Consider the following 567,528-nt stretch of genomic DNA (forward strand, 5'->3'; position numbering starts at 1 on the left):
TGGTCTCCCTATTTGTTAATTTGCAAGTTGTCTCACCCCTCCCATGCTTTGGTTTCTCATCTAGGTAACCAACCCCTGTATTAAAGCCCCTCTGTTTGAGATATGTCTATTATCCTAAGTGGACTTTTACTGATGTAGGGCAGTTGTGAGGGGTTTTTGTTTAAGATACAATTAAAAATAATTCAAGTTTTCCCTTTTCAGTGTACAGTTCCACAAGTTTCCACAAACATATACAGTCATATAAACACCACTACAATCAAGATATAGAATTGTTCCATCACCAAAAAATTCCCCCACTCCTTTTTGTAGTCAACCCCTCCCTCCACCCTCAGGCCCTACGAATCACTGGTTGCTCTCTGTCCCTATAGTTTGCCTTTTCTAGAATGGCATAGAAATGGAATCATACAGTATATAGTCTTTTGTGTCTGCCTTCTTTCCCTCGTCTTAATGCATGTGAGATTCATCCATGTTGTTCTATATTGCTTGTTCCTTTCAGAACTCGAGGTTTCAAATATTATCTGCCTGAGTGGTCTTCCATGTGAAGATAAACTGCAGTGTGTCTATTCATCCCTTAGTTAAAGGAGCTGTTGTAAGCTTTTGATGGGCTGATATTTGCAAAGAGCTTAGGACAGTAACAGGCACATGATATATGTGTCAGCTGTTATTATTATGCTGGAGGGGGGCTGAAGTGGGCCTTTGGGGTTCCCCTCTCCCCTAACTATGTATGTCTCCCTCATCTGGAAGAGACAGCCCACCCTTCCCAGGCTCAATGGGCTAAAACTGCATCTGGTGCAGACGTGGCAGGGACTGGCCTCCACCGGCAGCCTCCCCACCCCATTCCTGAAGCTGAAAGTGGGCCTCAAGCCCATGGATGGACGAAACAAGGCCGCTGCAGCTCCGCTGCCTGCCAAGATCAGCATCTGGAAAGCTTCTCTGCAGCTGGGCCCCTCCCCCGAGCCCTGGGGTGATGTTGAGAAAGTTGGGACCTGTCTCAGACACTTCTCCTTGTGCAGTTCCTCCTGCCAAAACCTGAGAGCTGGGGGTGGGGGGAGAGTGGAGGCCCAGAGCGGATGGAGGACAGTCCCAGACCTCATCAACTGGGGGGGGTTCACAAAGTTTGGGGTGGGGTGGGATCGGAGGTCAGAGGGTTTCCTTCACCTCTGGACTACAGAGGAGAACATTCTACATCTCACCAATGACCGACGTGGTACTCAGTGATAACCACTGCCCTTCTATTCCAAATCAATGGGGGAGGAATTGGGAGGGACGTCCCCACGGCAGGACTGGGTCTGGGACTTGGGATGAAAAAGAGGGCAGAGAGCTCTAGTTCAAATCCTACCACGACTGTGTGCCTCACTTTCCTCATCTTTAAAACGGGGTGAGGAAAATGCAAAACTATGGGGACAGAAAAAGATCAATGACTGCCAATGATTAAGGACGGGTGGGGGTGGTAATGAATAGGCAGAGCACGGAGGCTTTTTGGGCCAGTGAAACTATTCTGTATGATACTATTGATATAATGGTGGATATGTGTCATTATACATTTGTCCCAACCCACAGACTGTACAACACCAAGAGTGAACCCTCATGTAAACCATGGACTTGGGGTGATAACAATGTGTCCGTGTAGGTTCATCAATAGTAACAAATGCTTACTCCCCTGGTGGTGCAGTGGTTAAGAATCTGCCTGCCAATGAAGGGGACACAGGTTCGAGCCCTGGTCCGGGAAGATCCCACATGCTGCAGAGCAACTAAGCCCGTGCGCCACAACTACTGAGCCCACGTGCCACAACTACTGAAGCCTGTGTGCCTAGAGCCCGTGCTCCGCAACAAGAGAAGCCACGACAATGAGAAGCCTGCGCACTGCAATGAAGAGTGGCCCCCGCTCACTGCAACTAGAGAAAGCCCGCGTGCAGCAACGAAGACCCAATGCAGCCAAAAAATAAATAAATAAATAAATAATTTTATTTAAAAAAAAAAAAAAGTAACAAATGTGCCACTCTGGTAGGGGCTGTTGACGGTGGGGAGGCTATGTGTGTGGGGGGGGCAAGGGATATATGCGACATCTCTGTACTTTCTGCTCAATTTTGTTTTTGGGGTTTTTTTTGTTTGTTTGCTTTTCTTTTCTTTTTTGTTCTCTTTTTTTGGCCATGCTGCGCGGCATGCAGGATCTTAGTTCCCTGACCAGGGATTGAACCTGTGCCGCCTGCAGTGGAAGCATGGAATCCTAGCCACTGGACCACCAGGGAATTAGCTCTGCTCAGTTTTGCTGTGATCCTGAAACTGTTCTAAAAAATAAAGTCTATTTTAAAAAATGAGATGATGACGATAATCATAATACCCACCTCCTAGGTTTGGAGGATTCACAGAGCCGCACCCAGCACAGTCTGTCCGTGTGAGTGTTAGCCATTCTTGTCAGTGGCCCTGTAATTAGTGGAGGCTGCTCCAAGCCTCTTCCTTTTCTTCTTTTTCCCCTGCTTGGGAGCTCCCCACGGAAAGGGCCCCGTTTCCTTCCTCTTCTGCTGTTCTCTCACTCAGGGATCCCCCCTAGGGAGGGTTCACCTTTCCCCTTGACCCCCCCTGGACCATCAGGGCGTCTATGACAGTGTTTCCCAATTCTCTAGCCCATTCCCTCAGCCGACCCAGTGGAGACCTCATGTTACCCCAGAAGTGGGAGGTGAGGGGGGGAGGCAGAAGTGGCTTGCTGGTGTATCTGTGTATCCCTGGGGACATCACCTTTGTCTAGGAGCCATGGTCCCCCTAACAGGCGGCCGGATATGTCTGCAGCCTTGATAGTACCCCCCCCCCACCCACAGGTCCCTGAGGGGATAGCAAACTGCTGAGCCAGCCAAGGCAAGCTGGGGGGGGGCCACTTCCTCCCCAGCTCTCAGATCCTCAGAGAGGGCTTAGATTTCCGCTCTGATAGCTCTCTGGCGAGGAGAGGACCCAGTTTTTTTAGTACTTTGTCCTCTGTGGGTTGAACACCTGGTTTCTAGAGGTTGTACAGCCACACTTCATTTGGGCAGAGGATTCGGTAAGGTTGTGCTGAGGTCTGACTGGACCCCAAGATCTGGCCCGGAGCTGAGTGGGCACTGAAATCTGGCTCAGGAAAAGGAGTGAATTCACTCTCTGGCTTTTCTTATCTTCCCATCAAAGCCCTGCTCCCCTGTGTTAGAACAGACTGGTTTCTTCGGTCTCCTCCATTGGACTGTCAGTTTTGGATGGCAGAAACCAACGAGGTATCACCAGAGCTGGCACAGAGCATTCTATGTTGCATTATATAAATATATATGCTGTATACCTGTATGTAACATTAATATATTGATTCTTAATATTCATTTCCTTATTAATAACTTAAATATGTTTATTCTTAATACAAATTTATTTCATAGCGACACGTTGAATAATAGCATAGATGTTTATTAACAATGTTATTGTTTATTTATATTATTGATACTATTTGTTATTATTATCATTACAGGAACAATTTTACAATAGAAGTTTGGCGATTTGTTACCTTCGATTTGATTTTTCGTGTCTTTGTAAATATTTTGAATTGGTAATATGAGCTAAAAATTTCAAACAGTCCCCCCGCCCCACCCCCAGGGTACACCATGAAAAGTCTGGTCCCCTCTCACCTGTTCCCCTGCCCCCCCAGTCCCCCTCCTTGGGGGTAACCGCTGTGACGGTGTCTTGTGCCCTTCTGGAGATGGCCTGTATGTCCACAGGCAAATGTGTGTGTATTTATACAGCCCTTATAAATATACCCAGAAATGCAGGCAGGCAAGCAAGCAACTGGTTTGCATTGTGCTTTTTTCATCTTAACGTGTTGAATAGTTTCATATCAAGACTACTCCAATTTTACTTTTTAATAGGCATAAACGGATCGACTTTAATTTCCTTTTTCAAAGTTTTGTTTTCAACACTGTTTATGGAGTATAATATGCATACAGAAGAGTGTGCTGAACTTCTCCCTTTTTTTAAATTGGTTGCATTGTCTGGGATTTAAGCATCCACAATTTTTAAAAATTTTTAGCTTTTCTGAGGTATCCCTGACATGTAAAATTGTAAGATATTTAAAGTGTACATACAGGTGATTGGATATATGTACACATTGTGAAAGGATTCCCCCCATCTAGTTAATGAACACATCCTTCACCTCACATATTTATCTTTTCATTGTGGATGTGAGAGCATTTAAGTTCTACTCTCTCAGAAGTTCCAATTGTTTGATACAGTATTACCAACTGTAGTCACCATGCTGTAAATTAGATCCCCAGACCTTATTATAACTGAAAGTTTGCACCCTTTTACTAATCTCTCCCTATTTCCCCACCCACCACAGCCCCTGGCAACCACTTTTCCTACTCTCTGTTTCTGTAAGTTTGACTTTTTCTTTTTTAATTCCACATAAAAGTGATATCATGTGGTATTTGTTTTTCTCTGTCTGACTCTTTTCACTTAGCATAAGGCCCTCAAGTTTCATCCATGTTGTTGAAAATGACAGGACTTCCTTTCTCGTGGCTGAATAATATTCCATTGTGTGTGTGTATATGTATATATATGTGTGTATGTATATATACATATATATATACATATATATATATGTATATATATATATATCTCACATCTTCATCCATTCATCTGTTGACAGACACTTAGGTTCCATACCTTGGCTATTGTGAATAATGCTGCAATGAACATGGGAGTGCAGATACACTTTTTTGTCATTTTGCTTTTCAACACTCTTCACTGAAGTATCATATACATATAGGGAATTCCCTGGTGGTCCAGTGGTTAGGACTCCACGCTCTCACTGCTGAGGGCCCGGGTTCAATCCCTGGTCGGGGAACTAAGATCCCACAAGCCACGTGGTGCCGCAAAAAAAAAAAAAAAAAAAAAAGAGAGAAGATAGATAATACCCTCTCCCTCCTTTTTCTTGCACTGTCTGGGTATCAAGCAGTCTAACTTTCAGTTTAATTTATTGTTGGAATAGGGCACATGTTACAAAAGTCAAAAGGTGCAAAAGGATTCACAGAGTGAAAGCTACCTCCCTCCTGTCCCCTGTCCCCTATCTTTCAGTTCCTCACCCAGGAAATTTATCAGTTTCTTCTTCTTGCAATATTCTGGATATTCTGAGCACATACAGTAGAACATCAACTCCATTGGAACAGGGAGTTTTATCTGTTTTGTTTCCTGATCTATCTCCAGCCTTTTAGTATGGTATCTGGCACATAGCAGGTGCTTACTGTATGTGGTAAGTAAACATATAAGCAGATTATGTATTCATCTTCACAAACAGTACCCTCCTGAACATAAGTTCCATGAAGGCAAGGGCTTTTTTTTCCTGTTCTGTTCACCGCTGTGCCCAGCGGGTACATCAAAAACATTTGTTGAAGGAGTGAGGGGCATGTCGTCTAGTCACTGATGTCATGCACACGCATCAGTAAATGAAGGTGTGCTTCATCTCTGCAGCCAGGCACCCATATATGCCCAGGAAAAGCTGAGTGAGGAAAAGAGGGAAACTAAAGAACTGGATAGGACTTCTCTGGCAGTCCAGTGGTTAAGACTCCACGCTTCCATTGCAGGGGGCACGGTTTCCATCCCAGTCGGGGAACTAAGATCCCTCGTGCCACGGCAAAAAAAAAAAAAAAAAGAAGAAGTGGATAGAAGATTGGGCCTCAAAGCTTGAAAGGCAGGACTCAACCTGGGCCTGCTGGTCAACCACAGCGAGAGCAATCGATTGACAGAGGCAGTGGAAGCTTCTGGGTGCTCCCAGTCTTCTAGGGCAGAGGGGCCAGCGCCTGAATTCTGGGGCCTTATCAAGGCAAAAACCAATCCATCCTTTGAGGCAGGGCCTGGCACATAGTAGGAACTTGCTTATTTGTTGGATGAACACACAGTGGGCACTTAATGCCTATTTGTTGTGTTGACACTTAGTAGGTGCTTCGTGGCTCCTCGCTGAGTAAATAAAGGGGATTCCACGCGCTCCTCCAAGTCCAGGCTCCCAGGGATGGACCAAGAGTACATCTGCAATCCAAGACAGTCGTTTCAGGTTGAGGTCACCTGGCCAGAAGCGACTGGACAGCACGGGGCTGCGTGACGTCATGCGCCGACCGCTTCTCACGGGTGGGGGCTGGGAGGGGCAGGGCTGGAGGTGGGGGTGCGGACAAAGGGACCCCGCGCGCCTCCTCCCCGCCCGCCCTCGCGCGCGCCCCGCTGGGCAGGCCACATCTGGAATTCATTGCTGCTGCCGCCGCCGGAAAGGAGGCGGAGATAGGGCGGGGCAAGTGGGGGCCGAGGCGGCGCCTCTCCCGGTCCCCCTCCGTCCCCGGTCCCCAGCCCCGGGACGCAGAGGAGCCCGGCGGGCAGTCCCAGCCCTAGCCGCGGCCGTCCCGGGGACGCAGACGCCAAAGCCCCTCCGGCCAGGGCAAGGACCCGGGTCGGCCTAGCCAGGTGAGCGTGCGTGGCGAGGGGGAAGCAGAAAGGGCGGGCCCTGGTCCCCGGAGGTCGCGGGATCGGAGCTAGGGGCGCGGGCCAGGGGTCGGGGGCGTCGCGGGCGCGCACGCGCCGCCCGTGCTCCTGCTGCACCGAGGGAGTGGTCATCGTGCGCCCTCTCCACGACCCCAGGAGGCCCCACTGCCTCAGCCGCGAACCCCCAGACTGAGCTCCCCGCCTTCTCCAGCGGCAGGAAGTTGGCCCCGAGGAGAAGGCGGAATCCGAGCGCTTTCGGCCGGAGACTGGGAGGCTGGATGGCGTGCCCCCGGACCGGTGGTTTGGGGAGTGTGTATGGGGGAGGGGAGGACTCCCCTCTTTGCTGACTCCGGCTGGGCGAAGGCGAAAGGTGCCGCGCGCCGCAGTACCTCCAGGCCAAGGGGCGGGGCCCCAGAGGAAGGCAGTTGCCCACCTCCTCCACATCTGGTCCTCTGCCTCAGTTTCCCCGAGTAGTTCGTCTCTTCCAGTCCCCCCGCGGGGTCGTGGCTTTGTTCTGGAAGGAAAGTGAACCTGACTGCGTGGCTCCGGCGTCTCTTCTTTCCCCTGGGACCCGGGGATGGGGAGTGGGTGAGGGCACCCGTGGCGCGGACCCCGCGTGGTTCCGGGCCCAGCCAAGCGTGGGAACCTCGCCCACTCCTCTGGCACGAGTTGACTCACCCGGGGATTTCCATCCCCTCTCCCGACTGTGCCCTAATCGGACGCTCCGGGCGCCACGCGCTGAGCCCACGGTCCCCCGCGTGGTGCGACACGCGTGCGGCATTCGCGGTGCAGCTGCTGCTGGGATCTCTCCCCACCTCTCCCCAGTCCTTTGGGAATATCGAGGCTGGGCCCCTGGCTGGACGCAGAGGAGCCCCCCACCCCCACTCGGAGATGTGTGGGTCACCCGCGTGTGGCTGTCGCGGGAGAGAGGAGGCGCGGCCCCAGAGGCAGCGAGTGTGGATACCGTGCATTCCACCGCCAGATAAGGAGGCCGAGACTGCAGCCCAAGGGCGGGGGCGGGTCGTGGCGCCGTCTCCAAGGAGACGCCCAGCTGGGCTTCGCTTGGTGGGGGTGGCCTCCCAGCGGACCAGGGGCGTCTCCAGCCTCCCTTGCCGTTGTTTGGGCCTGGGCTGAGTTTAGGAGCCTCCGCACTCGGGGGCCCACTGGGGCCTCGTCCGTTTGGTCATGCATCCACCCATCCATCCATCCACCCACCCACCCATCCATCCATCCATCCATCCACGCTACACGTTTTCTGAGCGCTTTCTGTATGCCAGGCATCATTCCAGGGAGTGAAAACAGACTTAGTTGCTGTCCTCTGACACACATTCTACCCTGGAAACAGAAAACAAGAAATACAATCATTATTGCTGAAATTGGCAAGTGCTGTGAATATAATAAAAAGATGCTGTGGTAGAAAGGGCCTAGGGAAGGCGGCTAGGATAGCTTGGTGGTTAGAGGAGGCCACCAAACAGAAATCTGAAAGATGGGGAGACAGTCGTTCAGGGCTTTGTGGGAAGGCCATGCCAGGTGGAGAAACAGCAGAGGCAAAAGCTCTGAGGTAAGAACGGGGCTGACACGTCGGAGACCAGTGTGGTTGGAGTGGACTGACCCTGGGGGAGAGTGGGAGGAGGGGAGGTGGGCAGGGGCCAGGCCATTTTAGGTAGTGGGGAGCCATGGAAGAATTTGGAGCTGAGGAGTGACATATTGGAGCTATAAATTTAAAAGCTCCCCTTGGATGCTGCATGGAGCATGGCAGTGTAGAGGGCAACTGAGGGGAAACCAAGCCTAGGGGGCTGCCCTAGGGCATGGGGCATGGGACCAGGGAGTGCCCAGGGGAACAGTAACCACAGGGCCTGCCTCCATGGAACTTGGGGGAGGGGCTCCTGGAAGCCACTGAGGCTTCCTCTTGCCTTCTACTCTCCTAATCTCCCCCTGAACAGTCTTGGTCTGTCTCGCTTCCCTTCCCTCCAAACCCTGTCACTTGTCCCTCTTGCTCCATTTCAGGCCTGGCCATTCCCCAATGCTGAGCCCAGGGACGTCTTACTGAGCATCTGGGAGGGAGTCAGGTCCTATGTTAGCCAGGCCTGGGAGCTTGACACAGGGAGGGGAAGCAGGAAAGGCCTGTGTCTGCCTGGGGGTGACTGTGCCAGCCCCAACCTCCAGACCCTGCTTCCTCTTTCTGGGAAGCATGAACCTGCCTTAAGCAAGGTCCTAGTGGAGAAGACGGAGGCATTGTGGGCCTCAGATTCCCCTTCTCTAATAACCACCCCTCCTGAGGCTGCCCGAAGTGAGGATCTTCGCCTCAGGGAAGAAGACAGACATTTTGGTCAGTCCCTGGGGTACAGGGCTGAAAACATTTTTCTTTCTTTCTTTTTTTATAAATTTATTTATTTATTTAATTTTTGGCTGCGTTGGGTCTTTGTTGCTGCGTGCGGGCTTTCTCTAGTTGCGGCGAGCGGGGCTACTCTTCGTTGCGGTGCACAGGCTTCTCATTACGGTGGCTTCTCTTGTTGGGGAGCACGGGTTCTAGGCGCACAGGCTTCAGTAGTTGTGGCACACGGGCTCAGTAGTTGTGGCTCGCGGGCTCTAGAGCGCAGGCTCAGTAGTTGTGGCGCATGGGCTTAGTCGCTCCGCAGCATGTGGGATCTTCCTGGACCAGGGCTCAAACCTGTGTCCCCTGCATTGGCAGGCGGATTCTTAACCACTGCGCCACCAGGGAAGTCCTGAAACCATTTCTTATTTCTCTAGGAAGCGGCCATAAATCTTTCTCTTGGCTGCCAGACAAGAGAGGGGTCTGAGCGGCGGTGGAGGGGGAGGCCTTGGGACACACCCTGGGCTTCTAGCCCACCAGCAAGTGTGCTTCCCAGACCTGCGATGGGTCCTTGATTCTCAATTATGATCCCCAGGAGGGGCAGTAGGCCAGGGCAGCCTGGGGGCGTCTGGTCGGGGTGACCCAGCGGTCAGGCTGTGGTTCAAACTCTCCCCGGGGACATCCACACAGTCTTAATAATGTCCTGGAAAGAAGTGAGCTCCAACCGCCTGTAAAGGACCAGATCAGTAGTGCTAGCCATAGAGCGCCCCCAACTGGGCCAATCGAATGTCGAGGATGGAAAGCTCAGGCCAATAGGCGAATTGCTCAATGCCCTGGAATTGAAAATGAGCCAATCAGGGCGAGGGCTGTTTCTGGCCCGACGGCCGGTCTGGTAAGGCCCAGACTTGGGCCAAGCCGGCTGCAACGGGCAGAGGGCATCGGGGCGACTGGGGCCCGTCCGGCAGGGGAACAAGGAGCCTGGCAGGGGAACAAGGAGCCTCTGTGTGGCGATCTGGGCGGGGCGACAGTCCCTGAGGATGTGCACAAGCCCTTCTCTGTTCCCAAACTAGGACGGATGTCCCTTCGCCCAGGGGGAGCAGCTGTCTCTATCGGGCCAGGAGCCAGGGCACCCCCTCTGAGGGGGTGTCCGGGACTGAGATGGCTGGACGACCCCGGAAGCCCCTCATCACTCCCAAGCTCACTGGGAACCGGCCTAACCAGCCTTTTCTGGAACGGTGCTCCTGGCGCTCCTGGCGTGCACGTGGTCCTTGCTAGGCGTGTTTCCAGGGACCTGGGGAGGTCTCTTCCCACGGCCCCCCCCGCTGAACTAAAGGCTGGTCTGGAGCTTCCTCCTGGCTCCCCTGTGCCCCTCGTGAAAGGCGGACACTGCACCAGCTCCTCTGAGACCCCCCCCCCCACCGCCAACTACCAAGCTGGGGGGAGGCCATGAAGTCGGCCTCTCACCCTCTCTGCCCACGCCCATCTTCCCAGCCCTTCCCCCCACGGCTCAGTTTTCCTTGAGAGAGGGGTGACTCAGGCTTTCATGAAAGCGAATACCGAATACCGTTCCCCCCTCCCCGCGGGGCTTCACGCCCCCTCACCACTCACATGGCTTCGCACAGCTGCCCCATCCTCCCAGCCAGGACCTCCCAGACGGGTCTCCTGTGGCTCGCCCATCCCATCACCCCCTCCCAGCCTCCCTGCCCCGGATGTGACTGGGGAGCCGGGACTCAACCCTGTTTGTTCCAAGGGCCTCACATCTGGATTTCATCTTGGCTGGGGAGGGGGGTGCCAGCGCCCTGCCCACCCTGCTAGGACCCTCTGTCCCAGGGCAGGGCTAGATGGTGCTGATGAGAACAGGCTGTTGGGAATCTTGCCTGGCTGGCTCACTCGACATCCCTTACCAAAAGATTGGGAGGAGAACACCTAGTCCCTAGCTGTGGGTGTGGCAGGAAGAGGGAAGCTAATAATACTAGCTAATATTTACTGAGTGCCTGCTGTATGCTACGGGTGCCTCGTGTATCGTTCAACAGGATTTTCCCATCACCCCTCTGAAGTGGGCTTTCTTCTCCCCACTGCACAGATGAGGCCATTGAGACTTAGAGGCCAAGTGTTGAGTGACTTGGCACAATATCCCACAGCGTGTCAGAGGTGGAGTGGGGTTGAACCTTGGATTGCCTGCAAGGTCTGAGTCCTTGAAGATGACGTGACCTCTGTGATGCTCAAACCTCAGGTGTCTCCCCAAGACCTTATCTTGGGAACACGTATGGCCCCTAGGCTTAGACCCAGCCTGAAATCCAGGGCAGTGGGTGGTAATGAGCAGAGGATGGTACTATCAGCGAGAGCATCTCACTGACCCAGGTTGGCAGGCGGCATGAGGCCCGAGGCTCCCGTGTTTTCAAGAAATGAGACAATCCCTCCAGGTCCTGGCTAAGACTCCCTCTCTGGGTAGGTGGGTAAGGCTTCCGGAAGTCCATTTTGTGTCCTTCATGCCCTTTGGGGGAGCTTCTGTTCCTTTGAAAGACACTGTAGCCTAGAGGTTATAGAGGCTTTGGAGTGGGTCTCTGAGGCTCTGCCACTGACTAGCTTTGAGGCTTTGGGAAAGTGAATTGACCTCTCCGGTTTCCCATTTGTAAAGCAGAGATGATGATAATTCTGACTTCATGTGACAGAGTTGGGACTTGAACCACAGCCGTCCAGAGTCAACCCAGACAGCAGCCACGGCACTGACCTGTCTATCTGTCTTTTCTCTCTGCAGCTCTGACAGCCCCATGGCCCCAGCCGGCTACTAAGCCCCACCATGGGCAACGTGTACTCAGAGTACCTAAGTTCCAGCAAGGTCAAGGAACACTATAATTACACCAAGGAGAATCTGGACACGAAGGAGACGCCCTCCCGCCAGGTGGCCTCAGCCCTCATCATCATCCTCTGTTGCGCCATCGTGGTGGAAAACCTGCTGGTGCTCATCGCGGTTGCCCGCAACAGCAAGTTCCACTCGGCCATGTACCTGTTCCTGGGCAATCTGGCTGCCTCAGACCTGCTGGCGGGCGTGGCCTTCATAGCCAATACTTTGCTCTCGGGCTCTGTCACACTGGGGCTGACACCCGTGCAGTGGTTCGCCCGTGAGGGCTCTGCCTTCATCACGCTCTCCGCCTCTGTCTTCAGCCTCCTGGCCATCGCCATCGAGCGGCATGTGGCCATCGCCAAGGTCAAGCTCTACGGCAGCGACAAGAGCTGCCGCATGCTGCTGCTCATCGCGGCCTCGTGGCTCATCTCGCTGGTTCTCGGCGGCCTGCCCATCCTTGGCTGGAACTGCCTGGGCCAACTGGAGGCCTGCTCCACCGTCCTGCCGCTCTACGCCAAGCCCTACGTCCTCTGCGTGGTGACCATCTTCTCGGTCATCTTATCAGCCATCGTAGCCCTGTACATCCGCATCTACTGTGTGGTCCGCTCCAGCCAGGCCGACGTGGCTGGCCCGCAGACACTGGCCCTGCTCAAGACGGTCACCATTGTGCTGGGCGTCTTCATCTTCTGCTGGCTGCCCGCCTTTAGCATCCTCCTCCTGGACTATGCCTGTCCTGTCCGGGCCTGCCCTGTCCTCTACCAGGCCCATTACTTCTTTGCCTTTGCCACCCTCAACTCACTGCTCAACCCTGTCATCTACACATGGCGCAGCCGGGACCTGAGGCGGGAGGTATTACGGCCGCTGCAGTGCTGGCGGAGGGCAGCAGGGGTGCAAGGGGGGCGGGACGGGACCCCGGGCCACCGCCTCCTGCCTCTCCGCAGCTCCAGCTCCCTGGAGAGGGGCACACACGTGCCCACGTCGCCCACGTTTCTGGAGGGCAACACGATGGTCTGAGGGGCAAGTGGGCTGACAACCAGGCCACCGCAGCAGAGGGCTCCGTGGAGAGGCACCGGGTGCCCTGGGACAGAGACATGGGGCTGCCAAGCAAGATGCCCCCATTCCACAGGCCTGGGTGATGCTGAAGATATTTCACCCCTGGGGTGGCTGACTGAGGCACTGACCAGTTGGATAGCACAGCTGCAGCCGGGTCCTGGAGGCCAGCGAGGTGGCTGGAGTGACCTCTTCGGAACTGGATCGTGGGGAGGGCCGGGCGGGGGGCAGACCTGGAAAGAGCCCAGGTGACAGCAGGCAGGTGCTCGAGAGGAGCACAGCGCAGGGGCAGTCTGACCCTCCGCCCTGTGCCTGACTCCCCTCTCTGAATTTAGCCCCCTCGCCACCTTCTCTTGGCCACCTCAGAGGCCACTTCCCTAGAACCGCTGTCCTGAGGGGCTGGAGACCTCCTCCCTGACCGTTCTGGGCGGCCCTGGCTAACAGTTGCGGGGCTCAAATCCACAGCTTCCCCAAATTTCACCAGCTGCCACTTTGGCAACTTCTTCCCTTTCTTCTGACTCTGTGAGTGAGATGCCAGGAAACCACGTGGTGGTGGGGAACTAACCCCCATTCTCAGACCTCATTGGCCGATTGCACTATATGGGACACAGAGGAATCACCCAGGGCTGGAAAAACCGGTCTGGGGGCCTGAAGAGGGCTCTGGGCCTCCCAGTGGGACAGGGTGGAATTGGAGAAAGTTCTAGGGGAGCTGTTAGTACAGGGCCCCAGACCCCCAGAAAACAACCACCCCCAAACTCTCTCACCTCCAGACCCAGCCGAGGTACCAGATCTCATAAGGCAGGGCAGCCTTGAGCCCGCTGTGCCTCCTTTCAGGTTGTATTGAACGGAGCATGCGGGTAGGGGTGCCGAGGACCATTGTGGGATGCCCTCCTATTGCCCACTTCAGAAGGACTTCGCTAAGTTCTGTGGACAGATGGAAGGGACATTGCGGTACAAACGTATATTTATGTGTGTCTGTCAGTGTCTGTGTGTGTCTGTGTGTGTGATGTCTGTGATCCCTTCTGCTCACCCTGTTTCCCCAGAATGGATGCTATTTTGTCTCCTCACGTCTGTGTTGAAGCTGCCAAAGAGGGGTCTGGTCCCCGCACAGACTCCTTTGTAATTCCTTGCTTATATCCCCACTTGAGAGCTGGGGTGCAGCTCACCTGGAAAAGGAAACTTCACGCCTCAAAGTGATTTCTCATGACTGCAAAGGCTGGGAGAGGGGATCTTTGTGGGGGCAAGGAGCCAGTTGGGGGCTTGTCTCCCCTCATACAGCTCCCCAGATGCCCCTCATGCCTGAGACCCAGGCCAATAAACGGTTCAATGTCTCTTTCTGGTGGTGGTTGTCTTTTTAGGCTTAAGGTGGCAGTTCCCCCATTAGCATCCTGTGGCTGGGGGTGGATGGGACAGGGGAGGGTGGCTACTGCTCAGACAATTCATCCTTTGCCAGCCTTTCCTCGGTGCCCCCAGCCCTGGCCCAGCCAGAGACAGGATTGCAGTGGCTTCTGAGAAAACAGGGTCAACACTGACTTTCTCCCTAGGGCAGTTATCTGGCCCCTCCCAGTGATTAATTAGGCCCAGGACCTCCGTGCTATCCTTCAAAGAAAGAGCCTGGCTGGGGGTGGGGGGGGGCCCCCCCTCTTCATCCCCAGTACACATCCCTCCTGGGGAGCTGGAGAGATGGTCTTGGGAGACATGGGCCCAGATACCCCTCTAAAGCACAGTGTTCCCCAAAGGAATGGCCCACCTTCCTCAAGCACTTTCCAGGCAGGAAGACAGAATCCTCAGGAGGCTGGAGTTACTATAAACTGCTTTTATGGAGATGTGGGTTCAGAGAAGTTAAGTGAGCTGCTCAGGGTCACACAGCAGGTTGGGGCAGTGCCTGTCTGGATTTGAACTCAGGCGGGCTGACTCTAGATCCTGCCAGCTCCACCACTGGGCCAGAGAAAAGATCCTCAAACCTCTTGGCCATGGAAGGAGTGAGGAGTGTGGGCTGCCAGCCTCCACCAGCATCAACAGGATCCAGGATATGACCAGCTGGGATGCAGCTGAAAGGTGGGTCCCTAGCTCGGCTCCAGAGTGACACCCCCTCCTTTGCCCACAGGCACAGGGCCCAGCGGCTCCTTTGAAGATAGATCTGGAGCTTTGATGGGGAACCCAGGCCCTCAAGCTGAAGCTCCGCCCAGCAACACCAGCGCAAAGCTAGGGCAGCCAGTGGAAACAAGAAGGAGTGGGGCAGACGGTGGCTAGAAGCTGAGACCCACACCCCTCATCGGAATTCCCCTTCCTCCAGCCATTCAAAGACAACCTCTGGAAACCTGAACCCTCGCTGGGATTGTGAGGAGGAAGAGACACAGGCCAGGCCAGAGTCAATAAATTTCCCCCAAATACCCACATGCTTCCTTCACCTGCTCCTTCAGGCATCCGCTCAAATGCCATCTCCTCAGAGAAGCCTACCCTGACCACCTTCTTCCCTCTATCTAGCCCCTCACCTTCTTACCACCTGGAGGTGTAATATACATCGGTCTACTTCTCCCTAATTAAAATATTTACTTTTTTTTTTTTTTGGCTGCACCACGCAACATGTGGGATCTTAGCTCCCCGACCAGGGATCGAACCTGTGTCCCCTGCATTGGAAGCACAGAGTCTTAACCACTGGACCGCCAGGGAAGTCCCTTTTTTACTTAATTTTTTTCCTAATTAAAATATGAACACCTTGCAGATAGGACGGCATCCTATTCACCACCGTCTCTAGCATCTTTCATGGTACTTGGCACGTTCCCACCAAAGGACCTTAGCACCTGCTGTTCCCTCTGCTGGGAATGATCTTCCTGCAGACATCTTTGTGACTCTTCTCTCCTCCTTCAAGTCTGTATTCAAATATCACACCCTGGGTGAGGCCTCTGGCCATGAACACAATTTTTTTTTATCCTATCTACCTCCCTTGCTACTCGCTAATATGCAACACATTTTGCTCTTTATCTTGTCCATTTTACTATTATTATTATTATTATATTTTTGGCCGTGCTGCACGGCATGTGGGATCTTAGTTCCCCAACCAGGGATCAAACCCATGCCCCCCGCATTGGAAGCGCAGAGTCTTAACCACTGGACCGCCAGGGAAGTACCTGTCTTGTTTATTTTCTATTTCCCCTTTAGAATGCAGTCCCATTCTAAATGCCAGAGAGCAGGAGTTTTTGTCTATCTTGCTCACTGAATGGCCTCAGTGCTCAGGACAGTGGCCAGCTTACAGTAGGTGCTCAATAAATGTTGAATGAATGAAAGCCAAAGCAAATGGGTGAATGTTAAGTGCTCTGAAGAAAATCAAATAGGAGAAGCAACAGTTTTGGGGTACTGTATTCTGCAGGGAAGGCATTATTATAGGCACTCTGACCGAGAAAGAAACTGAGGCACAGAGAGGTCAAGTAATGTGCCCAAGGTCACGGAGCATGTGAGTGGAGGGGTCTGGATTTGAACCCAGGCAGTCTTTTTTTTTTTGGCTGCACCACTCAGCTTGTGGAGCTTAGTTCCCCAACCAGGGATCGAACCCGGGCCCCCTGCAGTGGTAGCATGGAGTCCTAACCACTGGACCGCCAGGAAATTCCCTTTTTTTTTTTTGTTCTTTTTCTTTTTTTCAGGCAGTCCTTGATTGAAGACCAAATCACATCTCATTCTCCTCAGTATGGCGGTCTGAAGAACTGATTTGCTAATATCTCTCAAATCTCAGAGCCTAGAATGGAATGGACCAACCTGTAGGGATGCAAGATGACTTTCACCTCCTTTTTTCCCTACAGAGGCTGTTGGCTATTAGGGAGCATCAGAATCACCTGGGAGAACCTGTTAACATGCAGATTCTTACGCTCCCCAGTCAGAGATTCTGATTAAATAGGTCTGGAGTGACCCTAGCGATGCGTGTTTTTCATCAAGCCCTGACAGTGATTAGAAAAAGCATCATCTTGGGACTTCCCCGGTGGTCCAGTGGGTAAGACTCCGAGCTCCCAATGCATGGGAGCCCAGGTTCGATCCCTGGTTGGGGAACTAGATCCCGCATGCTATGCCACAACCAAAAGATCCTGCATGCCGCAGCGAAGATCCCATGTGCTGCAACTAAGACCCGGCACAGCCAAAATGAATAATAAATATTAAAAAAAAAAAGAAAAGAAAAAGCGTCATCTTGGGACCATATTCTGAGAAACATTCTAGACTCCTTAATCTAGAGCAGTGCTGTCTAGGAGAACTTTCTGTGGCCATTTAGCACGTGAAATGTGGCCAGTATGAAGCTGAATTTTAACTTTAATTAATTTCAGTGTAAGTGGCCACATGTGGTCATTGGCTACAGTACTGACTGCACAATTCTAGATTCCATATCTCTAGTTTCTGCAGCTTCTGAGCAGCTGAATTCACTTGGTGTGATGCTGCCATTTCAACAAAAATTCCCATCTTCCACTACTATCATTGTGAATGACATTGTAGCTTCCATACATCACTTTATGATTTTTGGACTATTTCTTTTCATAATGATATCAATGATATTCTGCTGCTAATGACAGAAAACACAAAATATTAGTAACTTAAATAAGAGAAATTAATTTCTCTCTCATATATAAGTGTTTCAGAGAGAATTGATCCTGGGTAAGAAGGACGATGCCCACTTAGCCGCAGTCCAGGCTCCTGTCTGTCTGTTTATCTATCTATTCACACATACATCTACCTAAATACTTCACTGTGTTTCCTAAGGACAAGGCATTCTCTTACATAACCTCAGTAAAATTATCATAATCAGCAAATCTACAAACTTTAATGAGATTTCACCAATTGTCCCATTACCGACCTTTATAGCAGAAGAAAATCCCAGCTCACTTTTTGCATTCAGCTGTCTTTTTAGTTTCCTTCAATCAGAACAGTTTCTGAACCTTTCTTTGTCTTTCATGACCTTGACATTTTGGAAAAATATAGGTCAGTAATTTGGTAGAATGTCCTTCAACATGGGTTTGTCTGATGTTTCCTCATGATTAAATTCAGGTTATGCAATTTTGGCAGAAATACCAAAGAAGTGATGCGTCTTTCTCAATTAGTTCCATCACTAGCAATGTTAACGGATCCCTTGGAGGTACCTGCCAAGTTTCTCCACTTTATTTTTTTAATTAATTAATTAATTGATTAATTAATTAATTTTTGGCTGCGTTGGGTCTTCGTTGCTGTGCGCGGGCTTTACTCTAGTTGTGGTGAGCGGGGGCTCCTCTTCGTTGCGGTGCGCGGGCTTCTCATTGCGGTGGCTTCTCTTGTTGAGGAGCACGGGCTCTAGGCGCGCGGGCTTCAGTAGTTATGGCTCGCAGGCTCTAGACCACAGGCTCAGTAGTTGTGGCACACGGGCTTAGTTGCTCCTCAGCATGTGGGATCTTCCTGGACCAGCGCTCGAATCCGTGTCCCCTGCATTGGCAGGCAGATTCTCAACCACTGCGCCACCAGGGAAGCCCTTTTTTTAAAAAAAATAATTAATTAATTAATTTTTGGCTGTGTTGGGTCTTCATTGCTGTGCACGGGCTTTCTCTAGTTACGGTGAGTGAGGGCTACTCTTCGTTGCGGTGCGCGGGCTTCTCATTGTCGTGGCTTCTCTTGTTGCGGAGCATGGGCTCCAGGCGCGCGGGCTTCAGTAGTTGTGGCACGTGGGCTCAGTAGTTGTGGCTCGCGGGCTCTAGAGCGCAGGCTCAGTAGTTGTGGCGCACGGGCTTAGTTGCTCCGCGGCATGTGGGATCTTCCCAGACCAGGGCTCGAACCTGTGTCCCCTTCATTGGCAGGCGGATTCTTAATCACTGTGCCACCAGGGCAGCCCACATTTGTTACTATTGATGAACCTACACGGACACACTGCAGTTTCCCATAATTTGGTACTGGCTGATGGCATCCCCTTATGTCATTTAACATGTTCCTTTGTCCCCAAATTCAAGAATTGAAAGATATTCAATTCTTTCTAGGTGGTGCTGGAAACTCACCAGGAGGACATGATGTCTGGCTGTTTCTCTTTTACTGAGGACTAAGACCGATCAAGGGGTTCAAGTGCCATCAGCCTGATCCTGCGTTTGTAAATTCCCCATCCGACTGTCCCCTAATGGTTTGATCACCCGTGGACTGTCACTTGGACCTATCATTTCATTAGCCATCCTCAAAGGGTTTCTAATCCATCTCCCCATCCTCACATTCTGGCCATCTTTCTCATTTGTCTACACAGCAAATGTACTTCCCCAAAGTCAGACATCGGATATCCACCACCTTTCTCTAAATGTCTTGTCTGAGAATAGTTAAGTCTGTCACGAAAGGGAAGTGAATTTGGGTAGGTGTGACTCATTGTCAGCGGCATTTGTGGTGTTAGTTTCAAGAGTGCATACTCTAAAGTTAAAAAAAACTGAAAGGGCTTCCCTGGTGGCACAGTGGTTAAGAATCTGCCTGCCAATGCAGGGGACATGGGTTTGAGCCCTTGTCTGGGACGATCCCATATGCCGCGGAGCAACTAAGCCCATGTGCCACAACTACCGAGCCTAAGCTCTAGAGCCTATGAGCCACAACTACTGAAGCCCGCACACCTAGAGCTCGTGCTCCGCAACAAGAGAAGCCACTGCAATGAGAAGCCTGCACACCGCAACGAAGAGTAGCCCCCGCTTGCCGCAGCTAGAGAAAGCCTGCGTGCAGCAACAAAGACCCAATGCAGCCAAAAATTTAAAAAATAAGTAAATAAATTTATATTAAAAAAAAACACCCCAAAACAAAAAACAGATTTGAATCTCAAATCCAACCCTTGACAACCCAAGTAGACTTTTGGCAAATCACCTGACAAGTCTAAGCTGGTTTCATCATCTGTAAAATGGTATGCTCATAATCCCAACCTCAAATGCAAAATGGCACTGCCACTTTGGAAAACAGTTTGGCAGTTTCTTAGAAAGCCAAACATAAACTTACCACACGACCTAGAAATTGACTATAGGTATCTACCCAAGAGAAATGAACACGTATGTCCACACAGAGACTTGTCTGTGAATACTCATAGCAACACTTTTCATAATAGTCCCAAAGTGGAAACAACTCAAATGTCCATCAACTGATGAATGGATCAACAAAATGTGGTTCATCCATATGATGGAATATAACTCAACAATGAAAAGGAACGAAATACTGACACACATAATAACATGATGAAACTCAAAATAATTATGCTAAGTGAAGGAAGTCAGACACAAAATACCATAAATTGTATGGTCCATTATATGAAATGTCCATGAGAGGCAAGTCTATAGAGACAGAAAGTAGATTGGTGGTTGCCTGGGGTTGAAGGTAGGAATGGGGATTAACTGGAAACAGGCATGGGGATTCTTATTGGAGTGACAGAAATATTCTAAAACTGGATTGTGATGATAATTGTACAACTTGGCAAATTTACTAAGAAAACATTGATTTCTACATTTTAAAATGGGTCAAAATTTTGTGGTATATAAATTTTACTTCAATAAGCTTATTAAAAAATAATTCCAACCTCTCAAAATACTTATTGAACACTCTATTTTATTCCTACCCTCAGAGATCTTACATTCTAGTGGGGGAGACAGGCCATAAAAGTAAATATATAATACAATGTTAGGAAGTTTCCATTATGGAAAACAGTATGGAGGTTCCTCAAAGGATTAAAAATAAAACTATCATATGATCCATCAATCCCACTTCTGGGTGTATATCCAAAGGAAATGAAATCAGTATCCTAAAGAATATCTGCACTCCCATGTTTATTGCAGCATTACTCACAGTAGGCAAGATATGGAAACAACCTAAGTGTTTGTCAATGGATGAATGAATAAAGAAAACATGATACACACATACACATACACACACAGGGAATATTATTCGGTGATAAAAAAGGAAATCCTGCCACTTGCAACAATATGGATGAGCCTGGAGGACATCATGCTAATTGAAGTAAGCCAGAAACAGGAAGACAAATACTGTATGATTTCATTTACATGTAAAATCTAAAAAAATCAAACTCACAGAAGCAGAGAGTAGGATGGTGGTTCCCTGGGGCTGGGGGATGAGGGAAAGGAGGAAATGTTGCTCAAAAGATTCAAACTTTCAATTATAAGATTAATAAGTTTTGAGAATCTAAAGTACACCATAGTGATTATAGTTAATAAAATTGTACTTTTGAAATTTGCTAAGACAGTAATGTTCTCACTACACACAAAAAATGGTAACTAACTGAGGTGATGGATGTGTTAATTAGCTTGATTGTAACAATCATTTCACAATGTATATATAAATCAAATCATCACATTGTACACCTTAAATATATGCAATTTTTATTTGTCAATTATACCTTAATAAAGCTGGGGGGAAATGCTTCTTAAACTTCCCAAGTGGGGAGGGTGTGAAAAAAATACAGCTACCTGGGCCCTACCAGGGCCTGGAGAATCTGACTCCAGGGCCCGGGACTCTGCATTTTTACCCTGTACCCCTCCTGATGTGAACCATCCTTGACTTACAGTTTTCAAAATGCTGATTTGGGGCTGGTTTTAGGCTGTAAGATATTGCCCAGAGGAAATATGGCTGGGACGAGACCACTGCTTTGTCACTTCCATGGGTCTAAATCAGTCCTTCTCATCCAGGGTGATTCCACGCCCCCAGGGGACCTTTGGCAATGTCTGGAGATATTTTTGATTGTCCCGCCTGGGGGTAGGGGTGCTACTGGCATCTAGTGGGTAGAGGTCAGGGATGTCACTAATCATCCTGCAATGCACAAGACAGTCTCCCATGACAAAGGCTCATTCAGCTCCAAGTATCCTAAAGTGGTGTCCAGGCAGTGGTGCCTGCCCTTCCAGGTCCTTCCAGCTGGTCAGCTGGTTCACCTGGGAGAGTGGAGATGCCCTGACTGGAGTCTCTCTTTGCCAGGTAGTTGTAATAACTTGGTGATAGCTTTTGGGGAGGCAGTTTTGGCTAATTAGCGGTCATTTCCGGGAAGGAGGGGTTTCATGTGAAGTTCTTCTGATTTAATGGCCAGGGCAGGCCCCATTCTCATCCCTGCTCAGTGTGGTGAGGACGATTTTCTTTGCAGCTCAGGAGTGGACACGGTGTGTTTTCACTTCGTGTGCCAGGAGGTGAGTGATGCCTGGAGGGCTGACCACTGTTTTTCTCTAGGGACTGGTGCCTGCAAATGGGCGGTGGCCATGGGACCCAGGCCAGTTGAAGATGGCTGGGGTGGGCTGAGGGAGGCAAGGTGGGACCTATGTGTCTTAGAAGGAGGAAAGGAACGAGGCACAAGCTTGAAGCGGGTAACAGAACTGGGGAGGAGTACCCTGGACCAAAGCACTCAATCCAGGAGTGGAATTACTGGGTCACAGGGCAGGAATACATTTAGCCTTAGTAGATATTGCCAAATCATTTTCCAAAGTGGCTGTACCATTTGGGGCTCTTCCAGCAACACAGGAGAGTTCTGGTCTTACTAAAACTTGTGAGCATTTCTGTTTTCATTTTAGCCATCCTGGCATGGATGGGTGTATGTGGGAGCTGTTAATCACATTGAGGTTTCATTTTGCATTTCCCTGATGACTGATGAAATTGAGTAGCTTCCCATTTGAGTCTTGGCCATTTGGATATCCTCTTTTATGAAGTTCCTGTTCAACTCTTTTGTCTACTTAATATAAAAGAGATTGCCTGTCTTTTTCTTACTGAACTCTCTGTGTATTGTAGATACAAGTCCTTGGTTGGCAGACATATGTCTGTGGCTTGTCTTTTAGTGGTATCTTTTGATGAACAAATTCATTTTAATACAGCCTGGCATATTTTCCTTTATGATTAAAGTGTTTTGTGTCCTGTTGAAGAAACACTCACCTACTCCAAAGTCACAAAGAAGTTCTATGTCTTATTTGAAAAGCTTTCTTGACTTTGCTTTCCCATTTAGATCTGCAAGATCTGGAATTGAGTTTTGTACGTGGTGTGAGGTAGGGATCAAAGTTCACTTTCTTCCATAGGGCCATCCAGTGGGTCCAGCACCATTTACCAAAAAGACCATCCATTCACCAATGCTTTGCCAGTTGTTTTTGTTTGACATAAATAATATAGCCACATGGTCCAGCGTTCCAAAAGGGCAAAAAGATTCAGAAAAATTCCTTTGCCAATAGATTTAACCCTGCTAATTAACATTCCTTATCTCCAGGTATTTATCCATTTCTTGCTTCTTTCCCAAGATTTTATGTGTAAATAAGTAAATATACATAATTCCTTCCATCCCTCCCTTTTTTACATAAACAGTAGCACACTATGCATTCCGTCCTACGTCTTTTTTTACCCCCATTTACAGGTAGGAAACAACCTCTAGGATATTATATAGAAAAATATCCTTTTATTTTTTTGTTGTTGTGGAGTCTGTCACCGTATGAATGGGAAACAATTCCTTTGTCTAATCCCCACTGATGGGGAACTAGGTTCTTCCCAGTATTTTGCTACAGACAAGGCTCAGTGAATGGCTGTGTCCACTTTTCTCTCTCTCTTTTTTTTTTTTTTTGGCCACACCGCCCCCCGCTTGTGGGATCTTAGTTCCCCGACCAGGGATTAAACCCCAGGCCCCGGCAGTGAAAGGGTCGAGTCCTAACCACTGGACCACCAGAGAATTCCCCACCTCTCTTTTTGCACGTGTTTGTGAGTACATCTTAGGAGCAATTCCCGGAAGTAGAATAGCTGAATAAAAGGGTGTGTGCATTTGTTGTTTTGATGGATGTTTGCAGACTGAGCATTTAATGTGGGGGAGGAGGCATCACACGCTCACTCATGCAGGGTTCCATGAGTCTTTGCTGTGTGCCAACTACATCGTAGGTACTTTGCTAGGTGCTGGCATAAAGTTATCACCCTAAAATGTGTGATCACCAGCTGAGGCAAAGGCTCTAAAAGAAAGATCTGTGGTTTTAAGAGCCTATCGAGACACCTGATAGTGTTGGGGGAGGTCAGAAAAGGCTCCTTGAAGGAGGTGATGGGTGAGCTAAAATAGGAAGAATGACTAGCGAGTCTCCAAGTAGGAGAAGTAGACATATGGAGCAGCAGGACTTTCCAGTTTAAAGGAACAGCAAGCGCTGAAACCTTGCAATAATTATTTATGGCTGAATAACAAAAAGCCGGGCCTCCCTGGTGGCGCAGTGGTTGAGAATCCGCCCGCCAATGCAGGGAACAGGGGTTTGAGCCCTGGTCTGGGAAGATCCCACGTGCCGCGGAGCAACTGGGCCCGTGAGCCACAACTACTGAGCCTGCGCGTCTGGAGCCTGTGCTCCGCAACAAGAGAGGCCGCGACAGTGAGAGGCCCGCGCACCGCGATGAAGAGTGGCCCCCGCTTGCCGCAACTAGAGAAAGCCCTCGCACAGAAACGAAGACCCAACACAGCCAAAATAAATAAATAGCGTTGCCTTAAAAAACAAACAAACAAAAAAAAACAAAAAAACCCCAAAAAGTCCCGCAGTCTAGTGGCTTAGAACACTACCACCCATGTATTCTGCAAGATGCTATGGAAAAACCCAAACGACCTTTTTGGCCAACCCAATATTATCATTCAGTGGCTTCTATAGGCTGGGAAATGGGGAGCAGCAAAGTGAGCAGTCCCAGCTTGAGGGGTCTCATGAGGTTACAGTCAGATGTAGGCTGGGGCTACAGTCATCTGAAGGCTTGACTGGAGCTGGAGGAGCCATTTCCAAAGCAGCTCACTCACATGGCTGACGAAATGGTTCCTCTTCCCATGGGCATCCCCATGGGGCTCCTTGAGCATCCTCACAACATGGTGGCTGGCTTCCCCCATGAGAACAAGGTGGTGCTGTGATGGCTTTTATGGTCTAGCCTCAGAAGCCCTGCACCCTCACTTCCACCATATTCCCTTGGCCACAGAGACTGGCCCTGATTCACTGTTGGAGAGGACTCCACAAAGGCATGAATACTGAGGCAAGGAATGTTGCAGGCCCTCTAGTAGGCTGGCTTCCACAGCCCTGAGGCAGGAAGGGGTAGGGAGTGTCCAGGATGTAGCTCAGCTGGGGTGAGCCAAGGGATGAGTGGCAAAAGCTGATGTGGGCAGAGCTAGGGGTTGGCTGTAAGGGTAGGGGTTGGCTTTACCTTAAGAGCACTGAGAAGCCAATCAGGTACCTTCGGTGGGGCAGGGAGGAGGTGATACCATCAGATCTGGATTCTAAGAAGATCCTTCCCAGTTCCTTGCAGAGAATAGGTGGTGAGAGGGCTGAGTGGCAGCCCAGGAAGGAGGTCGGGCAGGCATCCAGGACAGAGGGGAGGATGACCTGAGCTGGGGTGGTAGCCCTGGAGGGGCAGATCAGCTAACGGACTCAAGGGCTGTTTGAAGGAAAACCCCTCCAGGCTTGGCAGTAAGCCTCCTTTGCTCCCAAACAGAAAGCCATTCGCCTGCTCAAGGGCCCTGCAAAGGAGCAGGCGGGTTTGCCCAGCATACTCCAGAGTTGGTTTCCCCAGATCCGATTTCTGGTCACTTGAGCCTGGACAGAGAGCTTGCGAGGCCTGCCTTGGGGGTCTTCCTGCCTGGCCGCCTGCCTGGAGTGAGAGTGGCAAAGTGTTCCTGTTGAACCCTTGAGTGCTGCTGTCACCGCCCGGGGCCTCTCCTGGGCTGGCACCAAGTGAGAGCTCAGACTAATTCCCCAGCATGTGGCGGGACTCAGCTTCGGCCTTCTGACTGACTGTGGCTCAGGACACGTGACCATCCCTCCACCAGCCCTGTGCTCTGGGCTGCCTGGACCTTGGTTGTGCTGACCCCTGGCCTCTCCTGGCCTCTTGAGTATGGCCCTCCAGCTAGAGGCAGGAACGTGGCCTGGGAAGCAGGGAGCTTGGGCAGATCTTCTGAGGGGTTTGTGAACACTACCGAGAGGTGGGGTCAGAGTGAATGCCCACAGGAGCTGAATCTAACTTTCTGGAAGTTCCAGTTGCTTCTCTCAAGGGATGAGCCCATTTCTAGGTGGGGAAGGAGTCTCTGGTGGTCCAGCCAGTCACTCTGGAGCCTCCTGGAAGCCATCAATGTCCCTTCCCCATGACCTTGACTGATATTTTACCGGCCAGGTGAGTCGAGTGAGGTAGGTGATTCAGGGATTAGAGACAGAACCTGGATTTGCAACTGATCTGATCTGGGCCTCAGTCTCCCTGTTTGTGAACTGGAAATCGTTTTGTTTTGGGGCAGAAAACAACTCTATACCTACCAACATTTGCATCAGGCACCTCCCAGGTGCGATCTCCCATGTCCTATATATTTATTTAACCAATATTTGGATTCCTACTGAGTGAGCCCTTGGAGGTCAGCTGTGAATGAGGCAGACCACCAAGTCCTTGCCCTCTGGAGCTCAGTCTTTGCAGGGGTCGGCACACTAAGGCCCATGGTCTAAATCTAGCCAGCCAAGTTTTTTTTTTTTGTCTGTGCCACGCATTTTGCAGGATCTTAGTTCCCCCACCAGGGATTGAACCTGGGCCCACGGCAGTGAAAGCACCGAGTCCTAATCACTGGACAACCAGGGAATTCCTTGGCCTGTCAAGTTTTTATGAATAAAGTCTTATTGGAATACAGCCGTACCTATTCATTTGTGTATTGTCCATGGCTGTTTTTATGCCACAAGGGCAGCACTGAGTAGTTAAAACCGAACATGTGGCCCACAAAACCTAAAATATTTACTATCTGATCCTTTATAGAAAAACTGCTGACCTCTGCTCTGCTCTAGTGGAACAGAAAGACTACAACAGACAGAAATGAGTCTGTGACAGTGGTAAATGCTATGAAGCAACAGGATAATAGGAGAGAGAGACTGGGGGTGAGGGGTTGCTTCCAGGTGGGCAGGGGGAAGCCTCTGGGTAGTAGCAATCTTTGAGCTGTGAATCTCCCAGAAAAGTGGCCTGGGCAGAATTGACAGCAAAGGCAAAGCCCTGCGGCACTTAAAAGCTTGAAAGACTGAAAGTGGGTCAACGAAGCTGGAGCTCAATGAGGGGGAAATGAGCTGCATCCAGGCAGGACCCTGTAAATGGAGTTAAGTGCTTACATTTTATTTCAAGTGCAATGAGAAGTTCTGGAAAGTTCTAGTGGGAAAGAAAAGGGCATTAAAATTTTTAAAATTAATTTATTTTTGGCTGCATTGGGTTTTTGTTGCTGCGTGCGGGCTTTCTCTAGTTGCAGTGAGAGGGGGCTACTCTTCATTGCAGTGCGCAGGCTTTTCATTGCGGTGGCTTCTCTTGTTGCAGAGCACGGGCTCTAGGCACGCGGGCTTCAGGAGTTGTGGCATGCAGGCTCAGTAGTTGTGGTGCACGGGCTTAGTTGCTCCGCGGCACGTGGGATCTTCCTGGACCAGGACTTGAACCCGTGTACCCTGCATTGGTAGGCAGATTCTTAACCACTGCGCCACCAGGGAAGTCCCACATTTTTTTTTTTTAATGCCCTCTGGATGCAGTGGTCTGGGAGACTGGGGAAGAGGCTGTTACAATAGTCCAGGTGAGAGATGATGGCAGTCTGGGTTGGAGTGGCAGCCCAGTCAAAAAGCAGAAAGACCTGGGTGTATTTCAGAGGAAGAACCAACAAAGATGGCTCACCTCCTGCATGTGAGGGAAGGAGAGAAATTAGAGGTAGTGCCTGGCTTTTTGTCTCCGAGCAACTTGAGAGCAGAGCAGCTGGGCTGGAAGCCCAGCTTTGGCATCAACTTGCTGGGGGCCCTTGGGCAAATCTTCGTCCCTGAGCCCTTGCCTCATCTGTAAAATGGGTCAAATCATCCCTTGGCAAAGGGATTAAAAAGAGAACCTACCTGAGAGGGAGGCTCCAATAAGTGCAGTTGCTCTCCTGTGAGCTGAGGCCCCTGAACAGCAGGTCAGTTCATCTATCTCCTCTTCCTTCCCTGTCCTGTGAGCGCCCCCTTTCCTAAGGTGGGTTAGGAACCCACATGCTGGCTTCTGACAGGTCTACAGGGCTTGACAGCTGGGTCACTGTTTTACATTCAGGCTTTGGAACTAAAGACACCTGGATTCATTGTCCCTGCTGATTACTGAGCCTGTGATCTTGGGTAAGCAGCTTCCTTTGTGACAAATATCCTAGGTCATGGGAAATGGGGGTCCTGATACCTCCCTTTATGGCGGTTAAGGATTAAATTAAATAACTCCTAAAGATTCTGGTACAGTAAGTACAGAAGTGCTGATTAAATATTAAATTAATAGCTATTAGTTCTATTCCTAATATTTCAGTCCTCCTGGATCCTGCCCTGTGTGGGTAATGCATGGCAACCAGAGGGTCTGAGGTCCACTTCTAGAAGCTCTCCATCAGCTGTTGGAGGAACCTAGTTTGTGTGTGTTTACAAGCACATTCACTTGTAAATCTTAATACAAAAATGTAAATATATGCCATAACTTCTAACTCCATTCTGATGCTTTTTTTGTTGTTGTGGCAGATAAGTACTTTTTTTTTTTTAAACTCAACCCTATCCTATTAATGGTTTATTTCTTCTTTATTGTGGTAAAAAAACACATAGCATTTACATCTTAACCTTTAAGTGTATAGTACAGTAGTGTTAACTACATGCACATTATTTTGCAGCAGATCTCTGAAACTTTCATCTTGTAAAACTGAAACTCCATTCCCATTGAACAAATTCCCTTCCACCCACCCCCCCCCGCCCCCAGCCCCTGGTAACTACCATTGTTCTTTCTCTTTCTACAAGGCGACTAAATTAGATACCTCAAATAAGTGGAATTAGATACCTCAAATAAGTGGAATCATGCAGTGTGTCTTTTGGTGACTGGCTTATTTCACTTAGCATAATGACCTCAAGGTTAATCCAGGTTGTTGCAAAAGGGCAGGATTTGCTGAATAATCCACTATATGTATATGCCGCATTTTCTTTATCCATTCATCTATCCAAAGACATTTGGGTTGCTTCCACCTCTTGGCTATTGTGAATAGTGCTGCTATGAAGGTGGGTGTGCAAGTATCTCTTTGAGATCCTGTTTTCTATTCTTTTGAATATATATCCAGAAGTGGGATTGCTGTATCATATGATAATTCTATTTTTAATTTTTTGAGGACTCTCCACACTTTTTTCTTTCTTTCTTTCTTTCTTTTAACTTTTGGCCATGCTGCGTGGCATGCGGGGTCTTAGCTCCCTGACCAGGGATCAAACTCGTGCCACCTGAAGTGGAAGCACGAGTCTTAGCCACTGGACCGCCAGGGAAGTCCCCACACTTTTCTATAGCAGCTGCACTATTCTAAATCCTTACCAACAGTGTACATGGGTCCTAATCTCCGTGTTCTCCCCAATACTTTTTGTTCTGATGGTGGCCATCCTAATGCCTGTGAAGTGACCTCATTGTGTGTGTTTTTTAAAAAAAATAATTAATTAATTAATTGTCTGCGTTGGGTCTTTGTTGCTGCACGCGGGCTTTCTCTAGTTGCAGCGAGCAGGGGCTACTCTTCGTTGTGGTGCACGGGCTTCTCATTGCGGTAGCTTTTCTTGTTGCGGAGCACAAGCTCTAGAGTGCAGCCTCAGTAGTTGTGGCGCACGGGCCTAGTTGCTCCGCGGCATGTGGGATCTTCCCGGACCAGGGATCGAACCCGTATCCCCTGCACTGGCAGGTGGATTCTCAACCACTGTGCTACCAGGGAAGTCCCCTCATTGTGGTTTTGATTTGCATTTCCCCGATTGGTCATGTTGAACTTCTTTTCATATGCTTGCTGTCCGTCTGTACCTACTTTATGCAACTGTCTATTCAAATCCCCTGCCTGTTTTGTTTGTTTGTTTTTTTTTTCCCTGCCTGTTTTTTAATTGAGTTGTCTTTGCATTGTTGGAATTCTTTATACATTCTGGATATTAAGTCCTTATCAGATATACGATTTGCAAACATTTTTCTCCCATTCTATTGGTTGCCTTTTCACTTTGATTCCTTTGCTGTGCATGAGTTAGGGTTAGGGTTATTTTAATGTAGTCCCATTTGTCTATTCTAGCTTCTGTGAACTGTGCTTTTGGTGTCATATTCAAGAAATCATTGTCAAGTCCAATGTCGCGAAGCTGCCCCCCCCCCCCCATTTTCTTCTAGGAGTGCCATAGTTTTAGGTCTAGGTTTAGGTATTTAATCCATTTTGAGTTAACTTGTATATACGGTATAAGGTAAGGGTCCAATTTCATTCTTTTGCATGTAGATATCCGGTTTTCTCAGCACCATGTGTTGAAGAGATTATCCTTGCTCAAGGTCTGGTGCTTTTTAAAGCACACAGACTGTGGAAGTGGCCCAGGTCTCCCTACCTGTGAGATCTTTGGTGCTACCTGCGTATTTTGTGCATCCTCAACATTTTCTGGAGTAAGTGCTATTAGCCCCTTTTCACAGATGAGGAAACTAAAGCTGGGTCCAAATGACCTGCCCAAGGTCGTCATAGTGAGCAAATAGGTGTAGGTGGGATTGGAACTGAGGACTTGAACTCTAGTGCCCACACACTGGAACACCCTGAGGATGTTCCTCATTTTATCCCTAGCATGCGGGGAAAGAATGAATGAATGAATGTTCTCAGGCAAGGCTCCCAGCAAACGGAGGAGCTTGGACAAGCCCACTGCTCCACGCGGGGGTGCGCTCCCGTCCCGCGCATGCGCGGCCCCTAAGCACGGCCAGCCTCACTGCGTCTACCCACACATGGTACGGCCTCCCTCCGTGTGGTACGGCCCGCCTTCCCCCACGCCCGGGCCCGGATGGTACGCGCTGCCTCCGCTCGCCGCCCCTCCCCATCGGTTTCCGCGCGAAAAGCCAGGGCTGCCTGTGCTGCCGCCGCCTCTGCTGCACCTTCCAAGATGCCTGCCCGTACCGCCCCAGCTCGGGTGCCCGCGCTGGCCTCTCGGGCCTTCTCACTGCCCGACGATGTCCGCAGGCGGTAGGTGCTGCGGGGGACTGCGAACCTGGGGTGGGTTGCACGGCGTTGGGGGTGGGGGTGGGGGTCGTTTCCCCTCCGGGTAGCCCGTGGCCGCCGCTGACAGGCGGGCGCGCATGCGTGGGATGGCGCGGCGCGCGGCGGCAGTTGGCGCGGGCAGGGTGGCACTTCCGGTCGCGCGCGCCCCTGGCCGTTTGGCGCCAAAATGGGCCGAGGCCCTCTCACAGCTCCCTGGTGACTAGAAACTTGGGGGTCTCTTCTGACTTCAAAGTAGAGCAAGCCTTGGGTTCGCCTTGGGGATCCCTTTCCTGGAGCAGCCTCAGGCCCAGCCCCTGCCGCCAGCCTGGTCGCGCAGGAAGTGGGCAGCCCGCGGCCTCAGAATACCCCTCGGCCCGGGCACTAAGGCCTCCACTTCCGGTGCCCGGTCCTCTCGAGGGGGTCGGGCCGGCCTGGTCCCCGGGGGTATTTTGGGGGGGGTGTCCCCTCGGTGCCCCCACGCCACGCATCCCGATGGCAGCCTCCAAAGACAGATGTCGCCGGTCGGGGGACGGGCGCGGCCGGCTCAGGTTTGCGAGCCCCGTCTTCCTCTGGGGGCTCCCTCCATCACCTCATTCGGCTAGGGTAGGCGCATTCTGCAAGGAACTCTTCACATACCGTGAGGGCTAGGGCTCGGACGCCGTGAAAGCCGAGTGGTTTCCTATAGTAAATGGGTGCCTGTGAGCCGTGGGCATCAAGGAAGCCTTGCTAGGGAGAACTGGCTGTAGTTTCCTCCGTCTGTGTGTGTGTGTGTGTGTGTGTGTGTGTGTGTAGGGGGAGTGAGGGGGCAGCAGCTAATATCGGGGACTTAGCCAGTCTTAGCTAATCTGTGCACAGGGGTCGGCGGCAAGACCCGTTGGGCCCAGGCTTCTTGTTCCAGAAGGGCATCAGTTTCACTCCTGGAAACTTGCAAACCTCACTTGGAGCACTAGTCACCGGAGCCTCGAGCAGCCCTGAACACTTCCAGCCAGATTTGTGAACCTGATTTGGCCATTTCCCTATTTCCCTGTGCTTGTTTCCTAAAGTTGTGCCAGTCAGTTCTGATTTGGGCTTTTGGGGGTGGAGAGTAGGTGTTGGAGGTATTTGGGTCTCCCTCCCAGGCGTCAGACCACTTCTTAACCCCAGTTAGAGGGTGCTGTGCCTTGCTGAAGAATCCCTATCCATCCCCCCCAAGACATAACAGGACTTAAAAATGGAAATGGAATTATGGAAGTACCTGGCTTCCTTTTAGACCCAGGACAGATGTTTGGGCCCAGCCTTCTTTAACTTGATGGTGGGAACGCTACCTCCACTGGCTCATCTAACCTTGGGCCAGTTTCATAAACAAGTTACATCTGTGGACTAGGGCAGTTAACATGGGCTTTAAACTGGTATTGGATTAAATGAGAATATGCCTGGCACATAAAGGCCCCCCCATGTGAGCATTACTGACTAATCTAGCTTGCTTTTTTTCCCGTTCTGCTAATTGTATAAAACACTTTACATTATCTCATTTAATCCTCAAGTGTTCTCAAGAGTGGTTGCCACAGACGTTAACAGCAAGGAAGCAAAGATTCCTGCGGAAGTCTGCTTCTTGCCAAAACCTTTCCCTTCAGCTAGGGCTTCTATTGGGCCAGAGCAAGTGTTGTGTTTGGCTGAATTTGAATGTTCTTAGGTGAGGGTTGCAATCCACCATTCACCCTAGGTTCCATATTACTTTGAACGAGAAGTGCTTACTGTGGGTATAGAGTCTTGGGTTTCTGCCTCAGACCACTGACATTGTCAGCTTATGTGACCCTCTCAACAGCTTCTCTTAAATTTTGAATTTCAGCGTATAAAATACACACATAAACATGGCATTGAGTACTCCTTTTAAAATACTCCCTTATACCTCCTTGCAAACGGAGGTATAACTTTTTGATTCATGAAAATTGGGTACCTCATATTATGGATTATACTACGAAGTTCAGTAGAATGTTCTAGGAACAAAATGTAGGCCTAGTCCTCACACAGGCATTTCTGTCACTTATGCTAACTTGTGTTTATATGGCAGCTTCTTTTAAAACTCATACAGTTACATCAGCCATGTAACGATACTAGAAAGTATTCTTAACATTTGGGTTTTTAAGTTTAACTTTTTTTGAAGTATTTTATGTCCTAAGTCTTCTAAAAATAATGCCTTTCAGGACAAGCCACATTTCTCCACTTGAATTTTCTTACTCTGTCCAAGCCACCATCCTTTGTGTAGAAAAAGCAATAGCCTTCCTACTCGTCTTTCTGTTGCCACTCAGGTCTGCTTTCTATAAGTGGAAACTGTGATCCTCTTTCGATATAAGTTGGAGCCAGAGGTTTTCCTGCCCCTTACACTGCCTAATGCACTTGGCCTCAAGTCTGGGATCCCCGTCCACTTGCCTGACTCATCTTGTGCTCTTTTCCTCACAAACCACGCAGGCTACCTTTTAGGTTCTCAGGGCCTGAGACCATGCAGAGCAACCAGTGTGAGGCTGGGTTCCACCTACCCCTTCACCGTGCTGGCTAGTGTCTGTTCATCCGTAAGGCTGCTCAGAAAGACAGTCCCCTTTCCCTGCGATGAGGTGTTGAATTCTGTCAGCACATGCCGCATGCTGCCTTTGCAGCTTGGGAGTTGATGACTTGTTGTCTGAGCATGTTTGCCTCATGCATTGTACGTGCAGCTCCGTGTCCACTAGACTCGAATGCTTACATGCCAGACTTTCCCCTTCAGCGAGGCCTGGATTTACATATTGATTCTAGCAACCTCCTTGCACAACTCATTTAGCCTTTGTAATTATGACAGCTTTCTTATCTGCTAGCCACTCTGATTAGATTAGGTTGGGTCGTGAAGTTCTTAACTAGTTCCATGGCTCCTGAGTAGGTATGGAGGGCAAAACTGACTTACCTTTTCTAGTTCTCCCCTGCACTAGGATTCTAGAGGTGCAGACTACTGGGGTTCAGATCCCACCCCACCACTTGCCAGCTGTATGACCTAGTCGTCTAACCTCCTGGTGCTTTATCTGTAAAATGGGATGGAGGTGCCTGCTCTACTGGGGCCTTGTGAAGGCTGAGCTGATAGGTGTAAACGTGGTAGAACAGCACCTGCACAGAAACCTCCTTCACTGCTTATCACGTGGCAGCTGTATGTTTCACTTCTATTATTGGGGTGGGGGACGGTGCATAACTTAAAGTACCAACATGCAGACCTGATACTAAGGCAGATACTTATATAGCAGTGTATGTCTGCTTATCATTCCAACCTTCCTGTTTGCCTGGCTTCTTGTATTATCGTCAGGACTTGCTCTTTTTAATTTTATTTATTTATTTTTGGCTGCGTTGAGTCTTCGTTGCTGCGTTAGGGTTTTTTCTAGTTGCGGCGAGCGGGGGCTACTCTTCGTGGCAGTGCGCGGACTACTCATTGCGGTGGTATGGAGCACGGGCTCTAGGCACATGGGCTTCAGTAGTGTGACTCTCGGCTCTCGAGCGCAGGCTCAGTAGTAGTGGCGCATGGGCCTAGTTGCTCCGCGGCATGTGGGATCTTCCCGGACCAGGGCTCGAACCTGTGTCCCCTGCATTGGCAGGAGGAGTCTTAACCACTGCGCTACCAGGGAAGTCCCTGGTCTTGCTCTTTTTGCTGCCACCTTAGCTTAGCTTTTGTGCCAGGTGTCCAGTCATTCTTCATTTAAGGTGGTTTTCTATCCTTAATTCTTTGTATCCTTGGCTTTTGTGATGCTGTTTGCTACCAGGGGACCTCTCCCCTGATTTCTGCCATATTCCTTTTCAATTCCTGGACCCTTATTTTCTTCCAGTCTTAAGATTTCTGCTTTCAGCAGTTGGGGGTGCCAGCTGGAGAGGCCTCTTTGGAGAGCCCGTTCTAATTTCTAGCTGCCGAATAGCCATCTAGATAGCTATTCACTGAAATGTCACTCCTAAAATTCATGGTCTGCTTACTTTCTCCCACCGAAAAGTTCAGAATTTCTGGTACTGTATTAGTTTTCAATTGCTGCCGTAACAAACTACTTCAGTCTTAGTAGCTTAAATAAAACAAATTTGCTATCTTCTGATTCTGTAGGTCAGAAATGTGGTGTGGGTCTCACTGGATTAAAATTAAAGTGTCAGCAGGCTACATTCCTTTCTGGAGGCTCTAGGGGAGGACCTGTTTCTTACTCTTTCAGGTTGTTGGCAGAATTCGGTCCCTTGTGGTTATAAGACTGAGGTCCCTCTTCTCTTGCTGGCTGTAAGGCGAGAGCCATTCCCAGCTACTGGAGGTGATGACATCTGTTGGCTTGTGGCCCCCTTCCTCCATCTTTAAAGCCAGCAAAGCCAGTTCTCACATCACATCTTCTTGACCCTTCTGTAGTCACATTGCTTGAAATGCAGCTGGGACGTTTCTCTGCTCCTAGGATTTAAGTGACTCGATTAGGCCCACCTGGATAATCCAAGAAAACCTCCCCATCTCAAGGGCTGTAACCTTAATCACATCTGCAAAGTCCCTTTTGCCATGTAAGGTAACATAGTCACAGGTTCTGGGGAATTAGGGCATGGACGTCTTTGCGGGGGGTGGTCCGTTATCCTTCCTACCACAAATATTATCTCTGGTAGCCCTATACCAACCGCCATGCAGCCAATTGCAAAAGGCAGAGTAAACGGAGCTTTGTAACTTCTCCAGCATGTTCTCAGCTCCTGCTGCTAAACCATATTACAGACCAGCATTTCTAGTTTAGGATGTTAGAGTGATTTAACATCTTATCTCTTCCTGTCTAATATGTTGTTTATTTCTGCCAGATTGACTTTATTTTTTCCTACTAAAAGATGACTGATACCTTGGGTTCTGCCACCCCCATGACTCTTCCAGTGGTTTGTTAACTATGGAGCAAAGTCAATGATTTTTAGCCTGACATTGCCGACCTCCCTCAGACTGGCACCCACCTCCTCTCTCTGGCCTTGCCTTTCTTCCCCTGTGTCAGCCCGACTCGTGTGGGTTTCTTGGGTGAACTCTGAGCCAGCGCCCCTGCTGTGCTGCTCCTGTTTCGGGCAGCTCCCTCTGCCCAGTTCCCACTGAGCTCTCAGTGTCTCTGGATCCCTCCTTCCTGATGCTGTTTATACCCTTTTTCTTCAGAAGCCTCAGATTTGAACTCTGTTTGTCCGCACAGTGGTTTATGTATATCTTTTTCTCCTTTAAAGAACTGCTCTGAGGGAAGCAACTAGGAATGAATCGTGGGACCGGAGACTGGCAGGGAGCTACGGGTTTCTTTTCTAAGGTGGTTGCTGCTCTCTGTGACTCCTCTACCTGGTCCTTCATGTCTGCTTCTCATCCTCCTGGCTGTGAACGTAAAGCAGATATGAGGTAGTGTCACCAGCTTTACTGGGAAGGGGATGGACTCTCCAGCGAAAGCCTGGGTGTCAGGAGCGGCGCACTGGCCAGCCTTCTTCCTGCCACACCTCTGGCTCCTCGGTGCCTGCCGTGGGCTCCAACCTTCCACTCTGGGACCAAGCAGGTCAAATCCAATCTTCACAGAGCAAGACACTTCAGATATTCTGAAGATTTGTTTCTCCCTGCCAGGCTAAATATCCCACTTTATAGGAAAGCTTCAAAGAATTCAGACCCACAGATCTGTCTCCTGGCCAGAGGTAGGAGTTGTCAGCATTGTGGAAAGGGCCCTTTGATGGGCTTCAGTCTAAGTGTTATCCTTGACACCTGAGGTAACCTGGTCGAGGTAGGAGCTGTGTCCTGCCAGGGTTTTGTGAGGAGAATGACTGAAGACAGGTCGGTGTGATGCTCCTGCAGCAGCATGTGAGTACCGAGTTCTGCAGCTGTCCTCATCTAAGGTTCTCCCAGGACCTGAGTTGCTTTGAGGGTAGAATGACTTTTGCCTGGAAGGGGCTCCACATGCTCTGGGAAGCTTGACTCTGAATCTTGAGTCCAGGTTACACAACATATGTGACATATAGTATATTACCACTGTATCTGGAGGCTGCTAAGTCTTTTTTTTTTTTTTTTTTTTTTTGCCGTACCGTGTGGCGTATGGGATCTTCGTTCCCCGACTAGGGATCGAACCGGCGCCCCCTGCCTTGGAAGCACGGAGTCTTAACCACTGGACTGCCAGGGAAGTCCCTGCTAAGTCTTTTCTATAGAAAGGCCTTTCCTGACCTTCCAGCAAGTCATGAGGTCCCTGCCTGGTAGTGCCTACATCCCGTCACTCAGCTCGTTGCCTGGAACAGGGCCTGGCGTAGAGTAGGCACCCACAGATGGGAGTGGTGGTTGAAGCTAGAAGCAGGATCCACGTGCACTCGGAGTAGCCACTGTATGTCATTAGTCCAGCAAAGCCTGTCGCCCAGTTCCTGGCTGCGCTGCTTACACGTGCCCTCTGGGAAGGCCAGCCTGGCAGAGCTCTGTTCCTGCCCTCTGGGCTGCTGGTAACTGAGTACCTAGCCTGGGTGCTGGAGGGGAGGATCCATAGATGGCGGAGGCCCAGCGCCTGCCCAGGGTGCTGCCCCTCTGCTGAGGGACGCTCGCCCAGCTGGTTACACCTGTTCGCACCCAACTGCCCACAGTCAGCACCCAGGCTGGGAACGGCAGCCTCCCCGTTTCCTCGGTGTCTTCTAGTTTTGTTCCTTTCTTCTTTTCGCCGCCTTCCTCCCCAAAGAGGCAAGATACTAATGTTCAAGAACCAACTCAGGCCATGATTTTCCAGCTAAACTCATGACAGTTCTGCACTTCTGAATGACTGGGTACAAACATTCGCAAGGATGAGCTCTTGGGTGAGGCGCCGGCCAACTGTTCTAGCTTCGTCTGTCTTGCTCGTGTGTGGGCACCGCCTGCTGCCCCAGATGCCTTGACGCCTCCATTTCCCTATATTCCTCCTCAGAATGCTGCCACCACCCCATCCTGGCCTTTGAGGATGTTAGCTGGCTGTTCCCCACAGCATCCTGTCACCCTGGTCCACTCTTGCTAACCTCTGTATGCCCTTCTATGAAATCTTGTCAGGTCCAACTGGAGGAAGACCACCTATAGGTCAGTTAACTTGGGAAGGACCCCAACTGTGTGACCTGCTTCCCCCTTTCCTAGTGTCTTTAAAATAACGTTAAAGAAAAAAAGAAAGAAATAATGTTCTAGAGTTCCTATATCATCTCTAACCACCATCAGAAAACCACCCCCCAAACGGGGGACCTCATTCATATTGAAAATAACTTCTTTTTTTAAAAAAATTAATTAATTAATTAATTTTATTTTTGGCTGTGTTGGGTCTTAGTTCCTGTGCGAGGGCTTTCTCTAGCTGCGGCAAGCGGGGGCCACTCTTCATCACGGTGCGCGGGCCTCTCACTGTCGCGGCCTCTCTTGTTGCGGAGCACAGGCTCCAGACGCGCAGGCTCAGTAGTTGTGGCTCACGGGCCCAGTTGCTCCATGGCATGTGGGATCTTCCCAGACCAGGGCTCGAACCCGTGTCCCCTGCATTGGCAGGCAGATTCTCAACCACTGCACCACCAGGGAAGCCCGAAAATAACTTCTTAACGTGTAGGCATTACAATAGGGCATTCTAGATACTGGGGGAGGGAAAAACCATTGTATTTTTTTCTAACATTCATGTTAAACTTATTTCCAAAGTTCTTTAAACTGGTATTCTTACAGGTAGACAATGTTGCTTAACAAGTGTTTGTTTCTTCCCTTTTTCTTCCCCCAGGCTCAAAGATTTGGAAAGAGATAGTTTAACAGAAAAGGTAAGGTAATCTCCACCTTAACAAAATTTATGATCAAATGTGACCATTTGACAGATACTCTGTAGTTCATAAAAACAAATTTAAGTGGAATTGGCTCTCTTTTCCCTAAAGTTGAGGATAACGTGGATGTTTCTGTCTAACGTGCTGGACTAATAGGCTATTATTGGTTAGCTTTTGGTAACTCATCGAGTTTCCCAGTCTGGGTTCTGTAGCCTCAAGTCTGCATTATAACTTGTCCTGGTCACACTGTTTTTCAAAATCAATTTTGTTCTAGTACACTATTATGTGTCTGTTTCACCTCTAATCTTTCCATTTTTCACCACTCTGGAGATGGTGTGATATGATCTTAGTGGAAACATCACGAACATGTCTTGTGACTATTTAGTTTTCTTTTTAGCTGACTCAGCATAGCCTGCCATTCAGTCATTGTTATGTGACCAGGCAGTGTAACTATTTGTGTATTAGTCCATTAGTTCATAGCTTGGGTGTGTGGAGACTTCTAAACCTATATCCTTCCCTTAGGAATGCGTGAAGGAGAAATTGAATCTCTTGCATGAATTTCTGCGGACAGAAATAAAGAATCAGTTATGTGACTTGGAAACCAAATTACATAAAGAAGAATTATCAGAGGTAAGTCCTCAGCATCCCAGTGGCTAGAAAACGTTTCCTGCCATGTAACTTGTCTGTGACCAGGGAGGCAGAATAATCCCACCTCTCCCTGTTACCTGATAGTTACAAAGGAAGCGCATGTGTTTCCTTATTCTCTCATTGCCACTTGTTTACATTCACTGCTACTTAAATTATCCTTTCCTGCTGTAGGAGGGCTACCTGGCTAAAGTCAAATCCCTTTTAAATAAAGATTTGTCCTTGGAGAACGGAGCTCATGCTTTCAGTCGGGAAGTGAATGGATGTCTAGAAAACGGGAGCCAGACAAGTGGTGAGGACCGCAGAGTGGAAATAGAGAAAAACAAGTCCCCCAAACCTGTTTCCAAACTTTGCATGCCCAGGAGAAGCAAGTCGGATGGAGAAACAAAATGTAAGAGCACTTGACTCGTCTGAGCTCGTTGGAGTCTGGTACCGCCTAAGGGGAGGACAGACTCGGCGCCATAGGGTCTGTCTGTTCCCCCCACACACAACCCCTCCACCGGCAGCACTTGTTTTTTGTGTATCTTTTTGGTTTTTTTTTTGTTTTTTTGGGGGGTGTGGGGGGTGGCTGTGTTGCTCGGCTTGTGCGATCTTAGTTCTCCAATCAGGGATCGAACCCGGGCCCTCAGCAGTGAGAGTGCCGAGTCTTAACCACTGGACCGCCATGAAATTCCCTCTTGTGTATACTTCTAACTAGCTTAGATATATACTTGCAATTTTTGTCTTCAACCAAGTTATAGAGCATTAGATCCCCAAATGCGGTTGAATTTATGAGGTATAAGATAACAGGAGCTACTGATGTTTATTACATCTAAGTTACATGCCTGTTTAAGCTAAACATTATTCTTAGACTCCTTCCCCGCTTGTAGTCAGAGTAACTCTTCTGGAATTTTTAAAAATAAGAGCATGGGACTTGAGCTCAGGTCAGGTGCTTGGCCACTTCATCTTTTGGCGAAATAAGCGGAGGTTCTGTTTCCTTGTCCGTCTCAGGGTTGGGCCCCTCATACAAGAGCTTGTGTTAAAATGGCCCAGCAAACTGGCAGGTGCTAATTTGATGACTTTATCAAGATGGTGGTTGCTTAGAATAAGAAGAGAAGGATACTTAATCCCCAGAACCTGGTCTCTGCACCAGCTTGGTGATGCTGAAGAACTGTACCTTCGCTGTGAACTCTTTATTCATAGTGGCTTTTTTGTTTCTTTTTCTTTAAGCAGCTGAAGTCTCATCTAGCCCCAGGATTACAAGGCAAACTACCAGGCAGACCACCATCACATCTCATTTCACAAGGGGGTCAGTATATAATGAATGGACAGCCCCCATTTTAGGGGCCAACTGTTTTTGGTAAAACACGTATAGAATTAGTAGGATGTAACTTAGTAATTCCACATTGCTTAGGTTTTCCTTTTGATATTCTGTTATTAGACATTCATGAACAGCATTTCTGAAGACCTCATCCATTTTTACTCTTAACATAGGAAACTTCAAATGTACATACACAGAATTACCAAGGATAGTAAAATGAACCCCTGTGTACCTATCACCCAGTGTCAACAACAGTTAACAGCTCCTGGCTGTTGTTTCATCTGTACCCCCATATGCTCCAAGTGAATTATTCCAAATGGATTACAACTCCATACACACCCATGTCCCCCCAGTTGGATTACTTTGAAACAAATCAGACATGTCATCTTATCCACAAATACGATATTTCTAGATGACAAGGTCTCTTTTTCTGACAAGTTTTTTATTCATATTTTGCTATAATTGCTAACATCTAGCAAACAGTCTTTTGAAGAAGACAAAACATGCCTTGTAAAGTGTAACAGTTCCTTACTAACAAATATATAGCAGTGTTCATACTTCCCCTTGTGTAACAGAGTTTGGTTGATTTGCTCCTTAAGCCTTTCAAGTGATAGATTCCTTATTTTCTTGCCATTTATTTAAAGAAAATAGGTCTTTTGTCTAATAGCTTCTAGGTCTGGCTGACTGCATCGTTTTGGTGGTTAATGTGTTCCCTTGTCTCCAGTTTTCTGTAAACTGGTAGTTAGGTCTAGAGTCTTGATCAGATTCCAGCTTTATTTTGTGAGACTTCATTGATGGCATGGGGCTGTCCATCAGAGGCATGTAATGTCTCTTCGGTGCTTCTAGCAGCCGTTGATCAAAGTCTAGATCCATTATTTCTTAAGGTTTGCAAAATGGTGGTATTCTAAACCTGTCATCCAAAGAAACATTAAGCTCGAAGCTTCTTTTAATGTCCTGGCAGAAAGGGCTTCTCCTTGGAGGGAAGAGGGTGTCCATGCCCTGAATCTTTCCAAACAGAGGGTACTCTTGGTAGGGAGGAATATAAGTTGTTTCGTGCCCACTGGAGGACTAGGGTCTGGCTGAGCTAACAGTTGGCTTTACTGTGTGTGACAGCCCTGCCAAACGGAAACCTGAGGAAGACGCTGAAAAAGCAAAATCAGATGATTCTGTCGATGAAGAAGAAAAAGACCAGGTAGGGCTCGTGTTTGAGTTTCTTAACTCTGCCTTATTTTGGTACACTTGCTGGTAATTGTGAATTTATACTTGGTCTGTCTATGGACCGGAAGTGACTGAGAGGGTGTTAGAACATATCCCTGGACCCAGGGCAGTACGAAGTGTGTTATGGTTAGACCTGAGGACTCAGCAGGCCCGTAACTTTGGTCTGTTCTCTCCTGTCTACCTTCCTACCTCTCCAGCTGTCAAGATTTGACAGTCAAACCAGCAGATGTGATGTGTTTAAAGCATTTGCTTCTGATGTCAGATAAGCTCTTTTCCCACATCTAATTTCTCTATAAAAGCAGAATTGTCATACTATTATGTGTATTGTAATAATGCTGCTTAGACTTTTTAGGTTAGAAAACTGGTGGCTTGCCAAAGGCCTCCAGTATAGAAAATGTCAGTCTCTAGCACTGTCCCATGTGACTTGAGGGGCAAACCTAGATACCAGATGGTCACATGCTATCTATTTCAGTCCTGCCACAGGATTAGCTGTGTAAGTCGGGAAGTCTGTAGGTTTACAGGTGGGTAGTAAATGCCCTGTTACCTGCTAAAGATGAGTATCCGTGGTTTGCTCTAAGGCAGGGTTTCTCAACCAAGGCATTGACTTTTGGGGCCAGATAAACCTTTGCTGTGGGTGTGAGTCCTGTGCATCTAGAGTGTTTAACAAGGTCCCGACCTCTACTCACTAGGTGCCCGTAACATTCCCTCTCTCTCCTCCCAGTTGTGACAATCAAAATCACCTTCAGACTTTCCCAGATGTCCCCTGGGGGGCACAGTTGCACTGAGCGAGAAGCACTGGACTCAAGGCTACCAATATCATTGAAGTGGACTTGACGTCCTGTTGTAAAAGACATACTCATTCTCCTGTTTTTATTTTGGAAATTAGATGCCACTGTTCATGATCCTTATTCAGATGTCTGTAATTAAGTTTAGTCAGACTATCCACTCACAGGTGGGACACTGAGACAGAGGGAAACAGCTTGTCCCAGTCACATGGCCACATCCCTTGCCTCCTAAGAAAACATGTCACAAGGGAAAGCAAGCTGGCTCTTGTAATATTGACAAGTCTTTTTTTTTAAACAAATGTGCCAGTTTTAGAGTTGTTCTTTGCTCTCTAACCTTTTGGAGGGCTTCCATAGCCTTCAAGCTTCTGAAGAAACGAACTGGGGCACTCTTTTCCAAGCAGGAAGCAGTTTCGCTGGCAGTGTGTGAGAGGCCTTGGGGACTTGGAGGATGAACACTTGTCGCAACAGGGTTTATCCCGATATGCTAGAGTAAGGCTCAGTGCACCACACCGGTGTTATCAGGTGGTGGTGGTCAAATAAGTAGTACTACAGAGAGAATCTTACTTTAGTCAATTTAAAGTTTTGAGATCTCACTATGTTTTTTAAAACAGGTATTAAATACATGCATTTGGTAAAACAGTACAAAAGGCTGTTTGGTACCTAGGGGTGGTACTCCCCCCTCTCCGTCCTGTCCTTCCTTTGAGAGGCGAGCATTCATCAGTTTCTTCTATATTGTTTCAGATTATATGTATGTATAGATTACTGTAGTATATTAGTATAAAATCTATCTTAGGGTTCTCCAGAGAAACAGACCCAGTGATGTCTGTATATATGAGATTAATTTAAGCAACTGAGTCACACGATTTCAGGCTGGCGAGTCTGAAATATGCAGGACAGGCCAAGAGAGGCAGACCCGGGGAAGAGTTGATGTTGTAGCTCAAGTCTAAAGGCAGTCTGGAGGCAGAATTTTATATATACATATACAGATTAATTCCGTATAATATAGTACAGGGGTTCTGTGTAGTTTACCCAACTTTCTCCAATGGTGACGTCTCACATAACTGTAATAGCAAAACCAGAACATGGACATCGGCGTAATTTACAGACTTTATTCACTATGCATGTATAGTCACATGTACGCATGCAAGCATTTTTGTAACCTCCACCGCAAACAAGACGTAGATCGGTTTCATCACCACAATATTTTTATCCCTCTTAGATACATAAGTACAGAAATCCTGGAGTTGGCAAGTGTTGTGAACGTAGGGAAGTAGTGTACTAAGGTGTTCATCAGAGAAGAGCTGGTGTCCAGTTTAGGTTGTCGTCATCACTTCCTGATGTGAATCCCAAATTACTACTTTGGCTTTTTTCTAGTATTAACAAATTCCTGACATGAAGTGGATCTTTGACTTTACGTAGCGTCACTAGATGACCTCTAGTGCCCGGATGTGTGCCGGGCCAGCTCCTGGGCCTCTCTTTGTTTTGAGGGTGGTGGGACATCAACACCAGGCTGAAGGTTGCCCAGATCTCCGCCAAACCCAGATTACCCCTCAACCCCTGTTTTTAACCACATCACATGTATTTATTTAATACTTTGACTCATGCTTTTGGTTTTGATCTTCCTTTGAAATACTGTTTTTCTCTTTTTCCCTTCTCTCCACATAGGAGGAAAAGAGACGTAGAGTTACATCCAGGGAACGGTAAGAATAATAAACCTTTTCTGTGCAATATGTAATCTTGATGACTGAAATTACTTTTCTGAAATCTTCTAAAAAGAAGAACTTTATAGTGAGTTGCCAGGGTGACCATAGATAGCTTAAGGATGCCGAGTTTGCAGTCAGATTATTAACCTTGTGATTTAGGTAGAATTCTCTTGCAAAGAGTGAATTGGAGGCAACTGGCCGTTATCAGAACTAGATCTAAAGGTTGTATTAAATATTAAATGTTGAGGTAATATGTGCCTTTCAGGGCTCCTGAGATGAAGATTGATTTTTGGGGGCGGTGGGTAGGAAGGAAGACCTTTTGAAAACTGCCTCCACGGGAGGAGTCGGTGAAAGTCATCCTTAGGGTGTGTGATTTTGCTTGGCAGAATTGCTGGACCGCTCTCTGCAGAAGAACCGGGAAGAGTAAGACCAGGAACACATGTGGAAGAAGAAGAAAGAGATGATAAAGTAAAGCCTGGTCACCTCCAGGTTTGTCACTTCCACCTAATCTCAGAACCCATTTGGTTCTAGGAAGGGGGGTCAGGGTGTGGGGAGCGTGTAGGAACAGAATGACTTTCACTAACGATCAAAATGACCTTGAATTTATCCAAAATGCTCTTCAAACTCATTTTTCTTCTGGTTCTCTATGTGGAAGGTGTGTTACCTGGCTCTGGTGATAGTAAATCAGCGGTAGGCCTGGAAGTCAGCTGGACCTCTGCTACTTGATCAGTCACAGAGTTTCAGTCTGTCCCCTCGCCTGCCTGCCTCTCCTGCCCATGAGGTCCTTGTGAAGGTCTCATTTTCAAACACATGAGGTGCTAAAGTGCTATAGTATCATCCAGGTATAAAGTTGCATTCTTAACTGAGATCAGACGAGTTCTTTGCCCAGACCTCCAGCTCCTTTGTAAAATCAGAGTTTAAGGTTCTGTGAAATACAGATGTACCCACTGAACCCCCATGGGAGGGGGTAGGAGAAGGAATTGGGGGTCTGATACTGGAAGCTTTACCATTAGACAGCACTGCCCCATATGACGAAGGGCTGACATTGGTCAGTCACAGGTGGTAGAACAATAGCAGGTCCCTTTTGGTTTTATTAAGACATTGATTAGAAGTTTCTTAGAAACTCAAATGGGTGGCGTGTGCCCTTATTGAGAGCCTGTTAAAGGATGGGTCTCTGTTATTTTGTCCTAATGGGGAATCAACTAAGATGTATAATTCTTGAATCATTTCGTACTTGAAAGTAGTCTTTAACTGATCACTTCCCTACCCTGATCCTAGTTAAAGTTAGCAGCAGTTACAGTTGGGACACATGTTGAATTGTTTGAGAAGAAGCGGTTCTAGTGGGATAGCTTGACCACCACCCTCCAAAGAAGGATTTTAGGGCAAGATTGAAATCCCTTGTCTGTGACCAGACTCCCAGGATCTCTTCTTCCAGTAGGAAGGTCTGCAAAGTGTTTCTTCTGTTAACATCGCCAACCTTTGTGATCTCCTTACAAAGTGTGTGGGGTTCCTGAGGCTGGCTTCTGCTCTCTGGAGAGGAGTGTTTAGCTCTCTAAATTCAGGCTCAAGACAATTTGTTGTCCATGTTTGAGATGGAGCTCTTTTCCAGATTGGGTCATTCTACTTCATTTCTTTATTAGATTCCTAGCTTTGATAAAGTTTTCTATGAGACTGTCAACACTTAATAATGACAAGTGATAGTATTTTGCCCCCAAATCCCTCTTAAGCACCAGTATCTGTCTAAGAGTTATTTAACTTCCTGCCTACCTACCCCACCAAAAAAAGTGCCTTTTTTTTTTTTTTTTTTTTTTTTAATTTATTTCGGCATTTGGAATCTTTAGTTGTGGCATGCAAACTCTTAGTTGTGGCATGTGGATCCAGTTCCCCGACCAGGGATCGAACCTGGGCCCCCAGCATTGGGAACACGGAGTCTTAGCCACTGGACCACCAGGAAAGTCCCAAAAATGTGCTGTCTTGAAAGAAGAGAATCTTTATTCCAACTAGACTGTAGGATCAGTTTAGGTATTTTATTTCCGTAAAACTCTTTAGTAGAAAGATTCAAATCAAATGGAAAAATTAACTAGTCTTTTTTTTTTTGTCTCCCCCTCCCCTCCACTTAGGAAGAAAAGAGACTCAGAAGCCAAACCAAAGAACTGTAAGTATAGTTAACATGCCTTTGTACTTTGTGAAGCTTACTTGCTAAAATAAGCGTTCTGGTAAAAATAATGGATTGGACAGTGTTAAGTGCACTGATCATACATGTAATGTGTGGGTGACTTCTGCTCGTGGAAGGTCAGACCACCACAGTGAAGGCTGAGGTCAGCTGAGATTTAGCTGACCTTGACCCCAGGCCTGTTCTTAGTGGTGCTCATACAGCAAGCAGTTAGTCAGGTGGTGGTTAAAGGGCATTGAGCAGCTCTGTCTCTTCCCCACAGCTGTGAAGACGCTGTATGACAAACTGCCCCAAAGCTCAGTGGCTTACAAGAGTAAGCATGTTTTGAGCTTACATGTTTGCGGCTCAGTGGCCATTGGCTGATCTTGGTCAGGTGGACCCGCTTCAGCCCCAAGACTTGGCCAGCCTGGGTGTGCTCTCCTGGCAGTGGCAGCGCCTGAGGGCAGAAGTGGAAAGCAGCCTCTGACAGGCAGTGGGCTGAAGCAAATGTTGAGACTGGGCCTGAGTCTGGGGTGGGCAGAACACCTGAACTGAGTGGCCGGGCCCTGGCGGAAGGAGAGGTGAGGACTTTCCGGACGGCACCTCAGGCCAGCTAGCAAACCTGCACAGGAATCCACCACAGGCAGGATTCCCATCAGGTTACCAGAGATCAGTGGAGCCCTGTTGTCTCTTCTGTTTTTAAACTACTGCGTGTCAGCAACACTCAGGTGAAGTGTTGATGGTGCTTCCGAGTTCATAGTTCTTGAAGTAATAAATGCCTTTTGGGTTTCTTGCTCTGGAAACTTGCCCTTCAGATAAGAAAGACAATTCATGCTCTAACTTTGGGGAGGAGACCGTGTAAACCCCTCACTGGGGCTGCTGAGCTGACTGTGTGTTTCGTTCTGCGGCAGAACACCTAAACAGAAATCTAAGGAGGAGCCAGACGGAGATGCGAGGCCCGGAGGAGCTCAGGCTGAAATGAATGAAGGAGAAGACAAAGTAAAGACTGACTCTGTCACTTACCTCTACCTGATCCTTACATTCCCAGCTGGTGGGGAGCAATGGCGTGGGGTAGGGCTCTGTGTTCAAGTCCAGCCCTACCTGCCCGTGGGGTGGCTCTGGGCAGGTTACCTGCTCCCCTTCATGGGGGTTGGTGGCTGTCACTTCGTGTCAGCGCCTGATACATAGTGAGTGTTCAGTTGTCTGTTTATCATAACAGTGGGGAGGGCCTCTGTGTGCCTGGACTAAGGCGTGGGACCAACTTCTCTTCAGAGCCTCTGCCCTGAGAAGGCTTGACGTGCCCCCCCAGTTACATGGTGTCATCACGCTTGTGCTGCTTTATCAACCAGTCAGTCTCCTGAGTTCTTCTGAGCCTAGCTCCTCCCTTCCCTGCCAGCTTCCCCAGTTCAGCGAAGTGAACACATTTAAACCCTAAAACACTGTACATTGATCCAGGGGTGGGCCTGTGTAAACGTCCTGGGCGGCAAGGTTATCCACAGGGCTGTGAACTCCAGGGGAGGGGGATACAGCCGCTGGGGGCCGCAGCACAGGACTCCTAAGCTCCTTAGCAGTTTGGTCCCTGTCTAAGAGAAGCCAAACTAGGGTGGTCCCAGGATTGTCTCTGGTTTTCTGTCTGAGATCTAGAGAGCAGAGCCAGAGGTCAGACTTGCTGGGTCGTGAGCGTTCTCGCTTCCAGCGGGCACCCCTTCTTGTTCTATGGCAGATGATCCTTTTGGTGTTTCCTCCAGCTTGTTCTATCTAACATCTTATTGTCTCTCATCTTTTCTGTCTGGATATTCATTACCTTACTGCCCGCACTTGCCTGGCATCCCTTCAGATCTAGAGAGATCTTAGCGGTGGTGTCAAACCACCCATTTTCCTCAGACGGCAGCTGGCAGGAGCTTTAGACCACACAGCCGGCACTTTTGCCTCACGGCAGAAAAGGACAAAAAGATCAAACGTTTGGCTTTGTCTCATATTGTTGACTTTTTTTCTGATTTAATCTATGTGTACGTTTCTCGCTTTCTAGAGGTGAGTTGCATATCCGAAAGGTATTGTTTGTATGGAGGCTCAGCTGTTTTTAATGAGTTGGTGACCAAGTCAGGAATTCCTGCTTCTATTTCTTTCCCATACTAGATTCCGAAGTTTAGTGTTGTCACCCCCTACCCCACTCCTGCTGTCCCAATGCCTGTCTATATGACATCTTCACCCCTGACCAAATGACAGATGGAGCTATAGGCATTTTGGCCAACATAAGCAAAATGGCTATAATATTCCCTTTTACTTTGAGCTATCCTAGGACAGGGATTGGTAAACTATGATCCACAGGCCAAATCTGGCCCTCTGCCTGTTTTCATAAACTTTTATTGGAACACAGTCATGCCATTTCACTTATGTATTGCTTCTGGCTGCTTTTGTGCTACAGTGGCAGAGTTGAGTAGCTGTGACACAGGTCTGCAGCTTGTCAATCTGAAAATGTCTGTTTGCCCTTTACAGGAAGTTTGCCAACTACCGGTCAACTCTTGTTTGTAGGCGTTAGGGAACTGAGTTAACATTTTTGAAGCCTCATCTCTACCCTGTAGACCTGCCCAGATTTTCCTGTTCTCTCATTCCACAGTGCTGCAATCATTAACTGATCCTTTGGGGTTTTGTCTCACTCTTGCTCAGAAATTAATTTTCCCCCCTTTATTTCTCCACCCACACTTTCCCCTCTCAGGATGAAAAGAGGCACAGAAGTCAACCCAAAGATCTGTAAGTGGTTAAAATACTTGTGCTTTTGTGCTGTGCTTTGTGTAATTTAAATTAGCGAAATAACTGTTGGAGATCTGTGATGTAGAGGTTTACAGGGAATTGCTGGTGCTATTGGAAGATTGGATCAGTTTGGGCGGGGCTGGATAAGAAATCAAACTTTGGACCCCATCTTACCTGATACCCTCTGCTACGTGGGTAGCACTCCCGTCACTGCACTGTCACGTGTCTCTTAGTTTCCAGCACCTCTCATCAGGCCCCACGTCTGAGGGTCACATGGGGCTTCTGAAGGCCTCCTTTCAGGATCACGAGTTAGTGACACACCTTTGGAGCTACTGTGACAAGGGGACTTTCTTTTTTGGGTGGGAAGAAAGTGTCTGTTTGTTCGCCAGATCTATTCTGAATAGTTTGCTTTTCTGTAGGAAGACATTAGTTTGTCATTTTTTATGTGAATTGGCAATATAGTTTTGTTTTTTTTTTAAGCTAACATCTGACTTATTTGTTTATCCAATAGAGCTAGCAAACGGAGACCAGAAGAAAAAGAACCTGAAAGAGTAAAACCACAAGTTTCTGATGAGAAAGATGAGGATGAAAAGGTAAGGCCTAGTTTTTTCAATTCTACTGTGTTTCATAATATCCCATTGGCTGGAATATGTTAAAGTGATTTTTAAACAATTTTTCTTATGGTAACATTCAAACATACCCCAAGGTAGGCAGAAAAGGGTAGCAAACCCTCACATTCTCATCAGCCTTCAACAGTTATCAACCCATGATTAGGCATGTTTTACCCAAGCCTTACTCATTCTCCTTACCCTCCCTCACCCTGAAGATAAACAGATCCCAGATGTATTGCTGAAGTATCTACAGAAGTGCTTCTAAAAGGAGAGGAGTCTCTTCTTAAACATCACCACTGGGCTTCCCTGGTGGCGCAGTGGTTAAGAATCCACCTGTCAATGCAGGGGACACGGGTTCGAGCCCTGGTCCAGGAAGATCCCACATGCCACGGAGCAACTAAGCCCGTGCGCCACAACTACTGAGCCTGCGCTCTAGAGCCTGTGAGCCACAACTAATGAAGCCTGCACGCGTAGAGCCCGTGCTCCACGAGAGAAGCCACTGCAATGAGAAGCCTGCGCACCACAATGAAGAGTAGCCCCCACTCGGTGCAACTAGAGAAAAGCCCATGCGCAGTAACAAAGACCCAACTCAGCCAAAAATTAAAAATAAATAAATAAATAAATTTATTTTAAAAAAATCACCACTATAGCATTATCATAGCACAATAATATAAAAACCTAATCTCTGTTCAGATTTCCCTGATGGTCTCCATTGTGTATTTAACAGTTGGATTCAGGACCCCAACAAAGCCTATATAATATACTTGGTTCCTGTTTGTCCTCAATATGTCATCTGCAGCTTCACCCTGTCCTCTTACTTGCAGTTGGTGGAACCAGCCAGCTTACCTGTAGCATCTGTGGGTTCTCAGGCTTGACATATCCCTCCAGCCCTGTCCGCCTGCAGACCGGTAGTTAGGTCCAGAGGCTTGACCAGAGGCAGGTCTCTTGTTTCCCAGAATACTTCTGAGGTGATGCTGTGTACTTCCTGTTACATCATACCATAAGGCATGGTTATCTTTTTGAGGTGTTACGATTGATCACTGAGCTCAGGTGCCTTCTGCCTGATCCATCCATTATAAAGTTCCCCTCAGCTTTTCGCCTGATGTTTTTAACAGTCATTGCTTAAATCCATTATTTCACTGGGAGTTGCAGATTGTGATAGTTGTGTTCTATCATTCCTTCGTTTACCCAAAATAATTCTAAAAATAAATTTTCTCATATATTAGTCAGCAGGGGCTGCCGTAACAAAATATGACAGTCTGGGTGACTTAACCAATAGACATGTATTTTCTTACAGTTCTGGAGACTGGAAGTAAAAGTTCAAAGTGCCAGCAGGGTTAATTTCTGGAGAAGTCTTTCTTCCTGGCTTGTGGACGGCTGCCTTCTTGCCGGGTCCTTACATGGCCTTTCCCTGTGCAAGCACGTAGGGAGAAAGAGCTCTGGTGTCCCTTCCTCTTTATAAGGTCCCCAGCCCTATTGGATTAGGTCCACACCCTTGTGACCTCATTTAACCATAGTCACTTACTTAAAAGCCTTATCTCCAAATACAGTCACATTTGGTGTTAGGGCTTCAACGTAGGAATTGGGTGGGGGGCCAGGGACACAACTCAGTCCATAGTACCCCTCTTCAATTATATACTTACTCTGAGGTACCACTTATACAGTAAAGCTATTTTTTGTTTGTTTGTTTGTTTTTTTAAAGTGGTCTTATGAGTCTTTTAAGGAAGTCTGGTTATAAGAATTTTGTTTAGGGGCTTCCCTGGTGGCGCAGTGGTTAAGAATCCGTCTGCCAATGCAGGGAACATGGGTTTGAGCCCTGGTCCGGGAAGATCCCACATGCCACGGAGCAATTAAGCCCGTGCGCCACAACCACTGAGCCCACGTGCCACAACTACTACGTGCCTAGAGCCCGTGCTCCGCAACGAGAGAAGCCACCACAGTGAGAAGCCCGTGTGCTGCAACGAAGAGTAGCCCCTGCTCGCCGCAACTAGAGAAAGCCCACGTGCAGCAACAAAGACCCAACACAGCCAAAAATAAATAAAAGAAAATAAATACATTTATTTTAAAAAAAGAATTTTGTTTATAAGACTAGACACTGGAGATGGCTTGGGTCTCACTGGTTCTCTGACTGCCTTCCTGCCTCTGACTAGGTTTTGTGATAACCATGTACATTAAATTCTTAACTCTGAAGCATTATCCAGATGGAAAATACTTTTTTACCTTTCACTCTTTTGTTTTCTCCATTTAGGAGGAGAAGAGACGCAGAACGACATGCAAAGAACCGTAAGAACTTATTTTTGTCTTTATACAAAGCAGATCATAATATTAAAATGGTTGTCCTAGAAAGAAAGATAAAGGGGCTTTTAGTGAATTCTAGAGCAGCCTTAGCTTTGTATGTGATGGAGTGTGAGCCCAGGACCGAGACGTTCCAATTCTGCCGTGTGAGGCAGATCCCCTCCGCGTGGTGAAGACGCTTACGGCCTCGCACCTCGTCCCTTATGCAGCAGGGGGTGCTCATCTGTGTCTGGTGGATCAGGTATAACTGATGGCAGATTCTGATATGTTGTGAAATGACTAAAAAAATCTGCTTCGTTCCCAGAACTGAGAAGAAAATGGCTCGAACCAAAATGGCAGTATTGTCCTCCAAGGTAAACATATATCTGGGAGTAAAACCAGTTGTGCGCCACTAATGCGATTGCTTGGGGCTGGCCCTCTGAGTGCCGTTTGTGTTCGTGCCTCCACAGACCGATCCTCTGAAGTGCATTGAGTGCGGACAGTACCTGGATGACCCCGAGCTAAGATATGAACAGCATCCCCCTGATGCAGTAAGTTCCAGCTGTGTTTTCAGCCTTATATTGATAGTTTCCTGTCTCTTGTGTCTCTAGTTAATGGTCATTGTCTCTCAGGTGGAAGAGATACAGTTGTTGACAAATGAGAGACTGTCCATCTTTGATGCCAATGAATCTGGCTTTGAGAGTTACGAGGATTTTCCCCAACACAAACTGACCTGCTTCAGGTAACTGATACGCCTCTGCTTTATCGTAACGGGGCATTTTCCTAAAGACACCTAAGTTCTTAATATCCTAGTGAAGTTTTTAACACCTAACCTGCAACATTTCTTAAGCTGCTAACACGAGATAAGGGCCAGCAAGCTGGTAGACGTCTGGTAGACGTTTGCTGGTGGTGGTGGGGCGGGTGGGCGGGTGGTTACAGCTCTACCTGTTAGCTCTTGAGCAGGTGTGCATTCTGAAGCTCATTCAGGTGAGGGCCAGCTGTGTGCTAGGTCCTGCACGAGGTGTTACAGATGCAGCACCTCAGCTCCCTGGTCTTATGGAGGCAGAACAAAAGTTAAGCCTGTCAGGTAGTAACACTGTGACAGATGTGAAAAGCATGGGGAGCAGAGAGCGGGTGGGGGAAAGTTGTTTAGAATGGAGAGGAAGGGACTGGAGCAAAGACCTCGGTGGCTTGAGAACAAGCCGAGGGGATAGTGAGGGAAAGACATCCAGGAGAAGCAGGTGGAGGCTGGGAGGTGGGCACGTTGGCTGGGGGAGACTAAGTGAGAGGCTGTGTGGCTGGAGTAGAGGGGCTGGGGGTGAGTGGTAGGGGAACAGGGGCCCGGGGAGGGGCCTGGACCCTGCAGGGCGTTGCAGGCCGTGGCAGTGATGCCAGGGTCTTCGGCGTGGAGGTCCGTGGCATCTGGGCTGTACCTTTGGAAGGGCCCAGACGGGCCTGTGAGTGAGCAGAGTGCCCGTGCTCTCCAGCCCCCTTGGTTCCGTTCTGTCCCCCTCACTGGAGGTGCTTCACTTTGCTTCTTGTGGGAAATGGCTTGGCTCCAGGACCAGCCCATGTCTCCTTTCAGGCCTTGGCACGTGCTTTTCCGCTCCCTGGACCAGAGAATAGTAGGGGTGGGCGGATCGCCTGTTGTAGCCTCAGGTGGAATCGTTTCTGGGCAGCCTTTCCGACACTCCTGCCCCACAGCGGGTTGAGGGGCTCTGGGCCCAGGGAAACCCCAGTATGTTTCTCCTGCAGTACCCTGTACACTCGCTGTGGTTGGTGGTGTCTCCCACGCTCCACGATCAGGATCCTGATCCGTAGTGGGATGCTGGCCACCTACCAGCGGTCCCCTGGCTCAACCTCTGCCTGACAGCACAGGTGAAACGTGCTGTTGGCATTGCTGACATTCATGGCCTCATGCTTCCCTGTGGCATTCCTGGGGCAGAGGTTCAGGAGAACCAGGGGCTGGGGCCGCTGTAGTCAGGAGTGTCAGGGCTTGGGGTCTCTTGGCCACTCCTCAAGAATAGGAGGTTGGGAAGGTGGCAGTAAGAACACTCTTCCTAGGAATGACATGCCTTTGTAGCATCAGGCCATTGGAGCCAGACCACCTGGGTTAATTAGGAACTCTGTTTACCTCTGGTACTTGGGCTGAAAGTGGCAGGTGGAAACAAGCCCTTCCTGTGAACCAGTGGGTCCTGCCCCTGCCTGGGACTTGGCACTTCTCCCTGATGTCACCTCTACTGAGGGAGCGTGTGGACAGCCCGTCAGGCTGGGCGCTGGGTCCTCCTCTTCTGTGCATCTGTGGTGTCCTGCCCTCCCTTGGTCCATCTTTCCCACGTCTTCAGGTCCTGATGGCAAGGCTGTGACCCGTGTCTGCCTACCACGCCTGGTAGGGGAACTCCACTCAAAGTGGTCATGTTTTAATTTTTTTAAATTGTGTGAGAGTCCAAGATGCGGATTTTTGGTTTCCAAGGGCCTGGGTGGTGGGAGCGTGGTGGTGCTCGCAGACCTTCACGGATTCCACGTGACCTGCTTGGACTCTGACGGGTAGCACGGCACCTCTGGCCTCGAGGCCAGCATGAGCAGGTTCATAAGCAGAACCCACCCCAACCCCATGATTTTCTCAAGTTTGGCATCCTGCTTAACGATGCACATTCTCTCAAATGTCAGGGAGCATCTCTAGGCAGTAGATGCCCTTAAACTTGAGGCTGAACCCTCAGAGGGAGGTGGAAGTCCCTCCTTCCAATGTCCTTGATGTACCTCACCTTTTATGCTGTTGTATAATGTGCTCCATTTTAATTTTTTTTAATGAGATGAAAGTCACATAGCACAAAATTAACCATATATGAAATGTTGTGAAGCAGTAAATCCACAGGAACAAAGCAGATTAGTAGTTGCCGGGGGTGTACGCTGAAAACCCCGGTGTCACTGCCACGGCCTGCAAAGCCCTGCAGGATCCAGGCCCCTTGGTTGGGCTCTGGGAAGTGTCAGGCTCTGGGAAGGGTCAGGCTCACAGCTCAGTGGGTGTGAGGTTTCATTTTCAGCAACAAGAACATTTTGGAGCTAGAGGGGATGGTTGTACAGCTCTGGGTAGGATGTGTTTGAGAAGCCAGTGTTTCTCCGCTAGCAACTCACCGAGGGAGGGTGTAGCAGGTGGCGCCCTTGTGAGATTTCCCGCCATCCCACTGTCAGTCTCGCTGACCTCTCCACGTTGCCTTTTCAGACACTTACACTCTTGAGACCCAGGTGGGCGAATCAGGTAGAAGCTGTTTGGGTGAAAGAACACTGCACTGAGCCAGTGTTCTGGCAGCCAAGGAGACAGCTGAGTCTAGGGGCTGCACGTAGTCCGCCTCGCGTCTGAGCTTGACTGTACTTCAGCCTGCCTTTGGTCAGCTGGTAAATCCACTCTGTCGCCTGTCTAGCGTGTACTGTAAACGAGGTCACCTGTGCCCGATCGACACCGGCCTCATTGAGAAGGATGTCGAGCTCCTCTTTTCTGGTTCAGCAAAGCCAATATATGAGGATGACCCGTCTCCTGAAGGTAAGTGGCACGTTCCAGGTTGTTTGGGACAGTTTACAAACAGAACTTTGAGATGAGAGCAGTATTCAACTGGGAACTATTGCCTCTTAAAGTTAGGGCTTGAGACTGGGCTGTGAGCAGCTACGAGCAGACTCTCTCTGATGGCTCCAGTAAGGACTGCCCGGCTCGGCTGATAAGAGGTGTCGGCTCAGGTGGGCACTCAGTGCCACTTAACCCTCCTGGGTTTTTGAGAGGCATATCCTTAGTCTACTTCCCTTTCAGAAAACTTTTTTCCCCCCTTTTAGGTGGTGTTAATGGCAAAAATCTTGGTCCAATAAATGAATGGTGGATCGCTGGCTTTGATGGAGGTGAAAAGGCTCTCCTTGGCTTTAGCACCTGTAAGTATGTGACCAATCGTGGACTCTTCTGGGATCTGAAAGGGGCCTTTGCTCCTGTCTTTCGTGGGGCTTGGTTGGGCTCTGGGAAGTGTTAGGCTCACGTGACCATGTGGAAAGCATGTCAGGTTTGAATGGAATGGCCTCTTTTTTTTTTTTTTAAGATTTATCATTTACTTATTTATTTTTGGCTGCATCGGGTCTTTGTTGAGGCATGCGGGCTCTTCGTTGTGATGCGCGGGCTTCTATCTAGCTGTGGTGTACGGGTTTTTTCTTCTTGAGTTGTGGCATGCGGGCTCCAGGGCACGTGGGCTCTGTAGTTGTGGCGTGGGTTCCAGAGCGCGTGGGCTCTGTAGTTTGCGGCATGTGGGCTCTAGTTGAGGCGCGTGAGCTCAGTAGTTGTGGCATGTGGGCTTAATTGCTCCATGGCATGTGGGATCCTCGTTCCCTGACCAGGGATCGAACCTGCATCCCCTCCATTGTAAGGCGGATTCTTAACCACTGCACCACCAGGGAAGTCCCTGGAATGGCCTCTTATATTAGCTACAACTGGCCCTGGAACTGACCCTCCGGTGTAAAAGCAGGTCATGTTCTTGCAGCTGAAACCCAGGCCGAATTCCAAAAACCAGAATCGAGCCAAAGGAAAGCCACTTGGCCAGTCTCCGTCCTCTGGCTGGCTCAGACAGACCCCTTCTGAATGAGCTAACGCTGGACTGTACTTCATGTTTTTTGACATTTGGGTACAGAATGACTCTTAGCCTGTTCTGTAGGCCTCGTAGCCTCATCCCTGCCCTTAGGCCACTGTAGCTGCCATCAGGTTCAAACTGCTCTCTTAAACATCTATTCACTGCAGCATTTGCCGAATACATTTTGATGGATCCCAGCCCAGAGTATGCACCACTGTTCAGCGTGATGCAAGAGAAGATCTACATAAGCAAGATAGTAGTTGAGTTCCTGCAGAACAACCCTGACTCAACATACGAAGACCTGATCAATAAGATTGAGGTAAGAGGTTTAGGTTATTCACAATATGGGATTCACACCTGTTTACATGAGATGTGCTAGAAAACATGTTCAGAGTCAGCAGAAATGGTTTGTTTGATTTAGACCAGTTTTGCTTAAGCCTAAGGGAAACTTCTGATTTTTTTTTTTTTTTTTCCCTAAAAGACCACTGTTCCTCCTTCTATGCTCAACCTGAATCGATTCACAGAGGATTCTCTCCTTCGACACGCCCAGTTTGTGGTGGAACAAGTAGAGAGCTATGATCGGGCTGGGGACAGTGACGAGCAGCCCATCTTCCTGACCCCCTGCATGAGAGACCTGATCAAGTTGGCCGGGGTCACCCTGGGGAAAAGGTAAGGATGCAGCAGGAATGAGACTGAAGGCGTGAGACAGGAGGCAGAGCATCCTGTGCTCCCTTCCCAGCCCACTAACACCATGGAAACTCTCTCCCAGGCGAGCTGAAAGGCGGCAGACCATCCGGCATCCTGCCAAGGAGAAGGACAGAGGCCCCACCAAAGCCACCACTACGAAGCTGGTCTACCAGATCTTTGACACTTTCTTTGCGGAGCAAATTGAGAAGGATGACAAAGAAGACAAGGAGAATGCCTTTAAACGCCGGCGGTGTGGCGTCTGCGAGGTAACCTTGCCTGCTCCCCTTGTAATCTCTGAGGAACTCACTTCTTTCTCTTTCTGGCTTGAGATTCTCGCTGCTCAAATGTGACCCCTAAAACAGAAGCTAGAAGGAAGAGTTAGTGATCTGGGGGGACTTGCATGTCTTCTGGGACGGCTGTCAAAAGAGGCGTGCTCGGGCACTTTGCCGTCAGCGCCACTGTTGTTGCAGAGGAGCCTGGCCTCCTGGGTGCCTTTGCTCTGGCTGCGTCCCACTGTGTCCTCAGGCCCTGGTGTGAGGGCGGAGGGAGTGACTACCCCACAGAGGCGCTGCTTCCTCCAAGTAGGGACGTCCACCCAGGAGCCTGCCTTGTCTCATGGCATCAATTCCCTGGGAAAGTGGGGACTTTGTCCAGCTTAGCTTTGAGGCCTGAAAAGACCTCTCTTACTGAATTTTTTAATATATATTTACTTCACTCTAGAGGAATTAATCCCCTTAATTCTATGACCCAGGGATCGGGTCTGTTGGGTAGGCCACAAAGTTTGTTTGGGTTTTTCCATCCAATCTTACGGAAAAACCAGAACAAACTTTTTGGCCAACCCAGTATTTTGGTATCTATTTGACTTAACTTGGATGAAAACTTAAACACAAAAATACAGCAGCTGCCTTCAGAACTGCCCTGCGTTCACTCCGGCCACTGACTTCAGAGTGTCTCCTTTGTCTTCAGTGGCTGCCCTTAAATAGGAATTTGCACGTCCTCGCCATTCTTGTTGTGGTTTTACATTATTTCATCTAGCACATATGTATCCAAGCTTAAAAAAATTTTTTTAAGAAAGTATACGTAAACTGGAATCTTTCACAGCTGTTACGTGTATTTGTTTGTTTCTTTTTCGAATTGTATTCATGCACATTTTTAATTGAATTCTCACAATACCCCAGTAGGTGAGTCAGATGTCTCCCAGAGACAATGTTAATATGACATATTCAAAGACATCCAGAAGCCAGGAGTAGAAGTGAGCTGGAACACTCCTTACCGCGGTGCCCCCAATTCCGTGACTAGTCTGTGTCTGACACGTGACCTTCAGTATCTCCGCGGGAGCTGTTTGGAGGTCACACTAGTTAACACTTTAACTATTCCATAATAGTCCATTGTGACTCTTCCAGCTTATCCCTCAGTGATGGGCAGCTTGATATTCTAACGAGGCTTCCTGTGACTCTTCTCTCCTTAGAAGTAGAATTGCTGGGGTGTAGGTCATGTGCTTAAGTTTGATCTAGAACACCGTTCTCCAGAGTGGGGTCACCAACTTATCCTTTGAGCAGTGCGAGTTCTCGTTTCCCCACACCTGTCCCAGCACCACGTGTCAGGCTTAACCTATGCAAACCTCGTATCTTGTTCCTAACTCTTACTTCCCTTACTTCTAATGAGGTTAAATGTACAGTTTTTAAATTCACCAAAAACTGGTTACCAGCTGTTACTAATGACCGTTTGATTACTTTTTAAATGTGTTTTAGATTTGTCAACAGCCTGAGTGTGGAAAGTGTAAAGCCTGTAAGGATATGGTTAAATTTGGTGGTAGCGGAAGGAGCAAACAGGCTTGCCAAAAGAGGAGGTAGGTTTGGCCAACGCTTGTTCTTGAAATGGAGGAAAATGCCAGCTGATGGCAAATAGGCTTTGTGTGGGATGGCTGGGTTGACAGGTACAGAGGAGGCAGGGTCCCTTTGTCTAGCACTGTCACCAGGCCTGTCCCTGTTTTCTAAGTAAAACACCTTCAGTTGGTTTAACTTTTTTTTTTTTTTTTCCTGCCTGTGCCGAGAGGCTTGTGGGATCTTAGTTCCCCGACCAGGGATTGAACCCGGGCCCCAGCAGTGAGAGCACAGAGTCCTAACCACTGGAGCGCCAGGGAATTCCCAATTGGTTTTACTTTTAAAAGAGGACCTTGCTTATAATAACTGATTTTTAGGTGTCCCAACATGGCCATGAAGGAGGCAGATGATGATGAAGAAGTGGATGACAATATTCCAGAGATGCCATCACCCAAAAAGATGCATCAGGGGAAGAAAAAGAAGCAGAACAAGGATCGGATCTTTTGGGTTGGAGAAGCTGTCAGGGTAATCCAGGAGCAGGCTCTTGGTCGTTTTAGTGCTGCCCTTCTGAGAAGCCAGTTGTCCTGTGGTATCTCGCTGCCAGACGTCTTAAGCAGCCTGAGCCCTGCAGCTGAGAAACCTGCCCATTTGTCCCGTGAGCGGAGCAGAGCTGGCTGAGAGGCCGAGGCCTGTGGTCAAGCACCTGAAGTGCATTTTTTTGCTTGTACGCCCAAGGACTCAGTTTTCCTCACACTCCAAAATGGGCTTTTAAAAAATATATATATTTATTTATTTTATTTATTTATTTTTGGCTGTGTTGGGTCTTCGTTTCTGTGCGTGGGCTTTCTCTAGTTGCGGCCAGCGGGGGCTACTCTTCGTTGCAGTGCGCGGGCTTCTCATTGTGGTGGCTTCTCTTTGTTGGGGAGCACGGGCTCTAGGCACACGGGCGTCAGTAGTTGTGGCACGCAGGATCAGTAGTTGTGGCTCTCAGGCTCTAGAGCGCAGACTTAGTAGTCGTGGTGCACGGGCTTAGTTGCTCCACAGCATGTGGGATCTTACTGGACCAGGGCTCGAACCCGTGTCCCTTGCGTTGGCAGGGGGATTCTTAACCGCCACGCCACCAGGGAAGTCCCCAAAATGGTCATTTGATACAGTTCTTGGGGTGTCAGACTGGTTCCCCTTCCAAGCTTGTTTTGAAGAGAGCCTTCACAGTCCCCTCTGGCCTAGGAGTAGGTGTTTGGGGGCACTAGCAGACCGCCTCCTGGGGGTTCTGTGGTTACCTGCCTGTAAGGGTCAAATCCTTAACCAAAGCTGGAGAGTGAATGTCATCTCAGTGTTGTTCCCTAGATGTCCATAAGCCAAAGATGGTCAGTTCCCTCAACAAGCGTGAGGCCTACCCTGCTGGATGCTGCTCTAGGCCAAGGCGTAACTAAGCCCCTGCCTGTGACACACGTACTGTCAGGAGGGTGGGGGGCAGGCGGGGTGCTGGGGCCACGGAGGCTTCCTGGTGGGGCAACGTCTGAGCTGAGACCGAAAGTTTGGAGAGTAGCCAGTGCATGAAGGTCTGGGGAGGAACCAGAGTAGAGGCCCTGAGGTGGGACCAGCTTCCCTTGTGGGAGAGAAGGAAGGAGGTCCGTGTGGCTAAGGGAGGTGTGGGGAGTGGGGTACGGTGCCATTACAATTGAACGCTAGAATCCCATTTGCTGCTGAGACAAGAGGGCAGAGGTGGTGATAGAGGGATGTGAGCGGCCTTTGCTGCAGGCTTCCAGCCAAAGAAGTTGGATGTTCTCTATAGTAGCCAGGCTGGTAGAGCTCGCAGCTTCTTGGAGAAATTGTTAGGAGTGATACTTTCCTGTAAAGTAACAGGAACACGCAGGTCAAGCCTAGCGTGGACCTTCAAACCCATCCTCACCTGAAATTAAGCTCTTGTTTTCAGACCGATGGGAAGAAGAGTTACTATAAGAAGGTATGCATCGACTCGGAAACCCTGGAAGTGGGGGACTGTGTTTCTGTTATTCCAGATGATTCTTCAAAACCACTGTATTTAGCAAGGTTTGTGTCCTTCCCTCTGCTTGACTTCAGCCCACACTTTCTGTTGAGTAAGTAGGAGGTGCCTATTTTGTAAGAATAGCAGCAGCTCTTTGCCCTATACTAAAACCAAAAAATACATGTCCCCCAAGGAGACTCGGTCCAGATCTGCCGGTCAAGTTAGAACTTTCTTCCCGCCTCCTCTTCTGGCTCCAGGGTCACGGCGCTGTGGGAGGACAGCAGCAACGGGCAGATGTTTCACGCCCACTGGTTCTGTGCTGGGACGGACACGGTCCTCGGGGCCACGTCGGACCCCCTGGAGCTGTTCCTGGTAGACGAATGTGAGGACATGCAGCTTTCATACATTCACAGCAAAGTGCAGGTCGTCTATAAAGCCCTGTCGGAAAACTGGGCCTTGGAGGTGAGTGCCTGGCGCCCCTTGTGTGCCCCTCCTCGATGTGTGGGGTCATCATGGCTGACGGCAGCCTCGTCCCTAGGGAGGCGTGGACCCTGAGGCCCTGATGTCGGAGGATGACGGAAAGACCTATTTCTACCAGCTGTGGTATGACCAAGACTACGCAAGGTTTGAGTCCCCTCCAAAAACTCTGCCAATGGAGGACAACAAGTACAAGTGAGTGCCGCGAGTGGGCCCCTCGGGCCGCTCTGCTGGTGCTCGAGGACGCTGTGCGTCTGCATGAACCCCCCCCACCCCGAGCTTCTCCTGTGCTTCTCTCTGCTGGCTTCGCTTTCCCCACGTCTTCTGGTTGTCTTCCTCACCAACCAAAGCCCAGCCTGACTTGGTTGCAGTGGCTGTAAGTGTGTGGACAGCCTGCTGGGGAGTGACCCTCATGAGAAGCTGTCCCATCCAGGGACGGGATGTGCCTTGCTGGGTTCCTCAGTGACCACAGATCTTGTGTCTTTTCTCGTAAGCGAGATCTTTGATTCCATTTTGTTCTAACTGGTGGTTGAATGCTTTTAGGGAGGCTTGCTTCTTAAAAAATGTTTAGCGCTCCACGTCTTCCTTTCTAACCTTGGTACCTCACTTGTTTTAACTAAAAGTGGCAGCCGGCACCTCCAGAGCGGGCAGTGTGTGACAGTGAGGCCGACAGGGCCGAGGCTAGGAGGGCTCGCTGCGATGCCTCTGGTGTTTCTCCAGTCAACCTGGGGCTGCCTTTTGACTCGATCTGTTTTTAAGGCAATCTCTAACTCTCCTTTTAAGGGTTTATTAATCAGAAATAATGTTGAATTTTACCAAATACCTCTTCAGCCTTTAGAGATGATAGTGTGAGCCTCCTCTGATGTTTGGAGTTCCTGTCTTTACCACCGTCTGCATTATCGCTCGTGGTGGATTCTTGACCATATTCTAGATTGTTTGTTAATGTCTTAGGGTTTTTATATCAACTACTCAAAAGTGGGGTTGGCTTGTCATTTTCCTATCGTGTGTATCTCTGGGCTTTGGTCCCAAATAAGTGCTTTCCAAGTGTGAACATTAAAGTGCAGGAAAGCCAGTTCCTCCTAACATCTGTAAATCCTTCCTCTTGGTCACCAGAGTCTGGATTAAGCCAGTGGCAGCTGCTTGTGGTCACTAACAGCCACTTAAGGGCCTTTGGTTTCTGTCCTTCACTCCTTCAGGTTCTGTGCAAGCTGCGCACGTCTGGCTGAAATGAGGCAGAAAGAGATTCCCAGGGTCATGGAGCAGCTCGAGGACCTGGATGGCCGGGTCCTCTACAGCTTAGCCACCAAGAACGGCATCCAGTATCGAGTGGGCGATGGCGTGTACCTCCCCCCCGAGGCCTTCACCTTCAAGTGAGTGCCCCTTGCTGCAGTCAGGGCCAGGAGCTCTGGGCCAGTACAGAGCTGGCTCCACAGTGTCCCCCACCCAGTACCTGCTGCTGCCGAGCTGTCACAGTGTCATCTGGGGCGAGCAGACATTATCCAGCCGTCCAGTGCAGAGCGACTGTAATTCTGTGGCAGTCAAGCTGTCTGTGAAAGAAGTCAGACAGAGAGCCTGCTGGCTAAGGGAGAGAGCACTAGGGTCAGTGGTGGGTTCCTGCCCAGCTGGTCATGGCAGAGACCCCCTCCCAGTTCCCATCTATCAGATGGGGAGAGGAGTACCTTGCCTGCCAGGCCCCTAAGGAATAAGTGAGTTAAAAGAAAATGGCTTATTAGCACAGCGCCTGGCTTAAAGTAAAGGCTGACTGTGAGTTACTTCTTGGTAAATGGGAATTGCATCAAAAGACTTCCGGGACTTCCCTGGTGGCGCAGTGGTTAAGAATCCGCCTGCCAATGCAGGGGACACGGGTTGGAGCCCTGGTCCGGGAAGATCCCACCTGCCGTGGAGCAACCAAGCCCGCGCGCCACAACTACTCAGCCTGTGCTCTAGAGCCCGCGCTCTGCAACAAGAGAAGCCACCACAATGAGAAGCCCGCACACCGCAGCAAAGAGTAGCCCCCGCTCGCCGCAACTAGAGAAAGCCCACACAGCAACGAAGACCCAACGCAGCCAAAAAAAAAAAAAAAAAAGACTTCCACATCAGAGAATTGACGCTCTTCAGGGAAAAATCAAAGCCACAGATATTGTCCACACTTGATCCATTCCTTGTTCGTTCTAAGAACTAGTGCGTGGTTGGATTTACAGCCAACATTTTCTGAGCTTAGTCAGCTCAGTTTCCCGACGTGCAGTTCCATTTTCCTCGAGTCCTAACCGGAGCCCAGTCCCCAGCCTCCATTCAGTCACCGTAAATGACAAAACATCGGTCCTTCCGGACCCGCGCAGTGCGTGTGCATCACGCCCTTTAGCTCCAGTTTTCGGCCTCGAAGGGGAGGACTCCCTGTAGTGCTGTTTACCAGGTGCTCCTGGCACAGCCGAAGCGAGAGCACAGGTGTTCAGAGACACCTCTGGAGCCCGTCAGACTTCAGGGGGTCTGACTGGAAAGCACAGCAGCTGCCTCCCTGAACTGCAGTCTTCAAAGTATGCAGCCCTGCGGTCTTGGCAGCTTGGCATCTGATTTGATGGCCTGAGTTAGCCAGTACGTGGTCAGGCCAAATTCGGCTTGCCCAGACGGCGAGTCTTCTCCCCATGCCTCTCCCGCATTGCCTCTGGGTCGATGCCTCAGTCAGAGTGTAGGATATGCCATGGTAACAACTCTAAAATCCCAGAAGCTTACTTCTTGCCTGTACTGTGTGTCCATTGTGGCTCAGGGGACTCGGACTGTTGTGTCATGCAGGGACCTGGGCTGACAGAGCCTCTGCCTTCTCAGCAGTTGCCAGTCTGAGGCAAGGGGAAGCTCGCTGCAGGCTCTCCTGGCGGTTCAGTGCTCCTGCTCCAGGCTCTTGTGCGTCTCTGCTGCGCATACGTGTGGAGCTGGACGAGTCACGTGCCAGGAAGTACAGTCCTGCCCTGAGGCTGGGAGCGGGGAATACCTGAACAGCCTTAGCGACTATACCCGGAGCACAGATGGAGAGTACCCATTTTAAAGTGTGGGTGAGATTGAATCTCTAAATCTGTTCTAAGGGTACTTAGCTGCATTAGTTTAAGGTGTTTGAATTTAAGTGGTTATTGTCACTGGTCAGTCATGCTGAGACTACTTTTTAAGGCTTCATGTTCAGCCACTCGTAACGGTTGCTTCTCTGCAGCATTAAGCTGTCCAGTCCCGTGAAACGCCCCCGGAAGGAGCCTGTGGATGAAGCTCTGTATCCAGAACACTACCGGAAATACTCTGACTACATCAAAGGCAGCAACCTAGATGCCCCTGAGCCGTACCGTATCGGCCGCATAAAAGAGATCTTCTGCGTCAAGAAGAGCAACGGCAGGCCCAACGAGACCGATATCAAGATCAGAGTCAACAAGTTTTACAGGTCGGTGAAGCCTCTGCCCTTCAGGGGGCTCTGCCTGAGGCGGGGTGGTGACAGCACACACAGTGGTGGTCTAAGAGTTGGGTGGAGGTGTCTGTTCTTCCCAGCGTTTCTGATTACCTGGAGGGTCCTGAGGATGACCACAACTACATATCACAGCCCTCGCTTTCTCTCTTAAAGCTGCAGAGCTTTGTCCAAAAGAAACCCGTGAGCAGAAGTCCAGAGTGTGACAAGGACAGGCGTGGAATGTCCTGGGCTCTGCCTGAGGCGCCCGCAGAACCCTGAGTTCTGTCTACGACTGTCCGTGTTCCGCCCCCCTCCCCATTCCCCATCCCCCTGTTCTTCTCAGGCCCTCTTCCCTGTTCTGGGGTTTCTCTCTGTCCAAGGTCTTGGCTTCACTCAGTCTTTTTCTGGGACCCTAGTAATGGTTAGGAGATAACCTGAAACTAATCCATACAGATAGGTCTAAAGTTGCTCCATGTCTTAGCTAATGTACGTGTAAGATTTTTTGAAGTCTTTGCAATTATCAGTTGAGTAATGAGAAAGAACAAGGAATCTGGCTGTTATAGGCGAATGAAGGCAGCTCTAGACATGCTTTTTAACAGGAGAGACCAACAGCTGGTCTTAACACAGGACAAGTCTTTTGGGGCTACACTGGGGGCATGAAGAGCAAGCAAACCATTAGTTGAGTTCATGGCAAGGAATCCCACTTAGTCTGTGGTTAGTGCCAGCTAAGGGGGTTAGTAATCAAGGTGACTTGCTGGGATGGGGAATGGTCTTTACCTACCGATCATCTGAGCACTCTCAGCAATGTACCATTTAATTGCCTGTCAGCTCGAGGCAAAAGAACTAACAAAGACCCTTGCGCTCGCAGGCCGGAGAACACGCACAAGTCCACCCCGGCGAGTTACCACGCAGACATCAACCTGCTTTACTGGAGTGACGAGGAGGCTGTGGTGGACTTCAAGGCCGTGCAGGGCCGCTGCACCGTGGAGTACGGGGAGGACCTGCCCGAGTGCCTCCAGGACTTCTCCGCCGGTGGCCCCGACCGCTTCTACTTCCTTGAGGTGTGGGGCCCTGGGCTCACTGGAGGGAGGGCCTTGGGGTCAGACACAGCCCCCGAGAAAGCAGTTTAAGTATCCAGAGTACGAATCTGTGACATTCAAGTTGTTCTGGAATTTAACACTTTGGGCTTAAAACAAAACAGAATGTCACATTTGAGTGTCCTAAGGCAACAGCAATTTTTGAAGACTGTTAGGTGGCCTCTGCTGGCCTGGCCAGTGCCTGTGAGCTGGGGAAAGGTTCCTCTAGCTCTGGGAGATGCAGCCCTGCCCCCAGTGCCTTCAGCCAGGGATCCGTGTCCAGGCCGGGGCCATACAGCTGAGCCTGTGGCCTGGTTATTGAGAGTAGAGCCAGCAGTTTGTTGATTAAGCTAATCACTCTTAAGTTGTTTGAGCATGGCTTTTCTGTGATAGGCATGTATCGTTTTAAGATAACCTGTGTTTCTCCCAGGTTCCAGCGTGTACAGTCTAATTGTAACATTTGCCTATTAGAATGAGTAGTCCAGTTACTTCAAGTAGCAGGAATTTCAATGTCGGACACATAAAATGTGTGTATTAGTAGAATTTTTCCCTTATCTCTACTGTAATAAAAATAAAAGCACTTTTTGCTTATGGCCATATTTAGGGAGAAATTAAGTAGATCTTATCAAATTAACTTAAATCGTATTTGTTAGAGAGGGGAGTGGTGTTTCTCTTCCAGACTGTTGTGGTTCTTTCCTTCTCAGGCCTATAATGCCAAGAGCAAAAGCTTTGAAGATCCTCCAAACCATGCCCGTAGCCCTGGAAATAAAGGGAAAGGAAAGGGGAAAGGTATGTCGTTACTCCCCGGGCTTCTTTTCAAGTCCGTCTCCTATAACTCGATTCTCATGAATCAGTCAGTATAAAAGAGCAGCCTCTGACGTTACCTCACTCTGCTGCCACCAACTCAGAACGAGGCCGTCTCTGAATCACCAGGGTGTTTGAAGAGAGCACGCTAGGGCCCTGATCTGACTTGGGGCCTATCTCCTGCAGGGAAAAGCAGGACAAAGTCGCAAAGCTGTGAGCCGAGCGAACTGGAGACGGAAATCAAGCTGCCGAAGCTGCGGACCCTGGATGTGTTTTCTGGCTGTGGGGGTTTGTCGGAAGGGTTCCACCAAGCAGGTAGGCTCCGGGTTCCTGTCCGCACAGCTGCTAAAACCGGACCGGGCACGTTCTGCCTGGAAGACCTTTCTGGCTGTGGTCACAGTTCTGACTAAAGAGTCTCATGCTACAGGGGGTTCACAGCTCATCTTTGTCCTGTGTCCCCCAGGCATCTCGGAAACGCTGTGGGCCATCGAGATGTGGGACCCCGCGGCCCAGGCGTTCCGGCTGAACAATCCCGGGTCCACGGTGTTCACGGAGGACTGCAACGTCCTGCTGAAGCTGGTCATGGCCGGGGAGGTGACCAACTCCCGCGGCCAGAAGCTGCCGCAGAAGGGAGACGTGGAGATGCTGTGTGGCGGGCCGCCTTGCCAAGGCTTTAGCGGCATGAACCGCTTCAACTCTCGAACCTACTCCAAGTTCAAGAACTCCCTGGTGGTCTCCTTCCTCAGGTAAACAGGCTAGAATTCCCTCTGCGTTCGGTGCTGCCCCAGGGTGACTGGACGGCCGGTCCCGGGGCTGCGCCGCGGGCGTGCCAGGGCCGAGCAGTAACTGCTTTAGCCTTCGCATCTGCTGAAGGCGGTGTGCTGAGTGAGACGCCGGTCTTTGCCTTCAGGAAGTTCACGGCTGCCCCTCCGCTAGGGAGAGACCTTGAGAGTTGGCAGGTGCGTCTTGACAAACGTCAAGCATTTGGGAGTGGCTTCTGGCAGAGTAGGTCTCCTCCTCTCTCGTGTCTCCCGCCTCCACAGCTACTGCGACTACTACCGGCCCAGGTACTTCCTCCTGGAGAACGTCAGGAACTTCGTCTCCTTCAAGCGCTCCATGGTCCTGAAGCTCACGCTCCGCTGCCTGGTCCGCATGGGCTATCAGTGCACCTTCGGCGTGTTGCAGGTGGGCCCCCCGGGCAGGGGCAGAGCGGGCCGACGGTGTGGCCGGAGAAGGGGCTGAGCAGTCCCTGGACAGCAGCAAGCTGTCTCACACTGAAAATAGAGCTCAAAGGGACAGGCCACAGTGTGGTAACCTGCGGTGCGGGCGAGGGCTGGGGAGATGGCTGCCCGGCCCCCCTCCCATTCAGCTTCCATAGTGTCTCGCCCTCACTGATCAACCTTGTTGGCAGCCGTGTTCTTTCCCTTGTGACCGTGGGCTGCCAGGCAGGTGGCACGGCTCCTGGTGTCTCCTCTGGCCGCTCTTCTCCCCAAGTGCTTCTTCATCTGCTGTTTAAAGAGCTGGCTGGGATCGCCAGCGGGCTTTGCTCCCATCTTCTCCAGGGGCTACCGGCCACCTCCTGGGATCTTTCGTCCTCTTCTCCGGTCCCACCTCCTGTTAGGCATGAGCCCGTGGGTTAACTAGGGGCTCTCCGGGTGAGCTCCACACCAGCCAGACGCCCCAGAAAGTCAGGTGCTGCGGACCCCAGCCCTCGGCCCAGCTGATCGGAAGTGCCCACTGACCATGTGTGTGTCTGGCCCTCCCCTGTGCAGGCTGGTCAGTACGGCGTGGCCCAGACGCGGAGGCGGGCCATCATCCTGGCTGCGGCCCCCGGAGAGCAGCTCCCTCTGTTCCCAGAGCCGCTGCATGTGTTTGCGCCCCGGGCCTGCCAGCTGAGTGTCGTAGTCGACGACAAGAAGTTTGTCAGCAACATCACCAGGTAGGAGCACCCCCGGCCAGCCTGCTGTCCTGGCGCTTGTGAGCCTTCCCCAGAGAGGCCTGGTGCGGGTGGACCTCTGAAGAGGCCCGAGCCGAGGAGAAAGTGTCAGCGAGGAGCAGACAGCGCCGCGTCCGGCCTGCCCTGCGAATGCTCTGCCACCTCTGGTCTCGTTCTGACCCGGAGTGCCCTGTGTCCAGGGCAATGGCCAGAAGCCTGGCCGCAGTCACGGGCAGAGCCCACACTATAGCCTGTCCCCTTTTCAGACGGGGTCTGAGAAGAATGCTGCCCCTGTGACCTCGGGCGGCCCTTTGACCCCGAGCCGGGTTGCCTTCTCTGGAGAAGACGGTGCCAGCAGTCGGGGGACGGCAGTTGTGACTCGCACGCACGGTAGCTGTGTGTGTCCCCAGAGGTGCCACGATCTGTGCTCTGTTGCAGGTTGAGCTCGGGTCCGTTCCGAACCATCACCGTGCGGGACACGATGTCCGACCTTCCCGAGATCCGGAACGGAGCTTCGGCGCAGGAGATCTCGTACAATGGGGAGCCCCAGTCCTGGTTCCAGAGGCAGCTCCGGGGCTCGCAGTACCAGCCCATCCTCAGGGACCACATCTGTAAGGTAACGTCACCTCCATGAAGCGGGGCCTCCTCCCAGCGGCCTCCCAGGAACAGCTCTGTGGTGGGAGCCCAGCCAGGGCTTGCGGGGGAAGCGGGATCTGATCTCGGCCCCCTTCCAGCTCCTTCTGCTCTTGGCCCCTAACGCAAACTCCGCCACCTCAGCCGGCCCCCAGCCTCACACCTCACTGCCTCCTGCTTCTCCCCTTGCACCCCACCCCCGCCCCAGTACATGGTCCTAGAAAGTGTCAAGCAGAGCTTATACTCTGCCTAGAATCAGGCTAGAATGGTGTGTCTGGCTTTCGTCTCCTATGACTGGTCTTGTCTCAGCACCGCTCTTCTCTGGGCATCTCCCAAACGCACCAAACCCCAGCTCTCCCCGCCGCCGGCTCCTCCTGTCCTGCAGGGCTCAGCTCCGACGTCACCTCCTCAGAAGCCCCGCGCTTGCCCGAAGCCGTCCCTTCACCCGTTCCCCCGTCGTTCCACATCCCTGCTCTGGTGTCTTCATGGCACGTGTGTAACCCCCAGGTTGTTGATTGGGGTCACTGCTCGTCTCCCACAATGGGATGCAAGCCCCTTGGGGGTCCTGGTCACCGTGGTATGCCCGGTGCCCAGTGCTATGGCGCCCAGCCCACTGCACGTGGTCAGGTGCTCCCCGAGCTCAGCGACAGCTGGGCCTGCTGTGCTCTTCCAGGACATGAGCGCCTTGGTGGCCGCTCGCATGCGGCACATCCCTCTGGCCCCGGGCTCAGACTGGCGTGACCTGCCAAACATCGAGGTGCGGCTCTCTGACGGCACCTTGGCCAGGAAGCTGCGGTACAACTACCATGACAAGAAGAACGGCTGCAGCAGCGCCGGGGCTCTCCGTGGGGTCTGCTCCTGTGTGGAAGGTGGGACCCCCGCTTGTGCCCTGGCCCCCAGGTGTGGCTTCCTCAAGTTTGGGGTGAAGCCCCAGCCCCCTTGGGCTCTGCAGCGGGGCGGTGGGCTCTGGGGAAGGAGCACGGTCTCCAGGGTTTCTCAGCAGGAGATGCCGGGGCTGCCGCTCAGGAACCCAGCAGCCCTGGGTGGGGTGCAGACTCGCCAGGCCTGGGTGTCCCTGCTGCGCACGGCTGCTGAGAACAGGGTCCGTGATAAAGCTCTGCCTGGCAAACGGGGACTGTCGGCTGCTGTATCGTCCCGTTCCGTCAGCACAGCCCCATCGCAGCCCACTCTTCCAACAGGCAAAGCCTGTGACCCTGCGGCCAGACAGTTCAACACCCTCATTCCCTGGTGCTTGCCCCACACCGGGAATAGGCACAACCACTGGGCCGGCCTCTATGGACGGCTCGAGTGGGATGGCTTCTTCAGCACGACCGTCACCAACCCCGAGCCCATGGGCAAGCAGGTAGGTCTGAGGGCCGCTCCGGCCTGGGTGGGGCGGAGGCATGGGCTTCGCGGCTGGGCCGGCCCTCCTCGCCGCCTCCTACCTCTGCGCCCCGACCCGGGGTGGGCTTCCTGTGGCCCTGTCTCATTCCCACCCCTGTCACGCCTCTTGTCCCCAGGGCCGCGTGCTCCACCCAGAGCAGCACCGCGTCGTGAGTGTGCGGGAGTGCGCCCGCTCTCAGGGCTTCCCTGACACCTACCGGCTGTTCGGCAACATCCTGGACAAGCACCGGCAGGTCAGTGGAGCGGAGTCGGCCCGGGTCTCCTCCCCCGCTGAGGAGGGGCGACCGGCACCGCGCACGAAGCGGCCCTGGCGGGAGGGGGTCGGTGGGGAGCTTGACTCGCAGTCACTTCCGAGGGGACGCTGAGTCCCCAGAGCTGGGGGCTGACTGGCCTCAGCACTCCCACGAGGGGGTGGTCAGGAAGGAGGGACCCTGCCCCTGGGGCCCAGGGCGCTCCCGGGTCAGGCGGAGTCGCCAAGTGTGTCGGGTGCCGTGGACAGCTGAGGCACTTTTCGCCCAAAGGAAAGTTCCAGCGCATTGCAGAGAGCAGACGAAATACACGGTGGTGAAAATTCACTGTTGCTAAGGGTTGAAACGAACCAATAATTCCTCCGGTTTCTCAGGGTGTTCCGTTTGGCTGTTAATGAAATGTATTTCCAAGTAATGCAGGCATGTGGCTGAAAAGGCCAGCAGTGCCTCAGGGTCACAGCGAGACCCTCCCATCTCGCCCCCCTCGGCCATCCTGTGCTCTGGGAGCAGAGCTCTCAGCCAGAAGTGAAACATAGTAGCTTCCATATCCGGATTCTGAGATTTTCTAAAGCCCTTTAAAGGCCCCCTTCTCTGAGTGGTGCTTGACCTGCTGGTGTTTGGGGCGGGAGGGTGGGCTGGGTGGAGGGTGTGAGCGCCATCCTGAGGGAAGGGCTTTGGAGGGCTGTGTGAGCCTGAGACCGGGGGCCCAGTGCCCGTGTCCGAGGGGAGGCGAGCGCTGACTCCAGCCGTGCCGAGCCGGACGTCGCCCTCCTTCCCTCCTGCAGGTGGGTAATGCTGTGCCGCCGCCACTGGCCAAGGCCATCGGCTTGGAGATCAAGCGCTGTATGTTGGCCAGAGCACGAGAGAGCACCTCAGGTATGGTAGGGAGTGGTGGGGACAGCAGGGGTATGGCTTTAGGCTCTGAGACTGGGGCGGGTCACCCCCCCTCCCTGGTGGCCTCGCGTCTCTCAGGGTTGCTCTGAGATGAGTGACGCGTGGGTAAGCGCGGAGCACTGGGGCCCGGCACGCAGTGGACGGGTGGTCAGATCTCGGGGCGCTTGCCTCTGTCCTGCTAAGTGAGTCTGGGTCGGCTGCGCCCGCCTCAGACACTAGCCCATAACCCAGGTGGTCTGGAAACCTTTAGGGAGCACCTGAGCAGTGTTCAGTCTCTGAATGCTGATGCAGAGCTGCTGCAGGTTCTTATGAGGTGGTCCTTTAACGTCAACGCCTGGGCATTAACGTAACTCCTGGTTCACATACCTGATGTGCTTGCCTGTTGCTTTGTGTAGCATTACATACGTTCCCTGCAATGACTCTCCCTTTTACTTCTCTTCAGTTAAAATCAAGGAGGAGACTGCTAAGGACTAGTTCTGCCCTCCAATCGCCCTTGTTTCTGGCACCAGAGATCCCCAACGTGCACTGATATTGTTGTATTTTTAACATGTCAATCTGTCAGTTCAGATGTGTTGTACACGGTGTTTGTGGCCTTGGCTGACATGAAGCTCTTCTGTGAGATTTGCTTATCGACTAATTTGACTTAGTGATGAAACTGTGCAGTACTTTGTCCGTTCTGGATTTTAAAAGTTTTTTATTATGCATTATATCAAATTTACCACTGTATGAGTGGAAATTAAGACTTTATGTAGTTTTTATATGTTGTAATATTTCTTCAAATAAATCTCTCCTATAAATCACCCTGGGTGATGACTCCTGATTTACCAGGGACTTCTGGCCGCCTCTCAGCTGAGGCTGGATGAGAGTGGGCTCCTCAGTGTCGCAGGTGACCCCGCGGAGGCCTCGTCTGAAGTTAGACGTTCCATGCGTGTTTGGGGTGGGGGTGGTGGCTCAGTTCTGGCCAATACGATGCAAGTGGAACTTGCTGGTGCGGTTTCCCGAACGCCCTTTAAAGGAAGAGTCTTGGACTCCCCGTGGCCTTGTAGCCCTTTGGTCTGGAGCGGGCTGTGATGCCTGGCAAGGCAGCAACTGTCCTGTGACCATGAGGCCAGAAGCCCCATGCAATGGATGGTGGAGCAAAAAGAGTCACTCGTAGCCCTGGCCTGCCACCCCCAGGCAGAACCCTTATTTGCTTAAGCATCTGGGAGGTGGGCTTTCCATACTTTCAGCCTGACTCAGTCCTACTGAATTCTGAGATGAACAACCCTTTTCTTTGGTTTGTCTTTGGGAAAAGACCTGCTATAAAATGACGACAAAGCAGAAACAGACAAAGACATGTGAGTCACCAGCACACACAACCCAAAGGGCCGCTGTTAGGATGTCAAGTAACACCTGCCCCACCACCTTTACGTGTGCTTTTAGGAAAGCACTTGGTGGCACCTCAACTGTAACTGTCCACGTAAGTCACGGGTGCCTTAATCGTAAGACTAAGGGACTAGGACTTCCCTGGTGGCGCAGTGGTTAAGAATCCGCCTGCCAGTGCAGGGGACATGGGTTTGATCCCTGGTCCGGGAAGATCCCACATGCCGCAGAGCAACTAAGCCCGTGCGCCACAACTACTGAGCCTGCGCTCTAGAGCCCGAAAGCCACAACTACTGAGACCTCGTGCCGCAACTACTGAAGCCTGCGCACCTAGAGTCCGTGCTCCGCAGCAAGAGAAGCCACCGCAAGGAGAAGCCCGCGCACCACAATGAAGAGTAGCCCCCGCTCACCGCAACTAGAGAAAGCCACGTGCAGCAACAAAGACCCAACGCAGCCAAATCAATCAATCAATCAATCTTAAAAAAAGACGAAGGGACTAGAGATAATTCAAATGTAAAATTTAAGCTCCTTCATGGTAATTAAGATGTTCCCTCTTCTCTTGTAAACGACACTGCACTGAACATCCTTGTATGGACTCTTCCATTGTATCCTTTAGGGAAATATGTAGAGAGCTTCCTGGATCACTGAGTATAAATGTTTTCATATTTCCCCTTCAGGTCATGTGGCTGACCTACCCCCCTGGAGAGGTTTTAATGCTTCTCCCACCAACAATGCCACCAAGGACTTTACCCTACCCTGGCTTTTGCCTCTTCGATCCTTGTCAATGGAATAGTGAGTCTTGTTAGCATTTTTTTTTTTTTGGCCATGTGCATGGCTTGCAGAATTAGTTCCCCGATCAGGGTTTGAACCCTGGCCCTCGGCAGTGAAAGCGCGTGGGGTCCTAACCACTGGAACACCAGGGAATTCCCTTGTTAGCATTTTTTTAAAAAATTTATTTATTTATTTATTTTTGGCTGTGTTGGGTCTTCGTTTCTGTGCGAGGGCTTTCTCTAGTTGTGGCGAGCGGGGGCCACTCTTCATCGCGGTGCGCAGGCCTCTCACCGTCATGGTCCCTCCTGTTGTGGAGCACAGGCTCCAGACGTGCAGGCTCAGCAATTGTGGCTCACGGGCCCAGTTGCTCCACGGCATGTGGGATCTTCCCAGACCAGGGCTCGAACCCGTGTGCCCTGCATTGGCAGGCAGATTCTCAACCACTGTGCCACCAGGGAAGCCCCCTTGTTTGCATTTTTTAGGAGTGATTCAACACTCCCAAGTGTCTGGTGGCCACTGTAATTTGTTCCTTATCTCCGTGGTGACACATGCTGTCACCTTCGTCCTTGCTGGGGGCTGTCCCCTGCTTGTGTTACTTTCATCTTGAGTCATCCTATCTTTGCTGTAAAGAGATTTTATTTTTTAGGGATTAGATTTATATTTGTCTGCACTTCTATTTTTTTAGAGCCTATTTAGAAAGGCCTTCCCCACCCCTAAATCAAACTAGTGTTTTCTTCCATATTTCTATGACATCTTAACATATGAATCATTTTTATGGGGCGGGAAATTGACATCTCAACTTATTTTTTCAACAGGTAACAAACGCACATGGTAAACACAACAGCTCGACATGGTAAAGTTCCCCCGTCAGATTTTATTTTTTAGCTATACGTTCTGCTTTTTTTTTTAAGCTAAAAATGCATTAAAAAGTATATTGTGAGTACAGTGAAAAGTATGCTAAGTCTTCATTCCCAGGCCCCCTGACCAAGACACCAAATCCTTGTCTTTCCGAAGTCCTTCTGTGCCCGAGTGCAGACGTGTGTGTCTATGCTACAAATAAATGGTGGCATCGATTATAAGCGCTTTGCACTTTGAAGGTTGTTCTACCTAGGAGTGTCTCACTGGATTCCCATTGTAAACTGAGGTCTAATATGAAATGCACAAGTCCTGGGTGTGCAGCAGTTTATTCCGGTAAATGAATCAGTCTGAGGGCCGACATCCTTATCAAACTATAGAATGTTTCCATCACCCCAGAAGTCCCCTGTGTCCCTTCCCAGTTCAGTATCCCCCCTTGCCACCACCAACAGGCAACCTCTGGTCCACGTCCGTCTTCATGGATGACTTTCACCTGTTGGTGCAGTGTGGGCTTCTCTGTCTGGCTGCTTTCACTCAGCCTAATGGTTTTGAGATTCACCCATGTTGCTAATGTATAATCGGTAGTTGGTCCCTCTTTCTCACTATGCAGAAGGAATGCCCTTATTTTAAACCTCATTATTCTGTGTTTTAAAGTCTTCATATAGATATTACAAGTTTCTTAACTCGATTCCTAGGTATTTAATCCTTTTATTACTAATGTATACAGGATGTTATTTTCCAAACAGTGGTCCTTTGCCTACAGAAAGATTATTGACTTCGTATTTTGTATTTATATATATATATATATTTTAACTTAGCCAACTTACTGAATTCCCTCATTTTTGTGATACTTTTCCAGTTGAGGTTTTCGTTTCAGGTGTTCAGTATGCTACCAGGAAAAATTTGAGGATCACGTTAGCATAAGGAGTGGAAACAGTGTTCTGTGGCTCAGCCCTTGGGTCTCAGCTGGGTGGTGGGCTGTCCCTCAGGGGTGCAGTTCCATGGGTGGCCCAGGGTATACCTGCCTGTGAGGTATACCCACCTCCATGCACCCCGAGCTCGCTGGCCTGAGCCAGGCTTGTGGACCTAGGGGGTGCTGCTGTGCTTGGGCGGGCCAGAGTGAGGGGACACTGCTGCCAGCAGCTAGCTCCTGCCACCCTGGCCAACTGGCAGGGAAATTGTTCCTTCCATCAGGGTGAAAGTTGAGCCTTTTCTGGGGAGAATAGTGATTGTAGTAGATTGGCGTACATGTACTCTATTTTTGTAAATTGAAGTATAGCTGATTTACAATGTTGTGTTAATTACTGCTGTACAGCAAAGTGACTCAGTTATACATTTATATATGTTCTTTTTTTAATATATTCTTTTCCCTTATGGTTTATCAAAGGATATTGAATATAGTTCTCTGTGCTATACAGTAGGACCTTGTTGTTCATCCAATCTATATATAAAAGCTTCCATCTGCTAATCCCAGCCTCCCACTCCATCCCTCCCCCAACCTCCTCCTCTTGGAGACCACAAGTCTGTTCTCTATGTCTGTGAGTCTGTTTCTGTTTCATAGATAGCTTCATCTGTGTCATATTTTAGATTCCACATATAAGTGATGTCATATGGTATTTGTCTTTCTCTTTCTGATTTATTTCACTTAGTATGATAATCTCTAGTTGCATCCACGTTGCTGCAAATGGCATTATTTTGTTCTTACTTATAGCTGAGTAGTATTCCATTGTATATATGTACCACAGCTTCTTTATCCATTCATCTGTTGATGGACATTTAGGTTGTTTCCATGGCTTGTCTATTGTGAATAGTGCTGCAATGAACATAGGGGTGGATGTATCTTTTTGAATTAGAGTTTTGTCCAGATATATGCCCAGGATTGCTGGATCATATGATAATTTTTTTTTTAAAGATTTTTTTGATGTGGACCATTTTTAAAGTCTTTACTGAATTTGTTATAATATTGTTTTCATTTTATGTTTTGTTTTTTTGGCCACAAGTTATGTGGGATCTTAGTTCCCTGACCAGGGAACAAACCCACACGCCCTGCATTGGATAGTGAAGTCTTAACTACTGGACCTCCAAGGAAGTCCCAAATTGTAAGTAACCCTCTAGGTAATTGTATGTTTAGTTTTCTGAGGAACCTCCATACTGTTTTCCACAGTGGCTGCAGACTGGCATACATTTAATCAATGGAAATCCACTGGTGCTCAAAACCTCATTACCGGACTTCCCTGGTGGTGCAGTGGTTAAGAATCCGCCTGCCAATACAGGGCACACGGGTTCGACCCTGATCTGGGAAGATCCCACATGCCATGGAGCAACTAAGCCCGTGTACCACAACTACTGAGCCTGCGCTCTAGAGCCCGCAAGTCACAACTAGTGAGCCCACGTGCCACAACTACTGAAGCCCGGGCACCTAGAGCCTGTGCTCCACGACAAGAAAAGCCACACAATGAGAAGCACGTGCACCGCAACGAAGAGTAGCCCCCGCTCGCCGCAACTAGAGAAAGCCCGTGCGCAGCAACGAAGACCCAGCGCAGCCAAAAATAAATAAATAAAATTAACAAACAAACACACACACACACAAAAACCTCATTACCATTTGAGGTGACTATTCACAAATGCCCCCCTTTTTTTTTTGGCCGCACAGCACGGCTTGTGGGGTCTTAGTTCCCTGACCAGGGATCGAACCCGGACCCCGGCAGTGAAAGCACTGAGTCCTAATCACTGGACCGCCAGGGAATTCCTACAAATGCCACATTTTTAAATCATTGAAGCCTTTTCTGTCTTTCCAGCAGGGACTGTGTTTCATGATAACCAGATCGTGCCTGCTTATCAGAAGAAAGCTCTATTTCCAATAGAATGGCAATTAATAAATGTAGGTGAAAGAATAGACTGAGGTAATCATTTTGTAACTCTTAATGATCTAATTTATTCAGTCAAGAATCATGACTGAGATTAAAAAAATTTTTTAAACCATGTTAACCATTTTTAAGTGTACAGTTCAATGGCACTAAGTAATTTCACATTGTGCAACTATCAATAGCATCCATCTCCAGAAGTCTCTTCATCTTGTGAAAATGAAACTCTGTCCCCATTAAACACCAACTCCTAGGGGTGTGGAGGAGGGATGGATTGGGAGTTTGGGATTAATAGATGCAAACTACTGTATGGAGAATGGATAAACAACAAGGTCCTACTATATAGCACAGGGAACTATATTCAGTATCCTGTGATAAACCATAAGGGAAAAGGATATGAAAAAGAATGTATATATATGTATAACTGAATCACTTTATACAGCAGAAATTAACAGAACATTGTAAATCAACTATACTTCAATAAAATAAAATTTTGAAGAAAGATGTGCTATGTATATACCATGGAATATTACTCAGCCATAAAAAAGAGTGAAATGATGCCATTTCCAGCAACATGGATGGACCTAGAGATTATCATACTAAGCAAAGTCAGTCAGACTGAGAAAGACAAATACCATCTGATATCACTTACATGTGGAATCTAAAATATGACACAAATGAACTTACCTAAGAAACAGAAACAGACTCACAGACATAGAGAACGGACCTGTGGTCTCCAAGGAGGAGGGGGGGTGGGGGAGGGAAGGACTGGGAGTCTGGGATTAGCAGATGCAAGCTGTGATATATAGGATGGGTAAACAACAAGGTCCTACTGTATAGAACACGGAACTATATTCAACATCCTGTGATAAACCATAATGGAAAAGACGGTGAAAAGGAATATGTATATGTGTAACTGAATCACTTTGCAGTACAGTGGAAATTAACACAACATTGCAAATCAACTATACTTCAATTAAAAACAAAAAAAACCCCCACTAACTCCTCATCCCCCCCCAACCTCAGCCCCTGGCACCCACCATTCTGCTTTCTGTCTCTCTGGATTTGACTCCTTTAGAGACCTCATATGAGTGGAATCACACAGTATTTGCTCTTTGTGACTGACTTATTTCACTGAGCATGATGTCCTCAAGGTGTATCCACATTGTAGCAAGTGTCAGAAGTTCCTCCTCTCTTCTTTTTTTTTTTTTTTTTTAAATTAATTAATTAATTAATTTATGGCTGTGTTGGGTCTTCGTTTCTGTGCGAGGGCTTTCTCTAGTTGCGGCGTGCGGGGGCCACTCTTCATCGCGGTGCGCGGGCCTCTCACCATCGCGGCCTCTCTTGTTGCGGAGCACAGGCTCCAGACGCGCAGGCTCAGTAATTGTGGCTCACGGGCCTAGTTGCTCCGCGGCATGTGGGATCTTCCCAGACCAGGGCTGGAACCCGTGTCCCCTGCATTGGCAGGCAGATTCTCAACCACTGCGCCACCAGGGAAGCCCCCTCTCTTCTTTTTTAAAATACTTCTCTTTAGGTTTTTTTTTTTTTTGGCCACGCCGCACAGCTTGTGGGATCTTAGTTTCCCGACCAGGGATTGAAACCGGGCCCTTAGTGGTGAGAGCACAGAGTCCTAACCACTAGACCACCAGGGAATTCTCAGAAGTTCCTTCCTTTTTTTGTTTTTTAATAGTTTTTAAAATAAATTTATTTGTTTATTTTTGGCTGCGTTGGGTCTTCATCGCTGTGCATGGGCTTTCTCTAGTTGCGGTGAGCTGGGGCTACTCTTCATTGAGGTGAGTGGGCTTCTCACTGCGGTGGCTTCTCTTGTTGTGGAGCACAGGCTCTAGGTGCACGGGCTCAGTAGTTGTGGCTTGTGGGCTCTAGAGTGCAGGCTCAGCAGTTGTGGTGCACGGGCTTAGTTGCTCTGTGGCATGTGGAATCTTCCCGGACCAGAGCTCGAACCTGTGTCCCCTGAATTGGCAGCCGGATTCTTAACCACTGCATCACCAGGGAAGTCCCTCATTTTTAAGACTGAACAGCATTCCATTGTATGAATGGACCACATTTTGTTCATTCATCCATTCATGGATTCTGTGGTTGCTTCCACCTTTTGGCTAGTGTGAATCATGCTGCTATGAATGTGGATGTACAAATATCTGTTTGAGACCCCCCCCCTTTTTTTTTAAATCTTTTGGCCATGCCGCATGGCATGTGGGATCTTAGTTCCCCGATCAGGGATCGAACCCGTGCTGCCTGCAATGGAAGCTTGGAGTCTTAACCACTGGACTGCCAGGGAAGTCCCGAGACCACACTTTCAATTCCCAGTAGAATTGCTGGGTCATATTTCTATTCTACAGAAATTCTATTTCTAATTTTTTGTGGACCTGTCATACTGTTTTCCACAACAGAAGGAGGGGTTTTTTGGTCTTTTTTTAGTGAAATAAATATTCAAGGCACAGCGGAAGCCCATTTGTGTGCCTCTCGGATCCCCGTCTGCTACTTCCCCAGACACAACCACTATGAAAGTGTTGGTCTGTCTCCTTCCTGTCCAGGTTTTCCCACAGTTATCACATGTCCCTAAACTCACTTATTCTCTGTGTGTTTAGAAACATTAGGTTAATCTATTCTACCACACATATCTATCTGCAACCTGCTTTGCTCCCTCAAGCATGTTTGCAGTTTTTAAAAAGCAAGCTATAGAAAAAAAGACACTGACTCCCACGACAGCCAAAACAAATGGTCAGCACTTGTTTCCTCTTTTTGTGTCATGAGGAAGCCTTTCTAACACCCCATCATCACCACAGTGACCATAATCACGCACATGTGTAATGTGCCTGTCAGCTTTGTCCACATTGACATGCAATCGTTTGCAACTACCAATCAAAAACTTACACAGGGGCTTCCCTGGTGGCGCAGTGGTTGAGAATCTGCCTGCTAATGCGGGGAACACGGGTTCGAGCCCTGGTCTGGGAGGATCCCACATGCCGCGGAGCGGCTGGGCCCGTGAGCCACAATTACTGAGCCTGCGTGTCTGGAGCCTGTGCTCCGCAACAAGAGAGGCCGCGATAGTGAGAGGCCCGCGCACAGCGATGAGGAGTGGCCCCCACTTGCCGCAGCTAGTGAAGGCCCTCGTGCAGAAACGAGGACCCAACATAGCCATAAACTAAAAATAAATAAATAAATAAATAAATTAAAAAAAAAAAAAAAAAAAAACTTACACAGACATCGTCACACAACCACTGATCTACCGCTGACTATTGCAGTCCTGGTTCTGGGGCTGGGCATGCACGTAGCAATAAGACAGACCAATGCCGCCCCTGCCTGTCTCAAGGACAAGACAGGCAGCCAAACTCCACAACGAACAAGGGGATTTGAAAGAGTGAGAACTGCTACAATCAAAATAAAGCAGAGAATTGGGATGGAGGGACTCTGATCTTTGCTTTGTTCCTCTCCAGATTTTATTATTAAAATGCACAGAACTTATATGTGTAGCTGGATTTTTTTTAAGGATCTGACCCCTTTTTTTTAAGGGTAGCTGGATTTTTTACGTGTGTATTTGTCTGTGTCATCAACCGCCCAGATCAAGATGCAGAAAATTCCCATCACCTGCCTGGCACCCCTCGCAAGTGGGTCCCATCCCCATTAAGAGATGGTCACAGTTCTGATTTCTGTTACTAAGCATTAGTTTCGCCTGTTTGAGAATTTCACACCAATGGAATCATATGGTATCTATTGTTTTGTGTCTGTGACATGCATCCATGTCACCGTGCATCAATGTCATTTGCTCCTCTTTATTGCTACATGGTACTCCATTGTAGAGATGGAAGACAGTTTTTTGTCCATCCATTTGTTGATGGACTTTTGAGTTGTGTTATGACCTGAACTGTGTCCCCCGGAAATTCATATGTCGAAGCCCTAACCCCCAGTACCTCCGAATGTGAGTGTATTTGGAGATAGAGTCTTTAAAGAAGTGATTGAATTAAAATGAGGTCATTAGGATTTGCAGCTGCATGGATGGACCTAGAGATTATCATACTAAGTGAAGAAAGAGAAAGAGAAATACCATAAGATATCACTTACGTGTGGAATCCAAACTGTGATACAAATGAACTTACGAAACAAAAACAGACTCACAGATATAGAACACAAATTTATGGTTACCAAAGGGGGAAGGGGGTAGGGGAGGGATAAATTAGGAGTTTGGGATTAGCAGATACAAAGTACTGTATATAAAATAGATACAACAGGGTCGTATTGTATAGCACAGGGAACTATATTCAATATCCTATAATAAACCATATTATAGGATATAGTAAAACCTCCCTCCCCCCCTCCCTCTCCCTCTCTCCCTCCCTGTCTCTCCCTCTCTGGGAGGGAGAGAGGGGGGAGAGGGAGAGAGGGAGAGGGAGGGACAGAGAGGGAGAGGGAGGAGAGGAATCAGGGAGAAATCAGAGAAAGAACACACTATCTACATTTCTGTAAAATGACACCGGGGATCCTTACACAACCAGGAGAAAATAACATGGAGAGGCTCTTGCTCAGTTGGAACTGGAACTGCAGACGGGGCCAAACCCCACCAGGCTGGCCACACATGTCCAGCCGCCGCCCCAGCCCCATGAGACCGGTCACCGGGGCTCTGAATGTCTGCTCCAGGGAGCTGGGGTTCACCCTCTCCCCCGGGAGGCCGGGCCAAGACAGCAGGGCCCCGGGCTGGACACACAGGGGGAAAAGCAGCCCCACAGGACAGCTTGTGCGAGCAGATTCAGCTGCCAGATTCCAGAGGCCCGGGATCACCGTGTGGCCCGTGAAACCCAGGAGCCACGTGGGTCTTGCTGCCCGGGACAGGGGCTTGGGGACCAGAAGTTAGGGCAGCAGAGGTTGGCGTGATGGACCTGAAGCACCTGCCTGGGTCAGCGTGCATCCGTGGCTGTCCCCAAAATCTAGCCGCCCAGAGGCAAACGAGGTGTCACATCTCATGCAACAGCCTGTTACACAGAACCGGCGAGGACGCTCAGCCCCGTCTGAACCCCGGGCAGAGGTGACAGGCCGCTGCTCACCCGACCTGGAGTTTGCAAAACTGTCCACGGGGGCAAGACCGAAGCAAGTTTGTAAAAGGCTGAGGAACCGATCAACTGGGAAGGAGCCTGTAGAGGCAGGAGCTAAACGCGATGCCTGAGGCCTGGCTCGAGCCAGATGGGGTCAGAAACGTAAAGACTGCCATGGCCGGGGGGACTTCCCTGGTGGCGCAGTGGTTAAGAATCCGCCTGCCAGGCCATTTCGTGGACGACGGGTGTGCGAGAGCATCTGCGGGTGCCAGGCGGGAGGGGACCGGGAAGACCCAGCCAAGGGTGTGTGGATTTGAGCCTCCGCATTTCTAACCCGAGATCTCGAAATGCATCGTGATTCCTGTCCATTGGAGTGTAAAGTTTATGTAGGGAATCTTGGAAACGACGGTAACACGACTGAATTGGAAAGAGCTTTTGGCTATTATGGACCACTCCGAAGTGTGTGGGTTGCTAGAAACCCTACCGACTTCGCTTTAGTTGAATTTGAAGATCCCCCAGATGCAGCCGATGCTGTCCGAGAACTAGATGGGAGGACGCTATGTGGCTGCGGAGTAAGAGTGGACCTGTCGAATGGGGAAAAGAGAAGTTGAAATCGTGGCCGCCTCCCTCTTGTGGTCGTCGCCCTCGACATGATTATCGGAGGAGGAGTCCTCCACCTCCCACACATCTCCAAGATGGAGAGCCTTCTCCGTCAGCCAGAGCAGGTCCCTTTCTAGATATAGGAGAAGAGAGAGATCCCTGTCCCAGGAGAGAAATCACAAGCCGTCCCGGTCTTTCTTAGGTCTCCTAGCCGATCTAGGTCAAATGAAAGGAAATAGAAGACGACTTTGCAAGAGGAGTGGTGTACAGGCAATAACTTCATTTGACAGGAGTATGTACAGAAAATTCAAGTTTTGTTTGAGACTTCCGAAGCTTGGTGCACTTTTTAAATGTTTTAGTTGTTCACATTTGTTTGTCTCTTGGAACAGTGACACATAAAGGTGTCATTCTCTATGGTTTGAAATGGGTCATATGAGGCATGTAATATGAAGAATTGTTACTTTACAATGTTCCCTTAAGCAAAATTGAATTTGCTTTGAATTTTTAGTCCTGCCTAGACTGATAATAAAACTCTAACTCCCGCCCAGCTAAAGTGTGATGTTTAATATGATGGAAACAAGACTGGCAAACATTAAAAAGACCTTCTGTAGCTGGGATATGGTATGCAGCTGTAGTTAAGCAAGCAGTCTTTAAAAGCTGCTGTGAACACAAGCCAGCAGGTAAAAATTAAAGTTGCACCTTTACCCTAGATTAGAGGTTTAAAAATTCCACCAGTCTTCACACTGGACAAGAGGTTGTCCAGTGGGTTTAGAATCTAAGAAGTTTCAAGAAAGTTAGTTTACCTTTGCTTTAGGTCATAAGTTCCTTCTGTGATTGCTATATATGAATGCATAACTCTTTGTAATATTATTTGGAAATTTGAGACTATTCAAGATACCAATGTCCTCTGCCAGTTTAAGGGTCCATTGTAGAGCTGAACTTTGAGTTGCTGTGCAGGATTTGTTTTTTCATGCTGTCATTTGTAATATGTTGTGTGAGAATCCTTGGGATTAATGTTTTGGTTACAAAAAAACAAACAAACAAAAGAATCCTCCTGCCAATGCAGGGGACAGGGGTTCGAGCCCTGGTCCGGGAAGATCCCACGTGCTGCAGAGCAACTAAGCCCGTGCGCCACAACTACTGAAGCCTGTGCTCTAGATCCTGGGAGCCACAACTACTGAGCCCGCGTGCCGCAACTACTGAAGCCCGGACGCCTAGAGCCCGTGCTCCGAAACAAAAGAAGCCACCGCAATGAGAAGTCCGCAATGAAGAGGAGCCCCCGCTCACCACAACTAGAGAAAGCCCACGTGCAGCAACGAAGACCCAAAGCAGCCAAAAATAGATTAATTAATTAATTTAAAAAAATGACCACCATCGGGACGGCTTGGGGACAGCTCCACGCTCTGCTTCCCGAGGGGGGCCTGCACCCGGGGACTCAGGAGGCGCCCTTGCTCCTGGCGACGCGTCCAGAGGCCCCAGCGCAGGAACAGCACACATGGCATCCACTCAGGGAGGCTGGGCCCGGGGAGCACACGGGGTCTCCCTGGTGCTATTCTTGCCACTTCCCTACAGGTGTGCAGTTTTCAAAATAAAGCATTCGGGGAAGAGGACAGAAGCTGAAAAAGCCGCCCAGGACCCAGCCCTTCAAGACCCCACGACGGGTCAGGTGGGGGAGGACCCTGTGAGGTTAAAGAAACATCACAGAGAGCGGGGGTGGGGGGGTGGAGGGTGGGGGTGGGCGGGGTCTCGAGGGACAACTCCCTTCGGGGCAGAATCTCGATAGACAGACAGCCACCTTCCCCTCGGAAGGATCCAGAACCTTGGGACTCAAACACTCTGAGCACCTCAGGAGAAGAAGGCCCTCCCGGGGGTCAGGGGCACACGGACACCTCTCCACCACCCCGCGGGCCCGCACGCACCCAGCTCCTCGCGCGTGAATGGCAGGAAGGTCACGTCCCCGTTCAGGTTCTTGTTGAAGTCGAGGCACAGGAGACTCAGTTTCTTCTTGATGCTCTTGATTTTCTGAAGGAAGAAGACGGCCGTAAAATCGGGGGGCAGGGGCACGGAGGGGGGTTCAGGGAGAAGAGGCGGATGAGGCAGACGAGAGGAGGGAGATGGGAAAGAAAGGGTCTCGGGTCCTAACTGTTAAGACGCTCCTCAGGAGTTAACCCAAGGTGACAGCCTAAGCTTCAGCCATTTCAACGGAGCTAAGTTTCTGTCTCTTCAGGGTCTATCTGGTTTGCAGAAACAGGGAGAAATGGACCAGCCTGGGGGAGGGAGCGACGTGGGGCGCAGAGGAAGGTGCCGGTTCCGCGGGGCCCCTGCCGGGCCAGCAGCAGGCGGGGCGCCTCAAGGACCTGCCCAGGCGGCACCCCCTGACCGGCCCAGGACTCAGCGCGCCCGGCCCCGCTCCCAGGCTGAGCAGACGTGCCTGTCCGAGGACAGGAGGGGCGCTGGGGGAGCGTGCCCGCTGGCTCTGCCAGGCGCAGGGGCTCGTCGGGCACGCCTGGCACGCCTGGCTCAGAAGCAGCCCGAGGGACGCCGGGCCTCTGCGGGCAGCAGGCGCCGTGCTGGGCACTGGCCTCCCTGCAGCCTCATGGCCCCACCGGCCACGACTGGGCAGGAGCACAGGGCGCCCTGGGGGGGCGGGGCAGCACTCAGGACCCCGCACCGCGCCAGCAGGCCGCCTCTCCTGGGCGCCCCCCTCCACGGGCGTCCCCGTGGTCCCTCCGGCCAGTGGTTCTCAAGTGTCAAGGCCGTCTGCGCAGCCCCAGTGTCCACACTCTCACCTCCCCCAGCCTCGAAGCTCCATGTGCCCGCTGCTCCGGAGGACTTCGGGGCCCACCTGCCCGGGCCCCACCCTGGATGCCGGAGTCCCACAGTCCTCTGCGTCCCGCTTTCCTCCACCGCAAGGCACAGCACCGGCCGAAGCGGAACAGCGTTTGTGCTGAGGAACAAGAGCTGTCGCTGAGCCCTGGGTCGGGCCTGGTACCCGCGTTCACCGCGTCTGTCACTTTCTGACGCAAACCAGCCAGCGCAGGGCTGCACCCCAGCCCCTTCTGTATGGGGCGCCCACACTCGGGGCCACCGTCCCCCTGCCCTCATCACCCCGGAGAGGCCCGGAGCCCCGGGCTCATTCTAGCCAATCCTGAGCCTGCTCCTTCCCGGGGACCCACACCTCAGGCTCCAGTCCCCAGCCACCCCGCCCCTCATTCCTGCCGAACCCTCGTGCTCCTGAGAGGCCCTAGGGGACAAGGCGTGCCCCTGCCCAGCACCATGAGTGACAAGCTCTTTCCTCATCTGCCGGCCTCACTGTTCTCTGTCCTCCACACAAACCGACTCGGTCAGCCCTCACGACCACCTGTGAGGGGGTCCTCGGGTCACGCACGTTGCAGAGGGTGAACAGGGACAATGGGGTCCAGTGACCGGCCTCCGGGGACCCAGCCAGTTGGTGGCAGAGCTGCGTCTGATCCCGGCCATCAAGAAGCGTGTAGCCACGGCGCCCCACGCCACGCACCGAGGTGACGCGCTCGACCATGGGTTGCTCGCCGTGCCCGCCCCCCTCCCCACCCCATGAGGCTGCCTCCCGGGAGGGGCCGGGCTGCCCATTGCCCGCCCGTCCAGGGTGCCGCAGGGACCCCGTCCTGCTGGACCAGGAGCGGGAAGAGCTGAGGGCTCTGGGGTCCACGCTGGGGGCAAAGGGGTGTCAGGCAGCTGGGAGGACCTGAAGGGACAGGCCCCGGGGGGGTGGGCCCACTGGGACCCGCGGGGCCCCAGGGCTCAGCCAAGAGAGGAGGGAGGGGGTGAAGGCGGACGCCACGCTCGTCAGCCTCCCGTGGCCCCCAGCCTCCGTGCAGGAGGAAGGAGACGGGGCCGGGCGCTGGCTCTGTGTCCAGGCCGTGCTTTCCAGCCGGGCGGTCCAGGCGCCCCCTTCCCTTCCCTCGGCCCGGCCGCACCTGTGTTGGCCTGCCGGGACTTGATGAGCTTGTCCAGCAGCTCCTGGGGGACGACGCTGCCCGTGCGGTAGTGCTGGGACATCCTGAGCAGCGGCTCCACCTCCCACACCCAGTTCTCCAGCATCTGCGAAGGTGCCTCCACGAAGTCCCGCTCCACGTTCGTCCCGCTGAACATGGCGAACTCGGCCTGCAAGGCGGCCTGTGGAGCTGCAAGAGGGCCCACCCTGGACCCCAGACCTGTCTGGGACACAGTGAGGCAGAGAGCCAGCCGACCTGCGGGCCACCGCGCCCCCTGCCCACCCACGGAGCCAACACTCTCCAGCCAAAGCCCCGCGTCCAGGACGCAAAGGCGCAGACACAGAGGATCCGGATGGCGGCCGTTGGCAGGTGCTCGTCGTTCCTCTCTTGTGCCTGAAATTCTTGCTGAAGACACGGCGCCTGACACAGTGCGGCTGGAACCCAGGCCCAGCAGGTGTGGGTCCACACGAGCCCAGTGACCCCGGCATGTCCTTCCCAGGCCCCAGGGAGCAGGGCAGACGCTACCTCCTCACTCCTGGGTCACTCGACCCCCAACTTCCGGTTCCAGCCCCCAATTGCAAACAAGCGTCCTTCTCACGGTCTGCTGAATGCCCCGATGTGTGCATTTTTGTGTTTTCGGGGTGATTTCTCTGCTCAACACGGCTCCGAGCATAGAGCTGAAGTGTTGGCCGGTGTCTCAAGTGCAGGAGGGCGGTGATGTGCTCACGGGGACAGTGCGTGTGTTAGATGAGCTTCCTTTAGGTGAGGGTTACAGCCCCGCAGTGAGTGAATCAACAACTGCTATCAGACCAGGTGTCTCTAAACAGAAACGCACATCACATGTGGCTGCGTGGGGATCGGTGGCGACAACGTGGTGACAGAGGGTGACCCCCAGCCTCACACCACAGAAAACACTCCACCACAGTGGACAACAACAAAATGAAAAGCTTGACTACACAACTTCTAGGCAGAAAAGTTAGAAGAAACTCTAGTGCCTCGGGTTAGAGAAGGATTTCTTCCATAGGACACAAAACGTGCAAGAAAACAGTGAATAGACTGAAATTCAAAGTCAAAACCTTCTGCTCATAAACATACTAGTAATAAGAGGTCCCTCCACACACGGGGACGTCCCTCAGCCACGCAGAGGGGTGAAGCCCTGACACTCGCTGCCACGTGGATGCACCCTGAGAACACGATGCTCAGCGAGAGAAGCCAGGCACAGGACACACAGGGTGTGACTCCACTGATGGGAAACGTCCAGAACAGGTAGATCCACAGAGTCAGACAGTGGGTTCCCGTTTGTCAGGGGCTGACGAGGGGAAGGAGTGATAGCTAAGGGCATGTGGGACATTTTTGGGGTGATGGAGATGTTCCAAAACAGGGCAGTAGTGACGGCTGCACAGCTCAGTAAAGTGTCCCCACGCGCTCCGGTGCAGCCTGTGAGAGCATTGCTCTCAGGACGAAGGGCTGACCGCAGGAAGACTGAACGAGCACTGGGTCCGGGGCCCAGACGCTCAGCTGGGGGCCCCCCCGTGGGGAAGTCACTGGGACTTGCTGAGCCTCCACGGAGACTGGCAGCAGCACCAGGGCCTCACAGGGCACGGTGTTCCCGGCCCCAGAGCCTTCCCTCTGGTTCTCATCACCGGCTGTCACCAGACCTGCAGGCAACGTTCCTTTCTTTTGTCTTTTTTAAAGGCAACTCTTGAGTAGATGTATTTAACATGTAGGGAACCAGTCCTGACACCTTGATCTGGAGCTTCCAGCCTCCAGAGCCTCGAGGACATCCATTTCCATTGTTTATGCACCCAGTGAGTGGGGTTTGATGATGGAAGCTGACCCCGAGGGCGTCGCCACGTGCGGGGTGACATCAGCGGAAGAATCCCGTGGTGAGGGTCTGCCTGAGGACCACGCGCGCGCCCAGGCCCTCCCCGCCCCCCTAACTGCAGCCCTACGCCCGCACCCACCTGGGAGCAGAGCTGGTGCATCACGTGCCCGAACTCGTGGAAGTAGGTCTCCAGCTCATCGTGCTGCAGCAGGGAGGGCGGGTCGGGCGGGGGCTTGGTGAAGTTGGCCACCATGGCCGCGATGGCGATCTGGTGGATCCCATCCTGCCGCAGGCAGCCCAGCTGCAGACCGAAGCAGGCCGCGTGCCCGGACTTCCGTTTCCTGGGGAGGGACGCGGGGTGAGGCCCAGCTTCCGCAGAGGAGCCCCTGCCCACAGCCGGCCGACAGGTTCCCGCACGCACGCACCGAGGGTAGAGGTCCAGGTAGAACTTGCCGATGGATTACCTTGCCCGAGGCCGCGTCCCGGACCGTGTAGAGCCTCACGTCTTCGTGACACACGTTGGCGCCCTCCTCCAGGTCGAAGGTCAGCCCCAGCAGCTCCTGGGAGATGCCCAGCAGCCTGCGCGTGACCACCTGCATGGGGAAGGACTCACTGAGCAGGTACTTGTCCTCGTGGTAGCGCATCTCCTCTCCCTGGTTCATGTAGTAGCGCAGGTCCCAGGTGTTGATGGGCCCGTCAAAGTGCAGGCCCCGCCTCTGGCACTCGGCCTTCTTTAGCTCCAGGATCACGGCCGCTCCTGCTCCCTGAGGGGCTTCAGCTTCTGGGCCAGCTCATCTGCGGGCGGAGGGGAGAGGCTCGGCTACGTCCCTGTGGCGGCCCCCTAGCCGCTCCCCACCCTGCGCCCCTCGAGGCAGAATGAAGGGTCCGGGAAGGTGACCCCCAAGGGCTGACACAGTGGGGTCTCAGGCAGTGCCACGTCCAGTCAAGGTCCGCCTGACGCCCTCCCCACTGGGCCCCAGGGGGAGGCGGGGTTACCTAGGAAAGTGGCCACCACCTGGCTGGTCTTGGCCATGTTCATCTCCTGCACGGAGTCGGCACGCGTGCTGAACCCAAGCAGGTGGGACTTCTGGGCCTGCAGCCTCACCAGCTCCCCGAGGATCGTGCAGTTCTCCTGGAACCCAGAGACGGCCGGCGCTGGGGACCGTGGGCCATGCCCTCACCACGGGCCCCGGGCCAGGTCTCTGCGGGCGGGCAGGGCTCTCAGGCCACTGGCGGGCACAGCCAATCCCCCTCCCTCCTCCTCCTGGCCCGGATTTCTAGACACTTTGGTGCTGTCCTAACATGTGGTCTTTACGAACACAGGTCCTTTTGGAACCAGAAACGGCGTGAACCGTCATGGGCTCTAAGGCCAAGGGCAGGAAGAAATGCGGCCAGGCTCTCCAGGAGCCACCCAGGGGCCTCCCCGGGCTCAACAATACAAACTCGGCTGCCGTGCACACAGCAGCTCATCCCCACGGCCCCGAACACCCAGCCCCTGGACGGCGAGAGGCCTGTTGCTGCAGGTGGCCCGTGGCTGGCTGGTGAGGCCCGGCCCCAGGCGTACGCCTCCTTCTCTGGGGCCACCTCTCCGGCTCTGCGGTGGGGTTCTCCTGGGAGCCCCCAGTCACCACAGGACCAACGTGGCCTGTCTGCAGCCCAAGAAGGTGGGGACACAGGACTATCCCCCCTGCCCCCTGCATCACCCGCGAGGCCAAGCAAGCACCAGTGGTGTCTGCGGGGAAGATGAAGGGCTCATGCACAGCCCCCATCTACTGAAGATGCTGAACGGGAGAAGCACAGGCTGCAGCCACACGCGGTATGGACCAAACGCAAGTGTCCTTGCAGGAACCGATGTCTGAATGTCAAGGCCGTGCCCAGGCCACAGTGAGAAGGCCCAGCCGCCATGAAAGGCACAGAGAGGGGATGGGGGGGCCATCTGCGCATCTGAGCTCATCGGGCATCACCCCAGAGGGAGAGGGAGGAGGAGAGAGGGAGACGGAGATACGGAGGGAGAGGGAGAGAAAGGGAGGGAGAGACGTCTCTCCCTTCCCTGGGGGTTCTCTAGTGAAGTCAAGTCTGAAAACCACTGCATTTCAGGACATGGGTCCTCGTGGAAAAATTAAATAGTAGTTCATGGCATTATCGACACATATTAAAAAGGCTCAAATTCTTGGGGAGTCAGGGAGGGGAGCTGGCGGCTGCCTCATAAAGGAGGAGAGATTGGGCGTCAGAGGAGGTGCCTGTGCAGCCCGCCGCCCAGGGCCCCGCAGACTTCATCTCTCAGCGGTGGTCCCGGGCTGGAGGTCAGCGGGGAGGTCAGGCCGTCCAAGCATAAACATTTACTTCAGGGCTTATTTAAAAGGCGCCTGGTGGTTGTTGAAGCAGAAAGAGAAAGCAGTGGGGAGAGGATGGGAGGGGGAGGGAGCCCCCCTCCTCAGCCCCTCTCCCTCCCTCCTTCTCCCCCTCCCTCCTTCTCCCTCCCTCTCTCTTTTCTGTACACCTGAAATTAACACAATACCGTTAATCAACTATACTTAACTATATTTAAAAAATAGATAAGTAAAATGAGGTCATTAGGGTGGGCCCAAACCAATATGACTGGTGTCCTTATAAGGATGATGTGAAGGCACAGGGAGAAAACAGCCATCCACAAGCCAGGGAGAGAGGCCTCAGAACGACATTTTGATCTCAGACCCCCAGCCTCCAGAACTGTGAGAAAATAAAATTCTGTTGTTTATAAGCCATTCAGTCTGTGGTATTTTGTTATGGCAGAAACTAATTCAAATTGTTCCCAGTTTTGGCCATTGTGAATAAATCTGCTATGTACATACTCTAATGCGTGGCCTTTTGTGGACGTGTATTTGTGGCTCTTATGAAGAATACTGAGAAATGGAATTCCACGTGTGACATCCAGTGAATCCCCGAAGCTGCTGCTGAATTTCCAAGGGATGGTACACCCTGCATGTCCACACTCCCCTCCTTATGCCTTTTGCAGGGGTTGCTTCTGCCCTTGTCTTGGCTGCTGTCCTGTGGAGATTCTGGATGTGGAAAGAATGTTCGTGCCATGAAAAGGACCAAGAGAAGGGCTCGGGGACTTTTTTCCATTCAGCCTTGGACTCAGGCTTCTCCCCACTGCACTATGTTTCCCTGGGCCCCCTTTTATTATTCCTTGGAAAATTCCTGATTTTTAGAAAAAAAAATACATACTTGATGTTTAAGAAAAAGCGTTCCAGGGACTTCCCTGGTGGTCCAGTGGTTAAGACTCCACTCTTCCACTGCAGGGGGCACGGGTTCGATCCTTGGTTGGGGATCTAAGATCCCGCATGCTGCACGGTGCAGCCAAAAAAAAAAAAAAAAAGAAAGAAAGAAAAAAGAAAAAGTATTCCATACAGAAAGAATACTGAAAAGGAAGTACATGCATACCTCAGAGATATTGCAGATTTGGTTGTGAACCACTGCAGTAAAGCAAATATCAAAATCAATAAATGGATCAATCAATAAAGAGAATATCATGAGTCGCAAAATTTTTTTTGGTTTTCCAGTACATATAAAAGTCACATTTACACTGTACTGTAGTCTATTAAGTGCACGATAGCATTATGTCTAAAAAAAAAAAAAAACCTTAGGGACTTCCCTGGTGGTGTAGTGGTTAGGAATCTGCCTTCCAATACAAGGGATGTAGGTTTGATCCCTGGTTAGGGAACTAATATCCCATATGCTATGGGACAACTAAGCCCTGGCGCCACAACTACTGACCCCGTGTGCTCTAGAGCCCTTGCGCCACAACTGGAGACAAGCCTGCGCACTGCAGTGAGGAAGATCCCGTGTGCCGCAACTAAGACCTGATGCAGCCAAATAAATAAATATTTTTAAAAACCCTTAATTTAGGGGCTTCCCTGGTGGCGCAGTGATTGAGAGTCTGCCTGCCAATGCGGGCGATGCGGGTTCAAGCCCTGGTCTGGGAAGATCCCACATGCCGCGGAGCGGCTAGGCCTGTGAGCCACAACTACTGAGCCTGCGCGTCTGGAGCCTGTGCTCGGCAGCGAGAGAGGCCGCGATGGTGAGAGGCCCGCGCACCGCGATGAGGAGTGGCCCCCGCTCGCCACAACTAGAGAAAGCCCTCGCACAGGGACGAAGACCCAACACAGCCAAAAATAAATAAATAATTTTTTTTTTTTTAAAAAAGGCCTTAATTTAAAAATATTGCTAAAAATGCTAACCATTATCTGACAACACAGGGTTCCCACAAACCTTCAACTGGTAAAAAATCTGCAAAGCACAATGAAACGAAGTATGCCTGTAAAGATGAGGCCAAACTGAAACACCCAGAAGCATCAGTGTTTAGTGGTTAACGTCCTTCTGGGCAGCCAGAAATGGGCACAGTTTTCCCTCAGGGGGTGGTGTTCATAGGAGTGGGCCGACATTTAGCTAATCCCTTAATCATGATGGTTGTGCAGCTTTCAATTTTCCAATCCTTTAAGCCACACTGTGCTGGACACTTTTTTACAGATGATTTAGTGCACTTGGGTGTGTATTTCCTTGGGCCAGTCCTGGAAGAAGAAGTGCAAGTTCCTGGATATGAAAAACATATTAAAATACATTTATATGTTACATCTCGCATATATTACATGAATGTGTGTTATATATTAATATACAAAGTATAATTTTGTAGTTATGTATATGTTTATATTTAAACCAAAAAAAATCACATGATAAAAATTTTAAATACAACAGAAAAATCCAAAAATAAGCTTTTCTTTCCTAATGGCTTCCTCTCAAAGCATCCTTTAGCAACAGTTTGATATTTCTTTTCCAAAAATAGTTTGCATATATCTACATATCTATGTGCTATTAAAGATTTACCAAAATTGTTTCCTATAGCATATGCCATTTTATATCTTGCTTTCTCTCCTTATCTTAGATATATATATATATATATATATATATATATATTTTTTTTTTTTTTTTTTTTTTTTTTTTTTGGCCGCATCGTGCTGACATGTGGGATCTTAATTCCCTGACCAGGGATTGAATCTATGTGCCCCGCATTGGAAGCGTGGAGTCTTAACCGCTTGACCACCAGGGAAGTCCCTCAGATATATTTTTTAACATGACCACAAAGGGACCTACTTCCTTAAAGACTGCATAGCATTTAATAGATTAGAGCATAGCATGTCTTAATCTATTTAACCAGCCCCATGAACGGACAGATAGGCATTGCTAGTTTTTGCTATCATAAACAATACTGCCCAGATAGCTTATTCTCACATCTTTGCATACATTTACAAGTTTTTCTCACAGGTTGAATTAGCTAGTTCAAAGGAAAATACATATGTGCATTTAAGTTTTAGTAGGTGTTGTCAACATTCCATCCAAAGAGTTTGCATAATTTCACGTACTAACAAAGTGTGGGAGTGTCTTTTTCTCTACATCTTTGCTACCATTGGATAAGATCAGTTTTTTACAGTTTTGCCCATCTGCTACATTGTTTGGATTTTGCACTCCTTGGAGTAAACTTGAGTGAGTTTGCACAAATGTTTATAGGCTCTCTGTACAAACTTTATAATAGTTTCTTCTGTGTGGACACTCTCTTTCTGTCTGTCTTTTTTTTTTTTTTTGGTGGCGCTGCATGGCTTGTGGGATCTTAGTTCTCCAACTAGGGATCGAACCTGTGACCTCTGCAATGGAAGCTTGAAGTCCTAACCACTGCACGCCAGGGAATTCCCAACCATCCTCCTTATTTACTTACTTTCCCAGCCTCCTTCCTGGACTCCTGCTAATTTATTCCTTTCCACTCTATCCTCTACAGGCTTCCAGAATAACCTTTCTCACAAGAAAATCTGGTCACATTGGGTCACCACTCAAAACATGTCAGTGACCTCACCCACACCCCACAGCCTGCAGGATAAAGAGCCTATGCTCTTTAGTCTAGTTTAAAAAGTCCTTTATAATATGGTTCCTACCCCATCCCAAATGCCCATTAACTGAGCACTAAGTTCAGACACCCTGTGGGTGCTGGGGACCCAGAGATGAACGAAGCAGGCAAATGTCTGCTTTGTGCAGCAGTCTGCAGCAGTTTTTACTATTTTTTTCATTATTGCTTCTCTATAGGAGAAAAATGGAATTATCTTTAATTTAAATCAGTTTTAATCTAATTACATTTAATTTCTCCCTAACAACAGAAATTAAATGTTTAGGAATAAGATTTTGTCTGGGAGGGTTGGCTTTGGAGGGCAACAAGCCATTGTCATGTCTAAGGTTTTTTTGTTTTGTTTTGTTTTGTTTTTGCCACCCAAGAATTAGTTTTGGCCCCCTTGGGAGCCGTATCACTCCCATTGAGAATGCATGCTCTAGAGGGAGAGCTGGACAGTAAACAAGTAAATGGAAAAGATCATTTCAGGGAGCCAAGAATGTTACTGTGGATTTCCTGGTGGTCCAGTGGTTAGGACTCTGCGCTTCCACTTCAGGGGACCCGGGTTTGATCCCTGGTTGGGGAACTAAGATCCTGTAAGCCCCGCGGCGCGGCTAAAAATAAAAAAGTTACCAAAGGAGGAAGAATGGTTGAGGGGGCCACTTGACATCTTGATCATTTGAATCAGGAAAGCTCTTTCCAGACAAGGAAGACCAGCCTTGGTTTCTTCAGCTGCAAAATGGAAATAATAATTTCTCCCCACAGTTCCTGCAAACAGTGAAAGCTCAATAACTGAGCTTTGTTGTTATTATTAATTTTTAATTTTTTAAAAAACGTAAATGAGATGCGATTCTATTTACCCGCCTAGCAGGGTACCAGCGCCCAGCCTCTCACACAGCCGGCGCCTCTACCTCCGTCCGTAGGGGGGCGCTGTGGAGCACGGCGGTCGGGCTGCTCTAGGCAGCGGAATCGGAAGTCTCGTGCTCCTCTCACTTCCGGTCCTGGGCCCAGGCTTGGGCTGCGTGGAGAAGGCGTTCCAATGCCGACCGGAGACTTTGAGTGAGTCTGGGGTCATGGAGGGGGGCTTGGGAGGCGGACTGGGTGTTCTAGCGGGTATTATGAAGCCTGGGTGCGCCGAGGCCGCGGGAGCCGGGCCTCGCCTCACCCAGCCCTCCTCCTGGCAAACTTGTCCCCGCAGTTCGAAGCCCAGTTGGGCCGACCAGGTGGAAGAGGAGGGAGAGGACGGTGAGTCTGCCCTGTCGCCCCGGATCACCACAGCCAGCCCTCCAGGCCGTCACTGCTGCCTGTTCCAATCCCCCACCCTGGCACCGCCGTCTGACCCTGCATCTCCCCTCACGGCCAGCCCCTGCCCCGCGCCATCCTTACCCGGGCCAGCCTATCTCCAATTCCAGATGTTCACCAGCCAGTTCCTCTTCCTCCCATACCACCGCCCAAATCCTTGGTACCAGCACAGCTGCTCCCCTTCTCCGGGGAGGAAGTTGTAACAGCCTCCCTCCTGCCTTTGTACTAGCGCCCGGGTGCCAGGGATCCCCTATGCTTGCCATTGCTGGAAGTTACTACAGCCAGCTTTGTGTCCCCGGATGGCTATCCCAGGACACTTCCTGGCCAGTCGTCTGCCCTTGGTCCCGCCTTTTTCAACTCTTGGTGCGGACATCATCCCAAAGGTCCCTCCATTTCGGTTTGGGAGCTCCTGCCCCTCCATCTGATCTCTGTTCCCTACACTCCCTTTCACAGACAAATGTGTCACCAGCGAGCTCCTCAAGGGGATCCCTCTGGCCGCCGGGGATACCAGCCCAGAACCTGAACTATTGCCGGGAGGTGAGTGACAGACTTCTCTCCATCCCTGGGCTGCCTCTTCTCCCCAGCCGCCTTCCCGCCTGGTCCCCATTCCCCAGGGCTCAGTTCCTCTTGTGTTTTCCCCTCTCCCAGCTCCACTGCCGCCTCCCAAGGAGGCCATCAATGGAAACATCAAGACACTGACCGAGTACAAGATAGATGAAGATGGCAAGAAGTTCAAGGTGAGGCTGGGGAAGAGGTGGGTGCCTTTTGCTTTGGGGCACTTGGACAAGGAGAGAATGATGTGTGTTGGGTGCATTGATGAGGAAGATCCCCTGGCCCCAGGAACCTTGAGGAGCAGGAAGCCCAAACGTCTCCCCTTCTGTCTACAGATTGTTCGCACCTTCAGAATTGAGACCCGGAAGGCCTCAAAGGCTGTGGCAAGGAGGAAGGTAAGCACTTCCCTCGCGGTCCAGTGGTTAGGGCTCTGCGCGTCCACTGCAGGAGGCATGGGTTCGATCTCCGGTCGGGGAACTAAGATCCCGCATGCCGCGTAGTGTGGCCAAAAAAAGAATTAAAAAAAAAAAGGAGGAAGGTAAGACCCTTCTCCTCCTGTCTTGGGGGCGCCTTCAGGGCTGACTCAGAGAAAGATCGGAATCCTTTTCCCCGGTACCTTTATTTTTAGAAGTGGGGTTTAACTGTTTGTACTTGTTTCACTGGAGCAGAACTGAGGCCTGTTTGCACTCTATGGGGGCCCTGAAAAGTCCAGCAGGTGCAGCAGTGGGTGGGGTTGATTCTTACTCCTCTTGGGTTGTCTACCAGGAGGAACAGAGCCAAGCCTTCCCCTCAGGTGGCTGTCACAGCAGAAGAAGTGATAGCAATAAATACATTTGGCACAGTTACCTGCGTACTTTCTCTGTGTTAGACCCAGGTGCCTTGCAGGAAGTATTTTCTCATTCAGTCCCCGTAGCGTTCCGGGGAGGTGTGGGGAGCATTGTGGTCCCTTTTTTATAGGGGAGGAAGTTGAGGTTCAGGTTGTTTAATTAGCTCAAGGCCCCTGGAAGTCTGGGTGACCCTGCACACCCCTGAGCGTCACTCCATGGTGGGAGCTGGTCCACCACCTGCACGGCCCCCACCAGGAGCTGTTGGCTGTGGAGCTGTTTCCCCCCTGAGCCTCAGTTCTCTCATCTGGAACATGGGGCTGAGAGCTGCCCTCTCCTCCTGGAGCTGGCGTGAAGCTAGGGCCTGGCAGGCACTCAGGGAACAGGAACTGTCATCACCACTGCTTTGAGGAGCATTTGGGGAGGGTGGTGAGTGGGGTTCAAGGCCCAGACACCCTGGAGGTGGCACTTGTAAGTCTAGGGTGCCAGTGGAGGGGGTCCCATTTGTCCTTGCCCTGACCTGTCCCCTATCCCGCCCTGAGCTCAGAACTGGAAGAAGTTTGGGAACTCAGAGTTTGACCCACCAGGGCCCAATGTGGCCACCACCACCGTCAGCGATGATGTATCCATGACATTCATCACCAGCAAAGAGGTTAGTGGGCCAAGAGGCCGGGGGCCTGTGGCCAGGGTGGTGGTGGTGTCGGGGCTGTGCCAGCCCAGTCTGAGCTGCTCCGACCTGCCCCGCCAGGATCTGAACTGCCAGGAAGAGGAGGACCCGATGAACAAGCTCAAGGGCCAGAAGATCGTGTCCTGCCGAATCTGCAAGGGCGACCACTGGACCACCCGCTGCCCCTACAAGGACACGCTGGGGCCCATGCAGAAGGAGCTGGCCGAGCAGCTGGGCCTGTCCACTGGCGAGAAGGAGAAGCTGCCCGGAGGTGCCAGGGCCCGGGGATGCGGCTGGCAGGCTGTGGGGTGGAGGACGGGGATTGTGTGCGCCTCTGGGAGAGTCGTGGGTCGTCAGCTGGCGTCTGAACAGGACCGCCACTGCTGGTGGCTGTCGCCTCCCACACAGCAGTGTCCGCACTGCACGGCTGTGACCACAGGCCACGTTCGTTTGTGTGAGAGAGACTGGCAGGTGGGTGCTCTGACTGCTGGTGATGTCACCTGTCTCTCCTCACGGGGGGCTGTGAGAGCCGCTCGTGGGCACGGCCACGTGTGTGACTACATACACCGTGAGTGGTGGGGAGACGGTTGTTCCCCGGATGTGTCTGTGAGTTCCCTGCCTTGAGTGCGCTGTGTTTGCGCGCCCACACCGAGGAGCGGCTCACCCAGGTGACTGTGATTTGCTGATGGTGAGTTTGAGTCTGGACAGCTCTACAGCCATGACTTGTGTGTGCAGCCACTTGTCACCTGCCCGGGGGCAGGTACCTGGGGGCTGTCCGTAACCCTGTGTACCTGTCTTCCCGTGTGTTGTGAGGCTGGACGTTGCTGTCAACCCCTGTGGGTTCTCTCGCTCTTCTTGTGCCACCGGCAGGGTGTTTAGGTGGTGTCAGCTTCCTGCATGTGACCTTTAAGTCGTTGTGACCACAAGGCCTTGAAGGAGTCAACCGATCACCTGTGGTTTGACAGATGGTGCTTGGGCGGGGCCGTGGCTGGAGCCGCCAGCATCCTGGGGCAGGTCTGCGCCGGGGGAGGCTTGACTGGGCCTTGCCTTTGGTCTCCAGAGCTGGAGCCTGTGCAGGCCACTCAGAACAAGACGGGGAAGTATGTGCCTCCGAGCCTGCGGGATGGAGCCAGCCGCCGCGGGGAATCCATGCAGCCCAACCGCAGAGGTGAGGTGGCGAGGGCACCTGGCACTGGGCCAGCGGGTGGGCACCTCCCTGCACCCTGGGATTATCCCGCGGGCGGGGCCGGCCCCTTACAGATGCCTCTCCTTGCCTGCCCAGCCGACGACAACGCCACCATCCGCGTCACCAACCTGTCCGAGGACACTCGTGAGACCGACCTGCAGGAGCTCTTCCGGCCCTTCGGCTCCATCTCCCGCATCTACCTGGCAAAGGACAAGACCACCGGCCAGTCCAAGGTGGGCTGGCGGCTGGGGGGCGGGGAGGGGTCCTCCATCGGTCCCAGTTGTGCCTTGAACGTCCCTGACCCCTCCCCCTCCCCCAGGGCTTTGCCTTCATCAGCTTCCACCGCCGCGAGGACGCCGCTCGCGCCATTGCCGGGGTGTCCGGCTTCGGCTACGACCACCTCATCCTCAACGTCGAGTGGGCCAAGTGAGACCCCTGCCTTCCCCCGGCCCCCCGCGGCGTCGCGGCCCACAGGCGCTCGGGCTGACTGCAGGCCCCGGGCCACGTTAACAGCCACAAAGGCTGTCCTGGGGCGCAGGTCATTTACTGTCCTCTCACGGAGGGGCGCACAGCCCATGCGCGGCGGGGCCAGCTGCTTCCCGCCGGTCTGGCTCGCCGCGTGCTCTGCGCCGCCACCCGGTCTCGTCCTGCCCCGTCCCCCTCATCCCCGTTGAGTTCCCTGTGGTGTGGGTGTAGGGGGGGCTCTTGGGATTCCCTTAGGGGTCTGAAGCCCCCGTACGTCCCATCCTCAGCCACCTTGTGTTTCCCTCTCCAGGCCGTCAACCAACTAAGCCGGCTGCTGCTGCTCGGCCCCCAGCCCCGGGATCCTTAGCGACGGAGGGCAGCCTCCGGAAGCAGGGGGCTCCGAGGGCAATAAAAGGTCTGCATCACCCTGTGCTGTTCCATTTATTCGCAGATGTCACTCACACTGTGGTGGGCGGGGCCAGGCCTCCTCCCCCCCCACTCCCCCCGTTGTGGGTTTTTTGCTCCCTGGCCCTGCCCGGGGTTACTGCTGTTGGTGGCAATTCCTGCTGCTCTGGCTTGGGCGCTCCCTGGTCCCACTATAGGCCTTTCTTTGGGGAGGAAGTTTTGGCTTAGGGCCTCTTGGGGGATCAGAGCCAGGGGCCTGCTGCGCTCTCAGCCTCCATTCTGCTGCTGGGTCACAGTGTCTCGTGATGAGGAGGGGGCCTGAAGATGGGCCAGGTCACGGGCTCAACTCAGGGGACTGGGGCCCCGAGGTTTTGGGGGTGGCTGTGACATTGAGGGGTAGGGCTTGGCCGGAGTACTCCGCGTTCTCTGGGGCCTGCCCCTGCCCGCAGCCAGGGCAGCGTCGGCGGCAGCAGTACAGGCTGGGCACCACAGCCATGTAGAGCAGCGGGTGTACGCAGATGGCCAGGGGAACGAGGCCCCGTGTTACCTGGTGGGCCATGTATGTCCTCCAGCCCAGCGCCGCCTCAGCCTGGTCCACACTTGCAAAGCCTGGGCAGAGGGCTCTCCAGCGCTGCCGGGCATACACGTTGAGCACCCCCGTGACGTAGTAGGGCACATAGGAACTGGCGTAGAGGGCAATGCCACTGGCCACCAGCACCATCACGCGCAGCTTGTTGGCCGCTGTCATGCCGTGGCTCTGCTGCACGGCCTGCCCGAGGGCGCCGTAGGCCACCAGGCTGAGCAGCAGTGGCAGGCCACAGCCCAGTGCCACAAGTGCCAGGCTGTAGACCCTGTAGGCCTCAAGCTGGTTGTCATCTGCTGTCCCCAGGCACTTGATGCAGGCATCAGGCCTGTCCACAGTGCAGTTGCCTTTCTGCTGTGGCCCACTCAGGTGGGAGAAGCTGAGCATGGGTGCGGCCAGCAGGGCCGCCAGTGCCCAGCCAGCAGCGCTGATGGCCCAGGCGTGCTTGGGCCGCAGTTGGCTGTGGGTGAAGAAGGGGTGGACAATGCCCAGGTAGCGGTTGAGGCTGATGCAGCTGATGAAGATGACGCTGCCCAGCAGGTTGCAGGTGAAGAGGAAGCGCTCCAGGCGGCAGGCAGCCTCCCCGTAGCGCCAGTGTTTGGGTGGGTAGAAGTAGGCGGCCAGCGGGGGCAGCGTCAGGGCGTAGAGCAGGTCGCTGACTGCCAGCTGGGCTGAGAAGATCACGGCTGGGTGCCAAGGGCGATGCTCCTGGGTGCAGAAGCGGTACAGGGCCAGGCTGTTGCCAGCCAAGGCCACCAGAAACACAGCCACCAGCATGGGCCACAGAAAGTCCTGGAAGCCGCTGAGGATGTGGTCAGCAGCCGCTGAGAAGTTGGCTGGGCAGCGTGTGGGACCTGGAGCAGAGAGCGTTGCTGCATCAGCCCTGTCCCTGACCGTGGCTCCCGCCGCCTTCAGAGTCGGAAACACTGTGGCACCCGTACCGACTGCTCCAGGAGCCCTTTGCGGGCATACTTCCGCTGAGTACTTGTACACACCCAGGAGCGGGGGCCAACCACAGCTCCTTCGTACAGAGGGAATCTGTACGAAGAGGCCCAGGGGCCCAGAGAGGTGAGAAGCACAGAGTCCTTCATTCAGGCTCTCTCTGTGTCCCGCACCATCAAGAACCAGCTGGAGCAAGAACCAGGGACGCAGGCTTCCCTGGTGGCGCAGTGGTTAAGAATCCACCTGCCAATGCAGGGGACACGGGTTCGATCCCTGGTCCGGGAAGATCCCACATGCCGCAGAGCAACTAAGCCCGTGCACCACAACTACTGAGCCTGCGCTCTAGAGCCCGCGAGCCACAGCTACTGAAGCCTGCATGCCTAGAGTCCGTGCTCTACAACAAAAGAAGCCACCGCAATGAGAAGGCCGCGCGCCGCAAGGAAGAGTGGCCCCCACTCGCCACAACTAGAGAAACCCCGCGCACAGCAACGAAGACCCAACGCGGCCAAATAAATAAATAAAAAATAATAAAAGTAAAGAAAAAGAACCAGGGACGCATGTAACCTGGCAGTGACCACCCAGAGCCATCGGGGCCTGGGGTGGAGGAGTGGGAGCCCAGGGGAGTGTCCCACCCCGCTACACAACTCCAAGTCCGATCTGTCAGTCTGTCACCCCCTTAGTGTCACCCAAGTCCAGCCCCCACCATCTACCTGTTGGCTCCACTCGGGTCTCCCTGCTCTGGCCCTCACCCATCTGTTCTCTCACAGCCTCCAAAGGGCACCTGAGACAGGTCACATCCCTATCCTCCCAGCCCTCCCCGGCTTCCTCCTCACGTGGAGGAAAAGCCAGCGCTCACCTCTTCGCACAAGGCCCTGCAGGAGCTATCCCTCCCACCCCACTGGCTCTCTCATTTCCCACTCCCAGCTCCCTGTGACCATGGTGTTCTGGCTGTTCCTTAAGGCACAGCCTGCCTCAGGGCCTTTGCACTGGATGAGTCACGGGCAACAGGCATCCTTAAGGCTGTCCCACTCACCACCTCCTGGTCTGGTCCTGAGAGAGCACCTGAGACCACCCTAACATTGTGACTACACCCTTGGTCCCCTACCCTGCTTATTTTTTTGCCACAGCTTCTATCTCCATCTGATCACTGTAAGAAAAATCCCCAGAATGTTCCCTCCTGAGGGTGGGGCAGTGCCCTGCTACTGGCTTCCCAGTGCCCAGAACAGCACCTGGGACTAAGCAGTGCTGGGGGAAAGCTGAGCTCTGTAGTTGACCCTTCACACACCCCACTCAGCCTCAACTTTCCAACCTGAGAATTGGCCTGTTCCCAGTTGGTCCAGCAGGCTGGCCAGGAGCTCTGTGCGAGGCGCACGTACCCCTTCCCTGACCGGGTCAGTTACCCCACTCTCACTTCTGCCTTCCCATCCCATCCCTCCACCCTGGGAGGAAGTCGGTCCAGACATGATTCTTAACCCTCCTCCCCTCTGCCTTCCAGGAGCCGGCCGCCTCCACCCCCATGACCCTGGATGTGTGCCTGGCTCAACTGACCCCGCAGTGCTGGCTCCTCACCCGAGGTGGTGGTGGCCGTGGCCCGCATGGCCTGCCTCTGGGTCTGCAGCCCGTGTGCTGTGCTGCGCACGGTCCTTTGTTGAGCTTCCAGCAGCGCTGCTGGCCCCTCCCCTTCCCTTCCCAGCAGCACCTCCTTCAGCCTACAGAGCGGGTCTGGGCACACGCCTCACCCCCACCCCCCCCCCCGTTTCCTTCCTCATGACACCCAATCCTCCAGAGCTGGCCCATCTGCTTGCGGGGGCCCTTGGTAGGCTGGGGGAGGGGCCCAGGACCCCAAGGCACCAAAGCAGGGTCAAATCTGCCCGTCACCCTTGCCTGTGAAACAAGGCCCTGCACTTCCACTGCCCAGGGTTGGGGAAATGGGCCCAGGCTTCGGGCAGAAACCAGGCCCACCATTTCAAGCACAGACTAAGACTCATGAGAAATCGGTTTATTAGAGGGGGAGGTTAGGAAAACAGTTCTCCTTTATGAAAGGAAACTGAGGGCTGCACCTGGAGGCCCAGGAGGTGGGGAGCCCAGGGCAGCATTTCTCAGGCCCCAATCTGGGGCATTCCACCTGCCACCCAGGCTTGGCCTCAGGCTACTCTCTTAGGTGGCCACGGTCGGCCTCGCCTGTGGTCCCGGGCAGCCCCTCTGGGTCCCACCTTGGCCTGGGCCCCCGGGTGTCTGCCCTTGGCCTTTGGAGGCCTCCGGTCACTGCCTCGGTCTGGCTTCCGTTCGTTTACCCGTCGCTTCTTGCCTGGGGGCCCGGCAGGCCGCCTCCACTTGGCTGCCTTTGGGAACATGTCTGTGGGAAGAGACTGTGTCAGGGCCAGCAGGGCACAGGGACAGACAAGCCCACGGTGCCCAGCTACACCGACCCCTGCCCGCCACACACCCTCATCAGGCTCCTCGCCCACAGCCTGGCGGAAATACTCGGCCTCATCCTCCTCTTCCTCTTGCTGGCTGACCCCCTCTGCCTCTGGAGGGGCCCCGGGGTCCTCTGCATCGCTGTCCCCATCAGCCTCTGCCTGTGCCCGCTTCATGCCCGCCAGGCTCTTCTTCCTGGAGGAGGAACATTGGTCAACGTGGCAGCCTGCGCCCGGGACGCCGCCTCATCCGCCTGGTGACCACACACTTGTGGGCCTCTCGCCGCTCTTGCTTGCGCTGAACGTTCTGGGCCTGCTGGTCCTGCCTCTGGGCCTTGAGCCGCAGCTTCTCCTCCTTGGCTGCCAGGATGGCCTGTAGTTCCTCCTCTGTTTTGTGCACTAAATGGGAAGAGACAGCCACTGAGACCTTCACCAAGATCCAGGTGAGCCCCCCAGCACCTTGAGACCCACCATCAATCAGGCCTCAGACCCCGCTGCCCCTCCAGCCCCGTCCTCACCAAAACTGTGGAACAGCACGTTCCCTTCTCCTACACCCTCCTGGATCTTGATGAGCTGCAGTGTCATCCGAGGCCCGATCTGGAGGAACGGGGGAGGTGGGTGGGGGAGGGTGTGTCAGTCCCTCCTTGAGACCGGGGGAAGCCACCGGGCCTGCCCCGGGCTGGGCCTCACCTCAGTGAGCCGCACGGCGCTCTGCTGGGCCCGCATGTTGCCGCGTCCTGCCACGGCCTGGGGCAGCTCCGTGATATTGTGCTCGCCGTCCGGCTCCGCTTCACTCTCGGACAGCCCTGCGCCCCTGTGCAGGGCACACACGGGGCTCAGCAGGGGATCCCAGGTTCCTGGGACAGCTCTGGGGCCCGCTGGTGTGCGGTGGCCCCCTGCCCCCACCCTGAGCCCTCCTCACGTGGCCAGCAGCTCACTGACGTCCTGCAAGCGACTCATGTTGGGGAACTTCTCCTGAAGAAGTTTCTTCATCCCACGACTTGCACCCACAGGGACAACTCTGATGCTACTGCAGGGGTCAGAGCGAGGGAGAACGGGGGTCAGGAGCCACGGGGTCGTGCGTCAGCTCCACCCCCCACCAACCCTTTCCACGGTCCATCAGAGCGTGTACTTTGAGATTAAGCAATCACAGAGGCTCAGCAGCCGTGCTGTCATCGGCCGAAGAGCGGGGCCACACCCGCCACCCCACCCCAGACTCACTAATGGCGGAAATCCAGCTCCTGGGAGTCAGGGTTGTAGTTGACGAGAAGGCAGCGCTTGATGGTGTTCAGGTTCACCTGGAAGGGAGAGAAGAGAAGGCACGGCACCACATGAGCCGCACCCAGGCCCCACTGTGTGCTGCAGCCCATGCCAAGCCCCGGCTATGGCTGTACTCCTGAAACGTCACAGTAAAAGGGCACGGAGTGCTGACAGCACTGCAGGGATGGATGGGGCTGCAACTGGTGTCTGTGGGCTCCCTGGACGTTGGCTAGAAATCCTGGTTCCGAGGCCCACTGAGGCCGTTGACACCGGACTTCCTGGTGACTGGCATCTAACAAGGCTAATTTGAGATCCACTGGTGCCAGGGATTAGAAGCACGGGCTCTGCAGCCAGACAGATTTTAAGTACCTGGTCCTGCCTTCTTGTCCCTCGTATCTGACCTGAGACTAGTGACGTCACCTCTGTCAGCCTCAGTTTCCCCCTCTGTAAAATGGAGCCACAATACACGCTACTCTACTTAGACCAGCACTCAACGCGCACTTAGGAAATAAAGCACTATGGGCATCGTTTTCCACCTGCCAGATGGGATGGCAGCTCATGGGGGAAGCCTCTTGCCCAGTGTCACAGAACGTTATGAGTGGGATTCGACCCCAGAACCCGGAATTCTCAGCCTCAGTGCTAGGAGGTGAAGACTGAGCAATCAACCCAAGGGCCTGTGCGTGGTAACTGTTGCCTGCCCCACCACCTGCCACCACGCCTGGCCCAGCCCACCTTGTGCACGTTGATGGAGGGGAACAGGTTCTGGAACATGGTGGCCATGAGCTTCACGTGCATGCCGTGGGGGCCAAAGCTGTTGAGCACCAGGAGGGGAGGGTGGGCAAACTGCTGCTCGTGCATGCGGTGACGTCGCAGCGAAGAAACCACATCACGCACCAAGGTGTACTGCAGGACAGGGTGACGAGTGGGTGACCGCCAAGCACACGTGGCTGGGGCAATCCCCAAACCCAGCTCCTACCCCTCGGAGGCCTCATACCACCTCTAGTCCTTACCTTGTTGATCCGGAAGGTTAAGGTAGGGCCTCCCGGGAGGCGCATCAGCTTCTACAGAAAAAAAGGATCAGTGAGGGTCGAGGTGTCCAACTAGGGAGCAAGGGGAATGGGAACCTCTGCCCATCTCTTCAGAGCGTTTACTTTGAAGCCAGAATCATGGCAGCTCAGAGGCACAAGCGGTCATCATGAGAGCTGGGGGAGGAGGAGGGGGTGGGGGAGTGAGGGGTGAGAGCATCCACTCACAAAGTAGACACTGGTCTCCGTTTTGCTCAAGATCAGGAAGTGTGTGACCCCAAGGGGCCCAGCCACTGCTACACAATCTTTCAGAGAGTTTTTCTTTCGAATCTAGAAACGACAAAAAGAAAAAGGGATGATCACTCATATCCCCTTATTGAGCAAAGCCTATACGCTTAAGCTGTTATGCCCTTTCTTGCATTTAATCCTCGGAAGAAGGGGGGAGGAGAGAAGAGTGGAATGCTCTTGGCTTCTACAGCTAATCAGACTTGAATCTGAGCACCGCCTCTGTCCCTCGACACTGCGTGTCACCACATTTTGCAGATGAGCCAACTGAGGCCCAGACAGGTTAAATAACTTGATCGAGGCCTTTGAGAGAAGCCAGCTTTGCTGATTCCAGAATCCCCTCTTAACCACCAGCCCTAGGCACCCAGCCAAGCTGGGTGCGTTCATCTGCTCGCCCTCGCTGCTGCCACTCAGAGCCCTGAGAGGCAGGCACGATGGTCCCCATAAGGGTTCCTTTCTCCGGCCAGGGAGACTGAGGCCTCGCGCGGTTTCGAGGATGGAGCCACCCCCGCAGAAGACGGCGCCCACGGCGGGTGGAGGTGGGCTGGGCGATGCAGACCTGCAGGCGGGTGGCGGTGAGCGGCTCCATGACCCGCCGCAAGTCCAGGCTGAGCTGTCGGACGCTGCGACCTGTGCGGCCCCGAGCGAACACGAAAGAGTGCGGCTGTGCGGCATAGGCCTCGAGGTTGCGGAGGTGCGCCTGGGCGCGCGCCCGCTTCTGGTGCCGGGACTGCGGGGGCGAGAGGCGAGAGGTGAGCACCGCGGCCACCGCCGGGACCCCGCCCGCGCTGCCCGCTTTCCCGGCCGCCGCGCCTCACCCGCCCCGACTGCCCCATGCCACCGTCTCTTCCTCGAGGTCTCTTCTGCTGGCTGCTTCCGGCGCCGCACAGCTCACTTCCGGCGCCGGCGAGGCGATTACGTGAGGGGCCGCTGCGTGATGACGTCACCACATGGGCATGCGCACCAGGTCGCGGGAAACCTCCTCGGAGGGGTTGCTATGGAGACACCTGGTGCCTGTTTCTGTGGAAACCGGGGTGGGGGGCACGGTTCGAAATGAGCCGTGGGTTCGAATCCCGCCTCCGCCATTTCCACCAGCTGTGCGATTTTGAGACACACGTTCTCCACTCCAAGGCTCCTAAAGTATCCCAAAGTGAGGAGGATCATCATTTCCTCTCTGACCCGCGAGTTAAGAGAGATGATGTATGCACAATACTTGGCACACTGGCGCCACGCACTTGGGGGCCTGAGAAGGGGATAGCACCTTGGCAGTTACTCATCTGGGCTCCAGCTCCTGAGGACCGGCTGTCCCCCGCGGGGGCCCTGTCTGCGGACGGGCTGAGGCATGGAAATTCCACATCACCTTCTGGAAATTCAGAGCAAGGCGGGAGCTTCGTGAATAATTCACCCCCTCCCAGTTTCCGCTCAAAGCCCCAGCCTTGGCCTCAGGCCTCTGGCTTCTTCCCCAGAACCTTCGGGTGGGGGGAAGAGATCCCCCAACATCCCCTGTTCCATCTGTTTCCTTCCCCCATCTGTCTCCCCTCCCCATTTGCCTCCCCTCCCCCATTTGTCTCCCCACCCTTTGCCTCCCCTCTCTTATCTGTCTCCCCACTCCAATTCTTTCTCCTCTGCCCCCTTCTGTCTCCCCGTCCCCATCCCTGTCTTCTCCCTGTCTCTGTCTCCCTCTCCCCAGCTCTTTCCTTGCCAAAAATTGTCTCCTTCATCATCTGTAAGTTTCCATCTTTCTCCTCTCTCTCGCTCTGTCCCTATCCCCATTTCTCTCTTCTCATCTCTACCCCCATCTCCCATCTCTCTCCCGATCTCCCAGACGTTTCTCCTTCTCTGTCTCTCTGACTCTCTCTCCCTCCTGTCATCCCCTCTCCTTGACTTATGAGGTTTCTTCTCTCTCTGCTGCCAATGGGGGAAGCTGGAGGGGGCCCAGCGTGGCGGGGGGGGGCGCCAGCCCAGGCCGGGAGCCCAGCCTGGCAGCTTCTCTCAGATCTGGGACGACCATTTCCTCCTTCAGCCAGGGAGGCCACTCGGGTTACGAGTTCAGGACTGTAGGAACTGGGAGGAGACTGCTAGTCGGGGAGGCCTTCTTACAAGCCGGAGACCCTAGCCTGGTGGGGGCTCTACGTGAGTCACTTTGTCCCTCAGAGACATGATTGTGTGGGTTACTTCTGTCTGTTTTCGGCCCTGCAGGACCTGACCTGTGTGAGGATGTGAGAGTGTGTGTGGGAGACAAATGGAAACTTGCGCTGGGCTGTGGGCGGGTATCAGGGGTTCGCCGTGTGCCTGGTTTGCGTCTCTGCGCTTGTGTGTGACCACGTGTACCTGGGTGTGTACGTGCCTGACGCAGAGATACAGACACGCTCAGCCCACGGGGTATTTTCCTTTAAGTCGTGGTGTGTGCGTGTGTGACCGCATTTTGTTTTTATTTTTTTTTGTTGTTTTTTAAATTATTTATTTTTGGCTGCGTTGGGTCTTCATTGATGCGTGTGGGCTTTCTCTAGTTGCGGCGAGCGGGGGCTACTCTTTGTTGCGTTTCGCGGGCTTCTCATTGTGGTGGCTACTCTTGTTGCAGAGCACGGGCTCTAGGTGCACAGGCTTTAGTAGTTGTGGCACGCGGGCTGAGTAGCTGTGGCTCGCGGGCTCTAGAGCGCAGGCTCAGTAGTTGTGGTGCACGGGCTTAGTTGCTCTGTGGCATGTGGAATCTTCCTGGACCAGGGCTCGAACCTGTGTCCCCTGCATTGGCAGGCGGATTATTATTATTATTATTTTAATTAATTAATGAATTAATTTTTGGCTGCGTTGGGTCTTCGTTGCTGCACTCAGGCGTTCTCTAGTTGTAGCGAGTGGGAGCCTCTCTTTGTTGCGGTGCGCGGGCTTCTCATTGCGGTGGCTTCTCTTGTTGAGGAGCACAGGCTCTACGGGCGCGGGCTTCAGTAGTTGTGGAACATGGGATCAGTAGCTGTGGCTCGAGGGCTCTAGAGCGCAGGCTCAGTAGTTGTGGCGCACGGGCTTAGTTGCTCCGTGGCATGTGGGATCTTCCCGGACCAGGGCTCGAACCCATGTCCCCTGCATTGGCAGGCGGATTCTCAACCACTGCGCCACGAGGGAAGTCCTGTGACCACATTTTGAACACACAGTTGCTCCCCAAATCTGTGCTATTTCCAGTTGTCTTTTTTTTTTTTTTGGACTGCACCACGCTGCTTGTGGGATCTTAGTTCCCAGACCAGGAATCGAACCTGCGCCCCAGCAGTGAAAGCGCTGAGTCCTAACCACTGGACCCGCAGGGAATTCCCTCCAGTTATGTTGTTGTAATTGTCTGTGCCGGGAAAATCCACGGACACACACACATACACATACACACACACAGATTCCATGTGTCTATCTTTGCTGCTTTGTGCAGTGGTTTGCATGTCTCACTGGGTATCCGTGTGTGTCTTTGTGCTGTATTGTTATGTGCACACGCAGAGGTGTGTGTGTGACTGTTGTGGTATACCTGTGTGTGAGTTCTGGAGCCATGTTACCTGGGCCAAATCCCATTGCCGATCCTTTCTTTGGCTGTGTGACCACAGGCAAGTTGCTCACCCTCTCTGAGGCTCCATTCTCTGCTGTAGAATGTGGCTACACACAGAAACCAGCTCTGTTTGCTAGGATTCAATGAGATACAAAATGTAGAGTTTAGAGTCATGCCTGGCAGGCAGCAGGTGCCGCTGATATTCGCTATTGTTGTTCTCTGTGGTGTGTGTGTGTGTGTGTGTGTGTGTGTGTGTGTGTGTGTGTGTGTGTGTCTGTGCCTGTCTATGTCTGAGGCTAGGATCCACCCAGCCTCCCTGGGCCTGCAGCCTCCCACGCTCTGTGCTCTGCTGTAGGGGGAACGTCCAGGGCACTGAACTGTGTTATCAGGCTCTGGTGGCCTGGGCAGGAGGGTCTGGCAATTCTGCCTCAGTTCTCACATGGGAAATGCTAAATATTTACAGTTGGAGCTCCTGGGCTCAGCATCACCGCTCTAGTCCCAGGCTCTGGGTGGCCGGGGGTGGTTACCAAGCCTCCTCCCTCCTGATCTCCCACCAGCCTCTCCCCTTCTCCACTTCAGAGGCCCTGCTGGACCCTCAGCTCCTCCTCGGACTTCTTGTGTCTGCTGCGGGCCTTGCTGAACTCAGGGTCTTGGTCGTGAGAGGTGAGAGCGCAGGAGGGTGGGAGGGCAGGTGGAGGCTGAATCTGTCTGTTGGGAAACCTGGGCCTTGGCTTGGCTGGGGGACTCCCCAGACCTCCTCTTTACCCCAGGCTGAGATCCTGGAAGGCAGTGGATGTTACACACACTCTAGTTCCAACGGGTTTGGTCCATCCCTGTTGTGGAGGGCCTGATGTCTTCGGGCGGGGGGCGGCAATGAGAGGACCCTGCTCTGCCCTTGGTAGCTAGTGCTTGGGGTGTGAGTACAGTAGTGAATATGCCTTTCTCCAGCACAGAACCCTCCATGGTTCCCACGTGACTCACAGTAAAACCCCAAATCCTCCTCAAGGTTCACAAGGCCCTGCACACTTTGCCCCCATCACCTCCTTGTCGTCACTTCCTCCTGCTCTCCCCCTTACTCATTCTGTTGCAGTCTTACAGGCTTCCCTGCTATTCCTTGGGCATATCAAGTAAGGTTCCACCTCAGGGCCTTTGCACTTGCTGTTCCCTCTGCCTGAATGCTCTTCCCTTTCTCTCTCTTCCTTCAGGTCTTCACTCAAGTGTCATCTTCTCAGTAAGGTCTGACTCCTCTATTTAAAATGCCCCCCCAGCCCAGGTCTCCCACCTCCTTCCCTGTTTTTCTACTAAGCACTTACCTCTGGCCTACCCACCATCTGTTTTCCCAACCTGCTCCACGAGGGCAGGGGTTTTGTCTGTGTTGGTCACAGCTGTGTCCCCATCTCCTGGAACAGCTCCTGACACACAACAGGTGCTCAAGGAATGCTTGTAGAGTGTGTGAACAAGGCAATGTGTGTGACAATGAAGTCTGCAGGACATGCGCCTGTGTGGCCACCAGGATGTGTGGGTTTGGATATGGTGGATCTTGGCGCGGACAGGGCCAGCATGTGGACATGTGGAACATTTTCTTAATGTTGGCATGTGCACGTGGGAGGGATGTGTTTCCCCATCAGACAGCCTGCAAGTGTGTGAACCCCAGGAATGAAGGCAATGGAGGCCCGTGTGTGGATCCTGCAGGGCCGCGGGTTGGTGGCCACAAGTATACACCCTTGAGCGAAGACACCTGTATAAGCTCACCTGTGGGAGCCAGGGAACACGTGGCGGGGGCGGGGCATGTGGGCAGACCCGGGGCATGTGGGTGTTGTGTGCGGGGTGTGTGTGACACCCGGCACTGTTTTAGGCGCTGCGGACAGAGCAGTGAACAAAACCCAGCCTCAGCCTCTGGGAGCTGATGTTTTGGTGGAGGAATTCAGATCATAAACAATGGCAAACAAACAAGGCAATTGCAGAGTGATAAAGGCTAAAATGAAATAGACGGACTGTGCTAGGGCGTGCCCAGGCAGGGGCAACTCTAAATGGGGTAGTCAAAGAGGGCTTCTTTTTGTTTTTAAGTTTATTTTTGGCTGTGTTGGGTCGTCTTTGCTGCACGCGGGCTTTCTCTAGTTGCGGTGAGTGGGGGCTACTCTTTGTTGCGGTGCGCGGGCTTCTCATTGCGGTGGCTTCTTTTGTTGCAGAGCACGGGCTCCAGGCACATGGGCTTCAGTAGTTGTGGCACGCGGGCTCAGTAGTTGTGGCTCGAGGGCTCTAGAGCACAGGCTCAGTAGCTGTGGCACACGGGGTTCGTTGCTCTGAGGCATGTGGGATCTTCCCGGACCAGAGATTGAACCCGTGTCCGCTGCATTGGCAGGCGGATTTTTAACCACTGCGCCACCAGGGAAGTCCCTCAAAGAGGGCTTCTGAGGAGGAGACAGCTGAGCTGAGACCTGAATAAGGAGAGACAGGGAGCTGTGATAAATTCAGGGAAGAATATTCCAGGCTGTGGAAACAGCAAGTGCAAAGGCTCTGAGGCTGGAGGGTCCCTTGTGTGTTTGAGGAACAGCCAGGCCAGGGTGCCTGAAGCAGAGTGAGCGCGGTGGGTGGGAGGGTGAATGGGAGGAGGGGAGGGCAGGGAGGAGACTGGGCAGAGCATGCAGGGCCTTGTGGGCTGCGGGGAGGACTTGGGCTTTTCCTCTGAGTGAGGAGGAAGCCACAGAGGTCCTGAGCAGAGGAGGAGGGACGTGACCTGACTTGGGTGTTCACGGGTATCCTCTGGCCACTGAGGGAGAAACAGAGCAGAGGTTGAGGATGGAAGCCTGGTGACCTGGCAGGCAGCTGCTCTAAGGAAGTCCAGATGGTGTCTTGAGCTGGGATCATGGGAGGGAGGGAGAATGGGGGGGAGGGAATGTGGAGGAATTCAGGGTCTAAACACAAGAGCTGATAGGCCTGGCTGATGGGCTCCATCTGCCATGAAGCGACATGGATGACTCTGGAGTTTTGGTCTGAGGACGTGGGAAATAGGGTGTCCGCTACTAGACTGAGTTAGTGAGACTTTCCCCTCATCTCCCCTCACCCCCTCCCACCTGTTTTCCCATGGCTTCTGCTCCAGTCTCCTCCAGGTTCCTTTAATACATCAGGCATGGTCCAACCTCAGGGCCTTTGCACTTTCTGTTCCCCCTGCCAGGGACCTCTTTTCTCCCAGATTCCCCCATGGTTTCCTCCCTCACCTCTTTCAGGTCTTTGTTCAAAACTGTCACCCCTTCCAGGTCTTCCCTCCTCTCAAATTGCCCCTGCACATATCCCCATATCTCTGTCTTTTACTGGGTTTTTTTTGTAGTTGTTGTTTGTTTCTTTGGTCGCGCCGTGCAGGTTGCGGGATCTTAGTTCCCAGACTAGGGATGGAACCCAGGCCCCTTGCAATGGAAACCAGGAGTCTTAACCACTGGACACCCAGGGAATTCGCCTCTGTCTTTTACTGTTATCTTTAGTACCTAGGGCTGTCTAATACACTCTATTAATTCTAAGTTTATTTGGTCCTTGCTCACCAGGGCAGGGATTTTTGTGTTTTGTTCCCAATTGTATTCCCAGCGCGTAGAACTGAGGCCAGCACACAGTAAGCACTCAGGGAATGCTTGCTGAATGAATGGACGAGACATACTGACCCGCAGGGCGCCTGGAACTCAGTGGCAAGGCCAGAGCTGGATTCTATTGTAGTATCTCCAGCGTCAGGGCAGGGAAAGGGATGGAGGCGGGCGTGTGTGGACCCTGATCCACGCAGCTGTACACATGTGCATTCCCGCGTGGGACCAGATAGGTTTGGCCCAGCTTGAGAGTAGGGGGTCGAGCCTGGGTTCCGGGGCCCCCTCCTTCCCGTTCATCCTCTGCCTGCAGGTCCGCCATGTCGGCACCCGGGCTGCTCACGATGCAGCTGCTGCTCTTGCTGGACGCTTGGTGGGCGCGCGCAGCCGCCCCGCGCTGCACCTACACCTTCGTGCTGCCCCCGCAGAAGTTCACAGGCGCCGTGTGCTGGAGCGGGCCGGCGGCTCCGCGCCCGACTCCGGAGGCCGTGAACGCCAGCGATGTGGCGGCGCTGCGCGTGCGAGTGGGCCGTCACGAGGAGCTGCTGCGCGAACTTCAGCGGCTGGCGACGGCCGACGGCGCTGTAGCCGGCGAGGTGCGTGCGCTGCGCAAGGAGAGCCGTGGCCTGAGCGCGCGCCTGGGACAGCTGCGCGCGCAGCTGCAGCACGAGGCGGGCCCGGGGGCGGGGCTAGGCCTGGGGGCGGAGCCTGCCGCCGCGCTGGCGCTGCTTGGGGAGCGCGTGCTGAACGCCTCGGCCGAGGCGCAGCGCGCCGCCGCCCGCTTCCACCAGCTGGACGTCAAGTTCCGCGAGCTGGCACAGCTGGTCAGCCAGCAGAGTGGCCTCATCTCCCGCCTGGAACGCCTGTGCCCGGGGAGTGCGGGCGGGCAGCAGCAGGTAACTCTGAAACTATCCCCCTCGCCAAATAGCAGCCACTTCTTGCGAGCCTCTTCCGTAGATGGGCCTCCTGAAACCCCATGCTCTTTTTTTTTTTTTGGCCGCGCTGCGGGGCATGCGGGATCTTCGTTCCCCGACCAGGGATGGAACCCGTGCCCCCTGCAGTGGAAGCACCGAATCTTAACCACTGGACCGCCAGGGAAGTCCCAACCCCATGATTCTCAGTTCCAAAATACAAAAAGCTCCAAAAACGGACCCCTACCTCTTTCCCAGTAACTCATTTGGGTCAAAACGCAACTGGTAGCTACTTAAAGTCTTCACTTATCTACCTAATATGAATACTCATCGGACCCTATAATCAAGCATATTATTAATATGTGGATAACGACCAAAGACCTCGTTGGGGGTGTTAGGTAATATAAAGGTAGACCCTGTATGACTCTTTTTAACTCGTGCTATATTATTCTAAATTCTGGACTATGTCTCGCCTTAGGTTTTGAATAAGCGATTGTTGCTTTGTGACAGTACCTAACTTACAGGGTTGTCGGGAGGATTCAGTAAGTTAATACTCAATATTGGATGTACTCATATTATCCCAACTTCACAGAAAAGTTTGGAGGCACAGATCGGTTAAGCCGTTAACACCAGAGCAGGAGTTTAAGCCCAGCTCTGTCTCTTCTTGACTACTAGAGTTAGGCTTGGGAGGATCAATACACGCCCCTGCTTGATCTTCCCATCTGGGTGCTAGGAGATTTACGAGCCCAGAGCGTCCTGGGCTAAGGGTTAGTGCGATCACATCTAACTCTCTCGGTTACCCCAGGTCCTGCCACCACCCCTAGTGCCTGTGGTTCCAGTCAGTCTGGTAGGTGGCACCAATGACACCAGCAGGAGGCTGAATTCAGCCCCAGAATCCCAGCGAGACCAGACCCTGAGACAGCAGGGGCCCTTGGCCTCTCCTGTGCCCTCGGGGCACCCTGCTGTCCCTACCAAGCCAGCAGGTAAGACAAGGGCAGGGCTGTTGGGGGTGTGAGGAGCCAGGAGATTCCCAGTGCAGCATGAATAGAGGGAAATATGAGTCAAGACTTTAATGCCAGATTCCTCTCATGCTGGGGGTACTGGGGGAAATGATGCTTTTATTCTGATAATGGAACAGGGAGATATGGCTCTTAACTTTGATAAAGACCAAAATTCTTACTATGGTGTGAAAATAGGAGAGGTACTCTTACTTTGACAAGAGGGCAGGGGATTCAGGACTGCTACTTTGGTGAGAATTTGAGGGAATTCAGAGGGCCATGTTTAAGACCTCTATTCTGATGAGAAGACCATAGAAGGAGAATTTAAGAATCCCAGGCTCCACATTTGCTCTAGTGAGAGAAGAATGACTTAGAGTCTTATTTAGGTAAGAAAAGGGGTATTGGGGCTCTTATTCTGGAGAGGGGATAGGAGAGGCAGTTCGACTGTTCTGGTAAGGGGACCAGTAAGAATCAGGACTCTTAACTCCAGTAAAGGGTTGACTGGTCCAGGTTGTGCCTGTCCCATATCCCTGTGCCCGTAGGCCCATGGCGGGACTGTGCAGAGGCCCGCCAGGCAGGTCATGGACGGAGCGGAGTGTATGAGCTACGAGTGGGCCGGCATGTGATGTCAGCGTGGTGTGAGCAACAGCTGGAGGGTGGAGGCTGGACCGTGATCCAGAGGCGGCAAGATGGCTCCGTCAACTTCTTCACTACCTGGCAGCACTACAAGGTGGGCACGGGTGGGTGGGGCAAGGCTGGGCAGGGTAAGGGGACCTGCTTCTGACTCCCTGACTTTCCTGCCCTGCCAGACGGGCTTTGGGCAGCCTGATGGGGAATACTGGCTGGGCCTTGAACCTGTGCATCAGCTGACCAGCCATGGGGACCATGAGCTACTGGTGCTCCTCGAGGACTGGGGAGGCCGCGGGGCACGTGCCCACTATGATGGTTTTTCCCTGGAGCCTGAGAGTGACCACTACCGCCTACGGCTTGGCCATTACCATGGAGATGCTGGAGACTCTCTATCCTGGCACAATGACAAGCCTTTCAGCACCGTGGATAGGGACCGAGACTCCTATTCTGGTAAAGAGCCCTTATTCTGGTGGTGGGGTGGGGGAGGGAGTAGGAGACTGTTAGTGCGGAAATGAAAGGGGGTGGGGTAAGACTTCCCTCTGGTAAGGATCAGGATAAACAAGAGAGTGGAGGACAGGACTCTTATTCTGGTGAGGGGGTGCGGAGTCCAGATTCATTCTCTGATGAGGCAGTAAGAGTCAGGATTCCTGCCTTTGTGAAAGGTGGTGGGGGGGTGGGGGGAATAGGGGGAGCTATGAGAGCTAGGACTCTTATTCTAGAAAGGAAGTAGAGAAGGTTGTTTTCCCTGATAAAGGAATGAGAGGTAAAACTCCTAGTTTGCAGAAAGGGTGGAGAAAATGTGACTTGTACTTTGGTAAGGGGATAAGGAAGGAATTAAGGCTATTACTCTGAAGAAAGTACGGGGACAGAGGATGCCTGGCAAAAGCCTTGTACTAATGAGGTGCTGGTAGAGGCTTTTATTCTGGTGAGAAGACATGGATTCTCTCTTCCCTCAGGTAACTGTGCCCTGTACCAGCGGGGAGGCTGGTGGTACCATGCCTGTGCCCACTCCAACCTCAATGGTGTGTGGCATCGTGGTGGCCACTACCGTAGCCGTTACCAGGACGGCGTTTACTGGGCCGAGTTTCGTGGTGGGGCTTACTCTCTCAAGAAGGCTGCCATGCTGATCAGGCCCCTGAGGCTGTGACCATCTGTTCGTCTGTCCCCCAGGTCACAGGGGATGTGTGTCAGCAGGAGCGCAAGTTGTCCTGGCCACACCTCCTTTGTGACTCAGTGTGGGCTGTGTCCCACAGACCTCTTCTCGTTGTGGATCTGCTCCCCAGGACCCTGAAAACAGCACCCAGGAATCCCCCTGCCAATATCTTGGACCCAGACGGCTCCCCAAGGGCATTTAGATCTCCGTTTGAGCTCATATTTTATAACAACACAAAATTTCCACAGACCGTGTCTGGTTTGCATCTGCACCTGGCAGGGGTCACTCCCCGTGCCTGCCCTCCTCCTCCTCCTCTTCCTCCTCCTCCTTCAGGTCCTCCAGAATGAGGTTGTCCAGGTCTTCCAGGAGTCCCCCCTGGCTCAGGCAGGTGGCCACAGTGGAGCCACTGCTGATGTGGAGGTTGCTGGGGTGCAGGACTTTGGGCAGGTGGTTCTGCTTCCGACTCTTGGGGTGTGCGCAGGACGTCCCAGGCACGTGGGGCTCTGGGGAGGGAGAGGTTCTGAGGTCCTGGGGCTTGAGGCCACGGGGAGCTCTGGGGAGGGGAGGGGCTGAGGCCACAGGCTCTGGGGCCAGAGCTACAGGAAATTCAGAGGTGAAAGTCACAGGTGTTGAAGCCACAGGAGACCCAGGGACATGGGCGTCACCCGAGACTACAGAGGACACAACAGGAGCCAAGAACACAGAGACCACAGGGGCAGAGTCCACAGGACACTGGGGTGTGGGCCACCAGAGTGAAACCACAGAACTTTATGCGAGGAAACATGGAAGGTAGATGACGCCATGGGAGGTGGGTGTTAGGAGGGGCAGGGGTCCTGAGTGACCTGGAGGTAAGGAGGCTGGAGGACCGTGGAAGACGTGGAAGGAGGGGCCGTTGCAGTGGGAGATGAAAAGGCCTCCAGGACTGAGGCCTTAGGAGGTGTGTGGAAGAAGCAGGCAGAGACCTTGGTTCTTAAAGCCTCAGAGGTGTATGTCCCAGGAGTCAGTAAAGGCCAAGTAGACTGCCCGGAATGGGGGGGTAGGCCATGGGAACGCGCCAGGCCCTCACCTCGCCGATTGTAGCAGTCCTCAGCGGAGCAGGAGTGGGTGTGGGTGCTGCGGCGATCTGTGTCCCGGTCCCAGCGTGGAGGGAGGATCCGTGTCGGATACACGGGGAAGCCGCACCCGTAGCAGGGGGACCGGGACCCCATCTGTGCCCAGCCCCTGGGGGCGGGCAGGGCCGTGAGGGTCCAAGGGCCAGCTGGGCCAGGGTGGGGCCAGGGCAGGGAGGGGTTAGGGCTGGGGTGGGGCAGGGCCGAGGATGGGGTGTGGGGGTGGGGTCAGCGCCCTCACCGGAAGTTGTGCCGACATTTCGGGCAGTGGAACTCAGCCACGCCCCACATCTTTTCACTGGGCACCGGCTCGTAGCGCTTCCGGCATTTCCTGCATCTGGACACCTGGGGGTGCGGAGACAGGAGGAGGCTTGCTGTCAGAGGTGAGCAGTGATAGCCTGGTGTTAGCCAGAGCGAGATTTACACTATGGAAATTGGCAAACACTGTAAATCTGGGGGTGCCTCCGCCCCACGAGAGCCGGTTATTAGGCATTTACCAGAAGCATACCACTGGTCAGGGGGTTCAGAAGCCAGATTTGGGGTTGTGGTTTGGGGGTCAGGTTTGATTTCTGTGGTAGCTGTCAAACTGTGTAGTCAGAGGTCAGGCTCTGGGATAAGAGTTGAGCTTCTCAAGCTGAATGTCAAGTTGAAAAGTCCAGCTCAGTGGGTTGGGGTTAGGGTCTGAGATTGGGGTTGATCTCTGAGGTTGCAGGTCCAGGGCTGGGCTCTCAGAGGCTGATGTTCTTGGGTCAGAGGTTTGGACACTAAGAGTGGGGCTTCGGAGTGGAGCCAGGACAGAACCAAGGTCAGAGGTTGGGTTATCACCTCCTTCCGCTGGGGCACGCGGCGCCACCAGACATGGTCACAGGAGGAGCAGGCGAACTGCCGGTCCACAGCAGGGATGAGGTCTTCCTGGGCACGTTGGAACATGCGTAGGTTGGCTTCTGTTAGTGGCAGGAGCGAGGTCGCCACCGCCTGCAGAATGGAGAGGGTGGTCAGCCCTCTTCTCCCCTTCCTGCCCCTACAGTGTCCCTCCTCCTCACCTATGAACACCCCCATGGATGTCCTCCCTGCTTACCTCCCTGTCCCACATCCTGGACTCACCTGGATGTCCCGGTCCTGCTTCATGTCCTCTGGGGGGTCCTGGGTGGAAACACCAGGGGCAGAAACTGGAGATGTGGTTCACGCCTCTTTTCTGGGGGCGGGGCTTCTGCACGGGGAGGCAGGGTTCTGGCCCCATATAAGAGTAGAGTGTCCCTAACTCAGGAGGAGTTGATTGAGCAGCATACACTTCCTGAGGGCAGGATGTGTGACCTCAGTTGTCCTTATAGCAACCCTGGGAGGTAGGCACACCTGTCATCACCATTGCTCAGACGGGGAAACTGAGGCCCAGAGCCGGGAGAGGGCTTGCCTGAGATTACCCTGAGTGAGCATGGCAGAACAGGCTGGACCCCATGCTCCCTTCCTGCCAATGAATGCTACACACTTGCTGGCATTGTGACAGTCACCTCTTTGAGGCCATGCTGCTTTAGGTTAAGTGCTTGAGCTCTGGATTCAGATAGATGCAGGTTGAAACCCTGGGTTCATCACTTCCAGCTGTGGGGGTGTGGCCAAGCCACTCCTCCTAATGAGGGACATCTAAGAGCCCAGGTTCTGACTCTTGGTGGCCTGGGTTCAAATCCCAGCTGCCACGTGCATTCAGCATGAACCTGGTGAGTGACTTCATCACCCTGTGTCTCAGTTTCCTCATCTGTAAAATGAACATGATAAGTAATAGGACCTGTCTCACAGGACCTGTGGCAATGAAATAAGTCAACAGGTAAAATTCCTGGAGTCCTGCCGCAGGGGAAGTGCTCAATCAATGATACTCTTTGCTATTTTTATCATACTCATTATATGTATAACTGTAAATATATAAATGTTAAGGGTATAATACGTACTTTATTATACTCTTTAACAACCCTGCGCTGGGTCTTTCAGGCACGCCAACCAGTACAGCAGCCACCAAAGCCATCTAAGGGGCAAAGTGGCCATGCGAAGCCTTTCATTCATTCATTCATTCATTCATTCACATGGGCTCCCCTGCCCCTCCCTCTCTCCTCTCTGATCTCCTGCTCATCCCAGCCTGTCTGTGTGTTCCTTTTGTCATGCCACCCCCTCTTCCAGGAAGACCCTCTCCAACCGCTCCCCTTCCCAGAGATCACTCCTCCTTAGTCTTGAAGAACTTGGTACCACCTCCTCCAGGAAGCTTTCCCTGATCTCTTTGGCTCCTCTATAATGACAATCCTGATTCGTTTCACTGCTTAGTTTCTTGTCTCTCTCTTCCATTTAATACAGTCAGCATGTAATGAGCATCTACTGTTTGCAGGCTCCCTGGCCAGATACACGACTGAGAGGTGCATAAGTGAATGAGGCTAGACCATGAGTTGTGGACTGACAAGGCACAGATGGGGCTTGCCATGGATGAGCCTGACCCTTCTGTTCTCCCTCCCCTTACCACATCCTTTGAGGGGAGGGGGCAGTTTACCTGGGCATCCAGGTCATTACTCAGTTCCTGTCCATCTTTCTGCTTTACCCCTGGTGGGGAGAGTAAGTGTAAGTGAAAGGCCTTTGAAAGATCTTGTGGGAGTTTCAGGGCCCGAACCCCGATACAGACCATCCCCCAAAGAGATGATCTCATTGCCTCTTCCTACCCTCAGCAGAGACCACATCCCCTCCCCGCCCCCCAGCGGAACCCCCTGCAGGCAGGACCCCCGCCTGCTCACCGTACACGATGGAGCGCCCCACTCCGGTATGGTCGCTGCCAAATTTCCTCATCAGAGTCCCCGCCTTCTTGGAGGATACCTTCCCATGAAACTTCTCCCGGAGGCGCCGGACGCTCTTCTCCAGCTGGGATTGGGAGAGAGGGGCTCAGATGGAAGAAGGAGAGGCGCGATCGCCCCTCCCCCATCCCTAGGCATCCTTTTTTCACGGCCTGAACTTGACCCTTGGTTTTAGCCTCCGCACCCCCACCCCCCCAATCCCTCTACTGCATTTCCTGGAAAAAGCCAAAGTCCCCACAGGGCACTGGGGGAGGGAGCGGACTAAGGCGCACGTCCCAGGCTAAAGGAGGAGGCCGGCCAGGTAACCCCTGGCCTCTGACCCTTGACCCAGCAGCCCCCGCTTCTCCTCGAGGAGGCCGCATTTCGCTCTGGGGCATGTGGCGGTCACTCTCCTTTCTGAAGGGGACGAGTGCCAGCCTGGGGGAAGGTCTAGGTTTCGGATGGAGTCCCCAGGAACTGCGAAGCCCCCTCCGCGCCCCCGGCTCCTCCCCAGCAGCTCTCGCGGGCCCCCGGCCCAGTTGTAGCCTTCTCCTACCTCCACACCTTCCTGAGACATGGTGGCGGCGCAGGTCCCCGCGAGGGTCCGCACTGGGCGCTCAGCGCCCCCCTACCTGGGCGCGCCCGTCTGTCCAGCTGCCTCTCAGGGCAGGGGGCGGGGCCTCCAGGCCGGCTCCGCCCTTCCTTTCCAGCCCTCCGTTTCGCTTTCGATTGGAAAGGGGGGGGACGGGGCGCGCTGGCTCCGCCCTGGCTCCACCTCTGCTCTTGCGCCCCAAACCCAGGCGGGCGCCCCCGATCTGCACCCTGCGGCGGAGCGCGCAGATCTCGGGCGGGGGAGGCGGCGCGGCCTCTGCAGTCGGTCACATGTCCCCACGCTGCGCGGGGTCCGCGTCTTCACGTCCCTCGTGGGGGCGGGGCCGCATCTGAAGGCCGCGGTGTGTCTCCCGGCCCCCGCTAGCTCGCGCTCCCCCAGTCCATCGCTCTGTCCCCTCCCCTCCCGTCTCCTCCCCTCCCCCAGGAATCAGGCGCTAATTAGGACCTGGACCCCTTTCTCACTTTGAGCCTCATACCTCGCCACGTCCCCTCTCTGAACCTTAGTTTACTCCTCTGTAAGATGGGGATGATGATAGTGGCTACATCCTGGGGTGTGGGTTTGTGTGTGTGTGTGTGCCCGCGCGCGTGCGTGTGCCAGGATTCGAGTCCCCGGGTAGAGCACTTAGTAGCGCCTGGCATGCTGTAGACATTCAGCTAGTCCCTGGGCCACCTACTATGTGCAAAATATGAAGGGGCAGGCAGTTGGCGGGGAAGGAGGAAGTGCTTGCTAAAAATACTGGTTCCTGGTCCCTAGCCGTCCTGCAGAATCGGGCTGTCTAGGGGTTCCAGGGAATTTGCACTGTAAAACGGAAGGTTGAGAACCCCGGGGGGCCAGGACAATTTTAACCTAGCAAGGGGGGGAGGGGCTCTGGCCCAGCCTGGCCGCATCAGAAATGGCTTCTTGGAGGAGTCCTGGAAGTGTGAAGTCTCAGCAGGTGACGAACGGAGTGGGGGAGGGAAGCAGCTAGCCGTGCAAAAACCCCAGAATCAAGGGAGTCTAGCGCTTTGGGCCAGGGCTTCTCAGCCTCAGCAATACTGGCATTTTGGGCTGGATGGTTCTTCGCGGTGGGGCCCTGCCGTGTGCATCGTAGGATGTTTAGCAGCATAACTGGCCTCAACCCACTAGATGCCAGTGGCACCCCTGCCCCAGTCGTGACAACTGAAAATGTCTCCAGACGTTGCCAAATGTCCTCTGAGGGTGGCAAAATTGCATTAGGATAAATGACTCCCAAAACTGTTTTTCAACATGCACCTCTATCAGTAAAAATGTTGAAGCTCAACCCCCAGAGGGATATTTGTTTATAAATTATATACCAATACAGTTATACTAGGAGATTCTGTAGATCACTTTATAATAATGTGTTTATTACATAATGATATTCCTTAGCAAACTTAAAGAAAAGATTAAAAAAATGTTCTAATGTTTTCTACTTGAACCCCAAAGTTTTGTTTGTGGGGTCTATGCACCCCTCCCTGGGGCGCATGTAAACAGTTCATGGTTCTTCGTGCTGAGTGGTGGGATTTCAGGCAGGGAAGGGGCGGTAGAGGCAGCACAGAGGACCTGGGATTTTATCCTGAGGGAAGTGGGGAGGCGTGGAGGGGCTCTCCCAGTATAATTGCCAATTACTACTTACCCAGTGGAGAGGGAGGTCACAGCTACGTCCCACCCCTTGGTCAGGGTGGGCACAGAGCAGGCAGGAAACAGGTGGGAGTCTGATCCAGCCCCCATACAACTCAGGTCTGCTAGATTCTCATCCTAATGGCCACCACAGTGAGAGCTTACTCTGTGCCAGGCACTGTTCCACTGTGGACCCAGCATCAAAGAAAGCAAAGATCCCTGCCCACATAAAGCTAGCATTCTAGTGGGGGAGACAGACAAGAAACACATATGTAATAGGATAGAAGAGAATACATGCCAGGATGAAAAATGAACTGGGGCAGGGGGATGGGTAAAGGGAGTTTAGGGAAGCCTGCAGGAAGTAACATCTGAGTGGAGACCTGAAGGATGTGGGAGAAGAGAGTTCCAGGTAGAGGTGGGAACCTGGGACTCTTGTTACCAGGTGTTGTAGTTCTCTATTGCTGCATAACAAATTATCCTCAAATGTAATGGCTTAAAACAATAAACATCAGTTCATATAGTTTTTGTGGGTCAGGTATCCACGAATGGCTTTACTGAGCTTTCTGGCTCAGGGTTTCCATGAGGTTGTAGTCAAGATGTTGACTGGGGCTGCAGCCAGCTGAAAGTTTGACTGGGGCTGGAGGATCTTGCTTCTGTGATGGCTCACTCACATGACCGGCAGGTGGGTGCCGATTGTTGGCAGGATGCCTCAATTCCTCCCTACTTGGGCTGCTTGAGCTTGATACTCCCAACCTGGCAGCTGGCCTCCGCAGAGCAAGCAACACAAGAGAAGGAAAGCCAGGTGGAAATTGTATATTTTCAAGACCTCACCTTGAAAGTCACGTAGCATCACTTCTGCCGCCACATCCTGTGCGTTAAAATTGAGTCACTAGATCCAGACCATGTTTAGGGAGAGGGGAATAAAGACCCTGCCCTCTTTCCCCTCCTCCCCTCCCATCTCCTGCTGGAGCCTCTCACTGGCTGCACCAGCAGGCAAGGAAGGTAAGGGAGCAAGTCATGCAGTTAGCCTGTCAGGGCACAGAGCAGGGGGAGAAGGGTGAGAGTCAATTCAGAAGGACAAATAAAGATACAACCTGAGTATTGAATTTTGGCATTTGTAGATGATCAGAAAAACAGATTCCCAGCGAACACATGGGGGCGCTACCTACCCACCAACAGTTCTGTTTGAGCTTTGTGGCCATCTTGGTCTGTCTGGCCAGATGTAGCTTGGTTGTACAGTGAGTGGTGTGAACATTTCTGCATTTTATCCTTTGTCTTTATAAAAAGGTGTGGAAAGGGAGAAAATGGATGTGCTGATAACAGTGATAAGAAGTGTAGCCTCTGACACTTTAGTATAATTGAGTCAAAGATGGAGCCCATTTGATCCATCCATTCATTAATTTGACAGACATGCATCAGGTGCCTCCTATCCGGCAGGCGTGGTGTCTGGCACCATTTCTGCCCTTCCGGAGTCATGGTCTTAATGGGAAAGAGAAACATGAAGCAGATGATATCACAAGTAGTTATTTAATTATATTTATGATATGTACCAAAAAAGAGAAATTGAGAGATCCATGAGAAAGGATAACACATGGGACCCTGAACTGGGTAGGGTGGTCAGGGAGGGCTTCATGGAGGAGGTGCCTCTTGAACTGAATTTTTTTTTTTTTACCGCTCCACGTGGCTTGAAGGATCTTAGTTCCCTGACCAGGGATTGAACTGTGGGTCAGGGCAGGAAAGCTCTGAGTGCTAAACACTGGACCTCCAGAGAAATCCCAATGAACTGAAATCTTAACACTTTCTAAAACACTGTGTCAAGTGTTTTGAACTATGTATCTCATTTGATCCTCATAGCAATCCTATAAGGGGGGTAATATTGTTACAAAAGGGAAGACAGGTTCAAGAACTTGCTCAAGGGGGGCCCTCCAAAGGATGAATAGGAACTAACTAGGTGAAGAGGTGCAGGGTAGAAAGAGCAGCAAGTGCAAAGGCCCTGAGGTGGGAAGGGGCAGGGGCTATTGCAGAAATCTATAGGCCACCATGGCTCCGGCTTAGCGAGCAGGGGGGGAGAGTGGAGGGAGGGGAAGCTCATGCCCAAAGCAGCAAATCCTGACCTTCAGTTGAACCTTTTGAGGCGTATGCTGGGTGACCATAGGTTTAATTGTGGAGGAAATGGACCCGACTGGAGCATGTGTGTACTTTTTGCAACCTAGTCAATTTCCCCCTCAGTTTAATTAATTAATTAATTAATTAATTAATTAGACCATGCTGCGTGGCCTGCAGGATCTTAGTTTCCTGACTAGGGATAGAACCCGTGCCACCTACAGTGGAAGCGAGGAGTCTTAACCACTGGACCGCCAGGGAAGTCCCCCCTCAGTTTAACCAAATGAAGAAATTTGGGGATGCCCAGAATTGGAGATGTTGGGAAATGGGAAATCTCCAAACTGTTGGTTGGAAAGGGCATCCCTTGGTAGAACCTTTGGAGAGGGCAAGTCGGCAACACCTACTAAAGCATTGTGTGCTATTTTTTTTTAATAACAAAATATTTTTATTAATTAGCTATCAGACATGCCTCTCCAAACTTTTTCCCCACATTTTATGTCTATGTACTCTTTTTTTATATACATTTATTTATTTATATTTTTTATTTTTGGCTGCGTTGGGTCTTTGTTGCTGCGTGCAGGCTTTCTCTAGTTGCGGCGAGCAGGGGCTACTCTTTGTTGCGGTGCGCAGGCTTCTCACTGCGGTGGCTTCTCTTGTTGAGGAGCACGGGCTCTAGGTGCGCGGGCTTCAGTAGTTGCGGCACGTGGGCTCTAGAGCGCAGGCTCAGTAGCTGTGGCGCACGGGCTTAGTTGCTCCGTGGCACGTGGGATCTTCCCAGACCAGGGCTTGAACCCGTGTCCCCTGCATTGGCAGGCGGATTCTTAACCACTGCGCCACTAGGGAAGTCCTATGGCTACGTACTCTTTAATTGACTCTTCATATGACAATGATTTGTAATATTTTCTATAGAGAGAATACAAAGATAATTTATCTTTTCTCTAGCATGGTTGATCAGTATTTGTTTTTTATTATTAATAACAGAAAAAATTTTTTCATCCTCGTAGTTCATTATTCCTGTGTGTGTGCACGCGCGCATGAAATTTCAGAAGATTGTGTGCTATTTTAATTGTCTCTTTCAACTTCCGTATTCTGATGCTTTGACAGCTGGGGCCTCGCTGACCCTTCCTGGGCACACACACAAACCATTTGTGTGCATTTCTGCATGTGGATCTCCACACCACCTCTACTTTCCACATGACATATTTCTCTAGCAATCGAATTTTTGGGGGTCTTTTTTGCAACAAGCATCCATAACTTTTGTAATGAGAACCAAGAAAATACACAATAAGACAAATCCAATTACTTTTTAAAATAACATGTACGAAACCCTGGATATCTATCTTTGACAATGACACCTAAGAGGTGAGAAGTAATTTGGGATTTCATAATTTGTGCAGTCCTTAGTAAATGGAATGTCCTTTACAGCACAGAAATCTATTGTTCAAGTTTTGCGAAGTCACATTCAAACACGTTTCCAAGAATGCATTATGTGCAAAAGTTGGGTAGCTTGTTTGGGACTCTGCTCAAATGAATTTGGTGAGTGGAGAAATTGCAGCAGCTAAAAGAGCCTGAGTGTATCCAGGGCCCAGCTGGGCGCCAGGCTCTCTGTGGGGTGTCCTCCAGGCTTTAGGCTATCAAGTCATCCCTCAGCCTTCTGGGTAGGTGCCAGGGTCCCTTTTTCAGATGAAGAATCTGAATTTCAGAGCAATTAAGCAAATCATGCAGGCACCTGGCTTATAGGTGGCACAGTCAGGACTTGAACTCAGGCCAGCTGACCGCAATGCTCCTTCCAGCTGGAATTGACAATGAGAAGTATAGAGGTCAAGAGGGCACACGTTGGAACCAGACAGTCTGGATTTGAGTCCATTCCTAGCTCTTTGAGCAATTTCTTTGCCTTTCTGGGCCTCAGTTTCCCCATCTCTGAAATGGGAATAGAGTTATGGTGAAGGTTCCGTAAGTTAATATAGATAAACCATTTAGAACTGGGCTGTCTGAAAGGGTAGCCACTGGTCACATGTGGCATTTGAGCTCTTGAAACGTGGTGGGTCCTAATCCAGATGTGCCACCGATGTCAAATGCACGCTGGATTTTGAAGATTTATGTGAAATAACACATCATTGACTTTTTGTACTGACTTCATGTTGAAATGGTATTTTGGATATATTGGGCTAAATAAAATTATTATAATTAATTTCACTGGTTTTGTTTTGCCTTTTTAATGTGACGACTAGAAAATTTAGTATTACATATGTGGCTTGCATTATATTCTTATAGGATTTAGAGGATGCAAAACATAGTAACCCTCCAAGGAGCATGTAGCTATTTTTACGACCACACCACCTTGGTTATGTTGCTTTTCCTAAGGCATTAACTGTGGGAAAACAGTTCTCTGCTCCAGCCCTGGGCCTGGTGGCCCTGTGTCTGCTCCTGGCAGCAGAAATACCCACAGTTAATTATTGATCCCACATTCCGGAAAGTTCACAGGGAAAGTATCGGGAAAGTTCATGAGGTACCCTTAGCTCTGGGAGCTGGCCAGGTGACTTCATCTCTTTATATTTCACATTTTGAAATTTCAAATTTGTGGATAGCCCCCCTAAAAAACAGGACACTGCCTTTTTTTTTTCTGATTGCAAAAATTGTGTGCTTGTTCTTAAAAAAAAATGTTAAACATTAAGAAATATTTGATTTAGAAAGAGGAAGTCTTTATATACATAGGAAAATAAAATCTTAAGTTATAGTTTTGCTGTGGCCATAGAGGTGTCCATAAACTGCAGGAAAGAGGACACAGGGTGTGCAAGCAAACCATGGACAGTTCTGGTTCCTTGCGGGGGAGGGGAGGATTTGGATGGGGCATCACATTTTCTTTCCCATATGCCTGCCTTTTGGGGAATCTTTTTGCTAGGTCTTCATGTATGATTAAAAACAACAACAACAACAAAAATAATAAAGGAAGGGATGGTAACTCCTCATTGCCCTGCTCCTAGGATAAGCCTCATTAAATCTGATGTATTGGATTGGCCAAAAAGTTTCTTCAGGTTTTTCCACAACATCTTCTGGGAAAACCCGAATGAACTTTTTGGCTAACCCAATATATTCTTCCAGATCTTTTTCCTTTGAGCTACTTATTTTTCTTTCTGACTTCATGATGGTGATATTTGAAGAAAAACAGTAACTTGAAAACATCCAGATTTCTAAACAGAGTTCAGAATCAAAAGAGAAACTTTGTTGCCAGGTACTCAAGGAAGATATGCACCCTTTGGGTGCCTTCCTTTTCTTATTTAGGAAATGAGAAGAAAACAGTCCTCATCTCCTAGAGTTGCTGGGAAAAGAAAGGCATTCATGTGTGTGAAGTGCTTAGATCAGAGCCTGCACGTAATAGGTACGCAATAAATGTTTGTTTCGACTTTGTTACAAGATGCAGGTTCAAACTGATACCGACCAGTGGTCTTGGCCTTCCCCAGGCAATAGAAATTGACTAGAGGCCAGACAAAAAATTCAGGCAAGGCTTTATTGGGGCCCCTGCTGCAGCAGCAGCAGCGGGGAGCGAGAACAAGCAACAGGTTCCCTTGCTTGCTTGCTCCCTGAAGGGGGGAAGCTTGTTCTTATATGCAGTGAGGGTAGGGGTGTGTCCAAGGGTCGAGCTGGAGGGGTGGCTTAGGTGTTTTGCCCACCCCTCTGGCGGTGTTGTGTGCAGGGGGCATGCTCAGTACCGTGCTTTTGCTCCCAATGTCCTGTTTTTGGTCCAGGCTCTTCAGAGGTGGCAGTTGAGGTTTTTAGTCTTTTGTATCTTTTTGTCCATAATTTGCCCCAACTGCGCATGCACGCAGTTATTTTTCGTCCCATATAGCTTCTTTGTATTTTGTTGCTCGAGGTTTGTCCAGATGCAAGCACTGCAGCAAAGGGTCCCAGGTCCCAGCCCATCTCAAGACCAGAGTCCCAAGATGCCTCTCTGCCCATGGCTGACCCCACTTAAGCCCTTTGTTGGCTCATCTGTAAAATGGGATCATAGCACTCATGCCTATTGTAGGATTAAGTGAGAGAATGAGACACAGAATATACCTACTCTGCCTTCAAGGATACCCCAGGGGCACCAGTAAAAAATAAGCAATCATAACGTTCTCTATAGATGTCCAGGTTGGGGGAGGAGGGAGCATGTGGGCAGTATTCCAGAAGGAGGTGGTATGTGTGGCACGAGAAGATATTGGCCCCGAGGTTGGGTGGGGAAGGGAGGAAGAGCTGAACTAGGAGTTCTCAAACTCTCCAGAGTGTCAGGACCTCACTGGGGACTTATTAACAGGCAACTTTCCAGTGTCCACCCCAGACCTATTAGAGGTGCCCAGGCAGTGAGAAGACACTGGTTCTTGTCTATTCAATAAATGCTGAGTGCCTGGCATTGCTCTAGGAGCAAGGAAAACAGACACAAATTCCTTTCCTGCAAGGAGCTGACATTGTAATGGCGGAGAGAGTCATGTGAAGGTTTATTGATAGTGGCTGCAAGACAATGGAGACAGTGGCGGGTATGTAGAGAGCAAGAAGGAAACTATGATTATCATTCTTTTTTTGGCCGTGCCGCGTGGCTTGCGGGATTCTAGTTCCCCGACCAGGGATTGAACCCAGGCCCTCAGCAGTGAAAGTGCGGAGTCCCAACCACTGGACCACTGGTTATTATTCTTTTTTTAAATTTTTTAAAATTTTTATTTGATTTTATTTATTTATTTTTTAATTTTTTAAATAATGAAACTCTCTAGGAGTTAAGCCAACATTTTATTTATTTATTTATTTTTGGCTGTGTTGGGTCTTCGTTTCTGTGCGAGGGCTTTCTCTAGTTGTGGCAAGCGGGGCCACTCTTCATCGCAGTGCGTGGGCCTTTCACTGTCGTGGCCTCTCTTGTTGCGGGGCACAGGCTCCAGTCGCGCAGGCTCAGTAGTTGTGGCTTACGGGCCCAGTTGCTCCGCGGCATATGGGATCTTCCCAGACCAGGGCGCGAACCCGCGTCCCCTGCATTGGCAGGCAGACTCTCAACCACTGCGCCACCAGGGAAGCCCTGGTTATTATTCTTAAGACATGTCTCATTTTTGTCTCCTACCATATCTAGAGAAGCAAGATGCATGACAACATGACCAAGCACTCAAGATCTGGAGTGAGACAGTCCTGGGATCAAATCCTCCCTTCTTCACCTACTCATTATGGGCCATCGGGTGACCGCTATAACTTGGCCATGCTTGAGCAGGACAGTGAAATCGGGTCTCTGATGAGAGTAAGGAGTGAGATAGGTTCATCGAGAGGCCTTAAACAACCCAGAGATGTTGGACAGGACCCAGGTGGTGGCACACTCTTTTCCAAATGTAGCCACTGTATTAGCTATCTAGCGCTGCGTAACAAGTTGTCCGCACATTTAATGGCTGAAACAACAAACCTCTATTATCTTGTGGTTTCCTTGGGTCAGCAATCTGGGCATCACTTAACAAAGTGCCTTTGCGTCAAGGTTTCTCACAAGGTGGCAATCATGATGTTTGCTGGGACTGTCATCATCTCAAAGTTTGATTTGGTTGAATTTAGGTCTACCATTTTATCATTATTATTATTTTGGCTGTGCTGAGCAGCATATAGGATCTTAGTGCCCCAACCAGACATCGAACCCAGGCCCTGGCATTGAAGGCGCTGAGTCCTAGCCACTGGACCGCCAGGGAATTCCCTACCATTTTATTGTTTATTTCTGTTGGTCTCCTTTGTTTCTTTATTCTTCTCTATTTTTTTTTCTCTCCTGCCTTCTTTTGGATTATAGGCATACCTCGGAGATATTACAGGTTTGGTTCAGGATCACTGCAATAAAGCAAATATCACAATAAAGTGAGTCACATGAATTTTTTCATTTCCCAGTGCATATAAAAGCTATGCTTAGGACTTCCCTGGTGGTGCAGTGGTTAAGAATCCGCCTGCCAATGCAGGGGACACAGATTCGAGCCCTGGTCTGGGAAGATCCCACATGCCACGGAGCAACTAAAGCCCATGAGCCACAACTACTGAGCCTGTGCTCTAGAGCCCGTGAGCCACAACTACTGAGCCCGCGTGCCACAACTACTGAAGCCCTCACGCCTAGAGCCCATGCTCCGCAACAAGAGAAGCCACTGCAATGAGAAGACCATGCACTGCAACGAAGAGTAGCTCCTGCTTGCCGTAACTAGAGAAAGCCCGGGTGCAACAATGAAGACCCAAAGCAGCCAAAATAAATAAGTAAATAAATTTATTAAAAAAAACAAAACAAACCAGAGCCTCCCTGACATCTTTCCTTTCATCCTTTCTACTTTCCTTCCTTCCTTCCTCCCTCCCTCCATCACTCTCTTCCTTTTTTTTTTTTTTAAATTTATTTATTTATTATTTATTTTTGGCTGCGTTGGGTCTTTGTTGCTGCGCGCGGGCTTTCTCTAGTTGTGGCGAGCAGGGGCTACTCTTCATTGCAGTGCACGGGATTCTCATTGCGGTGGCTTCTCTTGTTGCGGAGCACGGGCTCTAGGCATGCGGGCTTCAGTAGTTGTGGTGTGCAGGCTCAGTAGTTGTGGAGCACGGGCTTAGTTGCTCCGCGGCATGTGGGATCTTCCCAGACCAGGGCTCGAACCTGTGTCCCCTGCATTGGCAGGCGGATTCATAACCACTGTGCCACCAGAGTAGTCCCTCTTCCTTTCTCTTTACCTCTCTCTCTCTCCCTTTATCCCTCCCTCTTTTCCTTCTCTCTCACTGTCTTTCATTCTTTTATTTATTCAGTCCTTCATTCAGCAAAATGAACACCTACTATGTGCCAGGCCCTCACTGAGCTGCTGCAATTATATCTGTGACCAAGACAGATAGCCTTCCTGCTCTCCTGGGGCTCCCAGTCCAGTAGGGGAGACAGACAGCAAAGATGTAAGTAAAGAATCTAATTTATCATTATGCACTGTGACGTTTCCTCGGAAGGAAAAAATCAGGTTGCAGAGAGAGATAACTTCAGGGGAAGGATGCAATTTCATCTAGCGAGGGTGCTTGGAGAAGGCCTCTCAGATAGGAGACTTGAAGGGTGAGGAGAAAGCAGTCATGGGAAAAGTGTTTTGGGCAGAAGGAATGGCTTATGCAAAGGCCCAGAGGCAAGAAAGAGCTTGGAGTTTCTGGGAACCATGAAAGATGGCCTGTGTGCTGGAGTGGAGTGAGTGGGGAGTTGGGGGACTTGGGGTCAGGGAGGTTGACGGGGCCACATTGCAGGGCCTTGAGTGCTGCAGTGTCAGAGCAGTGGGAACCTGGGAGGGTTCTGAGCAGGGGTTGCTGTGGTCTGATTTTCTCCTCTGATTGTCGTGTGGATTCCAGCAGCTTTACTCCCTCCCCAAGGCCTCTTGTCTGGCTCATTGATAATTAGGCCAGTGAAGGTTTATTGAATAATTACTATGTGCTGGGTACTCACAAGAACTCTCTGAGGGAAGTAATGTTAGAGGTGAGGAAACCGAAGCACAGGAGGTGAGTAAATGGGCTAACGTCACACAGCCAGGAAGAGGTGGAGGCAGAGTTAGAATTCAGGCAGCTGCTGCCATGCTATCCTGTGGCCCCAAACCCCACCTCCTCTTCAGGTTTCTTGCCATCAACTCAGTTTCTGCCAGTCAGTCAACTGGGCCTTTCCACTTCAGAGCTGGTCAATTCCTCTCCTGCTCAAACACCTTCCATGGCTCCCCACTGCCCTTGATAATGACCAAGCCCTCTAGCCTGGTGTTCAAAACCCATCTTTCTTTTTCTCCCTCTCACCTTCAGCCCGTCCTTGACATCCTAAGTTCAAGCCATCCTGGATGCCTGGCAGTCCCTCCAGCACTCCCTCAACCCCCATGGGCTGCTGCCTTGGAGTGGCAGTCCCCCGTTCCCACTCCAGGCCACATTGATGAAACTCATTCATCCTCCCCTGCCCCCTGTCTCCTTTCTCCAGTTGCCTGGGGTTCCCGGTCAAAGCTTACATCAGGACCAACTGCAGAGTGGGTGCTACATTCATTCATTCATTCACTCATTCATTCAACAATCATTCCTTGAGCACCTACTATATACCAGCCCCTGCTATAGGAACTGGGAGTACCGCAGTGAACAAGACAGACATGGCCCCTGGTCTTAAAGACCTGATATTGTGGGACAGAAGAAATACCCAATTAACTAACAATCAAACCAATAAATATCACATACAATATATTTTTAAGTGTTACTGAGAGTGATGGGAGGAGGTCTATTTTTAGGTATGTAATAAAGCAAGTATCTTTAAAAAAAATTTTTTTTTAATTTTATTTTTGGCTGCATCAGGTCTTCGTTGCGGCATGCAGGCTCTTTGTTGCGGCACGCGGGTTTCTCTCTAGTTGTGGCGTGCAGATTTTTCTCTCTCTAGTTGTGGCTCGCGGGCTCCAGAGCGCGTGGGCTCTGTAGTTTGCGGGTCATGGGCTCTCTAGTTGAGGCGCGTGGGCTTAGTTGCCCCACGGCATGTGGGATCTTAGTTCCCCAACCAGGGACTGGACCCACATCCCCTGCATTGGAAGGCGGATTCTTTACCACTGGACCACCAGGGAAGTCCCCAAAGCAAGTATGTTTGAGGAAGTGACATTAAAACAGAGTCCAAATAAGGGAAGTGTTCAATCCATAAACACATCTGGAGGAAGGTGTACTTGGTGGAGGGGACAGTGTGTGCAAAGGCCCTGAGGTGGGAATCAACTCAGGTGTTGGAAGGACACAAAGAAGGCCAGTGTGATTGGAATGGAGTAGGAGTGAGAGGGAGGATGCAGGTCCAAGCAATGTCAGGGCAGGTTCTGCAGGGCCCCTGCTGAATGCTGAGGCAGGAACACATGTCTGGAGTTTGAGTATGATATTCCTTGCTCTTTATTTGCGGTTAAGCCCAGGGACCTGGGCATGCTTGGAGACAACCCCCTGAGAGCAGCAGAGGCCTCAGGGTCTCAGGACTCGCAGCCATGGGTGCGCATATATTCTGAAAACCCCTCCAGCTGGTCCAGCAATTCCTTCTTGCCCACTGCCCCATCCACTGGCCAGTGCATGAGGAATGTCTCCTTGCCCAGGACATGGGTGTATCTGTGGACAAGAGGTGGCCAGGGTGGTGAGGAGAGCCGGGTGCCTTGAAGGTGTGGAGACCTTTCTGACTTGCCCCTCTGCCCTGCCTGACAGACTCTCAGAGCCACAGCTTATAGTGTCCACTCCACCAGGCCATCTCAGGTCCCCCCCCCCCCACCTCTAGCGCATACTGCTGGGGATTAGAAAACGCTCCCCTCCCTCTGACTCTTTCCTGCCCTCTGTTGGAAATTTACATCTACATTTACAATATCTCCTTATGAATGGCGGTCCCTGGAGTCGTGCAGTGCACAGCCTGCACCTCCATTCAGGGCAGCCCTGAAACCCAAGACTACTGTTGACAGGTGCAGTAGAAACTTTGACACCAAGGACTGGACTGGGGTAGGGAAGGGGGCCCAGGCCTGAGTCCCCAGGGCAGCAGGAGCCCCCCACGCACTCAGATTTGACTCTCCACAGGTCTGATGTCTGGCCCATGATCAGGTATGTCTCGTGTTCTTGCAGCCCCAGGGAGTCATGGCAGGTGGCGTGAGTGACGAATTTCTTCATGGTGAGGGGCTTGGCAGAGTCCGTGCCTGGAGGAGAGGAGACCCAGTGTGTGAGCTTGCATAGGCCTGGCCCTCCTCCGCATTGGGACCCCCAGGGTAGGCGCCCACGCCCCCTCCTCTGCCACCTTGGACATACCACTCTTGATGATGGCTTGGAGCTGCATGTTGTAGTAGATGTAGGGGCTGGAGGCGGAGGTCTCCACAGACTCCAGCCTGGCCTTGTACACTGGGGAAGGGGTCCAGGAGGGTGTCGTGTTGGTGTCCAGCCCGCAGGTGGGCCGCCCCCTGCCCCTTGCCACTCCCCACACTCACCAAAGTCCACGCCAACCTCACAGGCTGCTGCCTGGAGCTCCTCCTGCTGCAGGTGGTTGCTGTCTTTCTTTGGGGATGGGCACTGTTCTGGAAGGGTGGGGCAGGGGGGCGGCTGTTCTAGCTGCACTGGCGGAGGGGCCTTCCTCCCATCTGACCCCCAGCCGGCCCCAGGCGGCAGCCGCTGGGTCTCTGGGTCTGGCCTTTCTGATCTGTACGGTGCTCTCTCCTCCTCTGTCTCTCCGTTTGGTCTTTTTCTTTTCTGTTTCTCTCATGTGAGTCTATTATGTGTCCCTCCGTGTCTGTGTCTCTGATTCGCCTGATCTTTGGCTGTGCCTGAGTGTATGTGTCATTCTCTGTCTCTGGGTCTCCTTTTCTCTGTCTCTCTCTCTCTCTCTCTCTAAACTCAGCCCAGAAGGCACCCAGGAAGTGGTGAAAAGCTCTTGAACCCTTAGCCTGGCAGTCCCAGCCCTCCGTGTCCCCAAGACCTCACCCTCGGCGCATCTGCACACGTCTCTGTGGCAGATCTTCCTCAAGGAAGCGCGCTCTGTGGGCAGGTTGTAGAAGGAGCTGCACCTCCGGGCTGCGAGAGGAGGCGAGTGACCGGGGTTGGCTTGGGCCAATGCTCCTGGGGGCTGGGTGCACGTCTGGCTCCGCCCCCAGCAGGCCCCGCCCCACCTGACCAGCCCAACCATCCCCTTAACAGGTCCCTCCTCTTTAAAGAGCCTGCCCCCTTCTTGCCCACCCTTACCCAGCGGGCCACGCCAAATCCCTTCTCAGCTCTGCCACACCCGCTTCCAGGCCCCGCGGGGCCACTGTAACCACCAAGGAAGGCCACGCCCCTCATCACCACGCCCCTTGGGTCCCTTCCGGCGCCCTCTTGGCCACCCCTCCCACGGAGCCAAGGACCCCCTCTGCCACGCCCCGTTCCCCCTTTTTGGCCCCGCCCCTCACGCCTCCCTTTTCTTCTGGCCCAGTCCTTCTCAGGCCCTGTACCCTCCCGGGACACCCCTCCACCCCCAGGCCCGTGCTCACAAGGCTCGTAGTAGTCGTAGACCATGACCTGGGCAGCCTGCAGGAACTCCGCCTGCAGCATCCTGTGAACGCGGAAGCCCAGCACCGTGTCTGCCTTGTGGGAGAGCTGGAGAAGGGACGTCCTGTCTGAGCTGATCAGGGCCACTGAGCATGGGGTACTGACCACAGGGCCTTGGCCATAACCACTGACCGCGTGGCCCTGAATACTGAGGAGCTGACTTCAGAGGGCATGGCCCTCGGACAACACTGACCAGGGTGCTGATTGTGGTTTCTCCGCCCATCTGGCTGCCCACGGACCTCTGGCAGAGGACACCTGGCCTTCCTCACCTTCTCCAGGTAGAGGACAACAGTGCTGTCGCTGGAGGTCGTCTTGGTCTCATACTGGAAGGCGTACCTCTCCACGTCGCTCGTGAGCTGGGGCAGAGGGTGAGGACTGCGCGTCGGCAGAGATCCTCCAAGGCACCCAGCCCTGGGAGCTCCAGTTAGTGTGAAGCAACTCTCAGAGCTCCCGGCCCTTGTCCAATCAGCCCCAGTGTTGGGGAAACTGAGGCACAATCAGGGCAAGAATTTAGCTAAGGTCATCCAGGGAGTCCCCCAGAAGTGACCATGGCCGCTGACCTTGGGGCAGGGACTGTGGGGCATTAACCTGGGGGTCTTGACCCAGGTAGATGCTGTTCTGCACCCACTCGGGGAATGTGGGATGTTGCCAGGGCAGCCCCGCCCTGCTCATTACCTGTTTGAGGTCATCCTGGTTGGGGTAGAAGCCGGTGAGCAGGGAGACCTCCATGATGGTCATTGTGGCCTCTCGATGACCCTGGTACCTGGGGATTTCACAGCGCCAGTCTCTTCCCACTGTCCCCTTGCCCCTCTCCCAGGCTCCCACTGTCATCACCTCTCGCCTGGACAAGGACAGTAGCCTTCTCCTGTGTCTCCCTGTCACTCCTCTGCCCCCAAGAGGATACAGCTTTAGCAAACAGAAATCTGGTATGTTGCCTCCTTGCTTAACTTCCTTGCTTTACCAAAACACCTGGCCTCATCCTTTCACTTCACCTCCTTCCCCTCCGGCCTCGGATTGATTGCTCTGAAGTGTCAGTCTCTCGCCTGCCACTGGACCTTGGCACATGCTGTTCTCTCAGCCTGGAATTCTTCCTCCCTCTTTGCCCTGAAAAATCCTTTCATCTTTGCAACTTCAGCTGATGCATCACCCGCTCTGGGAAGCCTTCCCCAGCCCGCACACCAGATCATTCTCTAATTTGCCCTCCTGGGGCTCCGCGGACCTCTCCTTTGCCACGTTTAATCACGGTTGTCATTTTGCATTGATTCTGGGTGATTATTCGGTTATTGTTTGTCTCCCCTGGCAGTCTGTGAGCTCCACCAGGCAGGGAGGAGCTGCCTTGCTCACAGCTGTGCCCCCAGCTCCTAGAGCAGAGCCTGGCACCAATTAGGTGCTCAATACATTAAAAAAAAAATCTGGGACAGACCTGGGTGAGGGTATTTGGGAGACAGAGCCAGCTTGGGGTGGGGGCTGGAATGTCTGGAGAAGATGAAGAGAGGGGAGAGTCATGGGATTTAGAGCTAGCCCTGGGCATCTGGGTCATGGTGCATGTTCACCGTGCAGGAGCCCGCCTTTCTGGGACAGGGAAAGCTGGGGGGCAGGGTTGGGGTAGCAGGATGGTAGATAAGCATGGAAAGGCGGGGTAGGGGGCAGAGTGGGGGACAGGCAGGGGAGGGCAGGAGGAGAGGTAGGGATGAGGGAGCAGGCATGGACAGGCAAGTTTGGCTGGTTCCCTCCCTTCACTCAGTACACAGGGAGAGCTGCTAAGGAGTCTGGATTCCAGGAAGTGGGTCCTTCCTCCTGCCCAGTCCAAGATCCTGGTGACCTGACCTTGTTTCCATCCGGAGCTGAAAGGTCGCTTCCCCCTTTTTATTATCTGCAGAGAGAGGGCAGGAATTTAGAGGCTGGGTAACACAGCCTCTGGAGCCAGCTTCCTGGGTTCAAATCCTGGCTCTGCTATGACTTTGAGCAAGTTGTTTAACCTCTCTGTGCTTTGGTTTCCTAAACTGTAAATGGGGATCATAATATTCCCAACCCAGCTGGTTAATTTTAAGTGAGTTAATACAAGTAAAGCATTTAACATAATGCCTGATTAGTGCTTTATAACTGTCAGTTATTATTACTATAGTATTACTACCATTATCATATTACTACTACTACTGCTACTACTACAATTAAGAAATGGGGTCCAAACCAAAGTCTTGGTCACTTTTAGTCCCTAAAAGTCTTGGGACTGGTGAGACTTGTTTCCCCTTACCCTGACAGTGAGCTCCCAGTGGCAAAGTCCTGTCTCTTCCTTCTTGGTACCCCAGACTGGAAACTCTGGAATCCATTTCTGGTCATCTCCACAGCCCCCTCCCTGGTCCGGCCCCATCATTTCCTGCAGGACCAGTGCGGTCACCTCTTCCTTGGTCTCCCAGCTCTCACTTGTGCCCTCTATAGTCTGTTTCCCCCACAGCGGCCAGACGGAGCCTGTGCGAACCTGTGCTAGGTCATGTCCCTCTTCTACTCAGAACCCTCTCTGGCTCCTATTTCACTCCAAGCAAATGCTAGAGTCCTCACCATGGCTTGTAAGTCCCTGCACCATCTGCCCCATCACCTCTCCAGCTCTTTCTCCTAAAACTCTACCCCTTGCTCCTCTGTAGCCACACGGGCCTCCCTGCTGTTGCTCAAACCAGGTGAGTTCATACTTGCCTCAGGCCCTTTGCACCTGCTGTTCTGTCTGCCTGGAATGCTCTTCCCTCAGATCCTTCCTGGCTCACTCTCTCACTTCTTTCATGTTTCATCTCAAATGCCACCTCCTCAGAGAGCTTCCCCTGGACCTCCTCCAAGTCTGTAGCACCTTTCCCTACTTTATTTTATATGGTACTTATCATCACCTGCTATTATGCTTCATATTTATATTTTACAATGCAGATTCACTTATGTTATAAATAAATAACAATAGAAGTATAATATACTGTTACTGTTGTATTGTTTGTGTCCTTCTACTAGAATGTGGGCTCCAGGAGAAAAAGGGATATTTTTCTTGTTCATGCCTACATTCCCAGGGCCAAGAAACAGGGTGCAGCACCTAGTAAATGCTCAAAAAATATTTGTTGGGGAAGGGTAAGCTGGGATGAAGTGAGAGAGCAGCATGGACATATATACACTACCAAATGTAAAACAGATAGCTAGTGGGAAGCAGCCTCATAACACAGGGAGATCAGCTCGGTGCTTTGTGTCCACCTAGAGGGGTGGGATAGGGAGGGTGGGAGGGAGACGCAAGAGGGAGGAGATATGGGGATATATGTATACGTATAGCTGATTCACTTTGTTATAAAGCAGAAACTAACACACCATGGTAAAGCAATTATACTCCAATAAAGATGTTAGAAAAATATTTGTTGAATGGCTGAATAAAGCAATCGAGGTGTTTACTGAATGATAGCTAAAATAAAGTAATAAAAAAGAAGAGCTGGGTATCCCTGGGTCCGGGCTCACCTTTCGGGGCTGTGTGAAGACTCACATTCAGGTGGTACAGGTTGCAGGTGTCCTCCCAGGACTCTGGAGACCTGTGGTACATGGTCAGGATCTGTCGGGGGTGGGGTGGGGGCGGTGTCAGAGCCCATCCACACTTACTCCTTTCCTCCTTGCTTCAATTCCTGCCTGCCCAGCTCTCTGCCCTATGGGGAATTCACAGCGAGGTCTTTCCCATTCAATCCATGTGTTCAGTGGCCAGAACACCGTATATAGTCTAGGCAGGCCAGCTCTGTAACAGAACTTCCAGCGATGTTGGCAATAGTGTCTATCTGTGCTGTCCGTATGGCAACCACTAGACACGTGGCTTTTTTTTTTTTTTTTTTTTGGTTGTGCCGTGCAGCACGCGGGATCTTAGTTCCCCGACCAGGGATTGAACCCGTGCCCCCTGCGATGGAAGCAGGGAGTCTTAACCACTGGACTGCCAGGGAAGTCCACACATGTGGCTGTTGAGCACTTGAAATGCGGCTAGTTCGACCGAGGAACTGAATTTCTTATTTTATGTAATTTAAAATTAGCTGAAGTTTAAGGTGGAATGTGACTTGCCTGAGGTCACACAACAAAGGCAGGGATTCAACTGTGGCTCTATTGCCTGAAACATGATAGCAGGCTACCTTGAATTTGGTGACAAAGAGGGCTGTCCTCCTGGGTCATAAGGCATAGGGCCAGACGATGTAATGGAGCCTTCAGATATTGGGGGAAGGGTGGAGTTCTCTCAGTCTTGAGAGGCACCCTGGAGGGAGAATCTTTCTTTTGGGGAGCAAGGAAAGAGACCCCTTCAGGGATTCAACATAGGAGGGGCAGAGGGGTCCAAAGATCTCTGGCCTCTGTCTTCCCTGACTCTTGACTTACTGAAAGTGAAAACCTCTATTTCCCCACCCGTCAAATGGAGCCCATATTTTTACCAGCTTCTCAGGGGGGTTTTGAGGTGTCCTTAGATTGATTCCTAACAAATGGTTGTGTCCTAAATGGTGGCTAAGATTATTGCTGATTTCCTTCTTGTTTTGGAGTCTATATTTGCCTCTATTTCCACCAACTGGGGGAGCCCTGGGCTGTAGCTAAGGAACACAAGACTTACCGAGATGGTGCCTCTTCCACTGCCGCTGGCTTTGATCTCTAGGTCATCCTGGGCAGAGAACTGAAAAGAAGGGGGAGGAGGATTTGAGGGGAGAATAAGCAGCAAAACATGGCTCACACGCAGTGGGGATGGAGAGGAAAGCATGCATGGGCACTGGGGCCTCAGTTGTTTCCCTGACTTGGGGTTTAGTGACTCTCCCACCTCTCTCCATGAAGATGGTTTTACTTTTCCTTCTTTTTTAAACAAATATTTATTTATTTATCTATTTATTATTTATTTATTTAGGCTGCGCCAGGTCTTAGTTGCGGCATGCGGGATCTTCATTGTGGCACGCATGAGGGATCTAGTTCCCTGACCAGGGATCAAACCCGGGCCCCCTGCATTGGGAGCGCAGAGTCTTACCCACTGGACCACCAGGGAAGTCCCTGCATCTACTCTTGTTTCCCTCATTCATTCTTCCCTCATTGGCCAGAGCAAAATTTTACAAATTCACATCCAATCACATCACCCCTGCTTAAATCCCATTGCTGTTCTTAGAACACTCTTGCCTCAGTGCCTTTGCACTTGCTGTTTGTTCTGCCTAGATATCCACAAGGATCATGTCTGCCTTTCCGTAAGGTCTTTGCTCAAATATTACCTTCTTGGTGAGACCTTCCCTACCCAGCCTAATTACAACTCCTTGATGTTCCCACCCCCTCCCTGCTTAATTCTTTCCCATAGCACTTGCCATCATTTAACACATTACATATTCTACTTATTCACATCGCTTTTTTGTCTATCCCCACTAAAATATAAAATTCTACAGGGACAGGGATTTTTTTTTTGTCTTGTTCATGGCCATATTCCCAGAACCTAGAACAGTGTCTGACACACAGTAAGTGCTCAATAAAGATGATTGAATAATTGAAGGTGAATATCACCTCCTTCATGGAGTAAGGTCATGGAGATGACCTTACTCCCCATACCCAGGTTATTTTGTCCTTTACACACTTATTTCATTCCCCTGTGTTCTGAAAGCTTAAAGTGGAATGTAGAATTATATTTATTGTCTTAATTTCTTTCTAGACTGTAAGTGCTTTGAGAGTAGGGACCACAGATGTTTCATAATATAACCCAGGAGAATGCTTGGCACACCGTAGGTGTTCAGGAAATGTTTGTGGAATGAATGAACCAATACATTGATAGTATAGCCAATGGTGATTAGATAATATTGGTGGGGGGAGATTGCCAGGGACATGACTCTTGGTCTCATCTCCAGCGCAACTTCTGTGTGGACTTCCCGTCTGCCCCTTAGCTCCGTACCTTTGCTGACCGCAGCTGGTAGGCATTGTTCTCATCGATGAGCCATTCCATATTCAAGGCTCTCCTGGGGGCTCTGATCTGGACGCGGAGATCCTGGACACCGTCGAAGGGGACAGCTTCGCGGAAGCGAGTGAGGGCCTCTATGGCCACGACCGTGGTCTGGGTGTTGGGATGGGGGCCTCGGATCAGCACCACTGACAGCGCACCGGAGCCCCTTAGGGCACGAGCACCACGGACAGCTCCTTCCGGTGGGCCAGTAATGTCAGCACCTCGGCTAGCGACCCATCCCCCCACCCCACCCCCACCTCCACCCCCAGTTTCCGAGGGTCCAGTCACCTGGGTGGACCGAAAGCCTCCTCCCAGCTCCCGTTTCTCCAGTAGCCACTTGGCGATGGCATGTGTCTCATTGCGCCGACCCAGCTCCAGCTTCTGCATCAGCGCATAGGCCGTGGCCTCAATGGTGTATAGGGAGTCCATGTCCAGGTTGCCCACTGGCCAATGGGTTTTGTCTAGAAGATGAATGTCTACCTCGTCACGCAGATCTGGGCCCACCTACCTAAACCTGCCCTCTCCTCGTGTCCTATCGCCCAGTTTTTCTCATCTGCTATTTTAGTGAGCACCTACTTTACGTGAAAATCTTTGCTGAGGAGACGTATGGACATTGCATTTTTTCAGAACCACTCTAGGAGACAGGGACACTATTTAGAGTTGGGGAAATTGAGGTTCAAAGAAGCTCCTCCACATCCCTCTCGGTCCCACTGCAAGTGCGTTTTTCTACCTCCACTCCTCTTGACTTGGGGAATGGAGAGGATGGGCTCAGGACCCTCAGGGATGGGGTAGGGCAGGCCATGGGAAGCAAACCCCTCTCAGTTACCTATGTTTCATGACCTTCTTTCCATCCTTGAACATACCAAGCACTTTCCCACTTCAGAGCATTTGCCCGTGCCATTCCGTCTGCTTGGAATATCCTTGGCCTTTCACGTAGGTGAGCTTTCTCATCTTTCATTCCAGCTGAGGGGTCCCCTTTTCGCAGAGGCCTTCCCAGTTCTCCAGTCTATACTCCCCTCCCCTCATCGTCGCTCCCACCCACCTTGTATGTTATTATCTCAGCACCTGTCTCAAGTTGTAATTCTCTTTTGATCTGTTTGTCTTCTACCTGCCTCTCCCAGGAACGGTGGGACTTTTGAGGGCAGGGACCACACCAGTCTTGTTCACCTTGGTTTCTCAGGGTCTGAGCTCAAGGGTAGGCACACCATAGGTGCTCATAAATGAAGAATCACGTTTTGCTGGATTTGAGATCATGCAATCCCCCTCTCTCTGCCCCCATGACTGTGGTTAACACATAGTTGGTTGAAAAGTGGCCCACACCCACCCTGGCTGGCAAAGCTGTCCAGGCGGTCATTGGCTCGGGGGCTCCTGGTGAGGGCCAGAGCATAGGAGACTATGGCTATGGCAAAGGTTGTCTGAATGTGGGGGAGTTTTGTCTCCAGGAAGTCACCGGCTTGCTTCATGCTGGCAGCCAAATTCTAGAGAGTCAAGAGAAGAGGCTAGAGGGAGGTGATCAGAGGAAAGGGGTCTGGGAGCTAGAAGAGAGGAAAGCACTAAGAAGGACACGAGGGCAGGGGAGCTCCCTGTGTGCAGGGGGTATGGCATCCTGGAGACCCTGCCCTCGTCTTTGGGTCCTACCGGTATCTTCTGGTTGCACCACTGCTTCCCCTCATTCAGAGCGATCAGGACAAGAGCTGTGAGGGATACATCTGCCTCCGAGCCTTGGTAACCACCCTGTGGATGCAGAACCACACCCATAATCCCTTTACCATCTTGGAGACACCTTCCCCAGTCTCTCCTGACTGACCTTGAAAAGCTCCCAGGTGCTCAGCTCTGGGCTGGATGATGCTGAAAGCAGGATGACGAGAGAGGTAGAGGAGGAGGAGCTATCTTGCGATTTGCCTGTGTGGGGTCTGCTTTACTAAGAAAAGTTGACGGCCATGGAGGGTGCTGTGCTAAGCTCTCTATGCTAGCTCAAAACATACTTGCAGCAGCTCCATTTTCCTGACGAGCAAACTGAGGGTCAGAGGGTGAAGTGTCCCCATTGCTGGTAAATGACCGACAAGGTTCAAACTCCTCTTTAGTCTCCCAAGTTCCGCCCTCAATCCCTGTACTCGACTGAATAATTTTCCCCCCAAATGCTTGTCCACCCAGAACCTCAGAGTGTGATCTTATTAGGAAATAGGGTCTCTGTAGATGTAATGAGCTAAGTTAAGAATAGGTTATACTGGATTAGGGGGACCCTGTATCCAATGACTGGTGTCCATATAAGAAGGCACACACAGAAGGAAGAAAGCCATGTGAAGATGGAGGCAGAGATTGGAGTGCCGTGGCTATAAGCCAAGGGATGCCAAGGATTGCCAGGAACCACCAAGCTAGAAGAGGCAAGGCAGGATTCCCACCCCATGCCCCAATGAGCCTTCAGAAGGAGCATGGCCCTGCCGAGACCTTAATCTTGGACTTCTTTTTTTTTTTTTGGCCACGCCGCATGGCATGTGGGCTCTTAGTTCCCCTACCAGGGCTCGAACCTGCGCCCCTTGCATCGGAATTACGGAGTCTTAACCACTGGACTACCAGGGAAGTCCCAATCTTGGACTTTTAGTCTCTAGAACTGGGACAAATAAATAGATTTCTGTTGTTTTAAGCCACCCAGTTTGTGGTACTTTGTTACAGCAGCCCTAGGAAACTAATACATACCCCAAAGTCTCTTCTTCTCACAGTGGCCAATGAAGCCTGTGAACTCTTGAATCAGTTTACATCCGTCCTCTGCTCAGAACCTTCTGTGGCTCCCACCTCACTCAGAGGAGAAGCTCAAGTCCTCCCTTTGGCTCACAAGGCCCTGCACCATCTGTCCCATCACCTCCCCGCCCTCCCCTCCTCCCCCTCTCCCCTTGCTTACTCTGTTCCAGCCACACTGGGCTCCTCACTGTTCCTCCAAAATATTGGGCACATTCCAGTCTCAGGACCTTTGCACATGCTGCTCCCTCTGCTTAGGACACTCTCTCCTTAGTTATCCACAGGACTTGCTCCCTCACCTCTCCAGTTCTGTATAAATATCATCTCCTCAGGAAGCCTCCCAAAATTTCACCCCTCCCACCTTGATCCCCCTTTCCCTGCATTTTTCCCGTATCACTTATAACACACCACATCATTTATGCCCCTATTATGCTAATTGCCTGTCTGTCCTCCACTAGAATGTCTGCCCCATGAGGACAGGGATTTTTGTCTGTTTTGTTTGCCCTGAGTTCCCAGCGCTTAAAGCAGTGCCTGGCACATTATAGGTGCCTGATAAATGTTCGTTGGTGGAAAGAAACTCAGATCTGTGAGCCTGTCTTACTGTTCCTGTGTTTGTAACTCCTTTATGTACCGCCTTCCTGTACCATGTAGGGCTTTCACTCACACAGTCCTCCCTTCTTTTGGGGGTGCATTCTGTCTTTGCTGGTTCATTCATCCATCCAGAGTTTTATTCAGCAACACTTGCTGACGATGATGAACCAGACCTGCTTTTCTCCCTGGAGGACTCACAGTGTAGGAAAAGCAAACCCTGAACAGACTCTTGCAAAGCCCCACAGGCTTCAGGACCTGGCATCTTTCCTCCTTCCCAGGCCTCGGGATGGATCACCTCTTTGCCATCTTTGGGCTCTGATGACACTGGTCTCTTTTCCCCGTCCTCAAACATGCCAGAGCCTCAGGGCCTTTGCACACGCCGTTCCCTTTGCCTGGAGCTCTGTTTTCCATTCTTTCCTCCGCTGTCTCCTATTCCTTTTTCAGGTTGCTGTTTTACTGTCACTTCCGCCTGTAGGCTACCCCTGACACCCCCAGCGCTGGGCATGGCTCCTATTAAATCCTACCTCCTGCTTTTCTCTCCCATGGAACTTGGCACAATTGTGACTTAAACAATCACTAGTTATAATTATTTGGTGAATTTCTGTCTGCCCCCCACTACCCAGCTTATGTCAGTTCTACAAGCAGGGGCTGTCACTGTCTTGTTTACCTCTGTGTCTCCCCTCTACCCAGCACAAGGCCTGGCACACAGCAGTTGCTGGATAAATGTTTGTTGAATGAGTGAATAAATCACATCCCTAACGTGATAGGTGCACAGGACAGGGCTGGTATTCGGGGGAGACTTAGAGGAGGTGGTGTCTGATCTAAATCTAAAGAGAAAATATAATTTGGCTAGATGCAGGGGAAAAAAGGGATGAGGCGTGAGTATACCATGCAGAGAGAGCAGCCTAAGCAAAGATACAGAGGTGAGTTGGAAGGACCTGTGAGCAGGGAGTATTGAGGGGTGGGGCTTGGGAGGAGATACAGAAGAGAAGGATAGAGTAGAGAGATACTGTTGTAGGTGACTGTGTTTGTCGTAAGTGACTGTCACAGAAGGTGTTTGAGCAGGGGAGAGACCTCCCAGGCTGTTTGAAAGCTGTTTCTGGAGGCTGGTGTGGAGGAACAATTGGTAGGGATGGGTGTGTTGGCTGGGGGAACAAGGAGGACTCAGACCCAGAGAGAGGTGGGCCAGGACTGGCAACTCCTTGAAGCAGGGGTGGGGGGATAGGTCCCAGCCTCCCCACATTGTAACAGAGTGCAGCATGGTCCAGAGCAGGGACATGTGATGCTTGGTGCCGGACCTCGGCTCTTTCCTGTTCTCATTCTACCTGGGAACACGTCAGGGGGCTGAAATTCCCCTCCCAGTGTGCAGAGCCCTTGGGTTTTGTTTGAATGGCTCAGGTAGTGGTGGGGGGGCGGTGGGCACCTTCATGGACCCCATGACCACAGGGCTTTCCTCCACGAAGCTCCCGTCCTTTGCCTGCCTCTGGGTGATGATCCAGTTGGCAATGGTGCAGAGAGACTCAGGATTGAGCGCCCCGATTGTCATGGTAGGGTAGGCCAGGGCGAAGACCCGGAATACGTAACTCGTGAGCCTGTTGGAAGGGAGACAGGGTGGGTGATGGCTGGCAATAGTCACCAAGGGGGTTCTAGGACAGGGGCGTCTACACTATGGAGAAGTCTACCCCAGAGAGCACGGCAACTTGGAATGCTGCTGGCCCTCAGGCTGCCTGCCCCAAGACCCCTCAGTGGGGATACTTCTGGGGTCATCAAGCCCCAGGCTGGTCCCTCAGGCTTCCTCCTACCAGTGCCCTCATCCTTACCAGGTGCTTCCTGGGTTTCCCTTGCTGGTGTGGTAGGTGCTATCTGCGCTCCGGTGGGTCAGCATCCGGCTGTACCCTGGGAAAACAGGTGGATGGGAATTTACCGGGAGAGTTGGTGCTTGGGTGTGGCTGTGAAGGGGGGGTTAGTTACCAGGCATAATCTGGGGGGCAGGGTATGGGTGGGACTTAGGGGTGCATCATATCTAGATGTAACCTGGAGGAGGGGACTGGTCCAGGTGCATTAAGGAGGGAGCTGCAGGCCCAGGTGTAAATGAAGGTCATGGCCACATGTGACAGTGGGAGCCAGGGTACAGCTGTATCTGGGAGTAAACTGGGAAACTGCGCCATTGGGGTGTGGTTGGGAATTACTGCTGGGGAGGTGTGTGACTGGGGAGGGGTGTGACTGGGAATTACTGCTGGGGAGGGGTGTGACTGGGAATTACTGCTGGGGAGGGGTGTGATTGGGGAGGGGCGTGACTGGGGAGGGGCGTGACTGGGAATTACTGCTGGGGAGGGGTGTGACTGGGGAGGGGTTTGGCTGGGAATTGCTGCTAGGAGGGATCATGGAAGGTGAAACCCAGGAAAGGGCGTATCCTGAGGGGCCACTACCTGGGTGTTTTCCTGTGGGTTGTTTCTTGGCTGTAAACTAGAGATGTCAGTGTGTCTGTGTAGTCAGAGGATGTTACTCCTGGGTGTATTCTGGAGAGGGCACCTCTGGGGTAGATTCTGAGCATTGCTACTTGGGTATTATCTGAAGGCTACCTGGAGGTTTACTGTTTGGGTTTAACACTGGGGATGTTAGTGTCTGGGTGTCACTTGGATGGAACACCATCCAGAGCAGCTGGATGGAGGGTTAGTGTCTGAGTGTAACCAGGGAGACGGGGTCAGCGTCCAAACTAACTTGAGGGTCTCTGTCAGGGTGTAACCGGGGTGTGTATCTATGGCTGTTACCTGGGGGGTTTGGATGTAACCTGGGAAGGTGTTAGCAATCAGGTGTAACCGGAAGGCCACCACCTGGGATTATTCTGGAGTCTTCTGCCTGGAAGTTCCCTGGGGGTGTAGCCCAGGGCATGGAACTGATTGGCTATAACCTGGGACAGTGTCTGAATATAACATAACCTGGGAGGTTGCTGCTTTGGGGTTAACCAGGGTGTCTGTTATGAGACTTGTAGCCTGGGAGAGGGGTCAGGGTGAAGGAATAATGTGGGGGTCACCATTGGGGGTCACCTGGGGGACTTGGTATCAGGTTGTCATCAGGGAGAAGAGTCAGAGTTTGGGTGCTATTGTCTGGGAAGGTCCAGTGGGGGCCTCCTCCAACCCCAGGGGTACCTCAACCACCCTCCCCAAGAGTCCCAGACACCCTCATCGAGGTCCCAGGAGGGGATCCACTCTCACCGCTGACAATGTTCTTCATCACTTGCTCCCTGAGCTCCACCCCAACCTTGTTCCACTGGCCCGTGCTATCCAAATAGCGGGCCAGGATGATCACGGGTGCCAGGGAGCTCAGCGTCTGTTCGGGGCAGCCAGTGGGGACCCTCAGCAGTCGCCTTGTTTCTCTGGGTGTCAGGCTGCCCAGGATGGTCTCTCCAAGGATGTCACCTGTCAGGTGGGCATGGTCTAAGCTACCATGGCTCCCCGATGGGGACCATAGGTACCCCCAGCCCCTCCCTCAGCCCCCACAGGAGCCAGCTCTGTCTAGGCACCTTGAATGCTGACAAACACTTCTGCCTCTGTGTTGGGCATCTTGTTCAAAAAGTCCTGTTTTGGCACCAGCTCCATCTGGGTCTGACCTGAGCAGGCACAACCTTGTGTGACAAGCAGGTTCTGGGACTGGGGAGGTCAGGGTTAGACTGCAGACTCTGGGAGAATCTCAGACTGGCCCTCTGACCAGATCCCCTCATTTCAGCCCCTCCCTCCACTGGAGCATGGTCCCAGGATCCCACGTGCTCCCTGAAGACCCCACAAACCTTGGGGGTTCAGGAGGATGCTATGGGATATTTGCTGTATCTGACCCTCTGCCTGTAGGATGCAGTGAAGAAGAAAGTTAAAAACAATAGTCATAATGACAGTCATAATGACAGTAAGAGGAAATATAGCTTTTAGCACAGACTCTGGGACCCAGATATCTGGGTTCAAATCCCAGCTCTTTTGCTTCCTAGCTGCATGACCTTGGACAAATTACTTCACCCCTCTGTGTCTCAGTTTTCTCATCCATAAAAGGGAGAGTATAGTAGTTCCTACCTCAGAGAGTTGTTCTGAGGGTGCAGTGAGTTAATATTCTTAAAGCGCTATATCCTAAGTGCTAAAAAATGTGTTTGTTAAGTAAATAAAGTATCACTGATGGGTCATGCACTGGTCGTGTGTAATCTTCACAGCTCTCTGATTATTCGTGGGTATGAGGATTATCCCCATCCTGCAAATGAGGAAACAGAGGCTCAGAGAAGTTAAGTAACTTGTCCAAGGTCACACAGAAGAGACAAGGTTTGAACCCGAGCCTGACTCCAAAGTCCTGAAGTGGGGACTCTGTGACTGAACTTTCAAATCATTGTCTCGCACCTCACTCCTTTCTTGGAGGCCTGTTCATTGATCTTGGGCCCACCTGCCCCTCCCGTGATCACACAGCCTGGAGCTCAGGAGAAGCCCCACTCGCTGCACTGGCAGCAAGGGCTGGGGGTGCCTATTACCTGGACCAGGAGTGTCTTCCTCACGTGGTCCTGGACCCCAAAGCCCATGACCTTGACCTCCACATCCACTTTGCCTGTTTCAAGTGGGAGAAGCACGAAGGGCACCATCTTGGAGGAGGTGGGGGGCACGACAACCACCTGGCGGGAAGGGGCTCCTGGCTTTGCCGCACTGCACAGTGGCTCCTTGTGGGGGAACTCCACTCGGACCTGGGGCAGGGTGGGCAGTTAGAGGGTCCTGATGCATGAGGAGGCCCAGGACCCTAGAGTCACAGTCTCCTCCCTGCCCCCACCCTGAGAATCCTGAGTAGGTGACAGTGTAGCATAATGATTGAGAGTAAAGACCCTGCCTGGGTTCAAACCCCTTCTGTCACTTAGGTGCTATGTGATCTCAGGAAAGCCATGTAAGTTTCCTTATCAGGAAAGCCATGTAAGTTTCCTTATCAGGAAAGCCATGTAAGTTTCCTCATCTCCAAACCAAGAACAGTCATAGCATCCATCTCCTGGGGTTATCGTGAGGCTTAAATGGGAAAATGGCTTAGAAACTTTTTCAAAAAGGCTGCCACTTCACTGGCTCCTTCGAATAATGGACACCCTCCATCCCCCTTATAAAACACACTGACAGACATTTTTGGGGGGAGAGGGGAAGGCTGGGGGCTTCACCTTGACCGGGTAGACCATGAAATTGTACAGCACAGCTTGGATCTGGACCTGCTCATTCCTGATCACGGAGAAGGGCAACTTAAGATCCACAAAGAATGATTTCATAACTGTCAGCTCAAAGGGGTCAGAGACGCAAAGACCTAGAACCAGGAGAGCACTTGACGTTAAGCAGGGGCCAACTGCCCTGGGGCTGGCCAGGGCCACTGTTCTCCTATTCCTTCAGCACTGGGCTTGTGGGGTCACCTTGTCCAGCCTTGAGACTGACGGCCACAAACTGCCATGTGGTGATGGAATCTGGCACGGTCACAAGGGTGCTGTAGTGCGAGATGCTGCAGAAAGTGCCAGGGTAGGGAGAAGGGAACATAAGTGAGTCTGTGCAGCCTGGACAGAGCCTCTGATTGAGGGTTACTGTCTTGGGCTTACCGTCACTATGAAGGGGTCAGTGGGTCACCCAGTTAGAGAAATTTGGGGGGGACCCACTGGGATCTTTATCCCCATCCAGGAAGTTTCATGTCATGGGACAATACTGAGAGCTCAATGTCACTCCTGGGGGTATTGGCCATGATGGATGCCCCCTGATGCATGGAAAGGGCCAGGGACCAGAGGCTGGCATGGGGACCATAGTCCTACCCCGATTCACTTTTGGGCAGAGTTATCTTCTTCCAGAACCAACTTTCAGGGAACAAGCTCCGGACAGGCTGGTCCTCCTGGAAGATGTCATCAAAGTCCTCGTCTTCATCCGCTGTAGGGAGCAGGTGTGGGTCAGGGTGTCTTTTGCATGTCTCCCATGACCCACCAGACTCTTCAGTGGGGTCCTCCCACCTCATCCCTCCATGGCACATGTCACCCCTTGACCTGTCCAGGGCTCTCCATGTCCCTCAGTGGAGCCCCCCGACCCTGTGCCTCCTGCCGTGGCCCCCTCACTTGTCCCCAGAAGCAGCTGCTCCTCTCGGGCCTCCCGAGTCAGGGCCTCAGACAGACGGCAGCAGCTCAGGAAAGCGGCGATGCAGACTGGTCCATAGCGGACATGACAGGTCCTCTCCTCACACGATAGCCCCACTGGGCTCTCCCGGATCCCAGCCTCACAGCACTTTCGCTCCAGCTCTGTCTCGAACTTGTTCACTGCAAGCCAGAGTTAGTGGGACAGAGGAGGGGCTGGGTAGGACCTGAGGAAGCAGGGACCCATCCACCTCAATGCCATGTACACCTGACCTCTGTTTAGCGGTATCTCTGGCAATGCTGTCCCTAGAACTTTGCCCGTGTCTTTCCCCTGAAGCTTCACATTGAACTCATATGACGAGTTCTGATGAGGAAGCTGAGCTACAGAGAGGTCAATTCACTGGCCCAGGGTCACACAGCTCACAAGTGGCAGAGCTGGGACTGGAATTCATGCTGCTGCCCCTGCTATTTCTTCTCCTTCTCTCCTTCTTTTTGGACAGGCATTGGCAACGCCATGTTTATTTATTAAAATTGTGATTTTGACTCCTGGTTTTCGTTGTGTGTTTTAAAAAAATGAAAACACAGAACTTGCTGTAGAGCATGATGTCAAGTTGAATGCTTCTAAATTAGCGAACTGAAGGAATGCACTTAAAGATAGAAAATATTAGAGCAATTTAATAATCTTATTGTCTACCATATAACATGGTTAGAACATCTATAGTTAAGTGATTGTTACCATAAATAAAACAACAGTCTACATTATGTACTTTTCTCAGAAGGTTAGCATGATTTTCGATATTGAAATTAGAGTTAGGGTTTTACCTCAATTTTTATTAGATTTCACTTATTTTCCCTTTATTTAGATCCACAAAGTCATTAGTGCTGCTTAAAAAGACTGAAAAATCTAATATTCATAGAATTCATGCTTCTAACAACACCCAGTGCTGCCTCTCATCTTCCTTGAACTCTAGGCTTCTTGGTCCCATCCACACCCTGGTCTTGGTCTACATGTTATCCATCTCCCCCTTCATCTACCTTCCTTCCTGTATCACAGAAGCTAGACATCTAAAAACTACATTTCCCAGACTCCCTTGCTGCTAGGGTTCTGGATGGGATGAGATTCTGCCACCCAGATGCTCTTGTATAGAATTTGGAAAGTGGAAGAGAGGTGGAGACCATTTTCCCTGCAACGGTGGTAGCTGATGGGTGGGCTCCAGTCTATGTGTTTTTGTAACAGGCATAATTCTGTGTTTCACTATCTACCTGCCAGCTTCATGAGAGATTTTGGCAGAGTTTCCTGAGATTTCATGCATTGAAACCTAGATTTCATGCACTGCAAGAACTACAATGGAGTGATCTTGAGTCTCAGCAAGCAGCCTTCCAACTTCCACTCCTAAAGTTCAGCTAATGATTTTGAAAGCACCAAACTCCCATCATTAAATCACCTCCCCTCCCTGCCCCCCGACTGGAGTAACTAGAGTGGTTTCAGTTTTCTTTTCTAAGCCGTGATGAATACAGATTAGGGAGCCAGGAGGGCACATCCAGCTTTAGCTCTGACCTGCATTCCTCTTGGTCTCCAGCCTCTTCAGGGAGCGGCGGTGACGGCTGGGAGATGGGCTCTGGGGGCAGTGCCAGTCTGGGGATCAGAGGGAAGAATGAGAGGACAAGTGTCAAGATCATTATCAACATCCTTGAGATTTATTGGGTGCTTACTGCATACCCAGTGCTTTATATGCATCACCTCATTTTATCCCACAGCCTCTTTGTAGTCAAGATTTGCCACTTAAAAGTTGTGCAGGGGCTTCCCTGGTGGCGCGGTGGTTGAGAACCTGCCTGCTAATGCAGGAGACGCAGGTTCGGGCCCTGGCCTGGGAGGATCCCACGTGCCGCGGAGCGGCTGGGCCCGTGAGCCACGGTTGCTGAGCCTGCGCGTCTGGAGCCTGTGCTCCGCGGCGGGAGAGGCCGCGATGGTGAGAGGCCTGCGCAGCGCGGTGAGGAGTGGCCCCCACTTGCCACAACTGGAGAAAGCCCTCGCACAGAAACGAAGACCCAACACAGCCAAAAATAAATAAATAAATTAATTAATTAATTTAAAAAAAAAAAGTAACTGAAGTGAAAAACCAATTGAGGACACAAAACAAGGCAAAAATATTAAAAAAAAAAAAAAAAAAAAAAAAGTTGTGCAGGGCTTCCCTGGTGGTGCAATTGTCAAGAATCTGCCTGCCAATGCAGGGGACACAGGTTCAAGCCCTGGTCTGGGAAGATCCCACATGCCGTGGAGCAACTAAGCCTGTGCGCCACAACTACTGAGCCTGCGCTCTAGAGCCCGTGAGGCACAACTACTGAGCCCATGTGCCACAACTACTGAAGCCCGTGCACCTAGAGCCCATGCTCCACAACAAGCCACCGCAATGAGAAGCCCGCGCACTGCAACGAAGAGCAGCCCCCGCTTGCCACAACTAGAGAAAGCCTGCGTGCAGCAACGAAGACCCAATGCAGCCAAAAATAAATAAATAAAATAAATTTATTTAAAAAAAAAAGTTGTGCAATCTTCAGCAAGTCACTTAACCTCTCTGGGTTTTAATTTCTCCAGCTATGTAAAATGGAATAATCATAGTTCTATCTATGAGATCATGCATATAAAAGTACTTGGCACAGGGTCTAGTTTGTAGTAAATAGAAACTGTTATTTTTTTAAAAATATTTATTTATTTATTTATTTGGCTGTGCCAGGTCTTAGTTGCAGCACTCAGGATCTTCATTGCAGCATGCGGGGTCTTTTAGTTGTGGCATGTGGGATCTTTTAGTTGTGGCATGTAGGATCTAGTTCCCTTACCAGGGATTGAACCCAGGCCCCCTGCATTGGGAGTGTGGAGTCTTAGCCACTGGACCAGCAGGGAAGTCCCAGAAATTGTTATTAATATCACTATTCATAGCTGAAAAGAAGACCCTCCTAGTTGTCCCCAAAATATCCATTCTCCCCTATCGTTTGTGGCAACTAAACCTCCATCTTTTATGTATCACTCAGAATGAAGACTACATTTCCCAGCCTCCTTTGTATCTAGATAGGGCCATGTAACTGAGTTCTGGCCAATGAGATGAGAGAGAACTGTACTATTCTTTCCACTTCCCTTCATCCTGGTGCCTGGCAGGAGGTCCTGGTGAGACTTCATCTTGGAATATGGCAGAGCAACAAGCTAGAAGGAGCCTGAGTCCCAGAATGACCTCTGGACTGTTATTGAGCAAGAAATAAACTTCTACCTGTTTAAGCTACTGTTAATTCGTATCTCTGATACACATGGCCAAAACTACATCTTAATTAGCACACAGTAAGTTACTTCTATTATTATGTACATTTTATGGAGAGATAAATTGAGAATCAGAGGGGAAATATGATCAGCCTATGGTAAGTGGCAGGGTCCTAGATTTTAGCTCATCTCTTTCACACCAAAGTCCATGTTCCTAACCACTAGATAGCACTTCCCCCACCCCTGCCCTCTTCCTGCCCCCCTTAAGTACCTGAGCTTGCCAAAGTGTCCATCCCTGTGCTCATCTTCATGTCCAATCCAGCATCCTTGAACACAGCAAGTCTGTCTTTCCCACTGCCTGCTGTGCAGCCAATGTCATGTTCCTCCACCGTATCCCAGACCTGAGGGTCAAGAGAGGAACCTGGATTTGGAGCCTGTATGACCCCTCCAGGGAAGGTGCAATGGTGCACTGTAATTGCTGGTTCAAATAATAATTTTCACATAATCACCCATTTATTGAGCCCTTACTACCTGCCAATCTCTGTGCTGTGCACAGGCTCCTTGAATCCTTGCAACCACCAATATTGTTCATTTACTAGGTGAAGAAACTCAGGCTCCAGCTAGAATCTCCAGGCAATCTTTGGGTCCAAAGCCCACATGTTCTTACCTTCTTCTGTGTGAGCTTGTGTTTGCTGTTCAAGATATAGACAGCCTTGTCCACGGCCACCAGCCCTACTGTGGCCTCTGCATCACCTGTCACCTTCAATTCCACCTGGCTGCTGGGCTGTACAGGCTGGAGGTATCCTTCATTCTTCATGCCAACCTTCAGCTAAGCAAGGAAAAAGAGAGATGTCAGGAAAAGAGGCTCGTAGGTCACCAAAGGGCTTCCACAAGTCCACTTTCAAGTTCATGCTCCCTCAGCTCTGATGGAGCATCTGGGAACTCCACCAGGCCAATCTCAACTCTACACATTTACTTGCATCTTCTCCACCTCTTAAGTTGAGCTTTTAAGGCCACATCACTTCTCCTTCCTCTCCTCTGCCTCCAGACTGAGAGCCCTTGAATTTGTACAGACCATCTCCCAAGCATTATGATGGTGGTGTACAACTTCAAGGAGTTTGACTCACCTTCTCCTTGCATTTGTCATTCACATCAATCCAAATGGAATCAGCCACCAGTTCAGGGTCCTGCCCTGTTCCCCTTGGCAGTAAATAAAAGGCCAGGATGCGGAAGGAAGGAAGCATCTTTGAAGTCACATCAATAATGGCTGACGTGTAGACACTCCCATGACTTTTTAACTGATGTTTGGCATACACAATCTGGCCCTTACTCAGGACCTTGGAGACAAGGGCGACTATGGATGAGAAGGGTAGAACCAGCCCTTCCCCTAGGCTATCCCAGCCCACAAGGGAGCCCCCTAGTCCCTTTGCTTCAGCCTCTAGGTCTGAGTCCATCCCAGATGGTTCCCACCAGCTCAAGTCCTGGTCCTAACCCCTCACCAGGATGGTGAAGTGAGTGATCCAGTCCTTGGTTGCAGGATTTTGATGCTTTGTGTTGAGGCTCAGCTGGATGTTGCTGCCAACCTCTGTGCCCAATGTCTTCACCTCAATGTGCAGGAAGTTCCCAGACCCGTTCTGAGTTGAGTAAGGCCAAGCTGTCATCCTGGCTGAAGCCTGCTCCTCTGGCTGGAGAGGTGCATCAGTTTCCACCTGGGGAGCATCATGGGCAAGTAAACCCCTAATAACACTTCCAGCTCACACAGTCCCAGCCCCACTATCCCTGTCCCATAAGGTTGGTACCAGGATAGGGAGCTCCTTCAGATCTCCATTTGTGTTGATGGTCAGAGTGGCCACCCCACTGGACGAGGTATGTACTTTGTGGTTTTGGCAGCGGACGAGGACTTTGGAGGCTGGGGACCCATCAGGATTCGAGACAAAGACCTGGGGTGGAATCTGGCATGAGACAAAGGACAGGCCTGGGGGTGGCCTGGTGTAAGAGGTGGGAACTGGGAATGCAATCTGGATAGGACTGCCTTGTACAGCTGTACAAGTTGTGCACTGAGCAACACCAGGGGCACCTCTCATTTAGAGCCTATGAGTGGAGCCCCTGGAGTTTTGCAGAGTACAACCGTATGTGGCAGCCCTGGTTGTTGGTGTACCAGGGTGTAAGGGTGGGAGGAATTGAGGGTGAAAAGGGTAGGAGGAGATGTGGAGGTCTTGGGGAAAACTTGGAGTAGGATTGGCACCAAAGGATGTCTCCAGCTTTTCTAATGCTTATCAGACATTTCAAAGTCACCCCAAATGAATGTATGTAAAAATAGCATGCTTTCTGGGCAAATGTAGCCTTAAGATAAACTTCTAAGCATCACCTTCCAGCCTGACTGTGATCCCTAACCCCCCACAGAGAAATTCTGGAGCCATCACTGTGCTTTGGGGGGACCTGGTTAAGACTTGAGGGAACCTTGGGATTGGTCTGGAGGCATGATGGACTCAGCTCTCAGACAGATGAGCTCTGGGAGGCAGGTGAAACCTGTGTGTGTTTTTGTCTCCTGGGAAGGTCTGTTTCAGGGAGGGGCCCAGAGTCCCTGCGTGGAGTGAACCCAGACTCTGACCCTAAAGTGGAATGGCATCCCTGGCTTGAAATACTGGGGTGTCCTGGTGAACTTGATGTTGTACGGGCTCTGGACAATCTTCACTCCGGAGGTCTCAGCCTGGACCATCTCACCCCCTGGAGAGACAGGAGGATCGTAAGTTCTGTGGCAGAGGTTCAGTTTCCTGGGGAAAGAGCAGGCTGGTATGGGAGGCCCATCTTGGTGAAGGCAGGAAAAGACAGTAACACGATTTCAGCTCCTCCCAGCCCTTCCAGCATTTCCCCATTTCTCTGATGAGGAAACTGAGGCAGGAGGTGTCCCAAGGTCACATGGGTGGAGTGTCTGGGTTGGGAAAGGACACAGGGTCCTGACCTCAGCCAGGGGCCTGGGTGGGGGTGGCACCTGAGGAGAAGACAGTGACGTTGACAAAGATTGAGGCCCCAATGAAGTCCTCTTCCGGGCCTTGGAATGTGGCCATCAGTGTGTCCTTCTGGAGGGAGACGTGGCCGAGGCCTTCAAAGATCTGCTCTCAGTGCAAGAGAGAGGAGAGGAGATGGTTTCTTGGGAAATGGGCGATAGTAGAGGAAGGGGAGGTGGGGAAGGGGGAAAGAAGGGGGAGGAGGTGGGGAAGGAGCGACAGGGGAGGGGTGGGTCTCAGTCACCTCCACCCTCTGCAGGGAGCTTTTGATGGAGATCCGATGGGAATCCTGCTTCACCCCAAAGATGGCCAGAGCGTGTCCATCCACTGGCTTGTTGAATATATATCTGGGGGATGGACATCCATCTCACTGGCTCTGAAGCACCCACACAACCTCATGTATCTGCAGAGACAGCCTGTGTAATCTCCTGGGGCTGCAGAAATGGCTGTAACACTTTGGGAGGGGCGGAAGTGGCCCCTGGTAACTTAGATGTTTCCATTACTGACCAACACAAGCCTGGGAGGTGACAAATATGTCCCTTAAGGCCTTGTTGGGTTGCAGATGAAGCCTGTGTAACCTCACAGGATGGTGGAGGTAGGCTGTACGGCCATATGGGGCCACAGGGAAATCTGAACACGGACTTCCCTGGTGGCGCAGTGGTTAAGAATCCCCCAGCCAACGCAGGGGACACGGGTTTGATTCCACATGCCGTGGAGCAACTAAGCTCGTGCGCCACAACTACTGAAGTCTGCATGCCTAGAGCCTGTGCTCTGCAACAAGAGAAGCCACCGCAATGAGAAGCCCGCGCACCACAGCGAAGAGTAGCTCCTGCTCGATGCAACTAGAGAAAGCTTGCACACAGCAAAGAAGACCCAATGCAGGCAAAAAAAAAAAAGAAAGAAAGAAAGAAATCTGAACAACCCCTGGGATGGCAAAGGTGGCCTGTGAAGCCTCGTCAGGCAGTTTAGGTGACCTGTATAGCATGACGGAGCTGCAGAAATGGTCTGTATAATGTCAAGAAGTGGCAGATATGGCCCTTACAACCCTAGGTGGACAATATGACCTGTGCAGCCTTGTAAAGTTGTGGGGATGGTCTGTAAATTCCATAAGGCAACATATGTGACATTTGCAATTTCATAGAACTTCAGAGATGGTCTGGACAACCTCACAAGATGACAAAGGTGCCTATGCAACCTCTTGGACCTTTAGAGATGGTCCAAACCATGAGATGTCGTATAACTCCATTAGGTAGATAAGGTGGCCTGTACAACCCCAGAGAAGGGATGTACTGTACTGAAGGGATGGTCTGCATAACCTCACGGGACAAGAATGTCTCATGGGTGGCAGAGAGTGCCTCTCCTATACCCTAAGAGCTACAGAAGTGGCTCATTTCTCTCTACCCATTCAGTTTTTTGGCATTTCTGGTCCTCTGGCCAGGCTGGGGGTAAAGGAACTCACCGGGCCTGGATATTCACGCCCAGGGCCTCATCATTGAGGTAGAAGAAAGTCTTGTTTGGTGTCAGCTGGACCTCAAAAGATGGGAGCACTGGGTGCAGTAAAGAGAGTGTCACCCTCAGCATTTCACTGTCATCCCCCCCGTCCCCTCCCTGCCCCACTCGCTCCTTCCTCAGTGATTCTGGCAGCCCCCAAGGGCTGGAGCACATAGTCCTCAGGCCCTGGCACACAGTAGGTGCACCATGAGCCCTCCTTTGCATTTGCAGCCCCGGTCCTTGCGTGGTCCACCTTGTCTACCCTGGCACACCCTTCTCACCAAACTCCTTCACTTCAAAGTTTGCCTTGAACTTCTGCTCGGGCGCACTTTGGTATCTGGCTTCGATGCTCCAGGTCCCAAGACTGAGGCACAGAGAGAGTTAGGAGAGATGGAGCCTGAGAAGGAGAACCTCCCTCCCTCCACCCCTAGGGTTCCCAACAGGGCACCTGATGAGCTCTGGGAGGCGGAAGGAGTTCGCGAAGACACTGTCCTTGGCCAGGAGATCCTGGCTGATCACAGTGATCCCCTCCGGGTTCTGCGGGGATCGGGGGTGGTTGGTTCATGCCCCAGGCCTTCAGCATGTGATATAACCCCAGTGTCTGGGATCCGCCCTCCCCTCAGGAGAGGTCACCTTGATGTCCAGAGTGAACGTCCTGGGCACAGGATCCATCCTGTGGTTCACAGTGTATACCCGGTATTGAACTGGAGGAGGGAAAACTCTTAGCATGGGATAGAGTTTGGAGAGGGGGTGGGTATAGTCATTAGGATCTCGGGCAGCGGAGGGGGGGGGCGGCTTGGACAGAAGGACACCCTGGGAGGTGGAACATGTGGGCATGGGGGAAACTGGGGATGAGAGTCAGCGCCTGCCCCAGGCCAAGTGCCTGGGGGCTGTACCCAATTGCTCAGGAGTGTAGATGGTCTTATCTGTCTGGATGAAGATGTAGCCAGCGTGGGGAGCTACCAGCACCAGCTTCTCCATTAATGCGGAGGCCGAGGTGGGTGCCCAGGTTGCCTGGATGATGACGTACTGAGTTCCTGGTTGTGGCGGGTACACCAGGCTCTCGGGAATCTGGGGAGAGATGCCCACACTCCTCAGGGCCTGCTGGGGTCTCCATCCCTGCGGGCAAAGCCCTGTACCAGATCTTGGAGAAGCAATTGAATGGGAGCTCTCTGGTTCTGCCCTTGGGAGCAAGGTTCCCACGTGTGCCGCCCAGGTTGCTGCTGAACAAGGGCATCCAGCCCAGCGCGGGGCGGGGTGGGGGGGTGGGGTTGGGGGGTGAAGGGGGGATGCGATCCCGTTCAGGCTCAGTTTCCCAGACTACCAGCAGAGGGCGCCTTTTATTAATTCGCACAGAGACGTTATACGGACTAATCGAGGCCTTTCTCGGAGCCCAGACCTACGGGACTTTGACTTTCTAAATGGATAGGACATGCAAACTGGTATATATAGAATGGATAAACAACAAGGGCCTACTGTATACCACAGGGAACTAACTGTATTCAATATCTTGTGATAAACCATAATGGTAAAGAATAAGAAAAAGAACAGATGAATGGATAAAGAAGTGGCACATATATACAATGGACTATTACTCAGCCATAAAAAGAAACGAAATTGAGTTATTTGTAGTAAGATGGATGCACCTAGAGTCTGTCATACAGAGTGAAGTAAGTCAGAAAGAGAAAAACAAATACCATATGCTAACACATATATATGGAATCTTAAAAAAAAAAAAAGAGTTCTGAAGAACCTAGGGGCAGGACAGGAATAAAGACACAGATGTAGAGAATGGACTTGAGGACACGGAGAGGGGGAAGGGTAAGCTGGGACGAAGTGAGAGAGTGGCATGGACATATATACACTACCAAATGTAAAATAGATAGCTAGTGGGAAGCAGCCGCATAGCACAGGGAGATCAGCTCGGTGCTTTGTGTCACCTAGAGGGGTGGGATAGGGAGGGTGGGAGGGAGACGCAAGAGGGAGGAGATATGGGGATATATGTATACGTATAGCTGATTCACTTTGTTATAAAGCAGAAACTAACACACCATTGTAAAGCAATTATACTCCAATAAAGATGTTTAAAAAAAAAAAGAATGGTATGTATGTATAACTGACTCACTTTGCTGTACAGCAGAAATTAACACAACATGTAAATCAACTATACTTCAATTTAAAAAAATGGATAGGACATAAGAGGAGCAGTAACTATATCCAGGCCTTGCATCTCTCTTTTTTTTTTTTGATATGGATCATTTTCAAAGACCTTATTGAACCTGCTACAGTACTGCTTCTGTTTTATGTTTTGGTTTTTTGGCTGTGAGACATGTGGGATCCTAGTTCCCTGACCAGGGATCGAACCTGCACCCCCTTCAGTGGAAGGTGAAGTCCCCACCACTGGACTGCCAGGGGAGTCCCACAGGCCCTGCATCTCTTCTCCAGTGTGCGTCTTGGGAAGTCCCTCTAGAGTCTGCCCCTCTCTATGCTTGCTGCTGACGCAGAGATTCCCTTTATGGCCACCCAACCCGGCCTGTCACCCACCGTCACTGGTGCCTGGTCCATAAAGTGGTTTTCTGGTGAGAGAACGAGCTGAGCCCTAGCCACTGGCATCTTCTTCATGGGGAAATCCCACACGGTGAGGTTCACCTTGAGGGGCCTGGTGAGGGGCTCTGTGGAGTCCGAGTGAGCCTGCACATGGATGTTCTCCGGGCTGCCGACCCGCAGGACCCGGGGGGTCACCAGGATGTACCTGCCAGCAGACAAACATGGGAGCACAGGGGGACTCAAGTGGTGGAAGTGATGGACGGGGGTCACATGCGGGGAATCATACGGATGGCAGATGTCCCCTCAGTTCTCCAGACTCACAGCGGCTCAGCGTGGGCAACGGGGGGCCCCAGGAGGAGCAGGATCGATCCTAGGAACCAGGGCACATCCATGGCGGTGGGAGGACAATGTGGGGCCACAGGCCACAGATGCCTGTCCTCCTGTTCACCCCAGCTCTGGTCTGTTTGCCTTGGCTTACCCTGGCCGAGTTAATATCTAAATGAACATGGGGAGGAAATTCCCATAAATCCAATGGGTGACAAGGGGGCTGCTCCGCCCTCCTCAGCCAATCCTCCGCAGGGTGGGGGGCTGGGGACAGTTGCATTGAGAAGTGTTCCAGGCCCCACCCACGCCTTGGGGGCCAGGGTGTTAGGAGGGCTGCCTTTCCCATCAGCCATGGGTTCTCATCCTGAAGCCCTCTCCTCCCCCAGCAGGGAGCCTGGGCCATGTGGCCCTGGGCATGCACTCAGGGCTTGGCTGGGATTGGCTGGTAGGGGCAGGAGGAAAGAGGACTGTCCCCTCCTCTGCCCTTGTGAAACTGGCGAGAGTTTCTGGGGTAGTTGTTCCAAGTAGGGCAATGCAGGCATTATGTTTTCATTTCCCAATCACAGGCATGATCAGCCATATGGCATTTAGCCATCTGACCCCGGGGACCCACTGTAGTGGAAGCTTCTGGGAAATGCATGGGTCAAACGCTCTTACTGGATTTCAGATCTTTCTGAGCCCAGTATGTATTGCATGGCTTTTCTCCTTCCTTGCAGGAGCCGATCACACTTGGTAAATCGTCCACTGTCTATTGTTCCTAAATCATGCCAATCTCTCCGGGCTTCTTTCCCAACAGGCAAATTATACATATTAAACCAGGGAGGAAAACACATCTTGCTTGAAGCATTCCTGGAAGAAGGCTTTCTCTGGCCAGAAATAATTCTCACTAGCTGTTTAATATGCCCTATTAAAGATGTTGAACCCAATTTGTGATGTCTGCCCCATCGAAGCAGGTGGGGCTGCAGACAAGTTTGTCTGGTTCTTTCTTCTTCAGTGAAGTCAATACTGCCAGCTTGGAGAGTCTCGCCTATTGGAGGGACCCAGACCACCCCGAACAATGATAATATACATTTATCCCACAAAAATTCGTTAAATATTTACTACAAGTTTGGCCCTACTTAGCATGCTGAGGACACAGCAGTGACCACAATAGACAAAGTTGCTGCTTGTGTGAAATAGACTTTTTTAAAAAATGAATTTATTTATTTTATTTATTTTTATTTTTGGCTGCGTTGGGTCTTCGTTGCCGTGAGGGGGCTTTCTCTAGTTGCGGTGAGTGGGGGGTTACTCTTCGTTGCGGTGCACGTGCTTCTCATTGCGGTGGCTTGTCTTGTTACAGAGCATGGGCTCTAGGCGTGCGGGCTTCAGTAGTTGTGTCACATGGGCTCAGTAGTTGTGGCTTGCGGGCTCTTGAGCGCAGGCTTAGTAGTTGTGGCACACGGGCTTAGTTGCTCCATGGCATGTGGGATCTTCCTGGACCAGGGCTCCAACCCATGTCTCCTACATTGGCAGGTGGATTCTTAACCACTGCGCCACCAGGGAAGTCCCTGGAGTGGACATTTTTTGAGAACTTACTTTCTCCTTAAACCTCATAGCCTCCCGTGACTTGGGTTCACCGTGTGCCCACTTTCCAGACTATGTTTGTAGAGATTTGGGAAACCGAGTGTGTCAGACACGAAGGGGGTAGTCATTTATTCCTCAGGCATTTATCGTGCACCTACTGTGGGCAAGACACTGTTCTACATGCTCTATGTACACTCACAGAAGTCTCACAGCTGAAGTAAGGATTACCACCCATTGTACAAATGAGGAAACCGAGGCCCCGAGAGGATGAGCAACTTACCCCGGGTCAGGCAGGTGAACCATGAGGATGGGTAATGCTCTTAAGTCTATGGTAAACAATCTCTTATGAAGCAAAAAATCAACAGAATTGAATTAAAGCCTGGATCAGGGATGCAGATGAGACCTAATTTAGAAAGTTCTAGAACACTGGTGTCCATTTGGGGTGGCATGTTCCACCGCTGTCCCAGGCTCTCAGGGAACCTCCATTGGTTCTGTTCAGCTCTCTCTTGGCTGGGGGAGAGCTCCCCCCCTTCACATCTTCATTCTTATACCAGGTATCCACATCCCTGCCCCCATCCTAGGGGCACCCAGGTGTCCAGGATGGGCGATATCCAAAGGTGAGGGGCTGCAGAGGCTTTATTCTCACCTTTCTCTCCAGTCTGGGCTCCTTCCTCAGTGCCAGTGTCTGTCTCCCGAGTGGGAATCTTTACCAGGTAGGTGCATCCAAGCCTCTTTGAAGCACACTCAGGCCTGCAGAGGTCTCCTGAGTTTCTTTTCTTTCCTTTTTTATTTTATTTTTTTTAGCAGTAAGCAGAACTTATTTATTTATTTATTTAGGCCACACTGCAAGGCTTGTGGGATCTTAGTTTCCGACTAGGGATCGAACCCGTTCCCCGTGCAGTGGAAGTGGTTAGCGTCCTAACAACTGGACCGTCAGGGAATTCCCTTGAGTTTCTATTTTGACTTGGAGGTGGGTCCAGGAAGGGAAAACTGCCCTTGGGTACCAATGAGCAGCAGAGGAGGCAGGAAAACAACTAGTGTGGGGTCCTTTGGGATATAGCCTTGCCACCCGGTGAACTAATGGATGGAGTCAAAAATGGATGCTGAGTGAATGAGTGATAGCAGGAATTCATATCTCATGCACCTGATCCTTCCACCCCACCCCAGTCCGGGTCCCCCCAAAGAAGAATGATAAGCATTTGCTCAATAATTAATAATGAAATAAATAATATAAATTTGAGCACCTACTGCATGGCTGGCTTTGTTGCTGGGGACACAGCAGTGAACAGGATGGAAACCCCCCCCCCTCATGGAGTGGATATTTACTGTAGCCACTTTCACCTGGACTCTCTCTTTGAATCCTCTTAGCAATCTAATGACCCATTGACCCATTTTGCAGGTGAAAAAATCACAGAATGAAGTGTCCTGCCCAATACTGTACAGCTAGGAAACTGAGGCACAGAGAGGTTAAGTGACTTGCTCAGGGTCACACAGCAGGTAAAGAGATGGAACTGAGCTTCTGAATCCAGGTTTGAGAGGGAGCCCAAATTAGCAGATACAAACCATTATATATAAAATAGATAAACAACGAGGTCCTGCTGTATAGCACAGGGAACTACAGTCAGTATCCTGTGATAAACCGTAATAAAAAAATATGAAAAAGTATATATATATATATAATCACTTTGCTATACACCAGAAACTAACACAACATTGTAAATCAACTGTACTTCAATTAAAAAACAAAACAAAACAAAGAGGGAGCCCAAGGAAGGTAGGAGGTCGGGAGAGTAGCTATGGGCTCCCCCCAGGTCTGCTGGCAGCTGTCAGTGGTCAAGTCCAACCTCTCGAACTTGACCACGAGAGGGCGCCAGCGAACCTCCGGCCAGACGCAGAGAAGCGCTCGGCCTCCTCCCGCGGGAATGTCAGTGGAGGAGGGAGGGGACTTTGGCCTCTAGCCTAGAGCAGCTGCTGCTGCCGCTCACATTCCGCCCGCCTTCCCCTCCCTGGGACGCTCGGTTTGCAGCGAGGCCGGGGCGGGCGGGGCGGCCTTGCAGGGATGTGTGCCCTCTGTTTTCGCCCCCTCCTCCTGGGCTTCCAGCCCGAGGCTTCCCCGGAAAAGCTGGGCAGGACCCAGGGGTCAAGGAATAACACCCATAGCGACATAACAACGAATGTCTGTCATTGATGGTACACCTACTAATTTCCTGCACTTACTGGGACTTTCTCTCCACCAACTCTTCCATTCTACGGATGAGGAAACTGAGGCTCAGAGAGGTACAGTTGATCGCTCTGGTAGGAGGTGTCAGGAGCTTCTTAGCGTGGATGGTATGCCGGGATGTTCCCAGTTTGGTCAATTCCAGTCCCAGCCACGGCTCCTTGGGTCATTTCTTGGTTTCCTCAGGGCTTCAAGAACTGGCTTTGCTTCCAGATCCCTAAGGGAATCGCATGCCTCTTCTGCTGGTCAAAGGAGGTTTCTGAAGGCAGTGAGAGTTTTCAAGAGAAGCTTATTGCTAAGAGGGGAGAAAGAATAATTTAGCAATCATGTTTGGGGTTGATTACTGGGTCTGAAAGCACCCTGGAATTTCAATGATATGTGTCCCCACAGAGCTCACAGCCGGGCCAGGGAGAACTACCCATAAATAAGAAGCTGCAAGGGCCCAGAGGAGCCTGCTATCTCATCTAGCCTGGGGAGTCAAGGAAGGCTTCCCGAAGGAAGTGGTATTTAGGCTGAGACCAAAAAAGTTTCAGTAAATTAAGAATAATTGGATGGGACTTCCCTGTTGGCGCATGGTTAAGAATCCGCCTGCCAATGCAGGGGACATGGATTCGAGCCCTGGCCCAGGAAGATCCCACATGCCGCGGAGCAACTAAGCCCATGTGCCACAACTACTGAGCCTGCACTCTAGAGCCTGCAGGCCACAACTACTGAAGCCCGCGTGCCTAGAGCCTGTGCTCCGCAACAAGAGAAGCCACGCAATGAGAAACCCACACACTGCAACAAAGAGTAGCCCCCGCTCACCGTAACTAGAGAAAGCCCGTGCACAGCAACGAAGACCCAACACAGCCAAAAATAAAATAAATAAAATTAAATAAAAAAAAAAAAAGCAGGTTCAGGGGATAGAGAGGGGGCCTCTCTGAGGAGGTGACATTTGAGTCCCCATATGAGTTGAAGGAGGGAGACGTGGATATCTGGGAAAATTATTCTGGGCAGAGGGAAGAGCAAGTGCAAAGGCCCTGAGGTGGAAGTGTGTGTGGAGCATTTAGAAACAGCAAGGAGGTCCGTGTTCTGGGAATGGAGTGACTGATAGGGCGAGAGTGGGATATAATCTGAGCTGAATATTCAGGGATCAGATCGTGTAGGAGGCCACATCGCTGTGGATCTGAATCTAAGTTAGAGAGAGAACCAGTGGAGAGTTTTGAAAAGGGGAGTGACGTTTTCTTTCTGTGTTAAAAAATTAGTCTGGGGATGTCCTTTGTTCCTATGACTCGAAATCCAAAAGTAACAACGACGACAAAGATGAATAATTCCACAACATAAAAATAAGACCAGGGCTTCCCTGGTGGCGCAGTGGTTGAGAGTCTGCCTGCCGATGCAGGGGACACGGGTTCGAGCCCTGGTCTGGGAGGATCCCACATGCCGCGGAGCGACTGGGCCCGTGAGCCACAACTGCTGAGCCTGCGCGTCCGGAGCCTGTGCTCCGCAACAAGAGAGGCCACGATGGTGAGAGGCCCGCGCACCGCGATGAAGAGTGGCCCCCGCTCGCCACAACTAGAGAAAGCCCTAGCACAGAAAAACGAAGACCCAACGCAGCCATAAATAAATAAATAAATAAAATTAAAAAAAAAAAAAAAATAAGACCAAATACCACCACAGAAAAGTTTAAAAAAAAACTGAGACAAGGTATCTGCACTTCCTACTATAGACCTCTTAATGTTCATAATATGTAAAGAGTTTCTAAGAATTAATAATAAAATATAAACAATCCCATAGGAAAAAAATTGAGCAGAAGTTGTAGTCAGGATGTCCACAAAAAATAAAACACAAATAGTCTTTAACGCACTAAAAGACACTGGGCCTCACTCATGATAAGAGCAATGCAAGTTAAAATAAGAGGAATGTGAGATACTAATTTTTATGCATTAGATCAGCAAAACTTTGGAAGATCGATAACGCCCAGTATGGTGAGGCTGTGGGGAAGTAAGCATGTTAACATGTGGACATCAGTCCTCCCCAGTAGAGATGAAATTGGTGATGTTCATAAAAATTACAAATGCTTAGTTTCTTTGGCCAGTTAATCCCATGACAGAAATGCTTGCACACGTGTGAAACGATGTATAAACACAAGGCTATTCATTGCAGTCATTTCTATCATAGCCAAAGACTGAAGAGAGCCCAAAGATTCATCACTACAGGATCAGTTGCATAAATTATTGTCCATCTACACAGTGGAATATATTGCAGCTGAACCAAAGAATGAGGAAGTCTTCTCGGGCTGATGTGAGAAACTCCTAAGACGTATTATTCAAGGAAAGAACCAAAGTTCACACTTACGTGTATAGCATGTTGCTTTTTGTGAAAAAGTTTAAAAAAGTGAATATTCATGTTTTTCCACTAAAATACCCCATATTTACTTTTAAAGTTGTGATAAAATATACACAACACAAAATGTACCATTTTGACCATTTTTGAGTGTACAGTTCCGTGGCATTAAGTACATTCATATTGTTGTGCCACCACCACCATCCATCCATCTCCAGAACTCTCTTCATCTTCCCAAACTAAAATTCTGTCCCCATTAAACACTAACTCCCCATTCCCCCTTCCCAGCCTCTTTGAACCACTATTTTACTTTCTATGAATTTGCATACTCTAGGTACCTAATATAAATGGAATCACACAATATATCTGTCCTTTTATATCTGGCTTATATCGCTAGGCATAATGTCTTCAAAGTTCATCCATGTTGTAGCACATGTCAGAATTTCCTTCCTTTTTAAGGCTGAATACTATTCCTTTGTGTGTATATACCACAGTTTATCCATTCACCAGGTTTTTTTCCCCCTTGTATAATCAGAAAGAAAACCTGGATAAATAACTCATGCAAGTTATAACAGGCAGTGGTGGGGGATCGGGAATTGGGCAGTTGAGGAAAGATGAGGGTAAGAAATTGTTTAAAAAATATTTCTTCATATATATTTTTTATTTTTAAAAGCACTGTGAATGTTTTACCTCTTTGAAAGATATTTTTATATCTATACGCAGGGAGGAAAACGCAGAAGAGGAGGAGGCTGGTGCAATATTCCAGGTGAGAAATCATGGTGGTTGGAGTAGGTTAGGGGCCAAGAAGGTGTTTTGAAGTGGTTGGTTCTGAATATACTTTGCAGGTCAGGTGAACAGGATCTCCTGATAGATTAGCTGTGAGATGTGAAAGAGAGAAAATAGAGACGACGCCAAGATTTTTGGCTTGAGCAGCTAGGATGTAAAGATGAGGTGGTGGGGGCATGAGTGTAGAAATAAAGAGTCAAGGGTTAGCTTGTTATTATCACCTTCTGAGCTTTGGCCAGTCTCTGCTGGTCACCAATAGCATCCCCTTGGAATTTAATAACAGCATCCCTCCCCGCACTGCATTTGTTTTTATAGTTGCCATCTGGATTGATGATCATTCTTCCTTATATGCAACAGAAACTGACTCAGTGTGATTTAAGCTGCAAAGGAATTTCTTGGGTAGATCCTGAGGGCTCATGGAATCATCAGCCTTGGAAGATTGAAAGGGACAAAGTGGCAGCGCAGGGCAGCAGCTAAGATCACAGCTTAAATCATCCCCCTGAAACCAACCAGAGGCTCTGGCTTTTGCTGCCGATGCTGGCAATGCCACGCTCCTGTCCCTTCTGCTACCGCCTCTTCCTGATCCCTTCTGTGGGAGGCCAACTCTCAATTCTAAATCCTGTGCACCTGCAGAGTGGAATCAGGGTCACATGCTCACCCTCTAGCTGCAAGAGAAGCTGGGAGAGAAGGTCTGGTGTTTTCTTGCACCAAGAGTCTATACGTAGGGGGTTTGGAATACTGTACGCGCCACCTGCAAATAAGTATCGAGTTCAGCTTCACTCATGGTGGGTATGATGGCTTTTTCTTCTTGGTAAGGAGATAAATGTGTCTTTTAAAATAAATTATTTAAAGGAATTTAAAAAACATTTTTCAAATTTAATCTTTATTTTTTATTGGAGTATAGTGGATGTACAATATTGAGTTAGTTTCAGGTGTATAACAAAGTGATTCAGTTATACATATACATATATCTATTCCTTTTCAGATACTTTTCCCATATAGGTTATTACAGAATATTGAGTAGAGTTCTAAAGGATTTTTTTTTTTTTTTAAAGCAAGAGAATGCTGGACATAAAATTCAGGACAGTGGAGACCTTTGGGGTGAGGCAGACAGTGAATATTGATAATGTTCTAATGGTAGAGTCTGATGGTGGGCTAGTGTGTATGCATTTTGCTCCTCTGCTTTGTCAAGTGCATATGTTACATCAGTCAGCATCTTGGATGGAAAGAGACAGCACACTCACAGTGAGTAATTTGGGAAACGATGAGGACAGGAATGATGGTTAAGGGAAGGGTCGGAGGTAAGGAGCCGTGACGCCCTGCTGGCGACCGTGGGGTCCCATCACCATCTTTAGCTGAAAGGGGCAAAAGGAGGGGGTGGTCCTCAGAAACTTGATCTGGGGCTGAGATAGAGGGATGCTGCGAATCCACAGTGACCTGCATGGAAGGAGCTTGAGGGACAAACGCCGTGGCCTTTCCCCTCCCACTGGCAGAACCCAACATAACTGGAAGCCAAAGGTGGTGGAAATTGATTGATGTAATCCTGGGGTGAGCCTCCTGGGTAAAGACCTCTTGCACATGTGCATTTCATCTATTCTTTTAAAAAATTAATTTAATTTAAAAATTGACACAGGGAACTCTACTCAATACTCCATAATGACCTATATGGGAACAGAATCTAAAAAAGAGTGGATATATGTATATGTATAACTGAATCACTTTGCTGTACACCTGAAACTAACACAACGTTGTAAATCAACTATACTCCAATAAAAATTAATTAAAAAAATCAATATTCAGGTCATGTGAAATAAAATTACTGGGATAGACTCCAAAAAAATAAAAAATAAAAATTGAGATATCATTTATATACCATAAAATTTGCCCTGTTTAAATGCACAATTCAGTGGTTTTTGGTGGATTCATAAACTTGTGCAACCATCACCACTCTCTACTTTCACATATTCTTTTTCGGGTATTCCAACATTGCTTCAAAAGTCCAGTATGGGAGAGGGGAAGGGAGGAGTTGATTTGAAAAAATATTAAATAGCCCCCATTATCTCTGCAATGACTCAAAGAGACCTCTTCTGAGGGTCCCGGACTCAGTTTCCATTTTCCTAGAAAAGATCACTAGAGACCCCTAAAGACCAGCATAGACTGAGTTGGACAGCCCCAGACTCGATTCCTGCCCCTTCCCCTCTGCCCCTGGCAAATGGGGATGTTCTGAGTGGCTTCATCTCATAAAACTGCAGAGCAAACATTAATTAAACACTTTGCCCAGAGCTTGGTATTCCAAGGTTTGAACACAAACCACAACAAAAACTGCAAGTGAAATGAAACAGTCCAGAGGACTTTCGTTTCCGCACTGTTATAGCTAATCCTGCTTGGCAGAAGATGACATCAGGGGAGTCACCTGCCCAGGGCCACCCACTGAACGAGAGGAAGAGCCAGCATTTATGCCCAGAGTCCATCCACTTCCGAATTCTCAAGAGGAGGGCCAAGAAATTTGGGGACACTGTCTCAGGGGTTCAGATGAGACCCCTATTGATTTAAATTTTTAAAAATTGGGCTAAAATACACATGACACAAAATTTACCATCTTCACCATTTTTAAGTGTACAGTTCATTAGTGATAAGTACCTTCACGTTGTTGTGTAACTGTCACCACCATCCATCTCCAAGAACTCTTTATCTTGCAAAATTGATACTCTGCCCCCATTCAACACTAACTCCCTGTTCCTCCCTCTCCCAGCCCCTGACACCCACCATTCTACTTTGCCTCTATGAATTTGACTCCTCTAGGGACATCATATAAGTGGAATCATACAGTATTTGTCCTTTTTGTGTCTGGCCTCTTTTGCTCAGCATAATGTCCTCAAAGTTCATCCATGTTGTAGCATGTGTCAGAATCTCCTTCCTTTTTAAGGCTGAATAAATATTCCATTGTATGGGTGGATCACATTTTGTTTATCCAGTAACCTGTTGATGGACATTTGGATTGCTTCCACCTTTTGCCTATTGTGGACAAGGCTGCTCTGAACACGGGTACACAAATATCTCTTCAAGACCCTGTTTTTAATTCTTTCAGGTAATACTCAGGAATGGAATTGCTGAGTCATGTGATAATTCTGTTTCACTGTTTGAGGAACTGCCATACTGTTTTCCATAGTGGCTGGACCGTTTTACATTCTCACCAACAGTACACAGGGTTCCAATTTCTCTACATTCTTGTGAACACTTGTTATTTTCTGGGCAATTTTTTTTTTGATGTAGCCATGCTAATAGGTGTGAGATAGACCCTATTGCTTTTTAATTTTTTATTTAGATGTAAGAAATTGAACTTTATTAAATACAGTGATTGCTAGTGGTTACAAATATATATTTTGTGAAAAAGTATACATACATTGCCGGTGTATGCACGAACAGATTTTACTGATGGAGTATGTGACCAGAAAAGTCTGGAGACCCCTTAGTCAAACCAGCTTTGGCTGTGTGTATAGGCGGGGAGGAGGGATGGGGATGTTTGGATCATCCCAGAATCCACAGACCGAAGATAACGAAGTCCAGAGGTTGACTGAGGCAGTCTGTCTCATCCTTCAACGTCCAGCAAAAATGCCCCCTCCTCCAGGAAGCCTCCCTTGCCTTCCCAGACACAACTCCAGCTCTCTGATCTGGGCTCCTCAGCCCAGGGTTCCAGAGTCCCAAGGTCCCCTCTCTCTGCCCCAGCCCTGACCGCAGAGGGGTCTGTGTCTAGACGCTGAGGGCTCTCTGGGGTCCCAGTAATGCCCAGGCACAGAATGGGTCAAGCAGAGTTTGCTGAATGAATGAATGAGTGAAGAGTCTGTATGGCCTGAGATGGATGTGAACCCAAGAGGCTTGGCTGTTCAGGGGTGAGGAGGGTTGGGTGAGGCTCTGCTCACTGGGGCCACACTGGGGTACGGAAGCAGCTGCAGGCCAGACATCGAAGGCCAAGGTTGAGGAGGCGTGGCCAGCGGAAGAGTAGGCGATGGGAGGTTTGCACATACAGGCTGCCGGAGGGGTCCATGGCTTTGAGGGCGATCAGGGGAGTGTAGCGGGTGTTGGTCTGTCTGCGCAAGGGTGGTCTGGCTGAGCCGATGACCTTGACAATTACCTGTGGGGTAGAGCCCTGAGCTTTGGGACCCAAGGAGAAGGAGGTTCTGTCGGGAGGGGGCCCCCTCACATACCTGAGGCATGTCCTGGGGCTCTGGGCCCCCCACTCACCTTGGCCACATCCTGCGGGCTCTGTCCCACAGAGTGAAAGAGCTCCCTGGAGGCCGGGAGGTACAAATTCCGAAAGTAGTTCAGGGTGTCAGCGTCAGTGCCTGGGAACTCGGCTGTGGAAACCTGCTCCAGGAGCTTCCCTTCAAATTCGGTGGCCACCGGGCCCGGCTCCACCAGGGAGATGCTGGGAACAGGGGTAGGGGGAGAGGGCCTTGAGCCCCAACACACTCGCTGCCCCATTTTGCCCATTACCGTCCATCTTTCCTCTTCACTCCCCTGCTTCTCCCATCATTGTTTCATGCCTCCTTGCTCCCCCATCTCCTCGCTACTCCCCTCCCCTTGTCTGTCCCATCACTGCCTTCATTCCCCTGTCACTGTCCAAGTGCCCGCCTCACAAGATGTTGAACTGCAGCAGCTGGACAGCCAGACTCTCGAAGAATCCCTCCATGGCAAACTTGGAGGCCGCATAGACTTCATTGAACACGACACCTGAGAGGATTACAGGAAGGTGGGCTCTTTGGGGGTCTGGATGATGGGCTTTGTGGGTCCAGAGGGATGGGGTCTTGGGAGACAGAGCAAAGAGGATTTAGGGATCAGAGCATATCTGGGGCCAACCTGATGGGTGTATGTGATGGGAGCATATGGGGTCAGGATGAGGTTGTCTTGGGGTGCCAGGTCCCACCTCTTCCTGGCAGTGTTCCATCCACCCTCAGCCCAGGGAACTCTCCTATTTCCCTCTATCCTCTAAACCCTTGGGCCACTTGGGCATGGGATGCCCAGGGTCCCCAAGGGCAAGCGCCATTCACCAAGGTCTTTATTGGTCCCTGTTGAGCAGTGAATGTGTCCCCCTCCCTTCCAAGATCAGGAGGTTCAGCTGGAAGAGGGGCTGAAGGGATGGGGCTGAGTAAATGCAGCTTTTCCATGACAGGGTAACAAGTAGGGTGGATTCCTTAGGGGACTGCTGGGGGGGGAGCAGATCCGAGGAAACTTCCAGGGAAAGGAAGGGAGTCTAGAGAGGTTCAAGGAGGAAGGGACCGGGAGAAAGGATGGCAAGTAGATGGCCTCCATAGTAGGCCCATAGCAGACATCATTAGTCGATCTCTGCTCTTTTTCCTGCAGAACCTCAGGGTCCCAAATCTAGACATCTCTGGAGCCTGGTGGGAGGTGTTTGGGCAAGAAGGAGTCTCAGGAGGAGTGCTGATGGTTCCTTTGAGTTTTGTGGGATGGTTGGAAGGAATTTTTGGAGGTTTCCAGAAGTGGGGTTGATAATGGATGTGGATGGCCTTTGGCAGCATCTATACCACCCCTGTCTATTCCTGTACCATGGTAGACATAGTTAATCTATCCCAGAACTTTTTCCTCCTGAGCTGCAGAATGCTTCTCAATGCAGGCATATTTAGGGAATATGAGCTAAAACCTAGTTGCCAACCTTCCAGTCGGGGGAGGGTCAGACGCTGGGAGAATTCCCAAGGGTGCATCCCCAGGGCTCACCTTGCAGCCCCATGACACTGCTGACCACCACGATGTGGCCCTGTCGTCTCCTCTTCATGCCAGGAAGTACAGCTTTGACCAGACGGACGGCCCCGAAAAAGTTGGTATCAAAGACTTTCTGCATGGCAGCTAGGCTGAGCCCCTCCAAGGGCCCCACCAGGCCCACTCCAGCATTATTCACTAAGGGGGTAGGGTTGAGGGTTACTTTGAAGTCCCCCAACCCTTCTAGTGTCACTCCCCCAGGGACACTCCCTAAATTATCCCACCACTCCCCCACTCCAAGTTCAGGGCTAGTCCAAGGTATCCTGGGTGGACAAATGTGTAGCATTGATAATCTTTAAATATAGTTCAGCATTTGCTACAGGGGACTCTGAGCCCTGGGTGGGGAAGAGGGCTGCTGAAAACAGCCTCCACTTTAATGCATGAGCAATTCAGCTCTGACCCCAAATTGCATCAAAACAGCCACACCCTCCTTAGAAGACCGTTTAGGGACCATGAGTTGCTTCTTCATCATGCTCCTTTCCCACAATGACTCATCAAATTAATTTTCCCAACCACATATGGTTTTCTCCATATGTGAGAATTTCTATTCGATAAAATCCACCCTATCCCCAGGTCTCAGTATATTTCTTGTATCTCTAATAAACTGAACTGTATCCTGGGCTCTTAGCCAACTGATCTACCCCTTCTGTCCAGGGTCAGAGGTTATTAGGGAAACAAGAGAGCTAGTGCCCAGACACTGGAAAGAACTTGCTGTGATAAGGATCTATGCTTGGGCCAGGGAGGGGGCGAGTGACCCCAGGGGATGCTCAGACTCACCCAACACGTCCACTTCCCCTCCCTGGATGCAGCGGAGACACTGGGCCACTGACTCATCACTGCACACATCCAGCTGGGCCACGGTGAGGGTCTGACCCAGAGCCTCCCCAGCAGCTGCCTCCAGTGTCCCCTTCTTTCCCAGGTCCCTCATGGTGGCCACCACTGGGGACAGAGAACAGAGTTGGAGCAGGCACTAGGTTCCTTTACCCTGTGTGTGGACTTACATGTTCCTGTGATATTTTGCATGAGTAATCACAGAGGAATGGAGACCCACAGATTTATACACCTACATTTGCCATACAACCACAAATGAATACTTGTGTACAGATACGTGTATATACTTCCATCCATCCATCCACTCATCTAGCAAACATTTATTGAGCATCTACTACACCCTATGCACTATTCTAGGTGCTGAGGCTATTGCATGAAATAAGATAAAGTCCCTGCCTTCATGGAATTCAAAACCAGTAGGTAAGACAATAAAATAAATACAGAACAGATGGCTTGAGAAAAGAAATGCATGCACACCTAAAGTCAACATATGTGCAAATATGCACATGCAAGTATGAATAGCCCCATTTACATCATCAACGTAGGTTCTGATTTATTGAACACCTACTATATGCCAGATAATGTGCTAAACACATTTATAAACACTAACTCTAATCCTTACAAGAATCCTATGATTAGGTTGTTGACTTATTTTCCAAAGATGGCCTCAACATCTTTTATCACACATGCTCTTCTAGAACCTAGCTGCTCACCCATCAGCCCATGAAATCTGATTCCTCTCCCCTTGAATCCTGTGGCTAGTTGGGACTCAATAGACTATGGTAAAGGTAACACTGTGTGGCTTTTGAGATTAGGATGGAAAAGATGTTGCAGTTTCTGCTTTGCTTGCTGGAATACTCACTATAGGCTTCAGCCACCCTATAGCAGCCCAGCTGTCCTGAGGCCACCGTGCTGGGAAGAAGCCCAAGCTAGCCCAGATAGAAAGACCACATGCAGGAGCCCTGAGATTACTGGAAGAGAGAGAGATGCCTGCCCAGCCCTGACATGTTCCAGTCTCCTCTGTGAGCCTTTGACCCTGAGCCCAAAGTGCCCAGCTGAGCCCTTCCAAATGCATGACCTTTGTAAACCATGAGAGAGAGATGATTGCAGCTGTTTTACGCCATACATTTTGGGGTGATTTGCTTTTAGCAATAGTAATCAGAACACGTAGGTAATATTATTATCCCCATTAACACACTGAGGCTCAACACAGTGAAGTTTCTTGCCTGGTCCACCCCTAGCAAGTGTGAGAACTGAGATTTCAACCTGGGTTTGTCTGAGTGCTGAGCTCATGCACCTGTACACATGTTTGCACCCCCCCCCCTCCCCAATGCCTGCACCCACAATCACACACACATCTGCATGTTGTCTGTGAGCCCATGTAATTTTGGGCAAGGACCTTTGGCAGTCGGTGCCTCAGTTTCCTCATTTCTAAGATGGAGCAAATGATAGTGTCCACCTTATCGAGGTGATGTGGGGATTAAATGACTTTATATATGCAAAACACTTAGATGGAAGCCTGGCACATTGCAAGCAGTCAATAAGCGTCATCCTTCAGCAGTGTTAGACATTCATCTGCCAGCCCACAGGGACACACACTGCACAATTACCTCTCTGCACACTGGTACCCAGACTGTCACACCCAAAGCTGTGCATGTCTCTAAGACAGAGGGCAGAGGGCTGGGAGAAGCAACTCTGCCAACTGGGGCAATGCCCTCACCCCTGCATCCTCCTCTTAAGTAACGGCCCTTTGCTTACTTCGACTCCAGTGTGCTCTGGGTCAGAGGTTCCCATGGGTGGGGTGCAGATTGGGGCCATTGATTCCAGAGTGGCACGGGGCCAAGTCTCTAGACCTAGAGCCCTCTCCTCCTTAAACCCTCAAGGTCAGGGTCACTTAAGAGGCTTATCTTGGAGCGTTAATCTGGGGAGGAGTGGGGGTGGGGACTCTTAGGGAATGACTAAGTGAAACCTCAGAGAAGCCTTCCCCAGCCAGCCCTTCTAAAAATAAATATCACCCACACCTACCCCACTTGCTTTATTTTGCTTCTGACCACTTATCTGCACCAGCCACATAATACAATTTAAAAATCTGTTTGTTGTTTGTTCTCCCTCGCCTCCCCCACTACATCACTACCTAGAACAGAGATTTTTGTCTATTTTGTTCGCAGCTGTGTTTCTAGCACCTAGAATCTGGCACCCGATAGGTGCATTAGAAATATTCTTTGGATGAGGGGATGATTCACAGGCAGAGGTGGGAAGGGGGCCTCCGTGTGTCCTGGGTCCTCCCCAAGCCCACAAATGCAGTCGAAGTCATGGACCAGTGGAAATAGTGCTGGAAGAGCTGAGGGTCTTGGGAGGCCATGCCCATCCTTGTCCTTCCCAGCCTCAGCCTGGTCCCCTTACCCTGGTAGCGCTGCCCGGGGTCACGAGCCAGTTGCACTGCGAGCTCCAGGCCAATCCCCGAGGAGCATCCTGAGATCAGTACAGTCCGGGCTGCGTCGGCCATGTTGATCCCTTCCTGGACGCGTGACCTCTGCTGGCCAGCACCTGACTCCCGCCACCCATCATCTATCTGCTCATCTGTCCCCTCCTAAGCACCCCCCACCTGACTCCCTGCAGGATGAAGGGGGCCCTGGGAGCCCCCAATTATGAACTGACTTTGGGCAGGCAGCTGGGGGGAATCCCTTAACTTCAATATAGTCCCTTCCTTTTATCTGTCGAAAATTTCCTCTCGCTGCTACACTCAAAACTGGGGAGCTTTTGTTACGATGATAAATTATCCAGGGCTAGGGGCAGTTTCAGGGAGTGCGGGGAATAAGTGGAGGTGTTCTCTTGCTGTCTCTACTCGGGGCAAAGAATCTGTGATTGGAGAGAGGTGACCAAGAGTGTGGTCCCAGAAGGGTCCGTTCAAAGAGAATGGGCAGAAATGTCAGAAGGTGGGATTAGACTCTAGGAAGAACTTCCCGACAGAGCAAGGCAGGGCAGGAACTTGATGAGTCTTTTAGCTAGAAGAGTCTTAGTCTCTGATGTCCCTGGAGACGGAGGAGGAGCAGCTTGGGGACATCCCCTCTCCTCCCCCCTACTCAGGGCCCCCCTCCCCCTCTCAGGCCAGATGGGGCCCCACCCCCTCCTCCCTAAGGACACAGAGTCTCTTTGTCTGAGGAGCCAGAGGCTGGGAGGGAGACACTGCCGGCTTCTCCCTCTTGGCCGTGGGGCGGGGGGAGTGGGCAGTTCAGGGCCCGGGATATGCCCCTTGGGTTCCTCCTCACGGAATCTCCTTCAGATCCCGCATGTCTGTGCTTGTTCAATTGCACAGACAGCTCCACCTGACCTGACCCGCTGGGGCATCCTCACATGGGGGTGGGGGTGGGGGTCCCAGTGGGGTGGGGGTGGGGTTCTGCCTCACCCCAGGAATGGCAGGGGTCCACCCCTCCCTGTGGCAGTGCCCTGCTTAGGGTGGGGCCATGCTCCCTGATTTAATGGGCCACGTGTGAGGATGGAGCTGGGGCATCCATCTGGGGCCTGAGTCAGGGAGAAGAGGGCTGGGGATGAAGGTGGGAGCCTTTATTTGAAGACTAAGAGTTTGGGGGAAAGAAAGAACTGTGAGAACTGTGTTTGGGAATCTGTGGTGAGGGTTTGGGGGTGGGGCTAGGAACCCCATTTTGGAATCTGGGGTGAAGTTTGAGGTGGGGTGAAGATCCCTTATTTAGGGACCTGCAGGGAAAGTATGGAGTGAGGTCGGTACCTCTTATTGTGGGACCAGGCAGGTGGGTGAGAATTTGGCATCAGAATTTGGGGGCCTGGCTGAGACAGAAAGGATCTGGTATAAAGCTGTACCCCCTAATTCCAGGGCCTGGATGGAGGCTGAAGGTTTGAATGGGACTAAGATCTCCTTTGACGGGGCCTGTTAGGAGAAAAGGGTTTGGGCTAAGGCTGGGACCCTGGATTCTAAGGGTGGGTGGGAGTGACCCTCCTCCGACCCTGTGGGGTGAGGCAAGAAGGGCCCAGCTCCCGGCCCAGGGCTCCACCCCTAGCTGGGCAATCAGAGCTCAGCGCAAACTTTCCCAATTCCACCCACCAGCTGTCAGCTACCCTCCCCCCCCCTTCCGCGAGCTCCGCCTGGCCCGGAGCTGGAGCGCAGGGCGAGGCCAGGGCGGGGTCTCGGGCAGTCTCCTGTGGATCCCGAGTGGAGCCGGCCGCCGCGAGAGTGCCCCGAGCCCGTGGAGTCGCCGCGCCCCGCAGCCGCCCCGGCTGGTCCCCCGCCTTGAGTGTGGGTCCCGCGGGAATGGGGAGTCGCCGGGGCCTGGGCCAGCCGCGGGCCGGCCTCTGCCTGCTCCTGGTGTCTCTGCAGCTTCTCCCCCGGACGCAGGCCGGTGAGCCGGGAGGGAGAAAATAGGACCCGGAGTGCAGGATCCATCGAGGTCCCCAAAGACGGCGTGGAGTCGGGAGTCGGGGGCGTGCATGGGGGCCGTGCACGTTGCGCGTGGCTACGGTGTGGTATTGGGGGGCGAGTGTCTGACTCTGGGCGGTTTGTGAGTGTGACAGCTTGGTGGGTGGGGATCGGGGAAACGTGTGACCCTGTTTCCTGGTGGGTGCGTGGGAATGAATGCAATTTATAGGTATACATGTGTGTAACAATGTGCATGCGGCCACTTGGAGTGAAACTCTGTGTGTGCTGGGTGTGGGAGGTGACGATGATTGTATGCATCTGGGTGATGGGATGGCCCCTGGGCGAATATGTGATTGAGTTGTGGGTAGGGGAGTGTGTGTCTGTGTGTGGGGCTGATTTTGAGAATAACCGTGTGTGTGTTATGCGTGTGATTGTGTGTCTCTGGGTGACCCTCTGAGGGCTGTGGTTGTGGTTTGGGAGGCCAAATAATTGCCCATGAGGATGATTCTCAGGGGGACGGTGGATGGTGAGCGGAGACTAGTAGGGGAGAGGGTTGATCTGGGATTCAGAGCTCCCTTTGCGTCTCGCCAGATAGCTTCACCTTATTCCCCCTCTTTCTCCTCTGCCCCTAATTAGCGCGCGCCCACCTCCTTTCCCCCCCATCTCTGCCCCCCTGCCCCCTCCCCGCGCTCCCCTGAGCCGGGATCAGCACCATGGACAGGGCCTCGGGAGGGCCTTGGTGAGGGGCGAGGCGGGGCGGGGCGCGGGGCGGGGCGGGGCAGAGCACGGGCGGGGTCGGGGGGAGTGGAAGTTGCTCCCCCAAGCTAAGCGAGCCTCGGGTGTTTTTTCTGAGGAATTTCTCAGGGGCCCCCCCAGGGGTCCCGGGGGCCTCCGGACGGGTGAGTCAGCGCTGACGCACGCCCAGCTGCACGAATCTGGCTGGACGCCGCGCCCCGCCCCGCAGGGTTCTGGGTCGGGGGCGCCCCGGGGTTCGGGAAGGGCGTGGTCCCTCAAGTGGTGAATGAGGGGGGCTTCCCTGGTCTGAGATACCCCAGGTCAGGCCCTCCCCGTAATCCCTCCCTAAGGTGAACTCAGGACCCCAACACACCCACCCCCACTTTCTCACTTTCTCCTTTTCCCTGCAGTCCAGAGAGGTAGCGTGGCTACGGTGTGGTGTGTGTTTACGCGGATAATCCCAAAGTGGCCTATGCCCCACTCCCACGGTCACACATCCACACGGTCGTGCGATCTCAGGCATGCACTCAGAATATAAGGCCCCTGGGACACGAAGAACGTTAAACACCTGGTGCCCAGGCCAAGGCAACCCCATCAGCCACCCGCCACACGGTCACAGCTTTTGTCACCCACCTACACTTTCAAACTCTCACACATGCTTCCACTGGCATCCATGCAATGCAGTCGACGTTCTCAACCAGTCACCCACTCGCTGACTTGGCCACACTCTCACTATAACCACACTCCTCCATCTCGAGTCTGAGCTATTACTATCACAGACTCCCCTTCATCACCTGCAGGACCTCGAGCTCACTGCCAGGACCCCAGGACAAGTCAAAGAACTGCACCTAATCCCTCCATCATAGGCCAAACACTCACAGACATTGACACGCCACAAAGCACACGCTCAGCTAGTCCCCGGTCCATACAGAGTCACACACGTGCTTGCACAGTCTCACGCATGTACACAATCGCACACGTACCTGTTTGCACAGACACTCACACCTAGGCTCTCCTACTCATCTGAGAGGGTCCCAGCCATGTCCCAGCCTGGTCCCTGCCTGCCTTCTCCCACATCCTAGACCCCACCTAGCCTCTCCCTGGGGTCCTGACCAGCCCAGGGGAGAATCTGTGGGGGAAGGGCGAGCCGGTTACTTGACAGACTGCCGCCCCCCCTGGCCCTGCAGGCAGGACTCAATGCCTCTTGTGTGTCTCCTTGTCACAAAGCCAGCCATGGAAAGAAAAGGCAGTTGGTTTCTGAAAGGTCCTTACAGAAGGAACACAGATTGAAGCAGGAGACATTTGGGTTAGATGCTGGGAAAGACTTTTAAAATGTTAATGAGCAGTTGGTCAAAGAGAGACCCCTTCCCACAGCATAGAAAGTGGAGTCTGGGTGAAAGGAGAGCCTGGGAGAGCCACACGGGGTGGAATCATGGATCTCAGCCCTCCCCTGGGCCCCCGCCCGGAGAGGGGGCAGCTGGGATGGTCATTCCATGAGGGAGTGACCCTTGTGGTCAGCAGAGCCTGGGAGCCCAGATTTTAGCCCCAGGGGGCTGTAACCCAAATACCTCTTAATAACAGCCCAGCCACAGAACAGGCAATTAGAGATGGGGCCGGTGGAGGCAGCAAGGTTAGGGGGGTGGGTGCCGAGGGAAAGAGAGAGAGATGGAGGGAGTAATCCACACACAGAGATATACAGAGAGAGGCACAGAGATAGAGGTATGCAGAGAGAAACAGATGTGAGACCGAGGGAAATACCAAGAGGCAGAGACAGAGAGCTAGAGAGTGAGAGAGAGCTGGGAAGTAAGAGAGGGAGGGAGAGAGAAAGACTGATTCAGAGTTGGACACAGAAAGTGGGACAGAGAGAAGGCAGGGAGGGGGAGAGAAGAAAAAAAGCAGAAGGAGGTTCGGGGCAAGAGAGAGCTGAGGTTGGAACAGGGCTCTGGAGAGTTTGGAGAATGAGGGGTCTGACCCAGGAGGAGCTGGGATGGGGGAACCCTCATCCAAACCCCTGTCTCCCACAAGTCTGGCCCCCCACCCTGGATCCCAATGGTGAAGTCAGTAGAGCCGCCCCCGGGGTGAGGTCATGGCAGAATCTGGCTCCTGCCAAGAGGCTGGGTCAGGGGGTCAGTGGGACAGTCTGCTGGGGGGAGGGGAGATCAGGCAGGAGTTTGGGGCTCAGGGGGAGACCCCGCCCACCCTTGCCCAAGCCAGGTGGTTCCACTGAACACTGGCCAGGCTGCACCGGGTGGGGCTGGTAGGATGGCCTGGGTTAGGATCTGACTGGACCAGTCCCTTCCTTTGTTGGGATGAGAGGGAGGGGGTCAGGAGGTTATCAGAGAGAGGTGACCAGAGGATAAGGTCAGAGAGGGTGATAAAATGGGGAGGTCCACAGGTCAGATGGAAGAAACTGCAATAGGAAGAGGGAAGAGGTCAGGTGGTAGTCAGAGGGAGGTGGTCAGGGTCAGACAGAGGAAGGTCAGAGGGGGTGGCCAGAAGAAATCAGTGGGGATCAGAGGAAGAATGGTCAGAGGGAGGAAATGCAAAGGGGTAGTGGTCAGAGGGAGGAGGTCATGGGTGAAGAAGGTCAAGGAGGAGGTCAGAGGGAAGCAGTCAGGGGAGGTGGTGGTCAGAGGGAGGTCATGGGTGATGGTGGTCAAGGAGGAGGTCAGAGGGAGGAGAACCCAGGGAAGAGGTGGGGAGAACACACGCAAGGAGCCCCTCCTCTCTAAGCAGGTTTCCCCTGGCAAGGGGGCTTCAGGCCTGGGAAGCAGCCCCAGGGAGCTGGTGCGGGGGAGTGTGGAGAGGGGGACGGTTTGGCTCTGGGGCTCAGGCCAGGAAGCTTTGATTCATCCCAGAACTAGGTCAGCTTTTTTTTTTTTCTCACCAAAAACCAAGGGAAAAAAACAGGAGTCAACAGGCTGATGAGGCTGGAACAGCTGTGGAGTGGTGAGGGGGCTATGTGTCCCAGGCCTGCTCCTTCCCCCTGAGCCACAAACATAGCCGGGGTGGGGGGTGGGGTGGGGGCTGAGTCCCCCAAACCCGAGCCACTCACGCAGAGTGCTGGGCTTGTTGTAACTGCCCCGCACCCTGGCTTCTTTCCGTAGCAGACCCTGTGGATGTGCTGAAGGCCCTGGGCGTGCGGGGGGGCCAGGCTGGGCTCCCCGAGGGTCCCGGCCTCTGCCCCCAGAGGGTCCCGCAGGGCGACCGGGCATTCGGGGTGACCAAGGCCAGCGCGTTAGGTGTCCCCACGTGGGAGCTCTTTCAAGGTGAGTCAGGGTGAGAGGGGCTGTGGTCCATCCCGGGAGCATGGGTCACAGTCGGGCCGTCTGAGCTGCCCCTTTCCCTCTGCCCTCCCAGCTGGGCACTTTCCCGAGAACTTCTCCGTGCTGATCACTCTGCGGGGCCGGCCAGCCAACCACTCTGTGCTTCTATCCGTCTACAATGAGGGCGGTGTCAGGCAGCTGGGCCTGGCGTTGGGGCCGGCTCTGGACCTCCTAGGTGACTCCTTCAGCCCCCTCCCCCAGCAGGTCAACCTCACGGATGGCAGGTGAATATGGGGCGGGGAGTGGGAGTCCCAGGAGAGGTGAGAGGAGAGCACGCCCCCACTGAGACTGTCCCCTTGCAGGTGGCACCGTGTGGCGGTCAGTGTGGATGGTGGGACGGTGACCCTGGTGGCTGACTGTGAACCTCAGCCCCCCGTATTGAGCCAGGGACCTCGACTCATCAGCACAGCTGGACTTACGGTGCTGGGGACCCAGGACCTCGGGGAGGAGACTTTTGAGGTAGCGCTTCAGTGATGGGGGAAACTGAGGCAGAAGGCGGGAGGGAGATTTGTCCACAGCCTGAATCTGGAGAAGAGAAGGGAGAAGGGAACTATCCAGCTTCGACTTAGAGCCAGGAAGCTGAGGAAGGGAGCGCCAGGCATCCTGGTGCATCTTTGTGGCGTGCGCCTGTGAGACTGTAAAGCCGTGAATTGATCATTTGCGATGGTGCATACTGGGCTTATGGTGGGAGGATAAGGTTGTGACGTGTGACGGCGCTGTTGCTTGTGATGGCGTGTGATGCCAGCAAGGCATGGAGTCGTGTGGCTCTGTGACAGATGTGTTTTCGATGTGGTGGTTGTTATGTGTGCCACGACAGTCCAGGGACCTCATCATCCTGTCTCCCTCCTTACAGTACCTTGAAGGGCACCTGGCACACAGTAGGTGTCACCATGTGCCGCGAGCGAAGGAACAAATGTGCCTCTGATGGGACAGATGTTGTGGGGTGTGGCTTGTGGTTGTGGTTTGGTGTCACCCTGATAGAATCTTCCTCCTCTCAGTTTTTTGGGGCAGAGGGATTTCTGGGGCTATGGTGGGGCTACCCCCTCCCTATACTTAGCATGCTTTGGGTGGAAAAACAGCAGACCTTGACGCTTGGAATGGGGGTCGGAGTCAGCCTGCAGACCCCTTCCCCGACCCCCGTTCTCTCCCCAGGGAGATATTCAGGAGCTGCTGATAAGCTCAGACCCTCAGGCTGCCTTCCGAGCTTGTGAGCAGTACCTTCCTGGCTGTCACGACCTGGCTCCTACAGCCACAGGGGTGAGTAAGGGGCTTGTCCTGAGGTCGCTGACTGAGTCATCCCTGGCTCCAGGTCTCAGGAATGAATGAATTCTGAGCCCTATCCAGGGGGCTGAGTGACCCCTACCCTTAAACTGTTCTTAGGCATGAATGACCTTGACTTCAGGTCACATAACTGACCCTTGGCCCCTCATCATATGATTTACCTTGACCCCAGGTCCCAGGGCTGAGTGAGCCCTGGCTTTAAAACATAGGACCAATGGACCATGTGCCAGCAGGACCCCAGGTGATCTGAGTGATGGGGCCTCCACTCAGGGAATCTGGACCCGACTGGAGTCCTCTTCCCAGGTACCCCCGGGGGAGCCAGAAACCCCTCCCCCTCGGCGGAAGGGGAAGGGAAAAGGGAAGAAGAAAGGGCGAGGTCGTAAGGGGAAGGGCAGGAAGAAGAAGAACAAGGAAATTTTGGCCCTGAGTCCACCTCCTGTCTCCCTGGAGAACCAGGTAAGGGGTCTGCGATCTCTCCCCTCTGTTCTTTGACCGCCCTGCTTCTGGCCTCTGATCCCCACTGATTCCTTGTGCCTCGTCCAAGGTCTCTGCCTCTTGTCTCCAATAACTGGCCTTTGACTTCTCGCAGCTGACCGATCACTGTCGGGGGGTCTGGTCCTGTCTTAGGTACTCTTTCATATCTCCCTCCCAACTTCCAGTTCTGCGCGGGGACTAGAGAGGGGGGCACCCAGTTGAGTACCTTCTTATTAGGGGGCCCTTGATGAGGGCCACTAGCTGGGGTGAATGATGGGTTCATTAGTCAGATGTCATTGTTTGCGGTTGACTGGTTGGGGTCATGGGTGAGGGTTATTCATTGGGGGTCGCTAACTGGGGGGACACTATTTGGCCTCCCTGATAGAGATTGCTGGTTAGGGGGGATCATTGTAGAGAGATACTGACTGAGGTTGATGTTTGGGGGTTTCCTAGTGGGAGGTCACTGTTAGAGGTCATTGATGGAGGCCGCTGTTGGTGTTATTGGTGTCTGTAGTTTAGGGTTAATGGTGTGGGGCTCATTGCTGAGGATCACTAGTTGGGCAAGTCACCAGTGGGGGACCACTGATTAGAAGGCACTAGTGGAGTCACCAGTTGGGGTCACTAGTTGGGGGAGTGCCTTTCAGGGGATCATGGATGAGATAGTTAGTTTGGGAGTCCCTGATGGGTAATTAGTTGGGAAGTCATTGATGGGTCACTGGTTAGTGGAATTACTGTTTGGGGGTGGTTGATCGGGGAGCGCTAGTTGAGCTCACTCGTGGATGTTCACTGTTGGAGGATCACTGATGAGGAGGAATGATTGGTTGGGGTCACTGGTAGGACTTATTGGGGGTCACTAGTTAGTACTTATTGTGGGGGGGGTCATTTGTTGGGGAGGTCACTGGATGGGAGAGTAACTGATTGTAGTCATTGATGGGGGTCATTAATTGGGGGGCCACTGATGGGTCACTGGTTATAGAAATAACGGGTGGGAGGCCAATGATTCGAGTTATTAGTAGGTGTGTATGGGTCATTGGTTAGGTTCCTTAGTGGGGATCACTTGTCATGGGTCATTAATTGGGGGTCATTAATGGGTCACTGGCTGTAGGAATAATTGGGGGTCACTGGGTAGGTGTCCCTGGTGTGGGCCACTGGTCGGGGTCCTTGGTTGGAGGGTCACTGGTTGCACTACATCTGCTCACCACATCAGTGGGGAGAAAGAGGGTTATCACTTCAGCCTAGAACAGAGACACCAGGAGTAGCCTACCTTTTCTCAGCCCCTTCCTTAGCCTTCACCTGGGCCCCCATCACCTGCTTTGCGCTCTTGACCCAGTTCCTCTGCAGCTGTCCAGGCCAGGAGGAGCTCCCACTCCTTCTCTGACTGCGGCCTGGCTGGCTGACCGACTGCTGAGATCTGCCTTGGGAGAGGACATACGGGATAGGCTTCCGGGAGTCTGGCCCTGAGTGGTGGCCATTGACCCTGACCCCTGGGCTTTGGAGCCAGCCCTGCTCTGCCTTCCAGGCCTTCCAGACCTGCCAGCCCTGCCCCTCCTCCACACACAAGGGCTCCCCCTGCTGGCTGTCCTTGTTCAGCCAGCACACCTTTGCCTGCACTGGCCAGCCCCCTGCCCCATACCCCTCTGATGTGTTTTTGGGAATCCTCCTCTGTCCCCCTCCCTAGACTGGGTGCTCTGGGAGAGAGAGTCTGTCTCCTCCTTCGTCTCCCTTTTGTCTTGATTGTCCTGACCCCAGACCTGGTACCCTCTCTGTCCTTCCTCCAGACCTCCACTGACATCCCCAAGACAGAGACACCAGCTCCAACTCTGCCTCCGACTCCCACGCCTCTGGTCATCACCACAACTGTGGCCATTGGCGGCAACGTCACCGTCCTAGAGGTTGTGGGAAGTGGACGAGGCTGGAAGGGAAGGTCCTGGGACAGTGGTGGTGGCAGACAATGAAGAGGTCAGGGGTAAACTTTGGTCTGTCCCCATGTCCTCAGGAGAGCTTGGACCCTGACAATGGAACTGAACTGGGGACCGTGGAGACTGAGTTAGCCAGAGAAGAAGAAGGAGAAGTTGGTCCCACCATGGGCCCCCACTTCCGGGCAGCAGAACAGACATGGAGGACTGAGTTCCAGATCTTTCCTGTGCGTCTGGGTGGCTGGGTTAGGTGCAGTGGGGAGGGACTCCGACCTGAAGCCACACATAGCTGCATTCTCTTTTTTGCTTTCTTTTTATCTTGCCTAGAATGCCTTTCCACCACCCCAGTGCAGCTGACAAAATATTTATCTACAGATACTATGCTAATGTGACAGGCATTGTGCTAATGAATGGCTCTGTGGGTAGGGTGATTCATTTGGTTTTTAGTCTAAGCATGATGAGAAGCCACTTGAGATGGAATATGTCCTGACTTGGGAGTTTTCAAAGCTCTGTCTGGCTGCTGAACAGCATGTGGACTGTAGGGAGAGCCAGAGGGGCAGCAGGGAAACCAGTAGTCAATGCAAAACAGAGTGGTGACCTGGATGAGGGTGGACGCTGTAGCGGTGGCGGTGGGGATGGAGAAAAGTTGGACAGACTGGGGACATGCCCCCATTTTGCTCTCGCTGCTGTATGTGGAGAACGATGCAAAAATGACTGGGTAGATGCACGGTGGCGTCACTGAGTAGGATGGGGAAGCCTGAAGAAGGAGCAGGTGGAAAGTGTCAAGAATCTCATCTTGGATGTGCTAAACTGGCAACCCTTGTTTGACTGTCAATGCGAGGGATTGGTTAGAAAATTCTGGAGTTCAAGGAAGATGGTCTAGCCTGGAGATAAAGACTTGGAACTCATCAGCAGAGAGATGCTATCTTTAGTCAAGGGATGAGATTGCCTAGGAAAATAAGGCAGACAGAGAAGGTGTCTAGGTTCTAGCTTTGGTGTTGGACAGGGGAGAGGTGAATAATCCTAACCATCTTACTCTGAGTGCCTGTTATGTGCTAAGCATTGTTTTAGCTTCTTTATCTTCCCGTGGGATATATACAGTCGGCATTCACCCACACACTTTGCAGGTGAGGCCATAGGAGTGGAATAAGTTGCCCAACATCACTCAGCTATTGAGAGGCAGCTCCAGGATTAGGACTCCACAGTATGCCCCAGGGTTCATGTTCTTCACCTTGCTGCAGCATGGCCAGCTTGAAACTGGAGCATGAGCTGCTCAAAACATACTGGTTGAAGAAAGGACAGGCAGAGACAGCTCAGAGGGTGGGCTCTGTGCACGCATGCATGCCTCTGTGTGTGTGTGTGTGTGTGTTTGTGTGTGTGTGATGAGTGGGAGGTAAGTTAGCTGAGAGTTCTATGTCTGAGTTCCAGGGCTCACACCTCTTCTCTTTCCATCCCCTGCCCCAGGGTGCTGGGGAGAAGGGAGAAAAAGGAGAACCGGCTGTGATTGAACAGGTGAGGGGCCTGGGGCTGGAGGAGGTGGCGGGGTCTGTGCTAAAATGGGGGTCACACTTATTTCTCCCCCAGGGACAGCAGTTTGAGGGACTTCCAGGAGGCCCAGGACCCCAAGTGAGTCATGGCTGCATTCCCCTCTTCTTGTCTTTTACTTCCAGTTGGGGTATTTGATCCTCTGGGGTGGTGAGTTGGGGTGTAATGTTGCCAGATCATTTGAAGACTATTGGATATTTGAGGCTCAGAAGATGAGTAAAAATAGGGGTTGAGATGTAAAGTTGGGGGTTTATATGTGTCAGTATAGTATTGAGGGGCCAGGGTGGCTCGGTGATGGGGTAGGAAGGTCAGCATGGGGTCAGTGTCAGTGGTGGTTTGGAAGTCAGCCTGGCTCAAACTTTGCATTTGTCATGACCTCTGTTCCTCTGTCCCCAACAGGGGGTGGTTGGCCCCTCAGGCCCTCCTGGCCCCCCAGGATTCCCTGGGGACCCTGGTCTACCGGTAAGAGACTTCCTCTGGGGTGTAAACTCCTGGGGGAGTGAGGTTTCAAGTTGGGAGCATGGCTGCGACTGGGAACATTGTCTTGGAGCTGGCTCTGACCCCTCCTGCTCTGGGAATTATCATTCTGCCTCCTCTTCTGTCTCTGGGAGCGGGGCGGGGGGTGGGGGCCTATCCCCTGCCTTTCTCCTTCTGTCTCTATCCCTGAGTGTCTTTCATCTCTGTCTTTCTCCCTATGTCTCTGTGCCCGTTTCCTCATCTCTCTTTTGTCTGTCTGTCTGTCTCTTTCTGTTTTTGTCTCTTCCAATTTTTATGACTCTTTCTCCTTCCCTCCATGTCTCTTTCTCTCGCCTTCTGTCTCTTCTCTCTCTCTCTCCCTACCTCCATCTTTCTCTGTCTCTCCCTCCTTTCCTCTCTCCATCTCTCTGCCTTCACCTCTCTCTATCTCTCTCCCCTCCCCCCCCATTTCTCTCTGTCCCCTCCTCCCTCCATCCTTTCCTCCATCTCTCTACCTCCATCCCCCTCTGTCTCTGTCCCTCTCTCAGGGCCCCGCTGGCCTCCCAGGAATCCCTGGCATTGATGGGATCCGGGGTCTACCAGGCACTGTAATCATGATACCGGTAAGAGGGAGATAGGGTGGCACAGCCTTGGGGAGTAGAATCCTGACCAAGGAGGGGGGCCTCTCCTGGAGGCTCCCCTCACTCCTAGTTGCCCCCTAGTTCCAGTTTGCAAGAGACTCCCTCAAAGGACCCCCAGTCTCCTTCCAGCAGGCCCAGGCTCAGGCAGTCCTGCAACAGGCTCAGGTGAGTGGAGGATAATTGGGAGACTGTCAGGGGGTGATGGGAGGACATTGAGAGAATGACAGAGATGGGAGATGGTGAATAGTCAGGAGACAGGTGGCTATTTAACTTCTGATGATGGCTTTGTTCCCCCCGTCTCTTCAGCTCTCTATGAAAGGCCCCCCTGGCCTGGTGGGGCTCACTGGGCGCCCAGGCCCCGTGGTGAGTAAGGAGGCTGAGTGGAGTGGGGAGTACATCAGTGGAGATGACTCTAACTCAAACTCCCACTAAATGCATTACCCTATCTTTCCTCCTCCAAGGGTCTCCCTGGGTATCCAGGTCTGAAAGGAGAGATGGGAGAAATCGGGCCACAGGTGAGATTGGTGGGGGTGGGGACAGGGTTGATGGGAAGGGTCTTCTCACAGGGCTACAGGATAAAGTGCTAGCTGGGGAAAATGGCAAAGGGGCTGGGGTTGCCCTTGCAATTACTGATGTTTTTCTTCCTCCTTTCCTTTCTCTTCTAGGGCCCCCGAGGACTTCAGGGACCTCTTGGACCCCCTGGCAGAGAGGGAAAGATGGTGAGTGATTCCTAGGTCCTCAGGTCATCCCTTGTCCATCTCCCAACACCCAACAGGAGCCTCAGCTCTGTGCTCCCAGGGTCTGCTGGTGTCATTGGTGGGATAAGAGCACTGAGTACAGGGAATGACAGTACACTGAGGGTGTGACAAAGGAATCTGGCCAGGTCCCCGAGTCTGGGAGGATTTGCAGAGGAATGATGCTTGAACTGAGATCTGAGGTATAACCAGGGAAAAAGGAGAGGAAGGGCATTCCAAGTAGAAAGAACAGCACATGCAAAAGAAAAGACTGGCACATTGGGGGAAATGATGAACAAGATAATTCCAGATAGTTTTTTTTTAAAATTTATTTTTTGGCTGCGTTGTGTCTTTGTTGCTGCGTGCAGGCTTTTCTCTAGTTGTGGTGAGCAGGGGCTACTCTTTGTTGCGGTGTGCGGGCTTCTCATCGTGGTGGCTTCTCTTGTTGTGGAGCACAGGTTCTAGGTGTGTGGGCTTCAGTAGTTGCAGCACACGGGCTCAGTAGTTGTGGCTTGCTGGCTCTAGAGCACAGGCTCAGTAGTTGTGGCTCATGGGCTTAGTTGCTCCGCGGCAGGTGGGATCTTCCCAGACCAGGCACCGAACCTGTGTCCTCTGCATTGGCAGGTGGATTCTTCACCACTGCGCCACCAGGGAAGTCCTCCAGATAGTTTTAAAGTGCCATGAGGAACATACAGCAGGGAAATTAATGGAGACTGAAGATGAGTGTTCTTAATTTTTGTGATGATGGTAACTTGAACTAGAGAAAGGGCACTAGGGCTAAAAAGAATAATGGATGGGTTTGAGATATACTTAAGAGGTTAAATTGGTACATACAGAAGCCCCCAGCATAAGACACTGCATGAGGAAGGTGCTCGATACATGGTAGTAGATATCTTGATGATGTCACCTCCTGCATAGGGCCGCCCTGGAGCAGATGGGGCTCGAGGCCTCCCAGGGGACACAGGACCTAAGGTAGGTGATGGGGCCAGGACTGGGACTTGGAGGGACTGTCAGGGTAGAGGATTCCAAGCTCAGCTGGCGTTTCTTTCTTTCTTTTTTCTTCCCATTTATTTTAATTAATTTATTTTTAAATATTTGTTATTTATTGATTGATTTTGGCTGTGCCGGGTCTTAGTTGTGGCATGCGAACTCTTAGTTGCAGCACGCATGTGCGATCTAGTTCCCTGACCAGGGATCGAACCCGGGCCCCCCTGCATTGGGAGCACTGAGTCTTTCCCACTGGACCACCAGGGAAGTCCCTCAGCTGAAGTTTCTTTGTGCAGGGTGATCAGGGCTTTGATGGCTTGCCAGGGCTGCCTGGAGAGAAGGGCCAGAGGGTGAGTGTGTGAGACCCCTCCCCCATATCCAAGCCCCCTCCCAATGTTCATGACACCCTCCCCACCCCCAATATCAGAGCCTCCATTCCTGGGTCTGAGTCCTCACCCTTAATACCCCATCTCCTTTCCTGGGGGCTGGTCTCCACTTTTTGACTCTGAACTGCCCTCTGTGTTCCCCACTCCAGGGTGACTTTGGTCATGTGGGGCAACCTGGCCCCCCAGGAGAGGATGGTGAGAAGGTAAGTTTGGAAGAGAGTTAGGGGGTGGTTTGGAAGCTAGAAAGCCAGAACAGACGGAGTAGAGCATTCAGGAGCCTGGGGGAGGGGTGAAGGTCTGCACTGGAGAGTCAGGAGACCCCAGTGGGGCTCAAAGAGACAGGTTGAGAGTTGTGGGGTTAGGACTAGAGTTAAGAGGTTAAACCCAGGATTGCAGGTCCAGGATTGGGGTCAGGGGCTTGAATCAAATCACGTATACTCAGTTGGCTGGATCCTGCCACGCACTCTGACTCTGAGATCCCCTGGAAGGGGCTGCCGATGTGAGAGAAGGTGATTCTCTGAGGGTTATACGTCCCCCCTCCCCAAGTCATATGCTTTCCCACAGGGAGCAGAGGGCCCTCCGGGGCCCACCGGCCAGGCTGGGGAGCCGGTGAGTATCAGGGACCCCTGGGCCCCTTGCCTGGCACAAGGGAGGGAGTCAGGCCTCATAGGACCTCAGAGCAGTGATGCTGGAATAACGCTCCTACCTCCTTGCAGGGCCCCCGAGGACTGATTGGCCCTAGAGGCTCCCCTGGCCCCCTGGGACGCCCGGTGAGAATGTCGCTGTCTCTCTACATCCCGTGTGTCTTTTTCTCACCTTTGTCTCCTCTGCATGTCCATTTCTGTTGCCTGGATTCTCTGCCCACTCAGCTTTTCACCTGTGCCCCTCAGTGTCTCAGACGCAGGCTCCTGCACATGGGTCTGCCCTGGTCTCACACCCTCTCCTCCCCCAGGGTGTAGTTGGAAGTGATGGTCCTTCAGGTGCCAAAGGAAATGTGGTATGTGATCCGATCCCTGATGCGCTCTGACACTCTGACCCTAGAACCGCCCATATCCTTGTCCACTCCCATGATCCCCTATTTCAACTTCCCTGACACCTCAACACCATAATCCCTTTCAGCTTCACAGAACCCTCACTTTCTCCTCAGGGTCCTCCAGGAGAACCAGGCCCCCCAGGACAGCAGGGAAATCCCGGGTCCCAGGTTTGAGCTATCTTTGCTGACAGAAGGGGCGGGTTGTAGCGGTGCTCAGCCGAGGTCATAGACCACTCCTGGCTTCCCCAGGCTCTGCACTTGCTGCCGCTTTCTCATGCTTTCCTTCTCTCTTTTTAAAAAAATGTTTCCAGGGAATCCCCGGCCCCCAGGGACTCATTGGCACTCCTGGGGAGAAGGTGAGTGACAACTCTCCCTCCCTCCCCTCCCCTCCCCCAACATCTTTTCCCTTCAACTCTGCCTGCAGGAAAATCTTCCCACCAGGGCCCCTTTTGTAAGCCGTGGATAATGATAAATTGCAACATTCCCTAAATAAGCTCAGAGTTACCAAGTGTCATTGCTGGGAAAGGGTTGATGGCCAGAAACAGAACTGCACCAAGGTTAGATCATAAGGGGATATTGTCAGGAGAGAGGGGAACCCGCAGAAGCCAGTCATAGAAAATATTACCAAGACTCATGGGCCAGGAAATCCCTCTGTTTCTGGTCTTGTGGCATCATCTTTCTTCCTCTGCACATCTGTTTCCATCTCCCCTGAAAGCCAGGCTTCTTTCTATTTACATCTGAGTCTGTTCTTACCCCATCTTCTGTTTCTACACACTCTTGTGCTGCTCTGTCACTAGTTCAGTCCCCAGTTCCTTATGACCTTACAGTTTCTTTATCCAAATCCATCTGATCCTAGTTTCTATGAGGCAAGATATCCCTTACCTCAAAATTTCAGGAGAGAATCTGATTGGCTTATCTGGGCCACGTGCCCGCCTCTGGACTTGTCAATGGTTTGCAGGACATAGGGGGTCACCTCATGCCACACCTCTTCAGGTGGAGCTGTGGGTTGGAGGTGCTTCTAAAGGAAGAGGTGCGGCTGGGGAGTCCCCCACCCCAGCATGTCTCTCACACTGTTTTTTTGTTTTTTGTTTTTCTCACACTGTTTTTACATCCCTTGTCTCAGCCCTCCCAGAAGCAGAGGATTTCTGAGGCACAGAGAGGGGAGAGAGCTTGTCCAGGGTCACACAGCAAGTTTGCAAGAGCTGAGGATAGATTTCCTGGCCAGTAGGATCTGGTTTTTCTCTAACCTTGAGGTAGCTGCATGTCTGAGTAGGGACGTTCCTGGTGGAATGCCAGGCTCTGAGACCCTCTGTCTCCTCCTACTATTCATCTTCTTTCAGGGTCCCCCTGGGAACCCAGGAATTCCAGGCCTCTCAGGATCTGATGGCCCTCTGGTGAGAACTAGATTCTGGGAGAAGGAGGAAGGAGAAGTGGGGAGGCTTGGGAATTTGGATGGCATATCAGGTCTCTGACAACTTAGAATGTTTATCCATCTCCTAGGGTCACCCAGGTCATGAGGGCCCAACAGGAGAGAAAGGGGCCCAGGTGAGTGACCTGGAGAGGGGCTGATTTGGGGATGAGGGTTGGCAGGCAGGGCCAGGAGTCAGGGGCTATTAATGAGAAGAGAGATGAGGGCACTGGGAACATGGAGGGGGAAGAACAGGATGACGCTCATCTTATGTCCATCTCAGGGTCCAGCAGGGTCGGCAGGCCCTTCGGGCTATCCTGGACCTCGGGGTGTGAAGGTAAGTGATACTTGGGGCCTGCAGATAGAGCTTTTTTTTTTTTTTTTTGGCTGTGCTGCTCTTAGTTCCCCGACCAGGCATCAAACCCGGGCCCTCGGCAGTGAAAGTGTGGAGCCCTAACCACTGGACTGCCAGGGAATTCCCTGCAGATAGGGTTGATTCATCAGCATTGACTTCTGGGAGCCAGCTCTATCAGAAACTTCTGTATGTGTGATGAGAGGAATCAGTCTGCCAGGCAAGGTGTGGTAGAAGTGACAATATATAGTAGGGTGTGTGCTACTTTGGAGCTGAAAAGCCAAAGGGTAACATTACAGTATGGTTGTCACCTTGCAGTTGAGAACAGTTAAACCCATTAGAGGCTGAACCCATTTCACTGTAGGCACACACATCACATCCGGGTCCAGGTCAGCACACTGTAATCAAGCAGAGGGTTGTTTTAAAGCTCAAGCCCAGAGCCATACAATCTGCAAGCCCAGAAATGCTAGGACAAGCTGAGAGCTGTACTGAATAGAGATTCACTGTTGACCAAGTGCAGGGCCATTGGAATTCACATCTATATGGTAGCTGAGTCCAGTTACATTGTAGCCAAGTACAGGTATCCATTACCTGTAGTCTAAAAACAGAGTTTGATGGTAGCCAAGAGCTGGCTCCTCATATTTTTGCATTATAGACAAGCTTAGTTACACTATAACCAAGGAGGTGGTTATATTGTAGCTGGCCACAAAATCCTGTGGGTGTCCAGACTCAAGAGTTCCATTGTAGCCAGGCCTGGTTTTCTATATATAGTTGAAGGCTATGTTGTTGTTGAGTCTAGTTACATGGTAGCCATGGCCAGAGAACAATTGTAGCCAAGCTCAGTTACATTGTGGTCAATGAATTGCCCTGTGGCTAGAGACAGTCATGCTATTGTCAAAACACATAGTTATATTGTATCCAAGTATAATTTTGTTGTAGTCACTGAGTTGGGTTGTATTGTGTCTCCCTGTGACTGGAAACAGTCATGCTATTGTGAAAACATAGTTGTATTGTATCCAAGTACAATTTCATTTTAGTGGCTGAGCTCAGTTACATTGTAGCCAAGTGCAGCTTTTCTTGTGGCCCAAGCCCAGAATTTGGTGTGAGCAGCATCTGGGCTTGCACCGAGCAGTCTTGCTGTAGCCAAGCACAGCCTCCCCTTGTTGCCAGGCACAGAGTCGCATTGTAGCCAGCACAATGGGAAACATTCCTTTGCCTTTAGAATGCAGCCGGGGCCTGGAATGTTCATCCTCTTTCTCCTGCCAGAAGGAACTGTGGACACAGTGTCCCCGGGAGATGGGAATCAATTACTCGGAAATTTGGCCTTCCCTGCACTCCCCCACACAGATGACCTTGGGAGGCTGCCAGTGGGAAGAGGCGGGGGAGAGACAGCCTCTTGCACACCATACTAGCAGACTCTGGGGAAAGATAGTTTCCTCTGGGGCTGACCCTCACCCCCCCCTTCCTCCAGTCTGACATCCTCTTGGGACTCTCCTGGCTGTTTCAGGGCAGGGGACTGAGTCTGGGGCCCTTCTTAAGTGGGGGAGAGGGGGGACCTGAGAGCTTTTATATTTTTCAGGGTACCTCTGGCAACCGGGGCCTCCAGGGGGAGAAAGGAGAGAAGGTGAGAAGGGAGGGGATTCCTTGAGGGGGGAGCCCTAATAATTGGGCTCTGGCTGTGTCCCTTCCCTGAAGCTCTGACATCTGATCTCTGTACTATCTTCCACCCAGGGAGAGGATGGCTTCCCAGGCTTCAAGGGTGATGTGGGGCTTAAAGGCGATTGGGTAAGATGACCTCCAGAGGAGGGGTCTGGTGGATCTGGGGGACTTGGGAAAGAGAAGGAGGGGGTGAACTGGGGCAAAGACAGGAATGACAAAGGGACTGATGTCAGGGCTTCTCCTTTTCTATTCCAGGGGCAAACCGGACCCCCAGGTCCTCGGGGAGAGGATGGTCCTGAAGGGCTGAAGGGGCAGGTGGGGCTTGCTGGTGAGGAGGGGCCCCCAGGCTCAGCTGGGGAGAAGGTGAGTGGACCTGGTCACCCCCTCCAGTCTATACCCCAGCTTCTCACCTGCAGGCAAGGTGTTCCCTGGCCCTTTGCCTCCTGCCCTCTGGGCTTTTGTCTCCAACTTCAGGAGGCTCTCAGCTCCTTCAATTCCCCAGCTCAGCGTTACAGAGCAATTCCATGCACATTATCTTATTTTTATCCCCATAACCACCACAGGCAACAGATATTTTTACCCCCATTTTACAGACAAGGAAACTGAGATTTGGAATGGTTGAATGAGTTGCCCAAGGACATGCCCCTAGCAGGCAGGGGCCAGGACTTGAACCCATGTTTCCCTGAATTGCCCCCTCCTACCCCTGCAACCATGCCCCAGCCTTCCTACCCCTCCCCCACTGACCTCCAAGTTGCAGTCTCTGACCTTTGTCCCATATTCTCTCTGCAGGGCAAGCTTGGGGTGCCGGGTCTCCCAGGTTACCCAGGACGTCCAGGCCCTAAGGTCAGAAGCTAGCAGGAGGGTGGTGGGCAAGGGCAGGGTTCAGAGACTAATTAACATCTGGGGGTCCAGGCTGTGGTCTGAGGGTGTGAACTGTCCACCCCATGGGGCATTGAAAGTGTAAGATGTGGGCTTTGGCATCAGACAAACTTAGGCTCAAATACCCAGCCTTATCTGCTAAGTGACCTTGAGTAAGTCACACCTTACCTGCTAAATGATCTTGAACAAGTCTATTGAACCCATTTTCTCAGTTGCAAAAGGGAGATACCAGTAGTATCTACCTCATCAATTTGGTTATGATAATATTGATGATTTTGGTGATAATAAAACTGTAGGATCCTTCTTATTTGGTATGATTGAGGTTGGCTCAAACAAAAAGTCAGTAAGGAGGAGAATCATAAAAAATACATATTTTACATATCTTGAATTAATTATAACTTAGAATGTACTTATGTAAAACTGTACATTTGGCTGCCAATGTTTTGATGAATGATGCTATTGGTAAGACATGTCTTTCTGCCTAAACCACACCCATATTACATCACTGATGATTTATAGTTTTTTGTTACATAAAGTGGAGCAGAAATGCAAAGGCACTTGGGAAGAAATCTGAGTACAGAATCCTTCTTGAGTTCCACACTTTTGGTGTCTCGATCTGGCAGTTATCTTGCCCATGCCTAATTTGACAGTGTTTTTTTTTTAAGTGGCTTCCCTTTACATTGAGTCTTTTCCATTTAACCTAGATTTTACAGATATCTTTCTTTTCCCTTTCTACATTTCATCAGTTTTTGTAAGGTTTCATTAAGTCACATGACTCCAATAGCAAGGGCAACTGGCATAAACAGGTTTGGGATTAACTCAAGGTATCAAAACTAAGAGCAGAACTCAGTCTGTTGGAGCAGAAATTCATGGGAGTTAGAACAAAGCCTCCTAGCCAAGACTGATCAGTGCATCTTGGGCAACAAACAATGAACACTTTACAGGAGGCCTGATATGTTGGTTTAGTTGAGGTCAGTGTCTTATTCAGCTTGGGTTGCTAGAATAAAAATACCTTAGACTGGGTGATTTAAACAAAGAAATTTGTTCTGGAGGCCAGAAGTCTGAGATCAGAGTGCCAGCATAGTTGGGTTCTGGTGAGGGCTTTTCTCCTGGTTTGTAGATGAACATTTTCTGTCTTTGTCCTCACATAGGGGAGAAGGAGAAAGAGAGAGAGAGAGAGAAAGAGAGAGAGAGAGAAAGAGAGAGAGAGAGAAAGAGAGAGAGAGAGAAAGAGAGAGAGAGAGAGATCTAGTCTCCTCTTCTTCTTATAAAGACACTAATCCCATTCACGAGGGCCCCACCCTCATGACCTACTTACTTCCCAAAGGCCCAGCCTCCAAGTATTATCACACTAGGGACTGAGGCTTCAGCATATGAATTTTGGGAGGACACAAACATTCAGTCCATAGCAGTTACTAATAATCAGCATGAATAACAAAGACAGCTAATATTTATTGAGCACATACTATGTGCCAAGTACCTTTTAAAAAAAAAATCCCATTTTCTATACATATCCCATTTAATCCTAACGAAAGCCTTGTGAAGGAGGTATTGCTGGTATCCCTAGGCTACAAAGAAGACTGATGCTCAGAGGGGTCAATCCATTTGTCCAGGGCCACACAGCTAATTTAGTGATGGATCTAGGATTCAAAACACAGTGAGGGGTGAGAGGGGATATCAGAGCATATGATGTTTTCCCCCAGGTCAAGGGACGATGGAGGCAGTTAATTAACAAGTACTGAGTAAGCCACCACCATGTGCCAGGCAGTAGGGAATAAGACCAGAGCATTATGTCCTAGTCATTGAATAAGTAAACAGATGAGCAAGGTCATTTCAATACAAATATTATAGGGGAAACAAAATAGGACGTGATAAACAGAGCATGACTTGAGGATGTGGTGGTCAGGATGATGGCGGAAGGCTTCTCTACGGAGGTGATGGCTGAATGAGATTTAAATGATGAGGAGTAGCTGGCTTTGTGGGGATCTGAGAGAAGAGCATTTTAGGCAAAGGCAGACAGTGCAAAGGCCCTGAGGCAGGAATGTACTGGTATCTGAGTAGCATTAAAGAGGCCAGTGTGGCTGGAATGGAGTGAGCAAGGGAGGGGCTGCTCACTGGGGCTGGAGGGGCCAAAGAACTTTCTGTAATCACTGGCCTGGAAATGCCTGAAAAGATGGGGTGGCTGAATGGGGTGAGGGGCTAACGTCACCCACTCCTCACACCCACGTCTTCCCTCTCATTCTCTCTACTCAGGGATCTATTGGCTTTCCCGGGCCCCTGGCACCATTAGGAGAAAAAGGGAAGCGGGTGAGTCACAATCCAGGGATCAGGGGAGAGGGAAGGGCTTGCATGAGAGGAACAGAGTGTATGGCTGTGCGTGATAGCACGTGGGGCCCTAGTTGGCTGTGTCCATGCCTGGAAGCACTTGTGTGCACACGTATTGCCATGTGCAATGCAGGGCACATGTAGGGGATCCCACCTGGCATTACAGCAAATGTGCCTGCGTGTCTGTGTATGCATGTGCATCCCGTGTGCCTTTCAGCGCAGATTAGATGGGGTCTGGGTGCTGCAGCCTAGGGACCTGTGACTGGGTGAACAAGGGCACCAGCTGCACGTACGTTGTGTGACTATGGGCGTACGTGTGTGAGGGGGTATGTCGAAGCGTGTGAAAGAATAGGGAAATACACATATGTGTGTGTTTCTGCGCACCTGGGGGATTGTGTATACATGCATGCGTTGTTTCGCTATGTGTGCACTGTAGCTGTATAAATGGACATTGTGTATATGCATATGAGGGTTTGTATACTGCTGTGTTTATCAGGACCGTGTCCTCACGTGAATCCATGCACATACATGTTTACACTGGATAAACACGTGTGCAAGGGACATATTACATGACAGGCTCCGAGTGCCATCTCGAAGCTGCGGTCACCCCTTGCATGCAGTCATGTGTGCATACCATGCAGCTGTGATAAATAGGTGTCTGTGTGAGCAAATGTGCTTGTATGTGTGGACCCTGTAGGTGCAATCATAATATAATTGGGTGCCTGTGATCTTTGCGTAGTTGCATGTGTAAGCTGTACTTATGCGTGCGTGTGAATGAAAGGCTTGCAAATGAATGTGGGGCAGACATCTTTCCAGGTCTCTGGCTCGGTGCATTTGTGTGTTTGTGTCATGTATTTGCACCATCACCCTCTTCTGCTTCCTCCTCATCTAATTTACGTTCCAGGGGAAGGCTGGGCAGCCAGGCCTGGAAGGAGAGCGGGGACCACAAGTAAGAAAATGGGGGCAGGGCTGGAAGGAGGGGCTGCGAGAGGAGAAGTGGGCGGGAAGAGGGTTTGGGTTACTTCAGGTAGTCATGGTGGGGGGACCCAGAGGACTCATCCTCATCTCCTAGGCTCCCCCACCCTCTTACTTCCAATCTTTGCTTCTTTTCTATTCAGGGCTCCCGTGGAGAGAGGGGGCAACCAGGTGCCACAGGGCAACCAGGCCCCAAGGTATGGGGTGGGTGGGTGGTCAGGCCCCCCAAGCAGGCCCTCTGCCCCAGGCTCACCAAGTCCCACCCAATACCTCCCTGTTGAGTTTGTTCTGCAGCCTGAGTCTCATTCATTCTATCCTAGGGTGATGTGGGCCAGGACGGAGCCCCTGGGTTCCCTGGAGAAAAGGTGAGTGAATGAGTGTGTGTGTGTGTGTGTGTGTGTGTGTGTGTGTGTGTATGTGTGTGTGATTCTGGGTAGGAGACAAGCCCAGAAGGTGGGGAGACATTATAATGCAGAATGCAGAAAAAGCACAGCCTCTGAAGTCAGAGAGCTGTGAGTTCAAGTCTTAGCTCTGCCATTCACCTGCTGTGTGACCTTGGGTAAGTCACTTAACCTCTCTGTGCCTCAGTTTCCAACTCTATCAAATGGGAATAACCACAGTCCCCATCCCAAAGGGCTGCGGTGGTGAATGAAATGACTTCCTGCGCATAGAATGCTTGACCCCATGCCTGGCCTGCAGGAAGCACCCAACATGCTGTTGTCATTATGTGGGACTCAGGGGCAGGCGGGAGGGATGAGTGAATGATTTCTGCTTCCGTTTCAGGGCCTCCCAGGTCTGCAAGGCCCTCCTGGGTTCTCTGGACCAAGGGGTCCCCCTGTAAGTGAGCTCACCCTGCTGGGGGGGAGGCGGAGCCAAGCAGTGGGGGGGACTACTTGTTTGTGCCTCAACTCTCTCCCACCTTGTCCCTCAGGGCCCCCAAGGGAAAGATGGGCAACCTGGGCACCCTGGACATAGAGGAGAATTGGTGAGAAGCCCTTTGACCTCTGACCCATGACCCCATTAGGCTCTCCATTTCTTCCCCTCCATGACACCTCCTTTTAATGTTTCTCCTCAGGGCTTCCAAGGTCAGACAGGCCCACCTGGACCAGCTGGTGTCGTGGGTCCTCAGGTCAGAGTGGACCCCACAGGTCTCCCCGGTTTTGCACCAGTTCAGGGATATTTGGGGGAGGGGGAGGTGGTCTCAGGCAGACCCCCACCCCAGGCCACCTCCATTCAAGATGAGCCTTCTTCCTCTCCAGGGAAAGACAGGAGAAGCAGGGCCTCTGGGTGAGAGGGGGCCCCCAGGCCCCCCTGGATCTCCTGGTGAACAAGGTCTTCCGGGCCTGGAAGGCAGAGAGGGGGCCAAGGTGAGACCCTGCCCCACGAGAGATCTCATCAAGTGACCCCAGAGGTCCCTCAACGGCCCCACGGCACCTCCAGGCTCAGAATCAACCCCATGAGGCAGGGGGCCCAGACTCACAGATTGAGGGGAGACGCCCTCTTCTCTGGAGTCTGACCTCCCTCCTCTGCACTCCTCCAGGGGGACCTGGGACCACTGGGACCCTTTGGGAAGGAAGGGCCACCTGGACGCAGGGGCTTCCCTGGTCCCCAAGGAGCCCCCGGGGACCCAGTGAGTATCGTTTGGAGCCCCTCCTGCATGTGCCTGGCTGGGCTGTGAAGCAGAGAAGGAAAGGGCGGCCCAGGGGAGGGGCAAATGTGATAGTAAAATAATGGCTGCAGGAGGGACAGATCCCTGAACCTCAGTGCCCGGGAAGCGGGTGGGAACTCTGAGCCCCCCAGAGTGAAGACAGGACCCGGGGGCACCTCTGGGAGTCTCTTGACTGTGAATCATGTCGTCCTCAGGGACCTACTGGTTTGAAGGGTGACAAGGGCCCCCCGGGCCCCGTCGGGGCTAACGTAAGTGTAAACCCATCTGCTGTGTGGGGAGCAGGGTGCAGGGGTCTCAGGGTTTCTGGGACGCTGGGTATTGTCCTCATCAAGTCTGCTATTTGGGGAGCCAAACAGGTCGGGGTCACGGCCAACTCTGCCGCTCACTGGCTGGGCAGTCGTGTCACTGCGCGAGCCTCAGTTTCCTTGTCTGTAAAACAGTCCCATCTCCTAGATGATCGTAAATCTCAATGAGATGATCCGTTGGACACATACTTACCTGCGTGTCAGACATCAGCGTTTAAAAACCTTCTTTCTCCTGGAGTTTACTACGATCTAGCCAGGGAGATAAGGGATCAGCCGTGATGAATGCCACAAGGCAAACTAGCGCAGAGTAAAGGGGAGAAGGGGAGAGCCGTTGAAATAGGCAGGCCAGGGAAGGCCTCCTGAGAAGGTGACATTTGAGCTGAGACCTGAAGGCGGTGAGGGAGGAGCCACGTGGGTGTCTGGGGGGAAGAGTGTGCCAGGCAGAGGGAACGGCATGTGCAAAGTCCTGAGGCTGGAGGAAACAGTGAGGAGGCCCGTGTGGCTGGAGGGGAGTGAGCCTAGGGTGAGTGGGAGGAGGTGAGAGCATGGTCGTACAGGACCTTGTGGGCTGCCAGGAAAACCTTTTTTTCATCAAGTGAGGTGGGAGCCACAGAGGGATGTGGGCAGGGGAGGCACGTGCTCGGACTCAGGTGTTCACAGCGCCCTCTGGCGGCTGTCTGGGGAATAGATTGGATGTGCTGGTAACCACCTAGCTCAGGGCCTGACTGCTTGAAAACCCTCCAATAAATGAGAATTTTTTTTTTAAACTTTTAAATTTTTTATTTATTTATCTATTTATTTATTTATTTTTGGCTGAGTTGGGTCTTTTGTTGCTGCACGCTGGCTTTCTCTAGTTGCGGCGAGCGGGGGCTACTCTTCGTTGTGTTGCGCGGGCTTCTCATTGCGGTGGCTTCTCTTGTTGTGGAGCACGGGCTCTAGGCGCGTGGGCTTCAGTAGTTGTGGCACGTGGGCTCAGTAGTTGTGGCGCACGGGCTTAGTTGCTCCGCGGCATGTGGGATCTTCCCAGAGCAGGGCTCGAACCCTTGTCCCCTGCATTAGCAGGCAGATTCTTAACCACTGCGCCACCAGGGAAGCCCCAATAAATGAGAATTACCACTACTGCTATTATCCTTGACCCTTCACCCCTGTTTTCAGGGCTCCCCTGGGGAGCGCGGTCCTGTAGGCCCAGCAGGGGGCATTGGGCTTCCTGGCCAAAGTGGAGGCCAAGGCCCTGTTGGCCCTGCAGGCGAGAAGGGGTCCCCGGTAAGTGCCTGCCCCCCATCCCCCAGGCATCCCCAAGACCCAGCCCTCTACATATCAGGAGCTCATTTCTGCCCTCCTGGCCCCGACATACCCCTTTCCACTCCGCCCATCAGGGTGAACGCGGCCCCCCTGGCCCCACTGGCAAAGATGGGATCCCAGGGCCCCTGGGGCTTCCTGGATCCCCTGGAGCTGTGGGGCCTTCTGGCGAGGAAGGGGACAAGGTGAGAGAGAGCTCATGGAAGGGGAGGGGCTGGGGGGAGGATGGGGGTACAGGGAGGCTTGGTTCTCCCTCATCCTGTTTCCTCTGCAGGGAGAAGTAGGAGCCCCGGGTCACAAGGGCAGCAAAGGCGATAAGGGGGATGCGGTGAGTGGGGGGCCCCAGTGAGGAGGGTGGTCCTCGGGGAGGGGAGAGGGATGCGGAGGGTGGACGGGGGGAGGCCACGGAGCTTCCTGCCTTCATGAGACCCATCTTGACACCTGCGAGTAACAGAAGCCACTCAAGCTACCTGGAATAAAGGGGTTAATTGCACCCCCAGCTTCCCTCCGGAAGTTCAGCCTCAGCGCCCAGCATCAGGGAGCCAGCTCAGTCCCTGGGTCCTGGTGGGACTTTTGGGCAAACGTCCTGATGGGCCAAACTTAGGACAGATGCTCTGTCTGGTCCCATGAGTTGGTAGCTAATAAGACAGGGTTGGGGGAGGGAAATGCAGCTTCTTGGTGGGGGGAGTGGACAGGGGTGCAGTGATTGACATCTCTAGTGTTTCCTCCCACCAATCTTGAACCTGAGGGGTTTTTGACTCTGTTCCCTCCTCCAGGGCCCACCTGGACCGACAGGGATACGGGGTCTTGTGGGACACCCAGGATCCCCGGTGAGTGCTCCCAGCTTTGTGGCCATCCCTGGATCCCCAGTGGGAAGGGACAGTGCTCTCCATGGTGACTTGGGCCCAAACTCAGCCCTGACCCTGACCTACCCCTCCATGCCAACGCTCAATATGAGCTCACCCCAGAATCTGACTCAATCCTGACCTCAACCCCTGAACCCCATCACAGCCCTAATCTCAACACTGCTTGTGACCTTAACCTCAATCCCAACTCAGACCTGATCTTCACATCCAACATTAGCCGAACCTGACTCAGTCTTACCCTTAACCCCAGTCCTGACCCACCCTCCAAGGCAGACCCCAAACCTGGGCTCAAACTCTGATTCTACCTTGGCCCTAACCTCAAACCCTACCCTACATCTCAACCCCATCTGGACCTTCCCCTCACCACCTTAACTGACCTCAACTTGACCCTGACTCACCACCCAATGCAAAGTTTTTAGAAAAACTTTGACTCAACCCTTGACTTCATTCCTAATCTCTGATGCTTAACCTGCATCCCCAACTTCAGACCCAGTCCTGACCCTCTCCAAACTTAATCCCAACCCTGAACCTCAGTCCTGACTTTGACCTTGAGCCTCTCTCCAACCCTTGACACAGACCCTAACTGTGCCCTGCCCTGTCCTCCTCCCAGGGGGCAGATGGGGCTCAGGGACACCGGGGACCTCCAGGCCTCTTTGGGCAGAAAGGAGATGATGGAGTGAGAGGCTTCACGGGGGTGATTGGCCCCCCTGGCCTGCAGGTAGGTGTCTGAGTTTGGGGGTACAGCCTCTGATCCTTCCCACTTTGTGCCCCAATTTTGCTTCTTTGTTCCACAGGGGATGCCAGGCCCTCCTGGAGAAAAGGGGGAAGTTGGAGATGTAGGGTCCATGGTATGGACAATGGGGGCAAATGGGGGGTGGTGGTAGGGCAGGGGTGGCCATTAAACCGATTTGGGGGGGGGCACATTGTCATTTTAAGGATCCTGTGGGTCACCAGCACCAAGGGTGGTGTTTGTGATTAGTGGAGTTTTGAAGGGCCATGGGGTCACTGGATGCTCTTCTGACTGTCCCACAGGGTCCCCATGGAGCTCCAGGCCCTCGGGGTCCCCAGGGCCCCAGCAGATCAGAGGTGAGGACTCTGGGGGAGGGCAGGATGCCTCAGAGGTGAGGACATGGCTTTCCCAAGAAGGGGCTGTTGGGATCGCACAGTCCCAGCTGTACCCCTTGCTGTCTCTCCAGGGTCCTCCAGGGCTGCCTGGGGGAGTTGGTCAGCCTGGAGCAGTGGGCGAGAAGGTGAGAGAGAGAGAGAACAGGAGTCTGCCCGGGGCGGGAAGGCACAGCCAGTCCTGCCTGGGGGGTGGCTGTTCTGGCTGCCAGGATGGGAACGCTCCTCACCGTCACTTTGCCTCCTGCAGGGTGAGCCAGGTGAGCCTGGAGACCCAGGACCCCCAGGAATCCCAGGCATCCTTGTGAGTAACTTTGTCCAGTGTCCCTGCACCCATCTCAGGGAATCCCTGACCCCTGGGCATCTAGGGCCACCATGACCTCTGCAGCCCTAGGTCACCCACTGACCCAGGACCTACAGGCATCCCCCGTTATCTTGATGACAGAGCCCTGAAAGGTATCAGGGGTGCTACATAAAGTTCTCTAGGTTGTATACTGCACAAGGGTGTAGGGCTGAGGAGGCAGGTGGGGCTCAGATCTAAACCACAAGCCCTGGCTTGGGGATGAGTCGCCCAGAGGGGATCCCTTTTCTGATTCACTCCAGGGTGGCACATGGGCTAGCCCAAATTTGCCCATGACCTCTGGGCAACTGGACCATCCTGACCCCTGACTCCTATAAATCCTAGATTCCTCTGACCTCTGACCCTTGGGCAGTCTAGGCTACTCTGACCCCTAACCCCAGGAAAGCCCCAGGCCACCCAGATTCCTGAGTCCAGGTATGCTAACCCTTGACCCCTGGAGAGTCCAGGCGCCTCTGAACTCTGTTTCTGCAAAGGGGCCCAAGGGAGAAATTGGTGAAAAGGGGGACGCAGGCCCATCTGGGGCAGCTGGACCCCCGGGCAAGAAAGGCCCCCCCGGAGAGGATGGAGCAAAAGGGAACGTGGTGAGTCCTGGGGGACATGGAGGCAGAGACTCGGGGGAGGAGCACATGTGTCACCTTGGACCTGCTCCCCAACTTCCAGCTGGGGGGGGTCCCATCCTCCAGTGTGCTGATTCCACAAGCAACCCGGAACATGGCTGAATGAATGAATGATTGAATGAAAGAATGAATCAATATAAAAATGGAGTGGTTATATGTCATTGCAGTAGGGGAAACTTGATTCCACACTGAGTTGTTCTAACAATGCTGGCAAGGTCAAGGTTGAGACTCATGCTGGGTCAGAGTTGGCTGATGAAGGATTTGCCATCAGGGCAGCGGTTGAGCCCCTCCCACCATGGCGGTGGGGCTCGGGCTTGGGAGGGAGAGCAGCAAGGAGCTTCGGAGTCTGAGGGACCTTGATTTGAATCTCACCACCCCACCGCTTGCCGAGTCCTTTCTCTGAGGTCAGTTCTATCTGTGAATCCCAAGCCTAGAGGATGCAGTGAGATGATGCATGGAACATTCTTAGCTCACATTAAACACGAGAGTGTTCCTTCTACCAGGGCTGGGATTTCGTGTTTTGTTCACCATTGTATCCCAGCAACCAGAACTGTGCCTGGGCACAGTTAAATGAATGAATGAATGAACGCTCCATCGTTCAGAGATATAATTATCCATCATTCTGTGTTCCAGGGCCCCACAGGGCTCCCAGGAGACCTAGGCCCCCCCGGAGACCCTGGGGTTTCGGTGAGTGTGACCCCTCCTTACTCGAAAACCCAGCATATTCCCTATTCTGTCCCCCTCTTCACAAGCCCCCCACAGACCTGGGCAAGGTCGATGGAGAAAATAACCTTCACTTTCCTCCAAACCTCACCCCTAAATTCTCATGTGCCCCCATGACCCCTTCCGACTTTGTTCCTCCCACCACAGGGTCAAGACGGCCCCCCAGGGGAGAAGGGAGACCCTGGAGATGTGGGGGGACTGGTGAGTAGGGGAACAGAGGATGTGGTGCATGAAGAGGGGGGTCGGGGCTGGTGGGTGGGTGAATTAGGGGGTCAGGAGAGTGGGTTAATGAGGTACCCAGGGCCCTTGTAGATGCACCTGCTTTGCCTCTCTGGGGCCTCACCTTGAATGTGAGCAGCTTGAGGGTGGAGGTGGGAGATGGCTGGTGCTGGGTGGTATGTGGGGAAGGCTGTCTTCGCATCAAAGGCATCCTGATGGGGACATATGTATACGTATAACTGATCCACTTTGTTATAAAGCAGAAACTAACACACCCTTGTAAAGCAATTATACTCCAATAAAGATGTTAAAAAAAAAAAGGCATCCTGAAACCGTCATCCTCAACTACGCTGCTGGTTCTAATCTCCATAGGGTCCACCTGGTGCTTCTGGGGAGCTCGGTCCCCCTGGGCCCCCTGGCAAAAGGGTGAGTGTTGACCACCCCACCACCACCTCCTGGCTGCCCTGGCTCCAACTTAGTTCCATTCACTCTCACAGCCCCCCGCTCCCCCCTACAAACCCCCCACTCATCCCCAGAGCACCCACTCACCTCACAGCTCCCCACTCACACTTTCTCCCCTAAGGGTCCTTCTGGTCACACGGGTCGAGAAGGCAGAGAAGGGGAGAAAGGTACCAAGGTGAGTGCCCCCTGCCAAGGTGGTGGTAGGGGGGTCCTTATCCTGACCTGTCAGCCAACAGTTGGGCCATCAGAATGGGGAGAGGCCTGGGACACCACGGGTGCTCCAATTGCGTCCCCCTCCCTGCTGGTTCTTGGCTGGCGGGTGGGGAGGCAACCACCCCCTGACTCTCTCTGCCCCCTCCCTTGCCCCTGTCCTTTTCAGGGGGAACCAGGTCCTGACGGGCCCCCAGGGAGGACAGGCCCAGTGGGGACTCGAGGGCCCCCTGGGCGTGTCGGGCCTGAGGGTCTTCGAGGGATCCCCGGCCCTGTGGTGAGTGGGGTGGGAACAGGGACAGGGCGGGGGTGGGGGGGGTGGGATCCTGCCTTCCTTAGGTGCTCCCGTCTTGTAATTTCTCACCATAGTTAGCAGGAGCTGACCCTGGTGGGCAGTGGGGCATCCACATTGAGTTCTGGCAGAGTTCAGCCCCCCATGTTCTGCTTTGCCCTAGGGTGAACCAGGCCTCCTGGGACCTCCTGGACAGTTGGGCCCTCCTGGCCCCCTGGTAAGAGACTTCTTTGTCCCTGAGGTCCCAGCACTGGGAACCACACTGGGCATCCAGTGGCCATCTAGTGACCATGGGTGCTGATGCCGCAGACTGACCTCTCATTGACCATCCATCTGATGGTCCACCCTGACCCTCTATACTAACCATCTCTTCTGATCACTCATCTCAATGATCTACACTGGCTATCCACACTGACCCTCTATCTTGATGGTCTACATTGACCAAACAGACCACCTATCTTAATAGCCTACACTGACCATCTACATTGATGTTGACCACTGACCATCCAAGTTGGCCATCCTCCAACAAACCCCTTCATTCATCTCTCATCATCCCTCCTCTTTCTTGACCATCATCCCCATGACCACTTCCCTGGTAATTCCATTTGAAACCTGGGTAATTTCCCATTTGACCATCCCCCAATCACTCACATGGACCTTGAGGCTTTCTGTTTGAGACTCACCAACTGACCCTAACTCTCCTTCCAGGGGCCCTCTGGCCTCCCAGGGCTGAAGGGAGATGCTGGCTTCAAGGGGGAAAAGGTAAGGATACCTCCTTCCATTATTCTCCTCCCCCACTTACCTCCCTCTCCTCCACCTTTACCTCCCTCTGTAGCCAGAGGGCTAGGAGATTGGGGTCTCCTCTGCTCCAAACTCACTACACCAAGGCTGTAGGAGAAAAGTCTCCCAATCCCCCGCCCTCACTTCTTCCCCCACATGTGCCTCTTTTATCCTCCAGGGCCACATCGGATTAATTGGTCTCGTTGGTCCCCCTGGGGAGGCTGGTGAGAAAGGCGATCAGGGTTTGCCAGGAGTGCAAGGCCCCCCTGGCCTCCAGGGAGAACCTGTGAGTGTGTGTCCTGCCTCGAGTGGGAAGATTGTGTTCAGAGGGTGGCGGGAAGGCAGAAGTGGGGCTTGTTTGGAGACTGTGGGGGTGGGGATTGGGGAAGCCTGGGTCTAGAATAATAGGGGTTGTGTCTGGAGAAAATGGGGGGCTCTCCCTGGGGACTTGAAGGTTGAAGTCTGCATCTGGGGTTTGGGGTCTTCTTTGGAGGGAATTGGAAGCCTGTCTGGGGGATGTGTCTGAACCATAGGGATGAACCCTATCAATGATGACTCTGATGTCCTTTCTCCAGGGTTCCCCTGGTCCCATCGGCTCTCTGGGCCACCCTGGGCCCCGAGGTGTGGTGGTGAGTATGAGGGGTTTGTGGGGTGGGGTCACCTTGTTGGGCCAGCCAGGACTCCGGCTCTCCCTGTCTCTACCCAACAGGGTCCTCCAGGACAGAAAGGCTCAAAGGGGTCCCTGGTGAGTACTCACTGTTCCCCTGGACTCCCACATCCCAGCTTCCCAGCCCCCTTCACTGCACCAGAACCCTCAGGGCCTTTGCATTCATTCATTTATTCAGTCAGTCAGTCAGGCATTCAACAAGTATTTCTTCAACACCTACCATTGTATTTTATCAAATCTAAGATGCCATCCATTGTAAGATGAGCCATTATTTTATAAACTGCTACGGAAGAAGACAGTTCTGCCAAGTAAACTGTGACGTCACAGATGTTAAGATGATGACTTCAGAGATGTTCACATATAGAAAGAAAATTTGCAGTTTATGCTTGGTGCTGAAAATTGCATGTCCTTGCCCCCAGTGCTCTGTGTGTGTGTGTGTGTGTGTGTGTGTGTGTGTGTGTGTGTTGCCAGGCAGCGGTCTCCATAGACAGGGTTCACCCCCAAATGACATCTCCCTACAGGGATCCCAAGGTCCCCGCGGAGACACCGGCCCCCCAGGTCCCCCCGGCCCCCAGGTGAGTTACCCAGGGACTATGTTGGAGTGTGTCCCCTTTGGGTCCCTCAGTGCCCAGAACTGGGCGGAACACCAGGTGTTCAGGGGGTGCAGGTGGGGTGGGAGGTGGCCCAAAAGCTGAAGGAGGAACTGGGCTGTGTGTAGGGCATTGGGGGGGATATCCATGGGGACTCTGACCGTATCTCGTATGTCCATCTCTCCTGGCCTTTCTCTGTCTCTATCTCAAACACTTGTTTCACTATTTTATCTTTGTTTCTCTCTTCTGGGCACACCCTCTCTCTGTCTCTCTCTGTCCTTGTCTCTTTCTCTCCTTTGCCTGACTTTGTGGTTCTGTCTCTTTTTATCGTCTCTCCACTTCGGCCTCTCCCCATCTCTGAGCCTTTCTGTCTCTCTCCTTCCCGTGTCTCCCTCTGTTTCTGACTGTCTATCTCCCCCTGTCCCTGTCTCTATCTCTCCCTCCCCTTTCTCCTCTCCCCCTACCCCTGTGTCTTTCTGTCCCCCACGTCTTTCATTTCTGCCCGTCTCTCTCCCTGTCTCTTCCACCTGCGTCTCTGATCTCCTCCTCTCATCCATCCCCACCTCCGCCCAGGGTCCATTTGCGGAGCTGCACGGGCTGCGCCGGCGCCGGCGCTCGGTCCCGGGCCTGGGAGTCCCGGAGGGCGGCCTGGAGGAGGTGCTGGCCTCGATCACGTCGCTGAGCTTCGAGCTGGAGCAGCTGCGACGCCCTCCGGGCACGGCTGAGAGCCCGGGCCTCGTGTGCGGCGAGTTGCACCGCAACCACCCGCATTTGCCCGACGGTGAGGTCCCGTCCCTCCCCCGGTGGGCGGGGTGCCTTGGGGTCCGCCCGGCTCATCCCCCCTACCTGGCTCTGCGGCAGGGGAGTACTGGATTGACCCCAATCAGGGCTGCGCGCGGGATGCGCTCAGGGTTTTCTGCAACTTCACGGCGGGAGGAGAGACCTGCCTTTACCCAGACAAGAAGTTTGAGACCGTGAGTACCTCTGGGGGCGAAGTGGGAGGTGGTGGTGGTGGTGGAAGGAGGGACAAGACTCTGGAAACCATTTCATTCATACCCTGCCCACACACACACACACACACACACCAGGCGTTGACTGGGACTTTATTTTTCCTTCAACCAACATCTATTGAGCACTTACTGTATGCCAACTCCTTGAAATGCTGGGGTTACAGCGGAGAATCCAAAACAAAACAAAACAAAACAAACTTCTTTGCTTTGCTGTTATGGAGCTCATTTTCTATGGGGAAAGACGGATCAGAAAATCTAGTAAAGAAATCAATAATGATGGAGAACCTTGAAATAGCAGGTATGTGTGCCAGCCCTAAGCGCTTGGCTGCATTAACAACCACCAATGTGGCCATTCTGTTATCATTCCTAAAACAGATAGCCAACGAGAACCTACTGTGTAGCACAGGGAACTATACTCAATATTTTGTAATAACCTATAAGGGGAAAGAATCTGAAAAAAATAGATATGTATGTATGTATAACTGAATCACTTTTCTGTAACCTGAAACCAACACAACATTGTAAATCAACTATACTTCAATTAAAAAAATAAAATGCTGTTATCATTCCCCCAGACAGGAAAACTGAGGCACAGAGAGGGACAAGATTACCCACGACAGTCTGGCTCTTGTCCCAGCCCTTAACCACGTTCTATTCTGCCTCCTAACCTGCTGTCTTATAGGCCCCATGGGCTCACTGCCCTCCACCTGGTCCCCCAGAAATCCTGGGGTTCTCCATCAGGGAGCCCTGAGCCTAACAGCCTCTGACACCAAGCACCAGGCTTAGCTCTAGAGGGCAGTGGGTGAGCAGTGAGCTTCTGGACCCTGGACTGCTAAGACTGGAATCCAGATCTGTCACCTCAGTTTTTTCATCTGTAAAGTGGGGTTCAAGAAAGTATCTACCTCATAGGGTGGTTGTGCAATTGAGGTGCCAATGAACATATCAGGGGACACTGATTGAACACTGACTATGTGTGTCGCTGTGTTAATACCTCTACTGCAGGTAAAACACGTTGTAAGCGCAGGGCCTGCAAAAGTGCCCAATAATGTTCTTCTTATTTATTCTTATTTTTTACTGGTCAGAGCCTTGGTTTAGTGGGAACTCAGATACCTTAGTGGATGCAAATTTAGACAAGCTCACCCCCACCCAATTTATGGGGGCTTGAGGGCGGGGCTTGATCTCTAAACAGTTGCTGAAACCTGAGGCCTGATCTCTCACCATTTCATCTTCCTTCTGCCCAGAGAGAGGCTGGGGCAGGGAGTGAGGAACATTCTTGGTTTGGGTTCCCCAGACACAGACCCTGAGATGAGGGCTTGACAGGGCAAGTCATTTATTTAGGAGGTGATCCCAGGAAGGGTAAGTGAGAGGGGCCAGGGGAGGCAACCAATAAGGGGTGTGCTGTTAAAACATCACCATTGGACACCCAGGGCTCAGTTCCACTGGGGACTCCCGGGAGACAGTGTAGGGTAGGATGCTGGGAGCTGTCCCCCACCTCGGGGAGAGGGAGACGGGGCATTTATCCACCAGCTCTCGTCAATCATTGGTGGAGGCTGCCTCAGAAGGCGGGAACACCCAGCCTCTTGGGTCTGTCCTGTGCACCAGCCAAGCCCAGTCCAACAGTCAGAGAACAGCCTGAGAGTCCCTGATATTTACAGTCAGTAGCTTTCATTGTGGGGAGGTAAATACAGAAAGGACACGGTGGCCCCCTGGGGTACCTGCTACACCCTCCCCTCCATCCCCCAGGTGAAACTGGCCTCCTGGTCCAGAGAAAAGCTGGGAAGCTGGTATAGCACATTCCGTCGAGGGAAGAAGGTGAGTTGCCCTGGAGGCCAAGGTGGGGATGGTATAAAAATTGGTGGGAACCAGCACGGGAATTGGAGGAGGTGAGATGAACAGGATAGACTCACTTTGCTTTCCTGATGATCACAGCATCAGATGTATGATAGGGCAAGCACAGGTCATGGTGGAGATCCAGAGGCAGTGCTGGAAGGACCTGAAGGCTTCCTGGTAGAAGTCACAGCTCAGCTGAGGTCTAAGGAATAAGTTGGGTTGCAAGTTTGGGAGGACAAGGAATAGTGTTCCAGGCAGATGGAACAGGATATACGAAGGCCCAGAGTCAAGAGAGGGCCTGGTAAATTTAAAGAAAAGGTGACTTGCTCTGCTTTAGAGAGTGTGAGGGGGAATGTGGTAGGAGAAGAGGCTGGGGAGGTGGGTGTGAGCTAGGCCCACTTCCTCAGAAAGATCTATGAGCAGTAGGGAGCCATGGAATATTTTTAAGTGAGACGGGGACCGAGATTAAATCTCTGTGATAGAAAAATGCCTCTGAGGTGGTGGTGGTGGTGATAGGGAAATTGGAGGCTGGGAGACCCAGAAGACTGATGTGTTGGTCCAAGAGAGCAAAGAAGGGGCCAGGCTGGAGCTGGTGCTATGGGGATGGAGAGGAGGGCATGGCTTAGAACAACCTCTAAGAGGGCAAGTCAGTACGACCTAGTAATTGATGAGATGATAAGTCAATAGGACCTAGTAACTGATGAGATGGCACGTGAATAGGACCTATCAATAGTAATTGATGAGGTGAGTAATTGATGAGATGAGTAATTGATGAGATGGAGGGGAGGGAAGAGGTTGGGATGACACCCAACTTCCTGGTTTGCGGACTGATGTCTAGTGAGGTTCTAAGATATGTAAATGGGAAGAAGGTCAGGTTTACGGGATGGAGTGGAATCCTGGGTTCATTTGGGATTTGTTTATGTAACATATATGTGTATGCTAAACATTGGGAACATAGCAGCAAAGAAAACACAGTTCCTGACTTCATGAAGTTGATATTCTACTGGGAATATGACCAAGGAAGCAGACAGACAATAACCAAGGAAACAAAGCTATAATATAATGTCAGGGGGTACCTTGGTTTGGGTTCCCCTGAAACAGACCCTGAGGCAAAGACTCAATTGCAAGGGGTTTATCTGGGACGTGATTCCAGAAAACATCACTTGTGGAACATGAAATGGTACAGGGAAGAGAAGGAAGCCAGGACGCGTTACCAAGCCAGTTATCTCAAGCCAGTGATAAGTTAGTAATATATTTTATGTAACCCAGTATATCCAAAATGTTGTCATATCAGTGTAAAGACTATTGAGGCATTTTAAACTTTTCCCCTCTGAGTTCTTCAGAGGCTGGTGCATATTTTATATTTATAGCACATCGTAATTTGGACACTAACTTTGCTTGGAAGTACTTAGATTGCATAAAACCTGCAGTTGCAAAAGTAGATTCACATCCTCAAGTTGTTCCAAACCTCAGTTTTCTGATAAATGGATTGAAGCTCAGTTATTAGTTATAAATTGAAGTTACAATTTTTAAATTAAATAATTAAATAAAAAATTAAAATTTAAATGGATGGACCTAGAGATGATCATAGTAAGTGTAGTAGGTCAGACAAAGACAAATATATGATATCACTTACATGTGGAATCTGAAAAGAATGATACAAATGAACTTATTTACAAAACAGAAATAGACTTACAGACATAGAAAACAAACTTACAGTTCCCAAAGGGGAAAGGGGAGGGAGGGATAAATTAGGAGTTTGAGATTAACAGATACATACTGCTATATATAAAATAGATGAACAATGAGGTCCTACTGTATAGCACAGGGAACTATATATTCAATATCTTGTATTAACCTATAATGGAAAAGAATCTGAAAAATAATATATATATGAGTATATGTATATATATATATACACACACACATACACACATATATATACACAAATAACTAAATCTTTTCACTGTAAATCTGAAAATAACACGACATCGTAAATCAACTATACTTCAGTTTTTAAAAAATGGGTGCCAAAAGAAAAAAATTAAAATTTAAATAAAATTTTGAAAAGTTTCTCGGTCTCACCGGCTGCATTTCAAGGGCTCAATAGCCACACGTGCCTAGGGACTTGCAAGAGAACCGTGGATGGCCAGATGGCTGGTGGGGCTGATATAGATGAGGACATGGCGGGGGGGGGGGCAGGTCTGCGGTGAATGGAGATCCTGGGAGGTGGGTACCTCAGAAAGAGTAGAGGCGAATGGAGTACCCTCACCTCCTCTTTGTCCCACCTCCAGTTCTCCTACGTGGATGCTGACGGAGCCCCGGTGAGTGTGGTACAGTTGACCTTCCTGAAGTTGCTGAGTGCCACAGCCCGCCAGAGCTTCACATACTCCTGCCAGAACTCGGCCGCCTGGCTGGATGAAGCTGCAGGAGACCATGGCCGCTCCGTCAGTTTCCTTGGGTCCAACGGGGAAGAGCTGTCCTTCAACCAGACGGCAACAGCCACCGTCACTGTCCCCTACGATGGCTGCAGGGTAAGGGAGGGGTGAGGGGCTGGCCAGAGCAGGGCGGGAGGCTGCAGCTGCCCTCCCCCTGACTCGGCATCCGTGTCTTCCCATGATCAGCTCCGGAAGGGACAGACGAAGACCCTCTTCCAGTTCAGCTCTTCCCGAGTGGGATTTCTGCCCTTATGGGACGTGGCGTCCGCTGACTTTGGCCAGACGAACCAGAAGTTTGGGTTTGAACTGGGCCCCGTCTGCTTTAGCAGCTGAGAGCTTCAGGGGTGGGAGAGACAGTGAGGGAGCCCCGGATGGGGGACATTTGGTGCTGAGGCTTTGAAGCCGTCATATTTATCGTCTCCTGGGACTGTGGAGCTAGGGGAGAGTCTGCTCATTACGGTCAAACAATATTCCTTCTCCGTTCCGGAGGTCTGGAGGCTGGACTCCCCTGGCCCATGAGTCCAGTTTCCCTGCACTGCACCCCAGCTGGCATAACTGTAGTCTGGCTGTTTGTCCCCTTCATGCTCACCCGACGCTCAGCTCCCTCCCCCGACCCCCATGCAATGAACTTCTAACTCAGAGCTGATGAATGCCCCCCCCCCGCCCCGCCGTGCCTGCCTCCCACCCCTCAGTCAGTGCTCTCAACACCCTTTGGTGCTACCTTCCCCATAGTTAAGCACTGGATGTCTCCTGATCCCAGGCTGGGACCCCATCACTCATTCTTATTTTCAGGTGGGTTCACAGTGAAGGGACTGAAGTCAGACTCCAGAGGGAAGTGGGACTTCCCTGGACTGAGCTGTGTGCCCCTTCTGCTGCCTCGGCCCAGCTCTGAATACTGCTTCCCCCCCATATCTCCCCAAATGCACCTTGCCATGCCAGATGGTTTGGGGACCAAGATGGTGGGGGGGTAAATCAGGATCCTAATGGTGCTGCCCTATTTATACCTGGGTCTGTATTAAAAGGGAAAACCACCTCTGTTGTATATTTAATCTGCTTCCTCCTTATAGAAGGCTGGGATATGATGAGAGAGATTCTAGCATGATCCCCCTGCCCCCCCCCACCGCCCCAGGCCATAGGGCATAATTGGCATCTCAAGTCTGAGAATAAACCAGTGAACTGTGTCCCTGTCTGTCTTTCGTCTGACGCTGGCCGTATCTCTCTTAGGGTCAGGCTCTTGTCTCACCTGAGGAATCTGCCACCACTTGTCTTAATAATTGAGTCTTTTGGTAGAGGTAGCTTTGGGGGTTGGGGAACCTAATTATAATGGGATTCACTGGAAGTGACAGACCTGTTTATTAACTTAGGCTGCTAGAGGAAAAGTTGAAAAAATAGCCAGATCTCTAAGAGACCAGATCTTAAATGTTCTCAGGACAAAAAAGAAATGGTAAATATGTGATGTGATGGAGGTGTTAGCTAATGCTATGGTGGTAATCTTTTTGCCATATATAAGTGTATCAAATCAACATGTTATATACACTTTAAACATCCACAACGCTATATGTCTATTATATCTCAATAAAGCTGGGAAAAATTGTGAACCTATTAGGAAGACATCTAAACTTTAAAAAAGAAAATAGCCAGATCTCCATGTTGACCTTGATTGCTAATGGATATGGGATTTCTTTCTGAGGTGATGAAAATGTTCCAAATTGATTGTGGTTATGGTTGCATAAGTCTGTGAATACCCTAAAAAAAATTATGAACCTATTAGGAGGTTGATTGGTCCTGGAATCACTGGCTGAGCTGAGGGGATGTATCAAGAGGTGACATGGAATGTGGTTTTGGTTTGAGATAAAATGACTAGGGGTCAAAGGTTTGGGTGGCAGGTCAAGGGAGTGAGTTGGGAGTGAAGAGAATTGAATTATGAGTTGACGCTTGTGGTGAGTTGGAGGTTAGGGGTTAAGGGTAGGGTAAATTACATTGAAGTGGGTTGAAGATAAGTGGAGTTGGAGGGTGGTTTGAAGTGTGTTGAGTCAGTTTGGGGATCTGTTGAATTGGGGGTTGGAATGATGAGTGGATTGCGTTAAGGGTTTGGAATTGGATATTGGGTTGAATTGAATTAGGGTTGATTTAAGAAGTAGAATGAACTGAGTAGAGGTAAGTAGGGGTTACTATGAATATGGGGTAGGGATTGCCAGTTTGGTAAGTTAAGATGTGATCAGTTAAGATGAGAGTTGGGTTTGGGGTGACTTGAATTTGAGGTTAGATGTTGGGTTGAAGGCTTTAAAAAACAGATTTATTGAGATATAATTCACATACCATATAATTCACCCATTTAAAGTATATAATTAAATGGTTTTTAAGGTATTCACAGACTTGTGCAACCATAACCACAATCAATTTGGAACATTTTCATCACCTCAGAAAGAAATCCCATATCCATTAGCAGTCACCCATCATCTCCTCCAAACCTCTCGGTGGTAGGAAACCACTAATCTTTCTGTCTCTGTGGATTTGCCTATTCTCCACATTCCATATAAATGGAATCATACAATATGTGGTCCTTTATGTCTGGCTTCTTTCATTTAGCATAATAATGTCACAGTTCGTGTTGCAGAATGCATCAGAACTTCATTCCTTGTTATTGTTGAATAATAATTTACTGCATTTTGTTTATCCATTCAGCACTTGATAGACATTGTTGAGTTAGGAGTGATGGAGGGCTGGTGTGAGTTAAGTTGGATCAGGTGGGATTGTGTGGGTAGAGGTAGCAGGTTGGAGTGAATTGCCTCCCTCAAACCCAGAGCTTGGGACTTCCCTGGTGGCGCAGTGGTTAAGAATCCACCTGCCAATGCAGGGGACATGGGTTTGAGACCTGGTCCCGGAAGATCCCACATGCAGCGGAGCAACTAAGCCTGTGTGCCACAACTACTGAGCCTGCGCTCTGGAGCCCGCGAGCCACAACTACTGAAGCCTGTGCGCCTAGAGCCTGTGCTCCGCAACAAGAGAAGCCACCACAACGAGAAGCCCGCGCACCGCAACAAAGAGTAGCCCCCGCTCGCCGCCACTAGAGAAAGCCCGTGCGCAGCAACAAAGACCCAATGTAGCCAAAAATAAATAAATAAATTTGTTTAAAAAACTCCAAAAACCAGAGCTTACTCTGCTATTCCTGCCAGCAGCCCTCTAAGGCCACCTGAATACTTGCTCTGGATTCCTATATTCATTCCATAAATGTTACTAAGAGTGCTAACTCTATGAAGAATGTTGGTGCCCAGAGGTTAATCAATGAGTTCATCCCTTTATTCACTTATTCATTTGTTTAGCTCTATTGAGTGTGTACTCAGCACTAGGCATTGCTCCAGATGCTGGGGTTAGAAGAAAGATGCCGTATCTGCCCCTCAGTATCTTACTCCTGAGGAAAACAGATTATACACAAATCTCTATGTAATGTGACTTCAGGTAGTATTAATTGTTGTGAAGGAAAATCAGACAAGTTACATGGAGAGTGATGGAGTCGGGGGCTTATTTGAAATAGGTTGGTCAGAAGAGGCTTTGCTGAGGAACTGGTGTTTTAGCAGAGACCTGAAGGATGTGAGGGAAGAAACATGTGGAGTCTTTTTTTTTGGCCGAGTGGCTTGAGGGATCTCAGTTCCCTGACCAGGGATTGAACCCAGGCCACAGCACACAGCAGTGAAAGCCCAGAATCCTAACCATTAGGCCACCAGGGAACTCCCCACGTAGAGTCTTGAGGAAGTATCCGACACACAATGAAGAACCCAGAAACCCTCAAATACCAATGAGGGCTCTTGAGGGGGTGGTGTTTCTCCTGGTCATCTCTTCTCCAGATGTGTTGCTTTTGCTGATTTCTTCACCTTGGGTTGATGTCTATCAAGCCAAATGTAGATCTGCGCCTGACTTCCTTTTAGTTCCTCTCTCAAACATCTTTAACTCAAGAATGCATATGGTAACACCAGTGCTGTGCGTTATTTTCCTCCTCCTGGGCACACGTGATTGAGATCACATCTCCCAGCTTCCCTTGCAGTTATGTTGGGGACATGTGACTGGGTCTTGGCCAGTGGGATATGAGTAGCCATAAAACCTCCCGCATAGCCCTCCCTGCTCTTTCTCTCTATTCCATGAAGACCTTGGAGATCACGTGTGTAAGATGAACATGTCATACATGGAACTAGTAAGGGGCCTGCTTCCATGAGTTACTGCAGTTGACCCTTGAACAATGTTGGGGTTAGGGGAACCAAGCCCCACACAATCAAAAATCTGCACATAACTTTACAGTCAGCCCTCTGTATCCGTGGTTACAAATCTGTGAGTTCAGCCAACCCCAGATCATGTAGTAATGTACATATTTATTGAAAAAAATCCACAAAGACATGGACTTGCACAGTTCAAGCCCATGTTGTTCAAGGGTCAGCTGGACTTGGAAGAACACTGCCAAGAAGACCTTCATTAAACATGACCAAGAAATAACTTAATTGTTTTAAGCCCTTGAGAGTTTAAAGAATTGCTTGTTACAGCAGCTGTCATTAATTATCCTGACTAATACAGTGAACAAATCCAACTTTTACTGAAGGTCAACATGTAAGCGTGTGTGAGAACCAGGATGTCTCATTGCAGGAAAATCAACATGTTAAAATTTACTATTGAATATCCTTATCCTCAAAAGTGCCCACCGCTGTGAAATTGTCACTGGAGGTGTGCTCTTCCCAAGTCCAAGTTTCCTACCATTCTGCTGTCCTCTCCCATCTTTCCCTCCCTGACACCTCTTCTTGCCTACCCTCGTCACTCCCTTCCTCTAAGCCTTTCTGCTCTTTTTTTTTTTTTTTTTTTTTTAATTTTTGGCCAAGCTGCATGGCTTGTGGGATCTTAGTTCCCCGACCAGGGATCGAACCCAGACGCCCTGCAGTGGAAGCTCAGAGTCCTAACCACTGGACCGCCAGGGAAGTCCCAAAGGCTTTCTGCTCCTAGATCAAATTTATCTCACTTTCTTATGAAGAACCACCCCCTCAACCCTTCTTACAGACCCTGGCTTCACGCCCACATGATCCATGATTAGTTCAATTGATTGTCTGCATGCCAGACACCGTTCATCGAATGTTTTCCCGAATGAATTTATTTATTCCTCATCACAACCTTTGAGGAAGATTCTGTCACTACCCTCATTTTGCAGATAAGGAAACTGAGAAACAGAGAAGTAGAGAGTAACTTGCCCAGAGACTAGAGCTGAAGATTTTGCTGAACAAAAAAGCCATCTTCTCCCTAAAGGGAATTATTTCCAACGTAATTTTAAAAATTACATCCACTAACAGCCCAGGGTTTGAATGCAGGTCAGCTGGCATGCCCTTTTGCAACTCCAATCCCACGCTGGTACAGGTATTTTGGAGGGGAGGAACAATTAATAGTGTAATGAGGACTCTTTAATTAGGTAAAAGCTCATTAAAGAATTAGAAACTCGGCCCTGCTAAATTAAAGGGTAATTGACAAAGGTGTAAGGAGGGAATTTTAGGCCTTGCACGCTCAGCTCTGTGTATTTACCCAGCATCAGCACCGGCACCCTGGCGGCTGCTGGGAAACTCCCAGCTGATTTGCATATTCAGCAGCCATAATTAATCACACTGCTTGTGCTTCAGGAGCAATTACTCCCGAGCTGGGGGTGGGGCAGGGCGGCCAGCGTGGGGACCTGCTTGCAGATTCAGACAGGGTTGTAGGGGGTGGGTGGAGCAGGGGATGTTACACATACACACTCACAACATTGTCGGAGATACAAACAACGACATACGTAGACCAAGGGCTCATGGAATCGGACCCTCATCTTGTCACCTCCTTCCATCCGCCGCTGCTACCACAGCTGCAAGTCATTTCCCGGACCCACAGACTCAGAGAGGCAGACCCGCATCACACACTCCCCTACACCCTCAGCCAGATCCAGATACACTGACACACAAAGGCCACACAGACAGTTGCACACACCCAGTTGTGTCTGGACATACACACCTATAGCTGCCCTGCAAAAACAACCGTGTTCACAAACCCGCCCTCAGAGATGTAGCCCCCTCTGGAGGGAGATCCCCATTGTCACACATAGAACTGCTGTATCCTGGGGCCTGGCACGTGCTAGGCACACAGAGGAACACGCAGCCCCACACAGAGACATGCCACCAACACACAAGCCACAAATGTGGGCCCAGGTAAACTCCATCATGGGTGGTTCAGAGATAACCCTCCCTCTGCCCACACATTCATTCATTCATTCAATCAATCAACCAATCTTTGTTAAGCACCTACCATGTGCCAGGCACTATTCTAGGCTCTGGGGACCCAGCTGTGGACAAAACAAAGATCCCTGCCCTCGTGGAGTTGACACTCTAGTGGGGCTGACAGGCAGTAAGCAAATACATATATGATATGTCAGGTGGTGCTATGAAGAAAAATAAGGCAGGGAGGAGGAACAGAGGGGTGTTCCTTGAGACAGAGTAGTCAAGGAAGGCTTCCTGGAGGAGCCATCCCTGAAGTGGTGGCTCATACAGAGAGAGAGGGAGGGAGCCATGTGACATCTCACACAGCCAGGCCCAGAGGCACTGACCCATGCAGAACCGCACCGATCCACATCTGGCCATGCAAAGAGGTCCTGACCCCACAAGGGCAGATGTGTGGCCTCCTGTGCTGAGTGCCCCAGACACCAGAGCTTCCTTTCGAGAGGACGGGCCTGGACCCTGAAGGTGACAGTGCAGCACTGGGAAGACGGGCGGCTGAGCAGACGGAAAACCCAGATTGACACCAAGAGGTTGTCCTGTCTTTCCATGATGCTAGTCTAATCTCCTTTATACACGCTTTTTCCTCCTTGGTAAATTTCTTATTTTATTTTATATTTGTGGTGAAAAACTGCATAACATAAAATTTACCATCTACCATTTTTAAGTGTACAGTTCAGTAGTGTTAAGTATATTCACGTTGCTGGGCAACAGATCTCTACAACTTTTTCATCTTGCAAAACCGAAACTCTGTATGCATTAAACAACTCTCCATGCCCTCACACCTCAGCCCCTGGCGTCCACCTTCTACTTTCTGTCTCTATGGATCTGACTCCTCTAGGGACCTCACATGAGTGGAATCATGCAGTATTTGTCTTTTTGTGACTGGCTTATTTCACTGAGCATCATATCCTCAAGTTTCACCCATGTTGTAGCAGGTATCAGAATTTCCTTCCTTTTTAAGGGTGAATGATATTCCATTGGATGGATGGACCACATTTTGTATATCCAGTCATCCACTGATGGACACTTGGGTTGCTTCCAGCTCTTGGCTACTGTGAATAATGCTGCTATGAATATGAAAGTGCAAGTATCTCTTTGAGACCCTGCTTTGGATTCTTTTGGATCTATCTCCAAAAGTGGAATTGCTAGATTGAGTATTATTTCTTTTTTAGAAATTGTTTTCATCCAGACACACATTATGTACGATAAAATGCACTGATCTTAAGTGTTCCTTTGGAGGAACAAAGAACTTTGGAGGAGTTTTGACAATTGTCTACACACCCTAAACATGATGTATACTGTTTCTAGCACCCAGAAAATCCTGATGCCCTTTCCCGTGCCCCCCCAACCCCCAGAGACACACCCTCTTCTTGGATCCATTCCAAGTGTGGCAAAACTGATGAATGAAATATGGAAGGTGTATGGAGGTGGTGTTGTGTAGTGGTTAGAGCCAAGCCACCTGGTCCAAGTTTCAGCTCCTTTGCTATAACAGATGTGACCTTCACCCCTCTGAACCTCAGTCTCCAGAGCTGTAAAGTGGGGTGAATAATAGCACCTACAGCGTCAGATTGTGTGAGGATTAAAGTAGTTAAAATAGATCACATACTTAGAACAATGTCTGCCATGTGGTAAGTGCTACAAAAGTGTTGCATTTTAAGTGTCGCATATATAAAAATATGTATACGTATGCAACACTTAAAATGCAACATACATATAAATATATGGGGAGAGAGAGAGAGGGAGAGATAGAGAGAAACTTTATAATGAACCCTCATGTGCCCACCACCCAACCTAAGAAATAAAGCATCATACCCACAATTGATGCCTCCTGTATACATTTCTGCCATTGCATTCCTCTCCCTTCCCCAGCAAGGGTAGATGAATGTGGAGAATTAAAAACATGGGTTTAGGGACTTCCCTGGCGGTCCAGTGGTTAAGACTCCGTGCTTCCACTGCAGGGGTTGGGGGTTCGATCCCTGGTTGGGGAGCTAAGATCCTGCATGCCGTGCAGCGCGGCCAAAAAAAAATACATAAAATAAAATGTAAACCATTTACCCATTTTTAAGCGTCCAGTTCAGTGACATGAAATACGTCCACATTGTTGGGCAACCATTCCCACCATCCACCTCCAGAACTTTTTCATCTTCCCCAACTGAAACTCTGTCCCCATGAAACCCTAAGTCCCTATTTTTTCCTTTCCCTAGGTTGTGGGAATTTTTGACCTCAGTTTATTTCTCCATGTTTACTGCTTACAGGAAGTTGTAGCCAGGGATGATGCACAACATGATTTTGCAAGCTTCTAAACTATCTCGCGCTGGTACAATATCGAACATGTTCTTTTGCGACTTGCTTTGTTAGTTTAGCCAGAGATTTTTTTCATCTTCTCCATGTAGGCACAATTATTTATAGTCTTGCCTTTTTAATTGCTTTGAAAATGCTCACCTCAGCAGAGTTAGCTGTTCTCCTACTCATAAACTTTTAGGTGTTTCCCATTTTGTTCCTCTTCAAACATCTGGGCATGTGTTGCACATGGTAAGTATCTCCAGGGTGTATAAGTATATAAGAAGTTGGGAAATTCTGGGTTAGGGAGAAGGTGCATTTTCATCTATCCTGAGTATGATCTTCATGCTGGTTGCCCAAACCTCACTAGGTACCTTGCAGATCACCACTCTCCCGAGACTCCCTTTTGGCCCTAAGACAAAGTCCAAGTCCTTCTACCTGCGGTTCTGGCCTCACTTGTCACCATACCTCATCAGGAGACCTAGCCTCCTGCACCCTGTGGCCTCAGGGCCTTTGCACCTGCTCTTCTTTCTGCCCACCATGCCCTGCCAGCTCTTACTCATCCCTTGGATTGCAACTCTGGTGTCACTCCCTGACGCTGACCCCTCAGGCTAGATCTGGGCCCCCCAGTCACACTCAGTGAACCCTGCCCATCTGTGCAGGCACCCCACTCCTAACTCTCAATTACTTGAAAACGGGGCTGCCTCAAAGCCAGTGCAGGCTGGGCCTGGATTGAGTGCCCAGTCTCTGCTTGTGGATAGATGGAGGAGTCTGTGCATCTGCCTTGGGGCTAGGGTGGCAGCTGCACAGAGACCTGGGCTCCTATCCCAGTTCTACCACTTGCTAGCTGTGTGACCTCAGGCAAGTGGCTTAACCCCTTTGAGCACCTCACTTTCTTCTCCTGTGAAACCCTTCCCAGGGCTGTCGCAGGGGTTGAAATGAGCCCCAGCCAGGTCTGGCTCAGGGTAGACCACTCTTGGTAGGAGCTGCTGTGGTTCTGAGCCAAGTTCCGGCCCCATAACCTTGGATTAGGGCTTCACTCCTTCCTGGCTTGGCAGGGCTGGGAAGTGATGTTAGGTCTCCGTGTCCCGCCAGCTCATTCCTCAATTCCCAGGCCTGTAATGGGAACCATATGCGCTGGACGCCTGCCTGTCCATCCGCCCTCCCGCCTCCGTCTCCTCCCCCAGAGAGGCCTCCTGAGTCATCTGGGCCCCCCTCCCCCTCCCCTGCTTCTCACAACCTCATTCCCACACTGCTCCGGCCTGGGGTTCGCGTGTCGTGGGTGTCTGTGTTGTGTCATGAGTCCCTGTGGGTGTGTGTGAACTGTCTGCCTGTACTGTGTGTTTGTGTGTGTGACTGTGTCTGAACTGTGGGTGGGTTTTATACAAACGGTGTGCCTCTTCTGTGGGTCTGTGTGTTGTGCTTAAACTACCTGCCCTGTTTTGTGTGACTGTCTTGTGAGTTTGTGCACGTTACTGTATGAACGCTATGTCTGTTTTATAGATCTCCACATACGTGAATCTGTGTGTGTGAGCCGTGCGTCTGAACCGTGGGGTTTGGGTATTCTTTGTGTCGGGGGTCTGTGTGTGTGTTGGATCACCTGTATTTGTGAGCGCTGGCTCTTGGGTAACTGTGGTTGGTTCACCTCTGACGTTCTTCCACCATTTGATGGGTGTGTGTGTGGGTTTCTGTGGGCTCTCCTGCCTGGAACGTGTATCTGGCTGTGTGTCGCGTGTGGTTGTATGTGCTGGTTCTGGGTGACACTGTTCCCTCTGAGCATGACATTGTGCCTGGACCATTTATCCGGGTGCAGTGTCCCTGGGTGACGGTATGTCCATGTTGTGTGCTTGTGTGTCAGTTCACTTGAGGCCAGTCCTGTGCAACTGGGGGACAAATTCTCATTTTCACATGGTCAGTGTGTGTGTGTGTGTGTGTGTGTGTGTGTGTGTGTGTGATGCCTGGAGGGGAGGGAGTTCCTGTGGTGGCTGCAGTTTCATGGTGAGAAATGCCCAAGAGAAGGAAAGAATGGGGCTGAACAGTGGGGACAGTCTGTGGGGAACCCCCAGGCTCAAGGGCTGAACTTAGGAGCCTCTCCTAGGACATGGAAGGACAGCTGGGCTGCATTCTGAGTGAACAACTGCCTGCAACCACAGCATAAAACGCCTCGTGTCTGGAATCCGACATGAACCAAACTATGGTCTTAGCTCTGTTGTACACCCTCTCTGTGGCCTTGCTCAAGTGTCTTAATTTCTCCGAGCCTCAATTTCTCCATCTGAAAAGTGGGACCGAGGCAGATGATGTCGGTGTCCTGCCTGTATCCCCCTTTGCCCTCATGGGTTCCTGTGCACACTTTAGCCTCAGGGCTTTCTCAACTCATATTCTGGCCAAACCAGGAATGCTGAGGAGCTGACGCCCCTGGGAGCAGGCCTCCCACAGTGACACGTGGGACTTGGAGAATAAATACCTGCCTCCCTCACCCTCTGGTGGGACAGCTATGAAGGGCAGCATCTACGCTCTCTCCAAGGGGGTCTCCAGGAGGACTGACCCTCAGTTGTCTATGTGGATTTGATAGGAAAGGAAAGATGCAGAACAAATAACCCAGGATAATGCTACAGAGGTCAATAGGTTGGCTTTGAGTCAGACAGAACTGGGTTTGAAGCCCATGTCTTCTGTTTGTAGCTGGGTGGCCTTGGTCAAGTTACCTAACCTCTCTGAGCCACAGACTTTTCATTCTTAAATTGGGGATAATAATTCCTACCTCACAGGGTTGTTGTAAGAATTCAAGGAAATAGGGACTTCCCTGGTGGTCCAGTGGCTAAGCCTCCATGCTCCCAGTGCAAGGGGCCCAGGTTCAATCCCTGGTCAGGGAAGTAGATCCCGCATGCTGCAACAAAGATCCCGTGTGCCACAACTAAAAAAAAAGAAGAATTAAAGGAAATAATGCATGGAGAGGACTTCGCCTGGTGTTGAGTCCTTAGTGGGAGCTCGATGAGTGTGGGTGGTTGTTATTAAAGAGTTGTAGGGAATTCCCTGGTGGTCCAGTGGTTAGGACTCTGCACTTCCACGGCAGGGGGCATGGGTTTGATCCCTGGTTTGGGAACTAAGATCCCGCAAGCCATGCAGCACAGCCAAAAAAAAAAAAAAAAAAAAGTGTGTGTGTGAGAGAGAGAGAGAGATGCAGCCCTAAGTTGGTAGTCACACATAGCCTGGGGTATTAGGACTTCATGAATGACAAGGTGTTCTCCAAACAGGTAAGGGGAATGAATATTCCAAGAACATATCAATCAAGGTTTAGGTATAGGAAATAAGGACCAAAATCAGGGAACCTGGTGCTTACAAAACTAAGGCAGAAGGATGGGGCTCTAGGCTAAGCCTATTGGATGACTTACTATAGAACATGACTTCTGAATTGACCCTTCCAGGAGCTTCTGCCTCTGTTATTCACATAGAAAGGTGGGGAATAACACGCTGGGAACCACTGACTTCAAGAATACATCACCATAACAAGAATGAATATATGTATATGTGTAACTGAATCACTTTGCTGTACACCTGAAATTAACACAACATTGTAAATCAACTATATGCCAATAAAATAAAAAAAATACATCACCATAATGCATAAGCAAAATCTGGTCCAGCCATGCAATGGAATATTATTCAGGTATAAAAAGGAATAAAGTTCTGATACATGCCATACCATGAGGTTTTGATAAACCTCAAAAACATTATGCTAAGTGAAAGAAGCCAGACACAAAAGGACAAATATTGTGTGAATCCACTTACATGAAATATCTTAGATAGGCAAATTCATTGAGACAGAAAGTAGATTAGAGGTTCCAGGGGCTGGGGATGGGAAAAAAGAGGAGTTATTGTTTAATGGTTACAGAGTTTTGGGAAGATGAAAAAGTTCTGAAAACAGATAGTGTTGATGGTTTCACAACACTGAAGAGGTAATTAATACCACTGAATTGTACCCTTAAAAATGGTTTAGGGAATTCCCTAGTGGTCCAGTGGTTAGGACTTTGTGCTTTCACTGCTGAGGGCCTGGGTTTGATCTGTGGGTTGGGGAACTAAGATCCCACAAGCCACGCAGTGTGGAAGAAAGAAGGAAAGAAAGAAAGAAAGAAGAAAGAAAGAAAGAAAGAAAGAAAGGAAGGAAGGAAGGAAGGAAGGAAGGAAGGAAGGAAGAGAGAGAGAAAGAAAGAAAGAGAGAGAGAGAAAGAAAGAAAGAAAGAAAGGAAGGAAGGAAGGAAGAAAGGAAGGAAGACGGAACATCCCTGGTTGCACAGTGGTTAGGACTCTGAGCTCCCAATGCAGGGGGCCCGGGTTCGATCCCTTGTCAGGGAAATAGATCCCACATGCATGCCGCAACTAAGAGTTCGCATGCTACAAATAAAGAGTTGGCGAGCCGCAACTAAGGAGCCCGCCTTCTGCAACTAAGACCCAGCGCAACCAAATAAATAAATAAATAAAAATTCTTAAAAAAGAAAGAAAGATAGTTTAAATGGCAAATTTTATGATACTTATATTTTACTACAACTTAAAAAATTAATAATGTAATATACCAAAAGCCATTGAAGTGTACACTAAAGGGTGAATTGTATGGTACGTGAATTATATCTTGATAAAACTGTTTTTTTTAAAAAGCACATCTCCATGGTTGCAATTTAGAGATTTGGAAGCTACCATCATTGCCACTTGCAACTGCCTCTCAACAAAAGCTAGTGACACTGGTGACTGAAGACAGTAACATCTCTGCAGGAAAAACCAGTGTCTCCACAACTGTGCTTGCTAGACACCGCTGCAGCACAATAGAAAGATGACCTCCATCCACTTCCCCCACCCACATCTCAATCTTCCAATTGATAGAATCTCATTGCCATACAGAAATCTGGCTGCAAGGGAGCCTGGAAAACATAGTTTTTAGCTTTGCAGCCTCTGTAGTGTAAGAATGCACACTAGGAGGTTGGGATGGTGCTGAGAGTCAATTCATTGTCTTTTGGTTTTGCTTACACAGGATTTTTTCCCTCTTTCAATGGTAAAAGTTCCGTATCTCCCCCCACCACCACCTTCGTTCCCTTGTTTTCCATCCAATATAGATTGAATGAGGCTAACTCCACTTTCTGGCTCCAGAGGGGTGAGCTATGAGCCAGGTCTGGTCAAGCCACATAATCAATTCCTCTGAAACCATGATTGGCTCAGGGATGGGCACATGACTTGGGATGGACCAATGAGAGACATTATTTTGCAAGCTCTCTTTTTGCTGAAGTTGCTGAGCTTGGAAGATGAAAGCTTCTGGGAATTATCTTTAACACCTCCTGGCTAAAAGGGATCTCTTGTAGAGAATAGTAGAGATGATAAATGGAGAGAGACAGAATTCTGATGATATAACAGAACCCCTGGATCCAGCCATGCCTGAATTCCATTACCTCTGGATTTTTTTTTCAGTTATGTGAGCTAATAGATATTCTGTTTTGTTTAAGACAGTTCAAGTTGCCTTTCTGCTGCTTGCTATCAAAGGAGCCCTGAATAATATATGGAGGGATCAGCAAGAGCAAATGTATGGGTAGACATGAACGGCCTAGATTCATTTACTCATTAAATTCTTCTTGATCATCTTCTCCATGTCAGGCCCTTGTGCAGAGTATGGGGAAACAAAGGCCTGGACTGTTTCTTCCTCTGGCTGGACACATTGAGGGGTCACAGGTGAGTAAAGCCAATGGCTGCCCAAGCATCAATTAAGAAAACCCAATGGCCAGCTGGTGAGAGTTGGCAGGCATCCACTGCCCTTCTCCCCTGCCTCTGCACATTGTGGAGAGCAGACTGCCCAGTACCAGACCCCAAGCCACCTGGTCCATCAGTTTTGTCGTACAAGGTCCTAGAGAAGCTGATCTCTCTTCAAGGACGGTGCACAAGGCAGACATCATGCTCATCGTAGCACTGACCATGGTGCTGATCTTGAAGCTGACAAACTGTACAACCAGGACACTGAGTATGACCCTGACCACAGTACAACACGATAATATTTCTGACCACAGCATGACCAGGGCAGTGATTATGACTCTGAGCCACAACACAGCCAGGAAGCTGACCACCACACTGACCACAGCACAGTCAAGAATGACCAGTGGAGACCACAGTGCTGACCCCAGTAGAACCAGGATGCTGAGGGCAGCGCAGATCACAGTTTAATAGAACATTGACTACAGCATGATCAGGACACTGACATGCCACTGACCACAGCTGTGGTTATGTCTACAGCACTGAATGTATTGGCCAGGGTCTAGTCAAAAAAACAAAGCTCACACCAGATGGTTCAATAGCAAGAATTTAATATGGGGATTTAGTTACAGAGGTGTTATTAGTTAAGCTTTAAGAGCAAATAGGGGACGGTGAATCTACTCTAGAATAGCAAACCACCACCTTCCAAGGGCTGAAGCAGCAAAGGGAGGAAGTGTTTACCAGAGTTACGGCCACCTGGCAGGAGCTGAATGAACCATGGTGGGGACCCTCAAAGGGGCTGAGACCACAGAGGCTGAGACAACAGCCACTGCCAGAAACACCCAAACTGGAGAGAGAGGGAGAAATACCCTGGCTTCTTTTTTCTCCGGTCCTCCAATCTCTCTCCAGGCTTCCCATTGCCTGAGCCTAGCCTGGGAAATGTAGTTTGTAGGGATCAAGGGAACCTGGGAAATGTAGTCTTCAGGGGCCATCTCTCCTGATACAGAGCAGGGGAACGGTGAAGAATGGACCTAAGGGGCTGTTGACCCATGTCAACCACACAACACAGGCCATAGCTTGACCATACAATGACCTCCTCCATGACCAATCCCAAGGAGGACATTGTCCGTGGTTCTGAAACACAGCACTAACAAGGGCAAGGAAAGGGGCAGGGACAAGCAGGGCCCTCCTCCACCCGAGCTGACCACAGCCCACTCTTCGTCAAGAGCTTGTGGGTTCCAACAACCAATACCCCTCTCCTATCCCATGCCTAATGCAGGCTTGGCCTGAGGAGTCAGCAAAAGATCATCTCCCACCTGGGAAAAAGAGGGAGAGGGATGATGAGAGGCCTTTCCTGGCTCAGATTCTCTTTTGTGTCCCACATCCCATGGCCAGTGTCCTCAACCCCACGCTTCATTGTAGTAATGCCCTCTGGGGATTGGGCGCTGGCTAGGTGCTCCGTCCACTCATAAGTCACAGAAGTCCCCAACACCTCAAGAGGAAACAGGTCTCCTAAGAGAAGGAAAGCTCTTTGCCTGGGGTCACATGGCCAAGAAGTGACAGAACCAGGGTCGAACTCCCTCGAAGTCTAATTTCACAGACTCTGCCTCAGTTTCTCTGTTGACTCCTGAGCTTTTTAAAGAGGAGGCCTCTCAATTTCTCTTCTTTGCTACCAGGCCTCCCTCCTACTCCCCCTGCCCCTTGATCCCTCTCCCAACCCCATTTATAACGTAGGAAATGTCCAGGGAGGGTGAAATTGACTACCACGTGAAGGAACCCCCTCACACTCCCCATCTCCATGAGCCACCCCCATATTGGCCTTGGGGGTCTGGGTCGCGACCCCAGCTACCCTCTCGGGGGCCGGCTTCCACACACACACACACACACACACACACACCCGCCCCCCACTTCGCCGACCCCAGACCCCGCTCCGTCGGCGCCCGAAGACGAGCTGGGGGCGGGGCGGGGGGGCGGAGCCCGCAACAAAGACTCGCAGCGAGCGAGGGGCGGGGGTGGGGCGGAATCCCAGCCGCCGGCGAGGCGGGGGAGTCGGCGGCATAGGGTCGCCCGGCCCGGCGGGCGGGGTAGCGCATGGTGGCGGTCCCCGTGCCGAGGCGTCGCTAGGGCGGGCGGGGGACAGGACGCCGGGCCGGGGGCACGTCATGTGGCCGCTCACGGTCCCGCCGCCGCCGCCGCCGCCGCTGCCGCTGCTGCTGCTGCTGCTGTGTTCAGGCCTCGCCGGACAGGTAGGGGCCCGGCAGGCAGGTGCGGGCGCAGAGGGCTCCAGAAGGGCCGGGGGCTCAGGGCGCTCCGCAGAAACGGGACTGGGGGCTCCATGAGCCCCCCCGGGGCTGCGAGGGAGGGGGCGTCGCAGCGAGGGAGGGGCCGGGACGTCCACCCTGACTTTGGGAATGGGAAGGGGAGCTTCAGATCCGGCCTCAGAGCTGGGATGGTTTGGGGGACAACCTGATCCCAGCTTTGGGGTTCTCAACCTCTCGGTGACCCGGAGCCCACACCCGCCATCTCGCTCGAGCTAAGTGGGGTCGTGGGGGGACTTCAGGGGGCCTTGTGTGTCGCTTATCCTTCACTTCCCCCATCATGGCAGGCGGTGCCCGGCTTTTATAGCCCCCCACTCCTCGCCCGCACCCCCAAGGTGGGCAAGGGGGCGGGACTCCCGTGTGAGTGACTGACGGGGACGTGTGTGAAGTGCTGGAGGGTGCTGGGTAAACGTGTGTGCCTTTGTGTCACAGCTGGGTGTGACTGAGAGTTTGCGTGTATGGCTGTGCAGGTGTGCCCAACCGTGCATGACTTGGGGCATGACTGGGGGAGGGTGTTTGTACCTGAGGCAGAGTCTGTATGTGACAGTGGGAGGCTGTGACTTGGAGGGCCGATGTGACAGTGGAAGGCTTGTGAGCCTGAGACCGGGAGTTGTGTATCTCTGTGTGACTGGCTGTGTGACAGCACGTGAGGACTGTATTAATCCCAGCGGTATGTGGGCAGCTGTGGCTGTGTATAAAGGACGGTGTGTGTCAGTGTCCCCGTGACTCTGGCCCGTCTGCCCGGGTGTTGTACAAAATGTGGGTGACCAGGTGTGTGGCTGTGTGGGAGCTTTGGGTAACCATGTGTCACTCTGTGCCTAAGTCACTCCAAAAGGGGGTGTGCGGGGCAAGGGCTGTGTGTGCGAACGTGTACCTCCGTGTGTGTGTGTTGGTGCCTTGCACACTACATGCTTTCACAGGAGCACGTCTCCCTCTCTGTGGTACCTCCTCTCTTGGGCAAGCTTGGGGGGCTTTTCAAAATGCTGGGGCGGGGGTGGTCCCAGCTTTCTAATGCTATTGGCAAACTTCTTTCCTCCTCCATCTTGGGGGTGGGAGCCCCCTAAGTTCTCAGATCTTCAGGATCTCAGAGGGAAGCTGGAATCCAAAATAATAAAATAATTATAATAACAGCTAACACTTATTAAGTGCTTATTATATGCTGGGCACTGTTTCAAGCACACCGAATGAGCTAAGACATTTAATCCTCTGAGCAGCTTACTAGCGGGTGCTATTGTTACCTTCATTTTACAGGTGGGGGGGCCGAGGCACAGAAAAATTAAGTCACTTGCTCAAGCTCAGACAGCTTGAGAGTGGCAGAGCTAAGATTGAACCACGGCAGTCCGGCTCCTGAGCCCACACATTTACCCTCTTGTTAAATAATCCACTCCATGGGTGTGAACAGTGCCTGTGTAAACACTAGGAGGGTTTCTAGGTAGAAGCTCAGAGGAAAAACAGTCCTGGCATCTTTTCTTTCCTGGTCAAGAGAAGAATCAGACCCTTGTACCCACCCTGAGGGGGGCTATTGGGAGGGATGGAGATCAGACTCTAGATAGAAAGATTTCCAGGCTACAGGGAGACCTCGTGAGGTCCCCTCCCTCACTCCTCTGTTTCCCCGTCTCCGGACCCACATACTGGCTGGGATGGGAAGTGTGCTCAGAGCCAAGCATCAGGCCACACACACTGGGTGCTCAACTGATATGTGAGCCCAAAAGAAGTAAAGAGAGTCAGCTGAGCAAGAGACGAGAGACCGAAAGAGCTTTACGCTTGAGAGAATGGTGCCTAAAAATGCAACAGGAGTGAAGTTGAATTGGGTTTCCAAGAAGGATCCTTGGAACCACCACCTGGAGATTATCCTCCACCCCTGCTGGCCCCTAGGAAACTCTAGATTTCCTGTTTCTTCACCAAGATTGCCTAAGGGTGTGGGAGAGTGCAGTGAGAGGTGATGTTGAGTGACCCCAGAGGAGGGTGGGAGATGCTTGGGGGCAGGGCTAACATGAAGATGCATGAGAGCTATACCAGGCTCTTTGGGGGGTGGGACTAAACTGGGTTCAGTGGAGGTGGGGCTAAATGGCCGGTGGGGCGGAGCTAAGCTGGGGTAATCAGTTGGGGTGAGGCTGGTAGGGTCCTGCCACCAACTACAGTGCCTCCAGGCGGCCATGGGCACTACAGTGTTGTGTGCCCCAGCTTGCCCACCCAGCCTGGCGCCCCAGGGAAGGAAGAGGTCTGGAGAATGGATGCTCTGTCCCATCTCCGTCCCCTCCATCGCTTCCCAGAACCCCCTCCTTGGTCCTTGATGGGCCCTGGTCTCCACCAGGGGTCCTTTCTAGAAATCATTCATTTGTCCATTCAATCAACAGATATGATGAAGCATTGGAGATATAGCCATGAACCAAGTCATCAAATCCCTGCCCTCCTGGAGCTGACCTTGTTGCAGGAGAGACAGACAGGAATCGAATAAATATATAATACAATGTCAACAGCTAAATCAATATATAATACCATGCAAGTGGCATGAAGAATAATAAACAGGGTGAAGGGGATTAAAGTGTGATGGTGGTGGAGTGGGGGGCTATTTTAGCAGGTGTGGTAGAGGCGGTGTCTCTGAGGAGGTGGTATTTGAGGCGACACTTGAAGGAAGTGAGAGAAGGATGTCTTCTGTATCCAGGAGAAGAGCATTCAAAGCAGGAAGAGCAATTGCAAAGGCCCTGAAAGTGGGAACAAGCATGGTATGTTTGGGGAGCAACAGAGAGGCTGGTGTGGCTGGATAGGTGTGAGTGAAGGGGAAGTTGGGGGGAGATGAGGCCAGGGAAGCCAGGAGGGACCGACCAAGTGGAAACCTGTGGGCCGTGGACAGCAGTTTGGATTTGACCCTGAGAACAGGGGAGTAGGACCTTTTAGAGGAGTTGTCCATCCCTCCAGGGTCTGGAGCTACCAGAGAGCTTGACAGGTCCAAGGCCCACCATCTTACCCGTGGGAAAGATGCCCCCTTCCTGACCACTGGGAAGTCCTCCTTAAGATCTAGCTACAGGGCTTCCCTGGTGGCACAGTGGTTAAGAATCCGCCTGCCAATGCAGGGGACACAGGTTCGAGCCCTGGTCCAGGAAGATCCCACATGCCGCGGAGCAACTAAGCCTGTGCGCCACAACTACTGAGCCTGCACTCTGGAGCCCGCGAGCCACAACTACTGAGCTTGTGTACTACAACTACTGAAGCCCACGTGCCTAGCGCCCATGCTCCGCAACAAGAGAAGCCACCGTAATGAGAAGCCTGTGCACTGCAACGAAGAGTAGGCCCCGCTCGCCACAACTAGAGAAAGCCCACGCTTAGCAATGAAGACCCAACGCAGCCAAAAATAAATAAATAAAATAAATAAATTTATATATATATAAAAAGATCTAGCTACATCTTTGGTACTATCTGGGTTTGAGGTCACCTCTTTCCTGGGGTCCCCACAGGATGGGACAAGAGGAGTAGCTCAGTTTACAATGCATGCCTCAGGGCCTTTGCACCTGCCATTTCCTCTGCCTGGGACACTGATCCCCCAGGTAGCTACTCAACTTCCTCCCTCTCTTTCTGCTTAAATGTCACCTCCTCTGAGAGGCCATCAAAAATAACCTCCCACTGCCACTTTCTGAGCTCTTACTGTGTGTTATTTTTCTTCATAGGCTTTGTTACTACATTTCTAGGATTTGTTTCTTCACCTATTGTCTGTCTTCCCTTAGAGGGGCAGCTCATCAGGGTCCAGTGGTCTCTGTTGTATCATCAATGCCTACAGCAGAGCCTGGCACATAGTAGGTTCTCAACGAATATCTGTTGAATGAGTGGATGAATCCCCCTCCTGCTCCCACAGAGTCTCTTTCGTTCTCAAACAGTGGAACTCTTGTGCCAAGGGAGGGTCGGGGGAACAACCCTCCCCCTTGGGCTATCCCATACCCATTTCAAGTCGACCACAGCTCCTGGATCCGAGGCATCAGGAAAACCCATCTTCTTCACCTGTGCCTAAAATTCCACCATTGCAGAGCACCACTATTTGGGGTTAAGACGCTGTTTCCCCCAGGGCGCCTTTAGAAAATGCTAATGTCCCAGGTGGATGGAAGTAAAAGGAAATCTTGAGGACTCCCAGATGATAAGTGAACTGGAGATTTTCTTCCTAAGGAATGGCGGTGTTGATGCTGAGCCTAAGATCAAGGAGCTGGGGCGACACCTAGTGGTAGAATGAGGTTTGTGCAGAGACTGTGTGTGTCCCTGTGACTCTGGGGAAGACGTGTGGGCAGATGCCCCTGGGTGTGTGTGTCAGCCAGGGTCCTGACCAGGGTGTGAAGCAAACGAGGCACTCGCCTTGGGTGCAAGATGGAAGGGAGTGCCAAAAGCCTCAGAGACCAAGATAAATACTATTCTAATGCAATATTTTAAGAAAATCAAAATTAATGCAAAAAATCCATGATGAACAAAATATCAAAATTTAAATAAAGGCAGGATCCACCTCTGCTCTTGCATGACTCACCTCACTGTAACTCTGGCCCTATAGGAGTGTGTCTAGTGTCCATGGGTGTGTGTGTGTGTATGTTTAAGGACAGTGTACTTGGCATTGGCCAAACTGGACACAGGGACACGTGTCTGCCATAATCATGTTTGTGGGTGTGTGGGCACAGGGACTCTGTGTCCATACAGGTTGACCATGTGGGCGTGTGTGTGGACTTCTCATAATCCCAGCAATTGGTGTTGGCGATGACACTGTGTCCCCAGAATTCAGTGTCAGTGCCTGGGAGCCAGTAACTTGCTATTTTCATTTATTCATGCATTCATGTATTCATTTAGAAAGCATCCATTGTGAGCCTTCTGTGTTTTGAGCCTTATTATGAGCCTTCTGTGTTTTGAGCCTTATACCGGACACCAAGTTTGGGTGACTGCTTGAGCTCTCAAGGACTGGGATGGAAGATTTAACTTCTCTAAAGTTGAGCCTGGCTGTGCTGGGGAGAAGGGAGTTGTGACAAGGGCAGGAGATTTTGTTCCCATTTTTCAGGAACTCTTGTCCAAGAACATTGACATATCTTCACTCCCAGAGCGGAAGCCTGGTCTGTCTCACAACCTCATCCATCCAGAGCTGAGCCACAAATCAAGGAGAAACCAGAGGAACAGAGAGGAGTCAGAATAGGTTCCATGAAGTCTGTGTGCAGAAACTGACTTGTGTTGCTTCTGGGAAACCCAGGAGGGTCTCAGTGCCTGTAAGCATCTAAGCCCTGCTTAACAGATGAGAAGACAGGGAGTCACAGTGTGAGAAGAAAGAAACCAAGAGGCAAAGTCAGTTGAAGCCATTGAGTGAAATGGCAGATAGCTTCTTACCTTTTAGGTGCTGAGAGGATCCTGGTTATTCCCAAGAAAAATACACGGGGAGCACATGATGAGCCAGATTCTTTCTAGTCCTAATTTCTCTAGTAATTCCTATGTGAATGACACCGAGCGAGGTACTGGGCAAGTGGGGGGGTGCGACACAGCCCACTGTGGAATCGTTCTCAGGGCCAAGTAAGGGTGTGTGTGTGTGTGTGTGTTTAAATGAAAGCATTTTTTAAATTGTGGCAAAATACACAGAATATAAAATTTACCATCTTAACCATTTTTAAGTGTACAATTCAGTCGCGTTAAGTACATTTGCATTGTGGTGCAAGCATCACCACCATCCATCTCCAGAACTCTTTTCATCTTGCAAAACTGAAATTCTACCCACTAAACAACAACTCCCCATCCTCTACCCCCAGCCCCTAGCAATCTTCATTCTCCTTTCTGTCTCTATGAATTTGACTCCTCTAGGGACCTCACATGGGTGGAATCATGCAGTGTTTGTCTTTTTGGCTTATTTCACTGAGCATAATATCCTCAAGGTTCATCCATGTTGTAGCAGGTGTCAGAATTTCCTTCCTTTTTAAGGCTGAATAATGTTTCATTGTATGGTTGGAACATATTTTGTTTATCCATTTATCCTTCAATAGACATTTAGGCTGCTTCCACCTTTGGCTATTGTGAATAATGCTGCTATGAGCATGAGTGTGCTAATATCTCTTCAAGACCTTGCTTCTAACTCTTGGGTGTATACCCAGAGGTGGGTCTTCTGGATTGTATGATAATAATGTGTTTAACTTTCTGAGGAACATGCATACCATTTTTTATAGTGGCTGGACTGTTTTCCACTCCCACCAACAGTGCACAAGGGTTCCATTTTCTCCACATCCTCACCAACACTTGTTAGTATTTGACTTTTTGATTCTAGCTCATCCTAAGGGGTGTAAGGTGGCTTTGATTTGCATTTTATTAAGAGTTAGTGATGCTGAGCATCTTTTCACATGTTTATTGGCCATTTGTGTATCTTCTTTGGAGAAATGTCTAGTCAAGTCCTTTGTTCCTTTTCAAAACTGGGATGTTTGCTTTTTTGTTGTTTAAATAGAAGATTTTAAAGCCAGGAATGAGACATGGTTGGATTTGTGTGAGGGACAGATCCTTTGGCTGAAACTAGAGTAGGGACAGTAAAGGTGTGAAGACAGAATTATTTCAGGAGCTAACAAGACCTGAGGCAAATTGGTGACAGCCAGAGGCATAGTAGGACTAATATTTGGGGGAGGACAGGGGGAATGTACCTCTCATTGTCTGGTGTCCAAGGTCCTCAGCCAGGACTACTGTCTCCTTTGGAATCCCCTCTTGGAATTCTGAAGCAGGCAGGAAAGCAGAGATGGCAAGAGAGAGAATTCCAGGGAGAATTCAACACCATATCCAAACATTTGCTGTAACCAAGCAAAAAACTAAAAGCAGGCATAGTCTAGAAGATTAACACCATTTGTGTTCCAAGGGATGCAAAGCTGTGTATGTGCAGATGTAAATTCATGCCTTTCCTCTGTGTGAATGAAATACCATGGAGACCAAGATGGCAGGGTTGGTTGGCAGAGACCACTTGGCTTCTTACAAAGGACAGTGAGTTTTGCTTGGTTTATGTTTTCTAACTTTTCTACTGGAACTTCTAGCATTTTGACCTGCTGCACATCAAACAGAAATGACCCTTATGTTTTATACTTGATACCTTAATTCATATTTTTGAGTAAACTTCCTTCTTGACATAAAACGTATCTACAAAGAAGTATGCAAATCATAAAGGTGCAGCTTGATAAATTGTCTTGAAGTGACATAATGTTACCAGTACTAGGTCAAGAAACAGAACTTTGCAAGAATCCAGAAACCCCCTCATGCTCTTTCTAGTTGCCACCTGCCCCCTCAAGAGTAACAGCTAAGCTGATGTCTTTCACTATGCACTGGTTTGACCTGCTTTTTAACTTAATGAAGTCATGAAGCATGTAGTTTTTGGTGCCCAGCTTCTTTTGCTCCACATAATGTTTGTAAGATTCCTCCATATTATTGTTTTGTGATTGATTCCTTGTTTTTGTTGCTTTATGGTGTTCCATTGTGTGAATATATCGCATGTGGTATATCCATGCTACTGTTTCTTGGCATTTGGGTTGGTGAACTTTGTGGCTGAGACAAACAGTGCTGAAATAAACACTCTGACGCGTCTTTAGTGAACGCTTGTTCACATTTCTGTTTGGTATATATGTACAGTAGATTCTCTATTCGCAGTAATTATGTTCTATAAAGAATTAGTGAATACTGAATTAGTGAATACTGAATCATTGTGGGGTTAGATTCTTGCAAGCTTCTGGTCACGACATTTTTGTTGACCAAACAATATGCAACCTCCTTTTATGAATGTTCCTGTTTAAAAACACCTTATTTAATATACATTGTTGATTCATTGGCATCAAACTCACTGCCAAAGGCACTATAACTCATGCTTGAGTGAAGCTTATCGACAAGTTGTATTTTCTCTGGAAGACACGTTACAACCTTCTTGCGCCTAGAACACAAGACAGAACTTAGCGCTGTGCATGGGGCCACTTAAAATAGCAAGATCACCAATAAAAAACATGAGAATGTGAAAATTTTGGCACTAAGTAGACCGTGAAAAAGACACTTGATTACAGTTATGAGAGCTAAAACAAGAAGGCCAGAGCATGGCTGTGGTGGATCTCCATTGGGAACCTGTGTGTCAGTGACTCAATTTTTTGCTACCCTGTGAATGTCCATAAATCACCACAAAAGCCCCATGAGGATTGATTTGGGGGTTACAAATAAATTGTAGTGAGTAGGCGAGTTTGACAATATAGAAACCACAAATAGTGAGACTCAAGTGTATATACCTAGGAGTAGAATTGCTGAGTCATAGGGGAGGAATATATTGAACTTTAGGAGATAACTGCTGAACTGTCTTTGAAAATTCCATAGACTTTTCAAAGAGTTTACCAATTTACTCTCCCACTAGTAGTGTCTGGGCATTCGAATTGCTCTACATCATCACCAGCACTTGGTGTTGTCTTTCTGTTTCACTTTAGACATTCTGATGGGTGTTTAGTGGTATCACATTTTGTATTTAATTTACATTTCCTGATGACTAATAATATTTAAATACCTTTTCACATGCTTATTGACCACTTGAGTATCCCCTTTTGTGAAATGCCTGCTCAAGTCTTTTGCCCATTTCTCTATTAGGTTGTCTGCCTTTTTCTTATTAATTTGTAAGAATATGTGTTTTTATACATCTAAATTTTATGTCTGTGTTTCTCTCTCTTTTACATAAATTAAAAATTAGAATATCAGTTATTTGTTGGACATAGGATTGCAAATATCTTCTCCTACTATGTAGCTTGTCTTTTCATTCTCTTAGTGATGTCTTTGATAAATAGAATTTCTTAATTTGAATGTAGTTTAAATAATAACTGTTTTTCCTTCAAGGTTAGTGCTTGTTAGTGTCCTGTTTTAGAAATCTTTGCCTACCCCAGAGTAATGAAGATATTCTTCTATATTTACTTCTAAAAGTTTTATTATCTCTCACATTTAGATGTAAAATCTACATGGAATTGATTTTTGTATGTGGCTTGAGGTAGGGATCAACATTTATTCTTTCCCCTTTGAATAGGACCAAATGACCCAGGAACAGGCTCCAGACTCTGGAGCCTGACTCTCTGGGATAGATCCCTGGGGGCTGGGAAAAGTTTCTTAGCATCTCTGTGCCACTGTTTCCTCATTTAAAAAAATTGGAATTTAACCCTATCTACTTCATAGTGGTATTCTGAGGGTTAAATGAGTTATTACATGTACATTGTTGCAAATGGTGCTGAGCTCATGATAAGTACTCAATAAACCTTAGCAATTATTGTTATTGTTTCTGAGAGTTATGAACTTTTTTCCTCCTGATAATTTTCAGGTCAGGGAAAAAACATTTCTTTTCATGGCACCTGGCCTTAGTGTGTGCAGGTTGCTATAATAGAATACCATAGACTAGGTGGCTTATAAACAACAGAGATCTATTTCTCACAGTTCTGGAGTTAGGGAAGTCCAGGATCAAAGTGAAAGTGCTGTCAGGTTTGGTGTCTGGTGAGGACCAGTTTCTTGGTGTCTTCTCACTGTGTTCTCATATGATGGAAGGGAGAGGGAGCTCTCTGGGGTCTCTGTATAAGGGCACTAATCCCATACATGAGGGCTCCACCCTCTTGAACTAATCACCTCCCAGAGACTTCATCTCCAAATACTATCACACTGGGGATTAGCTTTCAACATATGAATTTGGGGGGGGGGATACAGGCATTCAATCTGTAGCACTCCCCAACACGATGTTTAGAATAATGATGGTGACAGTGAGAAAGGGATTCTTTCTGGAGATATTTCTACATCAATTTCAGCTGGCATTGGTGATAATTTGAATGGAGGAGTAGGGAAAGAGAAGGAAGGTGAGAGGGGTGCTATCTGTAGTTTCTAACTGTGGGTACATTTGGGCCAGGACCAGGGTGAGGCAAGCAAGAAATCTAGGGTGCAAAATTTAAGGAAGGACTTATTCTCATGTCAGTGCAGGGCTCCTCAGGGGAGGGAGCTTGTAGGGAAAGTTTAGGGATATTCCCCCTTTTAAACAGTTTTATTGAGATATAATTTATATACCATTAAATCCACCTGTTTAAGTGTGCTACTCAATGACTTCTAGTAAATTTGCAGAGTTGTACAAACATCACCCCAATCCAGTTTTAGAACGTTTCCATCACCTGCAAAAGATCCCTCATGCCATTCCCACCCCATCCCCAGTTCCAGGCAATCACTGATCTAATTTCTGTCTCTAAATATTTGCTTTCTCTGGACATTTTGTGTAAACTAATCATACAAAATGTGGCCTTTTGTGTCTGACTTCTTTCACTTAGCAAAATATTGTTGAGGTTCATCCATGCTGTAGCATGTATCAGTAGTTCGTTCCTTTTTATTGTTGAACGACATTCCATTGTATGCATGTACCACAGTTTGTTTATCCCTTCACCAGTTGATGAGCATTTGAATTGTTTCATTCATTAGGAACAATGCTGTTATGAATATTCACATGCAAGTCTTTCCATGGACATATGCTTTCATTTCTCTTGGGTGGATGGAATTGTTGGGTCTTATGGTAAATTTCTGTTTAACATTTTAAGAAACTGCTAAATTGTTTCTTAAAGTAGTTGCAGCATTTTATGTTCCCACTAGAAAGCGGTTTAGGTTTCTCCACTTCATCACCGATACTTGGTACTGCCTGTCTTTTTGATTGAGGTTGTTCTGGTGGGTGTCATGTGCTATTAGCCCTGTGAAACACACAAGTGGAGATGTCCAAGAAGCAGATGGGCATAGGGGTTTGAGCTCTAGATGGAGCTCTGGGCTGCAGAAATGCTTTTGGGAGCCTCAGCTGTAGATTCATTTAGTCAGTCAATAAACAATTTCTTGAGCACCTACTATGTGCCAGTCACTGTGCTAAGCCCTCAGGATGAGGCTGTAAAAAACACAGACATGTAGGAGCCCTTGTGGAACTGAAAGTCTAGTGGAGGAGACAAACCATAAACAAATAAAAGTACAATATAATGTCACATGGTGATAAATGTTGTTCAAAAAAATAGAGCAGAGTAGGGGACGGGGGCGGAAGTGTTGCTATTGTAGATGAGGTGGCCAGGGGATGTCTTTCAGGATACAATAGCCAGATCACTCAGAGTCCAATCAGGGAAACAAACCAGTCTAGGTGTTTCAAAGAGAGGAAATTTAATATAGAGAATTGGTTAAGTGTGAGATGGAAGAGTTGAGAAGCCAAACTGATGGGATGATCAGGAATAAGCCACAGCACAAAGCTACTGGAGGGACATGACAAAAGGGTGGTGTGATGAAGAAAAGGTTCTTGTGTGGGAGCTGGGATCATGGGATCATGGAGTAGGTATAGCCACTGTCAGAATACACACCCCCACCCTAAGCAGAAAGAGAGAGAAGAAATACCCTGGCCTCTCCCTTCCTCCCCACCCTCCAGTCTCCCTCCAGTGCCTCTCATTGGGTGAGACTAACAGGAAGCCAGTGTGCCAGGGAACCTGGGAAATGTAGTTTTCTGGAGAAGGGTAGGGCATTGCTCTGACTTGCACAATAATAGCGCAGAAATATAAATGAAGTAAAGGAACAAATCACATGTGTATCTGTGGTAATAGTGCTCTGGGTAGAGCAGACAGCAAGTGCAAAGGTCCTGAGGTGGGAGTGTGCCAAAGGGAACCAAAACCCTACATGTGAGTGTGATGGATGGTCCAGGCACAGTATACAGAATGACTGGGGCTAGGGACCTAGAACAAAGCCGTGGGAGACATTTAGGGAGAAGGCAGGAGACAGTGATAGTGCAGCCTTGAAGTCAAGGGACAAATGACTTTGAAGAAGGAGGGAATGATTCATGAAGACTTACCTGTGAGAGTGCCTAAATGAGGGCTTGTGTGAGGCTGTGGGACCAGCAAATCGTAAGGTCACTGGTGCCATTAGTGAGAGGAGTTTTGGAAGCATACAGGAGATGGGAGGTAAGGAAGCAGAGACAGCAAGTGCAGATGTGAGTGTAGACCACTCCTTGGAGGAGTTTGGCTGGGAGGAGGCAGGGCAGTTTCCTACATCACCAATGATGAGAGAGTGAGAGAGTATCATTGGGTTCCAGATTATCTAAACAGGGAGGGCTTGGAGCCCAATGGCTTTGGGGTCTGAAATCAGACCCACCTAGATCCAAATCCTGGGCTCCCATTTATGTGCTGGGTCACCTTGAGCTGGTCCCCTCTCCTCTCTGAGCCTAGTTCCCTCCCTTGTAAATAGGGAAGTTGCTGTACTGTTCATGGGAGGTTGCATCCAGTACTCAGCAAGTGTATTTGCAAAGTGTTCAGCACTCATAAATGCAAGCTGTAGTACAAGTAGGCAAGGAGACATCTCATTTTTTAAAGCTCATTGTCAGTTGCAAATAATTACAATGTCAGCTACTATTTATGAAACACCATGTTCCAGACACCGGGCAAAGTGCTTTACAAGCATCATCTCTCCCCAGTCTGCCCCAGCTCACTCTGCTGCAACCACACTGGCCTCGTTCCTGTTCCTTGAACACTTATTCTCCTGCCCCAGGGCCTTTGCACTTGCTGTTCTTGGTGCCTGGAACTCTTCCTTCAGATATCCAAATGGCTCCCTCCCTCACCTTCTTCAGGTCTCTGATCAAATGTCACATTCCCCAACCACCTCGATTAAAGTTTTATTCCCCTACTTAGTCCATATGCCCCTTCCTCCCGATACCCTAGGTATTTTACTCCCCACCCCACCCCCATTTGTTGTCTGTCTTATCCCATAGGATGTTCATCTCCACATAGGCAGGCATTTTTTAAAAAAATTATTTATTTATTTATTTTTGGCTGCACTGGGTCTTTGTTGTGCGCAGGCTTTCTCTAGTTGCGGCGAGCAGGGGCTACTCTTCGTTGTGGTGCACCGACTTCTCATTGCGGTGGCCTCTCGTTGTGGAGCACAGGCTCTAGGCGTGTGGGCTTCAGTAGTTCTGGTGCAGGGGCTCAGCAGTTGTGGCTCGCTGGCTCCAGAGCACGGGCTCAGTAGCTGCCACGCTGGGGCTTAGTTGCTCCACGGCATGTGGGATCCTCGCGGACCAGGGCTCCAACCCGTGTCCTGTGCATTGGCAGGCAGATTCCCAACCACTGTGCCACCAGGGAAGTCCCAGGCAGGCATTTTTTTAATCTGTTGTTTACGGTGCTTGGGACATAGTAGATGTTCAATAAAGCTTTCACTTGATTCTCAGGACACAGGAGCCATTTACACGTATTAGGTCCATGGGTCCTTACAACCACCCACTTTGCAGATGAGGAAATTGAGGCAGAGAGCGGTCATTGCTGGAGGTCACATAGGGGCAGAACCTGCCTCTCCCAGCTGTTAAGCTTAGAAAAAAAAAAAAAAAAAAAAGGATAGTTCAAGACCCCCACCATCCCTACCCCCATGTTCAGCGCTTCTCCCCGAGGCGAGCCCTCGGTGAGCTGCCACGGCCCAGGGAAAGGCCTGAGTCATCGCCGCCTCCATACGGCGGCGGCCGCGGCCGCGAACTGAGGGCGACTGCGGCGGCCGCGGCGGCAGCGCGAGGTGATGCGGGGACGCCACGAGGGGGCGTGAGTGCAGGGAAAACAGAGGAAATTAAAACCAGCCGGGCTCTCCTCCTGGCGGCCTCGCCGCCCCGCCGCCGGCTGGTGCGTGGGTGCAAAGCTGGGGGCACTGCACTCCCCCTTCCTTCGAAGGGGCGGGCCCCGGAGCTGGTCCCTGGGGTCTGGAGGAAGGTCCGAAGTATCAGTTCCCCGCCCCCACCCCAAGTCCAAGTTGTGAGTGGAGATCCAGCTGGGACTTGCCGGCAAAAGGCTAGCTCCCGTCTCGGCCGTCCGGGGTTATGATGCCGCCCCTTGGAGTCATGGGGGTCCTCCTGCTGCAGATGCAGAAGTGACTGCACTCCGCATCCCAGTAATCGCCTGTTGGTTTCGGACCCGCCACTCTGGGCTTCCCTCGTTCGGAAACAACCAAGTGGTCCCCAAAGTGGTCCTGGTACCAGGGAAGCCCCTTCCCCAAGGAAAAGGAAACCCTTGACCACCCGATTCAAGGGAGCGCACCGGAGGACCCCCGCCCCATACCTGCTCTCCCGGGTTTTAGGGAGCCGGGGTCGGTGTCCTAACAGTAGGTGGGTGGGGTCTTGCGACTCCGGCCCCCTGCCAGCTTTGGGTGCACGGGGTGGGGCGGCTGCCCATTTAAACTCAGGGCGAGCGCCCGGGGCTCTGAAAGGGGCTGTGAGCGGAGGGTGGCCCGGGAATACTTCGCTTCGGGGGGCGGGGCTGGGAATGCCGCGGCGTGGGGGGGGGGGTGCAGCTGGGGAATGCCGCCGGAGGGGGCCCCTTGCGGGGTGGGGCGATCCCGGACCGAGGGGGTTGCAAGGCCCGGGGAGAGGGGTGGGGACAGCCGGGGCGCCGCCCGCCCCCCGCCGGGCTCCGGGCCGGAGCCGTGACGTCACAGCGGCTGGAAGTGCCCGGCGCGGAGGCCGTGGGAGGCGCGGGAGGGGGTGTGGGGGGGCCGAGGCGGCGCTTTATAAGCGGAGCCCGCCGGGCGCGCCGAGCCGCAGCCCGCGTCCCCGAGCCCCCCTGCCGGCCCCGGCCCCGGCCCCCCCAGCTCGCGCTCGCGCCCCCTGGGCGGCTGGGTGGCAAGGGACCGAGCACCAGGCGGCGGGCCGGAGAAGGGACGCGCGGCGGGCGGCCGCGGGGCATGAGGCGGGGGCGCGATGTCGGTGCCGCTGCTCAAGATCGGGGCCGTGCTGAGCACCATGGCCATGGTCACCAACTGGATGTCGCAGACGCTGCCCTCGCTCGTGGGGCTCAACGGCACCGTGTCCCGCGCGGGCGCCTCCGAGAAAATCGTGAGTGGCCGCCGCGCAGGGGCCGCTCCCGGGGGGCGTGGTGCCCGCGCCGCCGCCGCAGCAGCCCCCGGGGGCCCCCGCCCCCCAGCTTCCCGGCGCGCCCGGCCGGGGAGCGCCCTCCCGGGGCTGGGGGCTGGACGCGGAGGCGGAGGAGCCCTAGGACCCGCAGCCACCTCCGCGCCTTTTATTATTGTTATTATTATTATTTCTTATTATTAGTGTGCAGCGTCCGAGCGGCAGCAATGTACTAGGCTCGCTCTGGCCCCGGGGCGCAGGCGGCAAGGGCTGCGGAATTCAGCCTGGTCCGGGCTGAGTGGGGCGGAGCTGGAGGGTAGATTCGGGCGGCTGATTGGAACCCTGCCTCCGAATAGGGAAGTCTCGGGGTCTCCGAGGGTCTCCGCCTTCAGCATCTCTCCCTGTTTGTGTCTCGGTGTCTCTGAGTAGCCCCTTGTCTGTCTGTCTCTCTCTCCCTCTCTTCTCTCTCTGTCTCTGTCCCTCCCCATCTCTGTCTCTATGTCTCTCTCTTTCTGTCTCTCTCTGTCTCACTCTATTCTTTTTCCTCTGGTTTGCTTCTCTATTTTCCTGTCTGTCTCTGTCGCGCTGTCTCCGACTTTGTATCTTTTTTTGTCTGTCTTTCCTTTTCTCTCCCCTGCACAGCACCCCACCCCCTGCATCTCCCTCCTCATTACCTGCCTCACCACGTGCTGAATATTTATTCCCATAACTGACCCTCCATAGGAGGCCCGGTCTCATACTGGGGTGGGAGCAAGGGCTGGGGCTCATGCTGCCCCCAGAAACTGCAGGATTGCCCCCTCCCCCGTCCCATCCTATCCTCTTCTATCACTTTCATCCTCCAGCTTCCCAAGCCACAGTTTGGCTGGGGGGTGAGGGGGGGCAGGATGTGTGTGTTGGGGGGCACTCCCTCGGGGTTAATAATGGTGGTCCTGGGGAGAGGGGAGGAGACATCCTCCACTGCAAACTTCCCTCAGCCTCCTCCAGATATGCCCCTTCCCTCCCATTCCTTACCCTCTTCAATCTGGTTTCGGTGCTCCTCCGAATACCTGGAACTGGGATTCATGGGGGCTCCCTCTCTTGCTTGATGTTCTGCCAACTTCATCAGCCCCTGTTTAGCCTCCAACTGCCACCACACTGAAAGGAAAGAGGTCTTTGCTCCCAAGGGTTGTGGGCAAGTGGAGAGGGGGGTGCCCTGTGCTCAGGCTTTGTCCAGCTCCCGGAGGGAGTTGTCACTGGGCTTGGCCCAGGTGAGGGCTTGCAGTTTAAATCCTCAGAATTGAAGCCAATGTGTGAAACAGTGTTTATCTGTGTGTCTGTCACATCAAGCAATATTTGAATATGTCCTGGTGTATCTATCTATGCATGGTGTGTGTATGGGTGTGTGTGTGAGTGGAGGGTGTGAGAAAGTTTATGTGCTTTGCGAGCATGAGGGCACAAGTGTGTCTGCCTGTGTATGAGGGTGCATCCCAGAATGAGTGTGGGTGTGTCCCTGAGTACTCGCTGTGTCTGGGTGTGGATGTGTTTGCAGTTGTATGTCCCTAACTATGGGTTTGCATGTATGTAATTGCATGTGTGCATATAAGTTTATATACATGAGTCTGAGACAGACTTCTTGCTATTGCCTTCTGAGGGGGGAGAGAGATGGTGTCTCATTGAAATCAGAAGGCAGATTTCCCTCCCCTAACCATCTAAAAAGTTTGAGTCAGTGTAAATGTGTTCATGTATTATGTATAGCATATGGGTAAATGAGAGCATGTATGTCTGGGGAACATGTACATAGTGTATAAGAGCATGTCTCTGAGTTATGATTTTGTGTGTGTATATGTGTCTTTGCAAATACGTACAAGTACATGTTTTGTGCATATAAATGTGGACATGTATGTCTTTAGAAGTGTGTGCATATATGTTCAAGTGTGTATCTATGGTCTATGAATGGTGTGTGTGCCTAGTTTGTATGCATGTGGGTGGATTCCTGTGTGTCTCATGATTTTTCTGTAAGTGTGAGTGTGTGTGTGTACCCAAACTGACCTGGTCTTCACTCTAGCCCATCTATAGCTAACAGGACCTTGATTCAATGCTTCCATGAAATCACCTGCTGAAAGCTAATAGTTCTCCCATTCCTGATCCCCACCCCATCCCTCAGTCTCACTAAGCCTTGCCAGAAGAGCTCTATGGAGTGAGATGCCAAGGAACTCAGGGTAGGACCTCGGAGGGGACTGTGACATGAGGGTGCTCAGGAAAGTGCCTTGGGAGTCTGATAGACGTAGGCTGAAATCCAGACTTTCCCTTAACTTGCTCCACAACTCGCACTCTGGCCCAGTGACATCACCGTTCTGAGCTGCGGTTTCCCATCTATGAAATGGGAATGACAATTCCTACCTCACAGAACTGTTGTGGGTAAGAGGTCTACCATCCAGCCCTTCATCCATCCATCCTTCCATCTATCTCTCCATCCATCCATCTTTCCACTCATCCTTTCATCCACCCATCCATCCGTCCACTCACCTATCCATCCATTTACCCATCCATCCATCCAACCATCCACCCACCCATCTATCTCTTCATCCTTCCATCCATCTCTCCATCCAGCTCTCCACCGATCTATCTTTCCATCTACCCATTATCCATCATCTGTCTCTCCATCGATTCTTCCATTCATCCATCCTTCCATCCATCCGTCTCTCTATCCATCCACCCACTTTGTTTATTCAACAAAATAATTGAGTACCTCCTCTATGTCAAGTGTGTATATGCTTGAAAATCCCAGCTCAGTGCCTGACATAGTAAATGCTCAGTTAGTGACAGGACTCTGAGTCAGATGAATCTGGGTTTGAATTCTGGTCCTGCAATTTACTAGTGGTATGACCTTGGGGAAATTATTTAATATCTCTAAACTCCAATATCCTCATTAGTCAAGGGGAGTTCAGAGTCCCCATTAAGCCATAGGATCCATGAGAACATCTGTGTTTTACTCACTATTGAACCCTAAGCCCTAATGCAGAGTAGGCCTACAATAAATATTTGTCAAGTGGCTGAATCAACAATCACATCTTCATAAGGATTCCACCTTCAAATGGAGAGATGGCTGGGTGCATAGTAGGTGTTCAGTAAGGAGAGTTTGCTCTGTTTGACATTATAGCCAAGCACATAATAGGCATGCAATAAATATTTGCCAAGTGTCTAAATCAATAATCCACCTTCCTAAGGACTGGGGAGAACAAATGGAAGTGAGGAGGCACAGAGTAGATGCTCAGTAAGGAGGAGTTGTACGAAGCTACAGAGCACAAACGTGGGTAAGCTGAGGGGTTCCGGAACCCAGGTAGTGAGAATTCCCAGTTATGAGGCAGCCAGTTGGATGCTGGTCTTGACTTAAAAAACGACCTCTGTGAGGTAGGGGTGAGCCCAGACCCTCAGGCCATTCTTGTCTCTGGTTTCCCCTCCCCGATCTGATCCAGAGAAACAGTTTAGCATTCTAAGAGATTCTGAGAGATGGTGTTACAGATCATCTCTGAAAGGGGGGGCGGGGGGAGGAAGAAGCTGCCACTGCTACTACCTTTGGCCAACTCCCAGCCATAAACCATCCCTGTGGGATGGGAGCCTTCAGTGGAATGGCTTCTCATCTGGGGGTCATAAATTCAGAACCAGACTAAGAGCTGTCAGCCCCGTTGCCAGCAGCTGCCGTCATTACGGGGCCTGAAGTGAGTTACCTGCATCCTATATGTTATGCCCTTGTCCATCCCCTCCTCCTTGAGGGATGGAGGGAAGGAAGGGGAGGTGGAGGAGGGATATTCTGTTTGGGGAGGACCGTTTTCCTCATGGGAGGAACAGGGAGGGTCTGAGCAGCTGTCAGCAAGAGGCTCTTTGAGGACTTCCCAGTAAGAACCAAAGTTCAGAATCTATGTGTTTTCTTGACAGTTTTCTGTGCGGGGGTGGGGGAAGGACCCCAATACTCAGTATCAGCCAAGAGAGGCAAGGTAACACTGCCATAACAAGTGGACACATATCTCGGTGGTTTAATACTGCACAGGTTTATTTTGTGCTTGAACTATGTATCCATGTTGGCTGGAGAGCTCTGTCCATGGTCGTCATGGACCTGGAATGATGGAGGCTCTATGGTGACATGATCGTTGACGCAGGGAAAGGAAGGTACAGCATAGCGCCCACTGGCTCCTGAAGCTCTTCCCTAGAAGTGACACGTTACTTCTGCTCACATTTCATTGGCCAACACAAGTCACATGGCATGCTTAACCTCAAAGAGGGTGAGAAGTGTGGTCCTACTATGACCTGGACAGAGAGGAGTGGACAAATATTTATGAACAACCCTAAATACACTACTGATCCCTCTTCCTCTTGTTCTACAATAAGAGTTTTCTTGGAGGGTATCTCCATTCATTCATTCCCTCATTCATTTATTCAACAAGTATTTATTGAGCACCTACTATGTGCCAGGCGCTATTCTAAGTGCCAGGGATATGACAGTGAACAAAACAGACAGAAATCCTTGTCCTTCTGGAACTGACATTCTAGGGCAGGGTAGGGGAGAAATAAATAAGTATACAGATAAATTTACAATACATGGTGATACATGTGCTATGAAGAAGCATAGAGCAATATAAGGGGAGTGGAGAGTGCTGGTGGGGGGACTATTTTAGATTGAGTAGGCGACATTTGAGCAGAGATCTGAAGGAAGTAAGCAGAGGGAACCGCAAGTGCAAAGGCCCTGAGGTGGGAATATACCTGAAATTTTGGAGAGTCAGTGAGGAAACCAGTGTGGCTGAAGCAGAGTGAGTGAGGGGGGGAAAGTGAGAGGAGGTGAAGGCAGGGAGGTGGTGGAAGCCACATCATGTGCGGGGGAGAGGGACTTGCAGGGATTTTAGATTCAACTTGCAACTTCTCATGCATTCCCTCTCCTCCTTTCACGCTTTCCTTTTCAACATGCACTTTTAACCTTCTAACATTCGCGGTGTAGTTGACATTTATTTTGTTGTCTGATTCTCCCCCACTGTAATGTCAGCTCCATGAGGGCAGGGATTTTTTTCACAATCCATTTTTGTTGACAGAGTCCTAGTGCCTGGCACTGGGTCTAGCACATAGTTGGTGTTCAATAAATACTTGTTAAGTGAATAAATGGGATGCCGGGGGGGGTGCTGAGCAAAGGAAGGATGGGACTTAACTCAGGTGTTCACAGTTTTTCTCTGGCCCCTGTGGGGAGGACAGACTGTAGGAGGTGAGGGTGGGAGCTGGGAGACTGGGGAGGCGGCCATAGCACTGGTCCAGGTGAGTGATGATGGGGGCTGGACCAGGGTAGGGACCAAGGAGGTAGAGAGAAAAGTAGGCATATTGTGGATTTGACCCACACCTGCCTATTCACCTGCTCCTAACTGTGGACTTATGGCTTTTGCTCAAACACCTCAATATGTCAGGAAATATTTGTTGAGCACCTACTTTGTACTGGGAAGGGTCCTAGACTATAGAATATAGAGATGAATAATGCCCCGACTTCAATCAGATCGTTGTCTCATCAACAGTACTTGTGACACGACATCGTATGTGTAGAGACAGAGATATTTCTGGAGTGCTGTTGGGGCACAGAAGAGGGGCACTGAAATCAGCCAGGTTGCAATGGAGGTTTCTTGGAGGTGGTGATGTCCAACTGAGTCTTAAAGTGGAGAAGGAACTGGCCAGGTAAAAACAGAGCGAGGGCATTCCAGACAGAAAGAATAGCATGGACAAAGGCTCAGAAGTGAGGAACATCCTGTTGAGGACAGGGTCACGGCAAGCTGTTCGGAGTTGCTGAAGACAATGTGCCAGGTTGGGAAGAGTGTGGAGGTGGCCTGAGTGGCCAGAGGGGTCCATGTCACAAAGGGATTTGGACTGAGGTGTCTGTACTTCATTCTGAGTGTCAAAGGATGGGAGACTTGGAGGGGTTTGGAGCAGGAAAGGAATATGAGGCTGTCAGTTGCATTTTTCAAAAGATCTGATTGTTAGAAAATCCTTCTAGATTGTGAGTATGAAATTTATCTCATTTTAACATTTTCCTGTCTCACTTGCACCAAATCTAAACTCCTTACCCTGGCCCAACTTGGTAAGCCTCAGTTTCTTCATCCATAAAATGGGGATAATAGTAGATTGTACCATATAGCCTTGTGTTCAGCCATGTGCCTGGCATGTGGAAGGTGCCTATAAGGTTCGCTATTATTATTATCACTATTATTATCACAAGACCCCTGCCTGAGTCTCAGATCTTGGATCACTCTTCCATCCCTTGCTGCTTTTCTTGCTCCTGCCTCTGGAACTTTTCACTTGTTCCCATCCTCTGGGAACACCCTTCCTCCAGTCCTTCCTCTAGCCAGCTCCTTCTCACCTGTCCTGTTCCAGCTCGAACGTCACCTCCTCAGAGAGAGCTCCCCTGACCACCCCAGCTACAGTGTCCCCACTTTATTATTTGAACCTGTTCTATTATCTTCTCAGTACTCATAATGATCTGAAATCATCTTGGTAATTGTTTGTTTACCACCCACAGAATGGAACTGCCATCTGAGTGAAAACTTTGTCCCTCTTGTTTATTACTGGGATTTTCTCATTTGGGGCCATAGCTATTTCCTGAATGGTCTCAGTTCTGCCCCATGAGACCACTGCCCCTTTGTCCTCCCGGTGAAACTTCTGAGCCTTGATGAGTATTTCTGCGACCACTTAGTCTTCTCCCATGGCTCAGAAGTGTCTGTTTCTCATAGCTTTTTTTCTCGTGTCTTTGTTTCTCAACCCTTCTCTGTTTGAATGGATGTGCAACAAATGTGCACATTGCCACTTTCTCACATAAGGGTATGGAGTGATCTTGCCACCAGAGAGCAGAGTCATTCCTGACTAGCAGTCACTGAGCTCTTCTGTGTGCCAAGTCCTGTGTTGGGGGCTGGGGATACAGCAGTGAACAAGAGAGACTTGATCTCTTCCCTCACGAAGCTTCATAGGGAGACACAATGAACTTGGAATTGTGCAAATGGCTATATAATTAAAGATTGGTGGGGGCCGTGAGGGCAGGAAGTTGGGAAGAGTTGATCAAGGAAGGCTTCCCTGAAGAGGTGATGTTTGCCCTGAGACATGAAGGATGAGTAAGAGTTGGGCAAAGACAGAGCTGGTAACATGGAGGGAGAGAGGCCAAGAGAACAGGGTGTGTGAAGGTGTTGGGATGGGATGGCAGGTGGTGTGTTTGAGGATCTGGTGAGATAGGCAGATGCCTGACTGCCACTCTAGACCCCAAGCTTGATGCAACATATAGAAATGGCTTGAGATGCTGCCTTTGCCCATACAGTTGGCACCAACAACAGCACCATAGACAGCTACCGAGGAAGGGTGGTCTGGGCTTTGGGGCTGCTTGAGTGTAGTTAAAACTGGCTTCCTCCTCTTCCAGAGGGAAGCTCTGGTTTCTGCCTCTTGGTGTCTTCATGCCCCCAGCATCCTTCTCACCTCCTGCCCTTGGGCGGCTGCTGCCTCTTTGTGAAGCTCCAGAGAGGAGCAACCGCAAAGCTGGGCGAGGAAAACGCAGGCTTCTGGGGGAGGCTCAGGCGCTTTGAGAGAGTTTGGTGTGGGGTTGGGTGTGTTTGTGTGTGGGAGTGAAGAAGTTGCCACTGGGAGATCTGAGGGACCAAGCTGGTTCTCAGTGCTTGTCTCTCTCTGTCTCAGCCTTGATGCTTCTCTATTTTTAAACTTTGTTATTTTGAGTCTGTCTCTGTGTGTGTGTGTCTCTTTCTATCACATATCTCTGTCTCATTAGCTGTCTTTATTCCTCTCTGTCTTCACTATATATCTACAACATATGATAGACTTTCAATAAATGTTTGTTGAGTGAATATTGATTGTTATCTCTGTCTGCCTGTGTCTCATGTCTGCGTCTCTTTGTCTCTATCCTGCTCTCTGTTTTCTCTCCATCTCTGTCTTGTCTCTATCTCTGTCTCTAAGTCTGTTTCATCCTTTCTGTGTGTCTCTATCTCTATGTGTCTCTTTTGTCTCTGGTTCTGCCATCTCTGCCCCTTTGTGTCTCTGTCACTATATCTCTTCCATCTCTGTCTCTCAGTCTATGTCTGTCTGTCAGGATTCTGTTTCTCTCTCTCTAGGATTCTGTTTCCATATCACCATAGTTACCGTATCACAGTCTAGGACCCTGACAGGGAGTGGGGGAGAGACTCAAATTCTCAGACCTAAGAGGGCTCCTGAGACAGGACAGGGCCAGAACGTATGTTGGGTGTTGGGCAGGATTCAGTGAGTGGGACAGGATGAGCCAGACCAGCATCAGCCCTTGAAGGCCCTGGGTGGGGGGGACAAGGGAGGAGACGTTTGTACCCCTGGAGATGCTGGGAATGGGGGCCAAGCTTTGATTTCAGCCCGGGGTAAAGGGTGGGTGGGTGCCCAAGCTCTAGGTGACCCTGTGCCCTCCACCCCCGATTCCCACTCCCCTCTGCTGCCCAGGAGGGCATCCCTCTAGGACCCAGCTACCAGGTCCCAGCGCTGGCTCCAAGATGGAACAGCTGTCTGGGCTGCAGCTGCAGAAGCTCATTTTGAACAAGGGAGATGATTGCAGGAGTGAGTGGGGGAGGGTGAGAGAAGGGGAGGGTTGCAAGGGCCAAAGAGGAATCAGGCTTGATTGTTGCTGCTGCTGCAGCGGGTAGTTTGCCCAGGAGATGGGGAGACTGGGTGAGGCAGGAAAAGGCAGAGGGAGGTCTGTCGGCCCACGCGTGGTCCATCTGTCCCCACTTCTGGTCCTCCCTGGTGTGAAGTTTCTCTGGCTGGCTCTCCCTCCGCCTGTATTTCAGAGCCTGCATCTCTGACGCTGCCTGTGTCACTCAGACTCTGTGTTTCTTGTTGTGACACCTCCTGCCCTGTATTTCAGTTTCCCCATCTCTCCCTGCCTGTATCTCCCTGTCTGTCTGCCTGCCACTCCGCCTGGATCTCTGTGTATCTCTGAGCCTCCTCGCCTGCCCCTCGGTGTTGCCTTCATTATCAGAAGCACGGCTAAGTCTCCAGCAGCCCTTCGGACTGCTCTTTTTTGTGTTGGCATTTCTGCCATACTCAGGGGTTGGAGACAAATAGAGATGGCAAATTCCCAGGAAATGACGGGATCGTGTCCTTCCATAAAGGGATATTTACAAAGATATCTCAATTAGGACTAATTAACTAAGCGAGTCACTTCCCCTGCCCTCTCCCCAACCCTGAGGTCCCGCAGCCTCCTGGGAGAAAACCAGCCAATGAGTGGATGGCAGTCTGGTGCTCAGATAGTGTCTCAATGTTTAATTTATAACAGCCTTCTCCCTGCTGCCCTGTCAATCCATCCGGAAGGGCAAGGTGGCCTCAGGCGCGTAGACCCAGGCGGAGGCTGCAGACCTGCTGGCCCCCCAGAGCATGCAAAGGCACGTGTGCATATGTTGCAGCCTGCCCTGCATTTCAGGGCGTGTCGTGGCACGTTTGAACATGTTGGGGTATGTCTTCATGGCAAACATGTCCCTTCGTGTAAGGAGAGTCCGATGGCCACCGGGCGTATCTGAGCATACGGGACATGTTGGAGCAGGTCAGAGCGTGTCTCTCCTGTGGGGAATGCCTGAGCACGAGAGCACCCCAACAGAGGATGTAGCACGTGGCAGGGCACAGGGCACAGAACGGCTCCTATGCCATGCCGTGAAGGTCTGCACTTGCAGGTTAAGCATTCATCCTCAAGTGCAAGGCAAACTATGCCTTGCAGGACCCCCCCCCCCCCCGGCAGGGATAACAGAGCCATAACAATATCTACAACTTCCATGAGGAACTGGTCACCCCCACCCGCTGCCACCCCTGCAGCTATGCACTCTGAGTTTCCCCATCCCCTTCAGCACTGGTGGGTCAGGAGAGTTGAGTTCCAGCTCTTTTTTTTTTTTGCTGCACCACGTGTGATGTGGGATCTTAGTTCCCTGACCAGGGATCGAACCCGTGTCCCCTGCAGTGGAAGCGTGGAGTTCTAACCACTGGACCGCCAGGGAGTCCCTGAGTTCTAACTCTCGATGCACTATTTGCTCCTCTGTCCTCTGTAGTTTCCCTCCCCCAGTGCATGGCATCAGGGTCTCCATTTCCCCCACTGCTGCAGGCCTACCAGGTCCCTTGATACTTCTCACCTCTGCCTGCCCCTTCCCACCCCACACAGTCTGTTGATGCAACCCTCAGTGTAGCTCCCCTCAGAGTGATGCAGCCTAAGATATAATGACAAATCTGGAGATACAGCCCTTAGTGTGATGCCAGGGTAGTGTCGGGGCCATAAACATATCTTGAAATCTGACTTCAGTTCTGCAGACAGGCACTGGCTGGGACATTTGGTGCAGTGAGAAGGAAGAGAAATTTGCTCATTCTGGTGAATACATTCTCTTGCTATTCCAGGAAACAAGGATTCCCCAGACCTGCTGGCCGAAGCTGGCTCCATTAGCCCTTGTTAAGTGCCATGTGACCTCAGCAGGACACCAGGCTTATTAGTAAAGCATAAATTCTTCAGGAATATTTCAGGACTGACTGCAATGCTAATGAGTTAGTCGGGGAGACCTAAGAGAGCAACTGACAGAATGTATACAGGTGTCAGTTCCCACTGAGAAGAGTGTAGGAGTGTTCAAGGCTACAGGATGGACACGAATGGACCTGGAGGATTATACATGGAAGGGTGTGGGGGTTCTTGAATGGACGCAGATGTGTAACATGTTTGTGGCTTCTGGATAGACATACACATATGTACATGGTTGTCCAGAATAGCACACAGAGGGTCGTGGGTATTTAGAGGGGGGCATTCCCCTGTGTGTTGAGCACACTGTGGCAGAGCTGTTTGTGGGTTTAGGCAATGTGCATTTACATATGTGGCTACTCTTTATATATATATAAAGAGTCCTTATGCAGACTGACTCGTGGGCTCACAAATTGTGCACAGAGTATATGGGAATAGAATGCTTGCGAACACGTCTAAATGAAGGGAATGTACATGGCTATGGAAAACAGTGCAAGAGGCATGTATACTTGCACTTGCTCGCTGATGCACACTGGCATTCGCTTGAATTTACACAAATGTGCACCTATGCACATAGCTAGTCACTGATGTATCCAGATGTTCCATATGTGTCCGGAACGTAGATGCTCACAGGTGCCTGTGGATAAACATGGATGCCCACAGACAGTCACAGAGCCCCTGTGTACCCCAGGACCCACATGCCACCATTTTGGGATGCAAATGACCAACTCCCTTGCAAATTCCCCAGATTCCTGGCAAAGTGAGATCTCAAAGCAACAAGAGTGACCTTGGAACTGCCCCCAGACCCTTTTTGGAGGACCACGGAAGGGATGTCTCAAGTCACATGAGTGCCTGGGTGACCCGGCAACGCCATCCAGGAACACAGAGCCCTGAGCCAGCCTCTCTCAGGCTGTCTTAGCTGCGATTCTCACCTGTTTGACACCCCCCTTGCATCAGGGCCAATTATGGCAGCCAGTGCTCAGAAGTGGCTTAGAGTAGCGCTCAGCACAAGGAAGAGCCTAGTGCGTGTTAAGGAGCATTATTACCATTGAGTAGAAATGTTATTACCATTGTGAATATTCTCCTGAAATGCAGAGAGATCCTGGTCCTCTGCATTTCAGTCCTGGCATCCACCGCAGTGTCCCTCCAGCGTTTCAGCTTCATCTGTTTCTCTCCTGCTCTCGTTTGAGAGAGTCAGTCAGTCCATTAAAGCCGTGGTTTCATCTCCCACTGTGCACTCTTCCCTGACATCTCTCTTCATTCTCGTTTGCCTCCAAGCATCACAGTTCCAGTCTGTCTGCCTGGGGGTGGGTGGGTGTTAGAGAGTCTGTTTGGAATATAGAGCCCCCTAAAATGGGCAGGTGAAATAGGAGCTTTAGATAAAGAATGGAGGGAGTCTCAGAAAACCCAGTAGCTGGAGCTTTAGGGACTTGGAAGGCCGTCATTCACGCACTCATTTAGCAATTCAGTTAGCAAATATTTATTACCCACCTACTAGGAACCAGGTGGCCGAGATAGACAGGGTGCTTGCTCTCGTGGAGCTGACATTTTAGTGGGAAGAGACCAGTTACACACAACGAGAAATTATCACCCAGTAAGAGCTCTGTGCAGACTTTAAACCAGGGTGAGGGATGTGGTGGAGGTGGGGCTACTCTGGATTCAGGAGAAAATGCCCACTTTCCTGTCCTCCCCTCCACTCTGGGGGCCCTTCATTTCTGCACCCCTCACTCCAGCCTGCCCATGGCTCTGGTTTCTGCAGCCCCCAATCCCCCATGTACCTTCAGTTCCAGGGCCCCACTAGCTCCATACCTTTTAATTGCTTTGACCTCCATGTTCCAATTCCATTTCCCTGGACTGGAGAATTTGTCTCTTTCAACTTGTATCAGGAGTCCACTTGTTGTCCAATTTGCCAGACACCTTGGGCACTTGGGAACATGTGGTTATGGAGGTCTCCCACTCAGCAGGGATTTACGGGCAGGAGCTTTCTCTTGGAAGGGTCACTGGGAGGGGAAGCAATGCTAGACATCGTCACTCATTCATTCATTTACTCCAGAAACTCTGGCTGAGTGCCTAGAGTCTCAGGAACTGTTGTAGGTGCTGAGACACAGCTGTGAATATGAGGGTCTACCTCAGTCTTGTGATGTGTATATTATCTGGAGACACAACAAACGTAAGCAAATACATAAACAAGTTCATTTTGGATAGATAAGCACTGTAATAAAAATAACAAGAAGTAAAGTAATGTGACTGGGGAACCTCATTTTGTCAGGACACTGGGGTAACCTCTCTGGGAAGGTGGCTTTTTTCCCAGCTTTATCGAGATATAATTGACATATAACATTGTGTAACTTTAAGGTGTACAACAGGATGTTCTGATACATGTATGTATCACAAAGTAATTATCACCGTAGGGTTAGTTAACACCTCCATCACCTCACATAATTACCATTTTTGTGTGTGTGAGGTGAGGACATTTAAGATTTCTCTCGTAGCAACTTTCAAGTGTATAATACAGTGTTGGTAACTAGAGTCACCATGCTATACATAATATCCCCAGAACTTATCCATCTTATAGTTAGAAGTTTGAAGAGGTGACATGTGAACACAGATGAGAAGGAGTCAGTGGTGGAAAGAACTGGGAGAGGAGCATTCTGGGAGAGGGAAGAGCATTCTGGGAGAGAGAAGAGGATTCTGGGAGGAGAGCATTCTGGGAGAGGGAAATGACTGGGAGAAGAGCATTCTGGGAGAGGGAAGAGCATTCTGGGAGAGGGAACCACAGTGCAAATGCTCTGACATGGGAAGGAGCTTCTTGCCTTGTGGAAAGAGGACCAGGTGGATCTAGAGGAAGAGAGGATAAGGTCTTATAGCTTGGCAGGGGACACTGCATGCAGGGCCTCACAGGCCAAAGTGAGTTGTTGGGTTTTATTCTAAATACAGTGAGAAGCCGCTTGACAAGTTGCAGTGGAGAGGGGAGCCATGATCTGATTCACATTGTGTAAAGATCCCTCTAACTTCTGTGACGGGGAATGGATTCCAGGGAGTGAGCATGGAAGCAGGGAGATCAAGGAGGAGGTGACTGCAATGGTCCAAGCAAAAGCCAGTGGTGGCTGGGCCGGGATCGAAGCACCCGGAATGGTGAACAGTGGGCAGATTTGGCGCATGTCTTAAAGTAGAGCCATCAGGACTTGCTGATGGATCAGATGTTAGGGGTAAGAAAAAGTGAGGAACAGAGAAATGGGGTGATGTTTAGAGAGAACCAGAGACCTAGGAAGCATTTCTAAAAGACCCCGGGGGGACCAGAGCAGACCAGATAACAGCTGGGTCACTCTGCCTCTTAATAACCAGGAAGATATAATGGCCTGAATCCCCTTCTAAGATCCATGGAAGACCATTTATTCCCCAAGATTCCCCCACCCCCTGGAGGGCCTATATTCTCTTGGTCATCCCTGCCTCTGACTTCCTGCTTCTATGCAATTATTATTCTTCACTTGGTGTCTTGTGTCTTTTGGTCTCTGCTCTGACCTTTACCTGGACTGAGAGCTCAGTCCTTGAGGTCATGGAGAACCTCAAATGCCAGGGCAGGTCACTCAAACTTAATCCTGATAGCACTGGGGCCATTTATCCAATCATTAACTTATTCAACAAGTACTTTTGAGGACCTACTGTGTGCCCTTCCTGGGAGATAAGATGATGAGCCAAACAGTGCATGGAGCCTCCTTCGAAACAGGGAGACAGGTAACGATCAAATATTCACAAAGAAATATAAGTGGCAACTGTGATAACAGCTTGAGGAAAAGATTCTTGGTGTTATGGGAGATTCTAATAAGGGGATTTGATCTAATCTGGAAGGTCAGAGGAAGTAAGAGCTGAGATCTGAAGCAGAGAACAAAGGGTATTCCAGGCAGAGAGAATTGCTTATGCAAAGGCTCTGGGGTGAGGGAAAGTGTAGGCAGTATGACAGACCAAAGAAGGCTTTGGAGGGGAAAGAAGGTGTAGGATGAAAGCAGAGAGGTAAATAAAGGGCAGACCTGCAGGGCCTTGTGACTTTGTTAAGGAGTTTTATCTGTGTCCTAAGAATAAAAGGAGTCTACCAATGAGGTTTTGGTTGGGAGAATGATATCATCAGATGTGCCTTATAAAATTTCCCTACCCTCCTGCACTGTTGCTGGGAATGTAAGTTGGTGCAGCCACTATGGAAAACAGTAGGGAGGTTCCTCAAAAAACTAAAGATAGAGTTTCCATATGATCCAGCAATCACACTCCTAAGACATATATCCAGACAAAACTATAGTTCAAAAAGATAATGCACCCTTATGTTCATAGCGGCACTGTTTACAATAGCCAAGACATGGAAACAACCTAAATGTCCATCAACAGATGAATGGATAAAGAAGATGCGGTACATGCATACAATAGAATACTACTCAGCCGTAAAAAAGGATGAAATAATGCCACTTGCAGCAACATGGATGGACCTAGAGATTATCATACTAAGTGGAGTAAGTCAGACAGAGAAGGACAAATATCATATGGTCTCACTTACATGTGGAATCTAAAATATGACACAAGTGAACTTATCTATGAAACAGAAACAGATTCACAGATATAGAGAACAGACTTGTGGTTGCCAAGGAGGTGGGGGTTGGGGAGGGGTGGATTGGGAGTTTGGGATTAGCAGATGCAAACTTATATATAGAATGGATAAACAACAGTGTCCTACTGTATAGCACAGGGAACAATATTCAATATCCTGTAATAAACCATAATGGAAAGAAATATGAGAAAAAAAAGGTCCCTGAGGCTCCCATGTGTGTAGTGGACTGGTAAGAGGAAGGGTAGATCAAGGTAGACCAGATAGACTTTCTGGATTGTGAGGGTGGCTTGGACCATTGAGTGGTGATAGAGAGTGGAGAACCCTGCATGAGTTGTAAAAATATCTAGGAGTTAAAGTCAACCAGACTTAGTGAGGGAGTGGAAATGGGGGTGGGGATAATGCCTGGACATCTGAACCACTGGCCTGGCGGGATGGAGAAGGTGACATAGGGAGTATTGGATGAGAACTGGGCTCAAGAGAGAAGATCTTGCATTTCATTTTGAGAATGTCGAAATTGAGGTGCTTTTGAGATGTCCAAAGGTGTTGGGCAGAGGGGATCAAGGAGTCAGATGTATATATGGATTTGGAGTTCTAAGGACGTTAATGCATACAAGTGATGATACAAGATTTGGTAAGAGGAAGCATCCTTAGAGAAAGATTGACGTAAAGAGAGAGCCTAAGGCTGAGTCTAGAGCAGTGGTTCTCAACCCAGAGATGATTTTGCACCCAGGGAGATATTTGGCAATGTCTGGAGACATTTTGTTGTCACAACTGAGAGGGGATACTACCGGTGTCTGGTGGGTAGAAGCCAGAAATGCTGCTGAACATCCTACAATGCACAGAATTGTTATCTGGCCAAAATGTCAATCGTGCTTAGGTCGAGTTACCCTGATCTAGAGTAACATTTAATGGCCAGGTAGAGGAAGATGAGTCTGCAAAACAGATACACTGGGGTAGGAAGGAACCATGCAAACATATGTGATGACAGCCAAGAGAAGGAAATATATCAAGAAAGAGAGAAGAGTCAACAGAGTTGAACCCTGCTGAGAGGTCAAGAGAGGTGGTGGGCTGAAAAGCATCCATTGGATTTAGAAACGTAGAAGCCATGGGTGGACTTTGCAAGAACTATGTTGGTCATATGATGGGGTCAGAAACTAGATAGGAGCAGTGGAGGTGCGAGTTCAGGAAGTGAGGAAATGGAGGCAGTTAGTGTAGGCAACTAAGAAGAGGAGGAGAGGAACAGTAGACAGATGGAAGGAGGAGTCAAGTAAGGCGTTTTGTTTTTTCATAAGAGAGACTTGAGTTTATTTAAAAACCAATGAGAGGGCTTCCCTTGTGGTGCAGTGCTTAAGAATCCCCCTGCCAATGCAGGGGACACAGGTTCAAGCCCTGGTCCGGGAAGATCCCACATGCCGTGGAGCAACTGGGCCCGTGCACCACAACTACTAAGCCTGCACTCTAGAGCTCGCGAGCCACAACTACTGAGCCCACGTGCCATAATTACTGAAGCCTGAGCACCTAGAGCCCATGCTCAGCAAGAAAAGAAGCCACCGCAATGAGAAGCCTGTGCACCGCAACGAAGAGTAGGCCCTGCCCGCCGCAACTAGAGAAAGCCCGCGTGCAGCAACGAAGACCCAATGCAGCCATAAATAAATAAAATAAAATAAAATACTTGAAAAAGAAAGTTCTGCTTGAGAGGGAGAGATTAAATATGTAAGATAAAGACAAGTAATATGATAGATAGATAAGTATAGTCAAGAGACAGATAAATGCAATACATTGTATAAGAAGGCAGAAGAGGACCAAAGCAAGAAAAGCTGCATGATCCTTAAACGATGAAGGGCAACTCCTCCACTGTAACGGGAGGGAGGGGCTGGGATGGGGCAAACGTTTGTAAATTATGTCAGGGGAGAAGAGGGGGTTCCATTTTATGGCTGTTATTTTCCCTGGGAGGTCAGGGAACGTTGGAGCGGAACGGAGAATGTTTTGAGCCTTCCAATGTAGCTGGAATTGCCCGTGATGGTGTGCAGGCCTTCCCCATGGTACACACCCATGAAGAAAGCCCTCTTCCACGTCCCCTACTGAACTCCTGTCCTGAGGTTTGGCACCTGAGCCTAGAGAGAGATCAGATGGGGAATGGGGTGTCCAACTCCAATATTTATGAGGTAAGACTCATGATGGGTTCTCGTAAAGTCCCCAACTCTTGAAGATTAATGCTGTTTGTAATAACTTATCAAGAAAGCCTTGTAATAATCCTTGAAAGACCCGTAAAATCCACTCTAGTGAATTTTAGATAATGGCATTGGAAAAATCAAATCCCCCTACCCTTGTTAATCCTGGAACACACCAATCGTTTGCAGTGGACATTCATTCAAGAGGCCTGAGCACATGTGGCAGAAGTGATCCATGAGTGGGGAGATGCCCAGGAAGAGGAAACTTCAGATGTTGATTTCCCACCTATTGTTGAAAGCTGAGCTAGGACAAGGTGGGCTCAGATACTAAGATAGACCTGGGGGAAGCTGGGTTCCGAGATAGATCAGGCTCAGCTCAGGTCCTGAGACTGGAGATTAATGCAAGTCCTGGGGCAGAGCAGAGATACACCCCTGAGGTCTTAAGATACTCCGTGGTTGACCCTGAGACACACCAGGGTCAAGCCCAAGCCCTGGATGGACAAAGACTGAACTTGGGTTTAGGGATAGACCAAAGATAAACCTGGTCCTAGGAGACCTAGGAGCCCAGGAATGAATCCAAGTCCTGGGTGAGTCAGGGCTACAGTATGAGTTTGAGAGAGACAAGGCCAAACCCTGGTCCTGGGATAGACAAGAGTTGAACCTGAGTCCTGAGATGGTCCAGTGCTGAACCCATATCCTTAGAGAGACCAGAGCAGAGCTTATGAAGATACAGACAGAAAATGGGCTTCTCTTGGGAAAGCTGGGGAGAGCAGGCTTGCCCTCGGGGGACTCTCCCAACCTGTTGATCCATTTTGCTCTAACTGTTGAGTACCTCTTTGATTAATGTCCATTGTAAATGACACGGCATGTCCCAGGACTAATGAGGGGAAGTGAATTTTATTTGCCGACGCCAGGTCATCCTAGGACCCAGGTCGGAGCCAGCTCAGGCCCATAGGCCCAGAAACACGCTCGGCAGAGCTGACAGCTTGGGAATGCCCAGGGTAGCCAAGCCTCCTCTCTCTCCATGTTTTTTGTTTGTTTGTTTGTTTTCGTTTTTGGGTTTTTTTGTTTTTGTTTTTCGGGGTTTTTTGGCCGTGCCGCACATCTTGCAGGATCTTAGTTCCCTGACCAGGGATCAAACCTGGGCCCTGGTAGTGAAACCACTGGAGTCGTAACCACTGAACAGCCAAGGAATTCCCCTCCTTCCATATTGACTGTGACCACTCTGATGGAGACTAGAGTGATGCTTACACTTCACACAGGCTTATCACACACAGGGGCGCATGCATTCACACTGCAACAGATACACACACACAGCACACACACCCATGCATGTGCCTCAGACACACAGCAACACGCTCTGCACAAACACGCACATTGATACAGTTGCCATATACAAATCCTCACACACACAAACACACACACAGGCACAGACCGCATCACAAATACACTGCCAGCCAGCCAAGGCAGTGCATTCAGACCTAGCCTCCCACACCATAGTCATAACACTTTCATATTTACAACAGTGGCACAACTCTAGGGGGCGTGGTGTTCTCTGAGAACAGTGCCCCCAGGAGTTGTGCATGCAGTGCCTCGCCATTCACATTCACATTTTCTTACCCACCTGCAGAGTCTTACACAGACTTACCCAGTCCCTGTTTTATACACTGATATGTGCAGTTTCATACAGTTGCTGATGCTTTCACACTTAAGCCTGTACATGGCTACACACTCACGTGTGTTCTTGGCCACACGGACACAGACGTGCCACTCGTCCATCTCACACACTCTCAGGCTCTGCACTAGTCAGCGTAGGCGAGGCTGTGCCGCATAACACACAGTCCCCAAGTCTCAGTGGATTAGCATGACCAAATGAGCAACTGCTCATGCTGCATGAGGGCTGGCAGGTGTCTCTGCCTTGCGTGGCCAGCTGCTGGAGGCTTCTCATCAACACACACTTCCGCAATTCCTGAGGCAAGAATATGGCAAATCACGCGCTGGCTGTTAGAGCTCTTAGCCGGAGGTCACTCCCACTCACATGGCATTGGCTAAAGGAAGTCCCAGGGCCACACTGGGGAAGTACAGTCCTATCATGTGCCCAAGAGAGAACTGGAAATTTTGTGAACAGTTCTATCAGCTGCCACAGTCTCTTACACATTCAAAGAGTTAGACATTCACAGATGCAGGCCCATACATGCACATTTTATTTCTTCCCATATGGACTAGTCTTTGGCACCTGTTCTTCTCCATGGGTCGAGGCAGGAGGCCACACACGCCCTCCCCATAGTTTGCCTCCAGAGCTCCTTTGTTTCATGGTACATCTGAGGGGTCTCCTGCTCCCTCCTGAGCTGCAGGGGTCTCAGGGTAACAAGTTTCCAAGCCCGTGCTATAGTCGGAGCTGAGAAAACAGCATACATACCTTCTCTTCCCCCCGGGGAAGAATAATAATAGGCATTGGGGGATCTCCGTATTGGCCGAGAACCTTCCCCATCTTGCCAACTGCAGCTTGGAAGAGGAACCCCGAGGGGAGAAGGCGATTCCAGAGAGACCCCACTCCTCTCCATCCACGCGTCCTCCCATCGCCGCCAGGACCCTCTCCTTCCCCGCCCCACTCCTCCTCTGACTACTTAAATATTCCAAGGCTGGAAACTCATGAATATTTATAAGGGCCTGGCAGTGAGGGAGATTAAAAAAAAAAAATTTGGAATCTATGAACCAGGATCCGTCTATAAATAACAGGCCCGTGGCTGGCGGGGCTCTTCCCTCACCCACCACATTCCTTCGACTTCAGCTCCAGCCCCATCCAAGCCTCCCAGAGCTACCCCTCCTCACCACCCCCCGCCACACGCAGCTTGGCTGTGGATACATGAATCCCCATCGTCCTGTGCACTGTCACAAACACACACACACACACACACACACATTCCCACACAGCTGAGCACACAGATACACATTCGCACCTGCCTGGGATCTAGCCCACTGCCTCCTTTCCACACACAGACACGCACTTGCAAAATCAGCCTGAACACATCCAGGCAGCCTCCTCCTGTGTCCACGTTCAGACAGATACAGGCATTTAGGCTCAGACCCGCACACACAACACAGAGTCGCACACAATCACACACACCCAAAGAGATGCCTGTGGACCACTCCCTGACCCCCAAGCCAAGTGTGGCGTTTCCCCTCAGTGGGCCTCGGTGTCCTTATCTGTGTAGGGGGACACTCAGAGTCCCTGCCCCATAAGGAGTTGTGAGAAATTTAAAAAATTTTTTTAAATTAAATTAATTAATTTATTTTTGGCTGCATTGGGTCTTCGTTGCTGCACGTGAGCTTTCTCTAGTTGTGTCTAGCAGGGGCTACCCATCGTTGAGGTGCGCGGGCTTCTCATTGCAGTGGCTTCTCTTGTTGCAGAGCATGGGCTCTAGGCACTGGGCTTCAGTAGTTGCAGTGCATGGGCTCAGTAGTTGTGGCACGTGGGCTTAGTTGCTCTGTGGCATGTGGGATCTTCCCAGACCAGAGATCAAACCCGTGTCCCCTGCATTGGCAGGCAGATTCTTAACCACTGCACCACCAGGGAAGTCCCGGGAGTTGTGAGAATTTTTTAAAGTAAAAAATGGATACCTGTTGTGTGCGAGGTACTATTCTAGGTACTGGTGAAACAGCAGTGAACAAAAACAGTTGAAGATCCCTGCCTGACATTCTGGAGGGGAAGAAAGATAACAAAAAATTAATGCATAAATGATGTAGTGTGTTGGAAACTGATAAAGAAAAGAAGGTGACGGGTGGTGCTGAGACATTCGTAGTTCTGACTGGAGCAAGAGGGGTGTCAAGGAGGCCTCTTGAAACAACGACATTAAATAAAGGAGTTGGAAGGACATTCCAGGCAGGGGGAATAACGGGTGCAAAACCTCATATAGAAGCGTGCTCAGGGTGTTGTAGGAACAGCGAGGAGGCCTGTGTGGCTGGAGCAGTGAGTGGTGGGGAGCATGGAGGAGGCGAGGTCAGGGAGGTGACAGGGACAGATTGTGCAGAGCCTTGTGGGCTGCAAGAGGACTTTGGCTTTTACAAGTGAGGTGGGAGTCATAGAGGCTTCTGAGCAGAGGAAGAATATGATCTGACTTGTGCTCACAGGCGCCCTCTGGCTGCTGCAGGGGGAACACACTGGGCGGCGAGGGTGGGATCCAGGGTACCAGGGCAGAGACGACTGCACCAGGAAGATGCCCGTCCAGAGCGGGAAAAGTGCATAGATCCCGATTGTAAAGAGGTAAGAGAAGGAGACAGTTAAAGCTGTCTCCAAATGAATGCATTTAAAAGATTCATTCTTTATTTCCAGAAATGTTTACTGAGCACCTACTGGGTGCCAGGCACCGTTCTGGCTTGAGGACACAGCAATGAGCAAAGCAGTAAACATCCCTTGGATGCTGCCATTGGAATGCTGACAGCATCATGGGGCAGACGGAGGAAGCAAGACAAATTTTAATGTAGGGTCAAGGGACAGTACATTTTATGCAATAAAACACAGCAGAGCGGCAAGCCTTGGGGGGTGATAGGGGCTGCACATTGTAGGTTGGGTGGGCTGGGCAGAATTGGGGATACATTTTGACGTGAGAGCTGTTCTCAGGATTGGATGATAGATGGCGTATGTAGGTGGAAATGACAGAACCTGGTGCCTGGGTGTGAAGATGAGCTTTGAAGGGACACCCACATAAATACCCTCTTCTGTTGAATGTTCATTGTTTCCCCCCATCTTAGGTTGGGTTCCTGAGAAGCAGAACCCAAGACAGGGATTTGGAGCACATGACTAATTGTGAGTGCAGGGTAAGGGAAGTGGGACCAGGGAAGGGGACTTGGGTACATTCCAGGCTTGGCCTGATCCACAGGGATGGGGGGAGCTCTGGAACGTAAATTGTACTGCAGAGGGGTGGGCTTTTGGACCCCTGCATCAATCAATCATTGGCTTCTCCTGGGGGTGGGGGATGTCTCAGAAGCATCTCCAGTGTGTGGTAGCTCCCCAGGGCCAAGGGCAGGTCTCCAGAGAAGGTCACCAATGCTAGCTGTGAGCCTCCACTCTCAGCAGCTGTGGGGTGGGTGTGCCCCATTATAAGAAGATCTAGGCAGAGCCCCAAGAGCATTGCCTACGCCCCCAGGCTCCAACAAAGAGGGTCATGGGAGCACCAGGCATTTATGCCAATCACAGCGCAGATGTCTGACACCAGAACCTGTTCTCAGCTCTCTCAGGATGAAAATCAGGCCAACTTGGCACTGGGGCTCCCCTCACACAGCTGAGATCCTTTCCGGATTCATTAACTGCTGGAGGCTCAGCTCTCCGCTGCTCAGACTTGCCTGGGAATCGCAGAAGGGAGCTGTGAGGAAGAGATGCAGCCCTGAAACAGATCCGAATAGCTCATTTCATTCTCCCATGGTCCTGTAGGAAGGCACTGCCGTCATGCCCATTTTGCAGATGTGGAGACGGATGCACAGAGAAGTTAAATCACTTGCCACGGTCACACAGCTAGAAACCAGAGGAGCCAGGATTTGAACTCAAGTCGTTAGGATCTGGGGTCTATGTGCTTCTGAGCTACCTTCAACTGCCTTAGACCCCACACCCCCTTCAAAACCCAAAGCCCCTGTATCCACCCTGAGAGGAGTGGGAAGAGGGGAGGAAACCCTGAGAGAATAGAACAGAGAATATGTGAAGGGTGGGGGAGAAAGAGGTCACCTGGAGGACTTGGAGTGGGCAGGAGGCACTCATTCATTCATTCATTTGTTCATTGTTCATTCATCATATAAGAACCTTGTAAGAGGGAAGGGGTAGGGACTTTGGAGACACACACAGAGGGGATTCTGACCTGTCTGCAGGGATGGGGGAGGCTTTTCAGAAGTGGTAATATTTACTCTGAACCCTGAAGGATGCAGAGAGTTTGGACAGCCCTGGGGTAGTTGGCAGGAGGATGACAGAGTAGAAACACCAGCATCTCTATAGCGCCACAGAACTGGGTTTGTAATTCTAGCTCTACTATTTAATATATAGAGCAAGCAGCACCACCTCAGGGTTTAAAAAATATTGTACAAATATTTATTGAACACCTACTATGTGCCAAGTGCTGTTCTAGGCATTGGGAACATGGTAGTGACCAAGATATAAGGTCCTTGTATTTGTACACTTCTCATACACTACCCCAGCCAACAAATGTATATAGTATGATTTCTTCCATGACAAGGGCCAGGCAGGGAGATGGGGACTGAGAAGATCTTCTTTAAGGAGGTAATCAGGGAAGGCTTCTTGAGGAGGTGACTTTTAAACTTAGGTGACTCTTTTTTTCTTTTCTTTCTTTCTTTCTTCTTCTTTTTTTTTTGGCCATGCTGCATGGCTTTCGGGATCCTAGTTCCCCAACCAGGGATCGAACCCGGGCCCCTGCAGTGAAAACGCCAAGTCCTAACCACTGGACCACCAGGGAATTCTCATAACCTTAGGTGACTCTTAACTATGGATAAGGAGGATCCAGCATTATCATTGTTCCTTCAAAGACTTATTATTGTGAGGCATGAAATGGGACAGTTGACTGAAACAGATGCTCCCTAAGTGTGTAGCTTGGTGGTTAAGACAACTTTAGAGAGAGGCAGGCTGGGCCCTGAGTCCTGTGGGCTGGTCATTTACATGGTGTCCCATGTAAATGACCAGATTCATTCCTTGCCCTCCCCTTGTTTTTGGTATCAGAGGGGTGTTGACCCCTGAAAACTACATTTCCCAGGTTCCCTTGCTCACTGGCTTCCTGTTAGATTTGGCCAATGGGAAGCTGTGGTGGGAGTTGGAGGCAGGAGGAAGAGAGAAGTCAGGGGATTTCTCCCCCTGTGTCTTTGCCATAGGCAGTGGCCTTGTTGTCCCCTCCTTGGGTCCAGCCCCACTAACCCCCTTTGCCCTGCCACCCTGCAGCTTCTTCTTCTTCTTTTTTTTTTTTTTGGTCACGACGCATGGCATGTGGGATCTTAGTTCCCCAATGAGGGATGGAACCTGTACCCCCTGCAGTGGAAGCGCAGAGTCTTAACCAATGGACCGCCAGGGAAGTTCCCAACCCTGAAGCTTCTTACAGTTGCTATTCTTTTGATCACTTCACCTTCCCCACCTACCCCATCCAGCCCTTCTGGCTCCTTGGCACCACACTCCCCATATTAAATTCCCTCCATGGAATTTAGCATGGCTAAACCATCTAGCATGGCTTCTGTCCCTCAACAGACTGATAGCATGGTAGGCTCTGCCCCTTTCCTTTCCTCCCTGACCTTCAGCTGAGGACACCCCCTACATCCCACAACTGTCGGGAGGTGAATGGAGGTGATCCTATCAGGAGCTGACTTCCACAGTTCTTACTACGTATGGTTTGAAGCTTTATGTGCTCAGGCACTCATTTACCTCCACCACAATCCTAAGAGGTGGGTGCTGCTTTTAGCCCTGTTGTTTTGTTTGTTTGTTTTGTCTTCGTTGCTGCACACAGGCTTTCTCTAGTTGTGGCGAGTGGGGGCTACTCTTCGTTGTGGTGCGAGGGCTTCTCATTGTGGTGGCTTCTCTTGTCGCAGAGCACGGGCTCTAGGTGTGCGGGCTTCAGTAGTTGTGGCATGCAGGCTCAGTAGTTGTGACGTGCGGGCTCTAGAGCGCAGGCTCAGTAGTTGTGGCGCACGGGTTTAGTTGCTCCACGGCATGTGGGATCTTCCCGGACCAGGGATCAAACCCGTGTCCCCTGCATTGGCAGGCGTATTCTTAACCACTGCGCCACCAGGGAAGTCCCAGCCCTGTTTTATATATGGGAAACCGAGGCACAGTGAGGTTCAAGTCACTTGCCCAAGGTCACATGGCTGGGAGGTGGCACTAGGAAGTCCCTCACACACGCACATACCTGCATAGGGCCTGGCACACGGACGGCAGTCGGCAAGGCTGGTGATAATGATAATCATTACATGTGGAGCTGGTCTCTGGTGAGTGCCAAGACGGGAGGTGATGCTGAAACTCCACCTTGGACCAATGCAGGAGCCGGCAGTCGCAATGCATGCTGGTTGAAGGCCCTTCTGGGACCCACGACCTGGTAGAACAGTCCTCGGGCTCCTGCTGGCTCCTGTCCCAGCCCTGGAGGACAGGGGCAAAGGGCCTCTCTACAGCAGCTGTGGCTGGGAGCAGCTGCTCTGTGCTTAGCCAGGATCGATTTCCCTTCAAGTGGGCCGTTCACACTAACAAAGGGCTCCGGTGACCCAGGTGGCCATCACCGCCTCCTGCCCGCCGAGCGGAGAATGTGCCTCGCGGCCGGAGCTGTTTTCTTTGAGATCCATTTTTTTGAAAGCTCTGGAAAACTTCAAAGGATGGGCCGAGCCAGCCCCCCAATGTGCTCACCTGAATCTTGCTGGTGGATTTCTCTGCCTCTCTGTCTTGCTCTAACCAGCCCACCCTCAATGATCCTCCTGACCAGATCTTTTCTCTGCTCACACATGGTTATGGGCTGAACGATGTCCCCCCCCCCCACCCCACAAATTCATATGTTGAAGTCCGCACCCTCAGGACCTCAGAATATGACTGTACAGTTAAGTCCCCCTCTATACAAATGAGTTCTGTTCTGAGATCATGTTCGTAAGTCCAACAAAGTTAGCCTAGGTACCCAACTAACACAATCGGCTATTGTGCACTGTACTGTAATAGGTGTATAATACTTTTCACACAAATAATACATAAAAAACAAACAAACACGATAAATAAAGAAAACATTTTTAATCGTACAGTACAATACCTTGAAAAGTACAGTACAGTACCAGCTACATCACCACTGCTTTTACGCTTGCTTCTGGACATTCTGGGCTTGACATCCTGGGGGGATGCCCAGAGGAGCCACCAGTGTCAGGAGAGGAACATTGCCACCGTGAAACCATTGCTTGGCAGGAAGGGAACCAGGGAACTCAATACCCCAGACTCTTTCCTCTGCCTGCCCCCCACCCCAGTCTCCTGTGGTCACACTCACTGGCCAGACGTCGCTGGAAGCTGGAGGGCGGGGGCTTCTGGGAGGTGGAGGCTGCAGGGATCAGCCTCCCGGAGCACAGAGCGGATGGAGAAGTGGGGAGGGAGGACCTGGAGGGGCAAACAAAATATCCAGCTCATCTCCAGGCCTCCCGATTTGAGCTTCAAATCGTGCACCATCTTCTCCCTACTGGAGTAGAATCTTTGCGAGAACAGGGATCTTTGCCTGTCCTGTTTGCTGCTGTATCTCCAGTACCTGGCACAGAGTAGGTGCTCAATCAGTGTTTGTGGGATGCCTTTGCACATGCTGTTCCCTTTGCCTGGAACCCTTGTAACCAGGCCCCGTAGCCATCCTCTGCTCTTACTTGTGCTTGCTCCATCACGGCTTTGTTGCGCTGTTTTATAATCGCCTCTTTGTCTTTCAAATATCTTAGCTCCCTTAACCCTCAAAAACCAACATTGTCATCACTCTTCTCCGCTTTGAGGAAATTGAGGCGCAGAGAGAGTAACTCGCCCAAGGTAACCCAGAGCCAGGATTTAAATGCAGACTGTCTGAGCCCCAGATACTGGGCTGCCTTTTTGGATTCCCTGTCAGCACCTATTTGCCTTTTTTTTTTTTTTTTTTGGCTGCGCTGCACAGCTTGCGGGATCTTAGTTCCCCGACCAGGGATTGAACCCTGGTCCTGGCAGTGAAAGCACCGAGTTCTAATCACTGGGACACCAGGGAATTCCCTCTATTTGCTTATTTTCATACCATAATTAATTTTATTGCACTTACGTGTATATTCCATTGCCGATGTTAAGCTATTCGAATACACTAACAACCTCAGTGACATCAGTACTATTCTTAGCTCCATATTACTAGTGGGGAAACAGAGGCCCAGGGTGGCTAAGTCACTCGCCCAAGGTCACACAGCAGAGCTGAGATCGGAACCCAGGCGACCTGGCTCCAGATTCGGTGCCCTAAATGACCATGCTCTGTTGCCTCACCTTGGCTGGGGGAATTGAATGCCTGTCTTTGAAATCCTGAATGTGAGTCCAAGGTGTAGCCAAAGGATAAAAGGTTTGGACCCCAAATTAACTTGCCACCCCCAGCGGCGCACACGGAGCCCACGGAAGTCAGTTTTCAGGCAGTGCTGATGCCTGGCTGTCCCTGTGAGTTATTAGCCAGCAGATCGGGCCCCTGTTACCTCCTGGCCACACTATCCAGCCTTCAAGGCCTCCCTCCCTCCATCCCCCGCCTAGGAGCCTCATAGCAAACACTTCCATTTTGTGCAGGGGCATCCCTGGCTCCCGGCGTGAGATTCCTGAGCCAGTCACAGAAGGTCATCTTCCCCCGTGACGACATTTTCCGTGCACCGACGGATTGATTTCAGAGATCCAGCTCCAGCCAATGTGCCCATCCCCTACCGCAGGCACCGATGGCTGCAAATTTATGCCCAAGCCAGAAATTGAATTCCTATAGGTTGAGAGAATTGTCAGAAAAGCTCACCCAGGCTCATTTTTACTTCTGACAAACTTCAGGAGAGAGATTAAACCTGGGCCAGTGTCTTCCAGCAGCAGGGACTGTGGTGGCAGGGAAATGACCTTGACGTGGGTATTTTCCTTACATTCCCTGGTTTCACCTTGGCCTCCCAGAGCTGAGAAATAAAAAGCAGCCGGACCCACAGGCCTGTGTGGTTAAAGGGAATTCCCATTTCTGACCAGCTAATGTTAAAAAGGGGCAAGCTCTGTGTACCTAAAGGCAAGTCTCTTGGTCCCTGTGGCAAATATTGAGCCATTCAGAGGGATGGGAAATAAAGCTTCTAATTCATCTCCATCACGTGACAGCCAGGCCACTTCCTGCACCAGGTCCTGAGGCCGATTCAGTCTCGGCAACTTTGCAAGGTTCTAATTAATCTTCCCTGTGCTATGACAGAGAGGACATAAAAATGTGGGTAATGGGATGGGACTTCCCTGGTCATCCAGTGGTTAAGACTCTGCATTTCCACTGAAGGGGTTGCAGGTTCGATCCCAGGTCAGGGAACTAAGATCCCACATGCCGCACAGCGAGGCCAAAAGATTTTTTTTAAATGTGGATAATTCCGTAGCCCCTCACCCCCACTCTGCCACCTGCCCGAAGGCCAGGAAGGAAGAAACAGAAATCAAATGATAGCTCTGGGAAGGAAGAATCCCCGTCTTGCTAGAAAAAAATCTCTCTCACTTGCCTTGAAAAATGAGACGTCTGATACAAATGTAGCTGCTTCCCTTTGGTACAAAAGCCCCTAAATATTAAAGAAATGAATCCTTGATGTCTACAAAGAAAGGATCAAAAACGAAACTTTCTGAAAGGAGAAGAGCTTTTATTTCGCTGTGAACTTTTCTAGATCTAGACTCTGGCAGGGATGCCTGCAGAACACGGAGTGCGGGAGGATAAAGAAATAAATGACTGCCATTCTTGTATTCATTCATTCATTCAGGAAGTGTCTGTGAAGAAGCTACTGCATGCTAGGCATTGGGCTGTGAGCCAGGGAAACCTCAGGGAGAAATTAGGACCTGCTTCCCGCCCTTCAAAGCTGGTGGGGCATTCTACAAAGTCTCTGACCAGTAGTCCTCAAAACTGCCAAGGTCATGAAGAGCAAGGAAAGATGAAGAAACTATTACAGACCAGAGGAGATTAAGGAGATGTGACAACTAAATGCAATGTGGAATCCTAGACGGGATTCTGGACCAGAAAAGACATGAGTGGAAAAACTGGAGGAATCCCAATAAAGTCTGGAGTTTAGTAAGAGTGATGAAACAATGCTGGTTTCTTAGTTGTGACAAATGTGCCGTGGATATGTAAGATGTTAACAACAAAGGAAATCGGGTGAGGGGCGTATGGAAGCTCTCTGTCCTATCTTTACAATTTTCCTGTAAATCTAAAATCCTTCTGGGACTTCCCTGGCGGTCCAGTGGTTAAGACTCCATGCTTCCACTGCAGGGGACGCGGGTTCAGTTGCTGGTCGGGGAACTAAGATCCCACGTGCCCCGCAGTGCAGCCAAAAAATAAAATTAAAAAGGATCCATTAAAAAAAAATAATTAAAAAGATAAAATATAAAATACTTCCAATATAAAAAGTTTATTTAAAAAAAAGTCAGCAGGGGACATGGAACAGTTCTAGAACAGTGCTGGTTCCGTGAATTGATATAAAAGCTCCCACTGACTGGGCAGTCACAATATACCAGGCACCGTGACTGACTCTTGACATGTACCAATTCATCATTTTCACAAGAACCTTGTGAAGCCTGGCCGTTATTATCCCAACTTTTAGACGAGGAAACAGAGAGATTAAGAAAGGCACAGAGGGGTTAAGCTACTTGCCCAAGGTCACACAGGAAGGAGTAGATCAGAATTTGGACTGAAGCAGCCTGTGTGATAAGGTCTACAGCTGGCTGTTCATGCACAGTATTTACTGAGCAGTTAGTTACTATACCCTTCAGAGGCTGACTAGAGAAACAACTCTTCTAGGGCTTTCGGGGATTTTAGTTCAGGGAATTGGTTACAAAGATGATGGAAGAGATGAAAAACTAAACAGAGATGGAAATGAAAACCAGAGATTAGCAACAGCCGAGAGCATTTATTCCCCTAGGACGGGTGGTGGTGGGGCGTTGGATAGAAGAGGTGGTATAAACAGAGCCCAGGTGTGGGACTATCAGTGGGGGGCTGAAGCCATGGAACCAATGCTGGAGCACAGGAGGCAGAGAAAGCAGGGAAATACCGCTGCTTCTCCCCTTGTCCTGCCCTCATATCCTCCATGAATGCCTCCCATTGGCTGAACCTTTCTGAAAGCAAAGGAGTGTGAGAGATGTAGTTCTCAACCATACGGAGCAGAGCAGGGGAAGGAAAGGATGAAAATTCAACCATCAGGCAGCTTACACTTAAGTGTGTGTGTGCATGGGGGGGACTAGGCAGGAAGGGGAAGGGATGGTTTTGGTTCCCATTTTACAAGTGAAAGAGGCAAAGTGATCTGCTTAGAAACTCACAAAGAGTAAGTGGCAGATCCAGGATTTGGACATGTATTATGGGTTCAACCTTGTAGGGTTCTTCTGAGGATTGGTGAGAAATGAGCTGCAAAGCCCTTAGAATAGAGCCTGGCTTACAAGATATGCTCCATAAATGTTAATTGTTATTGATGAGGAGGAGGATAATAATAATTACTATTACAACTACTGTCATTTTTATGATGCTAAAGGACCTTCCTTTGCATAGAACTGCTGTATCCCACTGTCACAGGACTCTGTGTGTGTATGGGTGTGTGTGTGAGGGGGTGGGGATGGGGACCATTTAAGGGAGGGGTCCATCCTGGAACCAGAACACCCCACTCTGCTGAGACCTGAGCAGATTTTCCCCGTGTGAAGGAGGAGAGGGAGAGTGTCCTAAGCAAAGAACACAACACGGACAAAGATCCAGAGGCAGAAATGGGAACTGAAACAGCTGTATGTGGGTGAAGACAAGGAAACAGTGAGGCTGAGAATTCAGCCATACCCAAGTGGGCAGGACTGGTGGGTGCATCCACGTGGCATTTGGGCTTTATACTGAGGGCACTGGGGGCCATGAAGGGTCCAATGTGGGGGGTGACACTTTGTAAATTTATTTATTTTTGGCTGCTTTGGTTCTTCGTTGCTGTGCACTGTTTTCTCTAGTTGCGGCAAGCGGGGGCTACTCTTCGTTGCGGAGCACGGGCTCTAGGCGCTTGGGCTTCAGTAGTTGCAGCACACGGGCTCAGTAGTTGTGGCGCACAGGCTTAGTTGCTCCGCGGCATGTGGGATCTTCCTGGACCAGGGCTCGAACCCGTGTCCCCTGCATTGGCAGGCGGATTCTTAACCACTGCGCCATCAGGGAAGCCCGGGGGTGACACTTTGAAAGCTGGCTCTGGCTTCTCTGGGGAGAATGGATCAGTGGATGCAAGGCTTGAAGCCAAGCTTCCATGGAGAGAGAGAGTCTTCTCCCATGAGCATAGCGGCTAAGAGTGAGGACTTGAGAGTCTCACAGGCTGGGGTCCAAATTTCAGCTCAGACACTTGCTCTGTGAGTTTGGGCAACTAACTTTCCTCTCTCTGCCTCAGTTTTTCCATCCGTAAAATGGAGCTAATGTTAGTACATACCTCATTGGGGGAGGGGAGGCTACAAGGATTTAAAATTTGTAAAGCAGCTTAGAAGAGCATCTTAGTTCGTTCAGGCTGCTATAACAAAAACACTGTAGACGGGGTGGCTTAAACAACAAAATTTATTTCTCACAATTCTGGAGACTGGGAAGTCCAAGATCAAGGTGCTGGTAGATTCAGTGCCCGGTGAGACCAGATTCCTTGTTCATAGATGGTGTCTTTTCGCTGTGTTCTCACACAGCAGAAGAGTTCAGGGAGCGCCCTGGGGTGTCTTATAAGGGCACTAATCTGACTCCCAAAGACCCCACCCCAAAATACTATCACATTGGGGATTAGTTTTCAACATATGAATTCTGGGGAGACAGAAACAGTCTATAGCAAAGAGCACTCCGTAAGTGTTAAATAAAATAAAAAACCAGTAGGAGAGGCTTCTCATGGCTTTTAATCCCATCTCTCTGCTGAGGGCACCCAAATATGTATGTCTAGCCAAACCCTCTCTCCTCCTCTCCCCAGCTACCTACTTGATATTTCCACTTGGAGGTGGTCACAAGCAGCATAAATGGAACATGCCTTCAGGCTGGACTCTTGATTTTCATCCCCCCTCTAATTTTCCTCCCCACCCTACTCCACATGGGCTCCTCCTCCAGCCTTTTTCAGCTCAATAAATGGTACCCCCCATCCATGCACTCCATTGCTTGGGCCCCAAAAGTTGGACTCGTCCTCAACTCCCCTCTTTCCCTTCCACCCCACATCTAGTCCCTCAAATTCTGTGGGCTCTGCCTTTATATTTATTTATTTATTTATTTAGCTGTGCCGTGTGGCATGTGGGATCTTAGTTCCCCAACCAAGGATCAAACCTGTGCCCCCTGCAGTGGCAGCGCGGAGTCTTAATCACTGGACCGCCAGGGAAGTCCCGGGCTCTGCCTTTAAAACATAGGAATCTACCCATTTGCTGTCCCCATTCCATCTACCCTGGTGCAAGCCCTCATCATGGCTCACCTGGATGACTGTGGGGGTGAACAGCATGTTCAAAGGCCCTGGGGTGATAAAGAGCTCAGGAGTCATTGGGAATCTGAATGTAGGCTGGTGAGATTCAGGAGACTCGAATGAGGGTTTGTTTCTTCCCTGAGGGGTCTCCTCAAATGGGGTGTTATTGAGTGCTGGGGACGGGGAGGAACTTGTCCTTTCTCAAAGCAAACTGGGGCCCTCGTGTTGTAGCCTGGACGCAGACCTCTGTCCATAAACCCTACCCTTAGGGCTGTCTGCGGGCATCCACGGTGTTTCCGACAGTCTGGGCCACACTGCAAGGGAATGGACTGCGTTTGTAAATTCTTGCACAAGGCAAGCCTTCTCCAGGGAGAAGGACCCCAGGGAGGGCAGTCAGTCAAACTCAGAGACCTGTGTCTCTTCCCACCTTTCCCAAGGAAGTCTATTTCATTCATTTTGGTCCACGTTGGCACTGTAATGGCATAACCTAAGACATCTGGGAATGTATGTCTGGACCGGGGCCCAAGGGGCAATGGGGGTCTTCTGCCATGGCTTGGCTGGCTTCAGAGGGTGAGAGGTGGTGTATGCCAGCCTGAATAGCCTCTCAGGGCAAGATGGGTTATCTGCATTGGAAGGGAACGAATGAATAAATGAATCGGGAATTCCCTGGCGGTCCAGTGGTTGGGACTCAGTGCTTTCACTGCCGAGGGCTTGGGTTCAATCCCTGGTCGGGGAACTAGGATCCTGCAAGCCGCAGGGCGCGGCCAAAAAAAAAAAAAAAATGAATGCATGAATGAATGAACTCACAGTCACCCCCCTCATCCCATCTCAGCCCCTCCCCTGGCCACAGACTCTCACAGGCCAAGCCCCAGCTGCTCAGACTGAGGGAGGTTCTGGTTCTCCATCTCAGCACCGGCACCGGTGAGCTGATATCTTCTTTAAAGCCTGTCAAGCTTATCACTCAGTGGGGATTTGCCCCATACTGCTAGGTTTGACAGGGGCAGCCTGCTATTATCTCAAGCCCTCCAAAGGGACTCAGGCCCCGTCACGGCTGAGACGTGGCAGATAGGTATGTCCCTGAGCATTCGTCATGGCCTTTCTGCCGTCCCTGCAGTCAGAGGGAAGCTGCCGCCGCCTCTGTGCCTGCCTCAGATGATCTGCAACTTGATCTCAGACAGTCCCTCCCTGGGAGAGACGGAAACCGATTTCGTGGTGGAGGGGAAATGCATGGTGAATCCGTGATAGGCTGTTTGCCCATCAGCATCTAATCATTCAACAAACATTCATCATGCCTGGGGGATTCAGCAATGAGCAAAGCAGACAGAACTCCCCTTCCCCATGCTCTTTCCCGTCCGGGGGGCGGAGGCAGGCTTTGAGCCAGTGGTCACACCCAAGAGGTCCCAATGGCCATTGTGATCAGGGCTTGAAGGAGAACAAGGGAGGTGCAGCATGGTGGTGTAGACTGTGGAGCTATGTGGCCTGTGTTCAAATCCCAGCTCCGCCACTTATAGACTGTGAAGCTCTGGGCAAGAGATTTGAGCCCTCTTTCCCCTAGTTTTCTTCACCTCTCAAAGGTAGATAATGACAGTGCCTGCCTCCTAGTGCCATGGTGAGAATTCCATCAGTTAAAGCATGCAAAGTGCTTAGAACAAGGCTTGACATACAGTAAGAAATACAAGTATTCGGGGCAAAAAGCACAGGATGCCTTGAGAAGTGGGTAAAATGGGGAAGGGACAGTGGAGGCTGCTTTTGGAAGAGACGTTTATGCTTGAGCCCTAGAAATGGGGAAGGGTTAGCCCAGCCATGAGATGGGGCAAGAGTTTTGATGGCAGAAGGACCAGCCAGTGCAAAGACCTGAAGGTGGGAAAAAGCATGGTGTGCTCCAGGAAGAGGAGGATGCCTGGAGGATGGACCACAGAGAACACGGCTGTGTGAGCCTTGGGGTTTTGTTGTTGTTGTTGTTTGTTTTGTTTTGTTTTGGCTGGACCGCATGGCATGTGGGATCTTAGTTCCCCTACGGGACTGAACCCGCGCCCCCTGCAGTGGAAGTGCGGAGTCTTAACCACTGGACCGCCAGGGGAGTCCCATGAGCTTTGTTGATTGCCTGTTACACTGAAACAGGACTCCCCTCCACCAAATTACATCAGGGAGATGTAACTAGGACCAGAAACCGAACTGGCCGAGTCACGTGGCGAGTAGGATGGAGCAGTGTCTCTGTCTGTCTTTGGTAGGACTCGACACCCTGTCTCTCTTTCTCTCTCTCGCTGCCATCTGGCTGTGACTTAATCATCATCTTGCGTTCTCAGCCCCAGATCCAATGGACTTTCACCCATTCTTCCAGATCATCTCAGTTCAGTGCCCGCATCAAATTCAAACCATTTTGACTTTAGGACGTTACCAAATTGGCTTTAGAGCATCATGAGGATTATAATAATAACAATAGCAAACACTTCTGTAGCACTTACTACATGCTGATGGCTGTTCTAATTGCTCACAAGTATAGTTTTTTTTTTTTTTTTTTGGCCACGCCATGCGGCATGCAGGATCTTAATTCCCCACCCAGGGATTGAACCCGTGCCCCTTGCATTGGGAACGTGGAATCTTGACCACTTGACCACCAGGGAAGTCCCCTCTCACACGTATGGTATTGACTCATCCAAGCTTCCCAGCAACGCTGTGAGGTAGGTACAAATTACCGTGTCCAATTTACAGATGAGGACACAGAGGCACGGGGAGGTTAAACAACTCACACGGCAAGTGAGTGGCCAGGACATCAACCCAGGCAGCCTGACCCTCAGACCCTGCTCTTAACCACCTGGCTCTACTCTACCAGCTGAGTAGGAAGAAGGAACATCCAGAAGAAACGAGTCATTTCCATTGTAAGGATGTTGTCTGGAAAGATGCTGGTGACATCACACGGACTCCTTTTTGGGAGGACCGTGGGAGAGATCCTTGCCTGTTCTTGGTACTAAAAATAGTTAAGTTTTCTCCAAGCATCTGGTGTGTTTTTGTTTCAGGACACTGGGAGCCGCATAAATGACCAGCTTTCCCTTTTTGAGTTGGCTGCTAAGGAGCGTGAAGCCAAATTTATGGCCCAACCATATGCTGCTTGTTCAAGTTTTTAAGGGATGGGTTTTTCTTAGCCTCACTTCTGGCTCTATGTCCCCACTTTTTCTCTCTCTTCCTTGCAAAAAAAAAAAAAAAAAAAAAAGCCACAAAACTTTAAACGGACTGAAAAACAACTTCAGAAGAACAATATGTGTTTATTGTAGAAAACTTAGAAGGTAAATTTGAAGATAGGGATAAAAATCCCTGCTTGTCCCCGATTTTAATGGCTGCATAGTATTCCCTCTTGTAGAGTTTTAAAATCAATGCCCCTACTGGCAAACGACTGGAGGGGAAAAAATTCCAGTTGTCCAATTTTAGACAGCACTTTAATGAGCATTCTTGTAGCAATTGAGTGCTTGTCACATGATTTCCCTGGGCTAAATTCTTAGACTCAGATTGGCTGGGTTAAATACAAATGCAGAAACCTTAAGGCTTTGGCTCTGGATTGGCAGACCGCCCTCCAGAAATATCTAATTCCTGTTCTCCTATTTAATTGGAGCTATCGTGTGGTATTTTACATATCCTTGTAAACCACTTGCAGTCCTCTCTGGAACAAGGCAGCCAACAAATAAATATATGAGCCCCAAGCCACTTCTGCTTCCTGATTAAATTATCCAGCCTCAAACGCAATAATATCCTTGATTATTAAGAGGCAGCTGCTTGCTCTTTTCCTGTTTGCTAATCCCCAATAGCCAGTGCTCAATGGTTGGCTGCCCCTGGGATCCTGTAGCAATCCCTCGGCCCCCGGAAGAACCAAGAATTGTTTTTTGAACCAAGACGTAGGTGACGGAGCTGTAGGCTGAGCTGATGATCCCGGACGCGAGAGCTAGAAAAACTTTTCCTGCGTGTCTTGTACTCAGTCAATCCTGGACCTGTTGTTACAGAGACTGCTGCTTAATCGGGGCAGCAGCCTGGGTGAAAGCATTTGAAAAATCCCAGCCAGAAAAGGCAATATGAGGAAGAGCTACTTGAATGCATTGCTTACCTGCTTAGAGCCCATTAGCAAGAATATTGAACTTGAAACCAGCAACTCAGCCAAGAGGGCGGCTGGCTTCCCCATTGCATTTGCCACATGTGAGGTGAGACAGGCCACCAGATCAGAAGTGTCTGTACCGGGAGAGCTCCGCGGCTCTCACACCTGCTGTTACAAACATTTCCCTTAGTTATAGGCGTTCTCTATCCCTAGGACTGTGACCTCTGAGAATTCATGACTTTGGTTTGAAGCTAAACCCAGTCTGAGAGAGCTAGCCTTTGGACTGTCAAACACGGAGCCTTCCAGGACATTCCAATGGGTTCCCAAGGACATGAATTGACTGTGTATTTGAACTTGAACCCAATGGGCGAAACTCAGGCTCTTGGCCTTGCTGAGATTTGGCAGCCAAACCCCGAGCATTTAATTACTCTGCTGCAGAGAACACTCCAGCGAGGTGCGTCCAACGCAGACAATTATTTTAGGAAAGCCGTGGAGGCCTTCTCTCTGCGCCATTTAAATCTTGCTTCTCTTTTACAATTCAATATTTCGTGTGTTGAGAGAAAATGGCTTGTTTGCTTCAAAGGACACGCTACAGAATGTAGGAAGGGGATGTTAATTATGTTGAACCGGGCTGCTTTGTCTCTGCACAAATGAGAACCTTCGGGGGGTTCTATCCAAATTGCTTGGGGATCAGAGCCAGGGGAGCACAGATGGAGATGTTTGGACTCAAGTTCATGGTTTTGTCTTTTTTGTTTTTGTTTTTTAAGAACTGTATTTGTCATGAAAAAAGGTGAAGCTAGTTCTGCATTCTCCTAGAACCAAAGGGGAAGGCACTCCTGAATCACTTTTCTTTTTTTTTTTTTAAAGTTTTATCTTATACTGGAGTATAGTTGATTTACAATGTAGTGTTAGTTTCAGGTGTACAGCAAAGTGATTCAGTTATACATATACATATATCTATTCTTCTTCAGATTCTTTTCCCATACAGGTTATTACAGAATATTGAATAGAGTTCCCTGTGCTATACAGTCGGATCTTATTGATTATCTATTTTATATAGAGTAGTATGTGTATGTTAATCCCAACCTCCTAATTTATCCCTCCCCCTCTGGGTCACCCTTTTTGTCTTAGGCCATCTTTCTTGGTTTTGGTCAGGCTTCTTCAGGAGCAGAGCTGGATGAGAGGAGTTGAGTGCAAATACTTAGCTGGGAGGCGATTCCAGGAGGAACCAGTGCCAAAAGGGAGATGGGAAGTGAAGGAAACCCAGGCAGGGCAATCTAAGGGTGCCACTGTGGGCACCTGGAGCACAGATCCCCATGGGATCCTCTGGGAAACTGCAGGCAGCAGGCACCCCAGAGTTCTCCCACTGGAGAGGCGAGAGGGCTGGTATTTATCACGAACTCCGTGGGGACTTCCGGGTGGGAGGTGCTTCTGCCTGCCCAGTGCAAAGGCGGGGTGGGCTCCGACCACACGAGGAAGCCCTTGGCATTGGGGATCCTGGGCGCTCTGCAGTAAGGCTGGAGTGTGGGCTCCACCTGGACCATGCCTGCGTGCAAGGGAGCCTGGGAAGGTGAGTGACTTCATTCCTCCGCCGGGGAAACATGGAGTTGTAAAGAGGGGGTTCCCTTAACCTCCGAAGTGTGTACATAAGGCTCAAAGAATGACTAATTACAATAGTTTCAGATGGCATCTATGAATGGTTTATTTATTTTTTTCTTATAAATTAGCAGAGGAGTCAAGCTCATCTGTACAGTGATATCACTTGTTCACATTCCAAAAAGCTTAAAAAAAAATAAAAGACTTTATTGAGTGGGAGAGAAAAAGGTGGGCTAGCAGCTGGAGTCTCTGGGATTGCTCATAACTCACAGCCTGGCTTATCTCTGCTACAGCTCATGGGAACAGCCTCTGCAGGGTGATAAGTAGCGGCTGTGCAAATGATCCATGATGGTGAAGCTTTGTTTCTCTGTAAAACACTTGGGGTTTTATCAGACTTTCTTCCCTGTCTTAGGAATGCATTCTGGATAGGACCAGCATCTTCTACTTCCCATCTCCTCGGTTTCCACCCATCATCGCTTGCCTGGACTCTTGCAGTCACCTCTGCCCTGGTTTCCCACCCTTGCCACCCCACACCCACAGTCTGTTCCCCCCACAGCCGCCAGGGGGCGCTTGTGAACACCTGGGTCAGGTCCTGTCCATCCTATGCACAGAACCCTCCTTGGCTCCTACCTCACTCAGAGTAAAAATCAATGTCCTCCCCATGGTCCACAAGGCCCTGCACATGCTGTCCTGTCCCATCCCTGTCCTCATCTCCCCCACCCCACACACAATCTCCCCCTCGGTGACTCTGTTCTAGCCACACTAGCCTCCTCCATGTTTCCCAAACATACCAGGCATGGTCCGGCCTCAGGGCCTTTGCACTTGCTGTTCTCTCTGCCTGGAACATCTTTCCCCAGATATCCTCATGGCTCCTCCCTCACCTCCTTCAGGTCTTTACTCAAATGACACCTTCTCATTAAGCCCTTCCCAGGGCCCCTAAAACTGCAATCTCTAACCACCCCCCAACCCTAGCATCCTCCATCATTTCTTCCCTGCTTTACTTCTCTCTATGGCACTCATCACCCTTTAAATACTTGGTGTTAACTTATTTGTTTATTTCTGTTGCTCTCCACTTTAATGTAACTCCTAGAGGAGCTTTTGTGTTTGTGTTTTGTTTACTATGTTTTCAATATCCAGAACAGAGCCTGACACACAGTAGGAGCTTAACAAATATTTGTTGAACAAATGAGACCACCATGCCCTGATTAAAAACAAAAAGACTGGGACTTGTGACTGATTCCAGTACGTTCTGGGGAAGCTCAAGGGGGCCTGATCTGGGGGCCCAACACATTCCATCCAGTGAGGATTCAATGCATTTTGAACAATGTTTCTCCAGTCCCTCCAGATATTGGTCAGAATTTGTGTGCCAAAAGTGTCCCTTCCTCTCTCCCCTTCTCCTGGCTCACTCATCCCTTAAGTTCAGCTTACTTGTCCCTTCCCTGGGGCACCTCCTCCGAGACCCTCAGCCTGGGAGGGTCTGTTACTCTCTGTACTTTCTTTGTAGCATTCACTGCAGCATATAGTTCTAGAAGTAATGGCGGGATTCCATAATTCATGTCTGTCTCCTCCACATCCATGGGCAGCAATCGATATGCTTTCTTCGTCTCTCTCTTCCTAGTCCCTATCCCGGACCCATGCCTGGCATAGAATAGGCACTCACTAGATATTTTCTAATACTTTTGGAAAATTATGGCTCTGATGAACATGAGCCATAGGACACACACATCCCTTAAAAACTTGAACAACCAGCGTCAGTTCCCTGATGAACATGAGCATTTCAAAGGTCCTGCATTAAAGAAACTCGTTTCAGGAATTCCCTGGTGGTCCAGTGGTTGGGGCTCTGTTCTTTCACTGCTGAGGGCCCGGGTTTGATCCCTGATCGGGGAACTAAGAGCCCTCAAGCCGTACAGCGTGGCCAAAAAAAAAAAAGAAAGAAACTCGTTTCACTCAGCAATGCACAAACATATTTGACCTCAGAGTACCCTCTTCCCAGCATGCCTGGTAAGATTGCCAGGGTTCCAAGGAGCATGGTTTGGGAAGCACGGCCATAATTGATCCCTGAATTATCTGAGCAGCATCAACTGACTTGAAGTTTAGTTTAGGAGGAGTCTAAAAGTACGCCTTCTAGTCAAGGGCTTGGAGGTCTCTGCTAGGAGTCTGTCACCCTTTGGCCATCACCCTGCCTCTTCTCAGGAACAGGGGTTGGGGGAAGGGGGAATGACAATAGTAGAGTTGTGCTTAGTGGCCCCCAAGATATATCCAGAGCCCATCTGTCACTGTGGGTTGAGAAGCAGAGAGGAAGGTTCAGGTTTGAGGGTCGGTAGGAGTCTGGGTCTATGTTCTAACGGTGGTTATGGAGGCATTGTTGCATGCGTTTGAGAGAATGAATTCCCCTCTTTGGAAGGGCTCAAGTCCCACAATTCCTTGCCATGTTCCTTCACCTCTCATACCTCAGTCTTATCATCTGTAAAATGGGTCTCCCGGAGGAGGGATTGAGATCACACACATCTGGCACTTAGCACATGGTCTGGCACATGCCAAGGGTCCAGCAAAAGACGTCTGTCATCTCTCCGGGGCCCCCTTTCTCTCCCAGGAGTGATGGGGTGATTCCCCCATTGGATTCCCACTCTCTGACCCCGACCTCCCCGCAGACCCTCTTCCAAAGCCCAGAGGAAGGCTGGCAGCTGTACACCTCAGCCCAGGCTCCCGACGGAAAATGCATCTGCACGGCCGTGATCCCCGCGCAGAGCACCTGCTCCCGCGATGGCCGGAGCCGGGAGCTGCGGCAGCTGATGGAGAAGGTAAGAACCTTCCAGGTTCCCTTGTGAAAATCTCCCAATTCCCACCCTGCCCTCTGCCCCCATCCAGGTCAGCCGGGGCCAGATCTAGCCATGCAGATTATTCAGAACTGGTGGATGACCTGGTTCCCCTCCAGGTGGATATTTCGGTCAGTATCTGTTTAGTGCTTTCTTTGGAGGAGAAACTGAGCACTGTATGGAGACAGGGAAAGAGAACCCCAGTGGCAGCATCTGAGTCCTCGGTGCATGAGCTCTGGCCCCACCACGCACTCAGCCAGACTCACCTGCTAAGAAGGGTCTCACCCTCCATCCCAAGAGACTTACATAAAGATGCCTTCCCCTTCTGATTGTGGTTGATATAAACTGGTCCCCATTCAATACATTCCCAAGGATATTTCGGTGCCCTTTAGAGGCCGACTGCTGTCCCTTGCCACTACCCAGCTGAATTGCCCATTAGTCACCTCTGATGTCAGTGTTGAAAGGGACTAGCAACTTCCCACCGCCATCCTGTAGAGGAGGAAGCTGAGGACAGAAGAGACCCTTGTTGGCACTGGAGTCTTCCACCCATTAACTCTGTAGGATCCTACCCTGCCCGTGACACCAGAACTGCTTTCCCCAACAGTGCAGTATGGCCATGTGGTGTCCCCTGATTGTTGACCATGACCGTAAAAATGTTTTGTGGCATCCAGGATGGGTATCAGGCGCTTGGCTTTCTGAGAACTTCCAAGTGTCACGTGAACGATGGTTCAGGAAAGTCTGTGTATTTCAACAAGCATCCAGCGTTGCCTCTGAGTTCACCTTGGCCGGGAGGAACTCAACTTAGCCAAGTGGAGGTGGGAGCTAGGGGGCCGTCGGTCTGGATTAGGAGAGGTCAGGGCAAGGGGAAGTTCAGTTCCCTCATTTAGCCTAAAGGTATTTATTGAGCATCTAGTATTTACTGAACATTCAGCTGTGGACAAGCCAGACACTGGGTCTGCCTCTGAGGATCCCACCTAAAGGAGACAGATGAATAAGAATGTTCCAGGTAGTAGTCATAGCTGGAAAGAAAATAACCACATAAGGGGGAGAGGGTGAGTGGCTGCTTAAGGCAGGGTGATCAGGGAAGGCCACTCTGAGGAGGTGATGCTGGAGTTGAGATGTGAAGGATGAGGAGGAGACAGCGGCGAAGACAAAGGGAACAGCGCTCCAGGTAGAGAGATCAGCAAGTGCAAAGGCCCTGAGGAGGGAAGAAGCTTCAAATCTATGTGAGCGAAGTTGGGCTGGTAGTCGCGGTGGATGAACACGGCGAGTAGGCAGGCAAAGGGGCAGGACCAGCTCGCAGGGTCTGCAGGGGAAGGTGATCCAATCTTCCTTTTGAAAAACTCCCTCTCGGGACTTCCCTGGTGGTCCAGCAGTTAAGACTCCACGCTTCCACTGCAGGGGGCCCGGGTTCTATCCTTGGTCGGGGAACTAAAATCCCACACGCCTCGCAGTGTGGCCAAAAAAAAAAAAGAAAAAAGAAAAAGCTCTGTCTGGCTGCTCTGTGGAGACTTGACTGCTGGGGACGAGAGTGGAGGCAGGGAGAGCAGGGAGGAGGGGAGAGGTGGGAGGTGGTGGTGGCCAGACTAGTAGCCAATGGATGGATTGGGCATGCCATTGGGAGCTCAGGTTGCTGGTAAGGTTGGGAGGAGAAGGTTGGTGGGGTGTTTGTCTGGCCTCTGGCCCCTCCAGGTCTTGTGTGTGGCATCCCGGGGACGGGGACAGGAGTGTGGCTCTCCCTAACCCTCCCAGTTCCTAGGTTCAGAACGTCTCCCAGTCCATGGAGGTCCTTGAGTTGCGGACGTACCGTGACCTCCAGTACGTGCGAAGCATGGAGACCCTCATGCGGAGCCTGGATGCGAGGCTCCGGGCGGCCGACGGGTCCCTCTCGGCCAAGAGCTTCCAGGTGGGTCCTTCTGGGTTCAGGTCAGAGGTCAAGAGAAGAATTGGGATTGGTGCCCATTATTTCCCAGCGTGGGGGTCACATCTGGGAAGGACCGAGTGTTGGCTGGCCCAGATCTAGGGTCCACTGTGGGCTGGGTCAGGTGTGCATCAGAGATAAGGGGGGAAGTTGTGGGTTGAAGGTCGGGCTCAGGTCTGGGTCACTGGTCAGGGGTTGGGATCAGCAATGGTTCCACCTTGGGAGCAGGAGCTGAAGGGCAGGATGACGGAGCTGTTGCCCCTGAGCTCGGTCCTGGAGCAGTACAAGGCGGACATGAGGACCATTGTGCGCCTGCGGGAGGAGGTGAGGAATCTCTCCGGCAGCCTCGCAGCCATCCAGGAGGAGATGGGCGCCTACGGATACGAGGACCTGCAGCAGCGGGTGATGGCACTGGAGGCCCGGCTCCACGCCTGTGCCCAGAAGCTGGGTATGCCTTGCTGCTTGATCTTGACCCCTGGCCTCCACACCCAACCCCCAAAACCCTCTGTGTGCCCAGGGCATGCTTTTGACCTCTAACTTCGAAACTTTGACCCTTGACCTCCCTACCCAAGGCCAAAAATAGACCCAGAAGCTGGAAATGCTCCTGACCCTACACTTTCAGTCCCTCACCCCCAACCTAACTCCACCTTGGGACCAGATTTCTGGATCCTTCCTCAGCCCTGTTCCCAGCTCTTCAGTTTGCTCACACTACCTCATCCTTGCCCTGCCTCCCTTGCGCTCTTCCCATCCTCCGCTCTCATCCCCCCCTGTTCCTGCCTCCCAGGCTGTGGGAAGCTGACGGGGGTCAGTAACCCCATCACCGTTCGGGCCATGGGGTCCCGCTTCGGCTCCTGGATGACTGACACGATGGCTCCCAGTGCGGATAGCCGGGTGAGTGACTGTGCCCACGCCAGGGGTCAGAACCTATACTGGGGAGGAGACATAGCCTGTGGCTGGCCCTAGGTGCCAAGCGGTTCCACATCGATGATTATCTTGTAGGGCGGAGTGTCCTAGGGTCTCCAGGGCCCTTGGACCTCCCCCTGACTGTCTAGAGACCACCAAGTGACCAAGAACTTTCCAGCCCTGTGAATCCATAAGTCAGCTGACCTCCAATGACTGTATAGAGACTAATGCTTACTAGTACTAATGACCAGCTCCCAGTGACCACTGACTGCAAAGTAACCACCAGTGACCAGTGCCTTCCCGAGGACTAGGACCTACCAGCACCACTCAGTGACCTTTAAACTTCCGGTGGCCACCATGGTCACAATTGCCTATCACCTCTGATCCACAGGAACCATCTATGAACTGCCTAGTGACTGTCCTAGTGATGGATGTTGGTCCCTGGGCAGCCACTGAGTGTCACAGATTAGAGGCAGCAAATAGCCACTGCCCCACTGTGATCATTGGTCTCCCAGACATCCTGGTGGTTCAACCAAGGGGTTAAGAGCTTGGGTTTGGGGGGAATTCCCTGGTGGTCCAGTGGTTAGGACTGGTGTTTCCACTGCTGGGCCGTGGGTTCAGTCCCTGGTCGGGGAACTAAGATCCCGCAAGCCACGAGGCACCAAAAAAAAAAAAAAAAGAAAGAAATCAGACTTGGAGTTATATCCCGCTTCTACCAATTCTTAGTAGCTGGGAAACTTGGGCAGGTTCCTTAATGTCTCTGAGCCTCAATTTTCCTTATCTTCAAAACGGTTATGATAACATCAGTGTTACAGTTTTTAGGATGCTTTGCCCAATAACCAGCGCGAGTAAGGGCACTCACAAATGCTAATACCATGGTGACAGCGAAAGATGTTGACGGAGAGGATGCTGCGTTCATGCCGGTCACCTCGTGGTTACAGGAATTACCCACGGGCAATGGATGCACGTGACCTCTTACCGCCCAAGGGCAGCCTAATGACCAGTAGCCATCCCATATCCAATGACCAGTGCACTCCTAGGCCCAGTGAGTCACCGGGGACTGCAATTTCCCCGATTCTTGGGGATCAAGCACTGTCCTCTGAGTGTCTGAGACCAATAGCACTCCCCGACCAAATGATCCCAGTCACTGGGAGGTCATGAAAGGTCACTGGACATCCCATGACTGAGTAATGACCACTTAGTGACTGTTGATCCCTAGTGACCATATGATTCCTGAGTGGCTGCTGCGACCTTTGGGTCATCGGTGGTGGTCCACAAGTGACCAGCGGCTCTCTTGTAGGTCTGGTACATGGATGGCTATTACAAGGGCCGGCGGGTCCTGGAGTTCCGCACTCTGGGAGACTTCATCAAAGGCCAGAACTTTATCCAGCACCTGCTGCCCCAGCCGTGGGCAGGCACGGGCCACGTGGTGTACAACGGCTCCCTGTTCTACAACAAGTACCAGAGCAACGTGGTGGTCAAGTACCACTTCCGCTCGCGTTCTGTGCTGGTGCAGAGGAGTCTCCCTGGGGCCGGCTACAATAACACCTTCCCCTACTCCTGGGGTGGCTTCTCGGACATGGACTTCATGGTGGACGAGAGCGGGCTCTGGGCCGTGTACACCACCAACCAGAATGCAGGCAACATCGTGGTCAGCCGGCTGGACCCGCACACCCTCGAGGTCGTGCGGTCCTGGGACACCGGCTACCCCAAGCGCAGCGCCGGCGAGGCCTTCATGATCTGTGGCGTGCTCTACGTGACCAACTCCCACCTGGCCGGGGCCAAGGTCTACTTCGCCTACTTCACCAACACGTCCAGCTATGAGTACACAGACGTGCCCTTCCACAACCAGTACTCCCACATCTCCATGCTGGATTACAACCCCCGCGAGCGGGCCCTCTACACCTGGAACAATGGCCACCAGGTGCTCTACAATGTCACCCTCTTCCACGTCATCAGCACCGCTGGGGGCCCCTAGGGGCCGCCGTCACTCACGCAGCCACGCGAGGGCCACGGGAGCCCTTTCTCCTCCACCTGTGTCCCTCCAAGTTTATCTTTCTGTCTCTGTCCTGCCCTCTCTCTCTCTCTCTCTCTCCCTCTCCCCTCCTGTACTGTTTTTTCTCTCTCCACCTTTGTGCCCAGCTTTCATTCTCCGCTTCTGTATTTCTGTCAGTGCGTTTTCTCAGTATTGTCTCTTCTTTACTGATCTCTGATTTTGATACTTCGCTCTTTCTTTTTATTGAGGCCTCTCTATCTTTTGATCGATCTGACTCTCCAGCTCTCTATCTCTGCCTGTCTCTCTTCCCTCCCTCCCTTCCCTCTTTGCGTCCCACCCCTCCTCCTCCTCCTCCTCCTCCTCCTCCTCCTCCTCGCTCCACGTCCCCTCCTCCCGACCTGAGGAGTTGAGTGCACGGATGCTTCTTTTTTTATTTACACTTTTTCTTTCCGGGTTGCTGGAATAAACGGGACCTTTGACATTTGATGCTTCCGCTGCTGTGTGTGTCTGGAAGGGGCAGAAGAGGCAAGGGGGAGGGTGAGCCTGGAGGCCCATCCCAGCTGGGTCCCCTTGTCCCAGGCCACAAGCTTTGTGAACAGGGGCAGGTAAGCCCAGCCCAGGGGGTGGGTGGGAGAGGGCCATGGCAGGGCGAGCCCTTTGGGAAGACAGGCGAGGATACGCAATCCAAAGTTGTTTCAATTGATCCAAACAACATGATCCAAATAACCAAGAACTCTATCACAACGATGAAGACTGGCCTCCAATGAATATTCTTTGTCCTGTTTTTTTCTTTTTTTTTCACTCACTGATCACACAGGTGCATCATTGACCCACCTGGCAACTTTTAAAATGGTTTTTTTTTAAACAATTTGGCTGCTTTTAAGAATATGGGTATGAGAGGGTAGCACACAGAATTTTTCCTTTTTCTTCTCTTTTTGCTTTGTAACATCAAAATCATTTTGTATGAGTTGCACCTGTTCTGAGTTAGCTGATAAAAAAAGATAGCAAGTCTGAAAGCGCATGGGGCCCTTCTGCTGGACACACCCAGGCCCCGTGCCTGGACTTGGGCAGGGATAGTCCCTGACGTGGGGACCGACATGGGGACCGGAGCTCCTGGAGGGGAAGGACGGGCAAAGCTAGCAAGTATCAGAGACAGGAAGGGAAGGGGTGTGTGAGCGTGTGGGGAAAAGACTGAAGTAAGCACAGGCCAAGTCCTCAGGAACCTCGGCAGTGTGACTACGGTGGGGTGGGAGGGGGTCACAGAAGGGGAAAAACAAAATGAAGGCTTTATTTTAACCAGATCTTTGGTAGCCTGGGTGACACACTGCAAGGAGACGGGGGAGACAGTCGCCTCTGAAGCTGTGACCGGGAAAAAAGGTAGTGCTGACCACTCCCCACCCCCGCGTTGGCCCCAACACACGGCCCCCCCCCCCGAAATCTCCAGCAGAAACATTGCGCAAACAGCCCCACCGGCCCAGACAACCACCCCGCCCGCCTCTGCTGAGGCCACCGAGGCCAAACTTGCTCCTCTGGGAGGAACCCTCCCTCCCTGTCTCCCCGTCTCTAATTAATGGCCTGATTAAATCATCTCCGCTCCGTGCTGGCATCTCCCGGAACTCGGGACGCTGGGGCCGCATTGCCGATGAAACCAATGAATAATAAATGCGACTGCCTAATGCACTCATTTAAAACCAATTTTTAAAGAAATCTTCAAGAAACGCAATTAATTTCCATTTAAATTAACAAGTTCGACATTGAAGAGAATCGATTCCTGGATAAGCACCTTGAGAGGCACTTCGCTCTGTACCTGCTTTTAAAAGACAAACACACACACACAAAAGCAACAAACAAACACACAAACAAAAAACAGGCACAGGGCGGGGGCACCTAGAACATCTGCACCCCAACCCTCCAATCTGTATTGGGCATCAGACAGATGCCCACAGGCGCCCCTTCTCTCTTTCTCACACACACACACACAAACAGATGCCCACAGGCGCCCCTTCTCTTTCACACACACACACACACACACACACAGAGGCAGGCCCAGCCCTCCTTATACTTTTGGGTTGGTGGCTTTTGTTCCAACCAAGGTTGGGAAGGAGTAATAACCCCCTGCCCCTGGACCCAGGCGAGGGTTGCGTGTCATCTGCGTGTGTCCTAGGCTGCCTACTGCTTACCCTGACTTCCCCTTTTGTGGATGTGTATCTGGCTACATTGGGGAAGCTTTGTAGCCCATCCCGTGACAGTACCCATGTTACCCCGAGTTGAAGCAACTGGCTCTAGCCCTGCTCTGTGGCCACAGAAGCCTGAGCTGGTGAAAACGGCAAAAGAGTGGACACCAGCCCCCTGGGTAGAGTTTGGGCAGGGAGGTGGCAGACCAGTGACAAAGACTATACTCTCACCACGCTGAAGGCCTGGGATTTAGGGCCTCACTTCTGGGCAGGAGGGGTGTGGAGCAGGTGACAGAAGCCACAGCTCCTGAATCATGCATGCTGAGTGGGCTCTGGGGGCATGTTTACCAAAGAGCAACGTTCTTCTGTGTTGGGTTTTGGCCGCTGCACAGCTAGACAAAGGAAGAGGGAGGTCCATGGAGGCAGGTGGTCACGTCCAGATGGGGGGACCCTCGGGTCACACAGGACAGACACACACCTAAGGCCAACTAGTCACGTGGGCACATGCAGGCTTGGGCGCACACACACACACACACGGATGCCCAAAGTGACAGGGAGTGACACAGAGAAAATTTCCCTGGGACTTCCCTGGCGGTCCATTGGTTAGGACTCTGTGCTTCCACTGCCGGGGGCACAGGTTCGATCCCTGGTCAGGGACCTAAGATCCCCCAAACTGTGCGGCTTGGCCAAAAGAAAAGGAAAATTTCCCTGCCAGCCCCACACAGGAAAATGCGCGCACACACACACACACACACACACACACACACCCCGCACCCTCCCTTCCCCGGCAGCATCTCAGATGCCTGGGACCCCAGGGAGACCTTCCCCGGGCCTTTGGTGCCGAGAGCGAGGCACAGGCCCATCCTCAGGTGGTACCTTGGAGCAGGACCCTGAAAACCCTTCCGCCCCCAAGTGCTCGTTTCCGATCCTTCCCAGAGGCTCCTTTGGACCTGGAGGGGTGCGATGGCTCCCCCGACACGGCAGAACGGTTGGCGCAGACGGCAGGGTTGCTGCCGGCCTTGTGGCCTCCACGGGTGGTGGCAGAGGATTCTGCCTGGAGGCGCAGCCGCCCAGCCGGCTCTCCCCAGCCCTCCGGAGCTGAGAGGAAATTCATTAAACCTGCCTAATGACAAACGCTCTGGCAGGCGGCAGGCAGAGAGCGATGGCTCCAGAAGCTGGCCAGATGGGAGTCGGCCCAGGTGGCTGTTTGAGACTCGGGCTTTTATCAGAGACTCGGCTTCGGCGGGGACGGGGGGCGGGGTGGGGGGGGGTGTTCCCTGGCGTCAGGCCAGGCAGGGTTTTATTTTCCTCAGGTGCCCAAGCCCCGCTAGCCCGCCACCCGTCCCTGCCCCGGGCTGGTCCCCGTGAAGTAGGCGGGCAGACCAGGCCTAACCGCCTCTCAGCAGCTCCGCAAACCTCCTGACCGACCTGAGCCCCCAGCCCAGGCCCTGGCCCCAGGGCAGCTACGAGGAGGTGATGGACAAGAGGTGGGCCGCACCCCAGCCCCCCACCTGAAGAGGAGGAAGAGTACCCCCTCCCGACCCCCATGTGCCACAGGATTCCCTCTGCTCCACGACAGCCCCTCCCCCAAAGGGCGGGGCAGGACCCCTGCGTTCAGAGGCGCCTGGCAGGGCCCCCCCACCAGGCTGGCCCCCTGCTGCCATGGTAACAGCGTCTGCAGAGGCCGCAGGACCCAAGCACAATCTGCCAGAGCGCTCGTGGTGACAGGGAAGCAGGCCTCAGGGTGCTGGGCGTAGTTCATTCTAACTCAAGTGGCCCACGTGCGTGGAGGGAGTTGGTGGGAGGGGGGCGGCGAGAGCACCCAGGGCACGGGGGCTTCAATCTGGCTCCCCGAGGATGCCCTGCTCCACCCGACCTGCTGAATCCAGAGCTGGGGGGTCAGGGCCCTCGCGTGCCAGGACGTCCTTGAACACCCAGGTGTGAGGGCCGCTGGCGCTGAGCACGGCTCCACGTCCCCGAGAGCCCGGCTGCCGCTAGGATGCCCCCAAGCCCAGCAAGAGGAGCGGCTCCTCCGCGAGGAGAGGCGGCCTGGACACCTGGACGCCGGGGCTGGTGGGGGATGATCGCTCCCCCAACCGCGCCCCACTCACCTCCGCAGGGAGGAAATGAGAGACAGGGACAGCAGAACAGTGGTTCCAGGTTTAATCGAGGCTGGGGACGGGGCTGCACTGCTGCTTAGAGAGGGCCCCCAAGCAGCAGCAGCCTGGGCCCCAGGCGGAGCATTTGCTTTTTGCAACTGAATACAGGCAGGTGGCAACACCAGAAACAACTCAAGGCCCTCCCGCCCCCGTCCTGGACCTGGGGGGACACAGGGGGCGGCTCAGCTAACCAGGCCTTCTCTTTGGGACAGGTCACCCCCAGCCCTTGGATCTGGAAGTCCTGTGAGCCTCTCCACCCTGCGCCCTTCTGAACTCAATTCCTAAAGGGGAGGGGAGTCTGGCAGGGAGCCCCCGGTGGTGAAGAGCCCCCCTCCCAGCCATTTTGGGATCAATAAATACTGTGTGACACGAGCAGGGAGGGGAACGCACTGGTCAGCGGCAGCAGGGAGCGGCGCGTGCGCACCCAGCCACCCTCTCCCGCACCCAGCCCGGGCGGGCGGGGGGCGTGTGTGGCAGGCCTGGGCCATCCACACCCCTCACTCCGTGCGCAGGATGATGTGGATGCCAGAATCCGTGAACACGGGCCCGCTCATCTCCCCTGCCCGCAGTGCAAAGGAGGCGTCTTCAAATGGCTTCTGCATCTGACCTGGGGAAGGAAGCATGAGGGATGGCAGGTGGGGGGTCAAGACCCGGGCTGCAGGCCAGGACCAGGCAGGGCGGGCAGATGGGGCTCCCACCTGCACCCCCGGGCACTCATTTGGACTCATCCGTCACGTGGTTTATGGCCCGGTCACAGCGGCGAGTGGGGCCCAGCTGAGGGCGGCAGGGCAATTAGCGAGGCCCCGGGAAGGCTGAGGACAGCGTGAGGGATGAGGGCAGAGCTGCGGTCTCTGCCATGCACGTAAAGATGCGTTCTAGGCATGAACTGGTCTCCCTGCGCCGGTCCCCAGCCCCTGCCACACTGTCTGTCTCCCCTGCCTCCTGGGGTGGGCAGGCGGTCCACAGACCCTTGCTGGCTCCCCGACACCCCTCGCCCCATCCTGGGCCCCTCCCTGATGCTCTGTAGACCCCAGGGGTGGAGTGGGAAGGAGGCGGAGGCCTGGCTCCCTCCGCTCCTCCCTTTTCCACAGCCCCAGCTGGAGAGGCCTGAACTCGGGGTTGCTGATCTGACCCCCTCCTCCCCTCACCCCTGGTTTCCCCACCCATGAGGGCGGGGCAGGGGATGCTGGGGGACATGCCCTGGGGCTCTAAGGGGCCCCAGCCTTACATCTCCAACAGGAGGAGAGGAAAATGGCAGCAAGTACCCACCTTGGGGGGCCCGTGATGGGGACAACTGAGCAGAGAGACACACGGATGGACTCCCCACCCCAAAAGAGAATGTCACTGGGGAGAAGGCTCTGCGGCCACCACCCCCAGCAGGGCGGCCTCTGAAGCCTGAGGGAGGGACTTTGCTGCCACCTGGTGGACTCCAGAGGCCCATGCGGCAGGCGTTACCCCTCCCGATCTCTAGGTGGTGGGCGGGCGCTGGTGGGTCAGAGGGTCCTGCCGGGGTTTGGTGGTGCCCATTCCTCGCGCACCTCTGCTGAAGGCACCCAGGTCTCCCCTGGCTTTGGCGGAGCTGCAGTCGCTGAACTGTGAGGCCAGAGATTCAAAGTCCTCTTCTCCCGACTTAATCTTCTGGATGTAGCCTGCGAGGGGGACACACAGGGAGACCTCCCCGTCAGGGCTGGGGCGGGGCAGAGGGCTCCAGGGAGGGCGGCACTCCACTCAGAAAGCGCCTTTCACGTGCATGCACACCGCGACCCTGTGGTGACCGCAACAGCCAGCTGGTCTCACGTCCCATCCCTATACCGCCCGCTCTGTCACTCCCCACCTGACACACACTCAGCAACATACAATGAACAGAGCATGGCCTCCTCCTACCCTCACACATACTCTGAGAGAAAATCTACCCCCCAGGCCCTGTTGGGGAGGACAGCAGAAGACAGGACAGAAGTTAAAAAGGGACACTGGGACCCAGGGGTTCCCCAAAAGCCCCAGGGCAGTGGTGGAAGCCCCAGTGGAAAGTTTTCTACAGGCTTCTAGGAGAAAGGCAGGAGGCCAGGGCACCAGCCCAACTCTGCCACAGGAGACGGCTGGGTCCTCAGCCCGTGGGCCTCAGTTGTCTCATCTGTTCAAAGTGTGAGGAAGGCCAGGGCCGCTTACTGGGGCTTTGTGGAGACCTAGCGGCGGCCTAGCTGGGGCTCAGGAAGGGACACGCGTCATTCCCACAGACTGCGCCCCAGAGACAGCAGGGTGTGCTGGTAGCGCACCAGATTCACCCTCTGTGCAGCCCAAACTGTCCCCATTGGGTACCAATTCTCCCCGGAGGGACAGGGAGGCTGGGCTGATGGGAGGGCAGGAAAAGGATGACTGAGGGGAAGGGCTCCCAGCAGAGGGCGCCAGGGGGCAGCACCAAGCACCTGTGTGGCTCTCACAGACCCTGTGTGTGCGGGGTAGGGAAGGGCCGCCAGCCACCCTCCTGAGTCCAGGCAGGAGCCCTTGGAGCGAGAACCCATCCTGTCCTCCCCAGACCACCACCGGACAGCCCCTTGCCTCGAGCTAGGCCTACACGGCTTCCCTGACAGCCACTCTCCTGGGGGGCATTATCCCTGAGGCCCCCGGTGGGACCTGGGACCATGCACCCCCCCCCCCCACAGCTTAGCGATGAGACACCAGCCCACGCTGGATGTGAGGGGCACCCCGTCACACCCACCGGTGGGTTTCTGAACTCCATGGTGACACCTCTAGCCGTTGCTCCTGTCTGACCTAAATGAGGCTGTGACACGCCTGGTACCTGTCTGAGCACCGCAGGGACACTGCGGATTAATCTACCTGGTGCTCTGAGGCCCAGACACGCAGCCAGGCCATCTGCCTAATGCACGGCTGGTGCAAACCTCCCCTCGGCCCATGGGCCTCCGACTCCCGTCCGACCTCAGTGTCACTGTTATCCATCTAGCTCCCTGGAACGACGGGTGACAGCACACCTATCACTCCCCGCCCACCCCCGTCTCACTGCATGTCACAGCAGCAACTGCGTGTCCCGGTATCTGACCTGCTCGGCTGCTTCCATGGCTGTCCCGGTAGCCCCTGCCTCCCCCGTGTCCCTGTCACTCTCGTCCTGTCCTGACCGTCCCTTTGCTTCTGAGCCTCAACTGTCAGTCATTGCCAGCAGGCCACAGTGACCCACAGCACAGTGCCCGGCACAGACAGACATCTTGACAAATGGCACTTGCTGTCACCGTTCTGTCCCCCCTTCCGTGTGGGCTGTGCCAGCCGGTGCCGAGGCTGCCCCTACTTCTCTCTGACCTGCGCACCCCGGTCCTCCTCGCCTGCACCTCGCCGTCTGCGCCGGCCGTCACCGTGATGCGCTGCCTGGTCAGGCAGGCTCTCTGTCGGATGCGACACAAGCCCCACCCTCTGTGGACGGCTCGCATGCTGCAGCGGCTTCTGCCGTAATGCTCTGCTGTGCTCCCGACGCCGCCCTGGGGCTGCCAGGTAGGTGGTCCCCCTGTGCCAGACGCATTCACGGGTGACTGCGATCTGAACCGGATGTCACCAGGATACCCCGCCTCTACCTCCTCCTCTCCCTGGATTCTGGTTGCGTCCTCGGCCTCACCCGGGCGGCACCAAGATATCTCCTCTCTCTTCTGTCTGGACCTCGGTAACAGCGGCCAGGGGATCCTGAGTGCACAGTGCCCCCCAGTGCACCTGCCCGCCTCCAGGTACCATGGGGGGCGCTGCTGCACACGCCCAGCACTTGGGGAGTCGGGCCCAGCCCTGAGCCCGGTACAAGCACCCCCCTGCTGCATCCTCCAGCAGCTGGAGCTGTGGGCACAGTGGCAGGGAACCCCCGAGACTAGGCGGCCTGGCCAAGGCGCGCACACAGTGTATGTGTGCAAGCAACAGCAGCCTAAAGACTGAATAAAAGCCAAGCTTTTGCCCCCCCCATAGTTTTTTGTTTGTTTGTTTTTTGGGGGTTTTTTTTTTTGGCCAGCCGCATGGCTTGTGGGATCTTAGTTCACTAGGCCCTCAGCAGTGAAAGCGGAGTCCTAACCACTGGAATGCCAAAGAATTCCCATGTCCCCCATAGTTCATAGCACCCACATCTTCCTCTGACCAGCCAACTCTCTCAGAAAATATTCTGCTTGGATGGGAACCTGAAATGATTTTGTTTAAAGAAACAACGCTTCCTTCCTGAGTTTCCCTTTCAAAAGCTGACCTTCAGGGGTCTGGCCACAAGTCAAGATGCAAGGCTACATTCAGAACCCCCTGTGTCCCCTCAGCTCAGTCTTATATGCCCCATGGTGTCCTGCCTGGTCTTGCCCCCCCCACACACCCCCACCTCTCAGCCTTTGCTTAACCTTTGTTTAATCGTCTCTTCCCACCCGAAGCTCATCTGCTGTCCTCTGGTCTCACCCAGGAGTCTCCCTAAGGCCCCACCAGGCGAGGTGCCTCCCTGGGCCCTGCATTTACCCCTTTCCTGTTTGTGCGTCTGTTGCCGCCTCATACGGGGAGGAGAGGGACCAGGTCGGCCTTGCTCACTGCTGTGTCCCCAGCTCCCCGTGCTGTGCACTGAACAGGTGTTCACTAATGTTGAAGGAATTCGTGAATAAATGCGACAGAAACAGGCCACGGGGAAGGAGAGAGAGGGATCCACCACTGGGCTCTGTAGACGGAAATGCTGGAATCTCATGCCTTTTTTCTGTGAAGCTCAGGCTCAAATGCTACAGAGGAGGCAAGAAAGGAAGTGCAAACCAGACACCCCGGGCTGTTCCCAGCAATGCCCTGCCTCACCCGACCGGCAACACCCCCTACCCAGACAGCGTCCATCTAACCCTCACCCAACGGGGCAGCTGAGGCAGAGCAGGGTGGCTTGTGGACCCCAACTACTGTGTTCGGATGCCAGCTCTACCGATCCTGAGCTCTGCGACCCTGGTACGTGACTTCGTCTCTTGGAGCTTCACTTGCCTGGTCTGTAAAATGGGCTAATTGTCAGCTCTGACCTTGGAGGGCTGCTGTGAAGGGTAAAGGAATTACTGCCAGAACAGTGCCTGGTGCAGAGTGAGCCCCTGACAATTACTAGCTATCAGTCCATAAATAATACGGGTTGAATGTTTATGTCCCTCCAGAATTCATATATTGAAGCCCTAACCCTCCAACGTGAGAGTTACATGTAGGGGGACTGCTGCTCACTTCAGGGCCTCCCTGGGACCCTCAGGCCCTGGGCATGTGGGGATGGAGGGATGGGAGTAGGCAGGGAGGGCTCCTCCACGGCCTGGCTTCCTTACACAAGGACACTGGCAATGACGGGCAGCCGGTGCCCAGATCCCTGACAAGCCTGTGGCCGCAGCCCAGCAGCTGCAGAGGAGCCAGCACTGGGAAAAGGGGCCTCAGCAGAAGATGTGGACACCCAGCCGGCAGCCTGTCCCCTCGGGGCAACCGGGGAGCACAGGACCTAAAAGCGAACTGATGGGGCTTCCCTGGTGGCGCAGTGGTTGAGAATCTGCCTGCCAATGCAGGGGACACGGGTTCGAGCCCTGGTCTGGGAAGATCCCACGTGCCGCGGAGCAGCTGGGCCCGTGAGCCACAACTGCTGGGCCTGCGCGTCTGGAGCCTGTGCTCCGCGACGGGAGGGGCCGCGATGGTGAGAGGCCCGCGCACCGCGATGAAGAGTGGCCCCCACTTGCCGCAACTAGAGAAAGCCCTCACACAGAAACGAAGACCCAACACAGCCATAAATAAATAAATAAACAAACAGCTAAATAAATAAATACATACATACATACTAAACATCAACATCATTAAAAAAAAAAAAAAAAAAAAAAAGCGAACTGATGGACCCAGGCTGCCGGCTGCAGAGTGTGCCGCCCAAATCCTCATCTCTTTATCGCCTGGAACAAGCCCATGACGAGAACAGGGGCGGGGGGAACAACATCCACTTTCACGAAAGAGGAAACCAAGCCCAGGCGCCCAAAGCTGGCTGATGTGGCACACGAGTGTCTGGTTACCGAGCGCACCATGGCCCGGGCCATCTCACTGCACCCTCGTCAGGACCCCCGAGGGGGCCTGCCTCAGCCCCATCTCAGGACACTGAATAAAACCACAGGCCAAGGTCACTGGAGGGTCTGCACGCTAAACCCACCAGGCCTCCCGCGTCCTGGCCCAGAGCTCCACCCATGGGCCATGGGGAAGCAGCAGGGCGCTCTTGGTAGGCGGAAGCCTTGTCCAGACCATGGTCCCCAGCACACACTCCTAAATGACTGGGGTCGAGGCTCTGCTGTGTAGACAGCAAGCGGCCGGCACTGAGCCCACTGCTCTGCTGAGCGTTCAGCTGCCGGCTGTGGCCCCTGGACCTTCACGGCCACCCGGTCCCCATCCTACAGATGAGGCAACTGAAGCTCTGAGAGTAAAGACACTTGCTGGAAGCTACGCCGCTTGCACCGAGATCCATCTCTGTGTGACTCCAGGGCTGGGCCACACTGGTTCTGACCTTACCCCACCCCTGCCCCTCTAATCCATCACCCCGTCCTCCCGATTCTGCCTCCTAAATCTCTCTAGAATCTACTCTACCTGCTTCCTACCTGCCCCAAGTTCAAGTCACAGTGTTTCTAGTTGCAATTCCTCCCACAGCTTCCACCAGGCCCTCTGGCACAGGCAGGCGTGTCGGACCCCTGCTAACACTCCCGAGTGTGCACTGACTTAAGGCTAGGCCCCAGGGCCCAGCTGCTTACTGGGCACACCCCCAGACACCCCTTCCCAAGACCCAGGCTGACCTCAGCACCCCCAGGCTCCCACTGCAGTGTGAGCCCCACCAGACACATCCCCGTCCATCCTAGAGCTGGGTTGGGGGGCACCCTCACCTGCCACCCCCAGGCAGTCCCCAGGGCCCAACAGCTTTCCTTCCACGTGATGCTCAGATATCCCCATGTCCACCTGCCATCTCTGGCCAGGACTGTCGCAAGGGCTTCTGTCTCTGGCCTGCTGCTCTGCGGAATCCAGGTCCTCTCACGGTTGCCTTGCCAACGTCTCTTCCTCAGACCCTCAGCTTTAGTGATTCCCTCCCCAGACTGTGCCTCTTCCCAGTCCCCTCAACCAGTGATGGCGCCTCCAGCTGCTCAATCTCCAAGTGCCCATCACCCCTTGCTCAGTCTCATGGGGTTCGGAAGCCTCAGAACAGGGACCCCTCTAGGAGCTAGGAGGACCCAAGAGGTCATCTCGTGATTCCTCTGGGTTTCCTGCCACGTCCTCTTCCCCTGGGGCCGCCAGACCCCGCTCATTGCTCACAGCTCACCGCTGGTCCAGCCAGCCTGGGCCCTGGGCCTTCTGGCTTTCTTGGCCCGTCACCCTCCAGCCACACGGCTCTCTCCTAAAAGCCAGCGCCACAGGGCCCCCCCTCCCAGTCACACGTGGCCATGTGTTTCCTGCTGTCTCTGGGAAAGGACCCGAACTCTTGGCCTCACTCTGGGCCGTCCTCCACCTGGCTGGGACCTGCCCTTGAGGGGTCTCATCCCTCTTCAGTCCCCTCCACAGCCTTCCCCCGAGTCCTACCTACAGCCGAGCCACAGGCCTTCATTTCTGCCGCTTCCTCTGCCAGGGATCCTTCTTGCTTCCTCCTGATTCAGGAAACCAGGCTGCGAGCGCTGCCGTGGGCCAGGCTTTGTGTTGGGTGGCAGGAATACAGTGGGGAAAGAGACAGATCCAGTCCCTGCCCTCACGGAGCTGAGGAGGTGAGCTCTTTGAATCTGCCTTCAAGAGTCTGTGCAAGAACTTGGCTCTGCTCTACAAGGCTGGGAGGCAGGAGGCTAAGAGGTGCCAGACACTGTATGGGGGGTGTAGGTGTGGGTATAGGTGTGTTTAAGTAATATCCCACGGGCCAGGGGCTTCCCTGGTGGCGCAGTGGTTAAGAATCCACCTGCCAATGCAGGGGACACGGGTTTGATCCCTGGTCCGGGAAGATCCCCCACGCCGCGGAGCAACTAAGCCCGTGTGCCACAACTACTGAGCCTGCGTGCTACAACTACTGAAGCCCATGCACCTAGAGCCCGTGCTCCGCAACAAGAGAAGCCACCAGAATGAGAAGCCTGCGCACCGCAACGAAGAGTAGCCTCTGCTCGCTGCAACTAGAGAAAGCCCGCGCGCAGCAATGAAGACCCAACGCAACCAGAAATAAATAACTAACTACAAAAAAAAAAAAAAAAAAATCCCACCGGCCAAGTACTGGACCAGTGATGTCATAGCAAAACAACAGCCAATATGGACTGATTATGCCAGGGCTGTGCTAATAACACCCATCATAATAGCCACCAGCAATCACAGAACATTTACTAGATGCCAAGGCTGTTATTCATGCTTTACTGCATTAGGTCAGAGTCTTCTCAGCTACCCTATGCAGTGGGTCCTATTATCATAACGCTAATTTTACAAGTGAAAAGATTGAGGCTCTGAGATGTTAAGTAACATGCTCAAGGTCACACAGCCAGGACCTGGCAGAGCTGGATGGGCACTCAGGCTATTTGGGCATGGGAGAGAGATGGGTTATGTGGGGTTGGAGGGCCTGCGATCTCTGGTGAGAGAGGCTGAGTGGATGATGAAACCACACGTGTGATCCAGACCAGCACTGTCCAACAGAACTTCCTGCAAGGATGGAAACATTCTCTATCTGTGCTGTCCGAGATGGCAGCCACTAGCCACATATGGCTACTGAACAGTGTGGCCAGTGTGACTGAGGACCCAATCTTTAATATGACTTAAATTTAATTAATTTAAATGGAAATAACCACATGTAGGTGGTGGTGGCCACACTGGACAGCTCTAGACCAGGGTGCTGCGAACTATGTCCCACGGGTCAAATCCTGCTGTTTTTGTAAATAAAGTTTTATTGGCACACAGCCACGCCCATCTGTTTACATGTCATCTATAGCTGCTATGGAGTTACCAAGCAGAGCTGACAGAGACTGTATGGTCCACAAAACCTAAAATATTCACCATCTGGCCTTTTCAGAAAAAGTTTGCCTACCGACTGCTGCTCTAGACTGTGGAGGAAACACAGAACAGAACGAGGAAGAGCCTTCTCCTTCAGGGCAGAGTTAATTCACCGATTCTACCTTTCCAGCCTCCCTCCTGACCCATCCATACACGTGCCCCAGGACCCTGCTTGATGATACTACTATCAAGGATAGCTCCCACTGAACGAGGACCCACTGTGTGCAACGCACTTTCTCATCTCACTGAGTTTTCACGATGGCCCTTGGAGGCAGGTATATGATGCCCATTTTACAGAGGTGAAAACTGAGTCTCAAGGAAGTGACGTGAATGTCCCAAGCCAAGGAGCTTATAGTGGCATGGCTACCGTCTGAACCCAGGTCTGCCAGCCCCAAGGTTGGGTCCTCCCCACCTACCCTGGCTCACCCTCAAATACCAGCGGGAGAGGAAAAGGAGAGGCAGCCGTGAGAGGCAGGCTCGTGTCATGTGCAGGCACTTCCAGGTCTGTCAAGGCCACAGCTGACAGCTGAGCAAGGTGGGGTAGAGGGTCTGGCATGATTTCTACAAGCCCAGTCTGGCCCCTGGGGAGAGGGACCTGCCCCCCCCACCAGACCCTGTCTCCACCTGTGCTCACCATTGATCAGCTCCAGAGCCTCCTCCTTGGTCCGGGTGATCTTCTCCTGCCGCCAGGACGAGGGCCGCCGTGACTGGCTGTGCTTGACCAGCAGGTGTGAGCATCGGACCCTGGCGGGCTCCCCTTGTCCATTTTTGCCGCCGCCAGTGCTATTGCCACTCGGCCGCTCCCACTGGCTGGCGTTAGTGATGTGATTGAAGTAGTACACCCGGCCTGGAAGAGGGGGGAGTGGAATTCAGCTGCGACCTGCTCAGAGGACACCACCGTGACGCCGTGATAAGGGACTGGCCAATGAGATGCCTCCATTCAGCCAACCCACTGCTGTCCACCAGTGCCACCAGGCCTTAGGGAGCTAACATTCTAGGTGGGGGCGGACAGACACCAAACAAGCAATAAGACCACGTTATAACTTCAGTCATTCATAACTTCAAGGGGGAAAATAACCCCAGGTGAGGAAGAAAGGTTCCAAGCGTGCACTCAGCAGCCAGACCGCCTGTTCAAATCTGCCACTCTGCCACTCACTCACTGTATGATCAACCTTCCCTGGGCCTCGGTTTTCTCACCTGTAAAATGGAGATAACAGCAATACCTGCCTGAAGGGTTGCTGTAAGGGCTGTATGAGTTCATATCTGTACTGTGCTTAGGATAGCACCTGGCACACATTAGGAGTGTGGTAGCAACTATTATGTCCATTTTATAGACCACAAAACTAAGCAACATTTCCTGGGTGTTTACTCTGCTCCAGGCACATATGGGGGAGGCAGGAACTGTACCCATGTGCGTCAGACACAGAAGCTCTGCTCTTTTCCCCTACCCAGTGTACTCTGCTGCAGAACTGGGGGCCAGCATTACTGGGGCAAGATGTTACCCAGAGACTAAGGAGCATGGAGTGAGGGCCGCAAACAAGAAGCTTGAAGTAGGACCCAGTAGAGATAGGGTGTCATTCCAGGGGCGGAGAGTTTGCCTGGGTTACGTGGAGGACTTGTGCCCACCATTGTGAACGGCTGGATGTCACCCATGGGGAACACTGTTAGGGTTGAACTGGGAAGAAATGGAGGGAGTGGGGGCCCAGAATTGGGCAGAGCATCAGCTTTATGCTGCAGGTCACAGCCACAGGCCAGGGCTGCAACAGGGTGGGTGACAGCTGAGCCACTGACTGCCTCTAAAACCTTGGCAATGGGCTCCATCTCCCTGAACCTCAGTTTTCTCACCTGAAAAGTGGGGGTGAGGTGAGAGAATAAGGACATCAACCCTCATGGGGTTAATGTGGAGAGCTGATGATGATGTATGCAAAGTGCTCACCAGAGCTCCTGGCGTTCAATAAATCGGAATTCTTACTGCGACTGTGATTACTGTGAGCTCTGGTCCGGCGGAGTGAAACACTGGACCTCAATGTATCTCAGTGGTTTGCAGTAACAAGGGCAGGGGGCTGTGGAGTCAGACTGACTGGATTCTAACCCAGCCCCCACCCCCTGAAATGAATGACCTTGAGCGAGTTCCTTCAGTTTTCTGGCCTCAGTTTCCTGACCTGCAAAATGGGAGTAATAACTACCTACCTTCCAGAATTGCAGCCATTCAGAGAAAGAAAACACCTAAAACGCTTGGCACAATGCTTGGCACTGAGATAAACGTGCCCTATTATTGACATTATTATTGGGGGAAAAACCTTAAATCGGGTCCCGGAGCACGGGGGCATGTTCTCAGGCAGAATACCACCGGGCGGATATCGCAAACTCAGAATTAGGTATGGATGGCAGCAGGCATGTTAGCAGTAGGAGGTTGTGGACCCGAGGCCGAGCAACCCTGGGGCCCCGCCCTGAGCATGGGGTTGGGGTGTCCTCCCCCAGGGGTGTCCCCTGGGCCCAGCGGGGTGCAAAGACCTTCTCCCCGGGCGTCAAGTGCATTAGGCCGAACGAAAGGTGTCAGTCAGATCGGCAGGGCCAGGGACATCCCTGAGGGAGTGCCGAGGGATCATCGTCCCCCTACCACCCCGACAGTGCGAGGGGCCTCTCCGGCCCCGCCCCTTGCCTTAGTTTCCTCAGGGTTCCCCACTCCTCAGGCTCGCAGCCCTCACGGGGTGAGCCGGGCCGTCACCCTGGGACTACGCGGAGGAGCCAAGACCCCACGGCAATCGAGCGGCGGCGCCGCGCCCAAGGGGCGAGCTCGAGCCCTGCTTCCGCGGGCCCTCGCGGCCCCGCCCCAGCCCCGACCCCTACGGCACCTGAGCTGCGGCTCATGCGCTTCTCCCAGCCGGGCGGCAGCTTCTCCTCGTCCGCCATCTTCCCTCCTGCCGCAGAGCCCGCTCCGCCTCCGCCGCACCGCCTCTGCCGCCCGCGCCTGCCCACCGCTGCTGCCGATTGGCTGGGCCCGCCCCGCACCGGGGTCTGGCGACGACAGTCATTGGGCACCCCAACTGTCCGGACGGGCTCTCTGGCTTCCTATTGAGCAGAAGCGGGGGTGGGCGGGACCTCCCACCGTTTTACCTGGGCCCCGCCCCCGGTCGGCCTCACCCAGGCCCCGCCCCGCTCCTTTCCTCGGCCCCTAAGTGGTGGGAAAGGGACACGAGCCCTCCTTGTCAACGCCCTTTGCCGAGCTTCAAAGAAGTCCTCACCTCTCCTTTGCGTCCTTCGGCGCAGAGCTCATCCGATTGGCTACTGCAGCAGCAATTCCCGCCTTCCTAAGCCGTACCCGGAGGGCCGCAGCTCCCCATGCGGAAGTGTCTGGTTTGTGTTGAGGTAACTGCAGCAGAGAAGGTTCTTGGCAGAGGCTGCGCTGCCTTTGCTGTTGCCATAGCAACGCAGTTACCTTGGTGATGAACAGCTAGGAACCCAGAAGCCTAAATTTGGCTCCTCCATCCTCCCTCTTCCCACCTGTTTCCTCCAGATGTCCAAAGCTAGCCCACCTCCTTTTAATTTTTTGTGCAAGTCTCTTTCCCTATGCTACTGACCCAAACACCTTACCCTTCCGTTGGAGTCTACTTTACTTCACCTATTCCCTCCCAGTCTGGCTTCTGCCTCCGTCCTGGGTGACCAGTGGGTGTTGGCATTGCCATTCAGATGGGACAACATGGGAGGCGCGGGTCGGAGGATGATGAGCTCAGTTTGAGTCAATTTATTTTTTAAATTTATTTTTTATTTAAGTATAGTTGAATGAGTCAATTTAAAATTAAGTCTGTGGCACTCGTGGGACACTGGGGAGGTGGTTGGAGACCTAGGGCTAGAGATAGACATGGGAGTCAAGACACCAACAGGGAAGAGTTCAACTACAGTTCATCTATAGCATAGACCCTTACATAACCGTTAAAAAGAATGAGGTGCAATGACATGAAACACAGGGAAACATGTCTATGACAAATTATAGAGGCAGGATGGGGGTTGAAGGTTAACAGCACTCAGGAGCCAGATTGCTTTGGGTTCAAAGCCTGGCTCTACCATTTGCTATGACCTTGAACAAATTACTTAACTTCTGCACTTCAGCTTCTCCATCTGCAAAATGAGGGTAAGAAAAATACATATCTCATAAATACCTTTGATGTAAAGATTAAATGAGTTAATCTATATAAAGCACTCAAAAACAATGTCTGGTCCATAGCAAGGATATGTGTTGCTGGGTGAAAAAAAAAGCAAGTCACAGTACAGTGTAGCAATTATAGTATGTATGAAAGCATAACAAAACGAAAAAAAATCAACAAAAATTAATTATGTGTATTATTAGAGTATGTATAATTATCTCAATTGTGTAAAAACTATAGCTTTATATCACAGAAAATTTCTGGATTTATTCAAATATGTTAATGAGTAACACTGGTGATTCAGGTGAAGGAAGAAATGGGAACTTAAGTTCTAATATAACATTTTGATTCTTTTTTACAAGCATATATGAGCACAGTAGTAATAATACTTTCTAAAAGATAATTTTAGACTTAGGGCAGAGCTGCAAAAGTAGTATAGTTTTCTATGTCCTTCACCCAGCCTTCCCTTATATTAGCATCTTACATAATAGAACAGAGGCTCTCAGCTAGGGGTGATTTTGTTCCCCAAGGGACATTTGGCAATATTTTAAGACATTTTTGATTGTCACAAATGGAGGAAAGGAGATGCTACTCGCATTTAGTGGGTAGAGGCTGCGTATGTTACTGAACATCCTGCAATGCACAATTATCCACCCAAAATGTCAACAGTGCCAAAACTGAGAAATTCTGCCACAGAATAATGATCAAAACTAAGAAATCAACATTGGTACAATACTATTAACTAAACTAGACTTTAAAAGAATTTCCCCCGTTTTCCCACTAATATCCTTTGTATGTTCCAGGATCTACATTGTCATGTCTCCTTAGTCTCCTCCAATATATGTCAATTTCTAGGTCTTTCCTTGTCTTTCATGCTCTTGATACTTTTGTAGAGTAGAATGTCTCTCATTCTGATGTTTGGTCATGATGGGGTTTGTCTGGTATTTTCTCATGATTAGATTGAGGTTATGCATTATTGGGAGGGATACCACAGAGATGATATGCCCTTCTCAGTGCATCATCCTGGGTGATAAATGATGTTGCAATGTATTACTGGTAGTATTAGGGTTTCAACTGCTGCATAACAAATTACCCCGCAATTTAGTGGATTAACATTTGCCATCTCAGTTTCCAGTACAGTTTAGCTGGTGTCAGCAAGGGCGTCTGTGGTCTTATCTGAAGGCTTAACTGGATAGGATCTTCTTCCAAGCTCCCTCATATGGTTGCTAGCATGATTCAGTTGCTAACAGGATACTGGACTGAGGACCACAAGTTCTTCACCGGCTATTGGCTGGGGGCCAGTAAGGCAACTCACAACCTGGCATCTGGCTTTCATCAATGAGCAAGAGAGCAAGCAAGACAGAAACCAGTCTCTTCACAATCCAATCTCAGAAGTGATGTACCATCACTTATGCCATATTCTGTTTGTCAGAAGTTAGATCTACCCTATACTCAAGAGGAGGGGATCACACAAGGGTATGAATACATGAGATCATTAGGGGCCATCTTAGAAGCTGCCTCTCACAGTTGTGATGTTTTTGATCACTTGTTTAGGGCAGTATCTGAACTATTTTCCCCTTTGTAATGAATAACTACTTTTGGGAGAGATACTTTTGAGACTGTGCAAATACCCTACTTCTGCTTAAACTTTTGCCCACCAATTTTAGCATCTATTAGTGCATCTTGCCTACAGCAATTGTTACTACGGTGATGCAAGGGTGGGTGATTTATTTCTCTCTTTCCTTCTACAACTAACTGAAATCCTTTTGTAATGAAGAGTTGTCCCTTCTCGCCCACTCATTTACATATTCAGTTATTTATTTATACGAGCATGGGCTCAAGGATATTTAATTCTTTGGGTTATAATCCAATACTATCGTTATTTTGTTGCTCAAGTTGTTCCAAATTTGGCCACTGAGAGCTTTTTCACAGGTTGGCCTCTGTGCCCTTTCAACGTGCTTCCATCCTTTTTATTTGAGTACTTCTTACCTTCTGGTACACAAATTTTGGGGGTTTGTTTTTTAAGCAAACAGGTAAAGAGGATACTGACCTATAAGAGCAGGAAAATACAGGCTCAGTTTGTATTTTCCCTGCCCTAGCTCTGGAATCAATTACTTCTCCTCCCCCCCACCCCCACCCCAAATTACTTCTCCCAGAAGCCCTGGTTCCTTTTATTGGAGAATATTATTTAGAAACCAAGATCTGGCTGCTGGGTGTGCTCACTAATACTGGGGTGTCACGGCTTCTGGTCCCTCTAAGTGGGTAAAGGAAATATATGTACATATGCACATGTCTGTATTTCTACATGTGTCTGTAAACATATTAAACAAAAACCATGAGTCCACACTGATAACTCCCAACTCTAATCCAGCCCCACAGGGTTCATTTTACCCACCCCCTTCCACTGTACCCTCTCCTGGTTTTATTTGTAACTTCTTTCTCCAGCAGCAAGAAAACTGGCTCTAATTATATACAATATATTATCCAACCCTGTGTGTGTATACATGTACAAAACTAGTTTCAGATTTGCTAAATCATACCACTGTGAGGAACATAGTTACCAACTAAAGTACAGTGTTTGTGTATAATTCTTTTTTCTTTATTCTTACAGTATTAAATCAAATTACTTTTTCAAGGTTATTTAGGTCAGCTCCTTTCTCCCCTAACCCCTTTGGTGGGGTCATGTGATTCATTTGTAATACAGGCAGATTTATTTGACAGCCTGCATTCCATCTTTCTCCCTATATCCTCGTTGGCAAATGCTGAGTCCTGCATCCACCACTAGTTCCAGACATAGCAGTTCCATCACCACAGAAATCCCTGCATACTGCCCTTTTATGTTAAAAAAAAAAAAAAAAGCAAACAAAAATCAATAAAAATACTAATTAAAAAGAATGAAACGGATAATTTATATAGAAAGAAGAAAAGTAAAGCATAAAAAAGCAAACCGCTGAATGGTATGCAAATATTACAGAATATATAATTATTCCAATTGTATAAAAACTATAGGTTGTATTTCAGAAAATTTCTGGATTCACTCAAATGTTAATTATTGCCACTGTCGGTGGGGATATTATAAAAATAAGAAACAATTTTTAACAAAACATTTGAATTTTTTTTTACAAGCAGTTATTGGCACAGTCTTTTTAAAAATAAAACTGAAGTTTATATAAATGCATTGAAAAAGATCTGACCTCAGGAGAGAGAATGGGGCCAGGAGTGGGGTCTTACTTTTAGCATGTACTTTTCTATGCTGATTTGAAAACAAGGACTCACCTTGTCAAGGTTGTCATGAAATTAAAAAAAAAATTGGTTTTTTGTTTTTTTTTTTAACTTTTGGGTTTTATTTATTTATTTATTTATGGCTGTGCTGGGTCTTCGTTTCTGTGTGAGGGCTTTCTCTAGTTGCGGCAAGTGGGGGCCACTCTTCATCGCGGTGCGCGGGCCTCTCATTATCGCGGCCTCTCTTGTTGCAGAGCACAGGCTCCAGATGCACAGGCTCAGTAATTGTGGCTCATGGGCCCAGTTGCTCCGCGGCATGTGGGATCTTCCCAGACCAGGACTCGAACCCGTGTCCCCTGCATTGGCAGGCAGATTCTCAACCACTGCGCCACCAGGGAAGCCCGGGGGTTTGTTTTTTAAGCAGACAGGTAAGGAGGATACTGACCTATAAGAGCAGGAAGAGCAGGAGTACCAGAAAACAGAGATTTCTAACTTGTCAGGAGGAAATGGAGTTCTAGGGGCAGGAGGGAAGCCAAGGGAGCAGGTAGGGAGGTGGCCAATGGAGACCGAGGTGAGACCATCACCCCAGGCAGCTGGCAGGTCTGCATCCCAAGAAGCTTGGTGGCAAAAGGCAGGCAGAAGCCTGGGTGGAGCAGTGGGCTAGACTTGAACATGGTTATGTCCTGAGAGGATCAGCCAAGTCAATACACAGAGAGGGGAGAAGGGATGGAGCAAGGGTCTAGGTGAAACTCTCAAAGCAGCTCCAGAATGTGGCTCTGGGACAGGACAGGGCCAAGGTTGAGCCCAGGATCTGTGGCCAGGGGAACAGAAATGGAGTGTTTGGGGTCCTGTCTACTCAAACCTGAGGGAAGAAGGCAGGAGACGGCTAATAATGCCAGGCATCCTGCTGTTTTAACTCCATTATCTCATCATTATCTCATGGAAATGTGACTGTCATCATGGTTCCCCGTTTTAGAGGAAGAAACTGAGGATCAGAGAGGCTGACTCCTCCAAATTCCACTGCTAATGATCAAAATTCAAACCCAGTTGGTCTGACTCTTGAGGCTGGGTTCTTCTTGTAGCCTATGCCACACTGTTTCGCTCTGTCCACAAGGATTTCATAAGTGCTAAGAACTGTGGCTGCTTAATCATGCTTTATCTCCACTTTTGTCTCCACTTCACGACACAGCACTGAAGTAAACACTGTCGGTTCCAGTTTGGATAAGGAAATGAAGGTTAAGGGAGATTAAGTAACTTGCCCAGGGTCACAGTTGGTGGCAGAGCTGGGATTCCACCCATAGTCTCTCTGAATCTAAACCTGTATTCCTAAATACTACGTCTACTGTCCTTACCCAGATGACAATAATTAGGTCTATTAGGATGACAATAATCCCAGGATCTCTTGACCTTCAGAGACACACGGCTAGCCCCAGAGCTCTGGTCTTCCATTCTGGCTCCCTCATTGATCCAATCTTGAACTCTTATTGAGCAGCTGGGTACTGAGAATATAGTGACGACCAGATGCCAACCCTCCCCTCAAGAGATAGCCCTCACTCAAAGATGACAACAGTGAAGCAGCCTCTAAGTCTTTATTAACATGAGTTTTCAAAAACAAGCATCCATATTAGTGTGGGGGGCGAGGGTGGGGGAAGAGGGAAGGACAGGTAGAAGGAATTCTGCTCTATTGGTAATAAAGCTCCAGGTTCATCCCATCGTGGATTTCATCTGAAGTACAGGTGTTAAGGAATCCTCACTGTGGGCTCCATCCCCACCCCTCCCATCTGTCACAGCTGGGTCAGGGTGGCCACATTTTAATTTGAAAAGAATCCAAACTTTTAAAAAAGTTCATGTTCCTTTTGCACAACAAACATGCCCGAGTCTCCCTCCACTCTGACCTCCTGTACCCAACTCAAGTGGAGCTCAGTAATAAATACTTTGACTGGAAAGTGTCAAAGTCTTATAAGCCGAGTCAAATCAAAATACTTCACCAACCACCCTCCTCCTCCAACAAAATAATTACATGGCTCCCATTTTCTAAATACTTAGCATGTGCCACATATTAAGTTAAATACATTATGTGCAAAATCTCATATAGACTCCAGTACGGAACAAAGAGAACCAAGTCTGGGTATGTAGACCCTTCCTCAAGAAGTCAAAGGATACAGTCCCCCAGAGATACGTGGTCCTTAAAAATCGTGTACCTGCGGGATAAAAACTTTTCAGGAAAAAGCCTAAGGAGGCTCTTCAGCCTGGAGGCAAGCTGAGGAAGTTCTGCCTAAGCAAAGGGCTGGCTGCAGCCCTCCCCCAACCAAAAACTTCTGGCCTGCTCCTGTCCAGCCCCCAGCTCTACCCCTGTACTCACCACTTCTTCAATACGATCTTGTTCCAACGGGTGCCAGTTTGGGCTGCAATCAGCTTCTTAAGGTCCCCTATGGTGTCATCAGTACTGGGCGCAGAGGAATTAAGGAAAATGGAAGGGGGAGATAGAACGCGACGAGGACATTTCCAGGAGTGAATGCACTCTGCCAGGACCCCATTCCCGCCCCCACCCCTGCCCCCGGGTTTAACTAAAATCACCCTACAACATAGACTGAGTTGCCTGCCTCATTCATGTCAAGCACCCTCCGGAAGCCACCGCCTCTCGGCCGCCAGTGGATACTTGCATTTAACGCGGACCTTCTTCCCCAGACGGTCGTTGCAAACAACCTCGATCATCCTGGCTGGAGCTACACAGGGCGGGGATAAAGGCAAAAGAATCAGGACTTCAGGGATCCCTCAGGCCCCAAGGCACCCGGTTATTGAGACTTAATGTTCACGCCTCCCTCAATCCCCCATATCGGAGTCTTCCTGGGCCCCAAGTCCTGTGTCCCAGGACCTCGGACCCCACGGCGACCGCGGACCCCAGGCAGCCGCGCGCCCCACCCCCCCCGTCCCGGCCCAGTCCCACTTCAGGTAGCCTGAAGGCCTCGTCTCGCCTCTCGCAGGCGGGCGGATCCTCGACGGCCGGGTCCCATCAACTTTCCCCTACTCCGGACCTCTCCACCCGGCCCCCTCACCTCGAATCTCCTGGAACCAGCAGACGCCACACCAAACTCGCTCGAATGCAGAGCCCCAGCCAGCGCGGACGCTAAGAACCGGAAGCGGAAGTGCGCAACCGAAAGCTCCTCCCTCCGCTCCTCCCAGTCAACGCCCCGCGGAGTTCGCAGCCCCGGGCGGGATGTGGGCTTGCGGTTCCCAGGAGCAGCTATGGGGTCCCGAGCCTGAGTAGAGGGACACATGTGGACGGAGCGTGGAGCCGAATGAGGGTCCCGGCTGGGGAGGGGCGTGGAGAGTCAGAGGTCATGGACCGGCGCCCAGCCGTTTGGATGCAGTTAGTTGAAGGCTTTGCGCTGTGCCGAGACGCCGTCTGGTGTGGCATCTCGGGGGGCGGGGATGACCTCTCGTTCCTGAGCCTGACGGAGCCTCTAACTGCAGCTTTAGGGCTTTGGGGAGCCTGGGTCAAGTCCTGCGGGCATCCCGTCCGCCCCCCTGCCTTCATTCAGGGCTGGGCCTCGGAAGCTTTTTGCTCACCCCTCCCCTCTGCTTATCTCGCCTGCCCCCAGGGACATCTTGGGTGCAGACTACAGTCAATAAGTGAAGGAGCCTCCTGATCCTGGCCTGGATACCAGCACTTACCAGAATGGAGTTCTGAGTTCTGGTCGTCACTATATTCTCAGTACCCAGTTCTGACGTTGCACGTCTACCTGCAACACTGACGAGGAAGCTGGAAACTGCTCAACTGCAAAATCTCCCAGGTCTGTATCTTCAAGGAAGGTCGCTCCCGCCCTACAGGGGGCACTGTGTACCAGTTCCCAGCCTTGCCTTTCAGCGCCAAAGCAGCCCCTGAACTGGTCTGGTTCCCCAGAGCTGGTGGGACAGAGAACACCCCTCCCTAAGTCCAACCTGCCAATGGAACTGACTCTTGAACTGTTCCCTCTCAGCAGATGGGATTCTCCTAGTTTGGTGAGCCTAAAAGGATTCACTCTGAAAAGGGGCCACCACTTCTTTTTTTTTTTTAATTTTTATTTATTTATTTTTGGCTGCGTTGGGCCTTCGTTGCTGCGCGTGGGCTTTCTCTAGTTGCCCCGAGCAGGGGCCACTCTTCACTGCGGTGCGTGGGCTTCTCATTGTGGTTGCTTATATTGTTGCAGTGAGTGGGCTTCTCATTACAGGGGCTCTAGGTGCGCAGGCTTCAGTAGCTGTGGCACGTGGGCTCAGTAGTTGTGGCTCGCGGGCTCTAGAGCGCAGGCTCACTAGTTGTGGTACACAGGCTTAGCTGCTCCGCGGCATGTGGGATCTTCCCGGACCAGGGCTCGAACCCGTGTCCCCTGCATTGGCAGGTGGATTCTCAACCACTGCGCCGCCAGGGAAGCCGCGGGGCCATCACTTCTGATTCACCCAATCCACCTTCTCAAACTAGGATATGAGATTAGGTGGAAGACATGAGATGCTTTCCTGGGGAAAGGGAGGATGCCCTGTGACCCTGTTGGGGCTGTCCTGCCTTAGGGAACTGGCCCAAGGATTCCCACCTCAAACACTAGACTCAGGGGCCTTCCTGCCTCAGGACTTTGATCCGTTATTTCTCCGACCCCTGCAGAATCCCTCTGAGTGGGCTTGAGAGGGCAGGGAATCTGAATGGAAAGCTTATTCAGGTTGGAGACACAGGCTTTGGATCCAAACAGATGAGTCAAAACCCCTTGATATTAAGCTGTGTGATCTCAACTCTTCCCCTCTCTGACTCGCATCTTCCTCATCTATGAAAGGGGAGAGCAATCCCCACCCTAGGATTGTAGTAAGAATCGGTCTTGGACCAGCCCCTGACAGTCCTCTTGCAGAAGAACAAATGGGGCAAGAGGGGGAGATGGGAAGGTCAAGGGTGAGTTTGAGGGGAGTAATGTGCCCGAGGAAGTTTGGAAGGAGCACATCTTTGCATTCACATAGAAATACTAGGACACACCAGATGTTGATGGTGTTTACCACTAGACGGTGGAGTTGCTGTGTCTCATGTTCCTCTTTTTGGTGCTTTTGGTGTTTTCCCAGATTACCTACAATGAACATATGTTACTTTTGTAATCAGAAGAAAAAGTAAGTGTTATTTTTTTAAAACAAGAAGTTCTATTTTTTCAATGTTTGATTCAAAGGTAGCTAGGGAATTCCCTGGCGGTCCAGTGGTTAGGACTCTGCGCTCTCACTGGGCCCGGGTTCAATCCCTGCCCAGGGAACTAAGATCCCAGAAGCTGTGTGGCGCAGCCAAAAAAAAACCCAAATTTTTTAAAAAATTAAAAAAAAAAAAAAGGGGGGGAGCTAAGGTACCGGATGGTGATGCTGAGTTATGGGCTGGGGGAGATTGGAAAGGGGTGAGGAGTGCTGCTGAAAGGGGAGGAATATAAAGTCTGGGATTGTTGGGGGCTTGGGCTCCATGGGCAGTAGTGGGGATCTAGTGGGGGGCTGCCAGCCCCAACTAGGCTAAGGCATCCTGAGGAAGTGGAGGGGATGGGCAATGGGAAGTCCCAGGACTAGGCTGCCACTGCTGCCTGGACTGCCTCCTCCAGAGCCAGGTGGGAAGGGGAAAGGCCTCAGGAGACAGGACACCTCACCTTAGAGACCTCTCTCCACATCCTGGTAAATATCATTCGGAGCTTCCCATGAAGGGACTCAGTGCCTGCCCATTGAGGGGCCAGGACAGCCCCATCCTCCCGTCTATAGGTAGCCGAAGGACCTGCTGTCAGAGCTGCTCTTGTGGGGAGGTAGATGCTTCCCAGGATGGAGAGTTCTGGGTCAGAACTCAAGGAGCAAGCTGGGCAGGGCCCCTCTGCCCCTTGTCGCCTAAGTTTCTGACCCAGAGGAAGGAGCTTATACGTGGGGATTCCCATCCCTCCACTCCTGTATGCTTGATGGGGAGGAGATGGTCCTTAGGAAACCCCTGTAACTGAGCTGGGGTCAGGGACACCTGCGTTCTGCTGAACTTAAAGGTTCACCAGAGGGGAAATAATCTTAGAGGTGGAGAGAGTTGCTCAGGAGGTCCCTTCCCCCCAACATCTCAGCCTGTCAGCAGGCCTTGGAGATGCAGCAGTGTCCAAGGCCGACCTGCCACCCCAGAATTCAGTCTGATACAGGAGGAAGACAAGTAAAGAAGAAGACAAGGGAAGAGGTCCTTGCAATACAGTGTGACAGGTGCTGTGAAGGGGAAGCCCAAGGCACTGGGAGCAGAGGAGTCATTGCCCCTGCGTGCTGGCATGGGCTTTCCAGAGGGAATCGGAGAGCACTGTGATAGAGGCCCACACTCTGGCATCAGAAAAATCTGGGCTTGTGGCCCTAGCAAGCGACTTGACCTCTGTGTGATTCTTTAGGTCTTTCCTTCCACAGTCGTAAAATGGTTGCCAGAGCATGAAGCATTTTTTCTGTGCTCTTGTTTGAGGAAAAATATCAAAGGGGTTGGATTTATTAATAAACATTTGGAACTTTCTTGCACATGGTAAAAATTCAAGCAGTACAAAAGTATTATATACGGCAGCATAAAGTTTCCTCACCCTCCAGACCCCAGGCCCTCCCCAGGGACAACTACAGTTAAAAGTTTTCATTTCATCTGTGTGTCTTCAAACGCCTGATACAGAGCCTCCCAAGAAAATGATGAAACCTCTCAGATGTTAATAACGCGTCTCAATAGAGATAGGGACTTTGTATTTTCAAGTAACATACAATATTTTAAGTTGTGTCAAAGGGCAGAAATGAATGACATAGTTTTCATACAGGCCTTTATGTATAAAATGAAACACAATAAATATATATATATATATATCCAATGAGATCAAACTATATACACTGTTCTCTACACCTTTTGCTTTTAAAAGCAAACAATATCCTAGCGATTGTTCCAAACAGCACAGAAAGACCTACCTCATTCTTTCTGACAATTTGAGATCCTAGAAGTGGGATTATTGGGCCCTACAGGGGCTGCAATCTGATATTGCCAAACTGTCTTCAAAGATTTTGCATCAATTCTGCCCCATCTGCAGTGGTTGAGAAGGTCTATTTCCTCACACCAAGGCTAGTGTGGGTATTTTCTGGCTTCCTCATCTTAATCTGATAGGTGAATACCACAGTGTTTTACTTTTTATTTATTTATGGATAAGTGAAAGCATACAGATTTTTAAGCTTTATTCAGATATAGTTGATATACAAAATTGCACACATTTAACATATACATCTTAATGAGTTTGCTTTTTCTTTTTTTTTTTTTTTTTTTTGGGCCGGGCTGCCCGTCCTACGGGATCTTAATTCCCCCACCAGGGAACGAACCTGCACCCCCTGCAGTGGAAGCACAGAGTCTTAACCACTGGACCGCCAGGGAAGCCCCAGTTTGCATTTCCTTTTAAAACAGTTTTCAGCGTCTCCAATTTCTTCTCTGTGTGTGTATTAAAAACATGTATTGCCAGGGAATTTCCTGGCGGTCCAGTGGTTAGGACTCGGTGCTTTCACTGCCCTGACCGGGTTCAATCCCTGGTCGAGGAACTAAGATCCTGCAAGCCGCACAGCGCAGCAAAAACAAAACAAAACAAAACCAAAAAACAAAACAAAAAAAAACAACCCAAAACCATGTATTGCCATTATTAGTTCTTCGGAGTGTGATTTGGCAAAACCTATTCAGAATTAAACTTCACATGTCCTTTGACCCATCAACCCAACTCCTGGTTATTTATCCTATAGAAATAAAAACATGGGAGGTATATATTATGTATGTGTGTGTGTGTGAGTGTGTATATATATATATATATATATATATATATATATACACACACACACACACACACACACACACACATATGCATGTACATACATATATAAAGAGAATGTTTAGCGCCGATATTGCGGTGATAGAACTGGAAGCAACGTGAATACTCATCAATACGGGAATGTTTGAATAAATTTCACTGCCCTTATGAATTGCAACTTTAAAAGTGAGTGATATATTTTTTAAAAAAAAAGAGTGATATATATCTGGAGGGAGTGTCAATTCAGGCTCTGTGGAGAACAATTTGGCGCCATCAATAAAAGCGAAAAATTCAACACGTCTTTTAACAAGCTATTTCACTTCTACAAATTTATTCTCGAACTCTCCGCCTTGGCCTCCGCTCTTGGTTCCGCCCTCAATCCCGCCTTTTAGGGCTCGTGACCGCCGCAGCCACGCTTTCCCGGCTTGGTCCAAGCCACCCACCCCCTGGTCTCGTTCCCACCTTAACCCCGCCCCCGAGCCTCGTCACCGCTCTAGCCACGCCTTCCGGGCTTGGTCCTAGTACCCAGGCACGTCCCCCGAGTCTCGTTCCCGCCCTTAGCCCCGCCCCCGGGCCTCGTCTTCGCCCTAGCCACGCCTTCCGGGCTTGGTCCTAGTCCCTACCCCCACCCTCGGTGCCGCGTTCAGATCCCGTGCTGGTCTGGCTCCAGGTCCCAACCACGTCCCCGCAAGAGGAAAGCCAGAACTCTGCCGGCTACCGGGAGCCACGACCACCTCCCTGCCGGCACCCTCACTTCCCGCCGTCTCTTAGGGGCTTCCAAGGCGAGTCACGGAGTCCCTTTCGCCGGAAGCGGAAGTGCGTGTCGGCGGGATCATGGCGACGTTTGCGGACTTGCCGGACTCTGTCCTGTTGGAGATCTTCTCTTACCTCCCGGTTCGGGACAGGATCCGCATCTCCAGGTGCGGCCCCGCCCCGCGCGAGGGAAGGGCCGGGCGGGGGGGTGCACCAGGAGATGGACATCTAGTCCCCGCGGGGCCGGGACGTTCTAACGGCGGGTCCCCTTCCCCAGGGTCTGTCACCGCTGGAAGAGGCTGGTGGACGACCGGTGGCTGTGGCGACATGTCGACCTGACGCTCTACACGGTATGCGGGGCTGGCCAGGCAGGTCTGGGCCAAGGTCGGGTTGGCCCGACCTCGAGGACCACGCCTCCAACGCTGTGTTTCGAGCGAGGCTGTCCCGGGTGCATCCCGGCCGCGTCAATTATTTGCTCCATTGTGACCTCCAGGCCTCAGTTTCCCCACCTCCAGAATGGGTGTTACCAAAGTCGTGCAAGGAAAGGGCTTATTGATGAGTTTTCATGGAGAAATCATTTTCCATAGTCAACTTATTTCCAGAATTAATCTCCTGAGTGGTGCAGGCAAACCGTTTCCACTTTCTCCCATTTGCATTTTTTTCTTTTTATTATGAACTATTTCAAATATATGTAGATACCTTAGTTCCCTGACCAGGTATCAAACCCGGGCCCTCGGCAGTGAAAGTGCGGAGTCCTAACCACTGGACCGCCAGGGAACTCCTGCTCCCGTATTCTTAAAAACAAAACAGGTGCCAGTGGGTGTCCACATTTTACATTTCAGTAAAAACCACCAGATCGCCTTCCAAAGTAGCCAGACCAAGTCCCACCAGCAGGATCTGAGAACTGCTTCTCCACATCCTGGCCAGTGTTTGATATTATGAAACTTAAAGGATTTTCTCATTTTGTCCTTTTACAAGTAAAAGGGATTCAACCTCTGGCTTCGTGGCCATTTAAAATTTTGCCAACGGTCGCTTCTACTTTTGTGAGTTACCTTTTAGTGGGCAATATTTCTAGTGAGTTCCTTTCCCTCGGCCCAAACTTGCAGGTCCAAATTTTATCAGGAAGATTTGATTCCTCTGTCTAGAGTAGTCAACAGGGGGAAGGGATAAATTAGGAGTTTGGGATTAAAATATACACACTACTGTATATAAAATAGATAACCAACAAGGACCTACTGTATAGCACAGGGAACTATACTAAATATCTTGTAATAACCTAAAATGGAAGACAGTGTAAAAAAAGAATATATATATATATATATATTCTGAATCTGAATCACTTTGCTGTACATTGAAACTAACACAAGATAGTAAATCAACTATATTTCTTTTTTTTTTTAATTTTTATTTATTTATTTATTTATGGCTGTGTTGGGTCTTCGTTTCTGTGCGAGGGCTTTCTCTAGTTACGGCAAGTGGGGGCCACTCTTCATCGCGGTGCGCGGGCGTCTCACTATCGCGGCCTCTCTTGTTGCGGAGCACAGGCTCCAGATGCGCAGGCTCAGTAATTGTGACTTACGGGCCCAGTTGCTCCGCGGCATGTGGGATCTTCCCAGACCAGGGCTCGAACCCGTGTCCCCTGCATTGGCAGGCAGATTCTCAACCACTGCGCCACCAGGGAAGCCCAAATCAACTATATTTCAATAAAAAATTTTAAAACAGAATTTAGGAATAAAAGGATTAGGGATACCAAGAACCCAACGGAAAAGGTGTAACTGAGAGGTAGCAAAATATCCTCTTGCCTGGTCATGGATTTTGCTAATAAAAAAGTCATATTTACAAAAAAAAAGTCAACAGATTTTATGGTATGCAATTTCTTTTTAATTTAATTAATTAATTAATTAATTTTGGTTGCGTTGGGTCTTCGTTGTAGTTGCAGAGAGCGGGGGCTACTCTTCGTTGCGGTGCGTGGGCTTCTCATTGCGGTGGCTTCTCTTGTTGCAGAGCACGGGCTCTAGGCACGTGGGCTCAGTAGTTGTGGCTCGCGGGCTCTAGAGTGTAGGCTCAGTGGTTGTGGCACACAGGCTTAGTTGCTCTGCGGCATGTGGGATCTTCCCGGACCAGGGCTCGAACCCTTGTCCCCTGCATTGGCAGGCGGATTCTTAACCACTGCGCCACCAGGGAAGTCCCTACAATTTCTTTTTTCTGTCCTTTTTTTTTAAAGCTAAAATGTACATATAATGAAATGCACAGGGTACCAGTTAGTTATAGTTTGTTTGTTTGTTTGTTTTCCACTAAGTCTAAGTTCCCAGGGTTAATTTTTGCAGCTTTTACTATTACCAAGCTGTGATTTGTATTTTTTTCTTTTAACCTAGATCTAATTTACCCTGGGCAGTTTTAGCCTTTTTCCGTTTTATTTTGTATTGCTTATTTCTATGAGGAGGTAGTCATTAAGAAAGGGATAAAAATATTGCCGGGTGGATTCACTTTCTTGCTTACTGCAGAAGATAATGAGAATCCACTCTCTTGCTAGAGACAGATCTGTTATGGTCTCATATCGCCATTGCTTTTGTTCCAACCTAGAGGTCAAAACAGATTAAATCATCCTGTTGCCCCTGGGGAGGTATCTGGTTGTGTGAGGCTGGTGAGGGAAGGACAGAATTCCCAGGGAACATCAGAGCCCCAGCTGGGGCCTGCCTGTCTCCAGGCAGGTGGGGGCCTTGGGAGATGCCCCACATCTCTGCCCCAGTCACAGCCACCCCCCCCCCCGCACCCCGTTTCTGGTTCCTACAGATGCGGCCTAAAGTCATGTGGCACCTCCTTCGCCGGTACATGGCATCCCGGCTCCATTCCCTGCGGATGGGCGGCTACCTGTTCTCGGGCTCCCAGGCTCCCCAGCTGTCCCCCGCCCTGATGAGGGCCCTGGGCCAGAAGTGCCCCAACCTCAAGCGCCTCTGCCTGCACGTGGCCAACCTGAGCATGGTGCCCATCACCAGCCTCCCCTGCACCCTGAGGACCCTGGAGCTGCACAGCTGTGAGATCTCCATGGCCTGGCTCCTCAAAGAGCAGGACCCCACCGTGCTGCCCCTGCTCGAGTGCATCGTGCTGGACCGCGTCCCCGCCTTCCGCGACGAGCACCTGCAGGGCCTGACGCGCTTCCGCGCGCTGCGCTCGCTGGTGCTGGGCGGCACCTACCGGGTGACCGAGACCGGGCTGGATATGGGCCTGCAGGAGCTGAGCTACCTGCAGAGGCTGGAGGTGCTGGGCTGCACCCTCTCGGCCGACAGCACCCTCCTGGCCGTCAGCCGCCACCTCCGAGATGTGCGGAAGATCCGGCTGACCGTGAGGGGCCTCTCGGCCCCTGGCCTGTCGGTCCTGGAGGGCATGCCGGCCCTGGAGAGTCTCTGCCTGCTGGGACCGCTCATCACCCCAGAAATGCCTTCCCCGCATGAAATCCTCTCCTCCTGCCTCACCATGCCCAAGCTCAGGGTCCTTGAGCTGCAGGGGCTGGGCTGGGAGGGCCAGGAGGCGGAGAGGATCCTGTCTAAGGGGCTACCCCACTGTATGGTCATTGTCAGGGCCTGCCCCAAAGAGTCCATGGACTGGTGGATGTGACCGTGCCAGCCGACCCTGAGACCCCTCTCAGCTTTTATTAATGAGTCCCAGACCCTCTGAGCAGCACCTTACCATGGGCAGGTAATCAGGCTGGAGAGGTATGAAGGCCACAGGTAGGGAGAACCCAAGCCTTGGCTCCTTCAGATCATTGGAATCATGGTTTGCCAGCTGTGTGGCCTCTGTGACATCAGCCAGCCTCTCGGAGGCCCTGTCCTCACCTCCAGAAATGAGGAAGACCATAGCTACCTCTCGGTTATGTTGCAAAGCCTTACTCTTTACTGCCAGCCCTGAGGTCTGAGAAGGTCCTCGATGAAGAGCCATTCTCAGGAACAGGACAGATGTGGAAGGGTGGGTTAGGAGTTAGGGAGACCTGAGGGGCCAAGGCCCCTTAGGAAGCCTAGAAGGGCTGTCAACGCACGTGCACCAGCACACTGACACATCATTGACATGCCGACACACCACTGACACGCCGACACACCATTGATAGTCCTACATGCACGCAGGAGACACGGAGAGAAGGGCAGATACAACTCATGCTTTGATGATCGAAATGTTAATAAAGGTTCTCAGTTGTCCTTTCAGTATTTTGTATTCTGGATTTTCCAAGTTTTCCACAATATATATTATTTTGCTATTAAAGAAAAATCATCATGTTTTTCAAAAAAGCATTTGGTTTATTCATTCAACAAATGTGTCTTCAGCCTCCGCTCTTTTGCAAGCATGGTTCTAGGCACTGGGACCACAGCAGTGAACAAAACACACAAGGAAGAAGGCAGGATGATAAACAGGTGAACACATGCATGGAACAGTTTCAGAGACTCTGAGACAATAAACCAGGGCCACGTGATGGAGGCACACGTGTTTGGTTGAGTGGGCAGGGTGGGCCTCTCTGAGCCGAGAGCTGAGAGGTGAGGAACCAGCCCCGGGAAGCGCTGGGGAAGACAGGAAAGGCAAAGACTTGAGATGGGCGTGAGCTTGGCAATTTCCAGGGATGGGAAGAAGGTCCAAGTGGCCGAGGGAACAAGGGGTGAGCAATCAAAAGTGAAGTCAGATGATGGGGAGAGGTTGGAAGGGCCTCACAGGTGGCTTTGGTTTTAGGGGTTCAAAAGGTAGCAACTCCTTTTCCTGCCCTTTGAGTCTGAAGCACTTGAAAGATGCAGGTGGCAGACTGATAGTGATCCTAAGTGCCCACCCATGAAATGAGCGTCACTTTTTTTTTGTTTTGAAGTACAGTTGATTTACAATGTTGTGTTAATTTCTGCCGTACAGCAAAGTGACTCGTGACTCAGTTATACATATGTATATGTATATACATTTTTTTTTTTTTTTTTTTTTTTGGCCACGCTGCACGGCATGCGGGATCTTAGTTCCCAAGCCAGGGATCAAACCCGTGCCCCCTGCAGTGGAAGCGTGGCGTCTCAACCACTGGACCTCCAGGGAAGTCCCTGTCATCTGTTTTAAAACGTGCCTGGACAATAGTGCAGCCTTGGGGCAGGGTCCTGGTACCCCGCCCCCCCCCCCCCCCCCCCCCCCCCTGCCAAGGGATATACATAACAATATCTTCAAGCTGTTTTGCAGATACTGAAACCTCCACCAGGTGGGAGAATTTAACCGTATGGTGCCCACAAGCATTTAGACCCCAGACCGGTTAGAACCAGAAGGTTAATGATGCTGATTCCCACTTACCTCACCACCAACAAATCAGAAGAATGTCCACGAGCTGATCACGCCCTCCTCTTTGAACCATTGCTATAAAACTGCTCACTGGGCTTCCCTGGTGGCGCAGTGGTTGAGAGTCTGCCTGCTAATGCAGGGGACACGGGTTCGAGCCCTGGTCTGGGAAGATCCCACATGCCGCGGAGCAGCTGGGCCCGTGAGCCACAACTGCTGAGCCTGCGCGTCTGGAGCCTGTGCCCCGCAGCGGGAGGGGCCGCGATGGTGAGAGGCCCGCGCACCGCGATGAAGAGCGGTCCCCGCACCGCGATGAAGAGTGGCCCCCGCTTGCCGCAACTAGAGAAAGCCCTCGCACGAACCGAAGACCCAACACAGCCAAAAAAAAAAAAAAAAAAAAAAAAAAAAAAAAAAACTTAAATAAATAAATAAAAAACACATGTTAGGTCATCAATAAATGTTAATTAAAAAAAAAAAAAAAAAAAAAAAAAAAACTGCTCACTAACCCCACTCCAGGTCGGGACACACAGTTTTGAGGACATTAGCCTGCTGTGGTCCCCTTTGCCTGGCAAAGCAGTAAAGCTATTTTTTTTCTAATTTACCCCCACCCCAAAATAAAAATAAAACAAAACAGAATGTACCTGGAACTTGTTTCAATCACGTATAGTAAGGTGATGATAGACGTGGAGACAGCGGTTGTATGGCCATTAGCATAACTGACACCATCTTGGGCCCTGTTCCTCCTGTCCTCCCACTGACCCTATGCAGGACTGTACTGTACAGTAAATCACTTCTCTGTCGTCAAGGGCTTTGTAGTTAATAGATACTGTTTCATAATCATTAGGTTCAGGTGGCCTCTATGCTCTGTTAGGCCCCAAACAATGATGAAAACTTTCACTGCTGATGTATTCCCAGCACCCGTGAGACTAGTTACCCATTTATAAATCTTGACTTAGGAATGCACATCCTGTTTCCCAGCACCTTCCCCCATACCCTAGGTTAACTATAAATTGTCCACATGGCCCCTGGGGGGTGTGGAGTGAGTCTGTGAATGCTTCTGGGTCGCTGTCCAACTGATCCCACCCTGTGAGCAAGTTACCCTCTAATAAACGGATCCATTGATTATATGGAGCTGCCTGCCTTGTTTTTCGGTCTCAAGATGCCTTCTCATTTCGGTGGTCTCTTTTCATTCTCTCCATCCTCCAACAACTGTCCTTTAAAGAAGGGCTTATTACTACAATTCCCAAGAGGAGGGGCATGCCATGCTATGCACGGCCACACGGGAGGGGGGCACCAGGACTGGTCAGAAGGAGTGAGGGAAAAGCATGGGCCAGAGCCTTTGTTATGGTTTTTGCTGGAAGGAATGGGAGAGGCAGGGGAGGCCAGCAGAGCAAGCTAAGAATTGGATGGTTTAAATAATTTCAGTGGGGGACTTCCCTGGTGGTCCAGTGGTTAAGAATCCACCTTCCAGTGCAGGGGATGTGGGTTTGATCCCTGGTTGGGGAACTAAGATCCCACATGCCGTGGGATCACAACTGAGCCAGCAGGCTGAAACTAGGGAGAGAAGCCCATGTGCCACAACAAAAGATCCCGCATGCTGCAAGGAAGATCCTGCGTGCTGTAACTAAGACCCAACACAGCCAACAATTAAATAAATAAATAAATATGTTTTAAAAGGCATTTAAATAAATAATAAATAAATAATTTCAGTGGGTTCTAGGCTCTAGGGGTGGTGCCTAGTTGCATGTTACATGGTCCTGGGATGATTTAGGGCAGGGGGAATATTGGTGTAGGGTCCCAGGGTTAGATAAAGGAGGTGATCAGATTGGCTGGTTTGCATATGAGAAGTGGGCTCCCAGGCATGTGGTTTGCTATCTCTAGGAACTAGCTAACCCTGGGAGGGGCGGTCTTTTCCCCAGGTTTGCAAGACCTAAGATGTCAAAGCATCATAAAATGTAGAAAATAAAAAACATGATTAATACACCCTCCCATGGGAATTCCCTGGCTGTCCAGTGGTTAGTATCCGAGCTCTCACTGGCAAGGGTCCAGGGTTCAATCCGTGGTCAAGGAACTAAAATCCCACAAGCCACGCAGCATGGCCAAGAAAAAACCCCCAAAAACAAAACAAACAAAAAATACACCATCCCATGAAGGTAAGGTATCATTTATCGAGTGCTTGCTTATTGCACGTCAGGTACTGTGCTCAGTCCTTCATGTACAGACTCCTATCAGCAGCCCAGGGAGAAAGGCACAGAGGAGGAAACTGAGGCACAGAGAAGTTAAGTTGCCCAAAGCCACACAGCTAATGAAGTAGCAAAACTTGAGGAATCTTATTCCATGATCTTAACCATTATGTGAATTTGCTTTGTTGACATGGAACATTATGTGAAAGGATGGCCCAGTAACTGTGCTCCGTTAGACAAAAAAATTTTTTAGTTTATTGAGGCATAATTAATGTATAACAAACCACATGTTTAAGTAATTTGATGACTTTTGACACGTGTACACTCGTAAAACCATCACTACAATCAAAATAACAAACATTTCCATCATCCCCAAAAGTTTCCTTGCGGCCCCTCATAACCCTCCCTCCGTTCCTGTCCCCAGGCAACCACTGATCTTTCTGTCGCTATAGATTATTTTGCTTTTCCTAGGATATTATATAAATGGAATCATATAGTGTGTCATTTTCTCTGTGTGTGTAGGAGGGGTCTTGTTTCTCTCACCCAGCATACTAATTTTGAGATTTATCCAGACTGTTGCAGGGATCAAAAATTTGTTCCTAGGAATTTCCTGGCAGTCCAGTGGTTAGGACTCCGTGCTTCCACTGTAGGGGGCCCCGGTTTGATCCCTGGTGGTCGGAGGAACTAAGATCCTGCATGCCCTGCAGCGTGGCCAAAAAAATAAAAAACAAAAAGCTTAAGAAAAAAATTTGTTCCTGAGTAGTATTCCATCATATGGCTAGAGACAATTTGTTATCCATTCACCTGTGGATGGTTATTTGCGTTTAAACATATAATTCTTGAGCAGAAATTAACACAACATTGTAAATCAACTATACTTCAATTAAAAAAGTAAAGTATAAAATAAGCCTTGGGACTTCGCTGGTGGTCCAGTGGTTAAGACTCCGCAGTCCCAATGCAGGGGGCCCGCGTTCGATCCCTGGTCAGGGAACTAAAGATCTCACATGCTACAACTAAAGATCCCGCATGCTGCAACTAAGACCTGGTGCAGCCAAATAAATAAATAAGTAAATATTTTTTTAAAAGAGCCTTAAAAAACATATAATTTCTGGATAACAAGAAATTTTCCTGATGTTGAAAATAATACCTGCTTGTAAATAATTTTAACATTACAGAAATTGAATCTATTTCTAATCCCTGGTCCCACAGGGAATCATTGTAAAAAGTTCGGCTTATCGTCTTCTAAAACTTTCTTTGTCTTGTTGACTGAAAAAAAAAACGCAGAATGTGAGAGTTGTGAGTTAAGTTTTATTAGGGACAAAATGAGGACTATAGCCCAGGAGACAGCCTCTCAGATAGCTCTGAGGAACTGCTCCCAAGAGGTAGGGGAGGAAGTCAGTATACATATGACTTTAACGAAGGGGGATACGTGCAATCAAGCACACATTTGGTAGAAGGTTGCTGCTAGTCGCAAGGAGCAGATGTCTCCGTTAATAATTTTAGTGCTTCTCTAAATATGAGAAGATGGAAGAAACTAGACTGATAAAATCTTCTGAAAAATCTAACTATCGGAAGACCTGTTCTGCCAGTTTTTCCCGGAGCACAGAGTGCCTCATTCCTGATCTCCACCCTGAGCTCCTTTCAGGGTGCGTTGAAGGTCAGCCACTGCAGTAGCTAGTGACTTCATTTTTGCAGAACCAGAAGGCAAGTGACAATTTTTAGTTGGCCGTCTATTTTTGTGACTTTGGACAAAAAACAATCACGGGCATCTCTTCATTTCCCTCCTGAGTTTGAGACCAGTCACAGGACTCAGCAATGAAAACATCAGCTGCATGGCCCATAAAAGCAGGACTGAAACACGTGGCGCCACTATGCAGCCTGGTGGGTTTTCTGATATTTCACCCCTAAATTTGCCAAACCTACTCGGGCATGGCAGAGCTGGTCAACCACAAGGCTCCTCTAGATGCTTACTGCATGACCCCAGCCTGATCCAAATACCCTCTGTCTGGGGCCCAGAAGACTCCAAAAGGCAGACAGAAAGGGTGTGAACCGTTCGAACTCAGCTCCTTCTTCCAAACCCACTATTCAGATAAAGTGTGTGCATGTGTATGTGCAGAGAGGGATCAGGACGGTCGCTTCAGCTGAAATTCCCCCTACTCGGACCCAGGGAGCCAGAGGAACGGAGTTTCTGCCGTAACTCAGACTGAAGTAGATGCATACCTGTTTAAAAAACATTTTTTTTTTTGATTTTTTAAAAAATAAGTTTATTTACTTACGTATTTTTGGCTGTGTTGGGTCTTCGTTGCTGCACGCGGGCTTTCTCTAGTTGCGGCGAGCAGGGGCTACTCTTTGTTGTGGTGCACGGGCTTCTCATTGCGGTGACTTCTCTTGTTGCGGAGCACGGGCTCTAGGCGCGTGGGCTTCAGTAGTTGTGGCACGTGGGCTCAGTAGTTGTGGCTCGAGGGCTTAGGTGCTCCGCATCATGGGGGATCTTCCCGGACCAGGGCTCGAACACGTGTCCCCTGCATTGGCAGGCGGATTCTTAACCACTGCGCCACCAGGGAAGTCCCCATACCTGTTTTGTGTCTATCTCAGCCTATCGACAAGGATGCTATCAGCTAGGGATGCCTGGAGCACTCACCTGGGCCCAGACTTAACGCAGCGAGCCTCCACAGATATTTCCCCAACCTGAGCCACTGCTGTGTGGCTGGACTGGCCCTTATGGTTTCTTATTATGATTGTGATGAAATAAATTTATTTTAAGGCTGGACAAGAAAAAATTTAAACATAAGATTCTCTCTCTGCCCATTTGGGCCACTACCTCCTCTCCCTTTTGTACAATGTGCATCTGCATTATACATTAACCAGACCTCCTTAGAAGACACAAGAATACCTGCCCGACTGTAAAGAGCAATTTTCTCCTGGCACCAGCAAGGTAACTCCTTGGGAGATAACATTCCTTTCTTAATCTTGTAAAAGGTCACAATGACTGACTCTTTGCCTTGTACGTGCAGATCTGTACTTTGTGAACTCTCAGCATGTCACTTTGACGTATAACCTTTTCTCTCAAAAAAATGTACATAACTGTGCTTTGACCTGTAACTGGTGGAAAAGTCCTCAGAGCTTTCTGAAAGACTGTCTCCCAGGTTATAATCCTCAGGTTGGCTAGAATAAAATTCTCTATTTCTTTATTAGATTGACTACTAATTTTTTTTTCACTGACAATTCCAAGAAGCACCTCAGCAACAATCAACAGGGAACTTGAAAAAACAAGGTTTATTAGTCACAGGTCCTAAAAGGTACGAGGGCATGCCTAAGGTCTCGGATAGAAGGAGATAGGAAGCACAGACCTGGGTTCTGTCTTTCTTGGGGTCGAGGGTGGGGTGACAAGTATTTTAAGGTTTCACTCTGTATTGGTGAATTTAAAACATAAGAGCAGGAACTAGGGGGCAGGAAGAGAAAAATGGGAGCACTTGAACAATCAGTTATCTAGGTTGCCCAGGGATCGCTAAAAGAGGACCTTCATGGATGGGGCAGCCTTGTTTCTATCTGGTTGTTTAGCTAGTAACTGTGTTATGCAACTGGTAATAGATTTATCTGAAATGGATGTCTTTGAAGTAGATGCCTCAGCACTCAAAAGCTAATGTCAGCCATGTACACTGCACCTTCTTAAATGCAAAGATATTCCCTGAGCTTCTCAGGGAGAAACTCCCCCAACAAAAGAAGAGCCTTTTTCTGCCTAACTCGTTAAGATGCTTGCAGATCTCGTTGGAGTGTTCTCCCTCTTGCAATAATCATTTTGAATGAAGTCTCTCTTTACCAATGTCCAGAATTATTTTTATTTGACAATGCAGAACAAACAAACAAAAATCCTCATTTTTAAAAATATCTATATATTTATTTTATTATTTATTTATTTGGTTGCTCCGGGTCTTAGTTGTGGCAGGCGGGCTCCTTAGTTGTGGCATGTGAACTCTTAGTTCCCTAATTCCCTGACCAGGGATCAAACCTGGGCCCCCTGCATTGGGATCGCGGAGTCTTAACCACTGCGCCACCAGGGAAGTCCCTCAGAGTCATTCTTGACTCCTTGCCCCCAAACTACACATCAAATCCATCAGCAGACAGTCATCGGCTCTGCCTTATTTCTAGCATCAGAGCACTGTCCCACTCGTTCCATCCTCCCCTGCCACCTTTGTCCAGACATCTCCATCTGTCATCAGGATTATTGCCTTAACTTTCTAATTGTCCTCCCCAATTCTATATTTGCTTCCATGAAGTCACACACAAGACAGAGATCTTTTAAAAATATACATCAGATCATGTAGCTCAAAACCCTTCAGGGGCTCCCCACTGCACTCAGAGTAAAACCCAAAATTCTTACAGTTGCCCAGATGGCCCCATATGATCTGACTCTGTTACTTCTCTGATTTTATCTCCTGCTGGTCTCCAACCTTCACAATTCACTTCAACCATTTTAGGTATTGAGCTTCTGCTGTTGGTCAAAGAGGCCAAACGTTTCCTGCCTCAGGACCTTTGCACTTGCTGTTCATGCTTCCTCCAGAAATTCTCACAGTCCCCAAATTCTTTCAGCCTGATTGCTGGGGGTAATGTGGAAATACTGTGTCTAGATAACTCTGGGCCTTAGTTTTCCCATTTGCCAAGCCGTCGCTCTTCCCCGCCGCAAGCCCAAGCAATAAGCACTGCTAGAACCCAAAGGTATAGTGGTAAGGAAAAATGCTTTTTTAAAAAAATCGTTTTTCTCTTTTTTTTTGTTTTGTTTTTTTCTCTTTTTGTTTATTCTTTTCTTTTTTCTTTTTTCAGTTAAAATTTTTTTATTATTTTTATTATTTTTATTTATTTTTTTACTCAGATGGCATTCTCTCCCTCTCACTCTCGCAAAGGAAGAGAAGAACGATCATCAATGGCTATTGGCAGCTGCAGAAGCAACACCAAGAACGAGCTTCATGCTCAGGACAGAACACTACACCTCCTCCTCGTGGTTTCAGGTGCTCTACACATTCAGAGAAACTTCTTTAGAAACGACCTATAGAAATGATCCCTGAAAGTATAGTCTTGAAAAATGCTTTCTTAAAATGAGAACTTTCCAATACGGAAAGGAAAGTTTTATGGTTGATTTCAAAAGTAGCCAGTTGAGATAGAATCTAACACCCTTGATTCCCAGCAGATGGCAGCACATCACCAGATTTGCCATGTAAATTATTCACTATAACTTCATGGGACTTCGCTGGTGGCGCACTGGTTAAGAATCCGCCTGCCAGTGCAGGGGACACGGGTTCCAGTCCTGGTCCGGAAAGATCCCACATGCTGCGGAGCAACTAAGTCCGTGCACCACAACTGCTGAGCCTGTGCTCTAGAGCCTGTGAGCCACAACTACTGAGCCCACATTGCTACAACTACTGAAGCCCACGCGCCTAGAGCCCGTGCTCTGCAACAAGAGAAGCCATTGCAATGAGAAGCCTGTGCACTGCAACGAAGAGTAGCCCCTGCTCGCCGCAACTAGAGAAAGCCCACTTGCAGCAACGAAGACCCAATGCAGCCAAAAATAAATAAATAAAATAAATTTTTTTAAAATAAATAAATAAAATGAGGTTTATTTCTTTTCACAGACGACACTAAAGAACTCTCCTTATTAAAAAGACATCATTCAGAAAGGGAAAAGTAAGCTATAATGAGGGATAGGATATTTGCAACATATATATCTGAAAAGTAACAATAAGTGAATAAAGTTTGCAAATCATAAGAAAAAGACAAAGGTCTGAAGAAAAATGGGCAAGAGCCTTGAGTAGGCAGTTCATGAAAGATTTCCGAACAATCAATAAACACATGAGGGCTTCCCTGGTGGCGCAGTGGTTGAGAATCTGCCTGCTAATGCAGGGGACACGGGTTCGAGCCCTGGTCTGGGAAGATCCCACATGCCACGGAGCAGCTGGGCCCGTGAGCCACAATTGCTGAGCCTGCGCGTCTGGAGCCTGTGCCCCGCGACGGGAGGGGCCGCGATAGAGAAAGGCCCGCGCACCGCGATGAAGGGCGGTCCCCGCACCGCGATGAAGAGTGGCCCCCGCTTGCCGCAACTGGAGAAAGCCCTCGCACGAACCGAAGACCCAACACAGCCAAAAATAAATAAATAAATAAATAAATAAATAAGAAAATCCTTAAAAAAAAAATAAAATAAAATAAACACATGAAAGGACTTCCGTTGCAGCCCAGTGGTTAAGACTCCACGCTTCTGCTGAAGGGGGCACGGGTTTGATCCCTGGTTAGGGAACTAAGGTCCCTCATGCTGTGTGGTGTGGCAAAAAACAAAACAAAACAAAACCAAAACCCAAACCAAAAAACAAACAAATGAAAAGATGCTCAGTTTCAGTGATCAGTGAAATGGAAATAAAATCATGCTGAGATGCTAGTATACACCCAACACAGTGTCGAAATTTAAAGGCTGACAATATCAAGTATTGGTAGGGATGTGGAGCACCAGGAATGCTCATAGACTATGTGGGAGTGTAAATTTTTACAGTCATATTCTTTCTAACCAACAGAATTTGGTTATATGCAATATGTGATACAATATGGCAGAGGTGATGGGATGCCGCTCCTGTTTTATACAATGCATTGTATTGTATAAAACTTGGTAGCGGACTTTTCCTAATCTTCCTCTGTTGCTGGCATTGAAGAAGCAAGCTCTCATGAATCATACAGCCAAGAGGATAATTCTGCCAATGACCTGATGGAGCTTAGGAACAGATTCTTTTGCAGATGAGTCTCTGGTCAAGATCCACCCCTGGGTGACATCTGAATTACAGCCTTGTGAAACCCTAAAACAGAGAACCCAGCTAACCTACAGAACCTGAGATAATATGTGTTGTGTAAGCCAATAAGCTTATGGTAATTTGTTACACAGCATAGAAAATTAATACAATCCATTTGGAAAACAGACCTATTATGGTAGAAGATATGCATGCCCAAGGACCCTGTAATTCCACTCTTTGGAATGTATATAACAGGCATGCTTGCACATGACCACCAAGAGCTATGTACAAAAATATTCATATACACAGTATTTGAAATAGCCCCACACTAGAAACAATTTAAGGTCCATCATCACTGATATGGGTAAATAAATTGTGGTGTATTCAATACAACGGAATACCATACATTAATTATCAAGAATGAACTCAAGTGTACACAATAATATGTACGAATCTCACGTTAAGTGAAAGAAACTAAAAATTTTTTAATGTTGTATGGTTCCATTTCTCTAATACTCGAAAATATGCAAAATAAACTGCAGTATTAGGAATGAATACTCGGGTAGTAAAAGTATAAAGAAAGGCAAGGAAGTGATTAACATAAAATCCAGGGATATTGCTGCCTTTGAGGTGGGGACCTAGGGGTTTGTGATTAAGAAGGGACACGTGAGATTTCTAAGGTCGTGGGGATTTTCATTTAAAAAGTATTCATCACAGTATAAATTTGTTTTTTCCTTTTTGGTGTTGTATTTCTTATTTTTAAAAAAAGGTTAAAAAAAAATGATTGCATGAACCTCCACCCAATGTAACTTGGAAATGTAGTAGAAACATTCCAATGTGGCATTGACATATGTTTTCTTGTATATATTTATTCTACCATCTGTCCTCCTCCGCAATTGAAATAAAATTTCTGTGAAGACATGACTCAAATATTCCCTATATGAATGAATGAAAGGAAAAGTATTAAGGGAAATGATGGTAACCACATAAAACCAACAAATTATAAATATATAAACGATATAAACATGTACATACCTATAGAATGTCTAAAAATCCATTAATATTTATCTTATAAAACTGGATAGATTTAAATAAAGTTAACAGTCCCAAGATTAACATACAAATGTAAGACAAGTTCAAAGATAATATAGAAAAACTTCTGAGAAGGGACAGTAAAGTTTAGAAATAAAGAATAGTGAAGAGGGATGTGTCAGTTATCCATTGCTGCATAACAAACCACCTGGAAACTTAGTACCTCCTTTACCGCGTTGCAAGAGCTCAAAGAAAAGCATTCTTCGAGCCTCCCGCCGCCTGGCTGCTCTAGGGTAGGCGCGAGGACCCGCCCAATCGACTTCAGCGGCCCTGGTCCCGCCCCGTGCCCTGTCCTCCCGCCTGGCCCCGCCCCCAAGATCCCTAACGGAGCCCGCCCGGCGGGGCCCAACGGCTCCTGTGAGAGAACACTAGGAGGTCTCGGCCTCGAGGCTGGCGGATGCGATGGTCGCCGCTCCTGCCGCCTCAAGCGCTCCTAGGTCGGGCCCCGGAGCCTTCCACCTTCCAAGGAAGTGGAGAGGGCGCCCCCCGAGCTGCTATCTTTCCCAAAACTGCGCCACTATTGCCCTCGCAATCTGCCTCTGGCACTGACGAGCAGGTCCGCGTGCGGCCCCGCCTCTTGGGGGGCGGGGTCTTGGTGAGGGTTGGGAGAAGGTGCTCCGGGGGCGGGGTCTTGGTAAGGGCGGGGAGACGGAGCTCGGGGACGGCGGGGTCCCGGACAGGGTGGGGAGACCGGGCTCTGGGAGGCGGTACGTAGGCGAGGGAGAGGGGCGTGGAGCTCCAAGGGGCGGGGTCTGAGCGAGTGCGCGGCCCTGGACCTCTGGAGGCGGGGTCTCAAGCGACTGGGAGTTGAGATGGCGTTGACCTTCCGTCCTCGTGTCCTTTCGTTCTCTTAACCTGGGCATTTCGTCGGTTTTTCGGGTGAGAGGTGCCGGTGAGATTTAATCAAGGAGGTCCTTTTCTGTCCTCCTTGTACAAGAGAATTTTACCTGTGACTTTTGCTTTTCTGAGCGGCATTGAGGTGAGGTTTTAAGATAAACTGTTTTTCAGTTATTTATGTTTGACAAATTCGTTTGGGAAAATACTTTCGGGATTCTAGGGTGAGTGTAAATAAGCAAGTGTAATAAAGAAAATAAAACGAAAGAGGAGAAGTGAAAACGTAAATAACAGGTCTTACAATTAAAATAAGATTATTCAGCTCTTAAGTCAACTCCAGCTCTCCTCCAGAGGCTGTGATCCCCGCAGAGTTTAAAAATATAAGGATCTCTTATATTGATATTATTAAAAGGGATTTTGGTGCCATATATTTGTAGTTAAAGCGTGATAGGAATCCAAAGTATAAGTGAAATACGTGAGATTGTATTTCTTAAAAACATAAAGACTCTCCAGAAAAAGGGAGGAAGCAGCTTTCCTAATATTAGTCGCAGAAAATGGAATTTACTAACCTTAAACGAGATGTGGTTTGACCAAGTGGGGTTTTTTCAGGGAAGTTAAAAACTCATGGGTGAGAAATTGGAAGAAAAATAACTCTGGAGGAAATTCAGCAACATAGGCTCCTTGTTTCTGAAAATGTTTCTCACACCTTACCTTTTTCATGAGAATTTTTCTTAAAAGTTTCAGAAATAACACGGGTGGTTTATATTGTGGACAGGCATTTAAGTTAATTCCTGTGTTAATGTTTGTATTGTATCTCTAGTGGATGTGTGCACCTTCTCAATCTAGCTATAACTGAACATTTTCCAGGGCACTCAGCAAAACTCATTGGGTGCCAGATATGAACCAGACCTAGGTCGATGCGTGGGCACAGGGACAATAAAAAATGCACTGGTGCTGTCCCCACAGAGTAGGCTATTTAGAGCAGAAACATTGAAAACTGACTTGGGGGCCTGTAACAGAAGAACTTTAAGAACTGAAAGGTAAGTAGGACAGAGCTAGGCAGAGGCTGTGGAAGGAGGGGTTTTTTTTTTTATGTTTAATGATTTATTTATTTATTTATTTTTATAACATCTTTATTGGAGTATAATTGGTTTACAATGGTGTGTTAGTTTCTGCTTTATAACAAAGTGAATCAGTTATACATATACATATGTTCCCATATCTCTTCCCTCTTGTGTCTCCCTCCCTCCCACCCTCCCTATCCCACCCCTCTAGGAGGTCACAAAGCACCGAGCTGATCTCCCTGTGCTATGCGGCTGCTTCCCACTAGCTATCTATTTTACATTTGGTAGTGTATATATGTCCATGCCACTCTCTCACCCTGTCACATCTTACCCCTCCCCCTCCCCATAGAAAGTGCAGAATCCCAGAAGCAGGACAGAGCCTGGTGTGTTGCCTGAATGGAGGAAAGAGAGACCTGACCTGGGAAGTAGAGAATGATGAGAGAGGGAAGCAGTGTTTACCTGAAATCTGGGTTCACCTCTTGGTGGGTGTCGAGCCAAAAGACACAACCAAGCCAAAGAGCAAGAGAGGGAAGGATATATTACTTGCAGCAAGTAAGGAGTACACTGCGATCCTTCTCAATGCAGTGTCTCCTTGAACAGCAAAATTGGGGAAGTTTTAAGCTAAGGGTACATGCATACTCATGAAGGGGCTCGAGCAGAAGAGAATTCAGCATAGAACTGGGTCAAAGGTTGCCAGAATCCAAGCTTTAGTTGATTGAAGTCACGGGGGTCAGAAAAGGTCAACATCGACTTTCCTTCGGTTCCGACCTGTCTGAGGTCTCAGCATGTAGTTACCTAGGTGATTGTTATGTATATCCCTTGAGGAGGAATTAGGACTCCGTTTTATAGCTGAACTATTATTTCTTGACTACCTTTCCTTTGTTCTTGCATTCCCTCACTTCCCTTAAGATCATTAATTACTGAGACCTGTTCAAGGGCAAGCTTATGTCAAGAACGCCATTCCTGGTTCTCTGTCTCTCTGGGGACACCCCCTTGCCCCCACCCTATCTGCTTACAGCAGGACTAGTTGGGACTTTAAGGAAATTGGAATTTATTGAAGAGTTTGAAGCAGGGATGTGATTTGATTCCGTTTGTGATTTAGCTAGAACATTCTAGCTCCTGGATTGCGAATAGACTTCAGGAAGCACTAGAGAAGGCATGGTGGCAAGAGAATAAGTCTAGGGATAGAAAAGAAGCAAAAGGATTTGAAAGAAGTGTAGGAAGTGGCATTAGAGGATTGGGTCGCTCCTTCATTTACTCAGTCATTTATTTACGAAAGGATGAAGAACACTTACTATGTGCTTGTGCTAGAATCGTGGATGGAGTCCAAGCAACAAACACGTACATGAATAAAATATACAGTACTGTTCTCATAATTACAAGGGAGATTGAGAAAAACTGACAGCTGTTGAAATTGCACTGCATAGAAAACCAGTGGAGCAATTAAAGAGATTTGATGGCCGAGCTACGAAAAATAAGTTCCCCATGAAGATTCCTCCCAGGAAATGTATCAGTGTTATATCTCCAGCATGTGTGTTTATAAACAAAAGACCAGAAGGTCTGTGGTCCATCCTGCAGCCACCCCAGGGCCTCTCCTGAGCACTCAGCCAGCCAGTGCGGCCACCCCTACCCAGCGCACCAAAGGAGGTCCCGTCCAGACGGACTGGTCCTGTGAGATTCTTCTCCATTGCTGATGTGGGGAACCTCCACCCAACGTAATTTGGCCCTCAGGGCTGAGGAGAGCCAGGATCCCTTCTTTCTTTTCCTCTGGGCTCCAGCCTTCCGTCCACCTCTCCCTGGGGGCTGGACTCTCCCTAATGATACCTAATGATACAAATTGGGTCCCTCGTAGAGGGAAAGGAGAAAATTTTTGGATGGAGAAGGTCAGGTGGCTCAGAGGCTGTCGCAGAAGGCTTTCCGAGAGAGGGTGTTGGCAGAAAACCTTGCAGGCTGGGATCAGGGACACCTGGGGATGGAGGGAAGGGGCGTGGAGGTTGGAGGGGAAGGTGTTGCGGGCTGGAGGTCATTTCCTGCTTGGAAAGGCCGGGGGTGGGGGGAGTGGAAGTTCTACATTGCCAGCAGATAGCTTAGGGGTAGATCTGAGATTTAGAAGGACCAATGGCAGTGCTTTGGGCCAGGGTATTTGGAGGGTCTTATGTTTAAATAACCCTGAGGTTTGAGGATGGTAAGCACAGTGAAAATGTAAAACTGGCCAAACAGCATAGACTTGCCAAAGTGCCTGACCAGTGAGCTGGGTTCCTTGATCACTATTATGAAGTTTGAGAGAGGTTCCCCAGGGAGGGATAATCTTTTTTCCTTAATTAATCAATTAATTAATTGATTCCTTATGTTTCTTTAATCAATTTATTTATTTTTGGCTGCGTTGGGTCTTCGTTGCTGCGCGCAGGGGCTACTCTTCGTTGCAGTGCGCGGACCTCTCACTATGGTGGCTTCTCTTGTTGCGGAGCACAGGCTCTAGGTGCGCAGGCTTCAGTAGTTGTGGCTCGCGGGCTCTAGAGCGCAGGCTCAGTAGTTGTGGTGCACGGGCTTAGTTGCTCCGTGGCATGTGGGATCTTCCCAGACCAGGGAACCCGTGTCCCCTGCATTGGCAGGCGGATTCTTAACCACTGCGCAACCAGGGAAGTCCTGGGATAATCTTTTCCAACAAAATTTTAGCCACAGAAGCAGCAGTGACCTGTCTACAGGGGAAAGCTTTGGTCCAGTGAGAAAACATACAGACCATGACTAAAACGTATTTATAGCCGTGAGATGGGAGCAGCTGCGTGAAATCCACTTGCCAAACCTCAAATGACCCATCAGGCAATTCAAAATGTCCAGGGACAGCGTGAATGGGTTTCCCTGCATTGTACTTTGGACAGGAGGGGCACGCAAGGTAGGTGGTCTTTGTAGGCTTCTTACTATTTCCCCACCAATAGTGGTTCTTTTTTTTTTTTTTTTTTTTTATATATAAATTTATTTATTTAGTTAGTTTTGGCTCTGTTGGGTCTTCGTTTCTGTGCGAGGGCTTTCTCTAGTTGTGGCAAGCGGGGGCCACTCTTCATCGCGGTGCGCGGGCCTCTCACTATCGCGGCCTCTCTTGTTGCGGAGCACAGGCTCCAGACGCGCAGGCTCAGTAGTTGTGGCTCACGGGCCTAGTTGCTCCGTGGCATGTGGGATCTTCCCAGACCAGGGCTCGAACCCGTGTCCCCTGCATTGGCAGGCTGACTCGCAACCACTGCGCCACCAGGGAAGCCCCAATAGTGGTTCTTGAATGCTCTCATTTTGTCAGTGGACCAGAACGACAGGAATGCGAATCTTAGAATTTCTAGTAGGACCAGTTATTTGGCCCAAACCGGAGTTCTTTCTTTTTATTGAACCAACAGTTACTAGGTCAATATATATATATTTTTTCCTTTTCTGGAGCCAATTGTTGGGCATTTCTAGTCAGTTTTTCTAAATTGTTATCTTGGGGAGTGTCCCTTTGGACCATGACTGAGGTTTGGCCATTGGTTCCTTTGAGAGCAGTGTTTTGGGAGGAAATAGAAATGAGGTGGTTTCCTTTACCCTCTAGGGAGCCAAACTTGGAATGCCCAGCATCTTAATAATAGCCAAGGTGGCGGGCAAGAGTAGGGCTTCCTCCCAGGAAAATAGCATCCACCTGCTAAAACTTTTGGCCTTAAAGGGATATAAAGTCTCCAAAGAAAAACTGCAGTTTGCTCAAACTCAGGTTTGATATTTAGGGCTCCCGATCTCGGAAGAAGGACTACATTTGGATGCAGATAGGCTTCGTGGCATCCTGAACTTCCCGAAACCTAAGACTAAGAGCCAGTTAGGAGGTTTTCTCGGGCCAGCCGGCTACTGTCGAAATTTGGATTCAAAATTTCTCTTATGGCTCAGCCCCTATAACACTTTATTGAAAACCTGCAAACCTGACCCCATTAACTGGGGAGATCAAGATGACCCAGCTTTTGAAGCCTTAAAGAAAAGCTTGGACATCCTAATCATCAGCTTCCCTTTTTCCTCTTTGTATGTGAGAAGGAAGGGAATGCCCTTGGAGTACTCATCCAAAACAATGGGGACCATCACTGACCATGGGGTATTATAGCCAGCAGCTGGACTCTGGCATGGGCTAGTCCCCTTGCATGAGAGCCATTCCTGTCACTGCCCTTCTGGCTAAAGCCACTAAAGAGATGATCATGGGATCCCCTTTAACCATCTTTGTACCCCATGCAGTCAAAGCCCTCTTAATTTCTTGTCACACCTCAGCACTTTCCAATCAGCCGCCTCACCTCTAATGAAATCCTTTTGCTAATCGCTCCTCACAAAACTCTCACATTGTACTCACCTCAACCCTGCTACTCTTCTCCCCTCCTTCACTGACGAAATCCCTCACAACCGCCTAACCCTGACAGATCACCTTTTGACTCCGCATAATAATTTACGGGAGACTCCTCCAACCAATGCAGATTTTTCAAGGTTTACCCATGGTTCTTATTTAAAGGGAGAAAATGGTAAATATTGTGCTGGGTAAATATTGCAACTCCTTTTGATATCCTTGAGGCAGCACCTATATCTATGGCTACTTTGGTCCACCAGCCTGAATTATATGCTTTTGCTCTGGCTTGTACTTTATCTGAGGGCAAAACCGCAAACATTTATACCGATGGAGTAGCCTTTGGAGTAGCGCATGGCTTTGGGGTGCTGTGGAAGCAATGAGGTTTCCTTACCTCTAATGGGGAAAAGGTGAAAAATGGCTCTTATCTTCAATCCAAAATGGATAGATATTTGGATGTATATATATTATGTATGTAATAGATCTAAATAGAGTTTGTGTGTTTGTGTCTGTGAAAGTTTTGAGTGTTCATTGTACAGAATTTGAACAAGGAGAGTATGCATGATCACCTGTGCCACAAACGTTCCCTTCCACTGTCTCCATGGGAGGAGGGCCTAATGAACTGGGGGCACGGGGCCCATTCCCCCCCTGCCCCCCAAGTGGCAACAGCTGGGCTGTGCTGGCGGACTCCAGAGGCAGCTGCTTGTCGCTGTGGCTAGGAGGACACCCACACACCTGTGGACTCCCAGGCATCTCGCTCTAGTCCCACCTGGGGCACGTGGGCTTCCCTCTGCCGGCACCACTTTATTTATTTACATATTTATTTACACAGGGACAAACCTCTGTTGGTCACTTTGAACCTGGCACAGCGCCCACTTCAGGGGACAAGATAGACTTGTGAGTGGCATTGAAATACTTATTAAAAATGTCACATATAACATTACAATTGGTTTTTGTAACTTTTGTATGTTTTGTATCCTATAAAAATTTTTTAAATTAAAAAAGCTATTTAGGGGCTTCCCTGGTGGCGCAGTGGTTGAGAATCTGCCTGCCAATGCAGGGGACACGGGTTCGAGCACTGGTCTGGGAAGATCCCACATGCCGCGGAGCAACAGGGCCCGTGAGCCACAATTACTGAGCCTGCGCGTCTGGAGCCTGTGCTCCGCAACAAGAGAGGCCGCGATAGTGAGAGGCCCGCACACCGCGATGAAGAGTGGCCCCCACTTGCCGCAACTAGAGAAAGCCCTCGCCCAGAGACGAAAACCCAACACAGCCATAAATAAATAAATTAATTAATTAAAAAAAAAAAGCTATTTAAGTGGGATAATTGACCTGTATACGCTTTTGGATTTTTTATGCATACTGCATTCATCTGTGAATAATGATGGATGTGTTTTTCCCTTTCCAGTCCTCAAAGTATTCTTTTCTTTGCTTTTTCAGCTTTACTGCCCTGATGGGGACCTCCAGTACCATCATGACATAAAGTGGTGACAGCTGCCATCCTTGTCTTTCTTCGGACTTCAAAGGGAAATTTTTCAACTTTTCACCAGTAAGTTATGGCTCCTTTTTTTGTTTTCATTTGGAAAACATTTTAAGCTTACAGAATAAAAAATTGTAAGAACAGGACAGTGAAATCCCATTTGCTCTTTGTCTAGATTCAGCATTTGTTAACATTTTGCCACATTTTTTTTTATCTCTCTCTATACATGTAATAATTATCAATACTATCTTTTTTGAACCATTTGAGAGTAAGTTGCAGAAATAACCCTTCACCTCTAAAGATCTCAGCATGTGTCTCTTAAAAACATTCTCTTTTGTAACCTCAGTTCAGTTACCACATTCTGGAAGGTGTAGGTTTTTATTTATTTTTTAATTTTTTAATTTAATTTTATTATTTTTTAGAGGACCCCTGCCCATTTCTTTGTTTATTTATTTGTTTGTTTTCCCCCAAATTTTAAAAATGGCTTTTAAAAATTGAGGCAAAATTTACCAAAAATGAAATACACAGATCTTAAGTGAACAATTTCAAGAGGTTTGCCAAATATGTACATCTGAATAACCAACATCCCAATCAAGGATACGAGTTTCCCATCACCCCAGAAAGTTCCGGGTGCCCCTTCCCAGACAGTCTCCAACTCTAAGAGCTGCTACTTTGTGATTCCTATCACCAGACATTATTTTTTCATGTCCTTGAACTGTATATAATTGGAATTACATAAACTGATGGAATTATATAACTGAAATAGAATTATATATTAATTATAACATAATTACATTTATATTACTAATAATATATCATATGAAATACTGTTATATTATTAATAATATAATATTGTATAATACAAAATGATAAACTATAATTCATTAATAATATACCTGATAATAGGACTAAAGATGCTAAGTAACAGCATGATTGATAATATAATTTAAATCATATAAATTATAAATTCTATAAACTATAATATAAATAATTTATTTTTTATTTTTATTTTTAAATTTTTATTTATTTATTAATTTAAAAAATAATTTATTTTTTATTTATTTATTTTTGGCTGCATTGGGTCTTCGTTGCTGCACGCGGGCTTTCTACAGTTGCAGTGAGAAGGGGCTACTCTTCCTTGCGGTGCTCAGCCTTCTCATTGCGGTGGCTTCTCTTGTTGCGGAGCACGGGGCTGTAGGTGTGTGGGCTTCAGTAGCTGCGGCACGCAGCCTCAGTAGTTGCGGCGCACGGGCTTAGTTGCTCCGTGGCATGTGGGATCTTCCCGGACCAGAGATTGAACCCGTGTCCCCTGCATTGGCAGGCGGATTCTTAACCACTGCGCCACCAGGGAAGCCCTATTAATTTTTTTTATTGGAGTATAATTGCTTTACAATGTTGTGTTAGTTTCTGCTGTACAATAAAGGGAATCAGCTATTTGTATATCTATATCCCCTCCTTCTTGGACCTCTCTCCCACCCCCACCACACCCCCCTCGTCCCACCCATCTAGGTTGTCACAGAGCACTGAGCTGAGCTCCCTGTGCTATACAGCAGGTTCCCACTAGCTATCTATTTTACACACGGTAGTGTATTTATGTCAAACCTAATCTCCCAATTTGTCCCACCCTCCCCTTCCCCCGCTGTGTCCACATGTCCGTTCTGTATGTCTGTGTCTCTATTCCTACCCTGCATATAGGTTCATCTGTACCCTTCTTTTTAGATTCCATATGTATGCATTAATATACGATATTTGTTTTTCTCTTTCTGGCTTACTTCACTCTGTATGACAGATTCTAGGTCCATCCGCATCTCTACAAATGACCCAATTTCATTCCTTTTTATGGCTAATATTCTATTGTATATATGTACCACATCTTCTTTATCCATTCATCTGTTGTTGGACATTTAGGTTGTTTCCATGTCCTGGCTATTGTAAATAGTGCTGCAGTGAACACTGGGGTACATGTGTCCTTCTGAATTATGGTTATCTCAGGGTAGATGCCCAGTAGTGGGATTGCTGGGTCATATGGTAGTTCTATTTTTAGTCTTTTAAGGAACCTCCATACTGTTCTCCATAGTGGCTGTATCAATTTACATTCCCACCAACAGTGCAAGAGGGTTCCCTTTTCTCCACACCCCCTCCAGCATTTATTGTTTGCAGATTTTTTGATGATGGCCATTCTGATCATTGAGTCAGTGATACCCCACTGTAGTTTGATTAGCATTTCTCTAATAATTAGTGATGTTGAGCATCTTTTCATGTGCCTCTTGGCCATCTGTATGTTTTCTTTGGTGAAATGTCTGTTTAGGTCTTCCATCCATTTTTTAATTGGGTTGTTTGTTTTTTTGATATTGAGTTCAAGGTGTAGGTTTTAAAAAAACTCTTCCGATGAGCCTGTTACCTTCTTTTTTATTTATTTTTTAATATTTATTTATTTGGCTGCACCGGGTCTTAGCTGTGGCACGTGGGATCTTCATTACTGCATGCAAGATCTTCATTGCAGCATGTGGGATCTTTTCTTTTTTATTTGCGGCACACGGGCTCTTAGGAGCGCAGAGTCTTAACCACTGGACTGCCAGGGAAGTTCCCCTTTTCCTTTTTCTTTTTATTTTTTTAAATACAAGGCCATCATCAGCTGTTTGGGTGAAACATGATGACTGTCATGAAATTTTTTTTTTTTTTTTTTTGGCTGTGTTGGGTCTTCTCTTCTGTGCGAGGGCTTTCTCTAGTTGTGGCAAGCGGGGGCCGCTCTTCATCACGGTGCGCAGACCTCTCACTATCGTGGCCTCTCTCGTTGCGGAGCACAGGCTCCAGACGCGCAGGCTCAGTAGTTGTGGCTCATGGGCCTAGTTGCTCCGCGGCATGTGGGATCTTCCCAGACCAGGGCTCGAACCCGTGTCCCCTGCATTAGCAGGCAGATTCTCAACCACTGCACCACCAGGGAAACCCCCCCTTTTCTTATTTGTTAACTTTTTTTTTTTTTTTGGCCGCGCCGCTTGGCCTGTGGGATCTTAGTTTCCCGACTAGGATCGAACCCTGCAGTGGAAGCGAGGAATCTTAACCACTGGACCATCAGGGAGGTCCTGACATTTTTTTTTTGGCATTGAATAGATAGTGATTTTATCAAATATGTTTACTGGGGGCTTCCCTGGTGGTGCAGTGGTTAAGGATATGCCTGCCAACACGGGTTCAAGCCCTGGGCCGGGAAGACCCCACATGCCACGGAGCAACTAAACCCATGCACCACAACTACTGAAGCCCGAGCGCCTAGAGCCCGTGCTCCGCAACAAGTGAAGCCACAGCAATGAGAAGTCTGCGCACCGCAACAAAGAGTAGCCCCCGCTCACCACAACTAGAGAAACCCTGCGCGCAGCAACAAAGACCCAACGCAGCCAAAAATTTAATTAATTAATTAATTTTTTAAAAATATGTTTTCTGAATCTATTGAGATGATCATACAGTTTTTCTCCTTCAATCTATTAATGTTGTAAATTCCATGAATTGGTTTTTTAAAAAATGTTAAACCTGACTTGGATCCCTGTGTGGTTGTGGTAGATTTTATTTATTTATTTATTTATTTATCTATTTATTTATTTATCTATTTATCTATTTATCTATTGATTGATTGATTGATTGATTGGCACCACATGGCTTGTGGGATCTTAGTTCCCCCACCAGGGATTGAACCTGTGCCCCCTGCAGTGGAAGCGCAGAGTCCTAACCACTGGACCGCCAGGGAATTCCCTTTATTTTTATTTTCATTTATACATTTTTTTTATTTATACATTTTAAACTTTTTTTTACATGTTACATTTATTTACACATTTTATCTATACATTTTTTATTTGTATTATTTATTATTTATAAATATATTTTACATTTTTTATATTTTACATTTATTTATAAATTTTTTATTTATACATTTTACTAATGTACATTCAGTGTGCTGATACCTTCTCTCTGCTGTTTGCATTTATGCTCATGAATGAGATGGGCTCCTTATTATTATCTGGTGTATCCTTGACTTATGGAACTTTTCACTGTCAGCGTGGGTTTGGGGAATCCATGGGTAGGACTCTTTTATGACCTGGTGGAAGCTGAGTTTTTCCGAAGGTAGCGTGAATATGCTCATGCCAGTTCCCTGCTGGAGATGTTTTGGACCACAGAGGTATTGTGAATTTGGCCTGATACCTACGGGAAGTGGACTTGTGTTTGCAAATTCTCAGGAGAGAGTTTTGCCCCCAAAACCCAGCACCGAGACCAGAAGGACCCTGGTCTGCCCCCTGGTCATTCTTCAGCAAGCATTCATGCCAGGGAGGGCTGGGTAGGTGTGTGGAAGGCTGCTTGGAGCCAGATGTGGGAGGGTCTTCCCTGTTGTGATTGGAGGAGGTATTCTAGAAGTTCTCAAGTCCTTAAGGGAAGGGACATAATCAGATCTGTGGGCTTTTTTCCTCCCCAAGAGAATTCTGTCGACTTCATGGAGCATTGTTAACTCTTAGACATAGAGGTAAAAGGGGGCAGAGGAACCAGTCTGGAAAACATTGGAATCTTCCAGGTGGGACATGCTACAGGCCACAACTTGGGCACATTACATGCAACTTACAATAATGTTGCCTTACAGTGCACAATAATGTTTGCTTCACACTATTTCTAACGATAAAATAATGTAAACGGATGCGTTTCATGAAGCTAAATAGTTGTTTGATTAAAAAGGCTCTTCCAGAAAGACAAATACCATATGATATCTCTTATATGTGGAATCTAAAATATGACACAAATGAACCTATCTACGAAACAGGAACAGACTCACAGACATAGAGAACAGGCTTGTGGTTGCCAAGCGGAAGGGGAGATGAGGGAGGGATGGATTGGGAGTTTGGGGTTAGCAGATGCAAACTAGTATATGTAGAATGGATGAACAACAAGGTCCTACTGTATAGCACAGGGAACTATATTCAATATCCTGTGATAAACCATAATGGAAAAGAATATAAAAAAGAATACGTACATGTATAACTGAATCACTTTGCTGTATAGCAGAAATGAACACAACATTGTAAATCAACTATACTTCAATAAAATAAATTTTTTTTAAAAAAAGCTCTTCTTTTGGTTGCCAAGGCTCCAAGTGGACGGCACTTGGTGTGTGCATGTAGGTGAGAGAGCAAAAGTCCCTTTGATCCATGAGATTAGCTGTGTGCAGGGGTGATGGTTCAGCTACATACGTCATTTTTTAAAAAAATATTTATTTATTTTAGCTGTGCTGGGTCTTAGTTGCGGCACGTGGGATCTTTAGTTGCGGCATGCAGACTTAGTTGCAGCATGTGGACTTCTTAGTTGCAGCCTGCGGACTCTTAGTTTCGCCATGCAGACTCTTAGTTGCGGCATGCACGCAGGATCTAGTTCCCGGACTTGATGGGCTCGAACCCCGGCCCCCTGCATTGGGAGCGTGGAGTCTTACCCACTGGACCACCAGGGAAGTCCCCATACATCATTTTTGTTTGTACTTGACAGTTTAATTTTTCTCAGTTACACAGGTAATGTGTGGATATGTTGTTTAACATTAAAATAATTCAGGAAACTGTAGAGTAAAAATGTCAACATTTCCCTTCATGTTTCCCCTGCCGAGTGCACATGAAACAGTGTCATGTTCTTCTCCAGAGGGCCCCAGTGTTACCAATGTAGGTATGTCTTCGCAGTTTTTTTTTTAAATTGTAGTAAACTATATGTAACATAAAATTTACCTTTTAACCTTTTTTGAGGGTACTTTTCAGTAGCACTAAGTACATAATACATTGTTGTGCGGTCAATCACCGCCATCCATCTCCAGAACTTTTTCATTTTCCCAACCTGAAACTGTCCCCATTAAACAATAACTTCCCAGAACCGTAACTCCCAGTCCCTGGCACCCTCTGTTTTACTTTCTTTCTCTATGAAGTTGACTGTTACCTACATACCTCAGATAAGTGGAATCATACAACATTTGTCCTTTTGTGTCCAGCTTATTTCACTTAACATAATGTATTCAAAATTCTTCCACGTTGTAGCACGTGTCAGAATTTCATTCCTTTGTAAGGGTGAATAATATTCCATTGTAAGTATACACATTTTGTTTATCCATTCATCTGTTGATGGACATTTGGGCTGTTTCTATCTTTCATCTATTGTGAATAATGCTGCTATGAATATTAGTGTGCAAATATCTGTTCGGCTTTGTTTTCAATTCTTTTGGGTGTGTATACCCAGAAATAGAATTGCTGGATCTCTGTTAAGGTAACTCTGGTTAAGGGTTTTGAGGAACCGCCACACTTTTCTACAGTGGCTGCATCATTTCACATTCCCACAAGGGTTCCAGTTTCTCCACTTCCTCTCCAACACTTGTTATTTCATTTCTCCTTTCTCTCTTTCCCTCTTTCCCCCTTCCTCTTTCCCTCCCTCCCTCCCTTCCTCCCTCACGCCATCCTAACGGGTATGAAGTGGTATCTCATGATGGTTCTGATTTGCATTTTCCTAATGATTACTGATGTTGAGCATCTTTTTGTGCGTTTATTGGCCATTTATATATTATCTTTGGAGAAATGTTTATTCAAAGCCTTTGCCTCGGGGCTTCCCTGGTGGCGCAGTGGTTAAGAATCTGCCTGCCAATGTAGGGGACCCAGGTTTGAGCCCTGGTCCGGGAAGATCCCACATGCCGCTGAGCAACTAAGCCCGTGTGCCACAACTACTGAGCCTGTGCTCTAGAGCCCGTGCGCCACAACTACTGAACCTGTGCTCTAGAGCCCGTGAGCCACAACTACTGAGCCTGCGTGCCACAACTACCAAAGCTCGTGCGCCTAGAGCCCGTGCACCGCAAGGAAGAGTAGCCCCAGCTTGCCGCCGCTAAAGAAAGCCCGCCCGCAGCAACGAAGACCCAACACAGCCAAAAATAAATAAATAAATTTATATTGAAAAAAAAAGCTTTCGCCTCGCAGTCATTTTCAATACACATATATTTTATAAATTATGTAAATGTATTTATACTTTGTCTTCAGATCTGTGTCAGTTGTTTGGTTTTGTTTTAAACACTGTAATCATATCCCATATACAAATATATGATAATTCTTTAGCCCCTTGCTATACTGTAACGGGATGTTTTGGTTGGTTCTAGTTTTTACCCATTATAAACAGTTTGTAGTAAACAAGCTTGAACACACACACATCTATTTTATCTGTCTATATCGGCACAGCTGCCAGGGTTCCTCTTGTTTACAGTCCTACAAGTTGCTGGTTTGAAGGCATAGGGATATTTAAACTTTTTATACACATGGATTCCAAATATCCCCAGCACAGCCCCAGCTGCCACGGGCCCCTGGTCATCTTTTGTCACCTGTGGCTATACAGTTTGTCTACTGGGTGCTGAGGGCAGATGGCTGCCCGAACCTGGAGCCCAGATAAGACATCCCTGGAAGCCCTCTCTCAGCCTGCTGGTCCACCACACCCCCATCGTTCCCACGAGCCTAAGAATAGGCCTTGATATCCTTCTTGCAAAAAAAGCCTCTGCTCTATCAAGCCTCTTTCTGAGGGAGTCTGCCTTGTGGGAGTGGCCCTGCTCCACGAGGAAATTTCCTTTCCTTCCTGAAACCTCCAGCTGGCAGCCCCCTCATCTTTTGCCAAGGAGTGGGGAGAGAGTGGTCAGAGGGATAGATGCCCGCACCCTCTGAGCTCCTGAGTTCCCTAGTGCCTGAGCTTTCATGGCATATACCCCTTTTAGTTTGATGGGAAAATATTTGCTATTTGTTAAATATATATGTGTAGAGTATTTATGATATATACATCATTATTAATTTGCAGGGTATACAAAATATATATTTTTTTGTCTCTGCCACACCTCACCTTGAACAAACCTGCCCCTCCTTAATCTTTCCCTCTCAAGCAATGGCCATTATTTACCCAGTTTATTAGTACTGTAAGGAGAGACTTGCTAATGACCCAACACTCCCGCCCCAGGGTCAGGCTTTTCTTTGATCAGAAAGAGTAAACAAGGCTGGGAAGTGAGATCCCAGAGGACAGCTGTTTTCCGGGCTCAAGGGTGGGCCAGAGTTCAGTGGCCCAGGGGCATGGTGGGAGGTGGGTGGGTGGAGAGAAGCCTGATTGAAGTTTGGTGAAGCTTTGTCCAGGTTGTTGGGGGTGGGGGGGACAGACAGTTTAGCTACTCATTCATGAGACAAATATGGGGAATTCGGACAGTCTCTGCCTGGTCTTGTCATAGGTAAACAAAGGGGTCATCCTTGGGTCTTACCTAAGTTGTGTGGGGAAGGGTGTTTCATTGCAGGGCACAAAGGGTTGGGGGGATTTCTTACCCACTGCTGTTTTCTTTTTCTTCTTCTTTTTTTTTTTTTTTTTAAGTATTTTTATTTTATTTATTTTTTTGGCTGTGCTGTGTGGCATTGGGATCTTAGGTCCCTGACCAGGGATTGAACCCGTGCCCCCTGCATTGGGAACACGGAGTCTTAACCACTGGACCACCAGGGAAGTCCCATTGCTGTTTTCTAGGACCACAGGGCTCAGGTATAAAGTTCAACACTGTCAGAAATTCCCTGGTGGTCCAGTGGTTGGGACTCAGCACTTTCACTGCCATGGGCCTGGGTTCAATCCCTGGTCGGGGAACTAAGATCCCGCAAGCCATTTGGTGTGGCCCTCTCCGCCCGCCAAAAAAAAAAAAGTTCAACATTGTCAGTATAAAGGATCCAGTGATCCTCCTTGGTTTCTCTACCTTCTGTTATTGGCTTTGGGTTTCCCCCATGCCCCTTCCACCCCAGTCTAATTCCCTAGCAAATCCTTTGATGTTTCCTCTGATATGTACACCATACTAATCACCTAGAATCGTCTCTGCTGCTCCTGGCCTCTTCCAAGGTGTCCTGGGCCCTGCTGCTGCCCCTCACCAGCCGCCTGCTTCTATCCTTGCCCTCCCCAGTTCTGTCCTGTGAACAGCAGCCAAAGTGATCTTAAAAAAATATAAATAGGGACAGAACACTCTTCGTGCAAAACTTCCGATAAGCTAGTCATGAGGTGTAAATCCATATGCTCCTTTGCCCTCGTCTTGACTCAGTTTCTGGTCCCTCTGCCCCCCTTCCCCCCACTTTCCTCCCCAGACACCCCAGTCAGCAAGCTCTACCCACTCCCACGTGGGCATTCTTTTTATTTTTTTGTTTCTATTTCATTTATTTCTGCTCTGATCTTTATGATTTTTTTCCTTCTACTAACTTTGGGTTTTGTTTGTTCTTCTTTCTGTGGTTCCTTTAGGTGTAAGGTTAGATTGTTTATTTGAGATTTTTCTTGTTTCTTGAGGTAGGCTTGTATTGCTATAAACTTCCCTCTTAGAACTGCTTTGCTGCATCCCATAGGTTTTGGATCGTCGTGTTTTTGTTGTGATTTGTCTTTAGGTATTTTTTGATTTCCTCTTTGATTTCTGCAGTGATCTCTTGGTTATTTAGTAACATATTGTTTAGCCTCCATGTGTTTGTCCTTTTTATGTTTTTTCCCCTGTAACTGATTTCTAATCTCATAGCGTTGTGGTCAGAAAAAAATGCTTGATATGATGTCAATTTTCTTAAATTTACTGAGGCTTGATTTGTGACCCAAAATGTGATCTATCCTGGAGAATGTTCCGTGTGCACTTGAGAAGAAAGTGTAATCTGCTCTTTTTGGATGGAATGTGCTATAAATATCAATTAAATCTATCTGGTCTATTGTGTCATTTAAAGCTTGTGTTTCCTTATTTATTTTCATTTTGGATGATCTGTCCATTGGTGTAAGTGAGGTGTTAAAGTCCCCCACTATTATTGTGTTACTGTCGATTTCCTCTGTTACAGCTGTCAGCAGTTGCCTTATGTATTGAGGTGCTCCTATGTTGGGTGCATATATATTTATTAATTGTTATATCTTCTTGGATTGATCCCTTGATCATTATTATGTAGTGTCCTTCCTTGTCTCATAACATTCTTTATTTTAAAGTCTATTTTATCTGATGTGAGTATTGCTACTACAGCTTTCTTTTGATTTCCATTTGCATGGATTATCTTTTTCCATCCCCTCACTTTCAGTCTGTATATGTCCCTTGTAGACAGCATATAATGGGTCTTGTTTTTGTATCCATTCAACGAGCCTGTGTCTTTTGGTTGGACGATTTAATCCATTCACATTTGAGGTAATTATCAATATGTATGTTCCTATTACAATTTTCTTAATTGTTATGGGTTTGTTTTTGTAGGTCCTTTTCTTCTCTTGTGTTTCCCACTTAGAGAAGTTCCTTTAGCATTTGTTGTAGAGCTGGTTTGGTGGTGCTGAATTCTCTTAGCTTTTGCTTGTCTGTAAAGCTTTTGATTTCTCCATCAAATCTGAATGAGATCCTTGCCGGGTAGAGAGAGTAATCTTGGTTGTAGGTTCTTCCCTTTCATCACTTTAAATATATCATGCCACTCCGTTCTTGCTTGTAGAATTTCTGCTGAGAAATCAGCTGTTAACCTTATGGGAGTTCCCTTGTATGTTATTTGTCGTTTTTCCCTTGTTGCTTTCAATAATTTTTCTTTGTCTTTAATTTTTGTCAATTTTATTACAATGTGTCTCGGCATGTTTCTCCTTGGGTTTATCCTGCCTGAGACTCTCTGCACTTCCTGGACTTGGGTGGCTATTTCCTTTCCCATGTTAGGGAAGTTTTCGACTATACTCTCTTCAAATATTTTCTCAGGTCCTTTCTCTCTCTCTTCTCCCTCTGGGACCCCTATAATGCGAATGTTGTTGTGTTTAATGTTGTCGCAGAGGTCTCGTAGGCTGTCTTCATTTCTTTTCATTCTTTTTTCTTTATTCTGTTCCATGGCAGTGAATTCCACCATTCTGTCTTACAGGTCATTTATCTGTTCTTCTGCCTCAGTTATTCTGCAATTGATTCCTTCTAGTGTATTTTTCATTTCAGTTATTGTATTGTTCACCTCTGTTTGTTTGTTCTTTAATTCTTCTAGGTCTTTGTTAAACATTTCTTGCCGGGCTTCCCTGGTGGCACAGTGGTTAAGAATCCACCTGCCAATGCAGGGGACACGGGTTCAAGCCCTGGTCCGGGAAGATCCCACATGCCGCGGAGCAACTAAGCCCGTGTGCCACAACTACTGAAGCCCGCGTGCCTAGAGCCCGTGCTCCACAACGAGAGAAGCCACCACAATGAGAAGCCTGCACACTGCAATTAAGAGGGGCACCCACTCGCCACAACTAGAGAAAGCCCACGTGCAGCCACAAAGACCCAACACAGCCAAAAATAAATAAACTTTAAAAAAAAAAACAAAAAAAAACATTTCTTGCATCTTCTCGATCTTTGCCTCCATTCTTTTCCCGAGGTCCTGTATCATCTTCACTATCATTATTCTGAATTATTTTTCTGGGAGATTGCCTATCTCCACTTCATTTAGTTGTTTTTCTGGGGTTTTATCTTGTTCCTTCATCTGGTACATAGCCCGCTGCCTTTTCATCTTGTCTATCTTTCTGTGAATGTGGTTTTTGTTCCACAGGCTGCAGGATTTTAGTTCTTCTTGCTTCTGCTGTCTGCCCTCTCCCACATGGGCCTTCTTCCCCCTTGAGCCCCCTCCCAGAGGTAGATCATGCCCTGGCCACTATTTTCCTGAGACCCTCTTCCTCCAGGGCTTCCAAAGGCCAGGACAAGGTGGGAGTGAGTCCTAGGAGCCCCTGAGTCTGCTTGTATCAGGGTCGGTGCCTTTTAGGGTTTGAGATACTTGGGGGATAATATTGCATTATTCCTTGTTTCCTCCCTCCCTCCCACCCTCCCTTCCTCTCTCTCTTTCTTCCTCCCTTTCTTTCTGTCTTTTTTTGCCAGGCTGCACAGCTTGTGGTATCTTAGTTCCCCGACCAGGGGTTGAACCCGGGCCCTCGGCAGTAAAAGCGCAGAGTCCTAACCACTGGACCACCAGGGAATTCCCCTCCTTGTTTTCGACTTACACGACTTGCCAAACTGTTCTGAAGCTTGAGTACCCTCAACAGTCACAGGAGTTTACTAGCCTTCCCCACGGGCAGCAAGGCCCAATTGTGAGAGAGACAGGACCTCCCTGGCCTTTTAGGAAATCTGCCTGCCGGTGGGTGGGCTTGTGCTTTGCTTCTTGCAAGGTCTTGTGAAGCAGCGTCCAGGCTTGTGCGGGGTGGAATCTAGGCATGGCCCATCTCTCATGGCCCCTCTCTTGTCCTCTAGCTGTGCCTGCTCAAGACCCCACCTGTCGCCAGGAGGGGAACATGGAGGAGGAAGGGGTGGCTCCAGAGCTGCTGACCACCTGGTCACAGGTAACCAGGTGTCCCCCTGTGTCCAACGTGGCATCTCCCTTCCCTGAGTGTGGGTGGCCTGGAGCCTCAAACCCCACCGGGACTTGTCCCCATGCTTCCTCTAATTGTGGCTAAGGGACTTCCCAGAGAATGCTCTCATTGCCTCAGTATTTATGAATTTTTTTCAGTATACTCACTTGTGGGCTGTGACAGAAAACCAAGAAAGGCTATGAGACCACTTTGTCTCAGGAACTCTTGGGGACATCACTCATTCATTTACTAAGTATTCCTCGCAGGCGGCTAGGAGCTCAGTGCTGTGTGGCGCCTGAGTGAGGGGACCCAGGCTGGATGGGTTCACAGTCTCGTTGGAAAGTTCAACTGTTCACTGAAGAACTAATACACCTATGGGGCCGGATGGGATTGCTGAGGGCGAGCTCGCCTTCCTGTCTGAACTTCCCAAGCGTCAGTCCCAAGGCAATGTCCTCCTCACACCCTGCCCTCCTGGGACACTGTTGGAGATGAGCCTTAGCTGAGCCCGAATGTGTGATGTTTCAGGACCCGGTGACCTTCCAGGAAGTAGCGGTGGACTTCTCCCAGGAGGAGTGGGCCCTGCTGGCCCCCGCTCAGAAAATCCTGTACCGAGACGTGATGCTGGAGAACTACAGGAACCTGGCCTCCGTGGGTGAGTGAGGTCGGCCTCATCTCTTCATTCATTGGTTTTTGCTGCAAACCTTTCTCCAGCACCTGCTATGTTTCAGGAACTGTTCTTGCTCTTGGGAAGAGAGTGACACAGAAAGAGATGTGGCCCACCCTTAAGAAGTGACATTGTAGGGAATTCCCTGGCGGTCCAGTGGTTAGGACTCTGTGCTTTCACTGCCAAGGGCCTGGGTTCGATCCCTGGTCGGGGAACTAAGATCCTGGAAGCCTCATGACACGGTCCCCCAGCCCCAAAAAAAGAAGTGGCATTGTAGAGTGGGGGTGAGCACACTTTTCCTTAAGGGGCCAGAGAGGAAATATTTTCAGCTTAGTGGGCCCTCGGGTCTCTTGCAACTCCTCAATGCTGCCACTGTAGTGCCGAAGCCACCGCAGATGGTACATAAACAAATGTACCATCTGCGGGGTGTGTTCCAATAAAATTTGACTTTCAGAAGCAGGTGGTTAACCCCTGGGCTGCAGTCACCAGCCCCTAGTCTAGTGTCTCCCTCTTGAGAGTGAAGATTCATCCATTACACTGACTTAGTTTTCTTCATGATTGGAAGCTTCCATGCTCCTGAAGTGTGTCTCTGAGCTTGGGTCTGAGGATCCCTGATCCCTGTAGGGCATGATGGGTAGTTAAGAGTTTGGGGTCCTGAGTACCATCATGTTACTGCTCGTGGGTTCACACATGCCCATTTGCCGAAAGTGTCGGCCCTACTCTGGGTGGGGGGAGCTCCTGTTTTCGTCCCTGCACTGCCCCCACCTCATGTGTCTTTCCCCACGTTCCAGGGTATCATCTCCGTAAACCCAGCCTGCTCACCCAGGAGGAGCTGAGGACCAAGAAGAGGAGAATTTTCCAAGACACCTGTGCAGGTGAGCCCTGGGAAAAAGGAGCCCTTTTTAGGGAGTTTCTCAAATGTCATCTTTGTCTAAGAAATTATCTCCGGCCACTTGGGGCGAGTTTCCTCTCGAAGCTTCTGCTTCCCTTCCTCTCCTTTCCTTCTCTCTTTTCTTTCTTCCCACCTATTTTTTTAATTGAAGTATAGTTGATTCACAATATTGTATTAGTTTCAGGTGTACAGCAGTGATTTGGTTATACATATATGTATATATCTATATTCTTTTTTGTGTTTCAATTCTTTTCCATTATAGGTTATTACAAGATGCCGAATATAGTTCCCTGTGCTGTGCAGTGAATCCTTGTTGTTTCTCCCACGTCTGCTCTTAGAAAAAGCTCTGTTCTGCTTTCTCTTTTTTTTTTTTAAATTAATTTTTATTGGGGTATAGTTGATTTACAATGTTGTGTTGGTCTCTGTTGTACAGCAAAGTGAATCAGTTATACATATACATATATCCACTCTTTTTTAGATTCTTTTCCCATATAGGTCATTACAGAGTACTGAGTACTGCTTCCTCTTTCCAGAACATTTCCAGGTGTGCTACTTGCCCATTTTCCCACTGTCTTCACCCTTTGCTTGCATGATATAGTGCCCTCTCTCAGACTATTAGCAGCCGTCTCATTTGTAACAAAATTGTTTCTTAGCCAGTCACTTGCCATTTCCACCCCTTGTTCACATCCTTGTCAAATTCTACACATTGCTGAAATCCTTGGAGTCTGTCTTTAACTGCTGGTGCATTCTTTCCCATCACATTGCCTTCTCATGTTTAGGGTCAGTATATGAAAAAATCTATGTGGGCCTGGCTTTTTTTTTTTTTTTTAAATCACCTTTATCTCACCATTTATTTCTCCAAGAACTTAAGTGTTTTTTCCTCCGATTCATTTCAGACCAGAATTCTCAGCTTAAAACCAAAGAGACCACTGCCAAGCAGAATAAAGTTTGGGAAAAACCATTTACCAGCAGGAAAGCGGTAAGGCTCACGAGGGCTCATTGCTGGTTCTCTGCAGGAGAGAATTGCCATGAGATAGAACAGCACAACAACCTGGCGAGACATGGGGCCAGTCAGTGGCCTTCACCCAAGAGAAGTCGTGTCTCAGGAGAGAGTCTTGGGGTATCATGAATTTGGGGAACATTCTAAACTGATTTCCATATTGATTCATAGGGAGGTCCCACAAGTAAGCAGGTCCATAAATAAGACTTAGAATTGACACAGAGTTCAGTTTTTGTTTTAAACAACTATCAGAAAAAAATTCTGTACCTAAGAAGCCTTATGAATGTGGCCATGATGGAACCTTGTGGCCGAGGATTCCCTCTACTCAATTTGTGTGCTCTGAAAGTGGTAGCAACTTGTAAGGTAGGAATCTGCCTTCTTTACTGTACACACTTTCTATGGGGGAGAATTCCTACGAGTGCAATGAAAGTGAGAAAACCTTTAGTTACCACTTATCCCTTAATCAACAGGCACCAACTCAACCTGGAGAGAAACCCCATGAACAGAGTCTGTGTGGAAAAGCCATCAGAAGGAATCCTGACCTTATTTTGCCCAAGAGGAATTACACAGGAATGAAACGCAGCGAACGTAAAGAACATGGGAAAGCGTTTAGTTATCCATCATCCCTTGGGATCCACATGCAATCTCACGCTGGTGAGAAACCCTACGAATGTTCTCAGTGTGGGAAAGCTTTCAGTCGCTGCTCGTCTCTTAGGACACACGAGCAAACTCACACTGGAGAGAAACCACGTAAGTGTACCCAGTGTGGGAAATTCTTGAGATCCGGCTCGAGCCTCGCCATACACAAGAGGATGCACACCTGGGAGAAACCATACGAATGCAGTGACTGTGGCAAGGCCTTCATCAGGAGCAGTGACCTGACTATGCATAAGAGAGTACACACCGGGGAGAAACGCCATGTGTGCAGTGACTGCAGCAAAACCTTTAGCAGGAAGTTCCATCTGACGGTGCACATGAGAACCCATACTGGGGTGAAGCCCCGCCAATTCAGTGACTGCGGAAAAGCCTTCGATAGGAGTTGTAAAGCGACTGCCCACAAGAGGGTACACACAGGGGGGAAGATGTAGCAGTGCAACGACTGTGGGGAACTTTCCAGTAGTCACTCATCACATAGGAAACATGTGAGAACTCACAGTAAAGACAAGTGTAGGAGTGCAAGCAGGGAAAGCCTCATCCATCTCACATGAGAGCAACTCTGTGAATATCTTCAGTATGGGGAAGTCTTCTGCTGGGACTTAAACTACTGCACAAGGAAATTCAGAGTGGCAGAGAAACCGTATAAATGTGAAGAAAGTGGGATTGCTTTTATCAGTGCCCTATCCTGAGGTTGGAAATCTAGCTCATTAATTTTCAGTCCGTGTTTTTGAATATAAGCATTTAAGGCCATAGATATCCCTCTAACTACCCCATTTGGCTATATTACATGAGTTTTGAGCTAAGGTTTTTTTTGTTTTTTTTTTTAAATTTATTTATTTATTATTTTGGCTGCGTTGGGTCCTCGTTGCTGTGCGTGGGCTTTCTCTAGTTGCGGCGAGCGGGGGCTACTCCTCGTTGCAGTGCACGGGCTTCTCTTGTTGCCGAGCACAGGCTCTAGAGCGCGCGGGCCTCAGCAGATGCGGCGCATGGGCTCAGTAGTTGTGGCTCGCAGGGTCTAGGGGCATGGGTTTAGTTGCTCCGCGGCATGTGGGATCCTCCCGGACCAGGGATTGAACCCGCGTCCCCCGCATTGGCAGGCGGACTCCTAACCACTGCGCCACCAGGGAAGCCCCGAGCTAAGGTTTTTAAAATTTTGGTTTAGTTCTAAATATCATCTGATATCTCTGTTAGATCTATTTTAACTCACAGTGTCACGTTACTTTTTAAGCCTGTCAAGATGCTACTTCATTTGAATTTCACCCAAACTCTCTCCTTCCCCCAAATCCTATAATATCCATGTGTCTTCCTTGGTTTGGTGGGACACCCCGAGGTTCCTCACGTATGTGGTCTACCTGGTTGCAACAAGCTGGTAAACCTGACTTTGTCAGACTATAGGTTTTGTCCCTGGTGGTCTTTGGCTGATTGTGTTGGGACAGTAACCTGTACTCGTAAATACTACAGGTCTCTCATCTTGTAAAATGTTTCTAAAATATCCTTCTAAAATGTCTTCTAAAATATTTTCCTATCCATTATTGGTTTTTATATGTGGTGTCAGGAGGGGCCCAATTTAATTTTTCCCCTACAGAACTGATTTTCCTAGAACTCTAATCAGAAAGCCAGGTCCCATAAGTTGTTTGTGTGTGTGTTTTTGTGTTTCTGGGCCTTCCATGCAGTTCTGGTCAGGTTATTAGTCCTGCATCAATATAGCACCATCTTTAATAACGTTATGCCTAATTTTTTTAATATCTGAGAGGCAGGTTCCTACAACTTGTTCTTCTTCAAGAGTGGCATGTCTCTTCTGTGCCTTTTATGTCTCCGTATAAGCTTGGAGAATTTCACAAAAAATCACATTGGTATCATGCCTGGAATTGCATTGAATCAGTACTGGTGGAATCAACATCTTTATGTTATTAAATCTTTCAGGCCATGAACTCAGTATCTGCATTTATTGAGGCATTCTTTAGTATCTTTTAGTAAAGTTTTATATATTTTCCTATGAAGGTCTGGCACATTTAGTGTCAGATGTCTTCCTAGGCACTTCATATTTTATCACATTTTATCATTCTAAATGCTAATATATTAAAAATGTAATTTTTCTTTGTAAACATATATTCTTAATGTTTTTGAATGCTAGAGATAAATGTTTATTAAGAATTCTACTAAATTTTGTTCAACATTTCCGAATAGACTTGTAAACATAGTACTTTCCTTTTCAACGGGCAGTACTTTGAAAAGCCAAAATACAGTAAGAGAACACAATGTGAATCAACGTTAGTTCAAAATCTTTACATCTTTAACCACGTAATTTATGTTCAAAGTCAGTAGATGAACTCCAGGAAATGGAAGTGTGTGCTGATTGATGAATCACAGTATTTTATAGTTAAATATCTTTGTTCTTTTTATATACCCTATTTCCATGAACAAAAAAGAAATCTTTAAATACAGTTTTCATGTAGGCAATCGTTTCTTTGAATCTCTCTTAAAAACGATGTTTAATTTTATAATTCTGTCTCATAACTTACTTTCCACGTAAAATGCACCATTTGAAATGTATAGGTTGGTGAGCTTTGACCAGTGTATACACCCCTATAATCACTACCCCAATCAGGATATAAAATATTTCCATCACCCCAGAAAGCATAACATACTGATTTTGCCCAACATTAACAAAGCTGTAAACTGTGGAAATGGAAATGCTTTTGTCTTCCAGAATAGAAGCAGCAATTTGACAGGAGAAAAGAAGGTGGTGGGGTGAGGGGATTCCCTGGCAGTCCAGTGGTTAGGACTCCTAGCTTCCACTGCAGGGGGCCCAGGTTCCATCCCTGGTCTGGGAACTAAGATCCTGCAAGCCGCCTAGCGGCCAAAAAACAAAACAAAACAAAACAAAACCAACCTGACATTAAGCCTGGGCAGTTTAACCCTAGCAAACAGCCTAGTAGGCATGTAAGCTGTTTTCCCTCTTCACGCATGCCCACATCACATGATCTGGTAGGTCAGTTTCCTTCCCAGTGCTCCAATCAAGAGCTTTGTACAGAACTCTAAACACCTTAAAGCAGTTGCATTGGGGGTTAATTTGCAGGGCAGATTTACTGTTCTAGGTCAGGTCAGCCTGATATACTTTTCTTAGCCCTCCAAAACAGTAGTTTAACTCTGTATTTTGTGCAGATTTTTAAACTTAATATTTAAGACAGGGGTCTGCAAGCTTTTTCGATAAACGGAGAGATAGTAAGTATTTTAGGCTTGGTGGGCCAGATGGTCTCTGTTGCAACTACTCAGCTCTGCCGTGTGGCACAAAAGTGGCCACAGAAAATACATAAATAAATGGGTGTGGGTGTACACCAACATAATTGTATTTACAGAAACAGAAGACACGCTGGCCGATCCTTCTTTTAAGGCAAAGAGTTTCCATTAAGAAAGTGGAGAGGGACTTCCCTGGTGGCGCAGTGATTAAAACTCTGTGCTCCCAATTCAGGGGGCCCAGGTTCGATCCCACGTGCATGCCGCAACTAAGAGTTCACATGCCACAACTAAGGAGCCCATGTGCTGCAACTAAGGAGTTGGCAAGGCACAACTAAGACCCAGCACAACTGAATAAATAAATAAATAAGTGGAGAAAGGAGGCTCATGTTTTCCAAAAGCACTTCACCTTATTGGCTTTTTTTTTTTTTTTTTTTTTAAACACATGTACAACTTTGAAGTATGGACACTGGATCCTCAATATTTAAAAAATCTGGAATTCCTTGGCCGTCCAGTTGTTAGGACTTGGTGCTCTCACTGCAGGGGCCTTGGTTGGGGAACTAAGATCCCACAAGCTGCAGCAGCACAGCCAAAAGGAAAAAAAAATCTAAAAAATAATAATTCCTATTGACAAACATGGATCTTGAGGGAAAAGGGGAACCAGGGAAATGCAGCTTCCAAAATTCAGGAAACATACATTGCTGCTGGGAACGTAAAATGATGTGGTCATAATGAAAAACCATTTGACCCCAAGAGAAATAAAAAGATATGTCCACACAAAGAGTTGCACACAAATGTTCATAACATGTTTCATAATAGCCAAAAAGGGAAACCCCAAAAGTTTCCCTTTTGGGAACTGGAGAATGGATAAACAAAATGTAGTTATCCATACAGTGAAATATTATTTGGTGATAAAAAGAAATGAAGTCCTGATACACGCTGCAACATGGATGAACCTTGCAAAACATGATGCTCAGTGAATGCAACCAGTCACAAAGGACCACAGACCGTATGATCCCATTTGTGACATATGCAGAATAGGCAAAGCCATAGAAACAGAAAGTAGGTTATTTCTGGTGGGGGAACCCGATTAACTAAGCAGGCATAAGGGATCTTATTGGGTTGATGGAAATGTTCTACAACCGGTTCATGTTGATACTTGCACAACGCTATACGTCAACTAAAAATCATTTGAACTGTACATTTCAAATGGGTGAGTTTTACGGTATGTAAGTTATATCTCACTAAAGCTGTTATAAAAGGTGCTTCCATTATGCATTCTTTTTGATACATCTAGCCACAGTCTCCATTGTGGCAGGATATACCCATAATACTCAGTTTTGAAGTCATCCTTGGAATTGTGGCGTTCCTCATAGATGCCAGTCTCAGTCTGTTTTCTCAAAAGCTAGCATCCAGTTAATGAATCCTTTTTGGACTGAATGATCTAAAGAGCGTAACACTTTAACTCATTTATCGGGGGTTCAGGTGGGGTATTTATTTATCTCGGCAATGTCATCTTCTCTTTCAGGGCCTTCCTCTTTTCACTCCGTAGTTTCCATGCTGCACTTTTTAATTTGGTTCTTTTCCTTGTGTTCTTTAGAAGTCTGTTTGGACATTTTGTGAGACGTGGAATGGTTTCCTTTCCTAGGCTCTGAATACTTTAAACTATATCAGGGTATAAGGTTTCTGGAGAAGGCCTAGAGGTATATGTCTCTTGCTGGTCCTCATAGAGAATTTTCTTTGTGTGTTGAGTTTGACTGTAGCAAAGTTACTACACTTCTATCTAATAACTGATGCATAGATCTTTTGTGGATTTCTATAGATAATCATATCTATAAATACAGACAGATTTCCTTTGCTCCTTTTTAATCCTTACAACTTTCTTAAGCTTTTATTGCCTGTCTCTGGCTGGGGCTTGAACCATTATGACTAGGAGTGGTCTTATGCATCCGTGTCTTTTTCCTGATCTTAAAGGGCATTCTTTTCCTATTTTATCTTTTAAGTGTGGTGTCTGCTGTAACATTTTTGTACATAACTTTATCAGGATAAGACAGTTCCTTTCTCTTCCTAGGGTGTTAGTGTTCTTTCTCATGAACAGATGTTGCATTTTTATCAAATGTCTGTTCTGCATCTCCTCAGATGATAATATTTGTTCACTGATGTATTTCAAAACCCCTAGAACAATGGTAGAACCCATAGTAGGCACTCAATAAGTATTTGTTGAATGAAAGAATGAATGAATATAGGTAACTTTTTTTTTTAACATGTTTGTGTGGTAAATTACTTGAACTCATTTTTCCACTGTGCTATTAACCTTGCATTCCTGGGTAACTTGACCCTCACATATTTATTACACATCATCGTTCCCAGTTTGCTAGCTAAGATTTTTGCATCTTTGAGTGAGACCAGCCTGCAAATTTTCCTTTTGTCATGCTGTTCTTTTGTTGTTGGGATATGCTGGCCCCATAAAATTAGTTGGGGAAATTCCCCCAAAGTCCATGCCTTCGCCTAGATTCACCAGTTATCAACATTTTTTTGACAATTGTTTTGTATCTTTCTTTGCTTGTGTGTAACTTTCTTTAATGGGGGAGCCATTAGACATCAGACTTCTTTAGCATTTATCCCCAAGAACAGGGACATTGTCGAGAACGGAAAGATCTGAGGATTATCCCTACTTTCAAGCTAACTAGTTAGTCTGCCACAGTTTAATGGATGTTGGCCAAGACACCAGACTTCTTGGTCAGAGACCAAGGGCTTTATTACAGCACAGCAGGCAGCAGATGCTTCACATTCCTGTCAATTCCCCTCGACTCCCAAGTCCCACAGGGGTGACGTGAAGTGGACCAGGCGGCTGCTACACATGCAGTGAGTTTGTGTCACAGCTGAGGAACCCCAAGCTTTTCTAATGAGCTGCAAATAAACCTGCCCAATCTTTGCCCCGGAGGGAGACCTTAACTTTATTACACTGGACAGCAAACAAACCTGCCCTGTGCTCCGAGACATAGTCCAGAACAGAGTAAGACACGTGGAAACGTGAGCTACCTGTGGAGAACTGTCTTCCGACATTTTCCTCTATAATCAAAATATCATTAACACACTTATGAAATTTAACATGGATAAAATGTTATCAGCTCACAACCTATAATCAAATTTCTTCCCATAAATATCCTTTCTTGAGGATTCAAAATATAATTTAGTTTTAAAAATTATTTTTAAAAAATCTTATGTAAGAAGCCCTGGGAAAGTAGACACTTAAATAGAGCCTTCTGACAAAAGTCACTTTATTCGACTCAAAAGAATCAGATAGGACAGGAAGTATGCCTGCACGGAAAACCGTCATATTTTTTTTTTCACAGAAAAAGTTGTGAAAGCCTTCAGAAGCACTCATCCTTGTATGACACGTGAGGACACATGGAGGAGGGTCCTGTTAGTATAATGACTATGGATGGGCTTTCAGGGGTGGATCTTCACTTACTATTCACCAGAGAACTCGTTCTGAGAGAGGCCATGCCAATGTTGTGAATGTGGGTTTGCCTTTATGCTGCATCCTTTTTTTCTTTTTTAAATTTATTTTTATTGAAGTATAGTTGATTTACAGAATGTTGTGTTAATTTCAGGTGTACAGCAAAGTAATTCAGTTATACATACATATATATCTGGGTTGTTTTTTTTTTTCAGATTCTTTTCCCTTATAGGCTATTACAAAATATTGAGTATAGTTCCCTATGCTGCATTCTTAATATGGACCCCTAGCTCATTAATTTCTTTGCGTTTCCTTTCATAATATAAATACTCAACACCACACAAATCCCTCTAAATGCCCTCTAAGTTATTGAAAAAGTTGTGATAGGTAATCTTTTAACTTATTATGGCTCAGTTCTAAATACTGTCTTATTTCCATTTTGACAACCTCTTAGACTTACGGGTTATTCAGGAATATGTTTTCCAGATGCAGTGCCAGGGGTTCTTAGTCGCCTTGTTTTTCATTTCCATTCTAGTTGTTTGTGGTCAGAGTCAGTGACCTGTAGAGTGTGGATTCTCTGGCATCTGTTGGGACTTTATGGCCCAGTGTAGCAGACACTGCTTGCTGCCTCTGTGTCCACTCTGCCCCTTCTTCTGACTCTCAGAACCTGGATTTTGCTCAACTTGTTAAATGTTTACTATAAAACAAAAAACAGAAAAACCCAGCTCTCTCTCTTAGTCTTTCTTGAAGGAATGTCCCACAGCCTTGGTAGACAGGCAGAGCCACTGGTGTGGCTTCTGGGAAAGCCATTGAAAATGGGACAGTCCCATGCTTGTTATCTTCACTCTTTGTCCTTGGTCCTTCCTCCTTCTTTCTGCCTGGAAAGTAAATACAATGCCTGGGGTTGGAAGGAGGTGACCAGTAGGCAGAAGCCACAGGCAAAGATGGTGCAGCCAAAACACGAGGCTCTTTGCTTCTCAGTGGTTTCTCTGAGTGTCTGTACCGACCCTGAACTGCTTATTTCTAGACTCATGGTACGTGAGAAAGAGAAATATTCTTTTAAAAAAAAGTCTTCATTGTAGTTTCATGGTGGGGGAGCTATCAGGAATTTTTTTTTTTATTACTCTCAGGAAATGTTTATTTCTCCCAGCTGAGTAGTTTGTGCTGGTGCGGTAGTCATGAGAACCCACCCCTTGGGTATCCAACTAGGGGGCTGAATTTGCTGGTGGCCCTGGTTGCTGACCCTCCCAGAAACCACCTCTGGGGTTGTGCTAAGACTGTTCCTAGCAGCGACTAAGCCTGGCAGGAGTAATATAGTAGAAGCCCATTTGTGGGTTGTAGGGCTCTTCCACTGATGGGCATGGTTCAAGAACCCCCCACTGGTCTGGCCCTAACTTGGCTAGACTGCGCCTCTGTTCAAGACTCTTCGGACCCAGCCTTCCTCGGCCCTTCTCCCTTCCTTCTGACTGGATTTGACAACAGATAGCAAAATATCAATGGGAGTCACTGTCAAAGCTGATTCTGTGACCTACTGTCCACAAAAACCTGACTGAAATGGGTTCAGGAGAAACTAGGAGAAAAACTGGAGACAGTAAGGAGAAAGATTTTTTAAGGTCTGTTTTGTTTGATGTTATTAATAAAGCCATGCCGGTTTTCTGTCTGTTAGATAGTTCTCCATCCTTCTCATTTGAACCTTCTGTGTACTTAGATGTACCTCTTGTAAAGAGGATGTAGCTGGATCCCACCCCCACCCCAATCCAATCTGAAAATGTCTTTCAATCTGTAAACCCATTCAGTTTTTTTATTGTGATTCCTAACACACTGGATTAATTTCTACCACCTTTATAGTTATGATTTCTATTCCGCATTTTTCTTTTAAAAAATGGGAAGTAGAGAAGATTTGATGAAAATGTATAAGTACAGTTAAAAAAACCCAATAAACTTGTACCCATCAACCAAGCCAAGAGATGGAAGATTGCTCTACCTCCTTGGGTTGTTTGCAGCTTTTATCCATTATGAGTAACGTTGCTGTAGACATTCTTGCACACCTCCCATTGCACGTATATATGAGTTACTCTAAAAATGAATGCGCTGAGTGTAGAATCTTTATGTTCAAATTTGTTTTGTATTCTATGTGAAATGTATCTCGTTTTAATTTGTACTTTGCTGATTACTAATGAGAATGGGCATCTTTTTATATTTATTGGCTCTTTTGAGTTTCCATTTGGGAATTACCTTTACATGTTTTTGCTGATTTTTCTCTGTATCTTTGTCATTTCCCTGTGATATTTAGAAGTGTGATATCTCTGATACCAATTCTTTTTTTGTTGTAGATGTCCCTCTCTCTTTATGCTGTCTTGATGAACAGTGATTCTGAATTTTAGTTTAGTTTAATGTGTTAGTCTTTCTTTTTGTGTCTCATTTAAGAAATCCTTCCCCAAACTCCAATTCTAAATATGTTCAGCTTCATTGTCTTCTTCAGCTTTTGACGTTTGGTTTCACGTTTAAATTCTCAGTCAAGGGCTTCCCTGGTGGCGCAGTGGTTGAGAATCTGCCTGCTAATGCAGGGGACACGGGTTCGAGCCCTGGCCTGGGAAGATCCCACATGCCGCAGAGCGGCTGGGCCCGTGAGCCACAACTGCTGAGCCTGCGCGTCTGGAGCCTGTGCTCCGCAACGAGAGAGGCCCGCGCATCGCGATGAAGAGTGGCCCCCGCTTGCCACAACTGGAGAAAGCCCTCGCACAGAAACGAAGACCCAACACAGCCAAAATCAATCAATCAATCAATCAATCAAACATACGCATCTGATTCAAGATCCTCATTAAAAAAAAAAAAAAAAAAATGGTCCACATCAAAAAAAAAAATCTTTAAATTCTCAGTCAACCTGAAATTGATTTTTGTTTGTGACAGAGTATGACAAGTTTATTGATAATGGTTTCAGATTCCACAGTGCAACTAATCTTTAAGAAATAAATGACTGCTTGTTAATTTTGGTACAGTATCAAAGACGACTATTCACAGTTATCTGAAGAGGTTGTAAAAATACTCATCCCTTTTCCATCTACGTATCTATGCATAGCTGAAGTTCTTTAAATAGTTCAATCAAAACAACATATCACAACAGATTGATTGTAAAAGGAGATATGAGAATCCAGCTGTTACTGTTAAGTAGACATTAAAGAGATATGCAAGGGACTTCCCTGGCTGTCTAGTAGTTAAGACTGTGTGCTTCCACCGCAGGGGGCCAGGTTCGATCCCTGGTCGGGGAACTAAGATCCCACATGCTGTGTGGCGTGGCCAAAAAAAAAAAAAAAGAGTAAACGGGGATTCTTGTACCATCTTTGCAACTTGTCTGCCAATCTAAAAAATGATCACAAAATTAAAAAATTCCTTTAAAAAAGAGACATACTAATGCTACTCTTCCCTCTAAATTTTTTGTTTTGGAAAATATACTTCAAAAAAAATAAAGATATTTATGTTTACATGTAATGGCTTATTATTGTTATTTTTAACAGATGGGTAATAATATTTTTAAAAGCTCAGTTTTAACATTATTCTTGAAGTTTAACACTGTTTAAAAAGATTTTAGCAGAGCCTTATGATATTTTATAGAAATGAAAGAAACTTATTTCAAAAGAATGGGTAAAGAGATCAAAACAAGATTGTATGTCTAAGAATCAACTGAAAAATATTAAAATTCACAAATAAAATAACTAGAAGAATACTATATAAAAATACAAAATGCTTTTTCTATTACCTAACATTATCTCTCTTCTTTCTTTCTTCCTATCAATCATTCAATCATATTAGTTAAGGAAACTCTGGCTGCTGAAACAGATAAGCCCTGAAGTCCAGTGGTAGCATTAAAGATGGTGATATGTGGATGAATTATAAATATATTTTCTGTATTCTTTATATATTCTGACTGTAGAACTGACAGGATTTTGCAGCAGATTACATGTGCGCTCTGAGAAAAAAAAAGGAATAAAAGATGACTTCCAAGGAATTTGGCTTGTGCAACTGCAATAATGGAACTGTCATTTATTGAAATGCGGTAAGATGGAGCAGGAACAAATTTTGGGGAAAATCGTGAATCAGTTTTGGGCATCTCAAAATTAACATGACCATCACACACAGCAGTGGAGCTGTCAAGCAGGCATTTTGAGCACACTCCAAGGATTAAATAGTACCCCGAATTAATCATCATAGAATTTAGAAAAACTTTTTATTTTGAAATAATTTTAGACTCAATAGTGTTGTAACATTTCATTCAGCTGTAGCTTGCCATGGTCACTACAAAGCCATGCTAGTTTCTTTGAAAAAATAATATTATTCAAAAATTTAGAATTCATTTTATCATAACATGAAATATTTTTTTGACCAAAAGTGGATTCCCCTTATGCCCCTCTTCCTACCAACTTTTTTTTTTTTTTTTTTTTTTTGGCTGTACCACACAGCTTGCAGGATCTTAGTTCCCCAACCAGGGACTGAACCTGAGCCCTCAGCTGTGAAAGTGCGGAGTCATAACCACTGGACCGCCAGGGAATTCCCTCAATTTCTTATTTTAAATAGTTTAAACTTGCCATGAAGTTGAAAGAATATACTGAATTGAATACACTCAACCTGGAACCATCAATTGTTAACCCTTTGCCACAAACTGCCCCCAACCATTATCCTTTTTCCCCACTGCTTAACCATTTAAAACTACAGTAAGTTGAAGACGTTATGACAGACACTTAAATGCTTTGGTATGCATCTTCTAGGAAGAAGGGCATTCTTCTACTTAGGCACAATATTGTTACTTCACCTACAAAAATTAAAAATAGTTCAGTTATATCATCTAATACACAGGTCATATTCTTACAGAGCTGGTTATTTATTTAGTCCAGGGCCCAATCAAGGTTTACATATTACATTGGTTTTTATTGTCTCTATACACCCTTTTAATATAGAACAGTACCTTTGCTGTTTTCTTTTTCCCTCCATGACATTATTTTGAAGAATCCATGTCAATTTCTTGTGGAATATCCCACATTATGGATGTCTCATTGTTTTCTCATGGTTTCTTTTAGCTTGTTTTTTTATTACCTGCATTTCCCATAAATTGGAAATTACCTCTAGAGTGGTGGTTCTCAATGGGGGTGATTTTGCTCCCAGGGGACATTTGGCAATGTCTGGAGATGTTTTTGGCTTTCATAACTGGGGGTGCTTCTGGCATTTAGTGTACAGAGGTCAGGGATGTGGTGAAATTTTCTACAATACACAGGACACCTCCCAAAATGAAGAACTGGCTGGCCCTAAATGTCAATAGAGCTGAAGTTGAAAAACCCTGGTCTAGAGCACCACTGTCTGTGATGATGGAAATGTTCTATATCTGCACTGTTCAATATCATATCCTAGAGCCACATGTGGCTATTCAGCACTTTAAATGTGGCTCGTGTGACTGAGAAACTGAATTTTCCATTTTTTTTTTAAAGTATAGAGTTTAAATTTATTTATTTATTTATTTAGGCTATGGTGGGTCTTCGTTTCTGTGCGAGGGCTTTCTCCAGTTGCGGCGAGCGGGGGCCACTCTTCATCGCGGTGCGCGGGCCTCTCCCGTTGCGGAGCACAGGCTCCAGACGCGCAGGCTCAGCAGTTGTGATTCACGGGCCTAGCCGCTCCGTGGCATGTGGGATCTTCCCGGACCGGGGCGCGAACCCGTGTCCCCTGCATTGGCAGGCGGACTCTTAACCACTGCACCACCAGGGAAGCCCTGAATTTTCCATTTTGACTAATTTAAATAGTCACATGTGGCTGGTGGCTAGCTTATTGGACAGCATAGGTTTGCAGGTTTAATCAGATTCAGGGTAAACATCTTTTCATGACAGGAAGAGATAAAATAAGGAACAAAGAAACTATGTAAAACAGCCAGAAAACAGGAATATGGCATTAGTAAGTCCTTACCATACAGGTAAATGGGTTAAATTCTCCAATCCAAAGGCACAGGGTGGCTGAATAGATAAAAAACAAGACCCAACTATATTTTACAGTATAGTTTACAAGAGACTCACCTCAGCTTTATGGACATACAGAGGCTCAAAGTGAAGGAATGGAAAAAGATGCAAATGGAAACCAAAAGATTGCAGGGAGCTATACTTATATCAGAAAAAATAGACTTTAAGTCAACAAATGTAACAAGAGACAAAGAAGATCATTATATAATGATAAAGGGGATATAACAATTGTAAATATATATGCACTCAGCATCTAAATAAATTTGCTAAATATATTAAGCAAATACTAACAGATTTGAAGGGAGAAATAGACAGCAAATCAATAACAGTAAGGGACTCCAATACCCCACTTTCAACAATGGATGGGGAATTCCCTGGTCGTCCAGTGGTTAGGACTCAGTGCTTTCACAGTGGGGGCCCAGGTTCGAGCTGCACAGTGCAGCCAAAAACAAACAAACAAAAACCAGAAACAAACAAAAATGGACAGATCATCCAGAGGAAAAAAATCAGTATTTCCAGACAGAAAATATTGACCTCAAATACATTTCAGACAAAATGGCCTTAGCAGATATATAAAGATCACTTCATCCAACCAGCAGCAGAATACACATTCTTCTCAAGTGCATATGCAACATTCTCCAGGACAGATCACATATTAGGCCACAAAATAAGTCTTAGCAAATTCAAGAAGACTTTTGAAATCATACCAAGTATCTTTTCTGAACTCAATGGTATGAAACTAGATATCAACAGGAGGAAAGCTGGAAAATTCACAAAATATGTGGAACAATCAATGAGTCAAAGAAGAAATTAAAAGGGAAATTAAAAAATACTTTTTTTGGTAATCAATATATGTTTATTGTAGAAAACAAAGACAAACAAAAAGAGAAATAACCCACAATTCCATCAACTATGTAAACCACAATTAATCATTTTCCTATGCACATATTTTGTAATAAAATAAGACCACATTATAATGTTTTGTAATCTGCTTTTTAAACTCATTCAGCTGTCCACGTATTTAAATATTTTTTTCAGGACATCATTTTTAGTAGTTGCACTGTATTTCTTCACATGAATAAACTATATTTTAAGCAATGCTCTGTCGTTAGAGACTTGTTTCCAATCTTTCTTGCTACTGATGCAATACTATAATGAATATCCTTGTAGTTAAATCTTTTGCAAGTCTACTGTATCTTTTCCATAAGATAAATACCTTTATTTAAGTGGCATTGCTGAACCAAAGATATTCACATTTTAGGATTTTCTTACTTCTTACTTGACGTATAAGACCTGGTAATAACAAACCCTAACATTACTGTATGTAAAAAAATCTTGAAATAAACAAAAATCGAAACAAAACATACCAAAACTTATGAGATGCAGCAAAGCAGTTATAAGAAGAAGTTTATAGCAATGAATACCTATATTAAGAAAAAAAGATCTCAAATCAAAAACCTAACTTTGAAAAAAAAAATTTTACGGGGAGGAGTCAAGATGGCAGAATAGGAGGATGCAGAATTTGTTACTCCTAACAAGTACATAAAGAATACATCTACAGGGCTTCCCTGGTGGTGCAGTGGTTGAGAATCTGCCTGCCAATGCAGGGGACACGGGTTCGAGCCCTGGTCTGGGAAGATCCCACATGCCACGGAGCAACTGGGCCCGTGAGCCACAATTACTGAGCCTGCGCGTCTGGAGCCTGTGCTCCGCAACAAGAGAGGCCACGATGGTGAGAGGCCCGCGCACCGCGATGAAGAGTGGTCCCCACTTGCCGCAACTAGAGAAAGCCCTCGCACAGAAACGAAGACTCAACACAGTCATAAATAAATAAATAAATAAATAAAAGAATGTGAATTTCTAAAAAAAAAAAAAGAATACATCTACAGGGACTTCCCTGGTGGCGCAGTGGCTGAGAATCCTCCTGCCAATGCAGGGGACATGGGTTCGAGCCCTGGTCCAGGAAGATCCCACATGCCACGGAGCAACTAAGCCCATGCACCACAACTACTGAGCCTGCGTGCCACAACTACTGAAGCCCGCATGCCTAGAGGCTTTGCTCTGCAACAAGAGAAGCCACCGCAATGAGAAGCCCGTGCACCGCAACGAAGAGTAGTCCCTGCTCGCCACAACTAGAGAAAGCCCGTGCACAGCAATGAAGACCCAACACAGACAAAAATAAATAAATAAATTTATATATATATAAAAAAAGAATACATCTACAGGGCTTCCCTGATGATGCAGTGATTAAGAATCTGCCTGCCAATGCAGGAGACATGGGTTCAAGCCCTGGTCCGGGAAGATCCCACATGCCGCAGAGCAACTAAGCCCGTGCGCCACAACTACTGAGCCTGCATTCTAGAGCTCGTGAGCCACAACTACTGAGCCCGTGTGCCACAACTACTGAAGCCCGTGCTAGAGCCCGTGCTCCCAACAAGAGAAGCCACCACAATGAGAAGCCTGTGCACCACAACAAAGAGTAGCCCCTGCTCGCCGCAACTAGAGAAAAGCCCGCGTGCAGCAATGAAGACCCAACGCAGCCAAAAATTAAAAAAAAAAAAAGAATACATCCATAGGAACTCCCCTGGTGGTCCGGGAGTTAAGACTTTGCCTTCCAATGCAGGCGGTGTGGGTTCAATCCCTGGTCAGGGAGCTAGGATCACACTTGCCTTGGCGCCAAAAAAAAAAAAACAAAAAACCCAAAACATAAAACAGAAGCAACATTGTAACATATTCAATAAAGACTTTAAAAATGGTCCACATCAAAAAAAAAATAGATTACATCTACAAATGGAACAATTCTCACAAAAAACCTAACTTGCACCTCAAGGTACTAGAAAAAGAATAACAAACTAAGCCCAAAGTTAAGAGAAGGAAGGAGATAACAAAGATCAGAGCAGAAATAAATGGAGAACAGGAAAACAATAGAAAATATCAATGAAACTAAGGGTTGTTGTTTTTTTTTGGCCATACCGCAGGGCTTGCATGGGATCTCAGTTTCCCGACCAGGGAGGGATTGAACCCGGGCCCTCAGCAGTGAGAGCGCGGAGTCTTACCCACTGGACCGCCAGGGAATTCCAAGAGTTGTTTTTTTTAAAAGATAATATTGACAAACCTTTAGCTAGACTTACCAAGAAAAAGAGACACGATTCAAATAAATAAAATTATACATGAAAGAGGAGACATTACAGTTGATATCACAGAAATAAAAAGGATTGGAAGAGATTAATATGAACAATTATATGCCAACAAACTGGACAACCTAGAAGAAAATGTTAAACTCTTAGAAACATACAACCTAGGGAATTGCCTGGCGATCCAGTGGTTAAGACTCCACACTCTCACTGCCGAGGGCCTGGGTTTAATCCCTCCCTGGTCGGGGAACTAAGATCCCACACAAGCTGTGCGGTATGGCCAAAAAAAAAAAAAAAAAAAAAAACGAAACAAACATACAACCTATCAAGACTGAATCATGAATAAAGAAATTCTGAATAGCCCAATTATGAATAAGCAGATTGAGTCAGTAATTGAGAATCTCTCAACAAAGAAAAGCCAAGGACCAGACAGCTTCACAGGTGAATTCTACCAAACATTTAAAGAAGAATTAACACCGGTTCTTTTCAAACTCTTTGAAAAAATTGGAGGGAATGCTTCCAAATTCATGTTATGAGGCCAGCCTTATCTGGATACCAAGGTCAAACAGCACATAGTAGCAGAGGTCAAAGTGCCATCACACCAGCAGGCAATGGTGTCTGCCAGGGCGCCTCTGCCTGCCATCTAGTGAATCCAGTTAGTAAGCCAAGAGCAGTCTAGTGGCATCTCTTTCTCATTTGGGGCAAATAGTCCTGCTCACTGTCCCATTTGTTTTACTCATATTACCTTGGGTGAAGTATCATGAAGCCACATTACAGACTGAGAGAGAAACCAGAAAGAGTTTTATACTTTTGTTATATTTGCAGTTCCCCAGGGAAAAGACAGCACTTCATGCAGGGCCACTCAGTGTAAGCACTGGGGTTAGTCACAAGGCAGAGGAAGGGAGCAGAACTGTGGGCAAGCACCTTTACTGTGGTTTCCATGGGAAGGAACGGGCAAGGCAGAGTAAACAGGCTTAGGATTAGCCAGCTATATGTGAAAGTGGATCCTCCACGAAATTTATGTTCAGGGACTTCCCTGGAGGTCCAGTGATTAAGACACCATGCTTCCACTGCAGGGGGCACGGGTCTGATCCCTCGTTGGGGAAGTAAGATCCTGTATGCCCCACGGCTTGGCCAAAAAAAAAAAAAAAAGCTAAAACTATAGAACTCTTAGAAGAAAACATAAGGGAAAAGCTTCATGACATTGGTTTGGCAATGATTTCTTGGATACAACATTAAAAGCACAGGCAGCAGGACTTCCCCAGTGTTGCAGTCGTTAAGAATCCGCCTGCCAATGCAGGGAACATGGGTGGGAATGTGAAATGATGCAACTGCTGTGGAAATCAGTCTGGAAGTTCCTCAAATTATTAAACAGAGAATTACCATATTCCACTTCTGGGTATCAATCCAAAAGAACTGAAGGCAGGGACTCACATATTTGCATGGCAATATTCACAGCAGCATTATTCACAGTAGCCCACCAATGTCAAACTCAAAAATTTACAAACTCAACTTTTTTGAGTTTTTATTTTTACTCTTTCCTTATATAATTTTTTTTTTAATATTGGAGTATAATTGATTAACAATATTGTGTTAGTTTCAGGTATACAACAAAATGATTCAGTTATACATATATAAATTCAATTGTTTTAAACATAGCCCAAACAAGGAGATTTTCAGCCATTTAGAGCATGCCTGCTTTGCATATCCCCAAAATGATGTCTAAAATCTGCTAGCCACAGAGAAGATAAATTCTGGTGCTATAAAGACCCCAAGTGCTGCTGCCCTTCAGAGTTTTCTGACCCAGAGACTCCCCACCAGGCTTCTGAGCACCATCACCTAGATACATAACCCCCCTCTGCAATTGCCTTCTACTCCTGGAATAGGAGTTTGCATACTCCCCTTCGGAGTAGCAGCCCCCATGCTATAGCTTCGGTATTTCCTCATACCATGAGGGCCTTTTCCCATAGATAGGCAAACCTGTCGAAGTTTGTTCTACTGCCACCTCATGGTCATATCTTTTTCCTTAATCAGTCCAGAAATCACTTGAATACCCTACTTACATGTATGGCTCCCCACCTCCCCCAAGACACACACATTTAGATCCCTAATCCATTTGGAGTTTATTTTTGTGGGTGGTGTGAGGTACATATGTAATTTTATCTTTTCCCAGATGGCTAACCAGTTAGTTGTCTTAGCACTTTTCATTAAAAACTCTATTTTTGCCCCAGTGATCTGAAATACCACCTTTATGAACTAAAATTCTGTATGTTCTTGGGCCTGTTTTGAGATATTCCCATTTGATTCCTATTCATGTGCCAGTACCAAAGGTTTAACTACAGTGGCTTTGTGCTATGTTTTAACATCAGTAGGGCATCATTGCTTGTTTTTCAGTGCTTTCTTGGGTATCATCAGATGTTTGTTCTTCCGTATACACTTTAGCATCAATTTGCCTAACACTATTTAAAAAAAAAGCTTGTTGGAATTTTTATTAGGATTATGTTACATTTCTGAATTAACCTGGGGAAAATTGATATCTTTATGATATTAATGCATTTTATTAAAGAACAAAGGATGTTTTTCCTTTTGTTTAAGTCTATTTTGTATCTTTCAAGAGTGTTTTAAAGTCCCCCATGTGGGTTTTATACATTTCTTGTTGAGTTTAATCCAAAGTATCTTTTTTTGGCTATTGTAATTGAGTTTTTCTCTATCACCTTACTGCTTATTGGTTTAGTAGATGGAGGCTTTTGATTTCAACATGGCAATTCCATATCCTGCTAAGATACTGAACTCTTTCATTGTCTACATCAATTTTATCATTGATTCTCTAAAGCTTTACATGTATAATATCATATCATGTGCAAAAAGAGATAGTTTTACTTCCCTTTCAATTCTTAAGTTTGCAATTAATTTCTCTTATCTAACTGCATTAGCTAATGTCACCAGTACAGACACAGACACACACATAGCTATACATATAGTCATCTTAAGAAAGTATTCATCAATTTCTATTTTCTTGAGTACCTATATCAGTAACAGCTGTTAATTTTGTCAAAGGTTTCATCAGCATCTATGAAGATAATCATATGATTTATCTTCTTAGATGTATTGATATGGTATGTTATTTAATAGATTTCCTAATAACTGAACAAACCTTGAATTCCTAGAGTAAATTCCACTTGGTCAAGGTTTATTATTTTCTTAATGTGGTTTTGTATTCTATTTGCTAATATTTAACATAGCTCATTTGAATCAAGATTCGTAAGTGACATGGCTCTTTAATTTTCTATTTTTGTATTCTATCAGGTTTTATATGAATGTTGTCTTGCTTCATAAAAAGAATTAGGAAGTTTTTCTTTACTCTCATTGCTCTTAAAGAACTTACGGAGTATGAGAATATGTATCTGAACTTTGAAGATTTGGTATAATTTCCCTATCAAAATATCTGGGCTCCCATTTACAGTCTACTGATGCTTGACAAGGGTGCCGAAACAATTCAATAAGGGAACAAATAGTTTTTTCAACAAATGGTGCTGGGACAACTGGATATCTACATGCAAAAGAATGAAGCTGGATGACTACCTCACACCACATACAAAAATTAATTTAAAGTGGATCAAAGAACTAAATGCAAGAGCTAAAACAAACAAAAAGAATAAATGTAAGAGCTAAAAATATAAAACTCTTAGAAGAAAACAGTGGGTAAATCTTTAGTGATCTTGGATTTGACAATGTTTCTTAAATTTGACAGCAAAAGCATAAGCAACCAAAAAAAAAATAGACAAGTTGGACTTCATCAAAATTAAAATTTGCTGTACTTTGGAGGATATCACAAAGAAGTGAAAAGACAACCTACTGAATGGGAGAAAACGTTTGGAAATTATATATCTAGTAAGGGACTGGCATCTAAAATATATAAAGAACTCTTAGAATCCAATAATAAAAAACTAACACAATCAAAGGATCTGAATAGACATTTCTCCAAATAATACACAAAAATTGCTGACAAACACATACAAAACTGCTCAATACCCACAAGTCATTGGTGAAATTAAAATAATAACTACAATGATGGGCCCTTCCTCCACTAGGGACAGGGTGGCACCTGCTGCTCTCAAGACTGCTCTCCCAAGGCAGAATAAACCAGTCCTGCTGTAGCCTCAAAAAAAAAAAAATCAAAACTACAATGAAATATCACTTCATAGCAACTAGGATGGCTATAATAATACTTTTTAAAAAAGACAATCCACGTGTTGGCATGGATGAGGAGAATCTGGAACCCCCATACACTGCAGGTGACAAATAGGGTAAACATACTATTACAATATGACCCAGCAATTCCACTCCTAAGCATATACCCAAAAGAAATGAAAACATGTCCACACAAAAACTTGTAAAACAATATTTTGTAGCATTACTCACAATGGCCAAAGAGTGGAAACAAACCAAATGTCCATCAACTAACAGGAATATTATTCATCACTTAAAAAAATAAAATATTGATAAATGTTACAGCATAGATGAACCTTGAAAAGTTTATGCTACATGAAAGAAATCAGTCACAAAAAGTCATATGGTATTTTTTAAAAACTTATATGAAATTGTCAGAGTAGGCAAATCTATAGAGACAATAAATAGATTAGTGGATGCTTACGGTTGGGGATGGGATGGGGTATTGGGGGTGATGAAACTGTTCTAAAATTGATTGTGGTAATGGTTTCAGAACTTTGTGAATATAAAAACCACTGAATGTACACTTTAAATGGGTGAATTGTATGGTATGTGAATTATGTCTCAATAAAGTTATTACCAAAACCCCATCCCCCAAGCCAAAATCCAATTCATCTGGGCTTGATGCTCTTTTGTAGTGTAAGCTCCTATAAAATTTATCCATATTGGTTTGCATTGATATTCTATTTCTAGGTTTTTGGGGTTTTTTTTTTTTGAGTTTGGAATTTGTTTTTTATTATCTCATTTAAAAAAATTATTATCTCACTTTTAAGGATAAAAGTGTTTAGGATGACTTTTCCTCTGATCACTGCTTAAAAGGTATTCCATATTATTTATAATAGTCAAAAAAGTGGAAACAACCCAATATCTATCAACTGATGAATGGATAAATTATGATACATCCATACAATAGAATATTATTCAATAAGAAAAAGAAATGAAGTACAGGTACATGCTACAACATGGATGGACCTTGAAAACATGTAACTCAGAGAAGTCAGACACAAAGACAACAGTATCGTAATATTCCATTTATATGAAATGTGGAGAATAGGCAAATCCACAGGGGCAAAAAGTAGATTAGCTGTTGCCTCAGGCTCAGGAGTGGAGTAGGAGATTATGGCCAAGAGGGCACTGGATTTTTTTTGTGATTATGAAAATGTACTAAAATTAATTGTGGTGATAGATGCACAACTGTGAATATACTAAAAGCCAATGAGAAAATGTAAATTGGTAAAGCCACTATGGAGAACAGTACTGAGGTTCCTTAAAACACTAAAAATAGAGCTACCATACGATCCTGCAATCCCAATCCTCTGCATATATCCAGAGAAGGCCATAACTTGAAAAGATACGTGCAACCCAAAGTTCACTGCAGCACTATTTACAACAGCCGAGACATGGAAGCAACCAAAATGTCCATCAACAGATGAATGGATAAAGAAGATGTGGTACATATATACAATGGAATATTACTCAGCCATAAAAAAGAATGAAATAATGTCATTTGCAGCAACATGGATGGACCTAGAGATTATCATATTAAGTCAAGTAAGCCAGAGAAAGACAAATACCATATATCACTTATATGTGGAATCTAAAAAAATGACACAAATGAATTTATTTACAAAACAGAAACAGACTCACAGACTTTGTAACAAACTTATGGTTATCAAAGGGGAAAGGTGGCGGGGGGGGGTGAGGGGGGAGGGATAAATTAGGAATTTGGGAGTAACATATACACACTACTATATATTAAATAGATAAACAACAAGGACCTACTGTATATCACAGGGAACTATACTCAATATTTTGTAATAACCTATACAGAAAAAGAATCTGAAAAAGAATATGTGTGTGTGTATCTGAATCACTTTGGTGTACATCTGAAACTAACACAACATTGTAAATCAACTATACTTCAATAATAAAAACAAATTTAAAACTTAAAAAAAAAAGCCAGTGAATGGTATACTTCAAAGAGACTGTGTGCTATGAGCATTACATCTCAAACAAATAAAACTAAAAGAGGACTGAATTAATTAGGAGGATAGACCATTTTATGGACCAGCAGGCTTATCTTTGGAAATATATGTACATCGTTTGCATTGGGCTAAAGAAACAAGAATTCCTGTAGGGGGGAAAAAAAAAAAAAAAGGCCTGTAGGAAAGCATTTGATGACCCTGCTGCGCCTGTGCACCAAGCCTTGGCTCTGACTCCGCCCGGAGTCCCACCCTCCGGGGACAGGCAGTAGACAAACCCCGCCCTCCGCGTCTGTCCCGCTTCTAACCCGGCCTTCTGCGCTCCGCTCGGTCCTCCAGCCAGGCATTGTCCTCCAGGCCTGGTCGACAAGGAGAGCCTGCTTTGGATCCCGGTCCAGCTGCATTCCCTAGCGTCTAGAAGAAGCAGCCGTCGCCCCCATCCTCCCCTATCTCCGCCGCAACTCTTCAGGATCCTGGAGCGCCCGAGGCTCCGCCCCTCGTGCTGCACGCGGTGCGGTTCCGGAAGCGAAACTGCTTCCGGTTTATGGCTCATTTCGCGTTCCTCGCTGTGTCTGAGGTTGGGTTTCTCCTCTGTTGGCGTCTGGTTTCGGCGCTCAGCCCCGGCCTCTCAAGCCTAGCCGGCCGGCTAGAAGTCGCGGCACCTCCTCCTGCCAGTACCCCGCGCCCAAGGCTTCCCGCCTCTGTCCCTCCAAGAGCCTCTGGCCGCTCCGTCCGGGCGGGTGTCGGTGGTGGCTCTGTCTCCCCGGTGCAGGCGGGGCCTTTTCTCCATCCGCTGTGTTCCTCTGTTCAAAAACTGCCAGAGCAACCTTTGTGTCGTTTCTCGTGAAGGAAAAGCATTTACGTTTTGGAAAACTGCCCCAGCGCCCTCTTCTACTCACCGACCTGGCGATTGCAGCCCGTTCCGGTGAGCACTGGACAGAAATGCTCTGGCTGTGCTCATCCGTTGTTGGGAGTTTGATAAATTATGCAGGTGTTACCTTGTGAACTATTTGTTCATATTTTACACATCTAGCATCTCTACATCTGTCTTCATGTGCATAGTTAAATGGTTGCGGTAAACTCTGAGAGTAAGGAGATTGAAATAATTTGCAGGCATGATATTTGACCTTTAATACTTGGTTTATCGCCTCATAGATGCCTCATATAACTCCTACAGATTAATACCCCAAGTGAAAACTCAATAGGATAATGATCAAGATGTTTCGATAGGCTCTTTAATAAATAAAATATACAAAACAAAGAAATAAAATTTTAAAAATAAACAACAAAAAATATACGAAGAGACGACAAATACATGAAAAGGTGCTTGATATGATTAGCAACCAGGAAAATGCAAATTAAAACCACAATATGATAGTATTACACTGACTAGTCAAAAGTAAAACTAAAAAGAGTGACAGTGCCAGTTGTTGGTTGAGCTGTTTATACAGGGCTAATGGAAACACATTTTTAAAGATACCAACTAAATATGATCTGTTGATAACACGACAGTAATGCAGGCACGTGTCCACCAGTTGAACATAAGCACTATTCATAGCATCATTTGAAATATCCCTAAATTGGAAATAACCCAAAGGGGATTAACAGAATGGATGAACTGTGGAATATATTTTGTGTGGCATACTCTTCAGCAAAGAGAAGGGCCAAATCACAGGTAGATAGATGCAACAACTTGGATGAACCTCACAAACGTAATGTTGAATCAAGGAATCCAGACACGAAATAATGCATGCTGTTTAATAGTGTTTCTTTAAAATTCAAAAATAGGCAGAATAGCCTAGAATGTTAAATGTCAGGATAGGGGTTTGGATTTAGAAGCATGGAATTAGTGATTTGGAAAAGAGACAAGGAATATGTCTGAGATGCTGGATATTGGGACATTCTGTTTCTTGATCTGAATGGTGGTTACCTGGGGCTGGTCATTTCTTGATAGTTCATTGAGATTTTTATTCATGATTGCCTCCCTTAGTTATATGTATGCTGTAATTCAATTAAAAAAAAGTTCAAGAAATGGAACTAAGTGTTCTACCTCCTAAAGTTGAATGAGATATGCAGAAGTAGAACAAAATGTACTGAAAGGATGAATAAAACCAAAACCAGTGGGCTTCCCTGGTGGCGCAGTGGTTGAGAGTCCGCCTGCCAGTGCAGGGGACACGGGTTTGAGCCCTGGTCTGGGAGGATCCCACATGCCGCGGAGCAACTGGGCCCGTGAGCCACAACTACTGAGCCTGCGCGTCTGGAGCCTGTGCTCCGCAACAAGAGAGGCCGCGATGGTGAGAGGCCCGCGCACCGCGATGAAGAGTGGCCCCCGCTCGCCGCAGCTGGATAAAGCCCTCGCACAGAAACTAAGACCCAACACAGACAAAAATAAATAAATAAATAAATAAATTTATAAAATCAGCTGGAACCATATTAGAGTCAGTGGAGGGTAATAAGAGAAGAGAGGAAATCCCACTGTCATTTAAAAAAATAAATAAATAAATAAAACCAGTACTTACTGGAAAAAAAGTAGAACTGATCAGTATTATGAAAAGGTGAAAAGATGAAAAATATATTTATATAATAGTCTTTGGAGTTAACTGTGAGATAATATGGAAAGACTTCAATTTCAACATAAAAGAAAAACAATGACATGATTCAGACCCTGTTGGAGTGGCCAGCATTAAAAATGTATTTTGATTTTTTTCTAAAATCATGATATTCAAGTTTGGATGTCTTTGGGTCAATATTGGAACACTTACTTTTTAAGTAAATGAAGTATCAATTACCACAGTCCTCTGAAGTGGTTATTGCCCTATTCTGTCTTTATCTTACACTTAACCAGTCTTGTCTATGTATCTTGAATATATTTGTATATATGTGGTACTCCTTATACTTTAATGGGATGGATTCTTTCTTTAACTATACTGCTCATCACCAACATAATTATTTTCATTGCCCGACTGAACTGTGAGGTCCTGAAGAAGTGTCCCCTCCTCATTGCCTCGTACCTGGCTTGGCATAAGGAAGGCCCTTAATAAATATTTGTTAACTGAATGAAGGGATAAGAGATAGAGGGAGACAAAGGTTCCAAGCCCAACCAAGCTCTAGCAGGGGGTACTCAGGGAGACTTCTGATTTCCTAAACTCTTTTGTATTTCTCCTCTCTATTATGCCTAGTAGAGGGTCTGGACTGAATTCTGGTCGTGTTAGGAATAACAACAACCACAGGAGATCAGGCTCTTGACACACTAACCCGTATCTACTCTGGGCTCTCATTTCCTAACTGGTGATTTGGGGCCAGTTCCTAATCCTGTGTGAACCTCAACTTTCTTGGTTATTAAATGACAGTTTAATACCCAATCTGGAGGGGGTGGTTGTTGACGACTAAAGGAGTTTATGGATGTAGAACTAATAGGTGCTCAGTAAATGGCAATTCTTATTGTTAATATTTGTGTGGTATTGTATTAGATGGTTTTTAGTGGCTGTCACATGTTTCGTCTGCAGAGAGATGTTTGATGATTGAGGAAAAATGTCAGTTGCTTAATGATTGATGTTGCAAACCAGTTACCCAGACTTTCTAGTGTTCAAAGAGAAATTGAGCTCAACCTCTTAATTTACTCAAAAGCTTCTCTGGAGTGATCTGAGCAAGAAATGGAATGTTCTGGAAACTCTCACTATCAGATTCACAGGATGGCAGCCCTTGATCTGACTCAGGGATGTGGTGAGTCTTTGTTGATGCTTCTTTTCAAATCGTTTACTTCATGTAGTTGCAGTGGGCTGAGAGATCATGCACTGGGCCATACAAAAGGGATTGGAATGGCCACAGTTCACGTTTCTGGGATTTGGGATGCAAGAAGGTGTGTGTGCTTTTGGGGTGGATAAAATGTTCAGGAACTTTATTGTGTCTGTCACACAACTCTGCCTCTTTGTACTTTGATTTGTATAACTCTAAGATGGATGTTTAAACCTGTCTTCATAGGTAACAAGATTCAGAAAACCATTTTCTTGCTCCAGGTAACTCATGGTGCTTTGTCATACCATGGAGTTAGTGTGTTTGTGGTGTATTCTGTGCATGGTGTGGAAGAGTTTATAGGCCTGCGATTGTTGGGATTGGATTGGCTTCAGAGTATACGCCATGCTTCTTCTCTCTGAGGTCATCTTTCTGGGGACCCTTCCTGTCTTTACGAGAGAAAAACCAAGGAGACACGGATGGTGGCTCGGTTACTGATGGATTCTTCTCAGGCAAGTGAAAAGAGGACCTTTCTTCAAAATGTTGTCATGCTTGTTTCCATCAGGTAACCATGTCTCCTTGTAATGTCCCCAAGCTTTTTAAAGCAATTAATGGCCCTGCTTAGGGAATGAGTCCCAAGTGAATTTCTCCCGGGCCATGCCATCTCAGAATATACAGGGCTTACAGGGGATATGATTCTTTTATCTCAATATTTATTAATTCTTTCTGATCCTCAATCATGTTTGTTGGCTTATTGTTTTGCTGAGTGTTATGACAGATCTTAAGGAAAGTATGTGAAAGTATCTAAGATCTAATCTCACAGAATTTGTGTGTCACTGTGGAAATAATTCATTTGTTATTAGATTTTACAGTGCTGCATTGTGTTCAGTGCTAACTACAGCTTATAAATAGAGGAATAAAGCAAGAAGAGCCCACAGTAAAGCTGTTTTTAAGAAAAGTTTAATCACGTGTCAGTGATGCTGGTAAATCCACGTGACTGGATGTGATCAGACAGCGTATATAGCTAGAGAGAAGAGGTCTGGGCCCAGGAGTACCGTAGGCTTCTGGTCTACCCTCTTCAATTCCTCTTGCATCTCTCTGAGAACATCAAAGAAGATGGTTTTTAGCTGAAGCCAGCATGTGTTTGATAGTTTAGCACTTAGTGACCTCCGAGGATGTGGCCGTGAACTTTACCCAGGAAGAGTGGACTTTGTTGGCTCAAACGCAGAGAGATCTCTACCGAGATGTGATGTGGGAGAACTACCAGAATCTCATTACGATAGGTGAGGCTGGCATCATTTCTTCACTGAGCTCTTTAGGAAATGAATGTTTCTCAAGTACATTTGCTGTCAAATGGGAATACCGTGGTAAACAAGACAAACCTGGTCCCTGGCCTCATGAGCCTTACTGTCTAGAGGATTCCACCATGAAAATGATCTTTATTTCCTTTAGGGACTAAAAAATCTTAAGACTTTAAATGTGTATGAGGTTGAACATAGTTTTTTAGGTCTTAGAGATCTCCAGTCACTTGAGGGCACAGAGAGAGAATGTGTTTGGATTTTTGATCCTTTAAAGAAGTTTTACTTGTTTGAGATTTTGCATGATTATTTTGCTGTTTTTAAGTTAAACTTCACTGTCTTCAGAAACCCCGAAGGCTAAAGTGTTGGTTCCCGACTCAAGGACATGTTTTTCATGTCTTGCAAGGTCCTCTTTATGTGTTTTTCCTTTAAGCAGGGTACAAATCATGCAAACCGCATCTCAACTCTCCTTTGGAAGGAGCAGAAGAGCTGAGGACAGGAGCAAGAAGAGTTCTGCAGGGTGAGTTCATGGCAGATAGGGTTTTTAAAAAAAATAAATTTGTTTATTTATTTGTTTTTATTTTTGGCTGTGTTGGGTCTTCATTGCGGTGCGTGGGCTTCTCATTGCGGTGGCTTCTCTTGTTGTGGAGCATGGGCTCTAGAGCACAGGCTCAGTAGTTGTGGCTCACGGGCTTAGTTGCTCTGTGGCATGTTGGATCTTCCTGGACCAGGGCTCAAACCCGTGTCCCCTGCATTGGCAGGATGATTCTTAACCACTGCCCCAGGGTTCTTAACCAGGGAAGCCCCAGATAGGGTTTTATGAAGAGAAGTGAGAGTCTGGGAAAGGGGCGGTGCCTTTGGAAATGTCACTCTGCAAACTTAAAGGTGTACTCTCTTTTCTGAGAAGACTAAGGCCATTTGGCTTCTGAGTTTCTTCAGGAACCTTCAACTCCTGTTTACCTTTAAATTCCATTGATCTTCTCAACCTCAGAAAGATCTGTCCATCTCATTTGAAAATTTCATTATTTACAGGTAGCTGTTTTCACCATACCTTCTTATTTATTTATTTATTGGCTGCACCACACGGCATGCGAGTTCTTAGTTCCCCAACCAGGGATCGAACCCATGCCCCCTGCAGTGGAAGTGCAGAGTCCTAACCACTGGACTGCCCAGGAATTCCCTCACCATATCTTCTTATATTGTTTTCCTGATTCTATCATCTTTTTGTTTACCATCAGCCTTTCTTTTCCAGAGTGTTATAACTTGGTAAATTATCCACAATTTTTAAACCATATCCTTATCATTGTCAAACTCCTAACACAACCAAACTTTGTGGTCCATCTTCCCTTTTGTTTCATCATTTTTATTATGTTTCATTCATATTAAGAAAGACACATGTGCCATATGCTTTTTTTTTGAGGTAAAATGCATATAAATTAACCATTTTAGTGAATGTAAATTATTGTTATTGAGTACATTTCAAAAGGACACCCAGTATCCGTTAAGCAGTCATTTTACATTCATCTCCTACCCCCAATCCCTGCAACCACTAATCTGCTTTCTTTATGATTTTACCTATTCTCTATATATCATATAACTGGAATCATACAAAATGTGATAGGCTTCTTTCAGTTGCACAGTGTTTTCATCTATGTTCATCCATGTTGTAGTATGTATCAGTACTTCATTTCTTTTTATGGGTGAATAATAGTCAATTTCATGTCGATTTACATTTTGTTTATCCAATTGTATGCTGATGGACATTTTTCCCCCACGTTTAGCAATTGTGAATACTCCTGTTAACATTTCTGTACATATATTTGAATACCTGTTTTTAACTCTTTTGGGTACATACCTAAACATAGAATTGCAGGGGCATATGGTCATTTTATGTTTAACTTGTTAAGGATTACCAAACTATTTTATACAGAGGCTGTACCATATTACAGTCTCACCAGCAATGTAGAAGAGTTCCAGTTATTTCATATCCTTGCCAACACTTCTTATTTCCTTTTTTTTAAATACTAACCATTTTAGCAGGTATAAAATGATATCTTTTTTAAAAAATTTATTTAATTTATTTATTTTTGGCTGCATTGGGTCTTCGTTGCTGCATGCGGGGTTTCTCTAGTTGCAGTGAGCGGGGGCTACTCTTTTTTGTGGTATGCGGTCTTCTCACTGTGGTGGCTTCTCTTGTTGCAGAGCACAGGCTCTAGGTGCGCAGGCTTCAGTAGTTGTGGCTCACGGGCTTTAGAGCACAGGCTCAGTAGTTGTGGCACACGGGCTTAGTTGCTCCGCGGCATGGGAGATCTTCCCGGTCCAGGGCTCGAACCCATGTCCCCTGCATTGGCAGGCAGACTCTTAACCACTGTACCATCAGGGAAGTCCCTTAATTATTTTGGTTCTACATTCTTTCTAGTGCAGCCCTTGAAATCTGTGTTCTACTAGCTTAGTGGTCACCTTAGAATGACAGAAATTCCTTAAATGCCTGAAGCCATGAAAAGAAAATTAACAATTCTCTTTTAGTGCCTTGCCAGGCTGTTTACAACTCTTCCTTAGCCTTCCCTTCCTGCTTGAATGCATCTTGAAGGTCAGCCAGAGGTGAAGGCTTTCAGTCCTCTCTGGCCTTTCTGACCTTGCATCCGGCCCTGCGCATGCTTGCAGACTTCTTAACTCTCTGGTAAACGTTCGAGTTTTTATATGCCCCTATTCACCCGCATATAACATTCCCAACTTGTCCATCCCAAGGCTTTTCAGTCTGTCTACTATTTGTCCCAACCATTTTCCCTTTCCTCAAGCTGCTGCGGCCAATACTTCACCTGTAGACACTTTCAGCAGAAGCTGCCTCACTCCTGGGAACTCTCTGAGTTGGGTGAAATAAAGGCAAGCTCATGCACTGATACTCAAGGAAGCTGCCAGACAGATTGAAACACACAATGGCAGTTCTTTGAGAACAAGGTCCATGTTGCTCCTTTTGGCACTAGCAGCTTGTTCAAGAGGTGCATCCTGCCATCTCCATGGCTGCAGCTGATCTGGAGAGTGTGGATGGTAGGTGGGAGGTTAAAATGCCACAGCACTCTCTCAGGGAAATACAGCTGCTTCTTTCTTTTTACCATTTGCTTGGTGGTTGTATATTTTTTTGCTAGATTCTGAATTCTGCAAGAGTTGGTTCTGGTAGTTTTTGTAAGCTTGTTAGTTTTCTTACCATGGGAAGGAGCCACCAGAATCTAACGCATTTTGTGATGTCATTCTTTGTTCCTTATGCTTTGAAATAACTTTATCCCACAATTTTTCCTCAAACTTGAATTTTTCCACTTTATTTCGGAATTGGATTTGCAACTTAAAACCAAAGGTCCCACACCTCTTCAAGATATTTCTGTGGAAAAAACATCAAATGGAATATAATTGGTAAGATCTCCAAGAAACAATTTTTCTCCTCCATATCAGGGCCAGAAGCACAAAATCCATGAGAATTATATGAGGTAAATGCCATTTACCTAGAGAAAGCAGAGTCTATGAAGAGATTCTCTGAATATCAAGAATTTGAGAAGTACTCTAAACTTACTTCAAACCTACTTCTCCTTAGAGGTCTCACATGTAAACATCCATATTATATGTAACTCTGATATCCAGTTTTTGAAACACAATGTACCCTAAATAATTATCAGAAAAACTCTCTAAGATGCTCTGTGAAAATAGAGAATGTAATTCAGGGTCCTGGCCTCATAGCTTATTCAACTTAAAATAACTCAGAAACAGAGGAGGAACTCTGCACACTTAATGGAAATGGGGGAAAATTAACTATGATAATGTTTCCAATGCATAATCATTGTGAGGGGGGAGAAATTCTATTATTATAATTAATGTGAAAAAGTCCTTAGTTATTATTTATACCTTAATCAACAGGAGAGAAGCAATCCTGGAGAGGAATAATATGGCTCTAACCTGTGTGGAAAAGTGTTTGGTGAACACTCATTTCTTATGACACACACGAGAACTCACGTTAGACAGAAAACTTCTAAGGGTAATCAGAGTCGAAAAGCCTTCAAAAAGAACTTTATTCATACTTTGCTCAAGGAAATCAGTGCTGGGGAGAAAACTTCTGAGTGTATTCAACATGAAAAAGTCTCGAGTCAGCTTTCAAATCTCAAAAAAACTCAGACACAAGGGAAATCGTGTGAACACAAAGACTGTTGGAGAACTTTTGTGAATCAGTCATCGCTTAAGTTACATAGGAGATATCACGCTGGAGAAAAGCCCTATGTGTATAAAGAACATGGGAAAGCTTTCACTGATCCCTCATACCTTCCAGATCATATAGGAATTCACACTGGCAAAAAGCCCTATGTATGTATGGAATGTGGGAAAGCCTTTACTCGATCCACAGGACTTATTTTACACATACGTATTCACACTGGAGAAAAACCCTTTGAATGTAAGGAGTGCGGAAAAGCTTTTATTCATTCCTCCTACCTTAAAAAACATGTAAGAATTCACAGTGGAGAGAAGCCATATTTATGTAAAGGGTGTAGGAAAACTTTTACTTGTTCCTCAGGTCTTGTCTTACATATGCTAACACACACTGACAAAAACCCCTATGTGTGTAAGGAATGTAGGAAAGCCTTCAATAATTCCTCAGTGCTTGATCAACATATGAGGACACACACTGGAGAGAAGCCATATGAATGCAAGCAGTGTGGGAAAACCTTCACTCAGTCGTCAGGCCTTACTACACATTTAAGAACACACACTGGAGAGAAGGCCTGTGCATGTAAAGAATATGGGAAAGCCTTTGCTCGGTCCACAAATCTTGTTATGCACATGCGAACGCACACGGGAGAAAAGCCGTACAAATGTAAAGAATGTGGGAAAGCCTTTAGATACTCCACACGCCTGAATATGCACATGCGAACTCACACCAGAGAGAAACCATATGAATGTAAGGAATGTTGGAAAACCTTCACTCAGTCTTAAGCACTTGCTCAACATCTAAGAACTAAGACGTGAAAAAACCTGTAAATGTTCCTCAGACCTTAGTATTCACATCTAAACTCATCTGGAGGGGGCTTCCCTGGTGGCACAGTGGTTAAGAATCCACCTGCCAATGCAGGGGACACAGGTTAGAGCCCTGGTCTGGGAAGATCCCACATGCCACGGAGCAACTAAGCCCGTAGGCCACAACTACTGAGACTGCGCTCTAGAGCCTGTGAGCCACGACTACTGAGCCCGCGTGCCACAACTACTGAAGCCCACGCACCTAGAGGCCGTGCTCCGCAACAAGAGAAGCCACTGCAATGAGAAGCCCATGCACCACAACAAAGAGTAGCCCCCGCTCGCCATAACTAGAGAAAGCCTGTGTGCAGCAACGAAGACCCAATGCAGCCAAAATAAATAAAAAATTAATTTAAAAAAAATTTAAAAAAAAATAAACTCATCTGGATAAAGACCTCATGAAAGTAAAGAATGTGAAAAAGCTTTACTCAGTTTTCATCCTCACGTGATATTTGGGAACTTACATGGGGCAGAATTCGAATTCATAGAAGCTACATGGGAGAGCAGTAATTGTTCACACCTTACAGGATGTATAAGAACTCACACTTGAGAGAAAAACTTTCTGGTCATAAGGCGTGTAGGCAAACTTTTTTGTTGTTTTTCTAACGTTAATTTTATATACCTGAAATTACTGTAAAAGCCATGTGAAGGTAAGAATGAGATACAGCCTTAAAATGTTTCACATGCTTTAAGAAGCACATGATAACTCACACTGGGGGAAAACCATATATATGTAAGGAATGTGGTAAAACTTTTACTTAGTGTTAAGGCCTTAATATCCACGTGAGACTTCGGCATAAACCCCTATGAATGTAAATGATACAGGAAGAACTACACTTCTCAGTTGTCGGTAGCTAGGTGTAGGGTCCCACTTGGAAAACCATGGCTCCTGAAAAGTTTAAATGATGCTTTAAAGGCAAATCTCTGTGTTGCTTGCTTTGCTATTGTCAAAATTCACCGCGACATAGTGGGATAGAAGAGATGGTATCCATAGAGACGTTGGCTCAATGTTTAATGGAAAAGGAAGAGGGGAAGGCACATTTTGTTCTTGCTTCCCCCAAGACACATGAAGGGGGCTCTTAGCTCATTTGTGAGGTTGTAAATTGCCTGGTCAGTATACTTGGGCACTCTTGAGTGCTGCTGTCTGTCAACATGCTAAGAAAATCCTCCTGAAACCAAATTATCACAAAATCAGGGTTCTGCCACCATTGTTCTCTTGGAGATAACCCCCAGCCCCTCTGAGGTTGATAGAGACATTCTGGAAAGGGGGGCCACCACTCACGGCAGGGGTCAGTCAGGACCACCAGCAGCTTATCAGGTAAATACAATCAATCAATCAACAAACAGTTGTCTCAGGATCAGCCAGGAGACAAAAAAGAAAAAAATGTGAAGGGGCTTCCCTGGTGGCGCAGTGGTTGGGAGTCTGCCTGCCAATGCAGGGGACATGGGTTCGAGCCCTGGTCTGGGAGGATCCCACATGCCGCGGAGCGGCTGGGCCCGTGAACCACAACTACTGAGCCTGCGCGTCTGGAGCCTGTGCTCCGCAAGAAGAGAGGCCGTGGCAGTGGGAGGCCCGCGCACCGCGATGGGGGGTGGCCCCCGCTCGCCGCAGCTAGAGAAAGCCCTCGCACAGAAACGAAGACCCAACACAGCCAAAAATAAATAAATAAATAAATAAATTTATTTAAAAAAAAAAGAAAAAAGTGAAAAAGCTGCAGATTTAGGTGGCTACAGGCACCCCTCCCTCCCAAAACTAAAACTTGAAATTAAAAAAATTATAGTTTATTTACAATATTATATTCATTTCAGATGTGCAACATAGTGATTCAATATTTTTATCAGTTACACTCCATTATTTGAAATCTTTAGGTATGGAGAAAATGTCAGGTCTAGCAAACATAGTGGTAGTCTCATATTACTTACTGATTTAAAAGCAACAAAGAAAAATAAACCCCTAGATACTGGGGAAGAAAGTAAAGATTAACTACATAAATTCTATGTATGTTTGTTTACATAATGTATATATGTATAATTTAGTATAGATGCATAATAAATTATATAAATTGTGCATAAGTTGGAAATTAGAGATCCATGATTTGACCAAACTGGAGATTCAAAATAACTTATATATAATAATAAGTTACATGTAATTAAGACATACAAGAGATTTGTAGTAAACTTTATATACTAAAAAATGTATATAACAAAAAGATTAAAAGTGCACTGATGGGCTTTTGTACCTCTACAACATAACTTCTGAATTTACTTTAACATTTGGTAAAATGTACTAATTGACAAATCTTTATAGACTTAATCCTGGCACTCAGTTAAATTACAGGCATACCTGGGGATCCCATTAAATTTAAACATTATACTCACCTACAATTATAAAAAGTAACTAATAGTAGTAGAGGAAAAATAGGTGTGCCTCACTTTAATTGTAGCCTTGCCTAAATTTCCCATAGTCATAGTACCTATTGCCCTAAAATATCCTGTTTTGGACATAGATGCCCTGACACAATAATAAGTTTACGTCTTTGACATGAATTGTTTTGATAAGATGGGACGCCTCCACCAAAACCCTACTTAAAATAATATGTCCCATTGTGAGTTAAAACAGGGCCTTCAAGGTTTAAAACGTATTATACAAACCTAGTTAATAAAGAGGTGATTATCTTCACTCCATTTAATAACCCAGTTTTACATGTTCTTGAAAAAGAAAGAAAGAAGGAAAGAAAAAAGGAAGGGAGGAAGGAAGGAAGAAAGAAAGAAAAGGAAAGGAAAAGAAAGGGGAAAGAATCCATCCCTTGGCTACCTTGGGAACCCTTGGGATTAACTGAGTAAATAGCAGAGTTCATGGACTATTAAATTGCACTCCTAACCATATGTGATGGAACACAGTGGAATGTTCCTGCTTTCCATCTCTTAACCAGGATGTCCTAATGAAAAACAGGACCCCCCAAAACAACAACAACAACAAAAAATACACTTGGCCAAACTTCATGCAGGTATCTTGGCTCTGGATGTTCTGGCCAACAAATGTTTCATCTTCACATTTATTATGGGATATTCCCTAAAAATCGTCCATTCAGGATCAAGAACTCTGGGAATCTCTTGCTTCACAGATACCCAGATTGTCAGTCAAAATCACACGTATCTCTACATATACTGAGGCCACAACATAAGGCCTTGTCAAGACACTCCATTTTCCCTTTGGAGTTGTAGATGTTACTCATAGTAACAAAGGGACACATTTCACTTCTCAAAATACACAACACTAGGCTCCTGGAGAATGCATTCAATAAAAGTTTCATGGCTCTGATCCCAGACAGCCAGTTTAACTGGAAGACATAATGATCTCCTCAAACAATTTCTTTAAAATTCCAATCTGGGGATTTCCCTGGTGGCACAGTGATTAAGAATCTGCCTGCCAATGCAGGGGACATGGGTTCAAGCCCTGGTCCGGGAAGATCCCACATGCCGCGGAGCAGTTAAGCCCATGCACCACAACTGCTGAGCCAACACTCTAAAGCCCGCAAGCCACAACTACTGTAGCCCGCGTGCCTAGAGCCCATGCTCCGCAACAAGAGAAGACACTGCAGTGAGAAGCCCATGCACCGCAACAAAGAGTAGCCCCTGCTCACTGCAACTAGAGAAAGCCTGCATGCAGCACTGAAGACCCAATGCAGCGAAAAATAAATAAATTAATTTATTTAAAAAATTCCAATCTGACCAATGAACCACTAAGGGGATCTCTATCTTGTCCTGAGCCATAACCTATGTTGATGAAAAATTAATCACTTGATTTAAGAAAGAAACGGAAATTTTTATTCAACCAAATTTGAGGATTATAACCTAGGAAGAGCATCTCAGAAAGGTCTGATAACTGTTCTGCCTGTTAGAAGTCAAGGCACAGTTATATAAATTTATTGAGACAGAGAGCTGTACATCAAATGACGTATTACTGACAATTTACATAATCCAGATCTAAGAATCATCATGGTGGGTCATGTGACCCTTGAAAAGATCAAGAAGTTATGTTATCTTTTAAGGAGTTGTCTTGTTGATGCTAAGAGAATGTTGCTCTTTATGGTTGAGCAGGTATTCCTGCTGATGGGGGAGGTCTTGTTGATGCGTAATGCAGATACACAATGCACAGTGGGAGGAGAGAGGAGGCCAAAGGGCAGAGAAGAATTTTTATGTTTAAATTTTTCTTTGGACTTCCCTGGTGGTCCAGTGGTTAAGAATCCGCCTTTCAATGCAGGGGATGCAGGTTCAATCCCTGGTCAGGGAACTAAGATCCCACATGCCGTGGGGTGACTAAACCCACGTGCCACAACTACTGAGCCCATGTGCTCTGGAGCCTGCACGCCACAACTAAGAGCTTGCATGCCGCAACTAAGACCCGACACGGCCAAATAAATAAATAAATAAATAATTAAAAAAATTTTTTTCTTGGGCTTCCCTGGTGGCACAGTGGTTGAGAATCTGCCTGCCAATGCAGGGGACACGGGTTCGAGCCCTGGTCCAGGAAGATCCCACTTGCCACAGAACAACTAAGCCCGTGTGCCACAACTACTGTGCCTGTGCTCTAGAGCCCATGAGCCACAACTACTGAGCCCACGTGCTGCAACTACTGAAGCCCGTGCGCCTAGAGCCTGTGCTCCGTAACAAGAGAAGCCACCGCAATGAAAAGCCTGTGCACCACAACAAAGAGTAGCCCCACTCACTGCAATGAGAGAAAGCCCGTGCGCAGCAACGAAGACTCAACACAGCCAAAAATAAAATAAATACCTTTATAAAAATAAAAATAGGACAGTTTAAAAAACTTTTTTTCTTGTCTTGCTATAAAATGTGAATTTCATTTCGCACCTATCTTTATAAATTTTTAGTTCCATAAGAGTTGGAGGCCAGATGGAGGATGCATACTCTCCTGGGACATTGAACATATATTGTCCCACAGGCCAGGCAGCTGCTCATCTGATAGGGGACCAATTTGAGGCTAAACTTCCACGGAAAAACAAAACCAAAAACATGTTAAGCACAGCTGCACACCATTCTGTTGTCTGTTGCTCTTACTACTACTGGTCTGGGTTCTTTCATTGATTTACAATCTAGAGGTCCAAATCCTCCACATATGTCACTGTTTCAATCAAACATATGTAGGTCAATGTTGCCACCCACATCAACATGAGTGGATATCATCTGAGAAAGGATACCCCAGTCCCACTTCCTAGATGACATTGCCCTGGCCCAGAAGCTCATTGGGGTGATGACATTGCTTCAGATGACATTACCCCAGCCCCAAATCTTGCTATTGGAGATGACTTTACTGCCTGCCCTGGAGAAGACTTCACCCAATTCACCACACCTTTGGACTCACTCACCTAAGGTATAAATTGGACTCAGGACATTTTTGCTTTTCTTTCTTTGATATTATGGATTCTATTATTGAAACAGGAGGGAAAGGGGCAAGGCACAATCTTTAAAAGAATGACATAGTTGTTGTGGATATGACATAAACTGGTTAGAACCGACTAGGCTCAAGATGATGGAAGATTCGATTTCCAGTGGACCTGGAGCCTCATTATACGTTCATTGTAATGCATTAACATGCTAAATAACACACCCACAGGTGCCATGACAGATCTGAGGCCAGCCATAAAAGGCAAAAAAATGGGCAGTGGCCCAATTTCTGGAAATCCCACCCCTTCCCCAAAATAGTTGGAATAATCCTCCCATTCGTTAGCCTATGAAATTACTCAGCCCATAAAAACTAACCATCCCATATTTCGGGACCGCACTCGCCTTTGGAGACAGACTGCATTCTGTCTATGGAATGTGTATCTCTCTAAATAAATCCACTTCTTACCTACCATTTGTCTCTCACTGAATTTGAAACCGTGGGGCTCCTGGGCACAAAAGGCTTTCTGTGTCCCCCGTTTCTTGTTTGTGGGAAATAGGCTTCATTTAGCCTCCATGACCTTTCCTGAGTTCCGAAGGGCAGGTTCAAACATTTGCTAATCAGGGATGTGGAGACAAGGGAGGGGCAGTCAAGAAACGATAGTGCAGCCTTGGGGCAGGGTCCTGGTAACCCCCCCCCCCCCAAGGGATATACATAACAATATCTTGGAGCTGTTTTGCAGATACTGAAACCTCCACCAGGTGGGAGAAGTTACCTGTATGCTGCCCACAAGCACAGAGACCCCAGACCAGTTGGAACCAGAAGGTTGGTGATGCTGACTCCCAATTATGAAACTGAGAAGGACCCTGTGGGGCTCTTGGGCATGAAAGCCTTTTTGTCCCCTGTTTCTTGTAAGCAAGACTCCAGTCTCTGTGACCTTCCCTGAGTTCCAAAGGGCAGACTCAAACAGTTGCTAATCAAGGGAGGAGCAGCCAAGAAACCATTTGAGGCAAGATTAAAGGGACCAAAGAAGCTCATCAAGATTAGGAGACTACCTGCCCACTCCCTAATCTTGTCCGCAACCCCACCCTTGAACTATTGCTGTAAAACTCCTCATCAAATCCTCCTGGGTTGGGACACATAGTTTTTCAAGGCAGGAGCCCGCTGTGTCCCCATTTGCCTGGCAAAGCAGTAAAGCTATCCTTTTCTACTTCACCCAAAACTCTGTCTCTGAGGTTCGATTCGGCACCAGTGTACAGAGAAGCAGAGCTTTCGGCATTAATTGCCTCACCACCAGCCAATCAGAAGAATGTCCACGAGCTGATCACGCCCTCCTCTTTGAACCATTACTATAAAACTCCTAACTACCTGATCTCAGATGGCCTCTGCCTGCAGCCGCTTGAAGCAGGATTTTTGGTTCCCTGGCCAGAGATTGAGGTCAGGCTGTGGCAGTGAGAGCACTGAATCCTAGCCGCTAGACCAATGGCCAGTGATAAGGCCCTGGCCTATCAGCTTTGTAGAAATAAATTTCCACGAAGAGACAAAGAGTAGTGAAAGAAGTAAAGTGTTTATTAGGAGGAAAAAGAGTACGTGTGGACAGACACATGGGCGGACTCAGAGAGTCGTGCCCTCATGGTAGTTTGAATCACGTATATGGAGCAGTTCTTCTGAGTTTCCTTTGGCCAATCATCTTGCTTTGCCTGGTTCTGAGCCCGTATTTGGTTTATCTTAGGGCCCTCCCATGTGTGCGAGGGCATCTCTTAGCTGAGATGGATTCCAGTGAAGAGGCCTATGGATAGGTTGACATCACTCCCTTTTTGACCTCCAAGGAGACTTTCTGCACATGTACAGTCGGGAAGGACTCCTTGACCTTGAGAATGAGAAATATGGGAGAAGTTAACTTAATGCTGCCTACAAGCACGGTCTTTATCTTTTATTTGTGCAGGGTTCAGCCTCTCCTATACTTCTCCTGCTATTTTCTTCATCTTGGAGTATCTGCCATGGGAAAAATAAAATACAGAATAAATACTCAAGGAAGAAAAACACATAGGTAACAGAAAGATGTCACTACTTTGAATACACAAAGAAATCAATGATTAGAATTTAGCACGGTGTCCAATATAAATTTTAAAAAAAGGGGGGAAATAAAGGTTAAATAAAGGATTGATTGAATGGAGGAGAGAAGCTCAGCTTCTCTGTACAAAGGTACCAAATCAAATCTCAGAGATAGGAGTTTTGGGTGAAGTATCAATAGAAAAGGATATTTTTATTGCTTTGCCAGGCAAAGGGGGACACAGTGGGCTCCTGCCTCGAAAAACTATGTGTCCCTTCCCAGGAGGATTTGATAAGGAGTTTTATAACAATACTTCCCAAGGGTGAGGTTGCTGACAAGATTAGGCTGTGTGCAGGGACTCAGGTAGTCTCCCAGTCTTGATGAGCTTCTCTGGTCCTTTTAATCTTGCCTCAGGTGGTTTCTTGGCTGCTCCTCCCTTGATTGCCAACTGTTTGAATCTGCTCTTGGGAAGGTCATAGAGTCTGGAGTCTTGCCTACAAGAAACGGGGGACAAAAAAAGAGACCTCCATGCCCCGGGCCCTCCTGCACAGTTTCATAGATAGCCTATCTCATAGATTGGCAGGCTTATTAATATGGGAGACTCGGGCTTGCCTGGTGGCGCAGTGGTTGAGAATCTGCCTGCCAATGCAGGGGACACGGGTTCGAGCCCTGATCTGGGAAGATCCCACATGCCGCGGAGCGACTAAGCCTGTGTGCCACAACTACTGAGCCTGCGCGTGTGGAGCCTGTGCTCCGCAACAAGAGAGGCCGCGACAGTGAGAGGCCCACGCACCGCGATGAAGAGTGGTCCCCACTTGTGCAACTAGAGAAAGCCCTTGCACAGAAACGAAGACCCAACACAGCCATAAATAAATAAATAAATAAAATAAAATAAAAAATGCATCTAAGACAGGAAAATGGTATAGACATGTAAAAGTATCATTAGTATAATCATGATTGATCTTTTAAAAAAAAAATATGGGAGACTCATTCTAAAGGCTCCAGGATGTTGAGGACAGGCAGGTAGATAAGCCTTTGAGGAGTGACCTGGTGGGTGAGTATCCACCCCCAACCTCTCCCTTCTGATCCCTAAGCCAGCACTGGGCCTCCTCCTGCACCAACACCACTTCCGGGTATGGGACCGCCCTCTCCTTACAGCCCCGCCCACAGGCCTAGTTCTAGCCTAAGTTTGGCTCGTTGGGCTTGTTTCTGCTTCCAGAACCCAGGTTGAGCCAACTTCAAGACCTCTAGCACCAACTACAATTCCCTGCCAGCAATGGTTGAACTTGATTGGCAGCCAGAGTCCCGGGGCCCCGCCCCCTACGGCCGAGGCAGGAAGCGGAAGTAGCGTCGCTGGTCGGTGGCGGTCTTCTGCCTCGTGGCCCAGTTCCTGGTGGAGCAAGTCGCTCTAGTCGTCGTGTGGTTCAGCGTGTCCTTTGTGAGGCTCGCGTCAAGGGAGAGCTCTGGGATGCGAGGAGGGCGATAAAGGACAGGTTTGGACTAGGCCACCACGGCGCTGCCTTAGAAAGACCTGGTCCCTCTGCTCGCGTCCTCCGGGACCTGAGCCACCGTGTTTAGCCGGTGGGACGTGCGGTAAGGGCGCTTCTGCGGCGTGTTGTCATTCACTGTGCTTCCCTATTCGAAAGCCTCCACTCTGTTTTTTGTGACTTTCCTCCACGAAGAAAAGAATTTCCGCTGTTCCGGTCAACAGTTGGCTTCAGCTCCCACCTCCTCCGGGTGTCACGAACCTGGCGATCCTGCCGTGTTGCTCTGAGTATTAGGGAAAGTTGGTTTAAAGGGCCGGTTCTTTTTGTATGAAAAAAGAATGTTTCATCTGAGAATTTGGGTTTGTCTTCCCGTGTTCTTTATTTTTGAATATTACATAGAGGTAGATAAAATACTTTCTCAGGTGTCAAGGGTGTGCATATTTCTGTATATAAATGTAAACGGATGTAGATCACAGATCTTTCTTCTAATAAAAAGCAAGAGTACTTAGTCTTCTCGTCATCTGAGCTTCCTGGGGCTGTACATGCCCACAGAGTGAAAACGGGCCTCCAGGAGATGTGGTGGAGGCTTTATGATACTAGTTCCAGAATGAGGGACCATAAACAGGGTGTTCGGACTAAGCGTGTTTTTTCCCCACTTTTTTTTTTTTTTTTTTTGGTAAAACCTTAAACCTCAAGAAAATGTGAACATCCAGTACAATGAATGTTCTTCGTAGTAGATTCACTTATTTTTAGCATTGTACATGTGCTAACTTAAAAAAAATGCACAACGTGAGAGTTGTGAGTTAAGTTTTATTTGGGGCCCGAGAGACAGCATCTCAGATAGCTCTGAGAAACTGCTCCAGAGAGGTAGGGGGGGGAAGGTTAGTATATATGTGATTTTGGTATAGGGGGAGTACATGCAATCAAGCACATTTTTTTTTTCAAGCACATATTTTTTTGCAGAAGGTTTCTGCTAGTCTTGTGAAGGTTACTGGTAGTCACGAGGAGCAGAGTCACCATGAAAGATTTTAGTGCTTTTCTAGATATGAGGAGATACAAGAACTGGGCTCATAAAATCGGTTCCTGAAAATATCTAACTATCTAAAGACCTGTTCTGCCAGTTTTTCCCAGAGCACAGAGTGCCTCATTTCTGCTCTCCACCCTGAATGCCTTTCAGGGGGTGTTGAAAGTCAGCAGCTGCAGCAGTTCATGATTTAATCCTTGTAGAGGTAGGTGGCAAGCACCAATTTGTAGTTGACAGGGCCCCCTCATGGTCATAAATTCGACCGTGCTTTGGGAGGCATTTCATGACCATTTTGTCCCACGGTGCTAGGAAGGCTCATTCCTAAGTTTGGCAAAGATTTTGCTGATAGGCCACTCAATGTGCTATTACTGGACTAGGTCTTATTAACAATAGCCAAAGGTCTCTGGACCACCTGTCTTACTAGTCTGTTCCAAGAAAAAAAAATCCCTCTTATTGCATCTTCCCATATCTAGAGTTACACTATTACAATCATTGATCCCATACAGAATTATATACTTGATCAACTGCTTCAAGTTGCCTAGTCATCATTATTTTTGTTGGAGGCTCAGTCACACATTTGGAAATACAAGAAACAATAATCTTGTTAAACAGGCAAAATACAAATAACATAGCTAGCAGTATTATTAAAGTCATAAGTAAGAATTAAGCCAAGAACTTCCATTAGGTGCGGCCCAGTATATTCCCAGGTCATCTGACGTAGTCTGTTCTGTACCAATCCTTATCTTTCAGGGAAATTATGTATTGGCACTGTCCATAAGGCTCCCAGCCCAACTTCCTACTGTTACTAGGCTGGTTATCCTTAGTATCATTTAATTGTTCCCAAGATAAAGGTGGGTCTTAAAACTTAAATGACCATAGCCTGGTGTTAACCACATAAATCCATACCATAATTGTGGGAGGTTTTATTCCTTGGCTGAAATTTTGCTTGTTGCTCTAACTGAGCTTGAGTAACTTTAGAGGAAAATTCATTTTTATGGCCAGGGTCAGAGCAGGTATTATTAATTGGCTAGGTGAGAGGATCCCACCTAGTATACCAATAGTGGCTTGAACAGGACTATAATTTCTTTCTTTTAGAATATATTTCCTAAGGGCCAACCAATTAGAGCCTTGGAGTGGAGAAATCCACCAAGGTAATCCAGAAGTACTAGACACAGATAATTGGTCACAAACCCAACAATTGGATTGATTTTTAAAACTAGCATAGGATCATGCCCATGATAGAAAAACATTTGATTCATATGCAGTGGTTCAAGAAGTCAAGAAAACATTATAAATGATCATACGAGTCAGGCCCAGTATCTTGGGCTAGCTGTCTACTTCTGTTGTTGTCTTCTTCTCGTCCTAGTAGGAGTGTAGTTCGGACTAAGTGTGTTTTTTACCCACTTTTTTTTTTTTTTTTTTGGTAAAATCGTAAACCTCAAGAAAATGTTAACATCCAGTACAATGAATGTTTGTTGTAGTAGATTCACTTATTTTTAGCATTGTGCAGATTTGTTCTCTTATAGATTTATGAATACATTGTATAGTGAGGTGTTTGAGCGTAAGTTGAAAATAAATTGTATACATGCTACTTGACTTTTAAGAACTTGGTAATGCTTCTCCTAAAGATATGGGTATTATCCTAGTAAAATCATAATATCATTATTTCACACAAGGAAAGTAAAAATAACAATGTCTTCTAATATCTACTCTAAAAGGTTAACTTCTCCACGTTGTTCCAAAATATGTTTTGGGTAGTTTTGGGATCTACAACCCAATCAGGGTTTATATATGACAATTGTTTATGCCTTTTAGTCTGTTTTAACTTAGATCACTTGCTGTTGTTTGTCTATTATATTCATTATATTGACTCTTTGAAGAGTCACATGCATTCTTTTAGCAAGTCACACATTTTGATATTCCTGCTTCTATTTTCACAGTATGTTTAAGCTTTCCTTCATGTCTTGTATTTCCTGTCAGTTAGTAAATGGGTTCAGAGGAGAAGTTGGCAAGCTTTTGGTATGAACAGGTCCAGATAGTAAGTTCTTGATGCTTTGTGGGCTGTAAGGTATGGAATTACTCAGCTCTGCCTTTGTAGTGGGAGAACAGCCAAAGACCTAAGGAAACAAATGGGCATAGCTGTGATCCCAAGAAACTATTTACAAAAACATGCCTGTGACCAAAGTGTTCCACCACCTGGTGTATAAGCTTCAAAAGGTCATTTCAAAATATTTTGAAGGTGATGTTGTGTACATCAAGTTGCATTTCATTGGGAAGATGTAAACTTATGACATCCCTTGGTTAGTGTGCTAAGTTTGATTACTTGCTTAAGATAGTAATCACCAGAGCTCTCTATTTTAAAAATAGACTTTTCCATAAGAATAAAAGCATCATATGTGGGGTGATATTTTGATACTCAGAATCTTTTTCCCCCTAGCAATTGTTTTAGTATCTGTTAATAACCTGCAGTAAATAAGTTTGTAGGGTGTTTTTCTAGGTCAAAGGCAAGTATACATTTACTTTTGTTGGCTATTACAAACTCCCTTCCATAGATCTTGTGCCATTTTGTAGTTTCTGATCAACTTTAAAAAAAATATATCTAAAATTTATTATGGAGAAACATAAGGAACAAATTTTAGTTTTTTAAAAAAATTTATCCATTTTATTATGGTTCATTATCAGAAATAATGGATACCTCTAAGTTTCTTGGTGGAGAATCCATCACACCTAAAACATGAAAATTATGTACTATCCAGTATCTAATAACAGGGAAGAGGAACAGTGGAATCAACAAATATTTAATAGTAGTGATGACAGTTGCTTGGCTCTGGTTAAGATTTCCTTTTAAGTGTAACAAATTTTAGTTTTAACTTCAAGACACTTGTTTTCAAAAAGAATATCCTATCCACTTTCAGTTTTTAAAAAAATTTATTGAAGTATAGTTGATCTACAATGTTAATTTCTCCTGTACAGCAAAGTGACTCAGTTACATATGTATGTACACACATACACACACACACACACACACACTTTCTCCATATACTTTTCCGTTATGGTTTATCACAGGATATTGAATATAATTCCCTGTGCGTAGGACCTTGTTGTTCATACATCCTACTAGTTTGCATCTGGTAATCCCAAACTCTCAATCCTTCCCTCCCCCATCCCCCTTCCCCCCTTGGCAACCACAAGTCTGTTCTCTCTGGTTTTTTTTTTTGTAGATATGTTCCTTTGTGTTGTATTTTAGATTCCACAGATAAGTGATATCATATAGTATGTGTCTTTCTCTTTCTGACTTACTTTGCTGCAAATGACATTATTTTTATGGCTGAGTAATATTCCATTGTATGTATATACCATATCTTCTTTATCCATTCATCTGTCAATGGACATTTAGGTTGTTTCCATGTCTTGGCTATTGTAAATAGTGCTGCTACAAACATAGCGGTGCATGTATCTTTTTGAATTATAGTTTTGTCTGGATATATACCCAGGAGTGGGATTGCTGGATCATATGGCAACTCTATTTTTAGTTTTTGAGGAACCTCCATACTATTTTCCATAATGGCTGCACCAAATTACATTCCCACCAACAGTGTAAGAGGGTTCCCTTTTCTCCACACCCTCTCCAACATTTATTATTTGTAGACTTTATAATGATGGCCATTCTGACAGGTGTGAAGTGGTACCTCATGTTGTTTTGATTTACATTTCTCTAATAATTAGTGATGATGAGCATCTTTTCATGTGCCTGTTGGCCATCTGTATGTCTACTTTGGAGAAATGTCTATTTAGGTCTTCTGCCCATTTTTCGATTGGGTTGTTTGTTTTTTGTTATTGAGTTGTATGAGCTGTTTGCATATTTTGGAAATTAAGCACTTGTTGGTTGCATCATTTGCAAATAATTTCTCCCAGTCCATAGGTTGTCTTTTCATTTTGTTTATAGTTTCCTTTGCTGTGCAAAAGCTTATAAGTTTGATTAGGTCCTATTTGTTTATTTTTGCTTTTATTTCTATTGCTTTGGGAAACTGACCTAAGAAAACATTGGTAATATTTATGTCAGAAAATGTTTTGCCTGTGTTCTCTTCTAGGAGTTTTATGGTGTCATGTCTTATATTTAAGTCTTTAAGCCATTTTGAGGTTATTTTTGTGTATGGTGTGAGGGTGTGTTCTAACTTCATTGATTTTACATGCTTCTGTCCAACCTTTCCAACACCACTTGCTGAGTAGACTATCTTTTCCTCATTGTATATTCTTGCCTCCTTTGTCAAAGGTGTGTAGGTTTATTTCTTGGCTCTTTATTCTGCTCCATTGATCCGTTTGTCTGTTTTTGTGCCAATACCATGCTGTTTTGATTACTGTAGCTTTTAGTTTTGTCTGAAGTCTGGGAGGGTTATGCTTTCTGCTTTGTTCTTTTTTCTCAGGTTTGCTTTGGCAATTCTGGGTCTTTTATGGTTCCATATAAATTTTAGGATTATTTGATCTAGTTCTGTGAAAAATGTCATGGGCAATTTGATAGGGATTACATTAAATCTGTATTGCTTTGGGTAGTATGGCCATTTAAACAATATTAATTCTTCCAATCCAAGAGCATGGGATATCTTTCCATTTCTTTGAAGCATCTTCTATATGCTTTATTAATGTTTTTTAGCTCTCAGCATGTAAGTCTTTCACCTCCTTGGTGAGGTTTATTCCTAAGTATTTTTTTTGGATGTGATTTTAAAAGGGATTGTTTGCTTACATTCCCTTTCTGATATTTCATTGTTAACATAAAGAAATGCTACTGATTTCTGTATGTTAATCTTGTACCCTGCTACCTTGCTGAATTCATTTATCAGTTCTAGTAGTTTTTGTGTGGAATCTTTAGGGTTTTCTATATATAGTATCATGTCATCTGCATATAAATGACAATTTTACCTCTTCCCTACCAATTTGAATACCTTTTATCTCTTTCTCATGTCTGATTGCTGTGGCTAGGACTTCCAATACCATGTTGAAGAGAAGTGGTGAGAGTGGGTATCCTTGTCTTGTTTCACATTTTACTGGGAAGGCTTTCAGCTTTTATTATATTGGCTGTGGGTTTGTCATAAAAAGCTTTTATTATGTTGAGATATGTTCCCTCTATACCCACTTTAGTAAGAGTTTTTGTCATGAATGGATGTTGAATTTTATCGAATGTTTTTTCTTCATCTATTGAGATGATCATGTGGTTTCTGTCTTTTGTTGATGTGGTGTATCACGTTGATTGATTTGTGTATGTTAAACCATCCTTGTGACCCTGGGATGAATCTGACTTGGTCAAGGTATATGGTCTTTTTTATGTGTTGTTGGATTCAGTTTGCTAATATTTTGTTGAGAATTTTTGCATCAGTATAAAAGATATTGGCCTGTAATTTTCTTTTTTGGTATTGTCTTTGTCTGGTTTTGGTATCAGGGTGGTGGTGGCTTCATAGAATGTCTTTGGGAGTGTTCCTTTGTCTTCAGTCTTTTGGAAGAGTTTGAGAAGGATCAGTATAAATTCTTCTATGTTTAGTAGAATTCTCTTGTGAAGCCATCTGGCCCTGGACTTTTGTTTGTAGAGAGTTTTGTTTGTTTGTTTGTTTGTTTTTAAATTACAGATTCTACTTCACTTCTAGTGATTGGTCTCTTCAAGTTATGTATTTCTTCTTGATTCAGTTATGGTGGGCTTTATGTTTCTAGAAAGTTGTCCATTTCTTCTAGGTTGTCAAATCTGTTGGCATATAATTGTTCATAGTATTCTTTTTTTTTTTTTGTATTTCTGTGATATCAGTTGTGATTTCTCTTTCATTTTTATTTTGTTTATTTGTGTCTTCTCTCTTTTCTTCTTGGTGAGCCTGGCCAGAGGTTTGTCAATTTTGTTTACCTTTTCAAAGAACCAGCTCTTAGTTTTATTAATTTTTTTCTATTGTTTTTTAATCTGTATTTTATTTATTTCTTCTCTGATCTTTATTATCTCCTTCCTTCTGCTAACTTTAGGTTTTGTTTTTTCTTCTTTTTCTAATTCTTTTAGGTGGTGGCTTAGGTTGTTTATTTGAGATTTTTCTTGTTTCTTAAAGAAGGTCTGTATCACTGTGAACTTACCTCTAAGAACTGCTTTTGCTGCATCCCATAGATATTGTATGGTGTTTTCATTGTCATTTGCCTCAAGGTATTTTTAAATTTCTTCTTTGATTTCATCATTGACCCATTGGTTTTTTAGTAGCATGTTGTTTAGTCTCCATATAATTGATTTCTTCTTGCTTCTTCTTCTGTGGTTGATTTCTAGGTTCGTGTCACTGTGGTCAAAAAAGATTCTTGAAATAATTTCTATACTCTTAAATTTGTTGAGGCTTGTTTTCTGCCCTAGTATGTGGTCAATCCTAGAGAATGTTCCATGTACACTTGAAAAGAATGTGTATTCTGTCTTTTTTGGACGTAATGTCCTGAAAATATCATTTAAGTCTAACTGTTCTTTCGTATCATTTAGGATCTCTGTTGTCTTACTGATTTTCCGTCTTGAAAATCTGTCCATTGATGTGAGTGGGGTGTTAAACTCTCCTATTATTATTATACTCCCATCAATTTCTCCCTTTATGTCTGTTAGTATTTGTTTATGTATTTGAGTGCTCCCATATTCATTGATGAGTGTAATATCCTCTCCTTGTGTCAATCCTTTTATCATTGGATAGTGTTCTTTTTTTTTTTTTTTTTATTTTATTTTTTTTTAAATTTTATAGCTACTTTATTTATTTATTTATTTATTTTTGGCTGTGTTGGGTCTTCGGTTCGTGCGAGGGCTTTCTCTAGTTGTGGCAAGTGGGGGCCACTCTTCATCGCGGTGCGGGGACCGCTCTTCATCGCGGTGCGCGGGCCTTTCACTATCGCGGCCCCTCCCGTTGCGGGGCACAGGCTCCAGACGCGCAGGCTCAGTAGTTGTGGCTCACGGGCCCAGCTGCTCCGTGGCATGTGGGATCTTCCCAGACCAGGGCTCGAACCCGTGTCCCCTGCATTAGCAGGCAGATTCTCAACCACTGCGCCACCAGGGAAGCCCTGGATAGTGTTCTTTATCTTTCTTTATAGCCTTTGTTTTAAAGTGTATTTTGTCTGATATGAGTATTGTGACCCTCACTTTCTTGTCATTTCTGTTTGCATGAAATATCTTTTTCCATCCCCTCACTTTCAATCTATGTGTATACTTTGCCCTAAAGTGGGTCTCTTGTAGGCAGCATATTGTAGGCTCTTGTTTTTTTTTTTTTTTAAATCCAATCTGCCACTCTGTGTCTTTTGATTGGAGCATTTAGTCCATTGACATTAAATGTAATTATTGATAGGTATGTATTTATTGCCATTTTAAACATTGTTTTCTTATTGATTTTATATTTCTTCTTTGTTCCTTTTTCTTTTTCTTTTCCTTTTGTGGTTTGATGATTTTCTTTTGTATTATGCTTATGTTATTTTTGTGTGTGTGTGAATCTATTGTATATTTTTGATTCATGGTTACCCTGCTTTTCAAGTATGTTAACACTTTCCTATATCTACTTGCCTTAGACAGGTAATCATATAGGCTCCAACATTCTAGAAAAAAAAATCTACATTTTCTTATTCTCCTCCCCTACATTTTATGATTTTGATGCCCTCTTTTACATCTTCATGTTTATCCTTTGCTGTTCATTGTGGGTATCATGGCTTTCACATAAAGTTTTTGATTTTTTTTTTAACCTGTGTACTGGCTTATTTAAGTGATTTACTTTCCAATTTTGATTTTCTCTTTCCTATAGATTCTTACTTCTTTTCCATTTAGAGAAGACCTTTAAATATTTCCTTTAGGATAGATTTAGTATTGCTGTACTTGTTTAGTTTTTGCTTGTCTGGGGAATTCTTTATCTCTCCTCCTATTCTAAGTGATAATCTTGCTGGGTAGAGTATCCTAGGTTGCAGATTTTTCCCTTTCTGGACTTTGAATATATCTTTCCACTCCCTTCTGGCCTGCAACGTTTCTGTAGAGAAATCAGCTGATATCCTTATGGGGATTCTCTTGTAATTAACTCTTTGTTTTTCTCTTGCTGCCTTTACAATCCTCTCTTTAACTTTTGCCATTTTTTATTATAATATGTCTTGGTGTGGGTCTGTTTGGGTTTATCTTGTTTGGGACCCTTTGTTCTTCCTGTGCATAGATATCTGTTTCCTTTAGGTTTGGGAACTTTTCAGCCATAATTTCTTCAAATACATTTTCAATCCCCTTTTCTTCTTTCTTCTCCTTGTGGGATCCCTATTGTGCATAGATTGGCATGCTTTATATTATGCCATAGTTCTCTTATAGTGTTTTCATTTGGCTTTCTGCTGGCTGTTCTGATTGGGAGATTTCCATTATTTTATCTTCCAGATCACTTATTCATTCTTCTGCATTATTCATTCTGCTTATTCATTGTCTTTAGCTCAGCTTTCATCTTGGTGAATGAATTTTCTAATTTTTCTTGGCTCCTGCTTATAGTTTCTAGTTCCTTTTTACAGTAATCTGCATTCCTATCAATAGTCCTCAATTCCTTCAATATTTTATCTCCTTTTTGAACTCAGTGTCTATTAGACTGAAGAGGTCTGTTGCATTGTTTGTTCTTTCAGGGGAATTCTCTTGATCTTTTAATTGAGAGTGGTTCCTCTGCTTCATTTCACTTATATTTTTCTTGATCTATGAGTTTAGGAGAAACAATTATTTACTGTGGTCTTGGAGGGCTATTTTTATGTGGTGGCATCCCTGTATAGCCTGTGTGGGGTTAATATTTTTTTGGTGTGAGAGCTGTTTTCAGTGTGGATGCCTGCTGCCTCTTTCCTCAGTGTATGCTGGCCATTATCCCTTTGATAGGAGGAGTAACTGGTGTTGTGGTGACCAGAGCCTGCACTGGATATTGAGTGGGGCCTCCTCTTTGCTCTGTGGTTGTCACTGCCGTGTCAGGGGCCTATTCCCTAGTTGTTGAATAGAAACCCCTAGATCCATTTCTGAGTTACATTTCTGATCTGCGGTGTGAGGTAGATGGGATTGGAGCCCTCCCACTGGGAGAGAAGCCACTGAATATACCTCTGCCAGAGGTGTTCTCTGGTGAGTGTGCTCTGTTGTCTCACCTGTCATCTGTTGTGCGGGCTCACAAAGTACACTGTTGTTGGCACTGCCCTCAGCCCCGTGTCAACCTTGGGAATGCTGGCAGTTAGCCCTGGTGTCCCTCAGGCATTGTTTTCACAAGGCCACCAGCACAGATCCACTGAAGTCAGGTCCCAGGACTGCAATAGTCATGCACCTGGACCTACTGTGGGAGCTATGGAGACAGCTCAGACCCTGGCTTGGCCCAGCCCCTGCGTGCACGTGTCCATGAAGCCCACAGCTGCTAAGGCCAGTCCTGTCCCAGCTGCAGGAGCACTCGTACACTCGGATGTCCTGCAGACACTGAATTTACAAAGCCGGTGGTGGAGGTGTAAATCTGCAGCTCATGCTGCCAAGGGGAGAGATTTCATCCCTGCTTCCCAAGTCGCACAGTCCCTGGGGCTCAGCTGTGGTTTCAGCCTCACCTCTGTGAGCGGGCAACCCACTAGTGGCTGGGGAGCGGGAACCCCTGAGGCGGTGATTGGGGCATGCTTCCCGGAGCCCGCATAAGCAGGGGATGGCATATGGAGAAACAGGCTGTAATGGCATCCTTTTCCCTCCCTTCATGTGAAATGAACCCATTACTTTCTTCCTGATGTGCAGCTTGGCTCACCACCCCCTTTTCTGGCTGCAGGTGAGACAGGGCTACTCTGGCTTTTCACAACAGTAGTGTGTATTTATGTGAGATTTCTTGAGTGTGCAGGGATATTCGGGAATTTCGAGCTAGAGTGGAATGACTTCCAGGCAGTGGCTGGGAGAATTATGATTATCTCTGGGTGCTCATGCCTCCTTTCTTTTCTTCTAGGTGTTCTTTCTAAGGATCGTTTCTGCCTTTCTGAGGAAAAGATAGAGGCAGAAAGGATGATGGCTGAGTGTTTGAGAAATTGTTCTCAGTTAAGGAGACAGTGTGGGTAAGAAGAAAGTCTATTCTTCTACAAAATGACCTACTGCAGTCTGGTGGATGCAGTCTACCAAATGGACACATTTTGTTTTGGTAGACCTGTGTCCAGAGCTTCTTAAAGAAATAAAGTCATTGCAAGACTGAATCCCTGATGAATTCCCTATGAAACTGGAGGCTCCTACTGGTGACAGATTACCCTGAATAATCTCAGTATTTCAGTAATTACCTCCTAATATTGCCTCTCATGATGGTGACTGCATATTTTTAATTTTGCTTGGTGTTCTTACATAGTAAGGAAGATGACTGCATTTCTCAAAGAATGTATTCATTCATCAGCATTTAGAAGTGTCTCCAATTGGCTTAGGTCTGTGCTGCAAGAAGGAAATAAACTGCTTTTAGGCTCATTCTATTGAGATAAGTTCATGTGTTACATGTTCCTTTAGAGCTGTAGCTGAAGGATATCAATCATGAGTGAGTGTAGATAGAAGAGAACCTATGACCAGTGTGTCCTGGGGGAGGTGATGAGAGACCTTGAATCCCTCTGTTGCCATGGGTCACCGGTCTCCATTCCCCACTGAACATTGGTGGAGGTCTTATTTACTAAAGCTAGTATGTGTGTGATGGTTTAGGATTCAGTGACCTTCGCTGATGTAGCTGTGGACTTCACCCAGGAAGAGTGGACTGTACTGGACCCCTTTCAGAGAAAGCTTACAGAGATGTGATGCTGGAGAACTACAGGAACCTGACCACAGCAGGTACAGCTGCCACCATTCTTGTAGCCTCTTAGGGAACAGATGTATATGATGCACCTTCTGTGTTGCATGGTGGGTGATGTTAAATCTGAATACAGTGGAAAGTAACAGACACTGGTCTCTACATGAATGGTTTTCAATTTGGGTGGCTTGTGTAAAAATGTGGTTCTAGGACTAGCAGCATCACCATCAGTCTTAGAAATGTGCCTTCTCTTTCTCCACTTATTGAATCAAACTCTGGCCTTGGGGCCCAGTCATCTATGTTGTAATAAACACTGGACTTGATTCTCTTGGACACCAGATGTTGACAGTCACTGGTGTATTGATTTCCCCATGTGAACGAACATCTCTCTTTTTTTTTTTTAAACATCTTTATTGGAGTATAATTGCTTTACAATGGTGTGTTAGTTTCTGCTTTATAACAAAGTGAATCAGTTATACATATACATATGTTCCCATATCTCTTCCCTCTTGCATCTCCCTCCCTCCCACCCTCCCTATCCCACCCCTCTAGGTGGTCACAAAGCACCGAGCTGATCTCCCTGTGCTATGCGGCTGCTTCCCACTAGCTATCTATTTTATGTTTGGTAGTGTATATATGTCCATGCCACTCTCTCACCCTGTCACATCTTACCCCTCCCCCTCCCCATATCCTCAAGTCCATTCTCTAGTAGGTCTGTGTCTTTATTCTCGTCTTGCCACTCGGTTCTTCATGACCTTTTCTTTTCCCCTTAGATTCCATATATATGTGTTAGCATACTGTATTTGTTTTTCTCTTTCTGACTTACTTCACTCTGTATGACAGACTCTAACTCCATCCATCTCACTACAGATACCTCCATTTCATTTCTTTTTATGGCTGAGTAATATTCCATTGTATATATGTGCCACATCTTCTTTATCCATTCATCCAATGATGGACACTTAGGTTGCTTCCATGTCCTGGCTATTGTAAATAGAGCTGCAATGAACATTTTGGTACATGACTCTTTTTGAATTATGGTTTTCTCAGGGTATATGCCCAGTAGTGGGATTGCTGGGTCGTATGGTAGTTCTATTTTTAGTCTTTTAAGGAACCTCCATACTGTTCTCCATAGTGGCTGTATCAATTTACATTCCCAGCAACAGTGCAAGAGGGTTCCCTTTTCTCCACACCCTCTCCAGCATTTATTGTTTCTAGATTTTTTGATGATGGCCATTCTGACCGGTGTGAGATGATATCTCATTGTAGTTTTGATTTGCATTTCTCTAATGATTAATGATGTTGAGCATTCTTTCATGTGTCTGTTGGCAATCTGTATATCTTCTTTGGAGAAATGTCTATTTAGGTCTTCTGCCCATTTTTGGATTGGGTTGTTTGTTTTTTTGTTATTGAGCCAAACATCTCTTTTTGCACTTACTTCATTTCCCATTTCAAAAAAGTCTTAAGCTTTGTAATTGTCTATAGCAATCTGAACATGGGCTTCAGGGGCCAGAGAGAAACGATCTTTTTGGAGAACAGAAAGAGGTGAATTTTCATTTTTATCTCTTCTGAAATAATTTTACCACTTTTTTGGAAATATAGGACCTGATTCATTGGACAGTTTCTCATATTTTGCAGGATCTTTTTCCATTAATATATCTTTGCTCATGAGCAGGGTATCAATTGTTCAAACTCTCTCTGATCTCTTGGTTGGAACAAGAAGATTTGAGGACAGTGGAGAGAATAGGAGTCCTCCAAGGTGAGTGATTCTCTGGTCAATGAAAATTTCTGTGTCTTTGGAATTATAATAAGGAAACATGAAGTGTTACGAAAAGACAACCCTCAGAATGGGAGAAAATATTTGCAAATGAAGCAACTGACAAAGGATTAATCTCCAAAATTTACAAGCAGCTCATGCAGCTCAATATCAAAAAAGCAAACAACCCAATCCAAAAATGGGCAGAAGACCTAAATAGACATTTCTCCAAAGAAGATATACAGATTGCCAACAAACACATGAAAGAATGCTCAACATCATTAATCATTAGAGAAATGCAAATCAAAACTACAATGAGGTATCACCTCACAGCGGTCAGAATGGCCATCATCAAAGAATCTACAAACAACAAATGCTGGAGAAAAGGGAACCCTCTTGCACTGTTGGTGGGAATGTAAATTGATACAGCCACTATGGAGAACAGTATGGAGGCTCCTTAAAAAAACTAAAAATAGAACTACCATATGACCCAGCAATCCCACTACTGGGCATATACCCTGAGAAAACCATAATTCAAAAAGAGTCATGTACCACAATGTTCATTGCAGCTCTATTTACAATAGCCAGGACATGGAAGCAACCTAAGTGTCCATCATTGGATGAATGGATAAAGAAGATGTGGCACATATATACAATGGAATATCTCAGCCATAAAAAGGAACGAAACTGAGTTATTTGAAGTGAGGTGGATGGAGTTAGAGTCTGTCATACAGAGTGAAGTAAGTCAGAAAGAGAAAAACAAATACCGTATGCTAACACACAGATATGGAATCTAAAAAAAAAAAAAAAAAGAATGGTCATGAAGAACCTAGGGGCAAGATGGGAATAAAGATGCATACTTACTAGAGAATGGACTTGAGGATATGGGGAAGGGGAAGGGGAAGCTGTGACAAAGTGAGAGAGTGGCATGGACATATATACACTACCAAACATAAAATAGATAGCTAGTGGGAAGCAGCCGCATAGCACAGGGAGATCAGCTCGGTGCTTTGTGACCACCTAGAGGGGTGGGATAGGGAGGGTGGGAGGGAGGGAGACGCAAGAGGGAAGAGATATGGGAACATATGTATATGTATAACTGATTCACTTTGTTATAAAGCAGAAACTAACACACCATTGTAAAGCAATTATACTCCAATAAAGATGGTAAAAAAAAAAAAAGAAACATTTCAAGATGTGCTTTCTCTCAGCAGGCTGAGGTCATTGGTCTCTGATGTTTTAGGATATATTCAAATTGTCATACGTACTTACTTCACATTTACTCAAAATTTCCTCTGAGTTCACAAAATGGCTTGTTCTGTTTCTTTTTTTAAGTTTATCATTTTTATGTATGCTATTTTTCCAAACATTCCTCCTTTCCTTTACTGATAATATTTAGTCTTTTTTCCCCATCATATCTTTTAAATTCGCTACTGTATTTTGACTCTGCATGCCTAGCATTCTTAAACATTTGGCAAACCCAAACTCCTCAAATCTGTTATGTGTTTTTTTTTAGTATCTTTAATTTGGAAGTAAATAAAAACGATATTATTTTTAACTTCTTCAACGTACTCTTTGTTTCTGGAAACTCTTATATTTGTTATTCTTTTTTTTTATGGGAAATGCAACTTAAAATCAAAGACTCAACAATTCAGCAGGATATTCTGGGGGGGAAAACATCTGTTGGGATGGTAACAGTAACACTGGTAAGTTTGAAACATCATATCATTTTTCCACATTTAGAAAAGAATGGGAATTTTATTAGTTATGGCATGAGCACAGGTGATAGATGTTTGCGATAAGTGGCATTCTCCCAGGGGAGAGCCATGTCTCTGGCGAGATATTCTGAATACAGTAAGTCCCCTACATATGAACCTTCAAGTTGTGAACTTTCAAAGATGCGAAAGTGCGTTCGCATGTCCAATCACGTAAGTTAGTTCACGTGTCTGGCATATATTGTCATATGCGTGCATCCTCTATAAGTGGTTATGCTTTTGTGTACTGTACAGTACTGTATAGAGTACAGTAGTACAGTATCTTTATTTCAAGCCCAGGATGTCTGGAAGGAAGCATAAAAGCAGTGGTGATATAGCTGGTACTTCTAAGAAGTGCCAAGTGTTAACAATGGAAACATAAAAGTGAAAATAACTGAGAGAGCGGAGCGAGGTGAAAAGATGGTAGATGTCACTCGTTCTTACAACATGAATCATTCAACCATTGGCATGATTCTAAAGAACAAGGACAAGATCATGGATCATGTGAAGTCTGCTGTGCCAATGATGTCAACAATAATATCGAAGAAGTGTGGAAAAGTGCTGGAGGAGATGGAGAAACTTCTCAGGGTGTGGATGCAGGATCAGCATCAGCGTTGAGTCCTGCTCAGCTTAATGCTGATTCAAGAGAAAGCTAAAAGCCTTTATGAAGACTTGAAGAAGTAACATGGCGAAGAATCAGAGGGCCATGATTCTTCGCACCAGGGAAGTCCCCTGAGCAGGTTTTTAATGTGGATGAGACAGGACGGTACTGGAAGAGGATGCCAGACTGAAGTTACATCAGTAAGGAGGAAAAGTTGATGCCAGGCTAGAAAGCAGCAAAAGGTAGGCTAGGACTTCCCTGGTGGTGCAGTGGTTAAGAAGCCACCTGCCAATGCAGGGGACATGGGTTCGATCCCTGGTCCGGGAAGATCCCACATGCCGCAGAGCAACTAACCCCGTGAGCCACAACTACTGAGCCCACACGCCTAGGGCCTGTGCTCCGCAACAAGAGAAGCCACTGCGATGATATGCCCGCACACCGCAATGAAGAGTAGCCCCCGCTCGCTGCAACTAGAGAAAGCTCGTGCGCAGCAATGAAGACCCAATGCAGCCAAAAATAAATAAATAAATAAATAAATAAATACATAAATAAATACATAAATGTATTAAAAAACCCAAAAAGGTAGGCTAACTCTTGTTTGGTGGCAGTGCTTCCACGGATATGAAGCTGAAGCCTCTCTTAGTTTATCATTCAGAGAACCCAAGAGCCCTTAAAAACATAGCCAAGGGCTTTCTTTCTGTTGTGTGGAAGAGTAACCCCAAAGCTTGTGTTACACAGGCCATTTTCCAGGACTGGTTTCTCCACCACTTTATCCCGGAGGTAGAGAAATACTGCTTGGAGAAGGATGCCCCATTTAACATTCTTTTGCTGCTTGACAGTGCTCTGTGCCACCCCCGATTCATGGACGGCTTTCATCCCAACGTCACAGTAGTGCATCTGCCACTGAATACTACATCGCTCATCCAACCTATGGACCAGGGAGTTAAAGTGACTTTCAAGAAATGTTATTTATATCACACTTTTTGTCAGGCAGTAAAGGCAAGTGACAATCAGGAACAATCGTGTGACAATTTTGGAAGGACTGTAACATCTACAAGGCCATAAAAATCATTGACTTTGCTTGGAATGAGGTTATGGCCATCACCATGAATGGGTTTTGGAAGAACCTTTGCCTGAAGTTTGTTCATGATTTTCATGGATTTGAGAAGGTGATGAGTAGCCCAAAGAGGTCTTCAGCAACTTAGTGACCCTCAGGGAGAATCTGGAGCTAGATGTGCAAGAGGACAACTTTATTGAACTCCTTGCTATGCAACATGAGGAGTTTACTAATGAAGACTAATGATGGAATTGGAGGCCCAGAGAAAGGTTGAAGAGAGACAAGAGGAAGAAGAAGTAACTGAAGAACTGAAGAGATTCACCATGCAGGAAATGGCAAGGGGATTTTCTTATTTGTGGAGGCACTGTTAGATTTTGAGGCATAGGACCCGAATGTAGAATGGTACACGAAGGCTGCTGCAGCTGTGCAGAATGCAGTCCAGTGCTACTATGTCATCTATGATGAGGGAAAAAGAGCTATTACCCAGACATCACTGGATCACTTTTTCAAGAGGATAGATAGAATTGAATCCAGCAAGGAACCAGAACCTGTGCCATCAGCATCAGGCATGAGTGAAATTGCAGCTTGCCCTCCATCTCCTATTGCTGATGATTCTTCAACTCTACCATCTCCCACCTCCCCTCCCTCCTCCAGTCAGTAATTCTTCTTGCCTGTTCACTTGATGCCAGCCCCTGTATGCCAGCTGTTGTACTGTACTACTGTACTTTTCAAGGTACTGTACTGTAAGATTAAAAATGTTTTATTTTTTGTGTTTGTTTTCTATGTATTATTTATGTAAAAAGTATTATAAGCCTATTACAGTACAGTACTATACAACCGATGGTGTTAGTTGGGTACCTAGGCTAACTTTGTTGGACTTATGAATGCGCTCTCGGAGCAGAACTCATTTATATGTAGGGGACTTACTGTATTCTGAATATGATGAATTTGGGGACATCCTGAACCTACCTTGAAACTTAGTCCTTCAGAGTTCCTGGAAGTCCTGCTTTCCACATATATAACTAGGCATTGAGATTTTACAACAGTCCATGAAGCTGTATAGGATTATTTGAAGGTTGGAGTAGATGGAACATCATTCTGGCATAAGGATTTCATCATTTAACTTGAAAGAAATCAACAGGTCAGAGGTGTATGAATGTAATAGAAATGGTAAAAGTCATCATCATCGTTGTAATGATGTTTCAAGTTTGACATGAGTAGGATCAATTAATGAGTCTGAACAATCTTTGCATCATCATTCATCTATCCATCCACAGGCAAGAATCCACAATGGATGGGAACTCTATGACTGTGAGCAACATAGGAAAGACTTCAGTGAACACTGGAGAACTCAAAATGGAGGCAACACTTAACGAGCATAATGAGTATGGAAAAAGCTTCCTTACTCCATAGAAGAAAACCTCTACTGTTGAGAAGTATTCTGTGTTTAATCAGTGTGGAAAAGCCATCATTCTGACTCCAGATATTGTGGACGGGAAAACCAGCATTGGAGAGAAAGCCTTGGAATGTAGTGATGGTGAGGAAGCCTGTGTGAATCAGCTTTCCCTTCAGGCACAAGTGGTAACTCAGAATGGGGGAAAACCCTGTGAACAGAAGGAACATGCGAGAGCTTCTGTTCACTCCACAAGCTGTGGTATACGTGTACGAAATCACACCGCAAAAAAAGGTTATGGGTGAAAGCAGTGTGGGAAAGTCTGTAAATATCATACATCCATTAAAATTCACATGGGAACCCACACTGGAGAGAAACCCTATAAATGTAAAGAACATGGGAAAGACTTTGTTAGTGCTTATTGGCTTATGAGGCATATAAAATCTCATACTGGAGAGAGGCCCTTTATGTGTAAGGAATGTGGGAAAGCCTTCATTAGAGCTTCTCAACTTACTTTGCATATAAAGTCTCATACTGGAGAGGAGCCCTTTATATGTAAGGAATGTGGAATGTCCTATAGATATTCCTCATACTTTAAAAAATACATTCTTCTTCACACTGCAGCAACACTGTATAAACACAGGGAATGTGAGACGGCCTTCATTAGTTCTAGTCAACTTAGGAAACATGCAAAATCTCAGTGGAGAGAAGCCCTTCCCATGTGAAGAATGTGGAAAATCCTTTAGAAGTTCCTCCGACCTTAAAATTCACATTCACGTTCACACTGGAATAAAACCCTACAAATAGGAGGAATGTGGGAAAGCCTTCATTTGGAATGCAGGCCTTTCTAGACATGTACAAACTCACAGTGGAGAAAACCTAAGGATGTAAACAACATGAGAAATCCTTCAGTTATTCCAATTCCTTTTAGATACATGAAAAACTTACCCTCTAGAAAAATCCTATAAATGAATAATATGTAGGAAAGCCTTTAATTCTCTCTATTCCTTTTGTCTTGAAAGAAATCACCTTGTCCTATCGATGTCAGGCATGTAGGAAAGCCCTCAGTAGTCCTTATTCACTTGACGTGAAAAGAGCACACTGGAGAGATGGTCTTCAAGCATGAGGAATGTGGGAAAGTCATCCATCTCACAACCCAGCCTGTTAGGGCTCACAGTGAAGCCATACTACTGTGAAACATGGTAAGCACTTTACTGTTTCCTCAGGGAAATATATATTCCTTAAATATGGGAGATCTTGCAATGCAGAGGAATGCTACTAAGGTAAGATATGTGGAAAACTGTACTTCTCCTGAATACTTTGATGTTGACTTGAGATCACACTGTGGAGAAGAACATTATGGATGTAAGAAATATTGTAGAGTCATCTTTTTTTTTTCCATTAGAATGTTACTCATCAGGAATTTCCTGGCAGTTCGGTGGTTAGGACTCAGAGCTTTCACTGGGGCCCGAATGTGATCCCTGGTCAGGGAACTGAGATCCTGCAACCCATGCAGTGTGGCCAAAAGAAAAAGAGAAAAAAGAAAAAGGAATGTTATTCATCCATTGGACATGGGGTGATTCACAATTAAGAGAAATGAAATGTAGGAAATATGGGAAATGCTACCCTGAGTCTGAAATCTTAGGGTTTCTGTAAAAGGATAGTGTTCCGGTTGGTCCCAAAGATCTATTTTGAACGTTTGTCATCTGGCCCTGAGCTTTCCTGGGCAGTGGTACGTCTTTCTTTCTCCTCATCGTCAAGCCAGGCCAGTCTAGTTGCTACATCTTACAGGCCACAGCCTGGCCAAAAGTGGGCCTGCAGGATTCACAGTTAATCCTCTTTGGACCCCTGGTTTCTCCTTGTTGGGTGGACCTGGTTAAGACGTTGTGAAGACAGGGACTGCTTGACTGTGTATGGTGCTCATCAAGTCCCAATGGCCGAAGTGGAGAATATAGTACATCTTTGTAAAGATGGCCTTGTCCTCTCACAGTCCTGATCCTTTCAGGGTCAGGATTAAGCATGGGATGAATGGAGAAAAAGTGAGATTTCATCTACTGATGTGAGACACCCCAATTTCCTGACCTTTGCAGGAAAACAACACCCTGACACCTGTGGAAGGCATTCAACCTCAGGCATTGCAGGAAGAGGGTAAAAGCAATGAATGTTCTGTTTCACCCCTATATCCAGCTCCAAACCCATGGGTAACAATCATATCATGTGTCTGGGTCAAGCAACCTCTGCTGTTGGTGACATGGTCTCCCTCTGGGTTTGTCATCCCATCCAAGTGCTTGAAAAGTGAAAAACTCATGTGACTCTGGCTGCTCCTGTTAATATGTGCTGCTTGATGCCGTGACTGGCAGTTCCTGAAGGTGGGCTTCGGGTGCAGAGACAGACAAATGACCAGTACACCTATTACTCCTCTTAAAGATGGGTTTATGGAGGTTCAGCTGTCCTGTTACTCCCCCATCTTTGTCACCACTGGGAATTACAGAAATTGAACAGGATCTGTCTGGACTTTTTATTGGCTCAAGTCTACCAGCTGTCAGTAACGTCCTTGGTACAGGTGTACCAACCGCACCATTATTGCCACCAGAACTAACCAGTCCCTCATTTATGTGCCACCAGTGAACCCAGCTACTGCATTACCAGGTCTGATGCATTTACCAGCAGGTATGCCTAACCTCTGCACCCTCCCCAGTTTTAAGCTTCCCACACCCCACATCATGCAAGGTGTCAGCTAGCCAGAACTTGTTAACCCGAATATGTTGCCCATCTTGCCTTCTTAGGACTCTGTCTAATAAAAACCTCATTTCAGCCTCTGATAAAAAGTTACACAGTTCTTATGTTCGAGCAGCCTTGGGTTACATCATGTATGACCATCAGGGTGCATGACACTTTCTTGATGACACTTTCTTGAGGCTAATCAAACCATTGTAATGATAATCCAAATCAAGCTTAAAACAAAGCCTGGACTGGCATTACCTGTGAACCTTCATTTACATGTTTGTATGTGTGAAGTAATGTGTCATGTTGTGGTTCTTTTTTGTGTATGCATATTGTGACCTATCTGTTGACCTCTTTAATTACTGGCAGTGACACTGAATTACCAGCAGATTAGTCTTAACTGCCCTGAATGCAGTGTAATGGATGCATTACACTAGCCCTGGATGGCAGTCTGATTTTCTGAAATAAGACCTATGGGTCCAGCAGAATTTGATGCAGTTGCCTGAGTCTGAGACCTCATGGGTCAGGTTAGAGGTTTATATGCGGGTTGGCCTCATTCTGCTGCTTCGACTCCTAGTGATAGTGTCATCAACAAGTGCTCACTGAGATCCATGAAGCAGACTTCATCCCAGCTCTTGTTCTTCAGTGGCTGACCAGATGTCATTTTCATGTGAACATTCTCCATAAGCCAAGTTGACATGTCAACCAGGAGCAGCTTATTGAAGACCCTCCTCCGTGCATCACTCTTGCTTCTGCTCATCATGTTGTACATGTGAGTACAAGTCCCTGACCCCTTTTTTTCTCAGAATTGAGAAATGCAGTGAGGAGCTTGGAAAGACGAGATCATCTCTCCCATTGAGACAACAAGCAGGCTTGGTTCCTGCTTCAAAGAAACTGAAATAAATTCCACAACCTCAGCATTCCTCTCCTGTAAGACAACCCAATGTATGTGCAGACTCCACGTGGGCCCTCTGTGTCACCCCGAGAGACTCAGGGACAAAGGGAACCAGTACAAACAGGCTAACTTTCCTTGGAGGAAGGGAATAATCAAGTTGTAGATCCAACTGTTTTGGTGATGGAGACGTGACTTCCTGGAAGAGGCAGAACAGTAGTGGCCAGGCTGGGTGGAAAGACAGAAAAGCATCTGGAATCCAGTAATGAAAGCTCTTCCCCAGACATTTGCCCATGTTTGGGGCAAGAAGAGGGAACAGGGATCCCTGCTGTCCTACTTCTTAATGAGCCTCAACAGTAAGTGTATCAGTAATTATATCAGTTTCCTTTTCCTTAATTTCTTAATCTTACTGTAGCATTACTTTTTTTTTTTAATGACCACGGTTAAAGATTTGATGAAAGTTCATAATAATGCAATTGACAAGGAAATTTAGTTATTTATGAGATATACATTTTAAAGTAATAACTAGAATTATGACTTATAACATTATACCAGAACATATAAGATTTTTAGAAATTTCATGTAATGTCTGAAACATTTATATTAACATATTTCCATACAAATAACCCAAAGAAAGTTTAGTATTAGTTGTTTTTTTTGTTTGTTTGTTTTTTTATACTGCAGGTTCCTATTAGTCATCAGTTTTACACGCATCAGTGTATACATGTCAATCCCAATCGCCCAATTCACCACACCATTGTAGCATTACTTTTTAAATGTCTCTTTTGATATAGACATTATATGGAGTTTTAAGATGCCCAGGTATTTGAAATGCAATCTTAAAATCCTTTTTTTCCCCCTTGGTGTATTTACTCTATAATATAATGTAATTACTAATAAATTTGGGTTTGTGTCTAGCATCTTATTTTTTCCATATTTATCTCATTTTTCATCTTTCTCTGCATTGTTAGTGTATTTTCATGTAAATAATTTTACTGTCGATGATTGAAATTTATATGCTCCACTAATTTTATATTAGTTTTTACCCTGAAACGTTTTAAATTAATGTCTTTCACTGAAGTCTTAATACCTTTTCCCTCGTACAAAGTGTACTGGGACTTGTGAATACAACAATGCCCATTGTCAACTCCTCAGCAGCACACTGACCCAGAGACCCAGAAATCAGTCCATAGTTAGAAGAGCCACTAAACAGGCCCAGGTGGGAAAAAGAACCAACTCCCCCTTGAGAAGTGGCAGAGCCCCACCTTCTTGGAAGAGGTTACATCTGACAGGGACTTGGATACCCCTGTAGGGAAGTGCTCAGTATCATCAGAAACAGTGAAATGAATGCACCTTTGTGAGGTAAATTGGCCTCCTCCATAGGGGTACAGCTGTGGAGACTGCATGATTGCCCCGCTGTGGACATAACAGTAATGACGATGGAAACGGCTGTGACTGGTCCCCAGCTTTCCTGTGTCATGAAGGTTTCACGTTGGCCTTTTCTATCCCAGACGACTTTGGAGCTGGCTGTCTCCCTCAGCCCCCAGTGGTGCATCCGTTGGGTTTCCGATTGGCTTTGTCCCCTGGCCTTTCTGGGACCCTGCAGTCAATGCAGCTCTGGTCCTTTCTTCACTCTTTACCCTGACCTGCCGCTCTCACAGGCAGCTGTCTTCCTGTCTCCTTCTCTCCCTCTGACTGCCCTGTCACTTGTCACATAAAGGGTGGCTTGTGGGTCCCTGGTGATGGGGACATTATATAAGACGTTATTGCCCCTGAGCAGTATGTCTTTCCACATAACAGCAGAAAGGCATCTCTTTAGTACAGGAGCTTTGAGGCGAGGAGTGGGGAAGATTATTCATCAGAGTGAAGGGCGGAACAGGGTCAGCTTGTGTTCGTGCTCCATGAGGGGAGGAGAGATCTGCACCCTGAGCTTCTGAACCAGTTCACTTGTGACCCGTTGGAACACAGCGCCTTTCACCACTACAAATCACTTTTCGTCAGTGGAATCAATTTCATCATTCTTACCTCAATGTTAATGGAAAAGTTAAGGGACAGGTTGGGGATATCCTTCCGCCTGAATCTATCACGTCTTGTCTCTAGAGCAAAGCCCAGAGTTCTTGGTCACGGAACATGTTTAGACAGGTACAGCGTTCAGCCCATGGTGACTCTGGGGGCACCAGGCCCCTGCGCTGGCCTGGAAGGCCATGTGATGCCTCAGCAGCCAGGCAGATTGGAGCCCAAATATCTACAAGGGCAGCTCCAGGAGGTACTGGGCTCCCCTCAGCTGGGAATACAGAACACTCTATTGTGTGGGCTTCTTCCTTGAAGACTTCTTGGTGGCTGATTTGTGTCAAAGCCCACCTTCCTTCCCCAACCACCGGCTCTCAGTGATGTGTGTCCGATGCTCTCCCTGCATGACCCACTGCATTTGGCCCACCCTCTGGTGCCTGCCTGGGAACAGGGCGTTCCTGTTTCTGAATGGCTGAGGCAGCTGTACTTGTGAGGCTACTGACCTCCCTGTGCTGGCCGCCTGCAGGAGTGACCCTGCATGTGGGCATTTAAAAATAGTGTTTTGTGGTAGGTGTTTTGTTCAGTGTTTTAGTCTTTGAAATGCCAGCTAAACAGTTTGTTTTTTTATATTCACTTTTTTACACTCTGCATTTCTCCATTTAGGGACTGAATATAGTAGTTAAAAACAAACCTAGCCTTTAAAAAAAATCTGACTTTTGATTTGCTAATTGATTTTAAATGTCCATTTTAAATAAACAACTCAGATACATAAGTTTAATATTATAAAGGAACCTCCAGCACTTTAAGGTCGTTCTTTTATGGGCAGGTATCTTTTTCTTTTTTTTTTTTCACTCTTCACACCTTTTATTTTATTATTATTTTTTAATATCTTTATTGGAGTATAATTGCTTTACGTTGTTGTGTTAGTTGCTGCTGTATAACAAAGTGAATCAACTATTCATATACATATATCCCCATATCTCCTCCCTCTTGTGTCTCCCACCCACCCTGCCTATCCCACGCCTCTAGGAGGTCACAAAGCACCGAGCAGATCTCCCTGTGCTATGCAGCTGCTTCCCACTAGCTATCTATCTTACATTTGGTAGTGTATATATGTCAGTGCTACTATCTCACTTCGTCCCAACTTACCCTTCCCCCTCCCCGTGTCCTTAAGTCCACTCTCTACGTCTGCGTCTTTATTCCTGTCCTGCCCCTAGGTTCTTCAGAACCATTTCATTTTTTTTTAGATTACATATATATGTGCTAGCATACAGTATTTGTTTTTCTCTTTCTGACTTACTTCACTCTGTATGATAGTCTCTAGGTCCATCCACCTCACTACAGATAACTCAGTTTCGTTCCCTTTTATGGCTGAGTAATATTCCATTGTATATATGTGCCACATCTTCTTTATCCATTCATCCAATGATGGACACTTAGGTTGCTTCCATGTCCTGGCTATTGTAAATAGAGCTGCAATGAACATTTTGGTACATGACTCTTTTTGAATTATGGTTTTCTCAGGGTATATGCCCAGTAGTGGGATTGCTGGGTCATATGGTAGTTCTATTTTTAGTTTTTTTAAGGAGCCTCCATACTGTTCTCCATAGTGGCTGTATCAATTTACATTCCCACCAACAGTGCAAGAGGGTTCCCTTTTCTCCAGCATTTGTTGTTTGTAGATTCTTTGATGATGGCCATTCTGACCGCTGTGAGGTGATACCTCATTGTAGTTTTGATTTGCATTTCTCTAATGATTAATGATGTTGAGCATTCTTTCATGTGTTTGTTGGCAATCTGTATATCTTCTTTGGAGAAATGTCTCTTTAGGTCTTCTGCCCATTTTTGGATTGGGTTGTTTGTTTTTTGTTATTGAGCTGCATGAGCTGCTTGTAAATTTTGGAGATTAATCATTTGTCAGTTGCTTCATTTGCAAATATTTTCTCCCATTCTGAGCGTTGTCTTTTGGTCTTGTTTATGGTTTCCTTTGCTGTGCAAAAGCTTTTAAATTTCATTAGGCCCCATTTGTTTATGTTTGTTTTTATTTCCATTTCTCTAGGAGGTGGGTCAAAAAGGATCTTGCTGTGATTTATGTCATAGAGTGTTCTGCCTATGTTTTCCTCTAAGAGTTTGATAGTGCCTGGCCTTACATTTAGGTCTTTAATCCATTTAGAGTTTATTTTTGTGTATGGTGTTAGGGAGTGTTCTAATTTCATACTTTTACATGTACCTGTCCAGTTTTCCCAGCACCACTTATTGAAGAGGCTGTCTTTTCTCCACTGTATATGCTTGCCTCCTTTATCAAAGATAAGGTGACCATATGTGCGTGGGTTTATCTCTGGGCTTTCTATCCTGTTCCATTGATCTATGTTTCTGTTTTTGTGCCAGTACCATACTGTCTTGATTACTGTAGCTTTGTAGTATAGTCTGAAGTCAGGGAGCCTGATTCCTCCAGCTCCATTTTTTGTTCTCAAGATTGCTTTGGCTATTCGGGGTCTTTTGTGTCTCCATACAAATTGTGAAATTTTTTGTTCTAGTTCTGTGAAAAATGCCAGTGGTAGTTTGATAGGGATTGCATTGAATCTGTAGATTGCTTTGGGTAGTAGAGTCACTTTCACAATGTTGATCCTTCTAATCCAAGAACCTGGTATATCTCTCCATCTATTTGTATCATCTTTAATTTCTTTCATCAGTGTCTTATAATTTTCTGCATAGAGGTCTTTTGTCTCCTTAGGTAGGTTTATTCCTAGATATTTTATTCTTTTTGTTGCAATGGTAAATGGGAGTGTTTCCTTAATTTCACTTTCAGATTTTTCATCATTAGTGTATAGAAATGCAAGAGATTTCTGTGCATTAATTTTATATCCTGCTACTTTACCAAATTCATTGATTAGCTCTAGTAGTTTTCTGGTAGCATCTTTAGGATTCTCTATGTATAGTATCATGTCATCTGCAAACAGTGACAGCTTTACTTCTTCTTTTCTGATTTGGATTCCTTTTATTTCTTTTTCTTCTCTGATTGCTGTGGCTAAAACTTCCAAAGCTATGTTGAATAATAGAGCACACTCTTATTGTTATGCAGCCATTGCTACCATCCATCTCCAGATGTTTTTCATCATCCCAAATTGATACTTGGTACTTATTAATCAATAACTTCCTGTTGCCTCTTGCTCTAGTGCTAGTAACCACCACTGTACTTTCTATCTTGGGCTCTATGAAATAGACTCCTCTGGTTACCTTATGTATGTGGAACCATATACTACAATTGTCCCTTGAACAGCATGGGTTTGAAATGCGCAGGTCCACTTATACTTGGCTATTTCCTCAATAAATAGTATGGTACTACATGATCCACGGTTGGTTGAATCTGTGGTTGCAGAACCACGGATTCAGATGGCTGATTCTGGGACTTGAACATCCCTAGATTTTGTTGTCCCCAGCAGGTCCTGGAAGTAGTTCCCTGTGGATACTGATGGATCGCTGTATTTGGCTTTTTGTATTTTGCTTATGTCACATAGTAGAATACCTTCAAGTTTCATCCGTGGTGTTGCATGTGACAGAATATTTCTTTTTAAGGCTAAATAATACTCCATTGGATATATATACCACATTTTGTTTATCCAGTCATCCATTAATGGACACTTTGGGGGCTTCCATCTTTTGGCTACTGTGAATAATGCTGCTGTGAACATGAATGTGGATAGAACTACCAAGTTCTTTCAATTCTGGGTGAAACTCAGGAAATTGCTGGATACTACGCTAGGTTTCTATGTATCCTCGTTCACTTTTAAATCCTACCTTATCTTGACAGGTATGTTATTCATAGGGATATTTGGAAAAAGTACAAAATGGGAGCTTTTGGCATATAGAAATTCTGTCAGTTGTGTGTAAAGATGTAGTGTAAGAGCGTCTAGAGCACTAGAGCACTGTATGTTTTTGTTTTCTGCATTTGCCTCTAGATGGGTATTTATTATATCCCATGGTGGACTGTTTATTACATCAAGCAACCTAAGAGCCAGTGATTTTGCTATATCTAGGCCTCCTTTACCAATCTTGAGAAGAATCTCAGTTGTGTGTTAGTCACAAGTCCCTGGGTTCCCTCAGTGAACAAGGCTCTATGCAAGGTACTATGTCATTGGTAACCAAAAGACACACAAAAAGCCCATAATGTGCAAAAACTCTCCAAAAGAAAGTAGATCCTAATGCCAGATGATGTAGACTTCTTTTTTCTGTTTTTTGAATTTTTGACCACACTGTGTGGCTTGTGGGATCTTAGTTCCCCAACCAGGGATTGAACCTGGGCCCTCAGCAGTGAAAGCTCTCAGTCCTAACCACTGGATGGCCAGGGAATTCCCATGACAATGTAGACTTTGAAGCATTTCTACAGATAGAGTTAATCGGATAAAAGATTCCAGTTCTTCAAAACAGGAAAAGTTGAGATGTGTCTCCACTAAATATTTTTGTAAAATATATAAAGGAATGTTTGAGAGAAATAAAAGGATGAAGAGATAGTACACAGTTCCACGGGGGGACTTAAAATCTTTCTCCCGGAATGTTTCTCCAAACAATAGAGGAAAAACAGGACATATATATGAAAACAATGAGTAAATGCCTAATATCTGTGTACCGAATACTGTCTCTAGTAACTTAGAAATCGGAAAGTTATTGTCTGGGGATGAAGGTGAGGGGATGGACTAGAACAGGCAGGAGGGCTTTGGGGGAAGATAATTATGTTCTACACCTTGCTTCCTCTGGTGATTATGCAAGTATATGCAATTTTCAGAAATCATTCCCAGAATGCTTACATGTACATTTCATTGTACACTAATTGTATCTCAGTGGGGAAAAAATGTAAACATCCTATGCAGTCATCAGGAAAATAGGTCTCTGGGCCTGTGCAGTACAAGGTTTCCTAGTTTGAGGAATCTGGCATTAAGTAGAATCTCTACTAGGAAATAGATAGCTGGTTTTTACCTGTGACCCTATGTTACTTCAGGGTTAACAAAAAAAAAAAAATTGGTAAACAAAAGACATATGATGCTGCCTAGGACATGCAAAATCTCTCCACAAGAAAGCAGATCCTAATGCCAGACAACATAGACTTGATGTATATGGTTTCAGGCTTCAGGCTTCTCATTTCTGAGGTTATCGAGATGGTAGATTTGGTTCATGGATAAAAATTGGAACTTTCTGCCTTTGTCATTCGGATACTATTGTGGAGATGACCATTTAGGCTGCTCTTCTGTATTTTATTTATTAAAGACTCTGATTGAGTTTATTTTCTTTTTTAAATTAATTTTTATTGGAGTATGGTTGATTTACAATGTTATGTTCATTTCTGCTCTACAGCAAAGTGAATCAGTTATTCCTATACATATATCCACTCTTTTTTAGATTCTTTTCCCATATAGGTCATTACAGAGTATTGAGTAGACTTCCCTGTGCTATATAGTAGGTCCTTATTAGTTATATTTTATATATAGTAGTGTGTATATGTCAATTCCTATCTCCCAATTTATCTCTTCCCCACTTCCACCTTGGTAAACATAGTTTGTTTTCTACATCTGTGACTCTATTTCTGTTTTGTAAATAAGTTCACTTGTACCATTTTTTTAGATTCCACATATAAGCGATATCATATGATATGATATTTGTCTTTCTCTGTCTGACTTACTTCACTCAGTATGACAGTCTCTAGGTTCATCCATGTTGCTGCAAATGACATTATTTCATTCTTCTTTATGGCTGAGTAATATTTCACTGTATATATGTACCACATCTTCTTTATCCATTCATCTGTCAATGGACATTTAGGTTGCGTTCATGTCCTGGCTATTGTAAATAGTGCTGCAGTGAACATTGGGGTGCATGTATCTTTTCGAATTATGGTTTCCTCTGGATATATGCCCAGGAATGAGATTGCTGGATCATATGGTAGTTCTATTTTTAGTTTTTTAAGGAACCCCCATACTTTTCTACATAGTGGCTGTACCAATTTACACTCCCATCAACAGTGTAGTAAGTTTCCCTTTTCTCCACACCTTCTCCAGCGTTTATTGTTTCTAGATTTAAAAAAAATTTTTTTTAATTTAATTTAATTTATTTTTTATACAGCAGGTTCTTATTAGTTATCTATTTTATGCATATTAGTGTATACATGTCAATCCCAATCTCCCAATTCATCCCACCACCACCACCCCCCCGCCACTTTCCCCCCTTGGTGTCCATACGTTTGTTCTCTACATCTGTGTCTCTATTTCTGCCCTGCAAACAGGTTCATCTGTACCATTTTTCTAGGTTCCACATATATGCATTAATATACGATATTTGTTTTTCTCTTTCTGACTTACTTCACTCTGTATGACAGTCTCTAGATCCATCCACATCTCTACAAATGACCCAATTTCGTTCCTTTTTATGGCTGACTAATATTCCATTGTATATATGTACCACATCTTCTTTATCCATTCGTCTGTCGATGGGCATTTAGATTGCTTCCATGACCTGGCTATTGTAAATAATGCTGCAATGAACATTGGGGTGCATGTGTCTTTTTGAATTATGGTTTTCTCTGGGTATATGCCCAGTAGTGAGATTGCTGGGTCATATGGTAATTCTATTTTTAGTTTTTTAAGGAACCTCCATACTGTTCTCCATAGTGGCTGTATCAATTTACATTCCCACCAACAGTGCAAGAGGGTTCCCTTTTCTCCACACCCTCTCCAGCATTTGTTGTTTGTAGATTTTCTGATGGTGCCCATTTTAACTGGTGTGAGGTGATACCTCATTGTAGTTTTGATTTGCATTTCTCTAATAATTAGTGATGTTGAGCAGCTTTTCATATGCATCTTGGCCATCTGTATGTCCTCTTTGGATAAATGTCTATTTAGGTCTTCTGCTCATTTTTTGATTGGGTTGTTTGTTTTTTTAATATTGAGCTGCATGAGCTGTTTATATATTTTGGAGATTAATCCTTTGTCGGTTGATTCATTTGCAAATATTTTCTCCCATTCTGAGGGTTGTCTTTTCGTCTTGTTTGTAGTTTCCTTTGCTTTGCAAATCTTTTAAGTTTCATTAGGTCCCATTTGTTTATTTTTGTTTTTATTTCTATTACTCTAGGAGGTGGATCAAAAAAGATCTTGCTGTGATTTACATCAAAGAGTGTTCTTCCTATGTTTTCCTCTAAGAGTTTTATAGTGTCCGGTCTTACATTTAGGTCTCTAATCCATTTAGAGTTTATTTTTGTGTATGGTGTTAGGGAGTGTTCTAATTTCATTCTTTTACATGTAGCTGTCCAGTTTTCCCAGCAGCACTTATTGAAGAGGCTGTCTTTTCTCCATTTTATATTCTTGCCTCCTTTATCAAAGATAAGGTGACCATATGTGTGTGGGTTTATCTCTGGGCTTTCTATCCTGTTCCATTGGCCTGTATTTCTGTTTTTGTGCCAGTACCCTATTGTCTTGATTACTGTAGCTTTGTAGTATAGTCTGAAGTCAGGCAGTCTGATTCCTCCAGCTCCATTTTTTTCCCTCAAGACTGCTTTGGCTATTTGGGGTCTTTTGTGTCTCCATACATATTTTAAGACTTTTTGTTCTAGTTCTGTAAAAAATGCCACTGGTAATTTGATAGGGATTGCATTGAATCTGTAGATTGCTTTGGGTAGTATAGTCATTTTCACAATATTGATTCTTCCAATCCAAGAACATGGTGTATCTCTCCATCTGTTTGTGTCATCTTTGATTTCTTTCATCAGTGTTTTATAGTTTTCTGAGTACAGGTCTTTTAACTCCTTAGGTAGGTTTATTCCTAGGTATTTTTTTCTTTTTGCTGCAATGATGAATGGGATTGTTTCCTTAATTTCTCTTTCTGATCTTTCGTTGTTAGTGTATAGGAATGCAAGAGATTTCTGTGCATTAATTTTGTATCCTGCAACTTTACCAAATTCATTGATTAGCTCTAGTAGTTTACTGGTGGCATCTTTAGGATTCTCTGTGTATAGTATCAAGTCATCTGCAATCTTGTTTGTAGATTTTTCGATGATGGCCATTCTGACCTGTGTGAGGTGATACCTCATTGTAGTTTTGATTTGCATTTCTCTAAAAATTAGTGATGTTGAGCATCTTTGCATTTGCTTTTTGGCCATCTGTATATCTTCTTTAGGGAAATGTCTACTTAGACCTGCCCATTTTTTCATTGTGTTTCTGTGATTGATTGTAAACCTTTAGAGTTGACCTTTAAACCACGGAAGGTTAAAAGATACCAAATAAGGAAATCTGAGGGATAAATGAATAAAAAATAAAAGCAAAACCAAAAAACTAATAAATAATACCCAAAGGTGGTTCTCTGAGCAGATTCACATTGAGGAGCCCCATTAAATACACAGATATTGGAGAACAACTGACTTGGCATTTGCCCTCTGCAAAGATGAGAGGGAGAGAGCAGACTTATTTCTATAGAATTTTCCCAGCTAAGATTTTCTTGAGGTTTCACAGTAGTTAAGATTTGTTCAGAGTGGTTTTTGCGGGGAAATCTTGACATTGTATTTCTAATCTTTTTTGGTTAAAGGTGTAAGAGTCCATATTTACTTTCCTGTTCTGCCTTTATCTGCCCCAGAATATTTATGCCACTGTGGGTGTGTATGTAGGACCTTCCTTATTTTCTTGCCTCCTTCATTTCCCTCATATCACTTTTGAACTGATATATTAATCATTACTTTATTATCTACCTCCTACCATCATATGGGATCGTCTAGGCCTCATACATTATTTGTATACATTGCTCATGTCTTCTCATTTCCTAGCACAGGGACATAACTTAATTATTTGCTGAGAGATTAAAGGAGAACGCCAGAGGGAAGAACTTAAAAGGAGATACAGGCCTCCAGGCTTCTCCAGGCTCCTTCAAGGGAACGTCAACTGGGTCAACTGAATAAAATATTTCATTCTTTTTCTCTTCATAATGCCCAGCAGCAGTTTATACTGTGTAAGCCATATATAGACTTTAAATTTTTTCTATAACCACAAGAAACCAAAAAGAAATAACTGAGGTCTTTTTTTTTCTTTTTTTCTTTTTGGCTGTGATGAGTCTTTGTTGCTGTGTGCAGGCTTTCTCTAGTTGTGGTGAGCGGGGGCTACTCTTCGTTGTGGTGCGTGGGCTTCTCATTGTGGTGGCTTCTCTTGCTGCGGAGCACGGGCTCTAGGTGCGTGGGCTTCAGTAGTTGTGGCACGTGGGCTCAGTAGTTGTGGCTCACGGGCTCTATAGCACGGGCTCAGTAGTTGTGGTGCATGGGCTTAGTTGCTCCGTGGCATGTGGGATCTTCCCAGACCAGAGCTCGAACCCGTGTCCCCTACATTGGCAGGTGGGTTCTTAACCACTGCGCCACCAGGGAAGCCCCTGAGATCATTTTAAATAAATTTTATTTAACCCAAGATATCTAAAACATTTCAACATAGTAAGTGGTAGTGGAGCTATTTAAATCCTTCATATGGAGTATTCAAAATTCACTGGATACTATATATTCATCAGATGTAACTGATTGGTGTTTAGATCTCAAAAAATTACAGTTGAAAGGATAGTTTCCAATACCCAAAATATTTGCAATAATTGTCTGCATACAGGTGTGAGGCCATGTGCTCCGGAGCCCTGGGTGCAGATTTAGCCTCGGACTCTGGTGTCCTGAGTAGTCATCACATGGCCTCCAGACCCACCGTCTGACCCAGAGTGCCAAAAGTCACCACAGGATGAATACAGTGCATCAGTGAAGGGTGTGTGTGTCTGAACACGTTACTGACCAACTGGAAATATCCAAATATCCGTGGATAAGCAAAATGTGGCACAGCCATACATTTGAATACTATTCTACAATTATAAGGAACAAAATACTGATGTGTGTTTTTCACATGGATAACTATGAAAAATCATTCTGCTAAGTGATAGAAGCCAGATACAAAAGATCATCTATTGTATGATTCCATTTATATAAAATAGCAATAAAAGGCCAGTTTATAGAGACAGAAGCAAATAAGTGGTTGCCTAGGACTGAGGTGGCAGTTGATATTACCTGCAAATGGGCACAGGGGAACTTTCTAGGGTGATAGGAATGTTCTAAAACTGGATTGTGGTGATGATTGCATAAGTAAAAATTTACCAAAACTATTGCCCTTATGCTTTCAGTGGCTGAATTTCATGATATATAAATTATCCCTCAATAAAGCTATTAAATAAATTTTAAAAAGTTTTATTCTGGACTCACTCAAGGTGAATTGAAAAGTTCTACCTTTGTTTTCAGCATGCATTATTACACACCAATATTATTATGGTTACCACTCTGAATTGCAACATGATTACCTCTTTGGTCCCCAGTTTTTTTCATATGAAGTAGGCAATAAAAACACTATGGATTAAAAAAAAACCCACTATGGATTAAACTTAGTGGAATCAAATTGAATTAAAGCCACACTGAATATCTTTTTCCCAAGGGGGGAAAGCAGGGTGGTGGTGGTGAGATGAATTGAGAGATTAGGATTGACATATATACACTAATATGCATAACATAGATAACTAATGAGAACCTGCTGCAGAAAAAAATAAATTAAATTTGAAAAACCCCACTATGGATTAAACTTGGTGGAATCAAATTCAATTAAAGCCCCACTGAATATGTTTTTCCTTACTAATAAACTACGATTTTCCAGTAATTTGAAGATCTTACTATATACCCAGTATTTGTTTTGTGTTTTTTATTTTTTTTTTTTTTTTGTCGTTTTTGCCCCCAGAGTCCTTAGTTCCATTCATGGTATTGTTTGGATATTCTTCATAGTCTTCATCACGTGTCTCAGCTTTGGTTCCTCAGAAGCAGGTGCCGAATCAAGGATTTATGTGGAAGCACATTATTGGAAGGAGCAAGGACCATGGGACATAGGTTAGAGAAAAGGGAAGTGATACAGGGCAGAAAACACATCCAATAAAGCTCATCTTAAGTTAGCTTGCACACGAGGGAGCAGAGTTTTCATCCTGTAGGGAAATTCTGGAAAATGGCACAAAATCCAAACTTAGAATGATCCCAGGTAAGGGGTGAAGAAGACGGTATACCCCACACCTGTCCATCAAGAACTGTCCCTCGTGGGGCATAATTCTCCATCAGGTCCGCCGTCACACATTGGGAAAAGTAGGTTCCACCTGGTGCTGACAGTGGCAGTCAGGCTGCTGTGCAGTGGGGATGGTGAAAGGATCCCAGGGAATGTAGGAGAAATGCTGACAGCGTCTACCACTCCACCCTTTGCTGCAGAGTCAATTCTATCAATATTCTTCTCAAAAAGTGGAATAAGTTCTGAATACATTCCACAAGTGTGTAACTACCACTCCTGCTGGCACCTTCAAAGAGTGCCCTCCCCCCAAATAAGCCACAAGAGAAAACAAGTTTTATTCTATTGCATTCATTATTAGATGTTTTAGGATATTGGGGTGTATCTTAAAACTGCAATGATAGCAAATAAAGGTCCAGCAAAACAAAAGAAAGAGGAAAGGAAGGGAGGGAGGGGGAGGGAGGGAGGAAGGAAGAAGGCAAAGAATGAAGCAATATCTCATAATTATTCTATGCTATATACTTCTATGAATCATGTGAGAAAACTAACTTTCAAAACTAGATTCCCACTCTTGAAGCTGAAAATCTCCTCACAGTTTTCAGGAAAATGTTGGATAGCAAAGTTAGGAATGTGGGCATAGTGTTAGGTTTTCAGGGTAGACTCCATTCCATTCCCAATCTGTTTGAAAAATGAGATAAATGAGAGAAAACACCTTTTGACAATTTTGTCAAGATAACATAAAACATACACAGAACAAGAACAGCCTTTGTATGTGAAGCACTTTGGTTATGACTGTTGTATGATTTTCATTCCACTTCTTCCAGAGAAAAGCAAACACACAGACAAATTAACGTGAAGAACATGAACATTTGAGAGGATAATTTGGGGGAAACCATGCCATATGTGGTATAAGTATTTCAAATCTAATGTTGGAAATCGCCAGAATGGCTGTAAGAAACCCAGCCCAAGATGGAAATGTATGGGCTGCAAATAGGAAGGGAAAGTCAAAAGGAATTACTGAGGAGGGTGTTGAGGAGAAACTAATACAAACACAAATAAAAGCCAAGTCATAGGTGCTTTGAGAATGGAAGAAATGAAGCATGTCTTTTAAGGGAAAAGAAAATCAGAAGATATAAATTCACAACATTTGTTTTTGCTGCCCACAGTGTCCACTTAGTTCTGAGGTCTGTGGCCCATCGCAGACAAGGGGCACCTCGGCTGAGGAGCCTTCCCAGGGCCCCCTTCACATCCTTGTTCCTCAGGCTGTAGATGAAGGGGTTCAGCATGGGGGTGAGCACGGTGTACATGACTGAGGCGATGGAGCTTCTCTGGGGAGAATGGGTCACAGCAGAAGTGAGATAGATCCCCACGCCTGTCCCATAGAACAAGGAAACCACAGAGAGGTGAGACCCACAGGTGGAAAATGCTTTATATTTTCCCACTGCAGAGGAGATTCTCATTAAAGAGGAGACAATTCGAGAGTAAGAGAAGAGGATTCCAGTGAGGGGAAACACACCCAGCAGGGCAGTGGCCACAAACAAGAAGATGTTACTGATGAGGGTGTCAGAGCAGGCCACCTTGAGAATCTGAGCCAGTTCACAGAAGAAATGTGGAATTTCAGTGCCAGTACAGAAGGTCAGCCGCCTCAGCAGTAGAATATGAACCAGGGGAACCCAGAAAGTGATGAACCAACACATCAGAACCAGGAGGCCACAGAAGCGGGGGTTTATGATGACCGTGTAGTGCAGGGGATGGCAGATGGCCACAAACCGGTCATACGCCATCACAGTCAGGAGAAAACTATCCATTACAGCAAAAATCATAAAAAAATACACCTGAGTGAGGCACCCTATGTAGGAGATGCCTTTGCTCTGTGTCTGGATGTTCACTAGCATGCTTGGGACGGTGGTGGAGACGAAACAGATGTCAACAAAGGAGAGGTTGGCGAGGAAGAAGTACATGGGGGTGTGGAGGTGGGAGTCCGAGCTGACGGCCAGGATGACGAGCAGATTCCCCAGCACAGTGACCAGGTACATGGACAGGAACAGTCCAAAGAGGAGGGGCTGCAGCTCAGGATCGTCCGAGAGGCCCAGGAGGAGGAACTGTGATACTCCCGTGTGGTTTCCTGCTCCCATGTGGATGGTGCGTCTGCTGGGGAAGGAGGCAAAAGCAACGTTCAGTGAACAGCCAAACGGCACCTCAGCTAGTCATCACTTACGATTCCACCTTTAGGTCGATATCCTTCACCTTCTATTAGTCCTTCCAATGACAGTGATTCACTCAGCCAAATGGTAGACCATTTCCATTTTAAATGTATATATTTAGCTGTTTTAAAACTTAGCAGAAAAAATTTTATTATCTCCTAGTCACTGGTTCCAATTTTTTTGTTACTGAAGTATAGTTGATATACAATGTTGTGTTAATTTCTGCTGTACAGTAAAGTGAATCAGTTATACACATATATACATTCTTTTTTATATTCTTTTCCATTATTTATCTCGGGATATTGAATATAGTTCTCGTGGTATGCAGTAGGACCTTGTTGTTTACTCACTGGTTCTAATTCTGTATGAAGCTATGGACATTAACTGATTTCTTTTATGATATGACACTTGCATAATGATTGAAGACATTTAGTATCTTTTCTTTTTGATCTCCATATTTCCTTCTTTCAAATAGTTCAATAATAGTTATTTAGACGGGGATTCCCAACTCAGACAAACTTAATTCTATGATCTGATGCTCCGTGTTGTTGTGATAGTTATCTCTCAAGTGCCTTAAGTGCATTATTATTATTATTATTATTATTATTATTATTATTATTATTTTAAATGTAGCAGTGCCTCCTGGGTCGGTGTAGCCATGGCAGCTCGTGTCCTTTGCACCTGTGTCCGCCGACTGCCGGCGGCCTTCGTGCCGCTGCCCGGGCTCCCCACGCTGGCCGTGGCCCGGGCGCGCAGCACACCCTGTTCCCCGTGGGGGCCCGGACGAGGCCTGGGGCTCCGCAGCCGGCCTCGGTGCTCGGTGCTCGCGCAGGTTCCAGGTGGAGTTACACAGCTGTGCCGCCAGGATAGTGACTCTCCCCTTTTGACATTAGAGGGAATCCAGGACCGTGTTCTTTACGTCTTGAAACTCTATGACAAGACTGACCCAGAACAGCTCTCAGTAAATTCCCATGTTATGAAAGACCTGGGCTTAGACAGTTTGGACCAAGTGGAGATTATCATGGCCATGGAAGACGAATTTGGGTTTGAAGTTCCTAATATAGATGCAGAGAAGTTAAAGTGCCCACAAGAAATTGTAGATTACATTGCAGATAAGAAGGATGTATATGAATAAAAAATCAGACCCCTTTTCTTCATTGAGAGAAGACTTAAAAGTTGCTGGGAAGTGTCTGGAAGTGAGAATGCATTTCTGCATCATTGCTGACTTTGACAGAGTAATTCTGTTTAGACTTGTATTTAAATTGTCTTAAGTGTTTTTGCCCTTTGAAAATAAATCTATAAAACCAAAAACAACAACAGCAACAAAGTGTAGTTACTGCTATAACCTTCTTTGTGAGAACTGAAAATGCCTTTGTGCACAGTAGGATCCCAGTAAATGATAGCTATTATTATTACTAATCTATTAATTTTATGACAGTTATTTTTGATACATAACTCTCCCAAAGTATGATAAAAAGATGCCATTCAGATAATGGGATCTTGACTCAGAAGTCCTAGAAGAGAATTTTGGTCCACCACCTTAAGGTCTGTGTGACCTAATCTCTCTTAGCTGCAGATACCTCACCTCTACAATGGGAGTAATAAATATTCCCAGCATTGTAAGACTGATGAGTGAATTAAATGAGATGATGCATGTAATTTTTCTAGTGTGGTTCTTGTGACATACAGCAGACATTTGATAAATGTGAGCTTCTTAACAAAACAATAAATCTGTCTTGTGTGACTATCATTAATCATTATTCCCCTTAAACAGGGGTAACCAGTCTGTTACCTCTTTGGACTGCAATGCAGCACTTCTAGTTAATGATGATCCCTATGACTTCCTCTTTCAGATACCGCCTGCCAGGTGCATTCTGCCAAGAAGATGGAAATCCGTGTGGACTACACACATAAGAAGGGTAAAGAAAATCCCAAAACCATAAAATAAAATGCAATGGAAGTGTCAGAGTGTGTTGTATTAAAAATCAGCACAGTGAAGTGTAAAAAAAAAAAAAAGACTAGTAGATTTGATTTAAAATACTCAAAGCTTCTATAAAAAAGTCTAACAAATCATTCTTTAAAAAATGAAAGGCAAATTTAAGATAATTATAAATGTTTACATTCTCCATGATAGAAAAAAGCTCAGCATTATTATGCCTACAGAATGCAATTAATATTTTTTTTACATAAGCAAAGCAGGATTTATTAAGCGATAGTACACTCTCAGGAGGGGGAGCGAGTAGGTTCAGGTGAGCAGCTGCTGAGAATGCATTTAATCAAGAGAAAAAAGTAACTGGGGACCAATTTAGCCTGGGACGGTGGATAGAAATATCCTCTCTGAAATAAGAATATTGAGCTATGAGAGGAAGGGTGGGTAATTGTTAATCAGAGAAAATAGGGAAAGGGCAAGCATTTTGGGCTGAGAGAACAGAATTCATGGTAGCCCTGGGGTTGGTGAGCTTGGTAATACAAGGGATGTGAGAGGCCAGTGAGATGGAGAACAGAATGAGGATAGGAGGACAGAGTGTGAGGCCCACAAGTCGAACATCCTGTACTATTCTTGATGTGCCTCTCATGTCGGTAATTTTATATTTATTTGTGGGTCAGAGATCATGACCATTTGTGCTCATCATTGTCTTTCCAGGGACTTACATGGTGCCTGGAACATAGTAGGTGCTCAAAACATGCAAATGTTAGATATGTAATAAAGAATGAGACCAAAAGTGTCAACTGTAACACAAAAACAGAACTCTCTAAGCCCATCATATGCCTGAATATAGAAACAAAGTAGAATAGTAAAATTAAATTGCATTCATATATAGTTTAAAAGAATAACATATCATGAACAAGTAATTCCTACTCTAGGAATGGATATCTGGTTAGATATAGGATGTTTGCTAACATAATTCATCTCAAAAATAGGCCAATGAAGAGGAATCATAACCATAATTACAGTAGAAAATGCTTTTGAGAAAATGTAACAACAGCCATTACTGTGGTTAGCAGCCAGGACAGAGCCCCTTGCTAAATAAGGAAGCTAAGGACAATTTCTTAACCCAGTAAAGAATAGGTATTTAAAAACTGCAGCCAAAAGGCTATTCTACATTAAAGCACTAAATATTTGCATTAAATTCATGAAGAAGACAAAGCAGTCTACTCCAAATTCAATCACGTGATATTCTCTTAACAATTTAAACAGAATGGTAAAATGAGCAAGTGAAATAAGCCTGAGTACCAAACGTCAGTAATAATTACATCGTTCGTAGATGATATTGTGGACACAACAAGGTGGTTAAGGTGAAACAACATCAATACAGAGATATCGGGTCCTGTCAGGAACTCTAATTTGCCAGCAGAAATAGTCAGGGAATCTAAAAGAAAAATCCAATCACATGAGGAACAAAATACACAATACCTCATGCATAACAAATCTCCAGTGAGTAGTTAATGAATAAGTGATTGGACACAGGAAATCTAAGAGGACCCTAGAATTGTGGGAAAGATCAGAGAAGAGGTGGAGAATCTCTGGAAAATAACTCACTGGAGAGAGGGTCTAGATTCCAAAAAAATGAGAGAAAGAAACAGGACTGGGTTCAGTAGAAACTAAAGTATCTGAAAACTACAGACTTCCCATCATAGACTAAATAACTATGGGACTGTCCCAGTCTCACTATTCTAGAGGTAAAGCCCAGTACCCACCTTCACTCCTGTTTTCCTTCTTACTCCGCCAGACTTTACTGGGACATGGTCTCTGATGGTCATCAGTGGAGCTCTCTGTTTTTGGCAGTCTGTCCAGGGGAAACCCATGTGGGTTTTCACTGAGGCTGGGAGCAGAGAATTATAGGAAAGGGACAACAGGGACATGTTATTATCATCTCAATGGTTGAACTCTCAGAGCTCCTCATTAAATAAATTGTTCTAGTGATTCTTCTCTCTCCCAACATCTCAAGTCCCTTGAGGTACAAAGATAAGAGAATGGAAAATTTTCAGCCAACCTTGTGTACAGGTAGGCAACAGTGGGGGAAGCACGTATATTCTCCAAGGAGAAATTCTTTCTTTGGTTTGACTTACACGTGACAAGATATCCCCTAAGGAATGTTTAATTTCTACAAGAAGCCAACATGGAAGCCTTTGTAGGTATTAGGGAGGGCTCTGTTTATTACCTCTAAATGGAGGAGAAGGGGCAGTAATTATCCAGGTAGATTGGGTTGAAGAGTGAGTATTGAGGAAACACATGTGGCAAAAATAAATGACCTGTAAAGTTTGTCAAGGAAGGGGAGGACAGAGATAAAATCTCTTTCAGCCTAAAGAAAGTATCTAATATGGGAGGGTTAAACCTAAGATTCGATGGAAGTTATGGGAACACACTTAATTTCAAATTGAATGATGATATTTAGTGCAGGCATTTGAATACACAGGAATTTCTGGGCACAAAATTCATAGGATGCATTATACACTCTAAACCAACGACAATCATAATGTGCTGTATCTTCAGTTTATAGGACATGGTTGCAGAAATCAAGGTTTGGAAGCAGAAGTGAACCCTTGTAACGTCACTCCCAGTTGCTATGGGGGTGTTTGTGCTCCAGGTCTCCACACTTCTGGCCTCTGCAGATTTGGAGGCCTTGACACCTAAAAAGAGCACTTCCAGAGACATGGGAAAAGTCCCTTTGAACTTCAAGCTATACTACTGCCTGACATTTCAGGTTCTTCATGTCAATAACAGGAGTCACCCTCCAGGCAGGGGTAATTGACCCTGGTGATCAATGTCATTGTATGACCCTGGCAGTGGGCAGTGGTATGCAACTGAGCTCAGTCAGTGGCTGGAAGCAGGAGCAACCTCAGGGCAAACACAGTGGTGGATACAGATGGTGGTCAGTTATGCTCCCATAGCAAAAGATCTGAGTGGTGTGACCTTGGGTGAGGCAGCTTCCTTTAGCTGAGGGCACTTCTCAAGGAGAAGGCTCAGGGCAGTCAAATGGCTGCACTCCATATGCTTGGAAAAAAAGGCCTTTACTTCTGAGGGGAGAAGTGGGCAACACAGCACTGGATTGGCTACAGTCAATCCCATTGGCTGTTTGGATTGTAATCTGTAACAACACGCAATGTGTCCCATGGGTGCTTATCTTTGATGCATGGGGGTCAAGGTGCTGGGAAGAACTTTCCTTAGGATGTGAAGGCCAAACCAAGAACTGAAGCATCATGAGTAAGGCTCAGCCAAGTATAATCTTGTCTTTCTGACCTGCTTCGCTATAAAAATCCAATTCTCTCTACCACTACTGCCATTAAGGCAGAACACCAGACCTGTTAACACATGCCACTGCCAAGTGGAAGTTATTAGTGGGGTGTTTTCTCAGACACATTAAACTGATCCTTTCCAAGGTCAAACTAACATTTTTTTCTTCTCCAAACAAGTTGTATTGGAGAGGTAATACCATAGATGATGTGAACAGATGCACATGTGGAATTGTGCTAGATCGTTAAGTATTATTTCCATTATGTTAAAATAGTTTTCCTAATTAGTCTTTACTTTTTTTTATTGGCTCTTATCTCAAAATCTAGTTTTACCATTTGTTTATATGTTATTTTATTTTCCTTCTCCCAACAGAATGTACGCTCTATGAAATTTGGGCCTTCATTTTGTACAAAACTTCATACCAGTACCTACAATATAACAGCTAATAAATATTTAAAGGCACAAATCAGCCGATCACACCATTGTTATTACTAGAATTAGAAATAAACTAGTTCCAGCTTCTGGGGGAAAACAAGGAAAAAAATAGAAAAAAAAAAGAAATGAACTTGGGAGGACAAAAATGTTTCAATTTTTCTCTTTCCTAGTCTTTGCCTGGTACTAAACATCACCTACACAAACTGAACATTTGTAACTATCAGAAATTTGAATAATGGATATAATTCATCTGTTAATTACAGAATGTCTTGTTTTCCATATGTCTTTTAATGACATGTAAATTTTAGGTAATTTTTCTCTTTAAGGAAATGTTCCAGATCTAATAGTAGCGTAAATAATGGAATATAAAAGAAAACAAAACTATAGTCAAGAAGCATCAGGTTCCTCTTCTTAAGCATGTTTCTCACATGATTAAGAAGAGGGAATAGATACATAAGGGTATATTACATATATTTGGGTACTATTTTTTTAAAAGAATTTAATTTATGTTTTATTTATTTTTATTTTAAAAATTAATTTATTTAATTAATTTATTTTTGAGTGCATTGGGTCTTCGTTGTTGTGTGCAGGCTTTTCTCTAGTTGTGGCGAGCGGGGGCTATGCTTCTCATTGCGGTGGCTTCTCTTGTTGCAGAGCATGGGCTCTAGGTGTGCGGGCTTCAGTAGTTGTGGCACACAGGCTCAGTAGTTGTGGCACACGGGCTTAGTTGCTCTGCGGCATGTGGAATTCTCCTGGACCAGGGCTCAAAACCATGTCCCCTGCATTGGCAGGCGGGTTCTTAACCACTGTGCCACCAGGGAAGTCCTATTTGGGTACTATTATAGACTGAATTGTGTTCACTCAAAATTCCTAAGTTGATGTCCTAATTACCAGTGCCTTAGAATGTGACTGTATTTGGAGAAAGTGCCTTTAAAGAGGTAATTAATTTAACATGTGGTCTTTAGGGTGAACCTTAATTCAGTCACCCTGGTGTCCTTCTAAGAAGTGGAGATCAAAACACACAGAGAGACCAGGGCAACCTGCACAGAGGGATAACCATGTGCAGAGTCAGCATGAGGGTGGCCATCTGCAATCCAAGTGAAATGGAGCAGGACCCTATGGTCTATGTCCCCTTTTTGTTTGTGGAAAAACTTTAGCCAAAGAATAAGTTTAATCAGAGAAGTGAGAAAATGCAGAAACAAAGGAAAACAGTTAAAGGAGACTGTTTATTATTATTAAATAATAATAGTTTAGTCATTAAGCAGAGTCAAGTACTTTTAGTTCCTCCTCAAGGGCTATAGATAATATTCTGAGTCATATCCTGTGAGCTGTCTTGTACATACTGACCCCCACACCAAGTGGAAGAAGTTAACTACATGATGACCAGACTGCAGCCATGACATAAGCTGCCACGATTCTGAGAATTGCCATCAAGGAAATGGGAACAAACCGACCCTGGAACTGAAGTTAACTGTACTTAAAACAATCAAGATGACTCTGATTATATTACCACATGACCAATTTCAAGAAGACTGTCAGAGCTGACTGTACTGTTTCTGCATGTAGCCGCCTCCCTTCGTCTATAAAAGCTCTTGCCCCCTGATTGTCAGTGGTGGGGGGGGGAGTCGGCCTTTGGACAGGCGTCTGCCCTCCACCCCAGTGGCTGGAATCCAAAGTAAAGCAAACTTTCCTGTCCACCAACCTTGCCTGTCTACTGGCTTTTGAGCAGTGAGCAGCCAGACCCTACTTTTGGTTACACAAGGAGACAGGCCTCAGAGGAAACTAGCATTGCTGGGACCTTAATATTGAACTTCCAGCCTCCAGGATTGTGAGAAAATAAATTTCGATTGTTAAAGTCACCCAGTATTTTGTTACGGCAGCCCCAGAAAACTAATACAGGCACCAATGCAAAATCCTCTTGCCTCATCTTTTACTTGAGCCATGTCCGCTGTTAATTATTTCAATGGAAGCACTGACAAGCTTTGCCCAGCTCCAGTTGGACAGCATCTTCCCACAGGCCCATGCCAAGTACCTTCTGCTTCTTGCCCTGAAGCTTCTCTGATACCACACTATGGGATATCTGAGGGAATCTGCTGTGTATTCAGAAGTGTGCAACTCAGAAATATAGGGATGCTAATCTCTCTTGGACCACCTCTGGCTCATAGAAAGCATGGGCTGATGTCTCTTCATCTACTGAGTGGAAAGTTCTGAGACACATATCATGATGTACCTCAGAAGGGTTTGGTGGGATTTAGCACTAGCCATCAATAACGGAATCAAAATTAAAAAAAAAAGGGGGGGGGGAAATAAAGGTTAAATACAGGACTGAACGGAGGAGATAGACCATCTCATGGATTGTCAGGCTTATCAGTATGTGAGGATCATTCTAAGGGCTCCAGGAAGTTGAGGACAAGCAGGTAGAAAAGACTTTGAGGAGCATCCTGAGCGATGAGTACGCAGCCCCATCCTCTTCTTCTAACCTCTAATCCTGGCGCTGGGCCTTGCACCGCCGCCCACACCACTTCCGGTTGTGGACCCCGCCCTCTGGCCGTAGCCCCGCCCACAGGCCTAGGTCCAGCCTCAACTTTGTCCGCTGGGCCTGTTTATGCGCCAGGCCCCGACCCCGAATCGACCCCAGGCCCCTCTACCGCAACGTGGGGAGAAGCAACAAGCTTCCTCCTGCAATGGTTGAACTTGGCTGACAGCCCCAACCTCAGAGCCCCGCCCCGCCACGACCGAGGTAGGAAGCGGAAGTGCGTCACTTGGTGCGCGGCAGTCTTCTGTCTCGCGGTTGCGCGCCTCGAGGAGGGAGTCGCTTTGGTCGTCGTGAGTTGCAGCGTGTCCTTGGTGAGGCCCGCGTTAAGGGAGTGCTCTGGGATGTACGGAGCGCGTTAAAGGACAGGTTTGGCTCGGGCTTTCAGAGCGGTCTCCTTGGGCAGGCCTGGCCCCTCCTCTCACGTTCGCCCGGACCTGAGCCCCCGCCTTCAGCGAGGTCGTAGGTGCGGCAAGGGGCGTCTACGGGTTTTGTCATGCACGTGCTTCCCTGTTCGGAAGCCTGTGACTTTAGTCCATGAGGACATGAATATCCGCTGTTCCAGCCGGGTTGCTCAGGCCCCTGCGCCTTCTGGTTGTCATGAAGGTAGTGATCCTGCCGTTTTCGTGTGAGTATGAGGGTGTCCACTTGAAAATGCAAGAGTTGTGAGTTGAGTTTATTGAGTGTGTTAGTGAGGACTGTTGCCCAGGAGTCAACCTCTGAGATGGCTCTGAGAAATGGTTCTGGAGAGGTAAGGGGGGATGTTAGTATATATGTGGTTTTGGAGAAGGGTATGTATAATTGTCCACGAAAAATTAATCAGTCGATCTAAGAAAGAATTGGAAAATATTATTCAAGCCAAATTTGAGGATTGTAACCCTGGAAGAGCATCTCAGAACGGTCTAAGCAGTGTTTCGCCTTTTAGAAGTCAAGACTCAGTTTATATAAGTTTTTTGAGACAAAGGGCTTTACATTAAATGACTTTTTTCCCCGCCGCGCCTCGCAGCATGCAGGATCTTAATTCCCAGGGATGGAACCCACGTTCCCTGCGCTTGAAGCACGTAGTCTTAATCACTGGAGCGCCAGGTAAGTCCCTCAATGGTGCATTATTGACAGTTTACATAATCCAGATTGAAGCGCCATCGTGGTGGGTCATGTGACCCTTTACAAGCTTAAGAAAGGTTGTTACCTTTTAAGTTGTCTTGATGCTAGGAGAATGTTGCTGTTTATGGTTGAGCAGGTATTCCTGTGGATGGGGGAGGTTTGGTCAATGCATAATGTGGGTACACAATACACAGTGTGGGGAGAGGGGAGGCCAAAGGGCAGAGAAGAGTTTTTTATGGCTAAATTTTCCGTGTCTTGCCATAAATAAGGATTTTATTTCACATAATCAAGCATCGTGGTGCAAGGTTCCTGCTAGTCAGGAGGAACAGATACTTTAGTTAATGGTTTTAGTGTGTTTCTAAGTATAGGAGAATGCAAGAATTGGGGTTCATAAAATTTTCTTCTGAAAATATCTAACTATCTGAAGGCATGTTCTGCCAGTTTTCCCAGAGCACAGAGTGCCTCATTCAGAACACATCTGAATTCCTTTCAGGATGTGCGAAGGTCAGCCACTGTGGTGGCACTGAGTCAATCTTAGTAGAACCAGATGGTGAGCAACATTCTTTGGCTGGCAAGGGAAATTGGCTCACAGGGCCTCCTCTTTTCTATTTTTGTTTTTTAATTTTATTTGTTTATTTATATATTTCTTTATGGCTGCGTTGGGTCTTCCTTGCTGCACACGGGCTTTCTCTAGTTGCAGTGAGTGGGGGCTACTCTTTTCTTCTGCAAAGAAAAGAAAAGTGCCTCCCCTTATGCAAAGTTTCATTTGAGAATTTGTTTTCATCTTTGCATGTTCTTTATTTTTTGAACAGTACATACAGGTAGAAAGATGAGATGCTTTCTTGGGTATCCATGGTGTGCTAATTTCTGTATATTAATATATATGTATGTAGACCACAAGTCTTTTCATCTAAAGAAAAGCAAGGATCTTAGCCATCTTGTCATCTGAACTTAGATCGGTACACGCGCACAGTTAAAACCGGGTCCTCAGGAGAATAAGATGGGAGGATTTATGACACTGGTTCTAGAATAATTGAGATTACCATTAACAGGATGTTTGGAGTACATGTGTCCCCACTGCAGTTTTTTTTTTCCATAAATTCTTTAGGCTAAAGAAAATCTGAACATCTAGCACAAATGAATGTTCACCATAGTAGATTCACTTTTTTTTTTTTGGCTGCGTTGTGTCTTCTTTGCTGCGTGCGCGCTTTCTCTAGTTGTGGCGAGTGGGGGCTTTTCTTCCTTGCGGTGCGCGGCCTTCTCATTGCGGTGCACAGGCTTTAGGCATGCGGGCTTCAGTAGTTGTGGCGCATGGGCTCAGTTATTCCGCGGCATGTGGGATCTTCCCAGACCAGGGCTCGAAACCGTGTCCCCTGCATTGGCCGGCAGATTCTTAACCACTGTGCCACTAGGAAAGTCCCAGATTCACTTATTTTTATTTAGCATTTTGCGTGTTTGCTCTCTCAAATAAATAAATGCATTGTATAGTGAACTGTTTGAAAGTCAGTAAGTTGAAAATAAATTGCATACATTATACTTGAGCTTTAAATATATGGTAATGCATCTTTTTTAAAATTATTTTTTAATTCCATCACTATATTTATTTATTTAATTTATTTTTGGCTGCGTTGGGTCTTCGTTGCTGCGAGTGGGGGCTACTCTTCGTCGCGGTGCACAGGCTTCTCATTGCGGTGGCTTCTCTTGTTGTGGAGCACGGGCTCTAGGCGCGCAGGCTTCAGTAGTTGTGGCACGTGGGCTCAGTAGTTGTGGCGTACGGGCTTAGTTACTCCATGGCATGTGGGATCTTCCCGGACCAGGGCTTGAACCTGTGTCCCCTGCATTAGCAGGCGGATTCTTAACCACTGTGCCACCAGGGAAGTCCTGGTAATGCATCTTTTAAAGATAGGAATATTGTCCTAGTAAAGCCACAATACTATTTTGCCCACGAAAAATTAAAGATAATAACGTCATCTGTTGTCTACTCTGTGTAAAAACTAAACTTTTCCGTGTTGTTCCAAAATATTATTTTGGTTATTTTTGGATCTAAGACCCAGTCAAAGTTTATATGTTGTGACTGTTTTTGTCTTTTAGTCTTTTTTATACTAGATCAGTTCATATTGTTTGTCCAATGTATTGACTTTCTGAAGAGTCACACCCAGTCTTTTAGAAAGTCACACATTTTGATAGTTCACATTTTATTTTCAGGCTGTGTTTAAATGTTTCCTCCATGTCATGTATCAATACTTCCTGTGAAATGGCAATTGGATCCAGAGCAGAGGTTCGCAAACCTTTTATCTGAAAAGGTCCAGATAGGTGTGGAATTACTCAGCTTTGCCTTTGTACTGGGTGAGCTGCCATGGGCATAGCTGTGTTCCAGAGAAACTTTATTTACAAAAACAGGCCTGTGACCAAAGGGTGCCAACTCCCGGTGTAGAGGCTTCAAGATAAGTTCAGGATATGTTGAGGGTGATGTGTCCATCAAATTGCATTCTGTCAGGAAGATATAAATGTATGCCATCCTTTGATTTGTGATGCTAAGTTTGATTACTTGCTGAAGGTAGTGATCACTAGAGCAGTCTGTTTTAAATATAGAGTTTTCTGTTTGAGGAAAAAATATTGTGGGATGATACATTGATGCACAGAATATCTTGTTCCTCAGCAACCTTTCTAACAATTGACTTAGCATCTGTTAATAACTTGCAGTGAGTAAACTTGTGTATATCTTGTTTCACATTTGTAGGGGTGTATTTTCAGGGTGAGCTTCTCAGGTTATTTTTGTAGGTCAAAGGGAAAATATACTTTTGCTGGGTATTATAAATTCCCTTCCATAGGTCTTTTGCCATTTTTCCATTGCTGATCAACTTTAAAAAGCATGACTAGAATTTATTACAGAGAAACATAAGGAGAATTTTTTGCTTTTAACCTCTAGGCGTTTGTTTTCAAAAAGAATATCCTATCCACTTTCATCTTGAGTAAAAATAACATAAATACTTTTCCAGAAGTACAGTGTTTTGGTTTCCATTATATTGTGCCCAGATATTTTGTGTGAGCCTGATTTGATTTTTATGTTGTAATTCTGTTTTTATGTTCCACTTTTTGTGCGTACTGTACTGGAACATTTTTATGGGGAATGGCAAATTGTCTGGCCGTCCACAAATGGTCATTGAATTCCTGTGTGCCAGGGACAGGAAAACAATGGCCATCAAAAGAGACATAGTACTGCCACCATGGGGCTTACTATGTCTATCTAGGAATTCAGATTGAAAATGAAAACTGGCAGTTTTGTAATATGGACATAGAGTGTCTTACCAGGGGGTGGTACTATGTAGTGGGAGGGACTGATATTTAAATTGTGAAATAAAGCATGAGTAGGATTTACGTAGTCAGGTCATTGAACTAGGGTGAGGATTTGCAGATTGTGGAGAAAATTACAGGTGACGGGCACTTCATGAGCAAGATACTACATAGTTGGGAGCTTATTGCTTTTATTTTTTAAACTGAGAAAGAGGTTTGGCAGAAGAAGAAGGGAGAGTGGGGGGAGTTAGAGTGGAGAGCAGGGACAGGACCGGGAATGAGGTACCCTGGACAATATTCAAAGGCCAAGGAAACTTCTGAAACATTTTAAGCAGGAAAGTGATTTGACATCATTTACAACTGAAATAGAACCCAATAACTCCTACTTTGGGAAAGGACTTTTGGAAAGATGAGAGTGAAGGCATGGAGACAAGATAGAATCTTATGTTGTGTAAGTTTTAAAACACAATCATGGTAATACAGATGTCACAGTTGTTATGGAAAGAAAATGATGAAGTAATTTGAGAGTTTTGTAGAAAGAGAAAGTAAAAGAATCTGGGCATTTCCTTCATCTGTTTATTTCCTAGAGGATATACCCCCAATTAATGCATGCTTGATTAGCACTTAGTGAAAACATTCAACCCAGGGCTGTTCTTAGGGAACTTGTAAACTATTAGAAGAGGCAACCATCTATCCAAGAAAATAAATGTATCATTAAAATGTATTAGGGTTCTGGAGCTAAAGTAGAGGACCATATTATTTTCTCTGTCTTTATGTGGGAGTAGTTGAAGGTTAAGAAAAGAGTGATATTTACGTCATAAAAAGACAAGGCGTAGGAGTTATCCATGTTGGACGTGAGGGGAGTAGGAGGTAGGGAAAGTGTTCTGTATTTGGTTGATTACATTTCTAGGGTGACAGAGGGGAGTGCATGAAGGGTTACTCCCAGATTTGACAGTGGAGGCATTTTACTTGATTGGGAAAAATGCTGAGGGAGGAATCTAATCTTCAATGTAGAACTGACAGGAAAAACAAGTAGTATCTTTTTAAATGCTGTGAATCAAGAGAAAATATGAATGTGTTTTAATTTTATGAACAACAAATTCATTTAACAGTTTAATCAGAATCAGTGGCTGAGCACTGAAAAATAACTTCTCCATGAAAATTCACTTTGTTATTATAATCTGAGCAAATGCTTATCTACATAAACATATGGTGGTTTTGAGATACCTTTTCCTACTCAAAGGAGGCCTCTGATTCCCTAAAGGTTCATCCAGAGTAACCAGTCCTGTTTGACTCCTTATAGACACTGATGTATTAGGGGACTAGGATCACTCCATAGGTAAATGATGAAAAGATTCCCCTGGCAATGTGGGTTGGCACAAAGCACTGAAGTGTCCATGTGATGTGGCAATTTCCATATTACTTTGTGTATTTGCCACTTCTTGGTCCCAGTGAAGTAGCTGTGACATAGTGAAGTAACTGATGAAGGTTCTGAAGATAAAGTTGGTGAGGATGTGCATATACTGTTGGTTGGGGAGTTCATTGGAAAACAATTTAAAATTTGCACATATGCCTGCACATGTGTATCAAGATAAAAGTAAAAACTTTCATTCCAGTGTTACCTGAAAGAATCCTAAGTTGGAAACAATTCAAACGTGGATTAACAGAAGAATGGACAAATTGTGGTATGCTTATACCATTGGAAAACTCTGAAGCAAATGGAAGGAATAAATAAATCAAAGGTAGATGCTACAGTGTGGATAAACTTCACAAACATAATGTTGAGTGAAAGAAGCCAGACATAAAAGAGAGCATGGCCCTAATAGGGACATGAAAAGATGCTCAACATCGCTAATTATTAGAGAAATGCAGATCAAAACTACAATGAGGTACCACCTCAAACAAGCCAGAATGGCCATCATTAAAAAGTCTACAAATAACAAATGCTGAAGAGGATATGGAGAAAAGGGAACCCTCCTACACTGTTGGTGGGAGTGTAAATTGGTGCAGCCACTATGGAAAACAGTGTGGAGCTTCCTCAGAAAACTAAAAATAGAGTTACTGTGTGATCTGGCATTCCCAGTCCTGGACATATATCTGGACAAAACTATAATTTGAAAAGATACATGCACCCCCTATATTCATAGTAACACTATTTACAATAGCCAAGACATGGAAACAACCTAAATGTCCATTGACAGATGAATGGTTAAATAAGATGTGATATACATATATATCTATATCTGTATATAGATAGATATAGATATCTATATATATATATATAGATATGATGGAATATATATATATCTTTTTTACTCAGCCATAAAAAAGAATGAAACAGTGCCATTTGCAACAACATGGATAGACCTAGAGATTATCATACTAAGTGAAATAAGTCAGAAAGACAGATACCATATGATATCACTTATATGTGGAATCTATAATATGACACAAATGAATTTATTTATGAAACAGAAAGAGACTCACAGACATAGAGAACAGACTTGTGGTTACCAAGAGGGAGAGTGGGTAGGGGAGGGATGGATTGGGAGTTTGGGATTAGCAGATGCAAACTATTATATATAGAACGGATAAACAACAAGGTCCTATTGCATAGCACAGGGAACTATATTCAATATCCTGTAATAAACCATAGTGGAAAAGAAAAAGCATGGCCCTTTGATGCAGACCTCATTAGGGAAGGTGTATGTATTTATCCATTGCTGCCTAACATGTTAAAACAAATTTTGAGCCTTAAAACAACACACATTTATTATCTCACAGTTTCTTTGGGTCAGGAGTACAGATATAACTTAGGCAGGTACTCTGCTCAGGATATCTCTCCACACTGCAGTGAAAGCATTTGTTGAGTTGCTTTTTCATCATGCTTAATTAGGGAAACTTAACGAGAGCTTAACCAGGGAAGATACTTGTTCTACAGTCACTTGGGTAACTTGAAAAATTCATTTCCTTACAGCTGTAGAACAGCTTACTGGTGCCAGCTTGAGGCTACCTTTGACTCCTAGAGGCCACAAAAAGTTTCTACACACATGGTCACATACTTCATTAAGCCAGCTATCAGAGGGTCTGAACTCAGAGAGGGCCTGGAGCCTCTGTAGAATTCTAGACTTATGCCTGGTGAAGTCAGCCCTCTAATATAATTCCTGTATTGGTGACTGAAATCAGCCTTATTAAATGTAGGTCACCACTGAGTCCAAATTTCAGCCATTCAACAAAGCAAGCTGTTAGAACCATCTCCAAGTCCATGAGCTAATATATTAAGTCCAGACTAACAAGCACACCATGTCAGTCAGTTGGCTTGTTTAGATTATATCCCAACCTTCTTGGTCTAACAACCTTAGAATCCGTTTCTGCACATGTTCCCTGGTCTCTTCTGATACATATTTGCTGAGTGGATTTCTTTTGTATGTAAGCGATTTTCTCCTGGCTTATGGTGCGTACCTGTCCATTTGGATTCTGCACTAGTTGTGAGTCCAGAGACAACAGCAGGTAATTGTGGTGGGTCTTGAGAATGAGCATTCCTTCCAAGGCATCTGTTCCAAGTGAGATTATCAAGCAGAGGAAGGCGAGTCTCCTCAGAATCCTAAGGACTAGCTACTTCCCTGATAAGGGAGGCTCAGAGTGTCTTGGGGGGTCAGGATTGTGAGTTTCATCTGGGTCCATGTAGATGTCCCCGTGCCAAGTTTCCTGTCTCATTCTTCTCTGATCAGTACCCTCATTTTCACATGAAAAAGTATGTGAGACTGACTGTAACCGTGTTGAATAATTGAACTTTACATATGATTTTTAGCAATATCTTTCCTGTGTTACCACATGAAAAGAGTTTTTAACCTGTCATGGAATCTCTCTGGTCTCAGAATTTGACTTGACCTCCAGGGTAGCAGATCTGACCTTGTCATTTTCTGAGCAGCTATACTCAAAAGAATCCATCACTCATCACATCCATTATAATCATCGTTATTGTTGTACCATTAAGTGTAGCATTCGCCTAGTCTCCCAAGGCGAATACCGTAATCACCATAGGGGATAGCTTGACCATTGTAATTCTGTGAATGTCTTTTCCATTGGTAAGGTGCTGAGCTCTATGCCCGAGTCCGAAGGCTTCACCAAACATAATCCCAAATCTTATCTTTACTGCTTTGTCTCCAGGGATCACTGTACTCAATTCTGTATGAGTCTGCATGAAATTAGGAGGCAGAAATCACACTTAAGCTGGAGAATTGTGATATAAAGATGTAAAGAGAATTCTAACGCATATCCTAGAGTTCATAGAGAGTACCTAGGGAAGGCCCAAACTTGTAGGGGGGTTCTCTCCCGAAGACTGGACTTCAGACCTTGCTGGAGAAGGGGGTGTGGCAGCCTGTTAGATGGTTTTCTATGTTGCCAGGGCTAGAAGTAGTCAGCAGTCACTGGGCAAGGAGGAAGCATCCCTCTGGGCTGCAGAAGAGCCATGACTGTGGGAAGATGTAGAGAGGGAATTGGGGTGCCACTGCCAGTGCAGGACCTAGAGCACTAAGTGTCCACGCAAGGAGGCTGTGGGAAACAAGTGACAGGTGTGCAGATAAGCTGAGGCTGGTGTGAGTGCTCAGAAGAAGATGGTGTTCCTCCCACCCTTACGTTCTTTCTTTCTTTTCTTTCTGTTTTTGTTTTTTTGGCCACACTGTGGCTTGCAGGATCTTAATTCCCAGACCAGGGATTGAACCCTGGCTTCAGCAGTGAAAGCATGGAGTCCTAACCACTGGACTGCCAGGGAACACCCCACACATACATTCTTAGAGTAATTAAATACATTTCTGAAGACTGAAATATATGTTATGTTATGTACAGTTATTTAGCTATAATGTAGATGTACTTGAAGAGTGATGTGAAGGATCTCTGGTGTTTTTCAATCACCAATCACTGACTTCATTGGGCCTGACTCTGTGCTATTCTTTGTACTGGTAGATGCTGACATCCAAAACAGACACAGTGTTACCTGTGATGTGCAAAAACCAAAAAACAGACAAAAACTCTCCAAGCAAAAGCTGATCCTAATGTTAGACAACACTGTGAAAAAGCATTGCTGCAAATACTGAGGTCATCGTATAAAAGATTCTGTTTCTCCAAAAATTAAAAAATAAAATGTATATCCCCTCAATAATATTGTTGCAAATATCTCAAACACTGAATGACAGGAGTAGAAGTAGACAAATCTGCAGTTCTAGTGTGAGATTTTAATATATTTCACACATATTTTTCATTAAACAGGAAAATCAGCTAGTATATACATTTGAAAATATTGTGGAAACTGCTTAATACACATATATTGCATTGTGTATCTAGTACCTGAGTGAAATCAGAAAGTGCTTGTCTGGGAGTGAGTGTGAAGGAATGGACTGGAAGGGGCAAGAAAGCTTTTCAGGGAGATAACTGTTCAGTATCTTGAATAGAAAGGTGATCACATATGTATATGCAGTTGTTAAAACTCATCCACTAAATACTTAGTATCTGTGTATTTGATTAGACATTAATTATATCCAATTAAAATATACCTAAAGTGCAACATTCTATTAGAAACCACCTGACTAAAGACATTTTGGGCTCATTCAGACCAAGGATCTGTAGTTTGAGACCCCTAGTAGTAAGTATATTTATACTAAGAATCTAAACACATATTTTTTTATGACCATTATGTTTTGAGTTTTAGTCTTCTCAACTGAAGAATAAGTACTGTAGAGTTAGTGAGGGCGAATTTGTTTCACTGATATTTATATGTGTGGAACTTTCATTGTTTGTCATCATTGGAATACCATTTTGTACATTAGCATTTGGTCTGTTGGTCTTTGTTTGATATATTAAAGGTTATTGATATTTAACAAAAGAAATTAACCCTAAATACAAAATGTTAGAAGAGAAAGGAATACGAAGGACGTCTGTGGAAGAAATGAATAAACATAAAAGTGAATTGGTAGAAAATGGAACTGATAAATAATATGAAAAGGCAGTTGTTTGAAAAGATTCATAAAATAGACAGATGTTGAACAATGTATGATAGGGCAGCAGACCTGTTTGTTTCCAACTGAGACTTATGGGGGCTTCTCAGTTCTTTCATGTATTCTGAATTCTTTTGTAAAAGCTTTGAAATTCTTTTTTTTTTTTTTTTGAGTCAGATGTGGAAGAACCAATGATTATTTTCCTTTTGTTTCATTATTTTGCCTAGGAATCAGCAGAATATATGTGATTTCTCTCTCTCTGTGTGTGTGTGTATGTGTGTGTGTTATTTTCTTACCTGCTTGTTTTCCCATATCACTGATGTCTTTTTCTTTCTTTCTTTCTTTATGGCTGCATTGGGTCTTTGTTGCATTGCACGGGCTTCTCATTGTGGCTTCTCTTGTTGCTGAGCACGGGCTCTGGGTGCGCCGGCTTCAGTAGTTGTGGTGCATGGGCTTAGTTGCTCCGCGGCATGCGGAATCTTCCCAGACCAGGGCTTGAACCTGTGTCCCCTGCATTGGCAGGCAGATTCTTAACCACTGCACCAACAGGGAAGTCCTCACTGATGTCTTGATACATCAGTTATTATTGTCTGTATTCTCCAGTAGGAATGTTGAATCATAATGCCTAGACATTTTCTTTGTACAGTACTATTTATAACTTCCTAATTATTTACTAAAAGAATAAAGGAATAATAAGCCTGTCAAAAGATCCCAAAAGGAGGTCCAAAGCTTCATACTTCTCCAGCATCTATTAAGGGAAGCTTAAGTGTGTTGACTGAATAAAATATTTCATTTTTCAGGGCTTCCCTGGCAGTCCAGTGGTTAAGACTCTGCACTTCCAATGCAGGTGGCACGAGTCTGATCCCTGGTTGGGGAACTGAGATCCCACATGCTGTGTGGTGCAGCCAAAAAATAAAAACACTTCATTTTTTTCTCTTCATATAGGCAACAGCAGCCTACACCCTTGCTGTCCAATACATATATAGTGTGTAAGGGTGAGGCGTATATTAGGTGCTTGGGATTAACATACACACACTACTATATATATATAATAGATAACCAACCAGGGCCTACAGTAGAGCACAGGGAACTCTACTCAATATTCTGTAATAACCTATATGGGAAAAGAATCTGAAAAAGAATGAATATATGTATATATATAACTGAATCACTTTGCTGTATACCTGAAACTAACACAACATTGTGAATACTTCAATAAAATTAAAATAATAATTAAAAAACCAAATATAGTGTATAGATTATACAGTGAAAACATTTTCAGTACCAACAATAACAAATGAAAAAAAGTTAGCTTATTTATAAGAATATATTTTATTTTACCCCATATATCCTAAAATATTACTTAAACATGTAATCGACTAAAAATGAGATATTTTACATTACTTTCTTCGTTTAAAGTGTCCAAAATTCACTGCACCGTAAATTTTTATCAGCTATACTTGATTAGTGTGTATTTATTTATATATATGTTTTGGCCATGCCACATGGCATGCAGGATCTTATTTCCCCAACCAGGGATGGAACCCGTGACCCCTGCAGTGGAAGTGTGGAGTCTCAACTACTCAGCCGCCAGGGGAGTCCCTTGATTAGTGTTTAGATCATACAAAATTTACAGTTGAAAGAGCAGATTCAAATACTGAAGTTGTTCCAAATATATAAGGGACTTATAAACTCCTTGTGAGACATCTGGTACGTGATGGTTGTCAGTAAATGGCAGTTGATGTTACTGATACTCTTGTTACAGAGCACACTGTTTTAGTAGCTTTCATATATGTCATCTACACAGGAAGAACTAATTTATCATGTTGGATGACTGATAATTAATATTTGTTGATTTATGATTGATATGAAGCAGGGCTCCAGATAATGTTATCTCCAGGGGGATGGAGATGGCCCTATCCACTTATATTCTTAAGCTGCCCTGAAATGATCTTGGTTCAGGAAAAGAGTGTTTATGCAAATTTCACCTTCAGCTTTGTAGGATGACAGCCTATCATATGTCCCATGATAAGTCCTCGTTAATGCTTTTTTTCCCCAGAGACTCAGCTTTAGGTTCTGCCTTTACAATGCAGATTTCTTTGGTCTGGGCTGGAGTGGTCATGCTGCTTGTTGATCTAGGAGGAACTGAAATGGGCCAGAGAATGCTGTTCTGTAAGACAGCTTCCTGATCTGTATGCATTAGGTAGAGTTGCTGCATGTGTAATCCTATGCATGTATTTTATTGCCTTGATAAGTGAAGAGTCACATTACTCAGGGCTTATGTTTCCTAACCTGTGAAATGAACCCATTATTCTTTGCCAGGTGGGTAACATGGCGCACCATTTACCTCTCTGGCTCCAGGTGAGACAGGACTACTCTGTTATTTCATGGCAGTAACGTGTATTTGTGAGTTTTTTTGGTTTTCGTTTTTATTTTATTATTTATTATTTTTTATTTTGGCCGTGTTGGGTCTTCGTTGCTGTGCGAGGGCTTTCTCTAGTTGCTGCAAGTGGGGGCTACTCTTCGTTGTGGTGTGCGGGCTTCTTATATGTGGTGGCTTCTCTTGTTGCGGAGCGTGGGCTCTATGTGCGAGGGCTTCAGTAGTTGCAGCACACAGGCTCAGTAGTTGTGGCACACAGGCCCTAAAGCATGCAGGCTTCAGTAGTTGCGGCATGTGGGCTTAGTAGTTGCGGCGTGCGGGCTCTAGGGCACGCTGGCTTCAGTAGCTGTGGTGTGTGGGCTCAGGAGTTGTGGCTCACAGGCTTAGTTGCTCCGTGGCATGTGGGATCTTCCCAGACTAGGGATCGAACCCGTGTCCCCTGCATTGGCAGGCAGATTCTTAACCACCGCACCTCAAGGGAAGCTTTTGGTTTTTAGTGTGTGTTTATCCCGAAGTTGCAATGTTGATTTTATTTTTTACTTTTTAATTTTTTGTTGATGTATAGTTGATTTACAATAGTATATTTGTTTTAGGTGTACAACATAATGATTCAATATTTTAATAGATTATACTCCATTTAAAGTTGTTACAAAATATTGGCTGTATTCCCTGTGCTGTACAGTATATCCTTGTAGCTTATTTATTTTATACATAGTATTTATAGTTTGTACCTCTTAGTCCCCTACCCTGATCTTACTGGCCCCTCTTCCCCTTCCCCACTGATAGCCACTAGTTTGTTCTCTATACCTCTGAGTCTGTTATTATATTCATTTGTTTCCTTCATTTTTTAGATTTCACATATAAGTGATAACATGTAGTATTTGTCTTTGTCTGACGTGTTTCATTAAGCATAATACCCTCCAGGTCTATCCATGCTATTGCACATGGCAAAATTTGATTCTTTTTTATGGCTGAATATTTCATTTTGTGAATCTTCTTTATCCATTCATATGTTGATGGACACTTAGGTTGCTTCTATATCTTGGCTACTGTAAATAATGTTGCTGTGAACATTGGGGTGCATGTATCTTTTCAAATTATTGTTTTCATTTCCTTTGGATATATACCCAAAGGAGTGGAATTGCTGGACCATATTGTAGTTTCTTGAGGAATCTCCATACTGTTTTCCATAGTGGCTGTACCAATTTACATTCCCACCAACAGAATATGAGGGTTCCCTTTTTTTCACATCCTCGCCATATTTGTTATTTATGGTCTTTTTGATGATAGCCATTCTGACTGGTGTGAGGTGATATCTTATTGCAGTTTTGATTTGCATTCCTCTGATGATAAGTGATGTTGAGTATCTTTTCATGTGCCTGTTGGCCATCTATATGTGTTCTTTGGGAAAATGTCTTTTCAGGTCTTCTGTTCATTTTTTAATAGGATTGGTTTTTTGATCTTGAGTTGTATGAGCTGTTTATATATTTTATATATTAACCTGTTATTGGTCATATCATTTGAAAATATTTTCTCCCATTCAGTAGATTGTTTTTACATTTTGTCGATGGTTTATTTTGCTGTACAAAAGCTTTTAAGTTTAATTAAAGCCCATTAGTTTATTTCTGCTGTGGTTTCCTTTGCTTTAGGAGAAAGATCCAAAAACATAGTGCTGTGATTTATGTCAAAGAGTGTTCTGCCTGTTTTCTTCTAGGATTTTATGGTTTCTGGTCTTACATTTAGGTCTTTAATTTATTTTGAGTTTTTTTTAATACATGGTGTGAGAAAATGTTCTAATTTCATTCTTTTACGTGAGCTGTCTAATTTTCTCGGCACCATTTATTGAAGAGACTGTCTTTTCTCCGTTGTGTATTCTTGCCTCCTTTGTTGTAGATTAATTGACTATAAATGTGTGGGTTAATTTCTGGGCTCTCTATTCTGTTCCATTGTTCTATGTGTCTGTTTTTGTGCCAGTACTATACTGTTTTGATTACTGTAGCTTTGTAGTATAGTCTGAAGTCAAGGAATGTGGTACCTCCAGCTTTGTTCTTTTTTCTCAAGATTTTTTTGGGTATTCAGGGTCTTTTCTGGTTCCACATAAACTTTAGGATTATTTGTTCTAGTTGTGTGTTGTGAGTATTTTGCTGGGGATTGCATTAAATCTGTAGTTGCTTTGGGTCGTATGGACATTTTAACAGCATTAATTCTTCCAATCAATGGACATGGAATATATTTCCACTTCTTTGTAATATCATCTTCTATTTCCTTCAGTGTTTTATAGTTTTCAGAGTATAGGTCTTTTTTGGTTAAGTTTATTTCTAGTAATTTAATTCTTTTTGATATGTTTTTAAATGGGATTGTTCTCTTGCATTCTCTTTCTGATAGTTCATTATTACCATATAGAAAAGCAACAGATTTCTGTGTATTAATTTTGTATGCTGCCACTTTACTGAATTCATTTATTAGTTCTAATAGTTTTTCTTAAATTAATTTTTATTAGAGTATGGTTGCTTTACAATGTTGTGTTAGCCTCCACTGTACAACAAAGTGAATCAGCCATACATTCTAATAGTTTTTTGATGGAGACTTTAGGGTTTTTTTATATATATAGTACCATGTCATCTGTAAATAGTGACAGTTTTGCTTCTTCCTTTCCAATTTGGATGCCTTTTATTTCTTTTTCTCGTCTGATACTGGTGGCTAGGACTTCCAGTACTGTGTTAAATAGAAGTGGTAGGAGTGGGCATCCTAGTCTTACTTCTGATTTTAGACAAAAACCTTTCAGCATTCCATTGAGTATGTTAGCTGTGGGCTTGTCATAAATGGCCTTCATTATACTGAAATACGTTCCCTCTATACCAGCTTTGATGAGAGTCTTTATCATGAATAGATGTTGAATTTCATCAGATGTTTTTTCTTCGTTTACTGAAATGATTGTGTGATTTTTATTCCTTTTGTTAATGTGGTGTATCACATTGCTTGATTTTCGGATGTCGAACCATACTTGCATCCCTGGAATAAATCCCACTTGATCATTGTGAATGATCCTTTTTACAGATTGTTGAATTCTGTTTGCTAATATTTTGTTGAGTATTTCTGCATCTATATTCATCAGGGATGTTGGCCTGTAGTTTAGTTTTTTTGTACTGCCTTTTTCTAGTTTTGGCATCAGGGTAATGGGCTCATAGAAAGAATTTGGGAGTGTTTCCACCTCTCCAACTTTTTGGAATAGTTTGAGAATAGGTATTCAGGGACTGCCCTGGTGGTCCGGTGGTTAAGACTCCATGCTTCCAATGCAGGGGGCATGGGTTCAATCCCTGGTTGGGGAATTGAGATCCCTCATGCAGCGTGGCATAGCCAAAAAAAAAAAAAAAGGTCTTTAAGTCTTCTTTATACGGTTGGTAGAATTCCCCTGTTAAGATGTCTGGCCTGGACTTTTGGGAGTTTTTGATTCAATTTCAAGACTAGTAATCAGTCTGTTTAGATTATCTATTTATTCCTGATGCACTTTTGGAAGGTTGTATGATTCTAGGAATGTATTTCTTCTAGGTTGTCCAGTTTGTTGGCATATAACTGTTCATAGTATTCTCTTTTTTTCATAGTATTCTCTTATGATTATTTGTATCTCTGTGATATTAGATGTAATTTCTCCTCTTTCATTTTTTTATGAGATTATTTTTTATTTATCTATTTTTTATTAATTGATTTTATTTTTGGCTGTGTTGGGTCTCTGTTGCTGCATGCGGGCTTTCTCTGGTTGCTGCGAGCGGGGGCTACTCTGTTGTGGTATGTGGGCTTCTCATTGTGGTGGCTTCTCTTGTTGTAGAGCACGGGCTCTAGGCATGTGGGCTTCAGTAGTTGTGGCACGCAGGCTCAGTAGTTGTGGCTCATGGGCTCTAGAGTGCAGGCTCAGTAGTTGTGGCGCAGGGGCTTAGTTGCTTCGTGGCATGTGGTATCTTCCCAGACCAGGGCTCTAACCTGTGTCCCCTGCATTGGCAGGCAGATTCTTAACCACTGCGCCACCAGAGAAGTCTGTCTTTCATTTCTTATTTTGTTTATTTGGGTCCTCTTTTTTCTTCATGAGCCGGACTAAAGCCTTATCAACATTATTTATCTTTTCAAAAGACCTGCTCTTGGTTTCCCTGATCTTTTCTATTTTTTGGGGGGGGGGTGTCCTCTGTTTTATTTATTTCATCTCTGATGTTTATTATTTCCTTCCTTCTGCTAACTTTGGGCTTTGTTTTGTTTGTTCTTCTTTTTCTAGTGCATTTGGATGGTAAATTAGGTTTATTTGAGATTTTTCTTTTTTCTTGAGGTAGGCGTATATCATTATAAAATTCTCTTTTATAACTGCTTTTGCTGCATCCCATAAATTTGGGAAAGTTTTGTTTCTGTTTTCATTTGTCTTGAGGTATTTTCCGATTTCTTCTTTGATTTCATCATTGACCCATTGGTTTTGTAGTAGTATGTTGTTTGGTCTCTACCTGTTTGTTCTTTTCCCGTTTTTCTTTCTGTAATTGATTTTTTTTTTTTTAATTTTTTTTTTTTTTTTTTATAGCTACTTTATTTATTTATTTATTTATTTTTGGCTGTGTTGGGTCTTCGGTTCGTGCGAGGGCTTTCTCTAGTTGCGGCAAGTGGGGGCCACTCTTCATCGCGGTGCGGGGACCGCTCTTCATCGCGGTGCGCGGGCCCTTCACCATCGCGGCCCCTCCCGCTGCGGGGCACAGGCTCCAGACGCGCAGGCTCAGCAGTTGTGGCTCACGGGCCCAGCCGCTCCGTGGCATGTGGGATCTTCCCAGACCAGGGCTCGAACCCGTGTCCCCTGCATTGGCAGGCAGATTCTCAACCACTGCGCCACCAGGGAAGCCCTGTAATTGATTTTTAGTTTCATACCATTGTGGTCAGAAAAAATGCTGGATATAATTTCTATCCTCTTAAATTTGTTGAGCTTGCATGTCATCTCTCTTGGAGAATGTTCCGTGTGCAGTTGAGAAGAATGTTTATTTTGCTGTTTGGAGGTGGAATGTCCTGTAGGTTATCTATTAAGTCCAACTGGCCTAATTTGTCTTTTTTAAAAAATATTTGTTAATTTGTTTATTTGGCTGCGCCGGGTCTTAGTTGTGGCATGCAGGATCTTTTAGCTGCAGCATGCAGAATCTTTTTTTTAGTTGGGGCACATGGGATCTTTTTAGTTGTGGCACATGGGAACTTTTTAGTTGTGGCATGCGAACTCTTAGTTGCAGCATGCGGGATCTAGTGCCCTGACCAGGGATGAAACCTGGGCCCCCTGCATTGGGAGCATGGAGTCTTAGCCACTGGACCACCAGGGAAGTCCCTGGCCTAATGTATCTTTTTTTTTTTTTTTTTTTTTTTTTTTTAATTTTATAGCTACTTTATTCATTCATTTCTCCATTTTTGGCCGTGTTGGGTCTTCGGTTCGTGCGAGGGCTTTCTCTAGTTACGGCAAGTGGGGGCCACTCTTCATCGCGGTGCAGGGACCGCTCTTCATCGCGGTGCGCGGGCCTCTCACCATCGCGGCCCCTCCCGTTGCGGGGCACAGGCTCCAGACGCGCAGGCTCAGCAGCTGTGGCTCACGGGCCCAGCTGCTCCGTGGCATGTGGGATCTTCCCAGACCAGGGCTCGAACCCGTGTCCCCTGCATTAGCAGGCAGATTCCCAACCACTGCGCCACCAGGGAAGCCCCCTAATGTATCTTTTAAGACCACTGCTGTCTTATTGATTTTCTGTCTGGATGATCCAGCCACTGATGTAAGTTGGGTATTAAAATTCCCTACTATTATTGTATTATTGTCAGTCTCTCCCTTTATGTCTGCAAGTATTTGCTTTATTTATTTAGATGCTCCTGTATTAGGTCCATATATGTTAACAAATGTTATAATTGATGCCTTTATCATTACATAATGCCCTTCTTTGTCTTGTATTTAGACTGTTTTATAGTTTCCTCTGTCTGCTATGAGTATGGCTACTCCAGATTTTTTGTTTGTTTGCATTTGCTTGGAATATCTTTTTCCATCCCTTCACTTTCAGTCTGTGTGTGTCTTTAGCTTTACTTAATTTGTGGTTACCATGGGGTTCATATGTTGACCAGTAACTAGATCTACTTGTTTTAAACTAATAGTCATTTAATTTCAAGCACATTCTAAAAGATCTACATTATTTACTCTTTCTTCCACATATTTTGTTTTTGATGTTGTATTTCATGTTTATCCCTTAACTGATTGTTGTAGTTATTAGTTTCTTTTAATCTTTGTACTAGCTTACTTAATGGTTGGTCCATAGCCTTTACTATATGGGACTTTTCTTTCCTATACATTCTTTCTTCTTCTTGTAGTTTTTTCTTTTCCACTTAGAAAAGACCCTTTAACATTTCTCTTAGGGTTGTTTTAGTACTGATGAACTCTTAGTTTTTGCTTGCTTGAGAAGTTCTTTATCTCTCCTTCAGTTTTGAATGATAACCTTGCTGGGTAGAGTATCTTAGCTTGTAGGTTTTTCCCTTTCAGCACTTTAAATGTATCGTGTCCTTCTGTCCTGCATAGTTTCTGCAGAAAAATCAGCTGATAGCCTTAAGGGGGTCCCTGGTATGTGACTCTTTGTTTTTCTCTTGCTGCCTTTAGAATTCTCTTTAACGTTTGCATTTTAATTATGATATATTTTGGTGTGGATCTCTTTGGGTCCATCTTGTTTGGGACTCTGTGTGCTTTCTGTACCTGGATATCTGTTTCCTTCTTCAGGTTCAGGAAATTTTCAGCCATAATTTCATCAGATACATTTTTGACCCCTTTATTTCTCTTCTCCTTCTGGGACCCCTATAATGAGAATGTTAGAATGCTTCATATTGTCCCATAGGTTCCTTAAACTGTCGTCTTTTCTTTTTTTCTTTTTCATGCCACAGGGCTTGCAGGATCTTAGTTCCTTGACCAGGAATCGAACCCAGGCCCACAGCAGTGAAAGCACTGAGTCCTAACCACTGGACTGCCAGGGAATCCCGAAACTGTCCTCATTTTTTTAAAAGTTTAATTTAATTTATTTATTTTTTATTTTTGGCTGCGTTGGGTCTTTGTTGAATGGATGGCAGATCTAAAAACGCCCCAAAAATGTTTTCCAACAATGTGGAGAATTTTAGTTTTACACAGTGTAGGTACTAGATGATATTATTTTTAATTTTCTTGGGTGTTATAACTGTATTGTGATTTTTAGTAAGACAATGTCTTTATCGTTAGCAGATACAGATCAAGTATTTAAAGATCAAAAATCAAGTCTCTGTTTTCAACTTACTCAAATAGTTCACCATAAATGTCTTTATCTGGGGAGAGAACATGCAAAATGTTAAAAATGGGTGAATCTACTGTCATGGGGATTCACTCTACTATTTTTTGTTTGGTTAGTTTAAGATTTTTTGAAAGAAAAATGTGGGAGGTGGGGTGTGAGGGAAACAGTCCAAACATCCTGTTAATGGCAAATTCAATTAATCTAGTGTTAGTGTAATAAATCTTCTATCCTTTCTTCTTGGGGGACTGTTTTGAAGCTTGGTGGGGATGTATAAGTCTCAGAAGACCAGATGACGAAAACCAAGTATTCTTGCCTTTCGTCAGAAGAAAGACTTGTGGTCTACACACGTTTTTACTTACATATAGATATATGTATGCCCAGGACACTCAAGTATCTTCTCTTTCTACCGAAAGTGTCAAAAGTAAATAAAGGGCAAAGCTCAATTCTCAGATGAAACCTTCTCAGATGAAACCTTCTTTTGCATATAAAAGGTAATAAAGGACCCTTTTATTTTAAACCATCTTTCCAGCAGTGCTCACCAGAATACGGGGGAATCGCCAGATCCATGAGGACATGAGGGCACGGAGCCGGAGTCAACGTGACTCCAACAGCAGAAATTCTTTTCCTTACAGAGAAAAATGAACAAACTTGGCTCTGAAGACTTCTGAACAGAGGTAGAGAATGGGTGGAAAGACCTGGTGGACGCTCTCTGGATGCAACTCCCAACTTGGTTCAGCTGATCACAGGAGTGATCTCTAGGTCACAGCTGGACCTGGAGGACCTGCGGCCCCAGCACACGTGAGCAGAGCGGGCCAGGCTGCCCCCAGGAGGCCCCTGAAGCCTCCTGGGACAAACTCGTCCTTGGACACCCTCATCCAGCCCAGGACCCTCTCGTTCACGCGGGCCTCACCAAGCCGGGATGGGACTGACCCCCATGAAAGTGGAATCTCTCTGGGAGACGCAGACTCGGTGCCAGAAAGACAGACTGAACCGCCTGTGTCACTTCCATTCCCTGCCTCGGAGAGGAGGGGCAGGGCTTCGGGCATCAGCCAGGTTAGACTACTTCACACAAGTTGTACATAGTTCCCTCCGGAGTGGATGCGGATGGGCCTTTGGCTCGGCTAAGCAAGGCAGCTGGGGACAGGATCAGGCCAAAGGGACGAGGTAGAGGCTAGAAACAGGCTTGTAGCCAGGGCTACGGGCCGAAGACCCTGCCCACACCCAGGGGTGGGGCTGCGGGACCAGGCCCAGGGTGGGGTTTAGAGGCTGGAAGGGCAAGACTGGGGTTGAGGGTCTACCCCATAGGATGCTTTCCCACCACCTGTCCAGTTTCCTAGACCCTTTATAGGGATTCTCCAATATTGAAAAGCCTGCTCATCCTTGAAGTGGTGGTCCATTCAGTCAATTCTGTTTTTAGGCCTTTGTTTCCCCTGATTGCTTTTTATTTATATGGACACCATGCTAAAGTCTAATAGTGGATTCCTTTGCGATTTCAATGTACAGATATATTCTGTAAATTTGAAAAATTGTTTTCTCTTCAGATACATACTTCTGAGTTTGTTTTTCATATCTAACAAGACAGGCTAGGACTTCCCCTACTATGTTAAAATAGTGCTGATACCAGACATTTTTCACCTGCTCAGGAATGGTACTAAAGTTTCTCTGATAATCTTGTTTATTGTGTCAGTGAGTGGCCTTTGAGAGTTAATAAAAATTTTAAAAATCCTCATTTACTAACACATTTTATGAGGCGTGTTCCCATACATTATTAAAAGTGTTTACATCTATCAAATGGTTATTCTGCTACATTAAATTTTCATCTTTTGCTGTAAAATTTTTTATGTAACTAAAGAATTCTTTAGTTACATAAAAATTTTTTTAAACAATAATTTCTGGCTTTTCTACCTTGCTTTAAAAAGCCTCCTCAAATTCTTGATCATGTACAAATTTCCTAAATTTCTTCTGAAATGTACTGCTTTAAAAACATTTAAATATATAATTTTCATGGAATGTATTTTTCTCTGTGGACTGGGGTAGATCCAATATATTTTCCTCCAGAAATACGAAAAAAAATTTTTAGTACCACTTATTGAAGAACTGTCTTTGCCTGCCTGATTTGAAATCCCTAGTTTATTAAACAACAAATTCTTACATATATACCTGAATCAAGTCCCAGATTATTCTGTGCCAGTAAGATATTTACTAATGCCAATATCACTATATTTCCTTTGATGACAATAATTTAAGTTTTAATACTAGCAGTAAAAATATAATGGTAGCTAATGTTTTTGCATGTTATTGCTCTAGGTGTTTCATACATTAAAGTTCTTAAATGTAACTACTCAATGATATGGGCACTATCATAATTTTCTCTTTTGTTTTGGGGAACAGCTTTACTGAAATATAATTCCTATACCATACAGTTCACCCATGCACAACTGTTTATCAGGTTTTCTTATGTTTTCTTTCTTTCCTTTTTTTTTTTGTCATGCCAAGAGGCATGTGGGATCTTAGTTCCCCAACCAAGGATCGAACCCCTGCCCACTGCATTGGAAGCAAAGAATCTTAACCACTGGACCACCAGGTAAGTCCTTGTTTTTATGTCTATTAATCTGTTCCTTATATTTCTTTCATGTTCATGTATTTGGTGTGTTTTAACCCTACATAAAGGTCAACTTTTCTGGGTTTAAAATAAATTGCAGTCTTTAATAAATCAAAATCATAACACCAGCCTAACTAGTAATCTAAAAAATGGTATTTAATGATGACAGACATGGAAAGTTCCACTCTTCATTATGCATGAACCAAATTCACTCTCACAATACCACCACAGATGAGAAGCCTGAAACCTGTAATCATGGCATAAGTCTATGTTGTCTGACATTAGGATCTGTTTTCTTGTGTGTGTGTGTGTGTTTGTTTTTGCTGTGGCATGTGGGATCTTAGTTGCCCGACCAGGGATCGAATCCGTGCCACCTGCATTGGAAGCGCAGAGCCTTAACCACTGGACCATCAGGGAAGCCCCAGGATCTGCTTTCTTATGGAGAGTTTTTGCATGTCATGGGCAGCACTATATATATATATTTTTGGAGTATAATTGTTTTACAATGTTGTGTTAGTTTCTGCTATACAATAACTTGAATCAGTTATATGTACACATATATCCCCTCCCTCTTGAGCCTCTCTCCCCCCATGCCTCCCACACCTCCAGGTCATCACAGATCACCAAGCTGAGCTCCCTGTGCTATATAGCAGCTTCCCACTAGCTATCTGTTTTACACATTGTAGTGTATATATGTCAATGCTACTCTCAATTTGTCCCACCCTCTCCTTCCCACCCTATGTCCACAAGTCCGTTCTCTACATGTATGTTTCTATTCCTGCCCTACAAATAGGTTCATCAGTACCATTTTTCTTTTTTTTTTCTTTTTTTAAAAATTAATTAATTTATTTTTGGCTGCATTGGGTCTTTATTGCTGCGCACCGGCTTTCTCTAGTTGCGGCGAGTGGGGGCTACTCTTCATTGCAATGCGCAGGCTTCTTATTGCGGTGGCTTCTCTTGTTGCAGAGCATGGGCTCTAGGTGTGTGGGCTTCAGCAGTTGTGGCTCACAGGCTGTAGAGTGCAGGCTCAGTAGTTGTGGCGCACCGGCTTAGTTGCTCCACGGCATGTGGGATCTTTCCGGACCAGGGCTTGAACCCGTGTCCCCTGCATTATTTATTTATTTGGCTGCACTGGGTCTTAGTTGCGGGATGTGGGATCTTTAGTTGTGGCATGTGGGATCTAGTTCCCTGACCAGGGATTGAACCTGGGCCCCCTGCATTGGAGTGTAGCATCTTAGCCACTGGACCACCAGGGAAGTCCCTAAAACAGACGTTTTAAACCAGCTAGCAAATGAAAACTCAGATTTTAAAAGGCCTAGATTTTAAAATTACTACTAAATTCAGATCCTGAACTGAGGGATGTATTGGGTAAAAAAATGAAAAGAAAAAAACCAAACCACTCAGCCAGCATTTCACAGAAGAAAAACTGAATAAACATCTAACACAAACTAGAATTTTAAAATGCACATATGCAGTATCAGTCCTGTAGGTTTCCTGAATAGGGAGGTTAGTAGCCTCACAAGTACAGCTGCCTCAGCTATTCAAAAACAGGAATGTCCCAATCCCCAGGGAATCACAGACCACCCATTATGTGTCAAGTGGCCAAGCAGTCAGGAGGGAGAAAAGGCAGGAGGAAGACAGCTACCTGTGAGAGCGGCAGGTCTGGGTGAAGAGTGAAGAGAGGACCAGAGCTGCATTGACTGCAGGGACCCAGAAAGGCCAGGGGACAAAGCCAATGGGGAACTCAACGGATGGCACCGCCTGGGGCTGAGGGAGACAGCCAGCTCCAAAGTCGTCTGGGATAGAAAAGGCCAGCAGGAAGCCTTCATGACCCAGGAAAGCTGGGGACCAGTCGCAGCCGTTTCCATCGTCATTACTGTTATGTCCACAGTGGGCGATCATGCAGTCTCCACAGCTGTGTCCCCTTATGGTGGTGGCCAATCTTTACTTCACATTAGTGCATTAATTTCACTGTTTCTGACAAATGAACCTATTTGCAAAACAGAAATAGAATCACAGATGTGGAAAACATACTTATGGTAAGGGAGGAAGTGGGGAGGGATAAACTGGGAGATTGGGATTGACATATACACACTACTATGTACAAAATAGATAAGAAACTACTGTATAGCACAGGGAACTCTATTCAATACTCTGTAATGACCTATATGGGAACAGAATCTAAAAAAGAGTGGATATATGCATATGTATAACTGATTCACTTCACTGTACAGCAGAAACACAACATTGTAAATCAACTAGACTCCAATAAAAATTAATTTTTAAAAAATTTCACTGTTTCTGATGATACCGAGCACCTCCCCACAGGGGTATCCAAGTCCCTGTCAGACTCTGACAGTGGCTCTGCCACTTCTCAGGAGGGACTTGGTTCTTTTTCCCACCTGGGCCTGTTTAGGCTCTTCTAACTGGACTGATTTCTGGGTCTCTGGGTCAGTGTGCTGCTGAGGAGTTGACAGTGGGCATTTATGTATTCACAAGTCTCAGTACACTTTGTGCAAGGGAACATAGATGCCCCTAATCCTCTATTTAGAGGTAATAAAAGGAGCCCTCCCTGATATCAACAAAGGCTTCCATGTTTTGGTTCTTGTAGAAATTAAACATTCCTTAGGAGATACATTGTCACTTTTAAGTCAAACCAAAGAAAGAAGAATTTCTCCTTGGAGAATGTACGTTCTTCCCCCACTACTGCCTACATACACAGAACACTGGCTGAAATATTTCCATTTTCTTGTCTTCGTACCTCAAGGGAGCTGAGTTGTTTAGAAAGGGTAAAGTCACTAGAACAATTTGTTTAATGAGGAGCCCTGAGAATTCAACCCTTAAGATGGTAATAATGTCCCCATTGCCCCTTCCCTGTAATTCTCTGATCCCAGCCTCAGTGAAAACCCAAATGGGTTTCCCTGGGACAAAACGCAGAGAAGAGAAAGCTTCAGTGACCGTGTCCCACTAAAGCCTGGTGGAGTAAGAAGGAAAAGAGGAGAGAGGGTGGGTACTGTGCTTTACCTCTAGAATAGTGAGACTGGGACAGTCCCATAGTTATTTAATCTATGACGGGGAAGTCTGTAGTTTGTGGGTACTTTAGTTTCTACTGAACCCAGTTCTCTTTCTTTCTCTCCTTTTTTTGGAATGTAGACCCTCTCTCCAATGAGTTATTTTCCAGAGGTCCTCCACCTCTTCTCCAATCTTTCCCACAATTGTAGGCTCTTCTTAGATATCCTGTGTCCAATGATTTATTCATTAACTACTCACTGGAGATTTATTATGCACAGGTATTATCAATTTTGTTCCTCATGTGCTTGGATTTTTCTATTAGGTTCCCTTTTTCTGCTGGCAGATTTGACTTCCTGATAGGACCTGATATCTCCCTATTGATGTTGTTGTTTCACCACAGTATCATCTAAGAACAATGTAATTATTACTGACATTTGGTATTCAGGCTAATTTCACTTTGTTTTTACCATTCTCTTTAAATCGTTAAGAGAATATCCAGTGGTTGAATTTGGAGTAGACTACCTTGTCCTCTTCATGAATTTAAAGCAATTATATAGTGTTTTAATGTAGAATATCCTGTTGGCTGCAGTTTTAAAATACCTGTTTTTTATTGAGTTAAGACATTGTTCTAAGTTTCCTTATTTAGCGAGAGGCTCTGTCCTGGCTCTTAACCACAGTAATGGCTGTTACATTTTCTCGAATGTATTTTCTACTGTAATTATGGTTATGATTCCTCTTCACTAGCCTATTTTTGAGATGAATTATGACAGCAAACATCCTATAACTAACCAGATATCCATTCCTAGAGTAGGAATTACTTGTTCATGATATATTATTCTTTTAAAATGTATATGAATGCACTTTGTTTAATTTTACTATTCTATTTTGTGCCTCTCTTCAGGCATGATGAACTTGGAAGTTTCTTTCTTTGTGTTACAACGATGCTTTTGGTCTCAGTCTTTATTACATACCTAACATTTGCATGTGTTCAGCACCTGCTATGTTCCAGGCACCATGTAAGTCCCCAGAAAGACGATGAGCAAAAATGGTCACAACCTCTGTCTCACCTGCAAATAAACATAAAATTACCAACATGAGAGGCACATCAAGAACAGTACAGGATGCTCGACTTGTGAGCCTTATACTGTGTCCTTCTGACCCTCACTCTGTTCTCCATGTCACTGGCCTCTCACATCCCTTCCATTACCAAGCTCACCAACCCCAAGGCAAACGGTGAATTCTGTTCTCTCAGCCCAAAATGTTTGCCCTTTCCTTATTTCCTCTGGTTAACAATTACCCATCCTTCCTCTCGTAGCTCAATATTCTCATTTCAGAGAGGCATTTTCTATACACCTTCCCAGACTAAATTGATGCCCAGTTATTTTTTTCTCTTAATTAAATGCATTCTTGGCAGCTCCTCACCTGAGCCCGCCCACTTCCCCTCCTGCGAGTGTACTATCATCGCTTAATAAATCTTCACTTTGCTTATATAAAAGAATATTAATTGCATTCTCTAGGCATAATAATACTGAGCTTTTTCCTATCATGGAGAATGTAAACATTTATATTCATCTTAAATTTGCCTTTTATCTTTTTAAGGATGATTTGTTTGATTTATTTTATAGAAGCTTTGAATATTTTTAATCAAATCTGTCAGTCATTCCTTTTACAATTAACTGTGCTGATTTTTAATACAACACATTTCCACTCAGCATTATATATGAGCTCACACTCTCACATGGGCATTGCATTTTATTTTATGGTCTTGTGATTTTGTTTACCCCTCTTATGTGTGTAGTTCACATACTTTTCCCTCTTCTTGGAAGAATCCACCTGGCAGACGGTATCTGAGAGAGGGAGCCAAAGGGATCGTCATTAACTAGAAGTACTGCACTGCGGTCCAAAGAGCTAACAGAGCTGGTGTGTTTATAATGATCAGAATTCCATCTTTGTTGGCTGCCCCTGTTTAAGTGTAATAATGATCAATGATAGTCACACAAGACAGATTTATTGTTAAGAAGCTCACATTTATCAAGTGTCTGCTGTATGTCACAAGAACCACACTAGAAAAATTACATGCATCATCTCATTTAATTCACTCATCAGTCTTATAATGCAGGAAATATTTATAACTCCCATTGTAGAAGCAAGGCATCTGCGGCTAAGAGAGATTAAATAACTTTGTCAACGTCACACAGACCTTGGTGGATCAAAATTCTACTCTAGGAATTCTAACTCAAGATCCCATTTTCTAAGTGACATCTCTGTATCATACTGTGGGAGAGTTACGTATCAAAAATAATTGTCATAAAAGTAATAGATTAGTAATAATAATAGCTATCAGTTACTGGGATCCTACTGTGCACAAAGGCATTTTTAATCTTCACAAAGAAGTTAACAGCAGTAACCATACTTTTAGAAATAAAAAATAAGGCACTTAAGACACTTGAGAGTTAAAGTATCCCAACAATAGGGAGCATCAGGTCATAGAACTGTTTGTCTGAGTTGAGAATCCATGTCTCAGTAACTATTACTGAGTTACTAGAGTGAAGGAAGTATGGAGAATAAAAAGAAAAGACATTAAATGTCTTCAGTCATTTTACAAGGGTCATGTCATAGATGAAACTGAATTATATCCATAGCTTCATACAGAATTATAACCAGTGAGTAAACAAGTTGTCTCTACTGTATAGCACAGGGAACTAAATTCAATATCCTGAGATCAATCATAATGGAAAAAAATATTTTAAAAAATTTATAGGGAATTCCCTGGTGGTCCAGTGGTTGGAACATCACAGTTTCACTGCTGTGGGCCCAGGTTTGATCCCTGATTGAGGAACTAGGATCCCAAAGTCTGCATGGTGTCGGGAACCAGCTGTAAGCTGACACAGTTCTTGCAGCTTAAAGCATGGCAAAGTCCTGCTTAACTCCTGACAGGACCTGAAAGAGTTATTAGAGAAGATATGAGTCTTGGCCCGTGAGGTTGCTTGCGGTTTCTCTACCTATAGTTTGTCCTTGGCATGCTTCGGTAGTCACAGTCTGTTCTCACGCATGTTTATATCCTGGTTCGCAGAATGTTTTGTACTATAACTTCAACATTAAGGAGATACTGTCTGATGATTCTGTCTGGTGATTTTAACAAAAACATGTATTGTCTACTGCAATATATAAAAAGAGGTTTGGTAGGAAATAAAGTGTGTGTGTGCTTGTACACCACCCTCCTGACCCCGTCTCTTAATCCCCTCACCTGCTGTCAGGACTTGTTCCTCAGTCTTACAGTGACTGACAGCATGGGGCAGCCAAAAAAAAAGAATGTATATACATATATATATGTATGTATAACTGAATCACTTGGCTGTACAGCAGAAATTAACACAGTACTGTATATCAACTATACTCCAATAACAAAAAAAAATTAGAACCAGTGAGTAGGAGATAAAAATATTTTTTTCTGCTAAATAAATACATGTAAAATGGAAATGGTCTACCATTTGGCTGAGTGAATCACTGTCATTGGAAGGACTAATAGAAGGTGAAGGATATCGACCTAAAGGTGGAATCGTAAGTGATGACTAGCTGAGGTGCCGTTTGGCTGTTCACTGAACGTTGCTTTTGCCTCCTTCCCCAGCAGACGCACCATCCACATGGGAGCAGGAAACCACACGGGAGTATCACAGTTCCTCCTCCTGGGCCTCTCGGACGATCCTGAGCTGCAGCCCCTCCTCTTTGGACTGTTCCTGTCCATGTACCTGGTCACTGTGCTGGGGAATCTGCTCGTCATCCTGGCCGTCAACTCGGACTCCCACCTCCACACCCCCATGTACTTCTTCCTCGCCAACCTCTCCTTTGTTGACATCTGTTTCGTCTCCACCACCGTCCCAAGCATGCTAGTGAACATCCAGACACAGAGCAAAGGCATCTCCTACATAGGGTGCCTCACTCAGGTGTATTTTTTAATGATTTTTGCTGTAATGGATAGTTTTCTCCTGACTGTGATGGCCTATGACCGGTTTGTGGCCATCTGCCATCCCCTGCACTACACGGTCATCATAAACCCCCGCTTCTGTGGCCTCCTGGTTCTGATGTGTTGGTTCATCACTTTCTGGGTTCCCCTGGTTCATATTCTACTGCTGAGGCGGCTGACCTTCTGTACTGGCACTGAAATTCCACATTTCTTCTGTGAACTGGCTCAGATTCTCAAGGTGGCCTGCTCTGACACCCTCATCAGTAACATCTTCTTGTTTGTGGCCACTGCCCTGCTGGGTGTGTTTCCCCTCACTGGAATCCTCTTCTCTTACTCTCGAATTGTCTCCTCTTTAATGAGAATCTCCTCTGCAGTGGGAAAATATAAAGCATTTTCCACCTGTGGGTCTCACCTCTCTGTGGTTTCCTTGTTCTATGGGACAGGCGTGGGGATCTATCTCACTTCTGCTGTGACCCATTCTCCCCAGAGAAGCTCCATCGCCTCAGTCATGTACACCGTGCTCACCCCCATGCTGAACCCCTTCATCTACAGCCTGAGGAACAAGGATGTGAAGGGGGCCCTGGGAAGGCTCCTCAGCCGAGGTGCCCCTTGTCTGCGATGGGCCACAGACCTCAGAACTAAGTGGACATTGTGAGGCTCAAAGACAAATGTTGTGAATTTAAATGTCTTGATTCTTTTTTGACCCTAAAAGACATGCTTCATTTCTTCTATTCTCAAAGCACCTATGACTTTTATTTGTTTTTGTATTAGTTTCTCCTCAACACCCTCCTCAGTAATTCATTTTTAACTTTTGCTTCCTATTTGCAGACCATACATTTCTATCTTTGGCCAGCTTTCTTATAGCCATTCTTGCAATTTCCAACATTACATCTGAAGCACTTATATTAAATGTGGCATGATTTCCCACCACGGTTATCCTCTCAAATATCGATATTCGTCACCTAATTTGCTTGTGTGTTTGTTTTTCTCTGGAAGCAATGGAATGAAAATCATGCAGTAGTCATAACCAAACTGCTTCACATACCAAGACTGTTCTTATTGTTTTATGTGTATATTTTATGTAATCTTGACATTTTTAAAGGTATTTCTCTCATTTACCCCATTTTTCAAAGAGACTGAGATTGGGATGGACTCTGACCTGGAAACCTGACATTGAGCCCACATTCCCAACTTTGCTGTCATGCTTTTCCTGAAAAGAGTGATGTGATTTTCAACTTCAACAGTGGGAACTTAGGTTTGAAAGCTAGTTTGTTCAGGAGATGCATAGTAATATATTGCATCGGGTAACTCTGAGATATTGCTTCATTCTTTGCCTTCCTTCCTCCTTCCTTCTTTCCCTTCCTCTTTCCTTTGTTTTATTGGACATTTATTTCCCATCATCACTGCAGTTTTAAGATATACCCCAAGATCCTAAAACATCTAATAATGAATACAGTAGAATAAAACTTCTTTGCTCACATGGATTATTCTGGGGGCAGGGCACTCTTTGGAGGTGCCAGCAGGAGTGGTAGTCACACACCTGTGGAGTGTTTTCAGAACTTAGTCCACTTTTTGAGAATATTGATACAATTGAGTCTGCAGTGAAGGATGGAATGGTTGAAGCTGTCAGCACTTCCCCTACATTCCCTGGGATCCCTTCACCATCCCCACCAGCCTGACTGCCACTGTCAGCACCAGGTGGAACCTACTTTTCCCAACGCGTGACGGCAGACCTGACGGAGAATTATGCCCCACGAGGGACAGTTCTTGATGGACAGGTGTGGGGTGTACCATCTTCACCCCTTAGCTGGAATAATTCTGAAGTTTGGATTTTGTGCCATTTTCCCTAACTTCCCTACAGGATGAAAACTCTGCTCACTCCTGTGGGAGCTGACTTAAGCTTTATTGGATGTATTTTCTGCCCTGTATCTCTTCCCTTTTCTCTAACCCATGTTCCATGGTCCTTGTTCCTTCAAATAAACAGCTTGCATGTGAATCCTTGGCTCAGCATCTGCTTCTGGGGAACCAAAGCTGAGACACGTGATAAAGACTGTGAAGAGTATCCAAACAATACCATGAATGGAACTAAGGACTTTGAGGGGCAAAAACAGCAAAAACAAAATAAAACAGGTAGTGGGTATGTACTAAGATCTTCAAATTACTGGAAAATTATAATTTCTTAGTGAAGAAAAACATATTCAGTGGGGCTTTAATTTAACATGATTCCACTAAGTTTAATCTATAATGTATTTATTGTCTACTTTATACAAACTCAGTTGGGGACCAAAGAGGTAAACATGATTGCAATATAGAGTGGTTAACCATAAAAATACTGGTGTGTAATAAGTCATGCTGAAAACAAAGGTAAAACTTGTCATCTCACATTGAATAATTACAGAGAAAAACTTTTTAAAATTTATGTAACAGATTTATAGATGGATCATGTATATATCATGAAATTCAGCCCTTGAAAGCATAAGATCAACAGTTTTGCTAAATTTATAGTTATGCAACCTTCAGCACAATCCAGTTTTAGAACATTTCTGTTACCCCAGGAAAGTTCTCTTGTGCCCATTTGCAGGTAATATCAACTGCGACCTCAGTCCTAGGCAACCATTTATCTGCTTCTGTCTCTATTAACTGACCTTCTTTAGCTATTTTATAAAAATGGAATCATACAATGTATGATCTTTCATATCTGGCTTCTTTCAATTAGCATAATGATATTGTAGGGTTATTCATGTGGAAAACATACATCAGTATGTTATTCCTTATAACTGCAGAATGGTATTCAAATGTATGGATGTACCACATTTTGTTTATCCACTTACCAAATGATAGATATTTCGATATTTCCAGTTTGGGGTTAATATGAATAATGCTATTATGAATGTTTGCATATGAGTCTCTGTGCTAAAATGTGCTTTTTTATATCTTTTGGGTAGATATCTCAGAGTAATTGGTGGATCATATGGTAAATTTATATTTAATGTCTAAGAAAACACCAAACTGGTTTTCAAAGTGGCTGTGCTATTTTACAGTCCCACCAGCAATGAACGAAGGTTTCAGTTTTTCCACATTTTCACCAACACTTGAGTTTCAGAAAAAATCTTCTAATGGAAGGGTGTAGTTGAGATTGGAGTAACAAAAAGTCAGTAGAATTTAACTGGATAACGGGTTTTGGTAGGAAGCAGAGAGGATAGGAGATTGGGAACTAGAGGAAGAAGAAACCACACACACACTTGCATGGGGAAATTCAAGAATAAAGCATTTCAGGAGGTTATATGGAACTTATGACTGAGTTATAAGTTACTGAAGTAAGCATAGATATGTAGATGGATGCCAGACTATTTAGAGTCTAGTTTGACATATTAAGGATTCTAAAAAGAATTGAGCACTAGGGCCATGCTGTAATCATGGGCATAATGTGAGGATTTTAGTATTGCTATGAGCGGGGGAAACTGGAGGCAGAGTGAAGAGTCAGGAGGCTGCTGAAGTAGTTCAGGGAAAGATGATGGGGACCTGACCAAGCCAGTGGCAATAAGGTAGTTTTTTTTTTGCATTTTTTTGCTTTAGAGTTTTCCAATGGTATAAGCATACCACAGTTTGTCCATTATTCTGTTAATCTTCATTTGAATTGTTTCCAGCTTAGGATTCTTTCAGATAATACTGGAATGAAAAGTTTTTACTTTTATCTTGATACACATGTGCAGGCATATGTATAAATTTTAAACTGTTTTCCAATGAACTCCCCAACCAACAGCATATGCACATCCTCACCAACTTTATCTTCAGAACCTTCATCAATTAGTTCACTATGTCACAGCTAGTTCACTGGGACAAAGAAGTTGCAAATACACATGGTAATAAGGAAATCGCCAAATCACATGGACACTTCAGTGCTTTGTCGCAACCCACATTGCCAGGGGAATCGTCTCATCATTTACCTACGGAGTGATCCTAGTCCCCTAATACATCAGTGTCTATAAGGAGTCAAACAGGACTGGTTACTCTGGATGAACCTTTAGGGAATCAGAGGCCTCCTTTGAGTAGGAAAAGGTATCTCAAAACCACTATGTTTATGAAGATAAGCATTTGCTCAGATTATAATAACAAAGTGAATTTTCATGGAGAAGCTATTTTTCAGTGCTCAGCCACTGATTCTTTTTTTCTTTTAATTAATTAATTAATTTTTAATTTAATTTTATTTATTTTTGGCTGTGTTGGGTCTTCGTTGCTGCGCGTGGTCTCTCCCTAGTTGCGGTGAGCGGGGGCTACTCTTTGTTGTGGTGCGCGGGCTTCTCACTGCGGTGGCTTCTCTGGTTGCAGAGCATGGGCTCTAGCCGCGCGGGCTTCAGTAGTTGTGGATCACGGGGTCCAGAACACAAGCTCAGTAGTTGTGGCGTACGGGCTTAGTTACTTCGCGGCATGTGGGATCTTCCCAGACCCGGACCAGGGAAGCCCTCAGCCACTGATTCTAATTAAACTGTTGAATGAATTTGTTGTTCATGAATTAAAATACATTCATGTTTTCTCTCGATTCACAGCATTTAAAAAGATACTACTTGTTGGGACTTCCCTGGAGGTGCAGTGGTTAAGAATCTGCTTGCCAATGCAGGGGACACGGGTGTGATCCCTGGTCCGGGAAGATCCCACATGCCGCGGAGCAACTAAGCCCGTGCACCACAACTACTGAGCCTGTGCTCTAGAGCCTGCAAGCCACAACTACTGAGCCCACGTGCCACAACTACTGAAGCCCATGTGCCTAGAGCCCATACTCCACAAGAGAAGCCACCGCAATGAGAAGCCTGTGCACCGCAATGAAGAGTAGCCCCTGCTCGCCGCAACTAGAACAAGCCCGCGCACAGCAACAAAAACTCAACGCAGCCAAAAATAGATAAAAATTTTTTAAAAAGATACTACTTGTTTTCCCTGTCAGTTGTACATTTAAGATTAGATTCCTCCCTCAGCATTTTTCCCAATCAAGTAAAATGCCTGCACTGTCAAATCTGGGAGTAACCCTTCATGCACTCCCCTCTGTCACCCTAGAAATGTAATCAACCAAATACAGAATGCTTTCCCTACCTCCTACTCCCCTCACGTCCAACATGGATAATTCCTACACCTTGTCTTTTTATGACTTAAATATCATTCTTTTCTTACCTTCAACTACTCTCACATAAAGATAGAGAAAATAATATGGTCCTCTACTTTAGCTCCAGAACCCTAACACATTTTAATAATACATTTATTAATAATACATATTAATAATACATTTATTTTCTTGGAAAGGTGGTTGCCTCCTCCAGTAGTTTACAAGTTCCCTAAGAACAGCCCTGGGTTGAATGTTTTCACTAAGTGCTACTCAAGCATGCATTAATTGGGGGGTATATCCTCTAGGAAATAAACAGGTGAAGGAAATGCCCAGATTCTTTCATTTTCTCCTTCTACAAAAACTCTCAAATCATTTCATCATTTTCTTTCTGTAACAACTGTGACATCTATATAACCATGATTCTGTTTTAAAACTTACATAACACAGGATTCTATCTTGTCTCCATGACTTCACTCTCATGTTTCCAAAAGTCCTTTCCCAAAGTAGGAGTTATTGGGTTCTTGTTCAGTTGTAAATGATGTCAAATCACTTTCCTGCTTAAAATGTTTCAGAAGTTTCCTTGGCCTTTGAGTATTGTCCAGGGTACCTCATTCCCGGTCCTGTCCCTGCTCTCCACTCTAACTCCCCCCACTCTCCCTTCTTCTTCTGCCAAACCTCTTTCTCAGTTTAAAAAATAAAAACAATAAGCTCCCAACTATGCAGTATTTTGCTCATGAAGTTCCTGTCACCTGTAATTTTCTCCCCAACCTACAAATCCTCACCCTAGTTCAATGACCTGACTATGTAAATCCTACTCATGCTTTATTTCACAGTTTAAATATCAGTTCCTCCCAGTACATAGTACCACCTCCTAGTAAGACACTCTATGTCCATATTACAAAACTGCCAGTTTTCATTTTCAATCTGAACTCCTAGATAGACATAGTAAACCCCATGGTGGCAGTACTATGTCTCTTTTCATGGCCATTGTTTTCCTGTCCCTGGCACACAGCCTAACTCATTAAAGGAATTCAATGACCATTTGTGGATTGCCAGACAATTTGCCATTCTCCACAAAAATGTTCCAGTACAGTACACACAAAAAGAGGAACACAAAAAACAGAATTACAACATAAAAATCAAATAAGGCTCACATAAAATGTCTGGGCATAATATAATAGAAACCAAAACACTGTACTTCTGGAAAAATATTTGTGATATTTTTACTCACGATGAAATTGGATAGGATATTCTTTTTGAAAACAAATGCCTTGAAGTTAAAAGCAAAAGGTTTTCCTTATGTTTCTCCATAATAAATTTTAGACATGCTTTTAAAAAGTTGATGAGCAACAGAAAAACAGCAAAAGACCTATGGAAGGGAATTTGTAATATCCAGCAAAAGTATATTTGCCCTCAGACCTAGAAAAACAACCTGAGAAGCTCACCCTGAAAATACACCCCTACAAATGTGAAACAATATATACACAAGTTTACTCACTGCAAGTTATTAACAGATGCTAAGTCAATTGTTAGAAAGGTTGTTGAGGAACAAGATATTCTGTGCATCAATATATCATCCCACAATATTTTTTCCTCAAACAGAAAACTCTATATTTAAAACAGACTGCTCTAGTGATCACTACCTTCAGCAAGTAATCAAACAGCATCACAAATCAAAGGATGGCATACATTTATATCTTCCTAACAGAATGCAATTTGATGGACACATCACCCTCAACATATCCTGAACTTATCTTGGAGCCTCTACACCGGGAGTTGGCACCCCTTGGTCACAGGCCTGTTTTTGTAAATAAAGTTTCTCTGGAACACAGCTATGCCCATGGCAGCTCACCCAGTACAAAGGCAAAGCTAAGTAATTCCACACCTATCTGGACCTTTTCAGATAAAAGGTTTGCCAACCTCTGCTCTGGATCCAATTGCCATTTCACAGGAAATATTGATTTAAGACATGGAGGAGACATTTAAACACAGCCTGAAAATAAAATGTGAACTATCAAAATGTGTGACTTTCTAAAAGACTGGGTGTGACTCTTCAAAAAGTCAATATACTGGACAAACAATATGAACTGATCTAGTATAAAAAAGACTAAAACACATAAACAATTGCTACATATAAACCTTGACTGGGTCGTAAATCCCAAAACAACCAAAATCATATTTTGGAACAACACAAAAAAGTTTAGTTTTTACACAGAGTAGACAATAGATTATGTTATTTTTAATTTTTGTGAGCAAAATAGTATTGTGGTTTTAGTAGGACAATATCCTTATCTTTAAAAGATGCATTACCAAGTATTTAAAGGTTAAGTATCATGTATGCAATTTATTTTCAACTTACTGACTCTCAAATAGTTCACCATACAATGCATTTATTTATTTGAGAGAGCAAACATGCAAAATGCTAAATAAAAATAAGTGTATCTACTATAGTGAACATTCATTGTACTAGATGATTAGATTTTCTTTAGGTTAAAGATTTTACGGAAAAAAAAAAAGGTGTGGTGGGGACACATGTACTCTAAACATCCTGTTAATGGTAATCTCAATTATTTTAGAACCAGTGTCATAAATCCTCCCATCATTTTCTCCTTGAGGACCCTGTTTTAACTCTGTGCGCGTGTACCGATCTAAGTTCAGCCATCTAAGATCCTTGCTTTTCTTTAGGTGAAAGACTTGTGGTCTACATACATTTATATTAATATACAGAAATTAGCACACCATGGATACCCAAGAAAGCATCTCATCTTCCAACCTGTATGTACTATTCAAAAATAAAGAACATGCAAAGATGAAGACAAATTCTCAAATGAAACTTTGCATAAGAAAAGAGGAGGCCCTGGGAACCAACTTTCCCTTGCCAGCCAAAGAATATTGCCCACCATCTGGGTCTACTAGGATTGACTCACTGACCACTGCAGTGGCTCACCTTCGCACATCCTGAAAGGAATTCAGAACACAGGTCAGAAATGAGGCACTCTGTGCTCTGGGAAAACTGGCAGAACATGCATGCATTCAGATAGTTAGATATTTTCAGAAGAAACTTTTATGAACCCCAATTCTTGCATTCTCCTATACTTAGAAACACACTAAAACCATTAACTAAAGTATCTGTTCCTCCTGACTAGCAGGAACCTTGCACCACGATGCTTGATTATGTGAAATAAAATCCTTATTTATGGCAAGACAAGAAAAATTTACACATAAAAAACTCTTCTCTGCCCTTTGGCCTCCCCTCTCCCCACACTGTGTATTGTGTACCCACATTATGCATTGACCAAACCTCCCCATCCACAGGAATACATGCTCAACCATAAACAGCAACATTCTCCTAGCATCAAGACAACTTAAAAGGTAACAACTCTTCTTAAGCTTGTAAAGGGTCACATGACCCACCACGATGGCGCTTCAATCTGGATTATGTAAACTGTCAATAATGCACCATTGAGGGACTTACCTGGCGCTCCAGTGATTAAGACTACGCGCTTCAAGCGCAGGGGACGTGGGTTCCATCCCTGGGAATTAAGATCCTGCATGCTGCGAGGCGCGGCGGGGAAAAAAGTCATTTAATGTAAAGCCCTTTGTCTCAAAAAACTTATATAAACTGAGTCTTGACTTCTAAAAGGAGAAACACTGCTCAGACCGTTCTGAGATGCTCTTCCGGGGTTGTAATCCTCAAATTTGGCTTGAATAATATTTTCCAATTCTTTCTTAGATCGACTGATTAATTTTTCGTGGACAATTATACATACCCTTCTCCAAAACCACATATATACTAACATCTCCCCTTACCTCTCCAGAACCATTTCTCAGAGCCATCTCAGAGGCTGACTCCTGGGCAACAGTCCTCACTAACACACTCAATAAACTCAACTCACAACTCTTGCATTTTCAAGTGGACACCCTCATACTCACATGAACACGGCAGGATCACTACCTTCATGACAACCAGAAGGCGCAGGGGCCTGAGCAACCCGGCTGGAACAGCGGATATTCATGTCCTCATGGACTAAAGTCACAGGCTTCCGAACAGGGAAGCACGTGCATGACAAAACCCGTAGACGCCCCTTGCCGCACCTACGACCTCGCTGAAGGCGGGGGCTCAGGTCCGGGCGAACGTGAGAGGAGGGGCCAGGCCTGCCCAAGGAGACCGCTCTGAAAGCCCGAGCCAAACCTGTCCTTTAACGCGCTCCGTACATCCCAGAGCACTCCCTTAACGCGGGCCTCACCAAGGACACGCTGCAACTCACGACGACCAAAGCGACTCCCTCCTCGAGGCGCGCAACCACGAGACAGAAGACTGCCGCGCACCAAGTGACGCACTTCCGCTTCCTACGTCGGTAGTGGCGGGGCGGGCCTCTGAGGTTGGGGCTGTCAGCCAAGTTCAACCATTGCAGGAGGAAGCTTGTTGCTTCTCCCCACGTTGCGGTAGAGGGGCCTGGGGTCGATTCGGGGTCGGGGCCTGGCGCATAAAGAGGCCCAGCGGACAAAGTTGAGGCTGGAACTAGGCCTGTGGGCGGGGCTACGGCCAGAGGGCGGGGTCCACAACCGGAAGTGGTGTTGGAGGCGGTGCAAGGCCCAGCGCCAGGATTAGAGGTTAGAAGAAGAGGACCGGGGTGCGTACTCACCCCTCAGGATGCTCCTCAAGGGCTTTTCTACCTGCTTGTCCTCAACTTCCTGGAGCCCTTAGAATGATCCTTACATATTGATAAGCCTGACAATCCATGAGATGGTCTATCTCCTCCGTTCAGTCCTGTATTTAACCTTTATTTCCCTGTATTACTTGTTATTTACATTGGATACCGCGCTAAACTCTAATCATGGATTTCTGTTAGTATTCATAGTGACATTTTTCTGCAACCTTTGTATTTATTTTCTTCAAGTGTGTATTTCTGTTTTTTATTTTCCCGATCTTACCATACCGTACAGAGCCTCCCATACTAAGTTGAGAAACAGCACTGATACCAGGCGTTCTTCACTCATTCAGGAATTGTTCTAAATTTTCTCCAAAATCATGTTTGCTGTATATTTCAGTGGGTGGCCCCAGAGGAGTTTATAAAGGTCTTTTGAAATCTTGTTTCCTAGCACATTTTACTAAAATTGTTTATGTGCATTATCAAATGTATTTTATGCATCTATTAAATTGATAATTATTTTGCTACGTTAATGTTTCATTTATTGCAAACAAGATATTCACTTTTTATGTAGCCAAAGGACTCTTTTCTTTTTAAAAATAATTTCTGGGTTTCCTACTAGCCTTAAAAATTCCCTTCCAACTCTAGGTTACATAGATTTCTTAATTTTCTTCTAAAATTGAATATTTTTACTGACATTGTCTTTTTTTGGCTGCGTTAGGTCTTCATTGCTGCGCAGGGGCGTGGGCTTTCTCTCGTTGTGGCGTTGTGGCGATGGGGGGCTATTCTTCATTGTGGTGCACAGGCTTCTCATTGCAGTGGCTTCTCTTGTTGCGGAGCACAGGCTCTAGGCGTGTGGGCTTCAGTAGTTGCGGCCTGTGGACTCAGTAGTTGTGGCTCATAGGCTCTAGAGCGCAGGCTCAGTAGTTGTGGCGCATGGGCTTAGTTGCTCTGTGGCATGTGTGATCTTCCCAGACCAGGGATCGAACCCGTGTCCCCTGCATTGGCAGGCGGATTCTTAACCACTGCACCTCCAGTGAAGTCCCTGACATTTTAACCTTTAATCCTCAAAGAATGTATTTTGGCATGTGGTGTGGGGTAGTGGATCCAATTATTTTTTTCCTCCAGAAAGAGAGCCAATTGTTTAGTGATAATCTATCCTTGACATAGGAATTTGAAATTCTACCTTTATTAAACAATAAATTCCTATATATACTTATATCAGGCTTTAGAGTCTTCTATGCCAGAAATATTTACTTATGTCTGTATCAGACTCTTTAGATAGCAATAGATTTATGTTATTTGAAAATTTAGTTGTAAAAATATAATGGAATTTTGGTTCAATTATAAAGTACCCTTTAGTTATACCATTTTCCTACACACTTAACATCCACATTGCCATGATTCCACTTTCTGTCTCTATACATTTGCCTTTTCTAGACATTTCTTGTAAATCAAATCATAAAATCTTTCATCAGTATAATTTTTTCACGTAGTATGTTTTTCAAGACTCATATGTATTCTCGCACATGATTTCTTTCTATTGTAGAATGATATTCCATAGTATGAGTATGTTATGTTTTATTTATTCATCAGTTGATGAATGTTTGGGTTGTTTCCACTTTGTGCATATTATGAGTAATGGTGCTATGAAAATTCATGTATGTCCTTTTGTTCAGACATATTTTAATTTCTCTTGGGGATTGTTATTAGGGTTATCCAGAGAAACAGAACAAATATATATACATATACATATATATATATATATATATATACACACACATATACACATATGTAGATACATATATATGTATATATATATATATATATTTGTTGTATATATCTCCTATTATTATCTACCAGGGAAGGAAGGAAAACCCAACCAATTAAAGTAATCGTTATCGTTTTGATTCCTTTATTGATGACTGGTGCTAAATCCCACCAAAGCCTTCTGAGGTGCATCGTGATATGTGTCTCAGAACTTGCCACTCAGTAGATGAAGAGACATCAGCTCATGCTTTCTATGGGCCAGAGGTGGTCCTAAAGAAATTAGCATCCCCACATTTCTGAGTTGCGCACTTCTGAATATATACCAGATTCCCTCAGATGTCCCATAGTGTGGTATCAGAGAAGCTTCAGGGCAGGAAGCAGGAGGTATTTGGCATGGGCGTGTGGGAAGGTGCTGTCCAGCTGGAGCTGGGCAAAGCGTGTCACTGCTTCCATTGAAATAATTACAGCAGGGACTTCCCCGGTGGCACAGCGGTTAAGACTCCATACTCCCAATGCAGGGGGCCTGGGTTCAATCCCTGGTCTGGGAACTAGATCCCACATGCATGCTGCAACTAAGAGTTCGAATGCCACAACTAATGAGCCCATGTGCCACAACTAAGGACCCGGTAAGCCACAACTAAGGAGCTTGCCTGCTGCAACTAAGGAGCCCATGTGCCACAACTAAAGAGCCTATGTGCCACACCTAAGGAGCTGGTGAGCTGCAACTAAGGAGCCCGCCTGCCACAACTAAGACCCAGAGCAACCAAATAAATAAATATTTTTAAATTGTTGGAAAAAAAGAAGAAATTACAGCAGATCTGGCTCAAGGAAAAGATGATGCAAGAGGATTTTTAATTGGTGCCTGTATTAGTTTGCTGGGGCTGCCATAACAAAATACCAGACTGGGTGACTTCAACAATAGAAATGTATTTTCTCACAATCCTGAAGGCTGGAAGTTCAATATCAAGGTCTCGGCAGGGTTGGTTTCCTCTCAGGTGTGTCTCCTTGAAGATGGACATCCCCTTGCTGCCTCTGCACATGGTCATCCCTCTGTGCAGGTGTGCCCTGATCTCTCTGTTTCCTAATCTCCTCTTCTTATAAGAACACCAGTGAAATTGGATTAGGGCCCACCCTAACGACCTCATGTTAAATTAATTACCTCTTTAAAGGCACTGTCTCTGAATACAGTCACATTATGAGGCACTGGGATTAGGACATCAACACAGGAATTTTGAGTGAACACAATTCAGCCCATAATAGTACCCAAGATATGTAATATACCCTTCTGTAACTATTCCCTTTTGTTAATCATACCGAAAACATGCTGAAAAAGAGGAACCTGATGCTGTCTTGACCATAGGGTTTTTTTCCCCTTTATATTCCTTTACACTACTATTAGATCTGGAATTTTTCCTTACAGACAAAAATTACCTAATATTTACATGTCATTAAAAGGTATGTGGAAAACAAGACATTCTGAGATTAACAGATGGATTACATCCATTATACAAATTTTTGGTAGTTACAAATGTTCAATTTGTGTAGGTGAAGTTTAATATCAGGCAAAGACTAGGAAAGAGAGAGAAAAATTGGAACATTTCTCTGCTTCCAAGTTCTTTTTTTTCTATTTTTTCGTTTCTTTTTTTTCCAGATGATGAAACCAGTTTATTTCAAACGCTAATAATAGCAATGGTTTGATTCACTGACTCGTGCCTTTAAATATTTATTAACTGTTTTCTTCTGGGTATGGGTATGAGATTTGGAACAAAGTAAAGGCCCAAAATTCATAGAGTGTACATTCTATTGGTAGAAAGTAATATATAAATAAGTGGTAAACCTAGACTTTGTGATAAATGCTAATAAAAAAGTAAAGACTAATTAGGAAAATTATTTTAATATAACTTTATTATTACTTAACCATCTAGAACAATTCCACGTGTGGATCTGTTCACCTTCCCTACGGTGTTACTGTCTCTGACATAAAGTGGTTGAGGAAAAGAAAGGAAGAAAAAAATGTAGGTTTGTTCTTGGAAAGGTTTGGTTGGATGTGCCTGTGAAACAGCCCACTAATTTCCACTTGGCAGTGACATGTGTTGGTCTGGTGTTCTGTCTTAATGGCAGTAGTGGTAGAGAGAATTGGATTTTTATAGAGAAGCAGGTCAGAAAGACAAGATTATGCTTTGCTGAGCCTTACTCATGATGCTTCAGTTCTTGGTTTGGCCCTCACTTCCTAAGGAAAGGACTTCCCAACTCCTGACCCCCCATGCATCACAGATAAGCTCTCATGGGACACTGTCCATGTTGTTACAGATCACAATCCAAACAGCCATCGGGATTCACTGTAGCGAATCCTGTGTTGTGTTGCCCACTTCTCTCTTCAGAATTAAAGGCTTATTTTTCCAAGCATATGACAGCCCTGAGCCTTCTCTTTGAGAACTGTCCTCGGCTAAAGGAAGCTGCCTCACCCAAGGTCACACCACTCAGATCTCTAGCTGTGGGAGCATAACTGACCACCATCTGTATCCACCACTGTGCCCTGAGATTGCTCTTGCTGCCAGCCACTGACTGAGCACAGCAAAGTACCAGTGTCCACTGCCATGGTCATACAATTACATTGATCATTAGGGTCAATTACCCTTGCCTGAAGGTGACTCCTGTTCTTAGCATAAAGAACTTGAAATGTTCATGCAGTAGAATTGGTTGAAGTTCAATGGCGGGAATCCCCTGGTGGTCCAGTGGTTAGGACTCGGAGCTTTCACTGCCACGGAGCCAGGCTCAATCCCTGGTCAGGGAACTATGATTCCACAAGCCGGCAGCACGACCATTCCACAAGCTGGCAACACGGCCAAAAAAAAAAAAAAAAAAATGTTCAATGGGACTTTCGCCATGTCTCTGGAACTGTTATCTTTTTAGGTGTCCAGGCCTCCAAACCTGCAGAGGCCAGAAGTGTGTAGGCTTGGACCACAAACTCCCCACATGACTAACTGGGAGTGATATTACAAGGGTTCACTTCTACTTCCAACCCTTGATTTCTGCAACTATGTCCTATAAACTGGAGATACAGCACATTATGATTGTTGTTAGTTTAGAGTGTACAGTGCATCCTATGAATTATGTATCCAGAAATTCCTGTGTATTCAAATGCTTGCACTAAACAACATCTTTCTGCTTGAAGTTAAATGTGTTCCCATAACTTCCATTGAATCTTAGGTTTAACCCTGTCATATTAGATACTCCCTTTAGGCTATGTTTTACCTCTGTCCTCCCCTTCCTTGACAAACTTTACAGATCATTTATATTTGCCACATGTATTTCCTCAATACACACTCTTCAACCCAATCTACCTGGTTAAGTGCTGCCCCTGCCCCTCTATTTAGAGGTAATAAATGGAGCCCTCCATAATATCTACAAAGGCTTCCATGTTTTGGTTCTTGTAGAAATTAAACATTCCTTAGGGGATACCTTGTCACTTTTAAAGTCAAACCAAAGAAGGAAGAATTTCTCCTTGGAGAATATACCTTCTTCCCCCATTGCTGCCTCCACACACACAGCATTGGCTGAAATATTTCCATTTTCTTTTCCTTGTACCTCAAAGGAGCTGAGTTGTTTGGAGAGAGGAAAGTCAATACAACAATTTATTTAATGAGGAGCCCTGAGAATTCAACCCTTGAGATGATAACAACATTTCCCTGTTGCCCCTTCACTATAATTCTGTGACCCCTGCCTCAGTTGAAACCCAAATGGGTTTCTTCAGATAGACCGCAGAGAAGAGAAAGCTTCAGTGATGACCATCAGGGACCGTGTCCCAGTAAAGGCTGGTGGAGTAAGAAGGAAAAGAAGAGAGAGGGTGGGTACTGGGCTTTACCTCTAGAATAGTGGGACTGGGACAGTTCCATATGTATTTAGTCTATGACGGTGAGGTCTGTAGTTTTCAGATACTTTAGTTTCTACTGAACCCAGTTCTGTTTCTTTCTCTCATTTTATGGAATCTGGACCCTCTCTCCAAAGACTCATTTCCCAGAGAATCACTACCTCTTCTCCAATCTTTCCCACAATCGGCTGTTAGCTGAACCTTGCTTTTGCCTCCTTCCCCAGCAGACGCACCATCCACATGGGAGCAGGAAACCACACGGGAGTATCACAGTTCCTCCTCCTGGGCCTCTCAGACGATCCTGAACTGCAGCCCCTCCTCTTTGGACTGTTCCTGTCCATGTACCTGGTCACTGTGCTGAGGAATCTGCTCATCATTCTGGCCGTCAGCTCGGACTCCCACCTACACACCCCCATGTACTTCTTCCTCGCCAACCTCTCCTTTGTTGACATCTGTTTCATCTCCACCACTGTCCCGAAGGTGCTGGTGAACATCCAGGCACAGAGCAAGGACATCTCCTACACAGGATGCTTCACTCAGGTGTATTTTTTTAAATGATTTTTGCTGGAATGGATGGTTTTCTTCAGACTGTGATGGCCTATGACCGGTTTGTGGCCATCTGCCTCCCCCTGCACTACATGGTCATCATGAACCCACGCCTCTGTGGCCTCCTGGTTCTGATGTGTTGGTTCATCACTTTCTGGGTTCCCCTGGTTCATATTCTACTGCTGAGGCGGCTGACCTTCTGTACTGGCACTGAAATTCCACATTTCTTGTGTGAACTGGCTCAGATTCTCAAGGTGGCCTGCTCTGACACCCTCATCAGTAACATCTTCTTGTTTGTGGCCACTGCCCTGCTGGGTGTGTTTCCCCTCACTGGAATCCTCTTCTCTTACTCTCGAATTGTCTCCTCTTTAATGAGAATCTCCTCTGCAGTGGGAAAATATAAAGCATTTTCCACCTGTGGGTCTCACCTCTGTGTGGTCTCCTTGTTCTATGAGACAAGCCTGGGGATCTATCTCAGTACCGATGTGACTCATTCTTCCCAGAGAAGTTCCTTTGCCTCTGTAATGTACACTGTGGTCACCCTCATGCTGAACCCCTTCATCTACTGCCTGAGGAACAAGGATGTATGTGAAAGGGGCCCTGGGAAGGCTCCTCAGCCAAGGTGCCCCTTGTCTGTGATGGGTCACTGGCCTCAGAACTAAGTGGACATTGTGAGGCTCAAAAACAAATGTTGTGAATTTAAATATGTTGGTTCTTTTTTGACCCTGAAAGACATGCTTCATTTCTTCTATTCTCAAAGCACCTATGACTTTGCTTTTATTTGTTTTTGTATTAGTTTCTCTTCAACACCCTCCTCAGTAATTCCTTTTTAACTTTTGTTTCCTATTTGCAGACCATACATTTCTATCTTGGGCCAGCTTTCTTACAGCCATTCCCGTGATTTCCGACATTAGATTTGTAGCATTTATATCAAATGTGGCATGGTTTCCCCCTAAAATTATCCTCTCAAATGTTGATGTTCTTCACCTTAATTTGGTTGTGTTTGTCTTTCTCTGGAAAAAAATGGAATGAAAATCACACAATACTCATGACCAAACTGCTTCATATATCAAGTCTGTTCTTATTGTATTATGTGTATATTTTATGTAATCTTGACAACATTTTTAAAGGTATTTTCTCTCATTTACCCCATTTTTAAAAGAGAATGAGAATGGGATGGACGCTAACCTGGAAACCTGACATTGAGCCCATGTTGTTAACTTTGCTATCACAGTTTTCCTGAAAACAGTGACGTGATTTTCAACTTTAAGAGTGGGAATTTTTTTTAATTGAACTTTTATTTTATATTAAAGCTGATTTACATTGTTATGTTAGTTTCAGATGTATAGCACTGATTCAGTTATACATATACATATATCCATTCTTTTTCAGATTCTTTTCCCATATAGGTTATTACAAAATATTGAGTAGAGTTCCCTATGCTATACAAGAGGTCCTTGTTGATTATATATATAGTACTGTGAATATGTAAATCCCAAACTCCTAATTTATCAATCCCCCATCTTTCCACTTTGTTTGGTAACCATAAATTTGTTTTTGAAGTCTGTGAATCTTTTTCTGTTTTGTAAATAAGTTCATTTGTATCATTTTGTAAGATTCCACATATAAGTGATATCATATGATACTGTCTTCCTCTGTCTGACTCACTTCACTCAGTATGACAATCTCTAGGCCCATCCATGTTGCTGTAAATATCGTTATCTCATTCTTTTTTAATGGCTGAGTAATATTCCATTGTATATATGTACCACATATTCTTTATCCATTCCTCTGTTGATGGACATTTAGGTGGGAATGTTTTGACAGCTAGTTTGTTCAGGTGATTCATAGTAATATATTGCATCAGATAACTCTGTTATATTGCTTCATTCTTTGCCTTCCTTCTTCTTCCCTTCCTCTTTCCTTTCCTTGTTTTATTGGACATTTATTTCCCATCATGGCAGTTTGAAGATACACCGAAGATCCTAAAACATCTAGTAATGAATACAACAGAATAAACCTTGTTTTGTAATGTGGTTTATTTTTGGGGAAGGGATGTCTCTGGAGGTGCCAGCAGGAATGATAGTTACACATTTCTGAAATGTATTCAGAACTTAGTCCACTTTTTTTTTTTTTTTTTTTTAATTTATGGCTGTGTTGGGTCTTCGTTTCTGTGCGAGGGCTTTCTCCAGTTGTGGCAAGCGGGGGCCACTCTTCATCGCGGTGCGCGGGCCTCTCGCCATCGCGGCCTCTCCTGTTGCGGAGCACAGGCCCCAGACGCGCAGGCTCAGCAATTGTGGCTCACGGGCCCAGCCGCTGCGCGGCATGTGGGATCCTCCCAGACCAGGGCCCGAACCCGTGTCCCCTGCATTGGCAGGCGGACTCTCAACCACTGCGCCACCGGGGAAGCCCAGTCCACTTTTTGAGAAGAATATTGATAGAACTGAGTCTGCAGTGAAGGATGGCATGGTAGAAGTGGTCAGTATTTCTCCTACATTCCCTGGGATCCCTTCACATCCCCACTGCACACCAGCCTGACTGCCACTGTCACCACCAGGTGGAACCTACTTTTCCCAATGCATGATGGTAGACGTGACATAGAATTATGCCCTACCAGGGACAGTTCTTGATGGACAGGTGTGGTGTCTACCATCTTCGTCACCCCCTCAGCTGGAATAATTCTGAAGTTTGGATTTTGTGCCATTTTCCAGAATTTCCCTACAGGATGGAAACTCTGCTCACTCCTGCGGGAGCTGACTTAAGGTAAACTTTACTGGATGTGTTTTCTTCCCTGTATCACTTCTGCTCTCTCCAACCCACATACCATGGTCCTTGCTCCTTCCAATAAAGTACTTGCACGTGAATCCTTGGATCTGCTTCTGGGGAACCAAAGCTGAGACAGGTGATAAAGACTGTGAAGAGTATCCAAACAATACCATGAATGGAACTAAGGACTTTGGGGGCAAAAACAACAAAAACAAAATAAAACAAGTATCGGGTATGTACTAAGATCTTCAAAAGTACTGGAAAATCATAATTTTTTAGTGAGGAAAAACATATTCAGTGTGGCTTTAATTCAATTTGACTCTACTAAGTTTAATCCATAGTGTATTTATTGCCTACTTCATACAAACTCAACTGGGGACCAAAGAGGTAAACATGACTGAAATACAGAGTGGTAACCATAATAATATTGGTGTGTAATAAGGCATGCTGAAAACAAAGGTAAAACTGTTCAAATCACCTTGATTAAGTCCAGAAAAAAATTTTTTTTAATTTATTTAACAGATTTATTGCAGGATTATTTATATACCATTCATTCTGCCACTGAAAGCGTAAGTTCAATAGTTTTGGTAAATTTATAGTTATGCAACCATCACCACAATCCACAGACCATTTCTATCACCCTAGAAAGTTCCCTCATGCCCATTTGCAGGTATTATCAACTGCCACCTCAGTCCTAGGTAACCACTTATCTGTTTCTTTCTCTCTATAAACTGGCCTTTTCTAGCTATTTTATATAAATGGAATCATACAATAGATGATCTATTGTATCTGGCTTCTTTCACTTAGCATAATGATTTGTCAGGGTTATTCATGTGGAAAACATACATCAGTATTTTGTTCCTTATAATTGCAGAATAGTATTCAAATGTATGGATGTACCACATTTTGTTTATCCATTTACCAATTGACAGCTATGGGGGTATTTCCAGTTTGGGGTTAATATGAATAATGTTATTATGAATGTTTGCATATGAGTCTCTGTGCCAAAATGTGCTTTTATTTCTTTGGGGTAGGTATTGCAGAGTAATTAGTGGGTCAGTCATACGGTAAATTTGTATTTAATTTCTAAGAAAACGCCAAACTTGTTTTCCAAGTGGCTGCACCATTTTACATTCCCCCCAGCAATGAATGAAGGTTTCAGTTTTTTCACATTTTTGCCAACACTTAGGATTCAGAAAAACTTCTAATGGAGAATATACTTGACCAAGAGTAACAAATAATCAGTAAAAATTTAACTGGATAATGGGTTTGGGTAGAAAACAGGATAGGAGATTGGGAACTTTAGAAAGAAGAAACCACACACACACACATGCATGTGGAAATTCAAGTAAAGCATTTCAGTAAGATATTTGGAACTTATGTCTGACTTATTAGAAATAAGCATAGATATGAAGATGGAAGACAGACTATTGAGAGTCTAGTTTGACATATTAAGGATTCTAAAAGCAATTGAGCACAAGGGCCATGCTGTAATCATGGGCATAATATGAGGATTTTAGTATTGCTATAAGCGGGGGAAATTGGAGGCACAGTGAAGAGTTAGGAGGCTGTTGAAGTAGTTCAGGGAAAGATGATGGGGACCTGACCAAGCCAGTGGCAGTAAGACAGGTAGATTTTGGAAGAGAGGTGTATTAGTTTCTTGATGCTGCTGTAGCAAATTGCTGTTAAGTCCAGTGGCTTAAAATGACAGAAGTTTATTATCTTACACTTCTGGAGGTCAGAATTCTACGAAGTATCAGCAACGGGCTTACTGCTGGACGCACTAGAGGGGAATCTCTTTCTTTGCCTTTTCCAAATTCTAGAGGCCCCCTGCAGTGCTTGGCTGGTGGTCCTTCCTCCATCTTAAAAGTAAAAATATAGCTTGAAATCTCTTACCCCACTGCCTTCCTCTTATAACTACACTTGTGATTACATTCAGCCCACCCAAATAATACAGGATAAATTTCCCATCTCAAAATCCTGAAGTTAATTACACCTGCATAGTCCCTTCTGCCACCGAGGCCAACATGAATGAATGAACCATGTCCTCTGGGCTGCATCTGGACCCCACCCCCCACTAGCTGACCCCTGGCCCATCCACAGCCATGCGGGAGGAATCCTACCATAACACTCTGCTTTACTGGTGGAGGGCTACAATGGGAGTTTGGATTTCCAGAAATTCGTGTCATCTGAGACCATCTAGGCATTTCCTCTCCCCAGTGCCTAGTCACTCTAGCAAAGACTGCAAGTCCTTTTGAGGACGGTTTGAGAGAAGATTTAGTATGGATTGTGGTGATGGTGCAAGGTCTTCCCTTTGATGAAAAGGTTCTTTCTTATTGACGTATGCCTGGAAATTGGTTAGTGGGCTGTGATTTTCTACTGTGATGACACAAATCAGTCTTTGGATTTCCAGACTTGAGACATTGTTTTAATTATGAAGTGGGTCTGGAGCGCCATGTGACGACTACTCAGGACACGGGGGTCCGAGGTTAAATCTGCAGCCAGGGCTCCGGAAGCTCCTGGCCTCACACCCGTATGTAGACAATTATTGGAAATATTTTGGATATTAGAAGCTACCTTTTCAACTGTAATTTTTTGAGAGCTAAACACGTATCAGTTACATCTGAAGAATATATAGTAACCAGAGAATTTTGAATACTCCATAAGGATTTAAATATCACCATTACCACTTACTATGTTGAAATGTTATGGATATGTTGGGTTAAATAAAATTTATTAAGAAAATGATCTCAGTTATTTCTTTTTGGTTTATTGTGGCTATTGAAAAAATTTTAAGTCTATATGTGGCTTACACAGTATAAACTGCAGCTGGGAATTATGAAGAAAAGAAAAATGAAATATTCAGTCAACATAGTTGACGTTCCCTTGAAGGAGCCTGGAGAAGCCTGGAGACCTGTATCTCCTTTTAAGTCCTTCTCTCTGGTTTTCTCCTTTAATCTCTCAGTAAATAATTATGTCCCTGTGCTGGAAACTGAGAAGACATGAGCACCGTATACAAAAAATGTACGAGGTCTAATTGCAAGGTAAGATACTAACAATAGAAAAAACTGGGTGTGGGGTACACTGGAATTTTCTGTACCATCTACACGGTTTTTTTGTTTTTGTTTTTGTTTTTTTTGAAAATCTGAACTGTTCCGAAATTTAGAAGTTTATTTAAATATAAAAAGTGATACTGGGGACTTCCCTGGTGGTACAGTGGTTAAGAATCTGCCTTCCAATGCAGGGATGCGGGTTGGATCCCTGGCTGGGGAACGAAGATCCCACATGCTGCGGGGCAACTAAGCCTGCATGCTCTAGAGCCCGTGTGCCACATGTAGGGAGACGCCCACGCGTCACAAGGAAAGATTCCACATGCCACAACGAACATCCCATGTGCTGTAACTAAGACACAATGCAGCCAAATAAATAAATTTAACAATATATTTATATTAAAAAATGTGATACTGTATGATTCCATTAATGTCAAATACAAAGACATAAAAGTCATCCTGTGCTATCAGAAGTCAGGAAAGTGCTTACCCTGGGAGGCGTGTGTCTGGAAGGGTACACCAGAGGATATTGGGGTGGTGGTAACGTCCTGTGTCTTGATCTGTGTGTTGGTTACATGGGTGTGTTCCACTGTGAAAATGTATCAAGCTAAACACTCATGTGTACTTCCTGTATGTAATATTTTATTTCAATAAAAAGTTAAAAGTTAAAAAAACATGTACGTGGTCTAGACGATCTGATATGATGGTAGGAGGTAGATAATAAAGTAATGATTAATATACCAGTTCAAAAGTGATATGGGAAAAATGAAGCAGGCAAGAAAATAGGGAAGGTCCTACATATACACCCACAGTGACATAAATATTCTGGGGCAGATAATGGCAGAAAAGGAAAATAAATATTGACTATTATACCTTGAACCAAAAAAGATTAGAAAAACAATGTCATGATTCCCCCCCCCCCCACCCAACACCCTCTAAATAAATTTTGCCCAAAACTCTCTAAATAAATTTTAAGTACTGGGTAACTTCAAGAAAGTCTTGGTTGGGAAAATTCAATTGAAACAGGTCTGTGCTCTCCCCATCACCTTTGCAAAGGGGAAATGCCAAGTCAGACTTTCTCCAACATCTATGTATTGTATGAGTCTCCCTGGATGTGTGTCTTCTCAGAGAACCACCACTGGGAATTATTTATCAGTTCTTCTGTTTTACTTTTATTCATTTATTCTTCAGATTTCCTTCATGTTCAACCATTTGATATCTTTTAACCTTCTGTGGTTTTAAAGGTCAACTCTATTTGGTTAAAATCAATCACAGTCTTTGTTTTTTTAATTTTTTGATAAGAAGCAACTTATTACAATAGGACACTTGTGAGGCTTACAAGTGGGCAGGCAAGAGGGTGCCGTGCCCAATCACAGTCTAAAACTGAAGAGCAGCCTAAATGGTAATCTTCACAACAGTATTCGAATGACAAAGGTGGAAAGTTCCACAGTTCTTATGCATGAACAAAATCCACCATCATGATAACCCCACAGATGAAAAGCCTGAAGCCTGAAACCATATACATCAAGTCTATATTGTCCGGCATTAGGATCTGCTTTCTTTTGGACAGATTTTAAATGTCCTGGGCAGCATTATGTGTCTTTTGTTTACCAATGTTATTTTGTTAACCCTGAAGTCATATATGGTCACAGGTGAAAACCAGCTATCTATTTCATAGTAGAGATTCTACTTAATACCACATTCCTCAAACTGGGAAACCCTGTACTGAACAGGGCCAGAAATCTGTTTATTTTCCTGGTGACTGCATAGGATGTTTACTTTTTGTTGTTAAGATACAATTAGTGGGGCTTCCCTGGTGGTGCAGTGGTTGAGAATCCGTCTGCCAAGGCAGGGTACACGGGTTCGATCCCTGGTCCAGGAAGATCCCACATGCTGTAGAGAAACTAAGCCTGTGCACCATAACTACTGAGCCTGCGTGCCACAACTACTGAAGCCCGCGCGCCTAGAGCCCGTGCTCCGCAACAAGAGAAGCCACTGCAATGAGAAGCCTGTGCACCGCAACGAAGAGTAGCCCCCGCTCGCCACAACTAGAGAAAGCCTGTGCACAGCAATGAAGACCCAATGCAGCCAAAAATAAATAAATAAATTTTAAAAAAGATACAATTAGTGTACAATGAAAAGCACATGTAAGCATTCAGGGAATGACTTTGGAAAACTGCACATACTTGAGTAATCACCAGCTGAAACAAGATACAGAACATAATTATCTTTCCTCCAAAGCCCTCCTGCCTGTTCTAGTCCATCCCCTCACCTTCATCCCCAGACAAGCACTTTCTGATTTGTAAGTTATTAGAGAGACAGTATTCAGTACACATATATTAAGCCTTCGCTCACTGTTTTCACATATATGGCCTAACTCATTTTTCTCTATTGTTTGGAGAAACATTATGGGGAGAAAGGTGATTAAGTCCCCCCGTGGAACTGTGTACTCTCTCTCTTTTTTTAAAATTTATTTTTAATTAATTATTTATTTTGGCTGCGTTGGGTCTTTGTTGTTGTGCATGGGCTTTATCTAGTTGCGGCGAGCGGGGGCTACTCTTCGTTGTGGTGCGTGGGCTTCTCATTGCGGTGGCTTCTCTTGTTGTGGAGCACAGGCTCTAGGCACGTGGGCTCAGTAATTGTGGCTCGCAGGCTCTAGAGCACAGGCTCAGTAGTTGTGGCACATGGGTTTAGGTGCTCCGTGGCATGTGGGATCTTTCCGGACCAGGGCTTGAACCTGTGTCCCCTGCACTGGCAGGCGGATTCTTAACCACTGCGTCAACAGGGGAGTCCCTGTGTATTATCTCTTCATCCTTTTATTTCTGTCAAACATTCCTTTATATATTTTACAGAAATATTTTAAGTGGAGACACATCTCAACTTTTCCTATTTTGAAGAACTGGAATCTTTTATCGATTATCTGTAGAAATGCTTTAAATTCTACATTGTTTGACATTAGGATCTGCCTTCTTTTGGAGAGTTTTTGCACATTGTGGGCATTTTATGTCTTTTGGTTACCAATGGCATAGTACCTTGCAGACAGCCTTGTTCACTGAAGGAATCCAGTGACTTGTGACTAACACAAAACTGCAATTCTTCTTACGATTGTTAAACGATACCTAGATATAGCAAAATCACTGGCTCTTACGTTGCTTGATGTAATACACAATCCCCCATGGGATATAATAAATATCCCTGTAGAGGCAAATGCAGGAAACAAAAACATAAATTTAAAGTGCTCTAGTGCTATAGATACTCTTACTACATCTTTACACCCAACTGACAAAATTTCTCTGTCAAAAGCTCCCATTTTGTAGTTTTCCCCAACATCCCTATGAATAACACCCCTGTCAAGATAAGGTAAGATTTAAAAGTGAACGAGGATACATAGAGACTTAGCACAGTATCCAGCAATTTCCCCTTTGAGTTTCACCCAGAAGAACTGAAAGAACTTGGTAGTTCTATCCACATTCATGTTCACAGCAGCATTATTCACAGTAGCCAAAAGATGGAAGTCCCCTTAGTGTCCATTAATGGATGACTGGATAAACAAAATGTGGTGTATATATCCAATGGGGTATTATTTAGCCTTAAAAAGAAATATTCTGTCATATGCAACACCATGCATGAAACTTGAAGGTATTCTACGATATGAAATAAGCCAGACACAAAAAGCCAAATACAGCTGTCCATCGGTATCTGCAGGGGACTGTTTACAGGACCTGCCAGGGACAACAAAATCTGGGGATGTTCAAGTCCAAGAGTCAGCCATCTGGATCCAAGGTTCTGCAACCATGGATTCAGCCAACCATGGATCATGTAGCACCGTACTCTTTACTGAGGAAAATTCCAAGTATAAGTGGACCGGCGCATTTCAAACCCATGTTGTTCAAGGGCCAACTATGCAGTTCCACATACACAAGGTAAGGTAACTAGAGGAATCTATTTCATAGAGACCGAGATGGAAAGTACGGTGGTGGTTACCCGGACTAGAGCAAGGGGCAACAGGAAGTTGTTATTTAATAAGTACCAAGCATCAATTTGGGATGATGAAAAACATCTGGAGATGGATGGTGGCAATAGTTGCATAACAATAAGAGTGTATTTGGGAATTCCCTGGTGGTTCAGTAGTTAGGACTCTGCTCTCTCACTGCCCAAGGCCCAGGTTCAATCCCTGCTTGGGGAACTAAGATCCTGTATGCCCCATGGCGGCCAAAAAATAAAAAAATTAAAAAAAGAGTATACTTAATGCCACTGAACTGTATGCTTAAAATGGTTAAGACAGTAAATTTTACTTGATGTGTATTTACAGTAGTAGAAAACTGTGAGTAGAGGATTAGTAGTAGTATTTAATGGATCCTCCAAAGGTAACAGATCTGGGGGAAAAAAAATTTTAAACCAGTTTGGTTGGCAGTGCCTCTCTTAGAGACCCAGCTGTATAAAAACCTGCCCATAAAAGGACAGTAAAGTGCTACAGGTTCCTTTAGTAATATTAAATGTATATATATCAGCTGTTTATTTAAAATGGACATTTTAAATCAATTTGCAAATCAAAAGTCAGATATTTTAAAAAGGCTAGTATTTTTTTAAACTACTAAACTCAGACCCCAAATGGAGAAATGTAGAGTGTAAAAAAAGTGAATATAAAAAAACAAACTGTTTAGCTGGCATTTCAAAGACTAAACCACTGAACAAAAGGTGTGAAGAGTGAAAAAAAAAAAAGAAAAAGATACCTGCCCATAAAAGAACGACCTTAAAGTGCTGGAGGTTCCTTTATAATAGTAAACTTATGTATCTGAGTTGTTTATTTAAAATGGACATTTTAAATCAATTAACAAATCAAAAGTCAGATTTTTTTAAAGGCTAGGTTTGTTTTTAACTACTATATTCAGTCCCTAAATGGAGAAATGCAGAGTGTAAAAAAGTGAATATAAAAAAACAAACTGTTTAGCTGGCATTTCAAAGACTAAAACACTGAACAAAACACCTACCACAAAACACTATTTTTAAATGCCCACATGCAGGGTCACTCCTGCAGGCGGCCAGCACAGGGAGGTCAGTAGCCTCACAAGTACAGCTGCCTCAGCCATTCAGAAACAGGAACGCCCTGTTCCCAGGCAGGCACCAGAGGGTGGGCCAAATGCAGTGGGTCATGCAGGGAGAGCATCGGACACACATCACTGAGAGCCGGTGGTTGGGGAAGGAAGGTGGGCTTTGACACAAATCAGCCACCAAGAAGTCTTCAAGGAAGAAGCCCACACAATAGAGTGTTCTGTATTCCCAGCTGAGGGGAGCCCAGTACCTCCTGGAGCTGCCCTTGTAGATATTTGGGCTCCAATCTGCCTGGCTGCTGAGGCATCACATGGCCTTCCAGGCCAGCGCAGGGGCCTGGTGCCCCCAGAGTCACCATGGGCTGAACGCTGTACCTGTCTAAACATGTTCCGTGACCAAGAACTCTGGGCTTTGCTCTAGAGACAAGACGTGATAGATTCAGGCGGAAGGATATCCCCAACCTGTCCCTTAACTTTTCCATTAACATTGAGGTAAGAATGATGAAGCTGATTCCACTGACGAAAAGTGATTCGTAGTGGTGAAAGGCGCTGTGTTCCAACGGGTCACAAGTGAACTGGTTCAGAAGCTCAGGGTGCAGATCTCTTCTCCCCTCATGGAGCACGAACACAAGCTGACCCTGTTCCGCCCTTCACTCTGATGAATAATCTTCCCCACTCCTCGCCTCAAAGCTCCTGTACTAAAGAGATGCCTTTCTGCTGTTATGTGGAAAGACATACTGCTCAGGGGCAATAACGTCTTATATAATGTCCCCATCACCAGGGACCCACAAGCCACCCTTTATGTGACAAGTGACAGGGCAGTCAGAGGGAGAGAAGGAGACAGGAAGACAGCTGCCTGTGAGAGCGGCAGGTCTGGGTAAAGAGTGAAGAAAGGGCCAGAGCTGCACTGAATGCAGGGTCCCAGAAAGGCCAGGGGACAAAGCCAATGGGAAACCCAATGGACGGCACCACTGGCGGCTGAGGCAGACAGCCAGCTCCAAAGTCGTCTGGGATAGAAAAGGCCAACATGAAGTACCCAGGAAAGCTGGGGAACAGTCACAGCTATTCCCATCATCATTACTGTTTGGCCACAGCGGGGCAATCATGCAGTCAGTCTCTACAGCTGTGTCCCCTTATGGTGGTGGTCAATTTACCTCATGATAGTGCACTAATTTCACTGTTTCTGATGATACTTAGCACTTCCCCACTGGGGTTATCCATTCCCTGTCAAACATAACCTCTCATGAGTCAAGGGAGGCTCTGCCACTTCCCTGGGGGGACTTGGTTCTTTTTGTCACCTGGGCCTGTTTTGTCGCTCTTCTGACTACAGACTGATTTCTGGGTCTCTGGGTCAGTGTGTTGCTGAGGAGTTGACAATGGGCATTGTGGTATTCACAAGTCCCAGTACACTTTGTACAAGGGAAAAGGTATTAAGACTTCAATGAATTAAAAAAAAAAAAAAAAAGACTTCAATGAAAGATGTTAATTTAAAAGGTTTCAGGGTAGCAACTAAAGGAAAGGTAGTGGAGCATATAAATTTCAATCATCGACAGTTAAATCATCTGCATGAAAATACACTAACAATGTAGAGAAAGATGGAAAATGAGATAAATATGGAAAAACTAAGATGATACACACAAACCCAAATTTATTAGTAATTTATTATATTATACAGTAAATGCTCCAAGTAAAAGAAAAGGATTTTAAGATTGGATAGCAAAAACGTAGGTATTTTTAAAGTCCACATAACGTCTGTGTATAAAGTGACATTAAAAAATTAAGCATAGGACTTCCCTGGTGGTACAGTGGTTAAGAATCCGCCTGCCAATGCAGGGGACATGGGTTTGATCCCTGGTCCGGGAAGATCCCACATGCCCTGGAGCAACTAAGCCCGTGCGCCACAACTACTGAGCCTGTGCCCTAGAGCCCTCGCGCCACAACTACTGAGCCCGTGTGCCACAACTACTGAAGCCTGCGCAGTCTAGGGCCTGCATGCTGCAACTACTGAAGCCCGTGGGCCTAGGCCCACGCTCTGCAACAAGAGAAGCCACTGCAATGAAAAGCCCGTGCACAACAACGAAGAGTAGCCCCCGCTTGCTGCAACTAGAGGAAGCCTGAGCACAGCAACGAAGACCCAATGCAGCCAAAAAATAAATTAAAAATTTTTTAAAAAATTAAGCGTAGTATAAGATTGAGAAATTAAGGAAAAGCAAACTGATATAACTACTGATACACTTACTGTTGAGCCTCAGTAAGAAGTAGGACAGCAGGTATCCTTGTTCCCTCTTCTTGCCCCAAACATGGGCAAATGTCTGGGGAAGAGCTTTCATTACTGGATTCCAGATGCTTTTCTGTCTTTCCACCCAGCCTGGCCACTACTGTTCTGCCTCTTCCAGGAAGCCACATCTCCATCACCAAAACTGTTGGACCAGTGACTTGATTATTCCCTTCCTCCAAGGAAAGTTAGCCTGTTTGTATTGGTTCCCTTTGTCCCTTTGTCCCTGAGTCTCTCAGGGGTGACACAGAGGGCCCATGTCGAGTCTGTACTACATTGGGTTGTCTTACAGGAGAGGAATGCTGAGGTTGTGGAATTTATTTCAGTTTCTTTGCAGTAGTAACCAAGCCTGCTTGTTGTCTCAATGGGAGAGATGATCTCATCTTTCCACTTTCCTCACTGCATTTCTCAATTCTGAGAAAAAAAGGGATCACAGCCTTGTATTCACATGTACAACATGATCAGCAGAAGCAAGAGCGATGCACGGAGGAGGATCTTCAGCAAGCTCCTGGTTCACACATCAACTTGGCTTTTGGAGAATTTTCACATGAAAATGACACCTTGTCAACCACTAAAGAACAAGAGTTGGGACGAAATCTGCTTCATGGATCTCAGTGAGCACTTGTTGATGACACTATCACTAGGAATCCAAGCAGCAGAATAAGGCCAACCTGCATTTAAACCTCTAACATGACCCATGAGGTCTCAGACTCAGGCAACTGCAACAAATTCTGCTGGAAATATAGGTCTTATTTCAGAAAATCAGAATGTCATCCAGGGCTAGTATGTAATCCATTACACTGTATTCAAGGGAGTTAAGACTAACCTGCTGATAATTCAGTGTCACTGCCAATAATTAAAGAGGTCAACAGATAGGCCAAATAGCAATATGCATACACAAAAAAGAACCAAACATGACACATTACTCCACATATAAATATGTATAAATGAAGGTTCAGAGGTTAATTCCAGTCCAGGCTTTGTTTTAAGCTTGATTTGGATTATCATTACAATGGTTTGATTAGCCTCAAGAAAGTGTCATCAAGAAGCTGCACCCTGGTGACTTCCCTGGTGGTGCAGTGGTTAAGGCTCCATGCCCACAATGCAGGGAGCCCAGGTTCAATCCCTGGTCAGGGAACTAGATCCCAGATGCATGCCACAACTAAGAGTTTGCATGCCACAACTAAGGAGCCCACCTGCTGCAACTGAGACCCAGCAGGACCAAATAAATAAATAAATAAATACTTAAAAAAAAAAAAAAGCTGTACCCTGATTGGCTATACATGATGTAACCCAAGGCTGCTCGAGCATGAGAACTGTGTAATCTTTCATCAGAGGCTGAAATGAGGTTTTTATTATTAGATAAAGTCCTAGGAAGGCAGAAGCTGGGTTCTGGCTAACTGACACCTGGCATGATGTGGGGTGCAGGAAGCTTAAGACTGGGGAGGGTGCAGAGGTTAGGCATACCTGCTGGTAAATGCATCAGACCTGGTAATGCAGTAGCTGGGTTCATTGGTGGCACATAAATGAGGGACGGGCTAGTTCTGGTGGCAATAATGGTGCGGTTGGTACACCTGTACTGAGGACATTACTGACAACTAGTAGAATTGAGCCAATAAAAAATCCTGACAGATCCTGTTCAATTTCTGTAATTCCCAGTGGTGACAAAGATGGGGGAGTAACTGAGGAGAGATGAACCTCCGTAAAGCCATCTTTAAGAGGAATAATAGGTGTACTAGTCATTTGTCTGTGTCTGAACCCAAAGCCCACCTTCAGGAACTGCCAGTCACGGCATCAAGCAGCGCACATTATCAGGAACAGTCAGTCACATGAGTTTTTCACTTTTCAAGCACTTGGATTGGAGGACAAACCCAGAGGGAGGACATGTCACCTACAGCAGATGTTGCTTGATCCAGACACATGACATGATTGTTTTGCATGGGTGTGGAGCTGAATATAGGGGTGAAAAGGAACAATCATTGCTCTCACCCTCTTCCTGCAAGGCCTGAGGTTGAATGTCCTCCACAGGTGTCGGGGTGTTGGTTCTCCCACAAAGCTCAGGAAATCAGGGTGTCTCACATTAGTAGATGAAATCTCACTTCCTCTCCACTCATCCCATGCTTGACCCTGACCCTGGAAGGATCAGGTGTGAGAGAGGACAAGGCCATCTTTACAAGATTTACAGAGATGTACTATATCCTCCACTTTGGCCATTGGGACTTGATGTAGATGGACTTGGTGAGCCTCATACATAGTCAAGCAGTTTCTGTCTTCACAATATAAGACCAGGTCCATCCAACAGGAAAAACCAGGGGGTCCAAAGAGGATTAAGTGTGAATCCTGTAGGCCCACTTTTGGCCAGGTTGTGACCTGGAAAATGTAGCAACTAGACTGGCCTGGCCTGATGATGAGGGGAAGACGTATCACTGCCCAGGAAAGGTCATGGCCAAATGACAAATGTTCAAAATAGATCTTTGGGACCACCTGGAACACTATCCTTTCTCAGAAACCCTAAGATTTCAGACTCAGGGTAGCATTTCCCATATTTACTACACTCCGTTTCTCTGGCCTGTGAATCACCCCATGTTTATTAAGCATGAGCAACAATCTAATGGAAAAATATGATGACTCAACAATATTTCTCACATTCCTAATATTCTTCTCCACAGTGAGATCACAAGTGATCATCAAAGTACTCAAGAGATGTATAGTTTTCCAGAAATCTTATATCAGTAGAGTTCCTCTGCATTGCAAGATCTCCCATATTTAGGGAATATATATTTCCCCTAGCAAACAGTAAAGTGCTTTCCATGTTTCTTAATAGTATGGCTTCACTGTGAGTCCTAACAGGCTGGGTTGTGAGATGGATGGCTTGCCCACATTCCTTATGCTTGAAGACCATCTCTCCAGTGTGCTCTTTTCACGTCAAGTGTATCAGGGCCACTGAGGGCTTTCCCACATACCTGACATCAGTTAGACAAAGTGATTTCTTCCAAGACAAACGAACTAAGAGAATTGAAGTCTTTCTCACATATTCTTCATTTACAGGATTTTGCTAGAGGATGAGTTTTTCCTGAGGAATTGAAATAACTGAAGGATTTCTCACATTGTTTACATCCTCAGGTTTCTTTCTCTCCACCATGAGTTTGGACATGTTTAGAAAGGTCTGATTTCCAAGTGAAGGCTCTCCCACATTTCTCACATTTGTAAGGTTTTATTCCAGAGTGAATTGTCTTGTGACGATGAAGGTATAAGGAATGTTTAAAGGATTTTCCACACTGATCACATAGAAAGGGCCTCTCTCCAATGTGAGATTTTCTATGGTCCCTAAACTGAGATCTGACAAAAAATTTTCCACAATCTTCACATAAAAACTTTCTAGCATGAGTTTTCATATGTTCAGTAAGTACAAAAGGCCTCATGAAGGCTTTACCACATTCCGTACATTTGTATGGTTTTGTTCCAGTGTGAATTCGATTGTGAATCTTAAGATATGAAGAACTTTTAAAGAACTTTCCACATTTTTCACATGGAAAAGGCCTCTCTTCACTATGAGATTTTGTATGTTCTTTAAGTCTATAGGAAGTAAGGAAGGCTTTCCCACACTCCCTACATTTATGCACTTTTATTTCACTATGATTTTGCATGTGATCATTAAGGAATAAGGGATAAAAATAGGATTTTCCACTTTCCTTATATATAAAGGGCCTCTCTCCAGTATGAGATTTTATATGGCTCCTAAGGTGATAAGCTCTAATGAAGGCTTTCCCACATTCCTTACATATAAAGGGCCTCTCTCCAGTATGAGATTTTATATGGCTCCTAAGGTGATCAGCTCTAATGAAGGCTTTCCCACATTCCTTACATATAAAGGACTTTTCTCCAGTATGAGATTTTATATGCCTCTTAAGTTCATAAGCTATAACAAAAGCTTTCCCACATTCCTTACATTTATAGGGTTTCTCTCCATTGTGGGTTCCCATGTGAATTTTAATGGATATATGATATTTGTAGACTTTCCCACACTCCTTACATTCATAACTTTTTTTTGTGGTGTGATTTCGTAGAGGTATACCACGCCTTGTGGAGTGAACAGAAGCTCTCCCATGTTCCTTCTGTTCACAGCGTTTTTCCCCATTCTGAGTTACTACTTGTGCCTGAAGAGAAGGCTGATTCACACAAGCTTCCTCACCATCACTGCATTCCAAGGCTTTCTCTCCCACACTGGTTTTCCCGTTCACAATATTTGGAGTCAGGATGATGGCTTTCCCACAGTGATTAAACATAAAATGCTTCGCAACCGTAGAGGTTTTCTTCTGCAGAGTAAGGAAGCCTTTTCCATATTCATTATGCTCGTAAGTGTTGCCTCCATTTTGAGTTCTCCTGCCTGTCCTAAAGCTCAAGTGTTCACTGAAGTCTTTCCTATATTGCTCACAATTACAGAGTTTCCATCCATTGTGGATTCTTGCCTGTGGATGGATAGATGAATGATGATGCAAAGATTGCTCAGACTCATTAATTGATCCTACTCATCTCAAACTTGAAACATCATTACAACAATGAAGATGACCACTTCTACTACATTCATACACCTCTGCCCTGTTGATTTATTTCAAGTTGAATGATGGAATCCTTCTGCCAGAATGATGTTCCATCTACTCCAACCTTCAAATAATCCTGTACAGCTTCATGGATTGTTGTAAAATCTCAAGTGTCCTGTTACATATGTGGAAATGAGGACTTATGGGAACTCTGAAGCAATAAGTATCAAGCTAGGTTTAGGATATCCCCAAATTCATCCTATTCAGAGTATCTCACCATAGACATTGCTCTCCCCTGGGTGACTGCCACCTATTGCAAACATCTATCACTTGTGCTCATGCTATAAATGAAATTCCCTTTCTTTTCTGAATGTGGAAAAAGAGAAATATGATGTTTTAAACTTACCAATGTTACTGTTTCCATCTCAACAGATGTTTCTCCCCCAAGATTATCCTGCTGAATTGCTGAGCCTTTCGTTTTAAGTTGCATTTCCCATAAAAAAAGAATAACAAATATAAGAGTTTGTAGAAAGAAACAGGAGGCTGAAGGAGTTAAAAATAATAATACTCGTTTGTATTGGCTTCCAAATTAAAGATGTTAAAAATATCAATACATACATACTAGATTTGAGGAGTTTGGCTATGCCAAATATTTAACAATGATAGGAATGCAGAGTCAAAATTCAGTACCTGATTAAAAACAATTCTATGAAAATTAAATATGATGCGGAAAAAAACCTGAATATTATCAGTGAAGGAAAAGAGGAATGTTTGGAAAAATAGCCTACATCAAAATGATAAAGTTAAAAAAAGAAACAGAACAAGCCATTTTGGATAAAGAAGATGTGGTACATATGTACAATAGCATATTACTCAGCTGTAAAAAAGAATGAAATAATGTCATTTGCAGTTACATGGATGGACCCAGAGATTATCATATTAAGTGAAGTAAGTCAGACAGAGAAAGACAAATATCATATGATATCACTCATATGTGGAATCTAATTTAAAAAAATGATACAAATGAACTCATTTACAAAACAGAAACAGACTTAAAGATATCAAAAACAAACTTATGGTTACCAAAGGGGAAATGTGGGAGGGAGGGATAAATCGGGAGCTTGGGATTAACATACACACACTACTATATATAAGATAGATAACAGCGACCTAATGTATAGCACAGGGAACTCTACTAAGTATTCTGTAATAACCTATATGAGAAAAGAATCTGAAAAAGAATATATATATATAAACTGAATCAGTTTGCTGTACACCTGAAACTAACATAACATTGTAAATCAACTATACTCCAATAAAATTATATTAAAAATAAAAGAACAAGCCATTTTATGAGCTCATAAGAAATTGTGAGTAAATGTGAAGTATGTACGTATGACAACTTGAATATATCCTGAAACATCAGAGACCAGTGACCTCAGCCTTCTGTGAGAAAGCACATCTTAACAAGTTTCCTCATCATTATTCCAAAGACACTGAAATTTTCATTGATCAGGAATCACTCACCTTGGAGGACTCCTCTTCTTTCCACTGTCCTCAAATCATCTTGTTCCAACCAAGAGATCAGAGTGGGTTTCAATGATTGATACCCTGTTTATGAGGAAAGATAAATTAATGAAAGAAGCTCCAGAAAAATAGAAGAAACTGTCCATTGAATCAGCTCCTATATGTCTAAAACTGTGGTAAAACTATTTCAGAAAAGATAAAACAGGAAATTCACCTCCTTCTGTTCTCCACAAAGACTGTTTCTCTCTGGTCCCTGAAGCCCACATTCAGATTGATATAAACAATTACAAAGCTTAAGACTTTTTTTGATACAGGAAACAAAGTAAGTGCAAAAAAAGATGTTCATTCACATGGAGAAACCAATATACCAATGAGTGTCAAACTTTGGTGTCCATGAGAACCAAGTCCAGTGTCTGTCACAACACAGATGACTGGGTCCCAATGCCGCAGTTTCATTCAGTAGGTGAAAGGTGGAGTCTGAGAATGCACATTTCTAAGAGCGATGGTGATAATGCTAGTCCTAGAAGCACATTTTTAGATGCCAACCGAATTAAAACCCATTCACGTGAAGAACAGTGTCTGTTAGTTTCCATTATATTCATATGTAACATCACCCATGCTGCAACACAGTAAGTGCATCACATATATCTGTTCCCTAAGAGGCTACAGGAATGATGGCAGCCTTACTTGCTGTGGTCAGGTTCTTGTAGTTCTCCAGCATCACATCTCTGTATAGGTTTCTCTGAAAGGGGTCCAGTAAAGTCCACTCTTCCTGGGTGAAGTCCACAGCTACATCAGCAAAGGTCACTGAGTCCTAAACCATCACACACATACTAGCTTCAGTAAAGTAAGCCCTCCACCAATGGTAAGGACTGGAGATGGGTGACCCATGATTCAAGGTCTCTCATCATCTCCCCCAGGACACACTGGTCCTAGGTTCTCTTCTATCTACACTCACTCATGATTGATATCCTTCAGCTACAGCTCTAATGGAACGTGTAATACATGAACTTATCTCAATAGAATGAGCCTTAAAGTGTTTTGTTTCTCTCCTGTAGCATAGTCCTAAGCCAACTGGAAGCACTTGTAAACGCTGATGAATGAATACATTCTTTGAGAAATGCACAGTCATCTTCCTTACTGTGTAAGAGCACCAAGCAAAACAAAAAATATGCAGTCACCATCATGAGAGGCAAGATTAGGAGGTCATTACTGAAATACTGAGATTATTCAGGGTAATGTGTCACCAGTATGAGCCTCCACTTAGGGAGGGAATTCATCAGGGACTGAGTCCTGCAGTGGCTTTATTTCTTTAAGAAGCTCTGGACACAGGTCTACCAAGACAGAATGTGTCCATCTGGTGGATACAGTAGCTCATTTTTTAGAAGGAGAGACTTTCTTCTTACCCGAGAACAACTTCTCAAACACTCAGCCATTATCCTTTCTGCCTCTATCTTTTCCTCAGGAAGCTGAAAGGGTCCTTAGAACACCTAGGAGAAAAGAAAGAAGGCATGAGTACCCAGAGATGATCATAATTCCCACAGTCACTGCCTGGAAGTCATTCAACTCTAGCTTGAAATTCCCAATTATCCTTGCACACTCAAGAAATCTCACATATATACACATCACTGCTGTGAAATGCCAGAGTAGTCCTGTCTCACCTGGAGCCAGAAAAGGGGATGGTGAGCCATGCTGCCCATCAAGAAAAGAGTAATGGGTTCATTTTACAGGGAAGGAACTTTAAGACCTGAGTAATGTGACTCTTCATTTGTCAAGGCAATAAAATACACAAATAAGATTATGCAGCAACTCTACCTAAATGCGTATACCAGAAAGCCAAGTTAGAGAACAGCATTATCTGGCTCCCTTCAGCAATTCCTAGATGAACCAGAAGCATGACTGCTCAGGCCCAGACCAAAGGACTGGCAGATCCTAAAGTCGAGTCTCTGAAAAAGGACATTAACAAGGACTTCTCATGGGACATATAGCTGTCATGTTGCAATGATGGTGAAATTTGCCTGAAAATTCCTTTCTTTGATGTCAAGATCATGTCAAGCAGCTTATGAATACAAATGGACAGGGACATCTCCATCTCCCTGGAGATCGGGTTACCTGGAGTCCTGCTTCATATCATTAATCAACAAATATTAGTTATCTCACACACAACATCATAAATTAGCTCTTTCTATGTAGATAACATAGTTACTAAAAGAGTATGCTCTACAACAAAAATATCAGTAACATCAATTATGATTCATTGAGGACATTATGTACCAGATATCTCATTAGGAGCTTACAGCTTACCTATATGTTTGGAACAACTTGAATATTGGAATCTACTCTTTCAACTGTAAATTATGTATGCTTTAAGCAGAAATTAAGTATATATGATAAAAATTTAGTGTCCAGTAAATTTTAAACCCTTCAAATGAAAAAAATGTAAAATATCTCAATTTTTAAATTGACTAAATGTTTAAGTAATATTTTAATATATATGGGATAAAATAAAATATGTTCATATAAATAATCTTCATTTTTGTTTATTGTGGGTACTGAAAATATTTTCATTATATACGTGATCTATACATTATATTTATATTGGAAAAGCACTGGTGTAGGCTCCTGCTGGGCTTACGAAGGGAAAAAATAAAACATTCTATTCGGTCAACATCCTTGAGCTTCTCTTGATGGATGTTGGAGATGATTGAAGCTCTAGGCCTCCTTTAGTTCTTATCACTGGATTATTCCTTTCTTTCAGTGACTTTGTGCTAGGCAATCAGTTGAGAGCAGTAACATATACAGAAAATATTCTAGGCATTAAATATCCACCATTCTTATTAGGGAAGATAGACAATAAACTAATAATTGATATATCAATTCATTAGTAACATGGGAAAACAATCAAGCAGGTTAAAAAAATAAAGGGTATCCTACACACACACGCACACACACACACACCCCACATATAGTCTGTTAGTTCCTGGGCCAGATAAAGAAAGAAAGGGGAAATCATTAGGTCTTCCACACTTGGTCCAAAAAGATTAGAAAAAAATTTATCAAACTTTTTACAAAAGAATTCAGAATACATAAACGTACTGGGAAGCCTCCATGGGTCTCCGTTTGGAAACACTCAAATCAAACAGGTCTGTACTCTCTCCTTGCCTTGGACAAGGAGCAAGGCCCTGTCATACTTAGCCCAACATTTGTCTATTTTATGAATCTTTTCAGACAACCACCTTTTCATATTATTTTTCAGTTCCTTTTTTATGGAACTGAAAAATTTGCTTTTATGTTTATTTACTTCTTCCACAGACTTTCTTCATGTTTCTTGTCTTTTAACATTCTGTATTTAAAAGTTAACTTCTTTTTGTTAAATATCAATAACCTTTAATATATCAAACACAGACCACCAGGCCAAATGCTGGTCTACAAAACGGTATACGAATGATGACAATGAAAGTTCCACAGTTTATTACCTATGAACCTATGAACCATATTCATCCTCACTGTCCCCACAGTCCTTATTCTTCAGTAGAGAAGACTAAAACCCATACATACATGAGGTCAAAAAAAATCATGTGTCTAGATTCCCTTGTAACTGTACTTACTACTAGGGGTCTCAAACCAGGAGTCCTTAGGCTGAGTAAGTTTAGTGAGGCGGTACCTGCTAAAATGTTTTATTTTTCTGTTTATTTTGTAGTTGGATATAATTAATGTCTAATCAAATACACAGATCTTAAGTATTTAATGGATGAATTTTGATAATTGCATATACTTGTATAATCACCAGCCTAAACAAGAAACAGAACATATTTATTTCCCTGGAAAGCCTTCTTGTCCCTTTCCATCCATTCCTTACTTCTTGCGCTCAGACAAGCACTTTCTGACTTCATTGTTACTAGATACATTATGCTATATATGTATATTAGGCAGTTAATACAACATTTTCAAATGTAGGTCCTAACTGATTTTTCGTGTACTGTTTAGTCAAACTATGGGCAAAATACATTAAAATCTCCCACTAGAATTTTGAAATTGTTTATTTCTTCTTCCACTTCTTTCAAGTAATGCTTTATATATTTGCAACAATATTATTGAGTGGATACACATTTGATTTTTTATATTTTTGGAGAAACAGATTTGTTTATCATGATCTCTGTATCTGTAGTAATGCTTCTTGACAACGTTGTCTGACATTAGGATCAGCTTTTTTGGGGAGAGTTTCTTTTTCTGGCATATCATTGGTAGCACTGTATCTGTTTTGGATGCCAGTGTCTGCCAATACAAAGAGTGGCACGGTGTCTGGCACACCAAAGGCACCCACTGACTGGTGACTGACAGAGTGGAGCTCCTTCACATCACTCTTCAAGTACACCTAGATTATACCTAAATAACTGTTCATAACACAACATATATCTGTTTTCAGAAATATATTTGATTACTCTAAGAATGTAAGGGTGGGAGGAACACCATCTTCTTTCAAGCACTCACACCAGCGTCGGCTTATCTGCACACCTGTCACTTGTTTCCCACAGCCTCCTTATATGGACACTTAGTACTCTAGGTCCTGCACTGGCAGTGGCACCCCAATTCCCTCTCCACATCTATATACCAGTCATGGCTTGCCTGCATTCCAGAGGGGAGCTTCCTCCTTGCCCAGTGACTGTTAACTAGTTCTGGCCCTGGCAACCTAGCAAATTTCCTCACATTCAATGGGTTGCCATGATACCTTCTCTAACAAGGTCTGAAATCAATCTTGGGGAGAGGGCCCCACTATAAGTTTGGCTTTCCTTAGGTACTCTCCATGAACTCTAGGATATATGACAGAATTCTCTTTACAACTTTATACTATACTTTTCCTGTTTAAATCAAAGTATGATTTCTGTCTCTTCATTTCATGCAGACTTATACACAATAGTGAAGATAGGTGATCCCTGGAGACAAAGTAGTAAAGATGACATTTTGGGATATGTTTGGTCAAACCTTTGGACTCAAGCATAGAGCTAAAAGCCTTGCCAATGGGAAAGACATTCACAGAATTACAACTGTCAAGCTATCACCTATGATGATTATGGTACAGCTCTTGCCTTGGGAGACTAGGTGAATGCTACACTTAACGGTACAACAATAACGGTGATTATAATGGTTGTGGTAAGAGATGGATTCTTTTGAGTGTAGTTGCCCAGACAATGACAAGCTCAGATCTGCTATCTCAAGTCAAAGTCTGAAACCAGAGATTCCATGACAGGTTAAAAACTCATTTCATGTGGTCACATGGGAAAGATATTGCTAAAAATCAAATGCAGAGTTCAAGTATTCAACCATACTTAAAAGTCAGTCTCACGTACTTTTTCATGTGAAAATGAGGCACTGATCAGGGAAGAATGAGACAGGAAACTTGAAATGGGGACATCTACGGGGACCCTGATGACACAATATTGAACCCCCAAGACACTCTGAGCCTCCCTTATCAGGGAAGTAGCTTGCTCTTAGGTTTCTGAAGATACTAGCCTTCCTCTGCTTGACAAATGTGTGATAATCTCACTTACAGCAGATGCCTTGGAAGGAATGCTCATTCTTGAGACCTACCACAATTACCTGCCATTGCCTCTGGACACACAACTAGTGCAAAATCCAAGGGGACAAGACAGTATGCCACATAAGGTAGGAGAAAACAGCTTACATACAAAATAAGCCCAACTCTGCAAATGTGTATCAAAAGAGTTTGGTGAACATGTAAACTCCTAGGAGTTCCTAAGGCATTAAGCTCAGGCAGTTCCAGTGAGTGCAAGTAAATTGTATGATAGGCTGCCAAGGCTCTTTCAACACCTGAGTACAGTTGCACTACCTCCTCTTCCTCAGTCCATGTCTATGGCTTCCTGTGGTATTCCTTACACCCAGCTGGCTGAGACAAAACCTGGTTTATAGATGGGTCTGCATAGTAAGCTAGTTACACCTGGAAGTTTAGAGCTGAAGCTCTATATCCTTACTGAAGGGATGACCCTGAAAGGCAGTAGTAATTAAAAATCTTCCCAGTGGCAGAAATTCAAGCAGTATATTTGGCTGTTGCTAGGTCTGGAGTGAAAAACAGCCATATGTATGGATACACATTGATTCACAAACAGTTGTCAATCATTTGACTGTAGAGTCAAAGATGTGAATGGAACAAGATTGGAAGGTTGATGACAAGAAAAGTAGTCTGGGAAAAGGTATATGAAAGGATGTCTCTGAATGCACATAGACTGTAAAGTTATTTGTGCCCTATATGAATGTCCACCAAGAGCAATCCACTATAAATAAGACTCTTAATAATCAGGTGGACAAAATGATGCAGTCCATAGATGTCAATTACTTTTCCCAGCCAAAACAGTGTTTCCTCAATGGGTCCATGAACCAAATGGCCATGCTAATGGGGATGAAGCCTATCTGTGGGCTCAACAATATGGACTTCCCTTTTCCATGGATGACCCAACTAACACTACAGTTGTGTGCCTGGGAATGAACATTTGGGTCACTCCACCAGGTACATAACCCAGACCAGGTGAGGGTCTCATTGAGGGCAAGGGAAATGTGAAACTGATTGTTGAAGAAGTAACCCATGGATGTCAACCACAACCTCAAGACCAATTAGAGAAACAAGAACCGTAGTAGTTTTGCACATTTTCTCTTTGCTTATTATATGCATGCATTTATTTAATACATATGTTTATTTATATAAACTAACGATTCATTTCTAGCTCTTCCCCATTTTAATTTTATACATAAGGTGTTAGAGGTTAACATTACCATTTAGTCTTTAGGAAACTATATCTGGAAGTCTGTGAACAAATGTGACGAATTCAGTTTTCTTCACTATGTCTTAATCATTCAAGCACTGACTATAATATATCCTCTAGTAAATCAACAGATGAAGGAATAACTTCATCAAGTAAAATTCTCTCAATTTTACCTTCTATAAAACTCTCAAATCATTTCATTTATTTCCTTTTCCATAATAATAATCCAATTGTAATTTACCACCATCGTGTTTTAAAGCTTATTTATCATAAGCTTCTAGGTTGACTCCATGCATTCACTCTCACACTTTCTGAAGACCATTCTCAAACTAGGAGTTGTAAGTAGATTCAAATTACTCCTTTGATTAAAATATTTCCTAAGTTTCCCATGGCCTTAGAATATAATTCAGAGTAAGTAATTACCTTGGCCCTGTCCCCCACTCTCCAATATACCTCCCAACACTCTCTGGTTCTGCTCTGCTTCAGACAACCCACTTTCTTCACCTTAGGAAATACACTGAATTCGCAACTTCTCTGGAATTTTGCTCATGAAGTTCCTTCATCTGAAATGTTCTCATTCATTCTACACCTCCTCACCTTAGCTAAACAACCTGATTAGCTAAGTCATATCCATGCTTTCATTCTCAACTTAAATATCAACACCTCCCAATATATCTTCTCCCCTCATATTAAGCCATTATTATGTCCAGATAACAAACTTGCCAACAATCACTTAAAATGTCTTCCTAAATAAACTGTAAACCCCATAGAAGCAATACTATCCTTATTTTGATCTCCATTGTTTCCTTATTTCTCGAAGACAGCCTAGCTCATTAGGTGGACTGTCAGAATTGCCAATCCCCACACAAATGTTACAGCATAGATATGCACAAATTGAAGTAAAACAAACAAAAAACTACAACACAAAATGAAATAGGAATCATATAAAATGTCTGTGCACAATACAAATCAAAACACTGTACTTCTGAAAACGTATTTGAGTACTCTTAGGAAGAAAGTGGACTGGATATCGACTTTTTTTTTTTCCCCCTCATCTCGCAGCTTGTGGGATCTTGGTTTCCTTGACCAGGGATTGAACCCAGGCCCCCAGCAGTGGAAGCATGGAGTCCTAACCGCTGGACCACCATGGAATTCCCTGGATATCATTTTTGAAAACAAGTGCCTTGAAGTCAAAACTAAAATGTGTTCCTTATGTTTCTCCAGAATAATTTTAATCCTATTTTAATGTTGATTTGGAAACTACCAAATGGCACAAGATTTATGGAAGGGACTTATATACCCAGAAAAATTAACCGTGTTTTGGCCCTTTGACCTAGAAACCCAACCTTAAAATCTAGTCCTGAAGATACACCTCTACAAACGTGAAACAACATACACAGAGGATCACTGTTAGTAGTGCTAAATCACAGATGCCAGAATAATTGGTAAAGGTTCTTAGAAAACAAGATATTCTGAGTGTCAAAATATTACCCTACATATTACTTTCTTATTCAAGAAGAAAAGTAGTTTACCTTTAAAATACAGGTCTCGGGCTTCCCTGGTGGCGCAGTGGTTGAGAGTCTGCCTGCCAATGCAGGGGACACGAGTTCGAGCCCTGGTCTGGGAAGATCCCACATGCCGCGGAGCAAGTGGGCCCATGAGCCACAACTACTGAGCCTGCGCGTCTGGAGCCTGTGCTCCGCAACAAGAGAGGCCGCGATAGTGAGAGGCGTGCGCACGGCGATGAGGAGTGGCCCCCGCTTGCCGCAACTAGAGAAAGCCCTCGCACAGAAACGAAGACCCAACGCAGCCATAAATAAATAAATAAATAAATAAATAAATAAATAAATTTTAAAAATAAAATAAAATAAAATAAAATACAGGTCTCTGGTGATCATTACCTTAAGTAATCAAATGTAGCATCACTAACAGAAGAATGATATAAATCTAGGTCTTCCTGATGAAATACAACTTAAGATATACAACATCATCTATGATATATTTTGTAAATGATCTTTTGAAGCCTGCAGACCAAAAAGTAAGTGACAAACTATGACTCACAGGCCTTTTTTTGTGAATAAAGTTTTATGGAGAAACAGCCATATACACTTGTTTACTGAGATCTATGGCTACTTCCCCACAACAAAAGTAGAATGGACTAATTCGAGACCTTGTGGCCTGGAAAGCATAAAGTACTTCCTATCTGTCCCTTTTCTTTTCTTTTTTTGTTTTTTGGTCACGCCCTGCAGCATGTGGGATCTTAGTTCCCCCACCAGGGATCGAACCTGTGCCCCTTGCATTGGAAGTGCAAGTCTTAACCACTGGACCACCGGGAAAGTCCCCTGTCCCTTTTCAGACAAAGTGTGTGCTAGCTGTTGTTCTGGATCCAATTACCAGTTGATAGAAATACAAGAAACAGAATAAACATTTAAACACACCATGAAAATAAAATCAGAAATATCAATATGTTCAAATAAACAAGCTAACTTTACACATCAAGAAAGTAGAAAAGGAAGGACAAACAAAGCCCAAAGGTAGTAGAAGGAAGGAAATAATAAAGATCAGAATGGAACTCAAAGAAATAGAGAATAAAAATAAAATAGAAAACACCAATAAAACTGAGAGGTTTGAAAAGATAAACAAAATAAGACAAACCTTTAGCTAACTCACCAAGAAAAAGAAAGAGGACTCAAAATTAAATATGAAAAAGATACTACAACTGATACCACAGAAATACAAAGGATCATAAGAGATTGCTATGAACAACTGTACACCAAAAAACTGGACAACCTAAGAAATGGATAAATTCCTAGAAACATACAACCTACCAAGAGTGAATCAGGAAGAGACAGAAAATCTGAACAGACTGATTGCATGTAAGGAGATTAATCAGTAGTAAAACACCTCCCAACAAACCAAAGTCCAGGATCATAAGGCTTCACTGGTGAATTCCATCAAACATTTAAAGAGGAATGAATATCAATCCTTCTCAAAATCTTCCAAAAAAACAGGAAGGAGGGAGTACTTCCAAATATAAGACCAGTGTTATCCTTATACTATAACCAGACAAGAACACTACAAGAAAAGAAAATTACAGGCCACTATCCCTGAAGAACACAGATTCAAAAATCCTCAACAAAATATTAGCAAACCCAAATCAATAATACATTAAGAGGATCATACACCATGATGAAGTGGGATATATCCAGAGATGTGGGATGGTTCCATATCTGCAAATCAATCAATATGATACACATTAACAGAATGAAGGACAAAAATTGGGGACTTCCCTGGTGGCGCAGTGGTTAAGAATCCGCCTTCCAATGCAGGGGACATGGGTTCGATCCCTGGTCGGGGAACTAGATCTCACATGCATGCCGCAACTAAGAGTTCACATGCCACAACTAAGGAGCCCGCCGGCCACAACTAAGGAGCACACATGCCACAACTAAGGAGCCAGTGAGCCGCAACTAAGAAGCACACGTGCAGCAACTAAGGAGCACATGTGCTGCAACTAAGGAGCCTGCCTGCTGCAACAAAGACCTGGTACAACCAAAAAAAAAAAATTAAAAAGTTAAAAAGAAAAGTTAAAAAAGGGACAAAAATCATATCATAATCTCAACAGAGGCAGAAAAAAGCATTTGACAAAATTTAATATCCATTCATGATTAAAAACTCAACAAAGCAGGTACGGAGGGAATGCTGCTCCATAATAAGGACATATATCACAAGTCCACAGCTAACATCATATTCAACAGTGAAAAGCTGAAAGCTTCTCCTCTAAAGTCAGGAAAAAGACAGGGATACTCATTCTCACCACTTTTATTCAACATAGCATTGGAAGTCCAGCCAGAGCGATTAGGCAAGAAAAAGAAAGAAAAGGCATCTAAATTAGAAAGGAAGAAGTAAAAGTGTCACTCTTTGCAGATGACATGATATTATATATAGAAAACCCAAAAGGCTCCACCAAAATCTGTTAGAACTAATAAATGAATTCAGTAAAGTTGTAGTATGCGAAATCAATATACAAAAATCAACTGCGTGGCAGGGGGATAAATTAGGAGTTTGGGATCAACATATACACAGTACTATATATAAAATAGATAATCAACAAGGACCTACTGTAGAGCACAGGGAACTCTACTGAATAGGTAATAACTTATATGAGAAAAGAATCTAAAAGAAGAGGGGATATATGTATATGTATAACTGATTCACTTTGCTGTACACCTGAAACTAACACAACATTGTAAATCAACTAGACTCCAATATAAATTAAAAACTAAATTAAATTGAAAAAAACAAGAAATTATGCTAATAAACGAAGCAAGAACTTATAAAAAATATCAATTGGGTTTCTATACACTAGTAACAAACTACTAGAAAGAGAAATTAAGAAAACAATCCCATTTACAATTGCATCAGAAAGAGTAAAATACCTAGGAATAAATTTAACCAAGGACGTGAAAGACCTGTACACTGAAAGGTATGAGACGTAGACGAAAGAAATGGAGAAGACAGAAATAAAAGCAAAGATATTCTGTGGCTCATGGATTGGAAGAATTTTTGTTAAAATGTCCCCTGTACCAAAGCAATATAAAGATTCAATGCAATTCTTACCAAAACTCCAATGGCGTTTTTCACAGAAATAGAACACACAATCCTAAAATGTGTATGGAACCACAAAAGGCTCTGAATAGCCAAAGTGATCTTGAGAAAAAAGAACAAAGCTAAGGCATCATGCTGCCCAATTTAAACTGTATTACAAAGCTATAGTAATCAAAACAGTATGGCACTGGCACAGAAACAGACACAGAGATCAATGGAACAGAACACAGAGTCCAGAAATTCAAAACCACACAAATACAATTAATTTATGACAAAAAAGCCAAGAATATATGATGGAAAAGGGACGGTCTCTTCAACATGTAATGTTGGGAAAACTGGACAGCCACATGCAAAAGAATGAAACTGGACTACTCTCTTACACCATACACAAAAATTAACTCAAAATGGATTAAAAACTTGAATGTAAGACCTAAAACCATAAAACTCCTAGAACAGAACATAAGCAGTAAGCCCGTTGGCATTGGTCTTGGAGATGGTTTTTTGTATTTGATAACAAAAGCAAAAATAGCAAAAGCAAAAACAAAGGCACCAAAAGCAAAAATAAACAAGTGGGACTATGTGAAAGTAAAAAACTTACTGCACGGCAAAGGAAACCATCAACAAAATGAAAAGATAATCTACAGAATGGGAGAAAATTTTTGCAAATCATGTATCTGCTAAGGGGTTAATATCCAAAATATATGAACTCATACAACTCAACAGGAAAAAACAAATAATGCAATTTAAAAATGGCAGAGGATCTGAATAGATGTTTTTTCAAAGACGAGACATAGATGGCCAAAAGGTATGTGAAAAGGTGCTCAACGTTACTATTAAGGGAAATGCAAATCAATGCAACGAGACAACACATCTCTCAGAATGGTTATTATCAAAAAGACAACAAATAACAAGTGTTCGTGAGGATGTGGAGAAAAGGGAACCCTTGTGCACTGCTGGTTGGAATGTAAATTGGGGCTGCCACTAGGGAAAACAGTATGGAGGTTCCTGAAAAAATAAAAATAGAACTATGATATGATACAGCAATTTCACTTCTGGGTATTTATGTGAAGGAAACAAGACACTAACTCAAAAAATATATGTACCTCCATGTTCAATGCAATGTTATTTACAATAGCCAAGACATGGAAGCAACCTAAGTGTCAATCTATGAATAAAGAAAGAAAACATAGTGTGTTTGCATGCACACACACACATATACATACCCAACACACACACACACAATGGGATAAAAAAAGAAGGAAATCTTGCTGTTTGCAACAACATGGATGGACCTTGAGGTCGCTATGCTAAATGAAGTCAGACAGAGAAAGACAAATACCATATGATCATATGACCTCACTTATATGTAGAACCTTAAAAAAACAAACTAGAATGCATGGATAGACAGATCTACGGTTGCCAGAGGAGGTGAGAGTGGGATGGGATAAATGGGTAAAGGTGGTCAAAAGGTACTGACTTCTAGTTATAAAATAAATAAGCCCTGAGTACATGCAATATACAATATGGTGACTATGGGTAATGATATTGTATTGTATATTTGAAAGTTGCTTAGAGAGTAGCTCTTCAAAGTTCTCATCACACACACACACACAAATCTGTAACTATGGATGGCGATGGATGTTAACTAGACTTAATTCGGAATAGATATACAAACATTGAATCATTATGTTGTACACTTGCAACTAATATATGTCAATTATATCTCAACTTTAAAAAACTTCAAAACGTGTGACTTTTTAAAACGTGTTACTTTTCAAAAAATCAATATAATCGAGAAATAACAGCCAACGCTCTAGGTTAAAGGAGACTAAAAGACACAAAAAAATTGCCGTATATAAACCCTGATTGCATCTCAGATCCAAAGACACTCAGAAGTGTATTTCAGAACAATGTGGATGATTTTAGTTTTCACAGAGTAGATAGAAGGTGACACTATTACTTTAAATTTTCTTGGGGTAAATAATAGTACTGTGGTTTAATTAGCACAATGTCCTTATCTTTAGGAGATGCATTACCAAGTATTTAAAGGTCAAGTATTAATACATGGCTGCAATTTATTTTCAGCTTACTCCCTCGAATAGCTCACCAAAAAAATGTATTTATCTAGAGAAAGAGAGCAAACATGCAAAATGTCCAAAATGGGTGACTCTACTTCAACGGACATTAATTGTACCGAAGCTTCACATTTTATTTAGGTTTACGACTTTTCAAACGAAAAATGTGGGGAAACAGTACTTACACCAAACATCCTGTTAATCATAAGTCCAATTATCCTAGATACAGGGCAAAAAATCCTCCATCCGTTTTTCTTGGAATCCCATGTTTTGAAGTTTTGTGGGGAGGTACAGGTTTAGGAAGTTCAGATGAAGAGATAAGGGGGCATCCTTGCTTCTCTTTTGTAGAAAGAGCTGTGGCCTATATAAACTTACATTTCTATACAAAAAACGCACCCCATAGACATCCATGAAAGTACATTTCTACCTGAATGTAATGCGCCAAGAATAAAGAACGCGCAAAGATAACGCCAAATTCTCAGACGAAACTTCTTTTTTTGCATAGAAAAGGAAACGGAGGCCCTTTCCCCCACTCCTCACCGGTATGTGCCGGAATCGCCGCGTGCGTGAGGACTCGAGGACACGGGGCTGGAGTCAACGGACCCTAAAGGCGAAAATTCTTTACCTCTCGAAGAAAAATCACGAAGGCTGCTTTGGAGGCTTTTGAAGAGGGGAGCACAGGATGAAACCTAAACGACCCCATGGAAGCGCCCTTACGATATTTCGCCGGAGCGGCCTCTGGACCTGGCCGTTCCGGGAGGCCCCGAGGCCGCGGCGGAAGTGAGCAGCGTAGGCCTCTCTAAGCAGACCCCAGGGTGGCCCGGGACAAACTCGTTCTAATTCCTCCTTCCAACTGTCTCCCTCTCCTACGCGCCGGCCTACCGGACGCCGGCTTGAGCCGGACCATGACCAACCGGAAACGGCTCAAGAAGCACCCGGCCAGCAGCGGAAGAGACTGCGGCGAACGAAGTTCGCCACTTCCGCTTCCGGCTCGGGAGGGGTTGGAAGAGGCGGGGTTTCCGCGATGGCGCCGTCGGCCACGTTCGATCCCTTCAGGTGGAGAAATTCTAGTTTTCTCTGGCGTGGGTACAGATGGGTTCCGGGTGGGCTAGGTGCGGGGGCTGGGGACTGAATGAGCCCCAAAGACAAGGTCGAGGCTGGAACCAGTCCTTAGGCGGGGCTGCTGGTGGGGGGCGCGGCCTGTTTCTGAGGCTGGGTTGGAGGTGGGATACGTCTTGTGCGTATTTAGATCGCTGAATACTGGCGCCTGAAGGGCGTGGCTGCGGGCAGGGACCCACCCCAAGCAAGCACATGAAAAGGTCTTCTACATGCCTCTCCCCTCGTTCCTAGAGCCCTAACAGTGATTTTCCCATATCGATAATCCTGCCAATCCATGAAGTAGTCTGTGTCCTCCGGTCGATTCCACAAGGCAGGACACAGTGCTAAACTCTAATGCTGTCCCCTGCATCTGGGGGGTTTTCATTGTTGTTAAATCAGTAAGCAATCGAAGACAGCATTACGTTTGCTAGACCTCAAAACTACTTGGCACGTAAGATTTAAAGTTTCCCCTTTCTTCTGGTAGGGGGTGGGGGGATTGCTTGTAGCCTCGTAAAGCCCCAGCCTTTATACTTATTTTTTTTCTTTTGGTCTCTTGTGTTTCCCTGTTTTTTCTTTATTTCTTTTTTCTTTAGATATTTACCTGCTAAGCTCCTGGTGGTCCCGAGTGACCCCTGCTGTGAGCAGTGGCCTCCCTTTCTAGACTGTCCCGATCAACCTGAGAGGGACTAGAGTCTATATCCAAGGTGGGGGAATCCTTATATTGTAACAATTTGGTTTTCAGGAGGATGCTCTTACATGTTGATAGGCAGTGGCACTCAAGAGAGCCCAAGCACACTGACCAGGAGATTTACAAACTGATTTGAGTTGAGAAACCTTCTGAGGTTTCTTGGGAGCAAGAACAAAATGTTCCTTCCCCTTTTCCTTTTTCATTAAACACTGAGCCATCAGTCTCTATGGATGAGATCCCTCATATCCCACTAGGCTGGGGAATAAATCACTACAGAAGCAAAGCAAGGAGCAACAGAGAGATAGGTGAGGGCTGCTGGTGTCTTTGGTGGGGACAGCCACTGGGGAACTCCTGATCTCTTTGTCTCCCACAAGGGATGTCATGGAGGATATCTCTCTTGGTGTTGCAAGGAACATCATAATTAACATGGTGATGAAGAAAGGTAAGTTGTTTCTGGTTGTCCTTAAAAATTGGTAGGCATTAAATGTTATCCACTAGGTCAATAGCTCACATTTATATCAAGTGAATTAATGAACATCATTATTAGGGGGAAAAGGATAAACACTATATAAGAATGAAAGGACAATTTACCAGAAACATACAAAATGACTACATTTTTATGCATCCAGTTATACTGCCTCAAAATAAAAGATAGAATTTAAAAAACAATCTGACTACCCACAGTCATACTGGGGCATTTTAACATACCTCTCTCAATAAAGGGGAGATCATGAGATAAGGTTTGTAATGATACAGATTTTAAAAACACAATAAGATTTATCCATCTGATATACTGAAAATCTGTTATACCCAACAAATTATAGAATACACATTGTTTTCAACTATACTTGAAGGGATTCTTAAAACTTGACCATATGAGATGTATCAGTTGAGACTGAAATCCACTGGAACAGACTCTTCCCACAAGAATGGTTTAAACCAGTTAGTTTATTTTTTTCATGTTACAAGAAGTCCAGAAATAAGCAACCCATAGTTGCTTATACATAGCTAAATAATATCTTATGTCCTTATTATATAATCAGTAGTGTATGATTGTCATCCTATTGGTCTATTCTCTAGGAAAAAAGAAGAGATAAGACAAAGGGCAAATGGTAAAGTGAAAACGCCAGATGCGATGCTCCCATCTCCATGGAATTCTTTAGAACCCACAAGCAGTGACCTCTGCCTCCTTTCTCATTGGCCAGGACTGTGGGCTCATGGCCACTCACAGCTGCAAGGAAAGCTGGGAGATGAATCCTTACGAACTGTCCACACTGCTAATTTGAACACAGTTGTAGTTTTGTTACTTGAAAGAAGGAGGGGAGGAATGGATATTGGGACAGCAACTTCTTGTGTCTCACACATTAGGCCATGTAGCAAGTCTCTAATAATTTTCTGTTTGAATCTATGTCTTATAGGATCTGTATCACGAAGACCATGCATTCTGTGCATAATGCAATTAATTTAGAAATCTATAACTAAAAGATAACTAAAATTTGCACAGAGTCTGCACATTAAAATATATATTTCTAAATAACCTATAGTTTGGTCCAAGACATCTTGATGAGAAATGGACAATATTTAGTACTTAATTACAATAAAAACATTATATATCAAAACTTTTGTGATGTAGATCAAGGGGAATTTAGAGTGCTGTATAATCTTTAATACTCATCAGTTAATGAGTTGTCACACTTTAAAGATTAAACACTCACTGATAAAAACAATCACAGAACCATAACATTTATAAGGTTGGTCCCAGTACAACATGACTTAAGAGTTGTGCCTGAAGGCTTTCTAAACTGGTCACAATAGGGTTTCTCTCCAGAGTGAGTTCTAAAATGAGTGAGATGTGAAGGACCCTTTAAGGCTAGCCTGTAGTCATTTCATTCATATAGTTTCTGCCCAGTATGTATTCGTTTGTGCATTATAAGGTTAGTGCTGGTGCTGAATGCTTTTCCACACTGAATACATTTATAGGGCTTCTCTCCTGTGTGAGTTCTCATATGTACCCTTAGGCAAGAGGAATTCCTAAAGGCCTTCCCACATTCTTTACACTCATAGGTTTTCTCTCCAGTGTGAGTTCTCTTGTGCACAATAAGATAAGAGCCTGTGCTGAAGGATTTTCCACATTGATTACACTCATAAGGTTTCTCTCCAGTGTGAGATCGTGTATGTTTTTTAAGGGATGACTGATCAATAAAGGCTTTCCCACAGTCACTGCATTCATAGGGTTTCTCTCCAGTGTGGGTTCTCATATGTTTCTGAAGGGATGAAGGAACAGTGAAAGCCTTGCCACATTCCTTACAGTCGTAGGGTTTCTCTCCAGTGTGAGTTCTTTTGTGCACATTAAGATGAGAGCTCTGGCTGAAGGATTTTCCGCAATGATTACACTCGTAAGGTTTCTCTCCAGTGTGTGATCTCACATGTTTCTTAAGGGAAGACTGAAAAACAAAGGCTTTCCCACAATTGCTACATTCATAACGTTTCTCTCCAGTGTGAGGTCTCACACATATCTGAAGGGACAAGGGGCCAGTGAAAACTTTCCCATGTTCATTACATTTTGAGCTTTCCTCCACAATACACATTTTTTTGTGGAAACTAAGGGAAGATCTTTTTCCATAGTCACTGCATTCACAGAGTTTCTCTCCAGTAGGTATTTGTTCATGTACTGAAAAGGAAGAGTGTAAGTTGAAGGACATAAGATGTTGATTACACTCAGAAGATTTCTCTCCTGTGAGAGTTAAGTGTTTCCTAAGGGATGACTCTTGATTGAAAATTTTTCCACAACCATTAAATTCAATAATTTTCTCTCCAGTGTGAGTACTCACATGACTCCTAAGAGTTGAGGGATGGCCAAAGTCTTGCCCATATTCTTTATATTTGTAGCATTTCTCTCTCTTGCAATATCTTGGACAAATAAGGTGACAGTTCTTTCTGAAGAATTTTCCACAATGATTAAATTCCATTGGTTTCTCATCAGGGTGAGTTGCTGCCTACAGAATAAGGAATAAGTGGTGACTAAAGGCTTTCTCACTTTCATCACAGAGGAACTCACTCCCATGTGGATTCTGCCATATATATGAAGCATATTATTATGACTAACATTTTTACCATTTTCAGGGTGTGTGTATACCTTTTACGCTATTCTTTCAAGTTGAAATAGCTGAATACTCTTCCCAAGGCCCCATGGTATTCATTCCCATCAAAGGGCATCCTAAATATAGTTTTTCTAGTCATGTGTGAAGAATGAATGAATTATTTATTAAGTACTTAATAACTGAATCACATTTAAGTAAATGTTTACTTTTTGATATTCTCTGCAAGGCAGCAAGTGTTGAGGTAGGTTTGGAGATTTCTCCAATTTTATGGGATTCATAAAGGCTTTCCTGAAGCAGCTTTCTGATGAGTGAATTCCACTTGCCTCAAGTGTCTCCCCTTGTTTGGGTGCTGCTGCTGTTTTAATTCCTTGAAATTCACAGAGTTCTCCCATTCTAAAAAAGCAGGAATCATTTCCAGTGAATCTCACCATTTTTATGCCACTGGAAGTTTTCTCCCCAGGAACATTCTGCGTAAGAATTGCGTCTTTTGACTTAAGTTGAGTATCCCGGTCTGAAAGTGAATGGGGAAATTTTTTATAATTATTGGGAGAAAAAGTAGGGATGAAAGAAAAAAGGAGGCAGGCACCCTATGGATTTGTTTTCAAATAATAACACTAAATATAGGAGGAAAATGTGAAAGAGAAGATGCAACCAGTGACCAGAGAAATTAATTTAGGAACTTGGCTCTGGAAAAAGATGCCAATGATAGGGACAAGCAATGGAAATGAGAGGTATTTTACTAAGGATTCTGGAGGCTTGAGACAATAAGAGAAGGTATTATCTGGAAAGCAAGTGGGGAGAACTGAACAAGAAGTATTCAAGGAAATGTGAAATTGAAAGAGTAATTAAAATAGTTTTTTCTTTGAGACCAAATGGAAGTATGAATGAATGGAGAGATGGTGAAAGAAGAAAAGCTCATGTAATGGCCTCTGCCTTCTTTCCCACAATGACTGACATTCCCAACTGTATCACCCCTCACAGGCTGTGGCTATTCCATACAATGACCCCTTTCTGCCTGGGGCTCACCTCTATATGCACCTTGGAGAATTCCTCTCTGCTCTGGCCTCAGCTCTTCCTGCTCCACCTCAGTGATCAGACTGTGTTTGCAGAGATGATACCCTGCTCATGGGGAAAGACACATGATGTGGGGAGACTGTGAAGGAAACAAGAAATCTTTCCACAAAATTGATTCCAATACTTTGGTTTTAAAGGATTCTGAAGATAGGCAAGTACAGCTTTAGGAGCAGCAAAACAATCAGATTATATAACTATTTCACAGGGCCCCAAAACACACACGCACACTCCTTGTCCCACACGACCTGACCCTTGAATTCCAAGCCCAAGATCTGCAAATTACCTAAATTTTCTAAGGATCAAGAAAATACAATCAGTGCATTTTCATGGGAAGCCACAAGACTGCCCCACAAGGGCAGGAACCATCCATTCTGTGTTTACCATGTACTGCCATTCTTTTCACAGTTTCTGGAACAGATATGTGATGAAGAACTATTACGTGTATGAACAAATGAATATGAAGGAATGAGGTCAACTTTACCCACTGAGGCCAGGTTCCTAAAGTTCTCCAGCATCACGTCTCTGTACAGGATTTTCTGAGCAGGGTCCAGCAGTGCCCACTCCTCCTGTGAAAAATCCACTGCCACTTCCTCGAAGGTCACTGAGTCCTAAAACATCACACGTACACAGGTTCAGCCAAGGACCATCTCTAACTCTGAACCAGAAAGATGGCGAGTGAGGCTGACAGGACTTGGGAAGGAGACCCAATGTGTAGGAAGCTCAGACATGCTTCAGAGGTCTCATTATTTGACCCAAGACTCAATTCTTGGAAATTTCCACTTTTGTCCTCACTCCCTGGACTATATCATCCAGCAGCTTAGCAGCTTTTCTAACACAGTGGAACTGATATTTCCACAACTAGGTTGTGAGGAATCTGCCAGTCTTATTGAAGATCAAGACTGAGCATACTGCAGAATGAGAAAAATACTTAGAAAATGAATGAATGTCTTTCCTAGTGAAAAAAGTCTTTATTTTCCTTCATGGCACCCAGCAGAATATGCAACTAATACTCACCCTGGAGGATTATCTGGAAAAAAAAAAATTAACAAATGTTGAAGCCTTTCCTAAGGCATCCTCTATCTCCCATTCTGAGAAGCCCAGAGAACTGGGGAAGCCTGAAACCAGCCTGCTTGGGCTGTGAAGCTGTGGGTCATGGGCAAGAGATGTATCCTTTAGGAACAGCAATGCTTTTTTGGAAACAGTAACTTCCCACATACCTGTGACCACGTTGTCAGCGATCCTGCAGCCATTCTTCCTCTTGTGTCTCCCTCCTGGTCAGGCTCCTGGCCTGGAGCATGCAGACCTAGAGAAGAAGAAAGAAGCCATGAGAGTCAAGGCCTGACAGATATTCAACACTTACAGGCCTGGAAGCTTCCTCACACTAGCTTTAACCATGCACACACAAATGCACATATACATACAAACAATACAGTACAGATTTTATCTCCCTATCCAAGAACAGTTAGGAATGGGAATACTGTATGTACTTATTTTTTAAACTTTTCCCTAGACTGAACCACCAAAAATGCCTAGAGTCACTCACAACTCAGGAGCAATGAGCGCTCTAGTGTTAAAATTCCTCAAAATGCCATCTGTCTGTATAAGAAACCAGGACTCCTTTGGTAAATAGCTGAGTCCAATGTGGAACAAGAAATGTTCAAGATGAGCCTGGAACAGCTTATACCAGAAAGCAAGGAACCTACCACACAGGAGAAAACTCAAAAAGGTTCCCACTGGCTTAAGATGGAACAATTTAGTAAAGAATAATGACTACAATCAGTTGAAATATACCAAATGTAAAACAAAGCCATGAGTCTATAGTGTTACTAAAAAAAACCCTCAATGGTCACTACTGGAGGTGGCCAGGATATAATTTTGTTACTCTGAAAATTCGTGAAAAGAGTCAAGCGTGTAGGGCTTCCCTGGTGGCTCAGTGGTTAAGAATCCACCTGCCAATGCAGGGGACGTGGGTTCGAGTCCTGGTCCAGGAAGATCCCACATGCCGCAGAGCAACTAAGCCCGTGTGCCACAACTACTGAGCCTGCACTCTAGAGCCCGCGAGCCACAACTACTGAGCCCACGTGCCACAACTGCTGAAGCCTGCATGCCTAGAGCCCATGCTCCACAACAAGAGAAGCCACTGCAATGAGAAGCCCGCACACCACAAAGCAGAGTAGCCCCTGCTTGCCACAACTAGAGAAAGCCTGCACACAGCAACGAAGACCCAACACAGCCAAAAATAAATAAATAAATAAATAAATAAATTTATTTAAAGAAATGTAATTAAAAAAGAGAATCAAGCATGTATCACCCCGCTCCCTCCTTTATGAACAATATTTTATGATTACCAAATAGTTGCAATAAGGGAAAGCTCTTTATAGAACAATCATAGACACTTTATTAGGAGCTTCATTTATTATGAAGAAAATGCTAGAATCAGAAAGTCACCATTCTGCAACCACTAGTAAATTAATGGACCTAGGCAATGACAGTAAGTGGCTATTAAAATATTAGGTGAAAAGTGAATGGGGATGTTTATTTTCAACTTTTAATTTTGAAAAAATTTCAAACTCAAAAGTTGTGAGAATAGTGTAAATATGATGAACTTCCCTATACTCTTTATCAGTTGTTAAAGTTCTATCACATTTGCTTTCTTTCTCCTCTCTCTGTAGGGGTGTGTGTGTATGTGTGTGTGTGTGTGTGTTGTGTGCGTGTGTGGGGGTGTGGGTGTTTCATCAAGAATGATATTGAGAGGAATCTACTTGAGAGGAAATTGCGGATGTCATGACCCTTTTCTCCTACATTCTTCAGAGTGTCATAGGAACTTAGAACATTCTCTAACACAAACACAATGATTGAAAGCAGGATTTAATATTATCTAACATACAATCCATATGCAGAATTTTACCAACTGGCCCAGTAATGTCCTTTATAGCAGTCACTTTTTAAAATTCCCATCCAGGATCACGCCCTCTAAGTATGTTTCTTTAAATCTTCTTTAATCTGGACCAGTCCCTCAGCCTTTCTTCATCTTCCCAGGTTTGAAAAGTCCAGGCCAGATGTTTTACAGACAGCCTCAGTTTTGGTTCGTCTGTTGTTTTCTCATGATTAGATTCACAAAGTTCATTTTTGGATGACGTATTATGTGATTGATGTTTGTCCTTCTCTGCATCACTTCAGGAGGCTTATGGTGCCAGTCTTGTCTCATTATTGATATTAACTTTGATCATTTGGTTAAGGTGGTATGCAGCATGTTTCCCCATTAAGTTACCCTTTTTTTCTTTTGTAATTAACAAGAAATCTGAAGGAGATAATTTAAGACTAAGTACATGTGCTGGGGAACTTTATAAAGTAAGGTCAAGCTCACACTGGGACCAACTGATAAATCTTAACATCTCAAAAGAGACATCTGGACATCATTAGTTCTGATATGATGTAACAAGAAACAACACCAATTACAAAATATTTTTGCAAAAAAAAAAATCCTAACAAATCCTTTAATTAGCAGTTTATAGAAGGGTAAGAGGAGGAGACAGAGGACATGTTAAATGATATTATATACAGGACATAATCAGACAAATCCAGTTTGGAGGAGAAAGAGGAAGGGAGAACTCTTCCTGATTAAGAGACTTAAGAGGCGTAACAATCCATTGTAGAGTGTGGCCCTTAGATCTTGATTCGAACGACTATAAAAACACATTTGAGATACTTGGGGTTAACAGAACACAGACAGGGTATTAGACGATATTGGTAAAGAGAAAAGCATCCTGGGTTTCAGCACCAAAAAAAAAAAAAAAGAGAGAAAGCAGCCCCTGATATGCAGGAGCTGACCTGGTACTCTCAGCTAGGCCTTGCTGTTGTGATGAGCTGGCCTGAAACTCACAGCAACGTCTGGGTGTTCTCCTGTTCAACACCCAAAACAACAACAAGACAAGGTCACTCTGTGACCATGATATATTGAGACAAAAGCAAGAACACTCTGTAATTGTGTCTGAACATGGACAAAATATAAACATTATTTACACCTCAAAAATGACCAAACACCCCCCTTTTCTGGCTAATATGAGTGACTGCTGCTTGTTTATCAATTATAATTTTAGTCTCAGTATAGTTTTCCCCCTTTGTAGGTAACATTTACTAAGATGCCCAACACAGAATACCCTTGCACCCTACAACATCCAATCCAGAACTCACCCCAAAAGCACCTAATACAAGCCCCAATTCTTTTTTTTATAGGTTAGAAGAATGTGTGGGTTCGTTTGTTTTTTTATATTAAGGCTTTGTAGTTGCATTTACTAAGTTCCTGGTTTCAGCTGGCATCTTAAAAATATATCCCTTTAAGTTATATGATGTTAGGTTCTCAATTGACAAAGGTCAACTAGACATTGACAAAGTCTAAAAACTGCCCAACATTGACAAAGAAATTAGTTTGAAAACTAGAGAATCTGCCTTCAAAAATAGCTATTTCTACCAAAGTGGAAAAAAGGTATTCTTGTTGGATTAAACTACAATTTTATTTTAAATATCACCATCTCTAGGGAAATATCACTATAGCTTGAAAAATCACATTCACTTACAACTCACACTTTTTTTTAAATAAATAAATTTATTTATTTATTTATTTATTTATTTATTTATTTATTTATTGGCTGTGTTGGGTCTTCGTTTCTGTGCAAGGGCTTTCTCCAGTTGCGTGAGCGGGGGCCACTCTTCATCGCAGTGCACGGGCCTCTCACAGTCACGGCCTCTCCCATTGCGGAGCACAGGCTCCAGACGCACAGGCTCAGTAGTTGTGGCTCACGGGCCTAGCCGCTCCGCAGCATGTGGGATCTTCCCAGACCAGGGCACGAACGCGTGTCCCCTGCATTGGCAGGCAGATTCCTAACCACTGCGCCCCCAGGGAAGCCCACAACTCACACTCTTGATCCTTGAAATGACATTTTATAATTCCAATATGTAGTATGCTTCTGAGTCAGTAGTTTTATCCTGGATACCCTTTAAAGCAACCTTTTGAATGTTAAAATGATGTATGACTTTTTATTAAACCTACTAGCCAATTTGCTAGTATTTATATCAAGAGCAATGTTCCCATTTTTTTTAAAAATATTTATTTATTTATTTGGCTGCACCAGGTCTTAGTTGTGGCACGTGGGATCTTCAATCTTCGTTGCAGCATGTGAGATCTAGTTTCCTGACTAGGGATCAAACCCAGGCCCCCTGCATTGGGAGTCTTAGCCACTGGACCACCAGGGAAGTCCCCCCCCCCTTTCTTTTTTAAAAGTAATTTTAAAATTTATTTTAATTGAGATAACAATGATTTATAAAATATAAGTTTCACGTGTTCAAAACCAAATTCCTTAATAAGTCTTTTCTAACACTCTCTTACTGAGATATCCCACAGTTCACCATGGTGTGCATTCTGCCTTGCTGCAGTAAGTAATAAATCCAACTTGTTTAACTCTGTGTGCCCCTGGTGGTCTTTAGCTAAAGACCACTGATAACATCAAGAAATACTGTTAATTTGGGGGTGTGTGATAATGGTGTTGTGATAATGCTAAAAACTTCTGTTAAAAGTTTATTTAAAAAATTTTTTGATTGAAGTATAGTTGATTTACAATGTTGTGTTAGTTTCAGGTGTACAGCAAAGTCATTCAGCTATATATGTGTGTGTATATAAATATATATATATACACACACATATATATATTCTTTTTCAGATTCTTTTCCATAATAGGTTATTACAAGATATTGAATATAGTTCCCTGTGCTATACAGTAGGTCCTTAATTTTTATCTGTTTTATGTATAGTTGTGTGTATCTGTTAATCCCAAACTCCTAATTTATTTAAATTAGGAATTAAATTAAAAGTTTATTTTTATTAAAGAATTGTCTTGTCAACCCTCAGAATGGGAGAAAACATTTGCAAATGAAGCAACTGACAAAGGATTAATCTCCAAAATTTACAAGCAGCTCATGCAGCTCAATATCAAAAAAACAAACAACTTAATCCAAAAATGGGCAGAAGACCTAAATAGACATTTCTCCAAAGAAGATATACAGGTTGCCAACAAACACATGAAAGAATGCTCAACATCACTAATCATTAGAGAAATGCAAATCAAAACTACAATGAGGTATCACCTCACACCAGTCAGAATAGCCATCATCAAAAAATCTACAAACAATAAATGCTGGAGAGGGTGTGGAGAAAAGGGAACCCTCTTGCACTGTTGGTGGGAATGTAAATTGATACAGCCACTATGGAGAACAGTATGGAGGTTCCTTAAAAAACTAAAAATAGAACTACCATATGACAAAGCAATCCCACTACTGGGCATATATCCTGAGAAAACCATAATTCAAATAGAGTCATGTACCACAATGTTCACTGCAGCTCTATTTACAATAGCCAGGACACGGAAGCAAGCTAAGTGTCCATCGACAGATGAATGGATAAAGAAGATGTGGCACATATATACAATGGAATATTACTCAGCCATAAAAAGAAATGAAATGGAGTTATTTGTAGTGAGGTGGATGGACCTAGAGACTGTCATACAGAGTGAAGTAAGTCAGAAAGAGAAAAACAAATACCGTATGCTAACACATATATATGGAATCTAAAAAAAAAAAAAAAAAAAAAGGTTCTGAAGAACCTAGGGGCAGGACAGGAATAAAGACGCAGACGTAGAGAATGGACGTGAAGACACGGGGAGGGGGAAGGGTAAGCTGGGATGAAGTGAGATAGTGGCATGGACTTATATATACTACCAAATGTAAAATAGATAGCTAGTGAGAAGCAGCTGCATAGCACAGGGAGATCAGCTTGGTGCTTTGTGACCACCTAGAGGGGTGGGATATGGAGGGTGGGAGGGAGACACAAGAGGGGGGGGATATGGGGATATATGTATATGTATAGCTGATTCACTTTGTTACAAAGCAGAAACTAACACACCATTTTAAAGCAATTATTCTCCAATAAAGATGTTTTTAAAAAAAAAGAATTGTCTCATAAGTCTCTTGCTCTGTAACAGTTCTCCTTCCTCTTTTGCCCCCAGACTAGGTTAGGCTGGTTGTATCCTTATGATGTCCTTTTCTTTTAGAGATACAACTCAAATTCTGGGTGAAATGACATGACGTTTGATATTTGTTTTAACATGCTCCAGGAAAACAAAACTCAGTTATTATAGTAAGCAAGGGGAAGAATTAAGAATGCAAAATCGTGGTAATCACTGAAGCTGGATAATGGGTACAGGGAGGTTTCATCATAGTACTCTTCACTCCTGAGTATGTTTGAAAATCCATAATTAAAAGTTCTAAAGAAAAGAAAGATAACTTTCCATACAGAAGGAGACAGACAGAAAATGTACGGGTCTAGACCTTGGCATCAGATATAGTAGAAAAAGAAAATCTTACGTTTTAGTCCAAATTCACATTACTTGTGTAATCTAAAATTATTCCCTCAAAAGAATAATTTTATTTAAAGAAGGTTCTAGGTTTCATTAAAGAGGGTCCCCTAGGCAATTAGTGTGAGCAAATGGACCTATCTCTGGAAAACTCAACTTCAAGCCAGGCCTCAAAGGATTCCCACAGATAAAATTCTAAGTAAATTGAGGAAGTCACAGTTAAAAAAATTATGAAACACAAATATATAAAATATATAGTGTACCATGAGTGAGAAGCAGTCAAAACACGGGCAGCAGGAAAAAGAAAGCACAATACTGCAGGTATTAGACTTTTTAGACATTATGTTAAAAAACCCTATATTTAACAGGCTTAAAGAAATTAAGAGAAATTTGGATGAATATGGAATAAGATACGCTAGAAATGATGAAACAGTTTTAAGAAACAAACGTAATTTTTTAGAAATGAAACAGACTCGTTGAAGTTAGAAATTCAATGCAAGGATTAACCACCAGATTAGAACTTTGTTACACCATTTGATGAGAAACTAGCTAGGAATTTCCTAGAATTAGTAAAAGACACTAACCTTTGGATCCAGGAAGCACAATAAATCCCAGGCTGAAAGAATAAAAAGAAATCCACACCTACATTTATTTTCTTCTTTGGTGTTTGATTCCCCCCCCCCCACAATCTTAAAAGTAGCCAGGGAAAAAACCCAGGTCACCTAAAAAGGAAAGACAAACTGATGTCTCACGTCTCAAGAGCAACAAGGTATGTCAGAAGAAAGGACGACACCCTCAGTGTGCTGACAGAAAAATAACTTATCAACTTCGAATTCTAAATCCAGTTAAAATATCTTCTTTAGGTTCAAGGGTGAATTTATGAAATCAAACCCTGAATCTAATCAAGCTTCTGGACTAACTACTTTTAATAGGAAATACAGAGATAAACAAGTTAAATAACACAAAGCAGCAGCAATCAGCTAAATCCATAATGTAGGACAAACGCCTTGATATCTCCAATAAGTCAGTGGATTAAAAAAAAAAAGGAAAAAGGAGGAGGAGGGGATAAAACAAACTTAAGAGATACATATTCAAAAAAACAAGGTGGGTACCCTGTTAAGATCCTGATTTGAACAAACTGTAAAAAGATATTCTGGAGACAACTGGGGAACTTTGGAGTTTGCCAGGTGGGAAAATGCGGTGATGGTTATGTACCAGCCAGAGACGCATGCTTAAGTACCGATGAAAGGACATGATGTCCAGAATCTGCTGTAAAAACACTCCAGAAAAAAGAAAAAGCAGGTGACTAGGCTACCAGCACTGTCCAACTCTTATGTATGTACACTATCTAATACAATAGCCACCATTTACATATGGCTATTGAGCACCTGAAATGAGGCTAGGGTTATTTAAGTAATTTACATTTTAACTTAAATTTGAATAGCCACATATGGCTAGTGTATTAGACAGCTCAGGCCTACGGGATCCAAGAATGGTAAAATATTGATAATTGTGAAAACTGAGTGTTGAAGATATGATTCGCTATATTATTTTCTCTACTTTTGTGTGTGCTTGAAAATTTCCATATGAAAAGCTTAAAGTTTTAAAAGGGGAGTAAAATAAAGACATTTTTAAGTAAAGACCCAAGAGAGCTTACCCATCTAAAGATCATCACTAAAGTAAATTCTCAGTATTCCAGGAAATAGGAATTTGTATGTCTGAAATGTTAAGTGAACTTTGATTATATAAAATAATAATAGCAATATCTAATTTGCGAGATGGAAAAGCAAGCTGGAATGCTACCGAATAATAAAAATATATAAATTGGGAGGGATGTGACTGTAGTCTTATGCTCCTGGTATTCTTCCGTTAGAGAATAAAGGTATTGATTAGCTTTAGACTTTAAGTGTGCATGATAAAATAGCTAGGGCAACTACTGAAGAACACAGTGGGTTTAACTCACAGGCTAGAAGAAAAAATGGAATGAGGAAAAAACTTCAATTATTACAAAGGCAAGAAAAATAAGCAGGGGAAAAAAACAACAAAAGCAAGTAAAATAAGCAGCATGTTGTAAGATAGCAGAAAATGTCTTTATCAATAATCACAATAAATGTACAAATAAAAGGACTGAACTCTATAGTTTAAAAACAAAGACTGCCATGTTAGATTAAGATAAATTTCAGCTCTATGCTGTTTCACGAGATGCCCTAAAAACAAAACAACACAGAAAGACTAAATCTCAAAAATGGAAATGATATACCAGGCAAATATTAACCAAAATAAAGTTTGTTTGGCTAACTTAATTTCACACATTTTTAAGACAAAAGGCACTACAACAGGTAACTATATTAGGATATAAGATTCAATTAATGAGAAAGTATAAAGATTCTGAAGTTGTATACACAAGTAACATAGTTTCATAAAATTTATAAACAGAAGCTAACAGAATTAAAGTAGAAATTGACAAACCTCCATCAGTGTAGGAGACTTTAACACACTATTCTGAGTAATGGATAGATCAGAGGAAAAAAAGAGGATTTGAGGTCTGAATAGTAAAATGAACATCCTTCATCTAAAACACTTATAGACACTACTCTCAATAAATAGAGAATACATATCTTTTTCAAGCATAAGTGGAATGTTTACAAAACTGACCCCACTGCTATACTATAAAGCTAGTCTTAAGTCTTTCAAAGAAGATGTATACAGATATGTTCTCTGACCAAAATGAAATTAAGTTATATATTAATTACAAAAGAAAATTATGTTGAACCATATGAAACTGCCATTTTTATAGGTTAAAAAAAAGGTTGAACGTTAGCAGTTTCACCATAGTTCAATCTAATAGAAAAAAGCCATTGACATCTGGAGTTTACAGAACATTATTACACTTACGAATAACTCATGGGTAAAAGATATAATTAATGAATTAAATTAGAAATTAAAAAGTACATTATTAATACTATGGTTATTGATCAGTGCTAAGTACCAAAACTTGTAGGTTGCAGCTAAAGTGGGCCTTAGGGAAAAAAAATTAGGCTTTATGTACTTATATTAGAAAAAAGTTAAAAATTAGTCTACGTTTCCAATTTAAGAATTTAGGGAATTCCCTGGCAGTCCAGTGGTTAGGACTCAGCACTCTCACTACGAAGGGCCTGGGTTCGATCCCTGGTCAGGGAACTAAGATCCTGCCTGCCACGCGGCATGGCCAAAAAAAAAAGGATTTAGAGGAAAAAAATCTCAAAATAAATTTTAAAAAATTGAAGGAAAGAAAGAATAATATAATGAACTAGAAAACAAAAATCCAGAAAAGATCAAACAAAAAATATTGATTCTTTGAAAACTAATAGGAAAAATCATGCAAGATTATTCAAGAAAAGAAAGAGGGAGAAGGTGCAAAGAAAACTGAAAAGCAAAAAAGAACACAATTATAGATGCTGCAGAGATTAAACATGTAAGATATTGTGAATGACTGTATGCTAATCAAGCTCAGAAGTCACAGGAAATAGCTCAATTCCTAGAGAAATAAGACTAGAAATAACAAACTGAATAGTCCTAAAATAATTATCAAAAATGACCTGGACAGTGAGAGTTGCACAACCTGTGATTGTGATTAATGCCACTGAATTGTATGCTTAAAAATGGTTATAATGGCAAATTTTATATTGTATATATTTTACCACAATTTTAAAAATGTATAAAAGTGGAATAATCTGGGTTGTTGCTGACCCCCTCAGAGAGACTCCAGGTCTCTCCAGCCCAAATAATTCACTGCCCAGATAGATTCTTTAGAAAACAAAACAACAACCAAAAAAGCAAAAACAAAATAAAGAACTAGGCATATAAATTTTTCCCATGAAGAAAACACCAGGCTCAGAGGTTTTATAGATCAGTTCTGCCATTCAAAGAAGAGAGAATTCCAATCTGACTCAAATCTTTCAGGGATTAGACACACTTATGCAAAACTCCAGAAATGTGCACGATCCAAAACGTCATGTGTGCATTTTGATTAATCTATGACAGTACCTTACATAATTACCATGGGGGAAAAGAAGGGGAGGGGATGGACATGCCACTTTTAAGATGACGTCACAAAACAGTTTGCCTTATCAAAGGGATTACCTTGACTAAGTAGATAAAGGAAGAGGAATGTTCCTTGAGATTGGTATAATACTGATATCAAACATGACAGCCATTATAAGAAAACAAAATGATATGCAGGTCTCATTAATAAACATAGATACAAAGAGTCTATAGAAAATAAGTCCAAATCAAATACATCAAAAAATGAGAAAGATAATACATCAGAACCAAGTTGAGTTTATCCCAGGAATGCAAGAGAGGCTTACTAGAAAATCAATTAATATAATTTGTTTCATGAATAGATCAAAGTAGAAAACAGTATGATCATCTCAATAATACAGTAAAAGTGTTTGATAATACCCAACATTGCATAATGATTTAAAAATAATTTTAGCCAACTCTATTAAAAAAACCTCAATTTTTAAAATGGGCAAAATATCGATTTTTCTAAAGAAAATACAATGGCCATTAAGCATATGAAAATATGCTTATTATTAGCCACCAGGAACATGCAAATCAAAACTACAAGATACCACTTGACACTCATTTTGATAGTTATAATCAGAAAGATAAATAACAATTGGTGAGTATGTGGAGAAATCAGAACTCTTATTTGCTGGTGGTAAAGAATAATGGTGCAGCCACTTTAGAAAACAGTTTGGTAGTCCATCAAAATGTTAAATATACGATTATCATATGAATCAGCATTCCACTCCTAGGTATAAACCCAAGAGAAATGAAAACGTAAGTCCACGCAAAAACTTTAACAAGAATGTTCATAACAGCATTATTTACAATAGCCCAAATGTGGAAATAACCCAAATGCCCATCAAATTATGAGTGGATAAATAAAATGTGATGTATCTATACAAAAGAATATTATTTGGCCATTAATAGGAATCAGTACTGACACTTGCTACAGTGTGGATGAACTTTGAAAACATAGTGAAAGAAGCCATTCACAAAAGACAAAATATTGTATGATTCCATTTATATGAAATGTCCAGAATGGACAAGTCTATAAAGACAAGAAATAGATTAGTGAGTGGTAGCCTGGGCCTGGAGGGTAGGGAAGAATGGGGAGTGAGTGCTAATGAGTATGGGATTTATTTCTGGGATGATGAAAATTTTCTAAAATTAGATTGTGGTGATGGTTGTACAACTCTGGGAATATACTAAAATTCACTGAATTGTACATTTTAGTTACATGTTAATTATAGTAAACGAGGAAAAGAGGAATAGAAGGAAATGTCTTTAAACCTGAAAATGTATCGAAAACATAGAGCAAACATTTCTATTTACTAGATACAAGCTGAAGGCCTTTAAGACACAGAAAAAGAAGTGGCTCCTTCTACTAATCATGATATAGACAGTGCAGTAAGTTGGGGAGAGCGGAAAAGGATGGGGAGACATGATAGGTTGGAGGACTGTAAAGGAAGAATAAACCTGTCATTCATGGATGATATGTAAACATCCAAAAGCATCTATAGGTTAAGATTATTTGAAAACTAAGAGAGGTGTGCAGCTTGCTGGATGCAAAATACACGTTCTGAGCGCTCAAAATAGAACGGGGGCAGTTGGCAATACCTAGGAATATTACACATGACCCGACAACTTTAGTTCTAAAAATCGACCTTAAAGTCCTAAGTACAGAAATATGAAGAAACATGCACAAGCCTATTCAGATGGGAACAACTCAATCGTCCACCAATAGGGGACTAGGCTGCTTCCACACACTAGAGAACTGTAAGCCAGTTGAAAGAAAAAAAGGGCAGATCTCAGTGAACTGATGAGTACTTCAAAAAATGTCATAACGGAAGAAAATGAGGTACAAGAAAGGGCATCTTCTTAAGGAAAAGTAAAGTCTGACTTGGGGAGGCCTTTTAAAGAGGGGAGGACAGGCGATGGAGAAAAGACCCTGCTGACGCGCCCTGCCTTTATTTCCAGACCCTCCTCCTCCCGGGGACAGACCGCCGAAGCAGTCGTTCGGGAGACGGGAAGAAGCCGCGGCCCCAGCAGGCGCGAATGGAGCGGGTTGGTGCTCGGAGGACAAGCGGGGCGTCCTGAGGCCCCGGGCGGGAAGTCGCGCGTGAAGCCCGGCAGGAGGCGCCGCGGTCCGGGAGCAGCTGGCGCCGTAAACCTTACCCTTGACCCCTCCCCACTATCAAACGGCCCTTCCAGACTCGTGGTCGGAACCTGGATTTGGGCCCAGCCGGATCGGACGCCAACGTTTATGGAAACGGGTAAGATGCGCGAAGCAGCTATTGAGGACCAAGCCGCCAGCGGACGCGCACCTCCGCTTTGGGTCCCGGGCCTGAGGCTCCCGCCTCCAGTAGTTCAGTACCCCCCGGAACTCCGACGGGGGAGCGGGGCTGGGAGGCGGGCCCGGAGAGAGTGTCTGAGGCCTGGCCAGGGAGCCTGGGCACAGAGTTGAGGCGAAGTGCAGGCAAGTTTATTTTAAGCGAAGGAGGCTTATCAAGTAGAGTAACTTACTCTTGATTGCACATTTAAGTAAAATGGTGCGCAGGCACTTGAGCTCGGGTCTTTGACTCCATATGGTCTCCTCGATGGAAAAAGTAGAGGTCCCCAAGGTTTTGAAAAGGAGACTGAGCAGTCAGAAGGGAAAAGGAGTCCAAACTTCACTACTCAGCCATTATGGATTCTCTTGCGGGGTCACTGCCCCTCCCCTCTTCCTAACCAAAGCAAGCCCCCCAGAAGTCAGAGAACTTTTTTGTCCGGACTCCAATTTAAACAATGATTATCCTGGTATTAAAAACAAAAAACAGTCTCGATCAGCACTTTAAGCTACCTGCCAAGAAATGGATTTTATCAGGGCCAAAGAGGGCTGATTCTTAAATATGCATAACCAGAACCCATGATTTAAAACGGAAATCTGGTAGTAGAGAAAAGACGGATTTTAAGGTGCTTTGGGGTTGTTGTTACTACAGTTAGACAGCGCAAAATAAGGATTTTAAAAATTTCAATAGCTTCCTCTCTGTGCCTTTTCTAGACACCCCCATGAATAAAACATCTGCCTAGACATAAACTTAATCATTAGGAGGGTCCTTATTATTTAATGGAATCACCCATATCTGGAGATCTGTATTTAAAAGCTCAACCCCTCGCGGCTGACCATGCCTCTCAGGCAGATCGGCTCCATAAAATATCTGCCCATGTACAGAAGGGCCCAGAAATCTTAGGCACTTAATTACTAATATTAAAGACTAGGAGCATGTGTTTAAACCGGAAAAATATTAATCTATATTCCATTCCAAAAATATTTTAAGGAGGCTAGGTTCTTTCACCACATAATGAGCACAGCCTGACAAGGCAGTATCATGTGAACTGTGGACTCCAGGCTTTGCTCAAGCAACAAAAGCATGGTGTTTTGAGGCAGAAGTAAAGTGCCCACTAGCCTTTCTCAGCTCCACTGTAAACACATGGGGGTTAGCGTCCCCAACCCTCTTCAAAGTCAAAAACACCAGTACAACTTAACAGTTGGTCCTCTGGGTTCTGTACCTGCAAATACAACCAGCTATGAATGGTGTAATGCTGTAGTACATCCATTGAAAAAAATCTACGTATGAATGGACCCATGCAGTTCAAAATCTTGTTGTTCAAGGGTCAACTGTAATGACGTATATCCATTAGAGTATCATACAGGGTATTTTTCACTGCCCTAAAAATCCTCTGTGCTTTGCTTATACATTCCACCCATCACTCTCACCAATCCCTGGCAACCACTGATCTCCACAGTTTTGCCTTTTCCAGAATGTCATATAGTTGGAATCATACAGTATGTAATCTTTCCAGATTGGCTTCTTTCACTTAGTAATATGCATTACTTAGTATATGCATTAAGGTTCTTCCATGTCTTTTCATGGCCTGATAGTTCATTCATTTTAAGCACTGGATAATATTGTTTGGATGTGCCAGTTTATCCATTCACCTTCTGAAGGGACATCTTGACTACTTCCAAGTTTGGGCAATTATAAATAAAACTACTATAAACATTCATGTGCAAAGAAACAAAAACCCCCCAAAGCATGCATGTACTGGTTTTTGTGTGGACATAAGTTTTCAACTTACTTGGGTAAATGTCAAGGAGTGTGAATACTGTACCGCTCAGTAGGACTATGTTTAATTTTGTAAGAAACCACCAAATTGTATCCCAAAGTGGCTGTACAATTTTGTATTCCCACCAGCAATGAAATGAAATTTCCTGTTGCTCTATATCTTCACCAACATTTATCATTATCAGTGTTCCAGATTTTGGCCATTCTCATAGATTCATAGATTTGTAGTGGTCTCTTTTCTTCTGATGATATATCATGTGGACCATCTTTTCAAATGCTTATTTGCTATCTGCGTATCTTCCTTGGTAAGGTGTCTATTAAGGTCTTAATCCATTTTTAATCAGCTGTTTATTTTCTTATTGCTGAGTCTTAAGAGTCCTTTATCAGTTGTGTCTTTTGCAAATATTTTCTCTCAATTTGTGCTTGTCTTCTCACTCTCTCGACAGTGCCTTTTTTAGAGAAGTTTTTAATTTTAATAATGTCCAGTTTATCAATTATTTCTTTTATGGATCATGTCTTCCATGTCATATTTTAAAAAGTATTGCCACACCCAAGGTCTTCTAGGTTTTCTTCTATGTTATCTTCAAGGAGTTTTATAGTTGTGTGTTTAACACTTAGGGCTGCAATGCATTTTGAGTTAATTTTTGTGACGAGTGCAAGGTCTCTGTCTAGATTTATTCTTTTGCATGTGGGTGTCTGGTTGTTCCAGCACCATCTGTTGAAAAGAGTTATATTTACTACATTCCATTTCCTTTTCTCCTCTGTCAAAGATCAGTTGACCATATTTATGCTCAACATCATTAGTCTTTAAAAGTATGGGTCTACCTTGAAAAAAAAACGCACACAGAAAGGCAACTCATTTAAATAAAAATTTACTTGGTTTTCTTTTCCAGTATCAATTTTCTTGTATGCAGTAAGTGAAAACATGTACTCCAAAACTTTCCCAAGGTCTTATTTAAAAACCTCTTTGTGGGGCTTCCCTGGTGGCGCAGTGGTTGAGAATCTGCCTGCTAATGCAGGGGACACGGGTTCGAGCCCTGGTCTGGGAAGATCCCACGTGCCGCGGAGCGGCTGGGCCCGTGAGCCACAACTACTGAGCCTGCGCGTCTGGAGCCTGTGCCCCGCAACGGGAGGGGCCGTGATAGTGAAAGGCCCGCGCACCGCGATGAAGAGCGGTCTCCGCACCGCGATGAAGAGTGGCCCCCGCTTGCCGCAACTAGAGAAAACCCTCGCACGAACCGAAGACCCAACACAGCCAAAAATAAATAAATAAATAAATAAATAAATAAATAAATAAATAAATAAATAAAGTAGCTATAAAAAAAATTAAAAAAAATAAAAAAATAAAAACCTCTTTGTAACAAAGGTTTTTCATTTAAAAAAAAAAAACTTTTTAGAATTTTTATTTATAAAAATATATAAAAGATATTCATTGAAAACATTCTAATTGTTTTTACATTCATACATAATCTCTCCAGTGTGAATTTTACAATAAATTAACACAGCCTTTTCCACACTCCCTATATTTATAATTTATGGTTCTTCTCCAGTGTGAATCATGTTTCCTAATGACAAAGAACAATCAAAGGCTTTCCTATATCCCTTTCACTCAGGGGATTTCTCATTATGTGTGATTTCATACTTTCCCAAAACAGACAAAAAAAACTAAAAAAAATCCTATACTTTTTACATTAGTAAGATTTTCACACCTGTGAACTCACAGCTGAATATTAAAGTATAAGGCAGAGCAAAAGGCTTCCCACATTCCTTACAATAAGGTTATCTCCACTATGAATTAGTACATGTTCAGTAAGTGTGAAAGTATCAAAGGCTTTCCCACACTCTTTACAAGCATACGTTCTCTCTCAAGTGTGAAAGTGTATACATTCAGAAAGGCATGAAGTATTACTAAAGGTTTTCCCATATTCCTCATATATATGGCTTCTCCCCACTGTGAGATCTTAAATGTTGAATAAGACATGTGGATCTAGTAAAGGATTTCCCACATTCCTTACATTCAAAAGGTTGTTCACCAGTGTGAGTTCTCATGTGTACTGTAAGGCCTGATGAAATAGTGAAGGCTTTCCCACATTTTTTACATTTATACACTTCTCTCCAGTATGTGTTTCTTTTATGTTGACTAAAGTATGAGGATTATCTAAATGCTTTACCACATTCCTTACATTCAAAAGGTCTTTCTGTGCACTCTTCATTTCTTAAATTTTTTAAAATTTAATTATTTATTTTTGGCTATGCCAGCATATGTGGGATCTTAGTTCCCCAACCTGGAATAGAACCCGTGCCCCCTGCACTGGAAGCGTAGTCTTAACCACTGGACCACCAGGGAAGTCCCTACACCATACATTCTTAAATGTCAAATAAGAAATGAGAATCAAATAAAGGCTTTCCCACAGTGCTTATAAGGTTTTACCCCAGGGTGAGTTTCCAGGTGCCTTTTAAAGCAAGATGAAATACTAAATATTTTCCCACATTCCTTAAAATGATAAGGCATCTCACCAGTGTGAATTTTTCATATGTACAGTAAGGTATGAGGAACTAGCAAAGGCTTTTCCACATTCCTTACATTTATAAGGTTTTTCTCCAGTTTGAATTCGCATGTGAATACTGTTTTGAGAAAAGTAAACTCTGGGCTGCACTCCTTACAAACACAGTGTTTCTAGTATAAAATCTTATATGCTTAGCAAGATCTGGGGAATAAGAAAAGGCTTTTTCAAGTTTCTTACATTCTTAAATGTTGAATAACATGAAGATTGAGTGAAAGTCTTCCCACATCCTTTACACTCATAGGGTATTTCTCTAGTGAGTTCGCATATGTACAAAAAGGTTTGTAGAATGAGAAAGAGCTTTCCTACGTTCTTTAAAAGCATACGTCCTCTCTCCACCATGAATTCTTATACATTCCTTAAGGTATGAGGAAGAAGGTAAGCCTTTCTTACAGTCAGCGCATTTACAGGGTTCTCTTGAGTGTAAGTTTTCTTGTGAACCAGGTGTAAATTTTGGTTGAAGGCTGTTTCACACCGATTATACTCAGAAGCATTCTCTCCAGAATGGGTTTTCTTGTGTAGATCAAGGGCACAGTTTTTTATGAAGGCATTTTCACACTGATAACACTCACAAGTTTTCTTTCTAATATAAGTTTTCCTTTGAGCCTTAAGGCATGAGTGTTCACTCAAGGCTTCTTCACAATGGTTAAAATTGATTTCTCTCCAATGTAGTTTCTCTCCTGTCGATGAAGAGATTAATGATGACTTAAAAAGTTTTCCAACCTTGTTATATTCAGAGATTTTCCCCTCTGCCTTGAATTCTGCTTTTCTATACAAGAAACAAATTAGTATGGTTGAAGTTTTTTATTTGTTTTTGTTTTTCTTCCATTTTCACTGCAATGCATGGTTCCAGACCCTCAGTGCTTTCAAGCAGAATGAAGTTATCATTCTACTAGAAAGTTTTGTTGTATTCTTTACTTTCACAGGGATTTTTATAGAGTTTAGCTGATAATTGATCAAGATGAAATTATTTATCAAAACTTCATCTGAATGACATACATGGGAATATTCAGCTGAGTGAATCTGTGTGAAGAAATATATCGTGAGGGGTGTTTAAAGTTTTTGCCAAATTCACAATGCCCAGAGACTATGAAAAACAGGTGAATGACACTAGTCTCAAGTATCTGTCATAGTTATCGTGCTGCTTTCCTATCTTATGGAACTACTAATCTTCCACTAGTGTGGAAAGCAAGGAATTATATCCTGTGAATCTTACCATTTCCACCACACTGGATTTTTTCCCATCCAAAATATTCCACTGAGGTGATGACCATCTGGCATTAAGACAAATCTCCCAATCTGAAATGAGATTTAAAAAAATTATGTTCTTGGAGAAATAAATGGAAGGAAGATGTTAAAAATGAAGGCCAATGTGTATTTACTTTCAAACATTGACTTAAGATATATTTTAAAACAAAAAGAAAGGGGCTTCCCTGGTGGTGCGGTTGTTAAGAATCCGCCTGCCAATGCAGGAGACACGGGTTTGAACCCTGGTCCGGGAAGATCCCACATGCCGCAAAGCAACTAAGCCCGTGCGCCACAACCACTGAACCTGCGCTCTAGAGCCTTCGAGCCACAGCTACTGAAGCCCACGCACCTAGAGCCCGTGCTCTGCAACAAGAGAAGCCACCGCAATGAGAAGCCCGTGCACCACAGCAAAGAGTAGCCCCCACTCGCCGCGACTAGAGAAAGCCCACACACAGCAACGAAGACCCAACGGAGCCAAAAATAAATAAATAAATTTATTTAAAAAAAAAAAAAAAAGAAGAGATAAGAAGTTTGGCTGGACTAAGAGTTTGTCATGATAAGGTGCTGTGGTCAAATTGGTAGGTGATTTACTAAGAAATGATTCTATAAATGTTGAGACTGATAATGAACAGAAAGCAGCATAACCAGGAAAACAACATTGAAAGGAAATGGATAAAGAGCTTAATGCAAATGCAAAATTTAAAGGAAAAAAATGGGACAGATCCTACTGTCAAGCCAAAAGGAAGTTTAAGAAGGTGAATGAAAAGTTGAAAAGAAAGGGAAGTGTGAGGTACCCAAGGAACCTCAGAAACCAAATGACCTCAGCATCCTTAGAAAAAAAATTCTTCAAAAGCCTCCTGTTTAACATTTCCAAATGGACTGCAGCTCTCATGGATTACAGCTGTTTCTCATAAAGAATCACATCTGCCTTCTCCCTCACTTGGAAAACTCTTCCATTTTCTTCAGCTTTCCTCTTTGTTCCACCTGAAAGATCAGACCAGGTCTGCATAGCTGGTGCCCTGCTCTCAGAGAAAGATGCCTGATGTAAGAAGAACATGCAAGGGATGACAAATACTTCCATAAATAAGGGGCCAAGACTCTGCTCTTCAGAGATACCAAATACTGTCAGGTATAACTTGAGAAGCAACAAAATTGTTCATGTCAACTTTATCAAACCAGTAAATTTTCAAATAAAACTAAAATGCAAACACACACATACTCTTCTCTCTCTCTCTCTCATTGTGCACCAAAAGGGTTGTCAGTCTTTTGCCTAAAACCCAAGCTCAAGCTTATATACATAATTTTGAAGGCCTAAGCCTTTTATCCTAGAAAAATTAAAGCCAATACAATGAACAGATCTTCATTTTTAAGAGGAACAACCTGGCATCAGGCAATTGCCATCTCCATCAATGTTCCCTGGAGAAAGAGGAAGGGAGACTCAAAGCCTAGACAGGTTTTATGTTCTTCCATAATCAACCCCAGGGCTTGATGGTCCTCAAGCCCCTTCTCCTCTCTACCTGGATGTATTCATGGTGACCTCATCCAATTACGTAGCTTTAAGAGCACCTCTCTCACCTAACTGAACGTATCTCACCACAACTAGATTGTGACCTCTTCTGGTCTTATTTTTCTCTGTGGACAGCTTAGCCATAGTCCTGAGCACATTACAGACACAGTAAATGCTGGTAAATGAATTATTCCTCCAGTGACAGTACAAATTCTCAGAAGCACATGTTGGCTCCCTGTCTATCAGAGCAAAATGAGAGCACACAATCAGCATGGATGAATTGGACTGAATTAGTAAATACTGGAATGAATTAGTAAATACTGGAGTGATAGTATCATTCTCCTGTGTAAATGAAAGGCCCTAAGACCTGAGGAAATTTAACTGGGGACTCAGTCCCTAAGCAGGCCCCATTTGAAACAGAAGCTCTGTTTCACTAGTAGGAAACATATCCACCTGGTAGGAAGAAGCATGCACTTTTATAAAAGAATAGATTTCCTACTGACCTGAAAATAATTTGTCAGACACCCAGTCACAATCCTTTCCCCTTCTGACTTCTCCTCATGAAAAGAGAAAAAGTCTTGAGAAAGACAACCTTGAGGAGAAGAAACAAAACCTGAGAATCCAGGCTGCCCACAGTTTCCATACTCACAAGCCTGGCAGCCACTCCACACTAATTCTAAATGAACACACACACACACACACACACACACACACACACACACACACACACACACTGCTGCCATAAAATGCCCTATAGCCCGCCTCATCTGAAGTCAGAAATGGGATTTGGGGCTTTGATAAACAAGAAGAAGAGTTTAATAATCTAATCTCATTTTACAGATAAAGAAATTAAAGTCCAGAGAAGTAAAACTGTTGGGGGTTTTTTTTTTTTGGCTAACAATAACAACTCACCATGTGATTAAGCAGAACCTCTCCTACAAAAATAGGCATACTTACCCCTCTTTCCCAAGTCCCAGGATTTAGACAAAAGGATATTGTTATATACTTAAACCCCCTTCTAGACAGCCCAGAAGCAGGACTGCATAGACCCAGACCACAAGACAGGCTGCTCACAGGCCAGTTAAAGCATGGTCTCTGAAAGGAGCATCAACAAGGACTTAACCACAAGGGAAAAGGTCAATGGCTGGCATCCTGTGAATCTGTTAATGAAATCTGCCTTAACATGTCTTATTCCCAAAGTCTCTTCAAGACAGTTTCTGAATTTAATGGGTAAGTTAATCTCAATTCCTCTTGATTAAGTAGGAATCTTGCCTCATACCATCAATCTTTATGCAGGAGGCATTACTCATCTGTCATCAAGCATCATTCATTAGCCATCTCTCTGTAGAAGATGGAAGTTATATTAAGTGAAAGTCATTAGAAACTGTAGACCACATGAATATAAATAATAATTGCCGTTTACTGAGTACTCATTATGTGCCAGAAACAGTGGAAGCTCGTATGATTATCAACATAGTTATTACTGTCATTCAATAGTTGAGGCAACTTATGTTCAAACAGGAGTAGTAATTGGCCCAAGATCATCAATTAAGAAGTGGTGAGCCAGAGTCTGAATGCAGGTTACTCTGTCTCAAAAGCCTGAACTCCTGAGGTTACTGTTATTCTCCAATATGAGAATTTACCTTCAATTAAAAAAAAATGCAATTATCTGTTAAGCACAATAAAACAAGGTATGCTTGTACATTATAAACTGTAATTGCTGTCAACATACTTTCTTGGAAACAGACATTCTCACAGACCTTGAGCCTGCGACCCTCCATAACCACTTGTCCATTAAACTTTGGGTCATGGAAACAATACCCCATAAACTCAGCATGACTGCTGAGGCCTCCTTACGAGAGGAGGGAACCAAATCTGGGCCCTTTGATATATTCCACCTTCAGGAGGGGTGGCCTCCCCTGTCTCTTGCCAGATGCCATGGTGCTGGAGGATGTCACCCCTCCCCCAGACCCTTGACTACCTAGGAAGCCCCCTGGGATTAACTGAGTAAATAGCAATGAGAATTGGAGGACTATACAAATGGCACTGTTAACCATCATATGTGATGGAGCCTGATGGAATGTTGCTGCTTTCCATCCCTTAGCCATGATGTCCCTAAATAAAGGATGGGACCCAAGAAGCAACACACTTGGTCAAACTTCAGGCAGTCATCTCAGCACTGGATGCCCTAGCCAACAAATGGTCCCATCATCACATTTATTATAAACTGTTGGGCTATTATCTAAAAATTGTCCTATTTCATGGTACAGAACTCTGGCACTCTCTTGCCTCACAGGCACCGAAAATATAAATCAAAATCACATGTCTTTACATATAACTAACACTACAATACAAGGCCTTGCCAGGATGCTCCTTATTCCCTTTGGAGTTACAGCCATTACTGCTAGTAACAAAGACACGCATTTCACTGCTTAGAATACACAAGGTTGGGCTCTCGGAAAAGGCATTCATAGAACTTTCATGACCCCAATAACTGGTTTAACTGAGATGCTTAATAGTCTCCTGAACAATTCCTATTCATTAAATTCCAGTCCAACAAATAAACCTGAAAAGGTCTCTATTTTGCCCCAAACCTTAACCTGTATTTATAATTTTTTTTTATCTTGCCCTATCCCATAAGGGCTGGAGGCCAGGTTGAGGGGGTGTACTCCACTGGGATCTATTAACCATAGATTGTCCCAAAGACCAGGCAGCTGTTCTACTGATATGGGAGCCTAAACTTTGAGCCTAAACTTCATAAAAAAAATAAAAACCCTGCCGAGTTTAGCTACACACCACAGTTTAGGTAACTGTGGACTTATTATTGGTCTGGGTGCTTTCATTGGTTTACAATCCAGAGGCCCAAACCCTCCAAATAAGACAGTGTTTCAACCAACATGGCAAATGCTGAGATCCACATCAACTGGAGTAGGTACCCACTTGAAAAGTATACTCCAGTCTCACACTCAGCAACATCACCCTGGCCCAGGAGCTCACCACCAGAGATGACGTCACCCCAGGAGACATCACCCCAGTCTGAGATCTCGCCGTTGGAGATGACTTTGCCCCCTGGGCTAACCTGACCCTGACACTAAACCCCAGGGACTGTTTCTTCCAACGCACAGATTGGACATAGGACACTTTGTGCTTTTCTTCCTTTGATATTAGGAATTCTATTATGATTCTGAGTTCCTTGTCTGCTTAGCCCATGATCCAGGTATACTCCTTGCTCTCTGCCAAAACATACACCCCTACACTCCATGCCTACAGGGAAATCTGGTAGAGGTTACTAGTACCGATATCATTCCAAAAATTAATGGACTGTGTGATTCCAACTACATGACATTTTAAATTTTTTTTTTTAAATTTTTTTTTTTTTTTTTTTTTAAGGATTTTCTTTTTAATTAATTAATTTATTTATTTTTGTCTGTATTGGGTCTTCGGTTCGTGCGAGGGCTTTCTCCAGTTGCGGCAAGCGGGGGCCACTCTTCATCGCGGTGCGGGGACCGCTCTTCATCGCGGTGCGCGGGCCTTTCTCCATCGCGGCCCCTCCCGTTGCGGGGCACAGGCTCCAGACGCGCAGGCTCAGCAATCGTGGCTCACGGGCCCAGCTGCTCCGTGGCATGTGGGATCTTCCCAGACCAGGGCTCGAACCCGTGTCCCCTGCATTAGCAGGCAGATTCTCAACCACTGCGCCACCAGGGAAGCCCTACATGACATTTTAGAAAAGGCAAAAGTATGGAGTAGTAAGAAGACCAGAGGTTGCCAATGGTTGTGGGGGTCAGGGAGAATAGGCAGGACACAGGGTTTTTAGGGCAGTGAAAATACTCTGTATGATACTGTAATGAGGGAAACATATCATTACGTGTTTGTCCAAGGCCACAGAACGTACAACACCAAGAGTGGACTGTAATGTGATCTGCGGATTTCGGGTGATTATGAGGTGTCCATGTTGGTTCATCAACTGTAACAAATGTACTGCTCTGGTGGGGGATGCTGATAATGGGGGAGGCTGGGGGGAGAGCAGGGGACAGATGGGAACTCTCTGTACCTTCCCCTCCATTTTGCTGTGAACCTGAAACTGCTCTAAAAACAAAGTTTTCATTTTAAAAAGGAAAAGGAATTAGTGGAGATTACTGCTTTTCCCAGGAGGCACGTGCCTCATATTGGCCAACCCCTGGACCCTCTGGGAAGAGGGCCACCCACTCCATGATGCTTTCTTCCACTAACCGCCTCCAACTTTCCACCAAGACCTTCTGCGTTGCAGCCACCAGCACTCCTTCCCCTTGGTTCCACACACCACCACCCTTTACATATACTTTACTAACTTATCAGCTCATCCCCTCCAACACCACCACTGCCAGATGTGTCGCCCTGATATGAGAGTATTTCTAATCTACTCTACAACTCCACTAAGATATTGGTAGAGACTGCAAAAAATTTCAGATTTATTTTCTTGACTAATGCAATATAAATGGGAAACTTAAATTATGGGCTGGCCTACAAGGACTCCTCGTACTTTACCTGTGTTTCTCCTTTCCATTATCACAGTAAAATGTTTTCTGTGTTGGTTAGGGGAACTTACGCCACACTGTCTAAAAGTCTCTACTATCATTGCCCCAGTTTCCTTACTCTCATCAAAACACGAGTACCGACTGAATTGGACACTCACGCGCGCGCACACACACACACATTTTCTGTATATTATGATTTTTCACATCTGAAAAAATCCTTTCTGGCTGGGGAGAGACTGCTTCTTGGGGCTAGCCAACTCTGAGAAATAACAAAGGACTCAACCTGGAACATGACTTTGATATGCAAACTAACCAATAGAGAACCATACTATCTCCAGCAGACCCATCCACTGTAGGAGGCAATATTTCTCTGCCTTAAACATCCCAGGGCCAGGCAGCCGGCAACTAGAGACCACTCTTATACCCAAAGCCTGCCAAAATTATTCAAAGCAGTCAATCCTGGCTGTTTCCTCTGCCCTGCCTTGCCTTTCCCATGGAAACCCCAATAAAGGCAGTGGCCTAAACCTTCCCCTCTCTCCTGTGCCTTCTGCCTCTTGACCATCCTGGTGTTTTCCCACATCACCCTGCATGGTTACATCTTGCCTCGCCTCTAGGACCTAAGAGTATAATAAACTTTGTTATTTCCTGGGCCTCCAGTCTCCCCTTGTGGCAGCACCTGACTGACCATCTCATGAAAGAATATGTAACAGAGCTACTATTGCTTTCTTATTCACTGAGAAACTTTGTTCTGTAAAATCGGAGACTATCAGAGATTCACTGTTTGCAATTGTATCAGTAAGACTGAAACATCCCAATTTTGCCTGGAAGATATATATCATTATTTTGATATTTGACATCAAGAAGGAGTCTTGATTTAAAAACCTGGAACTGAGCTTCAAATAAAAGGTTTCTGGACACAATATTCCACATCTATCTTAATTTTATTGTTTCCAAGGAAACAAGAGCCTGGGTTGTTTGTAGTACGGACTTGATGTTAACCCCTTAACACAGTCCTGCTTTGCTTTGAGACTATCAAATTACTGCTTCCTTTAAATTTCACCTAAATGTCACAATTCTCAGAATCCAGTAAGTATACATTTTGCTTTGTTTGGTTGAGACATCCACGGTTCCTCTGCTATGCAGTCTCCCTCACTGCAATGAGTCAAAAAATCTGGGTTGTTTTGCACTACAGGTTTGCTCCTACTGTTATTAGGCTGCTTTGGTTAGGATAATTGGAAGCAACACAAATTCTATCCATAGAACACTAGTTGACTAAACTACCATACATGCACTAATAAAGGGCTCAGCAACCACAAAAAAAGGAAAATCACTATGAACTGATATAGATGGATTTCCAGTATATAGTTTAATTGGGGAAAGAAGTACATTCATGTGAAGGTAAAAAGAAAGAAAGGAAGGAAGGAATATATATATATATATGAATTTTGAGAAAGTTTACATCAGAAACTAATAAAATGGAAATGGTTAGCTACTGGTGGTAATGTGATGTGAGACTTCTGAATATACCTTTTTATACAGTTTTACCTTTGAACCATGAAAAAGTTTTATAAATTAAAAAAATAAGTTAATTCAGAAAGGAAGCAAACCTTAAAACTAAATGTAAACAGAAATGCACATAATAGTGTATCAAACTGATAACAAAACCATGAGAGAAAAGACTTAAGAGTTCATACAAATATTTGAGCACAGTACTATGAACTGCATATACTTAATATAAACCATTAAGGACAAAAAAATGCAAAGAAACTTAGTACTTTCTTGAGCAAGTCTACCGTTGGTAGTAATACTGGTATTATAATTTTTGAAACTACTGTACCCATACTGTTGGATAAAACAATATATTAATGGTATTACAAACCAAGGTTTTTATAATAAGAGAAAAGAGATACAAGTATAAAATAAAGAAAAAAGCACATATTAAATTTTTACTAGGAATATGAGTATGAACTTACAATATAAGAAAATATACATTTTAATTGGGTTTTTGAAGAATAACAATATGAGAGTATGCTCATGATAATAATTTATATGAAAAGGAGGATATAAAATTATAAATACAATCTGATTTCAATTTTGTCTCAAAGTATATATATATATTTTAGATAACCACTGAAAGGCCTAGATACAGTTATACCCCAGTAGCACTGAGCCTATCACAGAGACCTTGGTGTCTATAAGGAAAGAGGCTTCTTGGAGAAATCATTGATTACAGGTCTGTAACTGGAAAGTACAAAGTGAACTGGGGATTTACACTCAAAGACTAATAGGTATGTGTTGAACGGACACATGAATCAAATTAAAAGGACTACTCCTGGGGCTTCCCTGGTGGCACAGTGGTTGAGAATCCGCCTGCTAATGCAGGGGACACAGGTTCGAGCCCTGGTCTGGGAGGATCCCACATGCCGCGGAGCAACTGGGCCCGTGAGCCACAACTGCTGAGCCTGCGCATCTGGAGCCTGTGCTCCGCAACAAGAGAGGCCGCGACAGTGAGAGGCCCGCGCACCGCGATGAAGAGTGGCCCCTGCTCGCCGCAACTAGAGAAAGCCCTCGCACAGAAACGAAGACCCAACGCAGCCAAAAATAAATAAATAAATTTTTAAAAAAAACCTTTAAAAAAAAAAAAAAGGACTACTCCTGGCCAAGTTTGGGACAGCTTGAGCATCAAATGACAGCAACTGTTTATAATATGATGAATGAAAGAAAAATCCAGGGATATGTTGTGACACTCCGAAAGGGAAAAAAATATAGAGGGCAGGGGAAGTGGGGAGGGAAAGCTCTTGTTTATAGAAGACTGACAGCTAAAGAATGGAGAAGGAATGACAGAATTAGAAAAAAAAAAATACCATTTTGTAAGCCCCCAACGTAAAAACAGGTTGAAGCGAAGATCAACAAGTGATGTTAAAACCACTGATTGAAAGGATTGGGGAAGAGATTATTCCCATATTGCCAAGTATCACCCACAGATTGCCAAAAAGAAAAATGTGACTACACAAGAGAGAGATGGGCACCTTGACTAAATGCTTTCCATTCCTAATACGCAGTGGGACAACTTGCATTTATGTGCCTCCTGATGGGATACAATATGAAGTACACAACATCACCTAGGAAATTTTCACGTCTCTAAACCTGCAGTCTAACTTAGTAGCCATTGGCTCGCTCTATGTGGCTACTGTGAACATGAAATGTGGCTAGTGTGACTGAGGAACTGAATTCTTAATTTTACTTACTTTTAATTAAGTTTAGAAATAAAACTGCTCAGTTACTAAAAAACTTTTCAGCATGTTTGGAGCAATCTGGGTTTCCAAATCTACTTTTTCAACAGTAAATTTTATGAAAACTAAATACAGATCAAGAATTTCCAACAAAAATTTAGCATCCATACTGAGATGTGCTTAATGTAAAATACATACCAGATTCCAACAGTTAGTACAAAAGAAATGTAAAATTTTTCATTAATAATTTTATATTAGCTACATTAGTCATTAATTTCACCAATAATTATATATTAATAACTAGATAAATTGGGTTAGATAAGATATATTATTAAAAATAACTTCATTTTTTCCTAACTTGGCTACTAAAATTTTTAAAATTACATCTGTACTTCACATTATACTTGTATTAGACACTACTGCTCTAGACCCAATGTCCACTGTATGAGATAGACAAGTTAATTAAATGAAATCACAGGAAAACATCATATCAGAATGCCAACATTTTACAATACAAAAATCCTGGAATTGGCAGGAACCAAAAATACAGGCAAATGTTTTAGGTAAAAGAAATCTAAAACCAAAATGCAACGTGCAAATCTTATTTGGATCCTAGCTCTCCAAAAAACCGGACAACTATAAAAGATACTCTTGGAAAACTGGAAAAATTTTGATTTTCTTGGTGGACAATGCAGTTTTGTTCTTAGTAGGAGACTGTCCTCATTCTTAAGAGATGAACGCTGAAGATTAAAGGCGGAAGTGAATGTCTGCAATTTCCCATTAAATGGTTCATCATAATATATATAACGAGAAACAAAATCTTTAAATTAGTGAATCTAGATGAAGGGTTCATGGATGTTCGTTTTATTGACGCCACAGATTTTCTTTAGATAAGAATTTCAAGATGAGGGACTTCCCTGGTGGTCCAGTGGTTAGGACTCCACGCTCTCACTGCAGGAGCCTGGGGTTCAATTCCTGGTTGGGGAACTAAGATCCACTGAGCTGCGCAGCGTGGACAAAAAATAATAATAATAATTTCAAGATGAATACCTGAAAAAAAAATCCACCCGTCAAAACTCATCTTACTTACGGTAAATTCAATTCCAACTTCTGCTACTAACAGAAACCAGCCTGCGTCGTCTTCCTTCCCAGAGACTCCTATATTTTTGAAGCTTTGGGGCTTTACAGGGCTCTGATGTGGTAAATTTAGTATTTATATGAATTCCTTCACTCCTGCATTTATTTAGATCACACACACGTGCTGCCTAATAACCTGCAAAGGTTTCTCTTTCCAACGTAATATAACTTACCAAACTTCAATAACCGACACCCACGGCCGGAACAAAGCCACCGAGTGCTCACCGGGACCCGGGAACAGGGGGCCATTGGGGCCGGAGTCACCGTGACGAGAACGACGGAGATGCTATTCCTTTTCCTTGTGGAGAAAGAACCCAAAGGTTGCTCTGGAGCCTTTTGAAATCGGGAGCATCGCGGATGGAGACAAGGCCTGGCCGACCCGCCTCCTCCCAGAGCTGCCGCCCGGACCTCGGCTGGCCGAGCGGGCCCGGGCTCTCGGGGGAAGGGCCGCCGCCCGGGAGCGCCGGCCGGAGGCCGGGGCGGCCAAGTCAGCGCGCGAGGCCAGCGTCCTCTGACCTCAAGCCTCTTCTTTGGTGTCTTCCCCTCCTGCTTGACCGCACAGAGGAGGGACACACCAAGAGGCGAAAATTATACCTCAGACCCGCGCTGGAGCGCGAAGCAAAGACAGCCGCCGCCTTGCGCACGCGCAGATCCAAACGCGCACGCGCACTTCAAGGCTCCTCGCACAGCGTAAGGGGCGGGGCCTCGGAGGTTGGGCAGACGCCGGAGGCCGCTTTTCTTTCATCTCGGAGTAGAGGAGAGTTACTCTTTTCCTCCCGAGGTTTGGTGCTGGGGTGCTGGGTTAGGCCCCGGAAGGCGGGGCTGTGGCCCAGGAACTGCGTAGTGGTTTGTTTTCCTCCATAGCCCATGCGTCTTACATGTCTTACATGAATAACAATTGCTTTTAAATTTTGGTGCATAGTTGAATGCATCATACCTGTCATTGCACAACTCTTGCTGCACTTTCCCCACGGAGGTATGTATACAGTTACCGCCTAGCTGTACTTGACCTTTTCACATGGCAACATAAATTCACTGTGCACCATTCATTTTTTCAGTATAGTTTAGCTTCCTCTCTGTGATTCCCCTTACCTGGGAAGGGAGCTGCAAACCGCAGTTAGGGCGAGAGGGAGCAAACGCTTCTGCATCTCAGTCTGGGGCCTCTGACACTGGAGGTGAAGAGGTGACCCTAAGTTTAAATCTAAGATGGCTTCTGCTAACTATGTGGCTGAGGCTGTTGTCCTGAAGCAATGGGGAGATTCTTTAGCCACTGAGTTGCGAGAGTGACTGTAATACCCAGTTGGACTCTGGTTTCCATTATGCTTTTGAGCTTGACGATCCATTTTAGCTACCGACAGATAACGAAAACAGCTTATTGTAATTTGGGAGACCAAGAAATGTGGAGTTCTCAGTATTAGCCTGGAGTCAGTCAAAGGCTAACGGTGCAGTGACCTCTCACGGTAGAGATTCACGGGTGTTAATAATCATGTCATAGAAGGAGGCAAATAGTTAAGGTGTCAATGCACAGTCTACAGTAAGTTTTAGGAATCTTATAAGTCGTCTTTCAGTAAAAGGAAAGGGAATTTTTACTGGCTGTTATTCACTCTGGTGTGAGGGACTTGTTTCCCAGCGTTATGGTCACGAACTATATAATGAACCTACTAAATCTGATTGAATTGTAATTTATCCTCAGAAAGTTTACATCTTTATTATTTATTTTTGGCCGCTGCAGCTTGGGAATCTTAGTTCCCCGACCAGGGATAGAACCCTGGCCCTGGCAGTGAAAGCGTGGAACCCTAACCATTGGACCGCCAGGGAATTCCCAGAAACTTTATGGCTTTAGATAGCAACGTTTTCCAGAGATGAAGAGATTCCTCTTGAGAGGAGGTTAGATCAGGTGACTACACCTAGAATCAAAGTAGAAGAATAGGGAGGTCGAAAGTCTTGGAGATTATGGCTGAGAAACTGGAAGAAGTATTAGGGGCTTTTAGTGAAGACTTGTGGCATAACAGTCCAGGTGTATTGTATTGTCTCATGAAACTGAAATAGTATTAGGAGTCAGGATGTAAAGGATACTGGAGAAAGCTGAAGAGAGACCTGCTACTGTGAAGTATGTTGATTTCAGAGGTAAAGAAGCCAGAATGGCATTTGGTTTGGGGGCCACAGGAAATGTGGGCACACAGTAAAATTTATAGCCCTTAAGTTTTTTACAAAACAATATCAACTCTCATTTATTTTTTTAAGGGGATAGGATATTATTATTATACTAGTACAAGAAATGAGTAAGCTCTTGACTATGAAATCTGCAACAATAGGTCATACTGCCTCTAGTGCTTTGAGATTTGAGACTGGCACAATTTGCAGAGGCATTGTTATATTGATTCATAAGGGTTCTATAATCTTTCTTTTTCCCACATCTGTAGATGAGGTTGCCTCTGTAGATGAGACATCAGGTACTGAGGAAAGTAAATCAGAAAACTGAAGTAATTATAAGGGGGAAGTGAGTTGGAGACACAAGAGTGGAGAGTCCTCAAGGAAAGCCACTATAACTTAGTATATTAGGACATCAGAGCCTGAGAGATTAAACAACAACAAAAACAACAACAACATCTTTCAGGTGTGCACGTAGTATTGGCTCTTCATTGAGCCAAAAGTTCCCATCTAAAGGTTAGTGGGGGTGAAGAACTGAGAAAGATGTGTTGAGAATTAAGGGTCCCAAAGAGACAGGCAAGGTTGGGAGAAAGAGAGGGAGAAGGAGAGAATGTGAATATGTTTGGTTAGTAAGTCCCACCATCGAGACCTTTTTATTGCTCCAAGGAACGTTCATGGAAGACTGAGAGAAATTAATGGTGGAGAGTATGTCTCCAGTGTCTTCAAAAACTGACATTTGATGGCCATTATTTACAAATAGAGTTATTTCACCTTGCTGACCCAAGGGTCATTTTAAAAAAATTTTATTGGAGTATAGTTGATTTACAGTGTTGTGTTATTTTCAGGTGTACAGCAAAGTGAATCATTTACATATACATATATCAACTCTTTTTTAGATTCTTTCCCATATAGGTCATTACAGAGTATTGAGTAGAGTTCCCTGTGCTATAAGTAGGTCCTTAATAGTTATCTATTTTATATACCAAGGGTCATTTGTAATGTAAGTTATGAACATTTTCATACCCTCTGTGTGTGTTTGTGTGTGGCAGAGTCAGTCTTGACATCCAAACAAAATTTGGGTGGGGAATCTTTTCTGTATCAGCAGAGTGACCATGACAATAGGACAACTCAGCAGAGTGACCATGACAATAGGACAACTGGTTCTGTGGCTATTAGCCTCCTTCTCCAGCTGTTCTTGTCTCCTCAGTGGGCTCCTGAACAAAGTAGCCATGATGGCAGGGAAGGAAGTTATGTGTGGGCTTAGCAATATGGACTACCGTAACTGAGCAGGACCCTATGGGACCTTCCCAGAATAGGAACCGCTCCCCCCAATGTCCTCTGCCTGCCTTTTGTCTGTAGAAAACCTTTAGTCAATAAATTTAATGAGAGAAGTGAGAAAATGCAGAAAGAAAGGAAAACAGTCAAGCAAGACAAAATAATAATAGTTTAGCCATTAAACAGATTCAAGGACATTTAGTTCCTCCTCAAGGGCTCTAGATAATATTCTGAGCTATGTCCTTTGAGCTGTTTTGCAGATACTGAAGGCCCCACCAGGTGGAAGAAGACTGTATGCTGCCCACAAGCATGTAGACCCCAGACTGGTTGGAACCAGAAGGTTGATGATGTTGACTCCCGATTACCTCACCACCAACCAATCAGAAGAATGTCCACCAGCTGATCACACACCCAACAATCCCCCTCCCTAACCCTGTCTTTAAAATCCTTTCCTTGAAAGCCTTCAGGAGTTTAGGTCTTTTAAGCACTAGCTGCCCTGGACTCCTTGCTTTGCACGCTGCAATAAATGCTGCACTTTCCTTCACCATAATCCGGTGTCAGTAGATTGGCTTTACTACACGAGGGCAAGTGGACCCAAGTTTGGTTCACTAACACTACTACTCACCAAGGCTGATCTGCTAAAGCCCAGGCTGGGCGCCCAGTATGCCAACAGCAAGACCAATACTGAGCCACTGATTTGGCACCATTCCTTGGAAGAATCAGCCATTTACCAGGTGGCAGGTTGATTGGACCACATCTGTAATGTAAAGGGAAGTGATTGTTTCTTAGTGGAGTAGACACTTAACTCTGCATATGAATTTGCCTTCTGTGTCTTCAGTGTTTCTGACAAAACCCACCAACTGAGGAATACCTATGCACCCTCATGTTACTCCACACAGTATCACTTCTAACCAAGAAACTCATTTCATAGCATGCTCATGCTCAAATTTTAACACATTTAGAGAATTATTTTACTGTTCTAGAACGGCCTTTTGAAGATTCAGTTGTGGCAGCTAGATAGGAAAGTCTTGCAGGGCTGGGGCAATGACCTCCAGGATGTGGTGTATAATTTAAATCAGCTTCCAATATATGGTGTTGTGTTTCCCATAGCCAGGATTCATGGGTCTAGGAATCAAGGGCTGGAAATGGGAATGGTTCCACTTACTATTACCCCTAATGATCCACTAGCAAAATTTTGCTTCCATCTCCATGATAGGTTGTGCTGATCTAGAGGTCTTAGCTCCAAAGGGAAGAATTCTTCCACCAGGAGGC

The 567,528-nt window shown here is 46.8% G+C and overlaps 20 protein-coding genes, 1 long non-coding RNA gene, 4 other non-coding genes and 3 pseudogenes across 48 annotated transcripts; 14 read left to right on the forward strand and 14 right to left on the reverse strand.

Moving 5' to 3' along the window:
• Nucleotides 1-6,315: 6,315 nt before the first annotated feature.
• On the forward strand, nt 6,316-14,014 carry S1PR2 (sphingosine-1-phosphate receptor 2). The gene is made up of 2 exons (XM_007168999.3): nt 6,316-6,456; nt 11,547-14,014. The coding sequence occupies exon 2, from the start codon at nt 11,589-11,591 to the stop codon at nt 12,645-12,647; it is 1,059 nt and encodes a 352-aa protein (XP_007169061.2). The 5' UTR covers nt 6,316-6,456; nt 11,547-11,588; the 3' UTR covers nt 12,648-14,014.
• A 16,398-nt stretch (nt 14,015-30,412) lies between these two features.
• DNMT1 (DNA methyltransferase 1) lies at nt 30,413-72,570 on the forward strand. 4 transcript variants are annotated; one of them, XM_057540769.1, is made up of 40 exons: nt 30,413-30,594; nt 38,301-38,337; nt 38,860-38,967; nt 39,157-39,373; nt 40,192-40,270; nt 41,396-41,474; nt 43,951-43,985; nt 44,375-44,477; nt 46,109-46,143; nt 47,052-47,139; nt 48,857-48,891; nt 49,403-49,484; nt 51,751-51,785; nt 52,102-52,150; nt 52,247-52,327; nt 52,409-52,518; nt 55,199-55,317; nt 55,602-55,694; nt 56,545-56,696; nt 56,859-57,046; nt 57,147-57,330; nt 58,816-58,913; nt 59,265-59,412; nt 60,824-60,939; nt 61,132-61,336; nt 61,413-61,546; nt 62,548-62,721; nt 64,551-64,772; nt 65,644-65,836; nt 66,556-66,640; nt 66,842-66,970; nt 67,119-67,401; nt 67,699-67,840; nt 68,428-68,594; nt 69,030-69,207; nt 69,898-70,093; nt 70,424-70,587; nt 70,745-70,861; nt 71,662-71,757; nt 72,213-72,570. In XM_057540769.1, the coding sequence occupies exons 1-40, from the start codon at nt 30,416-30,418 to the stop codon at nt 72,297-72,299; spliced, it is 5,022 nt and encodes a 1,673-aa protein (XP_057396752.1). In that variant the 5' UTR covers nt 30,413-30,415; the 3' UTR covers nt 72,300-72,570. The 4 variants fall into 4 exon arrangements, with proteins under 4 accessions (XP_057396752.1, XP_057396750.1, XP_057396749.1 ...); XM_057540767.1 differs by having other exon boundaries at nt 40,195-40,270; nt 71,662-71,752; XM_057540766.1 differs by having other exon boundaries at nt 30,414-30,594; nt 71,662-71,752.
• A 10,444-nt stretch (nt 72,571-83,014) lies between these two features.
• LOC103021094 (serine/arginine-rich splicing factor 3-like) lies at nt 83,015-83,506 on the forward strand (annotated as a pseudogene).
• Nucleotides 83,507-84,929: 1,423 nt separating this feature from the next.
• Nucleotides 84,930-90,120, reverse strand: LOC103005672 (thimet oligopeptidase-like). The gene is given in 10 exon segments (XM_057540463.1): nt 84,930-84,946; nt 85,187-85,289; nt 86,057-86,284; nt 86,608-86,956; nt 87,214-87,410; nt 89,206-89,407; nt 89,492-89,523; nt 89,525-89,817; nt 89,820-89,861; nt 90,063-90,120. Coding segments are annotated over 10 exon segments (1,506 nt in total). The 5' UTR covers nt 90,106-90,120.
• Nucleotides 90,121-95,954: 5,834 nt separating this feature from the next.
• Nucleotides 95,955-100,398, forward strand: EIF3G (eukaryotic translation initiation factor 3 subunit G). Its single transcript, XM_007169001.2, has 11 exons — nt 95,955-96,036; nt 96,176-96,222; nt 96,733-96,816; nt 96,928-97,016; nt 97,167-97,226; nt 98,203-98,307; nt 98,404-98,593; nt 99,383-99,490; nt 99,605-99,741; nt 99,828-99,934; nt 100,284-100,398. The coding sequence occupies exons 1-11, from the start codon at nt 96,017-96,019 to the stop codon at nt 100,297-100,299; spliced, it is 963 nt and encodes a 320-aa protein (XP_007169063.1). The 5' UTR covers nt 95,955-96,016; the 3' UTR covers nt 100,300-100,398.
• Nucleotides 100,399-100,488: 90 nt separating this feature from the next.
• On the reverse strand, nt 100,489-107,785 carry LOC102998182 (suppressor of SWI4 1 homolog). 3 transcript variants are annotated; one of them, XM_057541829.1, is made up of 13 exons: nt 107,709-107,785; nt 107,450-107,620; nt 106,834-106,935; nt 106,591-106,641; nt 106,313-106,483; nt 105,542-105,618; nt 105,243-105,350; nt 105,011-105,134; nt 104,839-104,917; nt 104,590-104,719; nt 104,350-104,516; nt 104,173-104,259; nt 100,528-101,815 (listed from the first exon to the last, which is right to left on the reverse strand). In XM_057541829.1, the coding sequence occupies exons 1-13, from the start codon at nt 107,724-107,726 to the stop codon at nt 100,713-100,715; spliced, it is 2,388 nt and encodes a 795-aa protein (XP_057397812.1). In that variant the 5' UTR covers nt 107,727-107,785; the 3' UTR covers nt 100,528-100,712. The 3 variants fall into 3 exon arrangements, with proteins under 3 accessions (XP_007169065.1, XP_057397810.1, XP_057397812.1); XM_007169003.2 differs by lacking the exons at nt 104,173-104,259; nt 104,350-104,516; nt 104,590-104,719; ... (7 more) ...; nt 107,450-107,620; nt 107,709-107,785 and adding an exon at nt 103,473-103,583 and having other exon boundaries at nt 100,489-101,815; XM_057541827.1 differs by lacking the exons at nt 104,173-104,259; nt 104,350-104,516; nt 104,590-104,719; ... (7 more) ...; nt 107,450-107,620; nt 107,709-107,785 and adding an exon at nt 103,452-103,531 and having other exon boundaries at nt 100,489-101,815.
• LOC114236195 (small nucleolar RNA U105B) lies at nt 105,430-105,509 on the reverse strand. Its single transcript, XR_003622191.1, has one exon. It is a non-coding gene; the product is annotated as a small nucleolar RNA U105B (small nucleolar RNA).
• On the reverse strand, nt 106,704-106,789 carry LOC114236194 (small nucleolar RNA SNORD105). The gene has a single exon (XR_003622190.2). It is a non-coding gene; the product is annotated as a small nucleolar RNA SNORD105 (small nucleolar RNA).
• Nucleotides 107,786-107,988: 203 nt separating the features above from the next.
• On the forward strand, nt 107,989-117,665 carry ANGPTL6 (angiopoietin like 6). 5 transcript variants are annotated; one of them, XM_057541854.1, is made up of 7 exons: nt 108,951-109,023; nt 110,990-111,073; nt 114,293-114,875; nt 115,696-115,873; nt 116,431-116,618; nt 116,698-116,968; nt 117,475-117,665. In XM_057541854.1, exons 3-7 carry the CDS (start codon nt 114,300-114,302, stop codon nt 117,663-117,665), a joined length of 1,404 nt encoding a protein of 467 aa, XP_057397837.1. In that variant the 5' UTR covers nt 108,951-109,023; nt 110,990-111,073; nt 114,293-114,299. The 5 variants fall into 5 exon arrangements, with proteins under 5 accessions (XP_057397839.1, XP_057397836.1, XP_057397838.1 ...); XM_007169004.3 differs by having other exon boundaries at nt 108,995-109,023; nt 110,968-111,073; XM_057541856.1 differs by lacking the exons at nt 108,951-109,023; nt 110,990-111,073 and adding an exon at nt 107,989-108,040.
• A 283-nt stretch (nt 117,666-117,948) lies between these two features.
• Nucleotides 117,949-122,440, reverse strand: SHFL (shiftless antiviral inhibitor of ribosomal frameshifting). Its single transcript, XM_028163221.2, has 8 exons — nt 122,138-122,440; nt 121,546-121,669; nt 121,308-121,357; nt 119,885-119,923; nt 119,606-119,755; nt 119,022-119,125; nt 118,738-118,892; nt 117,949-118,174 (listed from the first exon to the last, which is right to left on the reverse strand). Exons 1-8 carry the CDS (start codon nt 122,156-122,158, stop codon nt 117,954-117,956), a joined length of 864 nt encoding a protein of 287 aa, XP_028019022.2. The 5' UTR covers nt 122,159-122,440; the 3' UTR covers nt 117,949-117,953.
• A 12,326-nt stretch (nt 122,441-134,766) lies between these two features.
• On the reverse strand, nt 134,767-163,037 carry LOC102998929 (complement C3-like). Of its 2 annotated transcripts, XM_007169005.3 has the most exons (41): nt 162,922-163,037; nt 162,598-162,805; nt 160,950-161,124; nt 160,687-160,757; nt 160,502-160,590; nt 160,335-160,417; nt 160,022-160,109; nt 158,807-158,909; nt 158,547-158,667; nt 158,166-158,281; nt 157,354-157,494; nt 157,054-157,263; nt 156,682-156,891; nt 156,222-156,383; nt 155,826-155,955; nt 153,866-153,943; nt 152,293-152,490; nt 151,999-152,110; nt 151,612-151,697; nt 151,369-151,508; nt 150,709-150,915; nt 149,992-150,043; nt 149,728-149,814; nt 149,420-149,623; nt 148,025-148,100; nt 147,628-147,796; nt 144,516-144,611; nt 144,202-144,355; nt 143,166-143,338; nt 142,830-142,988; nt 141,528-141,587; nt 140,414-140,504; nt 138,761-138,806; nt 137,609-137,696; nt 137,203-137,289; nt 136,876-136,981; nt 136,334-136,423; nt 135,844-135,930; nt 135,668-135,757; nt 135,423-135,558; nt 134,767-134,989 (listed from the first exon to the last, which is right to left on the reverse strand). In XM_007169005.3, the coding sequence occupies exons 1-41, from the start codon at nt 162,990-162,992 to the stop codon at nt 134,857-134,859; spliced, it is 4,983 nt and encodes a 1,660-aa protein (XP_007169067.2). In that variant the 5' UTR covers nt 162,993-163,037; the 3' UTR covers nt 134,767-134,856. The 2 variants fall into 2 exon arrangements, with proteins under 2 accessions (XP_007169067.2, XP_007169068.2); XM_007169006.3 differs by lacking the exons at nt 134,767-134,989; nt 135,423-135,558 and having other exon boundaries at nt 135,669-135,757; nt 136,876-136,937.
• Nucleotides 163,038-173,732: 10,695 nt separating this feature from the next.
• On the reverse strand, nt 173,733-178,928 carry RDH8 (retinol dehydrogenase 8). Its single transcript, XM_007169007.2, has 6 exons — nt 178,826-178,928; nt 176,369-176,530; nt 175,550-175,729; nt 174,454-174,547; nt 174,059-174,242; nt 173,733-173,948 (listed from the first exon to the last, which is right to left on the reverse strand). Exons 1-6 carry the CDS (start codon nt 178,926-178,928, stop codon nt 173,733-173,735), a joined length of 939 nt encoding a protein of 312 aa, XP_007169069.2.
• Nucleotides 178,929-180,610: 1,682 nt separating this feature from the next.
• Nucleotides 180,611-218,565, forward strand: COL5A3 (collagen type V alpha 3 chain). 6 transcript variants are annotated; one of them, XM_007169008.2, is made up of 68 exons: nt 180,611-180,795; nt 184,655-184,816; nt 184,908-185,097; nt 185,176-185,332; nt 186,026-186,130; nt 186,458-186,610; nt 188,407-188,520; nt 188,625-188,771; nt 190,009-190,056; nt 190,129-190,170; nt 190,489-190,551; nt 191,094-191,168; nt 191,268-191,351; nt 191,493-191,549; nt 191,648-191,701; nt 191,852-191,905; nt 192,839-192,892; nt 193,204-193,257; nt 193,443-193,496; nt 193,858-193,902; nt 194,010-194,063; nt 194,246-194,290; nt 194,441-194,494; nt 194,638-194,682; nt 195,667-195,720; nt 195,827-195,871; nt 196,018-196,071; nt 197,666-197,710; nt 197,818-197,871; nt 198,001-198,108; nt 198,535-198,588; nt 200,878-200,931; nt 201,854-201,898; nt 202,068-202,121; nt 202,245-202,289; nt 202,708-202,761; nt 202,856-202,909; nt 203,000-203,053; nt 203,184-203,291; nt 203,465-203,554; nt 203,788-203,841; nt 205,054-205,161; nt 205,275-205,382; nt 205,472-205,525; nt 205,974-206,027; nt 206,674-206,781; nt 206,858-206,911; nt 207,096-207,149; nt 207,260-207,313; nt 207,436-207,489; nt 208,020-208,127; nt 208,797-208,850; nt 209,034-209,087; nt 209,478-209,531; nt 209,689-209,742; nt 209,947-210,054; nt 210,233-210,286; nt 210,778-210,831; nt 211,028-211,135; nt 211,425-211,478; nt 211,559-211,594; nt 212,038-212,091; nt 212,680-212,887; nt 212,968-213,080; nt 214,860-214,928; nt 217,241-217,480; nt 217,571-217,683; nt 218,177-218,565. In XM_007169008.2, the coding sequence occupies exons 1-68, from the start codon at nt 180,708-180,710 to the stop codon at nt 218,274-218,276; spliced, it is 5,307 nt and encodes a 1,768-aa protein (XP_007169070.2). In that variant the 5' UTR covers nt 180,611-180,707; the 3' UTR covers nt 218,277-218,565. The 6 variants fall into 6 exon arrangements, with proteins under 6 accessions (XP_007169070.2, XP_057397164.1, XP_057397166.1 ...); XM_057541181.1 differs by having other exon boundaries at nt 184,658-184,816; XM_057541182.1 differs by lacking the exon at nt 180,611-180,795 and adding an exon at nt 180,837-180,914.
• Nucleotides 218,566-233,791: 15,226 nt separating this feature from the next.
• OLFM2 (olfactomedin 2) lies at nt 233,792-294,994 on the forward strand. Of its 3 annotated transcripts, none has more exons than XM_057540836.1 (6): nt 233,792-233,903; nt 289,526-289,675; nt 291,450-291,596; nt 291,840-292,059; nt 292,396-292,502; nt 293,815-294,994. In XM_057540836.1, the coding sequence occupies exons 1-6, from the start codon at nt 233,820-233,822 to the stop codon at nt 294,490-294,492; spliced, it is 1,386 nt and encodes a 461-aa protein (XP_057396819.1). In that variant the 5' UTR covers nt 233,792-233,819; the 3' UTR covers nt 294,493-294,994. The 3 variants fall into 3 exon arrangements, with proteins under 3 accessions (XP_057396819.1, XP_057396818.1, XP_057396820.1); XM_057540835.1 differs by lacking the exon at nt 233,792-233,903 and adding an exon at nt 248,523-248,805; XM_057540837.1 differs by lacking the exon at nt 233,792-233,903 and adding an exon at nt 272,500-272,566.
• Nucleotides 294,995-298,833: 3,839 nt separating this feature from the next.
• Nucleotides 298,834-310,835, reverse strand: PIN1 (peptidylprolyl cis/trans isomerase, NIMA-interacting 1). Its single transcript, XM_057541830.1, has 4 exons — nt 310,684-310,835; nt 308,463-308,675; nt 300,382-300,492; nt 298,834-299,450 (listed from the first exon to the last, which is right to left on the reverse strand). The coding sequence occupies exons 1-4, from the start codon at nt 310,739-310,741 to the stop codon at nt 299,341-299,343; spliced, it is 492 nt and encodes a 163-aa protein (XP_057397813.1). The 5' UTR covers nt 310,742-310,835; the 3' UTR covers nt 298,834-299,340.
• A 5,935-nt stretch (nt 310,836-316,770) lies between these two features.
• On the reverse strand, nt 316,771-318,377 carry UBL5 (ubiquitin like 5). Its single transcript, XM_028163287.2, has 5 exons — nt 318,252-318,377; nt 317,855-317,921; nt 317,558-317,641; nt 317,359-317,396; nt 316,771-316,920 (listed from the first exon to the last, which is right to left on the reverse strand). The coding sequence occupies exons 2-5, from the start codon at nt 317,908-317,910 to the stop codon at nt 316,877-316,879; spliced, it is 222 nt and encodes a 73-aa protein (XP_028019088.1). The 5' UTR covers nt 317,911-317,921; nt 318,252-318,377; the 3' UTR covers nt 316,771-316,876.
• Nucleotides 318,378-318,392: 15 nt separating this feature from the next.
• On the forward strand, nt 318,393-328,583 carry FBXL12 (F-box and leucine rich repeat protein 12). Of its 3 annotated transcripts, none has more exons than XM_007169011.3 (5): nt 318,393-318,565; nt 318,798-318,989; nt 323,778-323,926; nt 324,037-324,109; nt 326,553-328,583. In XM_007169011.3, the coding sequence occupies exons 3-5, from the start codon at nt 323,841-323,843 to the stop codon at nt 327,372-327,374; spliced, it is 981 nt and encodes a 326-aa protein (XP_007169073.1). In that variant the 5' UTR covers nt 318,393-318,565; nt 318,798-318,989; nt 323,778-323,840; the 3' UTR covers nt 327,375-328,583. The 3 variants fall into 3 exon arrangements, with proteins under 3 accessions (XP_007169073.1, XP_007169072.1, XP_057397514.1); XM_057541531.1 differs by having other exon boundaries at nt 318,438-318,500; XM_007169010.3 differs by having other exon boundaries at nt 318,393-318,989.
• Nucleotides 328,584-336,092: 7,509 nt separating this feature from the next.
• LOC114236190 (small nucleolar RNA U3) lies at nt 336,093-336,303 on the reverse strand. Its single transcript, XR_003622187.1, has one exon. It is a non-coding gene; the product is annotated as a small nucleolar RNA U3 (small nucleolar RNA).
• Nucleotides 336,304-339,902: 3,599 nt separating this feature from the next.
• LOC103001152 (zinc finger protein 558-like) lies at nt 339,903-367,596 on the forward strand. Of its 3 annotated transcripts, none has more exons than XM_007169013.2 (7): nt 339,903-340,066; nt 346,759-346,867; nt 359,028-359,116; nt 359,651-359,777; nt 360,581-360,664; nt 361,578-361,660; nt 362,152-367,596. In XM_007169013.2, the coding sequence occupies exons 3-7, from the start codon at nt 359,069-359,071 to the stop codon at nt 362,767-362,769; spliced, it is 960 nt and encodes a 319-aa protein (XP_007169075.1). In that variant the 5' UTR covers nt 339,903-340,066; nt 346,759-346,867; nt 359,028-359,068; the 3' UTR covers nt 362,770-367,596. The 3 variants fall into 3 exon arrangements, with proteins under 3 accessions (XP_007169075.1, XP_057397477.1, XP_007169076.1); XM_007169014.2 differs by lacking the exon at nt 339,903-340,066 and adding an exon at nt 343,679-343,878; XM_057541494.1 differs by lacking the exon at nt 359,028-359,116.
• Nucleotides 358,683-358,755, reverse strand: TRNAK-UUU (transfer RNA lysine (anticodon UUU)). Its single transcript has one exon. It is a non-coding gene; the product is annotated as a tRNA-Lys (tRNA).
• Nucleotides 367,597-388,609: 21,013 nt separating the features above from the next.
• LOC103006530 (zinc finger protein 846) lies at nt 388,610-394,384 on the forward strand. The gene is given in 2 exon segments (XM_028163295.2): nt 388,610-388,624; nt 393,317-394,384. Coding segments are annotated over 2 exon segments (1,083 nt in total).
• A 44,590-nt stretch (nt 394,385-438,974) lies between these two features.
• LOC103006825 (olfactory receptor 7D4-like) lies at nt 438,975-513,675 on the reverse strand (annotated as a pseudogene).
• On the forward strand, nt 441,312-441,788 carry LOC103001609 (acyl carrier protein, mitochondrial-like). The gene has a single exon (XM_057539693.1). The coding sequence runs from the start codon at nt 441,312-441,314 to the stop codon at nt 441,786-441,788; it is 477 nt and encodes a 158-aa protein (XP_057395676.1).
• On the forward strand, nt 449,102-480,686 carry LOC103003060 (olfactory receptor 7D4-like). The gene is made up of 4 exons (XM_057539692.1): nt 449,102-449,171; nt 469,553-469,973; nt 471,417-471,504; nt 478,163-480,686. Exon 4 carries the CDS (start codon nt 478,179-478,181, stop codon nt 479,151-479,153), a length of 975 nt encoding a protein of 324 aa, XP_057395675.1. The 5' UTR covers nt 449,102-449,171; nt 469,553-469,973; nt 471,417-471,504; nt 478,163-478,178; the 3' UTR covers nt 479,154-480,686.
• Nucleotides 494,127-495,071, forward strand: LOC103002600 (olfactory receptor 7D4-like; annotated as a pseudogene).
• LOC103007108 (zinc finger protein 426-like) lies at nt 509,588-528,033 on the reverse strand. The gene is made up of 6 exons (XM_028163230.2): nt 527,642-528,033; nt 515,049-515,132; nt 514,330-514,456; nt 513,643-513,726; nt 512,522-512,586; nt 509,588-512,043 (listed from the first exon to the last, which is right to left on the reverse strand). Exons 2-6 carry the CDS (start codon nt 515,076-515,078, stop codon nt 510,694-510,696), a joined length of 1,656 nt encoding a protein of 551 aa, XP_028019031.2. The 5' UTR covers nt 515,079-515,132; nt 527,642-528,033; the 3' UTR covers nt 509,588-510,693.
• A 15-nt stretch (nt 528,034-528,048) lies between these two features.
• LOC130707038 (uncharacterized) lies at nt 528,049-530,074 on the forward strand. The gene is made up of 4 exons (XR_009007045.1): nt 528,049-528,157; nt 528,793-528,903; nt 529,262-529,329; nt 529,968-530,074. It is a non-coding gene; the product is annotated as an uncharacterized LOC130707038 (long non-coding RNA).
• LOC103001871 (zinc finger protein 177-like) lies at nt 529,826-563,471 on the reverse strand. 3 transcript variants are annotated; one of them, XM_057539691.1, is made up of 8 exons: nt 563,004-563,471; nt 554,450-554,538; nt 552,408-552,490; nt 534,280-534,365; nt 533,544-533,670; nt 533,015-533,107; nt 532,308-532,499; nt 529,826-531,879 (listed from the first exon to the last, which is right to left on the reverse strand). In XM_057539691.1, exons 3-8 carry the CDS (start codon nt 552,463-552,465, stop codon nt 530,774-530,776), a joined length of 1,662 nt encoding a protein of 553 aa, XP_057395674.1. In that variant the 5' UTR covers nt 552,466-552,490; nt 554,450-554,538; nt 563,004-563,471; the 3' UTR covers nt 529,826-530,773. The 3 variants fall into 3 exon arrangements, with proteins under 3 accessions (XP_057395674.1, XP_007169078.3, XP_057395673.1); XM_007169016.3 differs by lacking the exon at nt 554,450-554,538 and having other exon boundaries at nt 529,826-531,883; nt 532,417-532,499; XM_057539690.1 differs by lacking the exon at nt 554,450-554,538.
• Between the last annotated feature and the right edge of the window lie 4,057 nt (nt 563,472-567,528).

This window comes from Balaenoptera acutorostrata, chromosome 2 (genome assembly GCF_949987535.1).
Source record: "Balaenoptera acutorostrata chromosome 2, mBalAcu1.1, whole genome shotgun sequence".
In the NCBI taxonomy this organism is placed as follows: domain Eukaryota; kingdom Metazoa; phylum Chordata; class Mammalia; order Artiodactyla; family Balaenopteridae; genus Balaenoptera; species Balaenoptera acutorostrata.

What these genes read in the sequence shown, in the direction of transcription:
- S1PR2 (XM_007168999.3), top strand. Translation starts at nt 11,589, where the DNA reads ATGGGCAACGTGTACTCAGAGTACCTAAGTTCCAGCAAGGTCAAGGAA.
- DNMT1 (XM_057540769.1), top strand. Translation starts at nt 30,416, where the DNA reads ATGGTACGCGCTGCCTCCGCTCGCCGCCCCTCCCCATCGGTTTCCGCG. An exon ending in GAGATAGTTTAACAGAAAAG is followed by an intron (nt 38,338 to 38,859) that starts GTAAGGTAATCT and finishes TCCTTCCCTTAG; the next exon opens with GAATGCGTGAAGGAGAAATT. An exon ending in ATAAAGAAGAATTATCAGAG is followed by an intron (nt 38,968 to 39,156) that starts GTAAGTCCTCAG and finishes TTCCTGCTGTAG; the next exon opens with GAGGGCTACCTGGCTAAAGT.
- EIF3G (XM_007169001.2), top strand. Translation starts at nt 96,017, where the DNA reads ATGCCGACCGGAGACTTTGA. An exon ending in ACCTGAACTATTGCCGGGAG is followed by an intron (nt 96,817 to 96,927) that starts GTGAGTGACAGA and finishes CCCCTCTCCCAG; the next exon opens with CTCCACTGCCGCCTCCCAAG. An exon ending in AGGCTGTGGCAAGGAGGAAG is followed by an intron (nt 97,227 to 98,202) that starts GTAAGCACTTCC and finishes CCCTGAGCTCAG; the next exon opens with AACTGGAAGAAGTTTGGGAA.
- LOC102998182 (XM_057541829.1), bottom strand. An exon ending in TCACCGCCACCCGCCTGCAG is followed by an intron (nt 106,936 to 107,449) that starts GTCTGCATCGCC and finishes TGTCGTTTCTAG; the next exon opens with ATTCGAAAGAAAAACTCTCT. An exon ending in CGGAGACCAGTGTCTACTTT is followed by an intron (nt 106,642 to 106,833) that starts GTGAGTGGATGC and finishes TTTTTTCTGTAG; the next exon opens with AAGCTGATGCGCCTCCCGGG.
- ANGPTL6 (XM_057541853.1), top strand. An exon ending in GTGCGGGCGGGCAGCAGCAG is followed by an intron (nt 114,876 to 115,695) that starts GTAACTCTGAAA and finishes CGGTTACCCCAG; the next exon opens with GTCCTGCCACCACCCCTAGT. An exon ending in GGACCGAGACTCCTATTCTG is followed by an intron (nt 116,969 to 117,474) that starts GTAAAGAGCCCT and finishes CTCTTCCCTCAG; the next exon opens with GTAACTGTGCCCTGTACCAG.
- SHFL (XM_028163221.2), bottom strand. Translation starts at nt 122,158, where the DNA reads ATGTCTCAGGAAGGTGTGGAG. An exon ending in GCGTGCCCCAGCGGAAGGAG is followed by an intron (nt 119,126 to 119,605) that starts GTGATAACCCAA and finishes CCGCACCCCCAG; the next exon opens with GTGTCCAGATGCAGGAAATG. An exon ending in AAATGTCGGCACAACTTCCG is followed by an intron (nt 118,893 to 119,021) that starts GTGAGGGCGCTG and finishes GCCCGCCCCCAG; the next exon opens with GGGCTGGGCACAGATGGGGT.
- LOC102998929 (XM_007169005.3), bottom strand. Translation starts at nt 162,992, where the DNA reads ATGGATGTGCCCTGGTTCCTAGGATCGATCCTGCTCCTCCTGGGGCCC. An exon ending in ATGACAAATGCAAGGAGAAG is followed by an intron (nt 156,384 to 156,681) that starts GTGAGTCAAACT and finishes TTCCTTGCTTAG; the next exon opens with CTGAAGGTTGGCATGAAGAA. An exon ending in CATCCTCCTGAACCCCCAAG is followed by an intron (nt 149,815 to 149,991) that starts GTTTGTGGGGTC and finishes GTGCCTGCTCAG; the next exon opens with GTCAGACCCAGATGGAGCTG.
- RDH8 (XM_007169007.2), bottom strand. Translation starts at nt 178,928, where the DNA reads ATGGCCGACGCAGCCCGGACTGTACTGATCTCAGGATGCTCCTCGGGG. An exon ending in CCCCGGGCAGCGCTACCAGG is followed by an intron (nt 176,531 to 178,825) that starts GTAAGGGGACCA and finishes CTCTGTCCCCAG; the next exon opens with TGGTGGCCACCATGAGGGAC. An exon ending in CAGTGTCATGGGGCTGCAAG is followed by an intron (nt 174,548 to 175,549) that starts GTGAGCCCTGGG and finishes TAATCCTCTCAG; the next exon opens with GTGTCGTGTTCAATGAAGTC.
- COL5A3 (XM_007169008.2), top strand. Translation starts at nt 180,708, where the DNA reads ATGGGGAGTCGCCGGGGCCTGGGCCAGCCGCGGGCCGGCCTCTGCCTG. An exon ending in CAGGATCTGATGGCCCTCTG is followed by an intron (nt 195,721 to 195,826) that starts GTGAGAACTAGA and finishes TCCATCTCCTAG; the next exon opens with GGTCACCCAGGTCATGAGGG. An exon ending in CTGGTGTCGTGGGTCCTCAG is followed by an intron (nt 203,054 to 203,183) that starts GTCAGAGTGGAC and finishes CTTCCTCTCCAG; the next exon opens with GGAAAGACAGGAGAAGCAGG.
- OLFM2 (XM_057540835.1), top strand. Translation starts at nt 248,671, where the DNA reads ATGTCGGTGCCGCTGCTCAAGATCGGGGCCGTGCTGAGCACCATGGCC. An exon ending in TCTCGGCCAAGAGCTTCCAG is followed by an intron (nt 291,597 to 291,839) that starts GTGGGTCCTTCT and finishes CCTTGGGAGCAG; the next exon opens with GAGCTGAAGGGCAGGATGAC. An exon ending in CTCCCAGTGCGGATAGCCGG is followed by an intron (nt 292,503 to 293,814) that starts GTGAGTGACTGT and finishes GCTCTCTTGTAG; the next exon opens with GTCTGGTACATGGATGGCTA.
- PIN1 (XM_057541830.1), bottom strand. Translation starts at nt 310,741, where the DNA reads ATGGCGGACGAGGAGAAGCTGCCGCCCGGCTGGGAGAAGCGCATGAGC. An exon ending in GCGCATGAGCCGCAGCTCAG is followed by an intron (nt 308,676 to 310,683) that starts GTGCCGTAGGGG and finishes CCCCTCTTCCAG; the next exon opens with GCCGGGTGTACTACTTCAAT. An exon ending in GGCTCTGGAGCTGATCAATG is followed by an intron (nt 300,493 to 308,462) that starts GTGAGCACAGGT and finishes TCCCCCTCGCAG; the next exon opens with GCTACATCCAGAAGATTAAG.
- UBL5 (XM_028163287.2), bottom strand. Translation starts at nt 317,910, where the DNA reads ATGATCGAGGTTGTTTGCAACGACCGTCTGGGGAAGAAGGTCCGCGTT. An exon ending in AAGGTCCGCGTTAAATGCAA is followed by an intron (nt 317,642 to 317,854) that starts GTATCCACTGGC and finishes CTCTGCGCCCAG; the next exon opens with TACTGATGACACCATAGGGG. An exon ending in AAGATCGTATTGAAGAAGTG is followed by an intron (nt 317,397 to 317,557) that starts GTGAGTACAGGG and finishes TTTATCCCGCAG; the next exon opens with GTACACGATTTTTAAGGACC.
- FBXL12 (XM_007169010.3), top strand. Translation starts at nt 323,841, where the DNA reads ATGGCGACGTTTGCGGACTTGCCGGACTCTGTCCTGTTGGAGATCTTC. An exon ending in GACAGGATCCGCATCTCCAG is followed by an intron (nt 323,927 to 324,036) that starts GTGCGGCCCCGC and finishes CCCCTTCCCCAG; the next exon opens with GGTCTGTCACCGCTGGAAGA. An exon ending in TCGACCTGACGCTCTACACG is followed by an intron (nt 324,110 to 326,552) that starts GTATGCGGGGCT and finishes TGGTTCCTACAG; the next exon opens with ATGCGGCCTAAAGTCATGTG.
- LOC103001152 (XM_007169013.2), top strand. Translation starts at nt 359,069, where the DNA reads ATGGAGGAGGAAGGGGTGGCTCCAGAGCTGCTGACCACCTGGTCACAG. An exon ending in TTTCCAAGACACCTGTGCAG is followed by an intron (nt 360,665 to 361,577) that starts GTGAGCCCTGGG and finishes GATTCATTTCAG; the next exon opens with ACCAGAATTCTCAGCTTAAA. An exon ending in CATTTACCAGCAGGAAAGCG is followed by an intron (nt 361,661 to 362,151) that starts GTAAGGCTCACG and finishes CTTAATCAACAG; the next exon opens with GCACCAACTCAACCTGGAGA.
- LOC103001609 (XM_057539693.1), top strand. Translation starts at nt 441,312, where the DNA reads ATGGCAGCTCGTGTCCTTTGCACCTGTGTCCGCCGACTGCCGGCGGCC.
- LOC103003060 (XM_057539692.1), top strand. Translation starts at nt 478,179, where the DNA reads ATGGGAGCAGGAAACCACACGGGAGTATCACAGTTCCTCCTCCTGGGC.
- LOC103007108 (XM_028163230.2), bottom strand. Translation starts at nt 515,078, where the DNA reads ATGGCTGAGTGTTTGAGAAGTTGTTCTCGG. An exon ending in AAGAAGAGGAGTCCTCCAAG is followed by an intron (nt 512,587 to 513,642) that starts GTGAGTGATTCC and finishes TTAAAACGAAAG; the next exon opens with GCTCAGCAATTCAGCAGGAT. An exon ending in AGATGGAAACAGTAACATTG is followed by an intron (nt 512,044 to 512,521) that starts GTAAGTTTAAAA and finishes ATCCATCCACAG; the next exon opens with GCAAGAATCCACAATGGATG.
- LOC103001871 (XM_057539690.1), bottom strand. Translation starts at nt 552,465, where the DNA reads ATGGTCATCACCTCAGTGGAATATTTTGGATGGGAAAAAATCCAGTGT. An exon ending in TAGGAACCTGGCCTCAGTGG is followed by an intron (nt 533,108 to 533,543) that starts GTAAAGTTGACC and finishes CCCCATGAGCAG; the next exon opens with GGTATCATCTCTGCAAACAC. An exon ending in TCTCCAAGGTGCATATAGAG is followed by an intron (nt 532,500 to 533,014) that starts GTGAGCCCCAGG and finishes ATTCACTTTCAG; the next exon opens with ACCGGGATACTCAACTTAAG.